At 40.4% G+C, this 576,716-nt stretch overlaps 1 protein-coding gene across 1 annotated transcript; it reads left to right on the forward strand.

Annotated features, from left to right (window-relative positions):
• Window positions 1-104,234: 104,234 nt before the first annotated feature.
• SORCS1 (sortilin related VPS10 domain containing receptor 1) lies at window positions 104,235-409,239 on the forward strand. Its single transcript, XM_075718060.1, has 28 exons — window positions 104,235-104,885; window positions 196,357-196,424; window positions 235,561-235,660; window positions 288,725-288,883; window positions 304,878-304,951; window positions 322,060-322,124; window positions 331,040-331,158; window positions 334,037-334,126; window positions 339,202-339,381; window positions 343,571-343,717; window positions 350,250-350,352; window positions 350,851-350,927; window positions 352,163-352,254; window positions 353,254-353,361; window positions 354,386-354,503; window positions 356,301-356,431; window positions 364,690-364,803; window positions 365,802-365,973; window positions 377,358-377,544; window positions 382,217-382,350; window positions 384,298-384,421; window positions 385,428-385,540; window positions 388,671-388,802; window positions 400,647-400,746; window positions 405,955-406,060; window positions 406,235-406,395; window positions 407,726-407,844; window positions 409,183-409,239. Exons 1-28 carry the CDS (start codon window positions 104,235-104,237, stop codon window positions 409,237-409,239), a joined length of 3,801 nt encoding a protein of 1,266 aa, XP_075574175.1.
• Window positions 409,240-576,716: the final 167,477 nt, after the last annotated feature.

A 576,716-nucleotide genomic window follows, 5' to 3' on the forward strand; every position in this document is an offset into this window, starting at 1 on the left:
ATTACATCAGTTAAATGTGGCTGGATTGCATTGACTTGTTCTTGCGCATCTACGTACTCTGTGCATAATCCTGGGATGTCTGTTAAAGTTTTCTGTCCTCCTAGATATGCCTATGTATACATTCTGTCACTTACTACATACGGATGCGTACAGTCTGCTTACAGTTACTTGAAACTGCTGATTTTATATCCAAGCATACAGTGCATTTAAACTGTGAACATGTTTAGGAAGGTCTATTCCTTTCTGACTTCTTATGCCCAGAGGAAAGAGTGAAAGGAAAAATATGTGCATTTTTGAGTAGGAGAAAAAAAGGATTGCTCGCAGGAGACTTTCTGCTCAGATTCTGTGATGAGTAATGCTCCTGTCAATTATTGGGTTATTCAGAAACAAGCTAAAAAAAAAAAAGCTTAGTTTTAGCTTCATTCGCTTTTTGGATTGGTGTCCTTTCTAATCCTGTGAAAATGGGTATTCCTTGTGGAAATGAAGAACTCTTAGCTGGACAATAAATCAATGCCAATTAAGATCACCAAAGATTAAGGACTTCCCACCCTGGATCTTCATCTGAGATTTTATTAATACTTTCAGAGAGACCTATTCAAGCAGTTGTGAAGTTTCCCCACAATATTAGCTTTGGAACATTTAGTATAAGTCACAAAGTGCTAAAATAAGTAATTTTCTTCCTTATATCTATCGTTTCTTAGCATAGTACTAGGGACTATAATGACTTGATGGACTGATATCCATGACTTAACACCTGTTCGTGGAGAAGGTAGAGTGTACCACGCTTGCTGAATGTTGGTTTGTTTTTGTTTTTTTGTTTTTTTTTAAAAAAAGTTTGTGTTAATTATTTGACAGTTGTATGACTATTCAGTACAGTCTCCCTCCCAGGAGAAGTCAGTGTGAGATGTAAAACCTAAGTTGATGGCAGTGAGGATTTACATCTCATAATTTATACAAAAATGTATGGCTCTAAAGCAGGTTAATTAGCTAGGATCCTTCTCTGCCCTATGAAAATCACATGGCAATTCAATCCACCTGTTTTCAGTACCAGTTTTAGATGGAATTTCCCTTTGGAAGTCACTTGTGTCTCCTTTGCAGAGAGGGGAAACTTGGATGCCAAGCTAAGTAGTTGGATACATAATTTTTATATGGTTTTATACATCTTACATTGGTGTGTGAATCCTACCTTTGGTGTGCTTAATAATCCCATGTCTCTTCTCTAAAGAGCTGTAAGGGCTAGGAGCTGCCTACCTTGGTTTAAAGAATTTTATGTCTTTTTGTTCTGGATTCCACTGCTCTGAGAAGCAACTGCAATATGGCTGTGGAGCAACTAGTTTAGGTCTGAAACTTTTAAATAATTCTAATAGACAAGTAGTCACAGGACAAGGGACTATTTCTTGGAACAGAATGGAGTACTTAGAGTTGGCAAACATTCATGCATGGATATTATTTGCTTCTTTATATGGTTCTAAATTGCTTCAACCTGCTTTAGTGAAAGGGCTCTTCTCTTGCTGGTGTACCTGGATACAGCATAATGTTTTTCTTTGGGAGTGAAGCTGTAAAAGTCACAACAGACAGCTAAGGTCCTAATTTCCTTTCACAGTTGATGGGCTTTATGACCTTAAGTCCCCATTGATTTAAAATGGTTTCTCTTTTGTTGGTAAGAAGCTCTACAGTCAAACACAAACATTGCATTAAAAGTGCTTCCTGTTTGTAATAGCTGAAAAGCATCTTGTGGGCAGATGTTATATGGATAACTCAAAAAAAAAAAAAAACAAACCAAACCCCAAAAAACCCGCCAAAAAAACCCCCAAAACTGAAAAATAAGAAATGCTTCAGAGAAATACTCTAAGACTTTTTCAATATCTCTTTACATCTCTGTCTCTTGAGCCCTGGATAAAACTCAGTCACAATGGAAAGGTTAGAGAACAGGGAAAATAGGAAAGACACCCCCACCCCTCAACCAACCCATGAAGCTAATTTTGCCTTCTGATAGAAGGCTTGTTATTCATATTATTCAGTGCAATCTGGAGCGTAGACTAAGAACGTAATTCTATGTTGTAAACTTGTTTAAAATGAATGAGACTGCCAGCTCACATTCCTCTAACAATATTTTATGTGCCTAAGTTTATGGGTTGATCCTGTACACTTATTGGATTTCTTAGTCCAGGTGTCATTCTGATTTCAAAAAGAGGAAAAGAAACCTAAGTGTCAAGGTTTGTAAAGGTAAAGGATGTCAGCTGAACGCTTCTTGCCTGGTGTCCCCTGCACTTTCACTCTCCCTTTACATCATTTCCTAAGTCCATGTTTTCTTTCTGCTGATGCAGCTGGGAATGGCTGGTCAAGAGATGTGAGAGCTGAGGCTTGGATCTTTTTGTCTAGGCTAAGGATTTCTGTGACCTGAGCATGAAAAAGTTGTTTCTACAAGTTGAATATTGAGGTTTGTAACACTGAGCAGGTGGTTTCAGCCCTTGTGTACCTTGCAGATATCTGTGTCTGAGAACAGGCGCCATTTCTGGCACTTATTGTGGAATCCCCCAAGAGAGCCTTGCACGGGCAAAGAGAATAAATTGCTTCCTTACTTGTAGACATGGTCCCTAAAGTTCAGTGTTAAGAAGTGAATGAGGAGGCACTATAGGAGATATTTTGCTGCTTCTGTCTATAATAAGGTTACAAGGTAACTTGATCACATTCTCTAAGTATCTCCAGTGGGGATATCTATATAGTGCAGAGGTGGGAGAGGGCTTATTAATTTTAGATAAAGTCGTAACAAGAAACAGTAGCTGGAAATTGAAACTAGATGAATTAAGAATGAAAGTAAGATCATCTCTATTTCTGATTTATTTATTTTCTTAACAACAGAGATAATTAACAGCCTTAGCTGACTGCTCAGAGGACAAAGAAGGTTTTCCATCACTTTCAATCTTTAAATTGCAATGAGATTTCTAAGATGGGAGTTCTAACCACTCCAGAAGTTATTGAGCTGAGTAGAGGAATTCCTAGGTGAAGTGTTGCCATTAATATTATTGAGACTTCGAGGCTGCAGGATCACCATGGGTCTTTTTGGCCTTTAAAAAAAAAACAAAAAAATCTATAAACAGCTGTGTATAATATAAGCTTTCAAAGCCATTTTGTTGAATGGTTGAGCTTTTATGATATTTTACCTGCACATTTCTGCATACATGTACACCCCTTTCAGGCTATTCATGCAGTGCTCTTAAGCTCAGTTTTAACTGTACCATAAACTACGTCCTCCTTAACGCCACTGCTGGAAATGAGTAAAATAGAGGGAAAAGCACAGATTGTTGTGGCTCTGGTTGTAATTCATCCTCAGGCCTCTCTCTGAGACTGTTTGAACTCCTTCCTAACAGATAGCAATGCACCTTAAATTCACATCTTTGTAGGAAGAAAGTATTCAAGTCTCTGGGGCTTTTCTTAGCCTGTCCTTCCTGTCCTTGTAACTCCTACACTTTCCTTGTATTGTCTGCTCCCTGTAAATCTACAAGCTCTTTCAATGACTTTTCCCCTTCTCCATGGGCTCATATCTCTGGCCTCAGTCCAACGAAGATCTAAATGATGTCCTTCCACACTAATCTCCTATCCTCACTTGATGTCATTTGCAGGTGGAGGTTCTGCCCTGCTGCAGAGGATGAGCAGAGCAAGGAGCTTGCTAGGGCTGGAAAAGGGTGATGAGATAAAACAAGGGATCTGTTTAGCACCCGTACCAGGAATCAACACTCATTTTCATAATGAATTTGCCTGTGTTTGTCATCACTGCAGCCTTTCATTAGGAGGATGACAGCTGAGATTTTTGCATCTGCCATTTCCAGGTTACCCCATCAGTAGGTTGCTCAAGGAAATATCTCTTACTTTAATCACTGAAGCATTGGTTTATGAGTGGGATGGGCTGTTTCTGGCAAGACAAGGAAGGGGAGAGAATTAAAGGAAAGCTTTCTGTGCCTACAGCTTGTCAGTTTAGCACTAATATATGTTCTCCTGAACTCTTCTTAACTCACTTCTTTATTGATTTATTTGTATATGTGTACTTCATGATGAAGGAATACTGTCCACCTTTCCTCCTGAAATATGGCCGCCTCTGCAGTGGAGCGTGATAGGTATTTAGCACCAACCAGACAACATGATATTTCAGAAACAGAGGAAGGGAAAACCAACAGATTTGGCTGAAGTATAGGGGAAACTAAGGAAGTAGAAACATTGCAACAGCGTTTGAGGAGCCCACCTAAACAGAGTTTATATGGTACCATCATGTGGCCCAACAAGTTTTATATTTGTCTAGCTTGGGGAAGTATCAATCTAAGCATTTTAGGCATGTGCTTCAAGATTTTGATATTCTCAATTTACAGGAAAGAATTCTTTCAGGAAGGGTGGGGGGAGAGCCCACTAGGCTGTGTCAACAGCCAGCTTGCCTGCCTTGGCAGCTGCTGGGGGACTGCAAGTAATCAATGTGAAAGAACTCAGAAGTGCAATTATTTTTCCTTGCTGGATGGGACTTATCTGATGAGTCTTCTAACATCTGCTTTGTAGCATAAAGAGTTAAGAGTTGAAAAAAGTGGTGGTTATGTGTAAATAGAAGCTTCTAGCAGTGACTTACACACATGCATGCACACAGCGTAGCTTGACTCAAGATGAAGAAGCACTGAGTCTCTGCTTCATACACTTCAATTTTTCTTGCCTTTGCAGGCATAAATACCAAGGGAGGTCTCATGTAAATTGGAGACAGAGAAATGATTATCTGTTTATTTTGCTTTCTTTCAGAGTGGTACAATGAAATCAGCAGAACTCTCCTCCTCCCCCCCCCCCCCCCCCCCCTTCTTAGCAAATAAACCTTGTTTTAGAAAAATTAGAATGTATTGTGGATAAAGGAAGGTGACCCTAGGTCTTGGAACTGTTTCCTTCATTAGCAGCAAATCGGCATGTAGTGATTGGTGCTTCTAGTATCAATGCTGGAGCATTTAACTAGTCAGAAGAGTTTACAGATGCCAGAAAAGAAAGCCAGCGATGCATATAATATATTGCTGGAATCATAAATAGCTGAGACAAGGGCTGGTTATTGCTTAGTTCAATATTGTTGTTTAATAGCAACTCTAAATACACTCTGCTGGGTTAAATATTGTACTATTAACTCCAGAGATAATGATCTTCCTAGATTGAACGAGGGACAATCATATTATGGTGTGATGCATTTCTTTGAGCTCCCCATATGTGAGCAGGGTAATTGAGGGGAATAGCAATTCTGTAAGCCATCCTGAGGGTCAAATTCTCTCATTGTACAGGCTCCCCATTCCTAGAGAGGGCAGAAGGACTTACTCTATGAATACAAAAGCATTAGATGACCCTGCTTTGTATATTTGTAAAGCACCCATCAACCCAGCGTCACAGCCTGTGGATGTTATCAATCTCTAACTAATTAAGATATCTGTTCCACAATAGTAGCTTCAAAGGTAACAATTTATCCAGGCTTTTCCCTCATACTTTCTTATAGGTAACTGAATGAAGAAATGAGTTGTCTTCATGTTGATCTTTTTCTCTTTCTCTTGTCTGAGCTGGAAGAAAAATGAAAAAGGACTCAGCAGAGAAAGGAGCCCTGTTTCTAAAAGAGCAGTAATGTCCCTAGAAAATGTCCTACCTTTAAATCCAGCTGAATAGTTCAATGAGAGCATAGATCACGTAGGCAGTTGGAGTGGAAGTTTTTATGATATTTTAGGAATACATTTTTAGCTGGCCAAACAAAAGAGGAATCTGGAGGATGAAAGAAATGCCCGCAGTTTACCATTGCTTGCAACAGCCTATTCACTTTACTTATATTGTGCATTTGATACTAGATTCTCCCTCCTTTTCTTTTTCTTATGTTCTCAGTTCCTGTTTTGTTCAGTGCTGTATTTAAATGTTTCATTTAGAGGATGCAGAGTTATTGAGGACAGGAAATTGCAGATATTTATATAGTGCGTGTATATGTATATGTATGTATACAAATGCATGTGTGTATGTATATACAGGTATAAAGTTCTCAGTAACAAAGACAAATGTTATGTAGACTTTTCTGTTCCCTTCTGAGATTTACCCTTTACCCTCATTACTCTTCTGCTTTAAATTCAGAACCTTTAGAGAGCAGCCTGATGTTGTCTCAACTCACACAGGCTACCAAAGGCTGGCATCAGCAGTCAGGAGAGACGTGCACCTCTGTTCTGTTCTCTCTCCTCCAGATGACCATTTTAATTTGCATGATGGACACTTAAGATCTGCAGGAACTCCACACAGACATATTGCAAGAGGATTATGCTGGTAAGTTACGTGAACCATTTTAAAATTGTTTGTTTTAAAAACCAGAACTTTGTGAGTCTCTCCAATTAAATGTAATTTAACTTAGCTGTTTGGCGCTTTCCTGGGTAACAGTGACAAACCAGGAACTATCCAGCAAGCACTATAAACAGTTGTTTAAAGCTCAATTTATACTAATCTATCTGCAGAATGACCTCTGCAAGTCTTGCTTATTGGGGCAGTCTGCGTTTCTACTTATTCACAGATTTTGTGTCTTTTCTCACTTTGAAGGTCATTTTCAAGACAGGTTATCCTTTGGGCCTCCTTCTTCATGGAGATGAGGATGTATTTTTATTGCTTTTAAAAATGGGTTAGATGCTTCTGATTTGCTTGCTGATATCTTTTTAATTTCATCATGGGAGTCTTGCCACTGGATGCACTGTGATTTTGAGTCCTAATTTTATTGTCTAGGTAAAATGAAGGAGAAATTTGCAATGTTTTCCACTTGAAGTGCAAGGGTACTTTTGATTCACAAGCTTGTTGCTGCCTGTGAAACTACTTGCAAAGTAATGACTGCTAAGGTCTGGTGGATATAGCCACGTGTAACAGTTGGGTACGGGGGTACAGGATGTTCACATGATCATCAGCTGTGGAATAATTTATGATACAATAGCAGAGACACATTAAAACTATAGGCTTGTTGGTATCCGAATGGGGAGATTCAGAGATTCCTGGTCCAAAACAAGTTGCTTCTTTGCTATCTTTGCAATGACTTATGAATTTTTATTGATCTTCCATTGTTCCTATAATATATTTTTTTCTATTTAGTAGTTTTCAGGTTTATCTTGATTCCCAGATTGAAGAATGTCTGTTGGTTTGGGATTTTGGTTTATTCTATTGAAATCCTCATATAGACTAATAGAACATAAAATAATAAAAATAAATAATAATATAAACCACAAACCAACCCAGTATTGCTTGATTATAGTTTTTTTGAGGAAAAAATGAAAATAGTCAGACCATTGGAGATTATATTAATTTGCACTAATTCAAGACCTAGTCATCTTTTTGTCGTCTTTGCTTTGAATTTTTTTTTTCTTTAGAAGGTCTATCCTTTTCCCCCAAAAGCAGAAAGAGACTGAAATTCCACAGGGCAATATATTCCATAGCAGAGACAAGGGAGACGTACTCTAAACCACTTGTGTGTCTTATTTTTTAAAGACAGACTTATTCTTTATTGAATAACTATAATGTAGCATAATATACAAGATCATAACATGAAGAGGCATCAACCATCCTCATAACACATAAAACAGAAATTATGGGAAGTTATTGAAATTGCCACAGAGCAGATACTCCTTTTTATGAATTGCATAGCCATTTACACTGAAAGAAATATCTACCTACCCGAACTGACATCATAAGGTAACATGCCAGACTGTTTTGTTAAAACTTCTACCAGCAACAAAGCAGCACATTGTTTTGGAAATGTCTTAGTTGTGAGTTTCATTAATTTTAGTGCTTGAAGTAACCTTAGCCTGCCTGCCTGTCTCTATCTATAAAGTAAGGATTTATCTCTGGTTTTTTGAGGGGGAAGGAGGAAAAAACTGAGAGCAGTGTGGGGGCATAAGATAAAAGATCCCTTTAACGGGGTTAAAATAAATGTGTACCAAAAAGAGGAGGGTACAACTATGTATCGGATGTTAATCTACCATGAAATGATGTAGTGTCACTGAGGGCAGAGTACCAACAGCAGCACAAAATGACAGGTTTACCTTCAGACCAGCTGCAGGATGAAGCTGCAACATATGATATGGAAAAACAAACGCTCTTGAGTCATTTTAATACAAGAATAAAGAACGAGCAAATAGAGCCAGTGTCTATTTGTTGGTGGAGTAGTCAGTTGTCTAGTAAAGCCAAGACCTCCAGTAAGGACAATTATAGATATGTCTTTTGATGTGAAGAAGAAGAGATGATGTTCTATTGTATTTAAAGCTAGGAGGGAAAAAAAACCCCAACATTCTCAGCAACTGTACTTCCATTGGTCTGATCCCAGATGTGTATAGAGGTTTAGAACACATTTGGAAGAAAACAACAAATAAAGGCCCAGATTTAAATAGAAATCAGGGCAACACACAACCTAGGTTTGCTAAAAGTTGGTCATACTACGCAAATGTTTTTTTTTTTTTTTGGTAAAATAAACATTCCTCCATGCAAGGAAAAAGCAGGTCTTCTGATTTTCCTTCTTCACTAAAGCATTTGGTGTAGGATTACATGAAGGCTTGTGAATTAAAAAGAAGATAGGGTTGAAAAATGAGGGAAGAATTGAATAAAAGAGAATATTAAATAGGAAGGGTTGGACTGGAAGTATGCTCCCTGCCAAGTTACCTAAGGACTGTTCTTAGGCTCAGTTTTGTGTAATATTTTCATTAGGGACTCTGGTGCTGTGGGAATTTGCTGATGGTACAAAAATTGAAGATAGCAGTACAGAGGAGCGTTGGGATATTGTTCAAATGAACTCAATGCCCTCCAAGGGGAAGCAATGGAAATGGAATGAAATTCAAGCTAACAAAGGGCAAGTTCATATACTTTGGGACTAATCATAAGATTTTGCTTATTTAGGCTGGGAACTCAGCAGTGAAAATGACAGAGGAGGAAAAGGTAGCTGATTAGTTGAGCATAGGATGACTGTGAGCCCTCATGTTGCAGCACTTCAGAAAAGACAAATGAGACCCTTCAGCCTATCAAGATAAGTAATACCCAATGGAGACAGAAAAATCTGAATTCCTTGGCACAAGGCTGTGGTGGGTTGACCCTGGCTGAATGCCAGGTGCCCACCAAAGCTGCTCTATTACTGCCCCTCCTCAACTGAACAGGGGAGAGAAAATATAATGAAAAGCTTGTGGGTCGAGATAAGGACAGGGAGAGATCATTCACCAATTACCATCATGGGAAAAACAGACTTGACTTGGGGACATTATCTTAATTTATTACCAATCAAATCAGAGTAGGGTAATAAGAAATAAAACCAAATCTTAAAACACCTTCCCCCCACCCCTCCCTTCTTCCCGGGCTTAACTTCACTCCTGATTTCCCTACCTCCTCCCCTGCCATGGTGCAGAGGGATGGGGAATGGGGGCTGTGGTCAGTTCATCACACATTATCTCTGCTGCTCCTTCCTCCTCTGGGGAGGACTCCTCACACTCTTCCCCTGCTCTGGTGTGGGGTCTCTCCCAGGGGACACAGTCCTCCACAAACTTCTCCAACGTGGGTCCTCCCCACAGGCTACAGTTCTTCATGAACTGCTCCAGCGTGGCTCACTTCAACAGGGTGCGGTCCTTCAGGAGCAGACTGCTCCAGCGTGGGTCCCCCACGGGGTCCCAAGCCCTGCCAGAAAACCTGCTCCAGCATGGGCTCCTCTTTCTCCATGGGTCCACAGCTCCTGCCAGGAGCCTGCTCCAGCATGGGTTTCCCATGGGGTCACAGCCTTCTTCAGGCACATCCACCTGCTCCGGTGTGGGGCCCTCCCCGGGCTGCAGGTGGATATCTGCTCCCCCGTGGGCCTCCATGGGCTGCAGGGCACAGCTGCCTGGGCAGGGGCTGCACCAGGGGCTGCAGGGGAATCTCTGCTCCGATACCTGGAGCACCTCCTCCCCCTCCTCCTTCACTGACCTTGCTGTCTGTAGGGTTGTTTCTCTTGCATATTCTCACTCCTCTCTCCAGCTGCAATTGCGCAGGGCTTTTTTTTCCCCTTCTTAAATATGTTATCCCAGAGGTGCTACCACCATTGCTGATTGGCTCAGCCTTGGCCAGTGGCAGGTCAGTCTTGGAGCCATCTGGCATTGGCTCTGTCTGACACAGGGGAAGCTCCTAGCAGCTTCTCACAGAAGCCACCCCTGTAGCTCCCCCACTAACAAAACCTTGCCACGCAAACCCAATACAAAGTGATACAAAGTAAATCATCACAGAGTACAAAGCAATGGTGGGACTTTAGCTGGAATATCATGCTGAGCCCTGGTGGCTCCTAGAGCAGAAAGCACAAGGGCTGGAACAGCTGCAGCTAAGGTCTACCAGGAGGATAAGTTGGAGAAATCCAACACAGGCTGGTTTAGCAGCCACGGTGGAGTCTGAGGAAGACCCGTGTACCTGAGAGGAGGTCAGGGAAATTTGTTCAGGATGGGCTTGCCCTGTGTGAAGGGCATGTGGACCAGAGTTCTTGAAGTTAACAGCTTTTTCTGTCCATCTGAGTAGGTATATGCTGCTGTGCACCTGAACAGCAGGTCCAATGGACAGCAGCAGTGGGAGACGCACACCCTACCAGGCTGAGACTGGAGGGTGCTCTCTGCTTTCCTCTGCTCTGAGTTGAGTAATTGTCTCATCTGGATGAGTAGGGTACTGCAAGCACAGTGTACACCAGGAGATCATGTCGGTGCCAACTGCTGGACTGAGTGACTGGTGTTAGGCTTGGATTTGTTCCCATAATAAGCTTTTCTAGCTGCTGGGTTTTTTTTCCAGTGGTTTATGCTACTAACTTTTATCCCTGGGGCTAATCATAGTTCTGCTCTAAACTTCTGTCTCCAATGTGATGAGGCTCAGGGTGCATGCTGGGCACAACAACATATTTCTGGTCAACTGCCAGATGGTGTCTGGGCTCAGGATCCACATATGAACATTGCTATAACCAGAGAAAGCTTGATATTGTTTAACTACACTTTTGAACATCACGAGTCAGTTCTGTCTTGAGCTATCTGGCTCCTCCTAAGATGTCACGCCACTATGTCAAAGGTTTCAAATAGGGACAACATAATCTGAGTCTAAGTCACCTCTACTGCTAAAAATTAATTAAACATTATCAAATTAGTCACAGCTTGATGACTATCAATCAGCCTCTTGGTGTAATTAAGATATTAGAATTATACAAAATTTTCCACCTACTGGATAGGCAAAAATCTACTGCCACTTGATCTTTTTCTGGATTAATCTTTTAGGCTTAATAATAATAGGATAAAATGCAGTGAAGTGCAAAGCATGGCACATACGAGAAATTCAGCTGCACAAACACAAAACAGGGACTATCTGGTTCAGCAACAGTACTTCTAGAAAGAATATAATATGGGGTTATAGAACAGGGCTCAGCAATGCAAGCTCTGGGAAACTGGGATGATTTCTCTGCTTCCCAGTGCAATGGGGTTCACAAAGCCTGACAGGGCATCTGATCATGAAGAATTTTGTATTTCTTTTCTCCTGGAAAACTCTGTGTGTCCTTTGTGTTGTTCATTAGGTAGGCAGCTTGGTAATCTAATGCATGAAACAAATATGCAGACAGAGATCAAGTGTAAAAAATCTGTTTCCAAAGCCAGGGAGCATCTCATTGATTACCAAGTACTGTGTGTTAGCTAAATTAGGATGAAGTACGCCTTCAAATAGTTCAGGAAGGATAATCATCTGATGAAATCAACAGAAGTTCCTGCCTTAGGTAACTCTGTTTCTAATAACTTGGTCTTTCAGACTGCTGTAAATCTTTGGGATGATGCTGCATCCTCGGCATAGGATGAAATGAAAACACTGTGCACGCGCAGCGTATGCCTTACTAGTTCACTGAATCAAGTATTAGAGCTATTACAAAAGACTCCATAACTTAAAGAAAATGCCACTGTTATGATTGCTTGCTTTATTCTTGGAGGACTTCTTTTCCCTAGAAATCCGTTACAAATTCATCACATCTAACTACATAGGGAAAAAGACATAAACTAAGCATTTTTTTTCTACCAGGTGAAATTCCTTTTTGACTTGGGAGAGACAAATAAGCAGGTATGACAGCTAACTATGGATAAGAAAACTCTGTTTATGGCATCTTCCTTGTATCAGAGTTTTTTTCTAATGGGCCTTGAAGATTCCTTACCATTACCTTGAGGCAGATAACTAAATCCCACAGACTGCTTCCAACACATCCATTTGCTTTTCCAGGTGAAGGTGTAAAGGATTTTTTTTCCTGACCTTTTCTTTTTCTCCTGTGTAGATCTATATTTGATATCTACAGTGTTTAATTCACTTGGGAAATTTGTACAGTAACTCAAATCACATCCCAAGCTTACAAATGGCTAGTGTTGCTCTGGCAGAGCCAATGCCTGCTCCTCTATTTATTGTAGCACTCTGTGGCACACAAAGCCAGAGAGAGGAGGTTTGACCGCATACAGATTAGGTTTTCTTCCATTTTTCTGCAAACGTCTGAGGGGAAAGTGCGTGTCAGTGTTTGCACAAATGTTTAGAAATAGTTGATTCAGATTCATCCCAGTACGTCAGGGCGTATGGAGCAGGGCAGGAGGGTGACGGCGGTGCCTTGCGGAGTGACTCCCAAATAACACAACTGGGCTTCCAGACCAGCCAGCAAGTGCTGACAAATCCTGAAGGCAACCTAATGATTTTTGTTGGGGAAAGGCAGTGGTGAATGATGGATTTGAAACTGGACCTCCCATCTGTTCCCGATTCATCTTCCACTGAAGCTAAAGAATGAGAATGAGCAACCAGGCAAAAGCTTCATCCAGCCGTCTGGGGATCATGTCACCAAGCCAGACGGCAGTAATTTAACTTTCCTCTCTCATAAGACCAGTATATACTGGCAGAAATTTATTGTTTCTTCATTACTAAGGATTTACTGGATGCTTCGTTGTTCTTGGGGGGAAGGCAATATTTCCTGCTTTGTAAATGTGACCTTTCCTTTCTGGGTATTTTTTTAGCCAGCTATATTTTGCTTGTATGAAATAAATGTGTGGAGCATTACAGAGAGGACAAAGTCCCAGTGGAGGATTAATAAGGATTGTCCTGCATGGTGAAGAATACCTAGCTGTGTTGTTATCTAAATCTTCATATAGAATACTTTTGCAGGGCTGTGGTATAGCACCAAATAGCTATAGAAAATCACTAGATAGAATTGGGTGGAGGGAGGGTTGGAAAGCAATGAATTTTAGGAAAAAAAATAGTCCAGATCCTTAATGATTAAATTAGTGATGCTTGCTTAGAGATAATGACACTTACATCCACAGAAGTTCTGGCCACAGCAACTGCAGCCAGGGACCTGGGGCTGCAGGAACGCAGACCCTAGGATGACATGGAGTGTGTACCAAAGACCAGTCTGTTTTCAAGCAATGTGAGCACTTGTTTTCCAAAAGGGCAAATCTGCTCTAGATTAGCTCTAATTAGCCTCCTGTCTCTATGGTTGCAAATGAATGATGTGGGGTTTTTATGCTGTAAATCACTTTTTAGTCTGCAAGAAGTCTGTCATTTATTTTCAGAGCAGCTGTGCTTTTCTAATAGATAGAGAGACTTCTGTTCTGATTATTGTAACAGTCTAACACATTCATTGATGGCTTTCCCTCCACCTTGCTATGCTATGCTGTTGCCTCCTTTCCTCATGAGAGGAAGCAGGAGGGAAGGCATCTTTGGAACCTATTAAGGTTGAGGATGCTGCGTGTATGTTGGCTATCTGAATTAGGTGAAAATACAAAACATCATTTCATGAAACACTTTAAAATAATAACTCTATTCCCTGGAAACAAATAGGCTTCCTATGACATTCAAAGCAGCAGGCTAGGAAAAAATTTCCAAATGAAACTTAGGTAAAGTGAACAAGTTACTTATTGGAAAATTGCTCTCAGAGTACCTGCAAGCAGTTCCCAATCAAATTGGAAGGATGTGTTACATTGGGTGCACAGGGAGCTGCCTTAGGACTGGTACTACTCATTATTTTATTAATAATTTATTAATAAATTACAATTAATAATTATTTGATTGGCATCTTCTGTGATGTAGGCAGTATAGCTTACTCATGGTATGAAACCCAGAAAGTCTGCAGATGCCACAGACACTGAGAAGAATTAAAAATGAACTTCATAAATCAGAGGAACTGTGTGCAAGAAAAAAATCTGTGATTCAGTAAGAGCAAATGCAAAGTATCACACAGAAGTTGAGGATTACCTGGCTCAGTAGGTTTTCTGCAGGAGTGAATCTAAGGCTTCCACAAGGTTACAAACCAGCAAGAACTAGGAATATCACATTGGGGCAGAAAGCCTGAATAGCTTTTACCTAAAGGTAGAGGAAGTAGTGTTGTGGATTAAAAACCTCAGCTGCAATGCTTCCTTTGCTTATGGGCTCCACACTTCGAGAAAAATGAGGGAAAACTGAAAATGGTCTTACGGGTGGCCATAGAAGTGATCCCAGCATCTAAAAAGAGCCAGATATATAGATTATGGAAACTTCACTGGAGTGCGTAAAGAAGAGGTTAGAAAAAATGTCAGAATAGATGTAAATATAGTAATTTTCCAATATGATTGGGAAATCGACAACTGATATCTCAAAGTCATGTCCAGCCATACTGCTTCTAGGTCAATGATTTTCTAAATTTTTTTCTATTGTAAGTTGAATTTTCCCCACCTTAAAAGAAAATCAAGATTATTTTTTTGTACCTGAATTTAGAGTAAAAAAATTCTGGCTTTCTGTGAATGAAAATTAGCTAACAATCCTAAAAGCTATTTTGATCCAAAGACTGGAAGAAATCCATAGAGCATTTTAGTATCTATACCATCGTTAGAATTATGAAGAAGCAGAGTGCCTGATACCCAAACTTCAGGAATTAAAATGTCAAACCACATTTAATTTGTATAATGTTCTTTGTAGCACAATAATACCAAGAAAATGAAGAAAAATCATGGCATTAAAGCACAAGGTACTGTACAAACCAGGTTTGAATGAAACCTCTTGGCCACAGAATAAGGGAAGTCCAGTGTGAAGGAGGATAAACCATGATCCTTAGACCAGCAAGCTCAGCAGTGCACAAAATGATGTGAAGGGGCCTGTCCCTCTGCTCTCCTTGCTGGAGGCATCCATTTAGACTTTGCATTTAGAGCAACGTCTGCAGGTGAAGCTGCTGCTGTGCTGACTATCAGTCACACCCCAAAGCTGCTTCAAATATTCAGCACAGTCTTAGCTTTTGGGGCTTTCTAATGTCTTACTGTGCTCTGTAACTTCCAGCCTATTGCTCGAACCTCCATTTTTTTATTAAATAACCTTTTTGCTGTCTATATCTGTGCTTCCTGCCTTTATCTATTGAGGCTCGGTATGGTTGTGATGCTGAGACGATTTTGTGCCAGCCAACACAGGAATCACTTCACTCTCTTTATTACCAACACAGCAGCATCTGTTTTTCAGACATGATGCCAAAAGAGAAATGTACTCCTCTACTTAGGTATCCCGCAGCACCAAGATCAATTATACAAAATCCATGCTCTTGGGCTTTAAAGACTGTAGATAGTGGGGATTTTTGAAATTAGATTGAAGCAGTTAAGTGTTGCAAATTTCCCCTCTTGAGTGGCTGTGGCTTTATATGGCTGCTTAAAGGATTCTTTGGCAAATGGATTGCATCTCCTAGTGGGATTTGTGCCGTGAATAAATAAATTTCTATAATCAACTACTGATACTTCTGTAGTCTTCATAGCCTGCCTTTCAAGTAAATGCACATGTGTATGAAAATTTCTGTCCATTTAAAATCAAGACAGACATCGAACTGGACAACCCCACACCTAGCAAAAAAATCCATCAATTTTTTACTTTGCTTTGTAAATTTGTGGATTTTTGTTAGCGCCTTGGCCTATTTAATGCTAACTAAGTGTCAATCACTGGCTTACTTGCCAGTGGGAGTGCTCTGGAAATGAGAGGTAGCATCTTGGAACATCTTGCATTTAAAGAGTGATATCCCCTCAGCTTTCCAAAGATGTCTAATTTCCTTTGAAAGTGATTCTGTCACAAATCCAAACAGCTCTCTTGTTTCAAACAGAAGCAGAATTAAGTAATGCCAGCCTGGAGGAAAGGGAGCCTGAGGGAAGAAACTCCCCAGGCTAGACAATGAAAGATCTTTAGGCATTATATTTATGTTTAAGTCAATAGATTTGGCTGCATTTTTGGCATGTCTTTCAGGTTGGTTTTTTTTCTTTGTTTTTTTTCTGACCTTTGGAAGCCCTTGACACTTTATTTGCACCCTAATAAAAGGGAACTGAAAATCTGGTTGGTTATTTGGTCCTGAAATGGAAAGAAAACTGTTCTGAAAATATTGTTTTCATAGTAGCAGCTGGTATCAGGCATAGGGCTGGGGAACCTTTGCAGTTGCTGTTTTGAGTCTTAATATCTTCTGACGTAAATAGGACTGACTGTGAGGAATAGTTCCACAGTTTGCATGTTGTATACAGTTGATGATGCACAACATTGTGACTACACCACTGTTCTTCCTTAAATAACCTCCTTAGTGCTCTGTGAATCTTAGCCTAGTGATGCCAGCGCTTCTGTCAACTTCAGGAGTTCAGTGCATGCCAATGTGAGAATTATCTGTGAGCTCATTACTCTTTGAACATCTTGCTCTTGAGCTGCCAGCTGTTAGAAGTTCTGGTCTATTTTCTTGACAAAGTTGGAGTAAATAAATAAATAACCCACCCCCGGGCAAATACATACTCACACTTGATATCCACCATTTTCCATAGAAAATGTTGTTCTTTCACTTGTTTGCTTTTCTTGCTCTTCATCCTCTTCCCAATCCCTCCAAATATTAACTTAACCTAGAAATGGAGCTTTATAGAAACATTTTTTTAGGTGTGTTTCCGCTTTGGAGAAGTGCATGTGATTTTCTTTTTCTTTCAGAAAATGTAACATTTATTTTCAGTTGTACAGTTGTACCACTGTGCTGAGGCCACGTGGACCAGGTAGTGCTGAAACTTCCAAGCTTAAAACAAAGTAAAATAAAGTAAGGGACACGGACTGGTCTGCCAGCTCAGAGCCCAGGAACAAGGTTGGGATTCAGTCCTGGTCCTGGCAAATAGACTGTTGCCATTTCTCATGGGAGCAGGATCAAGATAGAAAATAAAGGACTTTCATTCCATTGGAAATGGATAGAATTTTACAAAGATGGGAACTTCACCTCTGTCTTATCTCCACTGACTTTGGGTTAGTAGACTAGCTTTTTCTTGCTTTTGTCTCTGTTTTGGCAGCAAGGATCTCATTCTAAGCCCCTCCAATACTTCTGTCTCCCCAAATGGTCTATTACATTAGTCGAAGTAACTACTCCTTTTTCATTAACTCACTTAATACCGCACTTGATTAAACATGAAGTGCCTGGAGCTTACACACACGCATATGCATATATATAATCAACCCAAGCAACCTGATCAGAACAGCCTCCTCTGCACAGAGGTTGCAGCTAAGACAGAAGAGTTTGAGCAAGCAAAGGAATATCTCAGTTCACTGTCTGAACCCCCTGACAAGGGGAGTTACTCCCTTTCCTTTGCATCCCTTCTATTAATGCAACCCCTTAATATCACTTCTCTGTCGCTTTCCACAGAAAAGCTCAAAGCTTTTGCCTATTTTTATTCTAGTTCTTGCTTACATCTTCATATGGTTGGTTGTCATTTTTAATGGAGCCAGCTCTCCTAATACTATCACAAGCCTGTGTAATTTGGAGTTTGTCTTAAATCCTTAGCTGGAGTCTGAGGTTGTAGGACCAATTTTAGTTATACAAAATGAGAGTTTCTAGCCCTACTCACACTTCAGACTTTGTGCAAAGTGTGCTGTGCAAAGACCACATCACTTTCTGGACCTCCAACAACCTGGAAATGATGGGGCTTCACACAATTCCTTTGAAATATGGGAATAAGGTCACTTGGCAAAGACAAGTTCAAAAGTAGATGGCTGTTTTCATACAGAAGATGAAGTGGGGGGACTAATTCCTATGGAGTGTGATGGAAGCTTCCTCTGTCCTATATCTGCTTATAAGGATCTTTCATCAAGTCTGGGAAGCAGATGAATGGTACTGCCTAATAAGTAGAAGTCGTCGGAAAGCTGAGTTTCAAATACCTGTTGTATACCCTGATGTATACCCTGTATATCCTTTACATAACAAGAGGGTTTGGGATGTGTGTATCTTCGTCCAGCTAATGCTGTCTGCAAATGAATTTCTGAACTCCACATTGCAAGCAAGATGTGATTAGGAGGTTGAGATGGCATTGGCACATCCAGGTGGCACGCCTGCTTAAATCCAGCGTGCTTTGGCAGCAGTACCCCAGCTACTGCTGCCAAAGAGGTGGTGAAATAAGCCTTGACACTCAGAAGGCCCGTGGTGGAGGAGGAGCAGCAGGTGCCAAGAAAAAGAAAAAAAAAAAAAAAAAGAAACAATAGCATCAATGAATTTTTGATGGCAGTACTTTGTGTTCAGCAATTAATGTAGCAAGTACTGGCCGGTTGGCACGGACAGGAAGAAAGTCACAAATAACTCCCTTGATAAATTAAACTCAATTTTCCCTAAGTGTCTTCACCCATTTACAGTCCCAGGAATTGATCCCATGTGCAGGTAGCTTCCTTCTTTTTTTAACAGGGCAGATTTGATCAACATGTCTGCTCTTGAAGGATAGTTGTTAGGGTTGGCTTCCCCATCCCAGTGAACCTGTAATTTCACAAATAACACCTATTGCAGCTTCATCTTAGAAAAAAAAGAGAGAGAGAAAAAGGAGCTGGAAGAGGGTGGGGAAGTAATTTCTATCAAACCAAGATTTTGGGCCAAATTCTTAGCTACTGAAGAACAATATAGCAGCCAAGGGATGGCACCGTTCTCAACTGTTTCTGTGTCTTTTTTCCTTCACTGAGGCAATAGGTGCTATGATTTGTCCAAGCTGTAGACAATGACTCCAAAGTGGTGCTCAAGTTTCAGTTAGGAGCACTTGAATTTGTCAGATGAGATGATTCTCCATCCTTGGCTTCTTTTGTGTTATCTAGCTATTTCTTCACATAGGAAATCGAACTAGGTTGGATTTACTGAAGCGTGTATTAATACTAAGCTCTATCTGGATGATCATGAGGTGGAAAAAATTAATGTCTAGCAAATGAAGTCCTCCCAGCTTCATCTAACTGGAAGGGGGAACTGCTCAAACAGACCTTGGAGTGGAATATTTTTCTTTTCTTTTGTTCTTTCACCATATATACTCCCCATTGCAACTCTATCAGAGGACCACCAGAATACAGCTGCCACAGACACAGGAGGAGCATCTCTGAACCTGATCTTGTCTGTAAAAGTCAAGGTGGGATGTAGTAGTTGGGACACTCTCTGCATTGATAACTTTGCTCTTCGCATCTGTGTTTACCGTAGTTTTTGATGAAATTAACATTATATCCCTCAGGTAGTGATATTATATCCTCAGGTAGTAGGATTAGCTAATGCACAATTTTTGGGTTTTTTTCATTCCTTCCCCCCTCCACCCCCTTCTTTTTCTTGCTGTCTGGACTGCACTACCCCCCCAAACCTGCATGGCTTCTATTCTGAAGCTACCTTGAATGAGAGAGCTCAGCTCATATGTGGACCTGGGTTGTGGTTATTCAAACCTATCTCTTCTTCTACTGTGATCTTACATACATTATACATGCCATTTCCTGGTTATAATTTGAGCCTGTGTGTTATTGTCACACTGCCTATATGACTAAGGCTCATTAGAGTTGTATTATGTGTTTGAAATCACCTTAACTGTCTAAGAAGGATCTCAAAACACATATCTGGTTCCCAGCCGTAATACATCCTGGCCCATTCCTCTGATATCTCTCTCAGCCTGATGGACATATCCTGACCTCCAAGGCAAATTCTTCTGAATCCCACTAAGTGTCTGTAAAATAAGATATTTACATAGGAAGGTATAAGACTAGAACCAGAAGAGACTTTTAGGTCACTCGGTGCTGTCCCCTGGAATCACAGGCAGCCATATCGTTTAATTTCTTTCATAAACTTATCAAGATTTTTCATCCTGAAAGTAGTTTAGCCTTTCTGGGAGACCCAAAACAGACTTCAAAGGGCAAAGTATATCCAGAGCATTTGATGATAGTGACCACACAGGTTTTAGAAAGCCACATTCTATATGCTGTTTGTCTTTGCTCCTGTGTCTTGAATGCAGCTGGAAATCTTGCCACTGGAAACAATAAAATTAGGGCCCAACTTTTCAAAAACTTTGTATCATTCCTCTCTTCTTCAATTAATAGAGTTTTTTTCTGATGGATGCTTGTATCTTTTGACTTCCATGGAAGGACCTCCAAAATATGAGTTCTTTCTCCTCCCTTCCCCCCATAGTTAAAACTTTTATTTGACAAAGACCAGCAAGTTCCAGAAAAAAAGACAAGGGTAAAATAGCCTCTGGGTCGTAAAGGAGAAACTGAGATTTTGCTTGGAGCAATTTTTTGGGTTGAGTAATAAAGTGGAACATGGAGATGTTGACAAAACAACAAGTAAAGTGGTATTTAGCAGTGTTGCCATCACAAATTCTCAGCATGAGCAAGCTGATGTAGTCTGCTATTTACAGGAAATTTAATGAACAAAATGCTGAAATTATTCTTAACGTGCATTTTTAAAAACATAACCAGACTATTGCTTGGCCACTAGTTGAAGGCAGTGACATGACACACAATTTCCTTCTTCATGATGTTTTCTTTTCTTTTTGAGTTGTTTCATCCTGGTTTTGCATCTTAGCATAGATGCTGATTCCTGATTTTGTGCTGCTCCACCTTTTGTTCTAGTTTTACTTGAAAGAAGGAGAGTGGAACTTTTTACAAAGTGTAGGTTTGATTTTAAATATCTTGGAAGCCTGTTTTTTGCCGATGACGCTGGGAGGGATCGGGGAAGTTGTACGTGGTATATCAGAGTTAAGGAATACATAGGCATCATTTAACCATCAGCATCCATCTTCCAAGAAGTTGGTCTACCCACGGTTTTGTATGCACACAAAAATTTTGCTGAAGTCAGGCATGAATGTTAAGGGGGATCCCACAGATTGTTCTGTGAATATGAAAGGTTTAGATGGGTTAAAGGGATGCTTTTAGCTATTCCCTCTCCTCTCCATGCCTACAGGAGGCAGCATATGGAAGAATTCTCCTGTGTCAGTGTTAAGCTGTTAGTGGAGTTATGAATTTTTGGCACCTTTTGCCTTTTTAGTTCACAAGATGACTGTAGTGCCTAATTCTTTAATTTTTGTAAGGAATCAAATCCCAGGAGCCTTAAAGCCTAGCATAGCAGGCAAAGGGATCCCTTAATTTGCTGCCCTTCAATTTCCAGACACAAGTAGGGAAAAATTCAGCTCTGGTTTACCTGAGGGGAGCCCTTGAACTGCTCCGCACTAAAATTTCCTGATTTGCTTAAAAATGCTCAGAAGGAAATATTAGAACAGTTGAAAAATGCAGGTGTTTATATGAATAATTAGTTGCATTCTGGTCACATCCACTTGCCTGGCAGACCTCAAGAGATACCTGTAGCTGGGAAGCTTTACTATTCTGATCTCCCTCTGGTGGTGTGTGGCCTTATCAGTGAAAAATGTAACTCCGAAGAAGTTGAGGCTATTCAAGACACCACTGTGACTGAGAATATTTGCAAACATGCTTTTGATATGGTTGCTCATAACATGAGGGGTTATAAGTATGCCCTGTTCCTCCCTCTGTCCTCTTCTACCCACACACTGGAGGCTGTTGCCAAGTTATATATAGTTCCATAAATATATTTAAGGCTTGCTTGCTTTGAGTTTTTAGGGTTGGGGTTTTTTTTTTGGTGGTTGTTGTTGTTATTGTTCTTTATTTTTTTTCCAAGTGGAAAGACAACAAGCACTGGAACCTCTTCTGATAATTATATCTTGGGAGCCAGCCCATCTGTTTCTGTTTATATGCTACCCAAAAAACATTTATTTTAGCAACACTAACAGCCAGCAAGGTCTAGAAGTCCTTTTCAGTAATTATGTACTTTCGGTCTTTAGAAAACACATTTGGTAGCCAGTTGACCCTAGTGAAATACCATTTTATAGAGGAGATCTTTGCTAGCAGTAATTGGCCAGCTGGAGATTTCCCTTGGGCAAGTTTAAAACATATCTTCTTTATCTACAATGGAAAAGAAGTTTGTCCTATTATCCTCCCAGACATAAAGATGTACTTTAGCCTCACAGAGAACTTTGAAAACATTCCCATTAGAGAGAGCTCTGCTTATATACGGGAGGGCTCAATATGTTTAGTAATTATTACACAGAGTGCATTTGCAGAAAAATGGGAATTTTGTGGCTTGGCAGTTCATGTATTTCTCAGCCAGATCTGCCATTTGCTGTCACATCTCTAGACTCTTTGCAGCATTTTAGTAAATAATTAAAATACTGGGTCTGACTCTCCGCACCATTACCAGCCTTTATAATAGTGGAACTACATTTAGCATCACAATTATGTATACTTACTGCCTTCTGGACAAGGGGGTAAAGCACAGAGTTCTGGCTGACAAGTCAAACACTGCTAAAGAAAGTTCTGGTTGGGAATGTTATTTTTTAGTTTTTAGACAAAATTACTGTGAAGAGGAAGAAAAAAAATAATTTCCTCATCAGCTACAAGTCACCTCAAGGATAAATGATAACATCAGAAGTAAAACCAAGTTACTCTAATTTTCAGCACCTGGTTTTAATGAAAAGAGTATTCTTTTACGCTGGTATTGTCACAATTAATTTCTAGGGGAATAATTGGAATCAAACATGATTGATTTCACGTAGGAAAGTAAGCAGCAGGGGCAGATGAACTTCTGAGCCACAAAGCTCTTTTTTTTTTTTTTTCTTTCTGTTGTCATTAAGAATAATAATTAAAAGAAGGCATAGCTCAGCCTCCTTCAAGATACGATATTTCAGCAGAAGTGTCCCTAAAATTAATACTCTACAATTTTCCACCAAGCTTCAGCAGCTATTTAACTTTTGCTATCTCTTTTTTGTGCTGGCAACCAACGCTTTTTTCCTCTATTAACAGTAAGACCATCCATAAGAAAGATTGTCTGCTGCCTGTGGCTGACAGGCATAGGGAAGCCTGCTAAGAAGGGAGCACTCCTGCTGATGTGCTATTTCACTCACATCACTCACCCAAATGCAGGTTGGGGTCTGCCCTGATGGAGGGGTGGGATGGAGACACAGGTCTGAATGCTGAGGACCTGCCCCGTTCCATTTTCTCACACTGGCTGGCAGATGCAACAAAACCTTTCAGCCATGACACCATTGGCCCTTCAAACACACGTGGGATGAGGGCTGTTCTGGCACTGCCTCAGGAATGAGTTTTCTTCAGCCAACATCATCCCAGCATTTTCATCCAGACTAACACACATAACAAACCTAACCCATTTTAGCTTATGAGTCATGAACTCATCCCCTGATGGCAAAGGTAATCATTTTCCCTAAGCCTCTGAGAAAGAAATGACCTGTCTATGGGATATTTCCAAAAGACTCCCTGCTGCTATTTTGCGATTGATCCTTTAAGTAACAAACTATTGTTTCTGCTCCTTGGTAGGATGAATGAACACAACACAAATAACGCATTGCCAGTGAGACATTAATTTGAAAATGTCATTTGAAAGATGCCAGACAAATTTTTGTTTGGTGTTTTTTTGGTGATTTAAGGTGGATGAAATCTTTTCTTGGGGAAATATAACTCTGTTTTGTTGTGACATAGCATCTTGCTCTGAATTTTTTTTTTCTGATGTATTTTGCCTTGCCCAAATCTTGTCCTAACCCATCATCACCTATTTGTTAATAATATGGTCTAGAAATTTTTTGTGTGATATTAAATGTTTCAGCTATTTACCTATTTTTTATTGTTGCTTTTGAAATAAAACCTTTTGCTTTTAGTTTTTCAGAAGAAAACCTTTCTTCTGTTATTTTTCTCCACTTAATGAAAAATGTTTAATTATAGTTACCCTGCTCTGATTCAGGACTGAACCAGTTTGGGAATCGCCAACCCGCATAGACACACACAAACAGCAATGACAAGATGGGAATTAAGTTGTGTTAATAGCACTGTTGCTCTGCTTCTTGCCTAGTGTGCACTCTCTTTCAGTGGTATAATTTTCAAGAAACCATTTTGGAGAAGCTGTTTACTAGCAAGCAGTGTGGTGCAAGAAGGGTGGATCTGTAGAGGGAAAAGGTGCTGAGAAAGTATGTAGATCTTGCAGGTTTCAGGGAGTTTTGCTTTGGATCAGCTTTAATGGTGTCCCATGAGCTGAAAGCCTATTAGCAGCTGGAGTGGTTTGATTTCATGCTAAAGGAGTCTAATTCACATGCTCTAAGGCTATGTGGTGATGCAAATCAAAAATTCTGATCAGGAGATTAACTCCATTTTAACAAGTTACTGCAGATGCAGTCTTAAGTATTGCCTTCTAGGGTCAGACCACTGCTGTGGACACTTAGTCTTCTTTTACGTTCTACTGCCTTAAAATGTTGTCAATTGCAAATTTTGACCTTCCAGTTATACAGAGGTGGACAATAAAGGGTGTCCTATCATGCTTTCATGGCGATCTTGCATTTGTCACACAGAAGGAAAAAAGTCACCATTTACTGTTATTAAAAGCAACCGTTGACTGTGCAATGGCAATTGCAACGTGAATTACTATGAAAGAAGGGATATCCATTATTGTAATTGTTTAGAAAACTGTACCATGATGGAAGCTTTTGTTAAATAAGTCTGAAGGCAAGCGTAAAGACTTTTATCTTGCTATTTTTAATCTAAATAAGTGTAATTTTAAGATCCAAGAGACCAAAAATCATACCATTAAATTCCAGAAACATAAATTGTTTTGTCAAGTTATTAGTGGAACCGACAATTTGACAGTTTTTGTAAATGCTGACATGACGTGTACAGACTTAAGTGGGTTTACTCTGCAGGAAGTAGATTAATTCAGACTCTTTAGCCCCACAAACTGTCATCTTACGGAGATGGTTTATTAAATTTACCTGAACATGAAATTAAAATGTGATTGATGTCGTCTTATTTGATGTATGTATAATTTTGTGACACTAGTGAGAACTGTGTATTTTGAACATTATGTACAATGAGAATTCAGTTGCAATTAAGTTAAATAGAGGATGAGGAAGCAGTTGATACGGTAGGTATTTCGTGACTAGTTAGCTTTTGTAGTCTCAGAAACGGTAATTAACCTGGAAGGATCTGAGATATCTCTAGCTATTGAAATTTAACTGTCTTTAGGGAGAGTGAAAAAGAGCTTATCCTTGGAGGGCAGATTCTGAAGGCATTGACTTTCTGCCATTTCTTCAATGAAGTCTCTTCACATGTACAGTACTGCCTTATACTTTTATGACCCCAAATGTCTACTAGAAGAAAATTTTGATTGGAGCTTACCAGATCCTTCTAATTTTATGGAGATATTAGCAATACTAGCCTGGTAATGTCCAGAAGCAAGTCCAAAGATAGGGTAGTAAAGTTCAGCTCTGCTGAACTGAAAGTGATGCTTGCAGGTTCATCTCAGAATGAATCTTTATTTCAGTACTTAAATGCATGTCCCTTTCCTTTCTTTGATGACTGAGAAGAGACTGTATGTCACTACTTAGTTGTGTTGAAGACATTTACAAATTAAAGTCTTCTAGATAAATCTTGTAGGAAAACGATTTAAATTTCAATATAAATGACAGAAATGAAGGAATTAATGATTTGCACAACTTCTTAAAATAGTTAACACAAAAACTTCCTGTGATGCAATGTACTGGCTGAAAATTAACATGCAGAAATCCAAGACAATTTAAAATGATAGTTCCCATAGCTACTGTAACTCATCTAGGAATCCAGTTAGGCAGTCCTTGATAAAAGTGCATCTTTCCGTGTCCAATCTGGGGTTTTGGAGATGAACATGTTAACTCCTCAGTGAGATAAATGTGGGTAGATAACTTGGGGTACTAGTTGCACACACTCTCCTTAAATAAGCATGATAGTGACTCAGCTAAATTGTACTATAAATGTAAAATTCCATCATCACCTGAGCACATTATTGCACAAAAAAAGGCTTCTCACTTCAAATGAAGGAATCCATTGGCTGCAGGGAGGTTGGGAAGGGACCCAGAGACGCAGTGGAGATTTGCATGCTGCAAGTGGGCACGTAATGTGAAGATCTTCTTCTGGTCTGTCTTCTGCAAACCACAAACGCCCTTTCTCTTGGGCAAGCTGATAACACAAGAATGCATAAACACCAGTTAACATTTCTCTGCCTGTGATCAGAGAAAGCCATCATTCAAAACCTAACTAACTGCAGCAGTACTGGAAAAAAAAGAATTAAGTGTTAGATGTGTGTGTTTTTAGCAAAAGCAACTTCTGAGCCTTTGGAGACAAAATAAATCTTATTATCCTGATGATAGTCTCTGAAAGTCTCTGAAATTTGGTGGTCTAGATAGTTCGGGGAAAATGGAATCTTGTATATTTGACAGCATAATTATTATGCTCTGTCAGATTTATACAGCTCTTTCATAAGAAACACTTAATACTTCATATGGATATTACTTTTCCCATCAAATATCACTTTAGAAAAAGTTAATAATTTAGGAACTTTTATATTAAAAAATGGCTAATTCAACCAATGCATCTGATGCCATGATCAGACATTGCATGAAGGGCACTAAAACTTTTCCCTTTTGCCTTGAAGTAAACCTGGTGTTTATGCCAAACTCTCCCAAGCTTGATGATCCTGGATTTCAAGCAGTAGTTTAAAGCTACCCTACACAGGATAGATGTTTGCTCCCTTCAGTATCATTCTGTCCTGCGATTCATGGCCAATTTACTCTCCTTACACTTCTTTTGCCCTGCTGTATCTCTGATTACATTAGAAAAAACATTCTATTTAGCCTTCTCTTCAAGTTTTGATTTTTTAGGGTTATCCCAATTTAATTGGCACAGAAAAACACCTGTAAGGTATATCACACTGTCAACACATCTATTACTTGGAGAAGTAATAAAATCAACCTGTGATATAGTTCTTAAAAACTGGAAAGAAGCGTGGGCTTTACTGTGAACATGACAAAATTTCCTTAACCAGTTTGAAGGGTGAGTATTTTCCTGATTTAGAAGCAACAAATAATTCAGGATACATAGAATAAAATGGAAGACTTGTGGAAAAAAAAAAAGAATTAAAATCCTTACAGATATAATTAATTTGAATGTTTTTTTCATTCATAAATGCATGCTGGGTAGAAGCCTGGATGGGACTCCTTCCTTAGAGACAAATATAAATTAAGATGCATACATTTTACTATGCATACATACACACATGCATTTACTTAGGCCTAAATGTATATGTATGTAACATGTATGTGCATGAGCTGCTTTTGCCCTAATTTACCAGTCACCCTGAAGAAAACAAAGTGTTATGAAGCCTTGCTGTTGTGGGACCAGAGTTGGAAGAAATAAATATCCAATGAGTAATGTTTTAGGACATCATTTACGCTCAAATCTCAGTCTGTGAAGTCAGAGGGAAATCTGGATAACATTGAGTAAATAAAAGATTGTTTCTGAAGTGTCTTCCATGGGAGCTTAAATATTTCATTCTTGACATTGCAAATGTTCTTTACTTCATCAGGGACACCATTGCCAAGTTAGCCTTATTGATTCTCAAGGAAAAGAACTATAACGCCACTTCATTTTTCGCTAATCTTTGGAAGAATACAACAGACCCACTGCAGCACATTAAGTGGAATTAAGGGATGCATGTAGCATCTTTCTACAGCAGTTTCTGAGACACCCATCAGTCTGTGTCTTCTGCTTTGCACAGACAATGATAGATTAATGCAATGCAGCAGCTGTGCTGTTGTCTAGCTCAAGCTGAATGCCACCAATAGCCAAATGGACTAATTTGATCAGCCTGGGGTGAGGGATTGTTGTTAATTGTTGCTGCTGTTGAAAATCTAAGTGGTTTGTATGACAGGTTCATTTTTCTGCATGTTTGTCTCTTTGAATCTCAGGAGGAAGCAATGTAAATCACACATCTCACAAAAGGTAAGTACAGATAGCAGTGGGAAAGTAGGAGGTTTTGGTAGACAGGACTTCCTTCAAGAGGCATTTGAAAGTGTTTCTCTCCATTTACCAAGTAGGGAGTGTAGGCACTTGCTTTCAGAGGATTGCCTTGCTTGGTACTTAAAGTTATGTATGACTTGAATTTTGCTGTGCTTTTTTTAGGATTCATCAGTTGATACAATAATGGAGTACAATACCTAAAATTTGTAGGGGTATGAATCACCTCTCTGGAGATAGCTCACTTGATTCAGAAGTTAGGGAATAACTTAGAGTAAGGATCTTATCTGCCTGTGATAAGTGAGGTGACTTTCCCACTTCTGTCCTGTTTGCTGTTAGCACAGAAACCAGCACGGAAAGCTGAACTTTGGTAGCTGCTGCTATGTAAGTATAGGTCTATATTCTTTGCGAAATCTGTTTCCAGGTGAAGTGAAAGTCGAGGAAAGAGGCATGTTGTCAACTCATAGAGGAAGTATGTGCCATTACAGCTCTGTGCATATATGCTGCTTCTTACCTATGTGGGATGAGCAGCAAGCCTGCCTTCAGGCTACTCTAACCTCCCATCCACCCCACAGTGCTCACTGCTGGTTTATGCCCTTCCAGCAACATGATGGATCCTTCAGCGTGTTACACTGCATTTCTTATTGCATTGCTTCACTCCCATTAGAAAAAAGGACAGTAGCTGCGTACATTCAGAAGCATCTGGCTAAACATAACATGCGACTCACTAGAGAAAATCACTCACCTGAATTGGAGTTGAGAGAGATGGCAGTGACTGACCTTGGTATGTATCCCTTTAAAGATATGGGGTCATCAGTTATATAGCTTTGCTTAAGATACCAGCAGCAAAAAGAAGACATTCTTCCAGAACTATGAAATGCATTTACCAAGAGACTAAGCAGCATATCAAATGCTGAAATATGTGATCTAGTGAGTTTCTTAAGGATATTTGGCCCGCACAGAAAACATTAAGTCATCCTCATCTTCAAGGATTGAGGAAAATGACTGGCAACATGTTGAGGAAAAGTGCAGAGTGAGCTGAGCCCATCCTTCTACCTTCTGCCTTGGTTGGACAGAAAACCGCTATTAAGAAGAGTCAGAGAGGCAAGTGTTGATGCCAATAAAGGGTCTTTGCCACTGAATCCTAACCTGGGATACATCTTTACTAGGTGGTGTTTTGCTTTGCCAGGCCAAGGGTTAAATCCAAATCACTGATAATGAAGATATTTCTATAAATATGCAATCGTTATTGCTATGCTGACAACTCTTTTAATATCCTGTTACAATTAACTGAAATGCTTGTCTAACACTTGCTACATATCTGCTCTAAACATTTAATTCCTTTATTTTGTGCTTGTTTCTTGACCATGTGATGCATAGGTGAGGCAAAGGATTAAGAAAATGCTGTTATCCTGGAAATCAAAATCTTTCACCTCTTCTTTCCCCCTCTCTACCAAACCATAGGCAGGTCTGTAAAGGTTTTATGTTACTCCATAGGTACAGTTTCTAACACAGACAAAGCATATATTGTGCTGATAAAAAATGAGGTCTTCCAGAGCACAGCTGAACCATCGGTGTGTTTCCATAAAGAAACACCAGTTTCTACAGCCAGTGGTACCCATGCGTGTCACAGAGACAACACATCACTGGAGTGTCTCTCTTGTCCAGCCTGACTGCCTTGGGTTGCTCTTTCAGGGAGGAAGAAAGGATAGAAGGAATAGACAACAGTCAGAGTAGAGACTTAGGATTAAAGGATGGGCATTTCTGGAAATGACATGTATCTTTTTGCTGCCAAGAAAATAACTTTTTATTTGATGGCAAAGCAAATGCTCAGCTAGCATCCAGCTGCACCAGTTCATATAGAAAAGAAATATTTATGACATCTGGGAGGCAAGGAGTAAGTGAGCTTTTGGAATATTATAGTAAAATCCTTTTTTCTCCATCATCCTTGGTATAACACTTCTAATTTATACTACAACTTTTTATATTTTCATATTTTTATTATGATTGTCTATATTATAAAACTACAAGGGGACTTATAAGGGTTTGGCTGTATGTGAACTGGATTCATACTAATATGGAAGGTGAGCTAGCACTTTTTCTTGTCTGCTTCTAACATCTGAGCATATGAAATACACTGTTGTATTTCAGCATATTGCAGTATTATCTTGATATAACACAGACTTTGGTTGTGGTGACCTGCTTACACATTACTTTCGAGCAATGGAGCACACTCAGTGTGGTTATACTTTTGTCAGGTAAAACAATTGCAGTTGCACTTGGACTAATACCACAAAGTTATAGAGAAGTCCTTTTCTGCTGTATATTGGATCTGTAAACAAAAGCTTTCACTGCTTTCTGAATGCAGAGTGCTGTGTTGCACAGATACTCTCAATTAAATATATGCATTGAATAGTTTTCTCCTGAAATATGGTACTGGTTCCTACCATCTGATTCTTCGGTAAGGCTTCTTGTTAGACTGTCCATTTAATGGGTTTGTGCTCTTAAAGATTGTTTCCTTTAGACTAAAGCGAATGTTGTAACAAGCAATGCCAGACTGATAGTGCACTCTGGTCTGGAACTGGTTTTCACATGATTGCAAGTTACCAATTTGCTGCATCTGCAGACATGAGTTGAGACACAGTAACAGTCCACATGGATGCTCTCGGTACAGCCCAATTGCAAAGTGAGGCAGTTTGGGTTCAGATAGAGCAAATCTGTTTTGTCTCATAATTGGGGTGAGCTAGAAGTCAGTGTCCCAATTACTAGGTGCTGGCTGAAGGTGGGGAACTTAAGATGCAATAGTTTGTTGGCTTGCAAAAGTGTGAGCAGATTCCATGGCTCCTTAAATACAGCTCACTGAGAGCTGATGCAATAGCGCAAAGGCAGGCAATGTATGTCTGATACTGGTCTAACCTACTTCTGGTCAAAGAACCAGGGGGTGGTATGAAATCATCAAGCAAGTAACCATGAATAGCTATTGATTTTCTGGTTTTGATTTTCCCTTTTCTTTTCCCCCTCTGGTTCAATAGCTTCTTTGAATCTGCTCAGGGACAGTGTGACTTCATGGAGAAGGGGAACATGCCAAATCAAAAGAAAACATGAAGTACTGTGGAGATCAGTGCATAACTCCCCAGGGTTTTATTAACTAAGTAAATGACTTGCATGCCAGCAGCTAAAAGGTAAATTCTCAAGTCAAAGATGATGCCCAAAAAAACCCCCAACCAAACCACACAGGAAAGAATAACTGAAATTTTGCAACAGGCAGATGAAAAACTGGATTCTAGATTAACTCCATTGGCTGCAAGTTTGGAAAGCAGCTTAATATAGATAACAGCAGAATAACAAGATGCAGCAATGTGAAAAAAAAAAGGTATCTTTCAGAAGAGAAGGTGCTGAAAGCTGCATACTGAAAAGGGAAGAGACTTGGGAGTGTAACTGAAGGTAAAAAATAAAGTAAAAAAATAAAAAGCCACCCTGTGTTCAGGTGCATTTCAGGATACCATAAGTATTCTAAGTAGTCTTGTAAGAGAAATGTAGTATAAATCAAAGAAGATAGTGTTATTGTTAGAAGGCCTGGAGAATGAAGACCTTGCTCACAGAAGAGTGTTCAGGTTTGGTGACTAGAATTGAGAAAACATTTAATCACTGTTGAAGGGAAAGCAGTACTGAGTAATCATAGATTAGTCCAGATTTCCAAGATTCAAACACTCTAAAAAGAGTAAGAAAAGTCAGACTTATTTGTCCCTGCTAAAGATAAGAGCGAGCTCCATGGGGACCTACACATTTCTGATAGAATCACCAAAGAAGCCTGAGAAAATGTGATCCAATTATATTATTTAAATAACTTGCAGCTGGGAACATTTGGCTGGATGTGTGGAGGAAGGGAATTTCAAGTGAAAACCTTGGATTTCAGAATTAAATTGGCAAAATCAGAAAATTAGTTTTTGATGGGGTGGGTCGGAAAGAGAAAGACATACATGGAGCTCAAGAGTGAAAATGAACAAGCCTTTATCAATCTAATAAACTCTTCCTTATTGTTCATAAAACTAAGACAACAGTGACCAGAAGGTGACCCCCTGGAACCACAAGCTGAGGGTGTTTCCTTGCACCTCTCCGTTCACATCTGACCTACACAAATTCTGTTTCCTCAAGCTGAATGATTTTTTTCCCTACTGTAGGATTCTGGGAGCTGAGATCAACTCCACAAGGGACAATGGCTTAATATTTATACTGCAGCAGATGGTAAATTCTTGAATCTGGTATTGGTCTCTGTGATGCCAGGCCTTGCAGAGGTCAAAAAAGGACTTTTTCCTCTCCTAAAGGTTTTATGAGTCACAAAATCAAAAGTTTATTCTCAAAATGAATTTGTTCCAATTTCCCAAATGATCCCAGTCGAGGACTTAGGCTGAACTTCTCATACATTCTCATACATGGAACATCATCCAGTGCTTCTAAGATACCATAAAAAACATAATAGAAATATTGTAAAATGGCTGCTAAATGCAAAGACATCATGTCTGTCACTGGATGTGCAAATTGTTAAAAGCTGGCAGCTTATAAAAACTGAATACTGTTCTTATATTATCTTCTTATACTCTCTTAGAGAGACCAGGTTGTTACTGGAAACATAACACTGCGCAAGATGAACCTTTGCTGCAAACCAATACAGATGCTCTTGTGCTATGCATGTTGTATGTGAAGAAACTTCCTGCATTTGTGCTGGTTTCGGTGTAAAGGGAAAAGATATTCTGATACGGAAGGAATGATGGGGTTGGATCCGATAATACATGTGAAGAAGCTAAATTTCATTAAGCTAATTTTAACTTAGGAGGCTCGTTAATGGACAAATGTTCATCCCTAATGGTATTCTGCTCTGTGATTTGCCATTTTTCTTTATGAGTGACTGAGGGAGAGTAAGGAGCTATGTTCCTAGGCTACAACTGGCTTACAGCTATCTTCCACCCCCTCACATGGCGTCTTCTTTGGCGTACTTGCAGTGCCCAGAAAGAGCCTGATACTGGTGGGCCTTTCAGGACCATGTCAAATACCTGACCCCTTAAAAGCCAATATCTTTGATAACCTCTCTTGAGGAATAGCTAGGAAAGCATCAGAGAGGGAAATTACCAAAAGTCCGCTGTGGGGTCTCACCCAGAACTGAAATCCAGCTAAAAAATTGAAAGGCCAAAGTTGAGATTTGAACTTGTGATCCAGACCTACCACTTTTGCTGGTGCCGATCTCCATTTCAGATCAGGTTTGTTTGAAAACAGTCCTCACGCACTTTGAATGTGACCCGAGTAGACATGCTTATCACTTGATGAATTATGCATTTGGAATGTATTGTCGTGAGTTTTGCACTATTTGTTACTTCATTTGATAACTTTTCCCTTCAATAGTCTTTACTAGTAACTTTAAAGCAGTAAGTTCTAGTGAATATTTACTATCCAAAGTATCAACATCAGCTTTCAGTTAGGAGGGGAATTTGTTCTGAAAATTTTGGTTTGACCACACATAGAGCAATCCAAACATGAAACTTCTCAAAGCTTTGCAACCTGTTTCTTGGTGTATCTGAATTCCCCATCCACCTAAACACTTCCTGAAAATCAGGGCGTGCTTTATGGTGAAAACTTAAAGAAATGAATGTTTCATTTTGTACATAACTGTTCAGTTCTGTGTGCAAGTAACCTCATTGCTAAGAACTCCTGGTGATCATTTCGCAAAGGATACAGCATTTATTTTTTTCCTCTTTTTTTTTTTTCTTTTTCTCCTTTTTCTTTTTCTCTTTTTCTCTTTTTTCTTTTTCTTTTTTCTTTTTTGTGTGTGTGTGTGTACAACTATAGCTATTTTTGCTTTTATGTTTTTCCCTTTTTTATTTTTCTCTCTTTTTACTTTTTTTTTTTTTTTGTATGTATGTGTGGACATCTACAGCTTGGTACAAGTGCAGAGGGAGTGGAGGCTAGAATTGTAATCTGGAAGAAGCTGTGAGGGCATGAAGGGCCTGGTGAGAAGTGACTGGTATCATCTGTTGTTGTTGTTCCAAGCAGCCATAGCATAAGTGACTTGTGTTTCTTTTGAAAAAGTACCTCTTATCCCATCTGTTGGCCATATGGGTGAAAAGCACGGTTTTCAGCATGCCCACGCCTACTTGCTGGCCAACAATCTGTCCTGGCCTAAAAACTGCTGCTTACTGTGCCATGGCAAATTGTTCTTCTTGGGAATAACCAAGGGAATCTCTGCCTGTGAGGTGGGCTTTAGGAAAAAACCTGAGAAAAATGAACATATGCATCAATCTATTTTGAGCCGGTGGGATTCTTTAGCTTGCCTCACTGCTCTTTCAGGGGATAGAGGGAGGTATTGTGCTGGATTTTCAGCCAATTGGATCAATTGAGATAGTTTTCTGAAAAGTGTCTGTGTAAAGACTTGGTATAAACTAAACTGGCCACATTCCAAGTTAGAAGAAACCAAAATTGGGTCATATCTTAGAATCCATCTCAGATTTTCACATTGGATCCATATACATTGATTTAGTGCACTGGAGAGGTTGCTGTTAGGTGGGAATTTGCCTTGTGTTTATATTTGAGTCTTTTGATACGTACTTGAGAGCAGCGCTGGTGTCCTCAGAGTGGTTTTCTTCCTGGTTGAGCCAAAGTTGAAGCCCATGCCTGAGCACTACCAGAAGTCCTCTGCATGCCAGGTGGATCCATGGCCTCCATCAGTTAGCTCTCTACATATGCACACTGCACACCTGGGAAAAACAACTGGCCAAAACTTCACTACAATAAGAACAATGCAGACGTATGATCCAGAATCATAATGGATTTCAGAAAATTAAACTCTGGTCCTTCCCTCTTTCCATTTTACCAGGCAGAAGATGTACCCACTGAGACCAGGGCTTTCTGGAAGGGTGTGCACAATTCACATGGCACAGAGACAACAACCAAAATCCCTAATTGCGTGCCTGATGAATGAATCTGAGGACCTGATCCAAACATTATTGAAGTACTAGGGGAAAAGTGTTTTAAAAACTTCTCAGTAAGGTACTGTTTTTGCTTGGCATTTTGTAAGAGGATCCTAAAGATGTCAGGAGGAGGAAGGAAGTGGGCATTGACAAATTTGAGAACAAGGAGTCATTTTAGCTCTGGGACAGTTTTGATAAACATGGCCGGTTCTTTGCCATTCCAGCAGAAATTCAGGCTTCATAGGTTTTACTAATGGCCAGGACAGACAGTTCCTTGCTTGGAGAACTCAGGCTCTGGGTCATTGTTGTGGAAAGCGATGGTATTCAGTGTGGTACAGACTGAATGTGGGAGATGAAAGCTCAGCAAAGAAAAATGAAGGAAGGACCAGCCTGGTTTGCTGCTGTCATCTCTCTCTGAGTAGCCAAGTGGCCTTTTTTTGGCTCAGCTATTATAGAAGCATATGTTTTCTCTTAAAGTCTCTTACAAAGTCCCTCACTATACTAAATAGCTTGGTCTCCCCAGGGCGTGAGCCACTCGGGAAGAGGTGTCCTCTCTCGCATGTCTCCTATCTAGTTCCTTGGTAGATCACATATAATAACCTGTGTTTGTGCTTTTGCTTCCTTCTTGTCATGGGGAAGCATCAGTTTCTCCTAAGAGTCCTGTTAAAATTCAAGAGTCCTTGGCTAAGAGAAGTTAGTGGGATAACCACCAGTTCAAACAGTGCTGCTACATGATCAAAGTAGAATTTAAATAGAAGTTTGGGGTGGTAGAGGTAGGCCAAGTTCAATGTATGGGATATCTTGATCTCTGGGTAGAAAACACATTTGCTTTTCCTGTCCTTATCCCACCCCCTTGCATTTCTGAGCACACCTTTTCCAGACCCGGAACAAGAAAGACATCTGACCAGAAGGTGGATGAGAGGTCTCTCTAGGAGTCAGTCTGAATTGTGCTGAGTGCCCTGCAGCCCTCTTGCACGTTTATATCATCTCTGTGCCTCTCATGCATAACAGGATAATTCTGGGTTTTGAAGTAGGTAAACTATTTTTGTTTTGCCATTTTAAATATTTGATGACATAGCGTTGCTTATTCCATTTTTATCTTTTGCATTGCTGGGTTTCTGTGGCATCCAGGTTTGTTTTCTAGTTTTCTGGGTGGATTTTTGGTTTATTTTATGTTTTTATAATGTGACTTTCTCTCTCTGCCTGTCATGCTATTTCAATTATTCATGATCACTACTATAACACAAGACATCTCATCTACCTGGATTCTTTTGACATTCCTCACACTATATGTGCCTAGATCTTTCTAGATGTTGATGTGGCACAAGATCTGACAGCATCTCAGACCTTTCAGAGTCATAGAGCCTTCCTTGTTACCATGATCTTTTCCAAATTCAGACAGTTTTAGGAAACTGTCTTTCACCTATCTTTGCAATTAATCGCTGTGAACTCCTAATGGTTATTCTGGCTCACCTTCAGATTAAAGGCTAAACATAATCGTGATCTTTTAGGTGAAAATGTTTACTTGCATTGAAGAAAAACCTTGACAAGCTTTGTATTTCTTTTGAGATGGGGACTGAGTGTCTTGTAGTGCTCATGACAGGTATATGTTTTCCAACTAAGAAAATGGGCTATAGGTTCTTTCATATATTCATGTGCTTCCCAATTCTAGTGGCGTCTATCAGAAAGCAGTGTACAGAAAGCCCAGCAACAGATGATGACAGCAAAAAATCTCACTGCTGAGTTAAATACCTCTCTACCATCTGGAAAGGCACAGCAATAGCATGTCAATGTTGTCTTTATGTGCTTATGTGCGTTGTGCCACAGACACTGACACCAAGTCTCTTCCAGGTGGATATTCCCAGCAGAAGTGCCTTGAAGTTGGGGGAATGGTGCTTGGGTAAAACAGCTCTGAGTGAGAGCACAGGGGTGATGTGGAAATGTAACAGCAGACAGGAAATGTGCTGAAGGTCTAACCCTGGCACTGCTCCTTTCACCTGGCTGGCCCTTTTTAAGGTCACTGACTGACTCCTTTTGGTTTATGTAGTAGACAGTGCCTATTATATTTATTTCTTCTCCACTTACATGTTGTGGCACTTTTTAAAAATAACAGAGTGACTGGGTCAGGTGGAGGCACCTCAGGAGAAGGAAACTTTGCTCCATCCCTCAGGAGCAGTTGAAAGGTGGTCACAGACTTCATGGCAGGGCAGGAAGAAGAGACCCCCTCAAGCAGCTGCAGAGCCAGGTGCACTGCTCGGCAGCAGGGAGAAGTGGGCATGGACACAGAGACACGCGTCTGTGGTTACGGAATGAGAAACCTCCCAGGGAACAGACAGGACTGCTAGGAGTTTATTGTGCCTCAGAGAGCCACTGAGCAGACAGCAGCCACAGCAGCAATTGGCTTTGACCTGCCCTCCAGCATGTGAACCCCTCCAGGCTGGAGAACTTTCTAACACTCCTTTCTCACCAAGTCACTTTGAGTTGCCTCTTCTTTACAAAATTAACTGTTCTAGTAAAACATGATTTTTTGGTTTAAAAGCATTTAGGGGAACCTGTGAAGGAAAGAATGAGGTACATTGGCTGGTTGATGAGGTGCTCTGTGGCTCCACTTGGTACTGAGGGGATTTTGGGTAGGGGCGGTGAAAGGAAAGGAGAGCTAAACATTTCACTGGAGGGCTGCAGAAGGCATCTGTGGGCTGCAGCTCTGTGTGGGCAAAACACAGGATTCTGCCACAGTCATGGGGAATCACAAAAGTTAGTCAGAAACATTCTCATGTGGATGACTCCTGGCTGATTTTCTTAAAATGTGAATCATAAAGTCCTTCTTGAGATAGGTACCAGTCACCATAAATAATGTCAAGAGAGTGCAGGGAAATATTGAGATCACTAGGCAAAGAAAAAAGAAACTTAGCCTATCTAAATCATACGCAGTCCTGCCTGTCTTTAGATCTAGGTGATTTTTATTCAGTTAGAGATAGGAGAGGGGAAGTGGGGGGAGAGAGCACTAAAAAGATTTTGGCATGAATTTGGATTGTCTGTCTCTTGTTTCCAGCAGTGTGTTGTCACAGATGCTACTTTATCACTTCTATAAGACAAAACAAGGGCAGGTCTCCTTCCCCCCCCCCCCCCCCCTCTTAATTTCCATCAACAGTTGCTGTGCTTGAATCCTGCTCCCATTTTTATGACAGTGAAATGTCCTACCTCCTTCTGGCTAATTGGTGCTCTAGCAGCAGGAGATCGTGTGTGGAGGCAGCAGAATTGTCTGCCTGTTCAGCATCTGTAGTCTGCTCACATATGTATTTTCAATATGAAATCTAAATGTTATAAAAGTGAGTCTAGATAGTAATTGGCTGAAATACACACAGGGTATCAAAGCTTGTGTAGTTTCATGATTTCACTTAAAGTTGCCAGCGTCTTAGAAACAATCATGAGAAACAGGCTTAAAAGGAAGTCCCTTAAAAATGTATGTTAAAATTTCAGGGATGATAACTGTTGATACATTACTGAGACAAACACAATGTTCTCTGAGAGGCTATTTCCCAAATGAAGTGTTACATATTTCCAGCTTAACAAATACATGCATGTATTCCCACTGTCCAGAAACTTTCTTTTAGTGTAGGCTCAAGAATTGCTTTTTATCATCTTTTCTGTGTAATGTGCTCTTAGGATCCTGCAGATATTGAGGACTAACCAGGTAGGCCATCATAGCAGCCAAGCAATCTTCCTCCTTCCTTCATGAAACTGCTTCTTCCTGGGCCCCAGGCTGGGTGTTGTATGCAACAGAAACTGGGGAATCCAGGGTTTCAGTCTGAAATCCTATTTCTGATCTGTAACCCCCTTAGCTACATCTGCAGTGCACTGAGATCCACCAGGACTCTCAACACGCTGTCACCTTTTCTCCTGTTAATGGAGAAGGAGCCATGACAGTGGACAAAGTGGATTCGAAAGCTATGCTTGTGGGAATTGTTTATAGACAAGAAGATGGATGTCATCTAATCATCCCACAACAAATTCCTGCCTGCTTCATGCTGTGTTGTTCTATTGCTGTCCTCTCTTGTTCATTCCCATTATCACCCAGGGCACCCCTTTCCCCTTCTCCTGCTCTCCCTGCTCCTGAAACCCCAATCTGCATTTCGTAAATAAAGGGCAAAATGAGTTCTCATCCACCTGACTGATGCTTTGGTTGCATTTCTCTCTGAAATGAGAAAGCCTGTGTTGACGATGCAGTGCCCAATTTAAAGCAATATCACCTGTCAGTTTGATAAAAGGCATGGAGAAAATATCCCGTCTCGGCCAAGGGAGAAAAGAGTGTCATCTAAAATGAATGCTAAACTTAGAAAAAAAAATATACACAAACAAATGGCTGGGAATTGTTTTTATGGTTCTATTTGCTGGGGCTAGTCTTCAGAACATAAATTACTGCTTATTTGTAACTCAAACAGAATGGCCAGGAACAAAGCTTGCAGGCCGGCAAAGATGCAAACTTGCTTGTGGTGCTTTTTTATCATAGGCATCGAAATGTGCGGTGTGAAGGGTGCATTTGCAGAACCTTGGGCTCAGCTGTCTCGGCCCTCTGATCTTTCTTTCTGCCAGAAAATGAGTCAGTGTATTTATCTTTTGTCCTTGCCCTCCTGAGTTTTTGCTCATGTTTTGGCCTATAGAGCCGCAAACAGTGTCCTGCTTGTTTGTTTTTTAAATAAACATCTCGCTTAATGCTTCAGCTCTTTCTTTCATTGCATGTCGTGCTGCAGCAGAGCTGCTTCAAGGAGAATGGATGTGGCTCTGGAGTTGGTGCTGTTGGTTTATGAACAACCTTTTCACCTTCAGTTGCAGATTGTGATACAAAAGGCTTTACTACTTGAAGACAGTTCACTACCCCATTTAAAATGGATCTGGTCACCATCATCCATCAATGATTGCTATGCCATACCTACAGTTTGGAGGGGTTTCCATCCAGATGACCTGCAGCATTTCTCCTGGGCAGCAAAGCTGCAAGAGACTTGTCTATGGATGGCAGAATGGGGGGAAATGCTAGTGAAGGTGATGTTGCATAGCAGAACACCCATCACAGAGGTGACTCTCGTGGTCTGGACCCAACTGACCTGTCCAGTTATCCAGAGTATGTGGCCAGGGCAAAAGAAGCACAAAACCCACAAAAAGGTTCTGGGAGTTGACAGCTACGGGCAGGGTTTAGTCAGGTCTCTGCTACTTGGCTTGGCCAGACTGTTGCAATGGAAGACAAAATGTCTATGAGATAAAGAAGTATGGGATGTTCTGCAGTGTATGAAATCATCACCAGGAGGTTGTCATCTCTCTTGAGCTGGCTAAAAAAAAGATTGCAACAGCTATGCGTAAGAAAATGTGTATTAATTGGAAAGTTAGACAGTGAATTTCATCCTAACAATGACAAATAAATATGTTCCTACCTGAGAATGGTAAAGGATTGAAAGGGCAAGAGATCCAGTCTATGTGCCCTCTAAAGAGGGGATAATTCAACCTACAGCAAGCTCAAATTTATTGGCAAGGCTGTGTTTTGGACTCAGGCACCAAAATAATTCTTATTACTATTTGTTAGCTATTAGACTGCAGTGAGGACAATCTAGAAGCTTTTACCAATATGAAATGGATTGGACACTGGACAGAAAAACCTAGTGTTATTTTAATGACAACATCTTTAAGAACATTTTGTAATCTGGAAATAGTCAAGTTCTGTATAAACATTTAAGTATCAGGAAAATAAAACGACACTTTACTACCAAACCCTGTGGGAATTTTTCAAAGAATAGAAGGAATATGGACATGTACAATTAAGTCTATTTTGCCCTCACAGAGTGGAAATAAGCATATTTTTCTTCTTCCAGAAGGATGCCGTAATGAAACAATTCTCCTATGATTTTGAGGTGGTCTTTGGAGCCATCAGTGAAGAATCTTTCCGCAAGATATCTAGCATAGGATTTGCATTTGGCCTAGGATATTTTAAGAACACCAGCAATATTTGGCTTATAAGTTTATGGACACAATCAAAAGCTTAATATTTTCTGTCTTTTGGTAGTCAAAACCTACTTTTCCATTGTCTCTTTGCACCCTTTCACGAGGGGGTAAAGATCATCAGGTTTGTAACGGGAGTTTGATCCTTCAAGTAGCTCAGTGCAGGATTATCTAAAAGTTCAAACATTATGCTAGATGTAAGCCAGCCAAACTCTAGTTTGTGACTTCCAGTAATTCTTCTTAGTCCGGATTCGCCATCAGTTGTGCTGCACTAATTGCCATTGTGGAACCTGCTCCAGATTTCACTGAGATCAACAGGAGTCTTCTGGATTCAAACTGCATTGAATAAGATCCTCACTGTAGATGCAATTAAGTTACATTAAACATGTTACTTTAGTTTCAGTGCCTAAGCCATTTTCACATTTGCCTCCAAATGGATCATGTGTTTTCTGTTTTAATTCCCCAAAAGTCAGGATTTGGCCAGTAAGCAGGGGCAAATTTTTGCTGTTAAAAAAGTGCGGTGGCCTGAGGTTGTGGTAACCTGAGGAGCTAAAAAACTAATGCTGGAGAACACTGTTAAGACATCTGTGAGATGCTGGGCAACATATAGAGGATCGGTAAAGCCCATATTAAGATCAATAACACCTCTGAAGACAGGCTGACAATCATGTAGCTCGTGGGAATGCCTCACAAAGTGAGTTGCCTGGTGTGGAGAGGGACATGTGGAACCTGCAAATCACAGGGAATTGTTAAATATATTCATAGCTCTCTCACCCTCAGGGTTTAAGTTTTGCTCCAAAGTCAGTTTGAATCTGATTTCAGACGAAGGCTTTTACTCAATCTGTAATGCATTGTGATATCCAGCAGGTAGAACTCATTGAGGAAAATTGCTTCCTGCGATGATATATGATTCATTCAGTCACATCTCTGAGCTATTTAGGGGAAATTATCCATGGGATTGTATCATTAGTTTAAAAGCTGCCTCAATTGTTTTTCTGTCAGGATAATTTTAAGCCACGCAAGAGTATTAGTTGGAAAAACATATTTGAAAAGGAGTCTAACTCCTTCCATATTGCTTGAATCTGGTTTTCAGGTAATATTTTCCTCTTCATTTATAACCACGCTGTTGAGGGATGGAGAGCAGAGCTCTGTCTCTGAGTTGGCCAGTGACTTTCTCTCTGAATACAGCTACCCTCTGTTAATCGGGTACTCAACTTTCACGGGCTTATACTTCAGCCACTGGCCTTGTCTGCCCTTCAAAAGGAACATCAAAAGGAACACAGCTTTGAAAATTTCCAACCACGGTCATAACTAACTGCAAAATCCATGAAACAACAAAGTGCTAGCAAAGGAAAGGCCCTGTTCACATTAATCAGTAATGTGAGCTGTTTCCAGGGGAATTTGTTTAATCAGAATTCTCTAGAGAGAGTCAGAAAGGAAATCTAGACTAAATGATGAAACTACTGAAAACTAGAGATACTAAACAACAGGTATGATTGTTGGAGCATTGACGAATTGAGAGTTGGTGGAAATACCAAGTTAGAAAGTAAATGAAACTTTCTCCTAGGGAAAAGTCCTGTACATCAAAGAGAAAAACTGAATTAATAATAGTGGTAAATAGCAATGTGACCTAAAGACTGAAGGAAAGACAATGCAGGCAGACATGAAGGCAGAAGAGGAATTCCTAGGTGACCTCTGGCAAGTCGCTTTAGCTTCTAGCAATAAAATGAGGTAGCATGGCTATGTTGCTCACCTGGGGTATTAGGGAAAAGACATAATGTGCTTGAAGGGTATGAGTACTCTGACAGTAAGTGCTCTCTGTTGCATCTCAGATTGTAGCTTCTGTCTTTAGCACCAGCCTGTTTACTGAGCCTTTCGTGACTGTGGTTTCTTCCTTGAAATTTGGATGCTTGCTAGGGTAACACAGCCAAGCATTCTGCCCTGGGATGGATGACCTGGACTGGCAGCTGCTATAAGAGCAGGCAGGCTGGGATGACAGAATTTGCATGCTTGGTTAATCACAGTGGTCTTGAGGCACATGACAGGACCAGTAGCCTTAGCAATGCAAAAATGTTTTGTAGTTACTGCTGTAAGGGCAGATATTGAAGAAGGATCTCTCTATTTCATCCATTGCAAAGCAGATTTATCTTTTCTTGTGATAGACCAGCTGAGCTTGCTTGTTCTTTTATGAGCAACAGTTCTTGACAAGCCTGTGTGTCTTCAGGTAAGCAGAAATAATTCCAACATTTCTAGTCCCAAAATTGCTCTTTCAGTTTGAATTGTAAATTAGATTTTTTCCATCTGAATCCATAAGAATGATCCAAAGTGGTGTGATGTATATTCAGGTAGCAGGAAGATGTAGCTACAGGTATCATAGACCACATTTATCACAAAGCAAGAAACAGAGCTTTTGAAGTTTGCTTGGCCTCACTTGCTTTCCACCAGAGGGAAGATAAGACACTGTCATGTACTACTGGCAATACGAACGCTTCTTGAATGAAGTCTGTGACCAAACAGCAGCACTGATGTATGGAGTTTGAAACACACATTAGGAGCAAGTAACTCTGATGCAAGGAGGATTTTCTTGGGCCTTTTTAATTTTTCAGCAAAAGATACTTAGTAGTTAATAGAAATAAATTCTTCTCACCCTGGAAGAATTGTATGCCATCAGACCACACAAGACAGAATGTATTTTAAAAATTTTTGTAGGCAAAAGGGCAAGGGCTTGCAAGATGGTGGTTTATTTTCTGGGAGGAGTCTGGAAATGGACCATTAGCATCCTCCTCCTTTCTGTCCTCTAATGTAATCCCTCAGTATTTAGGGGGATCAAAAAAACATTGGTCTTATAGGAAATGTCTTTCTGAAATTGGTGCCATCAACCAGAGAAATATCCAATGACAAAACATTTGAAAGCATTAAAATTATATGGCCCAAAGGACACATTTATAGAACTATACGGAGTCAGATTTCCAGAGCTAACTCCAAGGTGTGCCTCAAACCACTGTAAGGTGCCAAACAAATATTTGGTTGTGAAAAGTACCAAGGAATTGTTGGAGTCTGGAAAGACTCTGAGACCAGAGACTGTGGAATCTGTTTTATTAAAGGACTTCTCCAAACCTCTGGATTTGTTTGGATTTGAGTTAAATCTGATATTTGCAACTTAAGATCTTCTCTGATTAGAAGGGATGGGACATAAATGCTGTCTGTTCAAAGTTTGGCTTTTATGCAGCTAGAAAGAAAGACCATCCAGAATATCTCCTTCCCTAGACTTCCCTCTCTCTTGCTGCCAATTAGCATTACAGTAACCTTAGATGAGACCCAATTGCCTAAACAAGTACATTGTGTCCTAGGACATCCTACCTGCCTTTCAACTGCCAGAAGAACACATCTAACAGGTGAGAAAATCGTACCTGGCAGCCCTGTGTATGCTCAGCACATCAGCATTTGTGCAACTGACTCTTAACTCCTCTCTCAGTGCTGTTGGAATTAAAACCTGTCCCCCCAGATACAAAACCTACAGATCCCAATAAAAGCACAATTCCCTGTCCCCACAGCTGGTGGTGTCAGTCAGTAAATAGCAAGCAAGAAGTCCTGCCCATGGACAGAGAGCTATCACAAACCCTAAATCAGAATGTCCCTTAAATGTTCTGAGTAAACCCAGTAAAAAACGTCAAGGTATACCCAAATCTTTGTAACCTCAATGTTACCAGTCACATCAAAGCTCAATTGAGCTCATTCAGGCTTTTTGACAGCCTTGGGAAATTTCAGCAGAGTAGGAAAGCCAACAGAGAGAGCACTAAAGCATAAAGTATATTTTAGTGGGGCACATTTCAAAAAGAAGTAGATGAAGTTTCTGCATAGCTAAGGGAAAAAAGAAAAGTCTTCGCAAAAACAAAATGTTATCAGAGGCAAACAATCTTGCATTATATCCCTGTTCTTTGTTGTGTTCCTAGCAAATCAAACTTACCTGTCTGTGTTTTGTGCTCCATCCTGGTCACTGATGTGTAAAAAATTTCATCAGAAAAACATCTATAGGAAGAACTGTACACAAGAAAGCTATTTTTCAAGCTCCTTGTTCGGAGAGACATTGGCGAAGGCTAACTATTCCACATGCTGTCTGTGAGCTCATTGAAGAACAGGTACTGAGAGCCTGATTAATATATATTTTATGCACTACTAATAACCATCCACTGTAGATTTTACCTCTAAAAACCACAATACGTTATTTCTGTGTTAAGCTAAAAAAGCTCTTTTCTGTCTAAGCACCATTAAGTAGTAATGTGCCTAGCGATCTTGAATACAAGGACATTTGGCATCTACTATTAATGGAGAACAAACCCCATCATCTGTCCATGGCTTGTAATTATCCCTTTTCAATGGTTTTCCTGGCTGCATGACTTTGTGAAAAATTATCCACCTACAGCTCTAAAAGGCAATCTCCATTTCATCCTCCGGAGGTAAAATAATCCCCAAGAGATCAGGACTCCACCTCAGTTGGGGTACCTTAGCAAGAAGTGTGTGCTTTGCACATCTGCCTACTTTGCTGCATCTCAAAAGGGACAAAGGCAAACATTAATTATATGTATCCAGAGATAAACAATATCCAGCATGGACATTACTGTTTATGAGAAAAGATGGATCTCTGATTCAGAATGAAATGTATTATGAGCCTGACTAATTGAAACCCATGTTTTTCTAATAGTCATATCTTCCCACTTTGTGAAATCAACATAGGGGTGGTGATTCTTTGTTCTTATTGTAAATCTATTAGGGCCATTATAAATAATTAGAGAGTTCATGCTGTACTTTTTAAGTGACACTTATTCAATGTTCAGTCATGGCAGTTTGGGATGAGAAGATGGCTTCTAAAAAATGGGGTAGCTCATGTGAAAGACATTACCATAGGAAAAGTAACTCTGAGAAGTGCTTGACAGAGTGCGGATGACATATATTTGGAAGATGCAAGATGTATAGCGACTGACTTGGCGGGACCCAAGGAAAAACGCGATAAGTGAACACCAAATACCCAGAGATGCTACAAGTGTTGACTGATAGCAACATTTCAGCACAATCCTTCTCAGGAACGGTGTCATATCCTGTAATATATACTGAGCTGGTGTCTGGCTTTGCTCTATACCACAGAAAATATGCAGACAATAAGAGAAAATATTAGTGTGTGTGCAAGCATGTGTGAGACAGAGCGAGCAAGCAAGGGAATACAAACCAGTGACCTTTAGCAGATGGAGTCAGAAGCAATCAACTTCACATCATAAGATCAACTGAATGTCAGAAGCTTTTCAGAGTGGCAACACTGTTGGAAATTCCCCTTTAGCTTGAATTTTTGAGCTTCATAAGTAGGATGATTTCAGCATCACACCGATATCTCTTCAAAGTTCCTATGAATCATGACATGAAACACAATGGAAAAGTTCCTATTCCTAGACAGTAGTGGCTTTGTTCCAAGATGTCTGCATCTGGAGAATGGACAAATATCAACCTCATTTTAACAAAATGGAGATAGTTGGGGGTTTGGGTTGTGGGGTTTTTTTTAGTATCACTTCAATTCAGAGATCTCTTCTTCTCATCTTTGAGGGAACAAGTTGCCTGTGGGCCACATCTAGTTGCCCTGCATTATGACTAGTTTTGAGTAAAAGTAAGGTGTTTCATATTTCTTATACACAACAGAAGTCTGTAAATGTACGAATGCTTGTCCAGTCCTTCTTGTTCTATTTCAGTTTCTGCCTCTCCTAGAATCTGACACTCTTGTATTTCCAATGCCTCCAAGATATTTGTTCCACAATACATTTGTTTTTAGACTCTCATTTTTTCTTTTTACCTTTTTTTTTTTTTTTAAACCTAGAAGTTGTTGGGTAAATTATTTTAAATTTTGGAGTAGGCAATACCAAAGCAGAATAAAATGGTATCACTAGCTCTTCTCGCTCTGGGTTTTGCAAGACTAAATATGCCTCTCTACCTCTTTCTCATCGGAACCAGCTTCAATTCTGGAAAAACTGCTGCTGTGGGACCAACTGGGTACTGCTGAGGTATTTTTCTAATGGAAAAGTTTTCTGTGAGGAAATGTGGATCTGACTAAGCTGCTATATTTCACAGACAAATCTTGATTGTACAGAACTTTTCTGTGCTTCATTTCTGAGAGGTTTGGGAGCAGTGCTTCAGCTTCAGAATACAATAACATGCAATTCAGTTAGCACAGTCTAATCCAATCCATTGCAAGCACTTTTACGAAGGCATTGTGGTATTACCTAGAAGTTTGAAACTTCTGGTTTCTGGAAAACCTCAAAGCTTCAACCTTCTGCTTAACTTTGGGAATAACCCAAACGTTTGAAATTCTGAGTTTTAGTCAGTTGTAACATGGGTGGATGAGGTTAAGTGAAATTCTGGTGCCTTTTGAGTTTATTTACAATCTGTTGGTTACTGATTCAACACTGAATTTTAGAATCATAGAAATTGCCACTTGGACTGAAGGAAGCTATGGTCAGGTTTATGATGCAAGTTTAAAAAAAGAAAGACAAGAAAAAAGAATGACTGAGGTATGATGTATCACAGGTTAGACTGACATCTCCTATTGTGGTTGTCAGTTTATTAGATCATTTGCAGCTGGAGGAACCTGGGAGCCATATCGATGTCTGATGAATACTTAAGGAATCCCAGCAGCACTCCTAGCTTTCTTGCTACTCTCTTGTGTTTGCCTCAATTGCTGCTTAGAATTATTGCTAGCAATTGCTCCATGGGGGGAAGAGGAATCAGTGCAAAAAGAGGTCGGAGACCTGAGAACAGCTAACGGGCAAATGATCTTGCTCTGTTGTATGTGATGGTGTTGTAATCCTGCACACTAGTTAATTCTTGGCTGGATTTTTGGCAGGGATGCAGTTTCTCTGGGCCGGTTTTGGTGGTGCTAGAAAGCTCCTTTCTTTCTTTGTTCAGGACATTTGTCTGCGATTGAAGCTGGAGCTCAATGAACAGATTCAGAGAGAAACAAAGGGCTTTTCCCTGTGTAAGTGCCTGTTCAGTGAGTATCTTCTGGCGGGGTATAAAACCCCTAAGTGTCTGGAAAGCTTTTTCTCCTTGCTTGAGCTGCAGATTCAAGATGGTTAAGCACCTTTGAGTTAAAGACATTCTATGAATTTTCCAAGGGCAGGGTCCTGAGCTTCTAGTATACCTCGTATATTTGTACTTCTATATCTGTATTTTTGGACCCAAGAATGATTTTTTCAATGACTTCTATCCAGATTGGAGTGAGCCCTATATATAGATTGTCTCTCCATACATGATGTGCATAACATGCTGGTTTCCATGGGGAGGAAGTTCACACATGGGGATTAGAAAGGATCCAGAATTATCTTCCATCAGTTCCCATCCCTGGAGCATCAGGGGACTACACTCTCAATGTGTGCCCAAGTTTAATTTTTTATCTAGACACAGCTATGGTTTCTCAAAATTTATTCTTGGAAATTTTTGTCATAAACTTACTTTTGATAATCCTATTCATTTTAAACAGAATCAAGTCATGATCACACGCACCACAGTTTTATCATGCAATGGCTGCATCTATAATCTACAAAGACCTCAGTCTTCTATAAGATATAAAGGCCTCAAAATTTAGCACTATTTACGTTATAAAACCTGCTCTTCCCCCACATTAGAGCTGGACTACTCCCTCCAGAAATCTGCTAAATGCTCTATGCAATACCAAGCAGTTTCTGGCCAGAACACATTCCTTTTTAACACTCAGGTCATAAAGTGCTATTAAAAGGACATTGCAGCCAAAGAAAATCTATCCAAAGCCTCAAACAGGCACTGGATAAGGCCCACACTAGAGAATATGCTATATAAGCATGCTCATAAATCATTAAAATTAAGATAGGATCTATCATTAATAAGTAAAGTTCAAGGACAGCCTTTATCTTATTAAATTATCCAAATTTTGCTGTCTATTAGCATACCATTTAGAATGTAAGAATGTCTGTAGGGTTTTTTTTACCCTTCTTGGTAATGACATATTATGCAGAATAAGAAGCCTTAGCAACTGTTCTAAGATGCCATAATAATGCTGGAATTATTCTTTGGGGGAGGTCGTTGCATTAAGCAGCAAGTAATTAATGGCAAATTGCACTGGAAATTCTTGGAAAAAAGACAAATTACATACACTCTTGTACTCATACCCAGCAAGTCCCATGTAATTAACAATATTAAGATAAATATGAGAGGAATTATTAATGATGAGATTAACTTCACATCATAGTGCAAACAGATGTATTTCATCTATGGATGTGGTAGGAACTGAGAGTTAGTTGTAATTGCTAAAAATATCTGACGTTATTGCTTCATGGAAATTCACTGCAGAACTATTGATTATTATGCAATCCCTGACATTTGTATTGTGACTTCTGTCCCCACAGATCCTGAGTTGCAAGATTAGTTTTGCTGGGTGTATTGAGGGGTATTTTGTTGAAGCTGCAACTGCCTGAGAGTATGAAACACTCATTCTTGATAATGTGGGTCAGACCCTCAGTAAGCATCAAGATGCAGTGACCAGGTAATATATTATAAATTACCAGTGGAGAAGGGGGCTGACCCACTTAGCGCTATATTAAGCCCAGGTTCATGAGTTAACACACCATTAAAACACAATACTAAGTAGGGAATTGCCAGAAAAGGCAGCGCATAACGACAGAAGACAACTATTTCAAATGGGAAGCGAAGAAGGGTAGTGTACCCAGATGAAATTTCAAAGGCAAGAGATGGAAGCAGCAGAACAATTTCCTCATTTGAATTTGTCTTCAATAGTGGTAGTACTTGCTCTAGTGCATTTGTTCTGTGTACCTGGGATCTTTTCAACATAGGAGGAAATCTGCAGATTATTCTTGAATTCAGAAAACCTAGTTTGGTTTCTTTGTGCCTAAGTTTTCCCACCTGTACCAACTAATATCTTGATATCCATTCTCAGACACTTCAAAATCTGTGTATGATTGGATATGGACTAAGGAACATGGTTTTATTCTTGTTTCCAGGCAGAATCATGTCTGCTAATATCAGCTGAAGGGCTATTGCCTTGAGGGAAGGTCCATGTCTCTCAAATCACTAAGACCATTTCTTCTGTGACCTTCCTGGCCCCTGATTTTCCTGCCTCCCTAAGGATCTGCTTGAATCCTGTTTAATTCTGGGATCTGACCAGCTGTTACAGTAAACTCCACCTGCGTCAACCTTGAAGCAGGCTCTTCACATAGCAACTTTTAATTTAAAAATGAACTGGACATCACTTCGGTGCCAACTGAGAGCATTTTGCTTGGTAAAACCATCACCAGGAAGAAAGAGAGTTGTGTCTACATTAGCATAAAGGCATAGGGGAGTGCTTATAAATCCTGCCTCATTTGACCTCACTGGCACGTACAGGGGAGCAATCACCAGAGCTTCTAGGTTAATTAATCAAGGCTCTCAAAAATGCAGATTCTTAATGGCTTCAGGTGCCTTTCCTGTAGGTCCTGGTTTGAATCCTGCTCAAATCAGTAGGGATGCAAGTGACTTCTGCCTGCTTTGTTCAGCAGTGGCAAGAACTGGTGACCTCAGTTGAGCTTCTGTTTCATTAGGCACCTGCAGGTTTAATAGCAGAGTAGTAATTAGCCATCTCAGTGGGCAGGCTTGGGCTGAATGTGTGTGGAAACACAGATAGTAGATGGAGTCCCTTCAGGTCATGCTGGAGGGATGCTGTCCATGATTGACTGGACACTTCAGGTGTCACAGTGTGCTCCATACCTGCTCTCATTTTCCATTGCTTGCTCTCTTGCTTTTTCACTCTCTGAGGGAAAGAGGAATTAAAGATTATCATTTTATCTGTCAATCAAGTAGACTGGTGTCTCTCATGAGAACCCAACAGCACTCAAAGTCATTCAGCGTATTTTCTAGCCATAAGAATGATAGAAAATTGTTCTACTCTTGAATTATATTTCCCTTTGATTTTTTTTTTTTTTTTTGTAAATATAAAGACACTTTGGCGCCTTTTCCAAGGTAAAATAATTAACTCCTGAAGGTATAGATACCAGACTGTGTGCCTCTCCATGGATTTTTAAAGCTTTGCTATGGGGCCTGTATTTTCTGATATATCTGTGCGGTGCCTGGCACAAAAGGATGCTGCTCCTGGTTAAGGTCCACAAATTGGTCCTTGAAGAGAACATGAGGGTACTGTATCATCATTTAATGCAATTTTATGTATTTTCATGTGTGTACACTGCAATTCTAACAAACTACACCCCTTTATTAGGATTCAAAATGTCTTTATGCAACCTGAGCCAAGGCAGACATGGAGGTAGGGAACTATTAGAGGAAAGAGTGAAGACCATGGGAGGGAAGAGGAAGCAAAATTATTAGAGAAGAGAGGACCTTTGGGATATATTTTCTGTTATTCTTCTCTTACAGTATTGAATTAAGTTGTTTAAACCTATAACTTGAAGGTTATAGGGAGGAAAGCATGCTCCCTGAGATTGTTTAATGCAGTTTTTCACCTGTTTGACGTGGTAACAAAATGATTTTTCAGCTGTCTCTGGTGGTTACCTCTCACATTTCTTTGCTGCCCAAGATGTTTGTTTTCTGTTAGACTGTGGGGTTTCCATGGATATTTTTAGTTTCTAATGTGCCTGACAATACAAAAATGAAAGAGTTTGGGAACCTACACATAAATAACAGACCCCTAGCATTCTTTTGGGAAGTCAAAAGGTTTAGACTTAAAAGCCCTCAGGAAGTGCAGCCTTATTCATGTATGACCTCCACAGTATGCTGAACTCTTGAATGCTTATATCCCTCAAGCCTGGCTTGATGTCCTCATCAGTAATAAGGACTGAGAAGATGCCGAGAATAATGATTTTTTACTGCGTCCACAAAAGTGCTGCTTTAGCAACTGTAACTTCTGCTTTAAAAGAGGATGTCATCAATGCAAAGGGCAGCTCTATATTTTTCTGTGACTACAGCAGTACCATTACTGTCCAGAAAAATGACAGAGGAATGGATTTACTGTTTTAAGGGCTCCTCAATAAGTCATTGGTTTCAGTGGAGAAGCATTTGCCTAATTTATTGAGGAAGCAATCAGTCACCAGAAAATACATCCCATACATTAAAGTAAGCCTTTGGGTCTCTGCCCAGCTCAGCCAGCTGACCCGACAGGTCTCTGTAAGGGTAGCCCAGACTGCTAGTCCCTAACATTGGGTGGTTTTTTTTTTTGGTTAGTGGCTTCAGAAGCAGCATGGAAATGCTAGCATGGGGAAGCCACAAGCCTTGAGAGACATCTGAGAGCACCTTGCACAGAGAAACAGGTTTGATTGGTGGGTCTGCTGTGGAGAGGACAAGGAGTTGTGAGCTTACGTTGCAGAGAGAGAGATCCAGGTTAGGCTTTGGAAAAAACTAACAGGAAGGATCACTATGGTTTTGAAATATATTATCTAAGTATACTAAGTATAGTTTATTCAGTCACTGGAAGTTTTAAGACCAGGCAGGATGTGGTATACCTGTAGGTCATCATGGTAGCTTGAGATGGATATCAGTACGCCAAGCTTTTTACGCACCTAAAATGAAAGATCCAGAGAAAAGGACGATGTTGAGGTTTAGAAAGGTGAAGCTGAAGTCTCATAGTCAGCTTATAGTGGAGCCATCCCAGCTTTTGTTGCCCCAGGCTGCTTGCTCAGCTAAGGGGATGGAAGAGAGTGCAGTCCATAACCACAAGCCCATGCCCCTGTCTCATGTCCAGATGTCATCCTTCATTATAGTGAATCCACAGTTAGGGCCACACAGGGCATCCTGTGATCCCTGCAAGACTTGTTACCGAGGTTTGTCCTAACTGGCTGTCACAACTGCTTTTCACATCTCTCTTGTTGGTGTCTGCATTTCTCTATCCCATCATTTGCCATAGGTCGCAGTTCCAGGAATCAGAAAAGGTCTGCGTCCTTTCAAATATTTTCTAGAAGGCAGGATTTGGGTATAGGTAATAGATAGTGAATTTAACCACAGGAGGTGAAGGAAAGTTATTGCACACTGACCTGATCCTGCTCTGTTGTTGTTGCCCAGCAATATGTCAGACCATCAGAGAACTGTACTCCTTGCCCTGGGTTTGAGGGGAGCACATACAACTGCTATTAGCAAGTGAGTGATGCAGAAGGCTTGCCACCAATCCCCCAGCATGCTCAAGAGCAAACATATTTTACTGCAAACTGATCAGCTCTACAGTGATCATTTTGTAGGTGACCTCTGCTCTTATGAGAGCTATTTACTTCTCATTCAAAAAAAGGCTAACTGCAGCAGAATAAATAATAAGTTAAATAGCTTTATAAGCTATAATAACAGTGTAATGGAAACATTTCCAAGGTTGAACACTACTGCTTCATATGTGCCTTTTTGATTGAATGTCCTGAATTTGTACTCTAATGGACAACAGTAGGAAAGGAAAGAATGGATTAATAGATATTCAGTATTGCAAACTTAAGTTACCTCACTTCACTGATTTTGATATTTTTCTTAAGTCATCTCTGAAATATTGTTATGACTAACATCAACTTTCATTAAAAAGAAAAGTTGATTTTGACCCCTCGTAGTCACAATGAAAAGTGAACGTGTGAGCTGTGAGCAAAAAGCTACAAGGCAGGTTCATTTTTTTAGGGGAAGAAAAAAACAAACCAAAACCCAAAACACCAAACTGCAAAACATATTTTTCTTTAACTTTCCTCCTTTTAAACTCATGTCATGATTTTGACACGTGATTCCTTGTTGCTGAAATCATTAGACTAAAAATGCTGTGTATGTCAGCAGGCAAAGAGGTATCACTTCTAATGGTCAGGTCCGTTCTGCAGGGGTGTTGTCATACTATTGATTTCTTTTGAAGTCTGCATCTTTACTATTGACTTTCCTAGCAGTGGAGATATTTTCTGTATTTTTGGTATCAGTCCTGCTGGGATCTGGAGCTGAAGCACAAGCCCTTGCCCTTTTTATTTGTATTGCAAGTGCTGTATAGCAGCTACATAGCTGGTTGAAAAAAATCTGTAAAAAATGGAAAAAGGACATTTTTTAACTAAAAACTCAGTTTTTGATTAAATGCTACGTTCATGTCAAAAGGTGTGTCTGCTGAGTTGGGAAAATGTAATCTTTTGGTCAAAACATTTAAAGTTCAAAGTCTTAAATAGTTAAACCAAGAAACTGTTGCCCTGAGTGCAGAGCTTCCAACGTCTTTCTCTTCTCTGGGGTGTGTCTCCACCACTTGCTGCATCTCCAGTGACTGTTCCTACTCTCATGAGCACCTGATAGATCATTTCCTTTCCAGAGAAGCACTAATGGTGCATCATAGAAAATGCATTACCCTCAAGATGCTTCATTTACAAAGGCATTTGAGGCATTTCAGCTACAAGTCCCATGAGGTAGCATGAAAGAGCTTGATATCCTTCCCAATACTTTCTGTAATGGTTCCACTGCATACACTAATCCTTCCAAGTAGGTGTCTTCAGTCCTGAGATTTTCTTTCTCATCCTATTGATCTGACAAAGTTATTTTTTAAGCTTCTTTGACATATTGTAAACCTTATCTACTCAGTCAGGCTTTTGCTGGAGGCCAGTAGTTTGAGAAGGTTGAATTTCATTTTGCAGGTGTGAGGAAATTTATTCGAGCTGGTTCTTAGTCAATTTTGTGTCTTGTTAATTGATGTTTTATCATTCTTGTACATGCATCCGGAGGGGATGTGCATTGGATCCATTTTTTACAGTGTGAAAAATAAATAAAATGACATAAAGAGTCCCTGAGGGACTGTTCATCCCTTTCACCAGAGGAGTCTTCTGTAAAAAGTGGTGTGGATTCTTCAGGGGTCACTAATTGTTCCAGAAGTCTGGTGGAGATCCCAGGAGAGACCTCATGTTGTCAGATACATCAAGTGTTAGTTTGACCCTGGGCACATACCTTGCATATATGGATCTGCTTGCAGTATTTGACATTTTTAGTGCCATCTCTGGGTATGCAGAAGCAGAACTGTGAGGGAGAGTCTAAGAACTTTTTTCTTGGTGTGCTGGTTTTGGCTAGGATAGAGTTAATTTTCTTCACAGTAGCTAGTATGGGACTATGTTTTTGGATTTGTGCTGAAAACTGTGTTGATAATACAGGGATGTTTTAGCTATTACTGAGCAGTGCTTACACAGAGTCAGGGCTTTTTCAGCTTCTCACACCACCCCACCAGCGAGTAGGCTGGGGGTGCACAAGAAGTTGGGAGGGGACACAGCCAGGACAGCTGACCCCCAACTGACCCAAAGGCTATTCCATACCATATGACATCATGCTTGGTATATAAAGCTGGGGCAAGAAGGAGGAAGTGGGGAGGACATTCAGAGTTATGGTGTTTGTCTTCCCAAGTAACCATCACGCATGATGGAGCCCTGCTCTCCTGGAGATGGTCAAACACCTGCCTGCCCATGGGAAGTAGTGAATGAATTCCTTGTTCTGCTTTGCTTGCATGTGTAGCTTTTGCTCTACCTGTTAAACTGTCTTTATCTCAACCCGTGACCTTTCTCACTTTTACTCTTCTGATTCTCTCCCCCATCCCACTGGGGGGGAGCGAGCAAGAAGCTGTGTGGGGCTTGGTTTCTGGCTGGGGTTAAACCATGACACTTGGAAATGGCAAGACGTCATTTCATGGCTTCTCATGATGGATCCTACTTTGTGGGAGGAACTTGTGGTTGCTTTCTTTAAAAAAAAATAGTGAGTGGTAAGAGAGCACACAGTTGGTTGCAGAGCACATGCTTTGTAGTGTTTGAAACTTCTCCTCCATAGTAGCAATAGTGTTACAAAGCTATGGGTTTCCCATAGCCAGACAGTTTAATTAGCAGGACTTTACTTTTATCTGAATCTACTAACCATAAAAGAGTCAGGTCTCCATAAATATGGTTTATTTAAATTTATTTAAATAAAACCTATTTATTTCCATAAAAAGTTAACCAACTGATGCTGACAGAAGCAAGTATCTTCTAGACAGAGTCTCCATCCTCCTAAATGACATTCAGTTCGTAACATGCACGTAACTAAGTGTTAAGAGACCTCTCGAGTATTTTGAGGCCAAAGAGACCATTACAACTGATGATTTATGCTGTCAGTAAGCATATTTATTTCAGTAAGCTCACCACATTCCTTTCAGAAACATTTTAGACATTTGCTGCTTATTATGAGTTTTTACTGTTACTAAACCTGTATAATGTGGGGATGAGTATGAACTTAGTATAGACCTTTTCCTTGAAAGCTTTTCTTAAGAGATCATTCATAGTGTGTACATACAATGTCATTTAGCAAAGGTTCTGTTCAAGCTAATGTTAAACTCCATGCTTCTTTTTAACTAGTCAGCTGAGAAAGAAATTTTGCACAGATTTTGCAGGTGACTGGGGTTTCTATTTCCACTGCATGTCTTCCTCATTTTCAATGCCATTTTTTCTGTTTTATTTACTGGAACATATTTGTCTAGTCAAATCCTAGACCAGGTATGTAAATCTCTTGCTGAATCCCCAAAGAGCTGATTGTTGTGAAGATGCTTTTGTTTGAATAAGCACCATGTGTAAAATAAAAACTTTCAGTAGCAATTTCCCTTTTGTGATTCCAGTTCCTATGACCAGCACAGCCTCATATTGTGCACGTTGTGATTATTTCTGAGAATTTTTACAAAAATACCCTTCATTTTAATGTATCCAGGGCTCGTCATTTTTGATTTATTTCTCATTTTCCTCTGTTTCTGTCTTCTGACTTCACTCCTCAAATTCCTTGCTTTCTTTCCCATGTTCACAGAGGCTTTTTATGAATTTCTATTTCTTTCACATTCCTTCCTTCCCCCCTGAGTTCCTTTTTTCCTCTTTAGTCCTTTGATTGCTGCTGCTGGCTAAGGTTATAATTTAGTCAGCCTGTTCTGCTCTGCTGCCTAAAAAAATCTTCTCTCTTCCTGGACAGTAAATAGTTCTTGAGCTTGCCTGCCTGTCTTTTAGCTTACTTATTACTATTATTATTATTATTATTATTATTATTACCATCATCATCATCATCATCATCATCATAATCATGGAGTCTTGTCCTGCTGCTACAGTGTCCTCTTATCCTTCAGTGGAAATGCCTTCCTTCCTCTGACCTCCCTGCCTTCCCTCCTTCACACCTTACACTTATGTTCTGCATGTGACACAATAGAGTGGGATGTCTATTGTTAGGGATTGCAAAGAGATGATCAACCCCAGGGCCATCTCTTCAACAGCTATTTAGACAGTGATATCTTCTCCACATTTCCTGTGACCCTAGCTATAATTTGAAAGTCTGAATTCTCATTTAAAACCTGAAGCCCCTGCAGAATGATAGTTGTAGTAAATCAGATGTTGATTTGTTTTAATGAAATGTAAATGGGAGCCAGTAGTGGGCTAAAAAAAGCACAGGAGGTGGAATGAGCATGAACAATGAAGAACCATCTGAGCAGGGGGACGGAGCCACGTGAAAGAATATTGCAGTTATGGGTTGATTGAGCCTTTGATCACATACCTTAATGGACATTTTTATGGTGAATCACCACACAGTAAGTTTGTGTTCAGGATGGCTGTTAGAGAGGCTTTTATAAACACTTTTGCAATTAAGAGCAACAGGTCAGTGCTCAGTTCCTGAGCCTGACATAGACACCTTGTAGGGTGCTCAGTAACTCATTTAAATTCTTTATGCCTTAATTCTGTAAACTGGCAATGGCAATAACCTTTTTGCTGACCTTGTCCATTTAGATTGTGAATTTTAGGAGCTGTCTGATTGAACAGCACCTAGGCAATAGACCTTCTGGTGCAGAAACTGCACAAAACATTGAATCCAGAAGCCTCTTTTGGTTCATGACTTCATAGTGTGAAGAATTAAAACCTCTAGGTCTGCACTAGAGGTTTTCATACTCTGTAGCTTAGCTGGAACTCAGATTGGGATTTTAATCTTGCTGTTAAAACTCATCTAGAGTCCTCATGCCACAAACAACTTCACTGACATACACAAGACAATAGTGGGGAGCAAGGACTTGAGAGCAAATGTGAAAAACCTAAGACCAGGATGTGATAACCATCAAGCAATTCTGTACACTTATAATTCAAAGATACGTCTTCTATCCCTGAAAGTGAAAGCACAAACGCAGGCATAGCCTGGGGAAACTGATTGACTTCGACAATGTAGTCAGTCTAGTCCTCTCTCACATTTCACTTTATCTGACCTAGCTGCTTCTCCAGAATTACAACTGCATTTCATTCAACGAAGTGCAGCAGAGGTATAAAGTGGGGTTTGTTTCAACCAAGCCTTCAGCAAAAAATCTGTATCCTCTCCAACTTCAGGGAGTAAAAAACATTCTATAATTCCCAATTTTTAGTCAGGGTAAGTACTACTTCTTACCTACCCACCACTCCTCATTCTTTATGCAGCACAAAAGGTATCCATTCACTGCAGTTGTCCCAGCCTTATTAGAACATTAGCCTGACTCTTTGCCTACCAATATTTAGAAAATCAATCTTTTTTTTGCCAATATCTAGGACAGAACTTTAGTATTTCCCAAATAATCATCAAGCCTTTGTATGAGAAAATCTGAACTCATACAGAAATATGTTCTCTTTCACACCTTTACGTAACCCACTGGCAGTGTGTGTAAGACCTATTCCAGCATTACCAGTTATTATAATACCAGGTTCAATGTCTGGCTTTTGTTATTGAGTGTTGTGCTTCTAGCTCTTGAGGTTATTAGTTCAATTATTTTTTTTTTTCATGCTCTATAAGATGGTGCCATCACAGATTTGTGCACACACATTTCTGTTTGCATACATGTAAATAACTTTTTCTCTACTATGTAGTATACTAGAGAATAAGGAATACACCATATCAAGGTATATGCCCTCCTTTTACATGTGTACATAGACATACGCCCACACACTTACACTCTCCAATTGTTAATGTGTTTAAGAAAAAAATCTTTGTGCCATTCACTACTGCTTGGTACCTCTTGATGTTTTTTAGCCTTTTGACAAATCTCAGATCCTCAAAGGCAAAAAAATCTCAAGTGAGAAAGAGTAGAGATGGAGGATTTTCTTTTAAGACAATAATAAAAAGCAGAAAGGATTGGAACAATATAGCATGAGTATTTCTTATTTCTTCCTCTCCCATTTTCTTTTCAAGACTCATTCAAAACTGCACCATTGATGAATAAGTTAACATGGGTAGAAATGGATTTTAAAATGGATTAAATATCAATTTGAAGTTAACAACCTAAGAATCGGCCAAATCCATAGAGATTACTGAAACAAACATCAAGAGACACATTTCAGGACAGATAGTGCTAGGAAATAAAAAGGGAATTTGCTATTGATTCTGGGCTGTCTTCTGTGGCAGTCGCATTATTGCTCAAGTCTGAGTGGCTTGAGAATTTCCTCACACTGCTTTCCTCATGTGTTGTATCTTCATGGTCCCCATATTGGTCCTTCCTACTTCTTTCTCAAAAATGTTGCTGTTTTCCAGTGGTTAGAATAGAGTGGAGAATTGCTGGGAACCTTCCAGAGAAGGCCTGATCAACCCAACCGGCAAGCTCAATTGCAAAAAGGTCTTAATCCAAGGAAGACAGTCAATATTTTTTAGGAATTTATCCTAGATGAGATATGAAAGACTTCCACATGACAGAGTATGAAGTTCCCAGGGCTAATGAGTGAAGCAGAACCACTTAGGCTTCAAAGTCAATGGACAAACACTGGGCATTGGCCTTTGGGGGATTCGTTTGCACAGTACTGTGGGTTTTAGGTGACTCATTGACCTTGTAGTTGTGGTACCAGAGAAGAAAGAGTGATGAGCTTTCTTCCTAGGTTTCAAAAGGTGGAAAAGAGAAGGGACAAGATTCTGGAAAAAGATTGCTGGCTGGGTGGGGAGTTCGGTAAAACTTGCACTGTGCTTTTTTGGTAGCAGCCATCGATTTTGCATCATCTCCTTCTATCTCAGTAAATGGGAAAACAATCTTATAAAGGTCATCATGCTGGCCAGGCTGATCAGGAACAGACTGAAGAAACAACATAGGAAGGAGGGAAAAGATGAAAGATGCATTGTTTTGGCACAAAATTAAGATATGAGGGGAAAAAAAAAAAAGAAATACAGAAAGAATTAAAAAGACTGGACTGTGTAATTATCCATACTCCAGTACTGGGAACTTTGGTAACAAAGTAATGTAATTTTGCATTTATGAACCCAAATTTGTTTTGATGGGTATTACGCAAGTCTAGTAAGAGTGCTTACATGCTGAAATTATGAAAATCACTATTTATAACCAGTTTAGGAAGGCTCAAATTGGCAAAGTTGACTTTCTCAAGAATATCATCATCTGTGCCATTGACAGCTTTGAGAATGATCTTCTACATTTACAGATCATATTAAAATACTCAAAGAATAAGATGGACATTTGTTGCTGCTATCAACTACCAACTACCAAAGCACAAGAGAACAATGTAAACACTTTCTTAAAGATCCCTCTGCAAGGCACAGGGGTGGAAATTGTTATGAAGAGACTGGCATGTTCAAAGTTTCACACTGATAGTACAAAAATACCCTTTATAGAATCATAGAATCATTTAGGTTGCACAACAATTACATTGCATTCAACATTGGGGAATTCTGTATTACATTTTATATTCACAGTCAAAGAGAAACTGATCTGGGAACCATGAGTGAGGTGTGCATGATCCTGTCTTCAGTGCAAACAGAATAAATTCAAAATCATTTATATTTATACCTTGTGCTTTAAAAAGGTCAGATCCTCAGAGACAGAAAAAATTATGAGCTAAATTTGCAGGGAGAAAGCATTTAAATGGAAAAATGTAAAAAATAATTGGGTCTTGTTTACAAATATTTTACTAAATGCCAAGAAGTCACAATCAAGTACTTTGAGGAAAACACTACATTGCTTAAAAAAGCATGCAACTCTGCTTAGAATGAAAAGGAAAATAGCCAAATATGAATTTGTGTGTACATATATATATATGAGTGACAAATGGAAGCAAAAAGGCACATGTAGAAATTTGTAGTCAGCAGATGTAAAAATAACACCAACAATTTTATATTTTTTAAAGTATGTAAAAAACATGAGAAACATAACAATAGCATTGTTACATCACAGGGACTTCTCATTAAAACTGGAATAAATTTTAGTAAGGTTTTCTGTTCCAGGTCTCAGAGTCAAAGAATATTAACATCAGATGATGATCACAATGAAGAAATAATTTCAACTCCAACAAAAATCTAGTATAATGTCAAACAGAACTTTTAATATCAGCAGATACTGACAGCTTGCAGCTAAGAAAAAGAAAAGCAAAGCAGTGGTCAATGCCCATTAATATTGATTGATTCTAGGAAGGCAGAGTGTATCCCAGAGAACTTGAATAAAATCATCACAATACCAATATTTGAAAAAAGAAAACAGGATGATTTAGGTAATTTTGTCACCCACCATCAGTTCTGGGCAAAAAAAAGGCATGTCTGAGACATGACTCTAGTAATAAAAGAGTTAATGGGGGGAAATAACAAATGCCAGTCAACATGTTTTTATGAAAAAGGGTCTTGTTTAACTGAATTGATACCATTTTTCAAAATGAAATTTCATGTCTGTTTTATAAATGTAATATTGTTGATATAATACACTTCCTTCAGACATTTGGAATGATACTCACATGATGTATTGATTTGTAAGCTAGAGTGATACAAAATCAATGGGGCACACATTGAATGCATTGAAACCTTGTTAAATGATGGATCTCAAAATCTAATTACAAAAAGAGAATTTTTGTCAAATGTCTGTGTTTCCCACAAGAATCTGCTCAGATCTACACTATTCAACAAATACATCGACAACTTGGAAACAAAAATTAGAATGTAATTATGAATTATGTCTATAAATAGCACAGGCTTGGAGGATCATGGAAGGGAACAGATTGCTGAGTGATCTGGCAGTTTGAAGATATCAGGCAAACAGTATGTGTTTCAGCTGAGCCAAATCTAAGTTTATATGTCTGAAAAATAAAACTATAGGATATGCACATAACATGGAAGATTTCTGAAGGCAGTGGCAGAAGAGAAGTCATGGGGGTCATAGTCTTCATGCCCACTGAGCGTGGTTCAAAAAGCTAGTGTAATCTTTGAATGTTTAAATATGAGAAAACTCAGTAGGAGTAGTGAGGTTAAATTAACTCTGCATTTGGCACGGGTGAGATTGCTGCTGGAATACTATTTGGTTCTGGTGTCTACACTTCAGATGGATATTGATGAATTGGAAGGGATTCAGAGAAGAGCCACATGAATGCTTACAGGCTTGGGAAATGTGCCTTGTTGTGAAAGACTCAAGCAACTCTATTTAGTTATCAAAGAAAGCTTAGAGGGTGACCTGATTGCAGTCTAAATATATCTGCAGGGGGAAGGGAAAGGGCAGAAGGAATAAATTTGATAAAGCTCTGCAGTATAACGAACAAAGGTGAAACAATGACTGGTAGTTCAAATGACAAATTCCAACTGAAAATGAAGTAAGAATTTGAATAGTGAGCAAACTAACCACTGGAACATCTTGCTAAGGGCTGCAGTAGATTTCCTATTATTGGAAGTTTTAAAGTCAACATTGGATCCATCTTTCCTAAAAAGAAAAAAAAAAAAAAAAGGCAAGAAAAAAGCACTCTGGTTCTCTGGTTCATTGATTTGAAATCAAAATGAGTAGCGTGAAGACCTGTGCTTTGTGTTATGCGTGTCACACGAGACAATCACTGGGGTCCTTTCTGCCCTTAAAAATATCTATGAATCTTTTTCCTCCATACTGACTTCAGGGGATGAAATTGAGCCAAGAGAAATAGAGCCAGAATATAAAGTAAAAGCCTCTAGCAGTGCCTTCCATTAATTTCTGGAACGGTCTCCCAAGAGGAGAAATGTGGGGGGGGTGGGCTTACTAGGTTATTTAAAAGGAAAGTGGTAAATGTAAAGGAAGAAATATCTCAACGTTGAGACAGCAGCCAGGGTAATAAGCTCAGGCATCTTTTCTTTCCGTGTTTTTATATTACTGAGCATTTAACTGAGCCACAGCTGGAAATGAAACATAGTGTTTTCAAAATTTGATTTATTCCCCAAGGCTGTCAGTCCCAGAGGTTTGCCTGTCCTGTTAGGAGAAAGGAAGCTCACCCCTCTAGGCTCTAGCAGTCACCACTGTTCTCGCCAATATAGCTTAAATTGAGAACTGAAAGTTAGATTTGGCCAAATGCTTCCCTAGCAGAAACATGAGCAGCCATGGAAGAGACATGAGGACATTGAGAATGTTTCTCTGCCCTGTGTTGACTGGGGGTTTGTTTGAAACTCCTCCCTTTCATTATCCTCCCAGTAACTCTTCACCTCCCACCCTGTCCCAACCTGTTCCTTTTAGTGTCTTTTTCCATGTGCTGCCATCTCTTCCTTTCTGAGGACAGCCTGTCTTTTAGGGGGACATTAAAGCAACCTGTCTGGTTTAGCCTGGTAGAATAATGTCTGAAGTACATTGTTCTCTGTTTATATATCAATAGGTGTCCTGGTTTCGGCTGGGATAGAGTTAATTTTCTTCCTAGTAGCGGGCACAGTGCTGTGTTTTGGATTTAGTAGGAGAAGAATGTTGATAACACACTGACGTTTTAGTTGTTGCTAAGTACTGCTTATGCTAGTCAAGGACTTTTCAGCTTCCCATGCTCTGCCAGGGGCACAAGAAACTGGGAGGGGGCACAGCCAGAATAGTTGATCCAAACTGACCAAAGGGCTATTCCATACCATATGGTGTCATGCTCAGTATATAAACTGGGAGGGGTTGGCCGGGGAGCAGCAATTGCTGCTCGGGAGCTGTCTGGGTATCGGTCGTCGGGTGGTGAGCAATTGCATTGTGCATCACTTGCTTTGTATATTATTATTATTATTATTATTATCATCATCATTATTATGATGTCATTATTATCATTACTATTTTACTTTCTTTCAATTATTAAACTGTTCTTATCTCAACCCAGGAGTGTTTCTCACTCTTACTCCTCCGATTCTCTCCCCCATCCCATCGGGGTAGGGGGAGTGAGCCAGCGGCTGCGTGGTGCTGAGTTGCTGGCTGGGGCTAAACTATGACAATAGGTAAACATTATGGAGGAAGACAGGCTATTTCTGTTAAAAGTTAATATTCCCTCAAAAAAATTGATATAAATTTTCTACAACCAACTTTCTGCAGTGGTCTTGCAGAATCTAGGAGAGGGAAATGCCTAAATAGCTTTAAGATAGATCCTGATATTTTTATCAAGTGATTACCTACAGTATCAAAGAACCGGTGTGGCTGAGATTCTTTCAGGTTGTATGTTTCTGTGAAACATACTTCCATTCCTAACTTTGTGTTGCATATTCCTCTACTTCAGGAGGTCTCTAGTGGCTGTGTGTTTCATATAGAGCACAAATCGATAAGTCTAATGCTGTCTGTCATATTTAGAAACTCACTGCTCTCATATTCATGACATGCAAGCATCTGTCACTCAAACACATTCATAAATCCAAATTCACTAATAGGACTCCTGCATGCCCTATTTATCATGAAGCAGAATGGTGACCCTGGACATAGAACTAAATGGCAGCAATAATGCAGTTGCAGCTTACAAAGTGGTAAAAATTCTGGTGTACCAAAAAGCTGAAATTTCAAAGTTAATAAAAACTCCCCGAACTCTGCATGTTAAAGGCAATCTTTTGCAGTGAGAGGAAAATTAATTTCCTTAAAAAATTGAAGAAGAAACAAACAAATCTCTTTTCCCAAACCCAGTTTAGGACCATAAAGCCTGAAAACATGTTCAGTTCTTATGATCCCCCACAATATAAATTGCCAGACCTTTAGGTTCCTGTTTGCTTGTTTTTCTCTTGGAGGAGAAAGAAAAGAACAAAATTATGTGCAAGACTAAAAAGCCATTTTTCTCTGAAAATAAAAAATCAGTGTTGTTATAATCCTTGTTCAGGCTGTGACAGCTGCTGTCTGAATTTTAGGGATTCTGAGTGTTGGTGGCTCCCTCCAAAAGCAATGGGACCCCTGTGAGTAGGGACTTGGGATTTTATCCGGGAGTGAGATTTCCGAATGAAAGTTATTAAAGAAGTGCTGAGCAATATTCGCTGTCACAGACACTGGTATTCTTTCACCTGGTCTCCTGAGCTTGCTGAGCTCTGCTGGCCTGTGCTCCAGGGGAAGTGACAGTGGTTTTAGTTCTGTAGGTAATTGACTGAGGCTACAGTAGTAACTTGCTGTTGATGAGGTTTAATTGAAAGTGCAGGGCTTGCTGCATTAACACCATGTTCTGAGCATAAGCAGAGCACTCACGACAGCCGACTGCATTGTGGTCTAATGCCAGCTCTCCTATCTCAAGCTAAAAAACCATGGTCTTTATGAACAACAAGAAAACCCAGACAACACTAATACCTCAAGGAGAAAAAAAAAAAAAAGGAAAGGCTTATAGACTTTATGTGTGTGAATGTTTTTTTTCTCCCTATTAGAGCATGTTTAAGTCATTTCAGTGTGGCAGGTGGGTAGGTCACCTTGTTTGCTAGATCCCAGCATTAGGATTGGATTTGGCTCTAGCCGAGAATCAGTGTAACTCAATACCCATCAGACATTGGTGACACTTAGGTGTGGTCTTGAATATTTTTCCATCCCCTTTCTGGAGAAAAGTGAGGAGTTAGATACCAACAAGCCTGCAAAAATCAGCTTAGGAACACAGCTGGTTTCAGGGTCCCTGCCCAGGAGCTCTGTTCTGTGGGGATGTACTTGTTTTGTTCCATGGTAAAACTCAGGAGTTTCTGCCCTGTGCAAGTTAAAATATGTGTGATTTACATCATCTCAGTGAGGGTGAAGCTCCTCAGGGAGTAGGATGTTGCAATGTGGAGTGCAGCAATGCCAAAATGTTTTAAAAGTCTGAAATTTAGCCAATTACATTTCAAGGACAGGGTATTCTCGACTCACTCCCAGTGTCTCTGCAGCAAGCACATCTCTGACTCATCAAAATCTTCCCAAAGCCAAATTGATTTCTTTTTTTCTTTCACTTTGGCCACCGAAGTCAAAGAAACAAACGTGATTTCCCCTCCCAGCAGGCAGCTTATGATGGCTGTGTGGCAGCCCCAAGGTTTGGAAGGTAACTCTCCTCTAAGGTGGCTTTTCTCCATAATGCCAGGCACCAACTTTGCAGAGCTTCCCCAGGGCACCCAGGACAGTTAGAGCAGAGCCAAGAAGGATTCCTTTTGATCATCCACCTCAGGTCTCTTGTTGCTAAGGTTTTTGTGTAATGCACATCCATCCTGAGTCTTGTCCCTCATGTTCTGGTGCTTCTGGTGATGTTTTGGGGATAGATCTAAATGTGGCCCTCTAAGACTTAATCCTCATATTTTCTGGAGTGATACAGTGAAAAGCTGGCAGCTTCTGGTAAGCCATACGGTATTTTACCACCCTTCTTGACTGCAAAGAAAAGCAAATTAAGGCATTGATCATGTCAGTGTTCCCCAAAGGTGTGCACCGTTCTCTGTCCTTTTTCACATGGCATCCCACCAGCGTCCTCAGAAATAGAGACCCATCTCTGAAGATAAATGGTGCTTGCAGAAATATAGAAAACTATGTCTTTTTGGTATTAAGTTTGAGTTTTTGGAAGTTATTCTGTGGCTTACTCTGGGCCTTGAGCATGTTTAGAGGCAGGTTCCTAACGCAAAGCTTGGAAGCAGAGCTGGAGTTATAAGGCTTGTACATAAGAAATATGTCTCTGTATAAGCCCAGTTCCAAGGATGTGAGACACTTTCAAATTATGCATTATATTTAGATTCAGATTTAAAATACTCCAAAATGTTAGTTTACTAAATATTTTCCTTTAGACTCAGTCTCTATGCACTATATATAGCACAGAAGACTGTCTGCTTAATCATGTACAATTCTATTTTTAGCTCAGGAAACCTTATGTTTCTATTTTCCTGATTATGCCAGCACTGACCACAAATCTGCTTCACAATATGCTTAAAGTGATACTGTGCTCCAGTTTCTGGACAGTAACAAAATGCTCAAAACATTAATGCCTCAGGGACTAAAGGATGGGAAGGATCATGGAGGTAAGGATAGGAAGATAAGGATAAGGAGACTAAGGATGGGAAGAACTGTGGAGATTAAATTTTGCTGGTAGTCCTAAAAAGCAGGTCCCTTCCAAACAAAGGTGAAGACAACTTGTAGTGAGAGGAACCTGCTCTCCCTTTTTCCATCTGTTTTCCAGGTGGCAGAATGATGGAGATTTTCATCCTCCAGCTGTAAATCTGAAGTCATATACTAGTGCACACTCACACAAAAATTGCTTAAAAAGAAAATAATAATCCTATTTGCTGGATAATTAACAGCGAGCAACATCATTCTGTGCTTTATATTTTCATTGAAATTCTTTATCTCATAGTAGTATGGACAGAAAATATATTTCAATTATACAGCTATGCATGTCTTTTATATTAGGTGGAAATGTTTTAATAGATGTTTCAGTTATCCATTTATTGATCTTAATGTATTTTTAATATGCAGGCATGGGTCTCTGCTAACTGAGATATATCTGCTTTTCCCTAGTTGAGTTCTACAAATTAAAAATAATTCTTTCTCTCTTCCAATAAGTAGTATATGGTGGGCTTCTGTCTTGTGGCCAATATCTGCTATGAGCTGCCTTTTAATTTATGAGATTAATCTGTGCTCACAAAGGGAGATCTGAACGTGAGTAGCAGAATTTGGCTATAGACTTCAGGAGAAACAAGATCAGAGAGAAATGTTGACCTAGGATTTTTTCCTGAGGTGGACCTCCTTTATTGTGGTCTCTATAGGAGACCACAATCCTCTGTAGGATCTCTAAGATGAAGTTCCTTACTTGGGAACGGTGACAACCTATGTTTCGGCTATTTTGAATAACATAACACTTTTCAGTGTTTGTGATTAAATATACTGAATTTAGATAGCTGAATGTGGGAGGATTTGCTTCTCATCCATTCTGACTGTGGTTTCTCCACATGTGGGGCCTCACTGATTCCTGATTTCAAACGCTTTGTATCCCAGTAATTCCAGAGGGATGACCTCTGGGCCAAAATACACCTTCCATGAAGCACTGGACATCCACCTGCTACAAGCATTTCTAGTCAATTGCAAAAGGATTAAAAATCAGTGAGGAATTTTCTCTTAGTCTTCTAATATAGATGGGGATGTGTCCTGGTTTCAGGTGGGATAGAGTTAATTTTCTTCCTAGTAGCTGCCATAGTGCTGTGGTTTGGATTTAGTAGGAGAAGAATGTTGATAACACGCTGATGTTTTTAGTTGTTGCTGAGTACTGCTTATGCTAGTCAAGGACTTTTCAGCTTCCCATGCTCTGCCAGGTGCGCAAGAAACTGGGAGGGGGCACAGCCAGAATAGTTGATCCAAACTGACCAAAGGGCTATTCCATACCATATGGTGTCATGCTCAGTATAGAAACTGGGAGGGGTTGGCCAGGGAGCAGCAATCGCTGCTCGGGAGCTGTCTGGGTATCGGTGGGCGGGTGGTGAGCAATTGCATTGTGCATCACTTGCTTTGTATATTATTATTATTATTATCATTATTATGTTGTCATTATTATCATTACTATTTTACTTTCTTTCAATTCTTAAACTGTTCTTATCTCAACCCAGGAGTTTTTGTCACTCTTACTCCTCCGATTCTCTCCCCCATCCCATCGGGGCAGGGGGAGTGAGTGAGTGGCTGCGTGGTGCTTAGTTGCTGGCTGGGGCTAAACCACGACAGGGTGATAAGGACTAAATTCTGCATTATTTTTCAAAGTAGATATTTTGGTCATTTGAGCACCAGTATAACTGGGAACCTTTACCCTGTGGATGGTCTGGGTTACTCCAGCAGTTACCTTTACATTTTACGTCTTGTTCTCTCTCTTGGTCAATGGGAATCATAATTCCTGTTTTGTAAAGTGTTTTCAGATAACTGGGTCTGTGAAAGGGCTATGGACTGGTTGTGCTTATTTCCTATGTGAAGGTTCTCAAAGGAAATATCCTTTCTCCTGGTGAAACTGGGAGCTGATTGTGTTGAAATATCTCTGAAAAGATCATCTTTGATAGTAGGAGTAAGAACATATTTCCAAGAGTCCCAACACGGGACGCTAGCAATGAAAACAGAAATGTGAAGAGATTTGATGCATAAAGGCAAAACACAATAAGAAAATCATCCAAAGAAGGTATTAACTTATTCACACAGCAGACAGGAATCACAAGGAACAGTAACAGTAAAGAAAATAGTGAAAGGAAGATGTCTGCACGTCTTCCAATTTCACCTTGGCAGACGGTGAGCAATGAGTGGAGCCAAGGAGGAAATGAAGGAAACTGTAGGTGCAAGTGACAAACTCAATATCAGATAAAATATTGGTGATGTTAGAAGTGCTGAGCATGAAGCCGGAGGGTGGTAAAAGACATGAAAGGTCCTTTGAACGGCACAGCTACCAACACTAGTAACTGTGACAGATATTTGAGTGTAGTGAATTTGCTTAAGTAGATGGAGATATTGTTTCTTCATAATACTTTTTGCCCCCTTCTCTTCACTTTCCAGAATAATGAGGACAAAAAAATGGGGGAAAAAACTTTTCATCATAAAGAAAAGAGATGTCCCTTTTGCAATATCTTTTACCTGCTCAGTTCCAGCCTGGAGGCTGCTGTCAAGTATTTTTGGTCTCTAGTCTCTAGTCATGCCTCTTTAAACCGGGAATGATTCATCAGGAGAGCAGGGTGGCTGTGACTGTCCTCTGCCCTGTATGAAACCACTGGATAACCACCACACCACTGGGAACCATGAGTCCATGGTTAGGGGATAGCATCATCCCTAGGGGGGCTCCAGGGAAATGAGAGAGATCTTACATTTGCAACCCAGACCACTTCCACCCAGGAAGCTGAGGGAAACAGCATCTTTTTCTCTCCCACCAACTCAGTACTGTTCAGTTGATACACCTGTCATCTATCCTAGCAGTAGTATACAGCAACCAATTTTCTCTCCTAAGCCTGTCATCTCCTAGTTTGTATCAGTTTCAGTCTTATGCTGATTATATAGGGCAGAGTTTATTCTTCCCCATGCTGATATTTTATGGAGCATTGGACATGCTTTGCCACCTCAGTGCAGGACTGGCTCATGAGGCAGGGAGTTAATATCCTCATTTATACTTACACGAAGCTAGGGATACATTTCTCTTCATAGAAATATGCCAGCAGGGTGTAAAAAGGATAATTTTCCCATACAATATAGAAATGATCTTTCATTGTTTTGTGAACTTGAGGTTCTGGATGCAGAATGCGAGACCATGTTCTTGCAAATTGAAAAAAAACAAGCTCCAAAGAACTTGCTCTCATCTCATACTAGGGAGAAATAAGAGCTAGTGCCCCTTGCATAATTAGTTGACCCACAAGTGCAAGGCAAAATGTGGGAGCACCAATACATGCATCTGTAAAATAGACAGTTTTATTAGTGAACTGTCATAGCAGCGGTCATAATGATGCTTACAGAGGGGAAACAGCATGTTGCATTTGGTAATACACTAAATTAAGAACTCAGAAACATGCAATCCATTCCTAACTCTTCCAATTTGTGTGGCTTTGGCAAATTTGCTTCCTTTCTTTTAACCGGTGTCCCTCCTCCAGGGCTCCCTCTATCTCAGCAAGTTCCTTTGTAAGCTCCACTATCACCAAACACAACACAAAAAATAGGCAATTCCATTGATGAACTCTACATTATGCTATGATATACGTAATAATGCGATTGAAAGGATAATCATGCCTTTGTGTTAATCCTCTCACAAGAAAAACCTGTAATCTCCTAGAGCAGAATGTATAGGCTATTAACTTGTTCCTGCACCAGTCTTTTTTACAGCAGGCCATGGAGCATTAACAAACAGATATATTTCTCATGGTTTTGTGACTAGTTTTCCCAAACTTATTAAAAAAAAATGTATCTGCATGAGCAGAGGTGAAAGTTTTAAAACTATAAAACTTACAGATCTATAAAAATGACATATTTATAATTGAATATTTCTAGGGCACTTGCTCCTTTATTATGTAGGTATTATAAAGATGACATGATATAATGTCTATATATAGTGGTGGAAGCATTTGTGTACGTGTATGTGTCTGTGTGTATGTTAAGCATACTAGTATGTTTCTAGAGGGTGACAACACTGTCAGCTCTTCAGCAATTAGCTAGAGAGAGGACCCTTAAAATTGTGGCAGTGATTCACATAGAGAAGACAGCAAGAGCAAGAAATTCCAGGATTCAGCTAATTATAAAAAATAAATAAACAAACAAACAAACAAAAAACCAATTACAGACTGAGGAAAGAGGTGAACGGTTCAGAAAGAGCTCAGGAGTACAGAGAGAGACACCAATGAGAGACACCCCGCCTGTTTGTGCATCACACATTTACAGAGGCATCCTGGAGTACTCACTAGGTCATGAGAAAAGGCAGGAATCACAGTATATATGATTTTGGGAAACGAAGGTATGCAGATGGACTGAGACTGAAGGTGGCATGGTTTATCAACCAAGTTCTGCATCAGTACAAGTATTCGTTACCGGGAATGAGAGTGGTACTTAGAAATGCATTTATACTTTGGTAACACATATACTTGGCTTTCTTTGGTGCCACAAGTAGCTTCTGTTCTCTGTCCTTTGGGGCCAGTGCCAATCTGGTTGTTTTTCAGTTGAACCAGTTTTCCATTCTGGTTCTCCACCTGGCCCCACAAACTCTCATGCTGGCACCATGCTTGGTGTACAGCAGGGGTAAGAGCAAGCAGCCAGCCATGGAGAAGGACTATCAAAAGCTGCTTAAAGCACTGCTGGCACCAACTTCCAACCACTGCTAGATGAGAGACTGAAATGGCTTCTTTTAGTACAGTTGGTACCTGGCAGAAGGGTTCTCTATTTCTGTTCCAGTTAAAAACTGTCTTTGCCCGGAATAGGAAGACATTTTTTATGAGCTCTTCAGAGTTAAAAGAAATAATTAAAAGTGAGGACCCTTCACCTTCTGCAGAGTTATGGACTTGCTTTGTATTTTGACAATACTAGTAATGTTATCCTCTGTATTTTGAAGATCTGTCATTCACTGTGAGTTCATCTTAACATCATTGTCACTTCTACCAGAACCTCCTTACCTTTGGGAGAATGCTAGAAACCAAACTGTCTACTGTTAGCACCTCTTCCAGAAGGCCAGAATCTTTCTCCTGAATAGGAAATTAGTGTCTGTATTTTCCTCTCCAAGACAAATGTATGTCAAACTGGCAACCTAAGAAAGAAGTCCATCAAATTCTCACTTAAATCCATGCCTCCGCAGCTAATGATGCCTTGCTAAAATTGGCACTGTGTTGACTTTTCCCTTTCTATTGGGAATGGGCTGCATTATAATTTAAGAACCTCTATAATTTCCTTAGCTGCCATCCCAAATGCTCTCTTTCAAATGCTACGATCAATGTGAACCTCCTATTTCCAATAAAGGAAGTTCTGAACTCAGGAGTGCTGACTAGAATGGATGAGCATGAATTCACAAAGCGCTGAAAAAAACAAAAAACAAAAGTAAAAAGCAAAGGAAAAGCACGTGTCATTATACAGCTACAGTAATCTGTGGCATGTGTGGTCTTTTCTAATTACTAACTAACATAGAACCTTGTTTATGGACGGACTGGAGATAGCAATTGCTTACTGTCAATGCCTTAGCAATTGTAAAACTAATTATACCCCTCCCTAAATGCAAATAATTAACAGCAAGTATCTTCTCAGCCTTTTATTCATCTGTTTATAATTTTGGAAACAACTGGTTTATCTAGGCATGGGCACATCTGAGCAGGAAAAACAGGCAATAATTACAGAAATCACAGATGTTCCAAACAGTCTGCACCAGGGGAATTTCTCCCTGGAAGTCTGCAGAGGTTTTGCCCCTATTTTTTACAGCATCTGTTAGAACAGTTGGATTTCCCAGGCATAATGCCCATTGCAAGGTCTCTGAAAGTATTATGCTCCTCGGATAGGATTCAGTTCCATATTAAGACACTTTCGTTTGGGTGTCTGCGTATCTAGATGTTCACTGGGTGCCTCTGCAGTCAGTGGAGATGTAGTCACTACAGGGAGTGGAGTCAAGAGAGCTGTTCAGTTGACTGAATATAGGTGTAAACTTCAGAGGGAGCTGAGCACCTTTCCACGCCTAACAGATGTTATTGATTAGATCCCTGTCAGCTCTAATGGAAATATAAGTTCTTGGCTCACGTGTCAATGCAGTTCTGTTGGAAGCAGAGGCAATTGAGATATTAGGGTATTCAAGATGTCCACACAAAGCTGGTACAAATCCAGACCTGCACCATCCTGGAGAAGCAGCAGGAGTCCAGGAAGGATAGCACAGCACAGCACAGCTGAAGTGACTCCACCTGGTACCAAATTCCACCTCTAATCTGGAACTGAATATCCGATCTAGGATTTTACTATTGTGGCCTTTGTGATGGTACTTGGCTCAAACACCTGAAATGGTATTAATCTAAATATCTACACTGTGGATGTCTGCCTCTTAAGCCGGACATCCTCTGCTCCCTCTGGAGTCCATGGACAGAAGGGGTACTTTGAGAATATGTTTTATACATCCTACTCTGAAGCAATATTTTGAAATTAAGTAAATCATAATCTGGAAGTACGTGTTTCTCTCCAGGGTTTATAAACAGAGTCAGTTTGAAACCCAAGATGAGTTTCATCACACCAGCTTAATGAAGCATTTATAACTGCACCTAGTGCCTAGGTTCCCATTAAATCAGTGGTGTTCTTCCAAGTGCAGTCAGTTTGGTGTGATCCATCAATTCATCCACAAATTAAAAGAGGTATCCACTCGGGATGCAGCAAATAATTTCCCAGACTTCAGGGTTTCATTGGAGGTTTTGAGCATTGAGCAGGTTTCATTGGTTATAAAGAGAGGAGAAGGTCTCTCACATTGTACAAACTGTGCTGAGTCTTATGAATTTTGTTACACAACATCTTCCTGAGCAACTAATTTCATGTCACAGGAAGTTTTAATGCTCTTAAGCAGGTGTTAGGAGCCTAAATGCTCTATACTATGGTGAGTTGAAGCTTGACACTCCAGCCTCTGCCATTAATCACCAAACTGCAGTGGCTTAGAGAATGAATCCCTTAACTTAAAGAAGACACTGGGGTTTACATCCGGAATGAGGAAAACCTTCAGGTCCCTGCCTATCCAATAAAATATATATGGGGTTTTTCTTTCTTTTGTTGGGTTGTTTTTTTTTTTTTTCATTTTTTTTTGTTTGTTTCGGTTTTTTTAGGATCCAGATACTCTGGAGTCAGAGGCTTCAGGAAGGCATCAAATTGAAAAACAACAGTTCTTTAACCACTGTACATTTTCTTGTGGAGAAACAAACAAACAAACATTTGTCGAAACATTTGTTGTGGTTCATCAGGGCTGAGCAGGTTAAATGATTACGTTTGCATTTCAAAGAGTAATGCATGGCTGAGTGGGTCATTACAAGCAACTCATACAGGAGCAGAGGTAGGATACTGTTGAAGAGGGAGGGCTATCTGTGCCACTTGTGAAGAAGAAGGAAAGGGTTAGATGAGAAGGTGCTGCTGGATTTCTCCTGTAGTGTTTGGATTGCATGGAGGGGTTTCCTGCTTGTCAGGCAGGCAGCCCCCACACGGCTGGGTTCACCAAACACAGAACGCTGTAGTGAGAAGCTGCATAGGACGCCTCCGGGAGTGGCTCTAAGGTGCTTGCAGCTGCAGGGGCTCTTGGAGAATCCTTTGAAGTCAGAGTTTAGAAAGAAGTGGTCTGTCCCCCCACTGCTTTTGCCTATTGGAAGGAAGCATCTAAACCAGCCCAGATGTAGGGCCATGGAGGACCAGGAGATGCCTGATCACTGTCTGCCATGTAGGAGCTCTGGGAAGGGAGCAAGACTGGTTTGGAAAGTGGTCCAACAGGACACTGGGGACAGAGAAAGCACATTAAAAACACCAGGGGTTTTGGAAGGGGAATGGAAAAATAACTGAATTTTTTAAAGAGCTGACTACTTGCCCCATGAAAAAATTTGGTGCTTTCAGCTGGCATCCTCATCTCCTAAAAATATGTTCTGATTTGTGATACATACTTGGACAATTTGCTCTGAGAAGCAGGAAATATCATGTGCAATCACGATCCCTGCAAATTAACAATGGCTCAGAATTCATCAGGTGGCCTTCAGTGATAGGTACCAATTCCATCCAATCCTGGAAACAGTGTTGTGTCGTTTTTTTTCCAATGCTGCTAATTTAGATTAATGCTTTTTATTGTTGGTTGTCAGCTTTGACTGATTGAACAGTAAAGTTACATTTCATTTCCCCTCTTTCATTATGGCACTTGGTGAGGAAAAATACAAATGAATTCACATGTTTAATTGGAGCATTGAAATACTTTTTTTGGCTCTGGTTTCAAGAACAAGCATAGAGAGCTGTGTGAAAGCACTGATTGGGTTAGTGATTGTGTTAGTGTAAGTTCTTTAATTGTTTGTTCTTTCCGTCTGTGGTGAGTAGTTCAGACAGAAGTTGGTTTTCATTGCCAGTTTATCACTTTCTAGGATTCTGTAAATATTTGCAGAAAGAACAGTCATATTCCTGCAAACAGATTTTTTCCCCTACCTCAACTTCAGTTCTCTCTCTGGATTAATTTCCCTCTTCTGTATAATCTTAATGTCACTATCTCTGACCTACCCACAGAGAAGGGAAGAAAGCCTGAGAAAGAGGGCAGATATAAGAAGTCAGTGCATGTGCAAATTTAATTGGGTATGAGGACGAATGTCAGTCCTAGAAGCTGATCAATCCATCAGTGCTGGCAAATACCCTCATGGACTTTTATAAAGGATGAAAAATGGACAGCACAGGAATGTCCCTTCTAGGCTTTTTCTAACTGAGCAGGGAAACGGTTCCACTCTTCTCTCCTGCACTTCAGAATGTCATTTTGGTAGACTTTGTAATGCTGAAGGACACCTGTGATGTTTGGTCTGGTCAGTCACAGACTCCTGGATGCTACTGGGAGTTGAGTTCAGTGGAAAAGCCAGTTAAACTGCTTGAAGTAAAGAAGGAGCTTCAGACCCTGAAACCATCATCCATAGCATTGGGCTGTAGGTAAGTCAGAATAAATTAATTGGAGTCAGGTGTACTTTCTGCAGAAAGAGTGGAGAAGATATTTCAGGTTTGCAGGCTGTAGCACTTGCGAAAACAAGAAAGCTAAGAAGAGGACTAGCAAGGGGATAGTAAGAGGAAATTTGGGGGGGATAAAAACCATAAACTGACAGGATTTCTGATTTCTGGCAGTGATTTTCGGCCAAGGACACTACTTACTTTGTTTTATTGTTACACTGCTCAGGAAAAACAGAGCCTGGGTGCATGATTTCTAAAATAGAAGAGCATACACTGAAGAAAGTACCAGTCTCATATCATTGGTGATTTTATTTTTCTCTCAGTGCAAATGAACATCCAGCACACCAGATAATGGATCACAGTCTAACACACAAGGAAAATAGATCTTCTGGGTTGAGCAGATTCATTCACAACAAAGCTATTTTTTCAAGATGCCAAGTGCCTTTAAAAGGAGCCCGTCCCCTGATCTTCTTGAAGTACTTAAGGCCAGGATTAGTATCTATGCTGATCTAACCTTTGTATTCCTAAATCCCATTTTTAAACGTCTCTTTTTAAAGAAAAATGTATTGTAGTCTCACATTAAAAAAAAAAACAAACCAAAAAAAAACCCCAAATATTGTGTCCAACAATAGTACCTGACCAAATTTGGACAGTCCTGCAATGGAGACACTGCTAATCACCGCCTACCCTGCACTCCTTGAGAGCCCTTGCGCTAGCAGCCACTAGACATGCCTGAAATGCTAACTTAGCAGATTTCCTCATTTTGTGGTAACCTACTTTCTGTTAAGTCTTTCCATTTGTTTCCTTTTTCCCTGAAACAAATTCAGCGCTGGTAAACGTTGCTGTAATAGACAGCATGACAAAATGCAGATGTCTGTTGTGTCTAAGCACATGAAAGCCTCTGCTAAGCATGCAGGGTTGTGCTGTAATTGTATAAACAGTTGTAAGGGCAAGCTTAAGGCTATTGGGTGTTGAAGCAAAAAGTGAAGTGATGAGCCTGTAAGTGCTGTCCAATGGGACAGGCAACAAGACATAGCACGTTGTAGGATATACTCCTTCCTCTTTTAGGGTCTGAAGAGCTAAGTGTATTTCAGAGAGTTAAAATTTCTTCTTCCTTTGCTCTAGAAGTGCAGAAAAATCTATTGCAGCCCTTAAAGGAAAAGCAATGTATTCCCATGTACTTCAACCAATGGATGAGAAGTCTGCAGGACAAGGAGGGATATGTCCAGGAGAAGTTCAAAGTCCCAACTACTTTCTCCAGTGCATTTTTTAAATCTCCTTAGTTTCTTAGTCGCTTTGGGATTTTTCTCTGCAATCAGGTCATTTTTTGTCTCTGGTCAATAGGTTTTGGTTTTACTGGAATGCAAGCTGTCAAACCTGTCTGGTCTCTTTTCTCCATAAAAAGGGAGCATCTGGTTTTCAAAGTGCAAACCATCAGCCTTAAATCAGTACTTTGCTAAAAGTCCACTGGCAAGAGCATTCTGGAAAGCTTAGAGGTGAAAATGGCAGCTACCTATAAAGTTATTTTGTGAACTCAAGTTGATATAAGGCAAATAATTCAGGAAAGGATTAGGTACTTACATGAATATGAATAACATCAGCAACTGCACTGGCAAAGAAAAAATTTACAGGGGTTATCAATCCTTATGCTTCAGAGCATGGGGCCATTTCTGGGAAGAAATATTTTCCTGCCTATACAGCCCTTAATCCTCAGAGGTCTCAATGTATGACACCAGCCTTTAAAGCATCTCTGAATGCTTTAAAGAGCGACAGAGGCACAACAAAACTCAGGGAGGTGGGATGAGTTTCTTTAGCAGGTCAGAAAGGCAGAAGGGCTGGCAGTTCCCACCGATCTCCACTAGTCCTGAAGCAGGGACTTAACAGTTCAGCTCTTTTTCTAGGAAAGAGTTAGATGTGAATTGTCGCCAACTGAAGGGCAGTAACTCTTTTCCCAGTGTGGTGAGGGTCTCTGCCAGGTTTCCCTCAGAGTTAAATACAGGAAACCTTTTCACTTCCCACCTTTGGCCTGGCAAGCATTTTACTGAGTCACCACTAAATCATGAACCACTGGTAAGAAAGTCCTCCCTTGCTCCAGCTGTACATACCGCCACCTGAATTACGAGCTCCACATTCAGGTACTGGCTCCTTCTGTCCTCTTCTTCCCCCTGCAAGGTTATACTCCCTGGGGAAACAGAGTCACTAACAGTTTGCACAACTGTGGTGTTAAATCAGTACAGCAAAATTATATGGAAAAACTGAGAGAAGCAAGTTTGTACTTTAATGACACTCTAAATAGTAATTTTCTATTGCCTTTCTCAGAAGGCAGAGAAGAAGGGTTTATCCTGGGTGTAATTCTGCCAGACTATGTAGAGCTGTATTGGGAGCTTGTCCCTTGTGATGTTGTCTTTACTTGACTGAGGGGGTCTTATCTTCAAATTGCTTAAAGTACTTGTTCCCCAGACCAAATGATAAAGTAGAGCTTTAGGCTCTGGATGTCCTCCAGGTTTTCCAGTAGGAGTATCTCATTGCCAAAAATACAATCTGACCTCATGCTTGCCAACCCTCATTTGCCTTGAAGTCTCAAATGCAATATCCTGGATTTCATCAGGAGATTCCAATCCAATATGGGAGACAGTGAAGCCAAGGGAATTGTTTTGAATTCAAGCCCTCTTAAGCACAGCATCATAACATGGTGAAACCACCAGTTGAAATGAAGACTGACAGTTTAATTTCTCGAAGTACTGGAAAAGAAAAGACATCTGCCATGATGGCTACTGGCTTCCACAAGCTGATGGTAATAGACTGTGAGGCCCTTTGCAGCTAAAGGAATTAATCCTTTTTTTTCCCCTAATATATCTGTCATTTTCTATATAAGAATGTATTGGGTCTGGCTGAGATGGAGTTAATTTCCCCCATAGCAGCCCTCATAGTGCTGTGCTTTGTATTGGTAGCTGGAAAGGTGTTGATAACATACCGTGTTTTGGCTACTCCTGAGCAATTCTTGCACAGCATCAAGGTTGTCTCTCCCACATTCCACCCCCCTCACCAGTAGCCTGGGGGTGGGCAAGATCTTGGGAGGGGACATAGCTGGGACAGCTGACCCAATCTGACTAGAGGGATAGTCCATACCATATGATGCCACTCGGCAATAAAAGCTAAGAGTAAGGAGGAGGAGGAGGGGCATTTGTTATTTATGATGTTTGTCTTCTGGAGCAACCACTACATGTACTGAAGCCCTGCTTCCTGGGAAGTGGCTGGACATTGCCAGCTGTTGGGAAGTAGAGAACAAAATCTTTGTTGTCCTTTTGCTTCCACATGCGGCATTTACTTTTGCTTTTATTACATTGCCTTTATCTTGACCCATGAGGGGTTTTTTTCATCTCATTTTCTCCCCCCACGTCCTGCTGAGGAGGGGAGTGATAGAGCAGCTTGGTGGCACCTGGCATCCAGCCAAGGCCAACCCACCACAGAGAAAGTATGTTTTTTATGATCTACAGCATGGCTATTTTGTCTCCCTATCCCTTCTCTGTCTGCCTCTAGCCTCTGCTTTCCACAGATTTTACATGTTTGCCAGTCTAGTCTACCGTGTGATAAGGCAGAAGCGTGTTTGGCCAACAACAAAAACAAAAACTTGGAAAGGTTTCTCAAAACTTTGTTTTGTTTTGTTTTGTTTTAAATAATCATGTCTTCATTGAATATGAACAGAAGACTTCTAAATAATAAGTTTAAAACAGTAATAATAATAACAATAATAATCCTCCTCCACATGACATGGCATTTCATAAATGGCTGTTTTCTTCCTTGACTCAATGAAAACTTCTGGTATCTTGAATCTGTGACAGAAAATTAGCTGAAAAGCAAAAAAAAAAAAGGGATGGAATTTGGTATCAGAAAAATTAACTGGGAATTTCATAAGCAGCAGAGTCGTAGCAGTCAGGCTATGTGTGCGTTTGCACTTCTTGTCTCTTCCACCAGAACAGCAGCAGCTCCTTTTACCCACCCTGGTCCTCTGTGCCTGTGGCTTCCTTGGACCCCTGACCGTGCTGACTTGCCAGCCCTCCTTCCCAGCCAGGGTGTGCAGCAGCTGAGTGCTCCCCGCCCCTCTTTGGATGCAACTGGTCCTTCATGTTTCACTTCTCTACCCAGGCAGTTCAGTGAAACTTGTAAAACATCACTGTTTCAGGGACTTATCTCCCTCTTTGAAATGTGGTTGAAATTGGCAAGTCTGTTCAAAAGTAATTAAGGGAGGAATGACGGACAGTTTGACAAGCTACCTTATTTCCTTAGGAAATCAGGCTAAAAAAAAAAGGGGTGGGGGAATTGTCATGCAAAAATCATAAATTTTTCCAAAACAAAAACTTCCTTTGTTCCCTTGAGCATCAAAGATTAGCAAAAGCTGGAGGAATTTTAAACTCCAATTTAAACTTCAGCGCTTGCATTAGCGGTTTACTATTGAATTGTCAATTATCTTGGTCTTTTTAATTAACTCTGCTTTTGGGCTCTAGTACAATATTTATTTATTCTGCTTTTAAGCAAAAAAAAAAACCAAACAAACCACAACCCCCCCCCCCCCCCCCCCCGCCCGTAGAACTTAATGGAAATAAAACTGGCTTTCCATGGAGGGAAAAATCCCATAAACATAATTTCATCCAACATTTGTTTTTTTAAGGTTTTCCTTAGTGTGGTCTGGCAAATGATGGGAAAGTGATTGTTTTCTAATATATGCTATAGGGTTGTTCCTTCCTGATCAATGCATATTTGCAGGCTTTTCTATTGGTCTCATTTGTATAGTGTTTTTACCCTTGTTTAGTGGAAAACTGAAGGTGCAGAGAAGTGTCTGAGACAGCCCATGGTATGTGTGTATAATTCTTCAGATGGATGTAGCATCCAAAACCAGTCACAACAGTCCTCAGAGGAGAGAAGAAAAGACTTTGCTACTTAAAGGTTTGACCGCAGGACAGAAGACCTCAGTATCATAGTATATAAAATGCAACAAACATTGATGAATTCTCACACTCCCTTTCCATTTAAATGCAGAAGTACAGAGGCTGCAAGTTGGACATGAAGTGCAAGAGAGACAGAATAAAGGAGCTCTCTTCTCCTTTGGCTTCAGCCACAGAGTTTGCAGGATCATCTTTCCCACAACACTTTTGTAACACGATGCGTGTGGGTACTTGACTTACATGTTGGGAACTGGATTGGAGAGCTACAGATCTACAGATTGATCGGAGAAGCAGAGCATCTGTATGTTTAGGCTATAACCTTTCATATTGTTTATGGATTGAGAGAAGAGGATTTTCATGTATGCTGTTTACTGGGTTACATGCAGAATACTTAAGCAGAGATAGACTGAGACCAGTAAGGAAAGAAATTGTACACAGATAAAATGAGACTTTGTGCTAGAACGTATCTGCTTGACATTTTCTTCCCCCATACCAAAAGAGTTGAATGTTTGCCTGGAGTACCAGAGAAGTGGGATCTCTCTCAGGAATTCCTCATGAGCTTTCTGACAAAATAAGATGAAATCTCCTAAAAACTAGTGTTGAGATGAGATTTTGCAAAATCAGAGCCAACAAAACCAACATTTTTGCTGCAGCACAGGACCTTTGAGATGTTTTATTTAGCAGATCTGTGAAACTGGATGCCCAAGGTTTATTTATCTTTTTCCTCTCCCTGCATGAGTTGCAACAATATTTTTAAATGTTCTGTCATGAAAAAGCAATGTTAGGAAAACATTCTGCTAACCCTAATTTTCAAAACTTTTGACCGCTTCTTCATTTTAGGACTGTTTTTTGGATATTATTCTTTTTAAAGTTCCTAGGGATGAAAAAATAGCAAACAGTATCTTAAACTATTTTAATAATGTATGAATGATGACTAGACACATAGACCTTTTTGTAGCTCTTTACCTGAATTTCTTTCTTTAATTAGACAATGTCTTCGAACAATATCCCAAATCACAGTTTTAATCTTTACCAAGAGACAATTTCCTCTCCTTGCACTGTGCTGGTGTCATTCTGTCATCAGAAATAAATAAATAAATATCAGTAACCTAACGTTTTATCATCTTGCAGTGGTACACTGAAATCAGAACATCCTAGAGCAATGACGCTGAGTTGATCAATGGACATTTGCAGTCAGGTTCCAGCATTTTCTTCTGTGTCTCTTCCCTTCCATATGGAAATCTATCTATAATCAAGCTGCCTCCAACATAATTTTGTAAGGAAACAGACAAGCCAAACCCATGCCTGTAGGTTTCTTGACAGAAATTATGATGTGCCTGCTGGGATTCCTGTTACAAAGAAGGAAGAAAGAGAAACTCTTATCTTTTTCTTTCATAATGAGTTCTTATTGGATCATAAGCAAAACTGAGTTCAAGATCTTCAACTACAGAATTAGAGGTATAATTATTAAGGTGCAAACAGCTGTAAACTCACACATACATCTTATGTAGACTAATGTTTGGGAAGGTGGAATGCCTTATATTCAAAAATACCCACTTTCACAGCTCCTAACTGCTGTTAGCAGAAAAAAGAGTGATAACATTGGAAAATCAGAGAATCAGGGGAGTCATTAACATGCATATAGTTTATATATCAACATGCATGGTGTGTGTATTTACATCTATACATATAACATATATGTGGGGTTTATATCTGTGTGTGTATATATATATGCATGCGCAATGCTCAAAAAAATAATGTAGATGTTCTGCTATGGAAATTTAGGAGTCTGGGTATGATTTATATCTTTAGATGTACCAAAGAAATTTTCCTGTTCATTTTGACCTCTGTACATCTATATAACTGGGCTCCTACTGGATTGTATCAAAGTGTGTGTCCTTATGAGCTGGTGAAAACTTGTGACCTCTATGGAAATGCTAATGGCACACATACGATGTACAGCACTGGAGATAAAATCTGGGCAGAGGGGACCTTCAAAAGGCAGGGTGGAATGGAGTGGGGAAGAGGAAACACTACTAATTTGCACTTTGTTTCAGAGCTGAAACATTTTTGAAAGGTCAAACTGGGAGAAAGGACACAGTCACCAAAGTGAATTGTGAAATGATCTTCATGACTGTGCTTTTCATTACACCCACGGATGGTCCTCCAGTTTACATCTGAAATCTTCATCCACTCTGAACTGAGTGGTAAAACAAACAGTTAATTGCTCAAGTCCCTTTGTAGACCTGTAAAAAGGGTGAGAGTGTTTCTGTCCTCAGGAAGTAGAAGTGAAGAGTAGAAATGTCTTAAAGTAAGAATCGCTTGCAGTCAGTATAGTTTGATGTTGAGCTGCAGTAATTGCAAAGGCTTTCTCAGGAACAGCCGGGTCTTAAGTACTCATCTGTGCTGCCTTCCCAGGCTCTTTTGACCATTTTTTGGAGCTAAGTGCCTACATGACTGTACTGGGTTCAATTTGCTTTGGTAGCAATATGGGACTGGATCCAGCCACGCTGTTTCAGGGTACCAAACTCATCTTTTAGAGAGAAAGAACTTCTATTACAGTGATTTTCAACATCTTCCTTGAGAAAACTATTTTCTTGTCCGTATTTTCACTTAGAATTGCTGAACTTCCAGGTCTCCGCATCTGCTTCCCATCAAGCTGGGATCAATACGAGATTGCTTCTGCTGGGTTTGGCCACTGTCAATGAACCAAAGACCCAGCAAACTTCTTTTTTCCTCTTAGTTATTTTTACTGTCTCCTTTTTCAGATAAATAGCAGTGAGGGAAGGGTCTGCGGTGGCAGGAGAAGGACTGTTTTGAGAAGCAGTTGGCTAAGGGTTTAAATATTTGCCTGCTCCATGTCCCAGGATATTATCTGTGTACTTTCTCCCTGTCCTTACTCAGATTTGCAATGTTCTTGTAGCAGGTGAAGTGCTGCTTTGTGGGTTGCCAGTCCCTGAAATGGCTAAATCAAAATGCTCTTGTGCATTGAATTTTGGCATTATTATTCAGTAAATCATATATCTTCCCCTCATCTGCTCCCTCTTGATACGTCTTGTTATTAAACAGCCGTTGTGTCTGACACCAGATGAATGCAGCCTGGATATCCAGGCAGAGTGAAGCACACCCAGGAACAGAGGTTGCTCCAGAGGCAACCCTCACCGAGCGCGTGTCTCCAGACACATTAACAGTGCTGCATCCAGAGCTGTTTATCAAGTGCTAAAAGTGGCTCCTGAAGTGCTATTGGATATGCTTCTAACTCTGTTTGTTAGACTGTAAAGCAGAGAAAGGTCCAAATCCTGGCAGCTGTAGGAGCTGGGAGAGCATGGACAATACAGGCTAGAGATCAAATCCAATAGCTACACACTAATGCAAAATCTCTTTAGCTTTTCAGTGAATAATCCTCTGAATATTAATTCACCACTTTGAAGATATTTCTCCAGCCAACAAGGTTCATGCAATCTACTTGTGTATTTCTCCAAAGCTTGGATCTGATTTTGGGTTGGGGCATTGCTAACTTCCTATAACAAACCGATGGTATTTACAGAACTATTTTATTTTAGTTGGGTCAACCTGTGCCATGCCCAGAGAGGTCCCCTCACCTGGGCAGAAAAAAATGCTTCATCCTTTAATATTTTTCAGAAAGGAAGGACCTACTGTGAACCTAATGGCTGTTCAGTCAGTTCAAGCTCTTTTACTCCATTTCTTTTGATGATTAACTCAGCTCCGCAATGTCTTTTCACTCTGCAGCCTAAAGCATGCTTTGCTTAAGAGCTGTGGATGTATTACCCTTTCAGAGCAAGCTATGATTCTTGTGAAAGTTTTTTCAGTTATGGTCCAAAGTCCTTTGGGACAGGTAACATCTGTTTATTAAGCATTTTTCTGATAATTACTTCCTTTTTACATCTCTGTGCCTAAGATCACACCTTAGTGGGCTTGGTGTTGGAATTAGTGGGGAGAGGCCTATACTCAGAGACTATATTCAGTGATTATATGACAACACAGCTTTTTGATATCTATTAATCCTCTACCCATTTCTTTGACATTGCAACACTGCTAGCTGCCTTCCCTTTTCGCATGGTCAGTCATCAGCCACCGAGCTGAGGTGCGTCACACCGAGAAAACCCTTCCCTCAGACAGAAAAAATCTTAAAAAGGAGGAGGGGAGAAAGGTGCAGACAAAATACATTATTTGAACTCAAAATTTCAAAATCAGCTCCTTATTTTCCATCTTGGGATGTTTTGCACCAATTTTATAGGAACAACTATTGGCATACCCCCATGGAGAGCTGTGTTTTAAATGTCTATAGGGCCTGTTCGAGTTCAGAGAAAAGCCTCTGCAGAAACTCCCACTGAGTTTATTAAGCTAAGAATCAGGTCTCTCTTAGGATAGCTGTGTTACAGCAGTTTGCCTGTTGACACTTGGGGAAGGTGGAGCCAGTACAATTTGGCCCATTTTAAAAATAAAATTGCTGTCCTTCATAAAAAGCTTGTTTGTTGCTTTGCAGTTGCTTCTGGCAGACACTGACAAGTTGGTGGGATTAGTGGGATGATTTTGGCAAGGTAGCTTGCTTCTTCAGGTTCTCCCACCCTTCATCTGTCCATTTCAGCAAGTTTTGCTAGATTGGTGGCATTTAAAAAATAATTAAAAAGGAGAGAAATTCAGTATTCAGAGGTGGCAAAACAGAAAGCTGAAATGCAATGGCTTTTACTTTTTTGTCAAATTTAAGATCTATTATCAAGGGTAAAAAACACAAACAATGACTGCCAAAAAAAGAGGAAGAAAAAATAAAAGGAAAAAGCTTTTCTCATCTTAAATGTACCTGTGTCAGTCTTCCAACCTGCAAAACTAAGGGTTAACCTGTGAATTGGGAATAGCAAAACAGGCCAGCGAAAGAGAAAATCTTTGGCAAAAAAAGTTCAGTAAGGTCTACATGGCACTGGTTTGGAGTGATACAGGGACATGGGAGATGCTGTTTTAAAACAAATTGGCAATTTCCTGGTGAGAGAGTGTCCCCAGGTACTGCAAGGCTGAGTGATCTGGCTGTCTACTACCTCTCCTTGCTTCTCCAATTTCTCTGGAATAAATGCAGGCAGGTTTTCCTCAAAAGCTTCATGCTATTGAATTGGTGTACAACCCTAGAAAGGATGGCCATGCCAGAGTCCTTGAGCTTTGTCAGATCTACAGTCCATTCTCACCCCCTGCAGGTGCACCAGACTGTGTATGACACAGATGTCACTCTGGAGGGGTTAGATCTGATGGAGTGGAAGCTGAAGCAAGTGATGGATCCTAATTTAAGTCCTGTACCCAAAGCCTCTAATGTGTACTGTATGACCCTAATCCAAACATGGCTTTGGGTCCATATTCAAAGGAACCGACTTGCTGGTAAAACAGGTTAGGGAGATCATTCAGCCTGATGGCGCAGGTTTCACAGGTGGTACCCAGATGCCACCAGCTTGGGCATCAGTGTAAAACTCCATCCTGATTTCACCGCCTTGTTTCTCATCCCATCCGGATAACTGGCATACGTTCCATTTATCTACAATAATAGACAGTTTCTTCATCCGTTGCCCTTTCAGTGTGTGACAGCTATAAACCACTGGTCACAAAGCCTGAACATTTCAGAATCTTGTGACATTTAAGGAAAAAGATTGCCAAGCCCTTGAAAGAAACACACCACTGAAATACACAAAGAAGCAAGCGCAACTTCCTTGCTATTAAAGCGATAAAGAAATTAACAGCACACCAGGTTCCAAAATCCCACTGCTGTTTGGAGATATCTCCTTTTTTCTGTTTTTTTTTAAACTCTTGCCTCCCTCCACAATGTATAAAGGTAGCTGCAGTTAAAGGGATGGTAAGACGCAGAAAAGATATTGCTTCCCCTGAGTTTTATGAAGCTGATATCAATCTTTTATTTCATAAACTTCAGGCCTGTTATTACCCTAAAAGCATGTTCCACAGCATTTAATGTGACACTGATGAGAATACAAATAAGGGGAAGTGAGGGAGATGGAGGACAAGGAGAGAAGAATCAAATGATGTTAAATGCGAGGACCTGAACAGCGCTTCCGTATCCATTGCCATTGAGGAGGGTTTGAAAGGGCCATGAAACCACAGAGCATCTGAATTGTGTTTGGGGGCAGTAAATCAATTTAAGATTCAGCAGTGAGGGAAAAAAATACCATCTGAGGAAGGTGAGAAAAGAAATTTGGGTTATGGAGGCATGATGGCTTGCATGTGAGCTAATGAGGCATGCTTTAGCTGAGTGTTGTGTGGAAAGTCAGGGTATAAATGCCCTTGAAATTGGGATGATTTGGAGTGAAAAAAAAAAAGCTTCAGATTTTCTAAATTTTCACCTGGAAGTATATGAAATGACGATTAGTTTTATGTCATGTTTATCCAGTGCTTGGCTAGATCTAGTAGACGTGTGTAACTTTAAGTAGAGAAATGTTCTTGCTCCTGAGTAGTGAGAAAAGATTGGATCACCTGTTTCATTTCTTCTCTGATACATAAATAGCCAACAATTGGCACATTCAAAAGAAACCAGAAAAGATCATTCTTCATACAGAGTGTAGCTATGCAATTCCTTGCTGCAGGACATTCGGGTTATGTAGTTTGCACAGATTCAAGCAGAGACTGGACAAGCTCATGAAGGGAAATCCATTGAGAGCTACTGCATGTATATGAACGATGTTTAGTTTGGGAAGTCCTTGAGCTCCAAACTGCTGGAGGTTGGAGAGTATTCTGAAGAAGTATCACTACATGACTGTACAAGGCTTATATTCCTTCCTTGGCATCTGCACTTTTTGCTTTCAGGTATGCGATCCCAGGTGGCCTTGACTCACTACGTTCATTGTGAAGATTACCAGCCTCAAGACCAGAATCACTATTATTTTAGGCATGACTAGAGATTATTCTTTGGAGCATGAGGGACCCCATCAGTTTACCCTGCCACATGCGCACCCCAAGATGATTTTTGTGTGTTGTTTGGAAGCTGTCCACATTCCTCCTTGGGAGAGCAGGGCATGCCAACATCATAGTCTTTCCTGAGACCATTCTTTCATTGCTGTAGATATTTACAGTGAGGCATTGTTCAGTGCTTAGCTGAGCCAAAGCCAAACGTGTTTTTTTGCAGTTACAGAGCTGAACTCTTAACAGCGTTCATGAGGCCATGTCCTGGGAGAAAACCAGGGTGGCCCTGAGCCTTGAGCTATCTCAGCTGAAGATCAGACCTAGGGTGCTGTTGACACAGGTGGGCTCAACAGACTGCTGTGGTGATCATGCAGGATACATAATCCAGCTGCAGTGCCACAGGGTAACAAGCTGAGCATTCAGCTAACTCAGGAAGTCACTCCTTTCCCTAAGCTACATCCTCAAACTCTATTGCTGCGAGGAAGCCTATAGGACAGTAGAGACAGAAGAAAGTAACAAATACCATCTGTGAACTGAACCTGGAGGAGAAGTGCTGGACTGTGAGCTGGACACAGACTTGACTGCAGTCAGAGCAATAATGTCTTCCTGTTCATTATATTTTTCCAATGTGATGCAACATCAGCTCTTGGGACAGTAGTTGAGGAGTCTGAGAAGTCAGTTCAACGGTTTGTCGAGAAATCTATGTTAGCACTTTCGAGAAGTGTTGCTGTGAACAGGATGTAGCTGAAATGGTGATAAATTACCTGACACTGCCATAGAAAACAATGCTGCAGGCATCCTCTTTGACAGCCCTTCCAGACCCCTAAATGCTCCAAAAATATATTATTTTTTTTTAATGAATTGTACTATATGTGTCATGTATCTCAGTTCATAATTTCAGCTCAGGTACCCTGTGCCAAATTTGCATACATGAGCATATGAGGGAAAATTATCTCTTTTTCAGATTATTATTCCAAATAAGGATTCAGAATGTGCACATGAAGATCATATGTAATTTTCCACAGGCATGAAACTTTTCATATAACTCAATATACATCTTTATAAGAAAAGAAACTATTACAACAACTCAACATTTGTCAAAACAGCTATAATACTGTTTAGAAACAAGAAAATAGTGATAAAAATTGCAGCAGTCAGAGTATCTATGTTTTGAGTTTTGATGAGATGTAAAATTGGCTGGAGTTATTTCAGATTTCTGCAAAAGTAGACTGCCTTGAAATGTCAGTATTTGATAAGAGTTTTCAATAGCTCTTCAAATGACACAGAGCACTCTCCTGTCAACCTTAGAAACTCCAACCTATGCAGCTGTTCCTACATAAGAAATTTCCTTCACAAAGATAATTCATAGCTGAGGACCAAAACAGTTCTTCAGGACTGTTAGAAAGAGAAAAACAGTTTCAGGAGAGATTGCAAGCCTGTAAAGCAATGCCTTTCTCAGTTTTTTTCCTGACTGAATGCTCAGTGGAGGAAGAGGCGATACCTGTTGCCGTGTTTTAAAGACAACCAACATTAACAATGTAATCGGAAGGCTTAATCCTGCAACTTTCTGGGATGAAGTTTTGCCCCAGCCATGTAATTTACACTGATTTAATGTTGGACAGTTTTCAACTCCTCTGTGTATAGGCTAACATCTCTTAACACTTGGATAACTTGGACTATAACTTTTTATGGGAAGGGACTGTGGTCTTTGTTCAATGCTCAGTTTGAGGGTCCTTAAGGATTTCAAGAAGCACAATAATGAGTTGGAAAAAATGGTACTTTGTGACATTCAGGCACACCATTTGTTTTGTGGGGAGCTATTCTTGAAAAGTGAAATAGTCATGGAAAGACTTTACCCAGTACCAAAGTGGTACATGGGAAGCAAATGAGTTCCTTCCAGATCTGTGATTATTTGTGGGTTTGGTACATCACACATGGTAGAAAAATATTCCCATGTATCTATGCACTCACATTTAATCCTGTGCTTAGGATGTCAGATTTCTGAACAGCAAAACACATCAATTCCCGAATAAAAAGAGCCATGCCAATACTATCAAATTGTTTCACAAAAGCCCCAAATCTTTGTTTTTTCCCTGAAAAGCATTCCAACAGTGGAAAAACACTGAAGAATGCCATAATTCAATTTTTTTTTGCAAATTCAGGAAGAAAGCACCCTGAAATCCTCTACAAAAGCATGTCTTTTGGTCATTTCAAGTAAAGGCAGGAAGATCACCAGAAGTGTCCTGGTTGTGCAAGGAAAAGCTATAATGATGGTGTTGCCAGGTCACCGCCTGTCTTTCTATAACAGTCCCATGGTACCTTCGTGCCATGACAACCCCCAACCTTTGTCATGAATTTTTTTCCCCTGGTGCCTGTGACTATTTGCAGGTATTTTACAAGCAGAGAGAGTTTGCTCTCTGCCTCTGTCTCCCTTAACAGATGATGGTTTTATTTGCTGGATGAGCTTTCTGCTTTCCTCATCTAGTCTTTGTTCTCTTACATAACCCAGGGAACAGACCCATTTTCCTTAGAGGCGACAATGACCTGTAAGCTAGTAGCAGGACAGAGAGAGACAGACCAGGACATGATGTAATAATCCCCACACTCAGGAGAGCAGGAATTGTTTTATGCCTTCAAAGCTAATAAACGCCCCCTCTTGCTTGTGGGACAATTCTGCCAGCACCCAACAGGTGGCAGAACAATTTTCACCCAACTGAAATAGTATGTTTAAAAAAGGTCCTTCAGGAAACAGAAACAATTTTATTTTATTACTTAAAACTTGATTCTGCTGAATACTAAAAGACCTATCTAATAGCGATACATTTTTAAAGTAATGAAATATTTACAGCTGGAGCCTTCAGCAGAGGAACAGTACAGTATGTTTATTTTGCAGCTCAGTAAATTATATATATATACCAAGAATCAGATTGATGCTTTCAGCTGATCATGTTAATCCAAACAAGCTTTCTTTATGCTTTTTAATCTGGAGAATTTGTTTTCCACTCCCATGCACATAATTATCAAAGCATCTATTAAACACTATAAATAAACCCAGGCCCTAAAATTTGTCTCCAGACACTAAATACATAGTATGACTGCAGGGCATATAATTTCTCAGCAGAAGCTGGTGGTTTTGTTACTCTCCCTTGGCCCTTGCTAGACCCTTAAAGGAAAACTGCAGTGATAGCTAAATAAATATTTGCTATATAAGAACATATATATTGAAATTTATGCAAAACTGTTGAGAAATATCTGGAAAAATTTCTATCTGTACAGTAGTAAAGGGTGCTTGTAGCTTTCTGTAAACTTTGCCAAGTCCAGCATGGACAAGAGCAGGATTCAGTTTCGACACTTGTTTCCATAACTTGTATACAATATGGACATTCCACAGCCAGATTCCCCTGAGCATTTGCTAGGAGAGGGACGAATTATATGGAAATACAGTTGATGCTGTTGGCCAGACAAGCCCTGCTGTTGCTTGAACTCAGCAGAGTTCACCCCAGCACAAGTTAATAATTTGAAAAGGGCAACTTGCAAGAGAGAAAAATAAAAACTCAGAAAGCTTCGAAGACTTGAAAATGCAGATAAAACCTCAGAAGCCTGTTAAAAAAATAAGGATCTCAGTTTATGTGAATGTATGTTTACCTGTGCACATAAGTGTTCAGAAATGTGGTAATTCCTCTGCTTCCCACCAGCTTTCCTGTTATCAGTGCTCATTGCTCTGGGTATGTAACATGAGCTGCAGGTTCTAACACTTGCTGGGTCTCACTGGAGAGCCAGTGGCATGACCCTGAGTTGCCTGTTGGATTTGTGCTGAAGGCTACTCCTGGTCACATCGTTCCGATGTAGCCATTCAGCCAGTGGTCACTAAGGAGGACCTGAAGGTGGCTGGATGTGATGGTATTGTTCTCACTCATTGTTTGCTGTTGAATCTGGTGAATCTCAGGTGTGCTAAGACATAAGGAAGAGGCCTGGACATTATGACAGACAGAATAAAAAAGAGAAGTGGAAAGAAAAAGGTGACTCAGCCAGAATCAGACTGCAGGTTGTAACCAGTCCCACCAGAATCCCAGACCTGCTCTGGGATTTATAGAGAAGTATCCTTATCACCAGTACCACATTCAGATGGTTTTCCTCTCACACTTTCCTCCAGCACTGGAGCACAGGCAGCCTTTATTGGATGAACATGCCTTCTGCTTCAGCATGAACTGTTGGATCCCCACCACGGATATTTCATAGTCACCCCAGTGGAGCCCATGACAAGTTAATTCCTATTAGCCAAATAAATGGCCTAAGTTGTTATTATTGTCTTTTTTAAGAAGTTAAATGAGAAAAAATATCACTAGAAAAAGTGCAGAAAGGAAAAAGCTTGGTATTGCTTAGCTGGTTCTTTCCAGCTGGATTGTTCTCTAATGCTGAACGTTAATTGGAAAATAATAGCATTCCTGCCTGCTTTTAGAAAATCAATATGCTTTTTTCTGTCCCCCTCCCCCTATTCAGGTTAATTCATTACCAGGATATTTTTAGACAACTGAATAAATAAAAACAACCCTTTTCCAGTCAAAAATTAATAATTATAACCCGCCAGAAAGACTGCCCCAGTGCAGTTCTTTCCCTGCCTTCAATGTTGCTCTCTGTTGTCTGTGCCAATCACCTGCCCCAAAACACTTGTCACCCGTTCCACAAAGCTGGATATGCATCCTACATTCCTTTGAACTGGCATAAGCTGGAGGATCAATGGCTCTGTTTGGCAGGGGCTGAGCTGCTGGACATTTTGCAGCAGAAACAGCTTTGCAGCACTGCCTCAGTACACAGATGTTAATGCCAGTTCACCATTCCCTGTCAACCAAGTGAAAGAGCAAGGCAGGAGAAGAGAGGACCATACTGGAAATGCAAAGAGGCGACCTCATATTTCACAGAAGATACCTCACAACATAAACAAACAATAATTCTAGCAACATTGTTTTGCCTTTTTAATACATAGTTCTGCTCAAATCCCCCTGGATCTAATTAAAACTTTGTTGGCCACCCACCAATCAAGATAATTACGTTGTCTGACAAAACCAACAGCCACAAAGACAAAATAAGATTGTGCAGAGATGCACCTATGTGGCAAAACAAAACACAACAAAACAGGAAAACAGTCCAGGACCCATGCCTTGTTTGTTTATTTTTGCCTCTTCAGAAAACTGCAAAAAGAACCAAACGGTATAAAAGATGTTGAGTTTGCACCTCAAAGAGTTCTTCAGCAGATGTTCAAGGCAGCAAAATGCCCAGAGTGTGTCAACAAGGATTTGAAATCATGACAAGGGAATCTTGCAGGAGACCAAGGCACCATATTAAATATTAAAATGAACGGAGTGCTGGCAGAGACTGAATCAGAAAAGAAGCTCTTACTGCAGTGAAGAGGCAGATGCTCAAGATGTGTTATATAGAGCAGGTGCCACTACTAAACCAGGACTTGCTTAAGTTCCTCCCAAGCAAGATCTGAGATCCTGGGTTTGTTTCTTGTTCTCTCAAGTTCCCTGGATGATAGTTGGCTTATTCCATGACAGCAAACATATGTAAGTTATGCTGCAAACGAACCTGATCCAAATTCCATTGAAATCAATGGAAAGACTCCTACTGATTGCAATCAGACTTAAATGAACTACAATGTATGCGGAGACTTGGCCAGACTGGAAAATTGAAAACATTTTAAAACAGGATATCAAGGAGTCTTGATAAAAATGTTACAAATGACTTTGGATTGAACAAAGACAGAAGTGAAGCACATTTAATATCTTTTGAATAAACATTGTTTAAACGGAGGAGAAAATCGGAGTGATTCAGACTTGCAATAATATATGCATTTGGAGGGCTCCAAACCTTGGCGAGCACAGTTTTGGCATACGAAAAGCACAAACTCTGAACTATTATTAATTGCATGAAAATACATCCAAATGGAGTTTTCCCCCTATGCTTCCTTGATATGAGAATAGATATTAAACACACAGAGTTATGCACATGCAAACACTCCTGAAAATAAAAGGAATCTCAGGGAATGCTTGCAATGAAGTCAGCAGAAGCATCGTTTATGAGTTCCTTCCACTGCTTGGGCTATTTATTGACCTTTGCGTTTGTATAGCTGTATTAAACAGTCAGACTTACTGTTTTTTCATCACCCTTATTTCATAAATCTGATTCTTCTAGAAGAAAGTCTTTCAACTGAAGATGAGGGGATTGCTTTCTTTTTTTTTCTAAGGGATTCATTGAAAACTGAAATAATTTCAATTAATTTTGAAATTATTTCATAGAGCCCCTTTATACATACTATCAAATTTAACCCTAAAAAAATTATCATTATCAGGGTCCTGTTTACTAGAAACAAATATCTGACTATGAGCTTTATATAGCTTAATCTTTCAGCTGCTACACCCACAAATGTGCCAGATAAGTTGCTAAGAGGTCTAGGCAAGAAATGAACCCAGTACCAAATTTATAGAAAGAAACTATTTCATGTTGCAAGGTGTTCTGGCAAATGTCTCAAGTAATTAAAGCCATATGAATAACTGATATTTTTAATTCCCTGGGCAAATTGAATTAAAAAAGGGGACAAAAGTAGTTCAGAAATCAAATAATTTCAAGCTGAATTCAACAGTTTGTTTAGCTTGCAAAAAAGTATTTCCTTTTATGTGTACATATATATGTACAAATATATTTAAAATATACATATTTTTTAAAATCTTGCAAGCAGGCAAAATTAGTTCCAGAATACCACTTTTAAGCAAAAAAAAAAAAAAAGGGAAACCCTTCATTTTCAAAGTGATCAAATGGAATATCTAAAATGGTCTGCTTTGGCTTTGTATTTTGTGTTGAAACACTTCAGATTAGATTTTGAGCCTTTTCTTCATACTGTTCTCCATAGTTAGGAGGACTAGTCTTTTTTTCTTTTTTAAATGAAGAAAAGTAAAGAAAGGAAGAAAGTTGATAATCTCATATAAACCCATGACATCAGAAGCTTGAAATTCACTACATGATTCTCAGTGAAAAGATTGACAACACAGAAATATAGATATCGTTTTCGTCCAGATTTTCCACTACCCACTCCAAATCCTTCCTTCTGATACTTTGGTCAGAGGACTGGAGTTTCTCACCAAACATGGGTCTGACATGCTATCTCTCATGACTACTTCTTCTGCCCTCATTAAGAGGTATATCTCTCTCTGTCCCACCAAGCTACAAAATGGTAGATGGGTGCACAGAGCTGAGAAGCTGTTGAAGAAACTACCAGGCTGGAGGGAGAAAAGGTCAGAGGAAGATTTCTTCTCTTCATCTGCCTTCATTTCTGGCCAGGTGGATACTATGAAAGCATTAACCCTCCAAACAGCTGCTGTGATGGGAGAAGTGTCTGTGACTATGCATTGTAATGCTCAGGTGTGGATGTCTCAGGTGTTGGAAAGTATCGCACTGGTATTCAGCTAGAACAATCCATGTGAGTATCCTCTAACTTGTTTTAGGCAGAATGAGCTGGGTTAGTAAAACCAGTTTTAACTGAGGGCCAGATCTCTCTCTCCTGATATTGTACCATGGGACTGTGTATATGAAAAGCTCTGCTGGTTGATCTGTGAGTGATGCAACTGTCTACAGGAAAGGATTTCTGACCGTGACTTAAGAAATGATGCATCAGTGAAGCAGGACAGAGTTGCCTCACAGAAATTTTTGCCTGGTCATTTTTTTCAGTCCTGAAATAAAATACTGTCAATGAGCAAGCTCACGTCTTCAATCAGCCTTAAGGGTTCTTGTTTTCATTTTTTTATTTTTCTTGCAGTAAAAAGGTAAGATAGAAGAATAATCTTTTTTCTCTGTCTTCTCTTTCTTCTAGTAGAAATTTTATCTTTAGGCGTACCTGGAACTTCTACTTTGTCAACACTTCTGGCTAAGAGAAATCAAGCAGGGTGCACAAGCAAGAAAACACCATCTGTAATGATGACAAACTATAAACAGCATTCACAGGCCATTAAGTTTGTAATCTTTTTCTCTTCATCATTATTCTCTTACCTCCATTAAATTCTTCCACAACCAAGTGAAGAAGCCAAAGGTGACAGTGGTAGAGTGATAGACAAGAATTTTTATTGTCCTGTCGATATAGACAAACCCAGAGCTGATAGAATGTCAGGCGAACTTCCCCAGTGATGACTAAAGTTCAGTAATCTCTGAAAAAGGGAGAAAATACAAATGATTTTTATGCTTGTTAGGCTTTTAAGAAGATTTATGTTGCTGAAGTATCCTGACTCTATGGAAGATACTTTGAGTGATATTTATTGTTCACAGGAAACTATTACCTGCACTTGATCAGCCTGCTTCAAGTTGCAGATTTTCAAGGTTGTAAGACAGCCAGAGGCACGCCACAGCCACAATTCTCTTGAGAAACTGGAAAGGCCTAGAACATGTGGGAATGAAAATGATTCAATGGACACAGCTAAGCAACTTGCAACTGATTTTGAATAGTTGCAAAGACCCTCTGTTGGTCATGGAGAAGAAGGTTTGCATATCCACCCAAGGAAAAGAAGAGAAAGGAACACGCTGAGAGCCAGATATAGAACAGATACCATGCCTGGGGGAACAACAGAGAGAGTAAGGTAAAGCCCAAGTGTTTTAGTATGGCCTAATCTAGGATGTTACAGTGCAACTGCCCCTGGCTGTTGTTCGGCAATGGATGCCACCACCGGTATTAACATTACATTAGACCTAGAACTCCAGTTTACCCCTCTCAAAGAAATGCTGGGAGTCCTGTAGGACTCTGCAAAGGTTTGTCAACAATACTTAAGGTAGGTAGGTTGGAACCCAAGAGGATGACATTGTCTAAGAGTCCCCACTGGTTTGTTAAACTAGTGCTGGAAATACAGGCACCTAATGACAGGAGAACTGGACCAGTCTCTGGAGGAATCTCAATTTCACTATAGGATGGTATCTAAGTTCATGCTGAACCTCGGAACCATTTGGCATTGGAACAGGTTAGTGGCTTTATCTTGAGGGGAGATGGGATTTGTTCCTACCTTTAGCTGCAGACATGTCTTCTTCTTGAGCTTTTTATCTCTCATAGATTCAAATACTCAAACAGATGTTGGTTGGGAGAGACCAGCCTCTCACTTGAAGCCAGGCTGCCATCATTACTAGATGAGGTTTGCCATAGATTTGTCTTTCTGAGGGAGATTTTGCAATCTAAATAACATGTCCTGGAGCGGCACTATCTTCCTGCATGAGCTTTTCCTAATTTTCAGTCTGAACTTTGTAAACACCAATTTTGTCTCCTCTTTGTTTTAGCACCTGCCACAACCATGAAGAGTTTAGCTTCTTTATCTTTGTAACTTCCTTTCAAGTATTTGTAGGCTGATATTTGATTGCCCCTTAACCTCCTCTTCTCCAGGCTACACAAGCCCAGCTCTCAACTGTCTCCTTGTAGGTTGTGTGCTCACCACTTTGGTAGCCCCCTACTTGGTAACCTTCCTCAGTTTCTCCATGGCCCTCTTGAACTGGGGGCCCACTCCAGAAACAGTACTCCATGCTCAGCCTCCCCAGTGCTAAGAAGGAGGAGATTATAATTTCTTCTGATCTCCTGATGTTGCTTTTCCAAAGGCAGAAAAATACGCAGTTTGCCTTATTTGCAAAGACAGAACATTGTTGGCTACTCGGCCTCCAGTGCAATCCCCAGGCCTTTTCCAGTTGGTTGTTGCTCAACCTTTGAGGCTAGTGGTCCAGCCAACTTTCAAACCTCTGTCAATTGCTTTGACCTGCCCATATTTCCTCAGTTTACCATGAGAGTGCTGTGGGAGCCAGTGTTACAATAGTCAGCTATTTAGTAACAGAAGACAATCAGGTTGGTCAACCATTATTTGCTTTTGCTAAAGCCATTTTCATTTTTCCTGGTTACATTCTTGTCTTTCATGTGGTTGGAAACGTCCACAGCATACGTTTCCGTTATTGATGGCAAAAACCTTCTGGGTATTATGGGGTTGCTTTAAAGCAGTCACGATGAAATGTGACAATTGCTGGGTCATCCCTGTGGTTGTCATTCATATTGGTGGTGGGTGAATGACTTGACTACAAGATACACCTCAGGCTTCCTCCTGCCAATGTTTACTAGTTTAAAACTGTTAAAGTAAAGCTCATTCTAGCTCTGAGCTCCAGCTCAGTTTTTCCTTAGCTGCAAGCTCAGAGAACCAGCTGAGTACGTGCAGTCCTGATATAAGTGCAGTCCTTGCAATTCTACTTTACACTCAACTAAACTACGAAACCCAGCAGCATCTAATACCAGCTTTTCAGGGCAGCTTTCCAGATTTCTTAGGCTGCAAAAGCTGATCAAGAGAGAATGCCAGCTGGGAATTTCAAGCAGAAGATTTTCTCATCAACTGTCTTCTCTGGCCTGGGGTGTTTTTGGCTCCTAAATCCCATGGATTTCCTGACCTGGGAGGAGCACTCAGGAGCGCAGGGTGGCAATGGGTTGATGTCTCCAGATCACAAGGGGAGAGGATCACTGGACCAGTGAAATGAAAGGCCAGCACAGAGGAGCAGATGTCACTAGAGAAGAAATGGGATTAAATCCCAGGATCTATAGGCATAGTGGAAAAGAGGGCTGGATTCAACATCGGTGTGGTTGTGGTAGTTGTGCAGCCACATGAGTATTGCTTCAGCACGTTACTGGGAGTCCAAGCTTATCTGGGGGTGTCACATGCTCCCCTCCTCCCATGGCAAATCCACCCTTGGTTTATCACTGAAATCATTGTGCAAAGCTGACCCAGGAAGTCTCTGCAGCTGTAAGAGCAGGAAGGAGATCTAGACCCAAAGAGTAAAATGCAGAGTCTGTGCCATGTGTATGAGGTTTGCCGTCTGTGGTGGGATGGTGTGAAAACCCTTTGGATCCACAGTGGAAGTGAGACAGAGGAGCCTACATGAGAGATTTTCCAGTAGAGAAAGATCCAGACAACTCCTGTTGTCCCCAGAGAGAGCTGCTGACTGAAAAGCATCACTAGATATTCCAGTATAAACAGTGCTTTAAGGAAAACTGGAACCAGGTGTGGGTGCTGCGTACCTTCCTATACTTAGAGGCAATCACACTGATCGAATCTGCTCACCACCCAGCTCTCCTTGCCAGATAAATTGCTATCTGAAATCTCCATCTAAGGATTTAGCAAAGCAAAATGGCTCTTTAAATTATAAAGTAGCAAAGTCTTGCACTTTTTTTGAGATTACTTGAAACCTCAGTCTTTGCAACAGGCTGCAGCAAGAGGGAGTAAAAGAACAAAAAGCCCTTGATGTTAATATTTAAGGCAACTAAAAAATCGCATCACATTTGCAGATGAATGAGAGGCCCTGTTAAAAGCTGCAGCAGCTTAATTTTAGGATGGCACTGGTTTGGGGCTTGATTGTCTGGAATAACAAAAGAGAGCTTTCATGTTAATTAATTTAGAGGAATTATTAGTGTTAAAAATAAATAGTTCAATCACCTTTCCAAAAATAATCTGGGGGACATGAAATTCAGTGGAAAGAAGATAGAGATTTTATTTCAGTTCCAGGTTTTTTTCAAATAATTTTTGTGTGCCAAGTACATTGCCCCTAAATGAGGTCCTACGATTTAGTTCTTATAATACCTTTGTAATAACTATATGAATATTGCTACAAAACAAGTCACATAAGTAAATAATTTCTGTTTGTTCAGTGAAATAAGAGGCAGCTGGAAATAGTTGTTTTGATGTATATAGTTAGTCCCTCCCTTATTTAAAGAATGAAGCATCCAGAACCCATTAAGAAAAAAAAAAAAAAAATCTCTGTGATATTTACAGTTGAGAGCCATCTTTTTTTTTCCTAAGGGAAACTGCAACAAGCCCTGTTGTATCCTGTTTTGTAATTATTTTTTTTCAAACAGAGATTCCTTTTGGAGGAATTATGTGTAATGTCGAACTACAGTATTCATCACTCACCGTGGCTTGATAGGAATCAATGGAGCAGTGTTCTTCTTGGGCTCTCTTCATTACACAGTCTTTACAGAGAAAACTGATGATTTAAAATGAGTGTAGATTCACAAAATCCTGATTATACAAATATTTGCTAGAGAGAGATTTTACTGCTTAGCCTAAAAGACATTTGAGTGCAAGACAGACCAGGCTATGTTATGCCCCTGCCCTGTATTGAAAACTCAGCTGGTTAAGCTCATCCAATTCTGTTGCTTTCTCTCCATCCTCTTTCATTCCTCTTTCTCCCTTTCTACTCCATCAAAGTGCAGGCAATGTTGGCATAGTCCCTGAGGTGCTTCCGTTGTGCAGGTTCCACCGTCTAGCACGTTTCAGAAGATAGGAATCCTGTGGAGCCAGGAGGCATCTTGGGACCATGTTTTCACAAGTAGTCTCTGATTGCGGGTGTGAAACACTCTGGATTCCTGCAGATGGTAGATTATTGCATTCATTGTCGTAGGATTTATTTCCTTGACCAAGCCCATATTTCCACCTGTCTCTGAACCTGCCTGGTCCCAAGTGAAGATTTGTGTACTCAGCTGTGTTTCCTTCTGTTCCTGCTTCTCTTCTCAAGGCTATATAAATCCTTAGGAAGATGCTTTCTCCACTGCATCAGCTATCCAGAACTGGTATCTGCTCCCTTCACTAGATCACTTCTTGTGCTTCCTCACCCCAAAAGTCAGAACCTCCTCAAACCCTCTCACGTCTGTGCAGATCTCTGCCGTGGGTGTAGTTCCTCCCTGGTGAAGAGGAACAGCCCCTGCCACCCTGCCACTGCTTATGCTGGTAAAGGCAGAGGGTGAAGAGGTCAGCTGAGGCCTGCATTTTTCATGTGCTCTCAGCATCATGTTTTATAGTATCAACAACTGTCTCCTGTTCCATGGCCCCCAGGGCTTGTTCCTCTCCCCTCCCTTGAGGCAATATTGGCCATGTGAAACAGAAGAGCACTCTCCTCATCAGGTAACAACTTTGTCGGAAAACACATTCTCATCAGGGGTTTGAGCTGGACATTTGGTGTAGTGTGTGCTATCGAAATGTCGGACCAGGTAACCTCAGGTAGGGATACCCATGAGTGCAGCCTTTCCTTTTTTGTGAGCGTGGCCATGCAGTCCGGTCACTACACACCAGTGGTTCTTTTTGGCTGAGTGTATTAATTCAGCCCTCCCCAATGACAGCATAGGTGCTTACTGTAGTCCTCAACTCAGAAAGCTATCGCTTACATCAAAGGACAGGGGATTATTCTTTTGTGCCAAAGACTCTGGCTTTGCATCTCTGATGGCTCAATCATCAAATCATCTGTGGCAGAAAGATGGCTGGCAACAAGATTAGACTATGGCTATTTAAAATGTCTCTCTCAGATAAGTGCAGACCATGAGTATTCAAAAGCACACATAATCAGATTGTAAAATTGACTACCACAGCATGCCTCAGACACCAAGAGTATAAATAAGGATTAGACAAATTTAGGGAAGACAGGTCCATCCGTAGCTATTAGACATAAGGGATCAGGTGCAATTTCTGCTGCTGGAATCTCCTGAACTGATGATTCCTGGAAATCGGAACCAGGGAAAGGCTCATACTGTATGTCTCTGTCTTATATTCACCCACAACAAGTGAAATGCTGGAAAAAGTGGCTGTGGTCCTCAGGTCGGATCTTGTATTTTCTCTCCATGACTGACTTGTGTGCATTTGCTGAAGAGCTCTTCAGGTGTAGTATACTCACAGTGTATAAGGTGTACTTTGCCAGGCACATCCATATCACTCACTGGTCACTCATCACAATCCAGAGGTAATCATCTGCCTAAATAAGACAGCTAGATTTTTTTCTCTCATTAGCCTTAGCCATTCTTTGGCATGCAAATCTCTATTACAATCCCAGGAGAAATCTCCTCTGACCTCTTATTAATTGCCACCTTCCAAATTCTTTTCCTGTCTCACCCACTCATCTCTTTGAATTTCATCCCTTTAGATTAAAGCCTCTTTAAGAGACTTGTCCTAGGAAGGTGTCACTCTTTAGTGTATCCTTTGGGATAGATCCATCTGGTCAACCTATTGTATAGAAGACAAAGGATTGGGTTGATAATAAGGTAGCTCCATCTCCAATCCTTGCTGCTTTGCTCATTGCACTGTGACTCAGTTTCCCTCATTTATACAACAAGAGTAAAATTCACTGGCCTTTGTGAAGAGCTTTGGGCTTAGTAAAGGAAAAGAGTTGTTTAAGTGCAAAGTGTTAATTATTATTACTGACAGGCTGTAACTAATAGTAACCATTTAGGTGGGAGATAGGGAAACAGGTATGCAGTTAATTGGTTTACAGTAGATTGAGCTGAGGTCTGGCGGTTACATTGCAGACAATCCATCATTGTTGTAAGCAGCATGAAGTTATACCCAGCCTCAATTACTGTGAGTCTCCCTTCACCTGTGGTCTTGTGCTAATATCCCAAGACATGTCACCAGTGAGCATTTGAGTGAAATCTCTAGAAGAATGAGGAACAAATCCGTATATCTCTTTCTGATATGCCCTGTGAAAAAATACAACAGAGTCTTCCATGTTAGGAAGGAAACATTAAAAACATTAATCAAAAAATAAATTCTCCTGGAAATCAAATAGGAATGAGTGAGAGCAGGCAGATGGGGATGGAATAAAATTCCAGTGGAAGAGCCTTTAATTTCCCGCAGTTTTAAAGCCCATGGACATTTGCAAGTGCCTGTTAAAGCCTGGACCCCTGTCCTGCTGCATGGGCAGTCACCAATGAGTTTGCCTGCAGTAAGGGACCAGTGGCTCCCATGGCTGGCAGACACCAGCCTCTGCAATCAGGGTTTGGGGATCTTCTCCAGCCACCACTAGTGACTACTCTGTGGGGAAGAGATCTGGTGAGACAGGAGCACAGCTCCTGGGGGAGAAACTGCTGGTCCTGAAAACGTGAGACAGCTAGAGCAGAAAGGGTTTTTTTTCTGCTGATAAACCAGTGGTGGGGAGTGTCTCCCCCCCCCCCCAGCTGCTGTCATTTAATTTCCAAAAGCTTGTCCCTGTCTCCATCAGCATTTAGGTGACTACATCTCTGCCATGCCTGAGTGATTTATCTAAACATCGGCAGCTACTGTAAATGACAGTACAGCGAAGCAAAGGCGGAGGAGGGAACGGAGGGGTAGAAATGCGACTTTTCCTCTGCGAAATCAAGCACAGGTGTCTGTTCCCAGCAATTCCAGTGCATTTACATCAATCACAGGGGGAGAGAAAGGAAGGGACATTTCAGAGCCTGCTCAGACATTTAAGGCCACTTGATTAATTGACTTAAAATATTTCCACTGGAAAGACCATACACACTTGTACGTATGCTTATATGTATGTACTGCTCCTTCACTTTGCACCTTTGCTTCCAGTTCACGTGCAGCGGTTTTAGGATGTTGGGGAGCAGGTTTTAGGGGTTTGAGCTGATGGGAAGCACAGGGGAGGAAGGGATCAGATGGTGTGAGTTTCGAAGTTGGGGTAAGTCCTCCTTGGAGTGCGTGCGTGTGAGAGGAAGGGGGGTGAGTAACGGATCACTCACGAAACACACGCGGCGCGTCCTGGCGGGGCGGCTGCGGGAGGAGTGGGATGCAGAAGCGGCGAAGTGAGAGGGAGCTGAGAGAGAGCGAGCGGGAGAGGAGCGAGCTGTGACTTCCACAGAGGCAGCCGGGAGGAATCACCAGCCAGGATTTGCTCCTCTCTCTCTCCCTCTCTCTCTGATTTCAATTCAGCTCCTCCCCCGTGTGGTTGTGGCTTTGCCTTCCATCAAAAGCCTGATCAGCAACGCCAGTCTTGGGGAAAAAAAAAAAAAAAAAAGAAAAAAGAAGGGGGAAAAAAGAGGAAAAAAAGGAAAAAGTGCAAAAGAAGGAAAAGAAAACAAGGAAAAAAAAAAGAGGGGGGAAGAAAAGAATCTCCCCTACCCCCCAGCTGCATCTAATACAGCAGAGTCCGAAACTTTATGGAGTTCTCGCCGTGTTTACCCCGCGGCGGGTAAATCGGCAGCACCCTGCTCGCTCGCTCCTGCTCTTTCTCCCTCGCACTCATCAGCAGTCAGCAGCGATGGAAAAAGTTGCTGGCCGGTACCCAGCCTGGCACGTTGCTCTCCTGTACTGGACATGGCTCTTCACTTTTGGCTTTACCGGTGCAGAAATAACTTGCAGATCCTGCCATTCCCAGGTGAAGCCGCAGCAGCAACAACCGCAGCAGGGATTGTTAATGCATTTCAGGACCGACAGAGGAGAAAAGGAGCAGAGGAGGTTCCCCGGGGAGAAGGGAGGTGAGAGAGGGCAAGGGGCCGGGATGGAGGCGGAGGACGCCGGGCTGCAAGCGACCCTCGCCCCTGCTCCCGCGGGGACCAAATTCAGCGGCTGGGAGACCCGGCGATTGACGAGGGAGCCCGAGGAAGCGGCCGGGGAGAGGCGGCCCCGAGCGGCGGCGGCTGCGGCGGCGGCTCCTGCCGAGGACCATCGTCTCCGGGGCCAGGGCTCGCCCCCGGCGGGCGGGCGGCCGGGCCCGGGCCGGCGGCGGCGGCGGGGCCGCAGCCTGCGGGGCGCCGCGGGGCCGGGCGGTGCCGCGGGGCGGGAGCCGGGGGACGCCGGCGCCGCCCGCTTCGGGCTGGAGGAGCTGCGGCTGGGCAGCACCACCTTCGCCCTCGCCGGCGACTCGGCGCACAACCAAGCCATGGTGCACTGGTCGGGGCACAACAGCAGCGTGAGTACCGCCGCCGCGGGGGGCCGGCGGGCTGCGGGCGGAGTGGCTGCTTTTGCCCTTGTTTTCAATTTTTTTTTTCTTTTTTTTTTTTCCCCCTGGGGGGGTGGGACGGGGGGTGGGGGATGCTGGGTTTTTCTTCTTCGAGGGGGGATTTTGCGCCTCCGGGCGCCGGGGATTGGCTTCGCTTAGCAGTGTGCAGTGGGGCAGAAGTGCTTCAAAAGGGCCATTCTTCTGGAGCAAAAAAACTTTCCGCCGCCCGCCCGCTGAGCGCAGCCCCCTCCAGCCCCCTTCTTCACCCTGGAGGCAGAGAGGGACAAACCAGCGCGCAGCCCTCTCCAGCCCCCTTCTCCCTCTCCCTGGAGGCAGAGAGGGACAAACCGCTGCCACCGCCCGCGGCGGGGAGGGGCAGGGTGGGTCGGGGGGGATCCGGCCTTGCACCCTGCCTTCCCCCAGGGTAACCCCCGCCGGGAGCCGGGCAGGCTCAGCTGCAAGCAAGGCCTGGGAAAGCCGCTCTGGTGCTGCTCCTCCTCCCAGCTCTGGGGGCTCACGTCAGTCCCAGGGCTCATCCCCAGGCCCTGCTGATGGGGAGATGCTGGAGGGCTTCAGGACTTCATCTCCAACGTGCCTCTGTGCAGGGGATAAAGCTGCTTTTTGCCCCTTGTCACCAAGGTGTTAAAATGAGACAGTTCTCGTCTCTTCCCCTTAACCCGGACCTTTCTTGTGAATAGCACCAGAATGGCTCCAACACAAGCCAAAGCAGAACAAAACCAGCCAGAGAAGTAGGTGACCAGTTTCCAGGCTGGAGCAATAGTCGTGGCATCAAAGTTTCCAAGTTAGCTTGAGCCCCGTATTCCTCCAGCCTCTGCTGCAGAGGTAACCTGGAGCCAGAGGGCTGAGGCCTGGGATAGGCAGAGTGCGTTGCCTGGCGTGCATTCTGCCTGCCGTTAACTCTGCTTGCGGACTAGCAGAAGTGGGGGGGATCTGTCTGTCTGAATGCTCCAACTTCTGTCACTTTGCCTCTTAGAGACAGCAAGCAGAATGCTAATAAGAGAGAAAGGGATGTCGGCACGACATAGTCATTGCCCATACAACTTCCCAAGAGAAAGGGGAACTCAGGCTCTTCTCCTCTAAGGTGTCTGCAGCTGTCATGCCAGACGGTTTCTGACTGCTTGGCAAAAATCCTTGGCTTCCCTTTCAGCTTTTAGTACTAGGAGCCTTGTATCACTTTGAAATAATGGTCTAATCATTATGAATTCCTTTTGGTATAGATTCTATTGAGGTATATCACAGCCACCCAATTTAGAATTACAGTGGATGTCATAAGCACCTCACTATGGGGTTCAGCCCTAGTTAACTGGGACATGATTTTATGGTCTCATCAGGAGCTTTTTAATCAATTAATTGACAGAGGAATACTTGTCATCTCCATTTTGAAGGACTTTCCCCTTTCTTCACAAGTCAGCTAGCCCGTGTCTTACGTAGTTGTGCTAACAGAAGCTGCCTTGTAGGAACTCGGGTCTGTTCATACAAATCGAATTGAGGCTGACACTGGTTTAAAGTGACCTATTTGCTAAGAAAAACCTTCTGATATAAAAAGTCATCCAGCAGGCATCAGTCTTCCTGGTCTATCACTGCAATTACGTTTCACCTGTACCTTTATCAAGGCACATATACTGTTGTTATATATATGTTTTATAATACATGTGGTTAGGTATACATATACCTGCGTATATGTTTCTGCCCACTGCGGTAGTAAGGACTATTAATGCTAGGGACTGATTACTTTCTAAGTATCTTGGTGTACAATGTTTTCAGGGAGCTGTGGGGAAATAATTTGCTGCTGTCCTTCCCAAAGAGCCGCGGGTTGCATTGCGTATGGGGAGATTATGCTCCCACCTTGCTGCTGGGGGCTCTGGCAGTGCTGTGCTATCTTGTGCTGTGATTGCATCCCCTTCAGAACATGGAATGAAGCTGGGCCCCAGCAGGACTTGGATGCACGACAGGCTTGTCCAGGCTCAGCTGAAGCAATGGGGTGTGTTCAGTAGGTAGCCCAAAGTGGCACTGACCCAATGTCTCTCTGTGGAGCTTTTGGGTGCTCCTCTGTGAAGGAGCTGGGAGTGAGAGGGGGTTGGGGTTCCTTTAGGGTACAATGTATGTAGGTCTGCCTGCATGGGGGTTGCAGAAGATCCCATAGTGCTGCTTGTGAGGGATGCCGTGTAACCCCGGTGCCCTGGCTGCGCTCCAGCAGCGGTAGCTGCCACCTTCCTGCCTGCGTTTCCCTGCTGTGGCAGGGGGATGCAACACACTCTTCACATTTTCAGTCTAATGTGCTCTGTAAGCACTGCTGTTGAACAGCTTTCGCCTTTCACCCAGGCGCAGGGGCGCGATGAAGATGATCATAGTTTGTAGCATGTATGTGAGTACAGGAAAAATCCAAAACAAAGCTCAGAATATTTGAGATCCCTTTAGATGGAAAAGCTGGAAAATTAAAGCACTGTCACCACCAAGTTTTTCTGTTGCAATGTACCTGATCCTGCCAGCTTCGGTGTGGTTCCCCATATCCTTATTTTGGTAGTGGTTTGGATACAATTGCAATGCTTCTGATGGAGGAGAAGGGGCCCCTGAAAGGACTCCTGATTTCTGTAAGGGGTTGTTCTCGGTGTTTGCAGCTTCTTTCAGGCTTGACTGTGATTTCATGTTGAGTGTGTGCACCATCTAACTGATGGCATTCTGCTCTGAGGATGAACTTGCTGTATGCTTGGCCACAGGTACAATAAGAATAATAAATAGTAGTCCAAGTTATCCAGGTATAACTCCACCAACATAAATTGTCTCACATCAGGGATTATTTTGGCCCATCAATGGCTTTAGGTACTCCCTGGACAGGTTACCATCCAGCACAATATCCGTAGCCGGACATTTGAAGTGTGTCCAGCTCACATCTGTAGGGACACACTTCATCTATGCACTAATCCCTCCTGTCTGCCTTGGCTTTTTCACGGCTGGAATCAGCAGGAGCTCCCCGGAGGACAGCATAGGTCTACGGAGTCTGGAGTGTCAGATGACTGATGAGGATGAAACCAGGCATGTATCCAGTGTTCTATTAAAATACAGGTGGGGCTCAGGCTTTCTCTGACTCCAGTAGAGATGAGCAAAGCCACACAAGGCCGCCCGGCACCTCCACAATCCTGAGTTCTTTCAGTCTGCAAAACAGAGAAGAGCGGCTGCAGCTAAATTGGGTGCTGGAAATGGTCTTTGGCTTGTACTAAGTCCCAGACTGTCTGGGAATGATCCAGGAAGGTGTTACCTGGCCCATGCCAGCACCCTGCTTGGAACCATTTTGACAGTATAATAAGACTATTGAGTCTGTGAATGTGTCCTGGTATTGCTTAATTTACTTCATTGATACATCCTGAGAGTCTTTCCACTGGCCTCTGTAGAAACTGGAGTAAAAGATCCTATGAGATAAAATCTTCAAATATATGCTACAAGACATACAAGTGAGATCTCTTGCCTTTTTGCACCACTGAGAAATTTCATCATCAGTGTGGAAGTTGGCAGGTTTCCTAGCTTGCAGAGATACCAGACATGCTTCCTGATGTTGTGTATCCAAACACTGTCGATGTGGAGTCCCCAAAGCTCCCTTAATGCTCTGCTGTAGACTAGGAGAAAACAGCTAGCAGAGGTTTGTGTGTGGAGCTAAAAAGAGAGACTTGGTTTTAATGGAGAGAATCAAATCTCTAGATGTCCATTATGAGCTTTTGGGATACAGATGGTTCTCCGACCTTACAAGAAACCAAGACTGCTTCTGTCCTAGGCTGGCCTGGAGTGAGATTAGTGCCTTATTTGTTCCTTTGAAAGTACCCTGGAGAAACAGCAAAAAAATTGGAGGAGGTCAGAAGGTAAGGGAGGCTGAGCAAGAGCCTTGATGCTATAGCTTGTGCTATAACGTGGTGCTGTGAAGGAGAGCAGGACGGGTTTTGCATTCATTTAATAAGGCAGTTTATTTTTGCCTCGCTTTGGACAGAGCGCTCTCCTGGGCTGGATGTTGGTGTAGGACTCAAAGTGTTTGGCAAAGAATATGAGCCTGTACCCTGCTGTACACCTGGGGATTGGCTTTTACATGGCCACGGTACCTTTAAACAGCTGGTTCAAACTTCTGTGAAAGTTTGCTGGAAAGACAAAGCTGAGCTGCTTCTAGGTCCTCCACAACCGAAGATCTTCAACAGACTGATGGAGATGGAGTCTGGACCAGATGCAAAACAACCATGGCCAGACAGGTTTTATGTTCCATCCACAGTAGAAAATCAATATAACTGATGGGTCCAGTACAGGATGAAGCCTGCAAGGTCATCATTGCTGTTGTCAGGTGATTACACTAGACAACAGGGGAAGAGTTAGGTCTCTTACGGGAGAGCTTTTAGGCAAGATGAGACTCTACATTAGGTGTTACTTGTGCAATTTTACTTGATGTTATTGACAGGACAAACTGAGCACAGGTAAGGCAGAATAACAATGCACCTATGTATTTCCAATGCATTGTATTTCCTCCTGGGCAAAGTAATTGTGAATAACCTGTTGTTGGATTTTCAGCTGAAGTGTTCAAACCTACTTTATAAATTAGGAACTTAAAGAAAGATGCAGGGTTGCAGCAGGTACTGCATCCTACAGCCATAAACTGGTCAACTGCATCTTGAGAACAGTTGGGTTTCTTTTAACCCACCATCCTATTGCCTTCTTCCTTTCTGGATAGCTGTTCCAAGCTTTATTCTTCTGGTTGTTGGAAACTTCTTTCTGATTTCTGTTCTAATGTTGCCATTGGGCAATTTAGATTAATTTTTTTTTTCTTTTCCATTCATGCATGTGCCTTTTAATTAAAGTTATTTTCCCTCCCTGGTACTTATGCCCCCTGGAATTATTTTACAGGCAGTGATCGTATTCCCTTTCAGCCTCTGGTTTGCTAAATCAAGCAAGCACTGTTCTTTCTGTATCTGCTTGTAAGACAGATTGTAGAAAGTGAACTGTGAATTTCTAGGAGTCAGGTTCCCGAGAGCTTGAATTTGAATCAGATTTTTGCTTTTGATGAACACAATTCCATGCAGATGATAACGAATGTATTCCCTTTTACAAGTGAGACAGTAAAGGCATGGCAAAAGTGTCTTAAATTGCCAGTGGTGTTCTGTTCAGACCAGAATGGGAGACTAAAAATGTCACTTTTCACATCTTCTCACTCTTGCTCAGATGCTGTGTTCATGCAACAGGCTGTAGTTGGTACCCTCTGTCCTTCCCTTGCTGGCAGAGCTGTGGCTCCAGCATAAAACTACCAGGGATGGATGAAGAATCTGCCATCATCCCATGAGTGACTGGCATTACATTGTATGGCACTGTGATAGCCCATTGCTCCTCTCCTTCCATGGCAATTGCATTATTATAAAGGAGGAGTTTCAAGGAAATGAATATATCTGTGGAGCCCAGAGCCAGCTGCACAGTGAGACCCACAGTGAGGAATGACCCCACTGTCAGTCACTTTGCATTTAGATTGGTTCCTAGGGTGCAGGAAACAGGTCCCAAAAAAGATTCATCTGAGGAGGATGCCTGCATTAAAATGCTTCAGTGAGACATAGTATGTATGGCTTACATATTACAACAGTGTATAATACTATTAATAGTATAATGCACCAGATTCTGAGACTGTTTCAGGCTAATCTCTTGCCAGAGCTAATGAGAATGTATTTAGGAAGGGCTGAATAAAAAGTGAGGAAACAAAAATTGGTATTTAAGCCAGAAAAAATGAAGTCAAATTAAAGTATTGCTAAAAGTCCCCTGTTTCAAATTTTGGTCTTCCGAACTAGATTTGCTACTGTGTAGATCAGAAAATACTTTATATCCATTCTAGATATGAAGACTACTTTAAAAACAAGCCTTCAGTGAGAGAAAACACTAGAAAATTTCCTGTAACTTTGAGCAGGATTTTTTTCTTTAGCCAGAAAGTTTTGAGTTTCTTTAGATAATTTTTTTGTGTGTGTGATTTGGCAAAATAAGTCAATAGCCATAGTATTTCTTTCTTTTGTGTTGTAATCCATCTCTAGAATATTTCTTGACTGGCTAAAACATAGGCTTTTCATATTAATAGAATCAATAGAATATGAAATAGGATACGTGGGAAATTGTTAATAAGAATAGCCGTGCACTGAGAGAAAGCAGTGGGTGAAAGAGAATCCGTGAGGACTAGAAGAAAGGCTTGTCATTGTGTGACTCTTGTCTCTGTGAAAGTGTTTGGGAGAAGGTGAGGAGCTTCCACCTGGACTGACAGGTGGGCTATGCAAATCCGATCATGAGGGGAGGTTAAGGAGAATAATGGAAGGGCTCTGACAGTTGCAGCTGGCATCCACACAATATCAGGAGGCTATAAACTGTATGAAGCAATGGGTTATCATTTTCAATCTTCTTAATACTGTACTTTATGATAGAAAAGGGTTTTCTCCCTTTCCTCCTGACTTCAGGTAAGACTTCTGTATTTCTCTGACCTGGCAATGATGATGAGGTCTGTCCAGAGGGGGAAACAAGAAGGTGAGTAGTCCTCAAGTCATTCTGGAGAGGTTAGAGACCATTCTGCCCCATCCTGTTGTGATACAGCTCTACGTGTGAAGGGCTGGAAGATTAGCATTGGCCTTGGACAATCTTGCACCCTCTGGGCCTTTCTTACTGTGCCAGACTGAATGCAATCCTCATGTTGTGCAGAGCTCTAACGAGGCAAGTGAAACTGCCCCGTCAAAGACCTCTTCCCTTAGGAAATGCTGTTGTAGCTCGGACAGAGTATTTCATAGGTTCACACTGATTTCCTTTTGATTCCAAGGCTGCTGAAAAACAAGCCCTGAACAAGCCAAAATCTTTAAAGTTTAACTGTGACATTATTTGCATTGTTTTGTTTCAAGGCAGCGTTGTTTGAATGGATTTCCAGTTCTTTTATTCTATATTTAAAAATGATCTAGTGACTCAAACCCCTTGATTCAGCGTCCCACACAGTCATCTAGTGACGTTTGAGATGGTATTGCCTCTAGCTGTTGCTTCACAGGGCAAGGGCGTCCTGTGGGTCCTGCGTCCTACCTGACGCCCAGGCCTGGGAATGGTAGAGCATCTCAAACTCTATTTGCCTATATTTGGGCAATTGATATTATCATAAAAGCTGTGTGTACTGGATCCTGTTCATCCAGAACCAAAGCTACATTCAGGTTTTCATTTCATAGGAGGAGAAAAAAAATCAGACTGACACAAGGCACTTCTTTTCTCTCTCTCTCTTTTTTTTTTTTTTTTTTTTTTTAATATCTGGCCAGCAAACCAAAAAATCAATGACTCCCGCAGCTCTAATTGACATTTCTATGTTAAATGAAAATGGGCCTTGATTCCAATTCAAATGGCAGCATTGGGTGATAGAGTAATTATTTTGGAATTTTAAATGCGTATAAAAGTTGATGCAGTAAAATGATTTTTGTGCCACTTGCAATTTTTTTGGCCGTCTCTTAAATCAAACAACAGTTAACATGAGAGCTCTTAATCCCTAATTCTCAGTGCGGGTAGCACAATAACACTTTTACTTGGTACCATACTTTCTCTCCTTGGGGAACAGAAAAGGAAAGTACTTTGAGAAGGAACAGGATATTTTAGGTTATGTCCTAAAATGTAATTCCTTTCTTTTAGAGGGTCTCCAAGAACTTAATTTAACCTCACATCATGTCCCTAAATAGGGGAGTGATGTTCTCCCATGATAGCACATCGGGACTCAGAGCTGCTTCTGAACTTCTTCCCCATGTGCTGCTGTGCCAGGGACATGCTCAGGGCAGGCTGTACTGAGGTGCCCCTGGCATGGGGCAAGTGGGGAGGAGAAGGCTGAGAAGAGATGGAGATTTAGGTAGTGGTGAGGAAGAAGGTGGGAAATGGGACCTATTTTGCTGCTACAGAGGGATGTCAATGCCAAGTATCCCTGCCATGAGCAGCCCTTGTTGGGACAGGGCCACCAGTGCTCTCCCCCTGTACTGTGGTTAGGGGCAGGAAGGTGAAGTGAGTCACAGGCCTTGCGATTTCTCTTTTCCTGGAGGCAAAGCTCAGAGATAGCCCAGATGAGACAAAGCCCACCTCAAGCAAGTAGCTCAGGCGGGATGAAGGGATTGACCCATGCTGTGCTTCTGGGAAGTGTGGCTGAGGAACCTCAGGGCAGGATGAGGAGACCACAAAGCGTACATAAGGCAGCAGATTACGTGATAACAGCAAATACCACCCACCTTCACCCCAAGGGAGGTTGCCCTCATTAAAACAAACAAACAAGCTTTTTTTTGCCCATACAATTGCATTCCCTAATGCAGAAGCAGCAAGGTAGGGAAGATACTCTTGGACTGTCTGGGCTGCCAAAAATACCAGAGTGCATCTCGTACATAAAGATATGGCTGGTGTTTAGAGAAGATGTCTGAAATTCATTCATCAAGACAGTGTTCAGACTGCCACCAGGAATACGTCCCCTATGCCCTGTGTATCACTTCTTGCTACCCCTTGGAACCCAAGATTCTATTTGCAGAGTCTTTCATGCTTTGCACAAATATGTTAAAACAAGAGATGAAGGACAGGAGAGGGAAGGGCATGATTTGCTGTTGGCATTTCAAGGCAAATGTGTTCCTATGGCATGTAAGGACTGGGGTTTTTTTGGGTGGAGAGCGTTCAGCTACGCATGGGAAGCTCTTGATTCCTTACAACACCAGGTCCCAACTCTGTGTCGGTGCTCACATCCTATTTGAATTAGGTTTTATGTCACCTTTGCTGGTGATTATTTAAGGACAGCCGCGCCATGAGCTCTTGCAGATCATTTTCATGCAGGCCTTTAGGAGGAAGTGAAAGGTGCTTTAGAAAATCGCAGACTATTTAGATAACCCAACAGAGACATCCCGTGTCTTTCCCCAAATGTTTCTCTTCCTCCCTCATTCTCACCTCCTGCACTACATTTAATGTTGAGAAAATAATTCAAGTATAAAATATATTTTATATAACAAATGTAGGCTTGTTTTTCTCTTCATAAATTGTCCCTGCTCAGTGTGTGATTTTTCTCGGGTGCACTTTTTTGGGGGGTGAAATAATCATAAAGTTCCTGATTCAGAAATCAGTGGGAAATTTATCAGTAATGTGGGAATGGACCCCATTTAATCATTTGGAATAGACTTTGCATGGAAGATTTTTATTTTAAATCCAAGGTGTATTTTCAGTAGATGGAGGAGGTCATAGGCTCCCTTTTTGTGTGCATGACTGGGTCAGTATAAACCTTCAGAAACAGCTTAAAGCCCTGCCTTGGCCAAGAATGTTGCCAGTACTGTTCACTGAATATTCTTTGAGAACAGGCCTAGGAGAAGTGAATTCCAATGAATATTCAAATGAATATTCAAGGACCTTACTTTTTGAAGAATTTACCTATGCATAAATGTAAATATATTTTTTTCTGGGTTCAGAATTGTACTTATGGTGAAAATCAAGCTCTATATGCCAAAGAATATGATATAGAAAATTAATTTGCTTTCTGTTGAGTTTTAGTTCATGTTTCCAAGAAAATACTTTTCTATGGATGAAAGATAAAAGCTTTAAATTGATCATTATTGGAAACAAAATCAAATTTTGGGAATGGTTATTTGCAAATCAAAATTAGATCTTACTTAGATTACGTGAAACTTAATAGACTTTTTTTTTAATAGGAGAGGGTAAACAGGTAAATAAAAGATAGGCTACCAAAGCAGCAGATGCATTAAACTTAATACCAAAATGCATAGGTCTGTGGTGAAATGTCACTAGTTAAAGGAGTTTTGAGGAGATATATTCCCTGAGATGGTATTCTGGCTGAGGATTGCACCATGGGAAGGCACTGCGCTACACCTCCTCCACTTCATTTGTGTGCGTGTTTCCACACTCCCCTAAATATGTTAAACAGGACAGAGCCTGGGCTAGAGATATGAAGAATACAGATCTGGGCTTAGCCTGGATCCAGTGACCTAGCATCTCTACAGAAGAGCAGCTGAAGTTTCATAATAAATATTTATGTTATTGTAACCCAACGATGCTTTGATGCAGACTTGCAGTCTTTGGGCAGGTGCAGCTGTGTCTCCTTTTCTGTTTGTTTAAATGATGAATGATTGTTTAATTGTGTGTCTCCTGGAAAACAAAATGAAACAAACCAAACCAAAACATTCTCCAGCTCATCTTTTGGATGAAAAGCTCCAAGTTCAGTGTTGCCTTCCACTTTATTTTCAACTTTTATAAGTTGACATTTGGTCTTTCTGTTTTCTTCAGAAACTCCTCATCCATTCCCAAACAACTAATTTTAAAGTTGTTAAAGGAATAAATATGGTTGATTCCAGCTGTCTCTGACTGTAGGCTGTGCCCACGGCTGTAAGCCGGGCAGGACAGCAGGGCCCTGCCATCCCACCTGTGATGGAGGGAGCTGGACTATGGACATCTATGAGAGCTGGAGCAAGGAACCTGGCCCTGCATTACTGTGCCATTGGCCAGGGTCCTGCCCTCTTTTCCTCCACCAAAACACTGGGCTCTGCAATCACTGAAATCCCTGTTATTTTCATCATGGTGCAGGCTGGGATCCCATCAGATAGACTCAGCAGCTCCCATGCCTCCCTCTCCCATGGGAGTGTGAGTTATTCTTCCTCCTTGCAAACCCTGGTGTGCTCCATCCTCCTCCTCCTCCTTCTCCTCACTAAACACCCACAGCCCTGTCTGTTGATGCTGTTGCCTGGCGACCACCCTGTGATGGACAGCTTGGAGGGAAGCAATGATTAAACAACCTGAACTGGCTTCTGAAAGCAGCGATCGTTATTGTAATGTGACAAGCAGTGACAGCTGAGACAGCAACACATTCCGAGTGAGATTCCCAAAAAACAATAAACACACGAGGAAAGTGCCACACATACCTGTGTGTGTAGGTGTGTGAGTACTGATGCTTTCCCTTGATGCAGAAGGGCCAGAGAAGGCATGTGTTTCGTTATTAATGAAAGGCGAACACAACCCTAATAATTGTCATGACAAACAGGCCAGCCCATGAGCTAATGCAGCTTGCATCGGCACTGTCAAACATCTCAGCTACTCTGGTGGGCCAAGGCACCAGTTAAATGGGATGCTGCAGCTGCAGGTGTTAGCAGAGCCAGCAGCCCCTCGCTGACTGCCAGCAGGAATGCCCTCTGCACAGAGAGGAACATCTTGAAGCTTCAGTGTGAAGGTGGTGGTCCTGCTGGGTCCACCTGCCATTTCTCCTCCTGCCTTCCAGATGGACAAGACCAGTCTAGGGACAAGGATGCATGGTGTACTCAGCCCTGATAGGAGACAAATGTGGCTCTATGACCACAGTGCCCAGCTTAGGGGATTGTGCATCCCATCTTCCAGCATCAACTGGGAGGCTCCTGCCCCGTTAGCCTTTCTTCCAAATCCAGGTGACACCAAATTTTGTCCTTGCAGAACAAATTTGAAAACAAGACCAGATGCACCTTAAGGACTGGGTAAACCAGGGCACTAAGAAGAAATGGATCACTACTAGTTGAGAAATCTTAAGAAAGCCCCACTCATGAACTCAGAGAATGAAAGCTATCTTTTTTTTTTTTTTGAGTGCTTGGAACGGACCAGTTCTGCAACAGCTGGATTGGGCTCTGTGGATTTAGCCATGAAAGTTTCCTTAAGACACAGGTTCCTATAGTCTCTTCCCTCTTACACTGTCAAAAACTTCCTGAAAAACTTCTGTAGAAAGCATATTGTTTCCCTTTTTCTTCAGCTTTCTTTGACTCCATTCCTTGTAATGCAGCTCAGCATTAGGCCAGGAGTTGGGATTGCAATAGGCTGCTTGGATAGCTGAGAAGTTGCTGGACAGGATCACAGCTGAGGTGTGACAAAATTCAGCATCCCCCCACTACAGAGATGTGGGCCAGTTTTGCCGCCGTTTGTCTGAAACCCAGAAATAGTAGATTTACATCCCTTCCAAATTTTTTTTTTTTTTTTTTTTTTTGGTGTTCTTAAGTGTAACAGGCTCTAGGAGACTTAAGTGCTGTCACTATCCAGGACTTATTATAAAGTTAAAGCTTGTCTTTATGATTTTCCCGTGCACACAATATATAGATACACACAAGATCCAATGGAGCACATAACGTATTCATACTGAATGTTTCTGATTTGTGCATGGATTTGGAGGGAGGAAATGAATGCTGCCTGGTGATTCCTGCTTGCTTCTCCATCTCCCCTTTTAGTTTTATCCCAAGTTAGAATTGATGGCATTTCTGCTGTTCTCATGTCCTGTTTGGGTACTGGTCCCTTTCAGCCCTCCTCAGGGAAATAGCACTGTCTTAGCAGGTTCATTACATCTGTATTTTCACCACAAAGAACAGTGGGGGTAAGGTACAGCTTCAATGCAGGTGAACATCACCTTTCTCTTAAAGCACATTTAACCAAAGATATTTTGATGTTTCTTTGAACTTTTAAAGATATGTTAAGTGTAGCAAGTATTTCCAGGAAATGTTTGTGCTCTGGATTATCTGCCTGTGCTTTGATGGCTGCTTATGTCCTTTTCAAATTGCTGTCAATGTGTGTGTTTAGTACAGCAGCACAGATTTTCTTCAGTGCTATTCAAGTTCTTAGGGCAGGTTTATCCGCGAGGCATCTGAGCAATGGCTTTAAAGGGAAATAAGAAAACAAACCCCAAACTACTATACAAAGATCCTTCCAAAAAGAGTTAAGAAATCACCGTTGCTCCTGTCAGGCTGAAAGAGAAAGAAACATGCACACACAAAGAGAAGAAAATTTCATTGCCTTAGTTGCTCTATACTTTCCATCTCTCCCTTGTGTCTGGCACCATCTCAGAATGAAATAGTTGAGGAGGAATGTTGAGTCTGTGTCTGCGCTCCTTTTCTGCTCATGTAAATCAGGATTCACTTAGATGAAGCCAAGAACTGCTTTGTGGCAAGCAGAAGGAGAATCCATCTCTATTCCTTTCTAATGTTTAGGTATTGAAACCAAGCAGAATGAATAATTTCTGAGAAATCTTGTGTTTGACAAGGTGGATTTTGGTGAGAAACAAACCTTTATGAGCAAGTAGAGGAAAGAGATACCTTGAGAAACTTTATGAGGAGCAGAGAATATAGTACAAAGGAATCAAGATCTCATTATAAAATGTTACTCTTGAAACCTGTACTTAATCCTCTATATAGAGAGCATTTTGTTTAAATAAGGACATACTGTATCATTAAACAGATGGAGATCTTTGCTGGAGAGGGTTCAGAGAAAAGGAAAGATGTCTGTAATTTGGTGCTCCTGCTTAAATATATGGAATTGTGTGGTTGATGTCTGAACTTGGATGATACGATATGTATTACATTTTAACCCATTAGTAAATTTGTCCTTCTAATAAGCTACTCAGATGATCCAGAAATACTTATGCGGTAGCAGCTGCTAGAAGATGAAAATATTTCATCGTAGAAATACATGGTATAATGAAATATGGGAAATGAATGCAGTATCGCAATAAGGACAAAAGAAGAAAGATGATATACAGTTTTAAATATTCACCTTCTGTGTTGAGTTTACAAAGTACAGATGACGTCAGTAAATTGAAAATGCCACTGAGACACACAAATCATTAAACACCAGTATTAGAGACACTTGGGGAAAGAAAGTTGTCAGAACAATTTTCTATTAGAAAATACAGTTTAGGCAAAATTGGAAAATTTCTTAGGGGTATGTCATTTTCAGTGACATTTGCTACACTAAAATACCAACCAAAATTGATGTGCATTCTGATAGTGTCAAAAACTAGTGAGAAACATTCCCAGTTGGCTTTTGCTTTGGCACCAAAATTATGACAAGATACTATTGCTGTATCATGGACACATCTTTTATACTGAATATATAAGAATATGTGGAGTGTATGGGACACTACGTGATACATCATCTCATTCCCAGGAGGTGTGAAAGTTTGTTGCTCCTCCGTCCTCTTCCACCTTCCCTTCTGGGAATGGGCCCTATGAACATGCTGTATTCTTTCTCTGTCCTGGAGAGATTTTGTTTCCAGCTGTCTCCTCTTTGCTATGTCTCCTTAGTTGCATGGTGGATGCCTCCAAAGGCTTTTTGCTGAAGGTAACAAGTTCTTTGGGCAGGGCAGCCACTGCAGGGAGCCAAGTTGGTGGGTCATCTCAAAGGCAATACAATGTTTTCCTTTCTCAGCCAGTACTTGTGGGGATTTAATCACTGACACCTCTGGAGTGGCAGGAACCACATCTCTATATATGTTTTAATCAATATGTAATGTTCTGACATTATCAAAAGGAAATGCTTTGGTGCTATTGATTATCAGCTGAAAAATGTTTACTGGTACTCATTTTAGTAGGAAATTTCATGGTCTTGCCTTTCCTTCTTGGGACAGAAACCAAACATCAGCCTGTTTGAATCCCTCACAGCACAGAAATTGTGGCTTCTGGCACATTCAGAGAGAGAATGTGGCTTGGAAGGTGATTTTTATATGAATCTCAGCAATTTTTGCTTTCGAGAAAATGATCCTTGTTGGCTGCTATACAGTTAATGTGAAGGTAACTTGAATATCAAATATTTATTTTTGTTCCTGAAGCAGCCTCAGCTTTACTAAAGGTAGCTCTGTGGAAAGTCAGAAATGTGGCAGCTTGGCCTAACTAGCCAGAAACCCAAGGAGAAATTAGATTGCAAGAGGAACATTTGAAAACTCAAAAAGCTATTTTTCACTGTTCTGACCCCTTTCACTGCTGAGCAGATTGACAGCTGAGATCCTAAGGTATGCGATTTCCACCCAAGCAGGAGCCTCCTAAAGGTGTTAATCGCTGACATTGTTTTAGCGCAGAACAAAGAGATGTCTTCTCCCTGATAATTGCAAGTCCTGTACAATGTTCCTTTTACAGACACATATTTGATTGCTGGCTCAAAGAACCGACAGTCTCAGTTAGCCCTGATCTGGGAGGCAGACACAGCCACTGCAGAAACAGTTACAAGGAATGCTCTGGATTGCTTTACGCAGGAGTCAGATAACTTGATTGCAATGGTCTCTTCCCTAGGCAGGAGGTAGACTAGATAATTGGTTCTTCCTTAAATGTGTGAACAGGCAACAAGAAGCAGCAGAAACATGAGGTTTACAACTGCATTGATTGTGTGATCACTCAATTCAGCCTAGTAAAGTTTTTTTGTCATTTAGATAATTAACTTCTAAAGGAAAATAATAATAATAATGATAAAGACACAGACAGGCACAAGCACACAAGAGATGGGCATTGATTTTAGGGTGTGGTGAGAGGCATTGTGAAGGGAGTTGAAGGAAGCCCTCAGGGTGTAAATTGGCGCCTGAAAGGCAGGGCAGCCAGCTGGCTGTAATTCCCTGTCTTCCCAGGTGGAAGAAATAAGTGATTAAGGAGGAAGAGATATGAGGGGTAACAGTAGAAGGGTGAGGGTCTTTTGTAGGACTGCATGAAGTTGTAAGTGGTCTGTTGAAGAACAGCTTTTCTAGTAGAGAAGTTGACCTGTGGTTGTTGCTAAGCTTTGGAAAAAGCTGATGTTGAGTGACCTCTCAACAACTGAAGAAAACCACTGTGGTCTGAAGTGTTTTCTAGTGGTGGAGATGTGCTAAGGAAGAAATGTGTCCTAAGCAGGTAGGAAGCCTCTCTTTGGGGGGGTGTGTGGTGCTAACTGGAGAATGAGAGAAGACTTGGCAAAATAGAGAGGGTAAGGCTGGAAAGCAGTATGCTAAGATGTTGCCTGGAAAATGTAGGGAATGGAGCAGCAAATTGAAGCTGCTGATAGAGCAGAATAATGTGATGCTGTCAGAAAGCTAGGTTTGTGGGACATGACTTTGAGAAGTGAAAGAGCAGGCAATGGAAAAAGTGGACTTAAGGCAAGGTTTGTGGTCTGGGCTAATGTGATTGGAACAATTGGTTTTAAGTGTGGTTTTAGCTCTAGAATTGGCTAAAAAGAGACTTCAGAGGGGAAAGAACATTTCACTAGTGAAGACACAGATGGCTGGATTGATTTCATTCAGGAAGAACAGCATGAGCATTTTGATAAAGAGGGTGGATTTTCTGTTGGGGATTTTGGACTTTATAGAATCATAGAATGGTTTGAGTTGGAGGGGCCCTTAAAGATCATCTTGTTCCAATCCCTCTGCCATAGGCAGGGATGCCTTCCACTAGACCAGTTTGCTCAAAGCCCCGTCCAGCCTGGCCTTGAATGCTGGCAGTGATGGGACTTAAGTGATGTAGCAGCACTGGCTGGTAACAAAGAGGCAGACAGAGGATAAGAGCCAGGATAAAAGTAAAGAAGCCTCATTATGCGCTGGTGAATGTTGTGGTGTTGGTGAAACAGCTTGGAGGAGGAGATAAGGAGATAAACTGGCAGATATTAACATTGCTAGCCAAAATTTAATACTTAGTGGGCAGAGGCAGTTGCTGGAGGTGGGACATAGATTGAAGAGTTTAACTAAAAGTAGTTTTCCATGCCTTTCCCTGCATATACTGTGCTATTTGTTCTCAGCATCTCTGAATGAAAGTCATCTCTCTCAGCCACCACCTGTGGAGGTTTGACATGAGCCAGCCAGTAAGTTGCATCTGATGCATGTGGTTTTAACTGTATTTCAATACTCAGACGCAGGGCTATAGTATGTGAACAAGACCCTCTTAAGGGATGTAGGTAATTACACAAATTGGTGTGGAGATGTTTTGCCAGAAGAGATGTATTTTGTTTACCTTCTTGAATTTGGCAGGGAATGGCCTTGCTATTTGTAGAGGTCCAGGTTCTTGTAGCTGGAGAGCTTCTGTCTGTGCTCAGAAAGGAGTGAAATGATTGGGGACTACAAAAGGCTGTAACCTAGCAGCTTATGATTTTAGAAGGATGATGTAAGCAAAACCAGAGGTCTTTATACCCTCCTGTATCTTTGTGACAAAAGCTAATATGGACAGGGATTGCCCTGGTCTCAGTGGGGAATTCTGGTGGTGCATTTTTGCCTTTTGAGCATGCAGCCTTAGAAACAAGCTCTCCTGCAGCTGACATGATGCAATCGCAGCAGAATGTTTGCAGCCTGGCTTGGATTTGTGGCTTAGACCTGAGGTGCAGTAGGCTGTCACTGTTGAGCTGAGGAGGGGCAATGTCATACGTGCTCTTGGCGTGCAGCAAGTTAGCTGAAGTGTACCTGTATTTACCTTAGCTCATGCTGAGAGGCATTTAAACTGAATTTTCTTTGAAGATGAGGAGCCCTCATGTGGACAGTTATCCCAGATGGGCTAATGTATGGCAACTCCTTAAGTTGTACTAGTGTGAGATACTTCACTTAAATCCTCAGATTTTTCCAGCTGAAGCTTTTGCATGTCTGCCCACAGAAGCTTGCACTAAGGCATTGCTGCTTTTTTTTTTTAAGATGGTGTTGGCAGCCTGTGGCAAAGGGTTGTTCTGAAGTGGGTTGGTATGTTATAAAAAGCACAGAGGCAGCTTCTAGCACCTGATATGCTGCAGTATATCATCTCAAGCGGGCTGGGAGTCTCTGGCCATACCAAGAATCACAACCCTCCCTTAGCTGCTGACTCCCTTTGGCTTCTTTCAAAGATGGTTTCTCCTGTTCCCATTGATTTTTTTCTTTTTTTTTTTTCTTCCCCCATTCATTCCAACTTCTTTAACTTGTGAAAGTGAAGCACAGCTTGGCTTGCTTCTCCTGAAGATCTGCCAACACCCACATTAACCCACAAGTATCTTCTTTCTAGCTAGTGTTTTGGCAGGAGACCTTCTGTCTTCACACTGCATAGTTCCTTCTGGAGAGTAAAGGGACAGATCTCGTGCTACTGTTCATAGTTCTACTTAGAAGATTTTCAAATATGTGTCTTGAGGGCAAAAGGGTGTTTTGAATTTTCTGCTTTATGTCTATTGTATGAGATGTGAAAAGAAATCTGTATTTAGATGGACCGCTCTTTTTTGATCTTTACTAAGGATGTGTTTAGCTTGCTCAATAGTCTAGCCCGTGGCATGTTTGTGTGCATTGAAAGGCAGTGAGGGTGGCTACTTCCCTTGGGGAATGGTAATAGGCAGATGATAGCATGCCAACTGCACCTTCTTCTACCTGTTATACCAGTACCACTCCTGTTGGTGTCACAAGACACATGGTATCACCAACCCATATGTAAGAAAAAGACAAACTGTGTCTTCCCAGAAGGTGATGTAGCAAAGTTAAAGCATAGCAGTTGTATGGGCCAAAGCATCATGCAGCCAATGGTGCAGTTATTCTAGATACCTTGGTCACAATAATCATCTGCCTGCTTATTGATGATCTGCTGGAAGACCTTATCGTATAGAACTGTGCTTTGCAGATAAAACAGGGCGCATTAGCTTCTCTGCTGGCATAAGCTCTTGGACTAACCTGGAAGTAATTTTCAGAAATCAATTGATTTGGGTCTTGTTTGTTCTCTCCTGGGCTTTGAGTTTGTAGGCTTTCCGTTACTTTTTGCCATTAGAAAGATGAGAATGAGTAGGTCTAATACTTTTTGTTTGGCTCTGATCATGTTGGAATAAAGGGACCATCTTGATGGAGGTCTGGGAAGATATCTTGTGCTGCATTTCCACTAAGGTGCCAGGCTTTTCTTGTCATCCCCTTCAGGTTAGGAACTGACTTGTTCAAGACAGGACTTAGCACTTGTCCTGCCTTTTAATCCAATTCAACATACCCCTGACTTTTTAAATAAATCTGAAGTGTTCACTTTGCAATAGAAAAATGGTAAAGTGTGTGGGAGAAGTGCTCGTTCCTAGCTCAGTCCTATTATCAGAAGTGAAATGCTCCAGCAATCACATCCATTATGCAAAGGTGGGATATCACAAGAACTGTGCAGAAATCTTGACAAGAGTCTTCCAGTTGATGGTATCCATCGCCACTGAATAGAGTTTTCCCTAGAGTGTGCATAAGCAGAAGGCAGGTCTGTCCACACAGCCACAGCTAGCTGCGACCTGCCATTGACACCACTTCTGTTCCCTCACACAGAAGGTAAACTGTGTAGCCAGGTTGAAATATTTTGCTAATTAAAAAACATTAAATGATCTCCATCTACCTTCTCCCCAATGAACAATGCAATTGAAGTCTTATTAGAGCTTGTACAGAACCTTTGATAACAATGGAGCCATTTGTATTAAATTCAGCCTTAGTTTTCTTATTCCACCAAGTCCCATCATTGTGTTCATTGTACTTTGAAGTCATAGCAAGCTTCCCTCTCCTGCTATTCACCTGATTTATTTCAGCCCCAACACACAGCTCCTAAACTCTTGTTAAATTTGTTTCTGAACAAAAGGACTAAAATCGGAGGCTGTTTTAAATGAAAGACATGAGGCAGTTATGGTTCCATTCATTTGCTTGTATCTATTTGCTCTATCTAGAGAGCTATTGTTATGCATGCAGTACTGGAAAATAATAATACTAATAAAAAATAATAATTCTCTCAGGGTTTGCTGTCAATAGCAACAATCTAAAAAGAACTCAAGCCTAGAGAGTCAGTGATGATATTTCAGTTCTGCTGCTAAACTTTAATGCCTTCTGGATGCAAAAAGAGGCTGAAGACAGACAGGAACTAGAGGGATCTGCTCAGTCTCTGAAGCCAGGTCCTCATGTGGTGTGAATTGGGTCATTTAACTCCACCCTGGACCCTTTCAGTTTGGATATGCCAGTTGCTCAATGATGTGTGACTTAGAGCGCCGCTCTGAAGGGGTGGTAACTTTCTCCTCTTCCCCCAGGAAACCCTTTTCTGACTCAGGGACATGCAACAGCTGAAGTTTTATCTCTGTCTTGAGCAGGGCTGGAGCAGGAATTCAAGAGCTTAGAGAGAAGTCTGAGTGAACTCAGTGTTTGTGAAAGGGTTTACAAAGCTGCTGGAGGGTTGCCTGTGACTCTGGGGGCTGTGTGTGGATGATGCTGAGTATACAGCAGGATGTTACTGCTGCCTTTTTTCCTTCCAGATATCACAGATTTGACCGGCTTCTGAGAACTGACCTTCCCTAAAGAAGAAATTAAGTCTTGTTGTTGGCACCCAATTTGAGTCAGATCAGGGTCAGCACTGGTGATGAACTTGGCCTTGTAGGAGTTGTGCTTGTCTAGGCTAGGTGGTTGGCCTCACTCTTGGGAAAATTTTTTTCAACCTAGATGAGTAAAAACCTACAGAATCCCAGGTTCAGTGAAAAGCCTGGTTCTTTAAAACCTACTGCCTCTGTGTTAGTCTCCTCTGAAAACAGAGAACAGAAGAGCTGGGCAGGTGGGATTAGTTTCCTTTCTCTGATAAAAGCAGATTAATTTTAACACTAGCTAAAATTGCATCCATTTTTTTTTGGTGAATGAACCATAAGACACATTGTCAGAAGTGAGCCTTCCATAATGACTGTGGTTAATATTTTAGAGCCATTTTCTCTGATCAGAGCTTAGACGCGAGCATGTGAGAATCGGCAATATATGCAGTATATTAGCTTGATTTCTGTTCATTTGCAGCTCAAGAGTATTCCTCCCTTCCTCCATGCTAATTTCAGGATACCTCTGAGTTCTGTAGAGCAAGGGATTTGCATCTGATTTCATACCCAGGTATATGTTTATTTACTTTGGGAGAGCTGTCTCGTAGGTGGAAGGGAGGTAGGACAGTTCACGTGCTTGTGGGTCTAAGCTGAGTCTTGGGCAATCTCAGTTCAGTTAGAGAGTCTGCAGCAGAGCAGATGTGTTTTCCAGAAAATCCCTGTGCCTTGTAGGGACTCAGTTTCCTGAATTGTAGCATGCATATTAAAATCCTTGCCCTGCTTCCCATGGGACCCATGAATCTAAATCTCTTCAAAGGCTGTTGTGCACTAAAATACCTTGTTAATAAGATGCAAAGGTAGAAGGGGAAGATCTAGTGCTCACTGGCAAAGCACCTATTCCAGTCATATGTAATTCTTTCCAAAGGCTCATTTTGGATGTTGCTCCTACTCCCTTCATTTTTGTTCTCTGAGCATGACAGTCAGCTTGAACAGAGCTCCGCAAGAAACATTAATTTTAATTTATGGAAGTGTCCACTGAATTAGATAAGGACCATTTTTGCAGCAGTTAGTTCCATGAAGCTCATCTAAGCAATCGCTGTTACTGTCCTGACTTGGTCCTGTCCCTTCCTGGTGCAAAGAAGGGATGAGGATTGTGTTTTGGGAGCAACAGGGAAAGTTGGACCTCAGCAGGGAATGGGGTGGCTGAGGCTGCCATGGGACCATGCCCATGGGTTGATGTGGCTAGTTAAGTTTCACAGCCTGAGCGTTGCCACTGGGAGTGGGAAGAGACTAGTGAGAGGAGGTTATTGTGCACAGCACTTCCAGGAGTGTATTTCTCTTAAGACTTGGATCTTGTGGAGTATTTAATGAAGTAGCTGCTGTACTTGCTGAAGGACAGCTGGTTGAGTTGTGCAAATGCAAATTTCTGTGGTATGAGGAATACAGTGTGTACCAAGGTGTGTGCCCTGAGTGTCTGGGTCTACTGGTCTTCCTTGTTGGTTTTTTTATCTGCATTTGTTCCATACTGCACAGTACAGGGGAACACTGGGACCAGCTACAAAGTGCTCAATGCATTCACATGGGGTGGGGATGACCTGCTGTGTCTGTATCTCAAGACAGTACCCTGTCCTGAAGTGCCAGGTGAAGAATGGCTTTTGTCCCATGTTTTGCTCCTGCGCTGACCATTTTCTGCAAAGAGGGTCTTTGGCCAGATCCCTCTGGTGTTGTCCATGAGTGCTGCTTCATCTAGAGAGAACATGAATGACTGAAGGCAGTTTCCATTGGCCATGTGCTCCACAGGGGTGTCTTCTGCCTGATTCCTGCTCTCACTTTCCTGGAAGAAAACATTACATTTCAGACTATGTCACCTGTGCTGTTAAAACCCATCTGTGTCTGACTGCCTGGGTTTCCCATTACTTTCTAATCCTAATGCATAAACCAGTGCAGCCGAGTAAACTATATAGTGCTTAAAGATGACTTGACCCTGTCATTTGTTCTTAACGTCTCCTTCGGCACTGCTCGGGGTCTGGAACAACTGAATAGCCCTTATGGCTGACAAAGCTGTAGTTGAGAAAATACAGCAGGAATATTAAAGTTTTATGACAGTCACTTAGGAATGTAAGTTGAGACAAATCATGCTGTGGATGTAGGATAATGGCCTGAGCCTAGGATGAGAAGTGGTAGGACAAATGCATCAGCTCTGGTGTGCTAAAAAAAAATTGGACACAGCCAAGGTAATAGTTTTCCTAAGAGCTCTTGAAACAACTGAAATTCTTAACATTGCAGTTGTTCTCAATTAAGTAGTTTTCTTCTACTTATATGTTCTGTTGTCTTGCTTTTTGCCCAAATTAGGGAAGTGAATTTCTTAATTCTCCAGTTCTCAAGCTCTGATGTAGATTTCTAACACTTTGAGGTATATTTAACCAGATCCTTCTTTATGAAGTTGGGGGGAAAAAAGAAAAAAACCAGGGAAATCTGGGAAATATTTTTAACTCTAACAGGTCCTTAGTGAATATTGATAACCAGTAAGGCTAAGCAACTGTGTTTCTGCAGCTTGGGTGTTGTATTCATTCCGGAAGTGTGACAGAAGATGGAAGCTGTTATTCCTGCTGTTTTCCCTTGATCAACCAGTACATTTTTTCCACAAAGCCTTTACTGGTTTAACAGTTTTCATCCTTACTCACATAAGGAAAAGGGTGCTGCAAAGACTCAGGAAAGGTTTCAGGAACTTAACACTTAATGAAAAGAAATTAGAAAGCACCAGCAACACAGCTGGGGTGAGCCACAATTCTCATTTCATGTCTTTATTATGGGAATCCCCAGGGCTCCTGCTGGGGCTCTGCTCTTTGCTTTCTCTGCCCCATTTCACAGCTGTCTTACTGCAGCATTGCCACAAAAGAAACCCACCTTTTTTATTTATGAATATCTGAGAAAGAAATTATCAGCACCATCTATTGGGGAAACAGAGGTATTGGTTTCTTCACCGATTTGAATATGCAAAATCTTGTGGTTTTCTGCTTGCTTTTTTGATTTCTAGCTATTGTTTAAAATGAAAATGTGCCTAGACACCCTGCCTGTTTTTTAACTTATAGCAGCCTGGAGTCTGTGCTTGGGGGATTGTGCCTTGCTTCAAAAGGTACCTTCAAGAAATGCAGTGAACCATTTAAAAGGGGCAAGCAGACAAAGATTCAAATGTCAAAATGGTACCTTGGCCATGGCAGGTTCTGTCACATCAATAGGACAAGGGCAACAGCCAAGAAACAATTTGCAGCTGAGGAGATAGGCATGTCTAGCGCCTTGAGTCAATCTATCTATCCTGGTGTGTCTGAGAAATTTGGGTGAAGAATGAGATATTTGACCCTCTTGATCTTTTAGGACAAACGAAACTCTAGAGCTGGAAGAAAAGGCAGTGAAATTATTGTTAGCAGAAGACTGACTTCAAAGCACATCTTAGGGTTGGAGAGTAGTCATGATCTGAAGTAACTTCAGGACAAGCATGGTGTCATCGGTGCTGACTCCTGATCAGATTAGTGGTCTTCCTAGCATGTTTCAGGAAATTTGCACATGTAGAGCCTATTGACACATAGTGTGAAATTATCCCCTAACTCTCACTTATTCTGCTACGTTATGGGCTTCTCCCTGTTTCTCTGGTACTCTCACCCATTGCATTTTTGTGCTGTTCCTGTAGCTGTACATCACTGGTGCTTTTGTCTTCCCTGCACTCCTCCTTCAATAAGAAGTAATTTCTTGCTAGGAGCACCATGCCTGCAGGCCAAGGTTCAAATCCCACTATTGATAAGCAATGATGATGCAAGAATACAGCAGGTAACGGTCTCCTCCCCAACAAGTTCTGATTCTTGCTGCTGTGAGAAACACATAGCCCCTGCACTGATGGACCAAGATCTGTTTTACTGCTGGTCTTAAATGGTTTCCCTACAATATTTGTTGGAGAACACTTAAATCTTTTTCATCTCTCCATTGAAAAAAATCTTTCCTTAATGCCCAGCATGATTATATTTAGAACTTGTTTATCCATTTGCTGTTCTGCCAACCCAATCTTTTAACTTTCACTCTGGTCTCTACGCTGCTGCCTTCTATTTAGAAACAAAAGTCCTATCCTTTTGTAGTCTCTATTTTACTTGGTAAACAAGCAAAGGTCTTTTATATGGCATGGCCACATGATTGCAGCAACTGAATTAGCATTTTAAGAAGTTAAGGTCCCACAGGTAACTTAATCAGTAAAAGTTTAGCTTTTTAAAAATTGGATGATCATTATTCCAGATGCTCTGGATGGCTATTGGAGAGACCCAAGTACTTTGTATCATAAATTCCTATTTCAGTAGCTTGCTCTATCACTGACAGGTGATAAGATAGCTAGATTTCAGATAATTGACACACTAATATTCAATGATTGTTAGCTAGATGAATGCCATTCTGAGACTATGGGAGGATTAAATATGAGAGGAGGGAGAATAGAGCTGTATTACCTTTGGGAATGTGGACTTGTTATAGATATGAAAGGGTTATTAAGACCTCTGCAGGTAGTGTAAGCTGGACAGCTTTGGCTTTGATCCCACAGGCTAGAGGGAATTGCAGTGCTCCTGAAATGCAAACTGCAGAATTGCTTATGCAGTGACAACCTCCGGAGCTCCTTCACTCCAGTTTTAAGTGATCCCAGTGACAGGTTTCCCCGCATGCTTCCCTTGAGGTGTGTGTGCTTGGTCTAATTGATTGACCCATTAGCAAAGCAAATTTCTCTTGCTATTCAGCCAAAATTTTCCTTCTGCTTAATTTCAGCCCATCACTCCTAGTTATGCCCCCTGTGAGCCTGCCTGAGCTGCCTCTGCCATACTATGGCTTTATTGATCTTGGCTCTGTACAAGTAATTCTTAACTGACTGAACTTACTACTGGCAGTACCAGGGCCCTGATGGCACTGGGGAGAGCTTGTTTCTCGGCTGTCTTTGACCCATGGGGCTGGAAGAGAGGAATGCAGTGAAAGAGTCTGGCATTTCTCACTCAACTTTCTCGGTAGCCATACGGAGTGGTGAAAAGTGATTTCTGAGTTTCCTCAAGTCTTCAGATGTTTGAGTTTGCACAGCTCTGGGGGTGTGTGATGTTGTGTGCAAATATCCAGGCCACTGGATGTCAGAGCAGGTGTCCTGAAATCAGAAGTTACCTTATAAGTATTTGGCCTCTGGAAGATCTCTCAAGGGTCATTTTTGGCTTCTGTAAGTCAGTGTGTGAATGTATTTTGTAGAGACAAGGGAAGCATAATGTCTGGGGAAAGTGCTTTTCTGCAAGTGTTTGGGCTGACAAAACCTGTTGCCATGTGGAAGAGAGGCATCATGAGAATTGACCCCCCAAACTTCATACCCTATGGTCTTTTCATTTTAATGTCTGGTCTGGGTTATATATTCCAGAAACACTGAGCATGCTCAAGTCCCCATGAATTGGGGGGTACCACCCCTGGACTTGGTCACACCCTGTTTAGATCTGCCTGGTAGTGGGTAGATCTCTGTCTCGCCATAAGTTTTGTGCTGGTGAGTTTATTCTGCTTCTGGGGGTGCCACTCCGCCAAGTGGCCGAGCACGAAAAGGATCAGTGGTGCTGCTGGATTCCCAAGTTTCCATGGACATACCCTTTCTGTGCTTCAGTTTACTCCTGGGTGCAACAAGCTCTACTTCCCAGAGGTACTAGAGTGGAAAGGGAGAGAGTAGTATTTCTTTTGGTGGGATTTAATTTGAAGACCATTTGCAAGACATTTTGGGGAGACTGCTCATGCTATTGCAAAAACTGCTTGTACATACTTCTCTGAGCTTATCGAAAAATAGATCAACAGGATAGTTAGAGGGGCACTCATCAAGAATTTTAAAACCCAAACCACTGATGAAACGTTTTCCCACATAGGTGAAAGTAGGGAGCATGCATGGGTTTGTATACACGAGGAAATACAGGCTTTCTGTGGAAAAACAGCATACTTGGCTGTACTGTTACTTGTCCTGTCGAGTCTGTTGAAACACTAGCACGAAACTGTAGTTCTCAAGCCTTAGGCACTACACAGTATTTAAAAGCTGAGGTATCAAACTCCCTGTTTTAGGATACAAAGCCCCTATCGATGCAAGGAGAAGAGCTAAGCACAGAAAATTGCAGCAGCCTGCCGCTGAAATTCTAGCGGACACTCCGAGCCACCCACATACCACTGTGTGTTCCCAGAGGCTGGCTGTGCAAGTATATTAATAAATGTGAGCTGTACACCTTTCCGCTGTGACTGCAGAAGCAAAGCCAAGCCAATTATTTGCCCATCAGAGCAAGGCTGTGATGGCCCTCCTCCCCTCTTCTCTATCCATTCTTTTGTTTTTGTATTGTTTTGCTGAGAGTGTAAATGCAGAGGTGATTAATTGCCTTGTTGACCTGATTCTGTCTCTATGTGGGATCTGCTTATATCAAAATGCACCACCCCAAATGACTAAAGTGTGTCAAAGTGTGGTGATTAAAGAATTATAAAATACTTTCTGAACATCCTATTCTCAACTCATTGTGACTTTGGACAGAAGCCCAGACAAGAGGGGGAGAGAGGAGTGAAAAATTAAAAAAAAAAAAAAAGAATAAATTCCGTGAGAGGGACTTCTGCAATATTTTGTTCCCATTTTATTGAGAAAAGAAGATTGATAACAAACATTAGTGAGACAAAATTACAGTGATTTGTATAGATTCCCAGGTGGACAAGTTTAACATTAATAAAATATTATAGCCTGCTCTATCACAGAACTATTACACTGATCATAAAATGAAATGGCTTTATATATAGGCAGGGGTGTGTGTGTGTGCTCTTATAATATGGATAGAGGCATCTAATTTTCCACTAACAGATTAAAATCCTGTGTTGGGCTGGAATAGTGAAGTGTTTAACTTTCTGCTAATGCTGTGGATGATTACTCTGGGAGAGGTTGCACCTGGCAAACTCTTATTTCAGATGCCAAAGCAAACCCATTGGGTCTTGCTGAAATGACCCTTAAGCCACCAGTGCCATAAACCCAGCAGCTCAGGTGCCCTGGTTTTTTTTCTGTTGAGGTTGTCAGCAAGCTGTGCACCCCCGTGGCTCTCGTAGGTGTAAATGTAGCACGGCACATCAGAGCTGACAGTTTAAGTGCTTTCTCCCTGCTGCTCTGGAGTCGCTGGCAGGAACCGAGCAAAACTGAAAAACAACTAAATAGAAATAAACACTTCAGGATGAGAATCTTTTATGTGATGTTTTTAAAATAAGTTTCTCTGGTGTTTCTGTAATGCCTGGTTTTATTTTATTACAGGCGATGCTGAGTGATAGGCTTGGTAATGCTGGCTTGTGCTGGCTTCTTATCAGCAGTCCTCTGTCTCTGCTGTGGTGGGAGAGGAGCTGATGCTCCCTCCCGATCCCAGGACACTTTTCCGATGATTGCTTTAGTTTACAGCAAATACCTACTCGTTTTGTGGCCCTAAAATGTTAGAGGAAGAGCAGAGATGAATTTCACCACGATGCAACACCATCCCCTGCTGTCCTGATGCACCCTTTGACTTTGGCCAATTCACCAGAGTCAGGTGAAATGCATCTACTTCCATGCTTAACCTTCCTGTGTATTTCAACGCACTCCTTAATCTCCTCAAGTTAGTATGTTTAACTTACCACAAAGGTGAAAGGGGAGGCAAATTTGTGGTGATGGTACTTAGCCCTTAAATTCCCATTGGTTTCACGTTTCATTCTCCAGTGTGATAAACTAATATGGCATACTGGATATCCGTTTTCCTTTAAGCCATGTAAAACTGATGAATTGCTGTTTTAATTATTTCTGGGGATTAAAAAAAAAAAAAGGAATAAAATATTAATTTAATCAATATTAAATATTTCCGAGGCTAATACTTACTTTTTGGCAGTGTAGATAACATTAACCACAAAATCATGTTTATTTTGACAGCATTGTATATTTTAGTCATGTGAAATGGAGAAAACAGTTAAACGCTTTATTTCCTTAATTTTATTTTGGCTGAAACTTCTGTTTCTGGTTTCAATTAAAAAACAGTATCATCCTAACCCTGTTTTTCTTTCTAGATTTTTGCCCCTACCCTTTTCCAGTGTTTCTACTGTAAATATTTAAGAAATAGAAAATGCAACAGTAGTCCCTGTTCCCCTTTCTTCTCTGTGCTCTCCACATATACTCTAAATGCTGTTTTGAAATTAAATGTAAGGAAACATTCCTTTTTCAAACAAGGTTAAAGGAAAACTCAGTCTAGAAATCGAATAAATCAAAATTCAATCAAGAAATTTCAATAAACATTTTCAGAAAGGGATTATTGTTCTCTGTGATGTGTTTTCCTGGGAAAGCAAGCCATAGGTTTTCTGACCAACTCTCATTACTAATAACAAAGGGGACTATCAGAAGGGAAAGTGATATTGACACTTCACTTAATTTCCACTTTTTTGTTGTCCTTTGAGTCAGAAGACTGATTAATGATTGATGCCTCCCAGGGCTAGAACTTGGGAAGTTCAGTCCTGCCCATGGCCCAGGACTGGACAGAGTCTAAGAAACTATTGACAAGAACCTCAGTAGCAGGGGGCAATCTACAGGAGTGTTCAGATTTGAAACAATAGCTCTCATTACATCCTTCAGGTTTTTTCTCTGCCAGGTAATTTCTATTGTAGCAGACCAAGAGATCATGTATTTCAGATGCCTACATGCTGGGGTAAGCAGTCTCTCTCGGATAGAAACCAAGAATGGAATTAGGGCACCTGGTTTGGTTCACAGCTTGCTGATCCTGCTGGGCAGCCTCTAGCAAGTTGTTCCACTGGTGTCTGTTTGTACTGCCAGCTCTTTGAGGCAGGAGCTTTCCATGGGATAGTTATGTTTCTTTTGGAGTCTCTGGGTCAGTGGTCTGCATGCCTTGCTGAGCAATAGGTAAAAATACAGAGCATGTAATACTCTGGACTGGCTGAATCTTTTCCCTCCTCCCAAGGAAGGCATGATAGCTTCATGTGGCCTCTGGTATACCAGTCTCCAGGAGCTGGAAGTTGGGTACCACTGCTTTAGATGCTGCTGTTAGGCATCTATCATCCCCAATTTTAAGAGTGCTATCCATGTACTTTCTTTTAAGAAGAAGGGGGGCTGTGGTGGGGGATGAACTCCGTAAAGCCATTATTTCCCCCAAGAAGTAAAGATTAATGTTTCTGCATAGCCTCTGTTGTTATTCAGGCAGCTTTAGAACAGCTGTGCTAAAAGTGAAACAATGGGTTGTCACTTCTGAAATGCTGGTGCTATAAAGACAAGGAAGGAAAGGAATGGCAGATGTTTATCTCCATGTTTATACCAAGTTTTAGTGCATCAATCACCTGGTGCTATCAAGACTTGTGGAGGAAAGATAATAAGATTTATTGGTGGCTGTTGGGATAACCCACCCGGTGCATAAATATGTTAGTAAAACTCCAGAGAGTCTTGGTCTATCAAAATGAAATAGGCAGAAAGGAGCACAAACCTCCCGGCTATGGAGCAGCTGAGCTCTTTGTGGGAGGTCAGTTCTTCATGATGGACATGAATTGCATGAAGTTCCTGGTGGCTTCCCCCCCCCCCCCCCCCCCCCCATTCAGTGAAGGACTAAGAGGCAGAAATTAAGAAAGCAGTGGCTTGCAGTGGAGGAGTAGTAAAAGGCAAGGAATAAGGTGTGGTTTGCATGTTTTCAATCCTCTGGTGTTAAGTTGTCAATGTGACCATGGCAGTTGGACTTGCAGCAAGCTGCTTGTGTGATGCTGGAAAGGGGAGGTAGGGGTTGTGACAGGGAAAAGACTCAGCTGAAGAACTGAAGTAACCTATGAGCAGTTGAATAATAAGGAGAAAGTTTGACTTGTGATTATTTACTACTCTTTAATTACCAGTAGAAGCAGATGATTTAGAGCATCTTGGGGAAAGGACAGCTGGTTTTTCCCTCGCTTCACTCCAGAGAAAGAGGAGTGCTGACTCCAAATAACTTAGTTTTGTTTCCTTTGCGCTGATTGGCCACTTCTGATGCTGTTGGTGTCTTTTTGAAATGAAACACAAGCTATGATCATGATGTGTCTGTGTAGTTACTAGTATACAGGTGTTGATAGTCCAGACAATTGATTCTACTTCAAAGTTACCTGTCATTTTTGGCTGATGTACCTGGAGTTTTGCATTTGGTATGATTCAGAGCTGAGTGATAAGCACTCATCTGATCACAAAATTGGTCTGGAACCAAGCCCAGTTATCTCATGATATGCAGCATATTACACATGTCCAGAAGATGAGGTGCCTTCAGGAGCCTTGATGCAGAAGATGAGTTTCTTTCAGCAGTTAGCAACTTGCCGCTGTTTGAAGCACAATCATGGTTTAATAAGAAAACCCAAAAGATCCCTCTTAACAGCCCTGAGCAAAATGTTCTATGCTCAGAGTCAATTCCAGTCTAGGGAGTTTTTTGGTCACCCCTTTTCTCCTCTTGAACAGGCTGTCTTTAAGAACACATTTGATAATCTAGGAGATGTCTCTGAATTTGAAACAGCAGCTACTCAATGTGATTGTGTACTTGCTTCAAAATAGTAAGAAATTCTTCTTTGCATCCACTTGTTACTGACATTGCTTAGAAGTGACACTGCGTGTGCTTCCTTCCTTTTCTCAAAGATGCTGTAAAATTCTATCCGATAACTTAAAAAACAATCTTCCCCTTAACTTCTGAATGACTGAGCTAGGTGAGAATTGGCTGCAGAGAAACCATCTTCCCTCATGCTTAATTGAACCGGTGCATTAGACTGAACAAATTTCACTTCAGTAGTGTTAAAGCTCCATGAGTGTGTTAACTAGGGTTTATCCAACTGGGGTTTTATTACTTTTTAATTAATTTTTATTAATGCTTTAATTAAAAAATACAAGACTGACAATGGGCTTGATGTGGGTTTTTTTTTTTTCTATTTTAACACTGACATACTGCAGTTGTCCTGCTACAGGATAAGTATACAAATATCTTCCCATCAGAAGAGCCCCATATACTGTCATGGGACCAGATAATGAAGCTGATGTGCTCTGCTTTGCCTTTGGGTGAATGGACATGTCTTTAGCTTGAGCTCTGTGTGCAGGGTTGGAACCCAGCAGTTCATTTCTCTGGTGGGCTGCAGAACCTCTATAGCCTCACACAGCACAAATATTTAAATAGCTCAACAAGACCTTGTTCTCTACTGTCAGTCATCCCCTAGTTTGCCTAGTCCAGCTATAGATGACTACATTTTTAGTGACAAATTTATGCAGTCTAATGGAATCAAAATGTATTTCTTGTTTTCTGTTTCATCTTTATAATTTGTCACACTCCCATATTTACTCATTACACAGACCCTTTCCTTTCTTTGATTTCATCCCTTAGCTATTTGTATACCATGCTGTTTTCTTTGCTAAAACTACTATTTAACCATAATGATGTTACCAGCAGTACTATTTTAATGAACAACAGATTTCATGGCTGGAGGTGTATCCTCCTATAGTTCTGAGTTCTCATGGGGACTGAAATTATTCTGTGCAAGACATATCTGATGTCTTGTTTTAGTTATGCACAATCCAGCCTTCCAGCTGCTAGGAGAGGCAGATTGTGACTAATATTTAATATCTTTTATAGCACTGGGAGATGTAAAGTTAGGAATGGGAGGATCTCTCTTATTTTTTCATTCTCTTATATTTTCATTTTTGGTCTCAAAGGTGCCGTCCACCTACCTCTAGCCAGCTGGGAAGCAATGCTCTTACTTTTGGTAAAACTCAGCTTTGAGTGCTTTGGAGCTCAAGAAAAATCATGGGGCTGGAAACTGAAAACAACACCACAATTTGGCAATAAACAGACCCTACATGATGGAATTATTTAAAATGAAAATGAAGTCCTAATTATCAGGGACAGCTGATGGAAAGATGGACAAGGTTTTGTTACCGCTTTCCTGGACACCTGCAGGAGGAACTCCATCTGCTCTGAGTTTCAGGACCGCATCCAAGACCAGACTCGCTGCCCATATGCACAGCGAGTCAGGAAGGCTGGCCCTGCGGGTTGCTTTCCAGAGCCTGTGCACCTGGGTCGCTGGAGCTAGCCTGCCAGACGCTGCCCTCCGTCAGAGGTGGGTGAGCTGCTGAGTGCCCGATGTTCACAACTGCTCCTGCACCCAGCTATAAAGCCTAGCCTAGACACGGCCGTGGTCCTCTGTGCAAAACCAGAGCAGAGGTACAGCTGAGCAAACTTGCTGTGAGGCACAGAAGTCTTCAGATTGAGCCAAAGCAGGAGGAGGTTCAGGACAAGTCAAGACTTGGCAGTCTCATCACAGTGTGCCAACTGGCCTCCTGCGTGGATGGGGATGTCTGGGTTTTGTGCTGTGGGACTGTTGTAAAGACCTGCAAATGTGAATCAAAATTGAGTGCCTTTATTAGTTAGAGGAAAAAGACCAGAAAGGCAGGACTCATGGCTTCTCATGCTGCTCCTCCTGCATGGTCACGGGTAACGCAATTAACTGCTCGGTGCTTCAGTGCAAGCCGTCTGTAACATAAGCATCATGATACTTACCTGCCTCTGAGGGCCATTTACTTAATTAAATTGCTGAGATCTTCAGGTAAGAGATAGTTTAAACAAGTAGTTCTGTGTGCAGTAGAAGTAATGGAGCTTGGTTTCCAATGGCTTTGTCTTGTGGTTCATTGCCAGCTCTGATTGAAACTTGCCCCCTGGGCCAGGACTTCATGAGGGTTTTTTTCTCTAATTCTCTTTCCAGGATTCACAGGTGTTCAGTAAGAGGTAAGCTTGGCCTTTCCTGTAGAAAGGGCACTCCCAGGGGATGTTTTCTTGGATGTCTCTTTTTCTGCCCAGCTGCCTGGCTTTTTTTAGAGATTTTTCGGTGTTACTGCAGCTGTAAAACTTGGTCCAACTCAGCCAGTAGGTTCAAGCAGTGCAGCACGAGGAGAGGCTTGCAGGCACATTCACATGCAAACTCGCAGGGCAGCTTGCAGGAACCTTTCTTTCTTCGGAAAGCATGTGGAAACCAGAGTGTGATAGTGCAGACCTATTGCTTAGAAGTGGTGGAGGAGCTGAGACGGGCAGCACGGTTAAAGTGTCTATCTTGGGCACTGTTAGAAAGAGGTGTTGTGATCAGAGCTCCTAAATCACTTGGACACTTTGCTATCCTATGGATGCCCACATCCCTTTCTCCTTTTTAATCATTACCTTTGCATCCGGATGCTTTCCTGTAAAGAAAGTGTCGTTTATGGATTTTCCTCAGTGCTTAAGGCCAAGGAGAGCCTGTTGAAACCAGTTAGCTGATCCCAGGTCTCTTGTGTTGATAGCTCAGCTGCAGCTCCCCTTGCTGTAATTCCGTCCTGCTGACAGGCTGCCCGATTGGGAAGAGTTTTGTAGGATTTTTCAACTGTTCCAGCTTTTGTGCACGCTTGCCTTCTGGGACTCGGGCAAACAGACTGGAGATAATGCAGATGCACCTTGGCACCCCACTTTAAATTAGGCTGGTGAATGCATGCAAGTCTAGGAGAGCAGCTGGGGAATTGCTCACTGCAAAGAAGGGTGGCTGAAGAGAGGGCTTGAGATGGGTATCAGGGAATAGGGAACATATCTGGTGGCCTCTATTTGAATGTGGAAGTGTGCGAACGTACATATCGCTACATCTGTACCCTTTAGGCAGTACTCCTGCTGTGGTTAAGCTTGTTATCAAGTCCGCTCGGGAGTTCGCAATTTCTCCCTGTTACAGTCTGGGTGAAGCACAGTGAGAAACTCCTTTCAGCTACTTTTCTGTTTCCTTGGGATCTGCTCAGCTGAGGCTGGGAATAAACTGGGTGTAAATGCAGACTAACATCACTTACTGGTGGAGGAATCTGTGGGTGCAGGAATTACACTGCATCTGCAGAGTCTGGCTTTTGGGCTTGCAGCTGCAGAGAAAATGAGCAATGAATAGGCAGTTAATTGAAAGCTAAAGTAGCTATTTACTGACAGTATAGTCTTGCCTTTTCTCCTACATGTAATCTGTGTGAGATCACTCAAAGTCAGCCTCTGACCCAACTTGTTTCCAATATTTGTTTGTTTTCCCTTTTCCAGCTGAATTTATATGTCATGCTTTTCATTCTTTCTTTCTTTTTTGACGCCAGCTCCTTGTATTGTTGATCCTCACTGTTAAACTGCTGCTATGCATCAGTGGCGGAAAACTGATTCTTTCACTGAGCCAGTTAAATTCTGCTAATCTTTGCTGAACAAGTAATTGCAACTTTAGAGAACCGGGATGCAAGAAGGACTGCTCGGATAAAGAAGGATTTACAGGTCTGGGCAAAAGGAGTTTTAAAATTCTTTTGGGATACCTAGAGTAAATGTTGAGTCAGGAAAAGAGGTAAATATTTGTGGTATCCCATTGATTGAATGGGGTTACTTAAGTCTGCTTAAATTCTTTGCAGGGCTGAGGGGTTCATTCCTTGAAAGAATAATGTGGTTAATAATAACTCTCCTACTGGCTGAGTTGCTGACTGGTCGTTTGTACCTGCTCAGCTTTTTCATATTTAAATACACTGCCTTATGAATATGTAGTGTCAGTGCTTTCATTTAGAAAATCATATTGGTCAAAAGTGTAGAACAGGAAAGCATTTTACTGCGAAGACAAAGTTTTGTCATGTGGGAGATGGCAGAAAACATCACAGTAACACTTTAGTATTCTGATGATGTAGCTGCTGATGGCCTCTGACTCTAAAAGCTCCCCATAAGCTAATGCAGAATGTGATTACTGAGCAGAAGCCCTGACAATTGGTTTGTGTGTGGATATGGTATTGACAATACCCTAAACAGAGTCAATATAGGGACTGCTTGGGGTCAGTTGCCAGTAGAGCTGGCTGGCATTTCTTTCATTAATATTAAAATAATTAGCAGTATGTGAAAAAGTGTTGTGTGTTTTTTTTTTTTTCAAAGGGTTAAAAAAAAATTGGGGGAGAACTGAAATGACACATAGCTATCTTGCTGCTTACCTGGAAGGTTCATGCCCCATTCACAAGGTGTCTGCAGATAGAAAGTGGGGCCAAGAAGAGCCTTCCAACCCAGGGATGGAGGCAGGCAGGGCTGTCTGCACAGAGCCCCATGAGTATACTTAAAAGAAAGGAGGTTGTATAGCTGAGAGGAAGAAACTGGGGCACTCTGCTTCCACCAGCCTGGTTGGATGCCACTTGTCAGCTTCACTAGGCAGGTATCAGTTTGATTTTTTTTTTCCTCCCCCTCCCCAGTAGAAAATCCCTTTTAGATGCAGAAGGGAGAGAAGGAAGAGGATCTGAAAATTATCTATGGAAAACTCATTTTAAGAGTGTTTCCACCTGCAAATTATTCTGACACAAAATTCCCAACTAGTTAGTAATTTTCTTCAAATATTTGAAGAGCAGTCAATCACAAAATGGTTTTAGGAAAGGATTTTGCTTTAATAAGGCTCAAAGTACACAATGAGGAATGTTAGAACAGCTCTTTAACTGCTTAATACCTGGACACCATGCTAATGAACACTTCAGAAATGAAGCATAGACTTGCATTAATATTCTGTTTACATTGAACACGTGTCTAGGACTTAAAAATGTGGACCCGGTGTGGTAGATGCGAGACAGGGGTGGCTTATGCTTGGAAGGTACTCATGGTTGCAAGTAAAGCTACAGAGGATGCAAAAGGAATCAAGCTGGGACCTAATGTGGGCAGGGTCAGCAAAGCGTGCTGAGAACATGGCCCTGGTTTTTGATCCTGAGGAATCCTGAGTGATGCCCCAGGTAAGGGGAGAGGTGAGACAAAGTGTCAAGATGCTCACAAAAACGCTGGAAGCCTGACAGCAAAACAAGGCAGAGATGGGCTATTTAGAGTAGGTCTAAAAATGGATCCAGGGATGTTTATGGCAGCAATTTCATTGCTTGGAAACACAGACTTTTAATGTCTTTGTGTAATATATGCAGTTGCATCTCCAGGGAATTAAAGCAGCAAGAATTATTTGGATTGCTTGCATGTATTTGTATTACTGTTCAGAAGCAGAATCTCCTTTTGTTTGTGTTGTTTTGATTAATTTCCTGGATTGAAGCTGCACATGAAAAATGTTTCAAGCTGTTTAAGGGACAGGCTTTTATTTGGTAGAAGCATTTTGCAATTGGTTATTAAATCCCTTTGCTGTCTTAGAGCTGAGCCTCCCTTTGGCTCTGCAGGCTGGACAGCTGGATTGAAGAGTGCCAGATTGCCCACCAAGTCTGGAAAGATGAATGGGGAAAAAAAAAGTTCTCCTTCTAAATGAACCCAGTAACTTGGCAGAAAACTTTCCCTTCTGACTTGCTTGCAATGCTTCTGCCTTGGAAGCGGCAGAAACTGCTTTGTATTAATTTGAATCGGTTATACTCAGAGCAGGAATAGCTGCATTTGGCAGTTATTTATGTCAGAGAAATAACCAGAAGCCTCAGAACAGGTCTCCATTGTGCTCGGAGCTGTACATCTACCTGGGATTTTTTTCTCCAAATTCAGTAGCCTTTAGATTGTCGTCTTGTGTTAATGTAACTGCTGAACTCTGCTTCATGCAGGAATCCTGGTTTGGAAATGGACATCTGAGCTGGTGGTGCTGGGGAGATGTAGCCCCAGTCTGCACTCCAGGGTGATGCAGGTTATCTGCAGATAACTTGATCACTGTGTTCAATCTAATTGCTCTGTTCTGTGAGTGAGATTGCTTTGAGCCTTTTTCTCAGAAGTATGGTGCAGTTTTACTTTGCAGGGAACAAAGTTAGGAGAGGTCAGATCTCTGCCTGTGACAGTGCCTGACTCTTTCTTTCTAGACAAACCAGCTTTTCCCACATGGTAAATTGTCTTATCTTTCAGATCACCTCAATTGGAGGGTGATTACCCTACAAAAATGTGGACTTCTGGCCATGGGAAGCAGACACTGACTGGTATGTCTGTCCTAAGAAATACCTTGTGGAGCAGAGATTACCCAGGCTGGCAATCTGTGTGGTTCAGTACAGGTTTACCTGCTTGGGTCTGCTTGCAGGGATGAGTCCTGCACTGCATCCCAGAGAGGAAAAGAGCACTCACAGGCTGGTCTAGAGCTGCCCTGGGGCCCCAAGGGCACTGCTTCATACCTGTGTGTGCTGCTGTGCCAGGGGTGAGCAGGGGGCTGGGACTGGCCTGACTGCCCCATGTTTCTCAGATGCTGCTAGTGAGCTTGGTCTCACCCACACTGCTGAGTCTTTCCCATATTGCTCCTTTCAGCTGTGTCCTCAGTGGGACCCCTTTCAGCAGGTTTAACCATCCTGCAGGGAAGCCTGTTGGGATGAGCAGAATTTGACTCTGCCAGATCTCAGCCTCATGCATTTCAGCACAGAACTGCTGTTATCTGAACAGCTGGGATCTGACCTGCTGTAACTGGAGCAGCTAATCTTATTGTGGGGAAAAAGGCCACAGACGTGCCCTAGAAATCTGACATAAAGCAATAGCTTTTAATAAAAGCCTGGCCTTGCCATGGACTCTTGATTACCAGGTGGCCCACCATGCTGTCATGTGCTCATCACATAGCTGCCATGTGGGGCCTTGCACATAGGGAAGGAAAATATTTTGGAGAGCTTATAGGTATCTAGTGGAACGTGGTATTGGGCAAATGTCTGGCCAGCTTTAATTTTCTTTATTGTGCCAGCTTGAGAGAGAGACTAGGATGGCTCATCCTGCCCAAGATAGGGGAGATAAAGTGCTCTGTTCTGTTATTAAAATAAGTCCTTCTGGAAAATTGAAGTGATGCAGCATTTTCTAAAGATGGGCACTTCTGGACACAGTATACAACATAATTAAAACCTCAGCCAGTTAAATTAAAAAACAAACCAATAATTATTCACCAATGTTCTAATAAAGAAATGAAGGTCAGTTGTGAGGAAGTCAGGACGACTCATGGTAAAGCTTCTGCTGCACTCTGATAGAAGAAATGCCTTATGTCTCAAAACCACTTTTTTTTTTTTCTGGAGAATGTGCTTTCTTCTCAATGGTTCCAACTGGATGGAGCTTTATTGTAGTGCTCAGAGGGCCTAGGTTACAGTTACACATGTCTGATGGCAGAAGACAAGCTGGTTTGTCTTTGCCTCTCAGTTTTATACCTATGGCAAAAGGCCATGATCCAGCTTTGAGGTATGTTGGGACTCCCAGTGAAGACCTGTGTTTAGGAATAGAACAGGGTGCTAGTTTGATGTCTGTGTGTCTTCACATAAACTTAGTATTTGTAAAACCACTCAGCCTGGTCAGTCTGGTCCTATTCAGGGACTGAATAGTACCCTTGGGAGAGGACCACTGCTAAGGTCCTGCAGGGCCAGTATTGGCCTCTTTCATATCAGGAGGCATCTTCATACAGGTACCACCATTGTGGCAGTCTCAGGGGGTCAGGTGCTTACTGGGAGTCCCAGGAGATATGTGCCTTCCAGAACCCGGTCCATCAGATATTCACCCATAAAGATGGTCCCTGTAAGGTGGGTGGGAAGGAGAGTGGTTTAAGGAAGCGGTGTATTGCATCAGTGGAGCAGGAGCAGGGTTACTTGGCTTGAGACCTCACACTGCAGGGAGCTCTGCTGTTAGGTGGCTGTGGAAGACATCAGCATATGGGCCTGAATAGGCAAGGCTGCAGCTGTGCCTCTGGATAGCCATGCAAATTTAATACAAGTGCTGACCATCCTTAGCGTAAAGATTTGGGGTTTTGGTTTGAAAATCTCCTATGTCCTCTTGAGTTCCAGTACTTCCAAATCAAAACCTTGCTCATTCAAACTAAACCTTCACGTTGTTGATCCTAAGCTGCTACAAATCCCACCTCTGTTGATAGGGAGCTGGATCAGCTCTGACAGATTTGGCCTTAGTTTTAGATTCTGTTCACGCGTGTGCAGCATTAACAGCTTGAATCAATGGAATAGCTGAGGAGCAGAGGTTACCGTTTCAGCTGTCTTGCAAATCCTATATCCAAAGCATGTAATGTGGTGCTACAGCAGCATTTGTGCTTGGTTTTTTTTTACCTGGAAAGTACAACCTACTTCACAATGCTACCAACAAAACAACTGCTCAGAAAATTGGCCTATAAATATCACCTACTGAATGTGACAAGGGATTTGCAGATGCTGTCCGTGATACGTACACCTTTCCTGTCTAAGATGGGACTTCAGCTTGCTGCAGGTGAGCTGCTGTAGCTATTTAAAAGGAAGGTTGGCAATAAAACAGGAGCAGTCTGTACAGTGGGAGTACAATCTCCAGAGACTCATGGCCTGGTTGTGCCTTGCCACAGGCCTTTGGGTTGTAAATATCATCACACAGAACCACCAAAATAAATTTGGGAACTGAAAGCATGTGTGGCCCAGGTGTGTGCAGAAGACAAGGGGATTATTAAGGGGATGTGTGCAGGGGGGCGATCTGCAGAAGGAAGAGGGAAGGGGATGTTTGGACAGAGGGAACAAAAAGGTCTGGAAGAATGAGCAGAGTGTGTGAAATCTGAAAGAAGAGGGGGTATCCAAACCCTGAGGTTTATACCAATTAATAGAGATTATTTCCACTGTACCTCAAGGATTGGCTGGTAGGGTTTTAAACTCCTTGTGGGGCGAGTCGGATTAGGCAACTGGAACAATTCCTTTAGGGTGATGAAAATCCACAGACCAGGCAACCTGTCTTGGAGGGTTTGCATTCAGATGAGATCAAGAAAAGCAGTGCAGTGTGGAGAAAGTGATGTACCCAGGCTACCAGCAGTTGCGAGCAGTCCTTTGCTCCCTGGCTCTCCTATTCTGCGCTCAGTCCACCCTGTTTGCGAGGCAACTATCCGAATTCACCACTGTAACACTGAATGCTCTTTCTCAGCTTGGGGGGGAACACAAATGCCCAAAACAACAACAAAAAAACCCGCTCAAACCCCAAAATCTATTCTGCTATTTAAAAAGACAATAACAATCTTGCTTCTGAGGGTGTTCAAACATTCATTTTCTGAAGACAGGCAGCCTGTCTATTTAAAAACAGAATGAACCCTCACTTTCTTCTTTTTTAAATGGGAACCAAATAGCACTGCAGTACAAATCCAGCAGCATTTCACAGTAAGAAAGGGCAGCTCAGTGTGAGGTGCTGAATAATGCTAAAACAGCAAGTGAGCTGACAACAGTAAGCCCACAGAATGCATCACGTGTTGGACTCTGTCTTACTGGAGGACTTACTATGTGGGGAAATGTGCAAAAAGGTATTTGTGCGTACTTCAGGAGTGCTGCTCAGTAAACGGTTTTGAACCAGGTCTGCCTCACTATTGGAGCTGTAGGGACCTCAGCACAGTAATTGAGGGACACTGACTGGATGTTTGACAAAGCCATTTTTAACTGTTTTGTTCTTTTAGTGTATGTGAAAAGTGCTAACTTTTCAAAGAAAAATGTAGTGCTTAATAAAGAGGGGGAAAACACCCAAACATAACTAGGAAATGAATGCCCTCAAAGTTCAAATTTTTGGTAAAAAAATAGTTCAATTTGAAAGGACCTCAAAATGCCTCTTGAGCTTTGTAGTTCTTGTGCCTTAAGGTCTGATTTTCCTGAGGTCTGCAGTGCTCACCCCTAGGATGGGCTTGTGAGCTGGACTGCCTCCTTGTTGCACTGTATGTGATTCCACCTCCTTCCATCCTTTATCGCTTTCCACCAACGTTACATGGGGCTAACCTGGCTATAGCACTTAGCTGTTACACCTTATGAAGAGACCAGCATTTTTAAAGTTAGTTACCTGTCTTGCCGCAATGCTTATGTCAAATATTACCAACAGCTGTTTTTCCACAAAGATATCTGAAGTTTCAGTGAGGAACAAACATCCTTTGAAATCCAGTCCTTATTGAAGAGTATAAACTTTACTGTTGATGCTGATGGCAAGATGGTTTTCCATTTGCTAGTCTGAAAGTATGGCACAAAAATTATTGCTTTCTCAAAAAGCCTGATTCAAAGCGCACAAAGGTTATTGGAATGATTCTTGTCTCCTAATAAGCTTTAGATCAGGCCTTCATTAGGTTAAGGGACTGAATGAAACATTGCTGAGTCTGCTTCTCACTTGAAACTCTTTCTTGAAATACAATAGAAAGTTCTCCACACTTCTATTTGTTAAGAAGATGGACCCCACCCAGGCTATTTCCTTTAATTTATCATTGGCAATATGTGCTAAGTTCGTGGTGGAAGTTCTAAATTACCTTTGATTATGGTAAGGGTTTTTTTGGCTTTAATTAAATATAGATGGAAGTTCTTCCTTAGTAATTATTCCTTGGGAGAATTATTTTAGAGTGGATACATTTCATAAGAAATGTTTCTAAAGGATTCAGTCTTGGCAGAGACTGATGGGAGCAAAGTGGGACAAAAAGTAATTTTATCACTTGATAATAAAAGGTTTTGTCTAATTTTCAGAGTTAAACTTACTGTGTTCTTAGGTGCTGCTGAATTAAGTGTTGCTGAATGAAATATGCACACAAAGCACCTGGGTTTTGAGGAGCTTCGAAGTAAGTTCTGGTGCACAAAAGGCCTGTATTTGGATTCGTTCTTTGCAATGTGCTTGTGGTCCAGGTTTTGTGTCTTGGGCCCTGCAGATACCAGAGTTAGACCCCTTCTTCCACGAGTGTGCAGTGTTCAAGAGGGGGAGCAAAGATGCATCTTCACTGTTGAGTTTTTGGGCAAGAAAATGTGTTCATGCAGAGTTCTGGGTGGTCATAGCTAGGTTGCAGTGAGTATCCAATTAGGCCAGTCATTGTTATCCTCCCCTGTAGTGTGGCTAACACAAAGGCAGTGCTGTCATCTTTCCTGGGGGGGAAGGTGGAACAGAAGTACAGGGAAACTAGATGGACTAAGCTCTGACAGGAAAGCTTGTAGCAAATAGAGATTGAGGCAAGTTCTCCAGAATATGTAGTCTTTGATTTAGCAACAGGCCTGGCTTCTCTTTCTATTGTTTCTCTAAGTGTCTTCCATTCTCTTTTTCTGTCTTCTGCAAAGGTTTGTGTGCATTGCACCTATTTTAGTAATCCAATGGGAGGTTGGTTTTTCCTGTTTTTAAGTCTACACTGATCAGTTACAACTGTGCTAAATAAGGCTGCTTCTGCTTGGCCTTATGATTGTATTCTGACTTGGTATAGAACAGTGTTCATCTTCAAGGCAAAAAGTAATTAATTACTCCACACAGTTCCCTAAAAAGTGTGAATTAAATGTAATTGTCCTCATTGTGTTGATTACAAAGCTAAAGGTATATCAAAAATTTCTAGTTGAGCTAATGAGGCCTTAATATCACTCTGTGCAGTTAGGTGCTGAAGTAAGAGTTAACCTTGTAAGAGAAGTGTCTTGCTAACATCAGTGGGAATTGGGAATTCTTCTCAAACTGAACTTGTGTATATTGACATTTCATTGACTCTACTCTTGCTGCAGAGCTGATAGTGCTGAATTGTCCAAGGCTGTGAGCAAGGCAAGTTGAGACCAAATCTAGAAGATTCTGTTTCCTTGTCCTGTGGCCTTGTTCTTTCTTGGCCTCAAAAAATTTTATTGATCTTCAAGTACTGTTGTTGCTAGACCAAACTGTATATTTAAGCTGCTGTCTTCCGCTGATGTGCAACTGGTTTTGAGTTTCACATAGTGTGGGAGATGCTGGAATCCTAGAAGAGGGAAACCTGTCAAGTGTAACTACCAGATATAAATACCCAGCAATGGCTCTGCAATGCAAAAATGCTACATTTTTTTGTTTAGAAATATTTCATTTAGTATTTAATATCAGTCTGTATTCAACTGGGATATGTAAGATTTAGCTAGCTGCAGATTGGACATGGAGTCTGTTACAGACACTGTGCCAACAGATATGCGAGAGCCCCCTTTAGAGCTGCTTGTCTTTATGCATTGAGCATAATGGGAGTCTGTGCAATGAGTTCAGACTGGACAACGAGCATTTAGAGAACTAAAATGATCTCAGATGCATTCTATCTGAAGTAACAAGTAGTATCTACTGTGGAAAATGAGTAGTGGCTCCTACACTTCAAATGACCCAAGATCTCTTAGAGATTGTATCCACAGAGATCTTCCCTGAACTGCTGATACAATCCTTGGAGTCAGACTGTTACCAGTGATTCTGTTAACCCTGAATTTTTGTGTGCTCTTTTGTTCCTGAATTTAAAGAGTAGGGGAGACTTCTTTCTTCAAATCTGCAGGTATGATTTCCCTCATGTAGATAGCATTTTTCTGTGTGGTAGTTTGATCTGGAAACTGAGGATAATGTTTTCATACTTGCACAAAAAGCTCATGAACACTTAAAAGCCTGTGCAGTCTGCAGACCTATTCTTGCCACATCTCTCTTGACAGGTGAGATGTACTTCCTTTTGGACCAGCTGTTTCAAAGGTTTTTATTCATGTAGTGGATAGCTGAGGAAAATCAACTGCTTGAAAGATAGAAAGAGTTTGACTTCACTCTTTGATCAAGAAGAGCAAGGGCCATTCAATCACCATCATATCTAGATCCTTGGAGATCTTTCTGTAACAGAGTCAAACTTAAATCACCCACTTACATGCAGAGTTGGAAGAGAGAGGTCATCAAAGATCTACAGCCTTACTAAGGTTTTCTGTTTCTACTGTCATTATTGAGGCTGACAGCAGTCCAGAAGCAGGCTATATATCGTCAGGCTAGGGATGGTACTTTTCCAGCATCCCATAGCACTGCCATGTAAAAGTAAATATTACAGGTATTTGAAAGAGTTGGCACTTGTTACGAATAAGCAGTTCTGCTCATTTTTAAAAGCAAATCCATGCTTGAGCTGACCTGTGATAGACTTGCTTGATATATTTAATCAAAAACATCCTCTCTGCTGAAAAACTGGAGCTGTCATAAACCTTGTCACAAGTGTCAAAGACTTTTTTTTTTAAAAAAAAAAAAGGCACAAACTTGCTGTGCTAACCCTGCTGTTTACTCTGTTATGTGGTTACCTAGGAAAAATGTGCCCCAGGTAAGGTGATTTTTAATGCAGAACTAATCGCAGACTTCAAATATTCCATGTATTATAAAAAAAAAAAAAAAAATTGGTATCTGAAGCATGCAACTGTATACTTGTAAAAATTAACTTATCAATGACATCTTCTCTCTAAATATTTTTTTTTTAATTTAAAAAAAAACAGCCTTCACTGCCTGAAATAAAAATATTGTATCTGCTAGTCAGGACTTAATGGTAAATTAAACCTGGCATTGGGTCAAAAAACATCACCCTGGCCCGGTAAATATTTCAAATTCAGGTTCTTTTATTTCTAGAGATAGAAATAGGAAGGCATCGGTACTGGTGTAGCATAGTTTCATAGATGTATTGGAATGAGATATACGAGTAGAATATACCCTTATGCTGAGTTGTAATGACATCCACAGGGACTTTCTTGCTTTAGCTATATTAATTTATAAACATAATTATAATGAGGTATGATATGTGTAGAGGAGACCTTGGAGTTGTGTTTATGTTGCCAAGGGTATGGAGACATACCACAGGACACACCTGTCCAATCAAAAGAACTCAGACTCTGATTATTTGATATAAATCACATGGTAAAAATTTGCAGGTGATGGATGCGTGGTCCCTTGGTGAATGCATTGCAAACTAGCTGAAAAAACTGGTCTGCTCAAATTGTGGGAAAGGTGGATGGAGATCACCTTGGGCAAGGCACATGACAAGTGTTTTGCCTAGAAATACTTGATGTGCCAATCAAGTGCTCTAGTCTCCAGTGGTGTTCTGTCTGCTTAACTCCAATGCAGAGAGATAAGTACCATGGAAGAGCTTTCAGCAGTTGCAGGGGAACCATTTTAAGCAAAGCAACCTCTTTTTCTCTGCCTGTCAACCTCAATTCACTTTGAGTACTTAGAAGGGCAAATTAAATTCACTGTCGCTAAATTCTCCTTCTGTAGCAAGGGTCAGGAAGGGGTTTTGGACTTCATATTTGCTTTAATTGCCAAAATGTCTTCTGTACAAATCTATTTGTGGGAGGTGAGGAAAAGGTGAACAAGGTGGTGATGTCCATGTGCATTGAGGTTCACAATGTTGTAGCTCTTGGTGTCACAATCAAAAGCTTAGTGGAAAAACCCATCAAAACCGATGGGCCGTTTTGGCTCAGAGATGTTTTTTCAGATATCCTGGAAGACTAGTACCTTTTCCCTGCTCCTAGTAAAACATAATTATGGCAAAACCAAACACCTTGACATACATTTGTGATCATGATGTCTTTTCACCCAAGTACTGAAAACGGTTAGTTTTCCATGCTCTTCTATTACCAGGAATAGCACCACTAGGCCACCAATATTGAGCTCAGAGTAATTGCTTTTGTTAAGAGATTCTCTTGAGTGTGCAGAAAATGTCTTGGAAATGGGGGCATTGTTTTGGCAAATTGTAACTGTCGTCTTTCAAAGTATCACCAAAACAAGAAAGTCTATACATTTGCCATTTCCTATTGAAATAACTCACGTTGCTAATGGGATTTGTTTTCAAATATGTTTTAACAGACTTCTCTAAAGCCTCGGCTTCTGACTTAAATGCTGCTCCAAAGCCTTGTTTGCTGGTGTGACAGTAAGCTGACAGGCCAGTAGGAAACAAAGGGTTTATCTGTCATGGATTATGTGAGGGGCATTTTATGGCATACATTGTTGGGTGCAAGGAGGAAATGTATCTTGAACACACTTCATGTTTTCATTGATTAGTTTTGTTGGTCTCACAGGTAGCAACATAAAAGTACTGCTGTATATTAAAATGCCTGTAGCAGTATTGCACTTTCCAGCAGTACTGAGGCACAGCTTTTGCTTTGTAGACTGGATTAGTGTGTCTCTTGCAAACTGCATTATGCCAACAAAACATTTACCAGGCAGAAAAATGCTGGGGGAGACTGCTTTTCCATTCTGATTTAGAATTTTGTAGCTGCAATTTAATTTTTCAGAAGCAAAGACTGGAAGGACAGAATGAAATCTGTTGAAGCTGTATGACTTTCAGGAGGTATGAGCACCTGCCGTATGCAAGCTCAGTCCTTTTCAGGTCTTAATGAGGTGCGTAGCCAGGATCACTGAAGACTTCTGCATCTTGAACTATGAGAATGTGGCTTCTGTGTTACTGAAGATTTTGGGTGACTACTGTAGCGCACATTTTTTTCAAGAAAAAAACAAGGGGAAAACAAATCAAACAGTCCTCATCTCAAATGAGGTGAGTGCAAGGTGCTCTCTTCTTGGAATATAGGGTCTGAATTCATACCAGGTAGCAGCAGTATCGTTTTGGTGACACTAATATAAAGCAAGCAATACCACTAGAGCTCTTGATATTTGAAGGGTTTGACCAGCAGAGTTGAGGGGGGAAAGGATACTGTGTCTGACATAAGGAATTGAATCAAAGGGGTTTTTCTATATTCAGAATTTCCAGCCTGAAACATACATAGTTTTTCATAAAATATCATATGCAGTGTATTTGTTACCAGAGGCAAACTACAATATATCACCCTCTTAGTCGGATCCTGTTAGCCAGATCCCAGTGTATCTGTTTTCTTTCCAATCATCTTTGACTTCCCCTGTTTTTTTCCTCAACTGACAGTTCTGTCCACCAATTCTGTAATTACTGTCTATCATTTTAAGTGATGGGCTAAGGGCCAATATTTAAGGTCAGGGCCATGAACATCTGACTTCCCTTGAGAGTAGAACTGGTTGAGTAGGAAGAATATTGATTCACTGCATAGATCAACCAAAAAGAAGGAAATTTTTCAAATGCTTTTGACCTAAAAGCATCCAACTATCTCTACTTGAGGCAAGTTAATGAAGGGGTAAATCATATCTTGTATGAATCATGCATCACAATACAAAATGAGAAACTTTGAAAAAGCAGCCCAGAGGCTAGCTGCAGACAGCTGAGAGCGTGTCTCAGCCAGAGGTTAGACTGGATTTATAGAAAATTTCTAGATTTGTAGAAAAATGCAGAAATGAGTGAATTTGACCCCTAATTGAGAGTGGAAACTGATTCACCTCTGTGGCTAATTTAGTGGATCATCATCTTAAATACGAGCATATAAGTGAAAGCAGAATTCACTGTTTCACCTAAAAAAATGTATAATCTAATTCACATAAAGGGAGAATCTGTAACTTATTCTTCCCTCAAATGGTATCTTTTAATTTAGAAAAAAATTGCCACAGTTAATTTCCAGTTGTTTCTTCCTTTCCCCCGTATGTGTAACCCCAAGCAACTATACTTTTCATCATTGGGTAATAGCAACAGTTACAAAGCATTAAAAACTTCCCAAGCTACTCAAAGAACATTGCAGATGTTGAAAAACACCCCCCCCTTCTGTCCCTTAAAAAACAAACCCAAAGATGGTTCCATCATGCCACTAGTGACTGGCATTTAAGAAGGTCCTAAGTGAGTTCAAGTGCCCATCTCCCATCTGGTGGAAATCCTAGTCTGGAGTATGCTGGGGTTTGATTATCTGAAACCCTTGAGTTCTGTATTTGTGTTCCTGGTCTGAATGAATGATGTAGAAATGTCAAAGCGGCTTTTTGTATGATGAACAGTAATAGGGAAAGAAGCAAAATAGTGATCCAAAAAGACCTTTAGACGTATTGGCTGACTTTAACTTTCTTGGCAAATCTTAGCTGCAAATAACAGAAACAGCCTGCCCTGCAGAAGGAAAAAAGTGCCATGCAAGAAATGTCCTAATCTTCTGGGTTATTCACTTTTATCCTTGAACATGAATAATTTATGCTCAGGAAGTTGGTTTCACGGTGACAGACAAGCATTTGTTGAGAAAGCTCAGTATTGGTCCTTTCAGAGCTATCTGAGTGCTTCCTGTTGCCATTTTAGAGAAGAAATAGATGTAAAATGGAGAAAAACTTAGGCTTTTTTTTGTAGGGGAGTCTAACAGAAATGCTCCTACCTTCTTTGTTGGGTTTTTTTTTTTTTTAAATTTAAACTTTGTTAGGAAGCTCATTGTCCTGGTTTCAGCTGGGATAGAGTTAATTTTCTTCCTAGCAGCTGCCATAGTGCTGTGGTTTGGATTTAGTAGGAGAAGAATGTTGATAACACACTGATGGTTTAGTTGTTGCTGAGTACTGCTTATGCTAGTCAAGGACTTTTCAGCTTCCCATGCTCTGCCAGGTGCACCAGAAACTGGGAGGGGGCACAGCCAGAAGAGTTGATCCAAACTGACCAAAGGGCTATTCCATACCATATGACGTCATGCTCAGTATAGAAACGGGGGGGGGTTGGCCGGGGGTCGGCAATCGCTGCTTGGGAACTGTCTGGGTATCGGTCGTCGGGTGGTGAGCAATTGCATTGTGCATCACTTGCTTTGTATATTATTATTATTATATTGTTATTATTATCATTACTATTTTACTTCAATTCTTAAACTGTTCTTATCTGAACCCAGGAGTGTTTCTCATTCTTACTCCTCCGATTCTCTCCCCCATCCCATCGGGGCAGGGGGAGTGAGTGAGCGAGCGGCTGCGTGGTGCTGAGTTGCTGGCTGGGGCTAAACCATGACACTCATGAAATGCTGCTGAGTAGCAGAATGCTATTGCTGTCCACACTTAACCATTTCAAGATAGGTGAGCAAAAAAGTGTTAGCTGGAAGGGTTAGAAATAAATACTGATCTTGTTCTTTGCATACACTGAGTAGTTTTATCATTTCCAGTTTTATCTGTTAGTATGTCTTTATCTCCTGTTGTCTGTCCTCTTTCTCACATTTGTAGCACACTAACTTTTTAATGAGCTAGCATGAAGCAGACAAAGGGGTCCAAGGCCAAACCTTAGTCTTCAGCTTGGGTGGAAAAGGGAATAATTAAATGCTGAAAAGGTGATGCAATCAGGTGCACTGGAAAAGAGGGCAAAAGGATAATGAACAAAGTGAGGGCAGTTTTGACAAACCTCTCTAAGAGAAGCTTCTGAGAGTCAAAGATGCTTGCTAACGTGGCAAGGTGTGGCTGTGCTTTTACACATCACTGGCTGAGGGGAATGTTCAAAAAATCTTGAGGAAGGCTGCATCCAATTTTCTTTGTCTGCTCAGGTTGGATGTTGCATGGAGAGAAAGTGAGCCCTTACCTTAAAAGGCACTGTATAAAATGCTGGTTTTCTGCCTCATAGAGGCAGATGAGTTAGAGGCTTTTGTGCTTTATTTCACTCATGCTCCTGGAGGATGGGCGTGCAACATAAATATTTTAACAATTTGAATGGCTCCTGTTATATGGTCAGGCAGTACAGGAGGAAGCTAAGCCATGATTAGGATGGGATTTTCAGTAGCAGTATGTGTAGAGGAAAACAGAAGTGGACTGTGATACAAAAACTGTTGCAGATAATGTTTCCCAAATGATACTGGATTTGGGGTACCAGTTAACAGCTCAAGGGCAGGGCTGCCATTTAAAGGGGGACCTACACAGGCTGGCGGAGTGGGCCAACAGCAAATGGATGAAATTGAGCTGCGGGGAAATGTGAAGTCCTGAGCCTGGGATGGAATAAACCCCTGTGGCAATATGGGCTGGGGACAAACTGGCTGGGGAGCAGGTCTGCTGAGAAGCACCTGTGGGTCTTGGTAGACAGTGAGCTGAATGTAAGCCAGCCATGTGCCCTGGTAATGAGGATGTCTAACAGCACCCTGGGCTGTATTAACAGGAGCACAGTCAGCAGATCCAGGGAAGTGGGTACTCTCCTCTATTCAGAAATCAGATACTGAAGTCATCTGGGGTTTTCAGAAGGGAAGTACTAGAGGAAGAGCTCATAAGTGATATTTGTGTGTTAAACATTCAGCCTTGACCAGTGTGAAGGGCCACTTCCATTGTCTTGGTTAAAGCACTTTGGTAGAGAAAATGGAGATGAAGAATGGGTGCAAGATGGGGTGCAGCTGGCAAAGGCCACCCTAGATCCTCAGAATGAAGGATAATCTGCTGGCTGGGCTGCAGAACCATCAAGGGAAAGAGGAGCTGCTATAGGAGGGATCAGGCACATTAATTACTGGCTGGTAACTGGCCATGGTAGACATCTGGCAGCATGATCTATACAGCTGTGACCCCCCTGCATCTGGATGTGCAGAGATAGGCCTCTACAGTACCCATACTGGAGACAGGTACATGATCATGTGTCAAAAGCAGGAGTTTCAACAGAAATCTGAATTCAAGTGCAAAGTCATTCCTAATTGAAGTGTGCATAGGGAGTCAAAGGTGCTTTAGAGCAAAGCTGACACTTTGCTGTCTGTTCTGCCAGTTTTAGGACCACACATGCTAACTGAGCCAGCCTGAGAATGTGGTGAGGCTGGGGATGTATCTGGCTTGGTGGAGGTGGGCTCAACTCCAAATCTATCACCTGTCCCCCCTCCTTGGTGATGCGCACTGGCCCATCTGTGAGCATACATGAGTGACACAGCCATGGGTTTGCCTGTTGTTCTGGGCATTAGGTTTGTGACTGCTATAATCAAACTGTCCCCTGCCTGGCCTTAGATGAAAGATATGAGGTGATTTTTTGTTCTAAAATTAAACAGCTTTGTTCCACCAAGATCACATCACAAAGGAAAAAGAACAAAGAGTTCCTTTTTCTGTCTCGCCTCCCTTTGCAGAGTTGACCCACACAGTGGAGTACGTCAGATACCTCCTGGTCATACACCTCACAGAGGTGCCTGAGCAAATGTAAAAGGAGCTGTACATACTGAGTAGGAGAAAGAAAATCAGCTCAAGCTTCTTCTTGGGACCATCCATGTTGGTTTGACAGTTACCTGGACTCTGATGCTAACTCCTCACAATGTCTTTGGGCAGCAGGGAGGATGCTTGGAAGAGAGAACAGAGCCCTATACCTACTTGATTAGGCTTGTCTCCGCATCTCTCTTCCTAGGGAAGTGGAGAGATTTAAGGGAGATCCCCAACTGCTGAAAAATTTGAAGGGTTTAGACTAGCTGGATTAAGACATGCTAGCGTTCACAACAAACTAAAGGTTCAGTCTAGCTAACACTTGCTAACCAGTCATTTCTGACTTACTGGCATGAAAAACATCAGGTTATAGGTAAATCTATAGGGTAGCATTTGTCATGACTAGAATTAGGTAAAATGAATATCTTTAGTTTCAAAGAAGGATGATGTAACAACCCAATTTGCATCATCATATGCTGTAAGCATGAGTGTTAAAATGAAAGTAGCCAAAGCCATTATGGCATAGGTCTTAAAATAGTTAATCTATAACAATAGAGAGCAAATGTGGAAGGACTAGCAATAAGCAAGGAAATTAAATTTCTGAAAAGGATCTAGCAATTTGCTGGCATCAATATGTTATAGACACAGCTGCTGTCTATAGCTGTCTATAGACAGTTGAGAGCTGTCCAGCTCTCGAGGTACGCCTACTGCAGTGCCAAGCTGAGGTACCTGGAGGTAATATGCCCTTTGTAGCATAATACTGAAATTACACTAATTATTCCTGCTTCTTGAAAGGACTAATTAGCTCAAAAGTAGAGTCATGCAGAAAGGCTATGTACCTTTCAGGGTCTCAGTTACCTTTTTATCACCTGAGGCCATTTGGACATATTGGCTAATTCAGGCAGAGTGGGTTCAGATACCTCTGTATCATTGCACGTTGCCTTTAGCATTTGTCAGCTTTCAGGAAAAGAACAAACAATGGGTAATTAACTTCATATTTTTTTTTATAGACTTTGATTTCACTGGCTGTTGTAAGGGAGCGAAACAGTGTGATCTTTTCAATCTTGCCTCTTTAAATTCATGACAGACAGCTAGCTGCATCTTGAGTGGGAGATGTTTTGTCTCTGCCAATGACTTCTGAGCTGAAAAGAGTATCCAGCGAGCAGTTACCTTTGCTCATATTGTGTATTATTGGGTATTTATTTTAATTTTTTTTTTGTGGTAATGGCCTGTTTCTTCATATAGGTGTATGGTTTCCTGGGAAAAGCAAAAATCATATTGGCCATTTAGGTAGTTAAATTAGAAACAACTTTAACAGTATGGATAAGCATTGGAACAAGTTATTTAAAGATATGGTAGACTCACTATCTCATGAAGCCGTCATCAAGATTGGTACTTCTCTACAAGAGATTTTCCAGCCCAAAGCAGGTGTTGGGTTTAATGTGAGAGTCTGAAGGATGCTCTTTGATCTGCATTACCGAAAAAGGCAGATATAACCTTAAAGTCTGTGGGTCTGATGAAATTGCAATAGTCCAGTAGACAGTGAGAATCTCAGTACTCTCCTGTGTGTCCAGTGCTGGTACAACTGAGAGCTTGGCTAAGGGACTACGGAGGTTTCTGGAACAATCAGCTCTTACCTAAAAAAATGAAATAATGTTAGATGAGAGCTAAAAGTTCTACATGTGTGTTTGCAATTCCTTTTTCTCTTGTGTCTCTCAGATGTAAACTGCTATGCTTTTTCTTCAGAGTCTTTGCTATGGTGGTCTATTCCTCCTGGATAACTCTTTACTGAGTGGCTCTTACTGTCTCTTTACATCATCACCATGTCATGATGTTGCATTTTGATAACAGATGTGATTGTGGAGGCAGAAAGGTGTGACCTTGGGAAGGATGCAGGAGGTTAGAGAAATACAGGGCAGAGGAGATGACAAAGTGTAATAAAATATGAAGCTTCATATTTTATTATGTTGTTTTCTGCCTTCAGATTTTGCATGTACTTGAACCAAATGTTTAGTGATTTTTGCTAATTTATGGGCTTCTGAAGGGGAATGAGGACACTGGTTGAAGCTGAATTGGTGGCCTTTGAGCCCTGGGGCTGCTGAACAGTGAACAGTTGCTTCATTCCTTGTTTTTATTACATTTTTAATCCCTTAAAACCTTACCTCATGTTTTAAATGACAGAAAAAAAAAAAAAATCAGTTCTTTGAGCTGATGTTTTCCTGTAACTTTGGATTGGAAGTACTAACCAGAAGGCAAAAATGCTTTGTTGCACAAAACATTAACACCCCCCCCCCCCCCCCCCCAAACTAAAGAACTTATTTCTTATATATAGTTTAAGACAAATATATGTATTTTAATGGATGGAAACAGTGAAAATCTCAGTGCTTTGGAAAAGATATGACAATTTAAAACTTTTAAATTTCTCTTAAAAAATATGGACTTGTAGAAAAGTAGAGCTGGAGGAGATCATGAGAGATCATGTAGCTCATCTCTGCCCTGTGGCAAGAACAGCTCAACCTGAACTGTTTCTGACAGAAGTACATCCAGCCTCTCTTCAAGATGTCCAGGCTACTGAGAATAGACGCTCCCCAGAAAGTGTGAATAACCTATTCTCATGCTTCATTGCTAGTGCTGTAAGGAAAGTTTCTCTTAATATCTAGCTGCCATTTTCTTTGCAAGAATTACACGCTATGATTCCTGTTGTGCCCACCGCAAACATGGAGAACAGTTTGTTCCCTCTTTGAAACAGCCCTGCTCAAACCTGTCCTAGACAGGATTAGGATAATGCATTAATACAGCTTTAAACATTTTCAGTACTTGTAAGGTTTTTTTTTTTTGTGAGGTCTTATATTCACAACCTTAAAAAGATGTAGTATGGGAGAGGAAAGAAAAACACCAAGAAATGAACTGGTTTGTACAGTTCAACAAAGCCAAAAGTAGAGCCTAGTCCTTCTGACTCCAGATGTGATTCCTTGCCTGTTACACAGGTCTGTCTTCCTTACCTAAAAAGTACTGAGGCATGCATGAGGGATACTTGTCACTTACAGCAACCTATTTTAGGGACAGTCTACTGGTCAGTTTTGAACCCAGGTGCTGGTTGTTCCATGCAAGCCAGATTGCATGAGATTTGAGCAAGCACTCTTTGCTGCAATAACTCTGATAAATGGGATATGGAAGGAGGTACGTAGCCTATATACAGTGAAGAGAAGCACTAAAAAGAGATGCTGCTAAAAACCTAAAAGCTGTCTCTGAAATCCCATCATTTTTTATTGCATAATTAAGCACTATGCTGACACATCCTCCCTTATGATTCCCTTTAAGTTGGAGCATCTGGCCAAGTATTGCACAAGAGCCCAGTTTTCTTCTCCCTATACAACGGAGTTTTGATTAATTAATCATTGCTTCTGTTTGAATAATACATTAAAGATGCACTTGAATGTTCTAGGAAAAAAGTAAAATAAAAAAACACCCCACACAAAAGGAAATACTCCTGGCTTGTGAAAGGATGTGCTCTAAAAATGGCAAGACAGTTGTAAAAGTAAATGTATTACCAATCAGCCTGTATTTCTCTTTCTGCTTGTTTATTTCCGTGCATTTGACTTGGTGACAGTCACTTGCGTGAGCAGGCTGTTAAGTCACAAAAAGTGTGAACCTTAATACAATAATATTAGAGAATGGTACAGTTATGATGAATAAACTTTGAGTCAGTGTTTTTGCTCTATTTAAGAAAAAAAAAATAGAAGCAATTATGAAACTTGCATAGTGTTGGCTGCTATCCATGATTATTTGTGGCTTCACAATACATGCTTCATGCTGATATGACCAAAACAAGTTGGGTAGTTGTCCTCCTAAAAATTCTACTATGGTTTTAAAAGTGCAGGTTTTGTGTTTGCTCAGCACTGAACCTGCTGCTTCACAACAGCTGTTGCTGGTCCCGTGTTTGTGTAGGGACCTTAATTCTACCCTGTGTGTATCCTCCACAATCTGGAGCCAACAAGGCAAAGCTTCTGAAAGCACAGAGCAAAACTGCTTTGTATCCAAAGGCCAGGCTTTCCTGGCATTGTGATCTCTTCCCAATATCTAACCATGGTCAGGATTTTCCAAGGAAGACCTCAACCAGCAGTTGCTATCACGCTGCATGCGGTCTTTAATATTGTGCGTGCTCAGTTCTTGGAAAATTTGGATGTTAACTCTTGGGCTGGGATTTTTCAGAACTCCTCAGGGTTGGCCTAAGCTTGCCTTCAAATAATTTACACTTTCTGGAGTTGGCTTGGTGTTCTCTGTAGAAAGCCAGAGAAGCAGCATGTTGATGTTGGTTCTGGCATGTTCTGGTTAATTTGACTCTCTGCAATCCTGTTGTATTGACACTTTTTGAAGAAGTGTCTATCTTTTGACACTATCTTTTGAAGAAGATAGTAGAATTAAGGACAGAAGAGATAACATGGTGCTGAGTGCTGAAATGAGAGCTAGTGCCTGGGTAATCCTGATTGCTGAACAGTTGGGGTGTGGGAAGAGCTCATTTGCAAAAACCTGGCTATGCAAAGCCGAGGTGGCCTCTGTACCTAACCTCGGGAGACTAAGTGTTTGCTTCTCCATAAGGGAAGGACTATGGGGAAATTGGGACCCAATGTGAAACTAATGCCACTTCCTGTGTGTCTCACAGGTGGTGACAGCAGCATGGTACAGGATATGGTTATGGGCCTGATCTGGATCTGCCTTCCTAGGTGACTGAGCAGGAGCTTTCCAATCTTTGCATAGTCCCATTCCTGCTGTCAGATATGACACTCTGCCAAAAGCCCCTACTCTGAAAGTCAACAAAGCTGAGCCCAAATGACCACTGTGATCTCACTAGATGGAGTGGAGGTACTGCTGGATTTTACCCACGGAGGCTCTTGCAAGAGCTTTCCTCCCCCTCTACACCCTCTAATCCATTTTCAAGCCTAGCAATGCCTCACGCTTACCCAGCAGGCCCATGTGAAAAGGTCAGTTTTATTTCTTTGACCTTTTTCAGCTCAGTAAACATTGGCAGCTGGAGGTCCTTGCTGTAGACATGTCAGCTGCAGTGAAATGGTGTTGCAGGTAATGACATGCATACAGAGTGTCTCCGACCTCTGATGTTGTTTGCCTATCAACACGGTAGTCATCCCAAAATCTTAGCTACTGCAAAAGTATCAAGACTGATTTGCTTTCAAAATACTTGTGGGTGGGTTTTCTTTCCCTTTCCCCTCGGCATTGTTTTGTTTTTTCCCCTTTTTGAGTTAAGATCTTAAATATTCATCATCTTAAAACTATAGATGTACTGGTTACCACTAGTGTGTAGCCCTGGGTTTTATCCCTGATGTGTTAGTGCCAGTTTGTTAGGATATAAGGAATTTTTTTTTCCTGACAATCAGTGTTTTCCTTGCTTAATTTCTTTCTTAACTTTTTCTCTGAACTGGGAGACGGTGTCTGGGACTTGCATGGACTAATGTTTTGGTGAGGGTGGAGGGGAAAGAGAAAAAGAGCAAGGTACCCACTGAAACTTGGATTGTGACCTTATAATCAGCATCAACCAGAACCAATTATTGAAATTAATGCCACTGCTGTGGAAGCACAGAGGTGGTGTGAGCACTATCAGTAGTGGAGTTTTGCCCCGCTTCAGTTTTAGAAGTCAGGCTCTAGCATCTCTGGTCCCTCTTTGGACCTTCTTTGTAAGATGGAAATTAAACTGGTAGCTGTGTCTCTGATGCCAAGCTTAATCTGTGGCCATGTATCACCATCAGCCACTGCTGCAAATCCTGTAGTCCCATCAGTGGGAGCGCTCATGGGAACTGATGAAAAGCAAGTTGTCATGTTGCGTTCAAATTGTAAGTGCTTCTAAGTGGAGTGCTAGCTACACAATTCCCATTTAGTCAAGTGATGTTTTTCTACCTGTTCTGTGCAAAGCTGAACCTCACTTACTACCTTTGATTTCTGATGAACATGAATATCTTTACCGACTGAATTATATCCAGTGTTCAATCTGCAGACTGTTTTTCATATTCTGGAATGTAGTGAAGAATTTGTTTGATAAATTTTGATAAATCTTGACAAATTTTATAGCTAGATTATTACCATAAGAAATGTAGGAATCGGTGTGACTCTGTGTGAAAGCCTCTGATCTGTATCAAATTAATGATCTGTTACTAAACTTTCAAAAAGCAAAATAAACTTAAAAGTAATTTCTGGGTAATGATAGGAAAACTCCTGGGTAGTCTGTAAGTCCTTTTGTCCCTTGTTAATACCTCATTTTGATTGTTGCATTTTTAATATTTGGATTGAGACAGTGACATGCTCTGATCATTTCTGTTGAATGTGTGAACATCTGTTTTTTGTTGTGGTTTAGTGTTGTTTGCTGTTGGCTGGGGATGAAAGGAGAGATCAAATGGTTTGAAGTTGGCTTTTTTTGTTTTTCAAAGTTGCCTTTGTTCATAAGCTACAACCCAGGAACGGAGCAGCAATTCTAATTGTGACTGACAAGCAATGATGGGAAGGAGGAAAATGTGAGTGATGATATGTTAGCCATGCTAGCTCAGCAGTGAGAGGAAAAAAAACTTACGATCACTCCTCAACATTGTCCATGCTTTACCTAATGGAGAGATGAGGTTGCAAAAAGAAGGTACTTCATTATGTACTGAACAATCTGAGTATGCTGCGTGCAGATTAGAGACTTGCTGCTTGCCCAGAAACTGAAAAGCATTTGGCATCTGCAGCCTGGTGACCTGAGGGCAAGGACATGGGTTCTCTGACCTGTGCCAGCTTGAAGTGGTAAAAAGTGAAGCCCCCGTGCCTGTGGATTATTGAAACCTGAACAGAAGCCAACATCCTTTTAACAGGTCACAGTTTGTAGGCTACCTCCCTTGCCCCTCCTCTCTTCTTTGAATATTTTGGGATTTCATATAGTAACTTGATGGCTATTACCTTGTGCCATTAAACAATAATGTCAAGGAAAGGCCGTTCCACCCTGTGTGTTTAATGATACATGTCTGATGATGAATAGCTGGCAAGCCTCAGTGTCTAGGGAGAACTTGGAAAGCTCAGGGTACAGAAGTGGGTGATTAAATCATCTGACAGCATGTACAATTGATTGCTTGCTCTGTGAGTGAAGTACTTCTGCAAGCCTGACGAATATTGTTTCATGCAATGTGCTGTATGCAGCTGGCTAAAGGTTTCTTTAAATACTTCCCACATCTCTCATGCTTGTTGGAGGGACTGTGCTGTCAGCTCTAGAGAATGGAGAGATCAGTCTCTGCTGCACTTGCTCTGAACAAATACCCTTTTAAATGTAAAAACCTCTTCTGTGCTTAAAGTCAGGTGAGAAAAAAATCTGCCCTACTGTAAAAGCTAGTGCCTGAGCTCCTGCTGGGCAGAGAGGAGATGATACAACTTCCAAAGGACAAGCCAAAAAAAAGTCTGAAATGTTTTTGTAAGAACAGATGATCTTTTCCCCTCTAGGAGTGCATCTTTCACCATGGTCCAGAGAAAGTGTCAGGATGACCAACTTAAAATCCTAAAGTTTAACTTAATGTCCAAGAGATGAAGCCTACCCTTAGTGAATAACAATCTTCCTGGACATATAATTTCACTTAAAAAAAATAGACTGAAGGACAGGCAATGGTAAGTATACTATCTCCCTAAGTCTTGAAGCTGGGGGTTTGGTGCCAGAGTCCTGCACAATGCAGAGTCTGGTGTCTGCAAGCTCAATCCACTGATCACTCTTCATCAAGGAAGTTGCTTCTGTGGTCTGTTTGCTAAAAGTCACATTGGTCTCAGTGTTTTTTTCTTCTTGTGCTTAAGGAGATTCTGACACAACATTGTATAATGTGTGTCTTAGCTTACTTAGGAAATTCTTAGCACTAAGATGATATTCAATCTAGGTGTTCACAAAAAACTCCCTCTTTCTACTCAGCACGTGTCATTGCACCATCCACTGCTGAAATGACGTAGTGCGATGCTGCTGCTGCTAAAAGAGGCATGAATACACTATGTCCCAGTACAACAAGCACAGAACCTGGGGGAAGGATGGGATAAACGTACTGGTGGTGTTACATAGAGGTGCATTTGGTCTGCTTAGGCCCCGTTAAAACAGAGGGAGGAATTTGCAGAGGCAAATAGCAATTACCTCAGTGGGAATATGGCCAGGGCATCGGGATTAACATTAATGAAAAAAAATGCAATAGGATGGATCTTAATGATTCTTGGGGTTAGAACCTTGGCTTTACATCTGACCTGAAAGGTAACAATTCCTGAAGCATGACACAAGACAGCTTTGCTTCAGTATTAGATGAATAAATGCTGCCCCACTATTTGTAAATAAAAAATTATGCTGGCTGTCCTTGCACTGCAGAGTACTGGAAGGGTGCACAAAATGAATTACTGCCATAACTTCTTTCACATATTCTAGTCCCAGCTGAGAGCAGTACATATATGATGCCTTTGCTCTGTCCTGGGCTCGCAGTTGTGCTGTGTTCTGATGGCAATGTTCCCTCTGGGCCTGTTTCTAAATACTATAACATGGCTGAACCTGGTCACACTTGCACTTGCAGATGTGCAATTCATTAGCCTTCATCTGTCCATGCTCGGTGGCTATAGAGTTGACTTCTACCACCATGTAATCAGTATAAAACCTAATTTGCTCCCACTGTCTGCAGGTTACACAGATGTGCCAGTTACATTGCACTGGACTGGAATCCTGCTATTGCAAGTTTCCAGCCCTCTGCGGGGAAAACCAAACTTGTGAAGAAGCTTATGTTGCACACAGGGAATTTCCCATTTAGTATTCTTAAGAAGGTAATGTGTAGAAAAGCCTCATCTTCTCTAAGCATTGGACTGCAAAACCTCCTCTATTGAAAGCTTCCTTGGACTTGATCAATTCATTTGTAACCTCTCTAAGCATGAATATAAATGTTGCTCACCTGGTTAGCCTGTTTTACAGCACTTCAAAAGCCTTGATAACACTGGTCAATGCAATAAATACCTAATAAGCACTGAGCCTCCTTTGGCAAATAAAAAAATAAAGCATAGCACAACCTCTAGGTAATGCTTTCAATCAATCAGCATAAATCCTTCTTTGGCTGCAAAAATGAAGCCTGAGATGATAAAATGCAGTGGCTTTGGATGTGCTACACTGATTATATTATTTCTTTCCCCCCACAGTAATAAGGACAAACACAAGTCACTTTCCTCTTCCAGTTTAAATGCAGTCTGCTGGTAGTTTCACATCCTCTTCTAGCTTGTAGTACTTGCAGCATTGCTATTTTAATATTTTAAAGGAATGTGGCATGCTGGTACTGAGTTTATTGGACTATATCACTTTTGCCAGGTACAGTCAGTGATGGGTAGGTCGAGACTCTAAAAAGGAAGCCTTTTATTTGCTTGTGGTCCTGTTGCTGTTCCTTAACTCTCACACCCCCACAGCTGCTTGCACAAGTGATCTTGTTGGTACTAGCAGGTTTGTTCTTGAAACACATATTTAGAGGAATAATATGCTCAAGTGGCATGACAGCAGAGGATGCTGTCTTCATAATTGTTGTAGGAAAATATTTCAGAGAATGCTGAAGACTATTGTTGGAGAATGAGGAGGATACCTTAATGTTCATCATTTCTCTGATCTCTTCTTAATATGGCTAGGAATGGCCACTATGGTGCAGGTAATCTAGAAGCAATAAAAGGTTCTCAGCATGATTCATGATAGGTGATCCATGTTACCTCCTGTTCCTTGTATTGACCTTCCCTGGTCATTGCAATATGCATTGATGCATTTTGTTCTTTCATAGCAGCTCAGGCTTATGCATGATTTATTGAAATCCTGTGTGTGTTACAATTAAACCACCATAAAAATGGCTGTGACCATTCCTGCTGGTGATCTGAAAGATCTGCCGAGTTAGTCCAGCTGTTTAGGACTCTAGCAGTGAGAACAGAAGTATTTGGTTTTGAGCAGAGTTATTTATATCCCATGCTTGATTTGCTTGTGTTTTTCTAAATTCTTGTTTCAGGGTGCCTGCAGCATACTGGCTCAGTCCTTGATATTCCTGTGACAACAGCAAAAGTGGGGAAGATTTTAGGCACATCCCTCTTGGAGCGCAGCCTCAGCCTGTTCCCCTTCAGCCACCTGTATGTTCACAGTGGCACAAACAGCAGTAAAAAAACTCTGCAGTTCCACTGAATGTGATTGAATCGAAAAAGCAATGAAGTCCATCTTTTGGATTTTTTGATGCCTAATAATGACTGTGAACCACTTGTTTTTTCATAAGCACATAATTTGGTCCTTCCCTCTTTTCTTCAGATCCTGCTGAAAATTCACTTCTAATATCCCTCTTCCTTTGCTAAATTTAACTAAAATTAACAAATGTTTTCTCAAACAAATAGGTCCTGCTTCAGGTATAGGAGGCTCTTAAAGATCGTAGGTAATGTCTTGAGTTTTACTCAGCATCATAATATATAGACTATGAATGTCACATTCTTCAGATCTCTTCAAACCTATGTGTAATATAAGTAGTAAATTTGCAAGGGTTTGTTTTTCTGGTAGCTTTTAGGAGATTCCATGACTAATTCAATCTACTGCAATATGACTAATTAAAAAAAGAAGTAGCAGACTTCCATGTAAAGCTGGAAGGAAATAGTGTTTGAATATGAGGGCAAACATTTGTCTTTCAGGTGGTCAAATACTGTTTTTCCCATGAAGTTTCTGCCTCAGTAAAATACATGAAAAAATGAGGGGGAATGTAACTGGGTTTTGCATTGATTTAACAAGATTGTTTTTCACACACACAAGTATAAACTTACATAAATGTTTTTATATCCATATACACATACAAGTATAACTGTCTAGAAAATCTAGTAATTTTGCAGGTCAAGAGTCAAGCATATCTGTCTCTAAGAAAAGAAACCATGTGTAGGCTGGCATGGGTTTTTGTTTATTCTTCTGATTGCACTGAAATTAGCAGGAGGAAATTTTCTGTGCGCTTTGCCCTTTTCTTGGGAAATCATCCTGGTTAATAGCCTGCCCTTAGATGGGATGAAACATAAGTGCAAAAGTGTTCTTTGGCTAACAGAGAAAGTAAAGGGAAAATAAAAACCTTCACATAAGTTGCAGTCTAATGATGAAGTTGATTCTATTTACTGTACAACAGCTTGTCTTATTCAGGCCAAAGTGTCCCTTTAGGCAACCTTTCCTGTAGCTGGGGCAATCTGCTTGTGTGGGTCAGTAATGCAAAGATTGTCATTGTTTGTCCTGACCATTTCGATGCCATTTTAAACAGGGTCTGAAATTCCCATCCCAATCCTTAAGACTACAGTTTAAACAGAAAACTTAATTTTAACGCATTTATTTTATGCATTGCTGTGTTTTTTGCTCAGTTTTGTGCTAGTCATTGACAAACACTGGGGATATTTGAGTAACTGTTTCCCTGTGGTAAACGCGTCTTTCTTGCTATTAATATTATGACATCTATTATCTTTGTGATTAAAACCCATGACAAATTGCAAAGCAGTGCATTGCATAAAAAGAGTACCCTTTTTCCCTCCCTAACAGATGTAAAAGTAGTGCCCAAATTCATTATGTAGGTAATGGCTTTTGGGCCCGGTGACTTGGCCAACATCATAATCTTTCCCAACTTGGTTGTCTGTGTCAATGATGCATTTAAAATTTACAAGAATTAATCTTCTGGATTCACATAATCCACTTCTGTTGAAGGCCACCATCTGCTAGTGGCTGGATGCTCAAGGCAGTTCTTCCTGATGGGCAGACCTTTTCAGGAAGACAGCTCTATTCAAGATTTACTGAAGATTTCCTTACAAGAACATTGTAGCTGTTTTGGGGGATTTTGAAGACCCCTTTCCCAAAGCCAAGATTAGTGTGTCAAGTTGAGTTTGGTCTCCAGCCATGACAGACAAAGGAAAAACAACCCAGAGACTTGTGACTATTGTACCTGTTTGCTGTGGTCTGTCAGCAATTACTTTTAAGGAATGTGGTTTTTTTTGACCAGACCTTGTAAGACATGACAGGAGAAGGAGAACAGGTGTCTGTCTCGTGCTTCTGGAGGATCCTGGCAGAGGAGGAGTCCTGCAATATGTGTCTTGTTATCTGAACTCTCTGGCATGCGTGTTCAGAGTAAATGCATGTTTACTTCTAGTAAACAAGCAGGTCACCAGAAGATGTTATGGTCAGCCCTAGCAAGCCCAGCAGTGGCAGCTATCCTGACAACAGCAAAGCAGGGTTGCTCCCACAGTAGAGGGAACTGAAATGTTAATACAGCACATGAAGATAATTTGCATCAAAGGTTTGGAGAATTTAGCTTTTTGGGGGTGGAGTAAGTAGGGGAAAAAGCCATGCTAATGAAAAATTCCCTGATGGTGGTCCGCAGACAGGCTGACAGTAGGCAGTAAGGATACCAGCACTATGGTACCTACTGAAAGGGTTAATGTGGGGTAGCATCTCCTGCTGGAGGATGAGATGATAATTTAAGGACTTGCATACCCTTGATGTTCTCACTAATAAATCGGGTTTGAGCCACTGTTCCAGTTTTTGATGCTGTCCTTGGAAGAGGTTGTCACACGGTTGCTTAGGAGGGAGCATAATGTTTATGACTACTGCAGCTGAAGTCCTCTCATGAAATGAGTTCCCAGGAGATCGTAATCATACAAAGCTAATATTGCTTAGCTAGTGATAATGTCATGCTGCTCAGGCTGAGTTACATGGATTGCTGTGGCAAATGCCTGACTGATTAATTTTAATTCAGTGTAAATAGAAATGGTGTCAAGGATATATTGTAAATAAGAAATGGCTCTACATGTGAAGACATTAGTGGGGGACCAATGAGCCAAGACTGCATGACCACTACATTCCTCAGCCATGTCTGGCAGTATTGCTGAGGTATTGAGAGATTTGCAGCTCAGCTATGAAATAGTGCAGCCTGAACAGAAGGAATTTCTTTCTAGAGGTGTGGGTGTAAAAAAAAAAAAAAAAAAAAAAAAAAGCCAAAATGAAGAGGAAAAGCAGTGATACAAGAGTATGAAGTGAGGTTCCTGAGGTTTCAGTGTCGGCACTGCAGGCTCTGCCTTCCTCTAGTGATTTCAGAGCGCACTCAGGGAAGTTTATATCCCGATACCATGCGGATCTAGAAAAGAAAGTTTAGTGCTGCTGCCTTTAACTGATGAGAGAGCTGAGACAAGCACCACCCCGAATGAAGCAGGGGGTGAAGCATGATCTGCTGTTGCTGCAAAGCACTCTCGTGTCTGTAATTGAGGCGGTTCATAGTTTATGGAGGCAGAACCCAAGTGTGGCACTCTTCTGGTCGGTGTGCTCTGCTGCAGATGCCTCACTTAGCTTTGTTTATGGGGATTAATTCTCCTACTGAATTAACCCATCAGCAAAATTATTTCCTGTAACTCCAGGGTACAGAGAGAAACAATTAGCTGCAGGTTTATATTGCTGATGAAATCAACTAAGAAACTGCTTCTGTTCCTGTAGCAAGGAAGTTAGGCTTGTTTATAATTTACCCCCCCAAAAAGACAAAAATCCAGATACATATGTAAATGAAGTGAATCACTGAAGCTCCTGTCAAGTTGCCAGTTCAAACCTACTTACTGTGGGCAGATCTCTCTTTATCATCGGAACCTGGTTGCTCACTTTGGACTCAGTCCACAGACTTTCCTTTTTGCCTCTCAGGCTATACGTAAGCAGTTAATCACATTACAGCCAATAAATGGCTCCAAGTTGCAGTAGGTCATTTTTTTTTTTCTCCAGAGCATTCTGAGAGAGAAACTCTGATGTTAATATTCATGAGAATACTAAAAGTAGGCAAGTGAGAAGATGGACCTGTTATTTATGTTTGGGGAAGAAACTGTAGCCTTGCTTTCATCGTATTGACTTCTAGTAATTTGCATAGTGGACTGAAATAATTTAATTATGTGGGTTATACAAAGAAAAGGATGGCTGTCTGGCTAGAATGCTGGGTTGGAGATATGAGTGCTCTGTTCTGTGCCGTATACCTTGTTTGACCTGGACAAGTCATTCTCCTTTAGTTTTTCTACTTGTGCTAAATGGGGATAGTAATTACCCACTTCACAGAGGAGGGCATGTGGCTGAAATTAATTAATGTTTAAAGTGTACTTGGTTTCCTTGATGAGGTTTGTAGCTCTGTTGGTGAGTACAGTTATTTCTGGGTTTTGGCTTGTGTGTGTGCATGTAGCATGCAAAGGTTGGCTCCAGCAGAAAGGGTAGTAAGATGCAGTCTTAAAAATAAAATTCCTTGGCATTTATATAAATGCAATTAATCACTAAAGATTTTAAAGCATTAATGCAGCTGGTACTGCCTTTGCAACTGAAATGTAACTGCTCTGTGGAAAGCAAGAAGGTACAATAACAAGGCAGAAGGCTTATGGTGTTTTGGGATAGCCCTAGGAGGAAAGACATCTTTAGGACACTAAACACAGCTCACCTGAAACCCTGTGGGTCTGAGTGACTGAAAAATCTAGTCTTCTGACTGACTTCAGTGCTAACTTGTTGGAAGAAGCCGAAATCCTGACTGAGCCTCAAGTGCTTATTTTACAGTATGTTAGTAAGGGGAAGATGTTATAAATCATATTAATAGATATGTAACAAATACTTAACACAAACCTTGGTGTAATGGCCAGAGGTTGGTTTGTGTTTTTTTTTTTTTTAGCTGGCACTCTGTACTATCTGTAATCTCTGCCAACTATTTTCTATCAATTACACAAATCCAGTGAAAACTAATAAAATGCTCCAGCCTTCAGAATGTTTTCTGGAAAGCAAATTTATGCAAATCTGCTCAAGAGTGAGGTCGTGGTGAAAAACATATTGGCGTGAATGAGTTGCTTTATGATGTCAAACAAAAATTGTGTGTGCGAGGGGCCCACTGACAACAAACCTGCATAGGCAATTGTGCATTGCAGCCAGTGATACTCAGCTTTAGCAGCAGGTTAAGTTAAGCAGAGGCTTAAATCTTGTCTCTGCAAGGGAAACTGCCCTTGGAACTAAGCATTTTTTAATGCAGTTTGCCAGATTGGGATGATATCAGGGAGATGTTGAATGTAAAGAATGTGTTTAAGTGCTTTGCTGAACCCAGGCCATAATGGCCAGGATCTTCACCTTTCACTGATATGATGGGTAGCATCTACCAGGTGAATCACTACTCTTCTCTTGAGAATACTGAGCTCTTGAGCCAGCTTTAACTGTAACACAGATTTTCAGATGGGTACTCTAGCATTTTCTGTTGAGTCCCTTTGATGCTGTCAGTGAATCCTGTTTAATTCATCTACCCAAGGAGGGCTCCAGAGAGCTCTTTGTTTTCTCATCCTGGAGTGGGTTTTTATTTTCTAATAAATTCTCCCTGAATTTTGACTCTGTTTAGCAGCGTGCCTGCATTTTAATAAATGACCTGAAAGAGCTCCCTTCCGTCTTCCCCCAACACTTAATTACAATGTGTAAATATGCACACAGCCCTATTAGTGATGTTAATCCCAATGCTGATAAAGCTGGATAGGAGAGAATAGAAATGAATTGGAATAAGGATAAGCACAGGTCTTTCATTAGCCCAACTGAAAGTAATCACAGATCTCTTGCTAGTAATATACATCTTCCAGATAGAGTACTAATTACTTCTGGCAGTGCTGTGCTCCATCACAGAGATAACTTTATTGTAATCCTGAAGTGATCTAATGTTTTCCAGTTGCTGCTTTCTCTCCTTGATAACGTGACCTTACAGATTTTGAGCCTTCAAACTACACCTTGTAGTGTCAAGGCTGAGGAAATCTGACAAGCTTTTTTATTTGTGTTTTTTTTTTTCTTCTCAAAGTTTTCCTCCAATGTTTGCCATACAGTTGTATGGAATTCAGGGAAATAAACTTGTATGTTACATGTGCCTAGGGTAATGTTTTATACAGCATCCGATATGGTTGCAAATGTGTCATTGATAGATAAATCAACTACTCCTTTCTGCTCAAGGAACCTGAAGTGCTTCCATATACAGTTTATGTTATCTATATATTATGGCTAGTCTTTTTAAACTGTGGTGCCTAGAATTAAGCTCTTAAGTCCAAAGTTAGGGCCAGACTCATCCCCGAGTTCTTTTCAAGGAATACTAAACTCCATAAATAAAACCCGTTATGTACTTCTAATCAGTAGAATCAAATTCTGCTTGAAATGACCAATAGAGTTGCTGGGACATAGCCCATAGGAACCTGTGGAAGTTGTCTGGTTTTTGTGATGTGGATTTTTGTTGTGTTTGTGGTGGGGTTTTTTTGGTTTGTTTTTTTTTTTTTTTTAAACTTAGCGGGAGTTCCACCTAGAGGTGCAGCTGTATGGTTAACTCATGTTTTTGTTTAGTCATATTAAAGCCAACAACAGGGAAAATGGCATTGTATGGGTTGACTGAGAAAGACAATTAGGGACATTGAGGGAAGGACATTTCAGCCTTTTAAAATACCTGATATCCAGTTAAATTCTTTTGTTTGAGATGGATCACCAGATTCAGTGTGAAGTATTTATCATCAGCATGTTAATTAGCAAAACTGAAAGTGCTTTCAAGGCAAAGTCATTCTTATATCACAAAAAAACCCCCACTCAATATAGGCCATTTACATGGAATCCCTCCTATATTATAGCAAACAGATCAAATGAAAATGGATCAATGAAATAACTCCTTGTCACTGCATGTTTGGTCCAAAAAACATTGTCAGTGAAAAATTTGCTGGCTTGTACTGACAGCCCGCTTCAGTCCTTTAGAATACATCTCTCAGGCAGCAGTGGCTTAGAAGTAGGTTAATGGTTGGACTGGATGATCTTAAAGGTATTTTCCAAACTAAGCAGTTCTATGACTCTGTGGCTCTAAATACCAGAGGTAACCAGCTGAGCAAGTGCAGCTGTATGGTACCGAGTTATAAGCTGTGTGGATGTGCTTATCCCAGTACCATGTCATTTGTTTGTCTCATCCCATCACCTCCAGCTGGTCACCTTCATACCACACCAATTTCTGACTAAGGGAGATATTGTGGGCTTTGAGAATCTGACTGGTCCTTTTGGCTTTGAGGGTATTGCATTATGCGGTGTGTCAAATCTAGTCAGCACAGGGTTTTTCACTTTCTCCCTGGGGAATACTTGTGATCATGTCATTTTTTCTTCTCCAGATGTTAATTCCCACCTCTGTTGCTAAAGCAGTTGTTATGCTGTTACTGAAAAACACTGTCATTTTGAGTAACATATTTTTGCCTGCAGATAAAAGCCCTTTCTGTGAGTGTGTGTGAATGATTTCTGTAAGTACTTGTGTGTAGATGAAGAAAGTTGCCAGAACAGGAGGCTGAAGAGTATATGCTGAAACGTAGTGTGTGAAAATCTTCCAGAGACTGACAAGGTCCAGAGATGAGTGGTCTGTTCTTATTTACAGTTTCATAAAAGGTGCTGAAGTAAATAATGGTTGTGATTTGGTGCCCCAGGTTGATGCTGTACTGGGGAAAAACAATCAGTTTATAACAGCTTGACCGCTTTTTTTTTTCTTTTTTCCTATGTCCGTGACCTGTTTAGCCTTTCTTCCTGTGTGAATATGGTCTCACATGCTTGTGTTAGACTCTCACTGTTTTAGGACCCGTCTTCCTTTTCTGGCTGCAACAAAATATTTTCTTGTGGTCTCATGAAAGCACAACAGGTCTTGGTTGCATGACTACTGCTTGGTCATAGCATCTCACTGAGTCTTGGCTGCTTTCTTTAAATAAAATGGTGCCTGGTATTTTGTTCTTGTTCCAAATCAAAACAATTTGGAGGGATTTGTGTCTAGTTTGTAAACAATTTACTTCAATTACACTTTATCACAGCATTTACAAAACTTGCACACTGGAATGCAGTTTAATGAATTATTAAAGACATCAATCTTATTCTATGATAAACATGAACCCATAAATATCAAGAACTGAAAGAAAAATCATAAAAGCTGACTTGTATTTTAACTAATACCAAGAATTTAATATCAAATTTTGTCCATGCAGTTAGTTTCTGTATAGCGGTTGCAAAAACTCAGTCCAGAGGGAATATTTCTGAAATTGTGTGGGATTTTAAACTAACTTATTTACACAGCACAATATTAAAATTTCTAGAAATTGTCTGTTTCAGTTCTTATGAAAAACTTTAGGACTTCGTCCATAAAGCACTTGTAAATTGTGCTGCTTCTCTTCTGGCAGGGGTGGTAATAACAACATCAGTAGGTAAGGTGTGAACTTGCAAAGAAACAGATGGGCAGAAAATAAAAACCTGGTTATTAAGATACACCTGTTCAACAGAGCTATGTAACTACAGAAATGTAGTTTTCTGGTGTGAGACCTGGGAATGATTCGGCTGCAAGGCAGGGGGCTGGAACATCTGGCCTGAGATTTCCAGTTCACAGTGATGCTTCTGAGCTGCTTAGCATGGGCAAGTCAATTATGCCCAATAACCAAGGGCAGTTAGATAATGTGTTACTTTGCACTATGGTGTCTAAAAGAAAACTGGGAGCAGATGGCAGATATATGTCTGTCCTGTAAGCAGTGGGCTCAGTGGGTAGCTCTGTGATGTCTCTTGCATCTTTTCATGCAGGCAGCATCCCAAAACAGCACCATTTCCACACACCTTTTGCATGAAATTGCCAAAGGTTATAGGGGACTTTCTACTGTTCAGTACATGTAAAACTACAGCTCATGAAGTAGAACCCAAGCTAAGCGCTGCTACTGTGCACGTGAAAATATATTTGGCCGTACAGATGATACGGACGCAATTGTCTTTCTCTGAGACTATGAAGTATAAGGCCTTTTCTGAGAACCATAGGCTTGCATTTTAACCACTACTGCATTTCGAGCTAAGGATTCAGCAGAATCTCCCACATGAGATTCACAATGCTTTGCTGGCTAATGGAAATAATCCATCTGTCCATCTTAATGTGCAAATGATGAGGGTCAGGTAATGACAGCACCCTGTTTGGAGAGGATGAGAGAAACTGGGGATTTGAAGTGCAAGCTTATGGTGCTGATCATTGATTTTTGTATGGCTGATTTTTATTTCCTTTGCTTAGATTTTAGACTACAGGGTTGCTGAAAAATGAGACAACAGATGACTAGCATTCTTGTGTTGTGTTACTCCAATGGCCCTGTGAATGATGCTGCAGGTCTGAAGATAGTTTGCTTCCTACGGACAATTGCATTCTCAAAGCTTGCTTTTGGAAGAAGAGGGGGCTCTGGCACTGCTATACAAATTCTGAGGTGATTTCATTCTAAACCAGGGAGAAAAATTACTTTTGATATCTGATTTTAGGAGTGTGATAAGTCTTGTGTCTGCTTTACAGGCCAAGAGCTAATAAATGTCAGTGTTATAGCCAGTGAAAATATCACGGAATGAAACACAAAGAAACAGTCCACAAATACAGTTTAATTTTCTGTTTGATGTTGCTGCCCCCTGTTTTCCTTGAACACCAGCACTTAGAAACTTTTCATCTTACCTTATCTTTTGCATGATGCCTGAAGAGTTCAAAGTCACCTAGGAGATGTGATATGCCAAGCTCTTACTCACTTTATATTTTCACATGGACATCTCCATCCATTTGTTTTCAGATATCTAAAGCTATATCCCTTCAAAAAAAGAGAGGGAGGAAAGACTGTTTGACTAGGTTGGATTTTTTTTTTTTAAATATTTTTTTTGTCTTTGAGAAACAAATTTCTGGGACCTCATTCCTTCCTTCCCTTAGAAAGACAACAGCTGCCAACAGAAGGTGACTCATAAGTGCAAATGACAGGCAGAAGCTAGATTTGGACAGAAAAAAAAATGACACTGTCTTACAGTTGGAATGAAAGGTGAACCTATTTTTTTCATGTAGCTTGCTTTATTTCTTTAGTACCTTGCATAAAATGAGATTATTTGTCCTGTAAGTAGAAAGCAAAGAATAACAACATCATTTCTGATTTAACACATTAAGGCGAGGTGGAAAAACTCAGTTCTCCAGTCACAAATGTTTTTAGTTGCCTAATTCACCAAGACACCAGTGAGAACAAGGAACTGAAATCTTACTGAAGGTCTGGGTCTCTGTTGCTGTGGTGGCTGGAATAACTAATGATACCTTGGAACAGGCAACTGTTTGAAATGTTAAGAATTAGCTCACAGAGGAACTGATTGTGAACCCCTTGCTGTAGGGGATTTCGCTGTGTGTTTTGATGTTTTGTTGGTTTGGGATTTTATCTGGAGGGGGAGGAGGGAAGGCACTACCTGAAAGGAGGTTGTAGCGAGGTGGGTGTTGGTCTCTTCTCCCAAGTAGCTAGCGATAGGACAAGAGGAAATAGGCTCAAGCTGTGCCAGGGGAGGTTTAGACTGGAAATTAGGAAAAATTTCTTTACGGAAAGGGTGGTCAAGCATTGGAACAGGCTGCCCAGAGAGGTGGTGGAGTCACCATCCCTGGAAGTGTTCAAAAAACAGGTAGATGTGGCACTTTGGGATATGGTTTAGTCTAGTCTACCCTTGATTGGTTTAGGTGGGCTTGGTAGTGTAGGTTAATGGTTGGACTGGATGATCTTAAAGGTCTTTTCCAACCTAGACGATTCTATGATTCTAAGGATGGAACAGTTGTAAAGAAAATGGCTAAGTGGAGAAAACAGCTTTTTGGAGATTTTTAAAGCTGTTGAATAATTCAATTTGATTTTCTTTGGGAATAGTGAATGAGACTGTGCCTTTTTAATGTAAAAATAGACAAGTTCAGTTCAGCTTGAACAGTGCACTTGAAAGGAGTTTGGATTGCTTATTTCTTTTCTAGTAAAATCATCAACATTTAAAAGCAATTGAAGAACCTGCAGTCATAATAGTCTATTTACTTAAGAAAAAAAGAAAAAAGAAATATGGCATTTTGTTTAGTAAGTAGAAAGTATTTTATTTAATTGCAGCGCAGTTGTCCACAATCTAGAGACTACTGATAGGGCACTTACGTAACTGAGGCTATAAGTCTTTGCTAAGTCCTTTGCATATGTAGATATGTTTATATATTGTACTGGTAAAGTACTCTCTAAACACACATGGCTGTGTTGACAAGATGGATTTGCACAGCTGTGATAGACATAGCACTGCTATCCCTTGACCATGTTTGACCAACAGCTGTTGTTGTGACCAACACAATCTGTACTAATGCAAAGTGCTTGTCACCATAAGGCTAGGTCCTATTGCTACCTATACACTGCTTTTTTTTCAATGTACTTGAAGACAGAACCTAGAACTTTGGTGCTCAAGAAATGAAAAAGAAGAAAGTGAATTTGTTATCCAGCAAAACAGCAGTATCTCTATGAAATGAACATGCATCTTCAGAAAACCCATGGTCTACTGCCCTTCCTGCCTACCAGTCTTTCAATACCAGCCACTAAAAGCTTTAGGGCCAGATTAAAAAAAATAGTAATAATTGAAAATGCAGATCACTGCATAAACAACGTGCTTGTGCAGTGCCATGTCTAATTTGTGCCTGGAATTAGTGTAATTGCCAGTGCAACCTGGGTAATTGGGTGTGGAAATTACAACCATGATTTCCTCATCTGCAGAAGCTGCAATGAAAATTGGTTGTACTTTATTTACTTGAAGTGGCTTTTTCCACAAGAGCTTATCCTTTGGTGCAGATGAACTCAGTGGGACCGATCAGTCTACTGTGGCAGCATGTGGTTTCAGAAGTCCAAGGCTAGTGAGCACAGTGGGTCTGGAAAAGACAACTGAATATTGGAGAGGTTTTTTTTTTTCCCCCGTAACAGTCAGTGCTGTTCAATCAGGAGCTGCTCTGCTCCCTCCTGATTTTTTGCACACATCCTCTGAATTAAGAGAGAGAATGCTGTTTTCTTGTGTAACTCCAGCTTGTGTAACTTACCACCTGTGAGTGATGTTGGCAGTTTAATGCTTCCTATTGAATGAGAATGAAGACAAACATCAGTGTGTTGCTGCTCTCTCACCTGGCAGTTCTTACAGGGGCTAACCATCTGGGGAGAAGCATGGCAGGGGTTTGCAGAGGCACTGGGGGTGCTTGCCAGGGGTTTCCTGGGTGCAGCAGCATCCGGCTGCTGTTTGTGCCATCCCGTGTTTCCAGCGCTGCTGTGGCCGGCCGGGCTGAGCTGTGCTTTGTGCAGCTGACAGCAAGGATTGCATTCAATTTGTGCCTTTCTCTCTGCCAGGTGTAGAGTTCCTTATCATTTTACTAGTTTGACATGAGCAATTGCTTTGCTTTCTGCATAGAGAGGGAGGAAGGAACAGGGAAAACTGGGAGGAAACAAACAACAAAAAACTCTTTGGCTCTGTCTTTGACTCCAGGGTGTCTGCCTTTTCCTAGTGAGGTTGGTACCGGTGAACCACAGTTACTGCCTTTTCATCTGTTTCTTCTCAAGCAAAGTGTTCTGGTTCATTTTGTGCTGCTATCTTCTGCACTTCTTCAAACTGTGCTAGAAATTTGACATGAAGCTAACACTAAATAACATGTTTTCTCTGTGAAGGAAATTAAAGCCAAAGGACCTGAGTTCTTTCTTTGGGAAATAATGTGATGTTTTCTTTTTCAGCCTGGTTTTGCTTTAATCATCTTCTAAAATGCTTAACATTCTTTTTTCTATAGAAGAAGAAACTGGTTTAAAAAGAATATGGGTAAGAGGTTTTATGGAAAGGTTTTACTGGTTTAAGGACATGTCAGTCAGTCACAGCTGAGTAGTCTTTAATCGTTAGATGCATTTGTGCAGTGATAATCCCTTTTAAAATGATAGGAAGCTCATTACTTAGAGCTGAATTTTATTTTGGGTTGTAACAAGTAATCTGGAGAGCTGATACCTCTTCACGCTGGCTGTAACTTATTCCAGAAAAAGGAGAGGCCACTGTCTGGTAATGCTGTGTCTTGGCATTACATCTTCACTATTCAAAAAAATCATGACAGCTTTTACGTTCATGAGACTTTTTCCAGATGGAAGATGTATATGTTTGTCTCTGCTTCATGAGGTCTTTTTTAAGTCATAGTTTCTATCTTTTTAACACAAATGGGAAAGCACCTTTATTTCATAAAATTGCACATAAGCCCCTGCTGTAGTGTCAGGCAACTCTGTAGTACATCAGTATTGCAAGACCTGTGATAATACTGAGGGAACTTCTCACAGTGAAGGTGCATACAATGTTCCTTCCCAAGTCACCTTCCACTATCAGGTATGTGTTTTCTGTGAGTGTGGTGGAAATAGCATCAGTGGTGTTCTTTGCAAATGAGGAAGTGGCTTTCATTAGTTTTTCTGGCAAATTTAATTTTACTAAGTTCAGTACTAACAGAATTTCTTTCTTTGTTTCAGTTTGGGGAGTAGCCTTCAAATGTATGCATTAAACTTTCTCTGCAGTGGAAAAAAATAAAGGAAAGCCCTTGGAGAGCTGAGCTTCCTGCAGCTTATAAATGTTTTTTGGGTCTCCTGGGCTTAGTGCAGTTTGTGAGGTGGAAGAGTTGCAGCCCTTGGGCATGTCATCTTTCAGTTGGGCTTTCCCGGTTGGGTGTGTTTCTTAGGCAAATCTTTCTGTGAAGAAAATTTGAGGCAATAATTCATGATGCTCTGCTGCTTTCCACTGACTAAAGATCTGGTCGTTGGAGTGCATTACCCCGGTTGTAGGAATTTCTCAGAATGTCTTGCCTTCCCTGAATGATATCCTCAATTGGTAGAAATTATTGGTGCTCCTCTGGAAACCTATAGAGTGACATCAGTTTGTCTCCTACCTCTTTAATCTCTCTGGGGCATATACACTGCTAGTGGTGCTTATGGTACAACACTGAGCTACTTGATTAACAGCAAGCCAAGGGTAAAGGCTAATAATCTACTTTCACTACTGAGCTTTATGGAACAGGCAGCTGAGGATAAAGGTGGTAGGTGCCATGATGAGAATATTTTTCTTCCATAAGACCTATTTATTCAGTTGCTTGGGTAGCTCCAAGGCAGAAATACAGAAATACCGTTCTCCCTGAGAACAGGCATTGAGCAAGCAGAAGAGATGGTGGGGAAAAAATTGTATGTGCTTCCCTGGAGACACACATGCCAAATGTAAAATGTGAGTCAAAGGGAACGGAATATAAAGCTTCATTCCGTACTTGTGTCTTGATAAATAGCTGACTGCAAGTGTAAGACAAATTAGTTTAGCAGATGGGTCAGTGACCTAGTGACGGGGCTGAAAGTTTCTGTTAAAAATGATCCAGGAGGATTCTCTGCTATAATAAATGAATCCATGATATTTCTCTAGTGATCTGGGGGTTTAATGGCTTGCAGGTGAGAGAGGTATGGAAGCAATGTCCAGCTATGGGGCAAAATTCAGATTTCTAAAATCCCTTCTTAGTCGAGGCTAAGGCAGATTGGTTTGCTATAGGGTGAAGTTTAATAAGGTTGAGTGGAAAAATCAGCGGACTAGAATTTGGGAATGCAATACTGGAAAATCAGAAGTGTGGTGTAAGTGGGAGAGATGCTTATTTGGCTGTAGGTTTGCATTCAGAAATGAAGTGTTTCTTTTGTAGGAAAGGAATATCTGAGGGTGGAGAAATAATTTTCAAGCTGTTGAGTGCTTCTGAAAATAAATCTCTAAACCAATGCTCTAGTGCTCCCAGATTATCTGTGACTTGCAAGAGCTTCAAGTGTCTAGATCCCTTGTCAGATTTTAAGGGATGAATCTTGCCCATAGAGCTTAGGAATCAATACTTCTGTATTTGTAGGAAGGAACTCATATGATGTTAACGCTCTGTGGAATAACACCCAGAAAACCTGAAACCCCAAATTTTTCAGTCTAAAATATTTGTATTACAGAGTCTGAACTTCTCAGAAGAGCTCAAAATGTTTCCTCCAGCTTTCACTGTTGCATTGATACAGCTGATGAAACAATACACCTCTCTGCAGTGTGTTGAGAGGAATGGGCAATTTTTCTATGCTACACCCTTCAGGCAGGGTGGTTAATTTTATTGATAAGCACTAATAGTAATTTTTGTTCAAGTTATAGGAATTTTGAAAATGACAGTTGATACATTTTTAATGACCTTAATAAGGGATATGGCAAAACCAACCAGGAGATTGGGATGTGTGGGCTAGTTCCAGGATCAAGATGATACCCAATGAGGAAATCCTCCTTGCACCTGTGTGTTGGTCTGCTTTTTTTAATGTAAGAGCTGGGGGTTTGGCCCAAAGCGTAGCTAAGGGAGTTGAAGGAAGTGATGGAGACATAGACAAAGGAGATTACACTTTTTTAGTGATCAAAGATAATCTCACAAGTGGAAATGAGCAAACCAATGCTGTTTCTTATCATCATGTCTGGAAGTCCAAAAGGACATCTGTTCCACAGTAAGACTTTAATCATTGTTCTTCCACCTGGAAGACAGCACTGGTCAGATGCCATAAAAAATGGTCAGTGACTTGGGTGCTGCAGTTCCACCCACTAGCCTTTTGTTCTTTCTTTTGCCCTCTGCTGAGAGAGGAAGTCAGGAACTGATTTGGCTCTTTCACTCCAAAAAGACTGCATGAAACCCCTGAACTTCAATAGTTTATATATAGTAATATGAGAATATCTCCTCCTATATCCCATTTGACAGAGAAGGAGGAGAAATGAAGATGAAGGTCACCAGTCACTTGGGACTACTGTGCCTCTCCTACGCTTTCTGCCAAAGCCTTGAGGATATAGGCAGCAGGCAGCTTAGGTTTGTTATCCTTCAGATAATAGGATCTTAGTCACACATCTTAGTGGGTTAATAAGATTTTTGTGCGTTGGTTTGTAATATGGTTTGACTTTCCCCTCCGTTTGAGTTAGCTTCCTGATAAAATGTCTGCCAGGGGAAAGAGGAGATGTGAGGTGCAAGTTACCATCCTGCCCCTTAATTTTAAGAGATGAACCCTCTGCAGGAGATAGACGTGTGCCTTTCTTTTTATTTTATAACTAGAAGCAGCTGAAGTCTAGCAAGTTCTCTTCCTGACAGATTGGAAGGACCCTAGGCCAGAATGTCTTGTAATCATAGTCTTGATCGTTTTATCCTCCTTTTGTTCTGTTTTATCCTCCTTTTATCCCTCTCATCCTTCGTTGTCTTGCTCAGAGTCCTGAAGGGGTGCAGTTCCTATCCCTCATTGCTTGGTGGAAAACCTCTGCCTGTTCCACCAGATCTAATCTCTCCTCCTTTTCACCTCCAGGATGGTTAAAAAATACAGTAAGAGAAATATGAGACTGGAGTTTGCAGGGGAGGGAAAGGTGGAGAGGATGATGAGGGCCTTTTTAAAGAATAAAAAACTTGGGATTTTTTTTTTTAACTTGAGGGCACTTTTGGCCACAGTGCTGCTGAATGTATCTCAGGCCTAATACCTTCCCTAAAGATATTTGGCGTTAATATGTCTTGACTTATATAGTAGTAATAAATAGTATGGCCCATTAAAAGATGGAATCATTTGTTTCTGTCATACTCCTTCCCAAAGGCATGGGAATGTGAGCTGAATGTGTTTTGAACCCTGTGGAGGTAAATATCAGATACACTCTTTGTATATGGAGGGTGTAGTTTAATACAAATAGCTGTCTTTGCACTTCAGTCAGTGGTGCGTCTGCAGCTGGTGCAGATAACTCATGAGCTAGCTCATGTGGAGCTGATTTGATGTTTTGACTGGAGGCTCAGTAACAAGTTTTCTGTCCTGCATAGTTCTATCTTTCCTCTAATCCTGTTACACTCTTCAGCTTTTTCTGTATGTGTGTGGCTGTGGTCTAAATAAGATCAGGAGAATGAGAATTATCTAAAAATTTTGTCTGGAGGAAGTTTCCCTAATCAGGGAATCATGATACTAATTTCAGGCTTCCCAGATGATGGACTATGAATCCTATCTTGTGACCAGGGACACTTGCATTATTTTGACACAATAGATACAATTTTAGTCTTTCTGTGGGGATATGACCATGCAGCTCCATTTTTAAGGTTTGCGTGATTGCTTCTTGAGGAAGCTTGCATCTGTGCTGCAGGTCAGCAGATGTTCCCAGTTTCCCAAAGTGTTGTTTCGCCAGCACTAATTTCATGGGAATCCTAGGAGGGAATGCAGCAAGAGGTCCCACTCAGTGGGCGCAGCTTTTAAAGGTGCAACTTTATACAATGTTGTTATGTCAATGCTTGTGCTTGTTACTAGGGTTGCCCTGGCTGGCTGTCAGATTGATGCCAATGGGATCTGGTTCATCTTTAGCTGGTGGCTGTAAATTGAACGGGGTCTGGGGGGAAGAGAAAAAGAAACAACACGTAATTCGTGTTTTAATGACAGGGTTTTCTGTTTGATTGGGTTTTTTTCCCAAAAGAACTAGGGGAAGGATCTTACTTTGAACATATCTCACTTCCTTTAACAAGTGTTTTTGACTAAGTCCTCCTCTCTTTGCTAAAATACAACAGTTTTGATTCTGACAGCATCAACCTGTTCTACAGAATATAGAGCTCCAGTGAGAATAGACCTTTAACAGGAATTTATATCCCGAGTCTTAAATGTGCACTTTATACCTGTTATGATCCCTGGGTGCCTGTTAAGGGATTACTTACATCTTACCATCCTAAGTTTCTTTCCATAAACAAATGAAACCTTTGAGTCTGCGGTTCAAGGAATATGATAAAACATGGTTTAACAGCTCTTTGGGGAGAAAGAGATAAGGTGGGAAAGTGAAGAATTGATGACCTATTAACTGTTTCCGTTTCCCACCTTGAATTATTGACAACATGTGACATGACAACCTTACAAATTACTGTCTATAAACAGCTCAGAAAATATGACCTTTGCATTACAATTTCTCTCAAGATGCCTTCCAGCTTATTACAAACAGCTGCTGCTGGCATATTTTGTTGCAGCTGGAGTGGGTGAAAGAATGCAAGGAATTGAAGAACTTTTCTTGTATAATGAGACAAATCTCAGATGACAAAATGTACTGGGTGATGGCTGAAATGTCTCTTTTTGAGATGGGGCTCACTCCTCTGGAGTTTTGGGGTCATCTAATTTTCAGTAATAAAGATACCCAATTAGTTAAGGTTAGTTGTCTTTATGTTCTGCCCTGTCTCCTTCTAGAGCAACTGGTGATTCTGTTCATAGATGCTAGAAAGCCTGATGTTACTCTAATTCCTCCCACTTCCTTGACTGTGCTGATGAGTGAGTGCAAGCTGAATGGATGGTTTGTCTCATTTGTTCATGGCAAACCAAAGTGTACTAAATTCTTGCTTTGTTTTGCTGTTCATGTGATTAACACAAAGTAAGTGGTGTGCTGAATTTGGCCCTGAGATTTCTGCTGATTTGGAAGAAGCTGAGAACACAAGGACTTGATTTTGCATCTTTTCTTCTTAGCACTATTGAGGAGTAACAAGTGACCAAATTAGTGTTGGCAGCCAGAGAGCTCATAAGGTGTTTTCTGAATCTTAGGCCTGAGCCAAATTAAGTTCTAATTTAACTCCATTAACAAAGGGTTGCCATAAGATGAGACCTGCCATATTTGTCTATGGAGTGATGCATTTTGTTGTCATTTATTAGCGTAAGATGCATACGGAGTGCTAGAAAGAGTGTTTTCAGGGGGAACAGGTATTTGGAAGAATAGGTGTTCCCAATACAGTGTAACAAAAGACTGTGCTGAATAAACATCATCTTTGCACCAAGCTTGTTTGTTTTCAAAGTTTTGGGGAAACATGCCTTGTGTCTGTTAGTATAGTGTTGTTCATCATTGAAGATCAGTCGAAAAAGTATATGTTCTCATCTGTGTTGATGCAAAAAGACAGTAGGATTACAGGAAGGGGAATAGAAAGCTTGAATTTGACTCATGGCCTGTTGGAGCTAGACAGCGTGGAAGCTGTGATTTAAAGTTAAAGCAGGTCAGGACCTTATGAAGTCCATCTCTATGCATTACAAGACAGGGAAGAATGATTTCAAGAGTGAAGACCCACGAGTTCATCAGAGTAAATATTTCCTCCCTGCCTTGTGTAACAAACTCTCTTCAACTCTGCATGCTTGATATGTATAGTAAAACCAACCTACATCAGAGCTGTTAGGAGTGATCAATTATCACCAGTTTTCTGGGAATTTTTGGGACCTAAAGATGAAAGGCACTTACAGTCATAAGTTTCACTACACCTGCTGCTCCAGGATGAAAGTTCTACTTTAAAGATTCAATTTCTTCCCTGGGGTGAAAGGGAGGCAGCCTATTATTCAAGGACATCATCCTTATCTCTGTTGTAGTTGCCTTGTGGCCATGCAACATCACTCAATAATTCTGTCAAGTAGTATCTTTTGCTTGTGACAGAGTGCTAAACAGTGATTTATTGCTTGAATACACATTGCTTTCATGAAAGTGATTTGTTTAAACAACAGCAAAGTGCTAAATAAATTATTCATTGCATGCTAATTTTTCACTTTTATATTCTGTAGTGGGCTGCAGAATAAGCAATCTGGGTATTGTATATATGACATGAATCCCAGGTTTTGGTTGTGTGTATCTCCACCCGCCACCCCTAGTCTTCCCCCAGGACATGGTTCCTTTCCAAGGAAAGACCTCTAGTTTCAGTCTTTCTCAACTTTGTTGCCTTCTGTGATATTTTTCCTCTTCATTCTTTCTTCAGACAGAGTTGGGTGAATTATGTTCAAGTGGAGGCTTGGATTACTGGTTTGGGAAATACTGTGTGTGTTTGGAGTTTATGGGTATTTCTAAATCTTTCAGAAATTTCTGGGTCTTAACTGGGAAAGCACCACCATAAATAAAGCTTGCAAAGTAGGATCCTAATGGCTGAGTGGCATGTCTTCATAGACTCTTCTTGCATGCTCCCTCTTTTTCCGAGAGTGGTGTATGCTGCTGTCTTTTAGCTGCCTGTAGCTATGCTGGAGCACGAGTTTGCACGTGTCGTGGTTTAGCCCCAGCCAGCAACTCAGCACCACGCAGCCACTCACTCACTCCCCCTGCACCGGTGGGATGGGGGAGAGAATCGGAGGAGTAAGAGTGAGAAACACTCCTGGGTTCAGATAAGAACAGTTTAAGAATTGAAGTAAAATAGTAATGATAATAATAACAATATAATAATAATATACAAAGCAAGGGATGCACAATGCAATTGCTCACCACCCCGCTGACCGATACCCAGACAGTTCCCGAGCTGCAATCACTGCTCCCCGGCCAACCCCCCCCCTCCAGTTTCTATACTGAGCATGACGCCATATGGTATGGAATAGCCCTTTGGTCAGTTTAGATCAACTCTTCTGGCTGTGCCCCCTCCCAGTTTCTTGTGCACCTGGCAGAGCATGGGAAGCTGAAAAGTCCTTGACTAGCATAAGCAGTACTTAGCAACAACTAAACCATCAGCATGTTATCAACATTATTCTCATACTAAATCCAAAACACAGCACTATGCCCACTACTAGGAAGAAAATGAACTCTATTCCAGCCGAAACCAGGACAGTATGTAAGATCAGGTGTCTGAGAAACTCCTCAGAAGCAAGTTTTACTTGTAGATATGCAGGCTTTCCAAATTTGCCTCAGAAATGGCTTCTCAGCACTTAAAATCTTTGTCCCTTGGCGAAGCCCAGAGCCTCCTGAATGTCTCTGAGTGTTTCAATAGCAAGCCCAAGAACAGGCCAGGTACAGAACAGCTTAGTGCTTTTCTGCAGTTGACCCTTTTGCCCTTTCTGGTTGACCACTCTAAATCACTGGCAGTAACTGTGTGTTTAAGCAAGAGCTGCTGATTGACAGCGAATATAATAGGGTGTAAGAGAAGAAATTTCCTTCCAAGTAGTTTAGGGCTTTGCCCTCCTCTGGTCTTAATTCTGAAATAACCCCCCAAAGGCCTATGCACGTATTCAGTGAAATGAATAAACAGAAGACTGCATTTCCCTCTTGAAACATGCCCAGAGCTCTCATGCTAATGGCTTTTAAGCATCAATGCAATTATAGTGCGTAATTGATTCTCTCTATACCAACTTTTGTCTTCTGAAATGAAAACTTGTGTCTTTCTTAACTATTTGCCTTTGTATTAAAACATTTCAAGATGACAGGTGTTTTTTTCCCTTGTTTTTGTCCTCTGTCCTGCCTATTTGTTCCACTGGAAGAAAATCTATTATTACATTTACTTCGGAACCTGAATATCTCAGCTTCTTTCCTACAGTAATTTACTCCCTGGAATTTCCCTTTACTCCTTTTAATGTATTGTGTTTGGGGTTTTTTTAGTTGATTAATCACGTGTGGAGCTGCTCAGAAATATTTCCATGAAACATTCTCATTGAACTAAAGGGGAATTTGTGAAAATGGATTTCAATGTTGGAAAAAGTGCTCAAAGCAGGGAATTAATTCCCCTTTATAAGTTATTCAACACAGCAGTGGCTAAGGTGTTTTTCTGGAATGTGGTAGGCCTAGATTTGGGTCCCTTTTGGAGCCAGGAGAAGCATTAACTCGGTGTCTTGACCTTTGGGCTTAGCTATTACAAGAGCACAATTTTCTTCTCTCTGCTCTGGTAGTGGTAGTACTGTAAATTCTTTTTAGACCGTAACAAATTTATGTTTTGTCCTGATGACAAGCATGAAGACCAGGGCTATCTTTGAAAGGTTTGAGGGAGAGATGCCTCATTTTACCTTTCTTTATTATAATTTGTATTGTCTCCTCTAAAAGTTGTCACCATGCCAGGGACCCCTGTAAGCTGGGTGTAATAGAAACTGCCATACATCTTGCTCTACTGATGGAATTATACAGGACTAAGAAAGGAAATACTAGTATCCATGTTTGGCAAACACTGAATTTCTTGCCTACAGGTGGTTTTTATAGATGCCAAAAATATGAATAACTATAAACAGATTTAGACAAATTCTTGAGGGCTAAAGCTACCTATGGTAGCTATAAGAACAAAAGAATTGCCGTACTTGGCCATATTCCCTCTCCAACAGTGGCTAAAATTGCATGTCTGGGGAATCTTGCACAAACATTGTGCTAGATCTATTTTTATTTATTTAATTGACCTCAGTGCACATCTCTTCCCTGAACTTCTCCTGTCTCCCATTGAACCAATGTTAAGTTTTCAGTATCCACAAAATACAGTGGGAAGGAATTTCCCAACTCCATGTATATGTAGTATTTGAACCTCCCAGTTTCACTTGCTGTCCTAGGTCTTGTGTACTGAAAAACAGTGAATAATCAATTCGGGATGCTCATGACTTTGGGATGTCGTTCATATCTCCTTTGTCTCTTTCTTGGATTGAGAGTTGGAGTAATTTCTCACTGAAAAAAGGCTGTTCCACATGTTTGATCATCCTTGTGTGCTTTCTCCGATCCTTTTATTATTAGGCACAATAATGGCAATATTTGAATGCCTATTTGCATTAGGAAGAGTATAATCTGATTGCTGAAAGTTAGTAAGGGGACGAATCACCCTGTACATGGACAATTTTTAATGCTTTTTCTCAAAACTTCTGCTATTGCCTCCTGTCACAGATGGGATAATGAGCAATATCAGACCTTTTTTCTGTCCATTGAAGGATGCGGAAAAATGAAAGGATTTTTACTTTGCGGATTCTTCATAACAAAGACTGTGGTGAAATAGGGAGCTAGTAGTCTAGCTGTGTAACCATGTGGCTGTTCTCTATCATACTTTTCCTCTCTTCCTTTGCCTGCTGATATGTTTCTATAAGGAAGCCTGTTGATCCGCAATCGAGGTGGAAAGCAAATCACAAAGCCTTCATGTCTCCATAGTTGTTGGTACTTGCATAGTTGTTAGAGACCCTGATACTTGCTGAATGGTATCAAATTGCTAAATAATAATATGAAGAACAAGATTTGTACCAGTAATTTGCCCCAAATAATGAGTTCTCTAGAGTCTGTCTTTTTTTATTCATGAGCAGCCTGTAAAATTCTCAGTCATGAATTATTCAGACTTATTTGTGAATGTATTTGAAAACATTTCCTCATGTAGCTGCCTCACCAAACAACTCATTGAGAACATTCCTGTGTTCTGGTTGTGTTCCCCCTTTTTTTTCTCCCTAGTCCTAAAGTTCTGTGCTGTATTGGAAAGGTAGAGATGAAGAAGGGAACAGATAGGTGTTGCCCAATTATTTCCAGTCTTTGATTAAATGGTGCATACTCTCAAACGCTGCAGTCTAGCCCGAGAAACACGGTTTATTAACACATAGTGCATAAGAAAGCTTCAAGTCCTTTAGCTTCCTGCTCAATTATAGCAGGCCAACAAGCTTGTGAAAACTTAATTTAGTGCTTCTTTGTTATTGACTTATGTTCCTGCTAAGTAGGCGATGGAAAGGATCTCGAGAGTTTAATAAGGGAGTCACGGATCACCACACATTAAGGTGTACTTAAACTGTCTTGATTGTGGCTGGGTATTTGTTTCTCTCTTCCCAATTAGAAGGCAGTGTGGCAGTTCCATCAGGAAAGTCTTGTAAAGGATAGTTGCACCATTACCACTTTTCACATAGCTATATGTATTTACAATACCTTATTAACAAAACACTGTTATATTGAAGATAGTGTGTGTTCTGTGCCTGTGTGAGACAGTCCCTGTGCCTAAATATTTGCAGCTTGTAACAACAGAGCCACCAAACTGCACATGCCATGTTTTGAGTCCCATAAGCTCTGGATATGTTGCATGCTTCTTGCATGGGTGGAGAGCACTACAGGAGAGCGAAGACTGTTGTGACTGCTCTTTTCTTGAGTTGTGCATTCTGAAGATCAGGTCGTAGTGTAGAGTTTGTAGCTGGCACATGACTGAAATTAGAAGCTTCCTATCAAGCTATTAGTTCTAATACAGGACTAATGTTGGAGTTCATGAAGACCCATCTCGGTTATCCTGTGCTGGGAATGAATATGCTCCTAAGGCTGTGGCTTGAGACACAAAAATCCGTGGTGCTGGACAAGAAGTCAGGACAGAATAGCATCCTGAAGGCTTTCATTGGGTTGCAGGGGTGGCGGGGTTGCAAATATTCCTTTTTTTTCTGGGACTTCTGGTCAAAAAGAGATGTCTGATCACTGTACTAACAGTCTACAGAAGAAACAGATTCTCAAACTGATTCAGAAAGCTGCTGTAAGTGGTTTGCAGTCAGGTATTAGAAATATTTTATGAACTATACCATTTGTGTCACTTTCAAATGATTTCAACAAAATGTTGAGTAAGGAGCAGTCTGTACACAAGTAATCCTGAGAGCTGATGGTGAGCAAGTCGGGAAAGTGGACTATTGACTAATGTGTTTTAGTTCTGTGGCTTATCCCAGGACAGCTGCAGTCTTGACTGAAACAGATGCAAACACACATGCAAAGCATGGAAGTCTGAAAACATTAAAGCAGAGGTGCTGGTTTTGCCTTCATAAGCAAAGGCCTGTTGCGATTTCGAAATCAGCACTTGAACCCTGTAGGACCAATCTTTCTGGTACAGTTTTAGGTCAGTATAGAGGTAACATTGTAAAAATGTTACCCAACAAAAATGTTACTTCTTAGCCCAAGAAGTTATAGTGAACACCTTTAAAAATTTGACTGTGATCTTCTGTTTGAAAAATCTCTATCACCATGGAGCTATAGAAATTGTTTGTTTGAATTTAGTGCCCTGTTGTGCTGTGTAAAGTGGAAAGCATTTGCAGAGAGGACCTAGGGGTGGTGGTGAGAATACAGCTGATAAAATGTGTCCAAGATGAGAGTGCTGTTGGTATAAATGAGATTAAGTTGGATTATCACAGACAACTTTGTGTAGTGGGCCTTTAATAAAGGTGACCAAACCTTGAACACAACGATTGTTCCAGTCCACACCCTTGTTTAGCCTAGCTTGAATAAGTATGGACATGTTTTAACATAGTGCTCATGTAGCGTTCCCAGGAGTAAATTTGCAGTTGTCAGTGAGTAATGCAAAGTGTTACAGATCCCTGACCTAGCGTATTAGCTGGCTCAGGTGCTGGTTTCTGCATAGCTGTGGCAGAAGATAGCTTACTGTGGGCTTGCTTGCTTTCTGGACACACGTTGTTAGCAGCAGAGAAGTTGCACAGCCACAGAGCGTAGCCAGTTGCTTCCTTCCCAGTGTGTTATGAACCTGATCAGCAGCAGTGTGCAGACTTCCCTTCCCTTCCCTTCACAAACAGTTCAGCACTGTGTGATGAGACTAAATATTTTTTGCTGGGGGAGAAAAGTCAGGTTAAAGGTAACCCTTGCACTACATTTGGAACTGATGCTGCAGTAAAGGATGAGCTTTGGCTGATACCCTGTAGGAGCCTTGCTAGATGCATTTGTAGAGCAGTTGAAAACAAAGTCAAGACAAAGCACCCAGTAGTAAACCTGCATCAAAAGTGCAAGGAAGGGTGTGGTGAGACAGTGTGGACCAGTTGAACGTGAGCCAAGGTAGGTCCTGGGAAAAATTTAGCCATGTTTACCCTACAATTTCTCCCAAGGAAGAGCCTCCTAGGGCCTAAACTGGCAAATTCACAGAGCAGTCTTTTCTGTCCAGCCACTGATTTCCATCTTGAAACCTATAGATGGGCCTTCACATCCCAAGTCTTAAAAAGCAGTCACAGGTCAGGAGTGATTAACAAAGTGCATTTCCTTGAAACTGCTGTTTTGGTTTGAAGAAAAACATAATGGTGTCCAAGAGGTGAATACCCTGTCCTTCCTAGAATAGCCACTGGGAACTGGTTTCCTTTGAGAGATGGGTGAGCCAGGTTTAAGTACCTCTTTTGTCATTCTGTCTTTTGCCATCTGAGTGTGCTAACCCACCAAGCCTTTTGTCTGTTTCTTGCCTGCTGGGGCTTTTCCACTTTGTATAAGTAACTCAAAACATTTTTATTGCTATATGTTGTGGTTAGTGCACTCACTGGGGATGTGGTAAACCCAGGATCAGGATATTTATCTTTTGCTCTAAGCTATCAATGCAGAAGTGAAGACGTTTTCTCCTTCCTTCTCTTCCCTGCCTGCTATGGCAGAATAACTCACTTCAACTGCTGAACCTAATGAAGAACAGACTTTCTGAAGCCTTGTATTTCTATGCAATAAGAAGGGTTATCTGTATTCACAGCAGAGCTGGCATAAGACTGGATTTTCAGCTCCTTTTCATTGTATCTCTAGTTTGCTTGTTCTTTTCTGCTTGCTCTTGTTAGCTTGCATTGATTGGTAAGTGGCAAAGAAGGGAGAAAAACACACAGTCCCAGAAAACAAAAACAAAGGAAGGCGGGGGGGGGGGGGGGAAAGGTGAGACAATATTTTTCATTTCATTACTGTGCTTCTTCACAGCTCTAATTCTGACATTTAGAACAACATAATATGCATGTCTCTGTTCATTAGGTTCCTCAGTACTACACAGTGACAGCCACAGAGAGAAGGAATAAAAAAAAAAACCAAACCCAAACAGAAACAATCTTAAACACGAACTAACCTTTACAGGCTGAATAAGAAAGAAATGAGAACAGCAAGAGAGAAATATGTTTTCTGAAAAAGTAAATATAAACAAAATCATGGCCTTGCATAGGTTATTCAAATATCATTACAAATGGGGAAAAGAGAAGACTGAACTCTAGGGCAGAAATAAGTAATTTTCTGCCCAATGAATTGTTTTGCACATGTTTGAGCAGATCTATTGCTAGTATTTGAACCACAGTAAATGATGCAAGGAGACTGCTGAAACTAGAGATAAGCTTAAAGATATTTGGGAGCTGGTTACAGCTCCACAAAAATGAGAATGCTTCCTGTAGGAAAGCCCTTATGTGTTTTGGAAATACAATATCTGCACCAAATGGAAGTATCGAAGCTATTACCCAACAAACTGGCGCATATGTATGCTGCAGCATGGTGTCAAATACAAATATTAGCCTGGAAATGTTAAATGTTAGGATTTTATCCTAAATTTACTAAGAAGCCAGGATATAGCAATATTATTTAGGGTTGTAGATGTAGCTAGTCTGCAACTGACATGCATATTTGGATGGGTCCAGGGATGCCTCTGCAGAAGGATTGGTAGAGCTATATCAAAAAGAAGTATGATGGAATGTAGCTGGGTTCCCTGGCCCCCTGCCCCCATCATCAATTCCAAGAGAGCTACAGCACTCTAAGAATGTGTGGGTTTTACTGAAATTTCTGGGGGAAGAAAAAAGAACAAAGGAGACATTTCAGCTCTGGAAGTAAAATATTTTGACTTCTTATATTGGCACTTTTAATTTTTTTTGTCATTTTGTATTCTTTTTGGGATGTTAATTACGATTTTTTTCCTCAAGTGAGGAGATTAAAGTTCTCAATGGGGTTTTCTTACATGGAAGTTTTGAGATTTGTGAGTTTTCCTCAGTTGGAAAAAAAGTAAAAATCTGAGTAATTTGTGAAAAATAATTCTCAGTCTATTTAACACCAGTAATTACACACTGCTAATCTTAGTATTCCACAAAAATTAGCCTGATTATAATTCTTGGGTTTTACAGATAGGGAAGGTGTTTCTTGATTCTTATATGATATTCCTCAAGACTACATCAAGCAGTGGCAAATAATGGGGAGAAAACACCACTATTTTTCCTATTTACTCTTCTGAGTTTCTATGCCTGCTATATCTTCAGGTCTGCTTCTAAAACTACCAGATGTCAAAATATTCATTAGGGGAATATTCATTAGAGTCATTTACATCTCTGGTTCCTCTGGCAAGCAGAGGACGACAGGGCCAAGAGAAGAAAATGAGGCTTGGAAAAAGATATAAGCAACTGTCCTGCAACTGTCCAGCTGCTTTGTACATCCAAGGGAGGCTCAAAGCCGAGGGTGCACGCAACTCCCATGTCATCTGGAAGGTCTGCACCCAGGCTGGCACTGAATCTCACTGAATTCACTGCTGCCTTTCATCCGGAGAGTTGTCATTCAGAAAGGCTTTATGTGCACACCCCTTCCTCTTCCTTTGTCTCCTCTGCCTTAATTTTTATTTATTTGTTGACTGGGATTTATAGACCCGTTCAGAGGGTGCTGTGAGGGATGGCAGCAGCACAGTTCTGTGTTTGGAGCAGACAGCTGCCCTGCTGTCACCGATAAGCATTCCTGGGAGGGTCGAGATTGAAATTTAGCACTTATAAAGCCCTAATTGGCGCAAGCCTTCGCAAAGCATATGTGCCCTCTGCAGCTCTGCCATCTGATGCCTCGGCAGGCGGCTGGCGCTTTCTACCTTGGCCGCCTCTTCAAAGATGGACCCTCCAGGCTACAGGGAGGCATTTCCCGGATGGCAGTGGGCTCGTGCGTTTTGGGGGATGGAGGGGATATCCATGTCAGGGTGCCCTGGGGAGCAGAGGAGCGGTCAAGGCTGTTGTGTGAACTGCCCCCATGGTAGTGGGGCATGCTGGCTGTCCTCTGGGTCCTGGGCCAAAGCAGGAGTCCCTGTGGGGTTGTTTGAGGGGGACGTGCCACTCGGTGGGTTGGGGTCACCGTGGATCAGTCCCCGGTTGCTACAGGGTGGGTGTTGCTGGGGGACACGGTGGGGTCCCGGGGTTGGTGGTCAGGGCACCTGGAGGGGCCTGGGGGTGGCTTGCCGCTGTGGGGCCATGGGGCAGGGCTGGCGGGGGGAAATGTGAGGGAGCCTCTGAGGAAATTGGGACCCAGGGACAGACCAGGGGGTCAGGCGGGAGCTGAGGGCTGGGCTGGGCCTGGCGCTGGGGGGAGCCTCGGGGCAGGCCCCCGGTCGCAGCTCAGGGAGCCTCAGGGCTGCCCTCAGCCCTGCTGTGACCAAGCAGCGCAGGGCGCGGGGTGAGGGGAGCGCAGGCGGGCGGCTTCCCCCGCCGGGCAGCAAGGCAGGGCCCGGGCCTGTCCCTCACCCGGCTGGGGAGCAGGGCGGGCTGGGGGCAGCCATGGGCACCAGGCACCTCCCTGGGGACACTGCTACAGCCTTCAGTCCTTTGTGGAGCCGTATGTGTGGTGCACTGAGGTACAGAGTTGGGGTGTCGCCCCCCCCGCCTTGTCTTCTGCCTGATGGGGTTTGCATTTTAATAGCCTGAGTTTGCAGCCATTTATTTATGGATAGCAGGATAAGGCTCTCATTTTGGACATAAAGCAGTAAGTGGGCATAGTGGGAGGTGGGAGATTAAAATGGGAGCAGATAATAGGGAGGCTGCTTTTCTTCTGGAGGATGTTTGGTTATGGTTGGCCCTGGTAAACCACTGTTTTCTCAGGTGCCTCTCCTGTCTCCCTTATCAGCTGCACATGACTTGTGTTTGTGCAGATAGGAAGTGATTTGGGCAGCCTCTCTCTGTGCTATGAGGGATTTAAGAGTTGTGTTGTAGAAACAGGTGTCTGTCAGATGCGTGTGCTCTGTCCCCTATAACTTTCTCTATTGCAATAACTATGTACTCGCTTACATCCTTAGCTCCCGCATCGCCATGCTTTTTGCTTTGTCTCACATGCTGAGTGTATTGGAAAGAGACAGTTCCTGGTGTGGCTGGTTTGGGGCTATTGGCGTGTAAGAGGTAGGATGGTTTTTGCCTTTGGAAATGGCAGCGGCAAGGTCTGTTCCTCTCCCCCCGGTGCAAGCAGCCATGTGGCTATGCCTCTGCCATGCTGGTGCCAGTTTGCGCACAGCTTATAGGGACTGAATTACCTCCTGTCCTTTGCTCCTCTGCCAAATTGTTTGAAGTTGGTGATGTTATCAAGGGAGCAGGGGGATGTGTATTAGTGAGCCTCATTTCTTAGGAATCCAGGCTGAAAATAATAATGTAGAGGTATATAGATCAGGGGTTTTGTCAGATAAGAAGTGTTGTGCCTCTTTAATTTACTACAGCTTTAATGGGATAGAGCAGAGGATAAGATATACAGTGACCTGGCAGGAAGAAATGCAAAATAAATTAGTAGCAATAGTAATGGTCTGGTAGTTTGTCCCAAATGTAGGTCTTGTTAAAGGAGTCCATCATCTTGAAAGTTAGTAATTTTTTTTTTTAAGATATTAACAAAAGAACAAGCTGAAATGTTTTGCTGGAAATTCTTTTTGCTAAAATTGCTTCCTTCCCTCTGGTAAGATAATTTTATTCTAGAAGTGTCTGTTTTGGCAGGAGGGAAAAGCTGTTTATCAAAAGAGCTAATAAAACTCCTAAACCTGGAAACACTTCTATTCTGGCTGAATCTAAGACTTTTCACTGAAGTTATAGAGATGTCGGTTGTTAAAGACATTTGGAGGTCCCTGGTTCAACCTCTTACTCAAAGTAGGGTTATTTTCAGCTATAGATCGAGTCAGCCATGACTTTGTCTAGCCAGGTCTTTAAAACTTCCAAGGATGGGTGCTTTACAGATGTTCTGGGTAGCCTGCCCCAGTGTTGAACTATATTCCTTGTGGAGATTTTTTCCTGGTGTCCAGCCTGAGTCTCCCAGGCCAAAACTGGTGATCGTTTGCTTGTGTTATTTACTACAACCAAAAAGAATTTGACTGGAGATAGACCAGTGGGTTATCTGTGCACCACAGCTATGAGTTTCAGTGCTTGTGAAACAGCAGAAGGGATCACTATTTCTGCTGCATGCAGCAGATCTCATCTTGTATCCCGAAACATTATGTCTAGCAAATCATCTTCCCACTGCACTCTGCCTCCTGGGGTTAAGGGAAGAACCTGTTGACAATATCATGCAGAGCAGCTGAACAAGAAAAGGTCTGAATGGCTCAACATACATCTCTGTAAATACTTCCCATGTCAGTTTAGGCAAATGCTTTTAACAATTCATTCAATTATGTTAAGCACCCATTAAAGGAATCCTAAGCCCTCCCTGGGGTCATTTCAGTTCTATGAGATAGTAATTGTTTGAGACTAACCATGATTTCTTCTTTTGCCTTCAGGTGATTCTAATTCTGACAAAGCTGTATGACTACAACCTGGGAAGCATCACAGAGAGCTCTCTTTGGAGGTATGGAGATAAATTCAGTTAATAATTACCACCTTACTTAAATAGGAAGAGCCTGATACAATTCTTTAATTTAATTACATTTTTTTTTTTAAATGTGCTGGAAGGTTTGTAGCTAAACCCTCTCTCACTTCTTTCATACTCAAGGACAAAGAGGCTGAAGTCTAATTGTCTTGTTTCAGCTAGATAACATACCTCATGAACGTGCTATCATTTGATTTCCCTTTTCCCATCTTATTCAGAATCAAATCATCCAATTGGTTTATATTTAGAACTCAACAGCCTTAAGTCCTTGTTTATAATGAAGGATCTCATGGCTGTCTACTGCCCAAATGATCCCTATGAAAAGTCAGTGCTACTAAGACTGGGGGAGTACCTGTGAGCAAGTATTCAATGTCTGTTTATTCAGAATTGATAGTATTAGTACCAGTTAATTGATTTCTACTTGCACACTTCTACTGTGAGATGCTGACTTACTAGACTGATTTATAGGGAATGCCTTGATACTTTCATGATTTCAAAGTGTATCATGCACTCTGTGAACCAAAGGAAAGAGTTGGGCCATGGTCTGTTTCTTAAGGCTGTTGTTTGGATTCAGTGAGAGCAGATGGTGTCTGTTTTTATCTCTCTGAAAAATGGATCTAAAGGGCATTTGCTTCACATGTCCCTCGTGGTACTTTCATGAGCTGTAACGGATGAAAGGGAGTTTTTCTTGTGGTTCCATCTCTGAAACTTTGGGAAGTCTAGGGGTTTTGTATGCAGGTCAATGATGGAGGTGGACAGGCTACTGTCTTGATACAAGAAAACTCTGGGTATTTGAAACTAAAACTTCTTGTTAGGATGAACTTGTTTTGATAAACTTGTTTAGGAAAGGCTTTTTGTCTCCAAGGAAGAATTTTGGGTCAGAAGTAAAACAAGTAACCTTTCTGTTTGAAGGAACTGAGGAGGGTTTTAAAGAGAATGACAGAGGAAGGATTTGACATGGACTGTATTCTGAACTCAGGCTAGTGCTCTACACACTGGCCTGAAGAAATAAAAAAAATAGCTAAAACAAACCCCCCAAACCCTAAAGAAATACAAAACTTCTAGGATTTGTTCTGAACAGCAACAGGAACACTCAAAAGTATTAGTATTTTGTGGGGCGGGATAAATGGTTTCTCATCCTCCTGGGGGGGAATAATAAGATCTTTCCATTTCATATACGTTGCTGCTATGGCTTGAGGTCAAAAATGATCCTATTTTCTCTACTACCTTTGTCTTTGGTATGGTGTGTACACCATAGCAAAGGGCCTTTCAAGACTGTGGCTTTGGCAATGTTTTTCTGAAGGGGGTTTGGGCTAGAGTGTTTAATTTCTCAATGGTTTTGAGAAAGAATATTCATAAATGTGATTTTTTTTTTTTCCCTCTTACTACCCTCAGTCATTTCACCCTGAGAAATATTCATCTCTGTTTCATCAGTCATTGGGGAAGGTATGGTGTTTCACCATGTGGAGACACAGCCTTCCCCATTGCTGACAGTGCTGAAGAACTACTTATTTCATGTGAGGCAATGCAGAATTGTGTTGAGATAGTGGTTCAGGACTGAAAATAGCACAGCCACATCACAGTGTTGAGGTGTATGAATGTGGGCACAAAATTGTGCTGATGACCTTATGCTGTTGTCTGTTTCAGAATTGGTTTCTGTGGAGCATGCCACAATGGCATAAGTTTTACCTTGATTAAAAGAGAAAGGACTGTGGGGATGTCACTGGAGGATGTACTAGAAGCTGCGGCTTTGGCAGTGTAGCAGTCCTAGAGCCAGTGAGTGCAGTGCACTTTTCTGGACTTCAGACAGTCCTAACATCAGAACGTGATTAACAACATAGTAATAGCCTGATTATTTCCTCTAGCCCAGTGGCCTGTTACCAAAAAGCAGTCTAAGAAAGAGTATATGAACAGGATTATCATATCAGACACTTCCTCCAGTATTCTCCTAGAATTCATTCTTAGGGTTGAAGTTTAGGGTCTTTCCTCAACCTTCAGTTTAAGGTCTGTCAGGGTCTGAATATTTTTTTTTATTTTAGTATATACCAGGGGATTAATATCCTGTGAGCTAACTTTCTTAATATCTCTTAGAGTGTGTTAAAATTTTTAGTACCTGTGACATCTTAGAGCAAGCAGTTCCATAGATTATTTGAGGAACCATTTGTCTTACTTTGAACCCATCCACTTCAGGTTCCCTTGGCATGTGTCACTCGCCAGGACTTGGTTACAGTTGCATGGCCAACCGTCCAGAATCCCTGAGCAAGTGCTTTGGACTGGGAAGTGTTGAAGGAGAACCAGGATAGCTAAAATCAATCCACTTGTCTTTGCAGTGCTCCATTATTCTTGATCGGCTCTTCAGTGCTCATGACTGCTCTGAAAGTTGCCACTGCATTTCATTGTCATTCCTCGATCCTGTTGCCTTACGTAAGCCTCAGGTGGTTATGTTATGCTCTGTCCTGGGTCTGGCTCTGCTGTTAGATCCTTGCTCACCATGCAGGCATGCCTTTAGGTCACTAATAAATATCCCTGTGAAGATCCCAGGACAGCTTCTCTGTTCTTAGCGTGATGAAAAGAAATGACAAGATGGACATATCTTCTTATTTAATGCACCTGACAGAGAGGTTATTAGCTGTTGCTCCTCCTGGCTGTTTAAGTGACACATTAATTTAAATCTCACTGCTTGTTTAAAAAAGATAGGAAAAAATAGAATTAAGAGAAGGGGAGAAATGCATCTTGCACTTTAATTTATTTCATGCCTCTGGGTTTGGTGCTGGGGAATGGAAGAAAGCATGATCTCATGTCTGGTTTGATTTTCTGATGTCAAAAGTTCTGTTTCTGAAGGATAGCAGAGATGGGTAGTTCTGCAGGTACCCACAACTGAAGAAGAATCTCTGTGTTGAATACATGACAAAGAAATGCCACTCTCGCCTCCTGTGCAGAGTGCATTCTCAAAAGGTTGATGAATGATGAGGGGCTGTTTAGAAGTATGTCACAGACATGAGTCATTTATGCTATAGCTGGTTATAACCACATCTGTCATTCGAAGGTGTAGTTGGGTTATTTAGGCAGTCTTGTGACTGATGGGACTGTAACCATCTATAACATAACTATGCTATCGCCTACAAGATATGAATCTGTCTTCTTTATAAACACACTACTACCTGCTAGGATGGCATTCCTTTGTAATTTTTCAGCCAGTTTAACTACAGCTGGCTGCAGCACTAATGGGTGGAAACTACAGATGAATTAAGAAACCACTGGTGACAGACATGAAGGGATGAAATACAGTAAGAGAAAAGAGATGGGGAGAATCTATACAATCTTCTACAGTGCTAAGGCTCTGTGCTTACCGAGCTTTGGATGGCAAGTGAGCTGCTGCTTCTGTACATGGTAAATGAGATTTTTGCATCAGGCTGGGCCTGACTTTACGCTGTTGTTAAGTCGCAGACTTTTCCCACAGTTTTGGTTGAGAGCTTTTTATTTACTTTTTGTTATTCTTTTTATAGAAGAGGAAGAAAATGGAGAAAAGATTATCTGTCACTGAGCAATTAACTGAGTGTATTGGATTTATTTCTCTTCCTCTCCCAGATATCTCTCAGATCACAAAGAGGATTAAGCTGTGAGAGTTAGGAGAAGATGTTTTTTACCACTGGAGTAAGATAAGCTTATGTTTCCAATAAATAAAAATGTCAGGATAGTGACTATGGTATCCATGAGCTGCAGACAGCTGTGGGGGGGACTAATCTTTTTTCTGTTTGTATAAATATGATACTCTGGAAAGATGTGCATGCAGGACACTTTCCCTCAGGGCCTTGAGAGGCTGACAAGCAATGAGTGCTGCCATTCACCTCTTTGCCTTTTTATAGCTCTGCATTTGGTCAGGAATGAGTAATTTCATGGAACTTGCTGTAAGAATAGCAGTAATTAAACTTTGCTTTTCAGCCAGAAAGTAGGAAGATGTAGAGTTTGCTTGGTTTGAGAGCATTTGTGTTCTAAATTGTAATCTGTTGCTCTGCTAGTTCTGGAAGTTGTTGATGATACTCCTACACTCCAACACTGTCCCTCAACTCCGAGCTCCCCAGTTCAGGAGTACTTAACGCTTCAAGCCTGTCCTTCACTGCTGCTGGTTTCTGCAGCAAGGAAGCTTTAGTACATACGCCATAAAGGAATCTCAAGGATTCCAAAAAATAGCTACACCTCATATAGATCTAGCTTTACCTTCCCATATGTAAAGCAGGGAATGTTAATAATTGCTTCTCCCCTCCCTCCCATGGAGAGCTTCGAATGGATTTAGCTAACTGACATCTGCAATATTTTGAAGATTTCCTGGTGATAAATACTACGGAGGTCACAGCAAGATAAAAATTCTCAGAACTCCAAGGCTCTGTTTCTAGCTTTTTCATGGCCTTTTTGTTTAACCTTGAACTAGTGTTTTAACCCCTCCATCAGTTTACACATCCCCATCTTCCAACACCACCAACGTGCATCATCCTGCAGCTCTGTCTTTTCAAGAAGGGAAATTCAGTTAAGTAAGCCAGAGAAGAATCAGATCCCTCAGAGCATCGCCACCTCTCAGTATAGGAATAACATTCATTTAGTCCACGGGACAACTTGATGAAATAAAGAATTCACTGGCCTTACTGTGTTCTTATTCTCTTCTACTCTCAGCCACTGCTGGAGACAAGATATCAGGCTAATGCAGACCTAGGTACTTGGTACTAAGGTCTAAGTACCATTGTGTTTTGTCTGTATGTTGGGTAGTCCCATAATCGCCATTACACATGGGAGTGTTTTGGTGAAAATGCTTACTGTTAGAGATGGGTTTGCGTTAGTATGTGAGATACTGAAAAGGAGCAAAGGCTAACAGGAGTCTGTTCTTTTCTCTTGCAGCTGCTCTAGGGATAGAAGCCTCAGGGAGAGAGGTAGATGTAGACTGAGGATCATATCTGAATACAACCTTGCAATATGAGCCAGGTGATCTCTGTTAGACATCCTTCTCTCCCTTGAATCCTGTTGCTTGAAAAGTCTTGGCTGTGAGTTGACCCCAGCTATGTGGCTATTAATACTATAGATGCTTTGAAGCCTCACATATTTATGTTTCTTCATGCAGTTTTCTGGCTCCTTGCTATGTAAGAATGCCCTCTCTACAGATTGGAGCTATAGCCACCCATGTCATCTTCAGTATTGTTGATGTGTTCGTGAAGACTTTTTTTTTTCCTAGACTAGAGAGTTCTTGCAACAGGAGACTTGAAAGATTGTCAGTATTTTCTTACTTCCTTTGAGGGGAATTTTCAGGATATCTCTGTTATTGTATTAATCATTCTCCTGCACATTTTATGCTGGTTCCTTCTGTTTTGCAGATGGACTGTTCTCAACTCACATTTATTTTCTACCTGCTGAGACACATTAATAAGGTCATAACTTGTGGCTTAGTGACACAGTGTGCTCTGCAATAGCAGATTCGGGTCTTTTAGCTGAAGTAGGTAGGAAAAGTAAATCTGTATGAGAGGAACTGACAAAGTGAGGGGAAGGAAAGTCTCATTAAGCACATTTTAACCAGCAGTTTTGTAGGAAAGGGGAACTTGAAAAGGACTATTTGAAATGCTTTTATCTATAAATATGGTGCTTCAGTTGCTCAGTGTAAGTCACTTTTCTTAACTGAATATCAGAGCTTGATAAATGCTGCTGCATTGTCTCCCATGGGCATTTAGTGAAATTGTAACAATGACATTTCCTTGTGTCCTAATTTTTTTCATTTTCGCTCCTGCAAACGTGTGAACCACTGGCTGCTCTGTGTATAGATGCTGGAGGGCATCTTGGGGAAAAGGAGGAATGAGTTTGCACACTCAGCTATTCATGTAGGAAGCAGTATCTTTTTATGGTTTGATCGCAGTGGGAGATCTGCTTGCACTGGAAGCGGGCTAAGAACATGGATTTCATGCACTAGCCGAGTGCAGCCTTTTTCCTGTGTGATGGGACACTATTCAGCCATTGGGATCCGTAGGGACCTAGCAGTTTCCACAGCTGTCAATTTTTTATGTGAGTGGGCTCATTTTACCCTGATGACTAACAGTAATAGAAACTTGTAGCACAGTCAACTCTTGTAGTTGGTTGCTAAAGTTTCCTTGGATGTTTTGCCTGCTATCACAAAGAGCTCCAATAAAGCTAGGGGCGCGGACGGACGGACGGACGGACGGACACACACACACACACACACACACACACACACACACACACCACACACACACACACACACACCACACACCACACACCACACACCACACACCACACACCACACACCACACACCACACACCACACACCACACACCACACACCACACACCACACACCACACACCACACACCACACACCACACACCACACACCACACACCACACACCACACACCACACACCACACACCACACACCACACACCACACACCACACACCACACACCACACACCACACACCACACACCACACACCACACACCACACACCACACACCACACACCACACACCACACACCACACACCACACACCACACACCACACACCACACACCACACACCACACACCACACACCACACACCACACACCACACACCACACACCACACACCACACACCACACACCACACACCACACACCACACACCACACACCACACACCACACACCACACACCACACACCACACACCACACACCACACACCACACACCACACACACACCACACACACACACACACACGATGGGGGGGACGGACGACAAGCAACCAACCAAAAAACCCACCCAAACCCCCTAAAAACACCTACCTAGGAAGCAACCCACATCAGTTGCTTAAATAGATCCTAGTTTAGCAGGAAACTTAAATCTTATTGAATTTTACCACACTCTTACCTTTCCAGAAAGATGAGGGCGAGTAAAACCCTTGCATTTTGTGGCATAACAACTGCCTTTGTTTAATCAGTCTCAAGTAAATTCTGCCTTGACGTTGCTTAAAGAATCATACCCTGATATTTTGAAGGATCATATTTGGTTGCAGATTTAGTGATGTGGTCCTCATTGCCTGGTCTGCGTGGATAAAATATTCAGCACTAATGACGATGTAAATTTATTAAGCATATTAAAAAATGTGTTCTCTGTTGCAACCAGTCATGAAATGTAGGAGTGTTATCAAGTAAATCAAAAAGAACCCCAATCTATTTTCTGCACGAAAAAACACGTAAATCAAGAGAATGAATATTAATACTGACATATATTATCAATATACTGTAAATAACAGATGCACAATGTTCATGTCGCTTTACAGACATACAATGTTTAAATGCAGTTTGTCATTCTCGTTCTACAAATTCAAAGATGAACTTGCACATCTGTTTCCTAGACTCTACCTGTTTGTGCAAATGATATTGGAAAACATAGCAGAACTATCTCTAGTTCCAGCCCATGGGGTTCATCTGTCTGTTGTGACTGTGTAATAACTGCAGACAAGCTAGAGTGGAGCTGATATGTAAGAGGAAAGACAAACAACACAGTAGTTACCAGTTCATAAACAGAAAGCAAAACACCCTTTATGTTCTGATATTTCCATCCCTTTCATATCTATACAGTCACTCTTCCTTTTGCAAAGCTGGGTAAAATTGTCCTTATCTTTTCAGAGGGATATATCCTTCACTAATCGCAAAAGGGAAAGAATGTTTTTGGACCTGAGCTTGGATAAACAAAAAACTACTCCAGTTGAGTGAGTTATACTAACTCTAAGGTCTTCAGATCCAGGTCCCAAATATTTATGCCTCTGCAGCTTGGGAATTATCCAGGCAAATATTCAAATTTTATTGTTACTACAGAAAGAGCCAGATGTGTCTCAATGGGCCTCTCTTGAAGGACTTAGTGAAACACCTGGAAACTATGTACTGTAAAAATGCGTATTTTAATATGTATCAATGGTATGTTTGTTATGCAGCATAAACTGACTACTGTTTAAACCCAAACATAGTGGCTTGCTTGGAAGTGTCCTTTTTTCTGATTTCTCTACCCTACCAAATAACAATTGGACAAAACAGAAAAGGAGAAATAAAGCCCACAGTTAATCAACTTGTGTTTTCAATAGTGATAGCAAAGCCAGCTTTTGAGTGTGGTCCTGCCAGCGTCTCCTGTGCGTCGGAGCACAACATAGTACTCAGCAGCAGCGGGCTTTTTTTTCTGGTGTCAGAAGCTTCAGTGGGAGGAGGGCAGGAGGACATCAATGCATGAGCTGTTCGTTAGGAAGGCCCAGGGCCACTGGATGAGACTCCAGATCTGTGTGTGTATACCAGTGTTGTTAGTGAATGTTGTGCTTTGCAGGGAGCTCGAGCAGTTACGGCAAGGAGGGTTCATTTTTGCCTCTTGTCATTAGGATGTGCTGTTGAGGGCCTATGCATACTCAGCACCGAGAAGGTTTGTGCTTGTATGACAGGGACACCTTGAGGGAGACTATTCCTGGTAAGCAAGGAATGAGTTTGCAGCTTGATTTCCCCTTATGAAGGCTTGGAGGAGGCATGTGGGAATTCAGGAATGTTTCTATCCTGGCAGGCAGCCTCTCCCTGCTATTGCACCGAGTCATTTCACTGGTGAGATGCATTAAGTGGTGGTGGATGAAGATGTGTCTTGTCTATTATGAACATCAGTTGTAATGCACTCTAAACCACTACAGTGCTTTGCTAATGGGAGGTAAAAAGCCTTCCTTCTCTCTTTCACCCATTATTTCCCCCTGCCCCCTAAATGAGTTTCTTCTGTAAGGAAGTTGTATGAATTTCCCTGGCATGCATTTTACTGTGTCCTGTGTAGTTGGGTGTGAAGAAAAAACCTCTTTTCAATGATCTTGCAATCTAGATAGATAGTGTATGTATGAGAGATGCTGAGTTGAAAAGTAATAGAAATTCAGAGGTGCCACATGTGTATTAAATTACTTTATAAGGAGAGGTAGAGAGAGACTGATATCCAGTCTTCCCCAAGGCAAAGTTCTTGCAGAAAGACAGTGTTGTTTGTTCTACTAGTTTGCTTTTACTGCTATATTTCCAGACTTTATGTACGTATCTGTGTGTGTGTTCCCATTCATTTCCTTCTGTTTTTCCTTCAAGCCTGAGCTCCTTGAGTCAGGTGACTGCTCGCAATTGCAGCTTTTCTGTAGTTGGAGAAAGCCCCACTTCCTGTTTTTCACATGGTGAAGAGAAAATTGAATGGCTCCACTGCTGTACAGTTGGGAAAGCCCAAACATAGATTCCTCACACTTGGTTCCCAAGCGCTTTTTTCTTCATTGCTTGAAGTATCTTGGCTGGAAAGACAAATCAGGATGGGCTGGAAGGGGAATCAGAATGGGTTGGATTCCTCTGTGCGCTGGACATGTAGATGCTGCTTTGTCATACCGAAGGCTGAGGTTTGGAACACAGCTCTGATCAGGCCAAGAGGAGCCTTGAGCCTGGCTTTCCTGCAAACTAGCTGAATGTTGATTATTGGCTTACATGATTACACTGTCAGCAATTAAAAAAAAAAAAATCTGTTCTGCTGGTGAACAAGAGCAAAATTTGTTTACTTCTGATAAAACTGGAGATTTTTGCTCTTTTATGGTGGTAATGCTACAAAGTTGCTCTCTCTCCTATGGCAGAGCAGGAGGAGAGGGGACACCCCCCTCACAGTTAACTGGGAGCCAGGTGTTTCCCATATATAAGGGGGAAACACAGCCGGGTGGAAAGGATGCAGACACCAGAAGGCAGTCTGAGGAGATGGCAGGGTCCTTGTCACTGATTAAAAGCTGCCAGTCTTCTCTAGTAGGCTGTGACTGTGGGTCTTGACTCCCCAGGATATTTTTGTTAAACTGCAGGCTTTAAAATCTGTACAGCACTCAGCAGCCAGTCTGATGGGCACTGTAACCTCTGGGGAAAAAAGGACTGCAATCAAAATTGGGCCAGTATTGTCCTTTTACATTTGAATACAAAACCTTTTTTAAATAAGCTAAAAGGGAAATGGGAGGCCAGAAGAAGTGTGTGCTAAATAACCTTTCTATAAGACAGGAGGATAAAAGGAAGCTGTAAGCAGGTCTAAGCTCCCATTGTGCTTTACCAGCAAGTCACTGTGTTCTTACTGATGGTTCAGGTGTGTTTACATTGTCCTGGGCTCTCAGCTCTGAAGAATCAATCTAGGAGGCTGAAAACCACACATTTTTGGTCTCCTCTATTTCTGTCCTTGCTGGTAGGAAGCAGCAGATCTTCTGTTTTGAGCTGTGGCATGAGAACCACAGCTGTGAGTCCTAGCCTTCCTACATAGAGCTTTAGGCAAGCTTCTTCACTGTTGCATGTGTGGGTAACGGGATTATGTTACCTGTCCATCTGCAGTAAATGAGCTGAGAGTTTTGGATGAAACTGGCTAATCAGAAACAGTCCTGGAAGAGTCAGAGCAGAAACACAACTGCATAAGCCTACAGTTTCCATCCATGGCTGAAGCCTACAGAGATTTGGCCTATGCTTTACCAAGCCAAACTTCTGGTATATTCTCATCTAGTACCTAAGAGGACCTTGAGAAACTCTTGGATATCTTTGCAGGCAGGGTGGATTGCCATCTTTGTGTCTATTTATGACACCTTTAATTTGGATTCTGCCTGAACAGAGGCTAATCCTTGCAAAAGGGTAAGAAATGAGATTGAAAACCATTCCTTTTAAATAGTCAGTTCTCTTTCCAAGGAAGAAAAATCAACACAGAAGATGTTTTATGACCATGGACTGTGCGGCATTGCTGGGAAGAGCTACTACATTGGAGAAGCACTAGAGCTAGCAGCAAAGTGAAATCTTTATGAACTTCACTTGTAATAGTTTTTTCTTTATGAAGATATGAAACAACCTTTTCCCCTAATTGTGTTTGTAACTTCTCAGCTCCTTTGTTCTTGTGGTTTCTGGGAGGTGAGGGAGGCAAAACTGCAGCCTTTTTAATTCCTTACTTGGTGGTAGCACTGCCTAAGTGGAAGCAACACCCTTCCATACTATGGAGTAGGTAAGAATGTGAAGTTTTTGCACAGTTCTTCTTCAAAATTAGTTTTCCGTGCTAGAACCTTCAAGAGGTGGTGTGCTTTTTTTTTTCCTAGCCTGCCTCCAGCAGTGCCCAACAAATGACAGCTATTATCAGTGTGTTAAACTCTCCATAAGAACCCTACCACCTTTGGGATAATTTTCTTTTCTTGCCCTGCTAGAGAAATCAGCTTATGCCCTGAAACATGAGTTTTGATGACTTAACATTAATACCTAGTTAAAAATGCAAGTTATATATATTATAGACTATTAAATTATTGGCCCTTTCCAGTAAGCACATCTGTGGCTTGCAAGACTGACCTCGTTTTGCTGTGAGTAGTGTGCACTGACTGCAGGCATTGTGGAAATATAATTTCTCTTCACTGCCAATGCATGAGTGGGGATGTGCTCTATTGTTATGAGGCAGCATGAAATTTAGAGGCTAGTCACGATGAAGGTAGTAAGAAAGAAACTTAAAGACCTCAGTAAATTTCCCTTCTAAGTGTTCTCTTTTCAAAGGTAAATGGTCTTATTCTTTGTAATCTCTCTTTGTATGTTAACAGCTTTCACAATGCTAACGCTTTTGTAAGAAAAGCACATTACAGTCCCAGTCTACTTTATCTCTGGTAAAGGAGCCAAAGGAGGAAGAAGCCAATAAATTTTTCATTTTTTCTTTAAAGTGCACCACCTACTCAGCACACGTGTACTGTAAATTCAAGACGTGGATGTTACTCAAAGAAGCAAGTGTGATGTCGCAAGTGTTTTAATAGCCTTTGATTTATTTCCCTAAGTGCTTTATTAAGATGATGCACAACAGCATTTGGAAGCCAAATGCAGTCTTAGGAGAGACTTGGAGGAGTTATTTTCAATCTCTTGACTTTTCTTCCTCAACACAGTAATTTGTTTGATTGGGACAGAAGGGCCCTGGATTCGGAACAGGGATTCTGCTTCTTTAGTGTTTCTTTGTGAGTTAATCAGCCCAGTTTGTGATCTGAGTGAGTAGGAGTATGAATGAACTTACTGTGATACAAGAGAGCTGCATGGTTCGGAGAACAGGATACTGGCTGAAGTTGGGAGGTTTGTGTTCTGTCACTGTTTGGGTTTGTGGCTATTGGGTGATGAAATATTTGTTTAGGCAAAATCAAGAATCAGCAAATTCATGTCTATCAAAAGTCAGCTGCAAGGAATCCTCTCCTGGAAAGATATTTCTAATGACGTTCTGCAAAGTTAGTTCTAGGTGCAGTGATATAGGGCATTTTTGCCATTAGTCTGGTAATAAATCTGGTATAATTTCCAAGTTTTAAGACAGGCAGGGTAGTGAATCATAAAGAGACCTGAGGTAGTCACAGTGAGCAAAAGGATTACTTAGTAAGCTGAGCTCACTTGAAGAAATGTGTTTTAGTCCAACAAAGCATAATAGTAGGACAAGGACTGAAGCTTGTACTTACAGCACTATATGCTATCTACTTACAGCATGGTGAAGAGCTGCAATCAGACAGTGCATAGGAGATGGAATAGGCAGAGAACTGACATCATGCCTCATTGTGAAGGGGCCAAGATGGACTGATGGACTGCTTTGGTCAATGGCTATGTAAGCTAAGGAGCAAGGAGTTCAATTTGTAAAGAAATTAAAACTACGAAACATTTATTTTGAGATACTGATTTGGCATGAAAAGCTTTCTGTGACAACATACAATTTTCAACAAAACTCTGCACCCAGGATGGGATTTCTGGGCAGAATTGAAAGAGAAATGGAAAGCAGAACAGCGTATCGCATTGTTCAGGATGTTTCTGTGCTTCACAAACAATCTAAATATGCCTATGAAGGATGCCATCTGTGGCCCTGAAAGTCACAGAATCCCAGTTGTTGGAGGCTGGGAGATTTTTAGAGGAAATATGAATTCACACTTCCTGAGGTCTTACACAGATATCTGTTGTTAACCACCATCAGAGACAGGGTACTGAGCTAAATGAACTTCTGCTCTGACACGAGATGCCCTGCCCACCCTGATGTTGTGGCAGCACAGAACTCTGTATATGTAAATGTACTCAATGGAAGTGTTGCTATTTGTAATGTAGTTGCATCTCATGGCTAAATTTGCTCATGTCCATTTTGTTAAGATAATTATTTTACATTAATTCATTTGAAATTACCCAATTCAGCACAAGGCTAACTTGGTGAAATGCTGATTTGTATTAAAGAATAGACATAAAATTAAACAGATCTGAAACGTCGCCCTAAGGTCATGTATAAAACAAATGCTTGAAATTTCAAGTGAAGCAAGTTTGGTGTCTCTTTATAAGAATAATGACTTGGGAGATGAAATAAAAGAGAGAAAATATATCATGAATGGTGGAATAAGGTGGGCAAAAGATTGCTCAGGCCAGGTAAAAAATGACAAGTACTGAAGAGAGGTGGGGGAGGAAATGTAGTTTTTGAAGCAAAGAAGATTAGACATGGTTAAGATTAATGGATTAGACATTGCATGAGGAGTCAGCTCTTCTCCTTGTAGAAACTGGTATTAATTCACTGACCTGAGTCAAACTGCACCACTTTCCACTAGCTGTTGATCTGCTTCAGAAATGACTTCTGGCCACCAGTATAAAAGCAGCATCACCCTTCTTGTTAGGCTTTTCTTCTTACTATTGATATTATTTTGATAGATGCTATTACTGCTTAGCTTTTTAGCATTATCAAAACGCAAAGTAAACAGAAAAGGTGGTTGAAAATACAGTAAGTGTAGCTATAAAGTCTATTCAATCTATGTCCCATTAGAAAATAATGGTCAGTATTGTAATAAGTATAAATTCATTGTCCAACCCCTCTATTAACATAATTAAAAAGGCATTGGTTTCGGCAGTTGGCTTCTCTTACATTCAGTTGCTCTTTATTGTTTCAGAAGAAACCTGCTGAGTCAATTGGTTTAGAAAGAAGATGGAATAAACCTCTCTGAGTAAACAAGGCTTGTTAATTTGCAGAATTTATCTTAAAATTACTTGAAAAAAAACTTGTATAGGGATATAATAGCCTAGTTTTATGTGTGTGGATTATCTCTTGATGTGCAGTAACTCCTGGAATAATGGTTAATGCTCTGAAAAAAGGGGAAAAAATGGGGGTTTTTTGTTTGGTATGGGAGAAAATGAAAGATCTAGAATTATTCATGAAATGGATTCCAGTGACACAGGAGCTGCATGTTGCAACTTTCTTGCAAACCAAATGCAAAATCCAAGTGTGTCTCATTTAGCTGAGGGAAGGTCTGAGGCTATTTACTCCTGTTAAAACAGCTAACACTCTAGCCTGTTTTATTATAAGTGATCCCATCAAGTCAGTAAGAATTGATGATTGAACAAATGAGGTCTGTTTCAGTTGTACAAAGGGCTGTTTTGGGTCAAATCAAAGGTCTGCTTGACCCAGTACCATTTCTTCCATATGAACCTGCAGCAGATAAAGAAGAAAGGGTGTAAGAACAAGGCCAAACATTTGTGATACTTTCCTGACGTAGCCTTCCAGCTAATAATGGCTTCTCACTCCAGGACTTTATAAAACAGCAGAGGTGTTTAATAGTGGTATTTATTAGCCCTTGGTGTGTGTGTTTATGTGGGGGTTATTTTTCCTACTCAGAATGTATCCATCATTTGAACCAATATAATCTTTTAGCATCCAGAATTGTGGACAGCTGAAAAGCACCAGGTGGTTGTTGGCCTGTGTCAACTGCAGTGAGAGCTCAATTAATACTTGAGAAATGAGAAGTTTTCTGTGCCTTTAGCCATCCAGTTTCTTTTCCCTATACCTCTTTATATATGTGAAGTCCTGCTGTGTGATGAAAGCAAATTCACCCAGCTGTATTTTACCTTATAAAATGAACTTGCCACTCCTGATGTTGGATGGAGTGCCCTATGGAAATGAAAAAGTGAATGATACAAAATAGCGCTTGTGTGTAGCCTTTAGGGCAAGGAGCTCCATATGGCAGACTGAGAACAGACTGTCTTTTGAGTTTTATTGATTGCTCTTTAAGTATTGCCTTATCTTTTTAATAAATGGAGAAACTATAAAAGGGATTACTTTGGAAAGCTCCATTAAGCAATGCGGAAAAATTCTGGTTCTTTAGTAAATTTGTGCTGTATAGATTTGTACCATGCTGCTTACTAGAAAATGGAAGTATGATATTCAGCTCTGTATTGCTTCCAGGCTGGCCATATTGTTCCTACCACCTCAGAAATATTTTCCTCTTCAGAGACATGGCGATGACCTTGACGGTGAAGACTCAGCTACTTTGGGACACATGACTCAACACATCAGTGACTCCTGTGTAATTAGTGTGCCTGAACCTACAATGGGGACACTGTTGGCTTGTTGATTAGTTTAATTTTCTGAATGAACCTAGTGATGACTGCACTGCTGCCTTCTGGTTGATTGTGATGTAGAGAATTGAATCTACCTCTTCCTTTCCTGTTAGATAGATTGACTTCCCATGAGACAGCCCTCCCCAAAAATACCTACAGAAATCTTGGTCAGAAAGTAAAAAGCAGAGGGAGTTGAAATTCCAGCAAGCTGTGTCATCTCTGTTTTGAGAATGAAATCTGAAAGGCAGCCTTAGCTTCTGTGAAGCCTAGACACTCACCATCTGATAGGATGAGTCAGCCTCTACTGGCTGCAAAATATCTATTCACTGATGGAGGAAAGTTGGGGAAAAGGGGAATCATGTAGTTATTGCCAGTATTTTTCTCAGTGGCTCCAGGTAATATCATACATAGAATGATAGCAACACTCACTCTGTCTACCTGCCTTTATGCAGGAACTCCCCCCCTTCTAATTAAAGATTGAGCATTGGTATCTATGTTAGTAACCTTAAGGATCTAGTCTTGATGGAAGGATTTCTGTTACTTTGGAAAACACAAAAAAGGTCATAGCTCAGTCTGGCACATAGGGAAAGCACACATGAGAAGTGTGGTGTAAATCTGGCTGCATAATTCCATTCATTTTGGCACCTGTTTTGTTTCACATAGGAACTGAAGTCTTCTAGCTGTACTTAACCAGCTCAAATCCATCCGGGGAGAGGATGCCAAGTGCATCAGCAACATCTCAGATGCCTTAAAGCCTATGTATTTGACCTATACTTGACAGTCATCATGTACATGTCTTAACAATATCTCACTGGGCATTGTCATCCTGGCCTCCCACATAGGTTTGTCCCTTCCTTTCCTTCCTAAAATGCTGCTTCTATGGCCTTCCTGCTTCTGTCCTTTCCTTTGTTAGTTTCAAGAAGTTTTATATCTTGCAGCCCTATCACCTTCTATCTATGTATCTATCTAGCTGCTCTATCAGTCCCCTTCTCAACTGGACAGGGGAGAGAAAATATAATGAAAAAGCTCATGGGTTGAGATAAGGACAGGGAGATCACTCAGCAATTACCGTCATGGGCAAAACAGACTCAACTTGGGGAAAATCAGTTTAATTTATTACCGATCAAAACTGCGTAGGAGAGAGGAATAAGAACATCTGCAGAGTAATGGGAAATTAAACCAAATCTTAAAACACCTTCCCCCCACCCCTCCCTTCTTCCTGGGCTCCACTTCACTCCCAATTTTCTCTACCTCCTCCCCCTGAGCAGCGCAGGGGGACAGGGAATGGGGGTTGCAGTCAGTTCGTCACACATCGTCTGTGCTGCTCCTTCCTCCTCTGGGGAGGACTCCTCGCACTCTTCCCCTGCTGCAGTGTGGGGTCCCTCCCATGGGAGACAGTCCTCCATGAACTGCTCCAGTGTGGGTCCATCCCACGGGGTGCAGTCCTTCAGGAGCAGACTGCTCCAGCGTGGGTCCCCCATGGGGTCACAAGTCCTGCCAGAAAACCTGCTCCAGCCTGGGCTCTGCTTTCTCCATGGGTCCACAGCTCCTGCCAGGAGCCTGCTCCAGCATGGGCTTCCCATGGGGCCACAGCCTCCTTTGGGCATCCACCTCCTCTGGTGTGAGCTCCTCCCCAGGCTGCAGGTGGATCTCTGCTCCCCTGTGGGCCTCCATGGGCTGCAGGGCACAGCCTGTCTCAGCAGGGTCTGCACCAGGGGCTGCAGAGGAATCTCTGCTCCAGTGCCTGGAGCACCTCCTCCCCCTCTTTCACTGACCTTGATGTCTGCAGGGCTGTTCCTCTCACATATGCTCACTCCTCTCTTCAGCTGCAATTGCACGGGTTTCTCCCTGTCCCCACCCCCTGCTTCTTAAATATGTTATCCCAGATGTGCTACCACCATTGCTGATGGGCTCAGCCTTGGCCAGTGGTGGGTCTGTCTTGGAGCCGGCTGGCATTGGCTCTATCGGACATAGGAGAAGCTTCTAGTAGCTTCTTACAGAAGCCACCCCTGTAGCTCCCCTGCTACCAAAACCTTGCCACGGAAACCCAATACACTTTGAAAGCTACAAAATACATTTATATTTTCTTAGTAACATCACATAAGAGCCCAGAACTTTGCTGAATGCAGATGTAATAAACATTTGTCTTCTCAATCACTAAAGCTCTAACAGGCTTTTATGTAATTATATATGACAATTATACAGACTGTCCTGTAAACTGTTGAAAGGCTTGTATGGATTTCAGGAAGCTTTGGATCAGGCTCACTGCCGGTTTTCCTATCCAAAGAGACAGAATGTTGCTTTCTGCTTTGTTCTGTCTTTTCTGTGCCATCCATAAGGACACAAAGTTCTTAGAAATTGAATTATTATTTGTAAAATGGTATGCTTGTTTCTGTTTGTTTGGGCACCTACCAGTAATGTACTGCCTATGAAAGCAGCCTGTGCACTAGGACTGTTGTAGCTGAGTATCAAGCAAGTCAGGTGGATACAGCAGACAGGTGAGCCCAATGGAGTAGGGAAGGACTCACAGGTTTCTGCCCTACTTCTTGGAGAAGTTCACACCACCTGCTGTTGGCATCTGATTCCTAGGAGAGATTTGAAGTGTGTGAATAGGAGCTAAAGGTAATAACAGAGATTAATGAACCCAGAGGGCTCTATAGACAGTCAAACTCAGTTGCCTCAATAGTATGAATAGGCTCATTGTCCAAGGAATTGGAGATACTAAGGCAGAAGTAAATTCTAAGGAAGAATTTGACTGAGGCTAAAGGATGCTCTTTCTTTTTTTTTTAATATCTGATTGGTAGCTGCTGTGCTGTGTCAGAGAAATTAAATGGGTGCAGGTGGGTAAATTTTATCACTGGCCAGCTAAGGCTGTTGTACTTGCTGATGTGTTATTGGCATTGCTGTTCCCTCTCTGGGAAACAAAAAAAGACAAAATTCATCAGGCATCCCACAGTAACTGTTAGACTCTCCTGACTAAGCCTAGTTCCTGCTCCTCTGCAGCAGGGTGCCATGGCCTCTCTTTTGCTCAGTGGTTCTGTGTAGTGGGTGCAGGTGGTTGCCCTGATTAAGTCACCAGCTGTGGCTGGCATGTGGCTGTAACATTGCTGTACAGCTGTGGCAGAGACCTGTGGGAGTCGAATCTCATCTGCTCAGATCATGAGCTGGCAGTAGTCCTGCTAAAAGGCCTAAGCTTGCTGCTGCTAACTCACTGAGCTCGCAGAACAGTTTGTTCAGAAACTGCTAATAGGCCTAGATTCTTTGTAGGTACAGAGCTGGCAGCATAACTGTTCTACTGACAAGAGTCCTGCAAAAATGAGGTTGTTACACTCAAGGAGCTGAACTTGCCAGCCTCTGAATCGGACAGGACTTGTCAGCACTATCAGCTGAGTTAATGCCCGGTGGTGCAGTAAGGAAGTTGCACTGATAGCGTTGCCTTTCTGCCAGAGTCACAGAGTAGACAAGTAATAATGTCTTTGTTCAGCATAAAAAGACTGTTCTATTAGTTGAAATAATAGACTAGGAGTGGGTTTGTCTGGAGATAAAGAACAGAGATCTAGTCCCAGTCTCCAGGCAGGGGTGTATGTGATTTACTTACTGTTTGTGTTCCAGCACTGTCATTTGCTGCACTCTAGGCTGACTTTCTGGGATTAATAATTTATTATGCTTAGTTACCAGTGCTTCCCCTAAAGTAGACTGTTTACTACTGAGTTGTCCATCAGTGCTGCAGATCAGATGGTCTATCAGTTGCCACAAGAATGACTTCTGCCTGTCTTCACTCCTAATTTTCTAAAGCAAACTTTACTCTTAGCTGCTGCTTCATTTCCTGCATCTTTTTTGCTCTGTCAGCCAAAGACTTCTATTCTAGCAGGTCCCAAAGGTGTAGTTTCTTAATTCCCTGGTTCATTTTGAAATAATTCCCCAGCTGGTACCAATCACTGGGATGAATGTAGGTATGCTGATCAGCTGCTATGACAACTATGTCTAATTAGCTCAGCTGGTATCTCCCTTTCTGAATACCCAAAGGAGGTGTTTTATTTGAAGGTTTTATTTAGATGAGCTAGGAGTTAATCATGCACAAGTCCAGTGGTTGAAGACAGTTCAGCTTCTGATCTAGCTCAATAGTCTTAAATCACAGAGATGAAAGAGGCCTCATGTTTCAGGGGTGACAATGCAATCACTGGAGTTTTCCATTTGTCCCTCTCTGTTTCCCTACAGAATAAGATTCCTTTTCCTTTCACCTTGCCACAGCCCTCAGAAGATACATTTGAGCTTCTTCAGCCTCAAATGCAGAGATACAACACCAGGTATTTTGCCCTATCTGTCCATTTCTTTTGGAGAGTTGAGCAACATCACATTTGGGAACGGTGATATGAGTTAAACATCTCCTTCTCTCTGAAAAGAAACTCACTAAGCAGAACTGGGGCCTAATCCACAGGAACTTCTCAAAGGATTGTAAATGTCTGGAATGTGGAAGTGGGAGTGTAAGAGTTTCATGGTCTCAAGACTACCCACATTTCTACTTCCTGGCCAGTAAGACCTCCCAGCATTGATGGCTACATCTGTCCTGCAGAATTCAGTTATCTTCCTGAGTCTTGGCCTAAATGCAGTTTGTATTCTTCCATACTCATCAATGTGGCTAAAGAAATTTGGTAACATATACTCTTTTCTTTTGGTGTCTGTAAACCACTGGTGAATACAAAGGTAAGCTTCCTCAAACTGAAGTTGTTTTTGTTTAAACAGTAAGGATATTGTAAATCTCAATGTGATGAAAGCAGGTCTGGCATATCCAATGGTAAAGTATTTCAGGGCAATGTTTTGCAGCAAGGATTTTTGTGTCTGTTGTTGCAGTGAGAAATTTTGGAGTGTGCAGTTTGTCTCTCACCCTCGGGTTCCCTCTTCTACTCTCCCGCATCAGTGACCAAGCCATAAAGCTAGTCTTAGGACAGTAGTCCCTTCTTTGGTGGCTGTTGTTTACAAGGTTTGGGAATGTTTTTCCCACTTAGATGCCTTCCTGAGGAATTTTCAGGGTGGTTTGAACTAGTTTGCATTGTAATGGGGTGGTTCTCCTGCAGACAAAATTGCTCCTTCATCCTGGAGTCAAAGACCTTCCGCTGCCTGATTCTGTCAATGTCCCTTAATGATCCTTCAGGGCCTTTTAAAAGGTAGCTTTTCCTAAGCCATCTTTTCTCCTTGCTTATTTCCTCTGTTCTCTTCACCAGCAGCTTCCCTCTTAAATACCACCAGTCTGTTCTTACAGCAAACACCCCACAAACTAAGCTAGAACAAACTGTTACAGAATAGCCCCACATCTATCACATCTCATATATACCATTTTAAAATGTCCTTTATAAAAATTGTTAGCACTCAGGAATCCAATAAAACCTGTAGCTTTTTAACCATTAATAATTTTAGGATTTTTCCAATTAAGTCTTAACATGAAATTAAAAAAAATCACAGGAGTTTTATTTCATTCTCTCCAACAGTTCTGTTCTACTCTCATAAATAAAACATTTCTGCAAAAATATGCTTATTTTCATATATTCTTACAGTGCCGCCTAGCCTGAGTTTCTTGACTCTCAGCAACCTCACTCAGTGTTGGTAACTTCACGGGACCACTGCTGTGCTGTGTATGGATGAGTCAGCTTTCCATTTTCAAAGTAACTTTACTTCTTTCTTGCATCCACAAATTTCTCATACAAAACCTAGCTCACTTTCTGAGGTTTGTCATGGCCCTCTGTCAGAGCCATGGTTGGCTCCATTGCTACAAGAAAACCTGTCATCATCAGGTACTGATTACAGTCACATGACCTAAATGGTTCTATAGGTACAAGGGCTTTCCTTGCAGAACCTCTTTGCAGATTTTGTTTGCTGATTCTCTATAGTGAAGCTGGAAGAGGCAGTCCAGTCTTAGCTGCACCCTATACCTGGTTTTTATTATCTATATCTTGATGATAGTTGAGATTATCCAGGTTATTCTCTTTCCTTCCCTTTTATGGACCACTAAATCCTTTTTGTTACACTGGAAATATGCAGAGTTTCATTTTTATTTTAATGAACTGCTGCTGGGAGAGTCCTTCCCTTTTTGAACCCAATCACTTTGTCAGCTTGATTAGTCAAATTGCTGGTGAATCTATTACTCTCCTCCATAATCATGAGTGCAGTTGCATTATTAAACATCTCTTTCTGTCCTATACAAAAGCAGAGTTCAAAGGCCTGAAGGAGAGCATCACCCCACAATAAGTAGTATAGTGGCTCAGAGAGCTCTCTTCAGATGGAGGAGGTTCGTAACTTGAAGTTTTGTATCATTTGAGAATGACTATCTCAGCATTTGCCTGTAAGAAGACTTGACTGAAACTAATTTCAGTATATTGGTGGTTGCTGCAATAACAGCCCCAACTGTTGTTTTAATGCTTAGACAGCTACAAATGCATCAGTACTTTAGCTGACTATTTTGTTATATGCTGTCCTCTCCTTCCACCAAAGCCTGGACATTTCACATCTCAGGTAGATACCTTCCCAGAACTAAATAATCTGTTCCTTCTCATGTTCTGTCAGGAAATTCCATTCAAGAGCTTTTTTGAAAAGTTTTGCTTTGGCAGGTTGGAATTTTCTAAAGTGAAAACATCTGTCTGAAACATTTCCAAGTGACCCTGCAGATGACTGAATTGAATTTCAGTTTTATCCCTGAACTTTCAATGTCTGTGTGTGTTCCCACCCCCCCCAAACCACCCCTTCTAGGCAGAAGCACAAGGCTGTGAAATAATGAAGATTGTTCAGGCAGTGACAGTACAGGTGTCAAAGATACTCTTTGAGGCCTCTCCAGGACTCCTGGAGAGCTTGGGAGTTGACAGGGGAAATTTACACCATGATGAACCTACTTAGCTGGCTGGAAAAAAAGAATTTCTGGTTTAGGAGGAATTTTGCATTTCTGAAACTGTAATAAAACATGATAGTGAAAAAGACTGTGAAACTTGTCACTAGATGGATGATGTCATTCAGCCAGCCAGCTGGCTAGGAAGGCTGGATATGTCCCTGGAGGATGCTTTGATTCTATCCAGAAACTGTCACCTGATGTAAAACATCCTTAGGGAAAACTTTATTTTCAATGAAAAGGTCTACTAGGACATATTACATTCTTGTATAGGTTGGACAGTAACAGGAGGTCTTAATGTCAGTGACTGTTAACAATGAAAGGCTCATCAGCAATGTGGAGATGCTACAAGACCTTGAGTCACTATGTGTTCTCTAGAAGTACTGGTTCAAAGATTCAAATGCTACAGCTTATTTCTTGCTTTTTATTTGTGATGATGCCAGCTGTCACCAGCTGCAGGGTACAGAGAGGGTACAACAAAGGGGTTGCTTTTCTCCCCTTTTTGGGTTGAACTTGCTTTGGGCTCCCACAGAATATTTTTCTGCCTCCCAGCAGGATGAGTCTTGCTGCCTCCGAGAAGTGCGAACACAGGGACTTTTAGCACAACAAGATTCTGCTGAATTCATGGGAGTAGGCATCTTCTGAGTCTGCTGAGCAACTTCAAAGCTCAGATGTGTTATTCACATGAATTAAGTGGCTATGCACCACTTTTTGCATGACAGTAGGTTAATCTTGAAGCTCTTCTAAGTAGTGAAACTCAAGAACTTAGGTCTTGATTCAACAACCATACAGTAGTAACATGACTACTGTTTTGTGTCCAGTTTTGGTCAGTCTTATTTCAAAAAGGGTATGTTAGAAGTAGAGAAGGTTCGGAAAAGAGCAGTAAGGATGGGCCAAGGTATGGAGTGATTTGTGCAGAAGGAATAATTGAACTGATCAGGAATCTTTGGTCTGGAAAGTGACAACTAATGGGGATATATCAGACACCTGTAAAATCATGAAAGTCTCAAAGAAGGAAGGCAGGGATTGCTTGTTCCCTCTTTTCTGTTACAGGACTTAGGCACCATAAAATAACTATATTGGAAAGCAAATTCAAAGCAGAGGAGATGTGTCAATTGCCTATGCTACTGTCAATTTGAACTCAGTGGTACGGTAATGTAAGTTTGGAACTGGGAAACTTATCTGAATTGATCCCACGTTAGATGTTGCAGTGGTATAAACCTGGGAACCTGTGACTGTATGAGGTGGTCCCCTGACAAAGACTATGTAAAACTTGTGAGACTCTGCTGCTGAGGCCGGCTCCAGCAAGGGTAGAAAATTTTGCTGTCTCCACATAGTGGTTTGACCAGAACTCTGGAGAAGTGTCCTGGTGCAAACAAAACAAAAAAATGGGTACTGGTTTTCTGTTCCACCTAGATCAGGGAAGACAGTACCTGCCACATGTCCACTCAGGGTTTGTGGTAATGCTACTGTGAAGCCTTTTAATAAAATATTTTGTAGACAAGTTGTCTGGGTGTCTGCTGCAGGGCACTTTTCTTCCTAGGCTGGAGGCGGGACCAACTCCAGCTGTAGGGGAATTGGGCTATGCTGAGGGTGCCACTGAGACAGCATTACAGGTATCGCCTCTCTGCTTACTGTGCCACTGTCCTGGAAAACTGAACTGCCTCTGACAGGCACAGGAGCAACAATAAATCCTCATGGGATGCACGCACAATAACCCCTCTCCGCAGCACACAAGGTTTTTCCCACTGCATTCCTCTTGCTGCAGCGCTTAGAAATGAGAAGTCTGACTTGTCGGGGATTGCCTAAACTCTCCCAGCTCTGCCTTCCTTACTTTTTATGGTGTGGTCTGGCTCCAGTTCAGCCCCAGTCCTTGAACGGTGGGGCAGGAATATTTCAGTTTTTCCTACATGTCTGAGCAGCCTTTGGGCTGGCTGTGTAGGGAGGCGTCAGCGAACCTTCTCCCTTGGGCACCTGACACTTTACTCTTTTGATTGATGTGCTTCTGTTGAAGCCAGCTTGAAAAGTATTTGCACTCGAAACAAGTGGAGCAAATTCTAATTTGTCTGGAATGGGCCCTCCTGTTAAATGTTAAACTGACCTTTTCAAGAGAAATTTACTTGATAGTTTTAAGTGAAGCCCTGCTTTAAGCTAAACCTGTCACTACAACATGATTAAATTCACTTAAATGTACATCAGTTGCACATATTATTAATGGAAATTGAAATCAGCCTAAATGGTAACCATAAATTTTAAAACAGGGGGAAGAGCATGGAGATAGGAAAAAAACCTACACATCATGTGAAGGTTAAGGTGCCTTATTCACCCAAAGATTGGATGGGCTGAACAGGGAACTTTATTCTGAAGCAGTGAAAAATCACTGACTACTTTTTTTTGCATATTCACAGTGCTCCAATTCTAATCCACTGAAGAAGGGGGATTCAGTGCGTTTTTGGCAGGGGTTTGATCTGTGGAGACCTAGAAGAATTGGTCACAGTTGTCTGGTCTTATTTCACCTGCTACTGGACCTTTAAGCAACAAATTGTCAGATTTCTGGCAGCATGTTTGATAGATGGTGGAGATGTGTGTGTGTAGACAGTGCTGAAAGTGGTTTTTGGGGCATACGTGTGATATGTATGTCTGCTCCCCAGTTTTTGGGCATACGTGTTATATGAACGTCTGCTCCCTAGCTGAACTGCGCTTTTGAAATCTTGCACCCGTTCTTGCTGCCTTCCCTTCCCCACCATCTAGCATGACAGTTTCAGTGTTTGGCTAGTGTGATGGCTGTTACTTAAAGTGTCTGTTCTAATTGGGCCTAATAAATCAAAACTAAATTGAAGACCTTCCACTTATGGGCATTTATCAGTGACTTTCTATCAAGCAGAAGGACAGGACTTGGCAAGTATCTCCCAGAGAAATGTCTAGGGACTTATGAAGGTTCTTTCTGAGGGTGTTATCTTTATGTAGCTATGTGACCTTTGTCATTCAGAGTGCAAATTTGAACCTTTTGTAATTAATAACTCTTGTTCTACCAGACTTGGCTTCCACACAGGTGAAATTAGCATGGCTTTTTCCAGCTGTTTTGGGACACAGAGTACTTCCATGTGGCACTAAATAATACTCCATAAATATATCCATATAAGCGCTTCTTTGGGTTAGGAGATAAGTAGGCTGCATTGCCCACAGCCTGGAAGTAAACAGTGTGATCTTTGTCCAACGTATGATGGATTCTTTTCCACTAAAGCCACCTCTACTTCAATCTGAGTGGATCATCTCTATGATAGGAATATGAGTGGGCACATATAATATGTACCACCACCTGCCCACTGTCCAGTAGGGGACACACATTGCAACATGATTGAGTCCATTGCACTAGCAGTTGCATGATTGTGTTACCATAGAGCAGTAGTATGCCCAGAAGTGAGGTACTCTGTTGGAGGTAGGTTGTGGGGGAGTTTACGTGGCTCTTGTGCTCATGTGCAAGATTTGGGTGTCTGCAAAGCTGAAACTTGCTGACTTTCTGAGCACGTTGGAAAACGCACCTTTTTTAAGGGAATTGGTGGTGCCTGAGGATGATAGGTCTGTTATAAGAAGGTAGAAGGACTTCTCAGGTACTTGGCTGAGTTCCTGTTGGTAGCATTATTTTAATGACTGGATTGTATAATTAATGTCTTTATGCACCACAGCTTTGGAAAGACCTTTCTTATAATTTTAATTACAAATAAATTAAAAACAGATGGTGGTGGTGTGGGAAATCTTCTGGTCAAGTTCCTTCCTTTTCTTTTTTTTTTTAAAATATAACTTGTGAGTAATGGATGAATGTGGTCCAGCAGTAAGGATTTTAGTATCAAGGAATCTTGAAAAGATTTTTCAATCTGCAGTCTTTATTTTCTCACAAACAGAAAACATAATTAATACAAGACGTCTTTGCAATGCAGGGCAAAAAGGTAACTTGATCTTGTGCAAGATGTTTCTGATATAGAATTTATAGCCTAGCTTTAACTTTCTTTTATCGTTTACTAGTAACATAAAAGCAGGATCCCATTTTATCTGTAGCTGGCACTGACTTAAAGATGACTTTCAAAATCAAAGAACCAGAAAAGCTGAGCTCATTTCTAGACTGCAGTTCCTCTATGCACAAATCCCGGCGTATCAGTTTGCTAATAGACTGTTTGAACACCTCGCCTTGACCACATCTTGCTCTATTCTTAATACATAGCACATGCTCCTGACCATTTTTTCTGCAGTCATTGGGAGCATGCATTCTCCTCAGGCCTAGGAAATGGTATTAATCTTCTGCTGTGTACTTTCATTTCATTTCCTGTAAAAATCCATCTTCTGCTACTGGAGTTGACCTAAGGTTGGATGTCAAAGGAACAAATTACTGTCACTTGCTCGATACCCCAAGAGTACCTATAAATAGCAAGCTTTATAACCCCACTGATCCTTGAGATACATAGTGATAAATATGCTGCTGCCAACCAAGAGGAAAAATAAAGTCTGTGTGGCTCTGGGTGATGTATATTATTTGAAACTGACACAAACAGTACAGCTGCATCATTTAAATGGTTTTAAAAAGAAAGAAAAGTAACACTCATTGTATCTGCCTGCTTTAAAGTATTAATTAGTGATTCTTGGGTACAGTAATCCAAGTAATCCACTAGCACAGCTTTTAAATCCAGCAACAACAAATTCTTTCTTAAGTGATGTGGTAGAGTAACATTCTAGTTAACAGCTTAGCCTGTTCACTACTAGGACTCGGAGAACTAATTGAAAACTTCTCAGTGGAACAATTTTCTGCTGGGGAATGCAGCATTAGTCAGACAAATCTTTTGCAATATTTTAAAAATGAAATCTTGACAGAAAATGTTGGAATCATTTGAAACTGAAAGTGCGTTTCATTTTGATTTTCTCCTTGTTTCATCTGAGCTTTTTTCCTGTGGGGTGACAGCCAGACTGTATTATAAAATATTCAATTGAATGGATAATGATAATGCTGGTACTAGTGGGATGAAACACTATGAGTTGGTTTTTTTTTTTTCCCCACTTAATCTCTTTTCCCCCTGTATTCTTATTCTATCCAGATTTTAGGAATCATGATAGTTTAAAACGGGGCAAAAAAAATTTTGTTAGCATTGCCTAAGGAATGGGAATTCCATCTTCCAACTAACTAACATAAATTAATGCATGAGGCATGTTTTTAGCTTGTTTTAAAATGCTACTGGTCCTTGGGAGTCACTCCATTATAACAACTAAGGGGCTTGGACAATGATTTTGAAAATAATGTCTTGAGCTGTATGGATCTTTTAAGCTTTCTAGCTGTTGATTTGCACTGGCAGGATAGAACAAAGATTGCATATTGTGTTGCAAATGCTTGGATGGTGCTGGCTAGAAAGCCTCTTGTGCAGGGTATGTACTAAAAGCCAGAGAAGACCTGCAATATTTTTATGACACAATAAAACTCCTTACTCATAAGTGGAGGTGGGCTAAAGCAGTTTTCTGGATGTGTAACGTGACTATGGATGCTAACATAGCCCTACTGAGCTAGTATATCAAACCTTGTAACTGAGCTCAGCCTGCTGTGAGGGGTTTTTTTGCTTGGCTACACCCACCTTTTTAACAAAGCTGCAATGACCTCAGTGTTATGATGGGGTGGGGAGTGTAGGACATGTATGGTTGTCTCATCTCACTGATTAATGGAAAAGCTTCCTGTGGCTCTGCCCTCAAGCTACAAAATCCATTAACCACCCCTTGGGGTGCCTGAAATTTATTCTGGCCATTACCATCAATTAGAAAGTTAATAGTGTGATGATTACTGGGCTACGGTCCTAGCTGTTTGTGTGATTTACACCAGACTGGGGTGGAAATGGGAAGATGCAATGCTCAAAGAACCACTTCATAAACATGAATTTGGCATTAAGGGTGCAGTGATGTCAGTATGCCCCGTGTAAACATATGGCAAGAAGAATCATTAGTCATTCTTAATTCTTCTAATTTAAAAGGCATCTTTTAATTTAAACGTAAGGAAGGACGACTTCAATATCCATCACAGCTAAGCCGAGATTTTATTTTTGTTGTTGATGACCCTAAGCTTTGAGTCAGGATGGGCCTATGGGAATGGCTTCATTCTGGGTTGCAGTGTTACCTGGTGGAGAATACTCTGATGAAGGAAGGGTGGAAATCTGCATCCTAGCCTGCTTGCTTGTTTTGACAAACAAGTCAGGTGGACAAGGAGGTCTTCCAGACTGGTGCTCTTCCACTTGTAGTTCACTGATCCCCAAAAATTTACCTAAGGTAGCAAGGAACAAGCCTGTTGCCAGTAAACTTTCATTCCTTTCTTCAGGGTCTGCTCCTTCATTGAAAATAATGCTATGATGGCAAATGGAAAAAATACTGAAAAACAGTACTATGGACTTAGGGAAGGAGAAAATGCTCGGAGTATACATACAGTCAGATGCACAGGTATAAATAACATATCAGCTTTTGGTGTATATTAATTAGCTCCCAAAAATTAATGGTCCTACCAGAGTTACTGATCCTTCCCACGTGCATCCAGGCACCGTGGCACAAAATGGCTCATAGAAAGAACAGGAGAGATTGCACTAGTGTTTCAGCCACAGCACCGCTAGTGCCATCCTCTTGAGTCTTTCACTGAGAGGGCCAAGTGGAGGTCTTGCTTTGATGGCTGTCCCTTTGTTTCTTGCTGCAGGCTTTCACCTAGCATTGGATTAGAATAGTAGAAGTGGTTATGATTGCTAGCCTCCCTATACTCTTCTTGACTTTTGCTGCTTCTGTCAGTGAGGGACTGGAGACGAGTCTTTCAGGCCACAGGAATAGAAGAAGCTGGAAGAGAGATTTGAGGGGGAGAGCTCTGGAGAGTCATCCTCTCTGCTGCTCAAGCAATGTAGGTGAAAGCCCCAGTTCCTTCTACTGCCACCTTACCTTGCCCTCAGGAGCAACAGCCAGTCTTGCTGGGGGTCTGTTAGTCAGGCAAAATAGGTGGTAAGTCCACAGTTACTTTGCCACGAATGCAGTCCTCTGCACTAGACTCCCCATGTCCTTTCCTAAAGCTAATCCTGCAAGTGGTCATTTAGCACAGCAGTGCTTGAGAGGAGTGCTAGAATGTAGCTGTGGCACCCAAAATGGGGTCGTCCACAGCAAACCCCTGGATTTGGGGGTTGGACTGTAGTCCATTCCTGCAAAACAGGGCCTAGAAAACACTTTCAGGGCAGAGTCCAGTCAAATCTCAGTGCAGTATTGTTCACACAGGAAGTTGGAAATCGTACACTCAAAAGAGAAATCTTCATGCCTTTCATTCTGACAGCAAAGATCCTTCTGATTTCCTGAAAGCAGCTGCTTCTAAGCCAGGGTGAGTTGGTTGTTGATGCTGTCCAGTTCCATGTTTACAGTGGTGCATCTCCATAGTAAATACTTTAGATTTACATATGAGTGTGATCAGGATATGACCTCTGATCAGCAGGCAGAGGTATGGGGAATCTGAGTATGGATTTTTTTCAACTGCCAGAATCTTCTGTTCTTAGCCATGCTGGCAGGAGAAACCATTGTACTGTACAGTATAAAAGGGGGATTATTGGCCAAACAAGAAAGGACAGACATCTAAAATTAGAGAAGCAGCTAAGGGGGTGGGGAGGGAAGTACATCATTCCCATCTAATCCAAATTTGATCTTTTTTTCTGGTAAAGTATTTGATCTTGCTCTTTTCCTTGGGTATCCAACCTTTATGCAGCAATATCTCTGAAGCCTGAAGGTAAAAAAGCCCATCTCCACAACAGAGTGGAATGTTACTTCTGCTGAAAAAGGCAGTGGTATCAGAAACTGGTATTAGAAAAAAAAAAAAAAAAAAAGCCCTTTAATGCCAGCTTGCAAGCACAAGATGCCTCTGGATTGTTAAATATGAAACTTTGATCTGAGCTATGCTGTCCCATGGCTAGTTCGGTAAAATGGGAGGATCTGAAGAGATGTTATGCAACGGGATACACATGTCACAATAGTTGATGGCATCAGATATCTCCATATTGCTGTTTTGGCTTTACCTCATTTTACTTTTGATTCTTTACTTTACTTTTGATGATCTGTGCCATGGACTATCTCTTCCCTAGGTTTTGATTTCCAGTGAATTTACTAGGTGCCTCCAAGAAGAAGCTGGGTGAGCAACATGGACTAGTTTGTTCTAAGGGTTGTTCACCATAGACAATTGTCCTGGTTTTGGCTGGGATAGAGTTAATTTTCTTCCTAGTAGCTGCCATAGTGCTGTGTTTTGGATTTAGGATGAGAATAATGCTGATAACACACTGATGGTTTAGTAGCTGCTAAGTACTGCTTATGCTAGTCTAGGACTTTTCAGCTTCCCATGCTCTGCCAGGTGCACAAGAAACTGGGAAGGGGGCACAGCCAGAATAGTTGATCCAAACTGCCCAAAGGGCTATTCCATACCATATGATGTCATGCTCAGTATAGAAACTGGGGGGGGTTGGCCGGGGAGCAGCAATTGCTGCTCGGGAACTGTCTGGGTATCGGTCGGCTGGTGGTGAGCAATTGCATTGTGCATCGCTTGCTTTGTATATTATTACTACTATTATTATATTGTCATTATTATCATTACTATTTTACTTTCTTTAAATTATTACACTGTTCTTATCTCAACCTGGGAGTGTTTCTCACTCTTCTCCGATTCTCTCCCCCATCCCATCGGGGTAGGGGGAGTGAGCGAGCGGCTGCGTGGCGCTTAGTTGCTGGCTGGGGCTAAACCATGACAACAATACAAGTGTGATTGATGTCTGCAAAGAATTCTACACTTTAGCAGAATAGATGTGAACTAGTCTTTAGCAGTTCACAGAGACACAAGGTTTGCATCATAGCAAGGACAGTGTAGATCAATCCAGGTGGATCATTCTGATTTCAGGACAAGAAATGCCTAAGACCATTCAGCACAATTCTTCTAAGCTTTCAGGTGATAAAAAACCACTTACAGGACTTACAGGGCCTCATGCTCTGCTTGGGGAATTGGAGAGACTTCTAACTTTCTGTCAACTTTCAGTCTTGCCAGCCTGGTTGGCATTCATGTGCTACCCACATTATTAGAATTCTTCTTTTCCTAGTGCTTGCATTCAACAGTTGTATGTCTTGCTGCTGCCTAACGCTGTATGTTATTTATTAGTGTTAGTAGCTTTGCTCTTCTGCCTTGTTTGACTGGGAACACTTGCCCGTTCATCATAATCGACTGTTTCCCTTCACCTCTCCCCTGTCATAGATAAGAGATAAAATAGATAAAGATAGATAAAATAACCTCACCTCAATTACACATCTTCCTTTTGTCCAATACAACCTGTCTTCTGTCCTGTTGGAAGATTCCCACCACCATCATCCCATGACTTCTGAAGCTATTGACCAAACTCTGGTTAACCTTGACAGAGGGATTCAAAGCCTCAGACATATTGAACTACTACTTATTTTCCTAAAACTTTCCAAATTGCAAAGGTTTTTCCTTCTTGGCATTTTGAAAGGTATGGAAGATGTGTTGTATGGTGAAAGGTGAGGCTTGCTGAAGCCGTAATGTTTGGGTTGTACTGAAACCCATGTGTGTGCTCAGCGCAGCCCCAGATGATAATAGGAGTGTGGAGGGCTATGATATGGCAAACTATACCTACAGCTTGCATCAGCAGATGGAGGTTTAGCCAGGTGGCTACAGATTCTGGCAGGCCCTTTACTAAATATATGCAGAGGGATGGATGGTCCTTACTTTGGGTATGATAGAGACAGAGGGACAGGTATTCTCTGCTTAGGTTGCTAACCTGAGTTACTAACTCGCAGCTGAAATAGCAGGGATGGCAAGTTAGCCAAATTTATTTTTCTTCAACCATTATTTTAAGGGGAAATAAACAACTCATCTGGGTCACCTACAGATAACATCTCCTGGCGCTCCCACCCTGCTATTCCCTGTCTTTCTGATGTGGGTAAGATTTTTAAATAACTATCCAACGCAATATGTAAACTCTGGATTGGATGATAAAATATGAACTACTTCTCCTGCTTGTCACATCTTTAAATTATTTATAGCAATAGTCACATCTTTAAATAATTTATAGCAATAATCAGCTGAACTATATTAAGCCAAAAATTGCAAGAAATTTGAGTGTATATATTTCTGTTCATTTAGATCACTCCAAATAAAAGTTGATTAAAAAGGAGAAGAAAATTGAATTAATTTAACTGATTGTGCACAGAAATGTCAATTTCATAGTTTCCTATTGTTTCTTTGTAATTTTTTTACCCCCTCTTGTCCTCCAAGTCTTTTTGATGGCTTCTGTAGGTGGGAAACTTTATTTTGTGATGAGAAAATTCTTTTCAGAAGGGGGAAAAAAAAATTACACATTTTGGTAATCTCATGTAAAAATACATAACTTAATTTCTAGTAAAATCTACAGTCACAACTCAAACTGCAAGCAAGACATTTTCAAAATGGAGGCTTAAATCTGTTTTGAAATGCACATTTAAACTATATTTAATTTTTTATTTCTTCCCTTTGACATTGATATTAAGGCTCTTTCCAATCCTTATTTACAATGCAAAACCCCAGAAAACCCATGCTGTCAGGGTGGAGTGGGAAGTTGGTGGAGCCTGAGGGGACTTGCATTTGGCTTTGTCACAGACTTCCTTCAAATGTAGAATTAGTTACCTCGTGTTTCCCTCCGTTTCCCCCACCTAGAAAGTGGGAACAGTAATACTTGCCAGCCTGCTGAGGGCCTCATGAGAAAAAAGTCATCAGAGATGTGCTCACTTAGGGAGTGAGACATGTGGGTCCCTTGAGTTTTGAAATGTCTTCTTTTTCTTTACCCTGGAGATGTCTTTAACAGTTAATTTCAACCTGCCAGGGTAAATTTGAAGTGTTTTAATGCTGTGACATGCAGTGCCGTTACAGATGTTTAAAGAAATGCTAACCAACTCTTTGGCTTGTCAGTGCTGTCAGACCACTTAATACTGCCCTCTTGAACCGAACTCTTATGAAGGCAAAAGAAGTCTCTCTGAACTAGCTTCACTTTAGCTTAATCCCTGCCTAAAGCAAATGAGCTATAGCTAAAAATCAGCCAAGATTCATTAATATAGTGAGGAAGAGGAGACCAGGGAAGGCATAAAGACACAGTGTGGCTGGTCCCAAGCTGCAGAAAGGCCTTTGGCAGAGGCAGTGTATCAGGGACATGAATCAGTTCAGTGTTGAAAGGCCTGAGCTGCTCAGTGGGATACAGGAGTTTTAAATAAAATCCTGTGTCCTGCCTTAAAAAGTCCATGGGAAAAATTCCCCAGACTTTCTAATGTGATAACCTGTGTGTCTGGGGGGGAGGGACTGATAGCCATTCAGAGTGTGACCTCAGGAGAGAAACTTGTACAAATGAGGGCAAGGTCTGCTTCTTTGCTGCAAGGGAACTCTGTCCAATGATACAGGATTCAGTGCGTTTACATCTTGCATTTCCCTTTAGAAATGGGCAAGGCCTTGGGGAATTATTTATACGAGTTAGAAAGACAGCCAGTAGTGAGAAGCATCCAGGTGAAGCAAGGCAATTTGTAAAGCAAGAGTAACTTTCTATGAAAATAAAGAATTGGATAAAAAACTTAGTTCTTCCCTGAGAGAGAAGCTGAGATTGGACATTATTACTTTCTGGAAAAAGTACTAGGGTTACACATGAAGGAGTTAAATCAGGCATCAGACCAAAAGTGACATCTATCAATGGCTTGTGAAAGGCTTAATAGGAGGAACATGTGAACTTAAATGGTTAGCTGTTGAAGAGGGTTTTGACATTACTAGCTTTTGTGAAACATGGTGGCATGGCAAAAATCAATGGGAAACTTTAGTACTTGGCTATAAAACTGTAAAGGAAAGAGTTTCAATTTAAGTGATGAGGGAATAGCACCTCAGCCTAGAAAGATCCTCAGGAAGAAGGAATGCAAAAGTCAACAACACTGCACACAGGAATACAAATACACTCCAGAATTACCAGCTCCAGTATTTTTCACATTCAGATGTGAAAGATCATTTTTAATGTCTTAATTATTCCTTTATTCAAAAACTTGTTCAGTGAAAGCCTTTTGTAAGTGCAGCCTGTGACTCCGCAGTTCTGCCTTCTGTGATCTGAAAGCCTTTTATCCAAAAATCTGCTCATGTAGAGATTAGGAACAGCAACTGGCAAATCTCGTGCTCAACTGGCCGGTCCCTTTGGAGGCAAACCAGGTGGCAAACATAGTTATGCAGGAGGTTGGAACAGATGATCTAATAGTCATTGCTGTTTGTTACTTAAAATACCTGACCTCTGCCAGGGGTGAATTCATGTGCAGAAGGAGAAACAGGCTAGAGCCCATCTCTTCACACTGCTCCTGGTCATGACAGGCTGCCGTGTTCTGCTGCTCCCTAACCACATTACAGATGCTTCTGGTCCTGCCTCCCAGGAATGGCTGCCACTCGGACAGCAGTTAGAGCAGCAAATTAAACTGTGGAGGAAGGAGGGTGAGGACATGATACATAGACAGTCTTCTCATGGAAAGCAGTCATGTTAATATGTGAAAACCAGGTGTAACTGGTGGAAAAAGAAAAAAAAATAGTAAATGGTGCCAATTAAAGTGATTGCTTCTTAATGATGTGTATTATAACAAGAAACTTCATCTGTTAACATATGTCTTTTATTGGAAGAAAACTGCATTCTAAGAGGCAGGACACTTGATGTTACACAGCTTCAAGTCTGCATGTAATGTTTTTCTTTTTTCTCGTGGAGTGTTCCAGAATGATCTTGTTGCAAAAGAAACCTTGACCAAATAATCAACTGGTTGATTCTTCAAGTCTTCAGTAGCTTATGTAGAATAAGTACAGACAACCTTAAATTTGTAACAAAGCAGAGTAAACAACAACTTGCAAGGGAATTTATTTAATCTATATATTCAAACTGACAGTCCTCTGAATTTCAGTCTGTGCTTCTTGAGAAAGAAGAAAATTTCCATAGGGTTCATGTTACTGGTTGATTCAGAATGCCTATTATAATTGTGAAATATTGGTAGGAATGGATTGAGATATATTCATGACAGTAGGTGGACTAATGGAATTCAGTGACTTTATTTAAAATGTGCAGGAGTTTATTATAATACTGTAATAGAAATGTCATTTACCCTGACGGGAGGAGAGGGAAAAGCCCTGTCAATGAATAATAATGAAGTTATTTAAATGTCAACTTTCTTGCAAATAGTTTGCAAAATATAAATTATTCTACACGTTTCTAGTTGTGTATTAATTTATTACTCAGGGAAGTCAGAACTTCAGTCTCATGGTTTTGGCTTTTTTTTTTTATACTGTCAAATGAACTAGTAATAATTAAAATGTTTATCTTCTCAGGTGTTTGCAGAAATCATTCTGCTTTACTGAAAAAATAGTCTGATTCTACTGGTAAAATTTGGTATGAATTTAATGGAAGCAATTACAACAAAAATGGTGGGACAGTTGTGAAGTTCAGAAGTTCAGAATTGAGTCTAAATACTCTGTTTCTGAATATTATTCTTTTACTAAGTATCATCTGCATTTCAGTAACATCCACAATGTGCTAACATATCTATTTTTCTTTTCCATATTTAGACTTGTACATATATCAAACCTCTCTGCAGACCTTTCTATTTCAAACTCATCTGGGCTTATTTTGACTTACCCTGTAACTGTACCAAGCTAAATTAAGCCAAAATGAAACAATTTACACAGGGATTTAAATGAATTTGATGAAACATGTATAAACATCCCCCCTCCCCCCAAACAATTTGAGAAACCATTGCAACATGCATGTCTATAGAAGAGCTAATAAAATAAGGCTTACTGTTCACTCATTTGTAAATAGTTATTTCAGTAGCTGTGGCTACTGTAGATGGTTCAGAAGGTATAGAGTTTCATTTTTGTGTTTTCAGCTCTACAGGTCCTGGGTTTAGTCCTTTCAGATGATTTATCCAGGCATTTGCTTGCTCTGCTCATGCTATATAGATGCACTAAAACTGAGTTCTCTCTGCAGAGCTTCAGAGAAACAGCCTACCACACAAAGTGGTTGATGCATACCCGTTCCCCTTCAGATAGCTGGGATTGAATTTGTTGATCCTACACTGTCGTTACTGCCTACACCCTGCTGAGGTGCATCTGTCTTTTGCAACACTTCCAGGTTAGGCTGTCTTTCTGGATCACCAAACGGCTGATACATTTTCATGGGTTAGGAGTCGCATGCTGCTTTATACATCCATTTAATAAGACAAATGAAGAGCTCATTATCCAGGCTGCTAATCAATGCCTGCTTGTATACATATATGTAATAGGAGTAAGATAAATGCAGGTTGGTGATACCCCTAGGTTAGATCCCAACAGAGGCTTCACATGTATGCAGTGTTTCATTTGATACAATTCTTTTGTTCCATTGCTCTGTGTGTGTGTGTATCTATCACCATTTCTTTGTGTTAAAGCACTTTTAGGTGCCTATCTGCTGTTGTATAACATTTACCTCCCTGTTAAAATTACGGGTAATTGTAAAGTGGTGTGAAAGAAAGAACTTGTAACTGGGCAGGTAGAAGGACTGGCTATTGCTAGTTTAGAACATGATAATGGGAGTAAGATCTAATAGTAGCTCCTTTGCTTGTGTATCTGCTCATCTGAAAAAAATGTTGTTTTTCTAAGCTTTCCAATCTTTCAGTTGCTTTTATAGACGTTGACAGAAGCACACACTTCTATCTGGATATAACGTTACCTGTAAATAAAGCTATGAATGCAAAATAATTGCCTAGAGATTTGAAGTAAGAAATGGCTGGCAATTCTGACTAAGATTACCATTTGCAATAGGCCTTCAACATCTGTTTGCCTGTGCTGTGGCAGGGGTATTGGCTGCTTTTCTTCAACAATTTCAAAGCGAGTTTTATGTGTCAGGTTTTCTTTACTCCTATCCTCTTTTGAAGGGTCCCATTTTGAAATCACTATCACTGGTATAAGGAAGAGCTGCATTACTTCATTAATATATTTTTTTTCCTAACTCAGCAGGTCAGATTCAGTCCTTACAATCTTTACATGTCTTTATCAGCCCAAACTTCTCAAAGGATAGGTTTTGTTTTTTAGGCAGATAGCAACAGAAATATCAATATCCGAGAAGGCCAGGTGGTGAGGTGGACAAGGTAACCAAAGTGAACCAGCAATCCTTGGCAGGACTGTGTTCAGCATGCTGCTGTGGCTCCCTTCACCTGAATGCTGGAATATCTCTGAAATATTCAGTAACAGAAATAACCATAACAGCATCCTCTGTCTCAGTCCACTGGGGAAATAGCTCAGTTGGTTTATACGTGCTCCTGAGAGAGATGACCTTATAAAGGGAAAGATCAATCAGTGGATGAGAATTTGACGTTAATGTTCTAATCAACAAGGGTCATATATGCGCACAGGGGTGCAGGTGTTTGTTGGGGGAAAAGGAAGGAAAGGAAGAAGCTATGGTTGTAAACCATAGGTTAATTGTTGTATGACCAGGACAGATACATGCAAATGCTTCAATGAAGTTCCTGAATAGAAAGACTCAGCTTTAATGCAAATCCACATTTTAGTGCAATTCATCTTAATGGGTAAAACCCCAAACTGCTGCCTTCTTGTTTTATTCATGTACTGACTGCAAAATCTGAAATCCCAGAAGCTGTGGTATGAATGTAGGTGTGGAACCTGATCCAGAAATTTAACACACTCCACCCCCCAAAAACGTGGACATTAAGTGTCTTAAATACCTTTGTGAATTCAGCCAGTTTCCCAGATAGGAGAGAACTTGGAAGTAACAGGTGCCTAGGGTTTACTTTAGAATGACTGGTTTTGGAGTGATTAGCAGAAGGGAAAATTCATGTTACTGCTTGCAAGTGAAGTTCTATATGGACCCATTTGTACATTTTGAAGATGATGCAGATTTATTATCTGCAAGAATATGTTATACTTTTTAATGTCTGTGTTACCCAGACATATGTCACTTTTCTGCAGTTTGTGAATACTAACTGTACTGGTTTGGGCTGATTATCTAAATCCCCTGGATATTAGGACATAATTCAGGCAAGCATGAGCTGCATAATGAACAAAACCTCTGCTGATAATTGGTCTTGGTTCCAGTCACATGTAGATGTTACAGGAACTCTGCACAGTCCTGTTTGCTCACTTGTTTTGTTCTTCCCCAAGACATGTAGTCAGTGTCTCTGTGGGTCACCCTCATAACAAAAATAAATTATTTTCTCTACTGAATGGTGGCTCTTAAAGCAGGAATAAAGCACATGTGTCCATACTCTCTGCTAGTCTATGTGAAAAAACCCATATAAATTGTAGGTGTAATGCTCATGTGGGTTTTCAAAAGGACATTGATATTTTTTTGTAGAAAACTGAACTCCAATTTCACTGAACAATCAGCTGGAGCAGCTACTTTGGAATATGCTAAGAAAATACTCTTATCTTAACAAAATTAGTTTAAGCTTGGAATACACGATGAATTGGTAACTTTAGTCTCTTGTCTGCTATTTGGCATTTCTGACAATCATTATCATCTTCTATATGCAGAATTTAGCATTTCTTATTGTACATGTTTATTTTAAAATGCTTTGGGAAGATGCTGGTTTAGTTTTTCCTAATCTAATTTAAATGCAAATTATAAGCACTCACATGATGCTGTGTGTATGTAATTAAGTATCATTATATACTACATGAATCATTCAAAAAGCTCTAGAGAGCCATTCTACTATATAAAGCATGACTTTATATTGAAAAGCCGCCAAGTGACTTGTGGTTTTGTGATTAAGTGTTTGTACTTATGAAATCTCTCTTTGGATTGTAGGTCAACAGATTATGGGACAACGTATGAGAAACTGAATGATAAAGTTGGTCTGAAGACTATTCTGAGCTACTTATATGTTTGCCCAACAAACAAACGTAAGGTAGGTGATAATGTGGTTGGCTCATTTTTACTTTATGATGCAATTTCTGTACTGGTGATGTCTCCCAATTTCCTCAATAACTGTTACTATTTAAATGGCTGGAAACTCTCTTTCTCCGTCTCCTTCCCCTTGAAACAATATGTAGCTTTACCAAAATATAAACTAGCTTGTACCACCCATACTACCTACAAGTGTACTTTAGGGAATATACATTAGCAAAAGATGGCTGTTAAATGGATACACGTAATAGGTATCATGCATTTAATTGTTTGCTTACCTTCTGGATGGTGATGATTTTGTTGTCTGAAAGTGAGAGACACTCATCAAAATGGCAGAAATGCATCTACAGCAGCCAGATTTTATGTAACATTATTTGTCTTTTAAGTGCTCCCAATAGCGAACTGAATAGGATTTGACAAATTCCTGCAGAGAAAATGCCTTCTGAAGCCCAGAAGGTTTTAATCGTGCAAGCACCCTACTGACTAACAATCTACTGAGAATTTATAACGCTGACATATTCATAAAAGGAATCTGATGCCTTCTTTGAGATATGTTTTTGACAAAATTTTTGTAGTTTGGAGGTACGCAATAGGAAGTGATGAAGCACAGTTCATAATGATGATGAAGACTTGTATTCTTATATATGCTAATATATGGATATGCTAGTAAACAATATTGTGTTTAAAGACTGTACACATGCTGTTTAAAAAAGGGTTTAACTCTCATATTTGGTGATAAGCAATCATTACTATTCATGTTTTGGTGTGGAAACTAAAAAGTAGTTTAAATCATCTTGAAATTACTGGCAATTTCATTTCGGCTTTCCTCATATGTTTGTCCAGAAAAACAAAAAGAATGAAAATAAAATCAAAACATGATTAAATAAATGGTAGTGGTGAGCTTATTGTCCTTTTGACTTAGCTGTGAGGCTACAGTGCACACGCAGTGGCTGGAAGGCCCAACTCCAGCTCTTTACCAGAGGGAATATGAACCTAGCTCGAGCAGTTTTCTCTCCTTGCTTTCTGTCCTCGTGGATAGTTTGAGTTATTACAGGCAAAAGTGAATTGCATCAGCAGAAAACGCTAGTGAAGACTCGGCTCTAAAGGAGGCTGTATATATTTGGGCAGCTGAGGTCACTATGATGCTGTTTTCATTATACTGAAACATTTATGTATTCTTTAAGACACTATGAAAGGAAGAGGGAGCTGTCCTAACCAGAGAGGATAATGCTTAGCTTTGTTCTCTTGTAGTTCATGTTTAACTCTTTGTTCAAACGAAACAGGCACTTCTAGGCATGAGTCATTTGACTTATTAAGAAATTGACCCTAGGATGATACAAATCATGTCCTAATATCACCTACTTGTATCCGATTGACTCCATACCACCAGCTGAGGTGTAGACACGTAACAGGGTATACTCGATCCTATCGTCTACTCCCCCACCTGAGCCTGTGAGTAATGTTTTGTTCATAACCAAGGAATCTTTGACTGATGTGCAAGGACTTTATTCCTTCTGCTGGTAAAACAGTGTTTGCAAACTAGAACTAGAACATAAAACTAGTGTGGACTTTTGGGCTTATGCATTCCACTTCCTGGCTAAAGGCAGGTGCCTCATGTGGTCCTAACAAGACAGCTCTCTTAATGGTATTCTGATTAATGGGTTGTAGCTGTGGAATTCCAGTCCTTACCTATTCTGATGAATTTAGGTTTTGCTGGAAGACCCTGAGAAAAAAAGTTGGCTGGCACTTACCTTTGTAATGCCACCTGATTGATTCCTCATACCTACCTACCTATGATTATACAAGACTGGAAAAAGGTGTAGGGGTGGAGAGAGAAATGATCGTAATCAAAAGAAATGAGAACAAGTATGGGTTCAAGTCTCCTGATGAAAGTCAGATTAAATTGGGATTAAATGGTCCCAAATTAGCGGAGAGATGTCATCTCATTGCAGGTGACCCCTGATGAATATATGAAGTTTTTCACTAGAAGTTAAAGAATGAAATTGTCAGATCATTCAAATGTCCTTCAGGTCTGACGTTTGAAAGGTTGGTCTCCTGGCACAGAAGCTGTGGTGTAGAGGGTGTATATATATATATATATATATATAATCATGCCTGATGTTTGCTGGAGGGTAATAATACTGTTCTCTAGAGCTAAGAAGGGCTTTAGCTCTGCTGAATCTGCATGATCCCTTAGCTGTTGTGGTGCAGAGAAACCTAAGAAGAAACTAAGGGTTTTCTGAGCACGTTAAGCCAACTTAAGTGCGGGCTGGCTCTGAAAATCCTTTACCACTTCTGGCTGTGCCTTCCCACTCCCTTCCTCACACTGCCACCCTTGTTTGGGTAGCCATCTGGTGAGCTGGATCAAGGACGAGCCTGGCTGAAAACTAATCCCTTTCCAGCTCAAAAAACAAATAGATGAAAGGAAAAAAGCTTTCAGGTGGAAGTGTGGAACTGCCTGTTCTGGCAGTAGACTGCACTAAAGTTGGTCTATAATTGATATAGGACAGTGCCAGAGGAAAGCTGCAACACCTGGAATGAAAGGACCTGTGTAATGGTCTAAGATTGAATTTTCCAAAACTTATTTCAGCAGGAGCAGAATTAGGCTTGCAGGGAGAACTTTTGGAGGCTCTGCTTATGCTGTCTGTTTCTGTAGAACAATCAGACCATTCTTCCAATAAACATTTAACTTTAGGCACCTAGCTAGTCCCCCGTGATTAAGAGGTCTTGGGGAAGAGAGTGTAGCGCTGTTATAGTTCCACACTAAAAATATTTTTGCAGTGAAAGCAAAAATACTAAAACTCAGGGTCTTTATCATACCTGCTGTGGAATGGAAAGCAGAAAGAAACATATTTACATATTTACAAATTTTGCCACCCAGAATATTTTCAGCAAAAACCTATGGATCCCGAGACCTGATTCCACCTGCCTACGCCCCCGCCCCCCCCCCCCCCAAAAAAAAATTAATTCTGATAACTCTGCGAGAAACTCTGGTTACTTTGAAAGTTGCATCTTGTTTCACTAATGTGGGCTGGGTGGGTAGCTGCAGACTTTTTTTTTTTTTTAAATGTAGGACTCAACGTCTCTAAAAACCAATGAATTTTATAACACTCATACTGTTCATGTGAAGGGTTTATACACTGCTGCAGTTAATACCGGGCAAATGCTAACAGCATGTTTTTCCTAAATATTTGTTGTATGTAGTAACTGATTTTTTGACTGCACCGGCAGCCTTCAATGTTCTTTGTTCTGCAAGACATTCCTTAGCAGAGAGAAAAGGCTTCTTCAGTAATGGAAAAGAAATGGTGTATTTTTTATCTTGAAGCTATTGGATGAGAGACCTTGCTACAACAGTGATTCATTAGTGGGGCCAGCATGTACTTAACTTACTGAAGCTGCCTTCTTTCAAAAAAAAAATCCTTTTAGCACATGCTTAACTTTTAGGAATAGTCCCATTGGAACAGAAGGTAAATGTTGAACTTTGCTGACTCAAGACTGATTGCTTCTAATGAAAAAACCAAGTGTATCGTGTATGTAGTCTTGTCTGTTCCTTGCAAAGCAGAGCAGTTGGAACAGTGAACCATAGAACAAATGTAATTGGATTTATTCAAATAATTAATAGATTTGTTCATGAATTTCTGATGATTTTCACATTCTGGAAAAGAACAAACAGCAACATGTGTTGAATAAATTGTTTGTTATAATTTATTTGCTCTTCTCCATCTAGAAAAAAAAATGTATCTATAAATACACAGGATTTTCAGTGTTTCCCACAGTTTATAAATGCCAATTTCTTTCTAAAAGCTTCCGACTTCCAATTCTTGTCTCTTTAAAGGATTTAATTTTGTTCAATAACCAAGCATTGCAGGCAATGTCATATTACAAAAGGGTGCTTTGAAAATAAAAATGAGAACAAAGTCAACCATTATTTACAATTTAAACTGATGACCTATTTCTGTTGCTTGGTATTTTTCTGAATTACAGTATTTTCTTAAGGAAATTACAGAAAATGGTTGAGTGACATAGCGATATAAAAGTCCTGGCAATAAGAGAGGTGGAAACTCTGTTTTTCAGTATTCTTTCCTTTCACTGAATTATGGTACTACCTGGTCGTATGACTGATGACACAGATCAGGGGGAAAAAATTGTAACACATGGATCTTGCCAAAGACACAAAGCCTGTTTGAGTATTTGTCAACAAGTCTCCAGAAGAGAGAATCCCCAGTGTGCAATAAATCCCTAGGCTTAGGTATGTCAACATTGGTTTATTTGTTAGGTTCATAGAGCCTTTTGTGAGGGGAAATAAAATTATTTAAATGCTTCTACAAGAAGAAATGGTGTTTGGGAATAATGCACTGGTGGGTTAAAATCTAAACTAATATAGAAATCCAAGCTGGTATCTTGAAAATTTATTTTTGCAGCAGTTTGTCATTCACGTTCCTAGAAACTCACATACACTAAGTTTTATGGTCCTTCTCTATAAAAGCCTTTCAGAGAGGTTGCTTTTAAGCATTGCATGGAAAGTCATAGACCTATGCAAATAAAAAGTGAATGAGTCATCGTGGGGGCACTACAATTGGTTTAACTAGAGGTTTTCTTTGACTCAAAAAGTGCTGCTGGCTAATTTAGATATGGTATCCTTGTACGAAGCACACTGTGTTCTTTGCAGAGAGCCAGTTTGTGCAGCCCATTTGTCCTTTGTACTTTCAAACCCCTTGTATCTGTGTATCTCCAGTTAATTAATAAAATGCTGGGTGATAGTATCTGCCAGCTACTTTTGTGCTATTAATAGGAATAGTGCGTCAGATATTTCCTATGGGTTTGAATTTTTGTGTTAGTGGGGTTTTTTGTTGTTTTGTTTTGTTTTCTTTCCCCCTTTCTTTCTGCAGGCCTGCCTTGAATTTTCCCTTTATTCCTCCAACTGTTCATATTTTAATTGCTGTGTGGTACAGTGTCCTCTTTCCTTTCTCTCTAAAGATGAATGGATTACAGATGCCTTCCTCTTCTTTTATATTTAGTGGTCACGATTAGCGCCTTTATCACAGCGTGTTAAGCACTGTCCTGTTGTGTGTGTAGCTCCAAGATAACGGATATTTGTTGTAAATATAATTGCATGGGTTTCAATGCTGGCTAGATCCCTAACTACTTCAAATTCATTTCTATTAGCTTTAAATGAAAGGAAATGAAAGGAATGACAGCCCAGCCTTCTGTTCTTTCTAGCATCGTGTGGTGGTGGTGGAGAGAATAGTTGGCAAATGTTTCTATCGGTCAAGACAGGAGAAGGTTTACCCTTATTAGCTGAAATGGGAATGATTGAGTGGTACTTTGTATCCTGTGGTATTAGAGGAGTTCATTTGTTTCAGGGAGGTTCTGGGTTTGGAATGTAAACTGCCCAGCTGTATACAGGGTAAGATCCAGAACTGCGTGCTTTACCCTGGCCTTTGCACCTGCTCTCCTGAGAGTTGGGAAAAATGCCCGTAGAGACGAACAGTTCCACCTGACATTGCCATTTCTCTAGAAGCTGCTAACCCTCAGTTGCTAAAATCAGATTGGAAGCACTTCTAAAAACTCTCTCTGACCTGTCTCACCATGGAAGCTTTCACCAGTCTGATGTGAAGGCAGGTCTCGATTTTTATACTCAGGGAAAACCAGTTCTTTCCAGTGGTGTCCTCCTTGTAGTTGTCTAAATCTTAGTGTGAAGACTATCAGTTTATACTGGAGAGGTTAGAGCTCAGCAGAGCTCTAAGCACACCTCACTGTAGACTGAGCCGGATCCTGTGGCTGTCAAGGGATGGCATCCTTAGCAAATTAGGCACAGTGGGAGACCCAGGGCCTGTGGTCGATCAGTCATGCCAATAGCCGAATGTGCTATTGCAGTCCACTCTTGCAGAGATAAAATCAATTATTCTGTGGCTCTCCTCTTTTCATTTGGAAGGAAAGGTCCTTGTTAGCTGCAGGCTGTGAGTGCAGCCTTCAGAGACAGTCATAAGAGACCAAAAAGGCATTGTCTTGCAGATGTGAATCATGGTGGTGTTTTTTTGTGTGGGTTTTTTTTTTTTTTTTAATGGTGTAGTGCCTAGGACATTTCAAGGAGATGTTTAATGAAAGTCTTTTCTTACCTTTTGAAAGGGAGGAACCACCTTGTACTCAAGTGTTTTGTAGATCAAAACATAATTTCATCAAATGAAAGCTTCTGTTTGGATCAAACCCCGTATGGCATACGAAGGTATATGAAGAAGCCCCTGGATTTGTTTTAAATGTCTCCTACACTATGACTACAGATAATGATTCTTCATAGCCTTGTCTTTTACTTCAGAGAGAATATTTTGGAGGGAAGGGAATCAAGAGAATGTGGGGTGGGATTCATCTGCTGGTTTTGCTGATCTGATAGGAAGTTTCGGGTAGATAGCACTACATATGCCTTTTCTCCAGTGGTCTTCCAGTGGGAGAACATAGGATTTCTTCCTCACTTGTATCTTTTCTCTATATACAGTGGTCTAAATCTGTTTCATTCAGCAGTTTTGGCTTAAGATTTCTCCTCCTGATCAGGAAAGAGTTGAAATCCTGAAACTCCAAGGGTCAGAATTATGAACTTGGACTGCAGGGGTTGTTCAATGGACTTCTGATAACACTATACAGATGTGAACAGTTCTCTACCCACAGAAAGAGGGATGTCTCCCCCCTTGAATTAAGAAATTTTTCATTTTCTGCTGTTCAGCAATAATGATGGAGTAAGTCTACTGCTATTACAAGCCACCATTGGTGGTGACTGGAACGTCTTACATCCTTATGATAATACATATATTACAATTTTCACTTCTGCTTGTAATATCTTTAGATTCAAGACTAATGCTTCTACCTGTGCACCAAATAATCAAGTATAGACTTGATTTCCATTTCAAAAGACTGTCTTTTCTGCCCCCCTATATGAAAAGAACTTTTTTTATTAGTTTAGAAAGGTAGATTGTTCCTCATATCTTTTGGATGTGATCTAACACAGCTGCAGTTCAGTAGAGTTTCACTGGAGTCAATGAAGACCTGTAAAGTGGCAGTGACTGAAGAGTGTTGTGTTGTTAAATATTGAGTTCATGGGAAACCAATAATTAGACAAACATTTGGTCCATGTTAACAAAGTGAAGGCAGTGTGTCAGCTTTCAGAGTGAATATTTTGACTTTTGAAGTGTCTGACAGCATTCACTACCAAACTTTCTGATTTATTGCTATAGTATATGACAGCTTTCTCAGTAGCCATTACACGCAAAGCCCTTGCCATTATTCTATATCCATATCTCTTCTTGGACATAAAGTGAAATCAAAGCCCATTTATTTTGCTGCTGTTCTTGTAAGCCTATCAAAAATAGTGGCAGTTTTGACATTTTGCCACTCAAAGTAGTACTACAGTATGGTGTTGTTTCTCACAGAAGTCTCCAAGGGCACACTGAGTGTTGAAACTAATGATAGGGAAGTATGAACCATGGAATTCAGTTTTAGAGCCAAGATTCACCCAGGCTGAGGAGGGTTTCAAAGGTGTTCCTTCTATTCTGACTCTGACCCCTGTTTTCTACAAACTGGAGAGTTAAAATTTATGCAAGATAATCTCTTGTTGAATGTCCTTCAATTCTTTTATCCCTTTGTAATTCCTCAGTGATTTGCCAAATATTTTGGAACAGATGATATCCCTGTTGGCAAGGGAAGATATATACCAGCAGCTTAGAGAGCAGAGGAGTGATATGTTGTTAGTTGCAGCCCAAATACAGGCAGCTGGGATTGATGGTAGTACAAGAATGTGTCTAACTACAGAGCAGATATGTCTTATTGTCAAACTTGTAGCTCCATCCGTTTCCATAAGTAAGACAGGCTGTTTAAAGCAGGAGAAAAGCCAGTTGCCATAATACTGGGTTTTTTTTCTATGAAAAACTAGCCCCAAGCAGTTGAAAATCAACTTGTTCAGTGTCCCATAAAGTTGGACTAAAAATATGTACAGCAGGGTTGTTTTCATTTACCTTCTGGATTTTGAGCCATTAAAGATACGTACCTAAATCTCACTTTTATATCATTTCACTGCTCTGTTGTCATAGGAACATACTTCTTTGGTCATGAAATGTGGATATTGTCTTGTTACTATATGGCTTTAGAAGTTGGCCTTAAAGGGAAAAATAGAAAAATAGCTTGATACTGTGGCATAACTGTACAATGGCTGGTTTGTTGGGGACTGGAACTAATAACATAAAAAATAACAAATTTATGAATACTGACCACAGGAGCTCTGAACTCAACCCTCCATTACCAGGCCTGCAACAAAGTCATATGTAGTATCTGTTAATTAGAAGATAGTGTAATCTGTAGGGCATGTTTACGAGCAGATTGCAATTGCTCACTCCTTCTGTAGTCTAGATATGTTATTGTGAAGAAATGAATGACTAAATGACAGGATACTTGAGTGTTATATCTTCTGTGTAGCTGTACTTGGAGTATAAGGAGAAGAAAGTGAAGAAAATAAACAAGAAAAATATTCTTGATTATGAAACTTCTGATTGATAAATGCTGGTAAATGCAGAGAGAAGGGAGTGATGGCAAAGACTAATGGATGTAATTAAAGGTTGTCTGCTGCTAAGAAAATGTGGAATTTGACTTGTATGCAGATAGCAAGAGAATTGGAGACCAACAAGTGATGACTCGTATATCATATCAAGAGTAACAGGTCATTGCGGAAGCAGCCAAGCTTCTTGGAGAAGATGGGAGTAGCTCAGTGTCTGGTATGGAAAAGATATTGCAAAACTGTAAATGAGCTTTTTCCTTTTAGACCTGCTAAGTAAAAGGTTTATGTTACTTGTTGCAGGGATGGAGATATTGCCCAGAGCCAGAAAAGGAAAAAAAATCTTGAGTCAATGATAACACAAAATGGAGAATTCAAGGGTCAAAACTTACTGAAAATAAGGCACAGTAATCCATATTTTTGTCTCTTGAGTCTTTTGATTCCTATTTCTCCACCTGTTTCTCATTAGCAAAAAAAGGAATTAAAGCATTTAGGAAGGGCGTAAAGCTTGTGGAGCAAGGAAAATACAGTGTCTGCTAAGCTTGGAGAATAATGGCATTGCGAGGCTTGGGGGTAGGAACACACAAAATTATCCTTCTGTTTACCATGACCTGGCTTTCAGATGGGTACAGGTCTCTCACAAATTTGCACAAACCCAGTTTTCCAGTGGAGAAGTCTCTTCTACCATGCTCAGAAGTACTGAATTGTAGTCAATTGTTCTTTAAAGGTAGGATTTGTTTAGGGATAAGTGACAGCAAAGCAGAGAAAGCTGTTGAGGAAGTGTAGCAGTGATAATGGCAATAATTGGAGACTGTGCTGAAGGTGATGTAGAGAGATAGACATTAACTGAGCAAACCAAATTATGTTCATAAAGAGCTATTGGAGGAGTTCTTGCTGTGTGTTCTGATACAATGGATCAAGCCTTAGACCACTGTTTCCCAAGCATTTTTTTCATTGATAGGAGAGGGTAATCAGACTATGGTGAATGTTCAGAGCACACTCATACCCTTCACAGTGTTTTTGTGTACATTTGCTAAGAAGGACATATGAGGATTTGAAAGAAATACTTGGTAGTAAATTTTGAGTGTGGCCAACTGTTCCCATAAATTTGGACCCAATACATTATTTTCTTGCTTTTTCTTAGACTGCCAGTGCAGTTAAAAAACTGGAGGTGGTGGAATATTTTCAAAAGATAAGAAACGTTTAATTTAACACATTATTTGACAAGAAAAAAATAAAATTTGCAAAGTGTTCTATTGCATATAGAATGTTATGAATAATGGATTTTGCTATTTAGAGAAAGAAAAATTTCATATTGATTGAAAGCACTTATTCCTATTCAAACCATTATTCTTTTTTTTTTCTGCTGAGGTCATGTAAGGCTTTTCTGACTTGACGAGTTTAATGTTAAATTGACAATGTTTTTGGGGTGAAAAACTAAAATAATTTTGTTTTGAAACCTTTCCACTTTTAAATTCTTAAGAGATTTACCAAGATAAATCCTACTGAAAACAATGGAACTTAATAATGATACTTAAATTACATTCTTAATCACTTTACTGATTCTTTCATTGTTAAAAGTCTGCCCTTAACAGTTTCAATACAGTAAAATAATGAATTCTCCTCTGACCATATGTATTTAGGTCTCTATGCCTCTGTGTACACATAAAACCTCTTCACAGTCTCCAGTCCCTAATTCCTTCACCAGAGGAAATAAGGAGAATTAGAAGGGAATTTAGTGGACAAGATATAGCAATAGAAAACAGAGAGGAGAATGATACTAGAAGTTTAAGTAATTTACAATAGCTGAGAAATTTAGATGATGTAAGAACTTTCAGACATTAGTCCCTTGAGATGACAATCTTCATGAATATGCACAAAGAGACATGAGGATAAACAGTGATCTGGTCCTTGCATCCAAATTCCCTATGTGCAGGGGAAGGCATTTCTTAGGGTTTTGTGTCTCCCGCTGGATGATGAGATTCTTATGCGCTTGAATCAATATTTTTTTTTTCCCCACAGACAGACTAAAGATACAGATAGAAAGCAATGGGATATATTCTTCATGAAGCTGCAAAGTTAACAACAGAACCTGCCTCATTTTTTGTTAACTCATCTTGCTCCAAAGTTGGGAGGTGTATCTTCAGCAGACAAGATTAAAAAAAAAAAAAAAAAAAAAATCACCTTTCTTTGTTTTAGGGTTCCTTTTTGCAGCAAATTGCACAGTTTGAACATTATTTTGGTGTGGGTTTTTTTTTTTTTTTTTCCCAGCCAGAATATGTTTTAGAGGATTTAACCTTGAGCACGTGGTGTGGATGCTGGGCTCTCCACTCATAGGTTCAACACTTTGTGTGAACTCTGCTCTTGACCATGTTGTCTGCTCTGGATGTAGCTTTCTAGTGAAGGCCATTGACTAGAAGTCATTCCTTAATAATAGGCATGGCAATGGGTTTACAGCCATAACTGGACATGATGCAGGACTGAGAACTTAGTATCATATTATTGTGACTCATCCTTCTACATTAAGCCCAAGTTTCTTCTGTCCTTTTTATAAATTAAGAACTTTGGAGGTAGAGATTTTTTTCTCCATGTTTGAACAACATCTGTTCCTTTAGGTTCTGGTGTGCAGTTTGTCTCCTATTTATTACTAATGGTAAATAATGAATGTGATAGCATAGCAAACCTGAAGCACAGCAGTCTGTGCTTAGGTTTTGGCACTTAGGGAAGAAATGCAAACATATCTGTATGCCCTCCCTAATGTAATGTTGTTTACCTCCCAGAAATTAAAGAACAATTGCAGATGAGCCAAAGGAAGCCAGACAGTATCAACTGGGGAAGAAAGTGTAACAGTTTGCCTACATCTTGAGACCCCTGGTCATTTGTGGATTTTGTGTTAACAGGTACTTGAGAAGAAGTATTGTCAGTCCTAGTTTATGAATGATATCGAATGTATGTTTCGATAAGGTCAGAAAATAATCAGCCACAAAGACGGGAACAGAACACAGGATTTTGGTTGAAATCCTAGGCACAAAATTATCTTTTCTCCTAATTCATGTAATTCTGGAAGATCTCATCTGCTTTTATATCATTCCTTTCTGGCAGGGAATCCCAAACTGCATCACATCCATACATGTTTGTACTCTTCATTTGCATCACTAAAAAAAAAATAAATCTTTTCACCACAAAAAGAGAGCAGAAAGGAAAGAAGGAAACATCATTCAAAGCCTGCTTGGGAGAAGAGGAGCACTAGGCCATTGCAGAGGGATAGAGGAAGCTTAAGTCAGTGATCCAATGTAGCAGTGGGCAAAGTTCACAAATCATCTGCTGCCCCAGACCCCTGTCTGTCTAACACCAGTGTGCACTGCAATATTCCTTTTTTATCTTGAAAATAAATAAATTTCTCCCACACCTTTTGAAATATATCTGCAATTTGAACCTTGGAGCTGAGAGCTATCTTCCAAGTCATGTCCCTTGTTTAAGTGTTTCACCATTCTCTTTTTATAATACCTCTGCCAGCAAAACTCTTCCATATGTTCCAGGATGCCAAGCCTTTCCTTTTGCTACTGTTTCAAGTGGGTTACTGACATTTACAAGCTCTCACAGGAGCATTCAGTCAATTACCACTGAAGACTCCTGTTGTTCCAAGGAGACTAACCTTTCCCCTTGGGCACCAATTAAAATCTATTACTTTTATTCCCATAGTGCTTGCTGTAATTTGAGCTCTGGCTTTTTGCCAGGTAGAACTTGTTGGGATTTTGTCTCCTTTTCTTTATTACTGAAACTTTGCTAAAGATAGCAAGAGTGAAAATTCCGAAACATATGTATATACTTTGGGGAAAACAACATAATTTTAATGGGGCTTTCAAATTAATGTCTCTTTGACTTGTCATCAGGAGTATAAGAAAAATCCAAGTGAAAGAAGAGACATGTTTCACGTGACAGTATAGCTTTCTTGCTTCCTCTTCTTTTTTTCTTCTTTCAGCTAATGTGCTCCAATTATTCTACAGCAGAGATTTGCCAGCAATGGAAGGACAAACATGCTGTGGGCCTTGCTAGTACTTAACTACTGTGCTCTGAAAGTTGAGGGGAGAAAAGTGGAGAGCTGTGTACCTGTCAAGTGTCTTGAGCCTCAAGGCCTGTCCTTTTTTGTATTACAAACCAGTAGAAACAAAGACTGTAAATACTGCATTACTAGTAGCAAAGCTGCATATTGTGGTTAAAATTCTTGCTGTAAAATTATACTTTCATGCTTATTAAGCTTTTCCACCAGCTTATGTTTCCTCTTTCAGTTGGAATTTGTGAGGATAGAAGTGACTGCTGATCGAGTATGGACAGTTTTTTCTCTGTTGAAGATGTCTGTCTGGAGAGTTAGTCAGACATCTGACAGAATATGTTTTTTGTGAAAAAATCAGGATTTTGAAAACTGTGTTCAGGTGTCTGCTTTTTGTCATCTCTTTTTGTTTGGGATCTTTGAGTTTGTATGAAAACTTTGTATATTCAGCCTATTGCCAAACCCTCAAAACTTCTTAAGGGAAAAAGTTACATGTTATCTTGAAATTTATCACAGAAGGCAGTTCAATTTTAAGACCAGCACAGTATGCAGGTTTAGGGTATGGATGGCTGGGTATAAAACAGACATTGGTAAGTTGTTCAGAGATTTCTAAATCATTACAATGATGAAGCATTCTGAAAAATCTTGTGTCTATCAGTTTGCACCAGTCTAATTACAAGAGAATTTGACTTGCTTAGAAAATGGCGATGTTGTGTATAAGCCAGTATAAAACCTGCCAGTATCTCCTTGTCTGATACTATAGAGCAAATCCTGGTTCCTTTTGCTTCCTGTTTTTGGTATAAGGCAGTCTGTTTTGGTTGCTTATTCACTTGTTTTGCACAAGTCTTTTAATATTCTAGTAAGTTAGTGGACCATACTTTGACATTTTTGTGCAGAATGATTTCTGTGCCTTCATGTCCAAGTGAAGTAGTCATCAAGACCTTCGTTTACCAGCTGGCACCAAATAACTTTATACTTGGTGGCTTAGATAAGTCACCGGAGGTTCTAGGAATGTGTGTGGGTAAAACCAAGAATTAATTTTTGCTTCACCTACAAAACTCTGTGTGGTACCTTGAATAACTAGAATATGAACAGTGCTTTTCCTGGGCCCACATTCTTCCTGTAGTGGAATTTGATGAAACATTAAACTTCTTTGCTCACAGTGACTTGAAACTGTCCTTTTTTTTCCCCACACTAGATGGGATTTAAATGAACCAAACCTGTGAACAGCCACTGTTCACAGTGGCTTCACTGTAGCTTCACTGTTGAGAAGAAACAAGAGATAAACCTTTCTTCTCTGGTCCAAGGAGGATACCAGGTCCTAGGAAAGAGTTGCTTGTGCATTTTGGTTTCACATGTACCTTTTATCTTAAGGTTTCCATCTCTCTGCAGGTTCAGAGAACTACTTCTCCACCATATTCCCTAAAACAGGGCTACCAATAATTGGAAATACTGACAGTCCTTTATACCATTCTGGACTTTTAATGCTCTTTCTGTTTGCTTTTGCCAGTTCCAGAAGGTTGTTTTAGATGTGAATCAGGCTCAAGATTGATTTTTATGTCTAATAAACCTGGAAAAATAAAACTTTCTGAACTGGGGGCTTTATTAACTGCAGGAACAGATTTGTCAAGCCCTGCTAGTTACTATTTCATATATTATGGGGAAATAAAAAAATATCGAAAAGTAAAAATAAAAAGTATTTTATAGAAGGGTTTCAAATTTCCCTAGAGATATACTAAAACCCCTACCTATTTCCTTTTTTTTTTTTTTTTTCCCCCCCTCCCCCTGGCCATTGGAAGAGGTAAGTAAAAGATTGTGACTTAGGAGACAACCCCCCAGGGATGAATGCGAACTTTCTATCATCTGAAGCCAGCAGGAAGCAACTCAGGTTGCATGATAAAGGGGCAGTTTATCATCTGTGTCATTAAGTGCTTTAACATCACAAATCCAAAGCAACACCAGTTAATTGAGTCTTTTTGGGGGAGCCTTGGATATCTTATATGGGGGGTAAAAATAACCTTGACTCATTGTAGGCAACATAAAGAGAAACTGAAGTTTTGAGGCTTTCCTGTGTTCAGGCTTTTCTGAGAAGACCAAGAGGTAGAACTCATTTCAGCCTTTTCACTTGGTAAAAGTTTCCTTCATAGCTGAACAGAGCCACTGAAGATGATGGTGGAGGGGAAAAAAAAGGTCCAAGAACATCTTCCTAATGAACAATAATAGAACAAATTACGTCATAGGTTTTATGGAGTTGTGTAGCACCTGACCTGAGGTTATTGGTGCCTAAAGAATGTTTGACTTTGGCCTGAAGCTTGTAATCACATTTTTGTTACAGAAGCAGTGTCTTCACTTCCTGTGAGCCTTTCTAGTTGGGTTAGTGTGAGTTTGGGTTTTTGCTTAACTTCCACATTGTTTTCTCCGATACCAAGCTACTGCTCTGACAGCTAGGAAAAGCCAGTGTGTAACAGTTCTCTGGAAGCAACTGCCTTACTCTGAGAAATCTCCCACCCTGTCTTCACACTGCAAACTCTGACAGGAAGTGTCATTGGCGTTAGGAGGGAGATAGCAGATACTGAAGGTTTGGACTTGGCACCTGGGTTCATGCCATACTGAGATATTTCCATTAAAGCCTTTTTAAATGTCTTAGGAGTATATGTACCATTTGCTTGATTTTGCAGGCAGCCTGAAAAGTAACTCTGAAACATGTGAATTGCCTTGTATGTCCCAATGAGCTATTAATTCCAGTTCTAGGTAATCAAAAACTCCCTCCTCAGTTCTAACCTTACTATGAGTGCAGGTATGTGCACTCACTGACATCACATATCCAAGCTGATGGGTAACTCTGATCCTTTTGCTCTCTGTTGTACAGGTCATGTATTTCAATAAACATTTTGCCTTTACAACAAAATGAAGGTAGAAGGGACATCCTTACAGGCAGAATTTGGATGGGAAATTGAAATCATCTGAGGTGAATTTGGCATACAGGTAAAGCCTGTAGCTATGATCACTAGTTATACTGGATAGGTGTACTTTCCTTTCCACAGTATCTCTGCAGCTCACATCCTCTGAATAAACAGCAAAAGAAGGTTTATAAAAGCTTTTCTTTATCTCCTAGTGGTTGATAATGATCAAGCAGTGTATGTTAACTGGCTAGCAGCAGGTCCATGCTTGTCACAGCAGAGACTCACAAACCCAGAGGCAGCAAAGTAAAAAAAGGTGTATGTATTATTTTTTAGCTGTGTCAACCTGCCTGTTTACTTGACCCTGTAATTAGGATCATGCTATTAGCTGTTCAAATCGAGGCTCTGGTTACAGATGCAATAAACAAGGGCTAGGAAGAAAAGAAAAAGAAAATGCTGGGAAACACTAGCAGAGTCATGAGTAGAGATGAGTAAAAAGTGTCTAAGGTGGCTAGGTCATTTCTGAGAGTGTTCCAGATTCCAATGCTTATCCACTGCTCAGTCTGTTTCTGTGATACTAGAGCCCTTAAAATAATGCTGTTCTTATGTAAGTATGGCTGCCTCCTCAGTGTCTTTCCAAAATGAACCTAAGCCCACTCTAAGGGTGAGATTTGCAAGCATGCTGTGTGCTAAAAGGAAACTCGGGGAGAAAGCAAACAACTACTTTGCCTGGGCCTCAGGATTCCTTTGCTTTCATTGAGGGTGGTCTAAGCTAATATTTGGTGGTGATCTCACATACTGGTTGATGTTGGTCAGAAAAGTCAACCACGAAGTAGCTCTTTGAGGGTGTTGATGGTGTTTGCAGTCAGGCAGGATCTGCAGCAGTATGAGTTTGGCTGTTTTTTCCACTATTCGGACAGCAGATGCAGTGTGGCAAGTTTGCATATTCAGAAATGGAGCCTCATGGAGCTAAGTCAAGGGGACTTAGGGTTTAGATTCTTTCTTTATCTAGCTCCCTGGAGACACTGTAGATACAGCCAAATCTATATATAGTTCTAACTTGCTAGGGCACCTCCATCACAAAACCAGCCATGATGAGGAGGATCCCAACATGAATAAAGCTTAGGTGTGCAGTATGTCCCTCTTGTAGCTGGCTCCTACAAGGGATAGGCTGGCACAGGCCAAGGTAGCTTTCAGCTAATTCAGCTACCACCAAAGGGGACATAGATTTCAATATAGGTTACAACAACCTGTCAGGAACTTGGAGTGCTCTCCTTATGTGGCTAAAACCTGTGTCACTGCATCTCAACTGATGTCAGTGTTCAAGTTAACTGAATTACATTCATATCTGTAGGACTCTTACCTCCCCAAAGCAGCGGGGAGGAGACATTAAGAAATGTAAGAATTTTTAATAATTCAGAATTTAAGTAATCTGGATTTATTTCTTTACCTGCTTCCCAACTTGCCACATAACTTTGAAAAAGCTGTATAGATGCTTTGCACTTGGAAGAGCTAGCTCTTGACCTCTGCAAAACAGAAATATATTTCACTGAGAAATTCTCAGAGTTTCTTTGGGTGAGGTGCTGCGTAAGCACAAACAATTTTTATTAATAGTCAATTCATGTGCATAATAAAAAAAATAGGTTCCCACTATAAAGAAGGTTATATTATTCAATATATCTAAATTACAGCCACAGTAAAGCTGTGTGTATAGGTTCTGTTTGGAATTATATGAATAGGTGCTACATTATAGTATATACTCTCGTACATTATTGCTTTGTGAGAGATATACAGTCTGTACCACTCAAGATGGGAAAAACATGTCTTTCAGTAAAAAGGCATTTCCTAAGCTAGATGCCCTAATATTTTATGAAAATGTGAATAAGTGAAGCAGATTCATCAAAAGGATAATGAGAAAGCAACATTATTTTTGCTGGGGTGGAGGGTAGCTTAAAAATAATAAAAATCAAACCCCTGAACAGCATCTCTCTAGATTATCTGCTTCACATTCTAAGCAGCGGAAGGGCTGTTCTCTCCTTAAAATGCAAAACCTCAGAAAAAAAATAAATGTCTCATCCTTTTGAAAAATCCATCCCTAAATGTCATAAAATATTACTCGGTAATCCGTCAAATCATTCACACTGAAGGCTGCTGTGGTTCAGTTTGAGTTTAATCTAAAGTGAAATTAGCCCACATGTTTCTTCCTTCTGGGTCAGACTTTCATCCCACGCGGGTTCTTTCCCAGGGTTTCTCCAGGGACAGGGTGGTTGTGACCAGAGACAGCATTAATGGTGATGAATGTGTAATGGGAGAAGGGATTTTCAGAGGCACAGAGGGTCAGGCAGGTACCCAACTCTCAGCGAGTGCCTTCAGTGAATGCTCTTTATATGCAAGTCTCCTTTTTAATGTGCTTCGATCCAGACAAAAAAACGTTCCACCTCGCTGATTCATGGAGAGTAGCGAAGATAAGTTTTTCCCCTGTTTGAACATGTGGAAGAGCCCCTTTCCCCCTTCAGTCTGTGAATATTTGTAATTATCTTAGTCACTAGCAGGTGGACATGGTTTTTGGCTGTCTTTGGTGCTTTGGCAACACAAATGAACAATGAATCTCTATGAACTAGATGTGCAGTTATGCATAAGACTGTCAAAGAGCATGTTTTACTTCCTTCTATGGACTGTACCTCTTGTATATCAGCCTGGCCATTGGTAGGAAAATCAGTGGACCTGGTGGTTAAACAGGTCACCACCACATTGGAGGGGAGTGAAAGGGTGAGAGGCTTCCAGTAGTTCACCCACTAAGTGAGAATACAGTGGGTACAGGGGTTGTAGGTTAGGTTCACCATGGCTGAAGCTGCCTCTGCTTCTCTCAGACTGCTGGAGGATCCAACACAGAGAGGGGCTATCCAGACACACTCCCCTCAGCCCTGCAAGGGCAAGCAGGTAGGAAGCCTGCACGCAGGCAATCCTTGAGGTTTTAACAGTACAGTGACCACAGAGCAAGCTCAGCCTCCATCTTTAACTTCTTTTTTCACTTGCTGATAGCCACCTGTGAATAGTTTGGCTGGGAAAGGTGCCACAATCTTCTTTGTCCATTTAGCGCTCTGCTTCAAGTTGGTAACAAGGGGTTCATTGACTACCAAGTGCAGTTTGTGCTGACGGGCACATGCACAGTAGATATTCAGACCCAGTTATTTCATGTGAAACATCAGACGATAACTGGAGAATGACTGTTCTCATCACTCTGGGCATTGGAGGTGGTGTTAAGTGCTATCCACTGTTAGCTCCAAAGGCCTTTTATTCACATTATTCAAAATAGTTGTCTTCTCTTTCCAGCCCCTCTTTCAGCCATGCTTCTTGGAAAGTGCCTGTCCCACCACCTTGGTCCCAAAACTCATTTTCAGTACCAGAGCTCTGTGAAGGCATCAGAGATCATAATGAGCCTAGTTTAAATTGACCAACTGAAGTGTTGAAGATATATCATTAGCTAGACTAATAACCTGTATAAGATACTCCTTTTCTTCATGATTTCCGCCTTTTCTGTAACCCCCTGTGTTCCTTTAGCATAAGAGCAATTAGAGCTTCGAACCTCATATTTTGCAGACACAGATAACCACTGCCCTCCAGACCTCACTTACCCAGTTGTGTGTCTGTTCTGTTTTCCTTCTCAGTGGTCTTGGGTATTTTCCTTTGAAAGCAAGGGAGGAATCTTGGCATCATTCAGGGAACAGAGAGAAGAAAAAAAAAAAAAAGCCATTTTTTTTTATGCATCTGACTTCTTTTGCTCTTAATGACTAATTGCTCATCTCTTCAAAGACCTGCCAAGGAAAAAAAAAACCTATAAGTAAAGAACTGAGCTATAGCTCATCACTGCTACATCATTTGACTGTCATTTTTGAAAATTTCCCCAAGTAACAAAAGCATTTAAAAGGGGCTTGGCACTGAGCAGGCAGCACTGCTGGCACACAGCAAATTGTGCTGCTGTTTGGACAAGCAAGCTGGGGTGAGAGAGCGCTCTGTGGGGTGAGAACATGCATTTGTGAGGGTAGATGTGTTTGATGGGCTGTATTGTGGATTTGTTCCCATATCTTTTTACATATGGGCTGAGAAGAAGAATAAAAACCTACTAACAAGGAGGTTTTAGATTAAAAAGAGTTGTTCAACGTATCTGTAGCTTGGATTTTTCTGAAAGACTTTTCACCATCAATTCTTTTTTGATCAGTGGTGTCCACCCCAAAACAAACACGCACAAATGCATGCAAACAGATCTGAAAATGCCTGGCAGCCAGTCTCAGCTGGTATAAGCTAACAATACAAAGTGGTTTATGGACTAATTATCTGAATCTGTATGTTAAAGGATTATTTCATCTGCTCCTGAAATTAGATTTGATCAGTATTTTTAGAGGACTTTTTTAATTTTTTTTTTTCTTCCCCCAGAAGAAGGAAGGCTTGGAAGATGAAAAATATTGCTTTTCCAAGGGTGAAACAGTCTTTGGGAAAGACAACTTCAGTGCAGAATAGAAATAGTAATTAAAAATAGAGAAAAAGAAGGAATCTGAGGGATCTGGTAGGAAAGATAATCCTAAGGGAAGCGAGAATGTCAAATCCAGGTCTCTGAAGTGTGTGCTTTATGGATTTTCTACAGCATAGATGTGTGCAATGACAACCAGACTGTTTGGCTTTTCTGAAGTTAGGAAAAAAAGTGAAGGATTTCAGAAATTTCCTTCTGATGAAGATAAGAGTTTTCCTTTTTTATTCATTAACATTTCTAAGAAACAGTGAAATAAAAACAATCAAAAAAGTCTCCGTTTCCATTCTCCATTGTACCTGAAATATATCTTCTTCTAGGGCAGAACATATTTGGGCCTATTTAACAGCATGTGGTAAAACTACAAAAATGTTTGTGAGGAAAGGAAGGAGGAAATCATCTCTTTCTGAAGCTGCAGGGGAAATTTAGGCAGACAGAACGTAATTAGACAAGCTAAAAAGTGCCTGAGAGAACAGAAATTGCCAGCATCATGCCTGCACAGTGTTTTGATAATTTTAATGAATGCAACTGGTCAGCACAGTAGTTTTAAGTATAGTTTGAAGGCCTGAAGTAAAAAACCCAAACCCAACCCAACCAAACTCAATAACTACAACAAAATTAGAGCTACTATTTGGGGAGGGGATTTATTTATTTTAATAGTTGTTGTAAATATGTAATCCACAGCTAGGATATCTAGGGAGTGTAAGTATATTTTCCAGTCATTCAAAGGGAAATTTGCTTATACTTCAGTGTTCAGTTAGTAAAAGCATTTACTTGAGTCTTAAAAGCTGCATTTAGATAGGACTTTGCATACGTGAGAGAAACTACTTTAATAGGCTGACCAACGTTGTTCTGGATTTAGGAACATAAAGAAGGAAAGGGAGGCTTCATCTCTGCTAACCCACCACCTTGAGGTGACTTTGCGTCTTGCAGTATTAAGAATATGCCTGCTTAAAAACTGTTTGTTTGTCCTGAAATGTCCCTATGCTATATAACAATGTCATGTAATGATATGAGTTAAAGTAGCTGCAATAAAAGGTAGGATAGGAAAGCAGGAAAAGCAAAAAGGCGTAAGAAACCCAGAAGTTCTATATGCAATAAGATCTGATTATTAGACTATAACTTTGTTAAGCTGAGTAATAATCAGAATAATTAACATGTTTTGCTCTGATTTTAATTGTGATTATAGCTGGAGTAATTTGAAAAATATACATTTGATTATCATGTTAAACAAGATCCTTTTACTCTTCTTAAATTACAGTTACTAATTTAGTACAATATTAAGGTCTTTGAAGAAAATAAGAACAAGGTCCATTATAAATTAAAAATAAGGAAGTACAGAGAAGAGTGCTAAGTGAATTAGAAGGAAAACTTGGAAAAAAAAGAATCCAAGCCTGTCCTGGGAATGGTTTACATGCTTTTAAATGCAAATATATCAAGGCTTTTCATAAGCCATGGATCTCATTTTTAATCGCTATTCCACTGTTTGAAAATCGGCCACGTAGGCTCTCACTTCATCAACATTAATTTTGTTAGTCTCATATCTGGATCCAAAAATGTACTGAAGTCAATAAAATGACTCACTTTGTATGCTAAAACTAAAGTATTCTTATTAGCATGTCAGAAGAGCTTCCTCTTGCAGTATCCCCACCATTGCAGCATGGAAAACCACAGCACAGCAAAATATCTGTCTAGAAGGTGAGATTTTCTTTATGAGCCTGTGGATTAGCTAGGCCCACAGACAACATACCAGACCTCATCAGATCCTCTAATATTGTACTAAATTAGCAACTGTAATTTAAGAAGAGTAAAAGGTGTTGAAGTACCTGATTTTTCTATGTGTATTTAGAATTTCTTTTACATGTGAAAGAAATCTGTTGCAATTATTCTGTCTGTATTAAGTTCGAAGTTGCTATTATCTTCTACATCCAATGTTATGTATGAGATAAGAGAACTAACTACTGTGGTCTCTTCTGCCCTTAACATCCATGTCTGAATAGTCAAGACCAGACAACTGATAGGAAGACTAAAAAGATCTAAAAACATTAAATAATTTGTCTACATTTGTAAGACCACTGGTGAAATGGGAATCTGAATCCCAGTGTAAATCCTAGCCTTTTGTCCCGTGAATTTGACAATGTTTTTTTTCCTCAGAAGGTTTCTGATTCAGTTAAAATGCTGCTGAGAATGTGTACATTTGCTAAATCTATAGGTCAGCAGCATATAGGAGGTTGATAGAGGCCAAGCAAAGGAGAGCATCACACTTGTGACTAAGTTGAATCACATGTGACTGCAATTCCTTGTGCTTAATTTTTCATTAATTAAAAATCATAAATTAATTTTTATCAAACTCAGCTGAAGGGGGTATTTGTGGATGATGTATATAAGAGTTAATGGCATGACTTGCAACAATGGTAACATAAGTTCTTTACCTAAGTAATTTATCCAGTGCATTCTAGAGGGAGATGCAAGTAAAGTGTGAAAATGGTGGAACACACACACATACATACATACATTCAATCATACATATACACATATATAGGTACTGAAGGAGAAAGGGGGAACTTCTGGGTCCTAATGACCGGCTATCCCAGCCCTCCGAGCAGTATATCAAATTTTCATCCTACTGACATTACAGAGTAGAGGGGAGGGAGGCTCTGGGATGATTTTGCAGTTGTGAGTTTGGTAATGGCTCCCAGTCATTGCAAGATGTTGCTCACAGGCTCGACAGCAGCTTGGATATGGCTTTAGAGAAGTCTCTTGCTCGTTTCCTCCTAGTCAGGGTTTAGACTACCCATTGGGCTATGAATCAGTATAACACCATTTCTGACTGCATGTCATTGAATTTCTTGCAGTTGAATTGCTTGTCAGTGTTCGGGTATCACAGGTCTACTGGGTGATATGATCATAGAATGATAGAATGCTTTGGGTTGGAAGGGACCTTTAGAGGCCATCCAGCCCAACCCCCTGCAGTGAGCAGGGACAGCTTTAACCAGCCCAGGGTGCTCAGAGCCCCGTCCAACCTGGCCTGGGATGTTTCTAGGGATGGGGCTTCCACTACCTCTCTGGGCAACCTGTGCCAGTGCTTCACCACCCTCATTGTAAAAAATTTCTTCCTTATATGTAGTCTAAATCTATTCTTCTTTAGTTTAAATCCATTATTCCTTGTCCTGTCTAACCTGCAAATTAAGAGACCCAAATGTATTATTCTGCTGGCTACTGTTTTACTTTACCATAGACTTCATTTGTGTCTTTTGTAAAGTCAATGAAGTCAGGACCTATGAAAGTCTCTAGATGTCTAGCTCCCCAGGCTTCATAAGAGTTAAGCAGGAGTTGGGTTTCTTCTTTGCTTTACAGTCTGGGCCGAAGTCTGATGCTGGCCTAAATTTCTGACAAGGCAGGGACACACAGATGGAAAGTGCTCTGAAGGTCTTCTCATTTCTTATCTCCTGTCAAGGTTTGGGAGCTGTAGCTTTTCTCATCAGAGAGTTGGGTAGCTAAGTATTAACAGCTATAGTCATTACTCAGATAATGCTGTAATGAATAGATATATTTATAGATAGATATAGCTGTATTCTTTACTATTAATTTAATAGTGGTTTGCCTATGTTCACTCACATTTAGGTACGTACCGAACCCTGCTCCCTTCTGGCTTCCCCTTCGTTGCTGTGGAGTGAGCCGCATGCCTGATATTTTGAACGAGCAAAATGCAGTGTCTGCCTTGCAGATTTCCAAATAAGTCACTGCAAGTGCCAGTCCATGGGGGCACTGAGTCCTCTTCTGTGAATCAGGATTTATTTGCTTTTGAAGTGTTAATACTAGAGAGGAGGAGGAGATGTCTTCCTCAGCTGCCTTAAGGAAGTCATTTACTATTTCAATATGTTGCTGTGGATTAAGAGGACTGCTGAAGGGCAGAATGGCAACCTCCTCTTTGATCCAGATGACTGGCTCTGTAGGTGGTGGTCATTAGAAAGGAGAAACAGCTCCATTCATCCTATGACTCTAGCTGTAGGGAGCCATAAAGCTGGTTTATATCAGGCCAGGTTTTCTATGCAGGTTGTGTCAAAGCCAGGCCAATCCTTTTTGCATTCTGATTTCTAACACGCTGTCTTTCCTAGCTGTCTGCAGGGCTAATGCTCTTATTCAGGCTTTCAGCACCTCATGTCTCAATTATTGCAATGTCCTTTCCCCTGGCCCTGACAAATGTGGCATGGCCATCTCTGTTTCATTCAGAATGCAGCCGCAGAAATCAGACATCTAGCTTTCTGCTTCAGCCATATGACACATCTTTTTAAAATGCTACTCAGCGTATTACACTAAAAATAGGGCTGCTGGCCTTCACTTTCCAGATCTCACTACTTTTGCCATACCTCACTGCATATTAGGAGGAGGTCAACTGCTGCCTCCGATTAACCTGTGATGCTAGTCTTCACTTCTGCTTGCAGCCTTTTCAATTAACTGCCTTTATATGACTTCTCAGTGTGCCAGAGGAGATGTTGTCTAGGGAACATCCACTACCTATGCCAATACTTTCCTTAAAAAGGGGGGGGGGTTCCTCCTTTTTTTTTTTTTCTTTTTCTTTTTTCTTTTGTCTTTCACACAAATCATAGCTGGGTTTGGGCTCACTTTTAGCTGCCTTTAGTTTATACGTTTGCAGGTACTGTACTTTGTAGTTCTCTGCAGCGAAGACCACTGTTTTGTTGATATTTGCATGTTAATTAGAGCAACAGACTCCTGGACTATGATTGGGCTGCTGAGATGCCGAGTTAACACAAGTAATAATTAATGAAGTAGCTGGAAAGAGCTATATGAAGTAATGAACCAGACAGGGAGCAGACAGTCATCTGTCTGCTGGAACAAAAATGAGAGAAAAAAAGATGGTAAAAGTGAATGAACCAGAGGAAGGAAGAAAAGAAAGGATGGAGTCGAGGTGGGGGAAGGATTGAGAGGATTAATAAGAGGGGATTTATAGAACCACAGGTAGGGGGTTCTTGCAAATCAAGTTGTTATTTTTTTGTTTGATGGGTGCACAATGCATTAAATCATTTGCATAACATTCCCAGGCCCTCCAGTTTAATCCTTACAGTTCTGAAAGAGTCTTTGTTTGAGGGGGATTAAATTCTCTAAAGAATTTAGGGCCAGGTCTACAAAGGAGAGTTAGTACCAACTCTTCTTTTTTGCCTATGGTTGGAGTTATACACCTAATTAGGACTTAAATATTTAGCCTTCTGTGGAGTTAGGACTTTTTTAGTTCTTTTTTATTGTATTTATGGAAGTTTGATATTGCATTTGTCTGTAATGTGAGATGGAGGAAGCATAATTTAAGGTCAAAAAATGTGTTTGATTTCCTCCCTGGGCATCAGTTCTGGGGAGAATTAAACACTTCATGATTCATTTTTATTAAATTGTTGAAATTTGCAAAAGAAAGTAATGTTTTGGGACACATATTTTTTAAACATTTCATTTTGAAGTGGTTAAAATAAAACATTTAGGCTTTTCTGATGTTTTTTCCCCTGAAAATGTTTCAGGTGAAACTAGTTTCTGAGATTGCCAGGATATGTGGCTTTACAGTGGTCCTCCTAAAACTTCAGGTGTTTGAAACACACAAAATATTTGTGACAAAAATGTCTATTTCTGCTTGTTAGAAACCAAACTATGTATCAGTCAACATAGTTATGAGACGTAGGCTTTTCCTTGGATGTCTTGAACAAACAGTGTCCTGCATGTGGCATTTCGAGAATCTGTCACTTCACCTGCTTTCTTCCTGGTTTTGACTCAGTTACATGGTATTATCCCTGTTTTGTAAGCAATTTTTACAGAAAGGAAAATAGGGAGTTAAGTAAATGGCTAGTAAGTTGGGGGCCAGTCTGAATGAAATCACTCTTGTCACCATAGTATTTGATGATTTTTTTGTTTACCAGCTGCTGTTCTTGTCCTTGCATGTATACCTGTGTTTATCTGTAGGAGCAGACACAGCTTTGCTCTAAAGGGAGGACCATGTGTGATTCATTGTGTTGTATGACACAGGATTGTTGTTGTCTCCAGAGGATTGTGCGCTCTCAGCTTCTCATGTCTCATATATCCACGTTGGTTTCATTCACATCCAACTATTTTTAGAGGGAAAAGGCAAGAAAAGCAAACACAAACAAAACTTGCAACTCCCTCAGATGTTCTTAAAAGCAACTCCAGTGAAAACCCCATGAAACATTATTTGCTAAGTCAAACCAGCCCTAAATTCTGTCAGAAAGATGGTTGTTACAGGATCTTTCAAATCCTGTCTGTGTAATCCTTGCTCTGCTCTGGATCTCTGCTAATCCTATACCTGCTCTTCCTAATTACACCCTATTTAGGGATATAGGCGATACATTCTGTTTAGCAGTTTGTTAATATGTTTGTCTGGACATGGGCTACCAAACCTGTACAGGGTGTTTAGCATTTGTCTGAGGATACAGATGAAATCTAAGGAAGTTGTAACGGAGGGAAAAAAAATTAAAATCGACTTCTGAAATGCAGTTTGGTCATTCTAAGATCTATGTAGTGCTGGTCTTGCTCATTTTTAGGTAGTGTTTGAGGAGTTTCTCAGAGGAATTAAATTTAATGTCTTCGAATGTTGTTTATACCCATAACTATTAACTGTTTCTCCAGTAGCTGAATACTCAGGGGGAATGTCTTAGTGCTGCAAATAGTGCCTGCTTTTGGAGGGGTTCTTTTCATTAACATTGAAAGGTTATGTATTTTTCCCCTTTAAGAAGGGAAAAAAAGAAAGAAAAAGGAGAAAATGTGCACATACCCCAAAGTTATTTGTACTGGCTTGGAAATGTATTTAAGGCCTAGCAAGTTAGAATATCTTACATGTTGAAATGTTGACCAATTTGCAAAACAAACATTTTCTTCTTAAAATGCTGTTTGCGCACAAATGATTATGTGTGTATTTGCACACACACATTCTACTAAATAAGGGATTATCTATTAGATGAAATAGGTTAAAAATATTTTAATTTCTTGTTCTATTAGTTCTTTGCTTTTTACAAAACAGGATTATTAAAAACTGAGATCAGCGTGGCTTCCTCCCAACAATGTTTTCAGTAACCAAAATGCATAAAGCATTCTCTGGAAAGAGAGACAGGGGACCAGATCATCAGCTACATAACTTCTAGTACATGATCACAGATACTATGAAAATAACTTTCACAATGACTGTAGCTTGTACCTCTCTCTTACATGCTGACTTTAAACTTCTTTACACTGATTTTATACTTGAGTGACAAGATGGAATTATAGTCTCAGGCATACAATTATATAAAGATAATTTACCAGGCTGATAGGTGAACTGCTAATGAATTGATTGGCATCAATGTCCATGCATGTCCTCTTAACTTGGCAATGCAAAGTGGCAGAACTTAGCTTAGGTCAAAGCAAAAAATCCTTAAACTAAGTCTAATTATCCTGCATGTACTGGGGATAAAAGTATGTGCATAGACAGGTAAATGCCTCAGGTAACATGCAGGGAGTTGTTAAGCTGAGATTAATTGACTGCAAGTCTGAAGATTTACCCCTGACTTGTCCTAGTGTAACCAAGATCAAAATTGGGTGATGATTCTTTAAAAAAAACATTAAAATTGTGACTAGGTTTTATGAGGTGTTGATTTTTAGTGTACTAGTTATCCTTGAGAATGGACAACTGAAATGAGGCTGAGTATAAAATTTTCCTCTTCAGGCTAGCAGAATTTTAGGATCTCATATCTCAGAATTTGTAGGGGACGAGGTGGGAACTGAAGCTGGATGAGAAATAACAAGCAAGAGGCCTGAATATAATATTAAGAGTATCTAACAGAATATCTAACAATTTCTGTCTTCTGTAATCCTGGCACTTGGATGACATTGTTGGTCTCTGTTGTCATCTCTCATTGTAGAAATAATTTAAGCTCTCTGGGACAAGTACTTCACATTTTATTTGTAACTGCGGTGACTCTGAGGCTCCATAAATAGTGCTCTGATTGGAAGGCAGAGAATTCCATGTTTCCAAAGATACAAAGCTTTTACTTCTAGGCTGGGTGCCCTTTGAGGTATCAAATCCTGTATCTGTTGCTACCCCTTCAATTAGCTCTGCTATTTTGGCACTGTTCTAGAGCTTAACGTCTGGGGCTTTCTGATATTAAAGACTCTCATCTTCGGTGTATAGAGTAAGAGTTAGAGTGGAAAGGAGACAAGGTTAGATTGGAAAGCCCCTAATTCTGATCTGAAGAAGATCTGGGTCTGAAAAAGAATTTGGGGAGATTAAGCAGTATTGACGCAACCTGACACAATGATTTGCTTCCAAATAAAACCTTATTCTGATACGAATCAAGCTAGCCGTTAACCTTTCAAGTAAGGGTCAAAACAGTCTTACAAAGCATGTTCACTTTGCCTTGTGTAGGCCCGTTATTAAGATTGCAAAGCTATGTGGTTATGATTCTTGACTCTCTCTTGTAATAAAGACCATGGACTCATCAGGAGAACAGTTCAGCAATCAAGCGAAAGGTGTAGTTCCACTGTAGCATAAGCCAGTCTGTGTCAGGTTTACTGCAGGTCCCCTGTGTCCCCCTTCACACCCTACTCAATAGTTGTGTTTCCTATTTGTTCTAGCATTAGGTTATGTGCCCCTGCAGTGGGCTGGTTCAGGCTGATAAACCAGCAGGCAGATTGAGTTGAATGAGTGCCAATGATAACACAAGAGGAGGGGCAAGAAAATCTGCAGCTAGAGGCAGAGGAGACAGGAGGATCCTAATACCGGTGGCTTGTGTCAGACTATATTGCTGTGGCATTAGATTTTCTGAGGCAGTATCTAAAAAAAACCTCTGCTGGTCCAGAGGTTCCAGAGCTGTGTATATGAGATGTCTGATGTGAAGCAATGTGACTACTCTTCTCCCCATCATCTCCCATCAGAAAAACAGACAGTGAAGCCAAAATAAACTCAGGATTCAAGTTTCTTTATTCTTCTTCCATACCTGTTTTGTCTTGTTAGTTGATGTCACTGCTGTGAGAGGGCTTGAGAAGAAAAATGTCAATAAGGACAGGACATGTTGAGCTGGAGTCTCCTTAATTAGTCTTCTGCTAACTCCCCGAAAATCTCTGGAGAGAAGAGCACGTCTAGTGATTACATTGACAGAGGTCAGTGTAGTTTTCCACTGCCCATTAGGCAACGCCCCGCTAAATGTGGAAGCTTGCACTGTTCTCATGCTTGGATTTTGCTCTGGCTCTTCTGAGAACCTTGGTATAAGAAGGTTGAAATCACTGAGTTTTCTGGAGTTCTGCCATTTTACTCACTATCTAAATTGTCCCAGTGACTTTATTATGCAGGAGAACATGGACAAGGCAGAACTGAGTGTAATAAAAGGGGGAAAGCTGTGCCAAATCAGCACCTGAATCAAAGAAGAATTTAGTCATCTGACATCTGGTTCGCTTGTCAGCTAAAAAAATTATGTAATTAGCTCAGATACATGCCTACAAAAAAGGACAAATGTGTCAGTAGTATTACAAAGCTGGAAAGCTATAAGGTTTTCATTTTTCTGTGCAAGTGCTCTGAAACTGGGGTCAAAATCCACACGCTCACAACTGCTGACCAAATGCTTATAACTTAGATAATTAAGAGAGTGTATATAATCAGATAGCAAACTTCCTAGAGAGTTGGTTAGCACACAAAGTAGCTTTCTTTTTAACGGTTTTAAAATTAATTTTAATGGGTGAGAAAAGCTGGCTGACGTTTTAGAACTAACCAAGCGCTGATATAAAAGCTATCTCATCCACGGCCCATGCAAATGTTGAACGTTTGCTAGAGTTTAAATCTCTGGTGAATTTTCTGCTATAGCTGTGTAGCAGCCTAATATTCCTGTCAGAACAGATTTGCAAATGACCCATAAACCTAAGAAGAAACTAAAGCTGAAAGGATGCTCTGGGCAATATTGTTCTCTTCAGTGACTTTTTGTCTGAATCTGAGTCATTGATAAAGTTTTCTGGATGCAACTTCAATTCAAGCTTAATAAAGAAATCAGGATATGTGGAGGAGTAAATGTTGGCTTACTAAGAAAAACAGTTAATTGTTATCAGATAGTAATGAGATTTTATTGGCTTCCATGACATTTGGTCTAGGCTGTGGAGAGAATATTTTTCAGAATCTCTCTTAAGAAGAGGGATGTCCAGATGACCAAGAATAGGACTTACTATCCATTACATCTTGGCTATATAGAGCAAGCCAGCCAGCTCTAGAGTGACAAATGTCATTATTGATAAAATTTTACATGAATTGGTCAGTGGTCTTAAAAAACTTCCTCAGGTTACACTGGCTAAAAACTACATGCATGATTGAAATTAATAGTCTGTCTGCATTTATACTTAAGGCATTTGAACAGAGGCGAGGGGATACCCATTTGCTGATTTATGTGTTCTATGAATTAATAAATAACTTCAGGCCTCCAGGGGCTTGAGTCCTCTGGAGAGATTTCTCTTGACTCCAGTAAGCTTTGGATCAAACATCAGAGAACGTGCAGGATTGTTTGGCAGTTTTTTATAAAGCTGTTCAGAAAGACTTTGTGCAAGTCAGTTTGAGAGCTATCTGACAATGACAGTGTGTGAAAAGAAACAGTAAACGTTCCTGTTAATCAGGAACTTTGGAACTTAACAAAAAGACAAAAAGTGTATCAAACAAATATTCTTTAAAAACATAGCTACAGAGCTGGTGACCTGAAGGAACCATTCCACCTCCAGCTTCTAGTAATGTGTAATCTCTGCCTCAGATTTTTTCTCAGACTGGGACATTCACCTGGATGAATTGTAACTTTCTTTTTAGGAGACAATCACTGTATTCAAAGCTATTCAGAGATTGGGATTGAAATGTCACAAAGTTCGTGTTTGTTAGCAACTCTTTTCTTTGCTGACAGCATGTTTATAGTCTGATTGTCGCCCAAAGAAGATACTTGGCCCATAAAGATGTGATAGGAAGAAGGATAGTCTTCTATTAAAGATACTGCACTCAAGCATTTGAGCTTTGGCACAGGCCTTCTTCAGTCTTTTAATGAATGTGCTGTTTAATTGCTTTGTGCCTTATCTTTCCATGATTAAGTGAAGGTGAGAGCACTTGCTGCACTTACGATATTCAAAGGATAACTGAATGACTGCATGTGAGGTAATAAAATTTTCTGGACATCGTTTGTCCCGTGGAAATCAATGGTAGATAGATGTAATTATCATTATGAGACTGATGTAGATTTGATGCCAATTATTTCTAAAGTAAAAATAATTTAAACTTCACAAATTAGTTGGAAATGTTAATAGTTTCTCTGATTTTGAATGTTAACAGTTGGGCACACCATTATCTATTAGAATTTGGGGAAATGGGGATAAAGACATCTCTGACACTTTTTTGATGGATCAGGTACAATAGAATAATATAATGAGAGCTGATTAAGGAAGTACTTTTCACATAATTTATTCAATAAAAAGCCCTGGCAAAGTCTGCTATTTGTCATGTTCCTAGCTCTAATTTAGTGAATTCTGTTTTTTATAGCGACAGTTCAACTGATGAGGGTAGCAAATACCCTGTTGGAGAATCAAGAAGATTAAGCAGTTATGTGAAAAAGAATGTCTTCACCACATGCAGTAATTATTACAAAATCACACCACTTGTAATCCTGAGCACTATTTGATGACCCGCTATAGTCAGGAAGAACATTTTTTAGTGTATTGACATGACAATATAAATCTATCATATCTTCATTTTCAGGGACCTGGATGTTCAGCATAACGTTAGTGGCTCTTTTAGGCAGTTCTTTTATTCCCCTAGAACATAAAGTAGCCTCAAGAGAAGGTTTCTCCTGCTAATAGACTAAGGGAAGCAGAAAATTTAGCATGAACTCTGTCTCTCTGTGTGCTTTGGTTTTTTTCACAGCCAAAGTATTCCTTTAGCAGGGTTAGTGCATCATCTAGAGAAGGATCCATTTTTTCTGAATGCTCCATTTATCTGTAACGACTGGGCTTAATAACATATTTATGAGCAGGGGCTGTGGTTAGAGCTGGTTGCAAAACCACTAACACTCCTGACTTTTTTTGCCTCTGTTTCTTTCTGACTGCCAGTCCTTGATTGTTTTCTACTTCTGGTTATGTCTCCATAACAAATTACTGTCAAGCACATTGGGCTGTTGATTTCTGGCATGTTAACTATTGCATAGTAACTGTCCATATGCTTGGTCTTACAGTGTGATAAATTTGATGGTGCTTACTCCTTAGTGAAAGTGAGGAGAAATGTGTACACATGGGCAACTAATGTATGATAAATAAATAGTTATCTTGCCTTGTGGGAATTGACTTATATAGCCATAGTTTTTATTTCTTTTCTAGCCTTCTTAGTACATATAATTTTTTCATTTACCCACTCACGTGGAGTGAAATTAAACTGGTGTGTTTCATTGGTGTGATCCTATGTTTTGAGGATCTTAGAACCTGCAGTGCATGAACAAAATATACTTGACACTTTCATGACTCAAGCTCACTATGAGAGCAAATGATCCAGCATAGTAGGGACTTCACAGTGTTGTTTGGCTTCACTTCTGTTCTCTCTGGTTTTCACACCAACCATATTTGTCGTGAAAGGCTTTTCACTGCATCTCATTCTGGTAGCTTTGTCTTAACTGAGTCTAAGTCTGTTCTGAAATTTTGCTTTAAAATGCAGTCCAGAAAATTGGGAGTGAAGTGGAGCCTGTGAAGAAGGGAGGGGTGGGGGAAGGTGTTTTAAGATTTAGTTTTTATTTCTTATTACCCTACTCAGTTTTGATCGGTAATAAATTAAACTGATTTTCCCCAAGTTGAGTATGTTTTGCCCATGACAGTAATTGCTGAGTGACCTCTCCATATCCTTATCTCAACCCACAAGCTTTTTCGTTATATTTTCTCTCCCCTGTCCAGTTGAGAAGGGGAGTGATAGAGTGGCTTTGGTGGGCACTTGGCATCCAGCCAGGGTCAACCCACCACATATGCTATTGCCCCCTATGGCAGTGGGGATAGTATTCCCAGTGGCCAGAACGGCCCAGCATTTGGTTTTGCTTGTGAGTTGAACATGGCCAGAGAAAGCTTAAGAAATGGCTGTCTTACATGTTGAGTGCAAATGTAGAACGTTTGCTAGGAGCATCCAATCAACTAACGTTGTCTGCATGACTGAGCAACTGACAGACCTGGACATTAATATGTGTCGATACCTGGAGTATATCCTCCAGGAAGTAGTGCAAGAAATTGCTGGTAGTATCTGATCCTGTTTGAGGCTGCCTGAATAGTAAGAAGTGGTAGCTTTGCTCTCACCTAGTATCTAATAGGCATTACAGAAATAACAAGTGATTAGTAGGCAACTCAGGAGTTCTGCAGCATAGTAGCTGTAAGCATCTAAGCATTGTGATCCTCAGAGTCTTTAATGTAGGGGTTGGACAGGCCAGAGACAACTGAAGAAATACATATTGGATGTTAAGCAGCAGATGGAATAACAAGAAATGGGCAACACTGGAATTTGCTGTGGCTGTTGATATAATCATTCCTAACTTATTTTCCCCATCACCAGAAGCAGCCCCATTACAGTCTGAATTATGTCATTAGAAATACTATTGATCAAGTTCTCATTAGCAGTCATTGGCACTCAACAGCCATTGTTGCATGAGTTATCTGTGCTGCTGAAACTGATACTGATCATTGGCTTCTGATAACAAAAATGCATCTCCATCTTTGAAGCCAGCTAGTCAATTGAGTTAAATTTGTCCAGAGTTATGAGTGAGCTATCACATGGTTTAACATCCCCAGCTGTTAGAAGCCGTTAAAGCATTACAGGCTGAGTCTAAGTTTCCTTTGTCATGTCATGAATAACAGCACTGTTTGAAGTCATTAGTGCCTTAGCCTTTGAAACATTAATTGAAGTTTGGTGAGCAGACACCCAAATACCTGACATGAAGTATGATACAGAAGAACAATTCATGCTCTCAAAGAACTTTGCTAAGAGTAGAAGCAGAAGGTGATTTTTGGGTTTGACTCCAGAATCACGTCAAGTCACTAAAGCAAAAATACCGTAAATTCTAGTGTCCTCTTCAAACAGTCAATTTTAAAACTACTGCTAAATATGATTCCTTTTTTTTTTCTTTGCTATTGCAGGATTATTTCTGTATGGTTTTGGCAATCAGTCTAATAATGAGTAGGTTTCTGATTTAGCAAGGTCAGCCACACAGCTAGGAAGGTCACTTTAAAGTACCCACCATCTTTTATTCCTTTAAAAAAAAAAAAACAAACTGAAATGAGGGTAGGTTTTTCTGCCCCTCCTCATATACTGTCTTTTAAGTAGAAAGATAAGTTCTGTTATAGCAATATTAATGCAAAAATCCAGCAACGCTTTGCCCTGGTTTGGTTCTAGTAACTGGTATAGAAGGGCAATTAACTATAATGTCTATTGTGCAAGAAAGCCTTGCAAGCTCCACAGCTGTGTGACTGCTAAAAGCTTTAGTCACACTATAAAAAAGCTATGGAGAGGTATAGATTGTACTTTTCATCAGGATGTCTCTGGAGACACAGACAGGTGACATTCAGTCTTAAAGAAAGCTCTGTTTGGAGGTGATAACGTTAAAACATATAACTTGCTGCAGTATTTCTGCAAAATCAGTGCTCTTAAAAAAATGGAGCCTACTTTTGTTCTCATTGATGAGCTATGCACTGGGTGATGAAGATAGAAAGGTATAGCCTCAGTTGGGTCAACTGAGTTAATGCAAGTTAATACCATTAACTTCTAATCATGCTCTATTAGCCTCAGTAGGCATTTGTACCAGCTGGGGTTCTCTTTTAAAAATTGGTTTTCCATCTGTATTGGACTAATTGATCATGCCTGCCATGGTGGTATGTGAAGATAAACCAAGAATGCTGATCCTTTGCTGTAGGCGTTGTAAATGTAGATTAGATCATGAATTTAAGGTGGGGTAGTAACAAAACCCCAGTAGATTGATATATCATACTAATTTTGTCACTTCTATTTAAAAGCTTTGAGGAAATGACTTGTTTTAGAAGAGGGCAAATTGCATGGAAAGAAAAGGGAAAGACAAGAGGTCAAGGAGGAGCAGCATCAGCAGCTCTGGAATGGAGTAGTAGTAGGGTAAGAGCACCTTACTTTCTACATTGTCATCTGTATTGGATGTCATATGGTATGTGCATGGAGGGAAATGAGGCATAGGGCATCATTTCCTCATGAATATTTTATCCCTCATGCTCTTCCAACATCTCAATATGACCTAGAACAGCTTTCAGGTACATGTGTCTGAATAGGCTCAAAAAGTCATCTCTGTGAAAAACAGCTATACTGAGTCTTTGTCAGCTGAACAACAGTGCCCTTGCTTAATGTGAGCTTAATGGTCACATTAAAGTTGCTTAGATATCACAGGTGGTCTGTGACACTGTAGTTCCATTTGAGACCCAGCATTATGGTAACAAGAGAATAATAGCAGAAGTGAAAAATTTAACACAGTAGCTACCTAGGTGTATATATGAAAGACCATGTAAGAGTGTTACGGAGTGACTCTACATAGTAATTCAACCATTATACCAAAACTGGTAATGAAAAAACGTGTTGTGTTATTGCTTAACAGACTGCAGAGAATTCCCTTACCAAAAACCAATACAGAAAGTAAAGAGAATTATTTATTGTTGGAGGTGGAATTCTTTTCAGGCACATTCGGTGTGGATAATTTGAGTTCATCAACTGCAGCAACAAAAATAAAAAGCCAAGCTAACAACTGGCAAGCGAATGCTAATTCCCCAATTGTTCATGCAACATGGAACATAATTTGAAGTGATTATGAAATTAATGCATTAATACAAAAAATGCTTTGGAGAGAAGCAAATCAGATAAAAGTGCATAAAAAGAACTAGCTGTAGACATAATTTGTGAATCTGTGCTTTATTCTCAGTCAGAGGGAAAAAATTAAAACTAAACTAAGGAGAAATTTTAAAGAATGTTTCACAATTACCACATAAGAAACCAAAATGAAACAAAGCATGGAGCTTCAGCAAAGCCAATGCATAGAGACTGCTTTGGAATTAAAAGGTATAGAAAGTGTCGTGTCACAAATTTGGGAAAGGAGCACTTGCTTGTGTGATTAGGGAAGAATTTCCAGCTGTATGAGCACATATCCTGGATAAAGATGACTCAAAGCCTGGAAGCAGGTAGATGGTAGAACAGAACAGTGTGCCATGAATCTGAAAAGACTTTATACTGAACATTGAGAACTGGAAAATTAACAGACAAGGTTGGGAGACCCTGTGCTGTCTTTGGTGTTTTCTCCTCTAAGTGCATGCGTGTTGTTGTGGTTTAACCCCATCCAGCAACTAAGCCTCACACAGCCGCTCGCTCACTCCCCTTGTCTGGGATGGGGGGGAGCATTGGAAGAATAAAAGTGAGAAAACTCATGTGTTGAGGTAATGACAGTTTAATAGGTAAAGTAAAAGCCGCACACACAAGCAAAGCAAAACAAGGAATTCATTCACTACTTCCCATGGGCAGGCAGGTGTTCAGCCATCTCCAGGAAAGCAGGGCTCCATCATGCGTAACGGTTACTTGGGAAGAAAAATGCCATCACTCTGAACGTCCCTCCCCTGCTTCCTACTTCTTCCCCTGGCTTTATATGCTGAGCATGACATCATATGGTATGGAATATCCCTTGGGTCAGCTGGGGCTCAGCTGTCCTGGCTGTGTCCCCTCCCAACTTCTTGTGCACCTCCAGCCTACTCGCTGGTGGGGTGGTGTGAGAAGCTGAAAAGGCCTTGACTCTGTAAGTCAAGTTACTGCTCAGCAGTAACTAAAACATCCCTGTATTATCAACACTGTTTCCAGGACAAATCCAAACCGTAGCCCCATACTAGCTACTATGAAGAAAATTAACTCTATCCCAGCCAAAACCAGCACACTTGACTCCTTTACTATAGTTAGCAGAGAAAGAACCTACCCTCCACTGTACTCATTCACAGCCGAGTCTAGGCTTACCTTTCCCACAATGCACCAACTTTATTTGTAGAAACTTTGACTTTTCTGCAACAGTCTTCTGAAATTAACATGGCTAGCACAGGAGGACAGGCTTAACATGCTGCTTGAAAAATGTTTGGTCTGGTTTAGTGAACCTATTTGTTAAAATTACGGGGGATTTCATTGCTCACTCTCACCACTGCCAGAGAACTCACCACAAAGTAATTTCTTTCTGGTTCGGTTTTCCTCCCCACCTTGTTTTGATGACCGTCGTAGGGTAGGAAAATTATCCTGATTCGCACCCTCAAGCAAGAGACTTCACTGGTGCTGAATTCCTGTCCCTGCACTCATTTTTTCCCATCTCCACACCTAAAAATCAAGAAGCAGGAGCAGAACCAGGTATACCAGTATCATGCCAAAAATTATATTGATCCAGCAAATATATGCCTAGCTATTATCATCATCTGTTGCATAGATGTGTGTTGAAAGATAATTACTTGAAAGCAATTCCATTTAAATCTAGTCAGAAAATATCACTAAGAACAATTAGATTGTATAGCGATCTCCCAAGCAAAAAGAGGTGTAACTCTCAGTGCAGGAATTGTTGTGCCAACTCTCATGATTTTGTCACGAGTCTTATGATGTGTGTCTTTTCTAAAGTTGTCAGCTGGTAGAATCAATTTTAAATTGGAAAGAATTAAAAGTTTTGTTCAAATAAAGTTTCTAGACCTCAGATTTCCACAGACAAGCTTTAAGAAGTCATGTAAACATTACCTAATGAAACCTCCTTTCCTCACCCGAAGAACAGCCAAAAGTTAAACAAAAATCCTAAATTAAATGAGATTTTTATTAATGACTCTTCAGAGCCAGATTCTTGTTTTTCAGGTAGTTAAGTTTGAAAATACTGTCTGAGTCTTTATAAAATATATGAGCAAAATACATGAAAAAAATTCTTCCACTAGCTAAAAAATAGCATTTGTTTTTGCAGACAATTTAGTAAATTTACTGCTTTTTTACAGTATATAAGTTTTCATTTTCTTTCAGATAGGTTCCCTACAATTTCAGGGAAAAAGAAAAGTCTGAAATGTGAATTAATTTTTTTTGAAAATATTGATACATATAATGAAAAACTATATTTTTACTTCCCCCCCCACCCTTCCTTCTACCACCCAGAATATATATCATGAGGAACAACTGAATACTCCAAGTTCTATCTTGTAATACTTTCTATTAAGGTTAAACTTTCTTATTTTCAGAACATGAAAGCAGCAGACACTAAAGGATCTGATACTTCCCTCAGACAGGTGTAACATCACCAGATGCAATGAGGTCAGTCCCAAGAACTTTGCCAGTTAGGGCAAAACAGATGAAGGAAAAACAACAGTTTCTTACCAATACTACCTGGTTCAAACAGCTACTATTCAAAGTTATTACTGGATCCCAGTAGTTCATAAGCACTCTTCTTGCTGGAAGCACCAGCCCCCACCTGAGAACTGATAGACTGGTTTAAGTGCTTTGGATAAAATCACCTGTTTATTAAACAGTTTCAGCTGGTCAATTTTAGGTGAAATGAGATGAGAGCATTTGTAAGGAATGGAGGGATAAAAACCTTGTGCAGAGAGATGGAGATGAGCAGGTACAGATAATAATGTCCTTGGGACCAGCAGGGCGCCTCTGCCCACAGTCTGAGGTGCGTGTAGCTTTGTGATGTTCCCTCCCCCTTGTTTCTTCACTTTGGGTATGCTGCAAAACACAGGCAAGAGTAAGAGCCTCTAAAATATTAAACAGCACAGTGCCACACAGGTGCCAGGGCTGGCCAGAGGCAAGTGGCATGGCTTGAAACAGTTGGCTGTGAAGCAAAGCGTTTAGTGAACTGACCATCTGTCCAAGTTTGGCATAACTGTGATATAGTAGAGACCATCAGCAGACCATCGATATTGCTATTTAAAATTGTTGACTATGTTAACATTTTTTTAAAATTCATGTCTGCAACTCATCACCGTTCCCATCTCTTCTCTCACTTTTCTGAAATACCCCTGACACAAGGAAATGGATTCCACACTGTAACGGTGTTGCATGTGGTAGAGGCAGGGTGAAGGCCAGTAGATCTGAAACAGATATTCGAGCAACCTGATCTAGTGAAAGATATTCCTGCCCGTGGTAGGGGGGTTGGACTAGATGACCTTTAAAGGTCCCTTCTGACTCAAACCATTCTGTGATTCTATGATCTCTAGTTATCATTGCATGCACTGACATAGCACTGGGGGTGCAAGAGGTCTCTCTGTGCAAAAAAGCTTGAGGTGAGACCATGGTCTTGTTACCTTTTGTGGCAGCATTAGAGTGTAATGTTCCTCCCTTCTACCCCTCCCAATTGTTCTCATTTGTGGAAGTCCAAGAGAGAGCAGCAGATAATTTATTCTTCCTCTGTTTTAAGGTCTGAAAAGTGTACAATTTCCTTACCAGTCAGTTCATTTATCCTCGTTGCAGTAGTCAGTCTGTTATTACTGTTCCTCTGATTGTACCTCCTTTTCCATGCATCTTCCTTCCAAAGTTGTGTCTAGGTGAGTCTGAGTCTTTCTTGTAGTGGCATAATCATCCTTAATACAGCATTCTTTATAGAGCATTTAAAGAGCATGTATATACGTCTTGGGATAGAGACTAACTGAAGACAATGAACTACCTGAGAATGTCTCTCCCAAAAAGAAAACCTTACTGCAGGGGGGTATGAAAGAGGCATAACTAGTGGAAATGGAAAACTAAGCATAACATGGAAAACGGGGACAAAAAAGATGAATATCATGAGAAGCTTCCTTTATAATGAGCTTTATTTCCTTTGAGGTAGTCCCCCTTGTAGGCTTGATAAAAGATTCATGCAAAGATTTGAACATTCATGAGGCCTAATAAAAATAAACAGACCAGAAACTCCTGAAATGATAAATCTTTCAGGCCAGATAAATTCCTGATTCCCTGTAGCTGGGGGTTGAAACCTATAGAGCAGCTGTCTGGCCATCAACTCATCCATCTTCACAATGTATTAGAGATTTTTCTTGCCCCAGGCTATCCCTGTTTATACCCTAATAATGGGGTACACCCCACTGTCTATATGCAGTGAACACGTACGTGTCTATAAACTTTACAATTCAGGATGTATCAGTCACCCATGCTGTTAGGCTGTTTTTGATGCCTTTCAGGATTAAGTTCAAAGCACTTGAAGTTCAAGTATATTTTAGGGGATACCACAATAAATAGGAAAGAAGATCATGTGGATTATGAGTTTATCACTAACTTGACCTTCAGGGAAAAATTGCTCCCTTAATGTCCCTCTTTTCCTGTCCCTTTTGTAGCTCTGCTTACGTTATAATACTTTTAGGCCAAGAGTCTCCTCTTGCTTTGATTAGGATTAACGACCCTTAGGGCCCGGTATTTGGGGCTGGAAGATGCTATTGTTTGTAATACGCTTACAGTGCAAGTGGCTTCTTTCTTTTTATGCCATTGATTGATGAGTGGAGTTTGTCCAAGTAATTTTCCCTCTCGATATGTGCACTTTCCTTCTCAACCACAAAGTTGGTGTGAAGATTAACTAATTAATCTCATGAGATTCTGTAATGAAAGGAGTGCCTTACTGAGCAACAGAACAAAGTACAGGCAATATGTATGAACAACTCATTCCAGATCTCTGCAGAGCTGAGGTTTCTTTTCTCCTCTGCGCAAGTAAGACCGTAAGACTGTATGAGTTTTTTTTCCCCTGTTCGGTACAATGCAGAACTTCTGTTGCAAAAGAACTGATAATTATTAAAACTAGATTCCACTGTCCAAAATAAAGTGCCTGTAGTACTGTAGCTTTCCTGAGTTTTTAGTCTTTGTTTCTTAATTTCTTCTCAAAATATAATAATCAAATACCATCATTGTTATGAGTTAGATTTTATTCAAGAATGGAAGTTTCTCCTGTATTTTATTTAAGTTTTAAGGAATAGATTTTCAAGCTGTTTTCGGTGGTAAAGCTTTTTATGTCAAATGTATGTAAAAGAAGAGAAAGCAGTGTGTAATAATAATGAAACAGGAATAGGAAAGTTTGATTCCATGTCAGCTACTAAATTAGACCCAAATGGGCTGTGGAATGAAGAGATAAGAATCTAGAATTTGATTTGAGGGAGATTTGAAAACCCAAGAAGCTTAATCTTTTCATGTTCCTTCCCCCAGAACTGATTGCTCCAGAGCTAATGTTTTTGTGTGCGATCAGGAGCTGAGCCTGACAAATTCTATTTTCAGCACTGCTACAGGATCAGAGCGGGTGAAACTAACCTTGGTGCTTTGGGCTCATAGAGCACTTCTAGCTTGCAGAGCACTCACTAAGTTAAGATGGACCTTTAAGTTAAAAGGAATGTAAAATTGAAGGTGTTCTTGTTTGTTCTAAAACTGACATTATAACCCCAGATGTTTAAAGTTAAGATTAACACTGAATGGAAACTAACCAGCTCCAGATTGGATAGGCCCAACGAGTTTGTGGAATCTCCATCCTTGAAGATATTTAAATATTGACAGGATAGGGTCCTGAGAATCTATCTGTACGTTTGAAGCTGGCTCAGTATGAAGCAGGAGTTTGGAGTAAAAGACCTCCAGAGGTCTTTATCTGCCTAAAAGAAATAATTTCAATTATAAATCACTTTGTAATTCTAGATAAAGCAAAAGTAGCTCTGAAACATCCTGCAGTAATCTATTAAGTTATAGTAATGAAAGGTTTTCTTTACTGTTTTTAGTGTTACATTTCTATTTTTGCATAAGGATGATGCAAATAAGAGTTTGTTTCCTTTTTCACAGTCCTCATTAAGACACTAGGTGCATTAACTCAAGTATGGACAAAATGTAGAATCTTTATTTTCATTTAATTCATGAGTAATGGAAATGGAAGCAGCACTTCAAAAAGCTAAGATTTAAAAAGTGATGCTAATCTTCAGGGACTCCTTTCTCCCCCATCTCGTCTTTTTTCCTCCTTTAGTTAAAAGTTATTACCTCAAAGGAAAGGCATATATTTAAGAATTCACCCTAGCTGCTGGGATTGCAGCTTACTCTTGGGAAGGTGAAGGTCAATGTTTCTCTCTGTTCACAGTCCAGCCCACAAGCAGTGACTCAGCAGCACACAAAAAAACTGAAGATGTGGCAACTTCTTCATCTTTAATGGAAAAAGAAGTAGTCGAGTCTTTTCAGGTCTCGTCCAAGGTGAGGCACTTTTGAGAATGGGGCTTCTGCCAAAGCTCAGCCACACAGAGAAAAGGCTGTAGGTAGCAACCTGTCCACTTGATGAATGTCCCCACACTGATGAGCTGCAAGTAACGAGCCGGGCTGTGTGTGGGTGCACTGCCCTCTTTTGGATTTTGATAGAAACAGGCTCTGTCCCATCCCACTTGGTGCTTCAGATGTTTCTGAACTGATGTTCAGAGTAAGGAGCGGTTGTTATTGTATGCTGTTCTCTTAGGAAAAATCTCCCCTGCACCTCTGGACTTTCTTTATATCTCCCTTCATATCAAGTGGTATTAGCAGAAAGAACAACTGAAACACATCTGCACAGATATCTCAGCCTCATGTTTGCTTTTCATAAGTCTATATCACATTGACCCAACTCTATACCTGGGACTTTGGTGATATGAAAATTCAGATAACGTGGAGAAACCACATTAAACTGGGATTAGTCAAAGCAGAGCAAGCTGAGCAACAGCAATTGTTCCTTAATACAGTTAATACAGTTAATATATTAATACTTAGTTGGGTTTGCTATATTCAAAATAGAGAAGGTCACTAGTACTTATTCACTGGCATTCAGACAACAGTCACATGTTAATAAAAATCTATTGTTGTGTACCATGCTTGAAAAAGAAACATTGAAATACCAGCTGACTATTAAGATTATGATTATCGCTGAAAATCATAACAGTAGTTTTAATTCTGGAAGTGTTCTTAAACATGAAAAAAGAAGTTTTTGTTTAACTTGAATGTTTAGATATTGAGATAATTAAAGCTTTTTCTTTTTCATTTATTACAAAATATTAATTATTTCAGTCAATATAGGAAGGGGGAACAGTGAGCTGCAATGACCTTTTATTCACCTGGAACAATCAGAAATAAGTTTTTTAAAGCTCACAGTTATTGATTTTTTTTTTTTTTTAATTATTAAAACAAGTTCATTAAAAACCATCTGGATAGGACTCCAAATATTGTGCTCAACCAAAAATGGACTAGAGACAAAAAGCAGAGGATTAGACAGTTTATAATATAAATGTTTAAGGCTATAATTTTCTTAAATCCTGTAACAGAAGGAAGACATCATGTTCAGCCAAGGTAGCCTAATAATGGTGTTATTCAGTGCATAGGCTAACAGGACTGCTCTAGTTTCTAGAAACGTAATTTTAAAAAATGTGTTTTCTAAGACAGCTGGTGGTGTTTTCCATTTGATGAATAGAGGAATATTCTTTAAAAGCAGATGAAATGTCTTTTCTTATTATTTGGGTTTTTTTTTTCTGGTTAGCATATGTGTGTGGTGGGGTTCAGTGGCTTTTCAATACTCTTTGCTTAGCCACTTATGAGCATATGCTGTAAAAATGAGTAAAATCTCTCATACTTTTAGTGTTCTGAAACCTTTAAACAGGACACTTTGTGCAGAAGAGCTACTGACATCTTGTGTATTTTGTGATAATTTCCACAAGTAGATGCATGCTTTTTTCTGGCTATGTGTAAAAGAGGGAGGCAGACGTATTCCTAAGGTAAAAATTTCTTCCAAAATTTCTCCTCTTCCTTTTGAAATTGTTTTGAACTTTCACTAAATAATGGTATTATTCTGTATAATTGAAGAGGAAATCAGCAGATTCTTGGAAGTGAATATTTGTGTCCCTGTCTGAAGCTTGGATAAGGGGGAGTTATATAGTGTTTCTTTTATTTTTGTAAGTTGTTGTTGATACATATGTTCACTTCTTCTCTCTGATAAAACATCCCCAGACAATTCCCACAGATAATAAATACAGAACTTTCATTGGCTGCTTTCTTTTGCGGTCACTTTTGGCCTATAATGAACTTCTTCACTAATACAGAACAGGTAAATGTTTTTTTTCCTTCTTCTAGCCAGCTTTTTATTTCAAACCACATTCATCAAGGTGCCAAATGCAATTCTCAACAATACTTCTATTAGGAACACTGTACAATCCCAGCTTTCAAAAATATTGGCAGGTGATAATTTTTCTCTCTTAAAAGATAGCCCTTTGCCATCTAGTATTCTGCTGACAAGAGATTGTCTTATTGCTCAATGAGCACTAAATCTTTCATGTGTGCAAACAAGATGAATTCACCATCTGAACCTTTCACTACATCATTTCTCTTACCTTTAAATAGCCAAGATTTGAGGAAGATGGTAGTATCCTACCAGTTATGGACCTGCTGTGTGTTCTTGGAGGAAATGATGCTAGAGTTTCCACTGTCCAGATCTGAATTGATTCTGAATCTGAATTATACTGTCTAGTAATCATAAGTACAGTTTTATTTGGGGGAGGCTTTGAGTATGTTACCCTCCGTATCGGCAAAGTGCAGACTGATTTAATGAGTTTGGGTTATGCATCTTTGTATGAATAAGAACCTTTTATTCTTAAGTCACTGAGTTATAGTTGCAAAATAACTTGTCCACAGACCTTTTCCTTGTATTAAAGTGGTCATTTCTATTTATTTCTGAGACCATTCCAAACCAGGTCATCATTCAAAGGCATCCAAACCAGGTTATCATTCAAAGGCAGTATTTTTTTTTTTTTGTCTTCAGTGTTGAAAGTGTAATTCTGTCACTAAAGTCTTTTCTTTCCCTACAAAGTTACTGCACTTTGTGAGTTAACAAGAACTTGTGGCAATAAAACACTTCACAGTGCCTTGATTGAATTATCGGTGTATTATTTTAATGGTGTCTTAATGAAATTGCTCAGCAACTAACCTTGTCTTTTAGTTGGCGTTAGAAGTAGCTTCAAAACTGTCAGCTCTAGCTCATTTCATATTTTCATTTAGGTGCTAATACTGTTAGCCAAATTATTTAAAGCAGAGACTTGGGCCAAATTTTGGTGGCATTACTCATGAGCGCAGTTCTACAGCAGTTGATGTTAGCCTATGAGTAAAGCTTGTTAAACTTTGCAAAGGCTTCAGTCTCCTCTTTCTCTGTTAATATCCAAATAAATGCTTTGAGTTATTTCTTTTTGGTAATTTTGTCCCTAATTTATTTGCTCTTGCAACCACTTACGGCTTCCAGCAACTCAGTCCTGTAAAAGGTCCAACTTGCTTTACAGTAGTGTTGTATTTATTTCAGAATGTCATGGCCAAAGCAGTTCCTTTCTTTGGCTTCTTTCATTTTATTTTGTATTCTAGGTCTTGAAAAAGCTTAAGCAATGAACTAGTTCGATTACTTAAAAGCAGGGCACGTTGCTTTGAAATGCATGTGTGAATTGCTGAATCTGGAGAATCAGGTTCTCTCTTTACACAATCTTCATGCCCTGTAAATAGCAATCCAAATTCAGAAAAAGTGATATGTAAAGTGGCAGAAATTACATTTCATTATGCTGGGACTCCATAGCACTGATGCAATCTTGCTCTTGCAATCAGTTACCATGTAAAAAAACCCAAACCCCACAACCCTCTATAATTTTGTATCTGGCATGCAGAGAAGCTGGAAAAAAATTCAAATGTTTAGAGAATTTAAGTAGGGAATGCCCAGCTTTTGTTAAGAGTAGGACATTTCTGTTATTTCTTGCTGATTTCCTCTTTTTCTTTACTTCACTCTTACGTTTTCCTGTGAGAAATGTTACTTGTTCCATGTGGGTCACCAATGTTGGGTCTATGCATGAAGCATGCAGTAAGTGAGAAAGGTGAAGGTTCTTTCACTAGACTTGACCCAATTTGCATTTCATCCCTATTTCTGGTCAGGTGATATAACTCAGATCTGTTGATACATCAGAAGAGAATGAAAGAACATGTGAATCTATGAAATATATTTGTGGTTTTTTTCATAACATTCTATTTCACTGATACTATGCTCTTTCCTACAAAAAGTTAGAGAAAAGTTGGTCCAAGTGGAGATATAAGGGGCTAAAATAAAAGATTGAGAGCAGTTCTGGACTTGTTTTGACTAAGATGCTGAATCTAGTATTCAGGGCAGTTGTATAAGGATCACAATTCCATCTGTAGAAGCAAAATTGGAATCCTGTTGCAAAGCATTCCTGGGTTTCTTTGTGAGGACAGCAAAAATCCACATAATTGTCAAGGGCAATCTGCCATCAGCAGGCTTAGCACCAAAGAAGGGGTGAAAAAAGTGTGGACTGTTTAAGATCTATAAATTATGTTTTGTGTTCATTTGTCACTTCTCGGAAAAGCAAATCAAGTTTCTTCCTTTTCAGGGGGTGGGTGATTAATGGATGCCTTGCATTTGGTTGCAAAAGCCTGTGTTGACTTTATTGACATTTTTTACAGAGAAAAAACCCTATCTGTCTGAAGCATCAGGAAGTACAGCATGCGCTTGCTGTGCCTGGTGTGAGTAAGCAGACTCTGGTCATTACTGAGCACCGATCTGAACAGAGAGTGATTACTTTTGCTGGGGAGAAGTAGAGTCTTAGCTTATACTCAGTCTTTGGTTTTGTTTAACATAAGACAACAATAAACCAGAGCAGAGGCACTCTAAGGTCAGTCTCCCTTTACTAAGGGCTTTTGCTGGAAGTGAGAATCAGATATGTATGCCTCTCTTTACTCCTGTGTTAACAGCTTTGGTTTGTAATGGTGGAATCAGAGTTAGTTTAAAAAATATCAAATTAAAAATGATGGGCCCAGTTCTTCACATAAGAAGTTGCTAGATCAGCCTACCTGAGCTGATCATGTTATCGTTTATCATTTTCATTCATTCTCCGGTGACATATGTAAGAACAGCCATGCTAAATCAGACTGAATCTTAACCAATCCTACTCTCTGTTGAGAAAGAAGTGTCAGATCAGGGCAAGTATATAATGATATTTTCCTATATATTTTCCCAGAATTCAGCAGTCTGTGGTTCAGATTCCTGAGCCAACAGAGATAATTTTGAATTGATGGATTTTTTTTTTCTCCAGGAACATTATCTGTTCATTTTTCCTCTTCATACAAACTTTTCACATCTACAACAAACTGTAGCAAGGAGTTTCATGGTTTAACCAGGCAAAAAATCATAGAATCATAGATTGGTTTGGGTTAGAAGGGACCTTTAAAGGTCATCTAGTTCAACTTCCCCCCACCTCCCCGTGAGCAGGGACAGCTTTAACTAGATCAGGTTGCTCAGAACCCTGTCCAACCTGACCTGGAATGTTCCCAGGGATGGGTCATCTACCACCTCTCTGGGCAACCTGTTCCAGTGTTACCCTCATCGTAAAAAATTTCTTCCTTATATCTAGTGTAAATCTACCCTCTTTTAGTTTAAAATCGTTACCCCTTGTCCTATCGCAACAGGCCCTGCTAGAGAGTTTGTCCCCATCTTTCTTAAAAGCCCCGTTTAAGTATTGAAAGGCTGCAGTTAAGGTCTCCCCACAGCCTTCTCTTCTCCAGGCTGAACAACCCCAACTCTCTCAGCCTTTCTTCGTAGGAGAGTTGTTTCATTCCTCTGATCATTTTTGTAGCCATCCTCTGGACCCACTTCAACAGGTCCGTATCTTTTCTGTACTGAGGACTCCAGAGATGGGACTCCAGAGCTGGATGCAGTACTCTCCTGGTGGGGTCTCACAAGAGTGGAGTAGAGAGGCAGAATGACCTCTCTTGACCTGCTGGCCACGCTTCTTTTGATGCAGCCCAGGATATGGTTGGCTTTCTGTGCTGTGAGCGCAATTGTTGGCTCATGTCCAGCTTTTCATCCACCAGTACCCCCAAGTCCTTCTCCACAGGGCTGCTCTCAATCCCTTCATCCCCAGCCTGTATTGATATCGGGGGTTGCCCTGACCCAGGTTTAGGACTTGGCACTTGGCCTTGTTGAACCTCATGAGGTTCACATGGGCCCACTTCTCGAGCTTGTCCAGGTCTCTCTGAATGGCATCCCATCCCTCAGGTGTGTCAACCACACTGCTCAGCTTGGTGTGTTGAAGGCATGGTGAAGATATTAAACAGTACTGGTACCAGTACAGACCCCTGAGGGACACCGCTTGTCACCAGTCTCCATCTGGACATTGAGCCTTGACCACTACCTTCTGGATGTGACCATCCAACCAATTTCTCATCCACCGAACAGTCCACCCATCAAATCCATGTCTCTCCAATGTAGAGAGAAGGATGTTGTGAAGAACCATGTCAGAGGCCTTACAGAAGTCCAGTTAGATGACATCCATAGCTCTTCCCTTGTCATGGCCTCACCTGTATTTCATATCTCACTCTTGATAAATTTATTTGATGCTCATGAGTTTTGTATTATGGCAGAGTGAATAATTGTTCTCTAACCATTTCCAGGTCATTCACAGTTTTGTAGACTTTGGTCAAATTGCCTCTCATTTATCTCTTTTGGAAGTTGAGCAGTTCATTTATTTGCTGCTTGTATGAAAAATGTTTCATAGTTTTCTTCGATCACCCTTATAGCGCCCAGTGTTAAAGTTGTGGGAACACTTTACAGTGGCCTAATAGCATTATTTGTTATGCTGTTTAATTCTTTCCTAATAGTTCCTACTGCTGTAATTGAGGTTTTTTGAGAGAATCTGAGGACTGAGCTTCTATTTTCAGAGACCTCTTCACTGAAACACCCAGACTCCTTTCCTGAAAGGAATTATCTTCTTGGAGCCTATTGTTCTGTCTGTTATGCTGGGAATGCTTTTTTCCATTTTTTTTTTTTTTTTTTCCATACATCATCACTGAATTTCACCTGTCATTTTACGGCTCAGGTACTCAGTATTGCAAAATCCTTTTACAGATCTTTATAGCTGGCTTTTGTTTTCATCATTCTGAATACCTTACTGTCATCAGCAGCCTTTGTCACCTATCTTTCTTTCCTTCTTTCCAAATCGTTAATGAATAAATTGAACAGCACAAAGCATCAGGGAAATTCCAGATGAACACTTCACTCCATTGTGGAAACTGAAAGGTTTTTCCCTAACCTTTCATGCTGATCTTCTAACCATAAATTAATCTGTGGAAGGGCCTTTTATCCCATGACAATTTCAGATCCTTTGGCAAGGGAACACCTCAAAAATCGTATTAGACTTCAGCTAGGTTGCCTTTCCCTACAGGCTCTAAGAACCTGGATAGGTTTAAGGTATGATTTTCATGTGCAAAAGTCATGTTGATTCCTCAGTGATGTCCAGAATATACTTGTCCAGAAACCAGTGTTAGGTGGGAAAGCAGTAATATGTTGCATGAGGCACTGTAGAAACAGAGTGAGAAGATCACTCCTTTGAGGAGCTCACATTTAAGGAAATCCAGCATGCTTTCTACAGTGAAGGTGGAAATTATAAAAATAGTTTCTTTCTAATCTCTCTCTTAGATATTCTTAGATATTAAAGTTTATTACTTCTAAACTTAGATTCACTTTGTTATTGTTGCTGGGTTTATTTTCCATGCTTTTGTTGTTCAGCACGTCTGTTTCCACTTTTATTTTCTGTATAAGCAACTGCATTAAGTCAATGGGTAGTAGACTACTTCAAAGCAGAAATTGGCTTCATTTATTTCAAAGAAAATTCTAAAATTTATTTACTCTGTATTTCATGTGCTACAACAACAAAAACATTACAATTAATGGTATTTTCCCTCCTTTCCCATTTATGCTCCAGGCAACTTGGGCAATAAAACTAAGCTAATGTGGCTGCAACTAGATTAGCATGTAGTGCAGCTCCGTGGAAGTGGGTTTGTAGAATGAAATGGTTGATGTTGAGATGACATCTGTCTGTAATATGGGCATTTTGGAGGCACAGGGTCTGACCTGATACACTGAGCTAAATGTCCAGTAGTGGTTGGACCGCATTAGATGCACTCCTGAAATGTATTTTCTGGTTTAGTTTCCTTGAAAAGTTTCCGTTCCTGTGCTCTGAGATCACTGTGGTATGAGCCAGAACATAGTATATAAGGATTTGCTATAGCGATTTCCCCCCAAAACTCCCCCCAACTCATTTCAGAAGCATGCCTCTGGTCAGATCTGAAAGGTTCAGGTAGATACACACAGCATTTTCCTCTTGTTTTGGCAGATTTTTCATACAGGTATCAATTTCTGCTTCTTATCCAGTAATTGCTATCTTTTGGGCTTGTAACTCTGATTATTTACATGCAGATATGTTGTAATTAAATTTGCTCTTCTTATCTTATAAGAAACATGGTGCTCTGACTGTTACATGAGTAGTGACTGCTTAGTCAGCTCTAGCTTGTTTTGGTTTATGGCATCTGTGCAAAGTGATTGGCAATGCAAGGCACAGCAGCGTAGCAGACAATGCTGTCCCAACACTGAAAGTTGGTCCCATATTTAACAATCTGACTAGTGGCTAAAGAGTCATCTGTCAACTCTCTCCCCTGTCTCCAACTCTCTGTATGCCCTTGCATAAATCTGCAGCAGTTCTGCGCAGCTCCGCCACATCTGTAACACTATTGCTGGTGGCACATGTAGCAAAACTGATGTGTCCTGAACCACTTTATGTGTACAGAATGGCTGGTTATCGCAGTGCAACAGCTAAGGATTCTGGAGACCATAGATACCTGAAAACACAGTGGTAATAGCCCAGGGTGGTAGTTAGCAGATTAAAACCAAAGTCAGCAGTGCTGGCAAGTCAGTTTAGGCACTTAACTTTTATTGATTGAATGAGGAATTAGGTGCTTCAGTGCCTCAATAGTTTGTCCCTCAATTCTCTTTCTAAGGAATGGAGATAAGAGTACTTTCACACTTCAGAGGAGTGGCCTGACAGAAAATTTAAGGCAGTGATGTGCTTGGATGTGACAGTGATGAGGTCAGATGAGTTCCTTGTGCAGGTAGGAGGAAATATATGAGACTAGAGTGGACCTTGATTAACAGCTTGCTTTAGAGGCACAACCCAAAGTCAATGACAAGACTGTTATTAACTTCAGGGAGCTCGGATCAAGCCCATTGATTTGTGCTTATTTCTGCTCTAGTTGCTGTAGTCCAAATGAATGCTGTACTGTGATATTTTCAAATACCAACATAAACAAAATCCACTCAAGAAGGAAGTCATAAAAATAGGAAAATCATAATGCTTGAATCATAGTACTGAATTGATAAATGTTAACCACAGGAACTTTGTCCCAGATGTTTGGTAAGAAAAAAGAACCAACTGATAAACGTCACAATTAATTTTTGGCTTCAGAAGCTGGATAGGCTACATAGTGACAGTAGATGATCTACATATTGATGTTTTGATTATTAATGCTTTCTGTGTAGCTGCTATCATGCAATCTTCAGTTTAGAAGTCACATCAATGATATACTTGATGTATTTGAAAGTGTTAAATGAAAATAACAATGTTTAATTCTAATAATGCATGTTTGCATCACAAGATTTCAGAAGTAAATCAGAGATACAAAAGGAAACTGTACCTTCATGCTACAATGGAATCATTACCCTATTTTATGTTAGAGATACAGTGTGGTAATGTAACTGGTCTATGATCACTCAGGATATTAAAGTTCAGGGATTTTGAAGAACCCCAAACTTCCAAGTCACAAGCCAATTTTTTATGCTACCAAGGGGTTTTCTAGAGATACAGAAAAACCTCTGGCAGTTACCCAATAATGAAGGACATTTTCTGTGTAGATTATATGTGTATTTGACCATTCACGTACAAAAAGTTCTTTAGCATCTGGTGTCTGTCAAGACTTATGGTGTCCTATAATTCATAGGTAGTGAGTTAAGTTATATCTAACTCTGCCTGCCTAAATGAAACAAAGAGAAGGAAATGGAGTGTGTGATTTTTGCAGTGCCCAAACCCAGACAGGAATTTGCTGTGAGAAATGCCAGGTGTGGATCCTTTCATTTCAGGCTTGTCTAAGAACAGATCGGTGTTTGCCATTTGCAAGGTAACAGCAGCACCAGTACTTAAAAGAAAGAAAAAAAAAAAAAAAAAAAGCTAGTGATTCAAGGCTTTAATACCTTCCCAGGCAAATATTCTTCAGAACTTTTCATGTTTGTCATTCATGGTGCCTCATTCCCATTCCTTAGGGGTATCCCTTTGTTGCTTGCTGAAACACTGGAATGATCTCTTTCTACTGCTCAAACCTATATATTCTCTCATGCAGAGACACGAGAGGAGTATCTCGTCATTCTCTCTGATTCATCAGCAGTGCAGACCAATTAATACTGCAGTTAATGGGGAGAAGTAGCTACTACAACTGCAAGCTGTATATCTTTTGTCACTCCTGAACTAACACTCTTGGACAAAGCTTGGAAGCAACTTTACTATGCGGAGATTATTTTTGATACACTACCAAATCTATAATTCACAGCACCATAGAAACTGGAGATGGAAAGAATGCAGCACGTTATCAAATGTGTTCTGCCAGAACAAGACTGCTTGTTGCAGACAGCAAGGTTATAACATTTCAGGCAATGTAACTGTCATCTTTGAAAATTCTGCCAGAGTCTAACAAACCTCACCATTAGAGATAATTCTGTGTGTATCTCTCTCCTCTCTCTATGTCTCTCTTTTTTTCTTAGCATCTAACTTTTTGTCTGCCACTCCAGTAGATCATTCATGAAGACCCTAGCAGCCCACTGTGGCTGGCTGGTAACTTAGTAAGTTTGCACTCTGGTGTTACAAAGTTCAGGTTTGATTTTTCAGATAATCTAAGCAGAGCTTCATTTAGGTCTTTTTAACTAGTGGTAAAGTCATTCTGCCTATTTGATCATATATTATGTGTTTATATACATAGTTGAAATATACTGTTTTCCTTACTGAAAGATTGGCTATGCTTAGTTTTGACATTATATTGAAACATTTTGAAATAGACTTATTTAATAAGCTTATCTGAAGTTCCTATCTGCTTGCTTATTTCTCCATCTGACTTCACCACTGTATTTTCATCTTTCCTCCCCATATAGATTATGCTGCTGACTGATCCAGAAGTTGAGAGCAGCTTATTAATCAGTTCTGATGAAGGTGCCACCTATCAAAAATACCGTCTGAACTTCTACATCCACAGTCTGCTCTTCCACCCCAAGCAGGAAGATTGGATCTTAGCATACAGCCAAGATCAGAAGGTAAGAATCATTGGCAGCATTTTGCTTTGTTTGCTTAGGTAGAACCTAGGGTTTCCCCAACTCTCTACACAATGCTGCAGACCATTCAGGACAGTCTTTAGGGTGATACCAGGACAGTCTTTGGAAACACCAAACTGGTATTTCCAAGCAAAAACATTGAGTAAGCCTCAATGTAAAGGGCAAAGTAAAGGACATGGGCACCTACTGTGTTCTTGGGGCCTAGCCCTCTATGACTGACCTGTCAGTCTGCATTGTTTTGTCAGTCCTTTTGGCAATATCATGTGACAGGCAGTGGGCAGAGAAGACAGCTAGGATCCTTCACGATAGGAATAACAACCTCTTATGAGGCTTTTTGTCCTCTTATTTAACAATTCTCTTGCTCCAGCCTAGCACCAACTCCAAGAACATTATCAGACAGTCGTGGTTCCTATCTGGTCGGTGTATTTTCAAGTAGCCTTTGATTTTCTAAGACAAAAGTAGCGGTGAATCAATTTCCTTTGAAGTCTAGTTCTTTCAGTATGGGTAACCCATCAACCGAATAAATATGCTGTGAGATTTGCCTTGATTTTTTGCTGCCCAACTTGAGACAACAGAACAGGACTTGATTGTAAGAGACCTCATTGTTAGAACTTTTTGAAAATCAAGTACATCAGTACTCACAAGTCAGTCATCTTTATAGAGCACAATCTGTTTAGTTTACCAAAAAGCAGATCGAAGGGAAACTATATTGTTGTGCATAAATATCTCCGTGGGGGAAGACAAAACATGTGAGTAAGCATTTTGATCTAGCAAAAAACCTTCTAACAAGAATTGATGGGTTAGGAGTCAATAGCAGATAAACTCAACTACAAAGTAACTAGCTGTTGGAGCAAACTGCTCTGAGAAACGGCGAATTTCACATCCTGACATTTTGATATTTTTGAATAAAAAGCTCCCAACAGGGGTAAAAGAGTGAAATATCTTTGCATCTAGTATGTAAGTCTTTATACAAAGTAATTTAGTTGTCTCTTTTTGTTTTACATATGATGAATCTATGAGAATCTGAAACTAATCAATAATCAAAGTATTGGCTGAATTGTTCAGATTATACATTGATGTAAATATCAACATAAAAGTTTGAATTCTGTGACGTTTTCCATCTGTGTGTTTGAATTCATTTTACAAACATTAAACAACTAATTTTCATTTAGCCTAAATTAGGTTTGTTGTTACTATTACTGTAAGCCTGAGAAAATAAAGGCATGAGGAAGCTAAATAAGTAGGTAAGGTCACAAAATGATCTTATGGGAATTTTTGGAATAGAAGTTCAGTCATGTGCTTTAAACTCAAACCCAGTATCCTTCCAGGACTGTAGCTTAATATCCTTCCCAACTATGAGAAATGTATCTTGTCTGCCTGATTCTTTCTGTAGAGTCATGCAATATTTTCACTCACCCCTCTCTCAGCATTTTGTAGAGTGTACTGTGATTATAATTTGTTCAGAGGAAGGTGAGATTAAATTATTTCTGGGTGTTCAGTATGTAATTAGACAAGGTCAGAATGTTTCCTTTCCCTTGTGGCTGTTGAATTCTCTGACTGGTATGAAACTGAACAGAATCTGGTCCCTGCTGTCTTTTAGGACCCATTAGAATGGAAGTTAGTCTGTGTTAGTTACAGGAAATTTATTACATGAGGATCAATGAAACTTTCAGTGGTAAATTTGTCGAATAAAAGTAGGATATAGTAGAAAATGAATTTCAGCTGTTGTGGTATTCAGCCTGCTCAGGAAATAATTCTGAATTAGGCCATACAGCTAATGCTCATCTAATTTATGGTAGATGGCTACCAGCAAGTATATTGTCACTACTCCATAGGAAACTCCTTCTCTTCTTCTATAGTATCCTATAAAACAAAACAGATATGAGAACAAAGGGTCCTTTGTGCATTAACCTGAATTTATGGGGTTGGTGTCTGAGTTGTGTGTATGGGGTGTTTTGCATGAGAGGCTGCAGGCTGTATGGTAAAATTTCTTTGTGTATGGCATTGATTAGCAAATTAGATAACTGTTGGTAATTAAATACTGTAGTTGCAAGAGAAAAATCACATAGCACAAGGTCTGTAGATCTGTACCAATTAACTCTAAAATAGAATTTTAAAAATACTCTGTTGTGGGTATGAGTCACAGGCCTGGTTTCTACTTTAAAGCCTAATGGATACATTTTCTGACTTCAACAACCTTTGGCCAAGAACCGTAGAGGGTAACCGACAGACAAAGAGTATTAATCAGCTTGGACTAAATTGAATGTAACTCAAACTAAGGGTCAAGTTCAGCCTATGGCTAAGTGTAAATTACTCCCATTGGTTTCATGCTGGTATATCCAAAGGCAGAATTTTCTCAGAGTAATTAAGAGGTCCTACAGGTATTTAGATAATTGCAATGGGAGCTGTGGGGTAGTTTGGAACAAATGACATTGCCGTTTGCTATTTTGCAATCTTGTGCTAAGGCTGTATTTAAGGAAAGAGAATCCATTACACCTTGGATTCCAGGCACTGTGTGCGCACGAAGAATCACCCAAGGAAGCAAGGGAAATGTATCTGTATGGTAAGGAATTTACATTTTGATATCACTGACTTTGATGCCACTGACTGAAGAGGCTGTGAAGGTTTTGTTGATGGGGGCTGTATGGAATAAGTTGGATTTTGGCCAGTTAGGATTGTTGCAGTCATTTAATTTTGCAGTTGACAGTCAGGAGGGAGGTGAGAATCAATTAGAAAACACATTTGCATCCTTCTAGCAAGCCACATCATTTTTGCCATCCATTTGCATCTTGTCATTGCAGCAGGTGGGACCAGGAGAATCAGGTGGTAAATAGAGCAAGAGCTGGAGAGATAGGAATCACATTGGGTCTGGGCTGTTTTGATTCTCAGAAGTTGTCCATCCAATTCAGGACTGTTGGGGGCAAAGCCAACAGTTAGTGCATGCCTCTCATTGCTCAGTTGTAATGAACACGAAATGTGTCACATAGCATCATCCCACAGTCTCTTGACAACCCACTGAGTCTATCACTACAATAAGTACTACAGATCTTCTTTTCTTTGGTTGAATAGGGATTTACTCAATGGTAGTGAAATCTCTGTTAACTGAAGTAATTTTATGTCCCAGTTTCTTGGGTGTTGTGTGTGGGTGAATGTGGTTAATTACTGGGGTTCAGCTGACGAGCAATAACTCATTAAGCTTCAGTGACGTGGTTGCTTTTGTTCACATATCTCTCCCGTGTGTTTCTGCCTTGGGCAGCAGACTTGAATTACCACTGCTGACAGACCAGTCCCTTATTCAGTCATGACTTTTTCCTGCCAGTCTTGAGAAAAAAAGAGCGACAAACCATCTGCTGCCTGCACTAATTGCTTCATGATTGCATTCATTGTTCTGGCTGAAAGTACAGTTGTTACATGGCTGATTCTTACCACGTAATTGCAGAAGTACTGCATGCTTCTCCATTTTCTGTGTAAGAGGAGTTACAAATAAGGAGGAAACTTCAGACACAGTAAAGCATTGCTTGTGAGGCAAAAGCTTGTTGGAGGTCTTGTACGTGTGAGCTCTCATGGGTTTAATCAGCTTGCTTGTAGGATGAAGGGCTGTATTTTATGGGACTATTGCTTATGTATTACTATGTAATCTTCAAAAGTGGTTTGCTGTGTAATCAGAGGGTGGGATGTAAGAGCCTCTACTTCATGTGGAGACATCTTCTGCTATTCAGATGGGTCAGACACACAGAGGAATGGTTAGTAATCAGCCATGAATAACAGAGCTATTTGGAGAGATGAAATACAGGTGAAATTGGGAAACACAAGTCAGACGGGTGAAATGCAGGGTTGTAATTGCCCAGCTCAGGAATAAATGCACAAAGGCACTCGAGCACTGAAAGGCAGCAACAGAAGCTGAAAAAGCAGGTTTAAAATGGAGTTATTGCTGTTGTTTCTCCTCTCTCATTTTAAATGAACTCTTGAAAAGCAAGGCACCCCAGAGTAAAGGAGCTCTGTCAACATAGCACTAGTAAATGAAGAGGTTTACTTTTCCTTTTTTTCTTCTTTTTTTTTTTTTTTTTTTCATTTTAGCCTTTCCCAAATATCTGATTCCATCTGTCTATTTACTATGTGTGTCATGATGCAGATCAATGAGTTAGGGACTGATACTTGGCTGTATAGCTGAAGTGCTGATGTTTAGCAAATCAGGAGTCTGTTGCTTGTGGAACAACATATCTTCTGCCATCAAACCATGTCATCTTCAGTCTCCTAGAGTAAAGGAGGTCTACTCCTCATGCGTTCAAGTGGAAGAGAAAGGTGTTCGTAGATCAGGGATGACAGAGGAACCACTTAGAATAGAGATAAGGATGCATATGGCCACAGGATGTCTGTGTGAGAGAACAGGCCAACTCATAAAAATACCTTCAACCCCATCTATCTGTATGTTTGGTCTAATGTCTTGAGGATGTGATGGACTATTTTGGATGCATTTCATAATTCTAAAACCCTTCATTTCACTGCATTAGGATATAACTTTGAGGGTGACCCTGCTTGGAAAATGGTCAGACCGGGGACCTCCAGAGGTTCCTTTCAACCTAAATTATTCTGTTTCTATTTACACCCTCTCAATTTCAGTGGTAACAGTCGCTGCCTACATAGACCAGAGAAGGGGGAATAAAACCCAGATTTATTTTATCAGAAACTACATCATAGTTTTTTTTAAAAAATTGCCGTTAACATCAAGTGACATCATTTTGGGGTGGTTTTTTTCCACACTGCTGACAACATTTAGAGGGCTATTCACTTGGGCTAATGTTAGCTGAGGGAGGCTAATCCCATCTAAAATTAATGGAGAGGAAAAAAGCTTCTCTAGAGTGGTAAGCATTAGCCACTTTGAATCATCCTCTGGAAAAGTCTATCTCTTTTGACAGACTACAGAAAAAAACAGGGCTAGTTTGCATAAAGCTAACATTAGCCTGCCTATGTGAATAACTCTCCCTTTCCCTGCAGCATTACTCCTGCAGCAATCTGCACTATTTGTGTTAATATTTAGGGCACCACTAATCAACCAAGCTAGTTTTCCAGCAGACTTGGTTCTCTTTGAGGCATATTGTTGAAGATGAAACGTAGTAAGGAATTTGCACGTTAAAAGGTTTTTGTCCCAGGCTTTGCAACGTCTCACTTTCTGCACAATCTTAGATATCCTTTCTGTATTACCAGCACCTGTACCAGGGATGGAAAGGGCCTTCCACACAAAGGCCTTGTGAATGCTAACCCTTATTTTTAAGACTTTCCATGTGGTTATGTTTCTAAGCAAGCAATCAGTCATGCACAAATCCATCCACGTTTGTAGCTAGGGCTGTGCACACTATTTTTGTGAAGACCTTAAGCGTAGATGCCGGTCGGGCATCCTGATAACACATCTTGCACACAGCTCTGTAAATATGCCTTGTTAACCCTAGGCAAACTGATTAGCACTTGGTGGCAACCAGCATACTGAAAATGAATGAGGAAGGGACATCAAAACTATTCATCTGGCTATTATTTTATTAGGAGTTTTCCTCCTTTCTTCTCATAGTCAGTTCCTCAGCATTGTCTCGACAACAAGAATAATGGTGTCAGATTGTATTTTTTTTTTTTAATTGGCCATATGCCAGTGTAAAAACTATGTCATAAAATATGCTTCCCTATTGTACCCATCAGTCTTTTACACACCTCACTAAGCATAATATGCTGGGGTAACAATTTAAAATAAAGAATGGAATTAAAAGTGGGAGGAATCTCTAACATTCTTTCCTCCCCTAATAAATAATAAAAAAGGAAAAGAAAAAATCAACTGGCAGAGCCCAGTGGCAGTCTGGCAGTCCAGAGAGAAAGATACATTTCTGGGCCAGGAGTGTGATCAGTGAAACAGAAGGAAAGACTCTCAAGCAGTAATCACTGTGCTCTTTACCACTGACTCACTTGTCTTTAGGCAAATCAATATGCCCTTGCTTATCCATCTGTATAAACATCAGCCTTCTGTACCCCTAGATAACTTGTTCTTTTGCTGCTTTGGGATCCTTGGATGCATACTTATATCTATGCGTAGATCCGTTGTTTCTCTGCAAGATTTTCTGTGCTCTACATAACTCCAGTTTTTCTACTTTCATGGAAAAATTACTTTTTTCCTTTCCATCAGAGTAGAACAGTTCACTGGATTAGGAATAAAGAAATGTACTCCATATCACTAGGTCTGCCACTGATCTCTCTGGTGTTGAGCAACTTCCTTCACTTTTCTGTAGGTGACACCTCTCCCTTCTCTGTCATTTGTTTTGATTGTACTCTCCAACGTCTCCAGTTTTTTGTTGCACAAAGTGCCTGTCAAGACTAAAATCACTTGGAGCCATAGGTTTTAATATAACGAAAATGATAAACAATAATAATTTATTTTTAAATTTAAAGCTATGCATGTGTGCATGAAAATTCTGACACTTTGCCCTGAATTCTGCTGTAATAAGCCTTTTCTGTTCTGTTCTTATTTTAATACGATACACTTTTTAAACAAAAATCATTTATTTAATGCAGTTATCTAAACAGTTATGAACCTACCTAGTAAATTTACAACAGAAATCAAGTGCAGGATACCTTGTTACCTGTTACAGGGAGAGTATTTTTTTTAACAGAGAAGGGAATTAACCTTGAGGACAACATAGGAGTGGTAAATTCATCATACCTTGGAATTGAGATTGGATGTCTTTCCAAATGATACAGTCTAGTTCAACCATCAGTAGTTGGCCTGAATAATACTGTAGAGACTGCTTGAGTTAGTAGTAAAGATTCTGCAGCACCTGTTGGGAGAACAGACTAGTGGTTCTTTCTGGCTTTAAAGTATATATGCCACGCAGATTCCTTTAATGTGTTTCCTGCACTTTTTTAGCGTATGAGTTGAATGCACTGGAGTCATCATGCTAATATAGTTGCTTGCAAACTGCCGCAAAACGAGAACACCAGCTGATGTGGCTCATATCTGAGAATGTGTGTGGAGTTACTGAGGGATAGGTAGGAAGAAAACTGAGGGTCATCTCCAGGATATTTTGACCTGATAAACACGCACAAAAGAAATTGGTGTGTTACAACCATACTGAACAAGTCTACATGACAGCAGTGTGTGGTTCATCAGCAAGAGCAGCCACAGAGACCTCACTGATATTTGAGTGGGCTGTGAAGCAGGCATATGAAAGCTTTGTCACTCTGATGTGTTTCCATCAGCATTCAATAAACACCAGTTTTTTGGTATCCTTATTGATGGCTTCTACATGGCATGATTAATGCATTGCTGCAACTTAAAATGTTCAAAGTGTCCTTTATGTATGCAGTGTCCTATGAATTTTATTGCTTCAAGGGTACTTAAGCATCTTAATACTGGAACCTACAATTAGATCAGAGATCAGGGAAGTAAACAAGTATCAGCCCTGTAGCCCATTTTTGTATCCTGGATCACAAGTCTTATGCTCTATTCTAGGAAGGAAGTACCATGCACAATTTCAGATTCTTTGTTTATACAAAACGTACTGTTCTATTAAATTCAGTGTTGGAAGAAAAAAGCCTAGTCCATGGCTATTCTAACTGAAGAATACTGTGATTCAGGGAATAGCAACATACCTCGAGCCTTTGACTGCTCTGAAGAAGACATGCCCTGTGCAGTAATTTCTTTAAGTTGAACGTACTTTGATACCCAAGTAAGCTGCACTGGATGCATGTTGGGAACATGTGTGCGTCGAGTCCATGTTCATTCTTTCTCACTGTTTGAGATGTCTCTAGCACCACTGTGGAAACTTCTTTCCCACTGTGATAATTTTTCATCCAGCAGGTAGATCCAATGGCATAAGGGTCTTAAAGATCATAAAGGACTACTCTGTGTATATGTGTGTGTGTATATATACACACACATAAACCTATATAAACATGTTCAATCTTAAGTCCTTACCTGGTGCACTAACCCTGTCCTTTTCTGCAGACTGCATCGGAAGCAAAAGAAATGCAAGACTTAAATTGGAGTAGTACATCACTGAATTGAAGCGATCCACATGATGTCTATCATATTGCTCTTTGCTTTCCTGAAGGTTTTAGATTACTTCTAAATATGGTCTTTCACAGTTGAATATCATTTGAATAATGCCCCTGTGAACAATGAGAATAATGACTGAAACTTTGTAGAAGACTAGAATTTCTTTAAATACACCTGTCGTGGTAGTAAATTACAATTTATCAGCAATAAACTTATTCAGTATAAATGAATGTGGATAAGAAGAAGGACTTGCCTGCATGTATTTCAGATTACATTGTTGCGTCTTCAGAAGGAATTCTCTTTATCCAGTTTGACTCTGGTATATTTAGAGTTAAAGCTAAAGTGTCTGTTTGGAATGTTGTATTCAGCGGTGAAATTGCGATAAATTTAAAAAAAATTATACTGAAGATGAGGAAAAAGTGTTCTATAGAAATCTTTATATGGTTCATCAGTACAAAACCTGTGGTTTAGGTGCAATGGTGTTTTGGGATTTTTGTGTGTGAATAAATTCTATTTGAAGGGGTGAGGGTGAAACACCACGAACAGGGTTAGTTTTAATAATCTCGTGGAAACACCAGGAAGTGTAAGAGGCAAGAAATCAGCATATATGAAGAAACTATCAGGAGGATTTACCAGTAGGAACCTTCTCAGGGAATTTGAGGTGAATTTAAATCAAACCCAGTGCTTTTGAAGATGTTCTGAGCTAGTTTTCCAGTTGCATATGGTTTTTTAGGTCAATACTGTAGTGTAGGTTGAATTGCTTTGGTCAAATCTGGGTCCAGGAAGAATGATTGGAGCTTTCATGGAAACTATCGGTAAGAGGAAGAGAGCTTTTTCTTTTGTGAATATAAGAGTACCAAAGTTGGTAAATCCAATCAACAAATAAACTTAGACTCCATGCTGTATTCCATTATAACTTCTTTAGGGGAAATTTCTTAAGTAAAAGGAAAATAAGGGGGAATACGAGCTTACTCAAAGTATTTCCCTCATGTCACTTCCAGCATGCAATTTAAATCACCTTTTATTTAGCAAGATTCTGAATTTCCATGTGTATAATGTTTTTTGCATGAGATGAAATCAGTGCATAAAATTTAATATCCTCATCAGCATAGGAAGCACATGGAACTACCACATGATTCAAGATCAATATGTGAGGAAGCATCAGAACCAAATATTTGATCAGAATATCCAATTAGTTTAAACGCTAAATGATGAAACATCATGAACACTCTGGGTCAGTCATATCTACAGCAATTTGTATAGGTGTTAAAATGAAGCTGAAGCTAAGAGGGATTCCACATGTGACAGAAAGCTTTGGTTGGGAAAATGAATCTCTTGAGAACAGAAGGGGTGATGGTAGGTCTTGACTAGCATAATGACCCTTCAAATGCCATTGTTTCAGAATTGGTGAGTCATTCAGATTCTTGGTAGTTGGTATGTGTAACCTTGCATTCAAAGTCAGATGTTAAATGAGGAAATGTTTGTCTCTCTTGGATGATATATATAGATTACTGTGAGTGTAAGTTTTTGGCGTGGTGAGTTTGATGAGTATGCAGGTAGCAGAGTTGCCCACTGGCTCTAGGGAGCACAGAGCTTGTTGGAACTGAGGAGGAATGGGGACTGCTCTCTTTAAGACAAGTTTGCATTTACTAGAAACATCTGGTTGATGCCATGCTTTCTTATCCGTCAGGTTCAACAGCCAACTAAACAATTCAACCGCCTCATAAGAGACAGATTTTTGGCTGGGAAAATCTCAGGGAAAATCCAGTGTTTGTAACAGAAACAAGTGGAGCACAGTACAATTTTATTAAAGTGCATGTCCAGGTGCTATACTTTATGAAACTGTTAACACCTCATTTTGTTTGTCCTAAAGATGTGAGTTTATGTCAGCTTCATAATTCAGTCAAACCCAGATAGACAAGAAGCATCCTGTAGGTCGTAATCTCATACCACCAGTGATTACGTAAGAATGAATCAAATTTTTCTGATGCCTAGAGAATATTAGGCCCTCAAAGCTCATATTTTAGCTACTTGTTTTGGAGTTTTGAAAATGCATATAGACTAATTAAAAAAAAAAACAAAACAAAACCCAACAAAAACACACAAAAAACCCCCCCACCCAAGCCAAATAAGACTGCCAGTAAATTAGAGAGAGATTAATCCTCAGTTAGTGTAATTTGTTTAGCTCCATAAAAGTGAGTGAAGGCCTGATGTTTTATAGCACTTGTGACTCCCACACAATCCCTTTAGGAGAGGTGTTTTAAGGATGAGTCTGTATATTACACATTAAAGTTTCTCTATAGTTTTTCAGTGGAGATATGCAACTGTTGTCTGTAAAATGGTGAGAAGATTGTGTTCTTTACACTGTGTTTATTAAAGATATTGCTCACTAAGATGTGTCCATTGGAAGAACTATTGGAGTTGATTATCTCTTGCATCTGATAGTCCAGTTATATAAGCTATGTATAAGACATATATATGTTTTATATATAGAATCATAGAATCGTTTAGGTTGGAAAAGACCTTTAAGATCATCCAGTCCAACCATTAACCTACACTACCAAGTCCACACTAAACCAATTAAGGGTAGACTAGACTAAACCATGTCCCGAAGTGCCACATCTACCCGTTTTTTGAACGCTTCCAGGGATGGTGACTCCACCACCTCTCTGGGCAGCCTGTTATATAACACATACAAGTTAATACCAACTTGGTTGATATTAATGCTGGTGTTCAAATGTGATAGTATTTCAGTTCAGAGACTTATAAAACTTAAGGCATTGTTGAACAATGAGAAGAATGGAATCATTGGTATCTAAATATTTTCTGAGTCCTATGAATTATTGAAAGCTGTTTTTGAAGCCAGTGTAATGTGGAAAACTTATGGCAGAACCATTGTTTTTTCTTACCCAATGTTTCCAAAGTAGCCACCTTGCTCCAGAGGAAAGTACAAAACTCCTGGATTGCTGTGTTACTTTATGGATGAAAACCAAAAGTATTAGAAATAATATGGGAAGTTCATCTAATTTCCACCATTCTGAACCTTTTACTGAACTATCTATTATGTGGAAAACATGTACTTAAACTTATCTGCATTTATAATTTCCTTGTATTAGAATAGCTACTGAAAGCCCCAGCAATCGTTATGTTGTGTAAACACATGCTACAATAGGTGATTTCTACTCTGAAGAGCTTAGAAATCTGAGTGAAGGGAAGATGTGTAGGAGGTACAATACATGGGCAAACCAGGGAAGAATAAAATAGATCTAGTCAAATGGTGGAAGGGGGCAGAGTTCTTTTATAGCTGTGAACTAGCACATGGGTAGATTATGAAACAATACAAGTGTTCATTCTATGCAATACAGGGCAGAACGGCAAAGAGAGATGTGTGGCAGAATGTGCCCAGAACCATCCAAAAAATACAGGGTTTTATGAAGCTAAGATCTTGAGAGCTTTCTGCTTTGGAGAGATTTTCCAGAGCTGAAGTCAAGAAAAATATAGAGTTCTTTTTCCTCTTCCCTAGTACACAGTTTCCCTTCTAGAAGTGATGTTACAGTCTAGATCAATTGAGTCAAATAAAATTCCAGTTATTCTTCATGGAACATTTTGTAAAAAACATCTTTTTTCTCCATACATTTTCTGAAATTTAATTGGTTTTTATAGTGCAAAATGTCAAACGAAAGTGAAGAAACTAATCAGGTTTGACTAATTTCTGTTAAATATTTTACTTTCACTAAGAGTTTATACATACAGCTTCTTCCTCTTCATCAAATGCTTTGGTTTTTTAACTACAAACATTTCTAAAATAGTTTATTTTTCTTCTGCATTTTCACTATTACAGGAAAGTTATCCTTAGTTTACAAACAATATTTTTGTTTTTAAAAATATCTGTATATTAAAGAATGTTTTGACTGTCTCAAATTGAAAGTGTTATCAATGAATATAGCCCAAAATGCAAAAAAATTACTCAAGTCTAAAATTATTGCTGGAAAGATCAGGAATTTAGAAGGGAAAGAGAAGATTACATGGCAACTGTATCCTGCTGGTACCCAGATACTCCAAAGCATTTTAAGATGAAGCTTATGCTATCACTGTGAAATACACGAGTACCTCTTATTCTTCTCACACAGGCTGGGAAACAAATAGCAGAGAGGGTGAGTAGCACACAGATATTGTTTGGTGTAGATAAGGAAAAAAGTTCAGTTTTCAGGTGCCAGCTTTCCCTACTCCAGAAGAGTGTCATGTTGCAAGAAGGTTCTTTCTATAGCTGGGGGATTGTCTTGCAGTTCAGAGGGTTTATCTGAATCCCTGCTCAGCCTCAGAAGGTATTTGTAACCTTGGGACAGCCTTTTCTTTTCCCTTGCATTTCTGTTTTCCTATCAAAAAGAGGTAGGTGGTAGGTTTCTACTTTACAGAATATTAGGATTTAAAAAAGCAAAACAAAGCAAAACGAGACTGTTAATGATTGTTAAGTACTCAGGTATTACACAGAAAAATAAATATACAAGAGAAGAGGAAGCAGGAAGAGAATTATTCCCTGATGAAAAAGCATCAAATCTGAGAGATCAATACAAGATTTGTCTCAGTGAAAACAGAAATGTCAGATCAGTACTTGGCCCTCAGATGAAAACATACATTGAAATTGTAATAGGTTCTTTTTCTAATTGTGGTTGAAAAAGAAGTGTAGTAAAGAACATTATCTAATTTTAGCCTAATAATGAAAATTGTCATCAGACGGCAGTGCTTGCCAAAGAAAATAAAATGTCATCTCTGAAGCAACTGCATGCACGAGTCTGTCACAAGAAGTCCCAGGAGAGAGAGGGCTTTTATAACTACAACAAAATATGATGCTGAGTTTAAAAAATATCCATACAAGCAGTATAATTGCTAAATGGGGAAAAATAATGCCAGCTGTATCATAACTGATACTTGAAAAAAACCTAGCTTCCATATATTTCTTTTTTTCTGGTCCAACTAAATAAACTCAGTCTAAAATGAATGATACTTAGAATAAAATATCTGAAAAAATCCTCACTGCAAAGTTTTTTTTTTCTTTTTGTGGGGTGTGACACATAAGGTGAGCAATTCCCCCTTTGCTAAAGATACATAAGTGCTGCTTGTGCTGGTGTGAGTCAGTAAAAGCTGAGATTGGTGCTGAGATAATGGCAAAGGAGCAAAAACCTTCTAAAGCCTGGTTATTAAAGTGTCTCATCAAAGACAATGAGAGCTTTGGGCATGAGTTCCCAGGGAGCTGATATTTCTCTTTGAGAGCTGTTGCCTTTTCTCATGCGCTGTCTCCAGCTCACTGGGCACTGGCTTCCAATTTGAGAGGCCAATCCTGACAGTAGAATTGCTATATCCATTTCCTCCCTTTGAAACAAACTTACAAAGTCTTGCACTTCTCCACTTTTTGCCTGAATCACATGTTTCATTCAGGGCACATGCTAAGAAAAAGCAGGGTTCCCTGGGTGCTGTGCAGCATCACAGCTTCTGTTCTGCCGAGGGAGTTGTTGGATGCACCAGGTGAACAGCCCCTCTGAAGAGTTATGCTGAAAAAGCCAGGGGGAAGCTGTGGCACTGGGGCTGCTCAACCACCTGGCACTGCAGTGGGACTGCAGGTATGGAGGAGGATGCTACACAAACACAGAGAAAGCTTTTTCAGGCTGCAATGAATTCGTTCTGGGTACTGTTACTATCACCAGCAAATTCAGAGAGGAGATAAGCTGCTGAAAGTTGTGCTCAGGGAAACTGGAGAGGGAGTAGGGCAAGAGATACAAAAGAGGGAAAACAAGATTTACAGTGATGATTTCAGCCATCTGAACATCCATGACCCTGGCAAGTTTGAATCCTATATATCCCTGGTCTGGAAACACAGAGGTGTTTGCTGAGTTGTTTGGATTGCTCCCTGTTCTTAATTAAAGGGTTATCTGAACTTTATTAGAACTTAAATTACTGTATGTCAAAGACATATTACTTGGCATGGAAGAAACTACTTTGCTATGAAAGGGAAAACATTGACATTGGAGAGAGAGATTGACAGTAGCTTACCGTTACTACGTTTTTATTTTTGCTGCAATTAAGAAAGCAGGTCTAGAAATGGATTTTGAATGTGAAGTGGGAAAAATACCTCCTGTAATGGTAAAGTTCTTGATTAGATGACCTCAAAGCACTTTACAAAAGTCATTGTTAAATGTTCCAAAATATTTTCTTTAATTTTCAAAACTGAAAGTTTTCCTTAGTTATAGTTAGGGTCTCCTAAAGTTTCAAATAAAAACATATCTAGAATCTTCTACTTCAGGAAAAATAACAGACTCACCACTGAAGTTTTGAAAGTGGATGTATTTCTATCCACATAGCTAAACTGTTTTTCCTTTTCTTAGCCTTGTTATCTTCTATCCCCTCCACCTTCTTCTCTCTCTCTCCTTTGACAGTGTTCAAGAGAAAGAGAGATGAGAAAAAGACATGAATTTTTAGCTTTCGTATTTTAAGGTAGATTTCAACATATGCAAGTCTACTGTTTACCAAAAAGTTGTTGTAATTAGTTTCTCCATGCCCTTCCAAGGTTTTACAATAGGGAAGCTGAGGCATATAGGCATTTGTGCTGGGAAGGTAATGCAGAATAAGAAGTAGACCTCAAGGTTTCTTTATTATCTCAGTCTCATGATTCTTAAAATACATTCAAATCATCTTTCTGATCAACCTAAAGCTTTAAAAGCTTTCCTTCTCAGTCATTCTCACAGGCATCCATCTTTATCTTCCCTGCCAATCCACTGCCACTGCTTGTCCCAAAAAAAATTGCCAAGGTTTGCACATAAAGATTCAGATTATTTGCATTTTATGCAAGATCCCTAACGTGGTGTGATGAAAAGGCAGATCACAGTTCAAAAAAAGGGTTCAACATCTTCCTTGCTAGAAAAGGGTACTGACCAAGTCTATCAAGCGAGGGAAGGCGGGGAAGTAGGATGGATCTGCAAAAAAGGCACTGACTGCCTTTCAGTGCTTCCATATGAGAAATTTGAAGTTAAATAAAGCGAAAGAAAGATAGAACCCAAGTGATCCTTCCCTCTACTATCCTTCCGAGAATTACCTGATGGCAGCATTTATGGAGAGCAGCTGTTTATAAGTGCTCTACAACAGTAACATTTGTATATCATTCCACAAAGACATGTCAAAGTGTTTATAATACCTGTAACATGCCTTTTTGCTGACCTTTCTCAGTCTGGTTTGGCATTTATCATGGAAAGATTTTCTGAAATGATTGATGTATTTGGATATTGTTTGTGTAACCAGACTAGGAGAGTGTGTCACGTTGTTTACAGGAGAAGGACAGGAGTAAAGGGAGAATCGTGGGTTTCCATGGTACAAGTAACTTGTGCTATTTACACTCATTCAGTCCTGCAAGAGAAGTCTGGACATGTTAGAGCACTTTTTTGGTGCCAAATTGAACAAGCTCTCTAGGGATGGCTACTGGTAACTGGAAAGAGAATGGCCTTCTAACATAATATCAAGGAAGGCAACTGTATGTATCTGTCGTCAGAACTAGGCTAGGAAATCAGACTGCTGTGTTATGCTGTACATGTGGTGTCCACCACAAGTTTACAAAAGTAAAAGGCAGCCTTCCCACACTGCACGATTATATTACCTGACAGTGCCACGAAGAGCTACATGATGAGTTTTTGGTCATGGCAGGTTGTTGGGTGTACCCATACAGCGATCCCTCAGGTAATACCAGTTGTGTCCCATGTCGCACAGCTCAGTATTGCCTCTGCCAATAAAAGGCACCTCAGACACTTTTCAGCTGCCCCAGGTATTGTCCCTTTGAGACTGGAGGAAGTAAAAGTCCAAGTCAGTATCTCAGAAGTGATACAGGCTTCTTCAGATTAATTTCTCTATTATCTTTGTGTTTTACTGTGATTCATGACTGTTTGTTTTTGTCCCCAGTTATTCAGTTCAGTGGAGTTTGGCAGAAGATGGGTGCTTCTTCATGAGGGAGTTGCACCGAACAGGTTCTACTGGTAAGAGCAAAAACCTCTTCCTCATTTCCTAGACACAGCTTCCCCATATGTACAGAGATGTTGAAATGGGGGCTTGAAGGCAATGTGGCTGAATGCAATCTGTACTGCTGATTTGTTGAGATTTAGAACTGGTATGAAAGGAGCATTATTCCTCCTGATATGTGTTTATACAGCTCTTAAAAATGGGATCTTTGATCTCAGAATGATGCACAACTGAAATATACTGAATAAAAGTCTGAAGAAAGCATTGATTTGGGAGGGGAGAGTTCTGCAATTTCCTGTGAACATTTTGAGTTCGAACGCAACTCTGTTCAGCACAAACTTGTTTGCTTTTGCACCAAATACAGAGAAGAGATCAATCTGGCCCTGCTACCAGTAAGGGCCAAAGACTGAAGTCTGGGAGTTTTTGAGGTTACTAGCATTTCTGCCACGGGTAACAGTAGAAATCCTCCAGTGAGTGGTGTTATGCTTTTAACTGCTGTTAGACCTACTTCAGTCCTTGAAAGCGAGCAAATTAATGACCACTGAACTAGGCACACACAATTCTTCATTATGAGCTTAAATCACTGCAATATTGCTTGTAAGCAGTAGTGCAAGATTTCCAGTCAGATTTCAAGCTGTATGAATCAGCCATGTGTAAGTTCCTCTTGCTGAAGCTTTGAATGTCAGTCGCTTACAGCAATGCCAAAAATGTTTGCAAGTTTGATGCCAAAGTTACCTTAAATAATTATCATAGGTCTTTGTCACTGATGCAAGCTTAACTCTTCACTGCATTAACTTATGCTATACAATTTGTATCTAAATTCACTTAGGGCCATAGCCTACATGGTTATGATAGAATCTGAGCTTCTCCAAATTTTTAATATATGGGGTGTCTGTAATGGATGATTGACTTCAGATTCAAACACTTGTAGTGGCCACAACCACTGAAAAATAACCCCTGGATGTAGGTCCAAACTTTATTCTGCAGTTCTTCACTAGTAGCGAATTTCTTTGTATTTTGAGTCTCATATCCTTCAGGTTTAGTCATCATAGATTTACCCAGTGACTCTGGTGTACTGATTCTCTTCTCATTATTCTGATTGCAGGCAGATCTCTTTGCATTTGCTTTCCATAGCAATGATTTGCATACCCAGCGTAAAGCTCTGTAACCACGCTTGCAGTAAAATACTTACCTGAAACACCTCCATGCTGTCACGCAATAGCAATTAGTGTAACTTTGACTTATGTGGAATAGAAAGCTGAGGAACGAAGGAGACACTGGAATGTTTTCCTGGAAATATGGTTGTCATAGTCTAAATCAAAAATAAGTTTAATTTTTTTATATTTTGGCTTACTCTGCTTTTTGCTGGTGTAAATCTGCGAGACTTCTCATCAGCTCTTTATGGAGGCAGTAGTCCACCTGTGAGCAGAAGTTGGCTCATGTCCTGTGAATCTGGCCTTTAAAAGAGAAGCTTTTGATAAAACAGTCATCTTGAAATCAGGAGGAGCTGAACCAGATGATTAAAATCAGACCCCTGTGGTAGCTTCCAAACTGTAAGTTTGTGCTAAAACCACAGGTTTGGAACATATCAAGATTCAGGAGTGATTCAGTCAAGTATTTTAATTTATGAAAGAAGTAAGAGCTCTAGGTCAAATTTACTTCCAAAGTTGAATTTATATTTGGTCTGCAAAGGATATACCAGAGATTTTGTTTGCTGCTCCTGCTTTTTAATCCTTCTCAGAACCTTTGTTAGCTGAACCTTTTGCAAATTAAATTCCATTTTTAACTTACACTTGTTTTTGTGTGAGTGTCTGTATAAACAGGCACATATATATGTATATCAATCCTATTTCTTTCCTACAGGACTCCTAACAGGGTTTAAAAATGTCAGATGCAAACACATAGCCCCACACATCTCTTGTTTTTTCTGGGATAATAAAAGCAGAAAGTCCTAGAAATCTGGGGATCCAGTCTTTGAGACATCCAACAAAATTGTACTCACTGAAGAGAGTCAGAGAGCTGGAAAGAATGTCCTTGTTCCTGGATCCCTGTATCCTGTACTGCACTCCAAACCTTTTGAAGTTTCCCATCATTACTTACAGTAGCGGTTTATTGTGAATTGAGCTGATGGATGCCTCCAATAAGAATAACAATGAAAATGGTCATTTTCCCTTTCCATGGAACTCAAACTTTGAAGGCCTCTTAGAACCTAACAAATAAGAGAACTCAGGCTTGGAGCTTCAAAGGCAGAGAGTAAGTTAAAAAGATGAAAAGATGTTCCAACCACCCATCTAATTCCCTACAGCCATAAACAAAACATGAAACTGCAAGCCTGCATTTTCACCTTGAACAAAATGTCCCTTGCATAACACACCTCAGTGTAAGCTCGACTGTACTTCTGCTATCAAAAGTAAAAATAATACAACTTGTGGAGGCAGTGTTTCATGTCATTCTGGCCTATTTATTATGATCATCATCACCTCGAAAAAAAATAATTAGCTGCAATTATATGGACACTGTCTGTCCTCAAAACCATCCATAGTAGAAAACAGAGCTGTGCATGTGTAATTGAGAATATGTACACCACAGGGAGCAACACTGGGCTTTTCTATGCATTTGCATTTCTGTGCAGCCAAGTACCTGAGGACAAAATAGGCACTGAAGTGCTAAATCAGAAGGACAGCCCTTTGCACTCAGAGCATGGCCACTGCTGACTCCCCATGCAAGAAAAGCAAAAGGGAACTGGAACATAAGAGGGTGCAGATGTTCAGTTGAAATCCAAACTTCTACAGCAGTATCTATATAGCCAGTGTTGATGTACAGTTGGGTAGAGCCTTGTTCAGTGCCCTGTGATTTGTTTGGGGTTTTTTTAAGATTAATTATTATACATTTTGGGTTGGAAATATGCAGAGTCTAATTAACCTGAAAAGTCAGAAGACTGACTTCCAGTTATTCGTGAGAGCAGAAATGAATAGTGAAGGAAGATGTCCTGAAGTCACAGCTTTTCAAGGAAAGCAGACTGTGGGGATACTCTCTGCTGTTCCTGGTGCTTTCTCTAAATCAAATAGTTTTGAAGGGATCAACCAGGACACAGCTGTATTGTGCAGAGAATGAGGGCTATAATATCTGTGGAGAATGAGGGCTATATTCCAATATCTAAGGAAGGCTGAGGAGTTGCTTTAATACAGAATGCTTCCAGAACTATCTAAACTGGGACTTTTCTAAGATCAGGAAGACACAAAGCAAAGCCTTCGGCATCAGGCCTTCATGAGGCTGCATTTACTTAACGCTGCTTCTTTTGACAGCAGGAACATCTGGAGGACTTCAAACAGATTTGAATGGTTGATGAAAGCAAAGATGCATTTTCCTGATTGCTCACTGATATTTTAATTGCCATTTTACTCTGTCATGTGGTCTTGTAAGTAGTTTGTGGGTCACTCTAAGTCTTGTGAATAAACACCACTGAGCTTGCTAGTTTTACTCTTGAGAAGACTGCCTGCAAGTGCTGTCAGAGAAATTGTGGTGTCTTTTACAGCTGCATTTCTTATATCTGTTTCCAAGAGAATTTTATTTTTCGTTTGCTTATTTTTGGCAGCTCTGTGAAACACCCCCTTCTACTATCACCCCAGAGAAATTTAAACCCCTGAAGAACAACATTAAAGCAATCTGGTGATGCCTATTGCATAACTCTAAGAAAACACTCTGTGTAGAGACAACTCAGCTCCCTGTAGCTCATATGTATTTTGTATTCTTGTATCCTCTGTTTCATTAAGAGGAGTCATTAACATGAAAATAGAATCTTTGTTTGTTTAGAGCTCCTCTGTTCCCCCTTTTCATTCTTCCACCTGCAGCTCTAAGTGATGCCCTGACATCCACACTTGTGATGAAAGAGATTGTAATGTCACTCTGTGGAGGAAGATATCAGATGGGGGATGAGCAGATAAACTCAAATCTTTAAAATGAGAGGTGACTGGAGTTTTCTTACCTTAAAAAAACCAGACAGACAAAAAAAACAACAAACAAAAAAACCCCCACAAAACAAAAGGAGGAAAAAGGGATCTGTAATTCTCTACCTCATTAAAAGGTTTTAAGGACACATTTGTGCTGGGCAGGCTTTAATGATGGGCTACTGTAAAGCTGACACCTCTAATAATTGCTATAATTAACGTATCTTATTAAATATCTGTTTGCATAATCTAGGTATGTGAAAGCAGTATACTGAGGAAAGCATAATCCACTCAGATAGTCAACTGCATGTTATGTGTCTGATGGAAACATAAAAGAATCCACACTGCATACAACCCCAAGGCAGTGCAGTTCTGCACTGTATCAACAGTTTTCATGCTTTTTATTATTTCTCTGGCAGGTTCTTGAGATTTTGCTGTTAAATGTACTGTGACAGAAAAATGCATGAAAAGTATCAATGTGCTTAGTAATTCTGGAACTGTGATCTATGAAAATATGCTAATTACTAGAAAGAAGTATTCTAAGCAATATCAGTGCAGCAGGGTAATACAGAAACAGCAAGTTAATATATATGCCTTATTGCTGACAGAACGATGTTTATTAATGTAGTTGGTATTATGGGAAGAGAATGCAGTAGATGCCTTATAAAACAGTTGGATAAATGCTTTATCTAAATAATCCTGAGTTTATTTTTGTGATACTTGGTGATTTTCAGCATACATTCCTATGGTGGAATTTTGCTGGCAAAGATGCTGGTTTGTAGTGAATACAAATGTGAACACAATTGGTGAATCTGTCATATTAGGAATTACTTTACTTTTTTTCTTGCTTTTTTAAAGTGGTCCTGTCATCTAGTCAAAGTTCAACAGTGATACCTTGTGACTTGCAAATCAAAAAAAACCTAGTCAAACTGCATATAGTTCAATATGGCCAAAATATATATGCAGAAATTGCTCATTAAAAGCTAGATTTTTATTCTGGTCCTCTAAGTCATGCCTTCAACTAGAAATTATTTTCTGCAAGTCAGTAAATCAAGGTATCACAATTAGACCTGGCCCTAAAAAAATAAAAGGATATTATAAAAGCTTATCATTATGAGCTCATATTATTTTTATAAAATAAAAGGTCATTAAAATGCCTGCAAAATGTAATGTTTTTTAATCAAAATGAGACATTTTCTGAAAAGATTCTCAGCTAATTCTAATCATAACCTAACCTTGAAAAACTTGAGGGGGGGTGGTGGTGGAAGAAATGAAGCCAAATAATAAAAGTGTCTTAAGAACTAGCAAAAAATGTACAATAGAAAAGCCCAGCTAGTAAATTATAGCATCAAGTTATTGTTAACTGTATCAGTGCTATTGATTTTTTTTTTTTTTTTTTAACTTGTTTGGGTATTGCACCCAGACAAGCATGTAGGAGAAATACAAAAGAAATCCCACTCCAAGAAGATCAGAGAGCTTTAATGATGAGAGGGCTGGAACACCTCTCCTATGAAGAAAGGCTGAGAGAGTTGGGGTTGTTCAGCCTGGAGAAGAAAAGGCTTCAGACAGACCTTATTGTGGCCTTTCAATACTTAAAGGGGGCTTACAAGAAAAATGGAGAGACTCTAGTGGTGCAGGGCCTGTAGTCATAGGACAAGGGGTAACAGTTTTAAACTTAAGAAGGGGAGTTTTATATTAGATATGAGGAAGAATTTCTTTACTGTGTGGGTGGTGAGACACTTGCCCATAGAAGTTGTGAATGCCCCATCCCTGGTAGTGTTCAATGTCAGGATGGATGGCGCTTTGAGCAACCAGATGCAGTGAAAGACGTCCCTCCCATGGCAGGGGGTCAGACTAGATTATCTTTAAAGGTCCATTCCAACCCAAACCATTCTGTGATTCTAAGATGACTGTCTTAATTAGACAAAAAATACAGCTCAGGGCTTTCATGTACTACATAGGTGTAACAGGCTGATTAGAAGTAAAAACATATTGTAGTATATCTCATTTCCAGTAGGGTTGTGTGTCCATTTTGTTAACAATTCCCTGAAGAAATTACAGGAGATATGTCAGTTTGGTAAGAGATGTTGCTATGTCTCCATTCTGTCGTGTTTTTTTCTGAGTATGAGAAAGAGAAGAAAATGGATGCAAACATTGTAAAAAAGCAGCCAACCAACCTTTCCCCTCAAACAATACAAAGATATGCACACACTGAACGGGAGAAAAAGATAAACTGGTAAGCAGCTGGGAGGACAGATGAGTAGATAGGACTATATTTGTGTTTCTTCTATGAGCAATGGCAAAGAAAGTTAATCTTCAGAGTAGAATTATATATATCTTTTCTTTTCCAGAGGAGGCTAGAGACTGTATTTTAAAAGCTCTGACTGTGTTCATTGGAGCAGCTGAAAGAGCTGAAAATCAAGGAAAAAAGCCCTGTTAAAAACTTCATTATATTCAAGCAGTTGGAGCAAGGCAGGCGAACTGTCCCAGTGTTCTTGTCAGATCTTGGCTTGGTGAGATTTGCACACCCACCCAGGTGGACTGAGGCAATTTAAATGGCACGGTATCTGGGCTGTTTACAAATGATGCTGTGTATTGCTGAACAAGACCTTTTAATCACTGCAGGGCAACTGCTGGAGGCTGATGGGGAAGATGCCAATCAAAGGGCATTGTGACAGCTTGTCCAGAAAATCATCTGCTTGATCTAATACACAAGCCATACACAATCAGTTGAAGTGTGCTAGAAATTTAATTCATAGAATCATAGAATTGTTTAGGTTGGAAAAGACCTTTAAGATCATCCAGTCCAACCATTAACCTACACTGCCAAGTCTACTCTAAGCCTGTATTATTTTAATAATACATGTATTAAAAATACATGTATTTCATAGCTTAACAATGGTGGAGATGGGCACATGCCAGAGGGGCACATCACAGAGGGATCCATGGCAGTTTTCAGGAGATCTGAACTGATGGGGAATAGCAAGAGTAGTGAATTTTGCTTGATTTCCATCTTAGTTTTTTTTCTTTCTGAATTGAACACCACGCATTTGCTACCAGTTGAAGTTTGGCTTCGGGAGAAAGTCAGACTGAAGATCTGAGCCTCTGTAACACAGGCTGCTATTATCTTGCTAATATTTTTAGGCAGCTTCATGGCTGCCAGTCTGTCCTGGTTTCGGCTGGGATAGAGTTAGTTTTCTTCCTAGTAGCAGGCATAGTGCTGTGTTTTGGATTTAGGATGAGAAGAATGTTGATAACACACTGATGTTTTAGTAGTTGCTAAGTACTGCTTATGCTAGTCAAGGACTTTTCAGCTTCCCATGGTCTGCCAGGTACACAAGAAACTGGGAGGGGGCACAGCCAGGACACCTGACCCAAACTGCCCAAAGGGCTATTCCATACCATATGACGTCATGCTCGGTATATAAACTGGGGGGGGGCGGGGGGAGGTTGGCTGGGGAGCAGCGATCGCTGCTCGGGAGCTGTCTGGGTATCAGTCAGCGGGTGGTGAGCAGTTGCATTGTGCATCACTTGCTTTGTATATTATTACTACTATTATTATATTGTCATTATTATCATTACTATTTTACTTTCTTTAAATTATTAAACTGTTCTTATCTCAACCTGGGAGTGTTTCTCGCTCTTACTCCTCTGATTCTCTCCCCCATCCCATCGGGGTAGGGAGAGTGAGCGAGCGGCTGCGTGCTGCTTAGTTGCTGGCTGGGGCTAAACCATGACAGTCCTTTTTTGGCGCCCAGTGTGGGGCACGAAGGGTTTGAGACAATAACAGATTAACCAGAGTGTATTAAGGAGTGTTTCTCACTCTTACTCCTCCGATTCTCTCCCCCATCCCATCGGGGTAGGGGGAGTGAGCGAGTGGCTGCGTGGTGCTTAGCTGCTGGCTGGGGCTAAACCACGACACAGTCTAAAGATACAGATGAGCTGCAGGCAAGCAATACTGCCAGGGACCAGAGTGAAGAGCAAATCTGCAACCGTACATTTCCGTGGCCCTTACCATGCTGATGCTGCTAACATTACTGATGGTGAGTAACACACATTAGAGCACTTTGTCACCATTCAGTGCCCCTGACATTTACCATTTTTTCACCAGAAAGGTCAGTGTTACAGCCTGCCCAGGCAGAATGCAAGGAAGCATACGTTCAGTTGGCAGTGTTCACTAAAGATCCCACTGGCTTTTAAATGGATTTAGTGAAAAATTCTGCTTACAGTTCTCAGACAGCTGGACCCTCATGTAAATCTATCTTTTTAGGTACAAATGAAGGCTGAAATCTCTCAGATTTGTCTTGGGAATTAGGATTTTATTCCTGTCTGACTTCCAGAGATACAAACTTGCCAGCCCCATGTGGGTCAGCACGGACAGAAAAAAGACATGCAGCATCCTCTTTCTGTTGCTGTTAAAAGCTCATTTAGAATCTTTGGGTTTATGGTAAGTTTTAGTTATTAAGAAGTGAGATCCAAAATACATATCTTTCTTCCCTGAACAAGGCTGAGAAAATTGCCCAAAGTCACACAGCAGAGGTTGATAGCCTTCTGTTCTTCTGAGTCTATAATAACCAGATCCTCTGGTCCCAGTAGTCTCTTGAGAGACCTTGTTACTCATAATCAAATCAAGATTTGTCAGAGCAACATATAATTCCTCAGTCCCAAATCCTTAGTTTGGCAGAGTTCCACCATGTGAGAGAAAAAGTGTTCTCAACCCTGCTTGATTATCATGGGGACTCTAAAGATGGGGCTAAAATACTAACTTCAAAAGTTATAACTGAGTAGAATCTTGACCATTTACCTGACTCTGCCCCCCTACTCCCCTTGGAGTCTTGTCCTCCACTTGTGAATAGGGAGAAGAGGTATATTGACCTGAATAAGCCTTTTGGGACTAAGAGGCCCCAGTCTGATTGATGCATAGGTTGGTGAGTTTTGGTTTTCCCAGTTCAGCTGATTTATCTTAAAAAAATCATCGAAAGATACTTTATAAATGAGTACAGACTCCCACAGGCTTCAACTTCTCTCCTGTCATCCACTTCCCCCCATTAAAGATCTGCAGAAGTAGGCAGGCGTCCATATACCAGGTTCAAAATCTTGATTTGGGGGTTACTCCGTAGCAGAAGCCTGCAGTGCTACACAGGACCCTGCAACATGTCAGTCTTCAATGGGCATTGGACTAAGAAGCTGATTTCTCTGTATGTACCTATAAAGGGCAGCCCTTGAGAGGGTGAGGCAGCTGCATAGTGAAGTTAGATGTGTATTTGTCTAGATCTATGTCAGGAAGGTTTCACTGCTATTTTCTGTTGTATGTTTAATGAGCAGCATACTGTGTTACCAGAGTTGACTTTACACTCTTGCTGTAAATGACTTCCTGGCCTCCTCTGGAGCATACTGACTGGGCCACAGCACTACAAGATGCCAGAAACATGCATCTTAACACAGTGGGAAACCATGATCCTATTAAGACTGTACCAGCAGAGAAGCAGTAAATCAGATAGGTCTGGTCCATTATATCAGGGAGCTGAGTTCAGAGGCTATAACTAGAGGGTACCTTCCTCCTTCTCTCCCTTCTAGCCAGTACAATGTTTTAAGTTTCCTGCAATATATGAAAAAGAGATGTAGGACAGGAGGACTGTCTTAAAATCAGGATCTAATCTTGGTAACTGAATTTTATCCACTTAGTTTAGGTCCTCATTTTAAGACATTCCTTCCACCCAGTGTTACCAGCAATAGATACCTACCTTCTTGAGTATTCATATCCATCTATTTCAGAGTTTTAGCCAAGTTTCCTATCTGGAGCTTCCCACAGAAAGCTGTGGTGTTACTGCAGTGGGGGAGCAGGCTTGGTTTGCTACTGTCCTCAAAGCTGTGGGGTATGTGGACATCATGGGGTGGAAGGCTGTGGACAATCCCACTCTAGGGTTGTAAAAAATTGTGGTAAGAGTAGAAGTGACTCCCATGGCCTGAAATCACACCACTACCCCCATTTACCTACTCATCTATTTTAGTGTTAGGAGGAACAGCCACCTGTTATTCTGGGTCAGTGTTGTGAGGTGGCACAACTAGGAGAAATTGGGCTTTACTCACTGCGCTGTTTTTTTCCGTCAGTTCTAGAGAAAAGGTGACAAACTGACTAAAGCATACCATAGGATGGATTTGGCCCAGCGGCTGCCAGTTGAATCACACAAAATTATATCATTTCATCTAATTGGACAATGTGGGAAATAATAGTGCAGACATGTAGCAGGAAAAATCTAATTAGATTATTGTCAGGGGGGATTTATTGGCCAGATATAAAGAAATGAAGTGCTGATTTATGTCTGTCTGGAATCTGGCCCTTAGTTTCTAAAATATGTCAGAGAATATGGTTAAGAGATGTTAAAGCTAGAAAGCAATCTTTAAAGGAGCAGTAAAATCTGTAACATTTCATGTAATAGGGACTGAACTAAAGAAACTACAAGAATTCCGTCCCACACTAAGCTCCCTGGGGCAGATTCACTGACCTCTGCAAGCAAAAAAGGAACAGAGAGTATCTGCAAAGTCCTCATGGAGTCGATATAGCAGTAAAAGAAAAAGGAGCCTGGAGGACTCTCAGGCTCTATTTTTGTCTCTGCCACATAACAACTGTGTGATCTTGGCCAAATCAATGAGGTCCCTGCGCTCTTGACTAATCAGTGGAGTTTATCTATAAAGCTGAGAACAAAAATTTTCCTCAGCCCCTATTTCTAACTTGGTCTGCTAGTCTTGTACTTTTCCATAGGTCTTGAACAAATCAGTAGCATGCAGGGAAGGTTACTTAAAGGTTGATTGTCAAGTACTTTTGTATCTTTGGACAGGAAGCTCACTGTTCAGTGCTATATGTTACTATTTTCATGAATGGCAATTAGGATTTAGAGTGTTATAGAAGCATCTGTGGAACCAAAAAATTGGTGCTGCTGAGGACTCCATGAACGTCATCCACTGTTGTTGTTTTCATTCTGTCCTTTAAAATAAAACCAAAAACCTGCCATTCACTAAGTTGGAATAAGCTGTCAATTTTTTAACATGAAGTGGCAGGATGCATCCCAGAGGCAGTGGGGGTTTTGCATTGGCAAGATTTACGATAAGGGATTTGCATGAGTGCTGAGGCTAAAGGATGATAAATCCCCAAAGGCAAATTCTACCAATAATTGAATTACAAAGCCATTATCATGTGCTGAACAGAGCAACTTTATAGCTCTATTGTGACAGGATAAAGCTTGTTAGAATATTTATGTTCACAGGACAACTTTGGCATAAGGATCTCTGAGAGTATGTTCTCTCTTCCACCTGTCTGTTGCAGCTAATTAGTCTTTCTGTGTAATGCAGTATATGTGGAGATGGAGATGTGCTCAAATTGGGGCTGGGAAGAAGGAGTGCTGAAGGTCAGGAGACATCTCAAAATAAATAACACGTTAAGCACAAAGTCATCTGCAGAATGCAACTAGAGTCTAACGCCCAGAAAGAGAATTGGGACAGGTTTTGGGAAGGGGAAGAGAGGGCACAGAGGCAAATGAGCATTTTTAATGATGAAGGGTCAAACTGGGTTTTCCAAGTGATGTGTCACTTCTCTGTTTGGTATTGCATTGCAGCCACTTCTAACCTACACTGGGTCAGTGTCAATATCTCAAAATGGCCAGAACCGTGTGGATCTCATTCCACCCATCTTAGCAGAGTCATGCTGTTAGCTGTCATTTATTTGCTGTCCTTTGCTGCAGGAACAAATCATACCCGTTTCCCCCCAACGGAACATGAGAGATGGTAGTAGGAGTCCTGATTCTGCACTTGTTCATTTCCTCTGATACGTGGGAAAGCTGCATAATGTCTTTGTCCCCATATGAATGACACTTGCGCTGGTTCTACCTGTGAAAAGGGCATAGTAGCATTTCTGTTCTTCCAGCCTTTCATTCTGGGACATTTGCATTGAAGATTCTGTAAAATAACATTGTCTTTTGTGGCTTAGCTTAAAAGACCTTTTTTCTTGGCTGCTGTGAGCATGTATGATACAAGGAATACATATGAAAAGTTTGCCATCAAGTTTCTTGTGCATGTAGTCCCAGATATGGTGGACTGTGTCTGAAGCCAAGTATCCAAAACCAAAAAAACTCCAAAAAAACCCAAAAAGCACCCAAAGCTACTTTCCAGAATGCACAAGCCCTTGAGCTGGAGCCCTTATTGTCTGGTGCTTCAAGTTATTTGTTTATGAAAAATGGTAGTTTGAAATTAAGTACACCAAGTGGAAGCTTTTGCTATCTTCACAATGATGCCTTTTTGCAGTTCTGAGTGATCTGACTGCCTTGCAAGCCTCATCAGTTCCCAGCATCCATAAACAATTGCTTTTGTCTCTGGAAGTGAAAAAAGACAGAAGAGGTGGAAACCCCAGGATAACAGGGTCTCTATTGAACTTCCTTGGCTCAGAAGAGCTGACAGGCCAAGGAAGCCAAAGTTTTAGAAATGTTTCAGATAGAGAGATGGCAAGGGGTTGGTCACTATAGAAATATGCCAACTAGCATTTGCTGTGCAATGGGCAGTGCCAGGCTGCTTTTGTTTAGTTCAGCCTAGTTCTAAACTAGAGGATGATTCGAGTTTTTTTCCCTGTACTGCTTCTCATGGTGGATGTAGAATCTGCATTCAGAGCAATTACTGCACTGCAGCCACTGATACCGATTTGTGAAGCTCTCAAGTGCAGATTGCTACTTAGCAGGCTTGATGGTGATTAAAATTTTAGGAACCAACTTTGTAATAGGACTGTGGGGGTTCTACATTTTTCATAATGTGTGCATCTTCTGTGTAAAGGCAGTGGGGTCACTGTCTTGCACTCCCCTTGGCTTGTTTAAATCCTCATTTTCCCAGAAGATTTTTTTGTCTTTTTTTTTTCTCTTTTCCTTTTACTCTTTTTGAAACATCCAGGCAATTATAGCAACCAAACACAAAAAGCTAATTGCAAAAATACAATAGACACTGTTCAGCAGAAAGTGTTACAAGCATATCCCTAGTGTACTGAAGTTTCAGGGAGTATTACAGAAAGCCTGGGACTAAAGGGATGGACAAAGGGCATGCTGGCATTTTACCATAAAGTGAAAACATAGACTGCGGCAAGAAGAAAAGTTTGTGGATATATGAGTGATTGGTTTTTGAGAATGGATGCTGAAAGAGAAGAATAGAATCAAGAAATATGAGAAGGAAGTGCTGCCTGCATATAGCTAATAAAAGTTGCTCAGAATAGGGCATTGCAAAGTTTTGGACTGCTCTTTATTTTTAGAGAAATTTCTGAGAGAAATCAGTAACTGAGTGATGTTCATCCCTACCCCTGTTCTTTGCAGGGTGCTTGGTTTATAAGCTATCAAACGCACTTTCCCTTGTTTAGCTTGTGAAGCGTACAGTGACCAGGTTGCATTGACCATGTGCACAAAAGGTAATGGAGTAGAGTGGGAAGTTGTATCAAGTTAGAAACACTGAGTTTGAGGCTTTGGTGTTATCTAGGGCAAATCCAGCATGTAGTTTCCTTCTTCCATGTGTGAATCTTGCATTTATTGATCACTCTAGCTTTGGTATAAGAACCTTCAAATCCAGTTATCAGTCAGGACTGGATTTTCTTTGTAATCAGTAAGGTTTATTCATTTTGTTTCATACTGATGCCATGGGGTTCACACCGTTCCTTAGTAATACTCAGGCTTGTGGAAGTACATTGTCTTCCTCAGCTTCTAAGGATAATTCTTTTTTCCCCCAACCAAATGAAAAAGGCAAGAAAACCCACTAATAGTGTAGCTGCATGCTCAGTTGTGTTGTGACAGATGTGGCTGACACACTAAAAATTTAGTATTTCTGATGTATATTTCACAGTTCCTAACACTGTGTTTCCAGTAGATGCTTTAAGAACTGATTGTCCTATGCATGTAAAAGGATATGTCTATCTTCCTACAGAGTGCATGTTCTCAGGTGCAGTGCAACCAAGATCATGGTATTTATCTCCTGTAAATGCTCATTGTGGTCAATATTGCATTTTTGAATGTCTCCTAGGCTTTTACATGCCATATAGTAAATAATAAAGCTGAGGTAAGCTATATAAAACATTACTCTCCCAGAGAGAAAGTGGTCCAGGACATTCTCTTTCCCCTTTACTTACAATCCATAGTTTATCTGCAATTCATGTTTTTAAATGTAGGTAATAAACATATTTCAGGTCTCTTCAGTTACCTGCTTTGGGACCTTTATGTGATCACATGTGGGTGTCTGTAGTGTAGGTGTCCAGACATCTTACATTCAATGGAGAGAAACAGCCCTTTGTAAGATAAAGTTTGTTTTTTCATAAAGTCATTTCTAATACTGTTCAAGATGAGCCACCCTGCAAAATTGGCTGTTTCTCCTCACTGCCTGCAAAGAGAGTCCAGTGTGACTAGCTCAGAGTTAAATATCTGTAGTGTATAGCGGGGTAAAATGAATATTACTTTATGTGGCTTTTCAGGTGGTATGGAGGGATGTATAGAGAAATATCACAGGGCTACCATGGAACAAGACAGCACGATACAAAAAAATATGACATTAAAAAAATTCTGGTCAGTAAGCTCTCAGCAGAATCCAGATGGGAGTGGTACGTTTCTGGATGTCAGCTGTGTATGGCTAATACTGATTTGAGCAGACATGTATTTGTATTTTGCCTGTCCCTTGAAACTGATTGTTCATGTTATCATTTAATATTATGGGCCTGACTGTGACTTTGTGCTGCCACAAGTAAATTAAGCCTATTATATATCAAAGCAATGGAATGTGTATTTTCTAAGGTAGGAAGAAAGATCTAGTAGATAGAAAGACCTGGATATGGTTCTTGCCTCTGCTTCAGATGTTCTATTTGACTTTAGGAACTCCCTTAGATTCTCTGGGCCTTTGTTTTCATCTTTCTTTGTCATCAGATTTCTAAGCTGCAGAGATTAGGAGATATCAAAAGAAAGGAAGCCCTTGAGTAGATGAATAATGTTTATCACCAGTCATGTTTCAGCCATCCTTGTTCTGTACATCCTTGGGACAACTGATGGCTTAATTCTGCCTTGAGTTGAAGCTTCTGCAGGCCCAATACTGGCTGTCGTAGTGTGAGACTAAGTAATATGCAGGTCATTACAGCTGTAGCCTTCTAACTTTCAAGGCTTGGTGGGTCCAGATATTTATATACTGCTCTTAAAACATTTAAGAGTTTGGTGTAAATTATGGCTCATATCACAAATGAAAACAACAGTGACAATCACATCCCATCCATCAGTGAGTCTCAGAATGTCTCATTCTGAATTAGCTGTCTTTGCCTGAGAAGATGCAATAGAGGTGTTTCCTGGGGTCAGAATAGCACTGTGAGAAGGAAACTCACAAAGCACCTGACTGTAGACTCATAGGCTTTAACTACGGCAAGTTCTTTGCTGGATGAATACCATTGTTGTGTGATGAAGTGTTGAAGTCTGTGGAATATAATCCTTGCTTCTTTGGAGAGTTCACAACCCCATGGGGCTGTGTGAGGTCAGGAGGAAGAATGTACTGACAAAGACACTACTGTGTCTTCTGTAATAGCCCAGTTCAGGTGTGCTTAAAGCCCGCTTGAATAAACAAGAATAAAAAGGAGATATGCCAAATTACAAGCTTAGTCCTTCTGCAATTTTTTAGAGCTGTTTGTCACTGGCATCTATCTATCTTGAACTGAATAGTAACTAGCAGGCCCAGCATTTTGGCCCTAAATCTGCTGATGATAGCAGGTAAAGGAAAAACGCTCTAGGAAGGTACTCCCTTCCCACCCACTTGGTGTCAATTATCAGGAAGCAGAGATTTTAAATGGAAGTTGAATGTTTAGGAGAAAAAGACCTTGCCATAAATGTTATTAAAAATGGAGAAGAGGTGAAAGCAATGCTGGCTCAGAGTCTTTTCTGAAATTCCAGTCCCCAGCAAAGGAGAACAAAAACCTTTTCTAGCTAGAGAATTGTTACAGACTTTGTCAAGCAAAGCTAAGGATTAATCACAACACAAATAGTCTTACTATCATTAACATTTTTATAATGGTTATTAGTTAATGTGCATGATGATTAAGGGCTGGAGCTGCCTCTGACTGCAGTCAGTGGGAACTGAATTAAGGTCTAAATCACTGTTTGAACCTCACTTTTGATTTCCTGAAAAATAATGAGGCTTTGAACAGAATAGCATCTAATTTGTCTATCACTGGAAATTAATGTTTCTCTTGCTTAAGGACCTGTTAACTTGGAGGTCAGGCAGCTAACAAGAAACTGGTTGTTTAACCCTTAGCCTTAATCTAGGATTATGACTTGGACGATAGGACCAAGACCAGAAACAAGGCTGATTGTCAGACATGCCGCTGAAGTTGTTGTACAGTGGGATTGGCACATATGTGCAGCCAGTACTGCCATAATTCAGACTGTCCATCAAACCACTGGCCATTTGGACTGTCCCAGGGAGTTGTCGAGGCCAGTAGTGCCAGTCTAGGGGAACCAACAACAACCTCAAGCAAAGCTTGAGTCCATAAACCCCTTATATGCAGTGCTCGATGTCTTCATGTTGTTGCTTTTTAATTCAGAGTGAACAAACAGTCATTTTTGGAGTCAATCTGACATTTCTTTTATTAATGGAACACTGTTTTTATTAGATCAGAAGTGATAAAATGTCTCAGGATGAAATGGGTTTTTAAAATTTCTTAATTAATGAGGGGATATTGATCATTAAGAGTGTCAATTAAGCAAATGTGCATAAAATGTCCAATATAAAGGAACAGCTATAATTAGTATGCTGGCAAACACTATTATCCCATCAATTAAAGACTTCTGTATCCCACCCAGAACTGAAATGAATCCTTCTGACCAAACCAGGAAACACATCAAAATGTCAGGTGCCAACGAGAACAGAAACAAGTCTCCAGGTGGAAGGAAGTGAAGGGGTCAGAAACAAAGAACTCATAAGTACAATAACATTGATTCGATAAAATGGTAGAATTTCTTACAAATTTTCAAGTTTATTTTAGGGAAAACTCCAAACTGCTTTCAAGATGATCATCTATTACTTGTGAGTATGAGTTTAGGTCCAGCTAAACAGGATCTCCTGTGGAAATAATATCTTGGACATTCATGATATCTGCTGTTTTTAACAGCTTTGTATCATTCTGTCTTTTACAGGTCTATGATGGGGTCGGGTAGAGAGCCTGATCTTGTGCACCTGGAGGCAAAGACAGTGGATGGTCGTAAGTACATCAGCTTCCAAATATTGTGGTATTCTGGACTGCCCTTATAGTCTTGTAACCACATAATATCGTGATGGAAATCTGACATCTCTTTAGTGATTCACTCATTTAATATAAGGGGTTTGACTGTTCCAAGGCAGGTCTGTCAGAGGAGAAGTCTTTCCAGCAAGGCAAAAAGTTGGGATTGACAGGCGTGAAAGAAGCCGAGAACATGGTGAGGAAGAATAGGTGATATGCAGTAATTGGAGTTAGTATATACAGCACTTTTCTTTCTTCCTGTGTGATTTTTGTTCATGGGAACATGGCATTGGAGAGAAGTTCCTGGGTCACAGAGTCTAGCTGCTGTTGTTTCACACAGTACATAATATCACCTTGTTCATAGCTTTACAGTTTTAACAGACCAGGGGTACTCTGCCTTAGGTACTACCTTTGAAAATAGCTCATTTCTGTCACATTAGAAACCATTTAATGACCAGTCTAAGTGTATCCTTCACTGTTATTGCTTGTCCTGTCATTGTCCTTCACTTTCATCAGCTCCTTTCCCTCCCTGCTTTGCCTCTTGAGGTGCTTTTCTCTGTTCCAGAAGCCTCCTTTACCTGCAACTCCAAAATATGCTCCTAATTGGCTGTAAATTCTCTCAGGTACCATAAGCCACCTGCTGGCCTTTTCTCCTCCCACCCATGCTTCCTCAAGGTTTATCTTTGAGCTCCACTGCCTTTGCAGATCTTTCTCCATGGATTTCTTTTCCACAACACTGGATTGCCTCAGGCAGGCATCACACCGAAAGCCTGGCTGCCATAGATCTCATCATTGTAATTCCATATTGTTTCCTCTGTAAATAGCAGCTTTGCTGCAATGTAACAAGCAGATTTTTACCATTTGCAATATGTAAGTATTAATGATACAGCCAATTAATTCCTTTAAAAATAGATAAAATTCTCCCCTGAATTGTACCCCCAAATGCAGTGATGTTACTTACAATGCGTATTTTGTCATCAGAAATTTAAAAACTGTCTGAAAAGGTAACTGTAAGGTAATCAGTTTTTTAACTCACTGAAATTGAGCATGAAAGAGAATTTTTTGGAAGATGAATTTTGAAAAGAAACAGTTGCGATAGAAACCATAAAGTTTTAAAGGTCTTTCTATTTCAAGATATGCAAGATTAGTAAAAGTGAAAGAATGTATTATCTCTATTTCTTATCATTTGTGATCTCTGATTATTATTTCTCCTCTCAATTTCACTTACCTGAACATGGTGTCAAAGCTGGGAACATGAGGCTTTCTAAAGCTCTAAATGAGAGTGAAATATTCTAAGAGGACAGTGCCTATTTCAACACAAGATATTACTGTTATAAGGCATTAAGAATTTGAGGTCATTGAGATGAAGCACTACAACTGATGTTTAAGGAGCTATATTCTGGTGATGCTTTTGAGGGATGTTCAGCTCACAGTGGGCAGAGAAAGTGCCATGCTCCAAATACCTTGAATGGTCTTGTCTGAGTTCTTAGGCTGTAATAAGAACATTTTGCACAGCTATAGCACATTTCTGCAAAAGACTTCTTGAGTGCTTAACAAATTAGTTAGCTTTATTACAACTCTTAAGGTGGAAACCAAGAAACAGGTAGGTGAAACTGGCCTCGCTGAGGAGTCAGGCATATTAGTAAAGAATTGTGGAATAACAAATTATTACTCATCAGCGGACCTCTAGTAACAGATTCTGTGCACTTATGTTGGCTTAGTTTTGAGGCAGCACAACTTAAGTTTTTCTGTTAGGCAGTGACAGAACCACTAATGTAAATGTAGTGGTGGTGTCAAACCTTCAGCCAGTGGTGACCCCTCTTGCAAACCAGTCATTCGGATGAAACTTCTGCTCATGAGTCAGGAGGTTCCCAGCTCAGCTCATTGGCAATATAAGAAAATGTGTTGGATTTTCAGTAAGTGCATGCTCTGTTTTGCCCATCGTTCCAGGGAGCAGAGAACTGTGGCAGAGGGCTGTGGCGGGTAGCTGGAAGCAGTAACCTTGGAACATATCACAACATTTTTTGCCAGAAGACATTTGGTAGCACTGCAGGTCACAGCATTCTGAGACTGAGACAGGCTAAGAGCGTGCACATGGTCCATTACTCTAGTTACCATGACCAACCTGGTATATTCAAGTCTCTTGGTTACTAGAGCTGCCTTCTAAGTACTAAATCAGTCTCCTTTTCCTTGGCGAAGTAACCATGACCCTCCAATGGATGAACAGAACTTTCTTCTCTGGAACGAAGCATGTGTGTCACTGCCAGTGGGGTGATGGGGTGAAGTGTGCTGAAGTGAGAAAGATACCTTTTTTTCAAGCTGAGGGTAATTTGCAAATAATTTTTCTTGGCTTTTTTGTGTAGGTTTTTTTTTTTAATATTCTTGCATTTACTTATTTATGTTTTGTTTGGAATATCTCTTTTGAGAGTTAACCAAGTGTAAAAATTCAATAAAGGGATTAAATTTGAGAAGGTAGACTTGCAAAAACAAGGCAGGGAGAAAGAAGGAAAGAAAGGGGAGTGGTATGGAAGCAACCACACAATCCATACAATAAAATAAAAGACCCTGAAGTGGAAATATAAGGGCTAAGCAAAAACCTGCTGAACTCAGTACAAATAAGAAAACCCACCTCATTCTTGTGCTGGTATGTTTTCCAGCAGAAGCCAAGTAATACAACTGCAGCTTTAGGTGAGAAGTAGGTACAGTGTTAGCCCATCTCCCTGGAAGGGTTCTTTGAGAATGCCTATCAGCAACAACCTTGGTATTGGGCTTTCCCTGCTAGAACGCCAATAACTCTCTGTCTCTGCTCCCTGATTATGGTCTGTCTGTGTGTTTTATTTATTGTGTTTATATACATAATGTAAAAGGTTTACAAGGACCAAAATACGAGTCCCTTAGCAGGCATAAATCAGTATAACTTCAGTGGCATGTTGATTTACACCTGCTGAGGATCTGGCTAGCAATGTAGTACCTGAGCACACATTGTCCCTACTCTTTTTTTTTTCCTCAGGATCCAGAAAAATCTGGACTCATTCTGAACACACCGTGTCTCATCAAACTAGGGTGTAGGTAGTGATGAACTGAGTACAGACTGTGCAATTTAGTTGTATTGATGGAGAGAGATTTGCAGGACTAATCATTGCCATTTATGTTTTTAATCCTGTTGTGTAAATTTGGGAGAGCACCAGGCAAATTTTCATCTCGTCAAATGTAATGGTTTTGTTTATTTTTTTAAAAGCTTCAGGCCCCATCTGAGTCAAACTGGGACTGAGAGCACAGTAGTAAAACTGATTTTTCTGGTTGGAAGAAGTTCATATGAACTTTATCTCACATTTCCATTTGTATGCTTGGGTGTCCCTGGTGTTCCACTGTGATTTTGGAACAGGATCAAAAGCAAGCTGGCAAAGTCAGCAGGAATTGTGAAATTTTTTTGCCTGGTTTCAGGTCAGCATCCCAGTCAGACAATTAATCCCCTACAGTTCTTAACCACATGATAAGCTTCTCTTTGTTACGTTCACCACCATAGTCAGCAGGCAGAATGACTGGTGGAAGTTAAATCCAGGTTTTCTCAAATGCAGCTTGAGGTGTTTTCAGAAAGTATATAAACTTAATGACATGTGAGTTTTAGGTTTGTAAAGAATACACAAGTCCTGAAAGATCCTTAATTAATGGGTTTATCTGATTTGAGCTAGGGAGCATTATCCCAGTAAGGCCTGGTTCAAGGTAATTGACATGGGAGGTAATTTTTATTCAGGTGATCCCTATTGAGGAATCCAGACTGTTGGTGAAAATTAGAGAGACGGATTCCTACAAGGTATTTGGAGACTAACTGGGTACCCACAGAATGGCAAAGCTGACTCAGAGGATGTCTGAGTGACAGTTTTGTAGATATGCATTTGCTTGTGTAGATAGATGCCAATTGATTTTGAGTAAAGTTTTTAAGCTATGTAATTTATTTTTTTAAATGTGGATGAAAGAAGATAAGGGGTTTTCTGATGTGCTAGCAAAAATTTAGAGACCTCCTGATATTTAAAAAGTGCTTTTGTTTGCTTTGCTTTTCTTCTGCTGTCCTGATTTACACAGCAGCTTTTCTTATTGAAAGGTAATTTAGGTGCTGCTGTTGTTGCAGGTATGACCAAAGCCTCACCTGGGGCAGGCGTGCTCTGCTTGCTGATCAACAGGGATTGAGCATCTGGCCAATAGTGTCTGAATCACAAAAGTTGTTCTAGGACTTTAATTTCTGTTTTCACAGAACATTGCTAGGAAGAATAAAATAATCACTGCTGTGGAAAAAATTGAGTAGGCAACCTAGCCTGACAGTCTTTTGCTAACATAGCTAGAGTGGTGAATTAATTCCCATAGTGCCCTAAACCTTTGCAGTGATTTTTTTCCTGATCGTGATTAGTATTTTTTTCCTGATCACAGTAGTATTTGTCCTGGAGAATGACATCTGTTAGTTTCTCTAGTTATATCCTTATGCTAGAAATGGCAGAGGATATACTTCCGCATGTACGGAAAGATTCCTGACTCTGCATGCAATGAAGAAAGAGTAGCAGCAGGATAAAAACAGATTTGTGAGTAGTTAGTAAATGGGATGGCTTCATTTCACTGATCTTCATTACTGGTTAATTGCTTTGCAGTTGCTGGGTCCTGGAGAGATGTGAATATATTCCCATATCATAAATGTTTCACAAATCAGCATTCAGACCAGATGGAAATGGATAAAGAATAGTCATTTTGTGTGTTTCTCAAAAAAGGAGTAGAAAGATTAATGCATGGGAGAATGTTCAATTAAATTGCAGTACTCATTGCCATTGGACGTTGTGGATGCTGAAGGTGTTCCTGGACTGCCAAGGCACCTGGACAAATTCTTATAACTTTCCTAGGCTTCTGTTATTAGTCACTGTTGGAGAGGGGTTACAGGCCTGGGTCTTTCGATGACATATGTTACTACCATGTCCTTACAGTTCATTAGTTACAGGATGCCAGTCATCCTTCAAAAGCAGAAACTATCCCTAATGTATAGGCTGCCCAGTAATGAACTGGGGTACTCCCTAGTAAATCCAGAAGACAAAGAAGTCATAGATTGTGTGGATGTTCTTTGCATAATCTCCTGATTTGTCCTTAGTGGATTTATTTGTAGAGAGAAGGACACATTCCTCAATGAATTAAAGACAAGAAAAATAAAAATCAGGAGGAATGATGCATTCACAGTGAGTACAGTGAATATTTTCTCTGACTCTCCTTGTGATCAAATAAGGTTTTCGAAAAATATGCGTGCAAGCTTAGACTGGAAAGCAGTGGATATTATGGTTTGATATGACATACAATATAACACTTGGCAACAAAGTATTCTGAAGAATGTCCTACTCTGCTTTAGGAAGGGATTTGAAACTCTCCCCTGTACTTTTGCAGAGGCTCACCAACCTCCAGTAACCACCAGTGACCTTCCATCTCCACCAACTCAGCCAAGAAATGTCTCTGGGACAGGCTGGATGCATTTCCCTTGAGAACATATTAGCATGGAGCTCGAGCTAAACAGAGAAGAGTGAAATATTTCATGGCACAGGGTCCCCCTGGCTCTTAACTTTTGCTGTGTGTTAGCATTTGCAATGCTCTTTCACCACTGAAACAGATTAATTTTGTCAGAGGTTTCCCTTACAAGACGTCTCCTCTATTCTTGTGTTCTGTGACTTTTCTTGCTTCCTCTTTAGAAATAGCTGCCATTTCCCAAGAAGAATCCTACCCTAGGTGTCTAAACCTGTCAAAATCAAAGTATCTGGGGGTATAAGAGCTGGGAGTTGCTATGTTCTTCTCTCCAGGCACAGCGTGACTTTGTTGTTGTATATTAAAAACAGCAGCTGTTGTTGGAGGTGAGGGTTCTGGAACTGAAAAGCATAATGTCCTAATTACCTATGGCAGGGAAAACATCTGTGCGGGAAAACTGATGAAATTAATTCCAGAGCTTAGCAACTGAATACATTAATTGACATTAATTAATGCTAAATTACAAAGCTCTGCCAATGGAATCACATAAAATGTCCATGAGAATCAAATGCCAAAACAAAATCCTTGAGTTAATGTGAGCACAGCAAAACTTCCCTTAGGAAAAAAAAAGAGATCCAGGCACTGCAAGAAGCCTGTATTCCTTCTTTCTGTCTCCCATAGCAGAGGGAGATTTCTTGGTGTGCACATCTTGGGGCTTGGCTGGGAGATTAGCTTAAGCAATTTCAGTGCTCTGCCCTTTAGTAGTTATTACTGGCATTTTAGAGTTGAAGCTGTGGAGAATTGCACGGTAAAAGTTCACAGGAATTGCCGTAGTAAATCTTCATCAACGGTACAATCACTGCTGTACAGACTCCTGCGATCACGGCAGAAATAGACATAATCCCCATTCCTCCATTAAAACAGGATCGAAAAAACTTCAGTCACCTGTAATGGATGTCAACCTGGCCTTCTCTTTAAATTCTCTTGTGGAGGAGATTCCTTAATCTTCTTTGCTGGCTGGTCCCAGCAGTACCCGTCCTGTTACCTCCCTGTGCTCTCAGGATAGATAACCTGTTTGCATGGGAAGTAAGACAGCACTGCAGTCTCCTCTTAGTGTCTCCCAGGTGGCCGGTGTGCCTGTGGAAGTAAAAGGAAGCAATGGTGGTGGTGGTGGGGAAGGAAACAAGGTGGGAAACAGTGGTCTGATCCTACATAGCTCTATGCTGGGTGATTCGCTCCCACATGTAGAAAGCCACCCAGTCTTGCCAACAGCTCGGGGGGCGGTGGGGCCAGCCATTTCAACTCATGCTGCTTTGTTTAAGCTCAGGATTGCCAGACATTTCACTCGGGACCCCAAAATGAGAGGAGATGAATGTGAGGACAGGTATGGAGGGCTGTTCTTCATGATACAATGGATGGAGTTTATAGGAGAAGTGGGAACTGGTTATGTTGCAGGTGAAGAAATGCATGCTTGTTCTCCGTCTTGTGACTAGGAGGGGACATGCTGCACCACACAGTACTGTTGGGTGGTAGAAGAGGCTCTGGCCCCATTGTTCCCCTTTTTCCTGGGAGCAAAGGGACAGAGGGCTGAACAACTCTGAAAGGGAACTTTCCTGAACTCACTGAAATGAGCTTAACTGGGAGTTACGTTGTTCCCTGCCCTCTCGTGGCTAATGTGGAAAAAATCACATCCCTCTAAAGGGAAATGCATTTCGATCATGCTGTCCAGGCTGTATTAATTAATGTTTTGCAGTGAGCTGCGAAAGCATAAAATGTTATAAACTGCAGTCACTAATAATACTTAGCACTTTATATATTCCAAGAACTCTGCAAATGCTGGGGTAAAATAATCCCTCATCAAACTTTCCTGAAGGTTCGTTACTCTGCATGTCTGCTTCAAGCAGAAGTCAACAGCCCTTAGAAGCAAGGAAAGAAATGTCAAATGATAGATTTTAATTAAAACCAAGATTAGATATGAGATGGTAAAAATCCAGCCATTTCTATTTCGGTGTAAAATGCTACTTCTCTGATCAGAAAGTGGTAATTATATCAAACAAGTGGCTGGGCTTCTCCAACAAGGAAAAAGATTAGCAGTAGTTCTAAGATTAAATGCCATGTAGTGTTTCTGTAATGCTAATGCTAAAATGCTAAAATTCTTCTTCATGTAAATCAGCTTTGTCATTAAACAAAGAGCAACTTCTTAATTGATATGAAAGAACCTAAATCGAGTACTGAGAATCTGGTTCTGTATTCTAGGATAAATTACCACCATGAAGAAATTCAAATTGTTTTTCTTCAGGTGATGGATTATGAGATGAGCACCCTGCAGTGCTTCAGAATAGGAGATGAGGACATCCCATACAGTGATAGTGGATGAGATGGCTTTAGGGCTGCATTCAGGCCATTTACTTTGAAACATATGACTGATTGAAACTGCTAAGGCCTCTGGTTTCAAGAGAGTGTGGAATAATTGCCCAGGTCTGCCAGCGTGCATCTACCTACACTGTCAACAGAGAAGTAGGTAAAACCCGTGAACAGGAGGTGATCTGAATTACTCTGCAGAGTGTAAGTGCTGTAGGAAATACAGAAGTGCGCCATGGAAGGGGTTCTCTGTGGTGACAATATGGGGCAGGTGTCCTCTGAAGGTGTCCTCGTACTTGTGTATGCTCTGGACCTTGGTCATATTCTAAATAAACTTGGCATGTGACTGTGGAGAAGCTGTCATGCTCCACAGCAAATCCCACACCACGGGGATGACAGGGAAACTGTAGAGGCTCAGCACAGAAGGTATCTGTCCTGCAGCATAGACAGAACTATTCAGACCCATAGTTATTTTGGGGGTCACAAGATTTGGGCTGTTTGTTGCTTCTGTAAAGGGTCCTTCACAGCTCTGTTGTTCCCTCTCTCAGTTCCTTACTTCAAGTTTAAGCCTGGGTAGCATCCAAGTAAACTCAGCAGGGCAGGTAACAGTGTTGAATGATATGCTCTTGACTAGGTTTCTGTCAGACCTGAGCCACAGGCATTACGTTCACTTTCAAATGCTGCTTCTGGTCTACTTCCACCATGGAACCACAAGAGTGGCATGGCATAATCAGATCAGCTATGCTGGGCTCTGTCTTGGTATAAAGGAGCAATGTATAGCTCCGATGTCTGATGTAGGGTGGAATGAAAGAAATAATGGGAGTCTGAGGCAGGTGAAAAGGAAGGAACTTAAAGGCAGAAAGTAATCAAGGGTGGATTTACAAGGGGTGTAAGAGAAAGAAGTGGTGTGTTGCGTTGAATGGATGGTGTCACTTCATGTCACGTGAGGCTGGGAAGCACAAATGCTGCCTCAGCAAATAGGTTTGTGACAGTAGGAAGAATCTGTGCTCAGGATCTCAAGTGTCTTTGTTTTGTTCTTTTCCTTTCAGATGCCCAATACATCACCTGCAAGATGCAGAACTGCAGTGAAGCCACTCGCAGCAAACCCTTTCCAGGTTATATTGACCATAACTCCCTGATTGTCCAGGATGATTATGTCTTTGTTCAGGTGCAGAACATCCTCTTCTCTTACTTATTCTATTAATTTAGATTCTATTATTTTCTCTTCCATTCCTTTGCATGTGTATGTATGTGTGCTAGCCCTCAGCTAATCAGACAACACTAGATCCATATAATAAAGGAATTGAGTAGATTGTAGCAGTTCATTACAATGCTAATAGTGTGCCTTTTACCTCTAGTATCTTGTCACTGTAGGGTGATAGAGTTCCTGCCTGGAGCATCCACCATATATATTGGGGTGCTCTGTGCCACTCATCAGCACTCTAGGATTAGTGCTGTAACCCCCAGCTTGAAGTGATGCGTCAGTCATCTGCTATCACAAGGGAGTAAACCAAACTTTTCTGAGCATGAGAGGGAAATAGAAAAGGAGGGAGGGAGTCAGGGGAAGAACCAAAGAAGGAGTAATCAGGCTTTATTGTTATGCCTCAGTTGTGGTTATAGTGAAAAGGCTGAAGATGAGATGTACTCAGCCAAGTTGTGTTCCAGGTGAGAGCTGATGAATAGATCTGAACTACTGTGGGTTTCGGTAGCCTGCCACTGGTGTCCATTTAATAACAGCTGAATAGGATGAAAAATAACAACAGAATTGCAGGGAACGTGGAGGTGAACTGGAAATAGGACTAAACTGGTCTTCCACAGAGTTTATATTCTGCCATGCTTGGGGGTGGAGGGAAGAGAGAGGACTGATATTTTAAATTGGGTGAGTTGATTGTTAATTACCTTCAGTTAATTAAGTCAGTCATAAACACCAGTCTAAATCATCCACAAATAAATCTGTGACATATGTTCCAGAATAGTTCTTGTGCCTAGTGTGTCTGAGGCATGAATTAAATGTTTATGTGGTAAGGAAAACAGGGGTATGAATCACTGTTCAGGCATGCTCTCTAATTTCAGAATGACTGTCTGTTTGTGGCTCAAGTGACACAGGAGCTGGGGAATTTCTCTTCATACGTGAATTTGGTTCATTACTTCATCACTGATGCTTTGCTTTTGTGCTCTTCAAGATTGTTAATCTTCTCTGTTCTGACCTGATGTTATTACACATTGTAGAGAAGCCAACCCCTTTGCACCATCTGAAATCAATGCTGGGGAGATTGTCTACCTCTCTGAATAGCCCTTGTATTTTGATGCATTTCTCTTGCTGTCTATAAACTGTTGTATAGTGTTCCCAGTGCTGTCAAATTTCGGCTTTGTTACAGCTCTGTGCTAGCTGCATGGTGTAAGGAGGAGCATGTGAGGAGAGGCAGTCTCTTATGACGTTCCCCTTAATGCCCAATGGGACTTTGCACAACTTTATATATTCATGTTTGTAATGCAGTTTGAGAAGGTATCATGGAATATTTGGATTTGGAAAGCTCCTACTTTAATCCTTAAACTTCTTAGGATTCTTACACAGAAGTAAATATAACAGGTCAAAGAGATAGTACTTGCCAATCATTAAGAATTGACACATATGAAATAATAATATTGTAATCCCTGGAAACAACCTCTGCTTTGTTCCTAGTAGTCAGTGAATTCACTGTTGGCTGGCAATTTAAGATGAGATTCTTCAAGTGGTTACATACATATATACACATATATATATATATCTGGCTTGCAAGGAACAGGTAAATAACATACTGTGGCTGATGCTGGACCCTGCCTTCTCCCAGGCCCTGTTCTTCAGAGGATGAATAGCCGTACACCAGACAGTAAAGGCTTGGAAGAATAGATGAACGCCCTGGGCACCCTCCCATAGCCTTCCCTACCTTCCTTGATCTCCATTTAGCTTTTCTGCAACTAAGGCATTTGGAATTAGAATTAGTAGGCTCAAAAGCATGAGGATAAAGGCATGTGGGTTTATTTCTTCCACTACACTGTGTTTTCTTTACAAACTCACACTCTCTCATAAACAGTGCTTCTGGCCTTCTTTCCCCTAACTTTTGCCCAATTCCCTTTAAAAATACTTCAAGAGCTTTAGAATAAGAAATAGTTCTTATTTTACTTAATCTGGTATGAACTTAGCCTCTGTGTATCTTGCATTTTAAACTACTGCAGTGCATTTTAAAACACTTACTACTAAACAAAAATCTTCATAAGCCCAGATACCAGGCAATTAAAGCAAAGTTCTGCATGGAGGATCCCTTGGAATATTTGTTCTTCAGTATCTTTCATCCAAATATTTCAAAGTACTTTACAAACACTGATTAAGCTTCAGCAGCACTGGAAGCCAGATAACATTGACAGCTTTTTTTATTTCTGTTTTTTACCCCTTTAATAGGTGGTAGGAAATGGAACCTCACATTGTTCTAACCCAGCCTTTTCAAGCTATTGTCATCAGTGTTTAGCCACTTAAATAAATGGTCAGATTCACAGAAACACCAAATCAACTCAGCTTCTCCTGCCTTCAGAAGCTGTGAATGCTTAGCTGATCTGGTAACACATACATGTGATGGCTTGTGCAGGGCCACACAGGAACCAAAGCTGGAGGCAGAAATAGAAATCAAGCATCAGGTCTGCCAATCTGCTGATCTTACCAGTAGCCCATAGAGCAGCTCTGCAGATAGCAAAGAACAGACTGTTTTGTGGTAAGTCAGAGGAGAGCTGTGGTATCAGCAGGTGATGTAATGGCCCAAGTGAAGCCAGGACTTTACTTTCCTCAGACTTCCACTTGAAATTCTGGCCTTTGTCTCTCTTTGCAGAAAATGGGATTCCTCTTGCTCTCTTTTTTAGCAACTGTCAGTTGGATCCATGTTTATTCATCAACTGTAATAGTGCTGCCACCAGCACTGTGGTATTTCCCTTGACAGCTTTTGCTTCGTATTTTCCGTGATAATAAAAAAATATTTTAAAAAATCCTCATGATAACTTTCCTGCTTCTCTCATAGTTGACATCAGCAGGAAGACCACATTATTACGTTTCTTATAGGAGGAATGCATTTGCACAGATGAAGCTGCCAAAGTACTCCTTGCCCAAGGTAGGTTGCTGTTGCTGGAATACCCGTATGAACCTACAGATATTTTGATTGTACAGAAATTCTTGAATCCAACACAAGTGACTGCAAGATGACATGCAATCAGTGAAAACATCATTCTTCTTTAATAGAACATTTGCAAGCAAGAAAGAACTGAAAACAAAGTCAGCACTTTGGCTAGTCAAGGACATCAGCATGAAATGTAGGCAGATACCACAGCCCATGTCAATTACCATTTCTTCATGGTTAGTTAATTAAGTTTTGGAGGGGACTTTCTTTTCTTTTTTTAATTTTTTTTTGTCTTAAAATTCCCTTCTCCTGTCCCTACCCTGTGTGGGTCGCTTTTTGTGCTTTGCCTCATTAGCAGATTTTAATGGGAACCAAGCAAAGAGATGTCTTTGTGTGTCTGCTCCATATCTTCCCTAATTAAGAACAATGGTGAATTAGCATTGGAGCTTGAAAGGCTATTGCTGCCTTCTGGAGCTGAATTTTTTAAAAGACCTGTATAAAGTGTTAGCTCCATTTTGAAGAAATCACCATTTTGCAGCTGGGTTCCTAATGGCTGCTTAACAAAGACAGAGGATTTTTTCTTTGAGGCCTTTTCATTCTTGATATAGTCTGGCTTAAATGAAATTTAAGCTCGAAGGTAGCAAATGATCTTGTGGATTCTATGTGAGGTCTAACATCTGGAGACAAATGCATTCCCAGAAATTAAGCAAGGATTGTCAAAAGGAAAAAAAGACAGTGCAAAGTCAGCCTGTTCCTAGAAGTTGAAAGTACACTGAATTTTGTAGGTAGAATTATTCAAAGGGATAATTTGGCTAATATCACAGCTGGCTGTCTTTGATTCCTCAACCCAACTGTTTATATGACCTGTTTATAGTGGATTTACTGGATGTCCTTCATCATATATCCAGACTGCACCTCAAACCCAGGCCTTCAGTGCCATACCTTACCTACTCTGCTGTTGTACCCTTTGCTTCTCTTTACATCACCTGAAAACCCAAGTTTACAGGACATTGAAGACCCTACCAGAAGCCATGATATCTTCTTGGCTCTGACACAGGAGATCTGTGGCCTGCCCCAAAATCTTCAGTCACATTTAAAGATAGGGTGGTTTGAAACTTCCTGTCCAAGCAGGAAGGAATTACTCTGTCAACTCAGATTAAATTTAAGCAGGTGTTATTTGAAGTAACCCTTAGCAAAGGAGTTAATTTTTAGCATGGTTGTTGTAACACCCAAATTGAAATTGCCGTTTGCAGCTGATTCAGACCATCTGTAGAGAGACTGCTTGCTTTGAACTGGTTGTCTCCTTTAGTCCACACTTCTTTTTCCAACTGTCCACCTTCTCAAAGAGATCTCTGGAGAGGCAGGGAAAATGCACTACAATTAAATTGCAGTGTGTTCTCAGAGAATAGGTATTGAAGCAATACATTCATGTTATTTGACCCAAAGAAAAAGGCAGATATTTAAGGAGGTAAGATGCTTTGTCACAATCTCAGAATATCTTCAAAGACCGAAGAGCTACATTTGGTTTGGAAGGAGCTACAGTGGATCTGTGGCTGTCTAGGAGGCTGCTATCAAAGCAGGATAGCTGCTTTTATTAAAAATGCACAAAGTGTTATACTATTCAAGGAACTGAAACAAACAGCTTCTTTTATGCCTAAATTCTCTTTTATCTCCTTCAGCTAAGAAAGTGGGGCCAAATATGGTAAACAGTACTAAGTGACTTCTGGAACTGAAGACGGAAATATCAAGCTTTTTGTCTCTGCAGGTCACTCTTCCTAAACTGGAGGGATGTGATGGCAGGCAGCTTTGGCAGGTGATACTGCTGCTCGGGCAGGAATGGCCTATAGCAAATCAAAACTAAAATATTCTTATTGTTGGCATTCATAGCCTGGTAGCCAGTTTTGATTAAAAGCCTAAATGAACTTGAAACTCTCTCCCATACAAGAAGATGTCTGTACATGTGCATACAAGTTGTGTTAACCCTGTAAATGGTCTTTATTGAGACCTGTTGATTTCTGCAGTGATCTGTGGGTTGGTACTGCCTATTCTGTACCACAGCACGACAATGTAGGCTCTGTCACAGACCCTGTAATGTCACTCATGATAATCACCTTAAATGTACACACAGGGTACATTCACTCCATTTTAGACCAATGCACTGGGCACACATCTGTGAATACTGAAGCAAGCCAAGCAATTGCTTTTTTAAAAAGACCTGTCCTTAACTAGTGCTGGGCTGAATACTGATGGGATGGGTGCTTGTGGTACCTCTGTTTTGAATTCATCACCTTCTTTCAACCTCAGGATGCACATCCTGATGGAAGAAGCAATAACCAAAAAATTAAAAAAAATCCTTAAATACAGACCTTAAAAAGAGCTGACAGTCCCAGTAATTGACAGGATAAAACAGGCATTACACATCCCTTCTATTTAACTTGCCAGGAAGAAAAGTTCGCTGACCAAGTGCAAAAAGGGCAATTCAAGCACGTTTAGTAATTCAGAAAGTCTTGGCCTTTAGTCATTTGAGTGGACACCTGATCAAACCTATGTACAGCGTCGTGCTCTTACTTTTGTCGCTGGAAAGGCAAGAGGGACAGATAGTAGAACTGCATATTAATGTACTTCCACTATGTGCTGGAACAGAGAGAGGAAAGCTCAGGCTGTCAGTAGGCAGATGCATGTGGAGCCCCTGAAGATGGCAACGACTATTTGAGAAAGGTGCCTTGCTTCACTTTTCTGTCCTCTTCCCTTTCTGTAGGGAGGAGAAATGAACATCTGTTGTAGTAGTGGAAGATGCAGTGAAGCTCTTGCTCCATGTCAAGATGTAGGCTGTCTTTTCTTATTATTCCTCCCCCCAAAAAAGCATCCCCCACTCTGAAAAAAATAAAATAGAGGCGAATATAATATGCTGATTAATTTTAGTTTTCTCAATGTGGAAACCAGAAAATTCCTGATGTTAGTCAAGGACCTGTTTGATGCCCATATACCGATCCCTTTCTGTTAAAGCTTTGCATTGTTACTGCATCTATTGGGTAAGGCCATATTAAAAGGAAAAGATAATTGATCCCCAAAGGCGAACAGTTGGAATGATGTCTTTTTTGACTTTCTGCACTGTGTGTATTATGCCAATTCTGTCTCAGTATCTGCTTCTCTGGGTTTAAATTCCTTCAGCCTTACTGGGATCTTCTTTAGACTTGCATCTTCCAGCATGATCTGATCGAAACTCAGGAAGCATCTAGTGAATAAATTAACTTATTTGCTTCTAAAGCATTCAAGAAATTGCCTTTAGTTTTCCCTGGTGTTGATCAAAATACCTTTTTACCTCTCTCCTCTAGTTATTATAAAACTATTGATTAAAATGGCAAGTTAATGAAACTGTACATTCTCCAGACAAAACAGCTTTACTTATAATCTCTGTCTATGTTCAGAGAGTTCTGCCCATGTGTATATACACATATGCAAAAGTTTATACTTGAGATTAGAGCTGTGATAGCCAATGCTGCCTGAAGCTCATTGGGAACACCTACTCATGTAGATTGACTAGGGTGACAGTCTGAAATAAGGAGCCTCTGACAAACAGCTGTGGCAGTAACTTCTCCAGCACAGCTGGAGCTAAGAGAGGGTATCTATTCACAACCACAATTAGTAGAAGGCAGTGGGACTTATATTGCCTTTCCTGTTGCCTCAGGATTTAAGCCAATCTGTTCCTCCACAAAACCAGCCCATCATCTGGGATACATTTTTCTCCAGCACAAAAAAGCAAGTAAATCAAGTGAATGTCCATACTCAGATCTGGATCTGGATAAACAAACAACTGCTCTGAATGTTAACTTCATGGTGAATCCACTTTCAAATTTATAGATCAGATTTCTTCATTATATTATTTTTCATCTTTACAAGGCTCCATCTGGAAGTGTTAATTCCCCCTACAAAACCATGAGAGTGTGAGTTGTGAAAGACTATTATTAACAGAAGGAAGAAGTAGCATCAGCTTCCAAAGAGTATATTTTCTGATAAAGTTCCCAGTTTTGCATATAGAAAACCCTGGCTGAGATTCATGGAAGCAGAATAACTTTGGGATATCTGCCCAAAACAGACAGAATAGCTGAATCTTCTGGGAATCACCTGGTGCTAAGAAATCTGCATTTCTTTTCCTGCCTCCACAGATTTTTATGGCACCAAAGAACTCAAGGTGTCTGTACTGGGCAGATAGAGCCTGGGAATTTCATTATAACAATCTCTCTTGGTGGCTTTCTGCACTGGGTAATAATTTCTCCAGGCATTGAAAGAGGAAATCAGGTAGTTTCTGGTTTTTTCTTTAATTATGCAATCTTTTCATTGTTTCCTGCCTGCTGTGACACACAGACCAAACAGAGTTGAACAACCTCACTCATAACAGTAGTGATCTAACTACAATTCTGCTCTTTACATCTAGGGTTGTCTTTCTGTTATATTTCTTTGGGGGATGTTTGGCATGGTGGTCCGGGGCCTTGTCTTCTGGTGGACACTATCATTAGAAATAATAAACAGCAGCAGCACTGGCTGCAGACATTAACCCATTAGATCCTCCTTCTATCAGTTCCCAAGTATACTTGGTTTCTGAATGCTAGGCAAGAAGCAGATGGTTCAGCTGCTTTTTTTTCTTCTTTAAAGAAAACCCCAAACAACACATTTTTAACATCTGTGATTCCACAATTACAAGTGGAATCACTCAGGTGCCAGAAAAAAAAAACCCAAATAAAGACCCCTCCACACCCCGCCTCAAACAAAGTACTCATTAAAATGAAACTGTTGGTAGGGGAGCAAAAGTGCTGCTGTGTAACACCATACTGCCAATGTAAATGTTAAATTAACACCTCATCAGTTAATTACCGCTTTGAAAATTGGCAGAAGAGAGCTGGTGTAAAATATTCCTGGATGGAATTATCCGCTTACAGGAGTGTTGCCTACAGTTTCCGATTAAACTCCAGCCTAAATATATCCCTTGCTCCTCCACCATTATTTTGGTGCCCTTGGAAATGACAGAACAGAGCTCCCTCTAGTAACCTTCCTCTCTTTTCTTTCCCCAGGACATGCATGTTATCAGCACAGATGAGAATCAGGTGTTTGCAGCTGTACAAGAGTGGAACCAGAATGACACGTACAATCTGTATATCTCCGACACCCGAGGGGTGTACTTCACCCTGGCCTTGGAAAATGTCAAGAGTAGTCAAGGGCTGGAGGGGAATGTGATGATTGACCTCTATGAGGTATGTCATGACTCCAAACATCTCATTCCTATCTCAGGAGCACACATGATGCTAGTACCATTTCCTTCTTGCACATCAGTCTTCTTATATGCATGTGAACAGCAGAGACAAAACCATGTAGTTTTACTTTACCCTCATTTTACTTAAGGGCGTCAGTGCAATCAGCTGAGTTTCAAGGCTACGTTTTACACAGGTGTTGAATTTAGGCCCAGCCTAATATTATGAACAGATTCACTGCTGTACTCTCCTGTAGGTTCTCAGGTCAGGAAGAGCTCTTGGCTCTTTCATGCATGCGAAGGTATGCATCGGAGGATGTAGTGGAATAGTTCATTCAGTCCCTAAGAGGAACTCTTTAAGTTTCTCAGCCAAAATCCTGCTGACCCACATTGGTCCTGCCTATGGCTCTGAAAGCTCCCAATACTCTGAATAGCATTATTCTCCAGTTTTTGTTGCATTTCTGACAGTCTAATATCTTGTTTTAGAAGTAAGGAGAGACAGCATTTTTCAGCTATCTTTGTCAACTTCCTCAGCTTGGACTATTCTGGGAACTGTAGTGATTTTAGATACAGCCTCTTGGGTTATCCTGTGAGCATGGAAACTCTCCTACCTTGTCTTGATGTCCCTTTTACCCCAAGCCTTTTCATGACAAGTACATTCTGCCTAAGCTCACCTGTAAGAAGGCTGATTTACATTGTCTTCTATGACAGCTGATCCTAAGAATAGGACTTTTAATGTGCCCTTGTACTTCTCTTGCTCTGCTGCCTGTTTTACTTGTGGAGACAAAACTCAGCTAAGCAGAAATTCAGTCCTCAGCTGTTGTTTTGAGGGTCAGCTTCTCTTTTCAGGTCTCCTCCAGGGGATTTTCTGACCATTTAGAATAAAGGCCATGAACTAGATCCAAGTTCCTTTGAAAATGAAGATGCTTCCCATATTTCCCCATCACCGTCTGAATATTAGCTCTGCTGTATAGTTTGCCTTCAGCTGCCCTTTACTTGGAAACTGCCTTGAATTGTCCAGAGAGCCCAAGTGTTGTACATAAACGCAGATGGACTGTAGGAGGATGGGCACTGGCATTTCAGTCATTTTGGCGATTTTTACTGTTAATCTCTCTGTAACGTTGGCAGCCCATGGAAAGACTGTTGCCTCTTGTTACTGTCAGCTCGAGAAGCAGTTTCACTGCATTATGTAAAGATGTCCTACATCCCAGAGGGAAAGAAAAGCCTTTGTTTTGTTTTATTAAACTGACACCACACAGTAACCTGGATTGAAATTGATGGAATCAGACTTGTAGCATCATATCTGCTGATTATCTAGATAGAAGGAATAGTGGCTGACACTGAACCTGGCACAAACTTTCCTTTCAACTTGATGTTCTAGCTAGAAGGGAACAGAAAGCCACCCAGCGTGATTCTCCCAGTAGGGTTGTTGCAGATGATGAATGCTCTAGCGGTAAATGGAGATGAAGGCAAGAGAAGAAAAAATCCCTAGATAAATTAAAAGGAAGGGAGAGATTGCAAAATGAGTCCTTCTGTGGTGACAGCAGTATATTATATTATTGTATATGTAAGCAAGATTATTTGAGAAGATGCCAGAGAAAGACCTGTTAAACGTGCATGTGTCTGTATGCATGTTTGTCAGGTGTTAGAACTAAGTTCATCTGGTTGCATTGTAGTGAATGTGTGTGTGTGTGTAGATTCCTAAATGGATTCTACATCAAGGATAAATCTGCTCAATGCTGCTCAACAGAGAGTTGCATTGGGCATGAAGAGAAAATAGAAGTTCTTTCATGGTGTCCTACTATGTTCTCTCTTCTCTGTTCCTGTAAGTCATCAAGAGCCTTTCACTCGGAGGTTGTTATTTCAGTATCTGGGGTCTTCTGCTGCTGGACCTTGTAGAGGATGAGGAGACCACTCCTAGAGGGACACTATTCCCCCTTCTGCATGTTGGACAGAGCAGTGTGTAAGAATAGCTCTTCTCTCCACCACTTTCCAGTGCCACTTCATCAGTAGCACACTGGACTCAGCATTCAGTGGGTCTGCAGTCACAAAGGGGCTGTCCTAGAGACCATTTCCTAGAGGAAGGGAAGAGCAAGAATCACTGGCCATTGGGTCTGAGTGCCCTTTCTAGTTCCTGCACTTCTCCAATGATGTGGTATGGCTCTGCTTGGCTCTGTAGTTGAACTGGTCCACATAAAGACAATCCTTCCTGTGGGAATCCATGCCTGAAGTGTTAACAGACTGTGAGGACGTGTGTCTATAGCTATGGTATATATGCCTATCATTCTGGGACGTATTTTTTTTAGCAGTATGCATCTTGGATGGGAACTATATGTTCAACGTATGAAGTTGGTGATGGGGAGTGACGAATGTGTTTTGAGTTGTGTGTTTGAGTGTCTTGTATGAATCTTTCACTAAAACTGTAGACAGCATTTGTATCTGCACACAATATATTTGGGGTGGTGAGGATTGTCTACAAAGCCTGTGTGGGAGCTCTTGGAGTGCTTTTCTTTGACCACTGGTGATCATGCACTTACTTGCATGAGTCTTTCTCTCTTATGATTGTATGAACAGCAGGGATGAACAGATCATTGTGTGTGTCATGGTTGTGCATATGCAATAGGTGTATCTCTTGCTACTGAAAGCACACAAACTTGTATAGTGTGTGCAGTCTTTTTTTAATATAAACCTGTCTAAGACTGACAGCATAACTTACACTTTGCTTTCTCTGGAAAGGATTCTGAGTCCTAGCCCATGACTAGGATCATAAAAAGAAAAATTCACAGGATTTCAGAACACATTTATCACCTGATATATAAAATGCTCTTTAATCATTTATGGCCAGCTTTTCACAGGGACTATATAATATAACTATTTCAGGACAACAACAAAGGAAAGTACAAATGGAGCTATAGGCTCTGGCCTCTGGTAGTAAAGGCAGAACTATGTTGTTTTTCCAGTTCTATCTATTCATGCAGTATCACTGGGAGACAGAATACACTTGTCTTATCAGGGTGCCTTTCTACTGCAACAAAAAAATCCTGAATACTTAGCTGGGTGGTACCAAACAATCCAGCTAGGACATCGAAAATATTATCTTGTTATGCTTATATCAACAATAAATTATTTAACTACTGTTTGCCACGTGACGCCATTTAAGTAATAATCTTTATGAATAAAAAGTCTTGATGAATGATTCTGTGTATTAGTTTTGCATCATAAGAAGTGATGGGGTGGATGACTGAACAGACTTGCTGGAAACCAAAAGTTTCTCACTTTCCCCCTCCTTCTCCCTATTTCACTTCCCTTTTTATTGCAGCACTCAGATTGCAGAATGACAGCCTAACAAATTCATTCGCAAGCTGTAGCAGCTATTGGGCTATTGATTTTCAGTGTGCTGAGAAGATGGGAACATTCTGCAGTGTGAGTTGTGGTTTGAGGTTGACTTTTTTCCTCCCCACTAAGACACTTTTGGGCTTGGTTCCAATGTGAATCTGTTAACATCACATCTTTACAAAATCCTCTTGCAGGTCTATGGAGTAAAGCTGTTGGGTAAAACAGGAAAAATAAAAGGATGAGAATGTCCTTGTTAGCTCTATAACTAGCATTCTGGGTGGCCTTGCTTGAGTCACTAGTGCTTTGGGTTTCCTCAAAATACAAAACCATAATAAAAATACCTCTGTGCCTGAAGTTATCCTGTTGAAACACTGATAATTATGAACCACGTTGGGATCCTTAGATGAAATGTCTTAAGGTGGCTGTATGAGAATAGAAGCACTGATCTGCAAGTTTATGTGTGTGTTGCCATTTTCTTTGCAAGGCCAAAATTGCTGCTGTTTTCTGCTACTGCACTGCAAGAGACAAGTAATTGCCCTGTACATATTTCATCTTTCAGGGGGAAGGATGCCTACACGGTTGAGGGATTGTCAGTTTACAGATAATGCTGTTGACATCTTACCATGTTCCCATGCTGATTCTGAAATAGCAGCTTTCTTTTCTATCTGTCACCTTTCCACCTGTGATGGTCTTACCTCGATTTGCCTTCCTTTGATGCTCCTTGGCCATTCTTGCCCTGACATCTACCACACTGACACAGCCACCAGATCCCTGTTGGGTTTGACAGGGCAAGAGAGACACATGCACAGAACCTGCATCAGCTTGATCTATTTTTCAGCCATGTCAATTTTTCCTAGGTAGCAGGGATAAAGGGAATGTTCTTGGCTAACAAGAAGATTGACAACCAAGTGAAAACTTTCATCACCTACAATAAAGGGAGAGACTGGAGTTTGTTGCAGGCTCCGGCCACTGATCTGAGAGGAAACCCTGTTCACTGTCTCCTAGTAAGTACCTGGGGGGGAACTGGGGGGTTGGCAACATCCCAGAACAATCTTCTTCTACCAGGTAACACGAGAAGGAGAGGGCAGTTCGTCTCTCCATGCGGTGTATCTCATGGAGGGAATACTGCATATTAGAAGTGCAGTGCATCAGGCTTGGGCTTCCAGGTGGTATTGCAAGAGCTGGCATTGTAATTTAGCTTAATTTAATTTAATTTCTGGTACAAAAGGAAGCATTGTAGATCAGCTTCCTTCTGCACAGCTGATGGTGTCCCCTTAAACAGCAGGTGAAGCTGGATGCCGTTTCTGTGCAGTTGATTCTCTGGACACTAGATGGGAGGAGTGAGCTATTGTAGATCAGAAGCTGTCGGGGACCTAATAACCTGAGACAGCTCAAAGGAAAGGAGAGCTCTGATTTCTTTCAGGCCACTCTGTTGGCAGTATTAATATTTATCATTTGCTCCTTGAGCTCAGAAGTGAGAATCGACACATTCATACAAATATATGTATAGCTATGTTTTGGGTGTATATTGTTATCTGTCTCTGTACTTACTGGTATAGATCAACATATAGATAAGTCTTTAATCATCATTATATGCAAACAGTTTCCAAGAGTGAGAGTGAAATATAAGCACTGTGAATAGAATTGGAGATCTCTGTCAAATTACAAAGCTTAGACTGATCTTGACATGTTTTTCAGCCGATATAACCTGTACACAGTAGTGGGATAATACTCAGAACCCCAGCCTTTGGGATTCTCAATAGCTTTTATATGACACAAATTCTAACATGGTTCCAGGCAGAATCAGGGGCACTACTTACATTCCTGCTGTCCTGTACCTGCATGTTATTTTCCATCTGAAAAAAAAAAAAAAGATGTTTCTCATTTTGAGGCTCTAAGTTTGTTAGAATCTGAATCAGCGTTACATTTTGTGCACTGTGGTATGTAGCTGCATGCTACACTAATCTCTTAGCCGAACCCCATGCATTATTGTGAGAGCAAAGAATAAATAACATGATATTAGAAGCTGTTCAAAACCTGACTGAGCCAAAATGCAAGCCTTTCCTTTTCTCTCCAGTTTGGAAAAAAAAAAAAAATAGGGAGCACTGGGGGTCAAACAGAAGATTTATTTCAGAGCATGACTAAATTTCTTTGGGTTTGTTTTCTTCTTCCAAGTTTTTAAAAATTGTAACTAAGGGCATTTTTAAATTAAATATTTCTGGAAGATGAAAACCAAAAAGATGACATTCAGAAAACTTTGAAGACATAAAGCAATTGAATTTTTTGGAAGGGGCTATGTGTAGAAGTCTTTGTGTTCCAAATAGATTGTAATCAAGTTTTAACTCAAGTGAACATATTTGACAAAAACTCACACCTTGACTTCTTCAAATTATGACCAATTTTAGCAGAAACCCAAGATTTTTATTATATGATATGATAGTGTAATATTTTGGGGGGCTGGCAAGGCAGAAGCAATAAAAACCATGCGGGCAAATGAAATAATCAAAGTAAATTCTATTCTTTTCCCATAAATTTGAAGTTTTAGTTCTGAGAAAATGTCTTTCTTGGTATTGTTGCACACTGATCAAGAGAGATCTGGCTTGCTGTTGTGGTTATAAATGAGCCAGAGGTACTGTTCTGCAGGGTCCTTATCGAAAGGTCATTTGCAGGAACTATGTATTTTACATACAAGGGTATGCTGCCACTGTAGTTATCCACTATATAGTGGAAGTGGTTGCATGACACATAGTGAGAACTGACCCAGAGAAGCTCTTGGTTCTCTGTGGGTTGTTTTTATATCCTTGTAGCTCCAGTGTGCACAAACCATTATTTAAACACTGGTTCATTTTTATTTTGCTCTCTGTGCAACAATGTTGTTGCCCTGAGAATTGCTTCCACATGTGCAAGCTCGATATAGGCTTGTCATCCTGTTTTCACTGGAAAGCAACCACTTCCTAAATGCTCTGTGACTTGGGCTGGGTAGGTATCTCAGGTCCGTGGGCATCTGTAGAAATCGGTCAATGATTTCAGGGTGGTAAGGGACAAATCCTCAATGGACTTAAACCATGTAGCTCAGTCTTTTCCCTTCCAGAAGAAGGGGAAGGAACTTAGTCAGCCCTTCCCTGTGTTAAGGCCAGAGGAATGTTTAGCCATGTTTATTTTTCCTCTTCCCTTAACATGAGCTAAAACAGGCAAGAAACCTCTTTCATTGCCTGAGCCTGTCTGCCTCCTTTGTGCTTAGGTTGTCACAAGCTAGTGAAATGGTAGCAGAGCAGGCATCATCAGCTGAACACACAGGATCTCAGGTGGCTGACTTGCAAATTTGCAAGAAAGCAAATAGATGAAATCTGAACTAAACTGACTTGTTAGGTCTTTTACAGGAACAGGCAGCCTGCCTGCAAAAGAAAGGGAGGCACAGAAAATGCACCAAAACCACAAGGTAAAACAACAATCCTACAAGAGAGAGACAAGCTATTTAAAAATCTGATTTGAGCTTCACAGTTAATGATGGGGGAAGATGAAGGCAGAATATGGAATGCAAGCATTCAAGAAATGGTAGAGAAAAGACCACAGAAGTTGGGAGTGGTAGGGGAAGTTTTTGAAGCAAAAGCACTAGAAGTGCTGCACGTTCCTGGAAATTAGTCAGGGATCCCTAATGGCATTCTGCTGAGGAAAAGCATGGGGTAAAGGAATTGTCCCCTGCTCTGAGGCAATTCTGTTTCTTGTCAAGGTGACATAGCCGTAGTATTTAAACAGTTCACAAACTCCACTCACCTCTTTAGCCACACTCTGTCTACCCCTTCATCACCAGAAGTTTTACCTCCTTACATCAGCTGTTCCTTTTCCCTCTACATATTACTGTTCTTGGCATGATCCTGCTTCTCCTTATAGCATAGCTAAGTGAATTCTTGATAGTCCATTGTACATCTAGCTTAGCTCCCATCCTTACTCCACAGCAGATACTAGTGCTTTCACACTGCTGCTTTTCAGCATAATTGTCTCTAGCAGTAGCTTGGGACACAGAAATAACATACGTTCCAGCTTTTTGGCAGAATGGGATCTGCCCGTTCCCAGAGTGACAGTACGGTCCCCAGCCTGCAAGTGCAGTGCTGTGTCCTCTCTGCATCTGGTCTTTAAACCTAAACTAAGGGAGAGTTAGTGCAGCAGTAAGTACATAGCAGCTAAATTGGCAGCTAAAGATGTTAAGAGGGAATCTGGTTGAAACACAAGGCAAGCCAGATGGAACCATCCCTTTACTGACAGTACGCTCGAGGTGGTTTTTTCAAAGCAACTCAAAGAATTTCTTTGTGTTTTTTGTGAGATGGCTGTGAATAATGAGGATGGAGGAAAGCAATGAAATTCCATCTAATCCCAAGGTTTTATTTTTCTTGTTTATACCACTTGTTTTCTATGCTGAATACACTTAATCTTCATAAAATAGCTGCCAAGGTATTATATCCCAAAGACGCTGGTTTTGTTTGATACTTATCTTGTGCTATGAAGTGGTTAACTGAGGAGTAATTCTATCTTGCAAGTTATGGGCATCTGTCTAGGAGAGTTAATCAATTAGCTTTCAAGGATGGTCTTGTGGTTAAAACACTGGGCTGAATCTCAGGAGAATCTTGATTCAATTTTCAGGCCTATCTCCAATTTCCTGTGTGACCTTGGGCAAGTCATTTATTTTTGCTGTGCCTCTTCCCCAGACATCTGTTTATTCCCTCCCACATTTTGTTTGTCTTGTCTATATGGATTATAAGGATTTCAGGACAAAGACCCGTTTCTCATAAGGGAGGGCATTCACACCATCTGCAACAGAATAGTTTAAGCATCTAAGTGAGGTTGTTTGAATATCTATCCTGGAATTGTTTATCTGTCTTCATTGGTCCTTGCTATTGCAGGTGAGTAAATGCTGTGAGTACCCCTAGCTTTATGAATGGTGTCTAGCATCATCCTTGTGTTACAATAATTTGCCCCACTCCTGATCAAGGACAGTCACAAACATCTTTTTTTGTATGTGTCATGCCATTGGAGACTGTTCAGGTGGGCTTTGCAGAGCAGCCAAGTGGGTTTGTGTCATAAAAAAATTTATGAGAAATTTTACTAAGGACTGCTGAGCCTCCTGAGAGGGGAGCATAAAAGTGTTGGCTTTAAAATATTAGGAAGCAAGTAATGAACTTGAGCATGCTTTTAAGAACTATGGCAGTGAACAGAGCAATGGGCTATGTCACTCATGTTTTATCTTCTACCTAGGTTGTAAATGCTCCATGGCAGTGGTTGTCTTTCCCTTGGTGTCTGTGCAGTACCTAGCACTGTTGGGCACTAGGCAATGACAGAGAAACCCCACATTGGTGCTTCTGATGAAAATAATGATTTCAGTAGCCTGTTGGTAACAACAAGAAGGATAAAGACAACTGATGGAAATTCTAAAATAACAAATCTGATATGTCTGTATACGAGTTAAGCTGTGGGAGCTAGAGGAGGAACACAAAGGGACCAACAGTGTGATGGAAGACAAACCAGTCTGGAAAAATATCTGTCAATGAACTGTGTAAGGATACAGATGGAGAAGGTGTACATCAGGGTCAGAGAAGAGAATGCTGCCAGAGTAAGGACATGAGATAGTCATGGGCAATAACTTCACATGTTTGGCTAGAGTGGAGAGGTTAGTTTTTACACCATACCCAGTTGTCACTAGACACTGTAAGCTTTACTGCACTCCAACCAATAAGAAGTCATAACACTAAAAATACCATCTTTCTGCTTAGACGGGGGACCTGGCTTCTAACATTTGAGATATGTATTCCATTTCTGTGTGCTGTATCTGTGAAATGAGACAAATCTGAACGAAAACCTCTGGTAGCACAAAGATTTGAGTGTAATGAGGTCTAATCTCTGTTAGAGTGTGGAATTGGCTGAGTTGCTGCCATTAGCTACTGTCTTTAAAATACTGAAGTGGGCTTGGAGTGTGTTAGTTTTAAAAATCTGTTCTGTATTTAGTCTTTTCACAATGTATAGAAGTGTAAAAGGGAAGAATTCATGCTCTTGCAATGCTTTTCCACTTCCTGCATGCATGTCAGCTCGATTTGGTTTCCACTCTCTCCTTGTGCCCCCAGGCTGCTCCAGCGGCTGCCCTTGCAAGGCTGTCAGTTAGAGTTAGGCTGTTCAGTACATTCCATGTGGTAGGTTGTGTTCCCTTCTGCACAACCCATGTCCCCTTTTCCTGTCTCACATAAGTGAGAACTCCCATCGTTCCTCAACACCATCATTCGCCTTTGTCAAAAAAACCTCCCGCCTTTTGTTGTTGTCATTCTCCACATGGAGATTTTCATTTCAGAGTCATAGACACCCTACCTTGAGATGGGATGGATCAGTGGTCTTCCTCCAGTGACCTGTGGGGTTAGGTCTCCTGCAGAGGAAGCCCACAAAACTTTTGGGGCTGGAGACCTAGCCTTTAGGCAGCTGATATTAGACAGAAAGACCTGCCTCCTAAGAGCCTGAAGGGCCTTCCACATAGCCTATCCTGCCCACCTTATAGAGCCATGGCAGCTGAAGCATGGGCTTTGCTGTGTGTTCCTGTGTGATGTCCCCCTCAATTTGGTCAGTTTGCTTCAGGTTTTCTTGCCAATATTTTTCCACCTCCCTTCCCATAGCACGTTTCACAAAAGACTCTTCATGAGGTTTGGAAGAAAAAAATACTGAAAATAAAACCCAAGAGAAGGCAAAAATTATCAAAATTTTCAGAAATTACCAGATTACAGATTTAGAGAGAATTGTAATGGCAACTTTGGAAATCTGCCTGTCTGTCTTACCTTCTTGCTCCCCTGATTTATTCTGTACCATTCCTGTCTTATCTGAGTACCTGACATACAAAATCAATAACAAATAGCTGAGGTTTCCATGGATGTATTTGTATTGAAATCTCAAAGGTCACATCCAGATGGGGCGATGAAGCATTGTATTAAACAACTTCTAAACTAACACTTTCCAGTCCCGGTATTTCTTCTTAGTGCAGTGCAGAACAGAGTCGTGTGTCCAAAATACTCAGAGTCAAGAAATGTTATGACACAGTCTGAATTAAATTGTTTCTCTTGGCTAATTAGTGGTGACTCTGTACCACACCAATAAGGTTATATTGCTTCTTGTTGCAGAAATAGCTGCTCTGAGAGTCACTTCATATCTGCAGCCTTGCTTGCTTCTCAAGAGAGCTAGGAGCCAGGGGAGTTAGGTCCTTACCATTACCTGCTCTTGCAAGCCTGGTTGCTTCCTTTGTGGGTACAGCCTCAAAGATCTTGTCCTTATGAGAGGGTTTCAGCCTAGTGAATCAGATTCTCAGTGGGAACTGATTGCATTAGAAAATTGTAGCAAAGTCCTCACAACAGAACCAGGACAGTGGCTGTGTATTTCTAAGGGTGGCTGGATGCAGTGATTAGGGAATAATATATATATATTTCTAAGTGTGTTTCTAAGCCTGTAGAAATAGGAGCGTGCACTTCATGTTGTGTTTGCTTTTTATTTTTATTTCCCCTTTCGCCATAGCCCTATTGCTCCCTTCATCTTCACCTGAAGGTCTCAGAGAATCCCTATACCTCAGGAAACATCGCCAGCCGAGACACTGCCCCCAGTATTATTGTAGCTTCAGGTATGAAACATTTATGTTTGTGTATGATGTGCAAACACTGACAAAATCTTGAGTTTGTGATGGGTGTGGAGGGTGTTGAGTGGCATGTCACACCACCAGTAGCAGGAAGGCAGGCAGGCTGTCAAATGGACCTTATGGACCTTCAGCTTGTCATATGTTTTTTATGGAAACTGACCTTCAAGACCAAGAAGATCACTTGTAGTCCTCTACTCCCATGAACACTGGATTCAAACCAGGACATTTCCTTTGCATATGAAGGTGTGTAGAGCTGTATGCATTGGATCTTTTATATATATTTTCTGCAAACTGAAAGTCTTTCCTTTCTCTTCCCTTCTCTTTCCTTTCCTTTCCTTCCCTTCCCTTCCCTTCCCCTTCTTTCTCTTCCCAAAACTAAAAGTTCTGTAATTGCAAAAAGTAAATAAATACACTCACTCCCCTGATTTGATAATTCTGCTGTTTCTTAGAGTGTTGCATCTCTAATCAATGCTCATCTTACAGGCAATATAGGCACTGAACTATCAGACAATGACATCAGCATGTTTGTTTCTTCTGATGCTGGGAACACTTGGAGACAGGCAAGTGACACAGAATCACAGGTTTAAATAGTAATCGTAGGAAATTGTAATACAATTAGATTCAGAATGTTGCTTAATTTCTGTTTCTTTTGGTTCAGAGTAGCTTTTGTAAATCTACACAAAAAGGAAAACTTTTATTCCCTTCTGAGAGGTAGAGAGATGCCCAAAGAAAAAGACTGAATATGCCATTAGACTTCGTATAACAGAAAATTATTTTTATAATTCTACTCAGAATTTGACTTCAGTTTAACCCTGTAGCAAAGTGTAGAACAGATTAAAATATTAATATATATGGGAAGAGTATGTGTTTCCTTTTACTGTTGTACAGCCCTTGCACCAATCAAACCATTTTTCTCTACATTATTATAATTTCCAGAGAATTAGCAGTTGCACTAGTCTACTTCTCCCTCACTATGTGTGAGACTCATTTCACCTATGTTGAGTTGTCCAAAGTCCAGTGTCCATGTAAACTGATAATTTTGCCTTGCTCTTAAGTTAATGGAGAAAAAGACAGAATTCAGTTCATCCTGCTCTGAAGCTACCTATCTCTCCATTAATTGCTGAAAGAGACTGGGTGATGAAGTTAAATCAAGTGCCTAATATTTAGTGAAATCCCACCTATTAACAAAGCATTGCTACTCTTTAACATGTTTATCCTCAGAACAGGAAGTTGTTTTTCCTATTTTCTGGATAGGATATCAAGTCATGGAGGGAAGGAGTAACTTACCCAGACTGACAAGTGCTGCTATATAAACTGCAGAGCAGATGTTTGCGGAAAGCCAATACAAAAAAGACACAGGAAAAGAAATCTTTTTTAAATATTTGATATTATAAGAATCTAATTATTTTATAATGTTTGACCAGCCCTCATTTTTCTGTCTACATCACTTATGTGTGATAGGGCCAGATAAGTGCAAACATATAAAGTTCTTCTTTAAACAAAAATCTGTCATCAAAAGGAAGGAAATTGTTGATCCTTGCAAAAATTCATATTTCTAACTTTCTATTAAGCAGAGGCAGAATGCGTTTTCCAAAGACCTGGGAAAAGTTTAAAAAAAAAAACCCAACCCAACCCAATAAAAAACAAAACCCAAGAACTGTCTCTATACAGAATGCCTTCCTCTATTCAGTAACTTCCTTAGCACATACCTGTCCTCTGTCATGATTGTACTTAAACTATGACATTTTCTTGGTACTAAGGAAAATAGATTCAAATATACGCTTTTTTTTTCCAGATCTTTGAGGAAGAGCACAGTGTTCTGTACCTGGATCAAGGTGGAGTACTGGTCGCCATGAAACACACATCTCTGCCTATCAGACATCTCTGGTAATGACTCTATTCTAAATGTCTGCTGTCTCTCTTTTCAGATGCCAGGAAGTAGACAGTTAGGTGGCATCCAGAGTTTTCTGTACCTACAATCTAGAAAATATCAGTTAAGATACTGGCAAACATTAACTCAGATAAAGCTAAGAAATCCTGGCAATTCCAGCTTACATAGCTTCAGTTTGGCCTGATCTGAGATAATGTAATTCCAGGACTTTCCTGGTTTACCACAACTGGGCTTCTTGGGTTTGGTTATCTATGTAATATGAATCTGGATTATGGCTTTGTCTCTTATTAAGTTGCCAAAGTACTCTTCATTTTCAAAATTATTGATGAACTTGTCTTCTGTGTGGCAGGCAGCACTTATGAACCAGAATTTTGTTGAATAGACTCAAGGTTATATAGCAAATAAGGCAAAAGTGTGTTCACTAGTTAGCACTCTTGAGTTTATGTGGTAAGTAGAATATAGTTTTGTGAGGTTTTGCATGATTTACTTCCACTACAGTCAGTGTCATATCCATATCTGAAACACACAGACCCAAGTCTTAGGAAGTGGTGAGTGGTTCCAAGCTTTCACTTGGACCCACCACAGGGAAGACTGCTGGTCAGAAGAGGCAAAGCTCTTGGGCTCCAGAAATCTAATCTTAAAATGTCTTATGTTGGGGACCAAAAATAAGATGCTCAAAATCACTTATTTATTTAAAAAAAATCCCAGCCCTAGGGTACATTGTTGCTGTTAAAGCATCAATCTCTAACACAACTTTATTAGTTTCCACCGCTTAAGTATTGGCCATGGGTTAGCAGTATGATGCCAAACAAGTTTGATCAATGCTCTGATTTGTGATGCTTCCCAAAAAAGTAGTTATCTAAAGGACTAAAAATGCAGTATCCAAGAACAGAAGCTGCTTCCTACTCCTCCATAGCAGCTGTAGTGGACTAGAGAGTCTTTTCAAGTAGGAGGAGAGTAAGGAAAGAAGATACTAATTATGCTTTCTCCACTAGGTTAAGTTTTGATGAAGGGAGATCTTGGAGCAAGTACAGTTTTACATCCCTCCCACTGTTTGTTGATGGAGTATTAGGGGAACCTGGAGAGGAAACTCTCATCATGACGTAAGTGAGCATACCATCATGCTAATGTTGATGGGAACTACGCTGAAAATAGCTTATGAGGGTTGTTCGTAACATAACAGCATTTCTGGTTGGGGACCAAACCAAGTGCTGTCTGAAGCCAGGAGTATGCAGTTTTCTGTTGCTAAATCTTCAGTGTTTATTTGTGATATGATTGAGGGAATGACAACATGGTTCCTTGCAAGCTGCAAAAACACTATCACTTAGCTTATCAGCATGAAACCTGACTCCTCAAATTGAATGTGATTTAAAGCAGAGTTACTCTTGACAGATATTTGAAAGAAAAATGGTGGGGTGTTTTTATAGCTGTGTTTTGCTGCTACTTTTTTTTTTTTTTTTTTAAACTGAGATGCAGAAAAATGAAGACATTCTTTTGTAAAAATGAATGACAAAATGTTGCCTGGAGGCTGACTCATGAAAAATTATGATTAGTTTCATTGTGGTATGCTGAGCTCTGCATGGCACATAAATCTGGATTCACCCTGCCAGAAATTGTGACATTTTACTTGAGATCAGATTTGCAAAAACAGGAGGAAAATTCAGTTTCTGTCTGTAAAAAATGGGCTGACCTGTAATAAACAGAATATGTGGCTTGGAAACTAACCTGAGCTAATAGAGGAATGTATGAAGAATGATCCCTTCAGGTTCTGATTTTAATTCATGTGGAAGGGATTCCCAAAGCTCATAATTGAGGTATCAAACTCCTGTAGGTATAACCGTCTCCAGCCCCATGTCAGGTCTTCTCTGTATAGTCATGTTGGGGATTGGCATAAGTGGGAGGATCTTCATCCACAGAATAAAAGCTTCATGCAATTTTAAGAGAGTTGTAAGTATTTAGGAGCTTAAGTCTGATTTTCACTATGTCAGTCAAGTGAAAATGAGTAGGACTGGCACTCCTAAAGCAATTAATCTGTGTTAGAAATTTGTGGGTGACTGTACCTCTGTAACTACCAGACTCCATCTGGTACTACCTTTTACTGTATGCTCTTTCTGCTGTATTCTGTAGAGTGTTTGGACATTTCAGCCACCGCTCAGAGTGGCAGCTGGTGAAAGTAGACTACAAGTCCATTTTTGATCGGAGGTGCGCAGAAGAGGACTACAGGCCTTGGCAACTCCACAACCAGGTGAGAAGCAAGGAGGCTGGGATCTGACCTGAAGTAGCTAATGATCCTACAGTTAAAAATCAGCATGATCCAATGTCTTTTCCTGTTAGGTTGGTGTATCAGATTGTCCCTTACTGGATGGGTCTGTTTTATTAAGTAGGCGTGTTGGCCTCAGATTGTACTCTGTGAGCCCCAAAGGATGAAGAGCTGCCTTTTGGGTTTCATTCTCCATGCAGGCAATTATCTCAGACTTATCCAGATGTGAGGAATGCAACAACAACAGAAGCATTGCTGCCAAAAGAGGCCTGAACTACTTCAGTCTTACATCTCCCATCCAATTACCCTGTCCTTACCTCCTTTCTCTTCCTCCATCCTTCTGTGTCCTCAGAGCCAGTGTCTTAAGTCCCTTCTAGTTGCTTTCACACTTGTTTCTCCAAATTCCTGCCCTCTTAGCCTCATTTCTTACTCACTTTGTTTCATCCGTGTTCTGTCTCCCTCAGCAGTGGTATTTCTGCTGTGGGAGTTGGGCACTTTATTCCTCAATCCATTAGGCCCCCATGCCCTGTCCCTTGCATCCTGGATGCAGCTGCTGCATCACTCCTGGAACTATTGCTTAAGCGCCCAGCAAAGTAACGTGATCCGCGCAGTGCCTGTGCCTGCCTTGGGGCACCTTCCGCACTCTGCCAAGTTTGACACAACAGCCTGTGTTATATCAGGTTAGAATAAAATATGGCCCAAATTCTGTGGTTATATAAACTGCACAGGCTCCACTGAAGTCTGAAGCGAAAACACCCATTTACGTCATCAAAGGTTGTCTTTCTGTATATATCTTGCTGGGCAAGAATTTAGTAATGAATATGAAATGAAAGTAGCTTGACTCAGACTAGCTGCTCACACAAGGCACAACTCCACACTAAAGATACTGGTTATGACTTTAGATCCTTAGATGTTGAAAATCAGTACAGCTTCCTTGAAATTCAAGGAGGCACAGCATTTTACACCAGTTGCCATTCAGGCCCTTCTATTTCATGGGCAAATCAAAGCCATGAAAAGTTTCCCTTTCCTACAGCGATTTTAACAGCATAAAAGGTAACAAGTGAGACCCCACTGTATTTTATTCTTTACTTTCTTGTGCTTGCATAAGCAAAAATGCCAAGGATTTTGCAGTATATCTTTGAGGATGTTGGCTTTGGAGCTTGCAGAACTATTTTTAGAAAGGCTGCTGTGGACTCTTGCCTTTTGATTTGCTTTCCATTGCGATTACAATGCTGAGCCTTGTTCTCTAGATAAAGATATTTAGCAGGGTGCTGAAGATAGGAGTGAAAAGACAAGGAAATGTTATCATCTGCATAACAAGTCAAACCCTGTAAAACGTGAACTCATAGTCTGTGGAAAGTATTCACATACACACGTATTACTGGTTTCCACTGAACAAAATTATTGCCAAAGAGATCAGACCAAAGAAATAGACCTGCTCTCAGATCGCAGAGGGATCAGACTGTGTTTTCAGTTGCTGTGAAACCTAGTCTATAAATGAGAAACAGGCCTGAATCAATTGCTCATTGGCTTTGGAACAAATTCAGAACTGAATCAGATACATAAGTAACCTCAGATCATTTCTTAGTGTGTATTGGAAAAGCTGTTTTAGTTTCAGTTAAAGCTTCAGTAACTTTAATTATCTTCAGTGTACTGACATGGCATTTGACTTCCCATCTTCTTCTCTTGAGTCACAGCTCCCATTGCACAGGCTTGGAAAAATTGGGTGATACAAATAGCCTGGTGGGTGTCAGAGAGAGATATTTTTGGTTTTGTTTCCAGGGAGAAGCTTGCATCATGGGAGCAAAAAGAATCTACAGGAAGCGCAAGTCAGAGAAGAAATGCATGCAAGGAAAATATGCTGGGGCTATGACCTCGGAGCCATGCGTGTGCACAGAGGCAGACTTTGACTGGTGAGCAATGGGCACAAGAACTGTGTGCTCCCTACCACACCAATGCAGAGCTCACTAGAGAGGCTGTAGGCTTGCAGAGAGTAGATATTAATAAACAAGTAAGTGGCTAAATAGGTTACTCCCTGATAGTGCAGGTATGTCAAAAGAAAGAAAGGTGGAATAGATATCTGCAATCTGCTAAGGCTCCCACAAAATTGATGCTGAACAGACCATTTTCCAGATGACATCTGAACTCTGTGCAGCATTAAGATAAAAAGTCCATTTAGCGCATCTAACCTCAGCAATGACCAGGGGTGGCTGTGAAAGTAGTATGTGAGACATACATAGTGTGCGTAAAAAAATAAATAAATTATTTACACATACACACACACTTACATGTATATATGTGTAAAAGTAAATACATGCATATGCAAAGTAGGCTTTCAGATTCTGGAATCAAATATCTAGGGAATTCCTGGGTCATTTGTTATATCTGGACCATCATGTTTGATAGTATCTTACAGACACTGCCTTCATGATTTGGGTTAATCTCCTTCTGAAGCCTTTTCTCCTCTGCTGTATGCTATAGGAAATAGAGTCCATTGGTGAGTTATGAATGACATGATAAAATGTTTAGCTTCTAGTTTCATTTCAAGATTCCTGCTGACTCACAGCAATTTGCACAAAAAGCAGGGAACCACATTATTGAAATCTCTCTATCACCTGTTTTCTCCAAGTCTGAGACAGTCGTGAGTATCCCAGAAGAGTGGTAGCTCTTTGGCAGTGCTGATAAACCCCCTTTGTGTCTCACCCAGCTACATCTACGCCATGTTATTAATTAAACCCAGAAGCTGTAACATGTACCCTGAAGAGATTCATCTCATAAATATTTTGTTTCTTGCTATATGAGTTCACTCCAGGACCATGGAAATTTACAGCATTTCCCTTCTCACCCTCCCATAACTGTAGTTACATTGATTTTTCTGTATAAAATCACAGAATGACAGGAGGCTTTTCCATGTGTCAAAAAAAGTAAATCTTTTTGCACCAAATAATAAAAATTATGGGTATACTTGGGCACTGATTCTCTGAATATGGTTTCCTGATGATTTCCCCATCTTCCACTGAGTTCTTTGTTAGGGAGAAGATACCTCAGTTCTGTGTGTAGTTTGTCATGTAGATGCCCAAAGGTCCTGGATTTCAGTTGTTTAACATATCTCTGGTAGTGTAAAAAAAGACAGCAGCCAAACAGAAAAAAAAAAGAATAGGAAGGAAATTACTTGAAGATTTTTACCTTCCTGTAGAGCGTGCAGTGCAAAGCTGTGCCAAGCTCATGCCCAGGCTCAAGAAAATAACTGAAGGGATTGACTCACGGTCAGTCTGTTAGTGGTTAAACCCCTTACACTCTTAAGGGACACACACCCATGAAACGCTTCTGATGAAAATATGCTTTCCTTACATAACTTGTCTCTCTCTGGGAATGTATGGGTTTTTTTCATTAAAATTTATTGTGTGGTTTGCTACTACAAAACTTTGTTGCTAGGTACAGAACAAAAGTACCACGGTGACATTTGCTGGGAGAAACATACTTTTGTTTCTTTTACATTCACTTTGAGGCAACTTTCTCCAAAAGGTCTGCTGGGTTGTGAGAGAATCTCTAAGAGAAAGCTTGGATGGTTTGGGATGCGTGACAGACGTTCACAGTTCACACGCACCAACAAGACCCCTCAAATCTGTTGGAAGAGGCAGAATTAAGACTTTGCAAAAGTCATCTTGTTAAAGTAGCCTGAGAAAAATACCCTTAAAAATACAGCAGGTCTCTGTGCTGAGCTGACTGACAGAAAGCCTTCCTGACCTAGGAGGGCATTTCCCCTTCTGATGAAACCAGTTTTGGTTTAGAGCAGACTATCGTGATCCCCTCCAGTTCTCTCTGAGCTCTCGTTATTCCTACAGTCCTCAGATCTGGTTTTTTACTTTATCCATTTCAGCTTCCTTCCCCAGTGCCTCTGAGGAAAAAAGACTGGAACCTTGCTTTAAGCATCCGGTTCAGAAATATTTGTCATCACTTATTTATCTACTTACTACAGTCAGGAGCATACTTTTACATAGATTTACCAGAGAAGGACAGAAAAGCCACATGGAACAGGAGACAGAGGTTTATCAAGGAAGGAGAAAAGAGATGGCGAGAAAAAGCCAATTCTGCTGGCTCTACTGAATTTCTCAGCCCTGTTCTGTTGTGCTAAGAAAGGCAAAGCTGCTGCTGCGCTGTAGCATTCAGTGCCTGCCTTGCTGAACTCTGCACTAGGCTTCACTGCCAACACACCCTGCAGAAGTTGGTCCAAAGAGACATTTGGAGGAAAATCAGTGAATGAATTCTTGCTGTGGAAGGATGGTCCTCTGCGGGCTCCTTCCTGCAAAAGGAAGAAGCACTTCTGTCATCCTCATTCATGAGATTTCAGCAGTGCTTTTGAATTCTCTGTTTCTCTTTTTGCTGGTCAGGGCTCTTAATTGAAGGAGATTGAAGGGGGCATGTATCCCACAGACAGGGTGAAGCCCCTTAGCTGACTGCACTTGATTTTGCAATCTTGAAATAAACTGGGTGACTTTTTATATTAACATCAATGGTTACAGAACCCAGACTTGTATACAGAATTAAAGAGTACAACAATCCCTCACCCAGTCAGAGTAGGGCTTTCTTTGCTGTTTAGTCACTGAATTTGTATGGAGAAAATTTTATTATCTAAGCTTGTCAGAGCTTGGAGTAAAAAAATATATCTGTGTGATCAGGTAAAGTAAAAAAAAGTGCTATTGCTGTTAATCCTGCGCGTGCCTTTTTATCAGTTCAGGGGAAAAAATGCAAGTTATAAAAGACATAAAGATTTTATAATGGTTTTTTTCTGCTGGTAATAGCATAGAACTCCAGGTTCATTTCAAATCTGTATTCAGCCCACAGTAGTTCTTTCTCAGAGAAAAGGGCACATTTGTTTATTGTTTTACACAGCAACAAAACTGAGTGACATTAGAAATGACTGTAGTTTCTCTAGCCTTGGGAACCTGAACTCTTCTGACAGTAGACATCTCTTATCATGGGCTAGAACCATAACTGGCTGGGGACAGGGCTGAAGCAGCAGGTATTTGTTCTCCGTGCAGGGGCTGAGGCTCACAGCCAGAGGGCAATAGTGCTTCAGGAATAGGGGGTACTGGAAATGAGCAGAAGCCCTCGGCAAATCTGTCCTAGCAACGGCCTGGAAACGAGATTGTCCTTCTTCATTTAATTGATTTGGGTAAATGGATGACACCGTTACTTGTGTGTTATTAAAGCATTAATTTACCCGGTTTCCTTACATTGTGTTCCTTCCTGCCGTTTGAGCATTATTACGGCAATATCTCTTCAGTAGAAACACCTCCTAGATGCAGATGGAAATCTTTGGTGGTGTTCATCCTTCAGCTACCTGTCTCCCAGGTCCTTTAATACCAACTTTGAGTTAAGTGTCTCACTGTCAGTTCTCCCTCTGAACCCACTGTCATTAATACTGAGGGCTTCTCCTATCAGTATTCCCATATCTCACACCTTTATGGGAAGTGTGAGCCTTCTGACGCTGGTGCTAGCGACTTTGGATAGCCACAGATGCGCAAAGGAGTCTTAGTGCCATTGAGAATCAGGCCTATTTATTTCACTGATCATATCAGCAAGGATCTGGCTAGCTCTTTTTTATTGTCTGGCACTTAAATTACAGACTTGCCTGCTAGGTTTAGTCCATACGCTAAAACATAGGAGTCCTGCGTCATGAGAAACTGTCCCGACAAACCGCGGGGAGGCAGAAGGCAGACACTGAATGTGATTACACTCTGTTGGCTTCATGTGTTACCACTCATCAGTTCAGACAATCATGCAGATGCCAGTTCTGAAATACACATACATTTGCACCCTTAGGTTAACTAACTTTGCTTTGTCATTGAGGTAGGCTTCTTTAGCTAAATGAATAGTCATTTTGAATGAATTTTTAGTTCATTTTGAATGCTTATGGAAAATGCAGATTCACTATGCAAAGTCCACAGTGCATCTCTGCATCTTTAGGGGCCTAGATATCTACCAGGCATAGATTTATTGGAAAGATTCTCGGGATTTTAGGTTCCCTATTAACATAAGCTGGTATAGCTTGACTCCAAATACTGTGATGAAATTATAATCATATGGCTTCATAGATCCATAATTCAAACTGCAGCTGAATCCGTCCTTCTCTGAGATAAATCCCATGTCAGATCCTGTAGAACTGGGAAGCAAGCACAGCTCCCCTTTAACACAAATCTACACTTGCATCACAGTGCAATGTTAGACAATGGTATTAAGTGAATAAAAAGGTGGTAAGACATTTCCATGGCTGTGGCCACAGTTATTTTTTTCCACAAGGACTTTTGGAAACTGCAGAGCAAAGGTGACTATAATGACAGATACCACAATTCCACCCCATTTAATGTCTGAAAAGTTTGCAAAGCACAGTGTACAAAGCCACAAGTAGCCTTTTCAGTTTCTGGCATACTTAACCTTAAGGTGAAGCTGTTAGTGTTAAGGAAGTCCTGTGGTTACCTGTTAAGTCATCCCTTGATTTTTAGAAGATATGAGCATGGCAATCACTCATCTGACTTAACTGGTTATTTCTGTATCTTAAAACAGTGGGATTTTAGTAATTTCACGTGGATTTACAGTTTTTCCATGACAGTATGTTTGCCAGGTTTGTATTCAAACTACAAACTTCCTTAAGGGATTTCTTTTCCTTTGATTATTATCTGTGCTGCAAATAATCTTAGATAAGGGAATTTACCATGAGCTTTGAGCAGGGATACAGAACTTCCGGAATGAATTCATATCTGTCTCTAATTACAGAGAAGGACTTGCAATCCTACTTGACTAAGACAAATAGGATTCCAGTTTAAACCAGTAAAAGTGGCCAGCGTAAAACCATCATCAGTGAGAGCCACAAGATAGGCTGCTTTATACTGATAAAACAGTCCCTGCTGGTAAATGCTCCACTCATTTTTGATAGGTACATTATCTATTTCACCTGAGTTCTTTTCAGGCAGGCACAAAATACCATCAATATATGCAAATTCCAATTCCCAGTTACCAGGCAGTGACTCGGCTAGCTGATTGCAGTCTAAAGCTGATGCCTTCCCTGTCTCCAGATTTTGCTATACTGGCTTGTGCTATGGCAATCCAATTGATGCTAATGCTTGTTGATTGCTACAAAGCCTGTTGTGCCAAATTGTAGGCAGCAATTTGTTGTCAGCATCAGTGTTCTGCATGCACCAGGCTGTAGCCAAGGAATTCATTAGATTCCAAGACTGCGGAGGTGAACTGGCGGCTGGTACATCTGTATAGAGATATGGAACAGCAATTCATGTCATTTACTGGGATGATTTTTCTGTAGGGCCTTAATGAGCCAGACGATTTGCAAAAAAGGGGTACTGATCCCCTCTGAGGCAGATTTCACTGTATTATTTTGTTTTGTTTTCACCTAACTGATTACAGAACATTGTATGTGTACAGTGTTACAGCTTTTTAATTAGTGACACATGATAACTTAGGAATACAGTGCTGCAGAGTGTTGACAAATGAATTACAAAAATACAGGAGTCCCACTTGTATGTAAACATTTGTTTTCTCTAAGCAAATCAGAATGGTGTTATTCTTCATTATAAAGTGTATTCTGCAGCTATAGTGTTCTTATTCCAACAAGGATGATTAGAGAAGCACATGGCAGTGGGAGAATAGGATGGTTGATGCTTCCAAAGCAATTAAGCAACATTCAGTCACTAGCATCTGAGTAAACAGATTGATGAAAATTCAATCAAAAAAAGGAGGAAAAGACCATTTAGGTCATCTACTTCATTGCTGTTTCCTAGAGTATGTTCTCAATTACTTACTGTAGATATCCCAAGCACCACAGCTGCCAAAATGTTCCTTTGGAACAGTCGTGCAGTCTAATAGATGTTTAGGAGTTTTCCCAAGTGATATGCAGCTTTAATTTTCTTTTGCTTAATGTCATCTTTTAAATTTCTCTTTTTTTAGATTATCTCAAAACAATGTTTTCTTGATTCAGAAGGAAAAGTTGCAGGCAGGAGTAAAAAACAGTGACAAAATTCTTCTCAATGTCCTGCTTTTAATAATAAGTATAAGAAATTTAACAAAAATAAATTGCAAAGTATTCTCTCCTTTTTTTTTTTTTTTTTGACTTGTATCTTAGATCAGTACCAGACTTCTTAAAATTGTTTAATAGTGATTCATTGAATTTTTGTTTTAAGCCATCATGCTTTGGTCCAGAAAGAAAAAAGCATGTGAAAAAAGTCTTCATAATGTTAAACATTCTTGTTGTTAATATTATTCTACAAATATCACCTGATAGAGGTGAGGCTGCTGCAGCTCTGTGTCCCTTGACCCAGCCAGTAGGAAGGTTGAGCGTTCGTTCCTGATAGGCACAGATATGCATGTACGCACAGAACATATATGCATATGTACATGGCTAGCGACACAGATTAGCGCAAACAGAAAACACAGCACTCACACAAACACCAGTTTGCCTCATCCTGTTCCCCTCTCTGGTTGATCAAAGTGAAATCCCATTTGTGGAAAATATGTGCACTGTGAACATACATACAATATTGGTCCCACCAGTACCTGGTCTTAGACACCCAGGTCTGTCCAGTATCTGGCCCCTGGATGCCTTGTCTCCCCAGTTGCTATCAACTGGACAGCCCCAGTTGCCTCTTGCATAGTCATATACACATGTAACAGGTCTCATGAGCAGGTCCATACTTATATGGCATTACACCAGTCATTCCAGTTGCTGGCAGTGCAGGCACATGGAGCCCTGTGACCCGTGGTCTGAGGCCAGTTGCTGAGACTTGGACCACTACACACACACAGAACAGATAGCCCCCCTCAGCCAGGAAAACAGAAATGGAGTTCCTAGATGCAATTCCCTGGCATAGCATAATAAGCCCCATATCCCTGTGTACAGTAATCCCGCTCAGTGACCTGCGAAGTGATCTAGGGAGAGCCTCTCCCGTTAATGATCTGGAAGGTCTCACCCCTGCCATGGGCTGATGGCTCTCCTGTGACAGCCCTGGGAGGAGCTGGAGCTGCGGCTCCACTGGCTCTGACCAGGTTATTGGGGTTCCTCTGCCTTCTGTTTTTCCTCTCTGCTTCTTTTTGTATACAGAGATGAGCCTTGAATCACATAATCTAATGCTGCCCTAATCCTCTTTTCTTAGAATGTCAGGCTACTTGATACCAAGACATTAAAGATAATAAGCAAAAAAAGTGCTTTGCAAAGAAGTGCCATTTTAAGATCAAGGATCATGTCACAACTGGAATATTGGAATGGAGTTGGTGGACTCTGTATAGCAGTTCTTAGAAATGGCATCCTATTAACTTCCCCATTATGGGCTGTGGAGAAAGCTTAGTAAAAGAAATAAGAATGATTTTCCAGCCAAACAGTCCTCATTACTCAAAGGCTGGAGAGTAAAACCACATGTGAACAGAATGCTGATTAAAGAGGTTTTTTTGTTTGTTTTATTTGTTCCACAATAACAATTTTTATAGAGTCTTTGTTTACCTGGAATAAAAACCAATCTGAACTATTATTTATTTTTAGTGGAACCAAAGCAAATTTAGTCATAGCTAAAGCCAAATCGGGATAACAGATTACAGTTTGACTCACTGTTTCTAACTCATGATTTTTGGTAGCATTTCCTCTTCCAAACAAAAATAGAATTGAAGATTGCAGCCTTCTTTTCCATTACCAAATAGGCTGTTAATGCCTTCAGTCAAGAGCTCTTTCAGGGCTGTAAGTTTTCCTCTACAGCTCATGTGATATAGTTTCCAAATACAATTAACTATTTAGCACTTCAGTTTTCTAAGATATGACTGAGCAGCAATTGAACTTAGCTTAGATCTCTCACTTTTATTGTATTTGAGTCTAGAGTTGAACCTGAGAAGCACTGCTAGACTGTGGAGGGAGAACAGATAATGCAATAGCTCATGAACTACCTGGTCTGGTTCTGCTCATTTATACTGGGACATATGTAAGGTAACTCTACCCCCCAAAAAAATGCTACAGCAGGATGAAGAATCTGTTGTTACATCAAGAAAAAATCAGAAATCCTAGTAAACAGATTGAGGAAAATCAAAATTTGTATCAATAGTAAAGAGTATGAGCTAATACTTGTATTTGTTCTTTTGTTTTTTTATGTAACTGTTTCTTTTAATGCTAAAACAGTGATTATGGATATGAACGTCACAGCAATGGGCAGTGTTTACCAGCATTTTGGTATAACCCATCTTCCTTGTCGAAAGATTGTAGCCTTGGACAGAGTTATCTCAACAGCACTGGGTAAGTGGCACACCAGACATTATTTATCTAGAGCACCCATATGGACTTTAATCCAATGGGAACTACAAATTGCATTTACTATAGATGTCTCAAAGCTGGCTGAAGCCCTTAGGACCTCTTCTTCACTGAGTTTGTTAGGATGCGCAGTCTGGCAGTCCGTCATGTATGATCCAGACATCTCCCTGAAAACTGATGCCTTAAAGAAACTTGCAGGGAAAACTGTAAAGCAAAGGCCAAATCATTAAAGTCTCTGAAAAGACACCTCTTAAAATCATGTGGGATCAGGTGAGGCAGAAATGGTGGAAAACAAATTAGAGGAAAGAGATGAGACTGATGTGTATGTGAACTGAAGTAAGAGATGGGCAGCTAGCCTGAATGTTGATTATTCTTTGGCCCTCTTGGAAGTCAATGGAAGATGTAGTTTAAGTTAAGATACTGACCTCAAACTTCATTTCTGATGCAAGTGATTAAAGCAAAGGAACCCAAGCTGTGTTTTGGCATTTTGTACACTCAAAGATAGGCAGGATTTGTTTTTTTCTTCAACTCTCTTATTTTTTAGCTCTCAAGCATCTTTAGAGAGTGTTGTCTCACAACTGATGAGAATTGGAGAGCATGTGAGAAAAGCTGCTAAACTGTGCCTAACAGTATAATAATTGAATACAATTCCATACTCCATGTGTATATAATTTATTTATAACTTTATAGTTATTTAACATGTAACATAGATCATCACATAATTATGATTTAGGCAGTTTTTTAATGTGTGGTATATAGGTGGGCTATGCAGGAAAATATTACATGCCATTAACAGTATTAATTACTTGTATGTTAGGCACATGAGGAATGCTTGGCTGAGACAAATGCTAAAATATATTTGAGAATCTGTTTTCTTCCAATCTCCCTAGTCTGAAGAAACCTCAAAAATGCCTTCCTGTTCCCAATTAACCCTATTATGCTCCCTGTCAGCATCTTGCACAGATTTCTCTTTTCCTTTGCAGATACCGGAAAGTTGTTTCTAATAACTGCACGGATGGTGTGAGAGAACGGTACACAGCAAAACCCCAGCAATGTCCTGGCAAAGCCCCCCAGGGCCTTCGCATAATCACATCTGATGGCAAGCTGACAGCCGAGCAAGGACACAATGTCACTTTCCTGGTGCAGCTAGAAGAGGTAGGCTCTATTTTTGTGTTGCATCCCAGGCCCCATGGGTGTATTTGAGTCTGATTCATGCCAGACCAAGTTTGTAAAGTGGTGAAGAGGTGAACCAAGAGAGTGTGGGATAAAGTCAGTCAGCTCCACAATGTAACTGGGATGGAGTATGCTCGAAAACGTAATGGATGATGTATGGAGATGATGCGACTGAAAGTGTATTGTTTTGCATAGGGTAATGGCTGGGAGAAGTTGATAAAAACTGGGAACTGGTTTGGTTTGGGAATTTCACAATAGAACTGGAGAGGGCAGGTTTGAACCTTAATCCCCAGCCTTACCTGTGCTTTTGACTTCTTGCTATGTTTGAAACTGAATTTCTATTTTTACTTGCCACTGACTTTCAACCACATACGGCTAAAAGTACATGAGCAGATCTGTCCCCATAGCACAAATTGGTACATGTTGTTTAGGTGTTTGTGGATGAAATCTCAAGATGTCAGCAGCAGCGTTAAGTCTGAAATTGATTGCAAACGTGAAGCTGATTCAGACTCTGATCAGAGCCTGTGTTTCTGTTACATCTGTAACTTAACTTGGTATTTCACTGTTTTGCTCCCTCCATTTCTGAATCTTTAGAAACAAAATGTTTAAAATATTTTTTCCTGGTTTTATTCCTCAGCACTTCTTTACCTATGTTTAATTGTAGGCTCCCAAATAATAATATTCACAAAGCAACTCTTTTCTCTTTTTCCCTAATCCAATCTGATTTCTTTAAACTTCTACCCTTTTCTGTGTAGCTAGCCAATAAATTCTAAACCAGCTATAGTTTTACACTAGGGCACAATGTACATCCCTTTACAGCTTAGAATATTCATGGAAATTACTTCTGATTCTCTCCATAGTAAATGTCATCTGTAGTGAGGAAAGAGAAATGAGGATGACCTCTAGAGCTGAGTTGTGTAGGGGGTATGTTGGGGTTTTTACATCTCTATTATTGATGTTTTCCCCAGCAAACAGGTGTCCTGATTTGTAAAGGCAATTACATATAATAAATCATATCTAACCTGAAGCAGTTGTTTGACCTTAATGTTCATTTTCTCCACAATGTGGTCACTTTATTTCAGTAGTGACAGTCATACAACATTGCTGCTGTAGATGCTGTCATAACAGTATAAACATATAATTTCATCTGGATAAATTATTGACTTCTGTGTTTAAAGATGAAGAATAAAAAGTCCAAAACAAGGTTCAAAGTCTTCAGGCTTTTAAAAAAAAAAATCTAGAAAGGTATTGTTACATACCGCCAAAAAAGTGTTCATTACATCGCTTTTCTATTCTGAGCAAAGTTTTAAAACAGATTGAGAGAAGGAGATGGGTAATCTGAGAAGTCAGTCATAAAACTGTCAAACAATTATGCTGATAGTCAGAGGGAGAGACAATCACCCACAGTGTGGGAAACTCATAACAAATGTTCTGCTTTTCCTTCTCTGAGCATTTGAATTCACATATCCTGTAGAATGCCCTGACCACTCTGTTATACAGGGATCTCCTGTGAATCGTTCTGTCTTGTCTGTTGATTCTGATAGTCCTGGTTTTGGCTGGAATAGAGTTAATTTTCTTCCTAGTAGCTGGCATAGTGCTGTGTTTTGGATTTAGGATGAGAATAATGCTGGTAAGACTCTAATGTTTTAGTTGTTGCTAAGTAGTGCTTATGCTAGTCAAAGACTTTTCAGCTTCCCATGCTCTGCCAGGTGTATAAGAAACTGGGAGGGGGCACAGCCAGGACATCTGACCCAAACTGCCCAAAGGGCTATCCCATACCATATGACGTCATGCTCAGTATAGAAAGTGGGGGAAGTTGACTGGGGGGCCAGCGATTGCTGCTCAGGAACTGTGTGGGTATTGGTCGGCAGGTGGTGAGCAATTGCATTGTGCATCACTTGCTTTGAATAGTATTATTACTATTATTATTATATAGTTATTATTATCATTACTATTTTACTTTATTTCAATTATTAAACTGTTCTTATCTCAACCCAGGAGTGTTTCTCACTCTTATTCTTCCGATTCTCTCCCCCATCCCATCGGGGTAGGGGGAGTGAGTGAGTGGCTGCATGGTGCTTAGTTGCTGGCTGGGGTTAAACCACAACACTGATCTTTTTTGATAACCCTGCTTCAGTATTCACCAGAGTCTGAAAGCAACACCTTCTCCATTAGGAGATGGAGTCTTTCTCATGTTGTGTATTAGAGAGTATGTAAAGTATGTTTTGATGAGTGAGTCAGCTTCTGAGGAGATCTAAAGGGGGGCCTTCTTTCAATATAACTGATAAGGAAGAGGTTAGGAATTGCTCTGAGGGCTGAAACAGCATTGATCAACCTCCAGCCTTTCTGATTACTCTCCCTGCTAGATAAATCTTGACCTGCTGCTCCTAGATTTGTCAATATAGTTTACAGAGCAACCAACAAAACCTTTCCATGAATTTGGCCCAAAGTGACAATGGCTTTGTGCTGATGTTGCAGCAAAATAAATACTCAAAAAAGAAGAAAATTTGCCCAGCTATATGCAAGCTATAGGAGAATAAACTGTGGTTATAGCAGCATAATTGTGTATACACAAAAGCATTTAACTGAATTAACTGTTTCAGTAACAAAAATCACACCACTCACTAGAGAAGTTAAACAACCTAGCAAAAGAACAACCACCCTTTTATAGAATAGATATTGATTTCACAGAATCACAGAATAGTTGAGGTTGGAAGGGATGTCTGGAGATTGTTTAGTCCAACCGCACTTCTGAAAGGCCAGTTTCTTTCCCTTGCAAATAAGGCAGAGGTATCACAAAACAAGAACTTACAATTTTCTGTTTAGTTCTGCTCTGCACAGGTATACAGCATAGTACAATCCAGAATGTTCAGCATCCACAAAATCTATGCCACTCCATTTTTGCTGAAGAGAAGGCATCGGGCAAGTTTAAAAAGGCTGGATATGTCTGTGTATGCATGTGCGGTTTTTCCCAATGGTGTATGAAGAAAGCGTGTCCTATTCAACCCTTGCCCCCTGGAGTGGTGGTCAGTGTTTTTAAGTGCTTCACCCTGGTGGGGACTCTTCCTTTAGCTTGTGTCACAGTTAATAACTTTTAGGATGGAAAAAAACAGCAGCCTTTGCTTATGTTGTAGTCCCTTTGCATCTTTACATCTCCTGTATCACTCTGAGACAGTTTATTTGAACCCTTCAGATATGCAGAGCTGTTCCATACGCTGCAGCCTCCCAGCTCTCTTTTTTCATGCCTATATTCCACTTGACCTGCAGGATAAAAAAAAAAAAAAAGATAAGAAGCTGGTGAGCCAAGGTATGAGAGTTCGTTTGAGATTTGTACTTCTATTATCTTTCTAGGGTTTTCTGCTCCATCTAAGGACCCACCTGGGTCTGAAAAGAACAAACTTCAGAGGCATGCTCACTGGAGGCCCTGAAAAGTCACTGAATCTCTGTAGTGGAGGGGTCTGCTAAGAGGGGAGGAAGAGGCAAATGGTGGCTGTAAAGAACTGTTTTCACCCAGGTGTGGGATTCAGGGGCAGGAACCACAGCACAGGGATTTCTTGTAGAGCCTGCTTGTGCCTGTGGTGATGCTGAGGGCTGGGACTGTGTCATTCTGACAATGACCCAATGTCAGTAAAATATATCTGAAGAGAAAAACAAGGAAAAGGCATTCAGAAGTGTTCTGCTATTGAAGAAGACACAAAAGGAAAATAATCACTGAATTCTGTGCAAGTGAAGAGGGGGCAGACACCAAAAACAGCAGTGCGTAGAGCATTGCTGATTTCTGAGAGCTGGGATTCTGGCCCAGTTCCTCTAACCCTGACTCACATGAAATTTTCCTGTGAAGCATTTATATCTGACAGCATATGAATATCATTAAAGGCAAAACCAACCAACAACTTACATTTAAATGGTCTGAATGTAAGAATGCTTTCCAAAGTGGTCTAATTTTCCTGTCACCTTTTAGGATTTCTGTATGACTTCTTAAAAACTCTTTGCAAAGTCACCTTGCACTTAATACCTTTGGTCCTCGTATTTGAAAGGTTTGTCCAAGTTAGTTCTCCTATTAACCAGGGTATAATCATCATGATACTCTTCACAGCCAGGAAGCGTCAATATTTCCTTTTGTAATTAGTGTATGTTCCATTGTATGAAGCATTATGGAAGTTTTTAATAAGCGGAGCACCATACTTCTGCTGTTAATTTTGCTCTTAAAATTTCCATTGAGTGAAGCAGAATAGCAACAGCATCTCTGTCAACAAGTGGCAGCACAGGAGAAAACTAGTTATGCTTAAAAGGAAATTTTCCTATTGCCTCAAAACGCTGCCAGTTTAAATGTTAATCCTTTGCCCTGGCCTGGGCTGTATGCACAGACACATGGCTGTGGATACCTCTCACGCTGCAGCACTCAACAACAGAGTTGTTTCTCAGGCTGAACAACCTGAATCCTTACTTAGTTTTGTACAGCAACAAAAGAAACCCACGACCAAAAATTACAAAGCCATTTTCCTACTGAAGTTCTTCAGTCCAATGTCCCTGACATACTTTTTTGCTCTACTGTAGAAAATAGAGGAATTTTATTAAGTGGGTGTTGTTTCTGTGTGCCTTCCTCATCACATGGTCATGTAGGACTCTTGCCTGTCACAAACCCAATTGTTATTTGTGTGTTTGAGTTATTTGTATGAACATCAGACACTTGAGTTTGCTGTACTGCTTCAGCAGAGTCACTGAAAGCTGCAGCCTCCAGAACAACGCTATTCAGCACAATGGCTTTCAAACTTGTTTCATCTGATTGCTCATACATCTTTGCTGAGAAAATGGACAGTAAAGACATTCAGGGCAGAAAGGTTCAGGGCTTTGGCTGTTTCATTACAGATAATTCACAGAGAAACTGCCGCCTCTAATTTATTTTTTATCTTGATAAAATGACAGCCAAAAGTCTTTGACATTCCAGGTCTGCCTCAGTTCTTGCTTGACAAAGTCACTCCACTGGGAGTAGATTTTGGCTTGCTTTTGACTACTTGCCACTGCTATGTGACGTTTGGATTAGACTAATGTGTAGGGAAACTCATTTGTTCCTACAGTTCAGGCCATAGGCTAGAATTCAAGCAATGTGAACTCATTCCTGAACCACACTCTGAGCTCTTTCTGTGTGCCCTTGAGTAAGAAACTTAACCTTTCTGGTTTTTTATTCCCTCATTTGAAAACAGTGCTTTGCTTTCTCCCTGATGCCCTCCATGCCTTTCATTTTTGTGCTTAGTGCTCATAAGGCCAGACAACATTCTCTTACCATGGGAATATACAAATGGAGACCTGAATTTCCTAAAGACCACTATGGTTTTCTGTAATGACAATGTTAATGAACTGCTGTACAAGGTAAGTTGTGTCTCATGTACATTTAGTGAGCTTTGGGGACCCTGCTGGGGGGACAATACCATTAGTATTTCCCACCTCAGCACTGTCATCTAGTGCAATTCAGAATTCAACTCAGCTGAAGTCTCTGGAGATGAGCTTAGCATTAGGAATATTTTGATTTTTGATGTACCCAAATTAAAGTCGCAAAGCTAGTAGTACTTAAAAGCATAGTCTGTATTTTTTTGTGGTATCCTACTGCGTTCCTTCTTTTGATATCACAAGTTAGTTAGTAATGATTACAAAAATATGAAACCTTCATTCTGAATTTCAACACGCATGCTGAATCATGGCTGTTTATCTCACTAATGCCACCACATTCCTGTTAATAACACACAGACGAAAGATCAGTACATCCCCTCCCCCAATACCACTGTCATCTGAATTATAATTGTATTGTCTGTGTTACTGATGATGACAAGCTGATTGGGAGAAATCAGAGCCTTTCATGCATTTTTAAATTCACTGCTGAAATTCCATGAAAATGTATGAAAGTTGACCTTGCCTTCATGATGACACACAGCACTACAGTCTTCTAATGCACCTCCAGTCACACAAGTTGAATTATTCTGCATAATCCTGAGAGGCTGTACTTAATGATTCCTGTGGAGCACAGAAGATCTAGTCCTGTAGAAAAAGCTCATAGCTGAGTCAAGCTGGCACAACTGGAAGTCAGAATGAATTACTTGATTAATACAATTAACCTTTTTGGTGTAGAAAAAGAAGCACATGTGAAAAGTATCAAGCTATTTGCTCTGGTAAAAGACACATTTCTATTCAGTTTCTGATTTTAAAAAGTTAAGAGCATCTCTCTGAAAGCAGGAATTTACATGCAAAAGCATATTTTTCAGTACTTGATCAAATTGGACTTGAATATCTGTTTAAAATTAAGCATATGCTTTAAACAGACCTAGACAAAAGGTATGCTGTGTGTAGATATTCAGTTGCTATGGAAGTATCTTTGATGGATATTTTCTGATGGTGACAGGAAAATGCCAAAGAGGGAAAAGGGTTAATATAAAGAAAGCACAAAACATTAATCCGTGAAGACAATCCAACACCAGCAGTGTCTGTCTCTTGAAAAGGATAATTAAATCCATTATCAACATCTGTAAGGAAGACGCACAAGTTGGTGCATAATTGAAGACTTAAAAATTAAATCTGAAACATGGGAACCAAAATTAAAAATATTGAACCATGTTTCATTGTTGTAATACTTCAATTTAGATACACATACTGGAACTCAATAAGGAAAATTCATTATTACAACCTTCTGGGCAAGATTCAGACAGAGTGCTTGAGAGAGAATCCTGCTAGGTCGGTCTCACATCTCACGTACATCAAAATACTGAGAACTGCATAAAAGCAATCAAAATGTAAAAATATTGTTGCAAAATGTATGGGCTGTTTCTTGATATACCCTGAGGCTGGAAGCCTCACAGAGTTTTTTGGAAGCACCCAGGTCTTCTGTAGACTGTAGGCTTTTATTCTTTTGGCAAGATACAGGAAGATGTGCATTTGGCTTGGCGGGGCGGGGAGGGAAAGGAGAGAGGGGAATCTTTTGTTTATGCTGGAAAACCCCCTAGACATTTAATGAGAAAATCCCTTAGAAAAGAGTAAATTTCTGATTTACATTTTAGTATCAAAGGTTGTATGGGTAAAGGGCATAATATGGGCCCTTGGGAAGCTTGTTTTTAATTCTCAGAGCTTCTTTTCAGGCTAAAAGGAGTACTCGTGCTTAAAGTTCAGCATACACTGAAGCCTTTGCCTGGACTAAAGCCTTTATCAAGATTGCAGTGTACTTCTTCAGGTTATATCCAAGGTTGTGCATATTGCATATACCTAGTACAAGGTAAAAAAGATCCATCAAAAGTACTTTCATTTTTTCAGCTATTGTAATTGGTTGCTGACTAGCTTAGTGTGTTTAAAATACAGGAGCCGAATGCAGAGATATCACCACAAGCAGCCAACCTGGCAAATTTCGCCCTTGATGCCTAAGAGCACTGGCATTAAAGACCTCTTACAACGAAGGCCGGAGAGGCTGCCCAAAGATAGCTCGGTGCTGATTGCATCCAAGTGCTTTATTGTGGCTGCAGAAGTAGTGCAGGGAGTTTTGCGTCTGCCTTAATTGAGCGAAAAGCTTCAGAAAACCCCTATCATGTAGTATTGGACTTGTCAAAATGACAAGGATAAGCTGGAAAAAGCAACAGGAAAGATTTTTGCAAGATGTATGTATGTGTATCAAATTGTTGCAAAACAAAACTTCTCTTGGTAAAACAGCCACTTGCAAATGGCTCTGGAGAGCTGCCTGAGACACAGACAGCTGGAGTTGATGTAGAGCAGGTGTGGGCTGTATGGGAAATGTTTTGATTTTGGTTCACCTGCTTTCTCTTCCTGTCTTATTCTGCCTGTGCTCTTACCTGGCACAGGTAAAACATCAGAACAAGTCAAAACATGGTCTCTTTGTTTTCCTGACTTCTTTCTCTCCCTTCCTAAGCTAGAATTTTAAATGTCAGCTTTTCAAAATGTGGCATTTTCAGAGAAGTGCTGTAGCCTGGATCTTACTGAATGGAAAATGTATTTCCAGTTCAAAGGGTTTTAAAACAAGACAGGAAAGGCCAAGACAAATGAAAAAGACTGTGGGAACAGCAGCTGAAGCTCTTCTCCGATTAGATTTTCAGCTGTCTCTGTCAGCATCTTTTCTCCCTAGGGAATTTGGAAGAAAAATTGAAATCTAAATCTTGCATGCCTTAGAAATGGCTCCCTTCCCTGGCAGCACCTGTAGACACCACAGGTTTCATGGCTATGGAGAAAATGAAGACAAAACAGTCATTAGAGCACAAATTTTAACACTTGCAGGAACAGGGCTGTTCTAAAATGCTGTCACCCTTTTCATCTTCCTCTGCTACCTCAAATATACAGAGGAATATACCTCGACCTGAGATATACTTCAACTGCCTGACCTCAAATATACTCAAAGATGATAAAGCCAGCAGGGTCACTGTGGTGGTGCAGTTTTAACCATATGAACAGCTTTTGTCACAGCAGTATGGCTTTACTGAAAAATGTTTGAAGACATCATCTCTTTTTTAGTAACAAAAGATGACTAAAACCCTAGTGATGATGGACCTAGGGGAACTGGGAGAGCATCTAAGGGTACTTCAGAGATCTCTGTCTTTGGTCTGAGTCCAGCACCGTGCTTGAGAGAATACATTCCCCCTCTGAAAGGGGTTCAGAGCTGAGGAGCTCATTTATTCTCACTTCTGTCTGTGGAGGCATATCCCATTTGATGCCTTCTGTTGGTTCAGTCAAACAGTCAGGAATGCCCACACCACTCCATCATGTTTGAAACCGCACATCTTTCAAATAACTCAGCTCAGTGAAGAACATAACTCTGTACTTAAGACGATCTCCTGTGTTCCTAATGGCTCGTCATGACGATTGGCATGATCCCCCTAGTTTGATCCTCTGGGTAGGAGCCCTTGCCTCAGCAATTTGTGTCTCAAAGAAGAACGTAAGCAGGTGCTTAAACTTGTAGTAAAGCATTCAATGGAGGACTTGCTAAAAGCTTTGCTAAATGGAAGCCATAGTAGTTTGCATTTCTCAAGCACCTTTCTTAGGTTTGACAATATGTCATTGAAAACTCCAGATATTACCAAGTTAATTACTAAGGGAAACTTAGTTAAGAACTACCCAAGGGCAACCTGGAGCTGAGTTAACATGGAACGTCCCTGTGTTTCTTTCTAAAAAGATATTCAGGTTGGCCTTCTTAGTAATGTCTCAGCACCTCACGGTTCCTTTGCATTCACTGGTGCTCTCAAGGGGAGAACAGAGAGTTGCTGTCTTTCCCTTCAAGACACCAGGATGGAAATGGCATGAGATATCTGTAGGAATCCCCAGACGTGTCTCTGTCAAGGGATGTCTTTCCCCTGCCACACTTTCAGTCTGGGATCCTCCAGAACAGAGCAACACAGTTATGTTCGTCTCATCCATTTGGAAGCAACGGAGCTTCCAGCAGGGTGCCAGGGCAGTGTTACGACTACAACTTCAGCCTATAAAAAGAGAGCGTCTGGGAAAATTAGTCTGTCTTGCCATCCCCAGGTACAGCTCTGCTACTCCTGCTTTCCATTCAGGCAAGCCTCCACTATTTCTGCCTTCACAACAAGTTATAAAAAGACTGAGAGAACACGAGGAATGTAAAGCTTATGTTACAACTCCCTCCCATACTCACACACGTATTTCCCATTCTGATGTGGAAACCTGCCTGATGCCAACCATTTACATGGGTACTTTTCATTCCAGTTAGGGCATCCAGAGGACTGTTTCTCTCTCAAGGGAAAAGAAAAACAAAAAACAAAAAGGAAAAGGAAACCAAACCAAAGTAAATTAAATGTCCTTTCAGCCAATTTTATGAAATGCTCTCAGCTATTAGTTTACCGGCATTCTTCCAGACAGTGGCAGCTGCTTCAGCGCACCAGGCTGCAGAGTGAGCTGCTCCATAGCAACAGCCAGCAAGCGTGAACATACCCAGCATAAGCATCATGCAGAGCCACTGAGGGGGACTTTCAGAAGGAGTAGGAATGCTTAAAATTAAGACAAGGTACTGCATCTTACCTGAAAGGGAGAGGACCTATAGCAGCCACAGTTGTTATACAGGTCAGTGTAGGCTGTGTAACTATTCAGCTGTCAGAAACTGCCTTTATCATAGGTATATCACTGCCTTGTGATATGAGAGAATCTTTCAGGTGTTTCTAGTGTGTGTGACATAGGTTATATGGATTTTTTTGTATGCAAGCATGACTCAATTTTCTGTCTTTTAAATAGACTTGCAACCAAAAAAATAAAAAAAATTGGGTTTTGTTTGTAAAGCAGAATAAGGAAGTGGCATTGCTCCCCTCTTTTAGGTTTTAAAAGCCTTTTTTGGGCTGTGTGACTCTGACGTAGAGTTTGATGAAGCTGCATGCACCAGGCTGGAATTCAGTTTCAGGAGTGGAAGATTAAAACCTGTTTCAGCATTGTTTCACATTAGCGGATCCCTGTTCTGGCATGGAGAATACAGATCCCTGATATCCTTGGCTTTTGGTTTGTGGTGGGGTTTGTTTGTTTGTTTCCCAACTGTGATTTTTATTAATTTATTGTAATTTATTGTAATAATTCTGAAACATGCTAGATTAGCAGCCCAGGAGACTAATGTCACGAAGCAGCAGTCTGAGTTATACCACAAACCTACTCTGCTGGGATTATCTCTAGGAAGGAGGAGAAGAGTTTAATCAGCTCTGTCAATTCATTAGCCCTTCCCTTCTGAGACAGGCACAAAGGGTCCCACTTAGTGTCAGTAGTATTGGTAGCTATTCTGAAATAAATACAAATCCAGCTCATTTTAAATCAGGCCACTGAGCAAGTCATAAGCTGCTGTAAGCTGTCGTTATCATGTGAGGCTGAAGCAGTTCTTTTGACACCCCACCACTTTGATATAGTTGACCCGTCCCTGAGGACTTCTCAGTTTTATCTTGCTGCTTTTTATGGTTTTAAATACAAAAGCTCACAATGTGGGTTGTTCCAAAGACTCCTGAGGCAATCTCAGTAGCTACCCACGTCCTGAGCGCTTGCCAAGATGAGCACCATTCCCCACTACAACACTGCTCTTCACTATAAGGAAACCCAGGGGAAGGAGAGAGCATATTTTCCAGAAAATCCCCTAGTCCCCCTGATAACTGGGAAAGCAGGGCTACAGCACACACCTTGGAGGACACCTCCTTCACAGTGCAGCTGAGTCAACCTCAAGAGGGGGTCACTTTCTCTCCACTGACTACTGAGCAAGTTGATGAAGTGACCACCTTTCCTCTGGTAACATCAGACCTTGCGACTATCCTCCGGTTAGTGTAGGTCACCCCACTGATCCAGTGTCTCAAAAGAAAAGCAGAGTCTATTCCAACCCTTTCTCTTTTCTATCACCACAGGGAGACCTCCAGAGATCCCTCATTCAGGTGGATTTTGGAGATGGCATCGCTGTGTCATATGCCAATCTCAGCTCGACAGAAGATGGGATCAAGCACATCTACCAGAACGTGGGCATATTCCGAGTGACCGTGCTGGTGGAAAACAGCCTGGGTTCTGACAATGCTGTCCTCTACCTGCATGTAACGTGTATGTATGTTCATACTCATTGTTAGCGTCTGTTGTTCTTTAAAAAATTATTACTTGTCCTTAGAGATAACATTTGGGGCTTGACATTTGAATGATGGGATATGATCAGTGTTTGTCTGTCCTCCAGCAGAGGACTCCAGACTGAGAGAAGCCACAAGCAACAGTGACATTTGCTTTTTAAACCATTTTCCACCTCTAATTTTGGGTAGTCTAATTTGCGACACCTCAAAGGAGTGTCCAGCGTTTTCTGAAATGCACCTTCATTAGCATGTTTACACTTCCAGAAAAACAAAGCCATTCAGGATCTTTCATCACTTTTAAAAGCCTTGACTTTTACTGTGTACATGTGTTTTGCCCTCTAATGAAATACAACCACCTCTGGGATGGAAACCAGTGCATTTCAGTCTTTCGGTTGTCATAGGAACCAAAATCTTGGTGTTAAAGAGTATTACAAGAAAAAATATTATCTTCACATTGCTCTTCTGCTGTTCTTTTTAACCTTTTTATACTTAAGCTGTCTCTGATTTACAACTGAAATGTATCTCAAGTCCTTGTATAAAACCAGTAATGTGTTCTTTCATATTTATTCTAGCACATGGTTACGAACCCACAGGGTCAACCTATTATTGAAATTTTGTAACATCCCTAATGGATTTTGTTTGGGGCCATCATTTTCTTTATACAGTGGGGTTTTTTTGGTCAATTATTTATGCTTTCAACTGTATGCCTTTGTGCCAGATTTACTGAAAAAAAAGGAAATTCCAAAACTTAAAGTTATGCTTACAGAAATACCACTTACCCTCTACCAAATTGACTCCACATATTGTCTAGATAATTTAGCACATTCTATATACTTTAACTCTAGTTTTGGAGTTACTTCATACAGCATGAAAGCAGCTGCCGCTTCAGGGGAAGAGTGCAGCTCTTCAGTGGTGTACCATCATATCAGCAGATGGGAGCAATGGAAGGTATAGCTGTGGGGATAGGAGGTTTATGAGGGAGCACTGGAGAAGCAGGAGCAAATATCTCCCTGAATGCCTCCCTTCAAAAAGACCTTCGGTTCACGATCATAGTGTACCAGTTATGATTCCCTAACCTGATGGATCCTGGTCTGCAGCAAACTTTTATGTCACATAATCCTTCAGCACACCATGTGTTTGAAAAACTCAAAATACCTTGCAAAAATAACTGTATTCATAAATTAGCTTATTATGAAGCTTGGGATTTTGATATGGGGGCTTAGCCTGTATCACTTTTGTGCTGAGGGCCTGGAGAATCAAGGTAAATTCTCAGCTTTTAGACAGCTCATGTTTTGTTTTTTTTTTTTTTTTTTTAGTTATTTAAGTGTCACCCTAAGTAGGGTAGAGAAAAGGGCCTCTTCTCAGAATAGACATATATACACTTTTATGTAATTTCTTCAGTTCTGGAGTCATATTCTAGTTTGCCTCTCTGCATGTGCTTGGGTAATTATCACGGGAGCTGCTGCTGGCTCTGAATGCAGAAATCCCCCTCCCACTGCTGCTGGTTATGAAAGTCAGCTCAACAGGAGCTGTGGTCTTTTTTCTTTTTTTTAATCTTTGTAAAGGTCATTGGAAAAAAATGGAGAAGTGTTTTGGTGGTTGATATTTCGCAGGAGGTTCTGACAGCCTCGTGCGAGCAGAGTTTGTAATCGTTCGCTGTTTGACAAGAGATGATTCCATGGGGACCATTGCACACCTTCAGCCTATCTGCAAAGTAATGGGGCCACATGAAGCAACAACTGCTTTCTCATGCAACAACCACAAAATGGAAGGAGAAGGCAGGTGTCCAGCCTTCACTCTCACTCATAGTGGCTTTCTGGTTTACAGCTCTTTTAATCCATTTTCTTGAGACATTGAAGGCTTAAGAACCATTTTGATTGTTTAAGCACTACAAGAAATAAACAATATACAGACATGTTCGTGTGACTTAGCAACTGATAATGTATGTTTCTGTGTTTTGCGTAGGTAATGCCAGCACAGGACTTAAATACTGTGTGGTCATTGCAGCCAGACCCAGATTATACATGGCTGACCCCCTGGAGAAGTGACAGCTTTAAGGGATATGTCTCACCTTTCTCTACATGAAAAGAATTAGGGACTTCAAAACAGGTTGCAGACTCAGCATGGTGCCACTCAGACTAGCAATAGATTTGCTGGGGACAGAGATGTACAGTAAATCCTGTCCCCTCCAGAACCTAACACCCAGATCCACAAAACCTCCTAAATCCTATTTAAATGCTTGCATTGTCACTCAGCTCTCTGCTGAGTATTCTGCTCAGGGTGTATGAGCTTGGCCTTTGGGAAGTTTTATAAAACCTGTCCTTACAATAGACCTACACACTGTATTGCTAAGATCCACGGAAAAGCAGCGTGCAGCCTGAACATCCAGAGAGTTTTAGGAAGGGCTACTAACTGTGTGACTCCTTGTTACAGGGTTGATTTACATAAGTGTGTGCAGCCAGATCTGGGCCTTTCAACACCCTTCCCGACCAGTGGCCAGCAGCCTTGCTGAAGGGAAAACTGCAGGCACTGAACCACAGTGCTTATGATCTCAGAGTAAAATCTCCATCCGGTGCCCTCCTCATCCTGCTGCAGCCATGGGGCCAGCACACAGTTGCAGTGTCTTTGCTGCAGTTGGTCCAGCGATCCAGAAATGCGGGTTATTGTGAGGCAGGAGCATTTTGGGGTGTATGGAAAGTAAATTGTATATAAACTGCTTCTCCAGCCAACAGGCTGTCTCTGAACTGTCCTGACAGGTCAAAAATTTCCCCTGAATGCTTCAGAATAACATCACCTGCCTAAGTGAACGTTTTGAGAAGCTTCGCCCCTTCTCTTGTCTGGGACTTGTACAGTTTTTTTCCTGGGGCAGGTGAAGGTCTGTGGTCTCCATGGCCCTGCATGAAGCTCAGAAATGAATTCTCTTGAATTCTCTTCAGACTTACCTGGGAGAAAGCAGTCTTCTACCAAGCTAAGGGCCTATCCAGAGTGAGCTATCCCCATCTGCTGGCCAGATAGTAGTTCAGCATTTCAGCCACTTTGACCCATCAGCTATCTGCACAGAAATACTCACGTGGAATTGGCTTGGTTGAGCCATTCTTTCATGTTCTTTCCTAGCTGGCATATGTTGGAGGTCCAAGGAGGTACTGGGCACTCTCTGCATTGCAAGATCATTTGAGATGTATTCAGAGCAGCTGTGCAGTTATGTTGGAGTGTATTAGACTTTACATGGGCTCCACTGTCACTGCTGTCACTGCATCTGGTGTTAGGAAATTTATTCCTTTAGAGGGCTGTTCTGACATGGGGAATTTGGCAAATATCCCAAGAGATACCAGAGCTGCAAAATATTTAGCCTGGGAAGCTGCTGTTTTTCAGGTCTCTGGGTCTTTCCGAGAGCAGCCACTGCACTGGCTTCTCATGAATTTTCAAGGAGAGCATTGACTGCTGATTGTAAAAGGAAGCCATGGTCTGGTCTATAGCAGGCTTTGGTTAGTCTGATCATGGATAACTCTTAATTGGGCTGCATCAGGTTAAGCAGCAGCTGTGTCTACATCCCTGAGAAAGCTGCCTTTCAGTAACGAGTCAGGAACTATTTATGCTGCCGTTGTTTATACAGTCTGATTTGGGAGAATTTTTCTACATGCCTCCCTCTCTGCCTGTGGGCACTCTATAGGGGTACAGAGTGCTTACTCCAAATGTGTGGTGTTCCTTTAGGTTGAAAAGCAAGGTCTAAGTGGTGATACATGCATGGGATATGTCCTGAAAAATCCTCTCATGAAATGTGTAAGATCCTCTAGCAATGTATCTCAACTCCATATGGACAATGCAATTATTCCTCCCAAGCTGTGGTCTCTGCTTCTTATCACTGGGGAGCTTGCAGATGTAGGACATGTAGATGTGGCCTTAGTTTGTTTAAGAAACCCATGTTCCCATGTCACTTGGGGTTTCTTTCTTTTTCTTCCTCTGTCACTCTCAGGACAATTGCTTTGTTCTCCAAGTGAACAGTCAGAACACATTTTAAAAAATAATATATGGAACAAGATGTAACAACAAAGGCCCATCTGTCTCCAGAAGATGGGAAATGTGTAACCCTGGGCATAATGTCACTTGTCAAATGAATTATGTTCTGTTTATACTAAAGAAATAAAATAGTTTATTGAGGAAAAGGAGGAAGTATAAGGTGACATTAAAATGAAGGCACTCAGTAAATAGCTGCCTTCAGACAGAGTTTCAGCTGATATAGATATGCCGCTGCTGAAGTTCACCAAGTTATAGCAGTTTGCATCAGCAGAGGTGCTTCATGTCCACTGAAGCCATTTGTCCTGCACATTCTTATGTCTTCCTGGTGAAGGCCATATTCATGTAACAGGGCTTTGCCCCTATTGTTGTATATAATGTCCCTGAGTATTTGATGTTCATGCAGTAGAGTCCAAGTTGTTCAGCTCCAGGTACAGGGGTAGCTCCTGTTCTATGAGGAACAGATTTAAGCTTGCCTCTTTAGAAATGGCACCAAGCCAAAACATTAACTGTCGTGCCCCACAGTAATTTGGGGGACTTCTCTCCCCTAAACCAATGGATATCCCCTCAGTTCCCTTCTCACACAGGCTGACATTTCAGATGGAGGGAGGACTCACCTGCTGCTTCTGTCTCTGCAGGCCCCTTGGAACACGTTCACTTATCTCTACCATTCGTCACCACAAAGAACAAGGAGGTCAACGCCACGGCAGTGCTGTGGCCAAGCCAAGTGGGAACACTTACTTATGTCTGGTGGTTTGGGAACAACACGGAGGTTTGTATTCCATATGGACTGAGATCAAAATAATCCTGGAGGAGCTCTCTGACTGAGGAGGGAGGGAGAGAGGGATCTGGGAATGCTTCTAAATAGTCACACACGCAAGAAAACCCAATTATAAACCAGAGACTGAAAGTCTAATGGCTCTTTGATGTACCAACATGGAAACGTAAGAACTGTTTTGTGTTTGTTGCTCTGACTTAGCTGTAGGGTTTATTGCCATGTCATGCAGATTGCCAATAGCTTTCTCCCTGCATTTACATCCAAGGTGGATGTAGTGAACCAAAATCTGTAAGTTTCTAGTGTGTTTTTCCCCAACCTCTCTTCTTCAATAACAACAACAAAAAAACCTTGGGTGTTTGGGTTTTTTTTTTAGGAAACTAACCTTTCAAACTGAAGCTGTTTCTATATCTAGAACTGACTTTACACAGCTCTAGAGTTTAAACCTCATTTCTCTGGTGACTAACAACGGAAGAGACTGCCATCAGTTCTGTGCCTTCCCTAAATGTGCCCCAATCCTGAGCCCCGACACTCTATGCTAAACCACGTGTGCAAGAAGACCTGTGCTACTGGTGGATAAAATGTTTCCCAACATACCTACCTCCCTCTGGGCTCTGCTTAGATATGAGAACAGCATGCACCATGTTCTGCTGCCTCTATGCATGCAGTGCTGGTAAATCTGCACAGGCATTAGAACTGTTATTTTACGTATCTTTGTGGCTGAAGTACCCAGAGACCCTAATTAGTTTCTGCAGGGATTGATTCTCATGGATTTTGTAGAGCCAAGAGGGACCTTCAGCTACATGTGGTTATCTTCTGTATAATGCAGGTCAGAGGGTTTCATCAGTACTTTCTGCTTTATTTAACTCTTTGTGATTAAGGCAGGACCTGACTTTTTGTTGTTGTTGTTTTGCATTAATAATTTCCCTCGGATGATGGACAACTCACTGCTTCTCTTTCTTACCCTCTCCCCCAAGTATTTCCCCACAGCTAATTATCCTGAGCATTAAACATATACACTTTTTTTGTAGTCTGAATTTATCTAGCTTTGGTTTCAAGCTGTTGGATCTTGTTATGCCTTTGTGTGTAGATTAAAGAAGTCTCTGTACTATCAGAAATCATCTCCCCCTAGAGGTACTTACAGGCTGTGATTGTCACCTTTTAACCTTCCCTCTGATCTGCTAAGCTCATAAGCGATCGGAGTTGGTCTAACTCTGTTCTCATTGAAGTGAGAGTTTTACTACAGACTGCAATGGGAACAGAGTTTCACTTAATAGTGGGTGCTTTGAAGATCTCACCCAGAGTTCATTAATAAGCAAAAACAGAAGTTAGGGCAGAGACTGCTGAAAGGGGACACAACTCATTGATAAAATGGTTGGTGCAGCGAAGCAAGCTGAGGGGATCTGTGTCCTCTCTAAATACTGTCACTTTCCAAAAATGACGTCTCCGTGTCTAAGGATAACATGGAGAACAACTGAGAAATCTTAATTTGCCTCCTTGTGCTGTCACAACCTCCTTGAGCAATCTTAAACAAATCACTGACAGCTAGATCTGGGAAAGGAGTGTGACACCTGAGCAATGAGTCGTGCAGGCCCTCAAATTAGGATCTGGGCCTCTCTGGGGAGTGCAGCAAAGATGGACACTTTAACATGGGATCCAGAACAGCCAGCATGCTAAATGGGAAGGAAACACTGGAATCTTAAAACTAAGCTCCTTTGGAAACTATAGTACCGTACTTTGAGCTTCAGGAGGACATCCCCAACTGGATCCCTGGGCCCTCTCCAGAAAATAGGCTTCCAGGTCACAGGATGCCTTCTATGTCTTAAGTTTCCAAGATGGAACGGACTCCCCAGACCATCCCGATAGGCTAGAGAGCCAAACTCATTTTTGCTTTTCCTTTCCAGCCAAATTAACTTAATTTATCCTTTTCTGATATATTTGCAGCCACTGATCACATTGGAAGGGAGCATCACATTCACATTTTCTGTGGAAGGGATGAACACCATCACCGTTCAGGTCTCAGCAGGAAACACCATTCTTCAGGATACAAAGACTATTGCTGTGTATGGTGAGCTCTTCCCCCTTCATTTCACATAGGATTCTCCGTAGTCAAGAGCTAGAGAGCCAGGCTGGCTGGCAGCAACATGAGGTCTTTATTCCAGGATGCTTTGAGTGAGATTATAGGATCAGTTCCAGTGTTATCAGTTCAGCATAACATCTCTGAAGGCCACTGACTGACATTAGTCCAGATTGAGATGATTGCAGAACATTGATCTCCTTCCCAGAGCCCTCTGCATGTGCTCTATCACTATTCAGTCATCCTACATGACTGTCAAGATGTTAGGTCATTTTGTGAGCTGGTTTTCCCTCTTCCTGGCCAGTAGAGACTTCTTAACTCATACAAAAGCTGCTTAGCTTGAAAGATAAGTCAATGCTGTGTGCTCCAGTTCTGTACAGAAATCTGTACTGATTTGATATTGTACTCAGGCCTCAGAAGCAATTAGGGCACACAAATATCATATGGAGTAGATGTAGTCTAAGAACCACTGGGAATCCCAGTTTTAGGTGTTTAGACTAAGCACATGGTCTTAGTGATCAGTGTGGGCAGCTCTGTTAACAGCCACAGAGATTAAGAAGTATATTTTCCAAGGCTAGTCCTCTCCCCACCTTTGTCCCTGTCTTCTCCCAGTTAAGATTTCAAGTGTTTGGGGCATGTCTATGAGAGTACAATTACAGCTTCTTTCATAGGGCTTGCCTGCTTCAGAAGTCACGATTAAGGCAGCATTTCAATTACATTCCCAACACAGCCCCCTTTCCAGTGCTATTCATCTGTTGAAGTAAGGACTGATCACCCTTTTCAGTTCCGTGACACTCGAGCTGTGAATCTGTCAGATTCTCCAGATCTCTCAGTGAATCTCTCAGACACACTACTGGATTCTCTGACAGTCTGTGCATCACCTGCAGATTGATTAAGCAAAACATGAGCTGGAGCAGGTTTCACTATGTTCTGCCCACTTGTTTGGCACTAAGGCATTTCACAGTCTTTACTCACTACTATGTCATTGTACCTGCAGAACAATTTCAGTCCCTGCGGTTATCATTCTCTCCAAACCTGGATGACTACAATCCAGATATCCCAGAGTGGAGAAAGGACATCAGTAGAGTAGTCCAGAGAGCTCTGGTGGAGGTAAGCAATGTTCATAACCTGCGTTACAATGGTTCTAATTTCTGCTTTGTGCCTACATTAGGACTGGATCAGCTATTCTCTCAGGGTGTGTCTCTGTTTCTACCAACTATGAAAGAAGGCTAGACTAGTGTTTGAGGCCAGAATCCTAAATTTTAGATAGGTGAAATTTTCCCATCCTATGACAATCTGGTGCTCAGAGTCAGCCTTCAGTTTATTCTTTTTAATGACAGTGGATTATGTGGAACATTTCTGTGAAAAGGGCATATAGAAAACAAATTACTTATACCTACCTATAGCTGTACAAATGTCTTTACTACTGCATAGCAATTCTTCTTTTACTGCTATTCTTATACAGCAGTAGAAAGTAGTGCTATTCTAATGGAATTACAAATATGCTGTAGGAAGCTTAGGAGACCAAAAAGAAAACAATTTTTACTACAGAGAAGAGCACCACAGTAAGTGTTTTATGTCTTTCACATAGCATGAGGTTCATGGGTCAGGATTGGATGCTATTTTTCCCATCAACGCTATGGAGAAGCTCTGAAGCTCCTTCTTTAACTGTGGAACAGAATGTCATAAAAATATTCTTGTGTGGCTGAAGACTTGGATTTCAAACTGAGAGGCTAAGAAAAGTTAGAAGAGACAGCTGGGGTTTCTCAGCTCAGCAGAAAAACAGTGAAAGGAACTGTTTGAAAAAGAGTTTCTGCTTTTTTTAAAAAAAATAAAGATACTCAGGTTTTGAAAGGATACAAAGCTTGTAGATGTTATTAGCAGGTTTATACATTCATTTGTGGCATCATCAGTGGAAAAAGACTGGAAAAACACTGTGCACTAATCAGGTGCACACAAACTTGACTGGATTGTTTCAGAGATTTTTTCTTCAATTCCCTCAAAAAGCAGGAGGAGAGGAGGAAAGAAAAAAAAAAACCCACATTTTTCTGGAGCTTGTTCTTCTGACTTATTTATGTCTGTATCAAGTATTCAAGGATCCATTTATCTTCAGGATGAATTTTCAGAATATAAACAACTCAATAAAACAAAATCAAGCCGTAAGAAAAGGATTATAAAATTACAGTACCAAGGCTACATTCCCAAAGCAGAGCAGTGAAAACACAAGGAGTCTTTTTGTTGTTTGAGTAAAAAAAAATAAAAAATTGATAGCTAATTATCCCTCTTTATATAGCTAAATGATTCACCTTGAACAAGCCTTTGTGAGAAGTTCCTGTAAAAATTAAAGATAAAACCAATAGATTTCTACAGCAATTAAGTAAACTGTATAAAAATGAGTTGAATAACTAAATAATTCAATAGGAAATTATAGCTGTGCTATAGAATTTTTATGAACCTTTATTAAAGTATTACATTCTTATTACAGAGTACCATAGACTTGGATAAAAATTCTGCATAAGGAATTATAGTTCTCTACTAAAATCTGATCTTCTTTCTAAGTAGGGATAATTTCAGATTATCACAAAATATGCTATTTTGTATTATGATCATAATTATTTGCTCACATCATTGATTTTCTGAGTCCTGTCTGCTGCTTTTGATGAAGAAGACAAGAATGAATGAGTAGATCAGCCAAAAGCTTCCAGACAAAAAAAAAAAAATCATTTCCAGCCTCAGAAAATGAAGATTTTCCATTAACTGGTAATACTGTGTCTTTTTCTTGACATCTTAAAACAACCTGTTAGGCAAGCACAGATAATGCAAGCCCTGGCTTCAGAGAATACTTGGAAAGAATGTATGAGACCTTTATATTGTTATAGGTTTTTTTCTAAATCCACATTAAAAAAAACAACAGCAACAAAACCACGTGCTTTTCCTTGACGTGCAGTCGAGGGGAAGGGTTCCCTTTTCATAGTTCCGCAGGGTATTCCCTGGGCTGTCAGCAGTCACGCATGGGATAGCCACAGAATTAGCTCAAGTAATGATGATGTGTAGTCAGTGTTGCTGACTCCGTGTCCTCTGTCCATCATTTCCTTCAATGAGCAGCTGCTCCAAGTCTTTGCTCCTGAACTACAAGGGAGAAGAATTCATTCACTCTAGGTCCAGTTAATGTCTGAGAGGGTTGCAAGTCCTGACTGCAGGGGAATCTCTGTGCTGCATCCAGCTGCTGTGGTCTCTGCCCTTATATGTGAGGGCACTTTTTTTTTTCCCCCCTTTAAAAGTGACCTACTAAATTCAGCACTTGGAAACTTAAGATTTAAATTAAAACCTTGAGATTTAAATGCATTTGCTGCTTAATCCACAACACAAAGAGGCAATGGAGGAAGATTCAGCAAACTATGTTTCTCTTCTTTTGGCTCACAAAACTTCCTGAAGGTCAAACTAGCTCCTTTTCTGGAGAACAGCTCCACAATCTGATTGTGTAATGTAACAGCAGCTGAAACCCATGACCAGAGATGACCCTGGTAGTGACACCTGTGGGGTACTTTTTTCTGAATTTTGGCTAATTTATGTTGAAGGGAGATTTGGGTTTTAAGTGGTTGCTTAAGATTTTCAGCCAACAAGACAAAAAAAAAAAAAATTGCAGATTAGTACAATCTTTAACACCTAAAGAAAAAAAGAGGGTCCTCATTAACTTGTAGAATTGACCCAGGATGTGAACTATAAGAATTTGTTTGGCTTTTGGGATTCAAATTTGATTCATCATCTTCTCTCTCCCTGAGTCTCCAGAAGGCTGTTAAGATGTTTTGGCTAATGTCACCTCTGGAGTGCAGTTCTGCCCACATACCTTGCCCTTTAACATGCAGCTTCTTACTATTGACTAAATGAAGAACCTCAGGGACTAACTTTGGGCAGTAAGGTAACTTTAAAATAGCTAAATTTAGGCAAAGCAAATCGTACCATATGCAACTGTTATTTAGGAGCTCCTTTTAGCATGTCTGATTATCACTGTTGCCTTAGGACCCTGCATATCTTACTGGAGAACATGGTAAAATAGCTTAGATCAGGAAATTATTAACCTCTGACTTTTTACCTTCAGTGGATTTTAACAAGATTCTCCCTGTTGTACCAGATATACCCTATGTCATTTGTGTAAGTACTGTGATGCCTTAGCAAAGAAGCTGTCAGCATTCAGTTCCATCCCCACTTTTTATCTGTCCATTAATTGTCTATGTATCAGGCAACAGGTATTTCAAGCAAGCATATTCTGGTCGCAGTGCTCCCCAGTCTGCCCACATCTGCCGAACTGTTCATTTTACCATCTCAAGATGCCACAGGAGAAAATAAAAGAACAGCAGCAGACCTAGAGCAGGTATTGTGTCCATTACTTGGAGAAGTGTATGTTTATGCATTTGTGTGTGTGTGTGTGTGTGTGTGTGTGTGTGTGTATATATATACACACGGGATTTCCAAGACAGGTTAGAACAAATAATTATGGTACAAACACATCTGACTCATTGGGATCTAAACAATGACTGTGGTACATGCTACATCCTCTTTGGGTTTTTTGGTTGTTTTTTGGTGGTTTAGGGTTTTTTTTCCTCCCAAACACTGGAAACAGGCTTTGGAGCTGTATTTAGGAGTGGAGACTCCCATTTGGGTTTCCTCAGTAATGTTCAATTGGCATAAATTTGTATGATGTCATGTGTCTCTCTTTGAAGTTCTGTTCTACTTCATGGAAGTAGGAAGAAAGCAGGAAGGATTTAGGGAATGATTCCTGTCAACATGAACTGGAGTAAGGCAAAGTTTATGAGGCTGTCAGGAGTCTAGAAAGCACTGAAGGACAGAGCTGGGTCATAGACCTGGGCGATCAGAACTTCGTTACTTTAAGGCACAGGGATGTGGTTGGATTGTCTGCTAGCCCTATTCATGATGCTGGCAGTGGGGTTCAGCCACTATGGATTGTTTTCTCTGTGCAAGGCTGAAGCAGGTTATAACTAGAGGACTATATCTCCCTGCAGACCCAAAAGGTTCTGCCCACCAGGTGGGCCTAGCATGATTGTGACTAAAAGATAAAATACTGTGCTGGGCAAAAATCCTGAAATATCTCTCAGCTTATTACCTCAGATTCTAGGGGCAAAGATAACTAGCCCTGAGTGAAGCACCACTGTACCTCTTCCTCCCCATACAGCATGTCTGTAGCTCAGGCAGACACACCTCATGTTGGTATGGGCTATATGAGCATTGGGGTAGAGGGCGTCATCAGCTCACAAATACCAGCCTCAATGCTCTGGTGAAATCCTTAGCTTTACTGGATGCTTGCTACTCCACTGGATGGCACAAGGGTTTTAGCATTTCTCTTTGGATTTGTCCCTCAGTTTGTGAATGAGTGAAGTCTTTCCATCAGTGCCCATATCAACAGTATCTTCCCCTTCTTGTATTCTTGTTTTCTAATAGCCTTTTCATCTGCCTGACCTGTTATGACTGTTGCAATTGCTTCTTGCAGTGGTCTAAAGCCTTGTTAACTTAGCTGTGGACCTTAAGCCACTAGTTCACCCATATTCTTAAGCTTTCCCTTGCTCAGCATCCTTAGCCATCATCTTTTTTTGACAAATGACTTTCCTCTGCAATTTTCACCACCCATGTAATAAACAAAAAAGATGGAGATTTACTGCTCTGCAAAACCTTTCCTCCCTTTTCTCCTTCATCCCCCTTCTCCTTTCCTCCATCACAAATTGGCAAGGAAGCCAGTCCATAAACTTTCAAATTTAGATCTGACCCAGCACCCCTCCGGCACTCAGCAGCTTATTGTATTTTTCCAATTACTCCCTCTCTTTGTCCCTTTCTTTTTTCCCCTTGTAAAAACGGAGTCTATGTGGCTGTGGAGAACAGAAGCCCTGACAGTGCTCTCATGACCCTTTTTATGGACAAGAAGAAATGTCATTTTCAGTGGGACTCTAGCAACTTCTCTGGCATCCTGCAGGGTCCAAACGGTAACCTTTGAAGAGAGAGAAACTATTTGCCATTTGCAGCCATCTGTTTCTTGTGAAGTATCTTCCCTGCTCCCATCAGGATGATCAGAATGTTTTTCTTACTGGTCTGCAGGTACGGCATTTCCCCTTCCTAGTTACTCCAGTAGAAAATGGCATCGTTTTCAGTGGGAACTGCCTAAGGAGAGCCCCAAAAGGTGTCTCTGGCCTCAGCTCTGAAGCATATTTTGAAACTGTTCCTGTTTTGTCATCCATTTGTCCTGTAATCTTTCACTATCCCTTTCCCAAAGTGTTTCAGAGCCCATTCAAACAGCTTTTCCCTGTGCCTGAAGTCACTGAGATGAGTACTGGGAGCAGATGTTTTTGCTGATGGGAGCTTAAGTTGCTTCTTAGGTACTTTATGATGTATAGTGTTCTTTTCTAGTAGGAAGAGAAATCTGTTTTGTGTTCATGAGCAAGCAGCAAGCTATTCAAAGGCACGTATATGAGTTTGTGTGTTTGCAGGTGCACACCCAAAGGAGTTGTAATTTTGGATGATTTTTTCTAATTTGGAAGAGAAACTTCCAAGTATACAGGAACAAAATGGAAATAGTTTGCACAAACACTGCAATGGAATAAGGTTTCTTAAAGAAGCACTTAATTATATAGGTTCCTTTTTTCATGGTGTCATATCACAGGTGGAAGCTACTCTCCAAACCTGAGACTCGTGGTGAGCCTGTCCAGAGACATGGTGACAAATAGTTTCTGTCCCTGGAAAACTTGCAGTCAGAATAGATCAGATGGAGAAGAATTACAGAAATTAATGTTTCTATTCTGCAAAAGCCCTTGTTTCAGTACCCAAGGGAGGGAAAACCTAACTCATTGTCAAAATCAAAAGTTGGTGAAATTGAGTGAAACACCACAGAAGGGCATGAAACCTGCCATGCACACTGTAGGCACAGATTTACCAGAAGAATGAAGTGTGCTACAGCCCCCTCCTTCTCTTCCGCTCCTGCTAGAGCCTCCTAAAGTCAGCATATGTACTTGTGGTTGTATGACATGGATGTGGTGATATGGTCCTGAACCCACCATATTCACGTGCCAGGTACCAGAACAGAGGCAAGGGACACTCTGAGGTCCTGATGTTCTCTTCATCCAACCTGAGTTTGAAAGGGAGAAGCCATGTAAATCAAGTGGGTGGTGCATGCAACTGTTGTTAGCTAGAACAAGCAAGGCTGAAGACAGCTGATGGAGTGGGAGTAAGGGAAAAGTGATAGAAACAGTAGCTGAAGAGGGAATTGAAACTACATCTCTCCACGTGAAACTCCTGAAGTTTCTTCAGGCCATATCTGTTACAGAGCACCTCTGAGTTTTTTGGGCAACTTGCTTAACCAAGCTGTATTTCATCACCTGAGCTAGATGACCATTATTCTGCCATGGGTAATAATGAAGGGTATATGTGGTTTCATGTACTTTTGTATTTACTAATAAATCTGCTACATATCTAATGACCATGGGGGGCTTACTTTTCTGCTGTTTCCCCTTGAGGCAGATTAAGCTGGTCTGTTTTTATCTGATACATACTCATTTGCCTTTTTAAGCATACCTTTTGGGTCTCTCTGTCCCAGCCACTCTGTGGTCTCTAGGTACATAATCCCCATTGGCTTCAGAGGCAGCTAGATATCCACCATCCCTTGAAAATGGAGGTCTTAGCTTCCCATTTGTCAAAGTCTGTAATACTACTCTGTACCACTCATATTTTATGAGTCTAAACACAGTGAGCCATGAATTGTTGGGTACAGTAATAGTGGGACTGCGGAAGTTGTCCTAGGCCCAGCATCTCACTTGGCAAATATACATTTCTATGCAGTTTTCCATTAGGGTGGTGCATTTGTATCTCACGCTCTTGTTGAGACCGTGGTTAGATGCTAGATGTCATTTGCTCCTTGCTTACACACAGTACCAATTATTGTCATATCTGTTTACAGATTACATTTAGAAATGTGACCTCTGGATTCCTGATATTTCCCATGAGAGATTAAAGTACCTTTTAAAAAGTTTAGCTGTTCTTGACAGCTGAAAAAAACAACTATGCATGAGGCTGGGGAAGTTTTCCCAATGAGCAGCATGGGACAATTCCACCTAATACATAAATACAGAATTTTTGAGGACCTCAGATTACTTCATCCACTCCACTTTCTGTAGTCAGTGTAAACTTATTCTTCACAGCTTCATAAAAATCAAAAGGTCTTTCATCCTGCAGAAGCCCAAAACATTTTGCATATTCAAAAAATCTTGTATTTATGACCAGAATGTTGTGACTGCTTTTTTTTTTTTAATTGGGTCACTTGGTTACCCTGCTTTCTTTCACAGGAACTGAGGACAGACTACCAACCTGCTTAAAAATGTAGAAATAATTGGCAGTTGTAAAACACTGCTGTTTGATTTGCATGTTGTCACTGCAACACCACTAAAATATCCCAAATCTTGCAAAAACAGCCACCCAGAATTACCATTGGCCACTTGGGCAGGCATGCAGTTGTTACACCATCTTTATGGACGGGCTTGGTGAATGTGATGATTGCAGAATTCAGATCTGCCACTTCAAAAGCAACAAATTCTTTCTCTTTAGTGAAGGGCAAACCTCTAATTAGTAGTATTTCAAGTCATTTTTGAGTAATTTTTAGCGCCAATCCAATTCAAAATGAATGTGAAGTAGATAGATATTCTACTTACAATCCAGTAGAGGGTGGTGATATAAATACACAGATACAATTACTCTATTTCTGTGTACGGTTTTACTCTATAGGAAGATTCTGAAGGGTTATCTTTTTTTTTATGCATTTCACAAATTATCTTCTCTTCACATTGTTTACTAGTGGAGGCTTTTTGTCAAACATAGCAAATGTCTCCTGTTAGTCAAATGAAATGTAAGCAGAAGATACATGAGAATTCTTAAGTGATGTTTTCATATCAAGTAAAGGTTTCAGTGTTTTCATGCATTTCCCTTTAGTTCTTCATTTGCATGCTTTTACCTGGCCTATTCAAAATAACTGTAAAAGCAGAATGCAAAATAGATGTAGGAGCAACTAGCTAATGACATTTGAGGCCATTCATCTTTTCTCTGGAAAGAAGTATCATCAGCGTAGCAAGCATGATGAAGTGGTTGGCAAGTAGCAACACCAGCTGGTTGGTAGCCAACTGTGCTCAACATGTTGCAGCTGTGGCCAGTGTCTGTATCCAGCCAAAGAGATGGGAAATGACATGGATGACTGAATGTCAAATGGGCAATGATGAACTGGGGAGATGAAATACCTCTGGCGAATTTATCACTATGGAGAATGGCATTCAGGAAGCCTGTATGTGTATATGTCTTAGGATTCATTCCTTAAAGTAGATTTAGTTTTACTTCTGCTTCATTGTATCTGATGGAGCTTCTGTCTTTTTTTATACCTTTTTTTTCACGCACCCTCCTAAGCTTTAGTATTTTAGAATATTTATTTTCACTACTTTTCTTTCCTGTGATGTATTTCAGATGTGCCTGTCAGCAAAATATTTTAGCAGCAAGATCATGAGAGTGAACACCTTCAAATCTTACAGAAAATGGTGCCAGTCAGTCCTGGAAATTAAAATCCAGGAAGAGGGGTAAATCATCTAGTGTTTACTATGAGAGATTTTTTTTAACATCTGTACCTTTGTATGCAGACCAAGTCTTCCACTAGGTGCTTAGGGAAGATTGGGCCAGTATTTAAGAAGTAAAGGCAGGTGGGGAGAGAATGGAGTAATATGAACCAGCAGATCTTGTACCAAGGGCTTTTTTCCTTAGTCAGCTTTTCTTGATCACCACTTGTGTGCTGTAGAAGAGGCTGTCTATATATCTTGCCGTAATATCTTTGACTTATCTCCTGCCATATGACTATCAGCCCTCTCACCTTCTCATCTTTTGCTCAATGTACAGAGCAGCCCTTGATTCTCAAGACTCCTACTAGTCATCTTTGTTCATCTAAAGGGGATCCTGGCTTTTATGTCCAGGTTTTCATATCGGCTGGTCAGTTCTTGTCCCAGAGTAACCACAGGAATGTCCTCTGCCTTTTGCTCTCATGGTATCTCTGGATACTAACGGCAGCTTGAATTTAGCAACTTTCATTAAAAGATCTCAAGAAATTCCTGCTGGACTCTGTAAGTCAGTGATTATGCTCTTTTAAGTGCTGAGGCAAGCAAGCTTTGGAGGCCTCATGTGAAGTAACCAAGGTTATGCAGGGCGAGTGGCACAGTTTAAAGTAATCCACGTTTGCCCTGACTCCTGATTCACTTTTGTAATGCTGGTTCAAGTTGCTTCCTACCAATCAATGTGTATAATTCTTTCCTTAGTTGTTTATTGATTTACTCAATGAACTGGATAGAAGTGTAGCACTCATTAGTTGAAATCCTTACACAGTATCTATAAAACTATCTAGATTCTTAGCTAGTACATACTGGCACAGTTGAATCACATTCAATTAGTCTAAACCAATTTACACTAGAGGTTTCAAAATTCAGTAAAGGTATGGGAAAATGCCCATCTGAGTGATAATTCTGTTTCTTGGTGCACATGGTTCTTTCACAGTCCTAATTCTGACAAAATGCTAGGAGAAGCCAAATTAATTTTTGTTTTGTTCCATTTTTAAATTGGAATCTCTTTTGTTCCTTCACAAATTGTCTGTTATTATTATTCATTATGTGTCCTTTGATGAAAAATGATACATGAAGAATGGTTTCTATTACTGAATTATTTTTGCACATCATGCTTAATTCTGCAAATGAAGCAGATAAAGTCAATGAGGCTCAGTTAAGGACCACAACTAATTCTGAAAGCTAATTATTTTCACAAGGGAGACTCTTGAAGACTATAAATTAGGAGGTTGCTATTCTAAGAAGTTTTGTCTTCAGCTGAGTTAGTTGCATCTCCAGGACTGAGAAAGGAACTGGGACAGGCCTGAGGCCAACCTGTTCCCCAGCTGAAGGTCTAGCTGTTCAGTTAGAGTTGCATAGCTATTTATGAAATGGGACAAAGTACTTTGATGTTTCCTTATATGCTTTTTAAACAAAAATGCATCCATGGTACCACTTTGAATGGAGAAATACAGGGAGGCACAAGATGCAAAATGTTTCCCATTGAAACCTTTTCATTACCTCTGTTTCTGTGAGATCAAGCATTGTGTGGAGATTTACTTCAAAGACACTTTATTAACATTGTAAACAAATTATATGAGAGTCACAACCACTCCCAGGTTGAAGTCTGATAACCTGTGATCCTCTGAGCTAGAAATAGACTTGGTAGAATAAGAAAGGCTGAAGAGGCACTTTTCCAATCTCAGAGTGAGTGTCCTGAGTGATCTGTGGTTCACAGATCACCTTGGGACCATGTGAGGACCAGAAACATCGTCACGTCCAACTTTGGGGAGCAGTGTCCAATCCCAACGTGAGTTTGGCCCTTTAGCTGTGCATAACCAGCTCGTTGACTTCAAATACTGAAGTTTATAAACCATTCTATGTGGTTTCTATTTCAGATATTTTTTTAAGTCCAGAAATGCATTTTTCTTCCTCTTTCTATACTGTCTATATGTCTTTTCCGAAGACAATCTGACTTTCCATGCAAGGAGAAATGAAAATATTGTGCCAAGCAAGCAAACATTTTTAAAACACATCTGAATGCATCTGTTCTTCCCTCAGAAGTGTGTGTCACAATCTCCAGAGCTGCCTGATGAAGGCAGATGTCTGATTCTCACAAGAACTTCTGGCGCTTTAGAAGGTCTCAGGCTGTTATTCATTTTTTGACTTGTTCAGATTCCATAAAGACCCAGGCAAAAAAATCTGCACCCAAAAAGCCACTGGGAGAGCATATAGTTAATTGAGCCAAGGAAATATGCTGTATACTCTGAGCACCATGAACAGTTGCTGCCTGTTTTGACACTTTGCATATAGTCCTGGAACCACCAATAGTGGTGGCTATTTCAAGCTTCTGCTGAGATACTGCTGGTTTCAAGCAGAAATCATTTTATTCTGAGTTGCATTTGTACAGGATGTAGTAAAATGAGGTCCTCATTCATGATCAGATAACAATGCAATAAAATAATAATAAGCTTTAGTTGTGACTTTTTCTCTCTGCCTTTCTTCATTCTTCTTACTTCACTCTTACTGCCTCTCCCCTTCCTATTGTTCCTTTTCATCGGCTTGCCAGACAAGAATATTGGTTGAGCTTTCTCTTACACACTCAGCTTGCCTGCTGGGAGGCTGCCATGGCACCTCTCAGCTGTAACATCCCTGCCAGTGCTGTTGTTTTGCCCTCCTCACTCTGCACTGCAGGAGTCCTCAGGCAGGTCAGGTGAGCTCCCAGTGTTCCTTCATGTCACTGGTGCCAAACAACATCTGTGGTCCCTTCTCATGCTGACTTTCTCGAGGTTCTCCTTCCATTTCTTGCCCGAATCCTTGATGAAACCATTCTCCAATACTAGATAGCAACATTTGCTAGCTGCATTCTCAGTTATACATCACATTAAGCCACTTTTTGTATAGAGGCATCATGTATGGTTTTTACCTCTGCTGTTTCCCTGACCTTTTTGTGCAGCCATCACAATGTGTTGAAGAGGAATGACACAATGCGGCTGGCTCTTTTCTTCAGTTTACTGTCTTGTGGTTGCTTTTTTTTCATAGGCTCAGCTGCCCCAGCAGCATCAAAATCTCAGAGCACAAAGGAAGGTGATTCCTGCAGGAGTATGGAGGAGAGTTATTAGGTCATGTTTGGGACTGGAAATGGTCAGGATTATATTTTTCCCATTATTTCCATGAGCCGTTAATGTCCCTGGCTTACAACATATCGATCTGCATCTGTTGCTCCAGTTTTAGAGATGGAGCACTCTTTATAGTCGTCAGTCTTAGTTATTAATATGCTCAAATTCTTAAAGAGGGATATAATTTGCTTCCCAGGCTTTCTTGATGTACTGCACATCTTTGTGTCACCATCCCTGCTGCTCTGAGCTCAGCAGATGGCTCTTTGTAAGCAGGTGGTATTTTTTCTTGCTATTGGGAGAAATATATTTACTGCTCATTCTGGCACCCATGAAAAAATTGTAAACTTTAAAGAGATATATTAAAAAATATAAATAAAATGCCTGTAAGAGTTACTGCCAAATTGATATTGGACCAAAGGCACCTATTCAAATGATCAGCAGCCAGAAATGAAGTGTACAAGCCAAGAGTATTGAAAGAACCATTAAGAATGTTAAAAAAATAAAAGAGGCAGATAAATCTCATACTGTGATGAATGATAGCCAAAGAACATCTAATCATATCTGAGTAGCGTTTACTGAAATAACTCAACCAGACAAAAATGAAGAACATGAAAAAGATGGTTTAAAAATTATTGGAATGTTCTTTTTTCTGACAATTTTTCATTAATTTTCAAGAAGGAATAAGGATTTATTTAAAACAAATTAAATTAAGTGGTGAGCACTAGAATAAGTTTCTCTTGATCTTGCCATGGCTATAAAAACACAACGTTCTCAGCCACTGTGTATTAAGGGTTGTGGGGGTTTTTTTGCAGTTTTCCAGCCATCTCTCCCTAACAAACCAACATGCAGAACAGTGGCTATGTTCAACTGGAAAATTGCTCACTGCTGTAAGAAAATGTGACATACATGAAACATATAGCGAATGAACATACAAAAGACACAACAAACTATCAACACCATGTGTGACATGCCAGAAGGACAAGATGTCATCTAAAGGGACCTGGACAAGCTGGAGAGGTGGTCCTGTGTGAACCTCATGAGGTTCAACAAGGCCAAGTGCAAGGTCCTGCACCTGGGACAGGGCAACCCCCGATATCAATACAGGCTGGGGGATGAAAGGATTGAGAGGAGCCCTGTGGAGGACTTGTGGGTACTGGTGGATGAAAAGCTGGACATGAGCCGGCAATGTGCTCTTGCAGCCCAAAAATCAAACTGAATCCTGGGCTGCATCAAAAGAAGCATGGCCAGCAGGTCGAGGGAGGTGATTCTGCCCCTCTACTCTACCCTGGTGAGACCTCATTTGGAGTACTGCATCCAGCTCTGGGGCCCTCAGCACAAGAAGGACATGGACCTGTTGAAGCGGGTCCAGAGGAGGGCCACAAAGATGATCCAAGGGCTGGAGCACCTCTCCTATGAGGACAGGCTGAGAGAGTTGGGGTTGTTCAGCCTCAGAAGAGGAGGCTGCGAGGAGACCTTATTGCGGCCTTCCAGTACTTAAAGGGGGCCTGTAGGAGGGTGGGGGCAATCTTTTTAGCAAGGTCTGTTGTGACAGGACAAGGACTAATGGATTTAAACTAAAGAAGAATAGATTTAGACTAGACATAAGGAAGAAATTTTTTACGATGAGGGTGGTGAGGCATTTGAACAGGTTGCCCAGAGAGGCAGTGGAGGCCCCATCCCTGGAAACATCCCAGGCCAGGTTGGACGGGGCTCTGAGCAGCCTGATCTGGTTAAAGCTGTCCCTGCTCACTGCAGGGGGTTGGGCTGGATGGCCTCTAAAAGCCCCTTCCAACCCAAACCATTCTATGATTCTGTGATTCTATAGGCTTACATTCCTTTATTAATCTATCTCGATTTTTGCTTTTAATGTCAACATGCCTGGAACTTCTTGGATATAATTAAGAGTGATATGGAGAAAGTGGCTCTGTGCATATTGTGAGAAACTGACTTAAAAAAAGGAATGTTTGCCAACAGATTGGACCAAAGCTTGGCTTCTTCACTGTACAAATACAGATTTCATGGGGTCTTATCTCAGCAAATGCTCATCTTTTCTGTTGTGTCCTTTAAGGAGGAATAGCCTGCTTCATTTCTGCTAGAGCTCTATTGTTGCCATCAGAGATATGGCAAGATAATTTAGTGATCTAAAAGCTCTGTGGAATATCTCTCCCACAAAAAAGACAATATAAGAGTATGTTCTCTCTGTGTGTAACCCATAAGAATAGATGGAACATGCGTTTTGTTTAAGCCACACTGTAGTTGGTAAACACTTCCAGATTTGAGCTGGTTCTGGTACATACTTAAGGATCAGGGAGCAGCTGGCTTGAAACTCAGAGCTGGATGAAAAGAAATTTGGTTTTAGGACTTGAAATTTCAGTGGAAGCTGTGGTAAGGCCTTAAACTATTCATTTTGATTCAGGTATATCATGTGTTATGAACATGCTCTAAGATCATAGAGCTGGCCACTCAATAAGAAAGAAGTTATTTGTTATGAGTGAACGAGTGTTAACAATTGAAATGCTGCTCTTTGCTTGAGTAGTTGTCCTGGGTTCGCTGGGATAGAGTTAATTTTCTTCCTAATAGCTGGCATAGTGCTGTGTTTTGGATTTAGGATGAGAATAATGCTGATAACACACTGATGGTTTAGTTGTTGCTAAGTACTGCTTATGCTAGTCAAGGACTTTTCAGCTTCCCATGCTCTGCCAGGTGCACAAGAAACTGGGAAGGGGGCACAGCCAGGACATCTGACCCAAACTGCCCAAAGGGCTATTCCATACCATGTGACATTATGCTCAGTATATAAGCTGTGGGGAGTTGGCCAGGGGGCAGCGATCGCTGCTCGGGAACTGTCTGGGTATCGGTCGGCAGGTGGTGAGCGATTACATTGTGCATCACTTGTTTTGTATATTATTATTACTATTATTCTTATATTGTTATTATTACTACTACTATTTTACTTTATTTTGTTTCAATTATTAAACTGTTCTTATCTCAACCCAGGAGTGGTTTTTTTCACTCTTACTCCTCCGATTCTCTCCCCCATCCCATTGGGGTAGGGGGAGTGAGCGAGTGGCTGCGTGGTGCTTGGCTGCTGGCTGGGGTTAAACCATGACAGTAGGAAGCGGAGTTCACTGATGTGCTGTTGCTGGCTGGTCCTGCAGACACTTGTACATGTGGGTGTAATGTTCCTTTAGGGCTCAATTCCCTTTTGCTGCTGGGCCCCTCCTAGAGGTGTGACAGGACAACTTATTGACATCAGTCATTGCTAACCATACACAAACCACTCTGGACATAGTACTGGCAGAAGTGTTCAGCTGCCACAAACCCTCTCTTTATAAGGTGATAGGAAATTGTGCTCAGAAAGTCTGGTGCCTCTGCAAAATCTTTGCTTTGCATGCAGCTCCATTTCCTACCTACCTATTGACATTCTAAACCAATGATCAAGAAAAAATACATTTCTTATTTTCTCTTTTTTTCCAGATTTCAGAAACGCTGATCCAGAAACTGAACCAAAACCTGGTCCATTTTGAGTTGAAGCCAGGGGTTCGAATCCTTGTCCATGCTGCCCATTTAACAGCAGGTCAGTATCGTCTTTCTGTGTACACCCTCTCAGTTGCTCTGTGGCACAGCAAGCAGTATATTCCTTGATGATAGTAGTGTGCTATCAGCTGTATTTTAAGCCCTTCTTATTTTTATATCACAATAACAACATTAAAATGCCTGCTCCACCTCCCCTTTCTTTATCATGTCAAAAAGATACAGTGTCATTTGCATTTACAGCTTATGCTTTTGTTTACTTATGTGCAAGCATTTTCTGTTGTTGTTGGAAATGCAGCATAACTAGCAGTAGAAGTGTGTACTTCTTGGCTGTCTCTGAAATCCTCAGCAGCTAAGCAGCACCATGGCGTATTCAGCCTGGATCACACAATGCAAAGGTTACCAGCTAGCGTTGGATATATTCAGATATTCTAGAGTCAACGAACATTCAAGGCAACTAAGCACAGTTCAGAAGTTGTTCAGCTGTCTGAAAGACTAGAATCAATTTACATATGCACACACACAAGATTAGGCAGTTTGGAATTTAACTGATCCTATCTCAAAATGAACCATCTCCAAAGTCCTGATACTGAATTATATGCGTCTCTGTGTATTCTGCGTGCTAGACCCTCATTTCACAGCACAGGCCCTATTTAACTGTTACAGGAGATGGGATGGACAAATCCATGCTCAGGATTCTTAGGAATTCCTTTTCTCCAGGAGCTGCTGATAATTCTGATCAGTTGGTATCAGCTGCTTTTGCTAGCTTGCAAAAAAACTCCCTCAGGTCACTTGTACCAGCTTTTTATGGTATGAACAGGTCTGCCCAAGCTGGTGTCAGTCCATGTGTTGCCTTGTCCATAAAGGGAAGGAGAAAGAGACTGTTAAGAAGGGCTGTAATGTGACTGCATTTAAATCCACCCAGAAGAAAACCTTAGTGTTTGCAGTATTTCATTTTTCCTAAGCAGAACTTGCTAATACCTGTGCTGGGAATATTGCTGCATGTTTCTGCTTTCTATTAGCTGTAGAACAGATGATCAGATGCTTACTTTTAGATGTGTTAGAACCACAAGCATAAAAAAGCAGAGATGCAGAACAGCTGATTAATCTCTACAGAAAAAAAAAAAAACAACAAAAAACACAAAAGCTTGAGAAGTCACTTTAATTTTGACTTTGTTTTCTTCTGTAGATTGTAAAAAACCCAAAAAAGTAATAGACATGTGACATAGAAAAATTGCATGACTTTACATTTCAGATTTAAATTAATATACAATTTACATAATAGTTGTTACAAGGGAAGCAATCCTTGGCCTGAATTTTCAACAATGACCAGTGATACTGTATGTACTTTCAGAAGATGCTCAGTGCCCATATCAGAGAAGGCGGCTATCTGAAAGCATCTTAATGTGAGCTTCAAACACAGAGTTACCTGCAATTGCTCATAAGTTTTGAAATTTGTTTCTGTGCATTTACTCTATGCACATGGCTGTTTTCCATTTTGGTCAATGTTCATTAAAGTCAAGATCAAATCCCAAATGAACGTTTAGAAATTACTCCTCTGGCCCTGACTATCCTCTAGGCCTTTTCTAATAAGTTATAGGAATCACAGTAGCTATTGCTGGGAAAGGCTCACCTTTACCTCTTGCTACTGAAAGAACATTCCTGATTTCATGTAGTAGAAACAGATGGCATTTAAAATCACATCTCCAGCCCTGCCTTTAATACAGGATGAACCTGAATCAAAGTATTGTGCTGTATGTAGGAGCCTCCTGCAGCTTCTTGGAGAGGAATTCTGGGCATCTCTGCATGAGGGAGTACACAGGGACCCCAGCTACTGCATCCATGTTCAGAGCTGGCTAAAAGCTGGGTAACTCCAGTCCCAAAGCCAGATAGTTAGTGGAGGTACTGTAGCACCTTTCTGGGCTACTAAGCCTTGTCTGCTGCCCTGCGTGAACCAAAAGGCAGGGTCTGTCGGTGTAGCACACTGCTGTGCTAAGCAGTGGTATGGCCTCTGGGCACGTGGTGGCCTGTTTCTTGCTAGCTCAGGCTGAAACCAGAGTGTGCTTGGCTCAGGCATGCTTTGTAAATAACTGATCTTTGTGGTCACTGAAAATGCACATTTTTATTTGTATTTATGCACACACCAGGAATAAGTACTTTTTGTCCATAATAGATGCGAACACTCATTTGTCCTGCAAGGTAGGCTTTGTTGTACTTTGAAGCCTCTGGTGAGATGTGAGTGATTGCTGTAACTGGCTTCACAATGTCCTATAGGGACACTACAGGATTTTGTCTCTTGCAGAAATATGATTCAGTAAGAATGCAAAATGAACCTGGACTGCCAAACTAGATATTAAAAAGCCCAGAGAGCAGCCACTGTGAGGTCTTTGAGGGAATATGGCTCCTTATCAAGCTGCAGAGGTCATGACTCAGTTCCCTGTCTAAATGAAAGGCCCAATTTCATGACATCAAAACTTGTGAGTAGTTTAGAATTTGACAAAATGTCAAAAAAGAGATTTACTTTGCTGCTGAAGACTGTTGTTTTGGTTGTCAAGGAAGAAGAAGAATTGTCCTTTTGAAATTCAAGTTTTATTAAAAAAATTAAATAAAATAAAGCAGGGAAACCTGGAACACAAGCCAGCACCAGAAGCAGTCCCTAGAAAACACAGTCCGTGGGGATGCACATGGCCCAGAGGTGCTGCTCTGGTCTATGGTATCCCTTCTTTCCCAGCCTTTTCACTATGACTCTGTGTTGGACTCCGGGCAGCTGTGGGCTGCAGTTGAGTGAACCACAAAGCTCAGCATGTGTTTGTGTAAGTGCACACATATGTATATGTATGCCTACAATTACGTTCTCATGCCTCAGTGCACATGTGTGTTCCTCCCTGTGTGTGTACCTGGTCATGTGCAGCAGAAATTTCTGCAACAGAGGAGCTGCAGGGAGCAAAAGTGCAGGTATCTAAACTAGGTTGGTGTGGGCATTCAAGCAGAACCTGTAGAAATGAGCCTCTGTGTGTGTGTGTGTGTGTGTTGTATGTGAGCATGTGCTTTTCCCTGGAGCACAGAAGAATGACAAACATTGGGCTCAGCACATTTCACACCTCCATCTTCTTTGTTCAAACTACACTGGAGGAAAGATTAATTTATGGCAATTATGGACAACAGATTGCAATCCATTCATCACGTTCATTCCTTCTTCTCATGAAAGAAAAAATAAAATAATAGAATCATAGAATAGTTTAGGTTGGAAAAGACCTTTAAGGTCACCAGGTCACCATGTCCAGCTGTTAACCTAGCACTGCCAAGTCCACCACTAAACCATGTCTCTAAGCGCCACATCTACACATCTTTTAAATACCTCCAGGGATGATGACTCAACCACTTCCCTGGGCAGCCTGTTCCAGTGCTTGACAACCCTTTCCGTGAAGAAATTTTTCCTAATATCCAATCTAAACCTCCCCTGGTGCAACTTGAGGCCATTTCCTCTTCTTCTATCGCTTGTTACTTGGGAGAAAAGACTGACACCCACCTCACTACAACCTCCTTTCAGGGAGCTGTAGAGAGTGATAAGGTCTCCCCTCAGCCTCCTTTTCTCCAGGCTAAACTAATGTCCCCAACCTAACAGACACCAACCTCAACTCTAAGGCAGAGTAAAATATGCCAATATTCCTTGCAAAGCAGTTAAGTAGCTGTCTGTTACCAGACTCTCAGCGCAGCACTGTAACAAGGACGTTGAGTGGTGCTGAGCCTGAATCGGTTGGTGAGCCACTTTGTCATCCCACAGAACTGCAGAGACCCACAAAAAACAGATGCAAAGGGGACAGAGTGGAGATATGTGAGGAATTCTTAATAATGGATCATTTCATCCCGGTGCCTCACCTTCCTGAGGATAGCCTGCTTGATGTGGGAAGGAGAAGTTTTTCACTTCCCTTTGTAAATTTTAGCTTTATCAGGCTGGGTGTGACAGCTGAAAATGTGTGTGCATGAGATGTGTGTACCTGAGTAAGTGCTTGTGTGTCCATGTTTTCTTGTGTCTTCTGGCTCTGGTTTAGGGTGGGTCTGTTCAGTGCATGTGAAGAGGGGCAAGAGAAAAAGGATGTGTATGACAGCAGTTCAAGTTAACTTTCGCTGTCTTGCAGAGGAAGGCACTACCTACATCTTGTTCTGTGTGTGATGCCAGATAGAGACAGTCAGTGAGGATGTAACTGCTGTGTGCGTTAGCTCCATGTAATGGCACAGCTACAGCTGCATGTCTGTCTACAGTATGTTTTATTAATGTCTGCATGAACAACTGAGACTACTGGACCTATGTGTGTCGCTTTTTGGATGCTAGATGCCTTTCTGTTTTTATGTGTGTATGAGTGATGGAAACTCTATTTAATACAACTTACTTTGTATTTCTGGGAAAGTCATGCTTCTTGCTGTTTTGTATGGCCTTATTTTGCATGGGGCAGTGAAAAGGTGGTGAGCAAAACTCTGAGGAGAAGCACAGGGAGACTTTTTGTTTGATTAGGGTTGGTTTTGGTGGGTTTTTTCCCTTGAAACTGTGCACTCTCTGGCATGGAAGACTTGTGGGAGAGAGAGCAGGGCACCAGGGGAAAGAAAATAGAACATGTTCAGAAGAGTAGGAAAGGGTTAAAGGAAGAAACTGAAAATGTCAGAGGTGTGAGAGTAGCTTGCAATGATAAGGCATGGCTGCTGAGGCAGTGTCTGTGAAGGGCACTGCACTTCTGGTCGGGAAGGAACAGGATTGAGCAGAGAACAATACATTTGGTGAGCGTCGTTGCTTCAGTAAAATTGAGGAGCCAGTTGCTCATTATTCACTGTGCACTGGGAGCTACCCAAACTAGCTCTAAGCAAAATACAAAGTTAACATGACAAGTTAGCCCATGGGTAGCTCCAGGGTCATCCAGAAAATGCCAGTTTTGGTACCGAAGTGACCTCGTTTGCAACTACCTTAGGTAACTGTCTGCATATGAGAGAGTGTGTTTCAGGCAGTCCTCTAATAGGCCAGAGAAGACAGGCCTCTAAGGAGAAAGCTATGGGACTTCACATCAAAGGGGTAGGTTGAGCACCACAAGTGGTCCGAACCCAGGTTTCTTCCCAGGTGGATTAGAAAGGGAGAGAAGCCCTGGAGATATGTGGACAGATGAGGCCTGCTACAAGCAGGGGAGAATGAACTATGTTTCTGGAGGGAGCAACTTTCACTCCAGGCTGGGGGTGGCTCTAACCTTCTTCCCCCCTCTTGCAGCTCCCCTGGTGGACATCACTCCTAGTCACAGCGGTTCAGCTATGCTGATGCTCCTCTCTGTTGTTTTTGTGGGACTAGCCGTGTTTGTAATCTACAAGTTCAAAAGGTATGACTGTCCCTAAGCCATTTCCTTCTCCCTATTGCTGCCTTTCACTGAGGTGTTTGGGTTTTGTTTTGCTGGATTTTCTTTTTCGCAGTGATTTGTTTCTTGGTTTGTAAAAGCTGATACTATATCATCTGCCAGAGTACCCCACAATGATGGTTTCTGTTAATGTTTTAGGAAGATTCCTGGCCTTAATATATATGCACAGATGCAGAATGAAAAAGATCAAGAGATGGTCAGTCCAGTCAGTCAGAGGGAAAGCATACCTAATGTCCCTCAAAGTGAGCTGATGAGCCCTGAGCAACTAGTAGATGAGAAGTTGGAAGTCCAGCCCATAGGTAAATAACTTGCAGCATCCTGCAGCTGGTCAGACTGACTTATAATTGGCTAACCCTTTTCTCAGCCTCCCTGCTTCCCATATTCCTGCACACTCCTCCTCCCATCCTCTTCTGCTGCAACATTAGTTTTGCTACAGGAAACCTTGCTAACTCTTCCCTCTCCCTTACTGCCATGTGCTAAAAGGAGGGGAACAACTTTAGGTTTTTTCTCTCTCCTAGTTGGTCTATGTAGATCCCCTCCCCTTCTCAAAAATCCTGCTGGCACTTAACTTGCGCTATAAGGCAATTTAATTTATTTTGCTGGGGCTGATATAGTTGCGGGGCTAAACCCCACATCCAGGAGAAGTTCAGCCACCCTCACCTGGAACATGGAGGTGAGCAGGTGATTCGGTAAGTCAGATCTAAAAGTTAAATATTCGTTGATGTTTTGACTGCTGTGGCCTTTGTGTGGTGCCAGACCTTGTTGCCAGCAGCAATGCTAGCCTGGCTGATTCCCAAGGAAATCGAGCAAAACCTGGGATCTCAGCATTGGACAGCTGGGTTTGCCCTCAGGCTAATTTCTCCCACAGGCCTCTGTGGTTGAAAATTTGCAAAGCAGGCTTTCATAAGACCTAAAGTGAATAGACATGAAGCGGGTGTACTGGGATCAGTCACACATTTGCTCATGCTTATATGTTTTTTGTTACCCTGACAGTAAAAGTGTTGGGATGGAGCAGGGAGGTTTCAGCCTGGGGACATGTTCTGCTGAAGCCAGCATTGCTCAGTCATTGCTCAGCTTCACTTGTGAGGTGACAGTTCTGCAGGCCCAGACCAGAGGTACAGTATTGGACCCCTGCAAATAAGGGCATGGACATATTTTAAAGGAATTAAAGTTTATAGCTATTTTGACTTAGACAGGAGCGAAGCGTAGTCGTAACTTAGATCCCTTACTCGCACAATTTCATCAGCTTAACCAAACCTTAGATCCCACCTGAGGATGTCCCTAAAATGTATGGGAGTGTTTGCTAAAGCAGGCTTGGAGTCATAGCTACTGCAGAGAGGGAGCAAGAGGAAGGGAAATTAAAAGAGGGAATGTGATGTGCTAAGATTGTGGCCTCTGAAGCAACCTGGGAGGAAAAAGAAGAAAGTCTCTTGATGAAACTGATGTTTAAGCTGGAAGCCCCACTGCAATCAATACTGATCTCTCCTCACCTGTTCACCAAGGAGAGATCTGGTAGCTATTAAAAGCTTTTAAAAGCAGCTATTCATCAGCGGACCTGGACATCCCTGCTTAGCAGAACACAGGATGGAGTGAGGGGACCAACCTTCCCATGTGGTGTTCCCCATACAGAGCAACCCCAGGCCACAGTCCAGAACCCAAGGAAAGGAAATGCAACCAAGGTAGTCTGGACAGAGGACTTCCAAAAGGCTTGTGGATCACCAAGAGGTTTCAAGCCAAGACCCGGAGCGGTGGGTCCTAAACTTTAACAATTCTTTTTTTTGGGTTTTTTGGGGTTTTTTTTTTTTCCTTTTTCCCCTAGAAGCCTCCAAGGCAAAATTGATGTAAGATGCTAAGGGAGAAACACCCAATTTCAGGTCAGGAGCTCTCTTTCTAGAGTTAGATGGGCTTTAAGCTTCCCCTTTCTAAAAGAATGTAATGACCGTGGTTCATGCTGTTCCAGGGATAGGGAAACACATGCTTCCACAGGTCACTCAGACTGAAGCAGCAAGAGTCGGTCACCTGCTAACTCTATTCGGTACCTTCAAAACTGCTCTTGCTGGTGTTGTAAACTAAACCCTTGCAGCATCTAGGATAAGAGTAGTCAAAAGCCCATTTTGGGGGTAGGTTTTCATTTGGTGCAACTATAGCATTTCTGGCTTTCTACAATAGCCAGCATTTTGCGTGTTTCTCAGCTGTGCTACTGGACACTGTATTGAACTAGAAATTGGCCTTTTATAACTCCTTGGTTTGCACTAGCTGCACTGCACTAGCAAGCACAAAAGGTAAATGTGTGGGATACATAAACTCAATTCTCTATCAAAAGGAATCAGTCCAACAAACTTCCTAAGAGTGTTTTTCCCTCCTGTCAGTAAGATGAATGAGAAAACTGAATCAGAGCTCATTGACAAAATGAAAAAGTCTGGACCTAGGTGTGAACAGAATAGAAAGTGCAAAGGCTCTTCACTCTCCCATACAACCACCTCATCTTTTTCTGGAAATCAGCAATTTCTTCTTTAATGAGTTTTCTTTCTTTTGGGAAAACAAAGCAAGACTGTAATTGGGTGTTTCTCTTTTGTATGCTTGTTCAGAAGCCAGGTTTTTTCAACCCCTTTGACTAACATTCAGGGATCCTTCCTTGGAGGAATCTGAATGAATGTCCCTAAATCATTTAATTTTCTCTCCAAACTCTGGCAGCAAAAACCCACAGTTCCTATTTTCTGGATGTGAGTAGTTTAGGCTCTTCTTTTGCAAATGCAAAGCTTAAGGTTATTTATGAAATCTCCAACACCTTATCATTGCAAATGAGTTACACATTTCCTCTGAGGACCTCAACCCCTCCTTCCCTCCACCCCTCTGCTCTGGCCTTTCCCTCTTCTGTTCAACATGGGTGAATCATCTTCATTAGCAAAAGAACAGGACATCACCTTCAGTGTTTTGAATGACAAGAAAACATTTCTGGGAAGAACGGTGTCAGTCTGGAGCAGCTGAATCCCAAAGGCCAGCAAGGTGATACCATCAAATATCTTCCTTGGCTAAATGCACTTGTTATTTACTGACTTTTTTATTTTGTTCTTTCTTTGCCACAGGAAGTATTTCCACAGCTGCTGAGCCCCAGAGCACAAAAGAAATCCCTACCTATGTAAATGGTTGAATTGAGGACACCGACATGTATCTATCTATAAAAAAGAGGAGAGCTCACTACATTTGGACTTTTTAATTCTTCAGATGACAAAGGGTTTTTAGCTTTAAGCCTGTGCATGTGGACATTATACTGAGACCATAGTGGAACTGCATTGTACAGGTGTTCAATTTTAGTGGGGGGTGGGGGGAGAGGAACTGATACCACTATTCACTCCTGCAGCCCTTCCCCTCACCCCTCCACTCTCTCTTTTTTCTGATCTGTCTCTAATTTGTAGAAAATTCATAATGATATAGGCCAAGAATATGCATGGGGTTCTCTTCTTTAGGGAGAGGGGTGGGCTGGGATGTGGGGGGAGGAGGGCTGGGGAAGGTGGGGAGAGTTTAGGGTTCTTGGCTTTAGATTTAACTGCTCTTTTAGCACTTTGGGCTGCGGGAGGGCTAGCCGCCCCAGCAGACTTTCATAGGACACACAAAAAATCACACTGGAGTTTAAAAGCACTGAAAATATTCTTGGTCAGTCTGGTTTATGTCTTTGTTTGGACTCTGCCCTTCGTTCCTCTAGCTGCAGCTGCTGCCTGTGCCCCATGGCTGCGAGGAGGCTGAGTGCGAGTGTGGGTGATCCCAACTGTGAGGCCAGGCTCTTTCTTAAACAGCTTTTTTAGCACCAAGGCATCCCACTGATACCACTGTTGAAAGATAAGTTTTTGCCTCCTAACCTTCAATGGAACAGAACTAGCATGCATTACAGGCAGGGAGATCTGTCCATACTGCACCTGTAGGAGGTTATTGCCAGCATGAACTTATATTGTACTTTGTACCAGCCTTACAACTTCAGTTTTGGCTAAGAGAAAGCCCTAGTAACACCCTCAGCTGCATTTAGTGCTCGTGTTTGGATTTGTTTGGGGAAGTCCCAGGAGATCTCTGCCTTTTGGGAGTCACCCGAAAGGTCTATGCGCAGTTTTCTATGGCCTTCTTGGCAACCCCCCTTGGTTGCAGATCTGCAAACTCCTGCCATTCTGGGCAGAGGAGGGACAATAAAGGAGGATTTGGCTTGAGATTGTTGCCATGCATTCTGCGACCCAGCACCACAGGACCATTCTTTTACAAGACTTGATTTCTTACCAATAACATAAGCTAGTATCTTACACTGCAACTAGAAGTGAGGCTGCAGGACGTGTTCACGTAGACTATGCAAGGGAACAGCAGGAAAGTAGGCTTAGCATACCTCGAACAAGTCCTCCCAAGACACTGGATATCTGGCTGAAGCCTGATCCGTGGTCATCACAGCTGTTGATTTCCAACCCAACTCAGGTAAATCCTAGCACCAGGATTTTGGTTTGAAGTGCAAAGAGAGAAAGACAGTAACCAATGTACACTTAACTATGTTAGGTGAAGGCAAATAGAGGCTGGTTCATAATCAGCGTAGCACACTTAGGAGGCACCCTGATTCCTGAAATGAGTGGGTTTTGTTCAATAGACATCGCGCATGGCAACTTGAGTCGAAAACAGGAGAAAACAGCATTGTTGGCATTGCCCAGAGTCCTGGGGTGGGGGTTTGGTGGTGGTGGTGGGTTTGAATTTCTCTGTCACAAATTGGGCACAAGCCCAAACCAACCTACTTGCTGGCAAAGAAAAAAAGTGATACCAAGTGTAAGAGCATTAGACCTGTAGTAGTTAAAGGATAATCACAGTACAGAGTCCTCTGCCTCCTTCTGTAGTTTCTCTGAAGACGGGTAGAAACACAGCAGTTTGTATGGCTTTGTTATTGTCTTTGCAACTACAGCTTTAAGAAAGATGGGGAAGTTTTGGCAGCAACTGTATACTACTCCCTACTGAAGTCCAACATTAGCCAACTTATTTTTATAGTAAGCCGATCAAAAAGTTTTCTTATAGTGTTGAAACTATTTCTAATTTTAAAATTACTTTTTTTGATGTACTTTTTCATCTTCTTTTTCCCTTTCGTTAAATACAATGTAGCGTAATGTATAATTGCTATCGTTTATTGCTTTTACAGTCATATTTATTAAACGGAGTATGTCTCTAAATGAAGGCTTGTGCTTTTGTTGATCATTTTAGCTCACTGGCCCTGACTGGGGTCACTAATATCGAACAGTAGGAAGATGATCACTTCAAAAAGAAAGGGGTGTTCAGTAGAAGTGGGAGAGGGTGATGATAGTATGCTTCTGAAAATATAGTTCCTAGAAGCAAGGTGCTAATATGAAGGTAACTTCCTCAGCCCTTAGTCAAAGTGCTTTATAAAGTGAAGCTTGATACTATTATCTCCATTTTATGGATGGGGAAGCTGAGGGATGCAGAGGTGCGATGCTGTTTTTCTGGTTTCCAAACGGTCAATGGCAGAGCTCTGAGCAGCTCCCTGGAACTCCAGCTCCATTCCCTGCTCATGGTTATCCCTCCCCATACACACTCACTGCTAAAGGTTCCTTTAAAATGTCTTGGTTTGGCTATCCTTTTGCCAACACTGATGAAGAAAAGTTTAAATTATTTGCATTACTGATTAATCAGGTTTTACATGTGAAGAAAATGAAGCATAGGAAGTTTCTGTCAGCTTGCCAGATGACAGTGGATGCATGTTGCTGAGAAAAAGAAAGAAAACATAGCTTCTGTGGTTTTCAAGTCAGGATGCAGTCACCGGATCGTTCTGCCTCTTGTAACTGGCTCCTGGTTCCGTTCTGTAGCCTTTTTTGTACCCCTGGCATAAAAATGTATATACGCACATAAATAGTCAAAGATCTGGGGTTCAGGCATTGTCAACAACCAAGGCCACGGTGTCACATGTCAAGTCCAGGAATGATGAGTTTGCTTGTTGGAGGAGTGTGTAGTTTTCACATCCTGGGCAAATCCAAGTATAATTACAATTACCAGCCAAAAATATTAAAGCAGACACTGCAGCCTTTCTTCACCTTTCATTCAGGCTTGATGAATGGCTGGTCCAGCCATGGCCATGGTGCAGGTGACTCAGAGACGTGTGTGTAGATTTAATCTGCTTTTATAGTTTAAGTGCCCACCTGAATTAGCAGGCATCTGTTCTGGCCATAAACAGTAAGTCTGGTTTTGGCAAGCATCTCTAAAGCATTTTCAGATCATTCTCTTCAGCTTGTGTGTGTCCTGAGGCAGAGACTGATTGCTATTTGTAGTTGTTTTTTTCTGGTTTGTATAACACCACAGTGATGCACTGCTAATGGATGAATACTGAGAAAATAAACAAAGAATATACCAAATACTTGTAAAATCCAATATGAATTTCCTCTGAGGATATTATCATACCTTGAGAGAATAAATAAACTTCATTATCCTTTGTCAGAGAGAGCAAGGAGTAAAAATATGGTTAAAAACTCAAATAAAATATTTTCCTAATTTGATGTTGATTCTCTACCATCATCTTAACTGCCAGAACACAGACATATGGATGGGACACACATATCGGCTTCGGAGAGATTTATACTTCTCTACCTAGCAGCACATTTAGGCTAAGATGCTGGATTGGCTTTTCTGGAAATCAGTAGGTGTTGGTGTTTAAATACTTTTGAAGATCTGGGCCTCAAACAATTGCTGGCTGTTAACATGTGGCTACATTTAATTGCTTAAACATTTGCTGGAAAGCAAGACTCTTAAAGCACTGGCTGAAATAAATGCTTATGCAAATGAAGCAGGAATTTACAGTGACCCTAAATGAACCCTGTCTTGGTCCTGTCAACTTCTGCTGAGAATTTCTGACAATTGCATTTAGTCTGGTACCTAGAGCTGATAACAAGGGATTAGTATTTTATCTGTGTGCTGTCATCTCATTGAATGCATGGAAAGTTTCCTTGCCACATTATATCTCTAGGTACATTCAGTGTTTTGAACATTAACCCTGGTTGCAGAGCTACCATGTTCATGACATTAAAATAGAAAACTTTATTTTCCTTCAGTTAATGAGATGCCATCCTTGCCTTTCTCCATGAAACAGAATAGTAAAGCATGTGAACAAATAATACTTGAGCTAGAATGCATCCTTTTAGGTTAGAGTGTTGGTATGATCCTGGCCATAATACCCAGAAGAAAAGACTGAAGTCAAATTGTTTTCTGATTGATAAGATCAAAGTGCTATCATGTACCAAGTCATCAGCCTAAAAGACACGTTTCATCTGCAGTTTTAACTTTAGCTTTTTCTTTTCCCTTATTTCCTACTGGGGAATATGGCTATCTATTAATTGTTCACTGTGCTGAAAGCGGGACCTAGAGGAAATCTGTGGTGCTGTGTATTTCTCAATGTGAGAATTTCACGATGTCTTCCTTGTTGTTTGCATTGTGGTACAGCCACCCCAGTGCTAGGTGCTGTATGCACATAGGCAGTAGAGGTGACATTGTAACAGGATAAAAGGAACAAAATAAGGGAACAAGTTTTCTCAACTCTGTATTGCAGATTGAGTCTGACATTGTAATCATGGGTCATTTAGACAAGTGGACCTTAACCAGACATTCTCTACATGAAAAAGAAACCTCAGCACTGTGTATGAGAGCTCTGAATGAGATGGACAGCCCAACATCTAAATAAGCTCAACATCTGGACAGCTGCAACTCAGTACAGGATTAATAGCTTGAATCCTAGGTGGTACAGAGATGCATAGGAGACCAGCCTAGGGCAGTAGCTCCGTGCTGTTCTGTCTGTGCAAAGGCTTGCTTTCTGCTGGGGTAAGTTAGAGAGATTTGAAGTTTGTGCTAACTTATGTTCTGTTTTCTCTAGAGAGAGTAGCATGACTAAAATACATCCAGTCAAATATCGAACCTTGACTCTAAATGTTCAGAGAGCAGGGCCATGCTTAGGTTTGTATAATGACCTCCCACCAAGCTGTAACAGCCCAGCCACGTGTAAGCAGAGTAGAAGCCAGACAACTGCTGGATTTCCACAACTTCTCTGAGGCTGTAGCACATCCAGCTATTGTGGACACAAATATCGCTAATAGTAGCCAGGATGTTGCTTATGTTGCTCTTCATATTCAAATTAATTGTATAGAAGGATCACAACCAGAATCATTAGTCTGACATGTGAGGTGCTGTATCCACCAAACTGCAGAGAAAATAAGATACAATCCCAAAGTTTTGTAATTTTTATAATTTTTATGGAGAAGCCCTGAGAGACAAAGGTACAAGAGAAAGAATGTAGCAATGCTGGTGAGAGTCATGATTGCCTGCCTTTGATACAACATAGATGCAAGAAAAAAACCTCCCTTTTTATAACAAAATCCTCCTCCAGCCTTTGCTAGACAAGGTTGGATATGGTGGTGTTTCTGGGACTGCAGCTACCCTGGCAAATAATTGCTCCCCAACCCGAAAGCTTGGGCCGCTCGTCCCATGGACCATGTCATTCCTTATTGTGCCCCACCCCGAGGCAGCTGGAGGGTAGAGCTCTGAAACACTAATTGGACTGACAACTGCCTCCGCTCTTGCCACTTGCTGCAAAAAGGTGAATAATGCATGCAGCACATTTAAATGTAGTGTTACAGGGGCGAAATCCTTCAATTATTAACCCTGCCTGCATGGGATGAACATCCTTATTCTGTCACTGCAGAGAAATCCTGAACTGAGGGGCTGAATCCTTATCTCCACACCAGCGGGGCCTGGGATGCGGCATGTCTCCATCTTTCCGCATGTGTGGTGCACTCCAGACTGAGGGTCCCTCCTGAGTCTAGGGCAGTCTCAGTACAGAGTCCTGCTTTTGGCGTTTTGGCTGAAGCTAGAAACCTTCCGTAACCTCTGTAGCAGATATGGATATTACATGGACTGCGCATTTTAAGTGATTCCTGCCTGATGTCACCTCAAGTGAGTGGATGAGACTCAGCACCATAGAGAAGTGGATGCTGCACGTCATGCGGAATATTTACCTCAGATATTTCAGAACAAATAACTCTTTTTTCCCACTTGATACACCTGCCTAGTCCACCCAGGGAGTGTGAGATTCAAAACACTGTAACCCTCCTTGCTGCTCCCCGGAAGCTACAACATGTCTACAGCGGAGACCTGAGGTTTCTTCCCACCCTTCTGTGGCCTTATGTGCGAGGTGAAGCTGTTTGAGATGCAGTCTCCTAACCAGCTGCACCTATGCGTGTCTCTGGAAAGCGCTTGCTCAGGAGACCCAAAAGAAACATTAATAAATGTGATACCAAAATCCTTCTTCAGACCCTGCTGCAGAGCCACAGGACTGGAGAGACTGACCTCCAAGACACTGATTTCTTGAACAAAATCTTGGAGTGGGCCATTCATGGAGTAGGTTTTCCCCTGCTGCCACATTTGTTTGTGTAGATAAAAGTGTTTTCCGCTACAGATGAACTTGCAGGAGTATCGTTTGGTTAATTATTTATGTTCCATTAGTGACTAGAGGCCTTGGAACTCTTAACTGTCACAGGATGAAAGACAACTTGTATCCAAAATAATTTGCAATTCAGGGAGGAAATTTTCAAAGCCACAGACAGCAGTTAGTTTCCCAGCTGATGTTTACACTTTGAAAAACATTTCCTTAATGGACTAGAGAGTGGCCCTTCCTGAGTCCAGAAACCTTTTTTCCTCACTTGAAGTCCTAAAATACAGGAGTCGGGTTATTAATCTCACTTGCCATCACATTTAGCTAAGCCTGACCCAGGGTCAGAGCCAGTGTGCCCATCTGAGGTTGGATTTGGCTGCAGAGGAAAGCTCTGTAGTTAGGCTGCCAACAACGCCAAGGCTGACCTGACCATCTGCTTTGACTCATTTTTCATTACTGGATATTTTTGCCCATGAATTCATGCCACAATGACCTGTAAACTTACCTCATTGCCTGCTGCTGTGGGCCTTCCTCTCATTTCACGAGGGTACCCAAAGACTTAGCCCACAGCCTTCAGCTGACCTTGGTGTTTTTCTATAAAACAGAAACACATTTCCTTTACAGTGTTTTTTTAAGGTTCCTCAGCCCTTTGATACAGTTACAAGAAGAGCTTGTTTCTCCTACAGCACAATCAGGGTTACTGGAGTTAATTTTGGGGAAAATAAACACTAGTTTATTTTCAGCAACACTTTCTTGCTGAAACTCCTTGAGCACTCAGTGTATCTTATGATATAGGAGGATTACATTTAGCAGTTCTTAACAAAAATCAAATTATGATCCTTCCCCAGCAATCTATTTTGCTTTCCTAATCTAGAGCATTTTTATTAATTAAAAGCAATGATTCTTTTCCCTGTAATTATTGCACACTTTTTTTCTAATTTCAAAGAATGCTCTGGTTTCAGGGAGAAGAAATTTACCTTCAGTCCTTAGTTTTACTGGAACTTTTCCTTCATCTATATAATACTTCTTCTAATTATCCTTTTTAATTGAGATGATAATGCAGAAGGCAGCCAACATTATTTTGTTGACTTGTCTGAATTAGATTCTAAAAATAGATTATTGTATTGGCTCCCTTTTGAAATTCTGATTTCCACATTGTGCATAGCAAGATACTAATGTGCATTTTTTTCCAAAACTTGCAGAAAAAGAATGCCCCAACTCTTGAGAAACAAATAGATAACAAGGGGAAATGAGTATTTCTAGCTCTGGAGTTGGATCCCGTTTTCAGATCTTACTACCTTTTCCCTAGTATTCATGAAAAACTATGCACAAATTAAATTATAGTGAAGCTAGGAATGAGCAGCTGGGGAAATAATAGTAATAAAAAGGTCTGTCTTTTCTCCTTTTTCCTATATGATGCCTGAAAAGGCATTAACATCATGTCTACAGAGAATCTCCACCAGCTATCTACAGACACCTGCTGGCTGGTTTAACTGGACACTAGCTAGCCTTTGATTTTGGCATCTTTGAATATCCGAGTGCTTTTCCAATGGACTGTAAAGTGTACAGCTAAAAGGAGACTTTTCAAAGCAAGAGAGGACCCCTTGTGTGAATTCTAGTCATATTTTTCAAAGAATTAAAAAGGCTTTCCTGTTCTTGAAGAACAGATGAATTTAAAAGATTTGTTAGAAGCCTAGCCTTGAGAGACCATCAGAGTTGTCAAGGCCTATTGTCATACAGAATTTGACAGCAGATCTGAAAGATGAAAGTATTTACCTTGTGAGCATTTCCACTTGCATGGACTTATTACCTTATTTACAAGTTGATCCTGAGTGCTTGAACCCAGGATGGAAAAACTGTAGGAATAAACTCCGCTACTCAGGTGCTGCATGATGTTGACATACATAGGCCTCTGCAGAAGGAAAGGAAGGGGACTCCAAGGCAAGAGACTGTCCTGGGAGCTACCTTCCCCTCCTGTAATCCACGGGAATCCCTTTCCTCATCACCTTGCTTTGTCTTGCTCTGATGTGATCGTCTGAGATGGCAGGGAACCTGAGGCGGTGGTTCATGTGGTCTCTTCCCATCCTATAACCCAGTGCTGTCTTCTCCAGCCTCCTTTGTCACAGGCATTGCAGGTGAGCAATTCTCAGCTGGGACAGGGGCAAAAGGGAGGCAATGGAGACATGGCGAGGGTAGAGAGTTTTGTAGCAGGGTTGTATTTCTATGTGAAACTTTTCAGCATTCGTCCAGCCTCAGTGTAGACAGCTGTGTCAATAGGTAGCTTCGGGAAGGACCAATACCATTGTAGATAATCATTGCAGTGAAGCAAACTCTCAGCTAAGGTAAGATGGTGAAGGCAGTGAATCACACGGAGAACAGCACCGGGTCCAGCTGAGGAAGTTCAAGCGTGCAGCTGAAATGGTTCTCAGGAAAGCTTCTTTAGCTGGGAAGACTCAGAGGTGCACTCCCTGTTAGAAGTGCTGCCTGGAGTTCAACACCCCTTCTTTGCCTACCAGAAACCCTATCAGCTAATAAATTGTGTCACTAATTTCTCACACTGTTACAAAGTATCCTCCACAAAGCTGTTCCCAAAGGCTCCTGTCGAGAAGACTCCTCCCCTATCTTTCCAAGCTGACCCTCATTTATTGCTGATTAATAGAGAAGTATAATGCAAAACCCTCTCCATATACATTGGAAATACCTCATTGCTGTGTTTTTAACACCATATATCTAATTTTTTTTTTTTCAAAAATGAAGTGACATTAGAGAAAGCTAAATAATCCCCCAAACTGTCACACTATTTTCTTAAAAATATTACTATTTTATTGAGAAATCAGAAACTGTATCTTTTCATAAAACAGTTCCGATTTTTATTTTTTTTCTAAGACAGCATCTTAAAGCCTTTTAGAAGACACTTACAACAGAGGAAAAATAAAAGAGCAGTTCCGTTTATCAGAAAATTTTACTGATAAAGAGTGCCAGACTGCCTCCCCTTCTGAATCTTGTTCAATCCTAGAACACCAGCATATTAACAGTCTGTAGATTTTGAGATAACTAATACCATCACTATCAATAATATGTATAAATACAGCCAGAAGGTTCCTCCAAGAAAATAACTCTGTGAACACTGAGGATGATTATTAGCAATTTTTTTGTTTGTTGGATTAGAGTTCTTGGTTGTTGAAAATGTGGTTATGATTATCATATTAACCAGCAGACACTTTAATTGCCAAAAGACAAACCTGCAGGTTATTAGTGGATTGAAGTGTGTAAAGAATCCCATTCTTAATTAAATTCACTAGAATATTTCCTTAGCCTGAAGACTCATAAGTAGATCTTGTTTTTGAAATCCCTTTCAGCCAAATAACCATTTAACTAATTTCAAATTAAATATCTTAGTCAGGATTTGAAATTACTCAGTCTTCTCAGGGAATTGCATTTGAACATTATTATAATATCATCTAGGGAAATATTTTCTTCCCAGCAATGAAAAGAAAAAAAAAGTAAATAAAACTTTGTTTTAAATGGGATTTTAATTTATTTTTCTGAAAGTGAATTCTGCACTCCACCACCCTGGAAACCAGCATCCTTCACTTACCCATAGACTGTAAGCATTAATTCCTGTTCACATCATTATGTCAATGTACCTGCATCATAATTAGCAACATCTGTATCTTTGCTTTTCACAAATGCTCTGTCACTGCTGGAAGACCAAACTGGTGCCGTCTCTTTCAATGGATAGTAAATTTTTCAGAGAATTAGGTTTTTGGGAGAGGAGAAACAACAGTGTACATTCACTTGAGGGAAATACTGCCAGGTGTTTTCTCCAATTTTTTTTTTTTTTCAAGTTTTTGGTTTAGTTTTGAATATGTTGGTTTCACCAGAATGGAACATCTCTATTTCTCCTCACTGAGCTTTTTTATTCACCAGAGCAGAACAACAGTGAAAAAATCTGTCTATCTGTATTGCTGAGATGTTCGTAGCAGCTGGCAGTGTTTGCTACAGAGGGCCCAGCAGAGTGAACATGAGTCTGCCTGGACCATTCCCTGTTATTTTGAAGCGCAGCAAAGACAGTTTAGCTCTCAGTCTGAGATCTTTTCCAAAATAATGAACCATAGGAGGAATCTTCTGGAACTCAGTGCTGCAAGCAGTGGGGTTGGGAAACCTCTCCAGACGGGCCCGTGAAGCCCTGCAGATGCAGTACTCTGCTGTGGGACACACTGGGGTCATGTCTGCATCAATGTACTGACACGGGCACGGCTGGGAGCCAAAGGGAGAGGAAGATAGGTTCCCAAAGTTTTGTTTTTCTCCTGTATGGGTGCCCTGTTTTCCCCAACTCTTCCATCTCCTATTGTAGTTATACTACAAGATGTCAGCCAGAAAGGGTGGTCCAGGGTTGTTTCAAGAAAGGCCTTTTTGTAAAGATGCTCCTATGGCAGGTGGACTTCGTAGGCAACCCAAGCTCATCCTGATTTCAGACTTAGGCACCAGGGCAGTCAGGGCATGAGGTACCAGCTCTTGCTGGTATCCCCTTTCTCAGCCTGCTCCTGCTTCAAGCCAGCAAAGACAGAGTGAAGATGGAGTGATTAAGTCTTGAGCACTAAAAAAATCAGAAACCAGAACATTTCAGTCCAATTCCTGCTTTGAGCTTAGTGATGCCTAGTTGAGCTGGGAGATTTCCTTTAGAAAGACATCTATTCTTAATTAAAGCACTCATGTCTTTTTGTTATAAAGATTTACTTTCAGAAGAAAGTGAATTATGTGAGAAAATAAGTAGTATTCTACAGGGTTCTTTGGAGCTTTCTCATGACAGAAACCTCATTCAGTAACCTGATAATGAACAAGAGCACAGCTCTTTCCTTTTATCTACCACTGCAGCTATGCAGGAAAGATGAGTCCTTGGAGGAGGTCTGGAAGCCACCAGGACTTGTCTGAGTTTGAACACAAATGGTAATGGCATAACATTTTTTTCCATTTAGTCTAATGATGGGGTAGGGGAAAAAAAAAAACTAGCGGAAGAGCAATTTGGAAGCTAAACTTTAGGGTTTCACATCCAGAAGGAATCTGTCAGTGTGAATTCACCTGCTTCTAGGCTTAGGCATTTTTAAAATGTCCTGGATTTGTAAAAAATAAAAATAAAAATTTAAGATATAGGGTGGAAAAAATGGGGGGGGTGTTTGCTTATGAAGGCAATTTGCCCACTTTTTGAGCAATGTCATGTAATCTTTTGTGAGCAGGGCATTGGGAAGGAAAAGCCTGGAGAAGAGAAGGCGGTGAGGAGACCTTATTGCAGCCTTTCAGTACTTAAAGGGGGCCTATAGGAAGGGTCGGGACAATCCTTTTAGCAAGGCCTCTTGTGACAGGACAAGGCCTAATGGTCTTAAACTAAAGAAGAATAGATTTAGACTAGACATAAAGAAGAATTTTTTTTTTTTTTTTACAATGAGGGTGGTGAAGCACTGGCACAGGTTGCCCAGAGAGGCAGTGGAGGCCCCATCCCTAGAAACATTCCAGGTCAGGTTGGATGGGGCTCTGAGCACCCTGGGCTGGTTAAAGCTGTCCCTGCTCACTGCAGGGGGTTGGGCTGGATGATCTCTAAAGGTCCCTTCCAACCTAAAGCATTCTGTGATTCTATGATTCTATAAAAGGCTACAAATTCTGCATCCTCAGGCAGACTGCCTACTGATAAGTCATTCCACAAATTAGCCATAGAAATCCTTCCTTCTGGGAGGTGATGGTGCACTAAGCAGTGTGAGAAAAGCACTGCTTAACTAACAGGGTCTCACCACTGGTGGTCCTACTTGAACTTCTACAGTGGATTTTCAACCCATTTTTATGCCTATACCTCATACTCCGGCAAGTACCTGCTCAACAGAACAGTGTAGTTCAGCTCCCAGCCCAAAGCACTTTATTTACCTATCATCTGAACTGTTCTGAGGGTGAAGCACTCCTGAGTTAGGCCAAAGATTACTTACATTAAGCACTTTTCATGACATATGATGTGCTCTTCTAGATCAGAATTACCATGCTGCTTTTTTTTTTTTTTTTTTTTTTTTTTTTTTTTTAAATTCTTTAATGAAGTCATCAGGAAGAAATTTCAGCAAGCTGAAGCGAGAGAGAAAACAGAATGGCTCCATTATGAAATGAGAACAGACCTCACCCTGCCAAATTTCCAGCACACCAGGCCTCTGCCCTTGCTTTGGAGGAAGCTGAGAGGGTTGCAGTGATATGTGCAGGCAAACAAGAAGTCTCTGGGGTGATATTGCTTTAATCTCTTCAGTGAGGAGGAAAATCAGGCTGGAGCAAGTTGTCATGTAACGAGCTCATGAATAAAAACCAGTGAAGCAAAACCTGCTACATGGGGAGACACTGTTCCTTTCTAGAAGTCCTTTCAAACTTAATGCTGGGGGGGGGGGTTTAGCTAAGTTTGTATATAATTATACTATTTGGTCATGACAACAGAAAGAAAGATAAAAGAGTCATTGGACCCAGAATTGCAGAGTCATGTACATCCCATAGGAAAGAGATCTTCAGCCATGAATGGACGTATCTTGCCAGCTGAAGAAAGACCAAGCAATTTCTAGTCTTTCAGATGAAGAAACTTTTGTAAGGCCTCAGTTCAACAAGGTCTTTTCTACTCAACTGCTTGTCAAATTGATGGTGGTTCCTAATTGCTTCAGCTCCAACAGACAGACTGTGGATAAGCCTTCTCACTCAGCAAAGTGAGAGGATCTGCTAATTATAGCTTGGGTGTTAATGTAATCTTTGGCCTAACTCAGGAGTGCTTTAATTAGGTTGCTCTCTGACCTTCTGCATTTGTTTTTTCAGTCCAGATTGCTGATCCTTCTCTGTTGCTGTCTGAAGTGATAGGCTGTGGTGCAGCCATAGAGCCTGGTGAGGTATGACTACAGCAAAGTGTTAATACACAAGTGTGACATCAACAGGAGTGAGACTAAGGGCTGGGAAAAAGCAAGAAAGAGGCAAAAATCCTGCCTCTGAGCCTGTCTTTGGGAGATTGCCAGGATTTTCTTCCCATTCATCATCCATATCATCATTTAGAGGGCATCTAATGACTGCTCAGACACGATATTTTAGCTGTCCACACATTGCAATTGACCTAGAAAAGGTCAACTGATGTCCTGCTGAAATCAGCAGGATCTGATTAAACATGCAGCAGTTGTGGTGAACAGTATTGGGTGGGAGAAACCAATGTCATCCACTGACAACTTCAATAGGAATTTGACGATTTTCACCAGAAATCATCTGAATGCTCTTGAAGTACACTGGAGTTATGCCATTACCTTCAATGAGCTTCTAATCAGAGCACACATCTGGATAAGGCATTAAAGCAGTGTGTTATTCTGTAAACATGAAAAAAAATTATATTGGAAATTCATTTTGTTTCACTTAAGCAGATGCGATTCCTCACTACCACTGCCCATCCCTTCATTTGTCCTCATGCCTTTCATTATCAGAATGCCAATGTAATAAAGTTAACTCTTTTTGTTGTAGTACAGAAATTACAACTGTATGCTTGGAAGCTTAACAAAGGTAGAGAATAAAATAAAACAAAAACTAAAATCCAGGAAAGTAAGACAAAGAACTTCGCTTAAGCACACAAAAAATATTGATAGAAGACCTTTAAACATTACCTTAATAGTTGCAACTGACAATTTCAGCAGCAGAAGCAGAAAAAAATTAAATGGTGTCTTGCTTTTTGTTTGCAAGGCCGGATGTGACGTGGAAGGGAAAATAACACTATGAAATGCCCGAATATTCTTGATTTACATGAATATGCTCAGAATACTTGGATTGATGAATACAACCAAGAGATGGCAGCAGTTCATGCACTATTTATTAATTTACTTTAGTTTGCAACATTATTTTCTTGCTATAAGGTACAAGGACATTAAGTTGTGTTTAACTTATGACGCAAATTGTTTCCATTATTATTAAAGGGAAAGAAGAGGCAGAGACAAAGGAGAGTGGGAGGAATAGTCTGGTGAAGGGATTTGGAAATTTGTTTTAGGCATGCATCCAAGAACTCTTTTTGGAAAGAAATGAGAATGGTTTGCTGTATAAAAGAGCTAAAAATCAACTCCAGCTGGAAATCTCTTATGGGTGTACATACTGTACAGCTACACTACTAACTGGTGAAACACATTTCCTGTGATCTCCTGTGGTTCTAGGACCATAAATCCACATCCCATTTTCACAGGGAAAGTCAACTGATACCATCCGGACAACGTGACATTTGCTTTGAGGGTGGGATGCTCTAAATGATGCTCCAATAAGTATCTTCAACCTTGATTCTCCGAGCAGGGAAACTGTACAAATACAGGAGTGGTGTGTTAAAGAAAGAACCACAAGGCTCGTGTTTCGTTACGAATGTGCGTCTAAAAATAAACCCTCCTGTACACAGAATCACTGATTTTGACTCAATCATGCATATTCAAAGGCATCTCTTTCTTCAGGACCACATCTTATAGGGGATAGATACTTTCCAGTGGCTTCCATCTTTTTTATTGATGAAAATGTGACACCTTTTAAATCTAGCAACTTTTTTTGGATAGGCAATAGAATTAAAAAAGAAAAGCTGAAATGACCTCATTTGTGAGGGTGGATTACTTCAAAGAGAATGTGGAATGGATGAGGCATTGCTAAAACAGTCAAAGGAAAATACTGTATTATTAGTCACATCTTATAAAGGACTGAACACAGGGACAAAGACACACTCCAACTCCCTGATTTCAAGGAGAAAAATTTTGCATTAAGAAACTGAGTTAAAACATCTTGAGGGATTCAGTAAATGTTCGGTGACTTGGGAAAAGATGATTGCATCAGTAGAAAACTTAGATCATAGCTCAGTAGGTCAGACTAATACAGATAATCATAGACTTGCTTATCTTACAGGTAGATAGCTAGATAAATATACAAAAAACCCTAAGTTAACGCTGCTAGGCTAAATGCCTTTGCATTGTGATCAACCTAGTCTACCATCACTGTCTGTCACAGCATCAACAAATTATGCTTTATTCCTGTCACTGCGTCAAAGGAATAGTCATGACAAAATCCAGAATGCAGATATTCCATCTAAAGTGCCTTTAGGTGTGGTTTAACCCCAGCCTGCAGTCCAGATGGGTGATTGCTGAGTATTGCCGAAGCACCTCAGAGCTTATAGGTTGCTCCCCTGGACAACCAGAAAAGAAGAGTCCTTTGTATGTGCACATGTTTAAGCACTGCTTATATACAGGAGCACATTATTTGGCCTATAGATCTTGCCAGCATGTTCTGGACTGAAGCAGAGTGGCTCAGTGCTTCCTAAATGCTGCCAAAGTTCTTGAGAAAGATGCCAATCCAGGAAGAGCTGTCTAAGAAAGTCTTGCAAATGCTGATACAAACATAAAACCAATTTGTTTGAGTACAGTCTACTCTTTGCCTTGATGATTTGTGCAAGCATGAAGTATGTGGAGGATCTGCCCTCTAGTTCCCCTCCTTTCTGATTTTGTTACATAGGGATGAAAATATCCAAATTCCCCATGTCCTAGCTGTGTGCTTTATGCACTGTCCTTCATAGTCAGGTTTCCTCTTATTTGCCCCCACCACGAATTTTGCATTTTGGGGTGCAGAGTGGTCCTGTTTCAAAAAAAAGAGGGTAGTATGTACCTCATTTCCAGAGTACTCCAGGTCATAATTCAGAATCAAGATTTTGAGTCTTCCTAGGCCAGAGCCCAAATTCCCCATCTTCAGAGTAATCACTTTAAAATTAGAAGTAATTCAAAAGAAAAGATACAACAATAGTAGATTTATTTCTAAAAGTCTTGCATAATGCCTCATGATTATTATTGGCTAACTCTAAGTGGCTGTTCTTTCAGCATAGACAACATTCCAGACTATTTTTCAGAAATGACTATTTCTTCCACTCACACCATTCACTGCCAAGGTAAGCCAATGCAAACAGTATGGATTTTTGACCTAAAGCTAGGTGGCAAGATGATATGGTTAAATAGGTTCAAGGACTTCATTCACATGCTCTTATAAAATGACATAGCATGACATGAAACACTCATCTCTGCACTTGCAACTAAATAAAGCACTATAAAGTATGGTGATTCTAATTATAGTATATTTATACAGATTACATTTCTCAAACAAATTCCAATGCCATGTAAACTTTTTAAAAAATCTGAACATGTCAAAATGTATATCATAAATTAATGTGCATTAAAAAAATGGTGACAAATTAGCACTTCAAAATTAATTTCATGAGCAAGGCTCTGCCAAATCTTTTGAGAAACTTTTGCGTCATAGTGAATTTGCTTCATAACTAATGTGGTATCCCTGAATGCTACTTTACAGGCAAGAGCTATTGCCAAGCTACAGTTATTTGCAAAATGATCATGAGGCATACGTTCTTAACTTAGTATAGAGATCCTATTCACTTCTTTTTCAGTCTTCCACTGCTTTGATTTTATGCTAATGTAATGCCATTGATTCTGCTAGGGTCAAAAGGATGTAAAACTGTAGTAACTTCTTGTTGGTGGGAGATTGAAAAGGAATCAATTGGAGGTCAGTCCACTACTGGAACACGACTCTTAAATGTATAAATGGCAGCTTTGCTCACTGTAGTCCAAAGTCCCTCTGGGGATCCAGGCCTGGAGCCATCAGCTCATCAAGCCAAGGATGGCTTCTTACTGTGTCAGTAGCATGAGGAGCACAACGGGCCACTGAGACTATCTGTAGCTTTTACTGATATCTCTAGAACCATGAAAGATCTAGAAAAGACTAAGGACCCTAGGACTCACACACTTTCTGTCTACATTGCTGGCTTCAGCTCAGGAAGAGCCTGGCAATAACATTTTCATGCTTGTACAAAGTACTTGCAAAGCTCTTAGTACACATGTAGGAAGTGTCGCATGGACCTTTATTGCAGCAATGAGCCTTCTAGGGATGACTTCTAAGGTTTCTGAGATACTGTTGGAGGACTGGGCATTATCACCTTAAAGTCTTCTCAGTCCATCCAGGCAGCGAAAGGGTGCCGAGGAATCCTGGACATGCGCAAAGCATTCCTGTGAAGACCTCGGATGAAATTTATGTGAAAAGTGCAAAGCCTGACTGTAACAGTAGGGTAAAAATGCAGATAACATGGGGGGAAAAAAAGTAGGCAAGAAGACATACAATTTTTGAGTAGTTCTTTTCATATAGTCAAACTTGTGTTCATGCCAGCAATGTAGGAAGTCAGTGGGTGTCTGATTATCATCTCCTGAAGACAGAAAAATTGCCATTGTAACAATTTTATTTTTAAATCAGATGAATTTTTAAATAATTGAATGTATATATAGCAGCTTTGTTTCCTTTTTCTTTCATTTCCTTCCACCTGGCTTTCTCATACAAAAGCTTCCCCTTCTCCTACCATTGGCAGCTTGGAATGCAAACAATGTATTTTGTCTTCAGCTTAAGTTCAGTACGAGTTTCTGAACTACTTGGCAGGAAGTGGGGGAAATCCCTTTGTAATGGCTTCTAAATAAATTCAGTATCAATTTAAACTATTAGAGGATGTTAAATCAAAATAATTAGAATATTGAAATACTTTATACATTTCCAATCACTGGTTTATTGCAAATCTGGATCTTTTCCAAGGAATAATAATAGAATGAATACATTAGAATGTTTCCTTCCCCTTAATATGAAACCATTTGCTCATGAAAACGATTGATAACTTGCATTAAACACAAAACCAGATTGATTTGCAGACATGCTTGAGAAGGGGCTATAAGGAAAGGAGAATAAATGTCACATTAACGCAACATTACACAGACGCACATTCGCACACACTATGTGTATTAAAAAAATAAAAAAGAAAACAATATAAAAGCTTTCATAGCACCTCTTCTCATTAGAAAAATATACTAACCCTATGCAATGTAATTGCTAACAAATACACCTTGGCATGGAGAAAGAGAGATATTTGGAGATTCTGATTGCAAGTGCTCTGAACCAGTTCAGAAAAAAGCTAGAGCAGGGTGCAGAGGGAGACAAATGTAAGCTGATTGCATTGTCAACTAAGTTATTGGCTCTGTCTTGTTTCTTATCCCTCTACCATTCTTCTTCACAAAGTGAAGAATTATGTCTTCCAAACTGTGTCCCTACTGGGACTAGGGAGCATAAATAAGCTTACACTTTGCAAGTCCTTGGTCTGTGGGAGTTGCCATGCCCTTCTCTCTGCTGCTGCCACAGAAAGTATCTGTCTCTGATAGCTGCCACATTTAGTCTTAGGGCAGACTCAAGTTTCCAGCCTTATTGGTCTTTGTTTCGAGCCCTGGTGTGTAGTGTCCAGGGTGGCAAGTGTTATGCACAGATAACATATGCATCCATGGGCAGGCTTCTGCCAGCTGGAGAGAGCAAGGCTGCAACCAAAGCCCAGTCTTGAGCAAAGTACAGGAGGGTGAGCAGTATCACCTGAAGAGATCTCTGTGTATTTCTGTGACTCCTCAACACCTTTCTCTGTTGTAGTTTTTTTGTTCTGCTTACATCTGGGACAAGAGTGTAATTTACAATATCCTCCTATTAGCTTTCTACTTCCTTCTTCCCCCCTCCGAAGAAGGCAAGAATTGCTGTACTGGACACTGTAAATGTTTGTCTATTTACAGATTCTTAGGAAGAATATAAGAAATGATATAAATATTCAGCCATCTGTGGTACATTCATCCACCTTTCTGAAGAGAAAGCAAACAAATACTATGCCCTTTTTCTGTTCACTTAAGTGTATTTAGAGTCACTTCTTGGGCCATCAGGCATTCATGAACTTGCAGAGTCACTCGATGTGTCTGAGGTACACCCTACATAGGAGTCTAGCTCCTGCTGCAGAGGTCCTTGCACTTTAACCTCCTTAGGAAATCAATCTGTATGTAACTCATGTAACCCAGCAGAGACAGAAGAGGAATGAAGAGTGCTAGACGTAGCTACAGCCTACATAAATGGGGAAGAGAAAAATTCGGCTGTAATGAATTGGAAACAAGGATAAGCATTCTTGAATCAAGTGAACATGATGCTGCCAACAAAAGACTCCAGTGAAAAATGTGTATTACAGTATAAACAAGAGAATTCTGAGTGGAGATCAAGATGCTGTATTTCCTTGGCATTTGATAATGCTGCAATCACTGCAGGAATATTATGTCCAGGTCTGGTGTCTGCAATTCAGGAAGGATATTGCCAATTGTTCTGAAAAGAGGAATGAGTGAAGCACTGAAAAACATGCCCAAAAGACAAATTTTTAAAGAATTCAATCTGTTAGTTTATAAAAGAGATGGAGTAGCTTCATCCCATTTCATACGGATTTCAGTGGGGAGGACAAGTTTACTATTGAAACTCAAGCTGATAAAGCTACAGCAAACCCAGGGATTAGAATACAAAGTTAGTTTGTTCAACAATCTGTATGATAAAATACAAATTTTTAAATAAGATATTAATCATTAGAATAATGCAACAAGAGCTTTCACAGTATCACCAGGCAATTTTTGTTTACCATCAAATGCTTATAGATTTTGCTTGATTTTGTTTTCTTTCCTAAAAATATGCTTTTAAAAAAATCTTAAACAGAATGTAGTTCAATCATGTTGGAATATCCACCTTATACAAGTAATCCCTTAGAAGTTCACTTCGGATCCCTTCTGGATTTTATAATGTAGAAGCTGATGACTCCTGAAATACCTAAGGATGTCCAGCTGCACCTAGCAGAGCACGGCACTATCTCTGCAAATATATTTCAGTGCCAAGGCAAAGCAAAACCATACCTGATGCAGTGGGCCATTGGTGTTTGAAAATAAGTCCCCTGGTTTTTAATTTATATGGCCTAAGATCCCTGTTTAAAAATGTGTTTCCTTTCTCATAAGTCACCACATAACTCCCTGCTAATCCCCCTCATTTACACTGAATATTAGCTTTATGGAGAATGGTACTAATTAATCCTACATAACTATAATTTGGTGGCTAGGCTGCACAACAGTATGAGAATTAGCATGGCCAGGAGCCAGGTCATCAGATTCATTTTCTGGGCAAGTCCTATTATGTTCTGCAGGACGGGCACAGAACACAATGACTTTAATTACACAGCCTTTCAGTCAGCTTTCCTGTAAGACAGAAAACTATCTTCTAGCCCTTTCACTTTACAGAAAGCAATGCCTTCCTGAAGCCATTCTGGCATTGTACTTGACCAGCTAATCATTCTATCTGGACACTAATTATCAGTAGTAGCTAATGACTAATGACCTTTCCTGCAAGGTCATATCCCAAGGTGACACTGGAGTCTATAAACATTCTCCTAAATTGGTAACGACCAGTAGTAAAGATTAGGATTAACAGCACATAGCCCACTTTTTGAATAAAATATAAATGAACATATCACAATAAAACCAAAATTACACTGATTAATAGCATAAATAAGTAAGTAAACAAATATAGTCTCAACTTCACTACATGATGAAGTGTGATGTGGTCATATATCACTCTCTCCAAACGGGCATTACCCCTTAGATGTTGTCCATTAAAAGACCTGGGTTATGTTGCCGGGTCTGGCAGTGACCTGCCTTAATGAATCACTCCAGCTGTCTCTGTCTGATCCCCCTACTGCTCTTTTTTCCTTTTTTCAAAGTTGATAGTAAAGTAGTTTTGTTCAGTATCCTGACACCAACACCCCCAGCAGAGACCCATCTCATGAAGGTCATTCTCAGATTTTCTCTGTGCTCTCAGTGAGTATTTTGAGTGGGTACCTCAGATCTACAGTAGAATGGAGCAACCCTTGGATGTTCTTCTCCGGGATATGCAGTAAGTAGGCTCCTAGTTTTGATGATTTGGTTAAGTACTTCAAATTCTTTAAAAGATCCTGGCTTAAGCACGTTTATTTCTCTTCTCTATCACCTAAGAAAAAAGGGATGGCAGAGTAAGTGAGACTTTTAGACTTCCTTACTGCTAAAATGTTTGGATTATAGAGATACATTACTATATTTCACCAAGAAAGGAAAAAGCAAGCCCCAAGTGAAAACATTCAAAAGTGAGAAAAGCAGCACAGGACTACAAAGAGTTTGCTGGATGTTCTCCTTGTTTCATTATTTATATTTCCCCACAGTGGCAAAAAAACACATTCCTATATTCCATATAAAATATAATCCACTTAATTGATCTAAGTAATTTCAAGGCTGCTGAATAGCAGAAGCCTCCCAAGTGGAATATTCTGACTTAATGACCACATAAAATTGCTCAAAGTGTTTTTAATGTCATTGTAATTTCTGAGTTTATTTAATAGTTGAGGGGGAGAGAGAGTAACATTAACAGTCATCTGCATGGCTTGCATGACTGTATATAACAAATGATACATGCGTATGCCACAAGAGCCATCGTTTTAAAATGGCTGCAGTAAAAATGCAGTTATACTGAGCATTTGCTTTAGGCCATGACACAGTTTAATGAGGATGACATTGCATTAGGATTCAGGACACCTCAGATTTGTTTCCAAGTGTTTGACCTGTTAAGGAGTCAGATCGCTTCTTGATTCCACAGATTCCTTCCTCTTTTTTTCTCAGCCTCATCTATTCAGTTCATAAAAACTTCAGTTAAGAGCTGTCCAACTCAGATGTCCACCACAGTACAGTTATGATCGATATTACATGCACAGAGTATATGGTAAAGAGATTTCTATATTTTTAATTTAGTATGTTGCAAACAGCTGCCTTTCATCCCTAATCATCAAAACCTTGGTTAATTTCAGATATTTTTTTCCTGACTGGCCTAAGCCCAGACTCATTAACAGATGAGGGTCAACACATTCACAGGCCGAAAGTGCAAAGCCACTATGGGCCTATTTTGAAGCACAAGTGGGTGTAATGTATGCAGTCTGCGTGGATGCTTTTTTCAGTGCAGGTGGCCTCACTGATTCCGAAACAGTGATAGTTGGAGTAGCAGCATGTGTTGCTCTGCCAGATACTTTTATTCTCCCCAGCCTGGTGTTTGCCTGCTCTTGAAGACTTTTTCCCCAGTTTCTACCAACACTGTTCAGAATTATTTTGCAATATTAAAACAAGAATTAAGATTTTAAAGCTAATTCCATATTCTCTACTCCTTCTACCCCTCTGCTCTGTTTGAAGTTATTTTAATCTCCTCTCAACCTTGCCATTTTTTTTCCTATTGGACTTGTCTAATTTGCCTCATTTCTAAGTCATGATGATATCCTCAAGACACCAATTCATAACTTCCTCATGTTGAAATTGTTCATTAAAATCTAATTTTTACCATCTAATTCTGGCTTTTTAGCTAATGAAATCAGGGTAATTATAAATATCCATCTTGCAACATTGCATATTGACATTTGAATATAAAGACTCAGAATGGAAGAAAAGCACCACTGAAGAACTTATTTTCTTTCCTCCAACTGCAAAGGAAATCAGCTCAATCGTAAATATATAGATTAAAATACTCTTGTATAAGTTCATTTTCATATTAACTTTATACTGCCATTAAGGTTTGCCTGAACAAGAACCATAAGGGACCATATCTAATTTCACATGAGATCCGTTTGGTTTGCTCAGATCCATTATTTAACAAAAAGAACTGAAATGCTCAGAAAGAAAGGTACAGCTCATGCTGTATTTGAGCCAGAGTTCAACAAGAACTTTAACATCTTTCAAAATATTAGAATATATTGAAGGAAAGAATCACTCAGAAGAACTTTGAGTACCTTTTTCTAGTCTTACTTTAGTTGATGACACTAGACTAGATTCATGGCTGAATTTTACAGGATCACATTTTATTAAGACTCCCTGTGACACCAAATAGCTACCCCACAGTCTTATAAGGTTATAAGAATTTCTTTATATTTTTAAATTTTTGGCAACCCTCACTAGAAATTATAGACACCCATGGATAGTAATATACTGATCCAACAGTCTGAAAAATGTATGGATAGGGGAAAGACAATCAGACTTGTAATACGTTAATATATTATCATCACAGGATGGGGATCTGACCCTGTGTGTAATTCTGTAGTTACAGATCCTTTTGAAATAGTGTGGTTTGGAGAGCTGGATGTCAGTTCTGCAGATACACCACTTTAAAAAAGGCTTCAGAAGACCACAGGTAAATTATTTTAAGGATGATCAAGTAGGTATGTTGTTATCAGAAAAAAAATGATTTGTTGAAACCAAAATGATCTACCTGGTGGGATCCATTTTTATAAACTTCCAGTAGATCCCTGCCCAGTTTCTTGCCAAACTGCTTTGTGAAATGTGGGGATGCTCACTTATTGTTTGTGCACCAGTAAGGCAGCTTTTTAGGGGATCTAAGAGCTTAGACTCCCAGATTTGTCCTTATTCTAATTTTTCAACATTATACAAAGAATACTTTGATGTTCTGTATCTTTTTTTTTTTTTTTTTTTAATGAAACGGTAGATATAGTCACTGAGAAGAGAACTGCGGGAAGAACGAAGATGCTAGAGAGAAATTCTTCACTCAGAGCACCTCAGCCACAACAGAGACGTTCCCTCACTCTGTATTTTACACAACTGCTCGGAAGAGAAGTTTGTCTAGTGAAGGCAGCTAAAGGCGTCATTGCCAGTCTCCACAACGTACAATTACTTTGATTCATGCAATCTGCCTCTGTGATGAGATGTCTTACAGTAAGGACATAATATCACTAAAATAACTATTTAGTTATTATGGCTAGATTATTCTAAGTTCATTATAATCAAAGGCTTCAGTATCAGCTGGTTTGATATCTGTTGGCAAAAATACTCTTCCTGGCAGTGGACCAATGGATTCACAGAACAAACACAAGGGAGACTTGTTTCAGGCCCAACATCAGTAAAAGAAAGTATTCTTCATGGACATTATGTCACTGCAGAGAGAATGGAGAATGGTGTGATTCAGTGGCAGAGACGAGAGATTCCTGCATGTTAAGAACATGTTCAGGCAAGCATTCGCTGGGGATGAGTATAAGCTGATGCTCCAGAAATTTGCAGCTGCAGCTTTTCATGCTGGAATTGTGAGCATCAGTCTGCAGCTTTTGAGTAGTAGGTCCTGATGAGATAACTGGTGGGCCACTGACATTGGTTGGCACCCAGAGTGCAATGACTCTGGGGTTATCATTCATTAGCTCTTGTGAAAACAATGTAAGAATTTAATCTTGTGGCAGTCAAAAAAGAAAGAACCTAACACCTCATACCACGTGAATGTTTGTTCTGTTTCAAAGCAGAGCAGCCTGCTGGCTTTGATTTTACTTGGAATAATGCAGAAGAGTTATTCTGGAAGTCAGCTTTCTTTTGGAAATAAAAAGGATCTGGCAATTACTGCAATTGAGTATTAACATGAACAGAAAAAGGATCAAACAAAGCAGTCTTACAACAGCTATCATTTACTTCTGTTGCCAATTTAATGGCATTAATGCACTGTATACATTCATTTCAGAGATGTCAATGGTAGGCAGCACATGACTTTCGAAAGATGTAAACAACAGAATAAATATTTTGAAAGCATTGATCTTGGAGAATGGCAGTTACAGTATCATGAGCATAAAGCTAGTGAAGAGAGGATATGGAAAATAACCTGGACCTTGGAACATATTTATTTTCAACCCAGTGCTCAGTCAAGGGGCTTTTGTACCAGGGAGGCCCAAGTGTAAGGATTACCAGGACAGTTAAGCCAAATCAGGTCCACATTGCAGCCTAGAGCTAAACAAAGAGCTGGTATAATCGCTTGTTGCCTTCCTCTGGGCATGGAGATCCACAACGAAAATGCACAGATGCCAGTTTGTTGGCTTGTCTATCCCACTGCAAAACCCTGAAGAAGGGTATTATTCTTGACAGGATCAAAAAGGCAGCAGAACTAAGGGCAATTGATTCTTTAGGGCACTCAGACCTACTTTCTAGTTTTCCTTTTTATGATTATCTGAGCCACTATCTTTTGGTATCACTGGTGCAGGGCCCAGATAACCATGCCAGGAGCCTGAGTGCTATTGCCAGTGAGTTGCATAATTCATCAAGGAACCACGAGGGGTTTTATGTAATGTATCCTTTTCTTCCATGGCCTATGATGTAACTCTCTATATAATACTATAAATAAACCATCTTGTCTCACCAACCTTTTCCCCAAGCTTAGATACCAGATGCATGTGAGGAAAAGACATGAAACAAAATAATATAAATGCACTTTTTAAAAGGCCTTGGCTGGTTTCATCTCACCTAACTGTAGGCACCTAAGCAGAAAGTCTGATTAGGGAGTCGGGTCACCTTTGGCACCTTATGTCTTCAGTGAAGAAACACGCATCGATCTGAAGAGATATTTTGATCTCAGGTGCAGCTCCTCTTGTCTCATTTCTTGCCTAAAACTGGGTGGGAATTGATAGTCTGTGTTTTTTGCATTATTCCCATTCTCTAGCATATTATCCCTATTTCTCTCCCTGTGCATCTTCAAATTCTTCCTCTACTTTTAACTTTTTTCCCTCTCCCATTTTCTCTGTATTCAGTATTCTTTCCTTTTGATTTCCCTTTCTTGCTCATTGCACCCTCATCTGTTCAGCTCCTTCTTCTCTCTGATCATGTATTATGTATTTAAGTGGACCATGAATTAAAAGTCAGTTTTCCCACAAAAGAAACTAAAAACTAGACTGGAACTTGGCTACTAATATCAGATTTGGTTAATACTGTTAACTGAAAAGAAGACATTTTGAAAACATAAATAAAACATTATTACAAATTTTGTCTTTGAACTGCCATTTTTGTTGAATGAAAACAAAGGAGTTTTAAATCTAAAAAATATTTTCTCTTGAAAAGAGATTTTAAATTACTACATAACAGTAAAAGAACACAAATCAAAAAAAGAGAAAAATCTCAAGACTATTAATTTCAAGTTAAACAAAATACCTCAGTGAAATTCAAAATCAGTATTTTATTGGTTTTTAGATTCTGTGTTCATGTTTTTAAAAAGTTTGTTGCCATTAAGCTGTGAGCAATTTTTTAAATCTTTCTGGTCTACCACAGAAATGAAAGATCTATTATTTACCAAACTCTGTCTTCTGTTCCTCCTTTCCCTTCTATTTTTGAATCATCAATTTTCTCTTTGTCTGGCTGCCATCGATGTTATATTGTCTCTACATGGTCTAGTCCAACCTCTCATACAATAGCACTCACTGGTCTATAAACACTAACAAATTAATGCTATATTCAATGGAATGAAGCACTACTGTTGAAAGAGATTGAGGGCTAGCAATAGAGAAATCATAGATGAATTTGCAATGTGATACAGCAGCAAAAGGAAGGGCAATGCAATCTTAGGCTACGGTCAGAGAGACATTACATTATGGAGGGGGAAAAAAAAAAGCCAATAATTTTCCTCTGTACAACTTGGCTGTGACTGCACCTGGAATATTATATTCAGTCCAGGGCACCAGAGAGTTATCGACAAATGGGCATTCAGAGCGAAGTGCTGTAGCAGTTGATTTACTGGGGAAAGTTTAAATGAGCTAAATAAGACAGCTGTGCTCCTCTGGGCGGCACAGGACAGAAAGCAGCATAGCTGGGAGCAAAGCACGTGCTGCCATGGGGATCTGGATGTGAAGCTGTCTCCTAAGCAAGGTCAGAGCACCACCAGTCTGCATCTACATTCTACATTTTCCTTAACCTATTCCCTCAGGATAAACCCTTCTGAAACTAAATTTTCTGACAATCAAGCCATAAGCAAATTCCTCCTTGTCTGCAGGCAGTTTATGCTCAAAACAACAAAGCTCCAGACCATCTGCCAGAGGTTAGTCATCTCTGCCCAGATGCACGGGCTGGACCTCTGGGGACAGTTCAGTCCACTCCTTTGCCTGTCACAGCTGGGAGAGGCACATGCCACAGTTGGGTTAGGTTAAAAACTACCTTATTTCCACTTCCCACTTCCACATCAGAATTTAGCACAAGTTACTCAAAGAATGGGCTACAACAAATAAGATTAATAATGGAATTAAATCAACAGTGCAAGACCAGCCAAGACCAGGGTTCAGACATTCTTTCGTTGTGCAAATATGTGCTGTGGAAAGCCTTGAAATATCAAGAATTTAAGCAAACATCCTGTGACAGCATGTGATATGTTTGTATCAGATTACGCAGAACATTTGCTTTTCATGATGCTTTGAGAACATCTGCACTGCTCCTGTCCAAGCTATAAATTGTACTTCTGCAAGCAGTCTGCCCCCAAAAAAGACACATTACACTTCACCAGAAAAACAGCAGGCTACTGCCCTAGCCCCAGAGAGTTTCTCTCCTAGTTTCTGTGACACATCTGAGGAAGAGCAACTTTTTTACAGGTGGCAGTAAGGAGCTGCGAGTCGAGAGTAGGTATAGGAACTGAAATTTCCAAGTTGATCATATGATATGGAAAGAGCTTGTTTTCTAAGAGTTGTGTACTTCTGGTGCAGGGAACATACTTCATATGAAGACAACTGCCATGCAGGCAGTAAACCACATCCTCCTAAGGAGCTGTGAAAAAGGACATGATCAGGCACTTATCAGCTCTAGGCTGCTTTAAGGAAGCTTCCACTCCTCAGTGTTTTCAATACTGCATCTTTTTAGCTCTGTTAAGGCTATGTTCTCTGTCTTAATTTACTTTGCTGTGCATTGAGTCTCTGAAGACCTATACTTGAGAACCCAGTAGATACCTGTTGAAGCTAAAGAAGCGTGGTGCAGTGGAAGGCAGGCTCTGGAGGCCAAAGGCTACAACCTCATTGCCACGTCTCAAGGGAGAGCCCATGTGAGAGGTCAGAGCATGGCCCTGTGATCTGCAAGTCCACAGAAGAAATTGCCATTGAGGATTTAATCAGACCTAACTGACTTGAAAATAGTCCACACTCAGCTGAATGTCCTTGACTTAAGTGTGACAGAAAGGAAATTAAACTGTTGTAATTTTATAGGGAGGAGATGTATGTAGGACATTTTATTAGGAGAAATAGGAAAAATCAAAGTCTAATGTACACACCCAGGAGTTATTTGAAGCTAAGAATTAGTTGTGCAGTAAGAAGTAGAACTTGCTAACTGGCTCAGCTATCATTTAGGAATCTACAGTGAAATGGCTAATTTATTATACAAATTAGATCAAGGCAGAATAAGGCATTCTGTTTAATCATAAAGATTTTGGGGGGGGTTGGAAGCCTTGTATTTTTGAGCAAGACTGAATATTCTATAAAGTCAAATCTCCTCACTTAAATGAAAGTATTAAAATAGAGGGAAGAAAGTGAAAGAGGTCATGCTGTTTCATCAGGATTACTTTCAAGTAGTTAGTCACTCACTCATTGTGTTTTTCATGAGAAAAATGGCTCAAGTTTCTCTTGCAGCTACCTCAGCTGCTATATGGTGCGAGAAGGGGCTAGTTAAATGACTTATATAAATGAAGAAAGGTCAGGATTTCTTGTCAATATTTCTGTCTGGGGGATAAGTATGTTTCCTTTTTCTGTGTTCCCAGAATGTTTTATCTATATATACTCTTAGTGACATTAGCAATAAGTTGAATAAGTGCTTGATTCGCCAATTCGTTCACAAGTGGAGATAATTCTTATCTTCACAGGCAGGAAAAGTGTCTGCTCAGAGGAAAAGCTGCAGTTCATTTCAAGTGTTAATCACAAGAAGCCTGAAGCATGTGCAATACTATTACCCTCGAGGAACTTTATGTGTTAATTATGGTCAGTGGCCAAATTTGTGAGGATTATATTAAAACTGTAGTCCTCTAGTCAGTAAGATGCCTAAATCTCTCCACATCCTAACCCCTTTCTTGTTTTACCTGGCCTGTGATTGCTTTCTCAACTCAATTATGCTGTGGGAAGGAAGCAAATATAATGTGATTCCTTGAACTTCTCAGGTCATCCTAACCTTCACTAGAAATAAATGGAGCGAGAGAAATACCAGCCATCTGAGTCTTCTTTTCTTCCTATTCCCAGCAGTTTGAGAAGAAAAGTTATAGAGCAGATGAAACCAGAAAGACAAACATTGCTTTGCCACTGGTAAGGCAGCCAGTGAAGCTGGCTTCAGAGTTTTTTTTCTTTTTTTGCCAGTCAAGTTCAGTGTGTGAAGTACTGCACAAGGCCTGGGCATGCTTTGTCTCATAAAGGCCTGGTCCAAACTTCTGTGAAGTCAAGGCAAACTGTCCATTGAGTTCATAGACTTCGGATTAGGCTTTAAAACTTCTAGCTTAAAGCCATTATTTCAAGATCCAGACTTTCACCCAAAAGTTCCTAAATTTTAGAGATGCTTCTGTGAAGAGTTCCTTGGGGAAGTGTCATTATTTTTAATCAATTTTGGGGATTCACAAAGTAAGCTGTTGTTGATTACATGATTTATACATGCTCTCCACAGACTTGGAGGGGCTTCATGCATTATTTTACAGTGTTTATTGCTTATTATGGAAACTACATGATAATAGTGGTTTCAATTATAAGCCTATTAGGCAGGTAATTGACAACAAAAGTATACTATAAAGTTACACTCTGCTTCCTTCAATACAAGAGCTGTGTTGTGTTTTTAGGCAGGCTGATAATCAGTGCATAAATGATTTCCTAATTAACTGCTTCTGTCAGAATCCCAGTTTCATTCAACAAGCAAGTTGGCCCAGAGTTCATTCGTCTCTTCCCTTTCCCCCTCAGCTCTATCACCTCCTGTGATGAGAAACTGATCATCTCAACAGGATTCTTGCCCAAACCATGGCAGTAAATGCACATTGTCAGTTGTGCTGTCAGCAATTACATCTCTTTCAAGTTCATAGCTGCAGAAGATCACTGAAAACAACACAGTGACAACACTTGGAAGTGGATTCTGATTCTCACCTTTAGAGATGCTTCTAAGGGAGTCATAGGTATTCAGTTCAGCCTAATGGCTCTCAGCGACTTCTCAGGACAGTTGCAAATGTTACCTGAGATGTCAAATGCCTTACAAGTTTTAACTCATACTCCTAATGCATCAGAAAAGTAATAGTGCTTTATGGGATTATAGTGAGGAGAGATCAAATCCTGTGTGAAAGGATACACACCAAAAAAACCCCAAAACAACAAAAAACCCCCACCCCAAACCCCAAAGAATAAAATACCAGGAACAGAATCCAGGTGTTCTGGATGCTTGTTCTTCTCTTTGAAATAAGAAAGGTGCTAGTTCAAAAAAAATATTGATCTGGGTGATTTTGCAGGTAATTAGCAAAAGTCTGAAGTATGCCTCAAAAAACAGTGGTTAAAGGTTGACCTGTAAGGAGTGACACATTCCCACATTCCTCCCTTTTGCTGACTGAGGTGCCGAGATGTCTGAACATGGATTCCTCCTTATATCAATCAGAAGGATGCTCAAGGTTTGCCAATGCTTTCTTCTGTATGAAAGACTGAACACAAAAGAAAAGCAAGCACTGTCCTCTTTGAAAACTTGCAACCAGGCACCTGCCTACAACCTATTAAGAAACCACTCTAGTTATGTCTGAAACTTTCATTATAATCCAGCTATGGTAGAGCTATGGTGGAGACAATAAATAAGATTCTCATCTTCCTTAATTATTCTTAAACCTTTAAGCGACAGCTACATGAGATAGAAGCTGAGCTTCTCAAAGAAATTCTTACAGGTGTTTTCCATCAAATCTCACCCTAGTTTACTCATGACCAACTCAGGGTGACATTATGAGGTCTTGTTTGGAGTCAAATTTCTGTTCTCCCATCCTGAGATAGCATAGATATATTTTGCATTCAAATGTCTGAAGTGTCTGCTGAGTTGGAAATACTGTCATACCAGTTCAGAGAATTAGTAAATCATCATTTTTGTCTGGCTGCCACTGATCTTGTTGCTTTCATCATCACAGATCACTGTAAATCTCCAACATGTAGCATGTTCTGTGTCATTTCATTCCATTTTACTCATTTAGGTGTGCCCTTCAGCTCTTCTGGAAAGGGGAGATGCATGAAAAGTCCCCTCTCACAGTAACAATTTCTCTTTAATCTCTGAGCATAAACTGACTTATAATTAGCAGTTTGATCCGTTCTGTTCAAAGAGGTTCTAGTAAGACAAATAAGGAAATGAAATTTGTTTCATCTTTGCCTTCAAAATGTTGCTTCTCTTGTAGGAGCTCAAAGGGAGGAGAAGGAAAGAAATACTACTTTGATATTGCCAGGGTCCAAAGAGTATGAGAATTACAGTGTTTGTTGGATAACAGGCGCAGTAAAGACAAAAACCCCTGTGGTCTTTGTTCATCTATGAAAACCAAAGTGGCATCACTGATGGGAAACATCTTTCCTGACTATGTGCAGTTGAATCACATTGCCTGTTTTCCTACCTGGAAAGGACTTCCAACACCACACTTTCTGGCCTGGAGAAGAGACAGGACTTTCTCACCTAGCATCTGCTCCTCTGTGTAAGGGCCTCCCAAGAGGTGGAAGGGTAAAATGAGGGAATACACTAGTTAATAGCTAGTTAAGGGATCTCCTTTTAGTGGCCAAGAAAACAGGTCTAACTCACAGGAGGTATTTCTGATGGACAGATGATTTTTTGCATTAGCTGTATTTAAAAGTTGTCTGTTTTCACTATTCAAGGTTTCTAGGTGCAGTCATCATTACTAATAAAGCAAAATAATGTGGCACTATAAAATGTTAGTTTACCTGCAATCCCAGTCATCCTGTTGATCCTAACCCCACCAATCCTGTTATTGAATTTGACTGACAGCCAAAAATCAGCTGAATATTGGATTTCCTACAGTTCACTAGACTGGCAAGAACTTGGTTTCAACTTTTTCATGAAAAAAACCAGTTCAAGTTCTGAAGCCCTCCTCAAGATTTCACTCTTTCAGGGAGTATGTATGTAACAGTCTGTCTGTAAGCATTTGTGACTGAAAAAGTCCTTGAACGAGGAATAATTTTCTCAGGTATTTTGAACATTCTCAGCACACCGGAGATCTTCCTGTAAATAATTGTATTATTTATAATTTCTTCTTATTCTTACTATATGCAGGTGATGGAGTGACAGCATATGCCTGCTTTCCCCATGTTGTTTATTTCAGCTTAAATTTCAAGCTCCAAGCCTCAGGTGTATAATTCAGTTTAATATTTAATTCTTAGATGCTAATATAATGGTTTTTTTACTTGAGTTCACAAAATTAGGCCCATAGTCCATTTCAGATATTTCTGTCTGGGAGAAAAAAATCTGGCACCAATGAATTAAGGGAGATGGTACTCAGTACTAGACTGATCAATATATATCACAAAATGGGTGGTTCAGGCAGAAATGCTTAGGAAATGAAACCTGGCCATTTCATTCCATCTACTTAGAATGGCAGTGTTACTGTTTATATGAGAATTGAAATTAAGATTTCAGTTGCTTCTAAATCAGGAAGCACGCATGCACATACACGCACACGTGCACAGAAATTAATAAAACCCAGAAACAGAGAGGACAACAATGGGATGCAGAGGGGTTTTGATTATTTCGGCATGTGGCCTAAAACACGGCAGATTCAGCAAGATGCAGATTTGCATAATGTAATGAGACTGGAATCAAAGTATCAGGAAGACAGACCAAGTGCTAATTAAGTAGACACTGCAGTAAAAACACCAGGATGGCAGGACAGTACAGTGCAGGAAAATATTCCAGGGACAAATGGATAGCGGTGTTAATTGCATTAGAAAAAAACTCTTGGCTAGAATACTCTGGAGCCATTGCTACAAACTTTAGCAGACTGTTCAAAAAGATTAATGTCAGCTTCAAGTTGTTTGGAGCTACAGGTTCCTGACAATTGCTAGACTGGCAAAGAATCTGACCAGTTCTTCTCTGAATGGAGCCAGCCCATATCTATAGCTTAGTGCCACAGCACTAAGATGGAGAGCAACAAGCAAGCCCTCCATCCCCTCTAGAAATGCCTGCTGCTTGTACCTTGCCTTATTTTTAATCTGTGTACACAGGCCACTTAAGAAATTCTGTAAAGGACTCCATGCCCTCTTTGTTTGACGTTCTGGCAGCATGCCATGGCTGGAAAGGAAGAGTTCGGGCCTCTTTCCTTATTCTGAGGACTAAGATTTGGGACTAGGATTATTGCCTCTTGTGTACAACATCACTGATCACCCAGAGAATCCTAACAGTTTCATACTCCTTTTTCCTGCTGTCAGGATTCTATAACCAGAGCTAAATTGATAAAAAGTCTTTTTAATAAAAAAATCATTAATATTTAACAGCTGGAATAAAACTTAAAAATTCATGTGTGTCTATTTTACATAAAGATCTGTAATCCCCTATCAATAATTTAGGCGCTAGTTTCTTTAGACACCTCCAGCAGTTATATTAAGCTGGTCCTTTCTTTCTTTCTTTAGAAGGATTGAGTGGGTAGGTGTGAATGTGTGGATAGCTGTGCAAGGGGAGAGTAAATTCTGGAGGACTGCTATGCACCCAACGTACCATGTTCATAAGAAGGAAGAAGAGAAGAACACCACTCTTCCCAAGTCTGAGGCCAGCTGCAGAAATTTCTCTTGAACTCAAATGGCAGTAGTCTATGCTTTTAGCTCTGACATGCTCCTCTACAGTGTGCCAGCTAAAGCATAAGCCACCGCTGCGGTGTAATCTTCTTTTCGCAAGGGGAAGTGTAGTCTTCCCTTCGACAGCCTCTTCAGAAGGAACAAAGCTCACTTAGAAGCCTCAAGATGAGGCCATTTTAAGACACTTACTTTTTGCTTTCATTAGATAAGTGGTTCTTCAATGAGTGTATTAGGTGAGCACGAGAGGCTTCTGAATCCTGCTTAGCAGCTAGAAATAATGATGAGTTCATTAGATGTGTTATACTGTTGTTCCAGCTACTGCCACCTGACTGCAAAACAGTTCAAGCAGTGAAAAAAGGTTATTTGCAAATTAAGTTCTGAAATCTGAAAATGGAAAATCATAGGTAATAGATGTGATGAAAACATTTTGACCATCATAAAAGGGAAAAATTAGTCCCAAATAATTTATGCAGTAGGTGATAGGCATATCAGTATAACAGGCTAGGCAGTCTTTTGCTAGCCATTGTGAATGACCACACTCAGCACACCTAACTCCATGTGAGGATATTCATTTTTCTTAATTTTCTGTTGAATACCTTGCCTTATTGTGACTGGCTCTTATACATGGAGTTTACACACCTTTTGAAGATCATTCAGAGAACTAGAACAGAGGTTTCTCAATCGGATAAGAGAAGAAATTAATCCCAGTCTGAAAGTTTTAACTCAGTCAAAAGAGAGAGTGAAAAGGATTGTTCTGTTTGATTATTAAAAGACCCCCAAAACTCAGCAAGGTAAATGCCCAGATGCTTACGTTTCAGAAGTTTCCGAGATGTGAAACTAAAAGAGTCTTTTCTGTCCATTAGCTGTGGACTGGTGGGGTAACCAGGACCATGAGAAATATAAAAATATTAAGCCATTAACTCCTTCCTGGAATACTGCTTGTTAGAGACCCAGGTTCATCTGTAGGCAGACAAATGGGAACACAGATGAAAAAGCCATAAAAAGAAATCACGTGGAGCTGGGAAGAGGTAGGGTATGGGGACCTCTTTTTCTCTCCTCTTCTTTCCCTTCCTTTCAAGCTCATTAGTATTAATATACCTTGCCAGATTGAGCCATCCCACCAGAATTAAAGCTGCTTGTTTTGTGTAATGTGAGCCACCACATCCATTCACTGCACCCAGGGAAATATGGAAGGTCAGAGGTTTCTGTATACCTGGTAAAAATCAAAGCTGAGAAATCCATCAGCTCCATCTGCATTTGATATCAGTGACAGGTTGGACCTGGTGTTTCTTCTTCCTCTTCTAATTTCACATCCATATTTGCAATCAGAAGATACATATCATTCCCTGTTCTCATTCCTCCTTAATACTGCCACATTCCAGGTACATCTTCCTTCTGGAAGCTGCGAATGGCTTTTTCGGAGGCGAAGGCTGGTGTGTAGGGAGTTTCTACTCAAACAGCATCCACCTCCTTTGAGATGGGCTCACCTAGTTAGCCAGAATGAACTGTGTCCCTGAACTATATCAGCAGGCATGGGGGAAAAATAAATGTCTTCTGAGTACATGGATGAATGCATGTAATGCTCTTAAATTATTTTCAAAGTTTCCTCTGGGTTTGGCTTCTACTTCAACTTACCAAGCCTTTCACTAGCTGCTAGATATCCTTCAGATAGTAAAGTATTGCCCATGGCCATACATTATCTGCAGTATTTATCATATATACCTGAATTCATCCCTGCAAATCTCAGGACTAATGCAATACTCAATCATGCAGGCAACACACACAGAAAATAGGAAACAGTACGGGGCTGCCTCCTTAGGGAAAATCTCAATATATCAGTGCATAGTTATTAACTTCATTTGTTAAGAAATATGTCATGATCACAGCCACACTGTAGGGCTTGCAACATCCATTGATCTCCCAAGGAAACTCAGCAAATAATTGATTTTAACTAACAAATGGCAAAAAAACCCCACACCCCTATATATTTCAATTTGATCCCCAATTACTATTATTTTAATGTTATGCAGTGAGAGAAAAAGAACATGAAAAATGTCAGTCAAATGACACCTATAATCACCTCTAGAGAAATGGCTTTTGTCCTCGGATTTGTAGGGGTGTATTTTTAACCCATTCCTTACCCCTCCTTTGAATTACTTTCCTGACAATTTTCAACTTAGGATATCATCTAAAATTTTTTGAAAATGTATTTATTTTTTGAAAATGTCTGACTAAATTGTTTTGACTTTTCATCTTTTATTATTTTTTCTTTACTTTTATTATCTGCAAGATTTTGCTCATTATCACTCAGTGTCACCAATTCAACCAGCCTAAACCTGCAATTTATAAAGAAATGTTCTTCTGAGAAACTATAAAAAAAATTTCCACCTCAATGCAACATATTTTCTCTCAGTCAATGAAATTACACAGTGTCAGTTAGCTTGATCCCATATTTGTACAAAACATATTAGCAATCTTCCTCTCCCACTATCCAAGTAAATTCTACATTCACATAGAAACAAATTGTTAGATTATAGAGTATATTATATTAACACCCTAAAAAAGTACAAATCTCAGCAGGGAACTAGCCCTTTCTGCTATAAGATCATTCCAGTTTGCTTCCAGGCATTTCTCACCCAGCAAGAAATCCAAGCAAAATGTCAGTAAAGTTTGATATTTTGAGATGTAGCTGACAGGAGAATTCTGGCCTGTTGGGTTGTGGTGGGTTTTAAAATATTTTCTGTATTGCAATTCATTGTTAAAAAAAAGTAAAAAATAAAAATGGTCAAGTGCCGTCAGTCAAAGATTTAATATAATAAGAATAATTATGTTCCCAATCCATTAAACCTGTGACATACTTTATAAATGCTTCAGGGAATAAGATGCAATATTATGATGGTAAAACCTGTATCTGCTGAAGGGAAGAGTGCCATTAAAAGAAAGGGAAACATTGTAAAGAAATGGAGTTTTTATGAGGTAAGGTATGACAGGTAAGCGTGACGAAATGCTAATTTATGTCCTTCACAGTACAGTCCTTGCTGCTACAGCAGGAACTAATCTTCTTCTGTCAGTGGAGAAGAACAAATGTTGGAGACAGATGGCACCTGGTACCACATCAGTGATGAACATACCTCCATTGGAAGTGGTCTGATCAGACCAGTGCCTCTGCATCCTTAGCTGCTCTCTCCCAAAGGACTTATCCTGGCATGGCGCAATGGTTTCCACAGAGCTGAAATTTCTTCCTAGTTCCCTGCAAGAGCAGACCCGCAGTGAGAGAGAAAAAGTGGGAAAGCATAGTGCAGCTGATTCCTGTTTTGGAGCTGTTGGGAAATGGACACAAGGAGCTTTGAGAAGTCCTGGAACACCCTGAGACAGACCAGGCAAGCTGAACAGGACAGGGGTAGAGTCCCTGCAGGTGAAGGGGACTGTGGGGTCCCTTCCTCCAGCTCTCTTCAGCAGCAGCATTGTGGTTGCACCCAGCCCTGCTGGAGCTGGGTGATGGGTTTATTTTTAATTTTTAGGCAGATGGCCGATTCACTGACCCTACCGTGATTTTGTGTTGAAGACCAGCCCATATACTTTGTGTATTTTCACACCCAGACATTAAGATTTGGTAAAGCTAGGCCATCTCATAGCAGCGCTTTCTAAATGAAGCATTCAGACTCTTTCTTTCAAAATGGCATGTTTAAAGAAGACATTTTCTGAAATTAAGAAAGAAGGCTTTTCCTTTGTAGCAGTAGTTTTTCAGTCTGGCAATGAATCAACTTCCCTCATTATTCACCCAATTTCAGCCTCGAGAACACACTGAAATCACGCAGCATAGGTTCTATGACATTCTTTCTACCCACACAAATACAGATTCTGGGCATTTTAAATCTCTGATTTCTTCTTTGGTCTGGTGAGAAGTTTTCCACTTTTATACCCTTCACACTTGAGTAGAGTGAGAGGGCAGTTGCTTCCAGTGTGTGGTTAACAGGAGGAATGTAATGGGAGTTTGGCTGCATTATGGAACAATAGGATTCTGTTTTTCCTCACTTCCTTCTTTTTACTAATTCTGTTGGTGACTTAAAATCCACAAGGTACAAAACTTGGGCAGTTTGGAACAAGATATGAATGACAAGGTTAAAAATAGAACCTTAAATGCTGTTCAGTAGTTTGGGAGCATGCTTCATTATAACCTGCAGAGGAATTCAAATAGAAAAGCACAGCTGCTTTGGATTCCTGTCCAGAGAAACCGTACAAGCACAGCTTGCATAAAAATAAATGCTTTGCATATTAAGGAAATGGCCTGTTATTTGCCATAGAAACATTCTAGTCTTATTCTTCCTTTTTTAAATCATCTTTTATAAAGCCTCAGAGTTGGTCATTCACATTCTTGTTGGAATGATGATTTTCATGCCTTTGACGAATGAATGAATAATTACTAGCCAGGACACAGATATGAGAACGTTAGCCACACGGGTTATTGCTTCTGGTCATCTACTAACTAATCCTAGAGGGCCAACAACACATCAGTTTCTCCTCCCATGAGCCCAGTGCAACCCCTGACTCCTCCTTTTTGAAATGCCATAAATTATATATTGCTAGTATCAAAAAAAGAAAAAAAAAGACCTCCGCCAGTACTGTTCATCACAGATCTCAAAGGCACAACCAATGCTTTAGGCCTGCAGGATGAAGACATTTTTTAGGAGCAAATAGCCAGATGTTGATGCAAAATGCAGTATTTTCCACACTAAAAAGACAAGGAAAAACTTCCAATGGCCACTGCTAATGTGCCTGAGGAATTAATTTCTCCCTGACTCTAGCTCTGGAGATTGTTTTCATCATGCCCATGTGAGCAAGTCACATCAGTCTGGCCAGGAAAAAGCTTCTCCTTTCCATAAAGGGTTGTGAGAGCATCTTCCCTCCGGCATTCATGTCAGAGAAAGGCTGGTCCAGACAGAGCAGAACTGGAGTATTGAGCAAGCGTTCTGGCATAAGCAGGTTCACAGTCCTGTTTAATCTGCAAAAGTGTGTAAGAGGTGTAAAAAGTGTGTTAGAGAACCCAAGTGGATCCTAGAGTGAGGAAAGAGGAACCATCAGCATGAACAACGTATTTCACCCTGCAAAGGTCTCCAGATGCTGATGAGTCTCCACAACACCCCACCAGTGCCAGAATGAAACCACTGATCTCAGCACCCTGAGGAGCAGGGAAAGGAGAAAAGAAACACCAGAAAAAGGGTAGAAACTGGAAAGTATGTGTATAACAATTCTAACTGTATTATTATTCTTTCTTTTTAAGTAATATTTAGATCTGGACTACTAATGATAAGACTGTTAAGATTTCTATTATATTAACAATAAACTCTTGGCTTTACATATATATGCAAGGTGTGTTTTCTCTTTGCCCATAAACCAAAATGTTTGAGTGTAACATTTCTCATAATGCAGGTGCTTTGTACTTTAGAGTCCTCTCTGGAAGTAGAAGAAAAGGTATTAGAATTCCCAAGCATGGAAGTTCTTATGGGATTTTCAGCCCAAGTACAAGAAGCATCTAAAAAATCTCTTGAAAAGGTCTATTCCCTTAGTAACAATTAATCTTAGTGCTCCTCTACCACTTTCAGTGCTGTATCACACTAAAATTTTATTGGATTCATACAAAGAATATCTAGTGTCACTCTGGTGTGTTAAAAAATTATCATACTACATGATGCTTAACTACATATGGTGTTTTTTTAAGGAACTGGTATGAAGCATGAAATTTTCAAAGTGAAATGAGGTGTTTAATAAGATGCAGTTCAATATTACCACTTCTGGTCAAAAACTGAATATGGGGGAAAATATTACAATTCTTCATCATTTCAGATCTTTACATCACAATGACACAGCCTTGATGTGTTATTCTAGGCCAAGTGTAAGTTTTGATGCAAGAATTATCAGGTGACATTCTTTGGGTTGTGCAACTTAGGAGATCAACAAGAACAGACTTAAAATCTGTGCTTCTGCAGATCATGTACTGAACTAACAACATTTACAGAGGATGAACAATTCTTGTGTTTTGATGAAAGAAAAGTGCTTGAATCTTGAGAAATACTTGACAAGGTAAAAAAAAAAAAAAAAAACCAAACCAAAACGGGCAGTATAATGTCAGTGCAAACAAACACTAATGAATATGAAACCCAGTAGTGACATATTACAAATTCTGCCTCCATGACATTGAACCCCAGAGGACCTTAGCTGTTCTTTGCTGTGAACACCACATTCCTCGGTGCAAACCTTAGCATCTCTATTTCAATTTCCTGTCTCAGCCAAAAGGCAAATGTCACAATTGCAGAGTGCAAGGAATTACTTCCACACATTGCTGAGTTTTAATTTCACTGAAAGAAAAGCAAAACAAAATAATGATTTAGCACCACATGGACACAGAATACTAGATGTGTTCCTAAAACTCTGGGATCCAGATGTATGCTGGATTAATTTATGTAGATGAAAGCATGAAAATCAACAAGGTGTCCCTGCAGACTGTGGGATGTGACATAAGCTCTCCTCATAAAAACTCCCCAAGATTTTCTTCCCTGTGCTTTTTTCCTCCTTTCCAGGTATATTCTATGTGTGCTACTCTTATTTCCCCACATCTCCCCACTTGGGAAAGTGCTGTTGGAGACTTTTAGGAGTGGAGAAGATGGGTGGATGCAGCTGGGGAGAGGTGACCAGCATGGGGCAGCATCACAGGCTGAAGCAAAACTGGGCTGCCCACACTTAATATTTTCAGGGCTGCTCTATCCTCAGACCAGTGATTTGCAGCCACTGGATGACATCCTCTGCTCCACTCTCAGTGGGTCTGAAGCCAGTATGTTGGACCTCATGTACGCTCCAGTTGAATGACTACTTCTGATATCTCCGCTTTGGTGCTAAAAGCTATGATGGAGCCAAAAGGACAAAGCAGAGAACAAGTGGGACACTTGAAGAATACTTCACCTTGAGGAGCCAGAATGGACAACTCCTTTCTTTCAGAAACTCATGTGATATCTCCTTTTTTGTCAGGAGTGCAGAGTTATAGAGTGGCAGGAGAAATAAGTTAGACAACACCTTGAATCTAAACTTGATTTTTCTCCAGACATAAATTACATTGTGAACTCACCCAGTCAGAGAAATTAGTTGAGGGAAACATTGGCGTTTCCAGACTGGAAAAGAAAACTGACATCCCCTCACATACATGCTGTGTTTCAGTTAAGCAGCTCACTGTTAATAGTCAAAGCTGCGAGGAAGCAGATATCCAAGCTTGCCAGTAACAAACGACAAATGTATTTGCTTCACACTGGGATGTCATTTCTGTTGGGGTTTACATTCAAAACTTCAGATGTTATTTCCATCTCCACTGAATACCAGTGCCATCAGAAATGTGTATTTCTTCAGCTGCATATGTAAAACCTAAGCAGTGCCACAAGGAAAGGCAAACCCTTAAGCACTGCATACTGGTGGCTTGTTGATTCCTTGAGCTCTTACCTCTCAGAAACCAAACCCTGCCTGAGAGACAAATAAATCAAATAAATCATCTGCATGAACAGTGATCACCCTTTGTGGGAAGGAAGAATTTTTCACAGGTCTTCAGACTTTGCCCTTGTCTTGGTCACAGTTATAGACTCAAAAACTCAGAAACTCTGTTTTAAAGTACCATTGGAGAAACTGGTACATCTCCTACATGTGTTGTTTGCTTGTATTTTATCCACCTAAACCTTTGCTTTTCAGGCTGAGAAATTCTTCTCACACAAACCCCCAGAGTTTTCAAGTGCTGGAGCATCCTGTCCTGGAGGACACTGACATAATCAATTAGCAAAGCTCCAAACACACACAGGTCCCCAAAGAGGGGGAGACACAGGGACAGAGACAAGACACCTTGAAGAAAACTGAAAATGATTAATAAGTTCAAAGTAGGGGAAATGAGATTATATCTAAAAGCTCCCTGAACAGAAGATAGAGTTTAGAGGAAGATACAGTTCCAAGATCATTTTTGATTGTCCCCTTCCATGAAATAGCACATATATATTAACACATATAAACACCAAAGTCCACCATTTATGAAGGTATTCTCCTTCATTCAACACAGGTAAAACCTCAGCAGGAATACTTTGAGCAGTTTTCAGCAATGAATGAAAAAAAAATTTAGCATCTGGCAAGAACCCATAAAAAACCCACAAAGCAACACAAAAACATGGCTCTAAAGAAAAAGCAGGTTTGAGAATTTTGAGGGGGAAATATAGTAGTAGTCTCTAAAAAGCTATTCGAAAAAAACCACCAGAGTATGTTCTCCATGGTGAACCCTAACACCTGTGAACTGAGTAAGTGAGATTCAGGTTACCTTTAAAGAGGAACTTTCTAACAGAAAGGGAAATGAAGGATTGAGATGGACATCCTAGGAAGGTGACAAGGAATGAAGTATTTGAGGGCAGACCGGACAACTTGGACAACTCTTCATTAAGATTAACACTAGCACAGATAGATGAATTAAATGACCACTTGAAATTCTTTCCAACCACATAACTTTATGAAATAAAATGTATTTGTGGGAACTGAGCATTTCAGTTTGGCATGTGCCTGATAGTAGATATAAGATGAATTAAAGGCTGATCTTGTCATGAAGGAAAGAGAGAGGTGTTTAGTTCTTAGCTTCCTGGAAAAATATCTATTCACCTTCAAACTCAGGTAATTTAGGCAAACACGATATGTATGATACAATGTTCTGTAACAGGTAAATGGCAGAGAAGCTTTAAAACACATTTATTTCTAAGTCATGCATTCAGCACTTCCATAAGGAACAGACTGTTTGCAGATCAATCTTTACGTAGTCATTGATGTGAGCAACATTTTCTTACCTTCACAACACTGCAACTGAGAGTAGCTCAACAGAGGATGTTAATCTTTTTCTCTGTATCTACCTTCTCCACAAGATTCCTTAGTAACACACATCTGTCCATCACACCAAGGAGTGTAGTACTGATGTATCAAAAAAGGTGCATCTCTAGCAATGGGGCACAACAGAACACAGCTGATGTAGCTGGGCTGAAACGGCTCCAAGGGAGGTTTTAGCTTTGGGGATCGTGGGGAAACAGAGTCTCCTCTGTGCACACAGTACCCTTACTTACCCCTCTGGTTAAATGATAACATTAGCTGAAAAAATCAAAACTGATAATTATGACTTTTTACCTAAAAGAATTTTGCCATTTCCTAATGTCCTCCAATCACAATTCAGAAACAGGGTGTAGCACACTCAGTATTTTCTGCACTTTGCTGGCCTTGCTCCGGAGAGTTAAACAGCTCATTATGGTAGCAGGGGCCTCTGAAGATCTCATGGACGTTTACAATGGCATGTGATGTGCAAATGCTAGAGCTAGAAATAACCCACACAGTACAACTACTTAACATTGTTCAGAGATACAGACTTGGTCCCCAAGTAGTACAGGGACACTTGCACGATGCTGTCTCCAAAATACACTGTTCTGTTTCTGCAGAAGGCTAATTAGCCCCACTTTCCTAACCTGACTGTATGATCTCCTGTGCCACTGTTACCCCTAGATCATCTCTCATTTCCTAGAACATACATGGCCTAATTCAGGTAAGATAATGTTATCTCAAAGAAGAAAGGGCTACTGCAAAGCCTTTTAATGTCTGTTCACTTCAGTGAACCTTGTGTCCTAATAACAGTAGCAGAAATCCAACTGAGGGGAGATCTGAAAAAGAAATCGACTGATTCAAACAGGAAAGGATACACATTTTGTAAGAGTCATTTGGAATATATATGTGAATATTACTCCAAGCCTTTAGGAGAAAGATTTGTGAAATGCATGTGAAAGCAGAATATCTCTGAAAATATCTCCAGGAGATTGGCAGAGGAGGGGATGCATGAGGTGGGATTTCATTGTAGGAAAATAATGAAGAACCTGAAAACAATTCGAGAGCAAGTCTAGTGGCATGCCTATAACTTCTTCCCACTCAGCCATAAGCTGGGCACAGAGCATCTTAATTTACTGGAGAGATTTTTCAAAGTAGGAATTACTACTGCATTATTTGGGGCAGCAAGACAGTGTGACAGACACTTATCATTGTGCAAGTCTGATGGTACAGTCTTCTCAGCTTAAATGCAATCATTACAGGCTTTTTAAGAATACTGCAGCATTTTAAAATGTACTGTATCTACCCAGTAAAACGTGTGAAAAACCACAATTGTTTGTTTAAACACTTTTGTATTATTAAAGCCTGTGAACTACAACCACCCTGCATTGCAGACAAAGTCTGAGGGAAGCAATTGATCAAGAGCATTAAAAATATGTTGATGCCTGTAGTTACCAATTTATCATATCTACCCCCCTGCTCTTTTTTTGTAGCAAAATGAATGATTAACCTATTCCAAATCATCAATTCCCATAAAATGTATACCTCCAAGTAGGAATATGCTAAAGGATTTATGAAGAGCACAGTGGGCCTGGATACATTGTCTTGTTTGACATTGCTTATACAAGAAACCTTAAATACATAAATTGATTGATTTGTATATTTCATCAAAGCTTGATTTAATTTTTCAAGGGGACAATGCCAATTTGCATTCATCAATAGATAAAGTCAGGTTAGAGTCGAGCTGCTGGCTCAAACCCCGTTTTCATGTTGCCTTTATTGTACTCCCTATTCTCTTTGGTTAGTTTTAAAGGCACAGGTGTGAGAGACTTCTTTTCTTTTTAAAATGTTTTCTGAAATGTTTAGGTGAACAGGGTAGTAATGCCAGTTAGCCTGTGTCTGTGCAGGACTTGCACAATCAGTGAAGTTGCAGGTTGGTTAGTTTTTAGACCTCACTACTATAGTAGTGATCTTTTCATGGCCCTAGAAAAGTCTGCTTAATCTCCCTGCAAGCGAAATTAAGGTGCAGTTAGAGGATTTTTACAGCAGATGTGAGACCTAATGCCTGTGCCATCTCCCAGTTGTGCATATAGCTGGAGATATGCAGCCCATGACACAAGTAGGAGTTGTGCATCTAAATTCCATAGTAAGCTTTAAAAGTTCATACCCTTTTTATTCCTGTCTCTTGTTTCAGCTGCTATTTCTGTCCCTCATTTGACCTCCAAATCCCTCAGCAGCCATGAAATCCTTCCTAATTCTGCCCCTACACCCCTGAATTGAGCCTGAGCCTTTGTCAGCTTGGGATCAGTTCAGGAAATCTTTGCTGGGGAAAGGGACCCAGTCCTTAATCATCTCCCTGCCTATCAGATATGGGTGATATTTCTACAGAGGTCTCTCAGATGAAAGCCTCATGCAGCTCATGAGGCTTACTTATTCTTATGCTTCCACTCACTGCAGAAAGACAGTTCAGCAGTCATCTTACTTGTACGCCTGCAAAATAAGATGTCCAAACTCAAAGATAGGTCTCCAAGTCAGCCTAGTTTTCAGCACCTGTTTTCTCCACTGATTTTAATGAAATTTCAGAAGAGCTATACTCTTATGAATTTCATTCAATTTTCCATGAAGTGTTTCCGTAACTGAGAAGTTGCATAATTCTGAGCCTAATTTCAGACTGATCTAAAAATGCAGTTCTGTTCTTTCTGCAGCTTTATTGGCAAAATTCCTTTCTGAGCTGTTTTCTTGCTTTTTCATATATAATTAATTATAAGGGAGGCTTGTTATTTAGAGGATAAGATAGTCTAATGTAAAGATGTCACATCTGTTAGATAAGAGGACAGTGAAATCTGAAGCATTACCTGCAAGTGAGCAGAATGCCAATATTCAGCGCCTCTGATGTAATTAAACAGTACATTGCTCAATCTAGTCAGGAACATAGGAATAGAGAAACACTATTTAGAAGAGGCTGGATTGTTATTACAGAGCCTGATTCAACAAAGCACTTGAGCATGAGCTTCAGATTAAGCACATATTTAATTCTTCCTTCTACTGCAGAACATGCTAAAGTGAGCGTATTCATACTTGCCTTGTAGAATATGTTAATTATATTCAGAGAAGAAACTTGCAGGGCCCACTTCACTTGAGACCATCTCATAATCTTTAATGTATCTATCTTCACAGTCCTCCTGTGACAGAAAAAACTGCTATTATCTTCATTTTTTAAAATCCAAACAGGGAGTTGAGGAACAGGAGAAAAAAGACTAAGCTCATGAAATGATTTAGCCCCTCAGTACCCAACTGGTTTTGATAATGTGAAGGCACCTAATATGCTTGGACAATTTTGTGACTGTCATTAGGAGCAAAGTACACTGAATTATTTTTGCAAATATGAACCAAAAGGCCTAATCCTGAAAGGTGCTTTGTGATGTACTGGGATCCCAGTGATCCCAATTGATGATGCATGGCAAAGCAGCTGAGCTTTCCTGTTCAAACAAATCTGAAGTGAAACTTAAATTCACATTTCCTGATGCAGAGCAGGACACCTTAACCATGCACCAAATGTATCCACATTTACCAAGGCTATGGTAAACAAAACACTCTTAACATCTGAGCTTTCAGTTTTGACTATCGCCAAGGTGTCCTTCACAGACTGTCAGGTGCTTAGATGTCAGTCTGGACTCGGTCCAGAAAAATACACCAGGTCAAATTACATACAGATTAAGTCATCACGTTGCCAAAGTATTTCAAACTCCACTTAAACTGGTATCATAAGATACAGTTGGCCTGCTTCATTAAAAGAAAATGAAAAAGAGATTTTAAAAATCTAGAAGCTTTGGGGGAAAACAGTGTACCACTTGTTTAAAAATGCAGTATTACAACTGATAATCCAATACTTTTTCTCTAGAGCTGAAGAAATTTAACGAGATAAATATAAGTCAAGGAGAGTTTCAAAAGTACTCTGATGCTACAGTGGAAATGGATAGGAAAAAAAATGGAGGGAAAACATTGAGTTGATTAATCTGATAAACTCCTAAATTAGTTGAGTCCTGTTAATGAAATAATTCCAAAATCCCACTTGGCTAAACCATGGTAAAAATCTCTTATACAAATCACTCTTCCACAGTAGTTGAAATCAATCAAAGTTTCAGAGATGAGAGTACAGTCTTTTGGCTGAAAATTCTTCAGAATTTACTTTAAATGTCCAGTGTCACAATACGTTACATTTTCAAGTTTTGTTCTTGGTTCCAAGAAAGCTGGCAGAGGGCAGGAAAACGGATCTAACTTCTGTTAGTCTTTTCAGTAGGACTGTCATAAGTTTCTTCCCTATCCTCCGGATACATCAACAGGAAGACAGACCACTGTATGCACAAAGTGAAACTAATCTATTACTCAGAAGAAAGGTAATTTTTTTCCAGTTCATTTGTCTGTGCACATAATTTATTATATTACAGACCAGTGAGTTTGGCATGGAAGAAAAAGAAAAGAGTTGACTAAAAATAATATAAACTGTGTATATTTTAGGGCTGGGAAATATTTAGTTGCAGGTGCTACCTTCAAGCACTGTCAAGAATTGAGACAGTAGCAAAACGATTAAAACATGTTAAAGAATTGTATGGCTAAACAAGCACAGACACTTGAGCAGTCCTTGTAGTTACCATTATTATTATGAAAATACGGATCCTGTCAATGAAAGTGCTGTGCTTAGATTAGTTTTGCTCAAGAAAAACATGGGAGAAATAAAGTAGTAACTGCAAAATGTGGTTTTGTGGAAATAGAATTTCTATCCACATGGAAATAACCCATGCCCTGTTCAACTGAAATTTCACTGTCGAAGAGGGTCTGGGGAAGGTTTGGTAATATGTAATGGTGTATTGTTACTGACAAATGGAAATGTGTAACAAAGCTGCTTTGATTTTTCATTTCAAACTGAATTCTAGGCATATATCCAGCAGATTTTAAATATAACATTGAATGCTGAAATAGCTTGTGTTTTTTCTTTGCATTTTTAAATCCATCCAAGCATAACATAATTTCCCCACTTTCTCCCCAGGGTTTTCTGCTTTTAGCCTTGATTAGAAGGAATGTAAATGTCATTACCTCAACACCCTTCCTCTTGACACATTTGTAACAGTGCTGCTCACTTCTCCACTTTGGAAAGTTAGGAAGATCAGACAGAGGAAGGATGTGGATGGGGCTGGGTCACACATACACACCATGGGTCAGCGGCAGAAACGGGACCAGAATTCAAAAACCTGAATCCAGGTCCAGTGCTACAATACTGCGCCAGAGCTGATGTGAGCAGGGAAGTAACTTTCATCAGGGAATAGCCAAAAGATATAAAATGCCAGTCATATTTGGGAACAGTGCTACGGTGCTACTTAGTGCCCAAGGTTCACATCTTTCTGCTACTGCCTCTCTTGTGCTTCAACAGCAACCTGTTCAGAAAAGGGACATCCTCTTTCGAGCCTTCTCTTGGAGTAGTTCTCACACTGACCTCCATGAAGTGTTTCCAGGCAAGCCAGTTGCACTGAGTGCAGGCTCATTTTGTTTTTGAACACAGAGGGACACATTCTTAATCTAAATACATAGTGAAAACAATGCCTTACACTGCATCTAAACAAAAGAAAGCATCCATCTTTTATGGAAATATATTGATATACATGACACAAACTAGAGCAACACCTATTTTTTAGTGTCAACCCAAGTGTCAACCTTGGCTATTTAAAGCACCTAAGCCCCCATAAAAATATTATGTGTATTCCCAGTTTAAAAAAAATTAAAAAGAGCATCCAAAAATTCAGTATTCAACAACAGCCTCACATTATTTACTGCAGTTGCTTAATGGTCTTCCACTAAAAAAGAAAAAACAACCAAAACAACAACAAAACCCTCTTCAAACTAAAAATAACCCCAAATTTATTATGTCTCAAAAAAGTAAACTCCTGCCAGCTAAGAGATGGTCAGTAGCATGGAACAGAACATCATTTCAAGGACAGGCTCTTAATCTGTTTCTTAACAAGATGGTTTACATATCAAAATTGCTGCCAGTTCTCCTGGACACCTTAACACCAAGAAACAATAGTATGACTATGCTCCTATCTGAATCCATGCCAAAAAGACCATCAGCTTCAGTAAGACCGAATGCAACTGGGAACCAGTAATAGAGTAAAAGGCTCTTTGCAGGAAGACTTAAGCTCTCCCTGTGTGCACTCTGAACTTGGAATCTAAACAGTTGCTGTATGCTCAAGCTAATAAGCCTTCCCAAAAGACAGGGTGTCTTACTTCAGGCTCACCTGTCTGCAGCTCCCTTAAAGCTGCCTTGCACTGATTTTTCAGGTACTTAGAGTACAGACAAAGAACTTAGCATCTGTCTGGGCGAAAAAAAAAGCCCACAACAGGTAGAGGATCCTAAGAAGCAATCATAACCTCAGTCACTTCATTGGGAGCCACTGGAATGGCAAAAGAAACCTGTCCTTGTGCTGTTCATTGAATCAGTAGATAACCAGGATTTTGCATTCACTACAATTTAAACAAAGAGAAAGAATCTCACTGGAAATTAAATCAGTCAGACTAAAACCTAACAGATATCAGCAGGGGAAGTTAGACAAAGGCAAAGCAACAGTTCTGTTTGTTTAAAGGTTGTAGGGATGCAAAAGGAAATCCATTTGTCCCAAGGCAGATCAAGAACTTTCAAAGAATATTTGCACTTTTCCTTTGCATGTAGGGTTTGGCATGACTTTGTGTAATTACTGCAGTGTGTAGAAGAAAGAACCGTTCAAAGAACTCTGTCACCAACCTTTTTGAGTTCAAAACCTGGTTCAAAGCACTAAAGCTGGTATTTATTATACAGATACACATCAGCTACATTTCCCAAAGCTTAGTGGGCTGGGCAGCAGAGACAGTTGCTTTCTATTTATGTGCCTAGCTTGGACAGTAGTGATGGTTTTGCGGTGCAGAGCTATCTAGCCTCATGCTGAGGTTGCATGTTCCATGTGCAACACAGCAACTTGGCTGTCATACTGTGGATTTCAGGGTGAGGCAGGAGGTCCATCTTCTCAGGCATGTTGCTGGGACCTGTGCAACTGCAAGTAGTTTGTCAGTGATTTGTGACCTAAATAATTTCAAATAAATGTGGCCATATTGATATTACCTGTCTATATTGCTGGCACTAACCCCAGTGTTTTTTGTTGGTTCTAATAAATTACGAAGGTGTGACAGGTGTTTGTTATCATCTTGCCCTCCGTACCCTTCATGGAAAAAAGGTGGAGTGGGGCTTTTAGCACAAGAGAGTTCTGAGAGAAGTCTATATCTTGGGAAATGCCATCACAAATGAAGATTTAACAGTGAGACCAAGGACTGAAATATCTCTTAAACCTTCACTGACTGCAAACATATGCTCTCAGCAAGAAGGTGAGCACATCCATGGCCAGGTGGAGCATCCACCGCCATCTAAAATGTAACTTTAATTGTGTCCCTTAAACCACATGTATATAGCTTAACCCACAACTGATCACTGCCTTCTCTGTTTCAGATTTTACTCTCTTCCCTGAGGTTTCCCAGTGCCTGTGACAGCCCATCCAAGCTGCCCACCTGATGCCGAAGGACACCATTCTGCAAAGGGAGTGCCATGGCAGAGCATCAGTGTCACTTTGATTTACCCATGGGCACTTTCTGCAGGCAGACACAAGCAGGATGTGAGGCTCCTCTCCTCATTGCTGCCTGAGGTAAGAAACTGGCGGGGGGTGGGGGGGGTGGACAGCACTATGTATTTTCCAGTTATGGCTGTGCCTGCCAGCAAGGGAAATTACCCTCCTGCTGATAGCAAGGGAAGGGGGAAGTCACCCCCTGAGAAGAGAAAACTTCACCCTTTCTCAGTGACTGGAGATGTATTGTGCCCACATAGGGGAAGGAAATTTCACAGGTTCTCTGCCTGCTGTCCCTTGGGCAGCAACATGCAGAAGCGGAAATCAGTAGGAATTAATGAGAGAAGATAAAAACTGGAAAGTAATTTAAGGAAGGCAAAGAAAGTAAGGCACCCTCTCAATCAATACATAGGAGTTTTTCTCTCAAACAATGCTGAACATTTATGGTAATCCTCCAGGTGCCCTAATGATCTTTTATGTGACATGGCAATAGACCATTAATTATGGGTTAACAAATAACTGTTACATCAGGGTGTTGACAGACGCAATTTGATAAGAGAAACAGCACCTATGTATTACAGATGAGGGGTAGAACAGCCATTCCTCTCTGGCTGGGTCACAAGCAATTCCCCCATTCAGAGAATAGGCATCTTTCAGTTGCCACATGGACCAATGTAGTGGTCTTTCCTGTCAGAAAAGAATCAATCTCTAATGGCTAGATAAAATCAACAGCTTGACCTGGTCACCATAGTTCTAAAGACAGAAATACTGCTGAATGTCTCAAGTTTGGGCTGTCCAAGACGATACAGATCATTGAGATATCAGATCATGAGGAAAATCCTTCTCCTGAAAAGGAGCATCCAACTTTCATGCCCAGAGCTGGGAACAGAAAAATCTAGAAAAGTCTTTGACCCAGTTTTGTACAAATATGAGTTGCTTATTTACAATTATCAATTCTGTTCTTTCATAAAGTCATGCTGTACTCACAAGATGCTGTTAAAATATTCAGTGTCTTCCACTCCAGAGATGGCTGCATTTCACAGGTGAGTGAAATGATCACCGCATGCAGTATCTGTAGTGCACTTGCTGAACTTCTGTAAGCTTTATTATTACTGATTCAATCTGTGTAAGAGGAAAAAGGGCATCCAAATGGCACTTAAGATGGAATAAGGAGCCCTTCATAAAGCTATTAAGAAATTAACAATTACAGGAAGACAGATGTAATTACATCCAGAAGATCAATTCAGTTTTTAATGAAAAAGAATTTCAAGACCCTAAATACAAATTGAGATAAGACACTTCGGAGGCTCTCCCACATGCTACCTGCTCAATAAATGTGGCCAGGGAACAAAGGAATTCCAATGTTGTTACACAAAACAGAGTGATTCTGGGATCCTACTGAAAACATTGAGGAAGCTGGTTTGAGCTGCAAAACCATGTCTTCTTTGATTATTATGCTTGATGTTTACAAATGGTCCTAGTAAGAAAACCTTTAGTGTGCTCACTGCAAATGGGGCAAATGATACAAATAGTTGCATTCTGTTCAAAACAGTTTCTATTTTTCAGTGGAGACGAGAAAATGTTAAAGGCTCCCAAGTCTTAAGGAGTTGTAAAAAATCCCTCCCACCCTGCAGAAATCTCTATGTAATGGCATGATAGAGAAGGCAAGTCATCATCGTCCCTTGCCTGTGGTTGAAGCTAGGAGACAACAAAGGACACTTACATGTTGTGTGTCTGTGTTAGGGTTGTAGCTTGGTCAAGGAAGAGGAGGGAGAATGTCGTCACTTCTTTGCTCACCTTCATTTGAGTCCCCTTGATTTAGCATGGGCAAGCAATACAGGGGCAAAACAATAATTCCATTGGGGAGGAATTTTTCTTTACCTCCTATCTGCTGTGGAGAAATTATACAAAGGCAAACAATAATAGACGACTCCTGTATATAGTGGGGAATTATATGGGAACATAAGCACAGAGGAAACTAAACTGAATTAGCAAGCCCACACAAGGCAGTGATATCATTTAAAATAAGCCTACAAAAAACAACCACTCCACTTTTGTCCAGTGATGAAGCAGATGCCCTTCATAGAGGGAAATACAGTGAATTGAGTGTTTTGTCAAGACACCAAAGAAGAAAAAAAAAGTCCCCAACCAAACCAACCAAACCCAGAGCATCATAAAAACAGAGCAAGGGGGAATAAGCTATTGCTAAAAACCTAGGGCTTTAAGAAACAGCTGGAAATGGTGTTACATGGAAGGAAAGTTAGCATCAGCTAGAGAAAAAGGCAAACACAAAAGGAAAATCTTTTTGCCAATGAACTCTGGAAATGAAATTCTTTCTTGACCTTCTCTCTTTATGCTCCTTCAGCATTCAAGTACATCTCTGCACTGTACTTTCCTTATGAATGTCTCCAAATCCCATACGTTTGCACCTCATCAAGAGAAATAAAAAATAATGCTATACTTGCAACATATCTCTAGTAGGTACGAAACTTAATTAAAAGCAACGCTTTGTATGATCAATGGGGGAGTTGAAAGAAAAAAAAAAAATCAAACTGGTCTGCGCACAAAACAGACATTGAAGAATAGCTGCAGCTAAAACATTGCAAAACACACTGTGGAGAACAATTCTTCACTCACTAAGAAGGGTGGGAGCTAGCTCTGCTCCAAATTTGCAGCCATTACAGCTCTGCAAGCTTTGCAGGAAGCATGCCAATTAGTAACAGCCAAAGATCTGCCTTACAGTGGAGCGCATTTGAAGGAATTTCCTGGTCAATATCTGTCTGAAGTTTGTTTCCAGCACTTACCAGAGAAGTTAATTTGTTGTGATGGCAAAAATAAAACCCTCATCCAAAGACAAAGAAAATCCTCAATTATTAAATTACTGGCTTCAGCAGTACTTTGTGGGAGAGCAGGTAAAAGGACAACTTCTCAAGAGATTTTGAGGATTAGGGGGGATTTAATAAGAAAGGCACAGCAGACAGCACAGTACTGACTTGTGTCAGTACTTTGAAGACCTAGATGGTCTGATTCAACAGGATGGAAGAGATGAGAATCTGACACTGAAAAAAAGATTTGCCAACAAAAGAATAGTCACATTATGAAACAGCAAGCCCAAACTCCTTTTCATAAGGTCAATACACATTACTCTTTTTATCTGCTCCAAAGCACTGTTACAATATTACTTCTGGGCATACATTTGTTAATCAGTAAACATGACAGACAATATGTTGAGTTAGTTGTAATACACTGAATATCTGGCTATGGGGTTCAGCTTGGAAAAATTCCCTGTTCTTAAAGCAGGAATATCTTTGGAAATAGAAACCTTTCACTAGAAAAGAAGAGAAGGATTGCTTAGCAGCATACAACATGCGGCCACAGTGTGTGTAGAAAGAGGTGTGGAATGCCTAGCTTGGAAAAAGGATGTCTGGACCTTGTTTGGTCCCACTAGGGGTCTTACATGGTATAGGTCTAGCCCTCAATAGCTAAGATATGTAAGATGATTATTGATAAGAATTTGAAATGTAAAGTTGTAAAGACATAAGAAATATAGAAGACATAGCAATTTAAGGACAAGGTTTTCAACCCACCTGTATGAGTTTCCTCTTAGTGGTGAGCTCTTCCCACTTTTGTTTGGGAGAAGCCTTTGCCAGGCCATGGGTTTTCAAATAGGGCTCAGAAGCATGTTGTCCACCATGAATAAAAAGTTATCAGCTTTGATAGCCTTCTGTCTGTACTATTCCCAGATGGGGATGGTGAGGGATTAAACCCAGGAATAGAGCTTACAATGTGACTGTACTATCCACTGGGTTACCAGGTGAGAGAACTCCAATGGATTATTAACATATCCCATAATTTCCTTTGCTTCTCTGTCCTGGTTTCGGCTGGGATAGAGTTAATTTTCTTCCTAGTAGCTGCCATAGTGCTGTGTTTTGGATTTAGAATGAGAAGAATGTTGATAACACACCGATGTTTTAGTTGTTGCTAAGTACTGCTTATGCTAGTCAAGGACTTTTCAGCTTCCCATGCTCTGCCAGGTGCACAAGTAACTGGGAGGGGGCACAGCCACAATAGTTGATCCAAACTGACCAAAGGGCTACTCCATACCATATGACGTCATGCTCAGTATAGAAACTGGGGGGGGTTGGCTGGGGAGCATCGATCGCTGCTCGGGAACTGTCTGAGTATTGGTCAGCGGGTGGTGAGCAATTGCATTGTGCATCACTTGCTTTGTATATTATTATTATTTTACTGTTACTATTATCATTACTATTTTACTTTATTTCAATTCTTAAACTGTTCTTATCTCAACCCAGGAGTGTTTCTCACTCTTACTCCTCCGATTCTCTCCCCCATCCCATCGGGGTAGGGGGAGTGAGCGAGCGGCTGCGTGGTGCTTAGTTGCTGGCTGGGGCTAAACCACAACATTCTCTTACAAGCATAGAATAAGAAAAGAAGATATTTCAGGTTGAACAGAACATTTTGTATGATACAGAAGAAATGCTTTCTGTTTGTTTCAGTAACAACCCTCCTCAATTAAACGTTATCAGAGCTGATTTTTCCTTTGATTTGTTGGTGTGGGTATTGGATGAAAAATCAATTATTCATTTCAGCACACAAATAAGCATCCTCAGCACTTTTTGTAGGATAATGAATGTACTTAGCAGGATATGAACTTCAATGACAAGATCTCTGTAGGGTTTGCAGGGGGGGTGTTGTTTTGTTTTGTTTGTTTTTTTAAACATGTATGATGTATAAGATGTAGGAGAAATGTGAGCATCTCAGTCTGCTGCTACAGTTTGCTATCAGAAATCTGCCCGACATGTTTCTGTGAAGTGGATGGAAAAATTCCCTCTGAACTGCTTTGATTTCCATTGTTCTGTTCTTCTTTCAGGCCTTCCTCCTCAAAAAAGGACTACTACTGTTTGGGCAGCATTCATGCAAAACTTAGAAGAAGGTTGTTCACTAACAGTGAAACATACTGCATTTGAGCAGCCTTACCCATACGAGCTTCTGAGATAGGGATAGGAAAGAGCTGACCATGCATCTCCAGTGCTCTGTCTCTGAGTTACTGGGCAAAAAGAGAAAAGGAAGCAGACAAATCCAATTCAGCTTTGGAACTACTACACATTGATTTAAGTCTTCAGGGATAGTTTGTGTAATCACAGAAGCCAAAGAAGCCTGTCTATCCAATGTGTGTCCAGGAGCATTAAATTTACAATCTTCCTTGTTTTCATTAGTTCTCAGATTATTTTACCATGAAGAGATAGCAAAAATCAGGCAACTTCATTTAAATTCACACCAGTACCTAGCCATACAAAATTGCAATGAACATTGGGTCCCCAATACATAGCCAATCTCCAACAAATTCCGTTACAATCACTAAAGATAGGGTCCTGCAGACCATCCAGATTTTCTGCGTGTGTGGTCTAGCAGCCTTCCTACTGTGCCAGACTCCACAGGAATCCTGTATGAATCCCTAGGCTCTCAGCCAGGACAGCCCAGAAACAGGCTTTGGGAGCCTACCATCTTCCTCATTAGGTGATGGCATTGGTTGGTCTGTCTGCATTAACGCAACTGAAGCTGCAAGTCCATCTGTGTGGGGTTACCCATAACCTGGGCAAAGCTGGAAAGTATTTCAGGCAAATTCACTTCATTCTTTTCTGTAGCCTTAAAAAACATTGACTTGTAGTGGCTGAAACTATTTTAAGAAGCTTTTGAGCCTGTTAAAGACAGTGTCCTGGGACCTCAGTTTGTCCTCTAATTTATGCTACTGAAACAGGATTTAAATGTATGAATCATGACTGAATGGGCAGTTGTGCTCTTCACTTACTATTACAAAGATGACTCTTCACTACTTATAATGCCTTTATGCACTGGAGAAGAGACGACACCCTACTGACAATTATTATTAGCCATGCACATCCCTAAAAAAAGTTATCTAGATTAAGAAGCTGGAGTTTCTTTTCCTGTGAAGATTTTTTTTCTTTCATTCATATTAGAAATGAGTATGATCATTTCTTTGCCTTTTCCCTCCACCAAAGTGTTCAGGACCTCTTAAGATTTCTCATACCTCATTTCCAAAGCAGTAATGTATTAGTCTATGCGACATAGCTTAAACATGCCCATCATATGGATGACAAAACAATTTTGAACCAAAATACCATTCTGTCCCCTCTTCCTTTCTCCCTCTTCCTCTAACGCCCCTCTCCCACTCCCCACCATACATCCGAAGGAGCACTTTGACAACAACAGAATTCATTAGTCAAGCCAGCTCCTGTGGCTTCATAACTCATTCCCCTTGTTACTCGCTATTGAGTCATGGAGCAGAAAGTGGGTGTCTTGATCTTGAAGGTAGGACAATGATACAATGTATTTCCATCAAGTGCTGGAAGAAAGGTTACAACCTGCTTCATAGAGAATTCAATTAGAAATCACAGAGAGGGGAAGCAAGTTTGCATTAACTCCTACAGATGCCAGAACGCTTTCAATCTATTTCTGTTTCATCTCTTTCCTCTGAAAGATTTTTAACTAATCACAACATTAGATTAGTTCTGTTAAAACAGTAGGCGATCAATTTCGTTTCAATGCCTGGGGAAAGAAATTTAAAGATTCCCAGATGTTTCATGGAAATCACCAAGAAAGATTCAATTGAGAAGCAATTCTGACACTAACTAAATTATCTACCCAAGTATTTCTATTACACTGCTATCTGGGGCATTTTTGCATCACGAGGCATTTCCTACTTGTTCAGTAGGAAATGCGGATAGACTCAAGCAGACAAGGTTTCACCTGCTTGTGCCTTTAAAGGCAGGGCTTTACCAAATTAAAGTTAATGTTCGGTATACTCCATTTGGCTTTTAGTTCTAAGTATCTAGGGAAAAGACCTTACCAGAAAATTAATTTAACATCTTTGGTTGTAATACCAGTGAATGCCAGGAGGGTGTATAAGGTCTTCTGTTGGTCACTGTCAGCTGCCTCCATAGATGAGGGTCAGAGGCTGATCTAATGCTGTGGTAAAGTAGAAAGTGAAATTTTTGTTCCTTGAAATATTCTGAACCATCACCATTTTATGTCCTCTGATGTTTGGAACAAATAGAAAGAAACTTTTCTTTCTTTTCTTATTTGTGTGTATTCATATGTGTGTGGGTATAAAAATTAAAGTATCTGCAGAAAGCTGGTAAATGCATATGTAGAAAAGATATGTTTGGAAATGACAAAACAGTTTTACCAAAAAAATTAAACATTCTGATATTCCCAAATCTAGACATGTCATTTAAATTTGCTGTTCCAACAAATTGACGTTTTGAGGCAGTTTGACATTTAACTGACTCCCCTTTTTGCAAAACTTTATCAGCTCAGAGTGGTAGCCTGATTTTCTGATGCTACCATTTTTCCTGATGAGTCAGGAACCATCTGGAAGAAAATCCATGTTTTGATGCTTGATGGAGATAATTTCTTGTGCATGGATTTATGTCACGTATTTATGTTAACATTACCAGATCTATCAGTTACTTGTAAGTTCAGGTTCCAGAAGTTCATAGGAGGCATTGCTGAATAATTGAACTCATAGCCTCCTCGTGTCAGTCAACAATGTTTTTGCTCTAGCTTCATATTCATTGTGGCCGTAAAAAGAGTTAATGAGAAAATAAAGTTGAAGCTGCATCCTCCATGCAGATGGCATGTATTTGATAGGTCAGATCCTCTTGCATGAGGTGCTTATTGCTTTAGTCATTTAATCTACAGTCTGCATCATGTCACTAATCTAAAGTGCAAGATCTTCAGGAGTTTTTTGAACTGCTTGGAAAAGGATGGTCTCGTGGTAAAAGCACTGAACAAAGGAGATATTTATTTCCCACCTTATGTTTCACAGATTCTTGACAGGACAGCAATGAATTCAAATCCCCCTATTGGTGGGTGTCTCTTAGAGCTGTGTTGTAGATTGTAGACTGAGAAGAGGCTTCTCAGCCAGCAGATTTGATGAAAAGTGTGGTCAAGCTGCTTCTCAAAGACCACTACATGAACCTGAGGTCATGACCTGGAAAGCACATTAGATGTATGGTTTACAAAAAAAAGGGAGAGAAATTCCATTCAATAACTTGACCCAAACTCTTTTGCAAAGCAACTGGCACACAGTTGAATTTAGACTTGCAACTTCTAGCAACTGGCACTGAAACAATGTGAGAGAGAAGTGCTGACTGCTGCCTGCTCTGCCTTTCTACCAGACTTCATCACCCTCTTAGCTGAGGCAGCAGAATGAACGGTGTGTCCACCTCTGAGCCACTGCAATACAAAGCTTGATGTATTCACTTCAGGGTCCACCTGGAGAGGTGCCCAAATCTGTGGAGATTACATCTATAACTCCAATGGACAGTGGAGGGTTCACAGAGCCTGCTCAAATTTTCTCAGCAGTGGAAGCAAAAGCAAATGTTACCCCTCCAGGCTAAAAACTAATGCCAGCTCACTGCTGTCCTGGGAAGCAGAGAGGAAGCAGAAGGAAGAAGGGCTGAAATGGAGGCCTGGAGTTAGAGGCACAGAGCGCTCTAACTCTGTGTTGCCTGTTTTTGCAGCTGTCCTGGGAGTGGGATGAGCGAGATGGTAAGAAGCCACATTCAGCACAACCACAGGTCTGCACACCCCAGCCCTGCTCAGCAGCAAGCGGAGATTTCTGGAACTGTGCCACAGCAGTGCATCCACCACCTTCTCAACAGCCCATCCTGACATCTGAGGCGCTTCTGCCTGCTGTGACCCCACCTGGTCCTGCATGCTATGCTTTTTAGGGGATGTCATGCTGGAGCTAGCTTTAAAGTAGCTACCAAATACTGCAAGAGTGATAACTGAGGCAGCAAGAGCCCAGCAGAGACCAGCTAGCAATATCTTCATCTTTCTCCTCAGTTCCTCTAAGCTGTGTGGGGCTGCAGCTGGCCTGGGCAAGGCAGCACTCCCCTGCTGAGGCTGCAGAGTAGGCAGAGGAAGAGAAGGAATTTAGCCTCTTTGGGTACAAGATGTAAATTAATATAATCCTTTTGCTTGTTCAAGGTGGAGGCATATATGTTCCTAGGCAACCATGGCTTTTGGGGGAATTTTGAAGCTCTCTTGATTCTCTCTCCTAAGACATAGACTGAGGCTTGACCATTTCAGTTTCCTACTGAATATTTATTACTATTTTCTATATAGTGCTGTCTAGTGCTTGGTACAACTGGTCCTAAGTTTAGTGAGAAGTTTTATGCACCACCACTAATACAAACTATGTCTTAGCAATACTAATGAATTCACAGTGCTAGAAAGCAGAGTTTTCCAGCTAAATCATAATAAATTCAATAAACCTAAACCTGGATAATCTACCATGCATTCATTTACTATGCTTGCCTGCCATGAAAAGCAAATACAAAAACCTGCTTACTAAAAACACCCACCTACCCCCGCAAAAAAAACCCCAAGCTGTCCTTCCAAGGAGATTGCTCCTCCTTTCTGCCTCCCTCACCCACTGCTGTTAACTTCACATCAGAGAGAATACATAAGAATTCAAACTAGGTCTTCCTTGGAGGGATGCAAAGGACAATCCAATGAATAATGTTGTGGGAGTGATTTGTAGTTTCCCCCAAAGCATGAGCTGATTTGTTATGAATAGAACTCAGCCTGCTGCTCTGTTGAAAGCCAAATCTATGTGACTGATTTTCTTTTAACACATTTATGGTAAAGAATGATCCTGCATTTGATTGTGTGACTGATCACCCTGACACATAGAGCTGATATTCTACCTGTGCAATCATAATTCTACATGTACCAACAGAAGAAAAGAAAAAAAGAGAGCCATGTCATAGCTGACTTCCTTACTTTCTCATTTCACTAGTGCAAATACCATCTGATTCAAATTCTTTAAAGACTCATCAGTCAAAAAGAAGCATTTTGGGTAATAGTATTGTATTTGCAGTGTGTTTTAAAAGGATAGCATATGTGGATTTTTGACTAGAGAAACCACTTATTGGAAAGGTAAAACTTAGTAAAAATGTCTGGGATTACGTAATTGATTTTTGGATGTTCTTGTTAATTAATGAAGTTTAAAAAGTTTGTAATTTTCCTTGAGTAACCAGATATAAACAAGATCAAGTTTTACGTTTCAGGACAGAAACTTACTGTCCCTGTCAGACTGGGGGAATTATATCTTGATATAAGAAGTCATCTATATTCAGAGTGCTTAAATACAGTCTTATATCTCAGGATCTGAATGGAAATTATTTGGCACAATATAGTGAAAATAAGTCTTGTATTGTCCCTACCTCTGCTGGCCTGCTTCTGCAGAGGACTGTTTTATAACAAACGGCCCTTCTATACAGTGACTTCTGTGGCCAGGGACAAGACCCAGAAGAAGGTGATTCAAGGCACAGGTAGAATTTTCCTGCCCTGGGTCTGGCCCACAAAGGAGAAATATTGCTGAGTTCCCATTCTGCAGGGGACACCAAAGTTATTTCATAATGTTGTGTCCTCTGCAGAATGGAAGAAAACCCACTGGAAATATCTTGTGCTTTTAGACACCTGGCAGAAAATACATCCGATAACACCCAGGGGCTGGCCATGGCTGGAAAAGGAAGGAGGTCTTTAAACAGATGAAAATGGCAATGGCTAGAGAATACAGCATAATGCCTTTCCCTCCTATTTTCTATGCATTAAACAGAGGTGATATCTTGGTTTTTTCTGAGTAAGATCATTCACGCAGTTCTGTGCCATCACCCTCCCAAATCAGAGATAAAACTGGGAAAAATGTAACCACTAAAACTGGCCAGAAGTGACCAGTGATCGAATCTTAGCAATGTTGGGTCTGTGTTGGCTTCAGATACTTATGCTCAGAAAAAAGACAAAGTCAAGCACCACTTTATCTCAGGAAACACTTCCTTGTACGTCTGTTTTGGTCCTGTTTGCTGCATCGCTATTACCTGAATGAAGTACCCAGCCCTTTCAAAAGCTACTCCTCCACAGTCATGACCATTTGTATGGACTACTCTGGTATCAGTCATTTGAGAGATAGAGCCAGTCTCACCTGACAGTGTTATTTCAACTATGTTGTTTCTGATTTTTAAGAAAGGACGAAAACATTGCTGTCATGAGCATTACATGAGCATCACATGCAAACAGCCAGTGGTGGCTTAACTATACTTCTGCAATAAATCAAGGAGTAGCAGCATGAAGTTATACTGACCTGTGAACAAAGACTCTAATTGTAATTTTCCAGGGATATGTTTATACTGGAATACAAATATACACACAAAAGTGTGAGCAAAGCATTTAAATTACATCTAAGTTAGCTAAGAGCAAATTACCACTGCTGCAACTACTGCTAACAGTATTGTCACGAGTTGATTTTACACAGCACATCACATTGCCTCTGGCTATGAACTCAGATTTTTCACCCACACTGAAGTCTGCTACCACATTCATAGTTTAGGCAAATATCTCCTATTAATTTCAAAGGCATTTAGACATGCAAATAATTTTTGAGGTTCTGACCCATAGATAATTTTGTAGGAGATGAGGCTAATGCTCACATACCATTAGGCAGCCATTTGTCTGTGGAGCAGTGAAATGGTTAATTGGTGATAAGCAGGTCAGGTGTAACAAGAAAGATGTTATCAACACTTGCTAATTTTTTTAAAGGGGAAAAATCCTTTGGCATTAATCGCCATGATTCATAAGAAATAGAGGCAGGCTGGCAAAGTTTAAATGATTGAAAATGATGCCTGTGGCCTTCTGCAAAATCTGATTACAGCTCCAATGATCGATGTGTTGCCATTAGCAGAAGGAAGAAAAAAAGTTCAGAAATTGAGCCAAGTAAATCAAGAAAGACCTTTTGAGTTTACAATGAACACTTCAACATGATTCAAAAAGTGTGTTAACCAAGATTTCATTTTCTGTAAATATATGTTGCCTTCAGAATATGAACTATTCATTTCCACGAGTCCCTTTTGAGCCAGGCTTTCATTTGGCATGAAAAGATGCCCAACTTTACCTGCCAGCTTTTCAAGGCTTCCTTTGATTTACTTCAATGACATTGGGGGACTTCAGCTTCTGCATCTGAGGTCTGGCAGAATTTCTCCTCTTTTCAGCTATAAGGGGGTCAGATACACAATGAAAGATTCAGAGTTTCATGTATTTGCTGAATTCTTCTTTTTTTAATACCTGAAACCATTCTCTTTTTTTAAACAAGGAAACTAGTTTCAGGTTCATGAAAATATGCTATGAATTCCTGTCGTAACTGGCAAACTCACTCCACTGCAAAATAAAAAGCAAAGTGAAAATAACAGAAAATCTGAAAATAAAATTGTTCCAACATTATAAGCAGTAGAGTAACAGATGTGACTGGTTCACTGACTCAGTTGAAAGAGAAAACTGCTTTCATGTTAGGACAATATTTAATAATTTTTAAAAATCAGAAAATTAAAGTAGGGTTTTTTTATATTTTATCTCAAGTGAAATATTTCCTTTTGGTTTTGAGCTTTCAAATATGCGACTTTTTTTTTCTTTTTTTTTTTTTTTTTTACAATGGAGCATGTCCCAAAAAAAGAAAGTCTTTTGATTCAAAATGTACTCATTTTGTTTGACAAGAAAAATATTATTTTCGTTTACTGAGAGAAGAGGGACATCCTGCCAGTCATACTACCCAAGAGAGAAATGGTCTCAGGCAAAATTACAGCTCATCTGTGAATGTTTGTCCTAGCCTCAAATCAAGACCCAGCTGTATCATTTTGTAATTTTCCTGTAACATCAGTATCTCATGCCTTTTCTCTCAAGAGCTCTGAACTGAAGTCTCAGATCTGATGCAGACTACCTGTGCAAACTGGGGCCAGTCCTGGTCTCTCTTTTAATTCAGAAGAAATTATCTGCAATTTGCAAACAATATCTTCAGGGTTATACTGAATGGCACTTCCCTGGAGTTTTTCACCTGAAATCAGAAAACTTTCTATATCATCTGCTTTTTGCTGATGACCAGAACCCCTCTGAGGTGTCACAGAGAAGTTCAGAACAGCTCTCAAGTGAATTTTTAACACAGTTGGGTCTACTGCCAAAGCCTAGACAATGTTGTTGCCATTTTTACCCCAGAATACACTGGCCATACCTGAAAATTCTTGAAAGCACAGGTACCACCCAGGTAGCATTTAGGTATTTTTAAATTAAACTGAAACATGTAAAGCAAACAGAAGAGCAACAGACAACCTCTTCATTTACTAGGCCTCCTGGAGAGCTCTGTGACATAAATAAATGAAATATGGGTAAGTTGATTTCAGTTTGGTTTTACTCATACAGTGTAATGTAGTTTTTTGTTAATTAAGAAATAGAGCATATACTGACACTCTTTGGGGAACAGGATTATAAAGATGTGATTTTGTTAGACTGCTGTGTAAATAGACTCATTCCCAGACTGTTAGAGCAGTGAGCATTTTGATAAGACACCTGGAAAGCCTGACTATACAAGAGTATAACCTTCATAACTCTGTTATTGTTGAAAAGATGACGACATAAACAACTACACGATAGATCAAAAGGAGTGGCAGAATACAGGAGTGTACCTAAGCATAAAGGTTTAAGACTGATACAGAAAGTAGATGAATAAAATTGAGCATTCAAGTAGCATACTTTGGAACTCCATATGCAAATCCTTGTGATATTCTTGTCTAGAAGGTTTATGGGCAGAAAAAACCCAGCCCATTTCAGAGAGTTGAAGGGCTGTTGTAAGCCCCCTTCTCTTTGCATGTTCACAGCACATTATAAATCCCTCTCTCTTTCCCAAAGTGTATCATCCCAAGCTGATGCTTTTAAACAGCTCCTCCTCATGCTTATGAAGACCCAGGCCTGATGAGGCACCAAAACCAAATTCCATGTGAGACCCCTTCCTTCTCTTCCTCCCTGTACTTCGTGGCTGGACTATCCTTCGATGTATCTCTGGTGGGGATCCAAAGCATTGTCTTGCAGGCTCAGAAAGAATTTTTTCCCCAACTCTTGCAGAAAGACCCCTGGGAATGGGAACTATCCTCACCATGAGATGCGAGATGGCTCCTCCTGCAAGAAAGCCACCAGAGGGAGTGATGTCATCAGAGCTGCCCTTTAAATAAACCTATTTAGGATTGCTGGAGCAGCTTGGTGTCAGCTCACTGGAAGATAAGTACTGCTTGTTGAGTGCTATTTTTAATTAAGCAGAGATAGCACTCCAGCAATCATGGGACTGATGATGCAGCAACTTGCCAGCTTCATTATAACTGAAAACATATTCCTAGGTCTGTCTTGGATTGCTCTTCAAGCACCTGTGTAACAGCAACATTCCCCCTCATTTCCAAGGAGAGTGAGATTCAGTTCAGTTTGGAACCAGAGAAGCATTTAGGCAAGAAGTTGTAGCAGTCAGGACCATTAGCTAAATGTGCAGGACTCTGAAGTTTTCTGGCTTGTCACCATAGCCTTTTGTGACAATTTACAGGGCATAGAGTGCCCCAAAGTGACTAACTGAGGCTTGCCTGTTCCTGCAATGCTGATGCAGTACGGCACACAGAGCTTGGACGTAGAAAGCTAACAAGTAGTTGTCTAGTAGATTCCTTAGTCAAGATGACATCATTGCCAGGTCACCATTTCCCTGCTTCTGAAGCATTTGACTGGCAAAGCCCAGAGTCTTGAAATGCTGGATCAGTACAGTTCCTTTCAGGTTTATCCATGCTGGCTCACAAGGACAGCCCCAGAAAGGCACTCTGGACCAGCCTCACAGGAAATAGTCAGCCAGTCTAAAAATCCAGCCTCCAGAGCACACACTTAGAGCACCAGCTGGATCCCACATACCCAAAACCTACAAGGTGATTTAGCATCTTCGGAACTCCTCTCCACAGAGGCTATATTAGCTGGGCAGCCATGGGAAAAGAGATGATGCAAGTCACCCTCATGGATGGTCTGGACATGTTTTTTCAGCACCATATATATGTTGGCTGCAATTGTTCAATTAAGTTCAGAGAAAAGATCACCTCATGGTACACCTAGCCTAGTTCCTGCTGTTATAGATAATATCTATGGGCCAACTCCATCTTTAATTTAAAGATGTGTTTTCCCCCATTATGGGATGTGTACCCCAGAACAGGCCTGGTCCAATGTTTAGGAAAAGAAAAATCTATCATTATGGTTAGTTTAGACTTGCTTGTTCTTGGGCCAATATCCTCTTTCCAAAGCATTTCCCTTCCCTATAAAATCTACCCAGTGTAGGACATCATCATCCCTGGAAGTGGCCATTGTTCTTTGATTAAAAAAAATGCTCTTTTTTTAGTCTCTCAGTAAGACTGGATCAAAGTGTCCTTTATTGCTTACATGATTGTTTCATTTTAGCTCTTCAGACCAAGTATGGGATCCTAACTGTACTTACTGTGCGATGACACCCCCCACCTCCTTGGCATGTAGAAATGTCACAAAGCAGAGTGAGCAACAGGCAAGTGGATCCGGCATTTCACAGCAGTAAGAGCCGAGTACTGTTCCTCATGCTGCCACTAATCTCCAACATGAGCTTGCAGATCCCTGCATCTCCCCTTTTCCTTCAGTTAAACAGGTGTCACAGCTACACTTGCTTCCTTTATGGACTATTTTAAAAGATGTTGAAAAAATTGTACTACATCCAAGTATGATATATTTCCACACTATCTTTGCTTAAACTTGCCCTCTCTATACTACATGTAAGTACAACTACAATTTGTATTTAATGCAAAATGTTTCCTCCTCTGCTGGCATAAGGGATTCCATCAATTGAAGAAAAATTCAGGGCATTTGGGATTAGGGCTATAAAGAACCTCCAGACTTGAAATAACCCATCCCCCATCTGTTTTAATTTAAGATCTGCTTAAAACCCATTTTCAAGTTTCCAGAGCAGTTATAAGGTGCTTTAACACACATGAAGCAAATGAAATTGTTTTGTAATGAAAGTCTTGTCATACATCATTAGGATCTTCCTCCTACCTATAGGACCATTTAAGAAGCTGAATAAATCTATCCAGCTTTATAGCTGTAAGAGACGGTACATTAAGTTTGCTGGTCCCAGAGCGCCTGAAGAAATCCAAACACCAGCATTCTTCAAGTCCAGGAGATTTTATTTTCTAACTTTCAAATGTTGATGGGCAGAGATGTTCAACAGCAAATCCTCAGTTGGCAACCATGAACAGAGGTCTGCAAGCTTTAAAGAGACATATTTATCACAAAGCACACCAAAAGATGTGAGTGCTGAATTTATAGTGACCTCAAACTTATCACTTCCTCACATCCACGTTGTCAGTCTGAGGCACAGAAACCTGGTATTCTGGACCCTTATTTAGTCAGTCTCCTGCCATACTGGACCTTGCTATAAACTGCAGGCAGCTGTAGTCAGCACTCACATATCACAGCCTAGGATATGGGACCCCCCATCACCCTGACCAACAGGGTGACTCTCCTAACATTTACTGCCCCTTCACGTGTGAGACCGCAACTACTACTGGGGCTACAGCACCAGCTGGGCCATGGAACTGCTCAGTATTAAGAAGCTGGTGATGGTATCCATGGAAGCATATATAAAAAGAAATACTAGACCTTTTGGGTACTTTGATTTTAAATGAATAGTCAAGGAAAATACATACTTTTAATAAAGACATGCATGATCAAAATGCATTTCTTTTTTCTGAAGACACACCTATTGGATTTATCTATCTAGCATCCCCAGCTGTACCTGTCTTTGAATCAGACCTAAATTATTTTCATTCCTGTTATGCTAGCATCATTTTCCATTATCCCAGTGGAAAAGATGTAATCAAACTAATGCGTTTATCAGGTTTAATGCTGGTTCTGTGATATTTTGCTTTTTGCTCTGCTGGAAAACTGACGGTTGCTTGGTTTCATTTGTGTTTCTACTGTAACTAGCTGAATAATACATTTTTCAAAGCCATCTGACTCCCTGGGGGGGGGGGGGGGGGGGGGGGAGGATGGGATATTTCAAATGGAGTACATTTTGTTTCCTTTTTGTAGTTGGTTTGTGGTAGTTAAGCAAAAAATCCAAACAAGTGACCCACTCTTTGCAGTCAATTCAATTTAATGGGTTGCCTGCTCTGGTATGCGGGATCTGTGGGGCGCACAAAAGTGTAAGCTGGTTCAGTTTAAAAGTACAGTGGGACATGGATGAAAACCCACCACTTTCATCGAGATCAGTAACAGAAACATTATTAACTAGCTTTTCATTTATGACTTCCATCTAGAATTTGTCACACCTTTTGCTCACGCCTATATTTAGTGTCTGCTAACTTGCATGAATGCAGGCTGAGAAAAACATTGTGACAGAACCCAAACTGCTGTATTTCCTTTCTTCCAGAAAATCATTGGCTTACATGTAAGCTAGATGTTATGATTAGCTTCCTACATGGTTCACATTTTGTTACAGACACAACTGCACTCCCAAACCAGGTTATAAGGCACAGCCAGACTGTGCAGCTCAGTCAGGGAAGGAAGACCACAGAAACCTTTGCAGAGTTCACTCACAGGAACATCTGGGTTTCCATATAGTCAGTGTGATGTTTATTGACAGGAAGTCAAAAATGCCTTCTTATCCTTCATCCATCTAGTTAAGATATCTCCTCATCTCTTAAAAGCCTAGTCTTGCAAAACTGGCTTGCACTGTTCCCCGCCCCCCTCCCCCTCCAAGCAAAAATAATGAGTCTCTATGTGCTGGAAGAATTACCTTAATGTTTATATGAACACTAAGATTAAATACAGCCTGAAAAGAGGAACCAAGTATAACATGTCCCATTAGCTGTCCACCTGCTTCCCATGTTATTAGCGCTGCCCTGCTTGAAGAACAGGCTCAAAATGTCCATACAGTGCAGCGGAAGAGCTGACCCCTGCTAAGCAGGCTGAGCTGCAGTATACTCAGCTCTCCCTGTGCTTGATGTTATCATTTTTCCCAATGCTATGCCACAATACTGAGCACCCTCCAGATCTAGCCCTCGGACCTCAGGAGTATGGCCAAAGTTTGCACATGAGCATTAAACACCATGGAAAAAAAATGAGTCTAGACTTCAGTAGGAGCTCAGACTGCTGACCTCATCTGACAGTGCTCTGATCCTAAAGCTCCCTCAGATAGGACCTTCAGCCAAAACAGTATATATGGCAGTAGGGGAGAACCATCCATTTTTTATTGGAAAACAGTAAATAAGACAGGGGTATCAGACACAGGTTGCCAGCAGAGAGTTGCAAACCAGACTAGGAATTAATGTACCTGGTTTCCAAAGCTGTCAATGCATGGGGAAGGGGAAGATGGGGTAAGGAGCACATGTTTTGTTCTTACATCATAAAATCCACCTAGCACCTCCTGAGAGGGTAAAGAGATTTAAGACTTGTCTTTGACAGTAACTGTTCATGTCAGTGGCTGACCTGTTGCTCTGTTTACACTCTCATTCTCTGAGAAACACTGCATTCTTCAGGCAATTTAAAAATCCTAAATCCATTTTCCTCAAAAGAGTTTCTAACTAATGGGCATCTTAGAGATGAGCAAAACAAACAAAAAAAAAAAACAAACCAAAAACTTTCCTGCTTTTTGGAGGTTGGATTGGTGAAAAAGGTTATTTGATTATCTGTAGGCAGAATGGTCTTTTGCTTATTCTTCTGTTCTGGTCTAACAGAGGAAGACTTGGGCCTGTCTAATAAGCACCAGAGCCAAAACCATCTAATTTCAAATGCATTGACCTGTACACAGTGGGAGTTTCAGAGACTGAGAATGCCTTTTAGCTGTTTCTTTTCCAACCTAACCCATTTTTTGGTGTCCTAAAACACTCCATACCTATTTTTGTGTGTGTTCCATAGGGCTTACTCCAATATCTTTGTCAAGCCACTAAGATCCAAAAAATATTCATTTAACTGAGGTTTTTAGCTTTCTTTTGCTCCTTACAGTTAAGGGATATTGGAGAACCCACTCATCAGCCCCATAGACTGCACCCCTATGGGTTAGTGCATGATAACCTTCTAACACTCTCCACAAGTAACTGTGTGCCCACAGTAATCTATCATCTCAGTGGTAACACAAGAATGCAGTACATACCCAGCTTAAAGTCTCCCTTTGCTCTCAGCAGTTCCTTGTAAGTTGTCTTAGACTTAATGTTAAGCTCAGGTTTTAGCTGTCTTTTATCTCCACTCTGGAGGCAAAACCAGATTCAAACACCATTGATAAAAAGCTAAAAAGATATGGCCATTAAACTATGAGGGTCCTCTGTTCCAAAGCCTTCTTGGATGAAGGTCTGAATACTGCCACAAGAAGAGGTTTCCTTTTCCAAAGTCATATTCAGATGGCAAGATGGGGAGGCTGATCAAGGATTCAGTTGACAAAAGAGGGGGTAGAAGCCTTCCAAGGGAAATATCCTTCATTTGTCACTATGTCATCTCCCTTCACCACATTTTATGTTTGTTTTCCATTAGCAAACACTATATAAGTAAGCCTCCCCAAAGATCACATGGTGCAGAAATAGAGTGCTGTCACATGACAGACCAATAAAAAAAAGCCAGATTTGCCTTTAAAATATGGAACTAGTACTATTCTCCCACCTCCTGCCTGTTAACTATGTATTAAATTGGCCAGTAGCTGCTTCAGAAGTAGCTACTAGATATTTATTGCATGTTACATACTGTTGCTCAATTTTATGTGCTTTAGTAGAGGGAAAGCACACACTCAAGCTGCACCTAATGTGCAAAGTGGGCAGAGCGAAAGGCCCAGGGCTGCAGTTATCTAATGAAGTGTTGCATGTTCTGGTGGAATATAGAAATGCAAATGTTCTCTCTGACCAGCCTTGCAAATTTTTCTGGACCATCCTAGCAGCTTGACTCCTGGTTTAAAAGTCATCTTCAATTTTGAAGTATCAGATACCAACCCACCCCCAAAACAAACCTCCAGAAAACACTACAAATTAAAGCAGCCTGCATAACTACAAAGATAAGTGAATGAAAAGCCAGGGAAAAAATAAGTTTTGAAAGTATAGTGCAACACAAAGTACAAGCTTTTGTTATGTCCATCCCTTGCTGCCCTGCACCTCATGAACACCACTGCGCTAAGTACCTTGTAAGATGCAGTGCCAACAGACAGCATCTGCCCCAAAGGCAAACCAACATAAATAAATAAAGGAATATAGGACAAATATTAAGAAACATTTTATCTTAATCAATACCTGAATTTCTAGAAGGCCTGAAGAAATGCTTGTGCACCCAGATGTTTGTCTGTTTTTTCAAATATACCAGCTAGTATAACAGCAGAATTCCTTCTACTGACAGACTTTCTTTGCCTATACCATCACATGATCTTGACTACAGTATCACTGTTATTTAAGCTCCTAGAATATTTATATTTATCTAAATTTCCCTAAAAGACCCTCTTATCACAACACAGTCTCTGTGACAGGTATTAGTACAGTTTTCTTACTAGCGTGGAGACCTGGTTAAAGAACAGGTCAAAACCCATTTAAAATAACACTGACAATTTACATAGGTATTTCTGAGTCTTTGTATTTTAGTAGTTGAATGCAACTATCACCACCCTGCTCTCCAGAGAGGTAATGTGCTTAAGTGTTCCCTTTGAAATCTTGTAATTTACTGTGTTAACAAAAACCCAGCATTTTAAGTGTTCAACCTTAAAAGGATCCAGTTCAGAGATTTGTAACTACACAAGGCAAGACACATCTTTTCAGGACAGCCTTAAAGAAATACAAGCAAGGGAAGATGAGAACATACCTTTCTTGTCACACCCAAATGTCATGCCTGGGTAAAGCAATTGAAGTTCTCACCTGAAAAAAACCAAAACCAAACACCACCCACCCCCAACCACTAGAATATAGCATGGTAACTAGGAGAAGAATAAAATAGAGAGGGAAGGCTCAGTCCCATAGGGACCAAGGGTATGACAGGAACTCTGTCATAGAGCACCAAAGCAAGTCAAGGAAGACAGTGCTCCTCTTCCCAGGCTTTATAGATCCCTCCCACAACAGGTGCTTGTAGCCAAGCTAATAAAAGAAGAGAGAGGGAGCGAGGCAGAAGGAACAGGTGGAGAGGGATAAATGTTGCCATCATTGCCCAAATGTTTTATTACAGCTCTGGCAATAAACATTAGCTGTAAATCAAGATTCACTGTGATGTACTAAACCAGGCTGCTTATGAAAGACTAGGAACTAAATCTTTTATATTCTTGTTGTTTAAAGCCCAAGAAGAAAGGATTAGGAAAGAGCCTGAGGAAGGTTAACAAGACAGTTTTGGAAAGGTTTCTAAGGAAGTCCTCCTGAGCAAGATGAAAGGATGACTGTATCTGTCTGATTATCAAACAAATTACAGCCTCCAGCTGCAGCACATCATGTTTTTAGCCAGGCTGGTCCACAGTAACATATGAGAAACATCCTTCCAAAATGAGGACTACACAATAGCTTATTGTGATTGCACCACAATACCTGGTGGTCTAAAATGTCCCTCTTTTCTAAAAATCTTTTTACATTTTACTTTGCCTTTAAGTGTCCATCCTTACCAAGCCCCTTGCTAGTGGCTGAAGCTCCCTCTTATATATATCAGTCTGGAATGAAAGTCTGTTGCCTTAAAAAAATATTTTCTCCTGACATTCACTTCTCATATAACACACACCTATGAAACTGGTTAATGTAGCTGCAAAACAGTTAACGTCTGGGTCAGTTTGTAGCCCACCTCTTACAATGTTGTTGTATCATGGTCAGCATTCCAAGTGAAGAGTTGATGTGACAAATTTCCTAAAGCAGATCATAATTAAGATTTATTTCCTATGGTACTAGAGAAATGTCTCAGAAAAGCAGGCCACAGGGTTACAGGGAATTCTGACCATTAAAAAAAAGCTATTGGCTAGCAGTTATATCAGCAACAAAGAGTTGGAAATGAATCCACATTTAGTCATCTCCCTCTGCTATGTTTGAATGTGTGTGACGCCTGCTACCTCTGAGCTATTTAAAGGTTTCAAGATGACATAAAAGTGTTCTGTTAATGGGCAAGGCTCCCCAGGGTTGGAAGGAGGAAAGGGTGTAAAGACAAACCAGCTGGTCCCACGTCTACTGTTTTAAGAAGGTAGCAATGTTACTTTATGATATCGGTCAACACAGAGAATTTAAGAGTCTCAGCCTTCACCCTGATCACTGGTATCCTCTGACTGTCCTTTCTGCAGGCCTGCAGAGCACGACATGGTGCTGAAGCCCAGATGTAACCTTGCCAAGTAATTGCTGGAATCCTAGAGCCACTGGCAGGTGCATGAAAGACAAATGAGCCTAATAAACTACTAAGAGAATTAGTGCTAGACTACTAAGCCCAGGTCCCTGGTAGTATGTAGGTATTTAAAAATCAGAGGGAATTAGGAGTCTAAATAGATATGCAGCTTTGGTCCTACAGACCTTCCACTTTGTAGTGGAAGTTTCAGAGCCATCAGATGGGCTCCGGATTCCCCTTGGAAAATCAAATGAGAAAATAAAACCTCAAGCTCCTTAGAACTTTTCTTGCTGCAGAAATCTCCCTTTGCTTTGGCAATACAACTTTCACAACAATTGGCTTTCATCTCTGAGATTCCAGTCATCCCATATACTCTCACCAGAAATTCCAGGCTGCATCCTTTTCTAGAAGAACTGTACAAATTTTTCTGGCCTTGTACTTTACTTTATAGACAGATTTTGGCTATTCAGAGGAACAGTAAGAAAAAATATTACTATCTCATGAAGAATTTAGAATTTTGGTTATGCAGATAAACAAATGTTCTAGAAAATGTACATGGACATTTGTGTGGTCTTACCAGAGGAATGGTTGGGGAAAAGATTATGTAAATAACAAAAAATAATAATAAAAAACTAAGTTAGGTGACCCAGGTCAAGTCTATTTCCTTATTTATTTCCCTGTATTGATCTAGTGTTTATTCCAGGAGAGAGAAAAATAAAGGGAGAGGGAGAGGAAAAGAATAAACAGAGGTAGTTTATAAAAATGTTGTAAGAATAATGCTGTTCCCATTATCATAGAGCACATCTGTCAACTCTATCCATTTCTTCTAGATGAGGTGGAGAGACCTCTGACATTTCAAATGCATCACCCTAATCAAATCCTTATCCTCTTGAAATGCTTTCTGAGACTGCATTATAGGTCTATAGATTGCCAGGAATGAATAATACTTTGGAGAACAATAAGTAAAGTAGCAGGAACAGAGCTGAAATAACTGGGTTCACCAGCATTAAAAAGCGAGGGAACCATTAGTCCCCCAAGATAAAGTATTTTCAGCTCTACACCACTGGGATCTGCAGGGCTGTAGGGAAAAGCCACTCAATGTGTTCCCATTTAGCACTGCAGAGCAGTGAAATTATCAGCACTTCTCACTCTGCTGTGCTGCCTGGCTGGAGAGTAAAACACCGAGTTTCACAAAGGGCTGAGAGGCCCTTAAAGGCAGTTGTCATTCTCATTTTTTTAGCCAGAGGACTCATCTGACTTTCTTCTCTTACAGCTATCAGTAGCCACTTTTCAACCTCTCTCTCAGTCTCAAAGTTTCCCTTTTCCTTAAGAGTCAGCATTGCAGAAAAAAAGGTATGAGGTGATATAAGTCATGGTCCAGCACCTAAAACTTTTTAAGAGTTACAGTTGTTGGTTCAATTACAAGTACCATAATTGGCTTGTTGTGTGATTTTGTATTTCTCTTCAGACACAATTCACCTCATTTGAGCTCAGCCACCAAAACAGGGAGTATCTAGTCTGAACCAGAGACGTGGGCTTCTACAATCAATAAGGAGAGGTAAACACATGCAGAAAGCAATTCTTCCTGTCTCAGGACTCACTTTAGACTAAGTCATTTGACGTATATTCTCTTCCTTTTTCCCCCTCCATTAACTACAGAGAATGCATAGAGGATAAGTTTAGGTGAGGATTTGTTTCATCTAACCATATGTGTCTAGAAGTTAAAAGCCTATACTCCCTAAACAGTCAGTGAGAGCAGAAAGAATCTCTACAAGGTAATTTGTTCCTTCTGTCTTAGACAGAAGTTCCTCAGGGTGGAACGAGTCACCCTCTGGAAATCCTTGTTTCTGTCTCTTGACTGTTGAGGGAGTCTAAGGATGGGTTTCATAACACTTCTTTTTGAATGTTTACCACACAGGGGCAGCACAGAATATTTAGATTTCTGTCATAGTTAATATAACTTATATAGAACAGTGTCAAGAAATGAAAGAAATATGGTAGCAAGGGAGAGAAAAGGAGGAATATAAAGTCAAAAGGAAGCAGAAAGTAGTCTAGAATTACAAAAGGCTGCTAGCGGGACTCTGAGAGGTTATTTAGTCCATCCCCATGCTCAAGTCTTGATCAACAAGAAGTAGTCATGTAGCAATGAAGAGTTTGCTTTGACTGGGTACAAACATTGCATTGCTATTATCCCAGCTGCTTAGACTCTCAGCACATATTTTTCTTCTGTATCTGGGAGCAGAGTACTCCAGATTTCAAATACAAGCACAAACGGATAAAAGGGAGGATCCTAGCAAATGACTTCATGCTCTGTGGGCCTATTGTTTTCATCTCTAGTACTATCAGGAGACTACAGATTTGGATAAATGCACTGAAGTGTTCTGGTCAAGGCACTGAGTTGATGCTATTGTTTCTGCAAAAAAAAGAAACAAGTGAAAACAGTTTTCTGCAAAGAATTTAAAGCAAGAAGCATAGGGTATGACAGCAGGACCAAGCTCATGTGGTTCAGCTGAATTCATTAGCAGATCCCAACCGGAGTGACACTGATTTATGCCACTTAGGATTCTGGTTCAAAATACCTTCCTAACAAAGTAGTGTCAGAGTAAAAATAGTAATGGGACCTTCTCCAAGAGGAACTCACAGTTAATTTACAACCTTACAACTGCTGAGCAAGGCTTAGGTGAAAGTCTAAATCATGAGCTTGAACAATGGAACCTGCTGGGAACTTTGAGACAAAAAAAAAAAAAAAAAAATATGGAAAAAGTTCTATAAGCCAGTATTTTCCTACAGAAAAGTGGTGGGTTTTTTCCTTTTTTTTTAAACAATCTACTAAAAAAATCAATATATTTTCAGACTTCTGAGAGGGTAATATTTTGATTAGCTGAACTGTACTAACACATTTATAACAGTTTCCAATTAGGGAAAGGCAGTCTAGGATGTCTCAAAGTCCCATGAGAGTCATAGTGGACCTGTATCAAATTAAATTCTTACCAATTTAAGAGGGAGGTTTCACTGCCTGACCTATATCTACCATGATCTAATGCAGCTTCTCCTCTGACTGTTGCAGTATGAGAGTCACGAGATTACAGCTCCATGTTAAGAGCAGTTTGAAGTGGCTGACATCCCACTGCAGTTATTGCTCTTTTCAAGATGAATTTCATGGCAGCAGGTGGAGTTAGATGGACATAATCTCAATATCAGAGCCCCTGTATTCCTGAAAAGAAAATGTCACTCCCTGCACTTACCTTCATGCACATACTTCTATAATGTGAATTATATAGGAAAAGATGAGGCTGAAGTTTGCCTTCCACTTAGAAGGTCCAATGACACATTCTCCTCTCATACTGTTAGGGTAAGTACAGAAATCTTACAAAATGACCTAAAGAGCTGTAGGAAGTGCTGTTTTCCTGTTCTCTTCTTCTCAACTTTGATCCCGACAGCTGAAAAGAATGAACTGAGAATACTTGTCAGTAGGTATGGCCATTGACCAATGGCAAAGACAGCCAAACAAATAATCCCAGCAATGGCACTGAGCCAGCCATGAAAGAGGAGTCTTCCTGGTGTCTGAGTAGAGGGTAGCATGAAGATGTTTCCATGTTAATTTCCTTTTATGAGCAGTGGCAGAAAGAGGTCACTTGGGGTGTTTTAAATGGGGATTACTGGTCTTAGCTGCTATTGTTTAGGGAATTCCACTTATTTGGTGGTATAATGAAATAAGGACACTCATGTCTCAACTGTGGGGATGGTGCGTGGCCCTAAACACTACTTTAATCACAGCTTTAATATCTGGAAGGACAGAGGTGCAAGGAAAAAGTGGTTACAATGCAAGACTCTCCTTGCATCAGGCAAATGCAGCATAGTAAAAGCAGTTTGTCACGGGACTTCCGTCATCATCATGTATGAACATACTGTCCCTCAGGCGACAGGGGCTAAACCACAACAGCACTGTACGTGTACAAATGGGATACAGCAACCCTCTACCCTAGGGTTGGATCTAGTCTCACACAAAACTCATCACTGCTGATTTTAAACATTCTGATTCCCACTAGATTTCATAATAGTACCATTCTGGAAGTCTTTTAACTGCTCTCTTTATAGAGAAAAGAAATAATTTAGTAACATGTTACCTCAGTTCTTGACAGATGAGGAAAAACACCATTTCATCTCAGCTCAGTGGCTGGAAGCCCACCGCATAACTGATAGCAGAACCTCTTATCTGGAATAGAAGCAAAATGGGAAGGTTAAAAAATAATAATAAAAGAAGAAAGCTTGAGGAAAAGATAAGGAATTCAGAATTTCTCCAGGGTATCCCTGAACCCCTGTGATATTGTTTCTGCAAAAAAAGAAACAAGTGAAAACAGTTTTCTGCAAAGATTCATCTGCCTTTTCTGAGGGATGATATTGATTGTTCTCTATGAGCCTCCTAATTCTAAAACAGGGTACGGAAGACCTGATGGGATCATGCTTAAATAACATCATCCAATCATAACAAAACTAGCAAGGTGTTCACCTTACTCTTTAGGTCCAGGGTAAAATGAGCCACCAAACTACTAAGGAAAATACAGCCACAAATATTAAGGTCTTGGACATACAGCATCTTTTCATCTATCTATCACTGGTGCAAGAAGTCTCCATGGTCTGGGCTTCCTAGGTGGCCTAAAGATCATCCAGCAGATGGGAAAGCAGCCTGAGTAAATGCAAAACATCATATTCCAGTTTATCCAAAAGAGTTCAGCCCTGAGATCAAATGTACAGAGTGTGGTCCTGTGGTTTACAGTGACCCAGAGGCAGTCTACGTTCACTTCAGATCCTGCGGGCTCCCTGGGTGGTACAGGCAAGACATTGCTTCTCCTTCAGATATCTGTTAGATAGGCATGGTAGTCCTTTTTTTATCCTCTCTGGAGATCTGTAAGACAAAGACTTTTAGGCATATGCAGCACTCTCCTATTTGAGACTTATTTTTAATGGGTGCTCTAGATACTTATGGAACAGGTCAGAACAAGGAGAGTACCTCCACCCTTTGCTGCAGAAATGTTTCCTGCATTTCCCTGCAATTTCTCAGCTGATGTTGCTGCTTTTTATCATTACTAAGGTGCTTCTAGTAAAGCTATATTTGGACAGTGTTATGTATTAGATTGTACAAAATATATGACAAAATAGGCCCTTTTGACTGTTCTCCTGCTAAGCCCTTGCACCAGAAGCATGCTCTACAGGCAACACATCATCTGTGGGGTAATTTAAACTGGCTCACTGGTGTATTATTTTAGTTATGACATAACATGAGGCTGGAAGCTTAGGATAAGGGAGTGTCTGATCTCTCTGCTCTCAGCCACTTAGCCTGTAGATCCACCTCTGCATACTCACATAAGAAGGGAGTTGCCTGCTGGAAGAAAAGACAGAGGTCTGAATGGTTACTGGAAAGTTTTATTTCATGATTTGAGGGATCCTAGTAAGGTAACTAGCTAGTGTTTACAAACTTCTCCCATAAGTTGCCTCATTTTGAGTAAATAATGCTGCTAGGAAGATGGGGAGATTGATCAGCCTTGTCTAGTCTTTTTTGTTTCATTCTGCTAGATGCACCCAAGAACCATTTTTGTTTTCATTAAACATTGTAAATACAAAAAAAAAAAAAGTAATCTGGGGAAGGAATTTTTAAGAGGAAGAGTTTTTTTGCAGAAAGACGACAATTTTTGCAGTCATTTTCTGCAAGTCATGAGAAAAATCAACTTCACATTAAAACCAACATTGGAGGAAATATTTGAAAATTCCACATTAGGCAAGATATTCTTATATTCATTCTTTGTTGTGACTTCCCTCATATCTTTCCATATGCCCCATACCCAGTCTTAAAGAGTTTTCTATGTACGTTTCTTGCACACTGAATTCCTCATTACAGCTTGGGGGGCAGGGAAGGGCTAATACTCTATTTTAGGAAGCTGCTCAAATAATAATAAAAAGTAAGCTTATAGATCTACATCTGTCTCCACAGGAAAAGGAAATCTGGTTTTCTTACCTCTTGCCATCTGATCCGTTCTCAGCCATTCTATGTTCATTATGGCAAATGTACTTTTTCAAGACTACAGTGGTGAAAGGAGCCTCGTTGAACTCTCAATGTGACTCCCCAGCTGTGATGGTTCTTTTGCTAATTCTCTGGAAGAACAACCCTGCAGCTCCTGACAATAATTAAACAAAATCCTGCATAAATTCCTGCTGTGAAAACAGGATCAGACTCTACTCTTCATACTGCTAAGAAGAGTATTACAAGTTCTCGTTTTTATTTTTTACATGCATTTGCTTAAAGCTTGCCAGTAAGCTGTGATGTGAATGTTGTCTCCCATGAATTTTCACTACAGCTGAGCAAAACGTTGTCTGTCCTAATTACAACATATGACTTTGCACACAGAGAATAGTTTTAGGAGTGGCCCAATCCCTCACCTTTCTCTTCTTGCTGGCAAAAATTGCTACTGGCTTTTCTCCTTTCTTTGGACCTTGAGTGAGGCAGAGGAATGCAGGCAGACAGTTCATGGGGACTTAGTCTGTGGGTGCTGTGCTCTGCAAAAGCACTTGGTCTTTGGCTTCCAGAGATCCTGCTCCAGTGGTCCAGGCCAGGGAAAGGCAAAGCAGAAATCATTAAACTTCAGAAATCAGAAAAAGGACAAGGACCATCATGGAGAGAAATGTCCCAGCAGTGCAGTTGAGCTGGAAGACTCTAGTACTCTTGGGTTACCTACCTCTGTCACAGTATGTTGCATTTCCTTACAAACGAAATTCAGGTTTCTGAGGTGGAGCTGGTTTGCTGCTATCAGAAAGAGCCTGCAAGCTAAGTATTGTGTGACCTGATGAAGTGTAATGAGAGAGGAATATTGTCTTTGTCATCCCTTTCTGACATATCTGAAAGGAGACTTCAGCATTGCCATTGTCTCTTACAATGCCATTTTTACTTCAGGATCTGGGAGTTCATTTGACATTTTATGCTGCACTGTTGCTGTCTTCTGTTGGGCAAGAGGAAAACAAAAGGGTTTCCACAGCAATTTGAAGATTTTCCAGTGAAGCAGTGAGGTGATCATTTGTAACAGGATAAGTCAAACCACTCTCAGTCATAACTAACCCAAGACCTCTAGTTCAGATGCAGACCAAAGCTGCACCTTTTTTAGACAGTGAGGAAAGCCAGTTTATTTCACTCTGGGAAGTCAGATTATTTAACTCGATTAGTGTTTGCTGATTTCTGTACTGTACAGTTGAACTGGGACCATGGTCTTTCCTCATTAGACTCCTGGCCAGGCTGAAATCCAATGGCTAGGAAGAGAATCAGATTTCTCAAGACCCAGAGCCCAATTTGAAAATGAAAAGACAATGGGTGTCTTCCAGGAAATTTTATAAAAGTACCTGAGTGAGTTTTGTAACAAAGGGAAGAAAATGGAACAAATATCTCCTTCCAATCCCAATTTAAACACTTGCTTGCATGCAGTTGCCAGCCATTCTGCTAGTCCTCTAATATGTAACATGAGCTGGCTGCCTAGGGACTATTGCGCTATTGCTGAGACGTGCAACAGCTGGCAACATATATTCACCTGGGAAGCATGTCATATCCTTGAAGATCAGCAAGGATGTCTCCCATGGTCTGTAATTCCCACCAGCCCTCAAGAAATCCTGCAACTGTGGCCTATTTTGGCTTTCTCCTACACACAGCAGTAAACCCGCTTTTCCCACTAGTCTAGTAAGATCTTTCCACAGACAGTAATAGTGCATGGTTTATAGGACAGATTCAGAAATGATATCTAAGGTCAACTCCAGGTTTGCCCTTGGTACATTAGAAGACACCACATTTCACCCAGTTACTCTGTGTATTTGGTTAATTTTAACTCTGCCTTCATGAGCAGCTTTGCTCTTGTCAACTTCTGCTGATAATTAGTTTATAAAACCTGGAAAGGACTGAGTGTGTGAACACTTTTAGTGTTATGGTGTTTAAAGTCATGCAGGATAGCATAAATAACCTTGAGATGTGGCTAATCTAAATTGTTTCACTTGCCTTATAAAAGCTAAGGAAGATTGACATAGGCAACCAAGAACCCAAGCGGGCAGTTCTCCCCTGAAAGGCAGTACCTCATTGCTGAAGAGGAGGTATGGTTACTGTTTGCTAACAAATCAAGAAATCAAATGCAAATGCTAAATTTTCATTGCATTTCGTTTAGCCCATTTGAGATTTGTTTGAATGTGACTTTATTATTTTGTAGTTACCCTTAAATTTTTTTTCAGTCTAGTACAATACACAAGAATTATTCAGATACTGAGATGCAGGAAGGAAGTGTGAGACAGAAGGGGTGCCTCAAGTTAAAATATCTTTGTAGAAGTTATTCAGTTAGACTTGTCGATCTAATCAATAGTGGATATCTGCAGGACTAAGGGCGGTAGTGAGGGAAGGGCAGATACACATAAGTGTTTTGAAGAAGAATCAAACTGAAGAAAGTATATACCCTGCAACAGATTTTTAAAATTTATAAAATATTTGCAGAAATAGGGAAAATATAGAAGTGCTTTTTGAAGGCAATTAAGCTACTTTTATGGTTAAAGTTAAGTGCGCGGAGCCAAGCTTATGACTGCATCACAAGAGCGAGCCCTGTTTGAACACAGTGGTTGAAAGGCTTTGAAGCCTGTTACTGCAGATAACTTGTGGTGGAAAACAGATTTGAACCGCATATATGCCTATAGGGAAGGTAGAAATAGTTCCCAAGACTTAAGCTCATAAACGTGACTCCAGACACTGGGTAAAATAACCCTACACTGTAGGGGCACATCTTTAATGGAATTGCATGAAACCACCTGTTGTGGTAATGTTTTGTAATGTGGTAATATTTTACAATTTTTTTATACACATATATGGGTATAAGCATTTTATTGCGTGAAAAAATGTACTTTTGCCTCATGTAACTGGTCCTTCATCAAGCAGTGCCAGACAGCTGCACTGAGAATACTGAACACTGAATAGATAATATACATGGTATTTCTTATTAATTGCCCGGACACCAACAATAGAAGCATGAACTCAGAGAAAGAGGAGCCACACAACAGGAGAATATGGTGACTAGATTCATAAATTTCAATTAAAGTTCCTGTCAGAAAATAGTAAAAATAATAATGACATAATGATGTGTGTTAACAATTCCTGATGGCAGCTCCTGGGAGAAGGAGGGAAATGATGGAATCAAGAGGACATAGGTAGCACACAACAAATTCAAAATGCCACCTAGTCCTGCTGTATGGATAAGAGTTTCATTAATGCCACCGAGCTCCCCAGTGCTGATCACAGCAGAGAAGGTAGCTCCAGCTTCCTGTGGCTACTAGCAGTTTGTCCTGACTGTGAGGACAGAATTACGTATCATGTCCCCCTTTACACTTCTCTGCCCCCTCAGCTACACTTGACCCTGCCATTGCTTCTCAAGCTCAAAAACTGGTTCTGATTTGCATTCCCTGCTTTGACAGCATAGAGTAAATCCTATGATGCTTTGCTTTTACTTTGTATGGCCTGTACTGGGCATACCAGTTATTTGTGCTCCAGTACAGAGGGATTCAGTGTCATACAGTGCAAAGCACTGCAGGAAAGGTACATCACTAGGCTACAAGTGCCCTAGCATCAGTAAGGTGGAAAGAAAGCATCTCTGAAGGGAACACATAGGACTAAACCCATGTGGCCCATGGTCTTATGGCACATCACAAGACCACAGGAAAAACAGTGGCACAGAGAGGAATTACTCCAAGGATCCTCATCACCTGAGCTGTTTCTCTAAGTAGTGTTCCTTAGTTTTCCTCCTTAAAGTTGGTATAAGCTAATGTAAGGCTTCATTCAGCACCTGAACAGGGCAGAGAAACCTGAACAAAAATGAGACTGCAGGAATGCAGGCACTTCCACTTTCAGGCTGAAGCTGTGATTTCATTTTCTGCCTTTGCTCCTAGAACTTTTTATTATAAATATAAGGAAAGATTATACTGTAATAAAGAGGTTCTTCAGTGGAATTAATGGCTGGGAAATTTAGAAGAGATTAACAGGAGAGACTTGCTGTGCCGTATGTCATTGGCTCATGTAATAATTCCGCTGTTCTCTCACAGGAGGTCAGCTAGTCAAACACAGTAACTCAAATCTGGGAAGTGACTAATAATATATGACCCCTACCACAGCTTACAGTTATGCAGGCTTTAAGGATGAGCAATCAATTTTCATACATTGAAGAAAAAAGCTACCATTGTGAAGAGAAGGCATTTGAAACTCCGTTCAGCCTTCCATGCTACTGATGCTGAGGGCTGAACAGAGTCAGCCTCTGATAACAATACCACAGTCATGACCCAGTCCTTCATGAAGTCACCAAAGATTTTATTTTGATTTTCCTCTAGCAGAAAGCCCCCTCACACATGCACATATTTCTTTCAGGCTCTTGAAGGGTGAGGGTGGTGCTGAACAGGAGGACAGAGAGAGAGAGAGAAGAAAAGGGCAATCTTTATTGTTTTGCCACCTTAGGCAAAGGCATCTGTAAATGGCAAGAAGTCAGACTTGATAAGCAGCTATCACTGGTCCAATTTCCATAATTTCCATGGAAACATGACCAGTTGCCAGACTGTACATGCCAATGTACATGCAAGTGTTGTGTATGGGAAAGGGATATTGGAGCAATCTGGTTTTCTAAGCTCCTCAGTAGCTTGCTAGCCCCCTTACTAGCCACTAATTCCCTCATCCTATTTACACTCCCATCCAGTCAACCAACTCTAATGAAAATGAAAGGTGGACAGAAGTAAAGACTGCACAAAAATCATAGGGTGTAGAAGTACGCATGAGCCCAGCTAGTTATCTGTAAGGAGTGCTACATACATTAAAAGTATCTGGGGCTCCAGCCAGCACTGTATGCCATACAAATATGTTTATGTGAACTGAGGTACCTCCTTTCGCTCAAGTGACAGAGCACTAGAAGGAAGGTCAGATTTACGAATTTTTAAGCCAGAAGGCTGCTTGCTGATGGTTTAATAGCCATTTTTAGAATTACAAACCTTTGTGTACAAGTTTTGGACATTGAAACATGTAGAGAAAGGACAAATCTAACCTACACAGGGAATTATTATTATTATTATTTTAATAGAAATGAGCTTGCAAGGAGGTTCTACATTTTAGCTCACTTGTGGGACCAAAAAAGAAAAAAAAGCAATAAGATAAGGAACAACAGTCATCAGAAAAGAACAGCTCAAACCTGGTGAAGAAAATCAGCCAGTTTGCAAGGCTGGCAGCTGGGCAGCCAATGAATGGGCTCTCATGGCAATGCATCCCAAGCAGTGACTGAATTCAGCACAGGATTTCCTTCTCACTTTTGAGTCCTAGTTTATAGACCTCAGGACAAGGTTTGTTAAATTAGGCTATAATTCCTCCATTATAAAATGACATCTTAATGGTTCTGATCTTTTGGAAGAGTTTTAGCAGATTAGCAGGTGATGGGATAGGTGAAAAGATTTATTGCATGCTCAAAGCCATGTGGTAATCCAAAGGGATTTATAGACAGTACTCTTCACTACTTCTGCTGAACAAGGATGTGAATTATTCGATACCGATAACATGAAAATCCTCTTACAATACAGTATGAGCTTGACAAAATGTGAATATTGCTAAAAAAAAATATTCAGCTGTAGATTTTTCTCCTTTAGTCACTTTTAAAGAAGCTGGTTTTGATAATTTTTAAGTCCCTTTAGATAGTTTGGGAATTTCCATTGAAAATATTTTTCTAGCTGTTGGATTGTGCAAAGCCACTGAAGTTAAAACTTTGTGCAAGGATATTAATTTCAGTTTGTACAGGAATTGGAAGGTATAGGATTTGGGAGAGAATTTTAGGTCAGGGTAGGTGAAACCCAAATTCATGGCCTTGTTCAGCCTAGTTTAGACAAGACACTGGGCTTAAGGGTGCCTTTAGACATGCTGTTCTGCTGCATCTGAGCTACATTAATTTGTAGCTCTCCAGTTGCTTTCCACTGCTAATCCATTCCAAGGAGGAAAAAAAACCCTGTCCAAGACTTGCCAGTGAAACTGAATGTGTAGCCAATATGTACTTCATTTTCATCAGAATTATCTAGGCTATGAACAAATTACAATTTGAAGAGTTTCTACGTAATACAGTGTATACAATAACTACTTGTTTGTTTGAATCTGAATTATTCTTTAATACATCTCTGCTTAGATTCTCTTATGACCCTCATTAATATATAGCTCTGGATTAATTATAGAAATGTTTTCATAACAGCTTTAGGAGGTACTAAAAAATTATTGTCTTCATATACCAGAGGAGACAAAGGGATTATATGATCAGTCCGAGGTTATAGATTGTATTTGTGGGAGACCCAGTAACAGAAGAGCCAAACCCTAATGCTTCATCAGTGCTTCACTCACCACACTTTGGAAATTTGCTTCCAGGAGTTTTAAAAGAATTGACAAAAGAATTGATATCCTTAGCTGGAACAATTTATATTCTTAGCTGGAACAGTAGGGAAATCCTAGAGCAGAAATATGAGCATGAGGGGAAGTTCAGTTGGGAAAGAAACAGTTGCTAGTTCAATAATAATTTCATAGGAAAAAAACAAAACCCAGTTAAATAAGCTTGATATACATTTTTTTCTTTTTACTAAATAAAATCACAAGTTTAGTTCTAAAGGGGTCTGCTCTTTAGACTGATCTGAACAGCTAGACAAGCTGGACTCCCTTAAAAGCTTGTGTGGTTTTGGTACATCTGTGTGCTAGATCACATAGTAAGTACCCAAGAATTTGGGCCACATACAGAGATGATATTTCTCATACCTGAGAGAGTGCTAAGATACCCTGGAAAAGGCAGAGCAAAAGCTGGAGATTGGCAGTGGAAGCCAGACAAATTCACCCTCATAACAAGCCTGGATTTTTTTTTTTTAAAGAGTCATGATAACTAATCATTTGCACAATTTACCATGGAACAAAGCAGATACTCCATCACTTGAAAATTTTAAATCAAGTCTGAGTGTTTTTTCAATGAGATGTATTTACTCAGCTGGCAGCACCATGCTTCAGCAGGGCAGGAGAAGAGAGAAATTACCTGCATCATGAAGGAAAATCACACAGGAGGTTGCTTCTGCCTATCAGACCCAACATCTTTCTTTAGTGGTATGCACTGACAGAATTTCACTGTTGTTAAAATCTACTTTAACCCATTATGTGTTTCTGCAGAGAGGCAGGAAAGGACCCCAAAGAACTAAATATGGAAAGCCTGACATAATCATTCAGGTTAACATTTTGCTACCCACACACAGAAGAATGCTTGTGCATGCTTCTTTCTCCTTTTTGCTCAGAGTTAAATCTTTGCCAAGTTTTATATGTTTCCATCACAACTGACAGCTGCTGCATCTTTTATGATTCTACACACTTCTATTCCAAAGGACTCCATTTGATTTCTTTATTTTATTTTATTTTGCCCCTCTGTGTTCTTCCTATTGGAATCTGATTTTTAATGCTACTTAAGAGCCAGTGCCATTTCAACTGGGGAAGATTCCTGCCCTTCTAAAATATATGTATTTATTTCCTTTAGATGTGGAATTACCGTTCTCACACAATAGTTGCCACAGAGCATAAAATTATTTCAATGCTAAGTTAGCAATTGGAATTACACCCTTGTCGTAATGCTTTTAATTAGTCATTACTCATTGGAACGGAATCTTTTTTAATAGTTCTTTCACTTCATGAGACTGATTTTCACTGGAAGAAAAAGCATCTGTCCCCAGCCATGCTAAATTTGAGATTATGACAAGCCATAGGGTTGTATCCAGGATGTACAGTATGCTTTATCTCACTCCACTTGGCAATAGCTCAGTGCTACAGTCAGTGCTGTATGGATTGCCCTGTAATATGTCTACAGAGTACCTAATAATCTGCTGTGAGTCATAACAAGAGGCTTCTCATCATGATAGTTTTAAGATCAAATTTAGGAATTCAACAGGGTTAATAAATAAGAGGGAGACATTCACCTCCATGCAATAATAGTGTCAAGTCTATTTAGAGCTCCATCTTATGGGCTGAATTGAAGGAGTGCAGTGTAACACATTGTTGCTCTTGAGTGAGGATCTGAGCTCTGCATAGCAATTGAGCAAGTTGCTAGTTGTTACTTGACTGTCTCAGGCCAAACACATGCCAGGTGGCAAACCTGGGAATGGTAGGTGCTCCCCCGTGCTTTCAGTCCTTGTATTTGGGCTCATGTCAATGAGCTTTACAGACCCCAAGTGGGCATGGTGGCAGCGGGGTAATTACATCAGTCTCTGGACTCAAGGGATTGCTGTGTTGCAGTTGCCATACTAAACGATCCCTCTTGGTCGCAGCTCTGCCTAGCTTCTCTCCCACCTTGCAAGAGACATCGCAATGTCCACAGATTCTGTCTTTAGTATCAGCCATCATGTTTGGCTATTTGTTCATTTGGCAGATGTGTTGGGGTTGTTGGCATTAAGCCACCACCAGTAATGTCCCCTCTCATCCAAAGACACAACAGCAGCCCCTGGCACCACTTCAACACTGTGACAGGAATTTACTGTTTTTTCTGTTTTTCTGCTTCTGCAGAGATGCACAGGCAACTTCCTGAGGCTGATTCAAGTCCAGCCCCACTTTATAAAGGGAAATAAGACACTGAAAGTGGGAGTAAATGTGAAGAGTTTGTTCATGTCACATTGACTGTCTGCAGTCAAATATACAAGACTGGACTGTAAAGGCAAAATGTGCTTCTATCACTTTATTTCTTCTCTCACATAAATGTTCACACAACACTGGGTACTTGTTGGTTCCCTGAAATATGATGTTTGTGCCTGGTGGTGGATAATAAACATCCCCAACCCTATAAAATAAGAGCGGTCCTCATCTCACTCCTACTCCAAGCACTTTACAAAAGCAATGCATTAGGCAATGGTAGTTCAACAACTGTCTAGTTAAACAAAATGACCATCAGTCTCTCTGCAATTGGAGCTCATGCAGTTTCCAGCCCATTCTGCTGAGGAAGGAATCCTGTCTAAGAAAATTATATTTGTTTCAGCATTATTTTGAGTTACAGTGCTGCTCTTCTCTTCAGTATTTCCTGAAGAGTAATGTGTACATTCTGCAAGCCAGTGGATAACAGTGTCTTGTTGGATTAGGAATTTGTCACCAGTATCTTTTTTTAACTTCAGTTCCCCAAACCTGATAAGGGTTATGGGATTAGGAAGACTATATGACAGAGTGCCTGCTTCTGCTATCAAAACTTCTACCTAAGTTTTGAACAGCTGGCAAACTTCAACTTAATTTGATGAGACATAAGACTCCTACACTCAGCACTCCTACAAGGTGCGGGTCAAGAATACTCTCAAGGGACAATTATGTGGGCCCTGAACATCCATACAAATCTGTTTTGTACAGGTAGTTTTCTTCATCTCAAGTAGGGAAATGGAGGGCATTCAAATAGTCTAAAGGGAGATAAAGCTATTGGCTTGGGGAGGATGTGGGGTTGTAGAGGACGTAGTAGGAAATCCAATGTATTACAATCAAATATAAAGCTCAAAGAAAACCAGACCTTGTTAGGTCTATTGCTTATAGGAACAACTAGTTCATTACAAATGCTGGCTTCTGCAAAATTACTGTTTTCATTTTGGACAATGTTATTAGTTACGACTATTTTCAATTTTCCCCTTGGGCAGGAAAGCCAAATGGAAACAAAACATTTTTTAATTTGGGTTAAATTTGCCTAAGCTAATGGAAAGTGTATTTCACATAAATGCTCCTCACATTCTCCTCCACAGAAGTGATTTTATGGCCATGCTACCTGTCTCATGAACAGTCACTGCTGCTGAGATTTGCCCACCTATTGCACTGCTATAGCTAAGACAATTTAATTGTGGACCTGCTTCAAAAAAAAATTAAACATTTCTAAATGGAATTATGTTCAAAAAATTTTGTTCCAAGAAAGAGGTTCCGTGCTTTGTCATTTCTTCCCAATTAGGATAAAAATATGAATCAAAATATTAGAATTTTATATGGGAGGAGAAATCCAATTTCTGAATTAGTCTAGCTGTGATTATATAGTTACTTAAAAATGACATCTTTGTATCTGCCTATTTATAATTCCATAACCTACGTCATACTATTCAAATAAATCTCTTTATAACGGTTAATGAATGATGCCATCTTACAAGTGAGGAAATATGACAAAATGTGTTTCTGATGTAAACTCATTGAAATCTCTGGAAGTTCTCTTTGACTTCAGTGGCCTTTGGATCAGGTTCCTGCTGTGTTTATCTAGCTTGAAAATGTTCCCAAGGTTGTGCTGCCCTGAATGAGAAATAAAGTAAATCAATTCCAGATATTATGTAGCTTAGCAGAAGGGAAAAAAAAATTGAGGTCATAGTGTGGTTACAGATTTTTTGGGTTTTTTCTGCTTTTTCTCAGTGTGGAAGTAGGTAATGCTTTCATCTCTTCTGGGCTAGCAGTTATGTGGATTAGATAATAGGAACAATTTCATTTAATCAGTTCAATGAATTTTGGCTCATTAGAAATTCATGCAAATTGTCAAGTTCTAAGTCTGTTCTTTTGAGAAGTGCGTAGAAAGGTTTTATCCATAGACTGTTGGGTTCAGCTAATTACATTAAGAGCTAATACGATTTCCTTGTTTATGCTGTTTGTACAGGAAGATGATTGTCTAATCCTTTAAGCAGTACATTTAATTTTGGTTTCTATTTCAAGTCTTTAAATTGTGTTAACTACTTCTAGTTCTCAAGGTAAACGTAGTTTAAATCTTAAATGTTTACTTCTGAGTAGCTTCGAGGATGAAGCTGCTCTGGTTTCATTTCAGAAAAGGAACATCGTTTCATGCCCATTGGTTCTAAGCTGGAGGGCAATGGTGGAAGCAGGGGAGAGGGAACAAGAAAACTACTTTTCTAAAGCAAGTTCAGGACTTCATCTGCAAAATTGTTACCCAGTGGCTGGCTAAATTGTTCATTGCTTCACTGCAGTCATTATCACTAATTATCTGTCTGTCTGTCACATATGTCTGATCTGGCCATCCATCTCTAAGTACTTTAAATTTGCATTTGGAAGTACATAATGAAATTATACTTGGCCTAGCAAATCTGTGTACATTAATTACATTTTCTCTCTTTGGAAGTTATGTTTCTGTTGTATCTTTGAAATAATATTGGAGGAAAAAAAGAGTCTAAAAAGTCTTGAGAAGCAGATAAATAAATGTCACTGCCTAAAATTGCATGCAGATAGCATTGTCAGGCTACACTTCCTTCTGTTTTTCTAGTTTTATTAAAAAATTTAAATTAAATAAAATTAGGGATGCTGACAGTTGTCAGTATTGAAGCCCTGGCGCTTTGATGGGAGTTAAACACCCCTTTTTGTTCTCAACCTCTTGTATTTCTCCATTGACCCTTGTTCAGATTCTATGCATACATTGTAAAGATTTGTGCTGCAGTATAGTAGTGTGGTGTCTCAAGGTATCATCACCCAAGAGGCAGTAATATTCCATTCCCTAGGACATTTCCCATAGGTCTTCTCTAGAAGAATGTTCAGTCCATGATCCATTATTTCTAGGCAATTCATGAAAGGGGACATTAAAAACAATTTCTTATAATTTCTCCAGAAATCTGCCTAATCCAGAAATCTGAATCTCCCCTGGAAAATTCGTAGGAAGTCTGTAAAAAAACCACCCTGAAATCCATTAGTTTCTACTATTGCCTAAGCACACGTCTCAAGTGCAGATATACCTACCACATACTAGATAACATACCACCTCCAGATATTGCTAATGGAGACATCTACACCTGAGCTAGCTGAGGATGTACTTTCAGGACATGCTGTAAGGAGAGAGACATGTAAACAGAGAGATTAGACTTCAGCTATCAATCCTGTCTTAGATGAGTTCAGTTAAATTACTTCCTTTATTTCAATTTCTACAGAAGAGAACTGGTGATGCCTCTTCTCTTTCCTTTGTCTTGCATGCCTATTTAGGTGATAGACTCTTCATATCAAAGATATGATATTCTAGGCTGGACATCGATCCCTTAACTTGCACCTTGAATCACAGAATATCTCAAGTTAGAAGGGACCCATAAGGATCATCGAGTCCATGATCCATCGAGTCCATCAAGTCCACCTATATACTCATTCTTTACGGCTACAGGAAGCACCCTGAAGGTCATATCCTTGGTGGCTTAAATCAAGCTTCTCAGTCCTCTAGAAATTATTAAATTTTCATGGGATAAGAGAGGGATTTGTCTTGTATTAATCAAGAGAAGATTCAAGTGAATAAATATGATGCTAAGTTTTGAAGGAGACTGCAGAAGTTACCATGGGATCTCCATCAGAATCTGTGCTGGGACTTCCACTATTTAACAATTTCATAAGTGATCTGGAAAAGTGAGTGAATAATGTTGGGACAAAGTTTGCTGACAATGAAAAAATTGGACAGGCAAAACTAAGGTAGCTAAAACTGGAGCAGAACAAGAGGAACTATGGAGTATCTCATGATACTGACTGAGACAATGATAAAACAGCCAGTGAAAGCCAGGTAATGCACCTGGGAAAAATAATTCTAGATGTATATATTTAGTGATGGGGTCAGCAGGAAGCTTCTGACAAATTATCTTAGCTGTGGCAAATCTGAGTGCCTTAAGCCTGTCCCCAGCTTATCATATCCACCTCCTCATTTCTGACAGTCTAAAAACACCCTATGTTTTCTTGTTTAATGGAAGAGTTTTTGTGACTTTTTTAACTTCCATTTATTTCATAGACCTGGGTCAGAGTACAGAAAGAAGAATAATTAAGGTGGCAAAACCAACAAGACATAACTTCTAGTAGGTGTGAATCAAAGTGCGTGGAAAAGGGAAGTAACAAAAGGGAAGGGAGTAACAAAATAGATTTACTGAAATGAAAATTGTTCATAACTCAGCAAAAAGATTATGGAGTACGTGCGGACGTTTCCCTGAAAACATCATATTGGTGATGAAAACAGTGGAGTAATTATTAACAAAACTGTGGAGAAATAAAGAGAAAACCCTATTAAGCCACTACGTACATCTATGGTGCATTATCATCCTGACTCCTGAGAGGAGCTCTTCTCATTCTACACCAAAAAAGAGGCACACTCAAAAGAGCACAAAACAGAATGACAACTTAATCAGGAAAGTTAGAATGACAACCACGCAAGGAGACAGTAAAGAGCCTGAAAATTTTCATCTTCCAAGATGGATGACAGGGATCATGGGTATATAGTCAGTTCTCAGAAATCACATATTGTGTAAAGACAGTGAAAAAGAGATGATGAGTTGCTGCTTTCCACAGTCTAAGAGCAGAGGACACACAGTATTATTACTGGGTGTCAGAGCTTATACAACTCAGAAGAGACAAACATTTCCCAGCAACACATAACTAAATCGTGGACCTTGTTGACACAGTATTTTGTAGATGGTCAAAAGTATTGATAGATTAAAGTAGAAGTCAAATAAGATATAGCCTTACTGGTACCTGTTAAATTCTTTAATTGGGATATAACCTCTAGTTCAGTGTTGTCAGAAATGAGAGGGGTATATCACAAATATTTTCAAAAGCAGCCAGCATCATCTGCTGTTAGCAACCAAGAAAGGGATGGGCTGGGACTTTGCCTGACCTAATGTAGCTTATGTTGTGTTCTTTTTCTTATACCAGTACCGGAATTATCTTAGCCATTACTACACTATATTTGCAGAACATTGAGCCCTATGTCTGGGTCACAGTGGTAAGACAGGTCATTATTTATCCATATCATGTCATGTACACTAAAGACATTGCATTATAATTATTGATATGTGTTTTATGGAATTGTCACTGTCACCATCATCAGAACATGCTATGGATGTTTTTTGTCTGTTGAAAGAAAGAATAATCTCTATATTTTATGTTTTAACCAGTAAGGAGTTCTCATATTATCACTTTTTCAGAGGGGGAAACAGAAATAGGAAAACAAAAATTTCTCATTAACTCCATTTCCCATCAGTAAAAACAGATGAAACAATTGCAAGCTAATATTAAGAAATGCTATTCAGAGCTAGTTCAGATTGTTGTACGTTTGTTAATGATTTCCTGGCTGAGATAATGAATCACACCTTGATGTTCTTACATCTTTTTCTTACACAAAAGCAATGCTGCAAGAAACTGGGATGGTGCCAACTCACTCATGTCACTTGCAAGTCATTCTTCACCTGCCATTTAAAGAAAGTAGCTATAGCAGACTTTTTTCTCTGCTAGTCCTCTGAGGAAACTCAGCCTTACAAATGCAAAAACTACTGGATGCAATCCTCTTCTCTACACAGTCCAATAATGAATTAAAACAATATTAGTTTGATCTTTTTTAACCTGATCGTTTCCATTACAGTGATGGACGGCAGAAAACAGAGTGAACCTTCTCATCTTCACAGAGAATTGGGCTGCCAGAGCTCAGGCCCTGAGCTGTCCTGTTAGACTACAGAGGAGATAAAGGAGGCCTTTGGCTCATTCTTGCTAGTGATAGCTCACTTTCAGGCTGCCGCCTCTGCCTCTGGTAATCATATTATAAAATCAGAATTTTGATGAGCCACAGTTTGGTGCAAAAGACAACATAGACAATTTACATCTTTGTAATCTCTTCAGGACACGGTGTAACACAGCTGAAATGCACTAGCCAATATTAAAAAGGAAGAATAACTGATGCAGTAATTCAGGAGGTTACCTGGATCAGTATCAAGGACACTGCACATTTACCTTTATTTCCGAACCCTTTTGGAAATGTTAAAAAATAATATCTTAGACTGGTCTTGAAACTTAGACTAAACAGTTCAGTTGGACTTCATCAACACTCTTTTTTTCATATTCTTTTTAAATGGGCAAAAAATTCCCCTCATTTACACTCAAGTATTGTCTTGTAACCTCTAGATACAGAATTTTCACTTTGGTATTTAAATTACAAAAAATTGCATTACATTTATATGTAAATCATAAATTTGTACCTGAAAATTATGGTGCCCAGTTTGCAAATTCAGTTCAATAACTGTTTAAATTCAGGTTGTACTCTAAGTTGACTGCTTTCTCCTTACTACCTATATCACTAGCATGAATATTGATGGAGAAAGGAAATTCCTTAGAACTGTTGAGCAATTGTTGGGATTCTTCATAATTGAAATTATACTCAAAGAAAGTTTTCCTTATCAACAATTTCTGAAGACATTTTCTTTCACATAAAGATTGGCTTTGGGATGAAGGAAAGAAGAGGAATTGTTGTGAGGGTTTTGATTGAAACTAGAAAATTTTTAGCTAAAAAGTTGATTTATTGGAAAAGCAATAATCTGTTTTGTTAAAAAGACATTTTTCTTCACAATCACTATGTTTTTATTGATCTGCTTCAGTGGTTATATACCATATTTCAATCCAGGGAAATGGACTCTATAATACATCATTACTTCAGGCATATGATATCTCTTCTGAACACAGGAAACAGATTGCGATGGTTAGCTCCTCACATTCCAATGATTAACAAAGCTTTTGGCAACCCTTCTTCAATATCTGAAGAGCAAAATAAATAAATAAAAGAAAAATTCAGATGCAGGCAGAATTCATGTCTGGATTGAAGACTGCTGATGGGAAAAGATTTGTGCTTCATTTGAACACATTTTCCTTGCAGATTTGTCCCTCAGTGACAGTCCTGTCTTAGTGTAAAGGTAGCAGGTTGTAATTTTCAAGTGAAATTAGATTGGATATGTACTCCAAATTTTAGTATTTTTCACATGTGCTTAGATAAAATATATTATATGTGTCAACTTGAAAAAGCTGTAGAACTGTAATAGTCAAGAAGCTATCTATCCATCAGAATTGCTAACAAAAATTAAAATTCGTCTGGTCATAGAAAATTGTTGGTATCTCAAACAGCTTGCATGAAAAATATAAGCCATTTTACCTTTATTTGCAGGAACATTCCTGTGATTTCAAAAGGTCTCGTTGCCACAGCTAGTAAGTACTACATACACGTTCTGATTATGACCTCATGCTCAGGGTAAAATGTTGCCCAGAACCAGATACACCGATGTTCTTAAGGCTAAAAGGGTTCTATAATCTGTGTAGTAACATCCCCCATGTCAGAATCAAGCCCAAGGGACTGACTGTGATTTAGCCATCCACAGACAGCAGCTTTTTGGAACACCAGGAAGAATTTCTCCACCAGAAAGAATTTCTCCTCTGCAGAAGTCAGCTGAAAAGGGTAAATTTACACTTGTCAGAGTTGACGTCTATCTGAAAGCCCAGTTATTTGCAAGTGCCTGTATTTACTGGTGGATGATGCTCAGGCAGAGAGGGCCATGGGGATGTGCACTCCACAGCTGTGACAAGCGTCTCCTCTCTGGCCTTGATCCTCAGGAGCCAGAAAACCTGCACCCAGTAAGGACACAGGAATGCACTTTTATTCTAGGAAGTGGCAAGGTCTAAAGTTTTCTATCAACCAAGTGAATGACCTGCTAAAAGCAATGTTAACCTTAAAAGAAATTTTACTTGCCCTGTCAGGGCTCTGGTCTCTGTAACCTATTCACTCCCAGGAAGACCCATGACTGAACTCAGCAGATTAGTGCTTCTCTGACTACAGAGATCATGACAGTGCCACGACCCTACTTAAGGGAAGAGCAACTGTATAAAAGCATAAATTCTGGCTCAGACCTGGGCTGGGCATGCAGGATAGATGTACCTTTTCCACAAAACTATTCAGGCAGCCTCTGACCTCAATCCCAGGGCTGAGTGACTGCCTGGTTCATCCTCATAAACACAGATGAACACAGTCCCAGACAAAGCTAAGATTCAGGTAATCAGGGGATGCTCTCACAATTGCAAAGTTACCTACTGAATAGTGCTGGAGACTCAAGTCCTCTTTCTACCTACTGTGCATACCATGCACAGAAACCATTGCTACTGGCCTCTACTTGACACAGCACATTAAGGATCAGTTTTACTGAAACCATCTCAAAACAGTCATCTGTGTTTCAGAAGAGTGTTAAAAGCCACACAGACTTTCAAAAGACCTTGCAGAAAACACTGTATTAAAAATAGTATTGGTAGATTCATAGTACTCAAAAGTCTCTATCCTAGAAGTCTAAATAAAGATAGGAATACACACATATATGCATATACAAACACATATATATGGATGTATATATACACATAAATGTATACATAGGTGCATGCACAGGTTTACACATTACTCCTGCTTGATACTTGAGAAACCAGTGAGCTTAGGGACCTAATCCAAATCAGCAGAGACAGGTAAGGAACCATGCTTTTCTCCTGGGTCCTGAGTCAATGAACCCTAAAACAATTCAGAGGTCGCCCCAGGTACGCTCTGTCCCCAGGGAGCTGATACTAGATGGGCTGCAATTCCAAGCAAGACCTCTCCATACACTTATCCAGCCTGCCTCCCTACCCTTTTGGGGGTAGCCATCCCACACAGTAGCTGAACAGCCATCACTGGCTGTCAGTTTTGTGCCCTGGATCACAGAGATCCAGGCATTTCTTTTCTTTTTCTAGTCACCACAGCAGATATTACATTAAATCAGCATCAGCCGTAGAGTTTCGTATTCTGGCGTATCCTGGTGTGCTAATAGTTACAGTCTGAGACCCCTGCCTCAGCATGCCTTTCAGTAAGACTAAATCATTCCTGACAAATAGATGCCTGCAGTGGCTGATGAAAAATGGATGGGCTTGCCTGACATAAACAAGGTTTCAGAGAAGGAACTGATTGACTAGCTTGCAGAATTTCTCTCCTGGTTGAGGATTCTGGGGTTCAGCGCATTAATGCTGAGTGCTTCACTCATCACCTTACTAGTGTTCTTATTCAAGTTTATTCATTTTCCGCTATCTCTCCTTCCTCCTACCCCCAATTTCTAGTATCAGAATGTCTGAGAGTCAAAATTCATGGGTTTTTTTCCATCTCTCAAATCTTCAGGAGGCTGAGACCTGCTCAGCCAGAAAATTTTCAAAATACACTGATGCCGATAAGTCTCAACCAAATATACTCCTCCCTGGCTGTGCTGCAAGTAACTTCCCCACCTCCCCCCATTTTGTGTGATTTTAATGAAAGTCATCAGCAGGAGCTATTTGAGAAGGTCATTTTCCTCAAGGAATGAGGAAAATACTAGGTGACAGGAGAGAAGCAAAGTAATGTTTCATGAATGCAGACTTCCCCTTCTGTCTGAAAATGACCCCCCCAAAATATACATACTAGAGCTCCACTATTTCCCTCCCCTTGTGAAGGCATCATGATGTTTGTTGATTTACTCTGAATGCCAGTCAAATAAAACACCATGTATTCTGCAGAGCTCAAATGAAAAGAAAACCCTCCTCCCCTAAAAAAAAACACCAGCAAAGCCAGACATGAAGTGAGTTTAAATTCTTTGTTCTGTAATTGCTCTGACTTTATAGTTTCCACAGGACATGTCATTATCACATACTGCCTGTTGACAAACATGGTGGGAGCTGAAACCATGGGGAAAATGTCCCTTTTAGGAAGGGTAGTGCCCAGTTTTGTAACTTCCACGCCTGCAGAGAACAGTTACAATTCTCTCTGTAGTGCCTTTTTTATGATATAGAAGACAAGAAAGAACACTGATTTTGAGTGGTGCTTGCAGGCAGTCAGTACTAGTGACAAAGCCTTTGAAAATCAGGTTCATTGCTTCTACCACTGAGCTACAGTCCATGGGGAAATTAATGGCCTTTCTACACTCTTAAATCTGAGTAAAACAGGGGTCCATTTCTGCCCACTGCAAATGAAAAAAGAGAAAAATAAAACCTAGTCCACAAAAACACGATTTCTGTAGAAAAGGAGACTCATAAGAGGAAGAACAGCCCTGTGGTTTGAGCAGTAGCCTGGGTTTGTGAGACAAACACTAGCTCTCCAGACTGATCCTATGGTCTTAGGTGACTGAGACTGTCAGATGTATTTAGATACTTTATACCACTGTTTTAAGGACACCAAAGTATCTGGTGCCTCTGGATATCATCCTTCAGGTATGTTTACATTGTTAAATCAGAGTACTCTTGATTTAGCTCCAAGGCCTCTTCCTCCAAATGCTCACCATGCACAGGGGTGGGATCATGTCTTTCAAAAACAGTACCCAAAGCACCATGTGGTTCTCAGTCTACCTGCTGCTCAGAAGAGTTACAGCAGGGGGCTATTAACACCAAAAAGTCTCTCCTACAGCAGATGAATGTTGAAGCCTCCCCAGGGCTTGCAGACATGCTTTGTCCCAACCAGAGCCATCCTTCAAGCAGTCCTCCTGCAAGAGGGCCTTCAAAAGAATTTGTCTTGCTAAGGCACCCACATACAAAATTTACAAAGGTGAAGCCTGAGGTGAACGTACAACAAGGGGACACCACCAGCAGACAGGCTGTATCTTTGTGAGGGAAAGCTTCCTACCAAACATGCTTGAAATCCAGGTCTTGGAAGATCACATTCCACAGCCTGCAGTATTTTACAGGCACTATGGGCTGGAAAAGGAAAGGCAGCAGATGTGTTTTGATCAGGCATGAAAGCTGAAGTGCTTTAAGGGTGTAAAGGATGGAACAGCTGCTGGTATCCATGGAAAGGGTATTGTGGTCTTGATTCCACTGAGGTAGTTTGTGGCAGAAAATGTCAGCATGGCTGTGCAGAGTGGCAAAGAAAGGCAGAAAGATGCCATAGACTGTCAAAATGGGATAGGTCTTATACCACAGTAGCCCCACGACTTTGCAAGTGCACAACCAAGACCTCATAAACAATGCCTTGGATGTGTTCCTTCTGTCTGTCTCAAAGGGGTCATGTGAAAATGTATGCATTTTAAGGGTGCCAAGATACACTCACAGAGGACACATATATATGCACACAGGTTGTTTCCTTATTTGAAAGGAGTGTGTAATTCTCGAGTGGTTCATTTTTTCAAGAGCTCTTTCTAAGTGGTAAGGGAGAAGAGGCTGTTACTGCATGATAAGGAAGTTTCTGAATGATAATTTAAAGATAATCTTTTAAGATTTGGAGCAACCTCATTATGCACACTTCTAAGTGACTTAACTACAAGTTTTAATTATTCCTATCTCTGTCTTGCAGTTTCCTCAAGAAACCTTTCAAAAAACCCCACACAGCTCATAGCTGAACTGGGACCTTGCAACTCATAAACTGTATTTCAACTTTGGTTGACTGGAAATAGGTCTAATCCAATTGCTTGCCAACCTTCACTCTAATAATAATACTGAACAAATAACCCCACAGGCAGTATCACATTGCTTTTCCTGCTAATCTCAATTTTAACTTGATTGTTTCTTAATGCCATAGGTGATGTCAGAGAGACTCAGAACAATATGGTGCCAAGAGGCATGAGTTGAAGACAAATAGTCTGAACTACTACTCTTAATCCTAGTTTATAGGTACCTGTAAATATTAGTCCTAAACCATAGCCAGATACCTGTGGGGAGATTTAGTAAGATTCTTATTTCCCTACTCTAAGCAGTTAATGTGCAAGGTAGGAGAAAGACAGACAGGCAGACAAAAGCAAAAAGAGAGTAAGATCACGAAAAATTAAGTCTTGTCTAATGTTTTAGGTCTTCTTCACCTCTGTTCTTATTATCTGAATTAATAGATTTTGCCTGATATGTATCTTACGGTCTTGATGCTTTCTTGATCCTGAGAAACACTTAGCAGACTTAAAAGGGCCACTTGAATTGTTTGCCAAGCTAAAACCAAAGACCAATAGGGCACTATAGTCAGAGGACAAAATATGGCAGCTGAGATCTTCTTTTTCCTCCTCCTCTGAGGATTTCTCACTTGTTGTAGTGAACTATATTGTACAAGGAGGGAAAGTTTGGTCTAACAACAAACCCCTCATACAATCCTTTCCCTTCACGCGGTCAGCAGTTGTGAATTCAGCTGCAAAGGTGCCTTAGTGAAACAGCTCGTTTCACTTGAGTCCAGAATGAAAGAAGGAAGAAAAAAAAGCCAGTCTTTTTTTTATATTGCACATACAAAAAAGGAAAACTTTGTGAACTACTCTTATATCTTGGACTAGATAGCAATCTCTTTATAACAGTATTGATATCTAGCTTGATACTTCCTAAGATTGTGCTTAACTTTTTAATGTGCAGCATCACTTTGGCTAACAGTCATACTTGACTCTTGAGTGTATTCATATCTTCCTGTGTTGTTTCCAGCTGACAAACTTGATTTTTCCTATTTTTGCTTTCTAAACACACACATTTTTATATATATTTTTAATACATTTCATATATATATTTTTAATACATTTCATATTCTTGATTCCATCCCAATATTAAGAGTGTAGTCCTAGATTTCTTTCTGTAGAATAACCTAACCATCTGTGTTAACAATACTTTCCATCTTCATTTCATCAGCATATTGGCCTAAGAAGTGGGAGTGTGTTAATAAAAGGTTGTTATTGAAAATATTAGGCACAATCAATTCCAAAATGTGTCCATTATGAACTGTATTAGTTACCTTTTTCAAGCTCCATATACCTGCTCTCAACACCGCTTGTTATCTTCTAATTTCTTATTCCTCCATCATAATAATCTCTTTTTAATCATACCCTTTTCTTCTCCTTTTTTTTTTTTTTTCCCCCCCCCTCCCGTTTGGAACCTATAAAATGTTTTTTTTTAAGACAAGAACACCTGTCTTTCCTAGAAGGGAAAGTCCCTTATCAAGTACAGTTATTGAGTTAGTCTTGTGTGATCTACCTTTGGGAAACCACATTTTACTTGATCCCATTTTTCAGCTACTTTGACATATTGAATTACTCTTTCTACTGAAGTGTTTTAAACATTTGAATGGTACAAAGAACTGAAAAATGGGCCTGCATCATCATTTTCCACTTGTTAAATAAATATGCACTATTTGTTCTTTTCCAGTCTTACACTACCACCTCCTAACAACAGCCTAATGAAAATAACTTTCCATAAATTCAAATTCCTTGAAAAAACTAGTCTCATTCATGGCCACTTCCATGTGGAATGGTACAGTGATGTTTCCCCATTTTGAACCCAATCAAATGGGACTTATCCCAAGAAAGAATGATCAAACCTATCAACACAAGAAACTTTGCATCTAAATTACTGAATTTTCATATCTTGTTTTTAACTTATTGATTAAACAGTTGAAATAAATCTTCTTTAAAGTACTAGAGAGCTTGACAGTTTATTAGATTAATCTGAGAAAAGGAACAAGTATGATGTGCACTGTGCAATGTCTTTCAACCTCATTGCCTGCCTATTAGGCTGCAAGAAAAGAATATTTAAGTGTCTGTTTATTAACTGATTGTCAAAGAGGTCTGATTATTTCAAGGAGATAGCTTTGCACAAGAAAGAGTAAGATGAACTGAAGAGTAACAAAATGATTGATTCATTTCCTTTGGGGAAGGGGAGGGAATAAAATAAAATAATGAAACATAAATGTGTCGGATCCATTTATACAGGATTGATATTTACTGCAGCTCCTTTTGAAGTTGAAATTAAATTTTCTTAAGAGGTATTATTAAAAGGGAGATGGGATGTAACCTTCCATCAAGATACCATTATTTTAATACATCTTAAAAAAATGAACTTTTTTCCTGAAGTGTGCTAGTAAATTGATTTATGCAGATCTAAGCAATAATTATTAAATGTGCTTATCTAGACACCTTCTGTTTCTATTGATCCTACACGTTATTCTGATGAAAAGCTTGTAATTCATAGCATTCTTGATGTTTAGAATTGTTGGAATTATTTATAACTTGCAGTCCAAGGGTGCTGCTAATGAAATGGATTTTGAAACTGATTTACAATGCACCAAATTGTCTGTTTTCAGGCCCTGAGCGGATAGTTACAACACTCTGCTTTGCAACCCGCAAACGGAGAATGCAGCACCCCTGTGGAAAAAACAAGACCAGTGTGGGAAAGGGAGGTACCAGTCTTTCCACGGGTTTCAGATCAGGAAAATTAATAAAGCCAGGAGATTAAGATAAACTTCTAGAACTGTTGCAATAGACAAAACAAGCATTTTGATGGTGCTAGGAAAAGAAACTTGATTCAGTCTGTCCTAATGCTCATCTGCTAGTGACAGTTACCTCCTTCAACAGCCTGTGATGTTTTAATTTCTTCAGAGATTTTCTGTGAGCCAAACCATCTGCTGAAGTTGTAACTGCTACTACAATTAGAAATTGCTGGGGAAAAAAAGAATAGCTATTCCTTCTCTGAGCAGCGAGGACTGAACTGCAGGCTTCCAGTCCTTATCAAAATGCTTGCTCCAAAAATACCTTCTCAAGGGGTCATCATGGGGGAAGACGCCATGTGTCAGTCCTGAGACCTCTTTCCTATTGCTCTGCTGTCACCTGAAACCCACACAGGAGGCTGCACAGAGAAGGCAGCTTCCCCTGTGTGGGTTTGCGGGGAGGGAGGAGTGTGGGAGCAGGGGAAAGAAGATGATAGACAAAAAGTGAGGGCAAGTGATTTAGTGAATAGTTGATAGCACTCTGACCACAGCCCAGTCTGGGGGGACGTTGAACAGGGGTGAAGCGCTGCAGCAATTTGGCTGTTCCTTGTGGTGTTGCTGGGATTTGACTGTTCCTGCATGTGCTTCTCCTGGGATTAAACACTGTTATTTGTGGCCCTGCTGTCCCAGTATTGGCTTCAATACCTAATTGGGATTTCTTTATCCTTTCACCCCATCAGGGACAAATCTTACTGTAGAGTCTTTGGGCACCTTTTGTATCTGCAGGAAGTTCATGTGCCATGACAATTTGGAGAGTGGCATTTATGCTAAACACATTGCTGCCTTACCAGATAGCAGTGACAGCAGATCTAGTCCACAGGAGGAACATTCCCAGAGACACAGCTATGGCAACATAACCTGACAGCCATCAGAGTCATTATCATTTATCATTACAGTATCAGCTAACAGCTTCAAGGACGTCTCAAAAGTCCCTTTAATGGCAGATTTCTAGTCCCATAGCAGAAAGAAAGCTGGTCTAAATTACCATAGAGATTATACTTGGAAATTCCTGGTCCACATCTAAATACGGTGATGCACAAAACAAAATTTTTATTTTCCTGACATTATTGCCCCTTTGAATACTACATTGGTTTAGGATGAGGACATTTTTCCTCATCCAGACAGGCCTCTCAAATGCCTTTGGTAGACCTTCCATTAATATGCATCTTGGTGTTATCCAGAATAAAATGATCATCTGCCACAGGCTCTGTGAAACAAAATTGCAAGCCATAGATGACCCAGAGGCTCTAAATTACCCAACCCTCAATTAAGTAGAACAAAACAGGGCATATCCAGGGAGCTGTCAGAAACACATGATGCTACAATGAGCTACAGCACTCTGTCCGTAACCAAACATAGAACAAGGATATTCTAAAACAATTCCATAAAGAAGTGCATGAACAGGAGCACAACTAATTATAAATACTAAACAGACTCATACAATTTTTAAAATCCAACGAAATTTCTTAAACTGAAGCCAAATGACATCCCTATCAGCACTGATCTTCATGTTTGTAGATTACACTAGATCTTAATAGAATTAGGAAATTGCAACTGCTCAGCAAAACCAAAAGGAATGAAGACCACTAATAGGCATGAATCCCAAGAGTCATTTCCATTTCTATTCAGTGTGTTGTCACACACTCCATCCAAACAGGTGTTGGGCATGGCATTTACAACAGGAATTTAAATTCTAAAGTAGTCAAAATTGCCCTTATTTAAATTAATTTATTCTTTGTTGGAAAGAACTGGCCATCAACATCAGAATTTTCCTTAGACGTGACTATGTAGCTGAAATTTCATTTAGGAAAAAAATTGGAACAAAAGGGATTATACCATTCTTTGTCTCATAATGACTTCTTATTTCTAACTCTATTTTCAGAAAACAGACATTCAAATAAAGAGAACAAAAGAAACAAAACATGTTAAAATAATTCTAAAAACTTAAGCTGAGACTGCCTTTCACTATCAGTCTCCCGAGGCTTTCAGATTCATTTTACAGAATAATTCAATGCTACACTGACTTTAACCCTGAAATTGTTTTGTGGAGCTCCTGCTTCTTACAGTGATGAGTTATTTCTAATCCTGTGGTTGATCTGCCTGTTTTGCAAGCCCCCACATACAAACCTGCTCTTACCTGATGCTATCCCAAAATAACACACTCAACCATCCAAATTAATACACCCAGGGCTGACTAACTCAAGCCCAGCACTGGAAGGGGTACCCAGACATTGACTTTGGAACACTTGCTTGCACCCAGACAGAGTGGAGCAAGGCTGTCTTGGGCTGTGAAAAGCCTATATTTTACCATTAATATATTTTGTGCCTCTGTCTCTGCCCCTTATTTCTAATCAGATGTCAAAGCAGAATGCTTTTCTCCTGAATTTAGGTGCAGTCTATATTTGTCACATCTTTAGCCAAACAGGACTTCATTCTGTAAGCCACAAAGAAGTTGAAAGTGAGAATACAAATAATAGCCATCAGGCCCTGACCTCAATGACCAAGAGACTCAGGGTCTTGTGTGGGCAGGAAACATTGACTATGTTTATAAAGTCAATGATGTTAGTAAGTTATTGCATTAGGATTTATTTACTTTTCCAAAATCACTATTTTTACAAGTTTTTGCCTATCCTTCTCTCCCTTCCAAAGACACCACAATAAGAGTCTTTGGAACTTGGTGATCAACCTAAATGAACTCAGATTACCTCAGAAATTTAACCAGAAACATGCTCTCAACTTTGAATAGAGCATTTTTCATCTTGCTTCAGATCTTCTGACTCATTTCATGTCCAGATACAACCTTTCTCTAGTGCTTCTGTCCCTTGTCACAGTGTTTGCAGATTCCTGGAAAGTGAAATGGACAGTGAGCTCTTTTCTGGCATCGTTCCAGTCAGCTGTGCTGCTACCTGTCCTTGCTTATTTGGGCTTTTTTGGGGGGTTGGGGGGTGTTTTTGAGCAATGTGATTCTACAAAAGCTCACCCAGGAACATGGCAATGGGAAGACTCTCTGATAGCAAGGAAGCAAATTAAAGGGAGAGCACTGCAGATTGAGCCAGAGGCTGGGAAAGTTGATGAGAACTGCTCTTCCGTTGCCTTCTGCTTCCTGCATTTTGTCTTAGGTCAGTAATGATCTTCAGCTGATACTGGCTGAATGGTGAAATAAAATATCCACTGAGCTTTGGAGCCAAACTACATAGAACTAATTATTTTAATGGATTCTCTACCTTATGCATTTTGAGGAATCAGCAAATAAGAAAAGGAAATCCCTAACTCAGTGAAAGGAAAACCCTAACTTAGTGAAGTGCAGGAAACCTCTCTCACAAGGACAGCCATAAGCAGGCTTGAGGTTGCAGATCTAAGGCCACTGTGGCCCTAGAAGCTTTGGCATAACTCCAAAGAAGTGTTTTGTAAGATGTCATCTAAGGAGAAGGAAACTTCTCGTAGAGCTTAGAAAGTTTTCTTTAGAGCTCAGCCCTTAGGACAATTAGATCTCAGAACACCTCTGGGGGCTGCTGCCAATAGAAGCTTGATTTGCCGTCCATCAGTAGCTTGCTGTATTTTCTTGGAAACTGTTCCTTTCAGGCTAACTCGTTATTTTATGATATACCCTGAGGTGGCATGTATCTACTGTGAGAGCAACAAGGAAAGGATATTGTTGCTGAAGAGATTTGGTACAGAGTTTTGGTAAAGTATCTTTCTGAGTTTTGGGATATATCACTTGTATTTCAGAGGCAGAATCAGATTGGGTTTAGACTGTCCTTCCTCGTATTTAATTTCCTTAGCCAGAGGTGAATGACCAGCTTCGAGGGATCTATTTCAATATAACTATTACAACCTGGCTACTGAATAGCCACCAGCACAGTTGTGTATAAGGACATACCCACTTTCATCTTTCCTTATCTTCCAAGGACAGTCCATCTGGTAAAAAGAAATGGACCTGAACAGGAATACCAACACCTTGACATTTTTGGAGGTTGGGATCTCAAACCAACTTTTGCTGCCCTTTCCACATCCTGTCTGTCTCTGTGTTGTGTGGAAATTAGAAGGCCATTGTCCTTTAAGCAAGGCTTTACTGAACTCAAACACATAATGCTAAACTATTACAGCTGCTGGGTACTAAAAAAACCTTAACCACAGCACAGTGAGCACACTTGTACATAATGGTGTTCTCACAGAGTACACCAAACACCTATCACAGATGTAAGTGTAATCTAGAGTTAGGGGAAAATCATATAAAACAACAAATAATGAAGAAAAATTAAAAATACATCACTTCCACGCAGAAACATAGCATTAGGTTTCCAAGGTAGTCTAAAGTAGAGAAGTGGCAAGAAGTCTTCCAGACTACTCTGAGTGGATATTCCCATGTATATAGGAAATATATTCCCATATATTTCAAAAGCTATCAATGCACAAAGTGATGAAACTGATGTTTGCTTTCTGCATGGCCTCCAGTATTCAGCAGCAACTGAATCCTGATTTAGTCCTTTGTTCTGGGCATGGTGTTTTCCATCCTTATGTCTTCTTTCTCTCTTCTCTCCCTTTGTGTCTTCTGCCCCCAATCTTTGTTTCTATTGTTGTTCTTTTACTCTCTCCCTCCTAGTGATACCTGTGCTGTAAACAGCACCTGCAAAATCACATCAAAACATCTTCTTAACACCACAGGAGATACAGAAAGGAAAGCCTTCAGTGTAGGCAAACTGGTTTTGCCGTCTTTATAACAGGCAGAAATACAGACAAACCTTCTTGTACAATATGCAACGTGACTTGCTAAATATGTGTTTGATTCACACTTCATTAAAATATGCATGTGTAACAATGAGAGAATCCTATGTTCTACAGTCTATATTTACATGTTTTAAATTAATTTCATTCAACCATAGTTTACTGTTATTGAAAGGCTGTGGGCTTTTTCTGATGGTTAGCTGACTGGTTGGATTTTTTGTTGCTTGGTAAAGGGCTTACAGCAAAAACTCTCTTACAGCATTTAAGTTAAAGTTACAAAAAGATCTCACAGAAAATAAACATTAGACTGGCAAACACAAGCATTCATATGGACTTTGTCAGAAAATCCCCTTAGGCTAGTCATGGAGCAAAAATAGGACCATTTTACCAGAGGTGTTGTTAAGAGTCAGGCCAAAAGTTGTTGGACAATGCTATTGGCTGACTAGAATGACTTAATTAATAATACCTGTTTCAGGCATTTGCCAGCCTATGAGATCTTCCAGTAAGCCAGAAAGAAAGGGGGTTTACAAATTATTCGTTAAACGTTTTTTATTAGCTCTCTAGTAGCCTGGCACTTAGTGTTACCTTAACACACAGTGCCCTCTGTGATGAGGTAATTTAGTACTAAATCCAGCCCCACAGTGAGTTACCCAAAAATTTATTCTACATTAGTTTATTAAGGGAAGGGTCTTTTTCTTGCTCAGCATGCTGAGAGCACCACATATACCTCTACTGCTCCTGCATGATAATGTTAAACAACAGCTTTTATTCAGGATAAGGTCAATGCACAGAGACCATTCCAGAAATGTTCACAGACCCTTCTCTCCTGACCTGAAATGACTGCATTGTTCTGCAGATACTGTGTCACCCAATGTCAGCCCATGCAAGCTAAGGCAGCATGCTCCAATTTCGCTGTTAGTCACTTGGTGAAGCACTTCATTAAGAAGTCACTTAAAAATGTCCCTTATCAGACTCCTGGTGGTGTGAATTCACTGGGAATGAGCAGAATTGATTAGTTTAGGCCCAGAGATATTTCCTAAAGCCTTCTAGCTGCCTTTTAGCAATTTTGCCTGTATGCAGCGTGCTGCAGAGCTTCTCCTCTAGACACTTTTTCTCTTTCTCTAGTTTAAATTAAAAGCTTGACATTGATAACTAAAGTACAATCAATCTAAACTGGTCCTTATTTATTTATATTTATTATTATAGATTTAAACTGGATTCACTGCAGGGCATGGATCCAAGTCCAGAGGGAAGTAAGGAAACACTGAAAATGGAAGTAGTCACATGTAAAGGCAAGCATGGGAAATTTCCAGGAAACTACTCTGGTTGTTGACCAGCACTAAATTGGCTCTTAAAAAATGAGGAGGAAACCCTGTTTATTTAGACAAAGCTAAGAGAGCACCTTGATTTCTGTGGCTATAAGGCATAGAAGAAGAGGACAACATAAGAGACGACGTGTGCATTGTGCTTGTGGCACCTGTTGCAGTGGGGGATTTTGCTTCAAGACTATGCTGTGTCTTTCTCCATAGATCCCAGTCTCTCTACAGAGCAAGGCCAGTTTGCAACATGTGAGCATCTCTCCTTTCTATTTTGTTCAGGATTGTCCTTCCTCAAACAGCCCATACCAACATATGCTCCACTGTAAACAAATCACTAGTTCCAGCTATCCCTGTCTTACAGAAATTGAAATTACCTCAGCTTTCTTTAAGACGCAAGTTCAGCCATGCCCCTGGCTTTGATATTTCATTGCTGTATGTGACTTCCCCTGATTCCCAGTATGTTCTGCATGCCTTTCTCTGCAACTCAAGTACGGTTATTTTGCCTGTCTCTTCTCTCAGGAATGTTTCTTTTTCAGGCAGAGCAACAGTTTACCCCTATCTCTGCATCTCTCTGAGACATAGGGCTCCCCAGACTGTACTGTCTCTCCCATTCTGGTCGTCTCGTGAGAAAACCGACAGCTTTACTAATTCAGCTAAGATACTCCTTCAGTGAAATCTATCTCATATATTCTATGTTTAACATTAAGCTTTATGTGGGTAGAAGTGAGAGACATCACCAGATCCCCAGAGACAGCATTCACCAAGCAGTACAGCTTTATCCTGTTACCCGTCAGGAAGAAAAAAAAAAAAATCCATTGTGTTTTGTAATGTTAAATAAGACTGTTTGAAAGCACCATAATAAAAGAGAGAGGGAAATAAAGCAAAGAGTTGTGAGAGGAGCAATAAACAGCTTTCCAGGAAAGCTGAAAAAAAGAAAGAAAAAAGGGAAAGAAGAGTTGATGAAGCAGAGATGGAAGCAAGGCTGCTCCAGATGCTAGGCATGCTACAAGACAGCTGCAATAATGTGCAGACTGCTTGAAAGGGCAAAAAGTTATTCTTAAGCTAAAGTACTCTTCAACTAGAGGAAAAGAGGAGGAGGATACTAATTAACTAACAGTAACTGAGGCTAACTTAGAAGCTGGTTTGCCCATCATATATTTACAGGAAGCAGATGAGAGGCCAGAAGACAGTAAAAATTCAAGACCATTTTAGTTAACTTGAAGCCATGCACATCATCAAGGTCTTCAAAAAATAACCTTAAACTATCTAGGGGACTCACTGAATGAATCTTCAGCAACTAGCTTCAGAGATCATGGAGGGCAGAGGAGATCTCACAAGATTGATTAAGGGCAACTTAATAACTTTTCCAGGGAAAAGAGTTACAGACTGGTCATGTTATCTTTGGTAGAATCTGGAATATCTGGAAAGATTTTGGAACAAAATATTCCACAATCTGTTTACAAGTACCTGGAAGATAATAAAATAAACCCTATTGCCCTAATGGTTCTATCAAAACTAGACCATATCAAATCAGTCTAATTTCCTCATTTGTCAGAAATATTCCTGTTAGTGAAAAAGTAACAGGCAGTATATTTAACACATGGATCTTAATGAATTTCTTTTTCTCAGTCTCATATGACATTCCCATCAGGGACATAAGAAAATATGGTCAGATTAAAGTTATAGAGAGACAGATGCACAAGATTTAAAAAATACTTTTCAGAAAGCAGTTATGACAGGTTTGCAAACAAAACAGAGTGATCTGTCCCACCAGTTCCATTTGACACTGTTCTAAATGCCTTGAACAGAGGATAGACTGAACTTCGATGGATGCCTCCAAGCTCAGGAAGACTGAAATCCAAAAGGACTTCAACAATTGGGCAAACTAAGCTGAAATTAGTATAATGAAATGCAGCAAAGTCACCCTTGCTGCAAACAGGGTTGGTAGCTGAGCTACCAGATGCTAAGTCAGCTGCTGCAGTTTCAGTTCCAAGTCATGTGCACACGTGCAGGCACCCATGCTCTGAGTGAAGATAACACTGCATGACACTCATGAGCTTGGTTCTGGCCTCTGTCAAAACTTCTGGCTTGGAATCTGCTGTAGGCACTACCCCTTGACGGTGGGTCTCACAGCTAAGACATATACCCCCACTGCAATACCATGTTTCTCTTTACTATCCAAATTTCCTACGTATCTGTGTAGCTTCCCTGTCACATGCTAGCCTCTGAGATTTTGAAAGTTAGCATCAGTTCTTGGTTTCTTACTTCTACATTTGAGCATCTTCACTTTAATTTAATCCCATTACAGAGACGTTGGAGCAATGGACACCTTCTAGCAAACTCATTACCCTAAAGTGCTTCTGCTTGAAATTGGTGCTTATGAGAGAAGAAGGATGCAGAACAGATGACTCCAGCCATAGCTTCTACCTACACTGAGGCACACCAGGATATCTCCATTTTCAAACCAGAATTTATAAATGGTTTCTAGTGAGGTGCACAAACAAACTAGATGCTATGGTATTTCAATCAAATTGAAGGGATCCAACTGAAGTAGAACAATTTCTGAGTTTAGAATCTGAAGGACCATTTTGATTCAGTATTATCTTTCTATATTTTCCAATTAAAAGGCCAAATCCTAAAGTCTTCCCTTATTGTTTAATCTGTCTATATTCAGCTCCAGCTGAAGCCAACAAGAATTTAGTTCTTTAAAGAATAAGTATAGATTATATCCCTGTTAATAAAGATTATATAAAATACACCATGGGTGTATAATGTGCTAAATATGACACTTCACAAACATAGCACACACAGAGTATTTCCTTTTTAATTATGCAAAAAGGAGAAAATTAGCATCCAATTGCTTTGCCAGCTTCCTTAGATTCCAATTAGATCTGCTATGTTAACAAGAAATTTGTACTAAGAACATTTCTCCTTTTTAGAATGCACAATGTGACTTCACATCAAAAAGCAGCAGGATCTGGCAGTCAGCAGCACATTCCTACAGGGAAATATCACACATAGTTGTTTTCTATGGTGAAACACAGGCTAGAGGGACTCAATTGTCATACCGGTTGTTACCACCTATAATTACTTTTAAAGATTCATGTCCTGTAATGATCCAAGACACTCCTGTTATCTTTTACTAGTGATTGATCTGAAACATCTGTCATCAACACCCGCATGGCTAAAAGAGCTATTTTGCTCAGGAATGATACAGAGAGCAGACATTGTCATTGAGTTACAGTATGTTATGCATGCAAAATCAAAAATGTCACACAGCAGTCTCCAGCTGAAGATTTAATGGCATCTAAATTGAAGCCAGTAGCATTTTGTTTTGCAAGGTGGCAATGTAAACATGTTTGTTTACAAGCCTGCTGCTCTGCAGGTCTGATGTGGCAAAGCATCAGCAGAGGATAACAAAGTGGAACCAGTTTCTGATGCCTCCAGCCCCTGGCAAATCACTCCTGGTCTGATAAAGAAGGACAGACTCAGAATCTGCCCCTGTTTTGCCAGTGTAGATAATCTGTTAATTACTCTTCCTGTTTATTATTTCACAGAGTCCAAGCTCAAGAATTTTGATTGCATGGAAAAACCTCCCATTGACCTCAAAGCATTTGCAGGACAAGCTTTTGAACAGATCCAAAAGTCATTAACCTATATGTATTGAACTTCTTGCTTTGCTTTAATGAACAAAGCATGGGAAGGTATTTGTAAGGTGTAATTAGTAAAGACAACCTGGCTTCTCCAGATTAAATAATAACTGAAGGCCAGATTGTAAACTGAACTCATTAAGGCTACTTGGATTTGCATTACCTCAGAAACTAGCTCTGGTACAAATTTTGGCTTCAGATTCAAACCAGGTTGACAGAGCTTAGGGGAAACTGGCATTTGTTTCGTTATTTCCCCATTCACCATTTCACATTACAGAGAGAACAGGACAGAAAGATCTGGAGTTGATTGTTTCTGGCCTTGCTGAAAGGCTGAAGCAGGGAAGCTTTGCCTCACATGTGAGTCACTGTCCAGTTTCCAACAGACAGGTATGAATTTGATGAGTTTTTCAGTTACACAGAACTAGTCAGAAATTGCTAACTATTTGCTGCTGAGAATTAGGATTAGTTTTAAAAATTGACTGATAAAAAAGAGAAAATAAAAAAAATAAACTCCAGAAATGTGCCATTTTTGTACATATGTGTTTGTTAGTGTGTGTGTGTGTGCTCATGTGCACGCATTTGAAATTTTCTTTCAGAAAGCAAGAAATCATGAAATGATGAATGGGAAAGTTTCTTTCTGGTTCTGCTTTCTTCCTGTTAGTGTGTAGGGAAAACCAAAATCAAACAAAACAAACCCACTAAAAAATTAGAAGATATAGGTTAAAAGTGGAAATATTTTGGATTTTAATTTTTTTGTTGTTGGAAAGTATCAGTGTTAACTGGGGGAAAAAAGAAAGAAAAATATAAAAATCAACAGACTTTTCCCTGGCACTGTTTCTCTCTCCACATGTCTACCTTTAATATATCAAGTAAGTTTCTCTAGAATTCTACACATCTGAAGATATAGGGAAATATTAGCTTTGATCTTAGGGGCTCCTCATAGGAGCCCTGAATGATAGGCAACAGCCACATGAAATCCACACTTGCTTTATGCATCACCCACCCTAGCCTGCTGGAAGCAAAGAAATCCAGTTCATATAAAACTTATGTAAATGAACACTGTAAGACATTTTCCATCAAAGTTAAAATACTGAGAAAATATAGAACTTTAAGGTAAGGAGCTCTTATGTAATTGCTACACTAGAAAAGTACACATTTTGCATATGAATCACAATATTGTGTATTAAAAAGAAAGTAAATATCAATAAAACAGACTTCTGAAACATATAGGTTTTTAATCAAAATGCAAGGAGTCCTGCTGCAGCAGTGTTTCCATTTTAAGCAAGTCTTCCCCAAAGCCTTGCCCGAAATGTGTGACGTCCCTCCAAGTGCCCAGCTCGCCCTGCCGTTCCAGATCATTAGCATGATCCCCACTGACACACCGTATGGCGGCGAATGGCTCCACTCTGAGCCACGAGCAATACCAAGCTGTTAATGATGCCCTCAGCCCAAAACATGTATTTTAATGAATGCAGTGGGAACTTTCAGTGCTCAGCACGCAGACATCACTGGCAAACAAACACTCAAGGTTGTGTTTTTCTGCTGTACCCCAGAGAGGCACATACACATTCACACATACATATTCAAAGACTAACCCATGTTGAAGAGGGAATATGTTTTGGTTTATGCTGCAAACTCAAAGTGGCTGTGGAAAGCCACCTGAAGATGTCAGAGTAGCTTAGGAGAGAGACTACAAATGGGTCTGATGACATGTAGTGGCGAGAGGGAGAACTTTTTTTTTTTACTGTATTCTGGCTTTCATGTTTTAATATTTAATATTATTGTAAGGAAGTCTGAAACATGAGGGCAACCTTTTGTAAATATTTTTAGGCCATTGAGTCATCTCAGTTCCCTACCGCTAAGTCAAATGATATGGAAACCCTGTAGCAACACAAACTTCCAGCATGTTAAGCAAGAGCAATATAAGCGCATCCTTTCTTCTCCCCCACTAGCTCTCTTTTTTTTTTTTTTTTTTAATTTCAATTTCAACTATGAATGGATCACAGATCAATAGCCAGCAGTTAAACACCTAATGAAGGAACACAGACAGATCAAATGAACTGTTAATGAACGTATGCACAGAGGGTTGGCCTCTCTGAAAACTTGAGGGTCAGCTTTCCATGTTATGAAATCCCACTGTTAAGGCCAGATATTAAAAACACACATGACTTTATTAAAGCAACCAGCTACACAGCAAATTTTCAAGAGTGATCATCAACCAAAAGGGATAGAAAAAGAAGAACTGTAAATTCACTTTACTGTGCATTTCACACCATGGGCAAGAAAAAACATGGACTAGATAGGCACCAAAACACACTACAGTGTTACTCCTCTTCAGTGAACTGGAGGGTTTATAGGTTAGGTACACAGAGGGGACTCTAGTCCTGTCTATGTATCTGAGACTTCCTTTCCTTACCTTCACTACTTTTTTCCCCCACTTCTAGCAAGGACCAGTCCAGAATTAATACCATGCATTCCCTTTAGTGCCATTTGGGGCATTTCTGGGCAGGGTGAAAGGATGTCGGGTGGGCTGAAGGCAGCAGCTCTGTGGTGCCAGGAGTGAGCTGCAGAACAGAGTCTGCATGGGGCCTGCCCAAAGCGACACTCTGGATCATCAGCAGAAATGGGGAGACAATCAAAAAGTATAAATTACCTTTCTCCACCATCTTTCCTGTGTCTTCTGTAAATATGAGGGAACAATCTTTCCTCCACAACAGTGATCATGAACAATTTTTTGCGGCAAGGGTAACCTGGCTTCGTATTCCCCACTGCCACGTTTTCCTGCAGCCAGGAGGAATAAATAATTCTGAGGATTACAATGATCACAAAGCTGCTATTCATTCAAAGCAAAACAAGCCCAGTAAAATGGATGCATCTTGTGGTATCTGAGCTGTTGTGCCCTATAGCCAGAAGTTTCAGTTAAAGTCATCTATATTAAAATAATGCAGATAACTCTTTTCCCTTCACTGATGCTGAGATATGAGGCACACATGAGAAGACAGAACTTCAGAAAAATCAGACTGCTTATGGGCAGTTTTGAGTGCTTTTAAAATAGGAGATTAGGGGACTTCTTATCAACTGCTGAAAGCAACTCAGGAAACAAAGGCAGTTAAAGGAGTTTATCTACCAAGCAGGCAAAAGCAAATGAAAAGCAGTTTCCAGACAAGATGAGCATGTAGATGGGTCCTGTCCTCCCTCACTGAACTGAGCAGGAGAGGGAAAAAAAGCTATTTTATTTGTATTGCTCATATTTATTTTCTTGGATGTTGCTGAAACACACATCTGCTCTCTTCAATACAAGCAAATCAGTAACTGTTTGGCTTTTATAGTTTTCCTGTTTCTCATGGCATAATCCCCAAGGTTCACAATGTTTTTCAGGATACAGACCCGCAGAAAAACATACTTTTAGTAGTATACCTTGAACAGACACAAAGACTTTGGTTTTACCTGGCTCTTTCAAACAACACTGTCACATCGACTGTTCATCAGGCACAATAGAAATCCCATGGTTTTTGGCTGTATCCACACTAACCAAAACTGACATACAAGAGAAGCTGCTCTCCAGTTGTGGAATTATCATATGCAGCTTCATAAGAAAGCTTTGTTTCCAAAAGCATGTGATGTTAGCAGGGAACAGTGCTTGCCTTTGCCAATAAATGCTTTGTTTGTTAAACAAAATACATTGGGAAGCTTCTGGTGAGACAGTGTGCTAACAGTCATCTTAGGGCTGGTTTACTTTTTAATGCTTTTCAGATTGCCTAACATGCTGAAGAAAGATGCAGTCAGAGGCTACTCTCCACATGAACATTTAAGTCTCTTTAAAAATCAAATATTCCTGAGATTTCTCAGCTGAAGATAAAAGACTGGAAAGTAAAAGGGCAAAAAAAAAAGATTTCCTGACAGGACAAAGACAGATTGCCATGTCTTCCTGACATTTAGGGTCAAACTGTGTTGTCAATGTCCTCAAGGGTCAATGTTTGTCATTTACTTGTATTAGAGGCTTATTTAGAGATTCTCTCAGCTCAGTTTCTGAACAACCAGCAGTCTGTCAGGCATTAAGAAGTTGTTCACAGGATGATTGCATGATTAATATATCAGACTGTCACAGGAACCATGTGTCCATGCATAGTGGGCCTACAGACATAAAGAGAAGAAACAGAAGGAAGAATCCAATGTTGAAAAACTAAATTACCATGTATTTAACTACAAGTGAAAATTTCTAAGGATGTGTTTCACAAGACGCTCCATGCATGATGGCTATTATTTCCCAGTGAAGGTTTAGGTGGTCACTAGGTTAAAAATAATAATAATAGAGATAGTGGGGTTCAAGAAAGGGTGGACACATCCTTTCACTGGGTTTTTCACAGTGCACGAGAGAGGCCAGTAATTGTGAAGAGCATATAGTTGGAGAAAGCAGACAGTGGATTTGTGATGAGAAGCAGCCCTGTTTCTATTCACTGTTGATTTCTTGCCTGAGGTACATCAGCCTTTCAGTTTGACTAATCTTGAGTTTTGCTCCTTCTTCCTATGCCCTTCAGCCCCCAACCCAACCCATTTTTCAGCCATGTCTCTCACCTCCTCTTGGCCACCTTCCCCATAACCTGCTTTGCAGCAATCACCACCAGTATGTGCTCAGCGCTCTCAGACAAACCAGGAGGACATGACTTGCCCCAGGTCACTCAAGAGACCTCAGCACTGTAGAGGGTTCATCACTACTGCCTCCAGATCTCTATACGACAGCTGCCAGGGCAGGTAAGGGCAGCCTGTGGCTAACAAGGACGATCCGGCAGGATCCTGCTTCCTCATTCAGCAATAGCACTGGCACTAGGAGAAACCTCATACTGCTTTTCTTAGCCTTCTCGAACGCCATATAACTCTTCAGCAGGGGAGAAGCTGCTGTTCTGTGTTGGTAATCAAGTCAGGCTTATAAACCGTATGGAAAAGAAGGTTTATTGGGATTCCCACACAATAGTCACAAAAAAATCAGTGAAAGATAGGTTGTTTTTGTCCAGTGTACTTCAAGTTAGGGTCTCATTGGGAGTAGGGAATAACCTTCAAAAGTCTGGTAAGTAGAAATGGGATTCATGTCACCCAACACCAGAGGCTGATATGTAGACATTTGTCTGAGCATTTCCACAATCCATTTATAGTTAATAGGCAAATGAATCTCCTAAGGCACAGCTCTTTGCGGGGGGGGGGGGGGGGGGGGGGGGGGGGAGGAAACAAACCAAAGCCACAGATGTTTCTAAGAGGCCAGAGTCTGGAGAAGCCATTATTTTATTTCATCGGCTACCAGGGAGTCTGGGGAGACTAGCTCAAATGGAGGTATCTGCACACACAATTAAGAGAGATAACTCATCCGAGACTTTCTCCTACTCATGCCTTTTTTAAAAAGAGGTCCTGGGATCACATCTCGGACTTTTGATTTTCAGAATTTTCAACCACCTGAACTTAAAAAGCAAACTACAGAATCAACATCTCCCCCCAAAACCAGCTTTGGATTTTTCAGGAACATGGTGCTTTGACTTCTTCCTCTGATCCAGTCACAGAAAGTGAGCAGAGAGAGTCTTCTGTGCTTTTTATGTTGTGACCCTGTAACAATTATGTGTGGATGTGGAAATAAACAGCTATGGATTTTATTTTTAGAGCTTTCTCTTTCATAGTCTACTAACATTTGATCATATTTCTCATGCACAGTCATGTGTTGTTTGTATCCTTCACACACACACACACACACAAAACTTTTCCACAGAGCAAGGAAGTTGAAATTCTAGTCTATTTAGAATTAAACTGAGTGTGGCTTCAAGTTCTACAAATCAAAGCTGTGGCAGCTTGTAACCATTGTCCCATTTAATAAGTTAATGTCTGCACAGAGTTTTGAACATCTCAGACATTGTATAAATTGTGTGCGTTGTTATGAATTTATCTGATTTCATGACAAGCTGTACATTTCACTGTTTTCAGTTGTGATGTATTTCTAAGGTCTTATCTGAATTTAAAAGGTTTCCAAAGAAAGTGATCCTAAAAAACTCTCTTAGCATGGATGAAATTTATCCTAGGAAAGAAAACAAGAAGAGAAAGCCAACCCAAGTCAGCAGTTCTGTTCTGTAAAAGAAACAGCTAATAGTACCTCTCTGAGTTGTACTGGTAAAGAGATTTTCTTGCCATTACACATGCCATATAGAAGCAATTTTCTTACATACATAATTGCAGGAAATTTATGATATTTACCAGTGTAGGTATAACCAAGTATTTCAAGTATATTCCTTTCTGGTATGTCAGAGGGTACCCCAAAGAAACTTCCAGATCCTGCAGCAAGCCAGCAGCTGTAATGTCAGGTTACAGGATGACAGCTGGACTGACCTTTACAGGTGATCTTTTGATCAGATGGGCACCCCAAGGGGGTCTCACCATCACTGTTATCCACACTTTCCCTCATCAGAGCTGGTCACCAGATCACAGGTCAGACTGACCAGCTGTGTGTCTTGCTCCCAGAGAAACAAACTGGACTAGAAACACACATGATAGTATGAGGTGAGGGTTCATTATGCAAGTCCCAATCTGAAGTGAGTAAGATGTGACTGGCCAACATGCTGGCAAAAAGAGCATCCGTATCCCTAATGAAAAAATAAATTGAGCCAGCAAATACTGAAATGTTGAGGACTACAGATTTCATCTTGCTGTGCAATTCTTGCGGTTTCTCATTGCAGCACTCTCTTGAATATAGGGAAGAAATGTTTTGATACAGAGATAAAATATCTTGGTGTTGGACATTCCCCATGTCTTGCGATTCCTGCATTAGCATTTCATAATGGGGTACCCAAACTCCAAACACCAACCAAAAAAGTATACTCAAATTACTTTTATAGCCATTTTTTAAGCAACCTTTCACTTTCTTCTGCTCTCTGTAAATAAATAAATAAATGAATAAAATGTTGATGGTCCTTGCTAATCTGGCAATATATTCCATCCTTTGATCTCCATGGAGGAAAGATGATCAGAAATGCATATAATGTATGTCAAAGTCTGACACTGATTGTCTTTGCCTTGGCTCCTTCGTTTACAAGATTATGTTCATGTGGCAACCTTGATGGAGCAGCATTAAATAAGATAAGCCTCTAGAGTCTTTTAGAATACCATGACAGTACATTTTTGTGAAGATGTGACTCAGAATATAAAGAAGCAAAAACATATTGAAACTCATTCTGAAAATATGTTCTGGAGTTATTTACTTCCTAGTTAAGGCTAAGGATGCAGGGAAAGATATGGAAAGATTTTTTTAATCTTCCAGTCTTGGAACGTAGTTTGTTAAATATTCATCAGTGGCTGTACATTCATATTGCATCTCCTCACTGAGCTAGGGGAATCTATTTCTAAAGAAGTGACAGAGCTCACACTTGCTCTTAGCCCCAGCCTTGCTGTCTCTGATTTTGGGGAGATAGGAATACAGACTAGTCCCATACTTCAAAAATCCCACCTCAATGCACCCTGTCCCAAGACTAGGACAGCACCATCAAGGAACAAAGATCCTTATTTTTCCTCTTCATTCTTCCTTACCCCATGGAAGGAATAACAAAGTTGAACAGAAGGGACAAGACCTCCATTGGCTCTGAGAGCTCTACAACTTTAAAATCTGGAAACCAAACAAGATGCATTTTCTCAAAGATGAAATGAGGCTGTGGCTCTGTTTTAGCAGAAAGGAAGCTGCTGGAGAACCTTCTATCTCTTCTATGACAGGGACCTCTAGCTCCAGTCTTCTCCAGCCCATAGAAGACTGGTATCCAATTCAGACCTCCTCCCCAGGTACACCACCACTACCTTTCAGACTTCCTTCCTCCTCATTTCCCAGAGCAAAATCAATGGAATATACCTGAATGATTAAGACCTCCTGTTTCCAGGGCAGAAATCTGCAAAGACACTTTTCCAGATTTCCCACTCATTACTGTGGTCCCTGTTATTAAAGTTACTGAAGCTTTGCTGCTACGTCCTAGGTTACTCCTTGATACTCCAAGTTTAATTTATACTAGGGACACAGTAAAATTGCAGCTCTAAATACATATCTCTCTAACTTGGTTTTCTCTCAGCACCTGGAAAATCAGGTGGCTGTTTCTATATTTTGATCCTTTGAAGTCACAATTCAGTCCATCACTTTAGCTCCAAGACAGAGACACAGCTAATAGATGTCACACAACAGCAGTTACAGCACCACTTCCTCTAGTGCAATGACTCTTTCAAAAGGGCAAAGGTTGTTGTTGCACAGAACTTAAATATTTCAGGTCCTGTCCCAAGACTGTATAATTAATTATACTGAGGACTGCCAGAAACAATCCCTTCTTCTCCTCCACTTTCGTACTCTTTGTCTCACATTATAATTCTTTCAAATTGAGAGCCACATGGATGTTTTTCATAAAAAAAAAAAAAAGAAAGTTTTCCTTTTCCTTCAAATCACTATCAGAATAAGACAATAAGACATAAACCAAGTAGGATGCCAAAAAACCAACACAGAACCAATGAGTCACATTATTCACTGGAATACTGATAGATACACAGCTATTACTAGAAAAGCATGATTCAAAGCCCGCCCTAGCTGAAACAGAAATGCAGCTATTGCTGCAGTGGAACTAAGTAGTAAAGTATATGTAAAGAGTAGGAGGAATGAAGACCTATCACTGAAACCGAAGGGGAAGGAAAAATTAGGTTCTGCCATTACCCTAAATGGAAAAGTCTACTTTGGGAAGAAGATAGTGGAGGGAGATTATCATAGTTGGAGGTAAGCAGGGATGCAGTATTACATCCATCTGTCAGATAAACACCATTTCCTGCAGGGCCTCCAGTTCTGCAGGCTAATATCTTAGTTCAGCAATCAGCTTGAGAGAAGAGAAACAACCTCTGAATCACCTAGATTTTCCCTTCAGTTCTTCCATTACAAGGAACAGACTCTTTTTGACTCAACTTAAACATGTGAGATGGAGTGAGAATACAGCATGAGCAATTAGAGCTACAGAGCCTAAACTTTTATGGTCTGCATCTTGGCTATAGCAAAGATAAGATTTAAAGGCTCAGAGAGTAACTCAGTCTTTTTGTTGAGGAAGAAAATTATTTTCTTGCCTGACATAATTCTTCACACAAGGCCAATCTAAATATAGTTTTATTACCATAGCATTTATGGTTCTGAAGGAATCAGAAAGCTTACCTACTTGGAAATGATCGATATCTCCCAGTTTCAGAGTTGGAACTGATAAAACTTAAAGGAGAAAAACACCCACAAAAACCCAACCAAACAAGAAACTCTGAGAAGAATCTCATGAATTTGCCACCAGCTGCTGTATTTATTTACCCCCCACTATCCTCTCTGCAATGCACAGGCCTCTAACACAGCCACAGGAGACACAAATTGCAGATTACTCTTTGACCCCTGTAGACTCCAATCAATAGAATCACATGTGATCTGAAAATTAAATCCCTGAGGTTTTCATGCATATGAATGAGAGTGCAAATTCCAGTTCTATTGACAAGGCTATAATTCTGTCGCACAACTGTATCACTTCAGCTGAAACAATATTAATATTGACATTTGCAATGGATACATCACTGGGAGGGGGAATAGGACACGAGTTAAAATGGAGCAAATCTAATAATCAAGCCAATAACGCTGTAGCACTGGGTTTCATTCTGTTATAAACTCTGTACATTATGCTTTGTTTTTCATGCTACTGAAATATTTTAGAGGGGTTTTTTTTTGTTGTTTTTGGCAACACTGAAGTGTAAAGAAAATTTAAATAACATGAAAGGATACAAACCTAATCAAACATAGTTTATGCTGTAAATCCACCCAATCATTCTCTTAGGGTAACACCAAGCATCAATCAAAGCTATATTATTCATTTATGAGTTGCTGTACCCAATTCTTGAAGGCATGTTGTTTCTCTGTTCCAAAGAACTACTTTCATAGGGAAAGAATTGCTTGTAGCATCGACTAGGGTAGGTTCACCTAGTGACAGAATTTGTCTATATCTCTCAGTGGTCTATGTGGGAGTCTCAACTTCACTGGAGTATGAAGACAACAAAAATTTCTTGGCTGTTCAACAGGGGTGATTTCTAAAGCCCAATAACAAAGGAAAAAGAAATCAAGCTGAAGTAGCCCATCTCGATATCAGAGCTGGATGATGTTAAGAAAGTACAAAGTATCTTCTGCTGTTACTTAAATCATTATCATGATCAGAGATAAACCTCGGAGAGAAGAGATCCACGCTGTGGGCTGAGCAGTCATAAGAAACACTTAAAGCAAGGGGTAATGTTTGAATCAATCCTCATCTTTCTCTGGCTGCCACTGACAAGCCTGGATTGATCTTTTCACTTCTTGTTCATCACATACAATTAGTGGCACCTGGGTGAGAACAAACCCTAGGTCAGAAGCTCATGTAACCTGGCCCACAATATACAGGGCTGGAGTCAGAGAATAAAAATCAGGAACTTTGCATTATGAGGGCAATGCACCTGTAACTTCTGTCATTCAGATTCAGCCCTGTGAAAAGGGTCCAGCAAGATGAAAGGTGAAATGATATGATGACCATGCAGACCCAGCCAACTCATTAGGCGACACTCCACAGTCCCTTTTTTAAAAAAAAAGAAACAAACAAACCCTTAATTGTCCACATCAAAAATGAATTAACACATCACAGGAGCACATCCTCTAAAGCCCTGACATTAGCGTGTATTGTAATAGCTAACTAAAACACTTTCACCTCTTACAATTGCCAGTAAATCCCAGACAAGACCTTCTTCTTGAGCTCCAAGCCAAGAGAAAAGAAGGAAATGAAAATGTGCCGCTATTGCAACTGTGGATGAGAGGCAGAAGCACAGATTTTCATGTTACTTTTTACTAAGGACTCACTATGGGAACCTGACATTAATTTCAGCCCAGCAGTTTTTCAGAAGAGCTATTTCTCTTTCTGTTCTGCATTTTTGGGTGTCACAATCAGTCACACCAACTTTTTATTTGATTATTTTCAGAAGTGCGAAGGCAGAAATTCACATATGCTCAGCTTTCACAGCTCCCATTGTCTTTAACTGCACTGCAACCAGACAGGGCATTCAGAATAAGATTGGGGGCGGGGGGGGATAGGGGTGGGAGCCATTTCTGCTTCCTCTTACAGCACTGTCTGACAGATCTTACAATGTCATAGTGTCATTGGGTGATGGTGACAGTTACTCATATTCCAATAAGACCTGAAGATCTAGACAGGTGTCAATCTGCATCAGCTTTGTGGAAACTCCTTTGGAAACTCTGTATGCATATATTTCAAATCCCAAGAGAGGGGAGCAAAGAATATGATGTTTATAGAGTTTACAATGAGAGTTTATTTTTACTTTTATCACTAAAGCCCTGTAGTTAGGGTAAAGTCTATTTTCCCCATGCAAAGGGGCATAGACCAGACATAACACCAAAGGTTTTACAGAGGATTTCCTATTATTTGGCAGAACTATTGCTGTTGGGTTGCCTGTGGATTCATATCTTGAAAGGGATTTCCTGTATTCTTTGTGGCTGCTTGCACTATGTAAACAGGTAAAAAACCCAATGTGTTTAAGATATCCCCTCTTCCATCATCATCGGGTCAAAATTGGCCCATGAGTTCAAAGGTAAGCAGGAACACATGCATGCTGTGTTAACAAGTCTAGTTTCCTTAGCTGGAAAGGAGCTGATGCTATACCAGAGGCTGTATATAGGGTACTGACATGTTCTGGAGTTTTTACATGTGAACCTCAGGCTGAGGCACCTGCATACATCAGGCCTGGAACTGCTGCACTGAACTGATTTTTTTTTTTTTTTTTTTTTTCTTTTTGGAAGTAAATGGATTCACAGGCCAACATCTGCAGCAAAGAAAGGCAGATTTCCTAAGAGTCAGAGCTGTACATGCCCATGTAGAAAGGGCACAGGACACAACACAGTGAGGGAAAAACATGTAGAGCTTTGGTCCATAGCTGGCAAAAAGCATCGTTGAGCTGACACCATTTAGTTTTATATCAGGGTCAGACAAAACCAGATTTCAGGTGGGAAAGACAGGTTTGAATTTTTATCAAACCAATTAGCCTTGCCTGCTTCTCTTAGACTCAGATAAACAGTCTTTTCAAGAGTGTTTAAACAGAAAAAGGAGACAGTACTAGAACCTGTTCATGCTTTACACTGCAGAAAAAATTTAGCCCGTAAATCAGTGCTGTGGTGCTGCAGGAAAGGATATGGTAGCTGGAGAAGATTAAGAACTTCAGATACTTTGGGTGAGAGTTTGGAGAGAGATTCTGAAGTTCTGGTATAGATGTTTTATTACCATCTGGAGCCAGTGTTGAGCTTTCTGCAGCTCATTCTGTTTCCAGCCAGGTGAAAGACTGAAGAAGGCATCAAAACTCCCATGAATTGGGAACTCTGTTCTTTGTGTCCTACTTCCAAACTGGCAGGATTAAAGACACTATCTTGAGGCAGGTACAGTGGTGGGAAATGCTGGAAAGTCTGCCTGTATTGTAAAAAGCAAAACCACTTGCCTTGAGATGCTCCATTTGAAATTTCATTTTAAAAAAAAAGATGAATTTTGGGGATCCCATCCAGGTTTGGAAGAGAGAGCAAAATTAAATTCCCCTTCACAACACATTTCTGCAGGTGTGTTTTTTATGATTAATCTAGGAAAAAAAAAAAACACCAAACAAAAAAACAGCAATACCCCACCCTCAGCGTCACATTGCAGAATTCCCGGGGGCTGCTCTCTCCCCAGGGACAAGGGCTTTTTCCATTTCACTCGGGTCATGGAAAATTAATACCGTTAAACATCAACACTTAAAAAGGAAAAAAAAAAAAAAAAAATAGAGGCAGTTCCTTCTGCTGGTGTATGCTGCATCCCCACGAGAGGTCCCTGCAGGCACGGCCACAGCAGCGAGGCGTTGCGCCCTGCCAGCCCCGCTTTGCAGCTGCACCAGGTGTGATGGAGGCAAACTAAGGAAGAGGCCAGAAGCACACGGATGTCTCACATCCTCATGTACCCCACCTGGGGGACTACTACTTAGGACCTTGTCCTGGTTTCGGCTGGGATAGAGTTAATTTTCTTCCTAGTAGCTGCCATAGTGCTGTGTTTTGGATTTAGTAGGAGAAGAATGTTGATAACATGCTGATGTTTTTAGTTGTTGCTAAGTACTGCTTATGCTAGTCAAGGACTTTTTCAGCTTCCCATGCTCTGCCAGGCGCACGGGAAACTGGGAGGGGGCACAGCCAGAGTAGTTGATCCAAACTGCCCAAAGGGCTATTCCATACCACATGACGTCATGCTCAGTATAGAAACTGGGGGGCTTGGCCGGGGAGCAGCGATCGCTGCTCGGGAGCTGTCTGGGTATCGGTCGGTGGGTGGTGAGCAATTGCATTGTGCATCACTTGCTACATATATCATTATTATCATTATTATACTGTTACTATTAGCATTACTATTTTACTTTCTTTCAATTCTTAAACTGTTCTTATCTCAACCCAGGAGTGTTTCTCACTCTTACTCCTCCGATTCTCTCCCCCATCCCATCGGGGCAGGGGGAGTGAGCGAGCAGCTGCGTGGTGCTGAGTTGCTGGCTGGGGCTAAACCACGACAGTCCTGCTCCCTCCCAGTGCCGGTGGCATGCAGGGCTGAGCTATAAACCTTACCTGTGGGTGAAGCGGCTTTGGCAGTAGCACAGCCTGTGCTCCATGCTGCTCTGAAAGTTGCTTCCTTGGCCAGGCCAGGCGCATGCTGTGCCCACACCAGGACATAAACCCACACCCTCAGTCCCCAGAGGCCAGCAAGAACTGCAGCTCTGGGCAGTCACTTGAAAATAACTGCACACAGCTGTGGCACATAAAGATTTTTCTGCCCTTTTTCTCACTGTATTCATTTTCAATACAGACAGAGGGAAAGCAGGAGCTTTCCAAGACTTTTAAATCTTTTGAGTAGCCCTGTTGCTCCTTTATTAATACTTCCTCCTACCAGTAGTTTGCTGATGCAGGACACCTAGCTGGTTTTTTTTGATGAGACAGCCTAATTTGATCATTATCTTGAAAGATGCTTTACTTTTTCTTCTAAATTTCGAACAATTAACACTACAGGCATTGTGTTTACAGTCTTCATGTTTGTTTGCCTGTGCACGTGCATATACAGAAGGACTCACATTTAACTGTCAGAAAATGAGTCATTTTTCATTAACATAATTATGAAAAATATAGAAAATAGAGTCAAAAGAGACCTCAGGATGACTACCTCACCCACCCAGCTTCAGGAAGTAAGAATCAACTCTGTAATGATTTTTTATAATTATCAGTGCGATCAGTTCTTTAATACTTGCAACGATGGAGATTTCCAGCCTTCCCAGGGAATTGATTTCCATCTTTCCCATTAGAAGGTCTCCTGATTTCTCACCCGTGGCTACTTTGATACCTTTTAAACCAATGTGTCCTTGTACACTTGACCGTGGCCATCAAAAAAAACCTCAATCCCTTCTTTGGCCACCTGGTTAACACACGCTTTGCTCTTTCCTGCTAACCACTGAACTGCTCTCACACCAAAAGGACTCCAGTTGAATCAAAGCCCAGTCTATCCTGTGCCTCTTGACTCACTGTGATGAAGAACTTCTCAATTTAAAATGTGAGACATTTTGTGTATATATCTATAAAATATTTATATTTTGAATGTATTCACTTTAAAAGACTTGTAGCTTCAGTATGAAACTGCCATATAAGCAATACAGGTGCTTACACCTCTCTTGCCTGACTGAATTTTCCAATTAATTTCAGCATATTTCATATCTTGAAAAACTACACTGAAACATGTAAACCAGAGTAGCTTTTTCCATTATTTTGGTTTAAACATTGTTGTGTTTAAAGAAAAATTGGAGTCTTTCTCCTCATCTGAATCAGAAAATCAGATCTCTGTACACTGAGAGAAGCAAAAAAATCTATCCTGGATTCAAATATTCCCAAATGACGCTTAATCCCAGGCCTCAAACACAGCTGCTTTCTGTGGTACAGAACGCCTCTTCAGTACATGCAAGCTTTCCTGAGCATGGATGGAAAGGCTCAGAGTTTAATGCTCTTATTTTCATGTTCACATTTTGATACAGAAAGCTGATCAGATACAGGTGAAAGGTTATTTGACGCTTTCTTAATCCAATCAATATTACAGGTCTCCTTATCTGTTTAGTGAGTCACTGGTCTGGAAAAATATCTTAAGGTGAAAGATTCATCCACCTGCTCAGCTAAAGTAAAAGGCATCCCAAACCCTGGCAGCGCTGAACCTGAATGTTCAAGGTCTGAAACAGGTTCTGGTTCAGCAAACTCCAGTTTCCTTAGTTCCCAGCCAGAGTGAGCCTCCAGAGCGTCACAGAGAAAAGAAAAAAAAGAAGAAAAAAAAAAAAAAAAAAAAAGGAAAAAAATCCCAAACCAGAAAACCTACCAAAAGTAATCGAACAAGCACTTTCCTGCTTCACTGAATTTCTATCCTATGAAGCATTAACCATTTATAATGTATACAGCCTTCCCCCTGAAGACTACTGGAGCCTTTTGCAAGCATTTTGTGCAAGACTCAGATGTAACAGTGCTGAATTCCATGTTTATAAAGCTTGACAACAATTTGCTCCAGATTTTACAATAAACTCTGTGTGTGTATGAGTACGAGTAGTTTGAGGTACATATTTTCCCATGTTGCCTTCTAGTGGCTTTTTCTTACCGGGCAGGAGAGGCAATATGTTCGTATTGACTGCGTAAAGGTCTCATCTCAAACAGTGTGGGCTTTCACACCAGGCAAGGCATCCATCTCCTGCCTCTTTCTTTGAATATGGCATTTTAGGTATTATTTCTTGGCTTTTGTAAGCAAAGAAGATAAAAAAATGACTACGGGAACCAGGACATGGACATCAAGCACTAAAAATATCCCAGAAAAAAAAAAATGCAGACATGTCCCTATTGTCTTTTTCCATCAAATTTTGTGTGTTTCTTGTGCACATCATAATAGTGTGCATTCTATTTTGACTTTACTTTGGTTGATGTGGTTGCATACCAACACTGCCTCCAGCACACTGCATGAGTGAGTAAAAGCCACCTTTCTCGGGAGACTTAAGGTAGCCGCATGGGTACGTCAAACTGCAATTCCCTAAAGCAAGGAATGGAAGCAGGGAAACAGTCAGCAAGAGAAATCTGGCATGTAATGGGTATCTCATAGCACCACTGAAGGTCTGGCATGTAGTGAAGTAAGGTCAAGCTGATCTAGCTAAACAAACAACTAGCCAAGGTAACTTGTATTATTCATATTCTTTACTTCCAAGGATAAAAGCATGTTTAACAACTCAGTTTAAAATGACCTTTTTGGAAATTTACAGCCACTTCCGAGTAATGGATCTATACTAAACCCCTTTTGGGGCCTTATGGAAAGAGTTGTTTTCTGCTTCATTTCTATCTTTTAAAGAAGGTTGCAGGAAGATTTGTAGAAAATAACATCAGAAAGAAAGTACATAAACCATATCAAAACACACAGACCCATCAATTCAGTGAGATATGCATTGAAACATTTTCCTGGTCCCAAGTATTCCTCACTGGGGACTGTTGGGCTCTTTCTCGTCCAGTTTCCAGGTGAGCAAATGCTGCTGAACTAGTCCACAAAGATTTTAGTTCTATCTATATAATCCAAAGGGATGAGAATTAGTAGTGACAGGGGCTAATTATGGTACTTGAATAGAAGAATCTTAATTGAAATAAATCAATGGCAGTAAGGATGGTAGGAAGAAAGAGCTGATGGAAGCGATTTAAAATGGAAAAGAGACTGAATTACCCTTTTAAAGTTTCCAGAGAGTCTGTGACTGGTTGCGAGCAGAATGTTTTTTCACAGGGGAAAACCAATACAAAACAAAACAAAAATCCCCCCAAAACCACTGCCACGTGCAACTGCTCTGTTTTATGTTGCTCAGAGTTATTGCCACAAGCACTTTACAGACATGAAACTGAGATGGGTTGCAGTTGTTATGACTGTTATGGCTCAAAAATTCAAGGAGATATCTAAACCCTGAGAGAACTGGAGTACAGAAGACAAAGACTAATCAAGAATATGATGGGCTGTATTGCAGCTCTGTTCTCCCTGAGCGGTGTGATCTCTGGACAGATGGTCATCTGAGCTGTCCAGGGCTCTAATGTTCCAGGATTTAGAAATATCTCAGTAAACAGTTCTCTTCAAATCTTTTTTTCCTTTTCATCCATAATGAGCCTGGTAGAACTGGTCAAAAATATTTCCAACTCCGTTATCTCTCATCAAAACTGGAATGTGGTCATAAGAACTGCTTGATCTTAATTTCTTCCCCACCTCATAAAAGTTTGGGTGGAAAAGCTCTGGAACAGATTACTAGCTGATAGCAGAACATTTTCTTAAGTTTCATCCTTGTTTCTGCTGCACCAAATGAGGTACAGTCTAGTATCCACTTTTCATTGGCCAGCTTTGTCACTCACTGCTGCACAGGTACAGTCTCTTGGATGAGTGAATCTATAGGGATTTATGATGGCTACATGTGGACAGCAGTGGTAGAAAGTAAATAGACACTATCATCTATTGTTGCCATAGAAGGATCAGAGCTGGAGACCAGAGCAACTCAGGTACCAGAAGCTAATCATCAGCTATCCGTCCTCCCACCCTGGAAACTCATTTATCCTTCACAATTGAAAATGGCCAAATCAAATTAGGGAAGATCAGCTGGCAACACAAAATTTGTCTCTCACACTTATACTCCATTTAATCTCAGTCTGCAGTTTGCCTTGTTTTCTTTCTTGTTTTATTCATTTCCCTCCCTTCTTGTCTGTCTCTCTCTGAAACAACACTGCATGTTACTCTGACAGATGTTTTTATTGTCATGTATCCTCCTTGTTTATTGACACATGGCTAGACAGCTATTAGAAAGGAATTAGAGGATTAATTATACTGAAGTCTGCTCCTGCACACAGCATTAAAGACCATTGCTAGAACTGAGGTCAGAAAAACAACGGAAGGAAATTCAAGAGGGTTTCATCTTTCTCCACAGCATTAGGATTAGCCATGTGAAGCATGGCTATATTCCTCTGTTTAGGAGGGATGATAGTGAGGGTTGATCACTGCTAAGAGTCAGACTCAAAGGTTCCCCTCAAGGAAGGCATCAATTAACTTCACCACGAGGCTCCCCAAGCTGGGTCTCACCCTTCCACTCCTCATTAATGGGTTTGTTGTGTGGAGTGTGACAAGGTCAGCCAGCCATGGAGGACAGAGATCTTTCTCAGCCTTGCTCCCATGTTCATTTTCCATTTGTATTTCTCAAGATTACTTAAGAGATTGTCCAAACCCAGAAGTAATAGCTAGAATCATCTGACATTTAGGAGGTCCATCTGGAAAGCAAATTCAGAACTGCATCACTACTGGCTTGGAAAGTTAAGAAACCTGGTCTGGGAAACTACAAAACTGAACTTCATTCTATTTTTTCTTGTCTTCCTCTACGACATTGAATGTTCTTTTAGTGCAAGAAGAATGTTTCTGCCATTAAACTCTCACCAGCCAGCATATAGTTTTTTAGAAAAACATGAGTTATCAGTATGTTAGCAGCTAGACTGAGGTTTTATTTTGCATGACCCAAATTTGATCATGACATTTTTTCCCATATATATCTGCATAATATATCCCCACAAAAATAACTCAGTTATCTTTCACTTTTAATACTGCTTCTTGGAAATACAGAGGTCAACAATTAATAAGCTCATTAAAACTTACAAGCTGCTTTGATTAATATTCCTTGTCTAGTTCCTTGAGAAATGTACTGCATCTCCCAGGCTAATGAACACAAGGCAGAATTATTTAGGTGTTTGTTAACAAAGCTGATTTGCATATAATTAACTGAAAAGATCCCTGTATTTACAACACAAACTCTGCCAATCTCTTTTGCTAGAGTGTTTTATGTAAACAGACTAACTCCATGCCAAATTAACAAAACAAGTTTTGTTCTTTTGAAACTAAATTAACTCAAAGGGATACAATTTTGGAGGCCATAACTGATAAAAACTAAAGTGCACATTAGAAAACAAACTGTGCCTTCTTTAAAATGCTGTTTATTCAGTCATGTGGGATTTTTTTTTGTTGTATGCTCTCATTCTTTTAATCAATTAGATTGTTTTTAGACATTTAAACAAAGAGAGACTTTGTCACATTGGATTGCTCTTTCCTCTGACCTACTTATGGGGAAAAATGAGTATCATTTCAGTAAAGCCATGCTTTTGCACAGATGTCTTCTATAAAATTACCTATGTCACACACCCTGAAGCTCTGAATATGGAAGGTTGTATAAAATAACTAGTACATGCAGCCTGTGGGGTGACCAGACCTTCATTTAAAATATATTCCAATTCAGACAAAAATAAAGGCATGGGCCTTTTGTCATTCACTTCTGATGTTGTAGGCTCTTCAGCACATGGGTCATCATGATTCAGAGGGACACTTGAGGGAGCATTTTAAGACTCAAGATGATCCAAACAAAATCACCCCAAACTAAAAACTATCCACTGAGATCTTAAAAAGTAGGATCATAAGGGGTTGCATAATAGCATAACACAGTTGAAGGTAGGTGAATTTGTAGATCAAATACTGGACAGGGACACAAGAGCTCCTAGTTCATGACCTGGCTATGCTACGGGATCCCGTGTGACCTTGGTCATGTCATTTTTCTAAAGGTAAGATGTAGTGGATTAAAAAAAAAAACACCAAAACCAAACTATAACCCTATTGAAACTTTACCAACTGTCTGATCTTAACGATTACATTCAACTTCCAATCTGCCTCTTCTACAATTACTCCAACTATTACTTCACCTTCCCACTATATAGCCATTTCTCCCATTTATTTACTTATAAAACAATTAATAAAAGAAAACAACACACAGCACATCACAAGCCAATTCCTGCAGGGGACAGGAAGTTTTAGGAAACTTTCCTGAAGAACTTTATCTACACCAAAGAAAACTCAAGGAATCCGGCAAGGCATTTAGGTCCTTAAATAAATAAAACTCCATATTAAAACAGAGACAGATAGCAGTGAACAACAGAGCTTCCAGATTTTCAAACCTTTCTCTGCTTTAGTTGCTACTATAGCAGCACTATGCAACATGAAGAACAAAAAGAACTTATTAAAGAAAAACTCATGGACACACTAGCACTTCTAGTTATGGACTTGTTATGTGAGATGTTAAGTTGTTAACAGTCTGCCCTCTGTGGGGAAAAAAAACCCCAATGAACAAACAAACAAACAAACCCCCCCAAATCATCAGTAACAACAAAAATATTGCATCTAATGTTGTTTCATCAGAACTGAAGAGACCACCCAAACACAAAGGATCTGGAGGGGACCAAAGAAAGGAGTAGGGGCAAGGTGGAAACAGTATGCTGAGTCTGAGGATCTTTTACTCTGCTGTGTTCATTTCAGAGACATTGTTTTCTCAACAATCTCCATAGTTTATATGTGAGAAGCTCAACACAGCCCTTTGCTGCTGCTGACAGCCTGCTGGTGCATGACTGAGAAGTGATGTATTTGCAAAGCAAGAAGAGACCAGTAAACTGCAAACTAGCAATAGCTGGGGAAGCTGTCATGGTCTCTCTGCTACTGGTCTAAATCATATTGAATTACCCAATGCAGATAACAGAGAAAGGGAAACTATCCAACAAAATTCTGTCCAAGTGAAAAGGCTTGACATGCAATTAAATCATTTGAAGTAAAACAATTAGTAGCATTAGTTTTGACTTTGGAATGCCATGAGGAAGTCAAAAGCTTCCTAGCCTAAGAGGTCTTCTCCAGAATAGGGTAGCCTATACAATAATTTATTATTGTTTTATTTTAAGTGTATTACAGCTGAAACACTGCTGATCAGGGTCATTCTAAGCTAGTGTGTCAGAAAGCACCCTGGTGACTAGTCCTACTGAGTTGAGTACAAAAGCTGGTTGTGTAAAAGGGACTGACCAATATAAGAAGCAGTCTTCAATTATAAGTATAATTAGCAGCCAGAACATTGATTATTCAATGGTGTTGAGCATAATCCCACTGGAAAGAAATCTGAGGGAGAGACTAGAGAATGGTATTAAAAGATAAGTCACCATTTTCTCCTGACCTAGTTCATTCTTATTTTCCCTCCTACAACTTTTTGTATAACTTTATCACCTCATAAATACTGCTAAAAAAAAAAAAGAAAAAAGAGATGAAAAAAGAGAAAGTATTTCTCCCACTACTACTGGATAATTCAAGTCATACACAGATGAATGGACATACATGAGTTTTATGCCAACTCTCATTTTGCTGCTTCATTATTAATAGTAGGGTACTTACTCTAATCACAATCACTACTCTCTAGACAGAGTCTACAAAATACAATAAATATGAATCAAACCATTTGCAAAAATTTACTGCTGGAGGCGGATGAATATTCCTAGAGAAAAAATGTCTGGCACAGCAATGCATAGACCAAGCAAGACTGATCTCAGCCTCGGCATCTTGAGTCTGAAAGAGCAAGGCTGCTGTCACCAGGCTTGTTCCAGGTAAAACTGTGATAAAGATCCATTCTCTAGAATTCTTCCACACACACAGTTTGTTCCTAAAGCTAGGTTTAATATGGGAAAAATTGTGCCACCTTAGAAAACTGCAGCAGTTCATTCAATGTTGTAAGGACAGAGCTGTGGAAAGGGGCCCAGACGTAAAAGGATCAGGCCCCAAGGACCTATCTCACAGCCTCCTTTGCATGGACCTGAAACGTCGATGCTGTGTTTACTGGTGTGGGTAGGGACTCCACACTAAATCTAATTAAATTGATGAACAAAAGGACCCTGGAGTGTACAGAACCATGAATGGAGCCTACCTTTTAGGCCATTTGCTCTGCATGATCATGCCTTCCCAAGGCTGTCAGGGAGTTTCTCTTTGGAAACAATGAAAGAGTGAAAAAAGGTCTTTTCTTCCTACTGCAAGGTGAGGGAGTTAGATAATGTATCTCATTAATTACAGGGAAATCATCACCACAGCACATGAAGCCAAAGCAGCAGCCAGACTGACTTTTTTTTTTTTGTATTATTGTTCAGCCACAGTGACAGGAAAATAAGTAATAAATCAGAATCAAAGTGCACTTGATGGTTTTATTTTGCAACTCATCTTGCTATTGTGGCAGGCTGACACTAATTAGCATTCAATGCACAGGGGATGGATTGCAGTGGCCAATGGATCTCATTAACCACTGTGAAATTTTCATGCCAAGACCAAGCATGACAAAGAACAGAGACCCCAGCAAATCACCTGTCAACAGCTGTAAGCATCACCAGAGAGCCACGGGTGCATAGATCAAAGGGCACAAAGAGGGTCCACATAGCCAGTTGCCTAGATTTTCATGGATTTATTAATTTATTTTCTTGTGAAGGCAGAGAACCTGCCAAAGAGAAAAGTCCAGTGTCCACAGTTTCTCACTACTCTTTGAGTTGAGCCAGCCCATAGAGCAGAAAATTGAGAGCACATCAAAACCTGTGGAACTGCTCTTTCACAAAGCCAAAGGACCTGCCGGTCTCTACACCAGCTCATGATATGGTGTAACAAAGTATGCTGACTACATTTCCTTCTTCCTGAGACAAAAAGTGTTTGTTAGACAGTATAAAACACTAATTTTCTTTGCAGCAGTGAACTGAGATAAAGGCCACAATAGCTAAGTATCTTATCTGTATATAATAATAGCCTAGAAGAGTTTATGGCCTAAAATGACAAAAGACAAAATATGGAGGTAACCCTAATATCATAGTTTCACAGATGTGGACTGATTCACAGAGAAATAAAGTAATTAAGTGAGTCTGGTAGTTCAGTGACTAAATATACTTCTCACCTATCCTCTGTCTCTAGCAATAAGACAATTCCTTTGTTCCAGCACAGTTTGAAGAGTATGAAACTCTGTAAAAAATGACCTTCCTTTCTTTTTGGATAACTGGACACCAAGGAGGTAAAAGCATGAGAACACAGAGACAGCACACAAAGAACTAGGTTTTAGGGCAGCTAAAGTTAAAAATTCTAAGAGATTTTATGTCAAAACCCACCACACTACTAAGGACAACTCAAGAGAGACTTCAGTCACCTCTAAAGGAAGATATCATGAGACAAAATTCAGATTATGCCTGACATGGTTTGAATCAGCACAATCATATTAATGAATTGAGCATTTATTTTCTAAATCCCAAATTAACTTTTTGCAAATATGTTTGTGTGTGTTTATGTATGTTTGCAGTTTAAGAAACAAAACCAGCTATATTAGTACAAGTAGGTATATACATATGTTCATGACCGTGAATTTAACAAGTTAATTTTGTCATTTTTCTGTTTCTCGGCACTAAGTCGACGTCATCTCTTTCTTGCTTGGTTGTGCTTTGTTACTGCTTTGTGAATATCTTTCTGAAAAGCACCTTAATCATCTCCAGCTTTTCTAGACCCTGTAAGTTGTTCATGAACTATTTGTTTCTGCAGTGAATTTACCTGATTACCTCATATTTTGTGTGTGCGTATGTACCAGTAGGACATTGCAGATGTGCCAGTTTTACAAATATGATAGTTTTACATGTAGAGCTCAAACACCACTATAAGGTTCTATGGATCATTATTTCACAGCAGATAATACAGGGATGTGGATAAGACAAGAGAGATGACCAAGGGCTGACAGATAATTAATAGATGAACCATGAGAGAGTTGAGGTCTCTTCACTCCCAGATCACTACCAAAAGCTTTCCAATAGCCCTATGAGCATCAGTATCACAACAAAGTGCAAACTAAAGTACCAGTCCTTAAATGAAGGGACACAGAGCTTGCTTAACCAGGAGCACCTCTTTTGTCCCATCTATAGATTGGACATTCCTGAGAGATACAGTTAGATACAGTATCTTTATTCTTACGTGCAGTATCACCCTCAGTGAAGGATGGGGACCTCACATGACAGAACCAGCATGTACCCTAAAGATGTCCCCTGACACATAGACTTTTATTAAGGACATGAAGCCAGTGAAGAATCCTGCTGGCAATACTGCAAGAGTGACAGCAATTAACCAGAATCCATCTGACACAGGGCTATCTTAAAGAACTGCAATTTTAATTAAAAGCTGGAGCACTTCACAGGTTTGCACAATACTCTCCTATCTCGTTCCTCTCTGTGGTGGCTGCAAATTACAGCTACCCCTTCCCTCCGTTTTAATTAAATGTTGTTAACCTGACATAATCAACTCCCCTTATTTTTGTTTTTAACAGACATTAAAGAAACAGAACTCAAGTGCCATTTAGTATTTGCCAGATTCACTGGTTGTTAAATACAATAATGCTCATTAGACATCTCAGGGTTAACCTGATTAATTAATTAACCTCCTTTAGAAAATTTCCTTCCATGCTGACAAAAGATCAAATCGCAGCAGAAAGGGTCTCTGCTCAACAGGGACAAGCACATTGTCAATGTGTCAAATGCAGTTGGTGGTGGTTTCATCTAAACCATAGCAGTGGCTGGATGAATAGCCTGCTCTGGGGACACAGAGCCCATGGCATTGCTTTCCATTCCTCTGAGTTGCTGTGAACGACACAGCTTCACTCACAGCAATGTTGGAGAGCTACAGGTGTGCAGCAGCAGATTTCTTCTCTCCTGTGCAATTGTTCACCCCCTTTCTTTCCCAGGGCATGTCCAGAAGGGGGAATTTCCCCCAGAGATGTGACTTTAGCAGAGTTTAGCTCACACTTTTGCTGAACCTGATGTCTCTACTGAAAGACCTTTCACTTTCCAGAGTAACATCTCCCACTAATGTTCAGAACAGACACAGCCCATTCTTTACAAAACAAAATATTTTATTTGATAAATTCAATGCAGTATTTTGGGATGGACCCTAAGGCTAGAACAGGAAAGAGGAAAGAACAGCCTCGTGAATCACAGCAAGAGTCCTTGCAGACTACTCCCCTGTCTCTAACACTGGCCAGAAACCTGGAGAAGAGCAAAAGAGCAAGGTAAGTATAGAGTGCTTTCCCAAAACAATCTCCAGTCTCTAACCATCGGAGGGCTGGAGTCTTAGTGAGCCAGACATAGTTTCTATGTATGTAATAACAATCAGTGTATTTGTTTTTCATCAACTTGCCCAGCAAAGCATGAACTTGTGTAGTCCTTTGTCTCCCATAGTGTCCTTCAACCAGGAGTGGGGGAAACTTCAGAAAGCCTCATTGACCTCAAGAGTGCTGGACAGACAGGTGGGCTACGAGCAATGGTCTGACTCTATCTTTTTTGCTACGCTGTGCAACTGAGACTTTAATGCCTCAAATTTAAATACTATCTCAGTTTTGTATTGCTGACTTCAAGCATATAGTCTGGGGAGGTGGGTTAGGAAACGTGATTCAAGCAGAATGGGAGAGAGGCAGAAGCTGCTCCAGAAAGCTATACAAAGAATTTAAGCTATAATTTAAACTAAAAGATCCTTTCTATTTTTCCAAATGAAGTTTAAGCATCAGGGAGCGTGGCAAGTTTGATAGTGGCTCAAGGAGGAGCTCAGCCTCTCCTTCTAACAGGAGCCATGTGAATTGGTCCCTCTGTTTCAGGCTCTCATTGCTCTTGCTTTCACATAAACTTGACTGGTCCACCCACCCCATATCCTACCTCCAGCCATGGCCAGCAGCAGATATTGTGAGCTGCCTCATTTAATTTCCATAAGGAGAGTCAGTCACTGCATCCAGCTAGACTGAGAAGTAATTTCTGAACCTCCCAGGGCTTGGCTCAGTGTAACTCCTCCCAGGCTCCTGTTTATGATGCCCATGAAATAAGACCCATGAATGAGATACTTTCCCAAAGCAAACTTCTCCCTTTAATTTCAACCTTGTCTTCCTAAGGCTTCTCTGATGTTGCCTGGCATCCTGCCAAAGATTCATTCCTGTGCCTGTTCGTCACACACCAGTGAGCTTAATGGTTTTTTTAAAGAGGTTAATTAAATACTGATTCTAAGGTTTGGTGCATAGTCACTTGTCCAGAGAAGAGCTAATTTATGTGTCTATACGCTTAAAAATCTCCGTTGTTTTTTATTCTCCCTTGTTTGCTTCCAGATTTTTTCCTCTGTGGATTTGTGTAAATCACTCTCCAGGGCCAGGAATACCATCTTTAGTTGACTTGATTTGATCGATCTATTTTAGAGCTCAGAACACCATCATGGTAAAGCAATATTTTCTGCAGTAAGTTAGTAGAAAAATGGAAATAACTAATAATAAGAGAAAGAAGGTTTTCACTTTTGAAACAGCTCTTTGCCAACATTACTAGACCCTGGGCTGAATTACTCTTCCTGCCCAGCTAGTAAATCCAGCTTGATTGCATTTACTGAGGTTGGAAGTTTTGTAACTGAAGGTAGGATTTAGCCAGGCAAAAAGGGAAGCTTAAATATACAACCTTACATTTTCATATCTCCTCCTGTCCCTGATGCTCTATACTTACAGCTCCTACATCCCTTTGAAACAGCAGAAGGCTATGTAAATGATCATTATTGTTATTACCCACTTCACATCCCTATTCCACATGCCTTTTACAGCATACGGTCCCCATTCAGCAAGCTACATAAACTTACACTTACCGTTAGGCTTCTTACGTGCTTTTCTAAATACAGATAACTTAAAGCTGGCTGATGCTTTTATCTAAAGTATTTGCTTTAGTGTAGACAGAGGTAAGATGACTTTTTGTCATGTTTTAGGCAGAGAAAAAATGTTTTAGGCAGAAAGTTAAGGCTGGGCATCCACCTCAAACTGATCTTTTTGGGGAAAGAGTCAGGAAAATTGATTAATTTGATTAAAAAAAGAATATGAAAAAACACCTCCCCTTCACAAATACACACACAATCACTCTTTCAGTTTAAAATACAATAACTCTGGCAACCACTTAGGTGGGAAACTATGGTGGCACTTGGCTTTTTGCACAGTTACCCTAATTACTGCCCAGAGGAGCCGGGGATTCCCCTGGGATAGATAAAGGATGAATTGGTTCATGGCAAAACCAGTCATCCTCCTGGAGTGTTTTCCTGATGAATAGAGAACCTCAGCCCTCAGCCTGGGGCCTCAGATGTGAGTTACAGGTAGGCAGGCTGAATCCAACTCTGAATGCATGAGCACTCAAAATTGGCAGCTTCATTTATGTTAAAAATGAAAGTATGAACAATTTCCCCATTCCTCAATTTCTTTTCAGTAAAATGGAGGTAACAGTGTCTCTTACTCCAGAAACGTGACATGGAAATAAACACTTTATAATTTTAACTGGCTCCAATATCAAAGAAGAAGAAAAAAACCCTACCTTCATGTTGGTGTGAAAGGAACAAAATTATACTTGTTTGTGCAACCTTTGGTCAGTGTTTCCTGATTTACAGTCAATCATTCCAACTTTACGTATAGGATTTTTTGTCTGTATATGTTTGCACAAGTAAGCTCGTATATCCACACACACACATGCATACATACAGAGCAAAATCTGCCCGAGGAAATAAACAACCTCCTTCATCAGAAAGCAAGAGACGAACACAATGTCCAATTAAGGGTAGAGCCATTTCTCTCTTTATCTCAATCCTTGATGTGCTTAAATTTTAATCATCTCAGATGCTAGCTGTAACAAAGGTCTGTTTTTACCAAAGGTGTATGATTTTTATTTTGACATATATCAATGTCCCAGGGAGACAGTAGACACTGAATATCTTGGCAGTGAGTTCATTAACTGGAGCCTGTGTATTATCAAGCCTTCCTCCAGCTCCTCTCCGCCCTGTTTCACTGGGCTTCAGGCACCAAAGTTGTTCCTTTTTTCTGTGCTTTTTCAAAACCTCTCAAATTCAAATCCATTTGGTGATCACATACACTTTGCATGTGATTGAGTGGGTCAGGCTTTCAGCACACTAAAAAAACCGGGGGTCACATCAGCTGGGGACTTAACAAATAAGAATAACAAGGAAAGTCAGTAGCAAACAATATTAATAATTCACCTGCCCATCACTCCAACTAACAATTGGAGGAAGATCCTCCCTCCTTTTGATAGATAGGCAGGAGGAAAAGCCCTGTCTGAAATGATTAAAAGGAGGCAGTATGTAACAAGCTTTCTCCATGCTGAGAGTGCCAAGAAAGAGGCTGGTCACTGATATTTAAACACACATTATCCTTCCATCTTCCTGTCATTTTGTTCTGCAAGCTGTTCAGATTTGTCTGTGCCAGTAAGGCGGCTGTGAAAAGCAGCTGAACAAACAAAGAGAAAAATCAGTCCAAGAACAGGATTTGGATTTCAAAATCTGTCCCTGGATTTTTTTGCCCTATTTCCTTTCTTCTTTTTCCTCTCTCTCCTCTCTTTCAGACCCAACATCCCATTAACTTTCAAATATGCCAACACCCAAGCAGAAGAGAAACAATGCAGACGAAAGGAGAAAATGCATTGGTTTGGAAAAAATCCGTTCTGTTGGAAGTAGATTCAAAATTCTGGAGTTCAGGAAGTTGCTTTGTTTAATGTGAATGTTCTGATCAGAGGAAAAGAAAATTCATTCAGCTGCCATCAAAATAAATTCAAGAAAAGAAGCAAAAATTACCCACGTGTATTGGATTGCCATCAAAATGTGATTTCTACCACATCAAGCCAGGTTAATGTCTATTTTACTTCATTAATAGACAGGTGTAATTCTCTCTAAAATCAGAGATTAGGGGGTGTCTTATTAGTTGAGCTTTATGTTCAAACTACACTGAATCCATTAAGCTGTCTCTTTATTTTACTTTTCAAAGATTTAAATAAGATACACAAACACAATCTATGTTATTTACTTTAATAGAGTAGCTTAATTGCTCCCCAAGCTTTTCCACATGCATTATAAATTATCGTAAGACACAAATAGAGAGCAAAAGGAGCCGCCACATAGATGACACCATAACCTTCCAGTGACAGACACTGCTGCTCCTCTGCATTGAGCACTTAAGAGCAGACATTAAAAACATAGTGCCTCAGACACAAAACTGTTTAAGTCCAGTGGATGTTAAAGATTTATTTTTAAAAGGAAGAAAAGAAGATGGTCATCCTGATTATGCAATCAAACCAAAAAGCTGTAAAATGAAACACCTATTAGTCATGTTTTTATTGTTGTTATTCCTAACCCATGGAGCTGGCAAGAAAGCCACGGCACATAATCATTCTTGGATGCATCCAAAAAGATGTTACAGACCACAGATAGCTATACATGTATGGTGGTGGGAAATGCATCTCATTATTCCCTGCCACAAAGGAATAAATCTCTCCTACTCGAGCTGGGGAGTGTATGCATATTTGAAGTTTTCTAAGGAAAATTTGTAGGGAGTGAATGTTTGCTGCATTGGTAGACAGAAGATGCAGGGATTCACATGTTACTGCTCATTCTGGAGCCCTTGTGCCCCAGATGATAAGCATGAATGTCCCTTGGTTGCCAGGCAAGGAGATGCACCTCCGAGGTCAGGCCTTTCATGCATGCCAGTGAATGAAAAGCTAATGCCTTTTGCCTATACTTCTCATGAGTTCCCTCAGATCTCCCTTTGCTTTGTTTCTCTAAGGAAATGACACGCATCCACACTGAGGTCCAAAACTGATGATAAATTTTAGCTCTAAGTAAATGTTGGGCTTGATATCATGGAACAACCTCAATTACTCACAGGAAAGTGAAGACAAGTTTTTCCTGCAGAGTCTGAGTAGAGCTAGTTAGAAGAGGCGAAAAAAAAATCCACAACCAACACCACTTTCCTGAAAGGAATCATCTCCTATTGCAAAACACAACAATGTTTTGCAAAGTCAGCTAGATTTTTCCAGAACTGCATTTTCAATAAGTATGTGCATGCATGTTTGTGTGTGTCTGCTTTGGGGAGGAAAGTCTGACAATCTCAAATGAGGCACCGTGATTCAGCAGTTTTGATATTAAATAGTTTGATTGTTCTATCAAAAGAGCATTCTGCTGAATTTAATTTTCACCATTACATTTTACTTTATATGATTAAAAAAGAGAAGGGAGAGTAGAGGCAGGTCAGTGAAGATTTGAGTATATAGTGTGGAGTTTCTTATGGCGGTTTTTGCAATTTTATTTTAGAAAGGATTTTTCTAAAATTCTTTTTTTGTCCACTAAGGATAGGAAAATATGGAAATATGGAAACCTCAACATTGTCACACAGTGAGCTCACCTGAGAGCTGCAGAGCATGGTGGTTTTTAACAATCTTTCTCATGCTTGAGTCTGACAACCTGACTGATGTTGAGCTTTGGTGGATCTTGTTCCCTGGCTCTACTCTGTTTACAGGAATTGGGACTTTGCAATCATTGCAGCTGGCTGCAGAAGCCAGTCAGGAAGCCTCTGAGCCAAGGGAAAGACCTCTTTTAATATCAGGGAGCTTTTGAGTCAGATCCTATAATCAAATATTACCATGATGAGAGTCAGAAAATGTAGATAGGCAGATGAAAAGATAGACGACCAAAACTAAACTTTCAATACCTTTTTGAAATAACTAAAACAAAGGGATACAGAAAACTTATATATTACAAAAGGAAAAAATCAAATTTGCATCTGTTATGCGAGATAACTGTGTTCAGTCATGTGCCTGCTCTTTAACCATGTTATTTCCACATGCATATTGAGCAGATACTGCAAACCTTTTGGTGTACCAAATCAAAGCTTTGTCACTTAAAATAACAAAGATTTGTTAACATGACAGTCCTGGTAGAAGACTGATTATCTGGAAGGCCTCATGGAAAACTGAGACCTACTAAACCCTAATTTATTAGAATTCACTCACACACACAAAAAAAAAGCAGAGTGACTTTGGATTTGCTTGATTCTAATATGCAGCACTCTACTACCTCCTCCACTCCTGTGATTTGCCATTGGCTCATCCTCCTCAGGACATGAAAGAGCATTTCCAAGCAGCAGAAACTGCCTTTGATCAATGGAGTTTGTGTCACTTGACTGTATAGAAAAGTCAGCAATTCACAAAAGGTCTCCACAACTGCAAATTCCAGTCTTTCTCTGCTGAGTTGAGTAAAAGTGTCAACTGCCTGCCTACAACCAGAGTATGTTTTTATGTTTCTTCTGTTTTCTACACACCTGATAAAAGCAGATTTGATTTATGTTCTCCCAAATGGAAAAATGTAACTGATCAATCTTAGCACTTCCAAAGATTTAGATCCAAACCACCAGTAAGGTGCAGGCGACTTTCCAGAAAGGTCTCACAGGAAGTGGTGGAGGATAAAACTAGACCTGCTGTGTCAGGCTTGAAGTCTGCCCCACCACCTTAAAAAGTTTCAGGGACACAGTCAATCTGTGACTTATCTGATTTAATAGGTTAATCAGACCGTTGTATTTCATTGTGATACTTTTCATTACCCAAATAAAAGCCCAATTTCCTTTTTGAGTTTTTTTTTCTCTGGGATGTCTCACATCCATTATTTCCACAGCTTACTTTTGCATTGTAAGAAAGAATCTAAAGTTGGACAGAAGTTTCTCTTTCTAGGCTTTTCTCATCTGAACAGCTACAGACTATCTTGAGACAACCTGGCCATTTAACAGCTGCTTGGTCCTATCAGCTTGAGTAGTCTCAGTTCTCTATTTGAAATTCCGTACTACCTGTGACCAATACATTTTTGATGCTATTATTGAAAAGACTCAATAAAGGAACAATTAGGTCTTAAGAAGAAAAAAATCCTTAGATTTGGCTGGAATTTTTATGAGGAAATATTGTTCCCATGGAAATAACCGACTCATCAATAGCTCTACAAATTGTCACACGAATACATACACTGAATAACCCTTTCTTATGTGTGTTAGATACCTGGGCTCAGTACTGTTTAGCAACACACATGCAACAGAACTACTGCACAAGGAAGAAAGACTGCTCCAGCACTGGTAGGCAAGGTGTAGCTTAGCTCACGTACAAAATATGCACGAAGACCAGAAAGGTTGAAAAGAATGACTTGTGCTACCACCAGCATATTTCACAGTCATCTATCCTCAGTGTTGGGATCTGAAGACTTCTCACATCCCGTGTCTCGGGTTAGGTCTTTCATGCACATGCATTCCACAAATATCTGTGGAAGCCAGTGAAATCATCCATTGCTACAGGTAAGTTATTAGACCAGCTGGTCTCCTGGCCTGTACCCCAAGATAGCAATTTTTGCACTGTGGAACAGTGGAAACAGATCATATACAACCAAATGCAACACTGAGTACATGCTATACATTGAGTCCTTCCAAAGGTGCCATAGACAAACTTCATGATAATATTCTGTATGTATTTCACAAAGATGAAGATCTATAATGCACTGTGGCAACAAGCCTTGAAGGATTAATTTTTCAGGTTGCAAAGGCACTGTGTAATCAACCTCAGACCATGGTGAGTGATACCCATTCTTCTGAGGACAAAGATATTTCTCATTCATATATGAGAGAAGATGGAGAATCTTGTTGGGATAGAATTTAGATGGTGCTAAAAAATACTATTCAGAGATATTTTCTTATTTTTTCATTGCTGATATGTTGATAGTTTTCTGTGATGAAGCCATTTAAAACCCTGCAACAAACAGAAGCAGTCTTTTTGAAAGAAACTCCTTCCTTTTGTGAATGTTTATACACTGGCCAGGAGGAAACTTAGAAGTCTATGAAAGCTCTGCGTCTTGAAATTGGCATCACATAAACTGCTAATAGGCTGCATGCTCTGAGAAGTAAGAGTCTGGTGTAGTATCTTCCACCAATTCATTTCACCACTGGTTTGACAGCACCCAACATGGAAGTCTGATATAAAGGGCCCCAACTGAATAAAAAAAATAAAAGGAAAAAAAAATTGAGTCCTAAGCTTTGAACACTTTTAACACCCCTTCTCTTCAGGAAGGAAAGGTGACTGAAGAAATACAACACCTCCCTGCCCCCGATCTCCCCAAAACCCCAAAGCCAGCAACATTACAAGCCTTTCCTCTGTTGTTGACATGGGGTAATTCATACATTAATTTGTTTAAGAAAGCAGGCAGATGCTATAGGTGTTGTAATTCTCTGTTATCAGCAGAGGTGGAATAGCTTGCCAGCTATATTATCTGAGCAAGACCATCATATTGTCACTAATGTCTACTCAAAGACTCCAGATCAGCATTCCCATGACAGATTTATATTTCCTCTAAAGCTTCTAAATGCTACTGAAGTCTTGGCTTCCTAATCATCCACTGCCATTGCATTGAATGTCATGTATTTTAAAACTCTCAGTTATCTCCCTCTCTTTTTACTGATTTTTTTTCCTACATCTTAAAAGGTATGTCATTTCTGAATGATATCAAGATTGACACCTGGCACCCCTCTCCAATGCATAACCTGTCATACTGAAAATGTACAATGTCATCACCTCACACACAGGAGAACATACTAAAATGGGACAGAACTATTTCCTTCCTTGGCTCACTGATTACATCTTTTCCCTTGAGTCATGAGAAGCTCCACATTATGAGTCCACAAGGTCAACAACATGGAAGTTCTTGAGCATTTCCTGGTAATAGAGATATAAAGAAGGAATAATCTTTAAGTTACAGTAATGGCGGACTTTTTATTTTTAAATGTTATAAACATTTAATTAAGATAATAATGGGGCACTTACAAAAGAAAAGAGCTTGCTTGGTATACATCATCTCAGAAAATTCCCTCTCTCACCCTCAAACTAACAGGTAACAGTGGATGTCATTAATTCAGCTAAGTAGCTCTAGGGCACTCTTGAACTTCAATCCCGAGCACAAGGGAGCAGAGGCAGGCTGCCAGGTAGTAACTCTGGTAAAGGAAGAAAGAAAAAAGGAAAAAGGAAAGGAAGGAAAAGAAAAAATGGCCTCAGTTACAGGCAATGATTTTGATCTAACTGAAGATGGGCTGCCCACATGTGTTAAGAGTTAAGGACAGTAAGGAGAGAGAACTGCTTTTTAAAATAAATTATGCTGGAGAAATGCCTCTGGATTCCTCACCAACCAAATTTGTTTTGTCAGGCCTCAAGCTTGCAAACAAATCTCAGAGGCTGAAGGGTATCCTCTTGCACGGATGGGATTTAACATCAGCAAGCAAAATGTTAACATTCAACCTCAAGCTTGGCATCTTCAAGCAAGAGTCTGCAGAGACCAAGTCTATCCTTCATTGCCCAGCAGGAATCACAGAAACCCTTGAAATGTTGGTTTCAGTTAGCTCTGGAAACTGATGGGTGCCGAGTTGTTCTCAAAGACCCTACTCAGGAGAACAGTTTGGCTTTCAAAAGTCCTAACAATGACATACTTCTGTGGCTTTGAAGACTGTGGGTGAAGAAGAGCTATCCAAGTGATGAGTTGAGGGATGTTTTAGTACTCCTTTCCCAAGACAACTGTTTTCCAGTCATGGTTGTGCTGTATTCAACAAAATGGTGAATACAGGTTGATGTGCAAAGTGGGAGTGATTAAAGAACATATGCCAGTCACTAAACTTTTCTTAATGAAGGATAAGCATGTTAAGAAAACCATGAACAGTTCTCTCTCTCCTTCTGGGGGGGCGGGGGGGGGGGGCGAAGTGTCTACCACGTGATGGTGGCAGGTAATAACAAAATCCAGCATAGGAGGTAACAAAGAGTATTTTCACATTGCTACAACTGCTCTGCAAGAAGAGTTTTTAAAGGGGGGCAGAGGTTCATTTCTGACCTGGTTTTAAACTTGGCCATAATTCTTCAACCTCATTAGTCTGTGCACAGATTTAATCTTTTCTGACATCAGCTTTAAAGAGGGAAAGATTTCATCTACTAGAACAAGAGATCACCTCAAACAAGACTTATCTGGGTTCCTAAAGCCAAAGCAGTCTCACAACTAATATATGCCAGTTATGCTAATAGGTTTCCCAGTGTTTCATTTAATCAGCATGGATTGTTTAAACAGGCCTGGATTTATAATGAAGCCACTGAAATACAAATTCCTTGCAAAATAAATAAATAGAGAAATTAAACTCCCTGGGGAGAAGTAAAATTGTTTATTACCATCCCTGTTAGCAAAGAGTAGCCACCTGTGCACTTAACAGAAGGTGATCTCTAGCTGCAGCAAGCCTGTCTCATAAGTGCTTCCTGGATTCACAGAATAGTACTGATTGGGAAAAACAAAACAAAACCAAATGCAGTCTGTGGAAACTCTAATAACACCTGAAATCTGTCATTATATGATTTATTTTCCTTCTCCTCAATGCAAAGGAGTTTTGCCCTACATGTATTTTAAATCCATCCTGATGTGTCCCAGCTGTGTGTTCTCTTTTGGGAATGGATCTTGCAAATTGTTATATTTGAACCATCAGAAGGGAAATTTTACATGCATGATCATTCCCGAGCTCTTTACAGAATTGGACCCCAAGACAAATGGTGTGTTAAAACTTACAGAAGAGGGAAAACAAAACACAAAGGGAACGTGAGCGGTTTGAAAAGTAAATGGGAATGAGACTGACATAACCACTAAGAGCAGCCTACCCACATTATTTATTTTTACCACCCCTAAATCCACTTTTTGCTCATTTTGAAATTACAGTCCCTATATTTCCCAAAATAATGACTACCAGATCAAGCACCCCTTTCTACCCCCTCCCCAGAATAATGCAGATCAAAAATTATGCCAGATTTCAGCTAGGCTCTTTAAAACCTCTTACAGCAGAGAAAACTGAAATGTCTCTATATTATCATTGTCCCTTGCCGTCACACCAACAAGATGCATCTACTGCCTTCTTCAGAGAATATGACAATGCCAGGGTCCCCCACACAGTCCTACAGGCCACTAGCTGCAAATATCACTGAATAACTTTCCTCCACCTGTCCATACTATTCAGTCTAGACAAATATAGTCCTTCTTTCTGCTGCAGTGACCACTGCGGTCTGAAGATGGGATTTGACTTGGGATGGGCATGTCTAAGTTACACGTGTGCTTACTACCATTGTAACATCAGTGGCTCTGTAATCTCTACCTTTTTTTTCCCCCATCAGTGTACCTCAGAGCTGAGTATCTACCTGTATGAAAGGAGGAGACTAGGGAAGCTCACAGAAAGGAAGAAAAAGTGAGAGAAAGGTGATCTTGAAGAGCAACATGTTCATCTCCAGAGACTGATAGTGCTTTCCTATTGCATAAATTCAGTCTGGGTCTTGTACATGTCTTGAGAATCGCAGCCTCACTGATTATAACCTCTTTCAAGTTCAACAAAATCAAGATGGTGCATTCACTTCTTACCTCTTTAGCCATATGCTCATGTGTACTGTCATCATCTTCGTCAAGACATAGCTAAAGTTCTGGTATTAAATGCTGCAAGATTTCATATGGATTCCCAGCAAAGAACAGAGACTAGAAAGCAGCCTACACCCTGCACCATACACATACATCCAATCTCTTCTGGACAAAATTTCAATACAGCTCAGGCTGTATTTTTAATTAAAAAAAATAGCTACAAGCCTCCCAAAGAATTGCACAAAAGCTTAGGAAAAAAAAAAAAAAAAATGTACTCACTGTTGCCACAGGGCACAAGTGTTGTCTGCATGTGAGGATCTCTGTAAGTACTTTACAGATGAATTGGCAATAGACTCCACTCCAGATTGTATATTCCAGTTATCGGATTTTGTAGGACCAATAGAAAAGATATGAATGTCAGTGGTTTCCTTTATGCAGCTTTTTACCTAAAACCTCTCAAGGTAATCCACACTACTACCAACATGAGCTTCTATGCCCTGCCTTTGAAGCAAGGCTAACCACCACCCCATACTGTCAGAGCTTTGGGGCCACACAAGGATGGTAGCTACCTTCTGTCATCACACATCCCCATGGTCATAAGCCATGCACAGACCAAAATAACAAGGAAAAGAAGCATAATCCAACACCATCCAGCATCAGGTGTCCCAAACTCAGATCTTCCAAAGCAGAACTAATGAATGACAGGCTGACAGACAGTAACAAGAGTAGTAAGCTCATGGATAAAATGGGATTATGCTACTCAAATCAATTTTAGTACAGGAAACTTCAGCAATATCCTGAAAAGTTGTCAGGTTAAACACAGAAATATCACTACAATCCCTTCTGCTTAATTTATTTTTTCCCCTTCTCTGTGTTACCAAAGTTTTTGCAATGTATTTTCCTACTTTGTTATTTGTAATAACATTTGAATTATATGACTGAGCAAGATTGACATGAGCTAAAGTTGCCACAATCTAGCCAACTCTTTTATTACCTCTGTAAAATAGTGGTCTTTTGTTTTCTGTTGTATTTTTTTTTCCCAAAGCAACAGTTCCTTGAGTTATGCGATTAAATACATTAACCTTATCCTCTTTAAAAAAAGAAATCCACTGAAGTGTTTTGAGCTTGCTTGACCTGTGGAAAAAAAACTTGAAATAGTATCAGCAGAAGGCTCATCCACTTCATAGGATGCAAAGACAAATTAAAAGAGACTTTGAATCCATTGTCACATTTTAAAACTCATGATCTTCAAGCCACTTTATGATAGAAGCTCCTCCATCATCTGGAAGGTTTGTGATTTGCAATACCAGGGTGTTACAGCTGCAGTCCCAGAACTAATCCATATCCCTGCCCCTTTTAGGTGGCTTGTGACCTAAAGGTTGCCAGTAACAAATGCAATATGCATTGGGGAGTAATGGATGAAACTGTGCCTGTGGAAGGGAACTCCTCTTTTGTCCTGCTGTTCAGCCTCTGCACATCAGCCTGTCTTTTTGCAATCTAATCGTGTATAAGGTTAAATACATGCTATGAAAGGTGAAAAGCTCCCTGGGATCAGTTCTAGTGTTAACCTATACCAAATACAGACCCAACAGAATCAATTAGGTGCAACTGTTGTTCAGGATTTTCTGAGCTGACTGTTTCCAGGCCATTTTCTCTTTGTCTTTTGTCACAGCTGTTGTATACAAACCATTCAACCAGATCTAGTGGTTTAGTTTTCAAATTACTTATTGATTCATACACAAGGAAGGGGATACAAGGGGCAGATAATTTAAAGCTAAAAATATCTCTTCCACTCATAAAATGACACAGATTCTTTTTTCCTGGATAATAGAGAAGAGTAAGTGGTATGCTGTGATGTTCCTTTGACTGAGACTTCATAAAAGTATTGCAGATACTTTTACATGAGAATGTCAAAACTCAAGTTATTTCAGCTAACTCAGGTGCTTAGTTTTCAGAAAAGGCCTCTTCTCTTGCTTCCAAGGCTCTTAAACTACATTAAGAACATGCAGGTCAAAGCAAGCTCTTCTTGAATTTGAAATTTTTGTGTTTGTCATAAGAGCTGCTGTGCAATATTTTTATTTTTCCCCTACCAGGAAAAGCATTGCTTTCTGTGAGAACTGTAAATTTTCAGCTTCCTTCCAAAACTATATGTCAGATCAGCAAATTTAGAGATGCAGTAACTGAAATATATAAGAACAAAAAACCAGCAGCACCACCAACAAAAAGACTTTTCAGCAGAAATCAGTATAGACATTCTATTGCCATATGAAACCAGCCTTATGTCCAACATGGTCGTGCCCCATCATGGTCAACATTAGTGTTTGATCAAGTAGGTTCAAATCTTAGATAACTGTTATCAAAATAACTGTTGTTTCATTTATTCATTTAGTCTCATTTCTCAGCACAAATAATTAAACTTCCAAGAACAGCCCCATAGACACTTGTTATACCCTGGTAACATCCTTCAAGCCAACTTTTTCATATACAATGATCACAATTTTCTCAGATCTATAACCCTGTCTTGTACAGGTAGGATAGCAAATACATAAAAAAACTTGTTATGGTGGAAGGCGCTAAATGCAATGACTGCTTTTTATCCAATAGTAAGAGCCATTTACCTCTATGCAAATAGCACCTGGAGAATCAAAGATCCTACTAACTCATCAAAGAATCGAGTAAGCTCTTGCTTTCAGGCTCAGAAAACCTGTGTTTAGTAGAAAAACCTACAGGCAAAAAGGAGATCATCGCTCAAGGGGTGAAAGGTTATGTGGGTGGACTGAAATCGCAGGAACTGAAATATGTCATTGCAGGTAATGCCTTGGAGGTAGCAACAGATTGGATGCCAGAGAAGGAGCTGTGAGGAAGAACATTACAGGAGGAAGGGAGGATGCTTCACCCAGCACAGAGCTCACTAGAGTCACACGGGGGGGATTTCTGCACAAAGAAATTGTCTACCATTGTTTTTCCACATACACTGTACTCAGGTCAACAAAAAAGAAATATTTAAAGGCTATTTGACTGATATCATCAGTGCTTCCACTTAGGAGAAATAGCCCTGCAAGCCCTAAATGTTGGTCAACTCATAACAAAGGGAAATCATCTATTTTTTTAAAAAAATAATTATATAGAAATGAAAAGCAAGATCATTCATCATTCCTGCTATAACCTTATAAAGCCTCTGTGGGTCAGTTCATACAGTAAAAAAGAACATAGCTTTTTAATACTTTTAAATTTTTTTACTCTTTACTCTTCTGCACTATTGAAAAAGCTATCTTGAGACCAGAACACTCGAAGAGAACATTACGTCTTTCCTATTCTGCACCCCCCAAGTAAAGACAGCTGAAATTCATTTCTGGCTAAATTTTACTAAAGAAAATAGTTATTAAATAATTATCCACAGGAGACATTTTTGGACTGCTAGTAAATTTCAACTAGCCCTATATAAGAAAGTCATTGTTAATTAATTAGCAATAAATGTACCCTGTATTTTTATAAGCAAGCACAAGTGAAATGTTCATTATAAAATCCTTCATACCATGGGAGATGAGCTGGAAGACTAAAGCTGGGACAGACTGTCTTACTATTTCCTGCCACCCATTTTGATTAAATGTGTCTTGAAAACCAGTAAGGAGATACCTACCCTCATGCAGATACTTCCTTAAGCTTAGCTACACGAAGCAGGTCTTTGAGGTCTCACGTTGTCCCCCTGCAGCAGAATGAACTGTATGCTAAACAAACAAACAAATGAACAAAACCCCCAACAGGCAGACCTGGGGGATCTTAAATGCTAAAGAGGCTCACAACTGATTTTCCCGAAGACCACCTGAATTTCTGCTTGTTTCTATTTCCTTTCCTGGGCTCCATGGCTTCACATTCCAGTGGATCAACAGATCCACTAAACAGCCTTACAGAGAACTGGAGCAGGGCAGGGCAGTGGTGCAGCCAGGGAACATGCTCATGGGGCTGCACATTTACCAGAGCAGAGCCCTGCGTGTGTCCCTTCCTGCTCACATGCCTCCAGATGTGCCAGCAACACATAGCATGCCAAGGTAGCACACTAGAGATACCTTGGAAGCTGCAGAGGCAGCCTCTCATCTTCCTTATGCCTTTAGTCTCCAGTTCTTTGATTCCAGAGGTGACTTTTGCCTTATCCATGAAGGAGAGAAGGAAGGATCATCCCTTCAGCCTCGTTTATCATTCCTTTGCAGCTCATGGAAAAGTATGGCTCCATAAGACATCAGTCTCAGCTGGCTTTATTCCAGCAGCTAGATGGTTCACGCAAAAGCAGGAGAAGCTTTTCTACAGTTCCCACAATACAGCAAGCAGAGCACTAGGGAATGCTCACCCTGTTCTTCACTGCTCTCATGTTTTGCCTCACATGAAGGGGAGGACAAAATCTTACTCTCTTGTACTAGAAGAAGGTAACAGCCCACAGAGCAGAGGTTCAAGTATGCTAAATTACATTGTCTCTGAAGGGGAATCTGCTTCACACTCTAACACCACATGAAGGGGATTTTCCAATTCATTTATTAGATATTCCAGACTCTTTGAAACACTGGGTGTTGCTCAGCACAGCAAGAAAGCCCAAGTAGCACAGCTAACAACACCACCTCCAAAGCCCTCTGACATGCAAAATGCAAATCTTGGAAGACTGCTAAAAGAAGCTAATTTGAAGATGATGACAAAGGCAAAATTAACTCATCGTTAAAAAACACTTACAACTTACATTTTAGACTGAGTAAACTGTCAGCAAAGCTTACTCTTGAGGGAAGCAAGTGGCAACATTGCACTCCAACGTATATTCCCCCTTATATAGAAAGTGTTGCTTTAACGATCAGAGGAAATGGCTGTACTGTTATCTGTTGAGGAGTCACTAATCTCTGTGTTTCATTTGGAGGATTTCCATTGTAATGCCTGCCTAAACTTGGATTATCATTACTGTTCGTGTTAAACTGTCAGAGAGCAAACAACAGGGAAGTGAACTTCTGATCAGCATATATTACATTTGTATCTCTGAGTAATATTAACAAACAAGTAACTGCAGAGCTACTGTCATGCAAAATCCTGTGGCAGCATGATCCTGAAGACTTGATGGGTCCAGGAAAGAACACAGTTTCTCTCCGTTGGTCTGTCCTGACATTGGCGTGCAAGTGTTGAGGGTGCTAAACACAACGAAGTAGATAGGTCTCATAATCCTGTCTTGTCCAGCACCATGGTACTTCCCTGTCACACTTCTGCTGAGTTTCCCAATGAACTGATTGCCTTTGCTTTGAAATAATCTCTTTGGTCCCAGGAAGAGCGAAAGGAAACAACTCTGTGTTAAGACTCTCTAGATTATTTTTGGTGGCTGTGGGAGGACATCATTCTACAAGCTAGAACATTTTAAAAAAACAAAAGGCATTCAGTATTAAATTTGGGTTGCCTACCTGCTGACCAATGTCTGCCAGACTTCACATGGGATTAAATTAATTTTAATGTTTATCCATCCCCAACTTCCCCCAACACCCTGAGTATTAGCAGTGAGAGAAGAAATATGTGGAGGGGAAAGTGTTGGGTTATTTCATAAAGCAACTCTCAGTCTAAGCTTGCTCAGAAAATAAGAATCTGTTGTACTGAATAGCATATCCTGACCTCTTGGAAAGATTCAGGCATACAGCTACTGAAAGCTCCATCTAAGTTCTGAATATGTAATTCCTGCAGCCCAAGTACTCCTAAATGCATCTTTGATTAGCTGAAAATGCAATTATTTTTATAATAATACTTTGCAGACAGCTTGTAAGAATATCAATGACCTTTTTTTTCCTCCCTCCCCTCCCTATTTTAAAAACAGTTTCTGTTAGAGGAGCAGAAGATTTACTGGAGAAATAAGTGCTTCACTTGCATTTAAACCATGTAAAAGACAGATTGACTGTGTTTTTAGACACTTACATCAAAGTAATTACAGCACTATATAAAGTATTGGATTCATTAAAGGGCTCTAAAACAATTTTATATACTATTAAGTAAAAGGAGAAGAAAAGAATGGAAACTACAAATTAAACCTTACGACTTGCCTTCTTTGTCAAGTAAACTCCTCCCAGCTTTTGTCTAAGGAATTAAGACCCCCTATAAAGGGCAACATGAGATGCGTGATGGAAGAATAGATAAAATGTGGGTCTGGGACTCAGGAGGTTTGTATGCAGTGTCCATCTTGCCAGAGCTTTCCTATGTGTAGTGAGGCAGTTAGTCTATGTAATCATGCAATTAATCCTGTATTCATCATGACAAAGCTAGGATATTATTTCTGCTTGGTCCCTCCAAATTGCAGCCTGTTTGGGGAGGTCAGGGTCTCATTCCAAGCATTTACTCAGTGCTTACAGCAGTAGGACATTGGTTTTGCTTAGCTACCAAGACAACAGGATTCTGCTATTTGAAGATACAAATAACAGTATGAGAAAAGATACTTCAGAGGGTTCAAAATAACCATAGCATAAACAGGAAAAAGTTAGTAAAAAAGATGGTTATCAAATATTCAGGTAATGAAATTTCTAACCTGGAATAACTGTGTTTGTTAAGAGTTTCTCAGGTGTTCAGACGTGGCAGTGTATTTTAAACTACATTGGGTAACATAGCTGGAAACATTGTGGAAGCAACTACAGCTGTGGGGTTGATGTTAGCTAATGCCTGAATGAACATATCTGTCTGAAGTGGTTACAAGAACCACAGGCTTACTCCAGAAATTCAGACACAGTTTATTTCTAAAATTAAAACCAGTTTCTTGTGAACAAAGTTTATGCAAAAGAAGCGGGCTCTCTATTCCCTTACTTATAATCTTCGTCCTATGGCTTGACAATTGGGAAAGCAAAAGAAACTTCCAGGAACCAGCATGCCTTGAATACTTTATTTTGTCTACTTTATACGTTAATTTCCCAAGTGTTTCCTGATTCTTATTTGGTTAACACATTAGGGTATCTAATTCTTATTCGCTACACAAATCGCTCATTTGCAATCAAATTTCCATCAGTATTTGCTATCTTATTATCATGGTTAACATCACTTTGCACTTTGGTATTAACTAGAGAGACATTCTAAAAAGCAACTCAGTGTTATAAGTTGAGAATACTATGGCTGTGTTTTTCTAACAAAGAAAATTGCTGTAATGTCACTGGGTCATTCCAGTTATCGAATCCCAGCATCCCAAAGGTTTATCAAGCAACCACGTCAGGCTTGCAGTTTCACTGTTTGCATTTCTGTGAAGCTAATTAAACCTCAGTAGGACAAAGCTGGAACTGCATCAACTGGACTAAAAGTCATCTTTACCTCAAGCTCAAAGCCACATCCATCCCACAGAGAATGGCATGGCTCTATCTGAAGTCCACCCATGCTTCTAGGATGCCAGCAGGATGAAAGCCCCTGGATGTGTTTAGTTCTGATCCTGCCTATGACTGTATAAATTGATTTGGCAGACAGTCAACAAGAGCGAAAATCTTCAGTGATGCAGAAAGGTGAGAAAGGCTAAGACTGGGCCACAAGAGAGACAGATCTGGTACTTTTGGCTGTGACCAAAAGCGAGATGCAAGATCCATGGGTAAAGCTTTTATGACGTCTGTCACTTTATCAGCATTCCCATCTGCACCAGAAGACTTGGACACTTTGAGACCTCAGACAGTGGTGGAGGCCTTAGTACCTCCCATCTCTGCACACTACCTTGCACTGCTTGCAGGCACAGCTGAATAGGACCCTCACGATCCAGAACCATGTATCCTAATATGGGCTCATTGTAATCATGTGAAACCCTTTTTGACCCTTCTTTTCCCTTTCATCTCTTCATGACAGACTACCTGGTGTCAGCTGCTCCACTATTCAGGTGTATATATGTGCTGTAGCACAACAAGAATGCAAGTGTAGTCCTTTCCAGAGGTCAACATTTACATGAGTAAGTCTCAGAGTAACTCACATCAGGGCAGTCCTCCAAGGCCTGAAGATTCAAGTTTACATGTTTGAATCTCAGCTGATACCATTAAGACTTTTCGGTCTTGTCTCTGAGAACAATCCTGTGAGAAGTGGAACTTATACGCCTGGCTTATGAAAGAAGTCTAAGAGAGCAGAGCTGTCTCTTTTATTAACAGCACAACCTGAAATAATTCCTGAAGCAATATTATAGCTGTACTCTTTAGTCATTACTGCCTCCCCACCCCCCCGTTGTAAGGCAGCTTCACTTTTGTCCATGACCACAGAACCTCAGCTTGTGATTTTCCATACACTTCCTTGAATATTCCCAGATAATCATACTGTCATTTTGATTAGACTTACTGCTGCTTTGACATCTGAGTAACTTACTCCTTTTTGTGCTACTTCTGTGATGCATGAAGCTTTCACCTTCCCTCTCATTCATTGCAAGTGCCTGACTGCAAACTAAGGAGAATATATTGTAGTAGGAGGAATGCAGTCGAGAAGCAGCTGGGTAAGAATGAAAAGCTCAGTTACAGGAGGAGACAGCAAAGCTATTGATCCACAGATGAGTTTGTGTAACCTACATTTTCTAAAGTCTCTGACAAAAATTAGTTTGAGATCTCTGTGAACACAGAGTTACTAATTCTGGATTTACTAGGAATATGGGCTGTCAGACTTAAAGCCATCTAAAGAATCAATGTCCCTGATAGCCAAATGACAAGGAAGTTAAGAACCAACCTCATCAAATACGGCTTTTAATTTTATCCCCCAGGCTTATCTTGGATAATTCAAAATTATACAGATGGGATTCCTACCCAAAGAAATGTATTCCTGAGTCTTGAAAGAATGGCTGTTGGAAAGAAGAAAAGATTTGAGAAGGGTGTGATTCTACATATATTGAACTGAATTTTTCCTGCAGTTATTAAATTTACAGCCAAGAGTTAGAGAAAATATGGCAGTCAGTAGAAATATTTACAGTAAATTATCTGTATTTTGAATTAGGGACTTCTAGATATTTAATAGTAACTGCAAAAGCGTTATCTCTTGGTAAAATGCACAATAATCTTGCTCTTTCCCACTTTAAGAAGGATCATTCAACTCGGTGTTCCAGAAATTTTCAGTCCTATCTTCTTCTACCCTCAATTTCTGCTGATGCCAGAAGAGAGGTTGCTTGTCAGCAGGCTGTTGCTCTCTGCTAGTTTTCACTGGCATTAGGATAGTTCCCACAACCTGAGGCTGCTGAATGTTTTTGGAGCCTGCCGCATTATCAGGCTTTCACAGTGGTTGGAAGGGGACAAAGCAATCCCCAGCCCAAGTCTGACCTCCTCCAGGAGTGACATGGCTCTCCCCCACGCCAACCAACCCTGAAAGGCTTCCCTGGTGCTCACAGCTGTGTCTGCAGGAGCTTTCTGTAGCACTTGCCCTGGAAGCCCATGGGTAGGCAGAGGAACAAGAGCTGTAGCAGAGCTGGAGGCAGCTGGAGAAGTGCCCTCCTTTGCTTGACTATTAATTCATTTTCCTCTTCTGCTCAAAAAAGTGGGTGTTGTATGTGCTGATAACCCTATATACTTACTAATTAGTGTCCCATTCACCTTGAACTACAGAGCTCACAGCTGCCAGCTGCAGCTTGTGATATCTTGAGTATGTGTTTGATGAACTCTGGAGACATTTTCATCTGTTAAATATAGAAAAACTGAACAGCTCCCCAGGACAGGAAGTGCAGCACAGAATCATATGCTTGTCAAGGCCATGTCTGAACTCCTGACTTTAAACTAATAGAGCTGCAAAGTTAGTGAAACTGCAATACCGGCTGGCTCACTCCCAGGCTAATTTCTCAGACAAATACCATGTGGCAGAAATTAGCTGCTACATTGGGCATTAACTACTATTTTCACTGGTTTGATGACCAAGAGTGTGCCATAAACACTGTGCCAAAAGTCTGCCCGTTAGACTTTGGTATAGTTAATGTCTTTGTTTCCATATTTATGATGCTTCTACTGTAAATACTTTACATGCCAGCAGGTTTCTTCAGCACTAAGAGGAATTAAAGAACAAGCCCAATACTTCCAAGGAAATTGACTGCAAGGGAACTACCACTGGCCATTTACACCAGATTTTAGAAGATCAAGCTGAATATACATTTACCAGGCATTTACTCAGTATTTAACTTGTATTTAACCATTATATATTTATTAACATGCAATTACACTGTTACCACTGAGGAACTGGTAAAGCCACCCTGTTCTCTGACTTTCTGGAAGAAAAGAAATTGGAAGCCATCAGCAGATTTTGCACTAATGTACTACTGAAAATATGATGAGGTTAAACTCAAACTTTGTAATTACAAATAGTAGTAAATGGTTAGCATGTTTAGTCAAAGCACTGCTTTGAATTCAGTTGCTTTAAAGAAAAAAAGGATCTATTTATTATTGGAAAGATTTGTATGAGAATAAATTTGATAATCTATTGTTAACCTTACTGCATAGCCATGTTTACAAGGTAACAGGCAAAGGAACAAGATTTTTGATATCTTAACTTCTTCCATATCCTCCTTTGTCTCTAGTTGTTGCTTTAGGTTTTCTTCCAAGCTTCCAGCTTCTCCAAAATGAGCCAAGCTCTCTCTGAAATATGAATGCTTTGCTCTTCCCCATAAAAAGGAATGGGGATTGTTTGCATAGCATCCATTCAGAAATATTACTGTGTGCTAATTAGCTCATGTTATGAACAGTCATTCTGGAGGCTTAAACACATGGCGGAAGCTTTTCTTCAAGAAAAGATTAACTGCTTAGTTTACATGAATGTCTAAAAAATAAAATAAAACCAGAGGTTATGACATGATGTGTAATTCACTGGATTAGAAGTGATGGTGGGGGTGGGTTAGGGTGGGGTGGAATGTTTCCATGGTGATTTTATTTCCCATCACTGGGGTAGATAGAGGGGCAAGTGCCCACTAAAAATTTTGCTAAATTATTAAAAGTGAAAAAAGTACAGAATCAAAATAGTATGGATTAATGGAGAAATCTGAATCAATATTTTATTACAGTTGCTACTGAAATATTTACCAGACTAATTTTCTTACACACTCTAGAGTAATTAAAAAGATACAACCCTTACATTAACACTTAGATTAATGTGCCTCTTCTTATATTTGTGTTTGTATAAAAGTCAACTAAGTAAATTCATCTGCGACGAGAAAATTCTCGTCTATGGCTTCTGTTTAAGCCTTTTGTTTCCATGGTACCTTATTTCCACTTTTCGCTAGTCTTAGAGAGCATTCTGAGGGGATTGATCCAATGTCCATTGAAATGAATACATAGCACAGACACTGAAAAAGTATGAAAATCAATGCAAAGACTTTCATTAACTTCATAGTGCTTTGGCCTGAACTCATCACTCTTTAATGACAACTAAGAAGAACTGCAATCAGTAACAGATTCTTAAATACAATGTTGACTATCTAAGTATGAAAAAGAAGAAAACTGGTAAAGGCTGGTGAAAACAGGATGTTAGAAAACACCAGATTAGAAGCAATATGTTGAGAGATGCAAGTGGACTCCCAGGCTCAACAGTTAGCGAGGTAGCACTCATCCGCACTGGCAGTGACTAAAGAGGTGAAGGGGGAAGGTAAGAATATCTGATGCAATAGAAAGTGTCTTCTGTCCTGCTCTGTTAGTTTAAGATGCAAAAATGACACACAAACCTTTTTATCACACTGTACTCGCATATGTATTTTGTGCAGGTCACATATTTTAAACAGTTACAAAAATATTTTAGAGATATTGGCTAAACAAAAATAATTCAAGAGCATGCATGTTCTTCTGCTTGTACAAACGGTTCCCATGAGTGAAATAAAACTAGGCTCAGAGGGAGTAAAAATACCCACAACTAATCAACTGGAGACATCTCCAGACATGATTTAGGATGTTTTCTTTCTATAGAAAAAACATCAAATACTTTGAGTCAAACACCAGAGAATCTTTCAGAGTTTGAGGAACTGTTTGTCACTAAGCTAAAACTACAAATTTCTCTTTTTCAGGGGCATAAAGTTTGAGTTCCTGCTTCTACAAGGCCACTGTCTGTCAGCCTTCACAATCCTTTGGGAACACGGCAAGATCCAAGTAGGAGTGATTTGGCAATAAGAGTGAAAATTGAAAGCATTTCTCTAACAAGCTGGTTTCAAAACTCGACCTAAAAGTACCTAATGCATCTGTTTGAAACTGCAGCAGAATGAATCAACCTCAGTGGGGAAAGCAGAAGTGATACAAAAAAAAAAAACAATGCAGGAAAAGTGCAACTTTACCGATTATCGCAGTCTCAGAGAGCTGTGCTTGTGACATGGAAGTTATTTATGGTGCCCACCTGCAGTCATTTGCATGCAGGCACATCAGTCATGGAAGCAGTATCCAACCTGTGACTCTCAGAAGATCATGATCCTTATTGCTTATTTGAACTCCCGCAGTTGTATCTCATGGATACAGGTCTGCACCATTCATGGCTGCCATTCCAATCCCTTTCTTTCCTTCCAGATTTCAGTCACACACATCTCAGACCCACTCTACTGAGAACCATAAGAATAGAGTAATTGCGCTAGAATTTCAGAAAACAATACAACTAGAGGAAAATGACTCCTGCGCTAAACCTCCAAACAGATGATTAATGTGCTCTTCTCAGAAGAATTTAAGAGCCCTTGGGTAGGGGGAAATACCTACCTGTAAAGCTGATAATATACTCTAGTGCAGACAACACTCAACATACTTTTCTGACCTCATTAGAAAACACAGCCTCCCCTAGTACCAAAGTACCCAAGTACCTCCTCTCTGCTTCTCCCCTTTCCACCTGTTTCTCTCCCCCTGTTGCCAACAAGAGCTTAGAAGCACATTTGGGAAGAGGACTCTCCATGCTGCCGTTAAACATTTTCTTTGACAAATTGTTGTTCTTCTGGCTTTGCAAACAAGCAGGCCACAAGAGTGATCTCTACATAATTTTGCAGTTTGTTTTACCCAAGAAAGGCAACAGCTGAGCTTGGATTAAAGTGTGCAGAAAGCAGTATTTCACACACCACATCATCCTTACTCCTCTTCCCTGCTAATTGCTCACTGGTACTGTTGTAAGAGTCTTCTCCTTCACAGCTTATGCAAAATTCAGAAGAAATAAAAAAATCTTCCTGCCTCAGTTTCACATTGCTTTTCTCATCAGAGTTTTCTTCATTCCCCTCTTGTTACCTCGAGATCAATAAACTTACCAGTGCTGTATACCAAATGGGCATAACAATGCACTACATTTTACCTCCATAATGTAAATATTACTTTTACCGCAGATAAAAAAATATGTCTCTCAAAGACACACAACCCACCCAGATGACATGCTTACTGCAAACATTTCTAAATCCCAAAGCCAGTCATTGTGAATGTAACTACAGCTCTTCTTTGACATAAGTTATTCCCTGCAACATGCCACAGGTAAAAGAGAAATTTGAGGAACATTAATTAAGAAGCAGATAGAAATGAAAGTGAAGCAGTGTTGATTTTCCTGCTCTTGACTGGAAAGACAAAAACATCTACCACAGAAATATCTGGTGCACAATGTATTTTTCAGAATTTATATTGCTGTACACCTTTACCAAACTAATGAAGCTAGAGGACACTTCCAACACAGCACCAACACCCTTTGACAGGAATTGCTCATAAAGTAAACTGTAGAAGCAGAAATTGTTAAGATCCCCAAACTCCCCTCCCAGGAGGCAGCAAAAACAAGAATTGCACACACCTGTCCAGATGTGATCCTTCCTCAGAAAGGGACCTTCAACATTGCCCGGCGTCGGCCCTGCTCCATATCCTTAGCACTAAAGGCAGCGGAGGTTGCAACCTCAGGTTTTTTCAGGCTGCCAAATTTGTAAGGCTTACTTGTAAAAGCCTGGGATCTCACAAAAACAACAACAAGGGACTGTCTGAGTTATGAAATGCTATACTCCATCCACCCACAGTGGACAGATAGGCAGATGCAAGAATATTTGTATGCACAGGCTGGTCTGCCTACTTCCCCTGCCCTCTAGCCATGCCAGCCTGCTCAAGCCATGCCCAGCCCTGCTCACTTCCCAGGCACCTTCAAGCAAGAAGTATTTGGTGAGTTCCTCATATTTCCCCCACCAAACCTGGGGCTACACGGGCAAAATTGGCATCTGCAGACACAGCAGAATTGGGATTTTTTTTACACCCTCAAGACTGCCCATGTAATGAGATGTTAAGTGGTAGCAGAAACCTGCTTTAAGGGTAGCAATGAGTCTGCTATAAACACAGAACCACAGGAGCTCTGGCTTTGCTAAGGAGCACCAAGCCCCACCTGCGATAAAACCACACCTGAAAGCAAGAAGGCATCAACATGATTTTTTTAAGCTCTTTTGTTTTTAAGCCTTTTTCATAACAGTGATCTTAAATTTATATATATCACCATTTTCAATGTAAAGGTCTATATTTGAATTAAAAGAGTGAAAATTAAGTCAAGATTTAATGACAAAGCTTTTGAGCTATGAGAACACAAGACAATTAAATCAAATCTTAAGTCTGGGCTCAGGCCACACATTTGTTCTTTTTTTCAAAAAGCTGAAAGCAGAGAAGGCATTAATTTTTATTATTTCTACCATACATATGTTTTTAATACAAATAAAAAAGGAATAAATAAAGTTTTGCAATTTTCACTAAACTGCATAAAAGCCATTAGTAGCTGCCTGTGTTTAGCTGTAGAGGAAAATGAAGAGACAGTTCTGTGTATTAAGACATACTCTCCAAAGCTGTATTCGAGTCCAATTTTCTTGCGGCTTCACTTCTTTTTCCACTAGGTGGCACTCTGGAAATATTTCTAAATTCTCGATTCTTTTCCATTGCCTTTTAAAAAGCCAACAAATTAGCGATTTTCCTCAAACCTTCTATTGTTTACAGCCTACTGAAAAAGGCAAGTGAATTACACAGAGCGGTACAGAAAATTAGCATTGTTAAATGTGTCACATATATCACTAATAAAGTTTCATTATTTATACTGTCAACTTGAAAAGCACTTATTTCCTAATCAATCAACTCACAACTAAATAAACAGTCATATAGGCATACAACATGAAAGCACAGTACTCCTAAATCAGATCTTCCTGACCTTAAGTGTATGCTGGCTGATATTAGGAGGAGAGGAATAACAAAGAAGAATGCTTCCCAATGTACTAGCTTTCCCCCCAACTCTCCAGATACCTCCTTTTTATTGAAGAAAAAGGACACATGTATGTATTTTAGGATAGATGTTCTTTTCTGCTTGTTTTTTTTTTTAAAAAAAAAAAAAAAAACAATAAGAACTACACTTAACCCCAAAGGTGATCCTGAAACACAAGTTAGGACAGTCACATTAAATTAATTTGCAAAAGCAGGAGGTGCATTCAAAATCAACTCATCTCTATTTGGGGATTGGAGATGTCTAAGAGAAAGAGAGATTTAAATAGTCACTTGAAGGGCTTTGTACCATCTAATTCCAGCTGCAGTCTCACAGACATCCCTTTTGATGTTCACTAAAGCTGGAGATGAGTTCTAGTAAACAGATGTCCTTGTCAGGGAAAATAAACAAACAAAAAAACATCAAATTTGATACTGTCTGGTAGTTGGAAGTGAACTGCAAACAATTCTCCTTTGTTTGGTGGGTTGCTGCAGGAATGGGCTGATGTGGCACTGGATCCAGGAGTGGAGACATACTGATAAATAAAGGGAAAGTAGCATGTCTCTGGCTGTGAAGGACCCAGGCAACAGTGCATTTGGTACGTGCCAGAGGACCAGCTGCTTCTCCTTCTACACAGTCAAAACCTGTTGTATGTGGCTTCTTTTCAGTTTTGTCTTGTAAGAGTTATGAAACAGGTTGTGCCAAGAAGGAAAAGCAAAATGCCATGGCCTCTTATCTTCCGTGCTTTCCCTCCTGCCCCCAGAAGATTTTGCAGGTAGTTCTTAAACATTTGGGTTATATGTTTGCCTCTGGAAAAGGCAAGCCATAGCCACAGCTGCCAGATAGGGACTGTTCTGCTCTTACTTATTCCTGCTCATTTCTGACAATTTTAGTTGACTATTAGAGAGTTGGTAAATCAGAGATTTATCACAGAAGTCTGTAAGTAGCAGCAGAGTTTCGCTGGATGACACAGGCAGAGTTTGTGTGCTCACAAAAGGAAGATGCCCTACAGAAGCAGCCACAGTATCTGTTACTGAGATCCTGGGATTCCTCTTTGAATTTGCTTTCTGACATAATGAGCCACAGAAACCCTTCCTGGAGGTGGAGGAAGCCTGGATCACTGCCCCAGCTTCTTACCTGGAAGGCAGGGTCAAAATTTCCCAGTCAACTAGGTCAAACTTAGCTCAAAATTCAAGTGTGTCTGGCAGACAGGAAGTGCAGGGTAAGCCTTGTTGATCCAAGTACATTCAAAAGTGCATGAAAATACAGACCTCACAACCTCCTGCAGACCAGGAGTTAAGGGTAATGAGACTTACAAGGCTTTACTCAAGAAAGAAGACGAGCTGGCTAGCTCACAGTCCTGGACAGAGTCACTGGCAACATGAGGGGTCACACACATCACTTCACATGGTTATAATAGAAAGTCATCATGTAGATAGTGTTAACTCTTCACAGAACTGGTAGTTTAGGTGGAATTTCCATGTTCCTAACAGAAACACAGGACTCAAAAGCAAATGTAAGCATTCCAGTCTCTGGGATGTTTTTCATTACCCATGTTGCTGACTGTTAGCTGACACACTGTTCAAGTTCATTACCTCAGCTGCTTATAAAAAGGCAAGTTGGGATAGATTTGCTGGTGAAGATTGCTTCCCTGCCTCTACTTGTTCTTAGTGATTAACTTCTTGGGTCCGCAGACAAAGACTGGCTTTTCCCCCTTCAGAAAGCCTCTGCATCTCGGACTGAACCTGCGTCAGAGCATAACCTTAATTGTGAGCCACTGGGATGGTGGGCAAGTGACTCCCGACACAGGCTCCATGCTTGGCCATGTGCAAACACAGTCCCCAATGCCCTCATTATCAGAGGCAGATTTCATCAAGCAGGAGAAGCTTTGGTCACTTGAGTCAGAGAAAGGCAGAGAATTTGGCTGTTTGTCTTCACAGAAGTATGGCTAAATCAATAACCTGTGGAATGAGAGATTTAGGGTGGATGAAGGGTGCATTATCTTATATACGTGCATTGGAAAGTGCTGGCAACACACTGCAGTTTTGAACAAATAAATGAATTTACTAGGTAGAAGAGAGAGACTGCTGATAAAACAGAAAAAAATACTGTGCTCAGGAGGTGATTTTAGTCCAAGTGCTAATATTTTATACAAGTGAATATTGAATTTAGGGAGAGACTTATTCATTCATTTGGCTTTTTAACTTTTTAAAGTGCTTTTATTGACTGATTTTGTTTGTGGCAGCTAATATTACTGTCACTGTAACAATATTTTTTCCTTATTTAGCTCTCCTGATGCAGTTTGCCATCTGAAGTCATTTACCTTTCATTTTTTAAATAAAGGTGCTTTTTAAAAACTCAGAGATTATTCACAGGGTTTGAGCCTGCATTCACTCCGATAAAACTGAACTGCTAAAACTTCAAGATCTGTTGCATTACCTGAGACCCAAGGTCCATTTGCTGGGAATTTAACTGCAGCAACATTAATTGACAAGACATCTGCAAGATGCAAACAGGAGACATACTCTCTTCCTTACATGTCAACCTTCCCTCCAAACTTTATACTATTTTTTGTCTCGGCAACAACGTTCATCTGTTAGGAGAAAACATACATGTGAACAGAATTTCTTCAATTTGAGATCTGGTTTGATATAACTTCAGTATAGCATATCCAGGCACTCTTAATCATCTAGTCACAGAGATGCCAACCCCATAGTGGATGTACAATAGAAGATATTCCAGCAACACCACCTTCCTCCCATTTAAAACCCATTTCATTCAGCATTAGAGTTTCTCTAAAGCTGCAGGCAGCTTTCTAAGTCAAAGTCCTGCCATTCCAGCAGACTACAGAGGAGCAAATACATTTTGAACTTGAACTATATTTGCTAAGGGCAAGGCTGCAAGTCTCAGCTAAAACAGCCATCAGCTCTGAGCTCCAGCCTTTGGGTGAGAGGCGAGGAGGAATTGCTTCTGCAGAAACCAGATGAATTCAGTGTGAAAATAAATCAAAAATTGCTCCCAGATCTATGAAAAAATCAGGTTTTCTGTCTCTGGAGGAACAGAGTTCATGCTTTTCACCCTTCCTTTCAAAAGCCAAGCAGACCACCACCAGACCTGGGGATCTCCAGGCGAGATTCAGCTCATGGACGTGAATGTTTATTTCACTGAATCCGCAGCAACTTACCACCACCCAGCAGGGTGAAGTGTTGTACTTTGACTTTCATTGAGAACAGAGAAGCAATCCACTTGATAGCCTCCTTTACCAACTCAATCACAAGGCCTCAAGCAGGCTGCAGATGTCCTGCAAAAGTGGCAGCTACACCCCGGTAATTCAGTGTGACTCAGTTTTTAGAAAGAGACTGCATCCCATATGGCCAAACCAGAGATGGAGAAGAGCAAAATCAACAAGGGAGAAGGAAGACTGCAATGCTTTGCCACCTTAACAATGCATTGGTTAGATGAGGCAGACAGTAAGCAGCGTTTGCATGTCAAAATAGAGGGTCCTAAGCCCCTGTGTCCATGGCGTAAGCTTTCCGAGCACTGGAGTGGCATTCTCCATTCTCCACTGACACATACAGAGTCCAAGCCACAGCTGACATAAATGTACTTTCATGCCATGTAAACATGCTTGTGTAAACACCTTGATGCTGCACAGGGTAATTAGGGTAATTGCTTTCAGTTATTCACTTGCTTCCCATCAGCATCAGTCCACACAGACTTAAGACTCGTGGCTTTGGGGAGCCTCTCTTCCTGCTGATCAAGAAAATGAACTTGCCACCCATTAACTCCTCCCTTCTGTGCCTGTTTATCTCAGGAGCAACCCAAGGATATCTGAGCATTTTCTAGCATCCTTAAACTCTTTCAAGAGACTGTTCAACTCTCCCTATTTGTGAGACTTAGAAAATTTATTAAATTCTTTGTTTGTTTAAGGTGAAAAATCTCTTGCTCCCTCCATATTGCTTCCCTAATAATGTCAGAAACAGCCTTCCCTCTGCTTCAAGCTATACCCACTTTAGCTCTAGCATCAATAAGATGTAAGGATATTCATGGAGAGCTCTTTGTGATATTCATCAGTCCCTCCTCCCCCAATCCCATCTGTCATCTGCAAGGGAAATGGTTTAGCTTATTGCATATTCCCTAAGTGGCTAGATGTGACATGGCCACAACCTCATATAAATGTTTTGAGAATGGCAATGGACAGGACAGTCTCAGATTCACTACCAATCAGCCCATGATGGCTTCAGCCATGGTGACTGCCTGGGAGGAAGGACTGTCTCTCTTCTTCCAAGCCAATTCGCATGTGGTGAAACAAGCCAGTGCTGATTGTCTGGACACTTGAAAAGCAGCCCTGACACTGGTGTTGTCGCTCTTTGTTCCAGGCAGATTGTTCCAGAGATTTTGGTGTGTTAAACATTTGGGGATTAGTATGAAGATCAGGGAAGAGTTGGTGATATTCTGTGCAGGATGTAACAAATAGAGACTGGTTGCTGTGGGATGGTATCATGGGAACCTGTTAACAGTATTATTGATCTGCCTAAGGGAGCTGGGCTTGGCTGCTAATTCAGTGACGTAGTAGAACTAATGATAGATGCTGATGCAGTCTGATTTTTTAAAGTATTGTTTTTCCTGGTGATTTATGGTTGCATCTACTATTTAGAATTAACTGCTACCTTAGCAGGAAGCTTTAACCAAACTGGCAATTCTGCACAGAGTTTCTCAACTCTGAGCACCAAAAGGATCAAAAGAAGTGACAGAATTCCAAGAGAAACTGTCATCAAAGAAGAACTAGGGATGAGTTTCACTGAAA

This window comes from Pelecanus crispus, chromosome 10 (genome assembly GCF_030463565.1).
Source record: "Pelecanus crispus isolate bPelCri1 chromosome 10, bPelCri1.pri, whole genome shotgun sequence".
In the NCBI taxonomy this organism is placed as follows: Eukaryota; Metazoa; Chordata; class Aves; order Pelecaniformes; family Pelecanidae; genus Pelecanus; species Pelecanus crispus.

Coding starts and splice junctions, on each gene's coding strand:
- SORCS1 (XM_075718060.1), top strand. CDS start 104,235: ATGGAAAAAGTTGCTGGCCGGTACCCAGCCTGGCACGTTGCTCTCCTG. Junction 104,886..196,356: donor GGTCGGGGCACAACAGCAGC/GTGAGTACCGCC, acceptor TTTTGCCTTCAG/GTGATTCTAATTCTGACAAA. Junction 352,255..353,253: donor CTGCCTATCAGACATCTCTG/GTAATGACTCTA, acceptor TTTCTCCACTAG/GTTAAGTTTTGATGAAGGGA.